The sequence below is a fragment of the Mus caroli genome, unplaced genomic scaffold (assembly GCF_978045245.1).
Source record: "Mus caroli unplaced genomic scaffold, Mus_caroli_1 scaffold_15, whole genome shotgun sequence".
NCBI lineage: Eukaryota > Metazoa > Chordata > Mammalia > Rodentia > Muridae > Mus > Mus caroli.
The window spans coordinates 14417610-14994325 of NW_028227270.1; the positions used below are offsets into that span (position 1 = coordinate 14417610).

General features: G+C 40.6%; 5 protein-coding genes, 1 non-coding gene and 1 pseudogene across 17 annotated transcripts; 6 read left to right on the top strand and 1 right to left on the bottom strand.

Annotated features, from left to right (window-relative positions):
• The first annotated feature begins 41745 nt into the window (after nucleotides 1–41745).
• Kif2a (kinesin family member 2A) lies at nucleotides 41746–103633 on the top strand. 8 transcript variants are annotated; one of them, XM_085830854.1, is made up of 22 exons: nucleotides 41760–41901; nucleotides 47906–48015; nucleotides 70458–70552; nucleotides 72238–72354; nucleotides 75356–75410; nucleotides 77374–77496; nucleotides 78057–78157; nucleotides 80270–80365; nucleotides 82156–82210; nucleotides 82762–82924; nucleotides 85703–85793; nucleotides 86235–86298; nucleotides 87180–87271; nucleotides 88162–88304; nucleotides 88430–88634; nucleotides 89454–89564; nucleotides 90376–90443; nucleotides 95063–95176; nucleotides 96093–96243; nucleotides 99172–99273; nucleotides 99815–99950; nucleotides 101985–103633. In XM_085830854.1, exons 2-22 carry the CDS (start codon nucleotides 47907–47909, stop codon nucleotides 102068–102070), a joined length of 2277 nt encoding a protein of 758 aa, XP_085686980.1. In that variant the 5' UTR covers nucleotides 41760–41901; nucleotide 47906; the 3' UTR covers nucleotides 102071–103633. The 8 variants fall into 8 exon arrangements, with proteins under 8 accessions (XP_021035930.1, XP_029324178.1, XP_021035931.1 ...); XM_085830855.1 differs by having other exon boundaries at nucleotides 41763–41901; nucleotides 77374–77439; XM_021180271.3 differs by lacking the exon at nucleotides 47906–48015 and having other exon boundaries at nucleotides 41746–41901.
• Nucleotides 103634–104890: 1257 nt separating this feature from the next.
• Dimt1 (DIM1 rRNA methyltransferase and ribosome maturation factor) lies at nucleotides 104891–117328 on the bottom strand. Its single transcript, XM_021180395.2, has 12 exons — nucleotides 117162–117328; nucleotides 116786–116859; nucleotides 115647–115733; nucleotides 114826–114887; nucleotides 114657–114750; nucleotides 114524–114573; nucleotides 112539–112662; nucleotides 112072–112164; nucleotides 110949–111013; nucleotides 109898–109961; nucleotides 107265–107371; nucleotides 104891–105726 (listed from the first exon to the last, which is right to left on the bottom strand). The coding sequence occupies exons 1-12, from the start codon at nucleotides 117238–117240 to the stop codon at nucleotides 105684–105686; spliced, it is 942 nt and encodes a 313-aa protein (XP_021036054.1). The 5' UTR covers nucleotides 117241–117328; the 3' UTR covers nucleotides 104891–105683.
• Nucleotides 117329–127051: 9723 nt separating this feature from the next.
• Nucleotides 127052–259712, top strand: Ipo11 (importin 11). 5 transcript variants are annotated; one of them, XM_029468283.2, is made up of 31 exons: nucleotides 127052–127227; nucleotides 139093–139236; nucleotides 143844–143944; nucleotides 149100–149172; nucleotides 149522–149725; nucleotides 157747–157879; nucleotides 159595–159653; nucleotides 161321–161369; nucleotides 162925–162995; nucleotides 166298–166490; nucleotides 167139–167291; nucleotides 169495–169538; nucleotides 172120–172210; nucleotides 175075–175122; nucleotides 175632–175737; nucleotides 178768–178894; nucleotides 181459–181492; nucleotides 182147–182187; nucleotides 182864–182980; nucleotides 187531–187644; nucleotides 192647–192762; nucleotides 197370–197446; nucleotides 200589–200615; nucleotides 200806–200885; nucleotides 201300–201380; nucleotides 209458–209553; nucleotides 210336–210449; nucleotides 213701–213822; nucleotides 229927–230022; nucleotides 241015–241099; nucleotides 258359–259712. In XM_029468283.2, the coding sequence occupies exons 2-31, from the start codon at nucleotides 139099–139101 to the stop codon at nucleotides 258521–258523; spliced, it is 2955 nt and encodes a 984-aa protein (XP_029324143.1). In that variant the 5' UTR covers nucleotides 127052–127227; nucleotides 139093–139098; the 3' UTR covers nucleotides 258524–259712. The 5 variants fall into 5 exon arrangements, with proteins under 5 accessions (XP_029324143.1, XP_085686985.1, XP_021036048.1 ...); XM_085830859.1 differs by having other exon boundaries at nucleotides 169498–169538; XM_029468284.2 differs by lacking the exon at nucleotides 127052–127227 and adding an exon at nucleotides 127695–127713.
• On the top strand, nucleotides 218892–225189 carry Lrrc70 (leucine rich repeat containing 70). The gene is made up of 2 exons (XM_029468285.2): nucleotides 218892–219616; nucleotides 221043–225189. Exon 2 carries the CDS (start codon nucleotides 221213–221215, stop codon nucleotides 221888–221890), a length of 678 nt encoding a protein of 225 aa, XP_029324145.1. The 5' UTR covers nucleotides 218892–219616; nucleotides 221043–221212; the 3' UTR covers nucleotides 221891–225189.
• An 11965-nt stretch (nucleotides 259713–271677) lies between the features above and the next one.
• Nucleotides 271678–271784, top strand: LOC115029192 (U6 spliceosomal RNA). Its single transcript, XR_003834746.1, has one exon. It is a non-coding gene; the product is annotated as a U6 spliceosomal RNA (small nuclear RNA).
• A 161062-nt stretch (nucleotides 271785–432846) lies between these two features.
• LOC147000862 (sentrin-specific protease 8-like) lies at nucleotides 432847–434646 on the top strand. Its single transcript, XM_085830860.1, is given in 2 exon segments — nucleotides 432847–433648; nucleotides 433651–434646. Coding segments are annotated over 2 exon segments (663 nt in total). The 5' UTR covers nucleotides 432847–433014; the 3' UTR covers nucleotides 433680–434646.
• Nucleotides 434647–490913: 56267 nt separating this feature from the next.
• LOC110308696 (diphthamide biosynthesis protein 3-like) lies at nucleotides 490914–491144 on the top strand (annotated as a pseudogene).
• Nucleotides 491145–576716: the final 85572 nt, after the last annotated feature.

Genomic DNA, 576716 nt, shown 5'->3' on the forward strand with positions numbered 1-576716 from the left:
AGGATTTATCGTATTGGCTTACATGATACAATTAGGTAGTTCAATAGTGGCTTTCTCCACACTGGAATAGCTGAGCACAAGTAGCTGCTTGGTCCATGAGACTGATTGCCAAGGCCTGAAGGATTTCTGGAGAGCCACTGGTCTCCAGTCCACATTGGAAGACCAAAGAAGTAAAGTTCTGACTTCAACAGCAGAGGCGGCTGCTGCAATGACAGAAACAGAATAGACGACCTTGGGAACATCTCACCAGGGAGATGCCAAGACAGGCAGGCAAAAAGCTTTTCCCTCCTCGCACATCTTTATATGTGGGACCATGTAGAAGATGCTGCCCAAATTCAGTGGGTCTTCCCACTTGAGTTAAGGTAATTGTAGGAATGCCCACAGGTTAATCTAATGGAGATAATTCCTCACAGTTGTCTCCAGAGTCTTGCCTCTTCAATGATTCTAGATCCTACCAAGTCAATGGTATTAATTATAATACTTTATAATTCAGGAAATTCTGATCCTTCCATTTTTTTTTTTTTTCTGGCTGGTCTTAGACTTCCCAAAGCTCTTTTGAGGTCTTTACCTTCTGTTCTCAGGCGCTTCTTTGGAAGATGGGATGTTTCAGTCTCAGAGGAAACTGCTCTACAACCCTTCAAGCAGGGAAGCCTGGTGGCTGGAGACAGACATCGTCCTGCAATCCACTCACCATTTCACACCTTCCACAGACTCCTGAGATGCCCTAAGAACTGCGTGGTTACTTGCTCCTGTTTATCTGGATTTCGTGTTCTGTCTTTTGTACTACTGACTCTGTGCTGTCCTCACTCCTGCGGCCGGCATAGAAAACTACATTCCAGGCCTCGATTGGAGCCGTGATGAGGATTTCAGGACCCTGCCTGGCTCATTCACCTCACATCCTGCTTGGATTCGTGTTGCTCAAACTCCGCACCAGTCATCCTTCTGATCGTCCTCTCTACAGAGCTTCCATCTGGATTTTCCTTTCCATGGTAGGTGATGTCACTAGACCACCCTAGCCACTTCTAAACCAGGAATTCCCCACCAGCCAGCCCTCATAACTCTGGCTCTACACCTAACTAGTAATTTTTAATAATCATCCTATTTTGAACCATATGTTAGAATTTGTAGGTTGCTGTTAAAAGTATGTATGAATATACACACAGAGATAGGCTATATAATCTTTAAACATGAGACGTGAGGTGACTTGAACTCTCCTTAGTTACGGTATAAAGCGTACATCCGTGACTATCTCCAAGTTCCCAAAACTTTCAGAAATGTTTTGCCTTGTGCTGCAGTAGTTCTCTGGCTCAGTTCCACTTCAATCTCGCTAAAACAGAAAGGATAAGGCAGGCACCGATCACATCTCCTGCCAGCCTAGGGCTCAGCTGCAGATAATGGTTCAGAGCCTTCTGGAAGCTCAGGTGCCAAGTGGTGAGCTGAGGTTCCATTTGCTTTTGCATCAGCGGACTCAGATCCCATGATCTTCCCTTCCCGCTCAGGAGCAGGGTTCAGTTACTCGTTAATTTTGAGTGGGTTTCCTAAGAGATGCAGGAAAAAATTTCCTGCAGATGTGAGCTGACAGCCTGGAAGCACTAACAAGGGACGTCATAAAATCCCTTCCTTGGGAATCTTTATGAAAAGCGAAGCCACACGAGTCTTGTTGAAACGTCATGGAAGTACATAGGAAATGTGGAAGGGGTGAGATGTCATATAATTCAATTATTTTATAGCAACAGATGGACTATTAATTTAAAATAAGAAACAACATCCAATTAACAGCAGAGTTGGTGATTCCCAAATTCCATAGGTCTTTGAACTGGGAATTGATGGAAACTACACCTCGCTTTCTTGCTCAGCCAAAGTTTTGGTCTCTGTGTTACACAAGCAACATGCTGCAATTGCTACTCAATATCAGAAGAGGCTGCCTGCCTTCTCCTGTGTGGTTCTGCTGCTTGGAATCACGTGGAGGCTTTCTGATGTGGGTAGGCTGTGGGATGTGGTTTTTTTATTGCTCAAGTTCGCCTCTGCTCACTCCCTGTATTTCTTATGCTGAAAGAAGATGAGCAATGAATACCTGTTGCCCAAGTCTCTCACTAGACAAAAACAGAGTTCTGCTTTGGCACCAACGCAATCAGGATCCACACTTGGCTGTAGTGATTTCATACTTCAACCACCTTGTCAACCAGCAGACATAGCAACAGTCCACATCCTAAGCTGTGAGTTCAAATCCCTTTTCATTTATCGGCTCATATAAATGCAGTTTCATTTATGGGTTGTTAATGGCAATCCCTCATTACATGAGCAAATGCCTGTGGAGAACACACGCCATGCTCTTCTTAGGAAGTTTATTTAAAGTCGCTAGGTTAATAGGGTATCTTACTTAGGGCTTCCATTGCTGTGAAGAGATACCATGACCAAGGCAACTCTTATAAAGGACAACATTTAATTGGGGCTAGCTTATAGGCTCAGGGGTTCAGTCCATTATCATCAAGGCAGGAACGTGGCACTGTCCAGGCAGGCACAGTGCTGGAGGAGCTGTGGGTTCTACATCTTGTTCTGAAGGCAGACAGGAGAAGACTGGCTTCTGGGCAGCTAGGATGAGGGTCTCAAAGCCCACCCCCACAATGACACACTTCCTCCAACAAGGCCTAACAGTACCACTTCCTATGGGCGAAGCATATTTAACCAGCAACAAAGGACATGGTTAATCAAACAGCTCAAGTTTTTCACTTGGCAACTGCTAAGACCAACCAAGCCTCCCGAGTCATATTCCATAGTCATCTTCCTTCACTGGTTCCTTAACCAGACCTCTTCCCAGTGATGCAGCAGATATATTGTTACTTACTACAGAAAGAAAAGAAAGAAAGAAAAACAGAGAGATTTAGTAACTTACTTAAAGCCACCAGGGAGTGAGTACCAGACCCAGGATTTGTTCAGAGGCGTTTATGTTAATACCCATGGAACCTTGCTGCTCTCTGCCTTAGCCAGAGAATCACCTTTCTGCAGTGGGAAGAAGTTAATGTGGTGGCTCACAACTTGTCAAAGTGCCTAGAATAAGTGACTGTTGAGACTCTGCACTAAATAGGGCATTTGTATCAGTCCCACTCTCTGCCCTGCCAAGGCTCAGGGAACATGTCAGAAGAGGGGATGGAAAGAATGTAAGAGCCAGAGGATGGGAGAAGTACTATGCAGGCGTGAACTTACTGCAGCTATGGCAACCTGCATGAGACTCACTCAAGATCAGGCTATCTGTCAGGATTCCAGCATTCATTGCTAACTGAACTCAGTAGATTACAGAAGTAACAAATAACTAGAGGATATGAAAGTGAGGGGAGGGGGTATCCTGGAAGTGATACAGGGGCACGGAGGATGGGTGTGATCAAAACACATTGCATACATGTATTACATTATCAAAGATATTATTAAAAAGATTTTAAATAAATTAAAGATATCCTAAAAGTGAAAAAAAAAGCTTTGTCTCAAGCAATTTTATAAATCTAATGAGTCAGATATTTATATTGGGATACCTAAATCTGTTTAACTATTCATAAAAGTGAGTTGATTATGTATTTGGTTATTGAATGTGTTCTAAGATATAACCTTATATTTTTCAGTTTTTGATTTATCAGTTTGTTGTTTTCATGTCTCTCTGAGCTCATAAATGTGTATATACTGAAGGGTCACAGTTACCCTTGAGAGTGGGACCCAGCTTCTCAAAGGAGCATGGGTTCATCTTTCGAGACTAAGGAAGTAGTCCCCATGTCTACACTTCCTAAACCTATGCCCTTCCCTATCAAATGACTACATAAGATTCTATTCCCCGTAATCCTGTGATTTTTTTTTTCAAAATACTTCTTTTTTTTTTTTTTTCCCACTGGGGACTTTCCAGGACACCAGGTTTTGATTCCCTTTTAAACTGCAAACTGTCTTATTTAGCCCTGGGTAATACTGGCATTTTAAATCTATCACTATACCCAGACTTCAATTTCCTCTGCACATTTTCTTGTCTTCATTATCAAATACCATTTTTATGGCTACATTTCCCCTTCTCCTGACATCATGAAAGTGACCAAAATGTCACTAGCTCCTGCCTGTGACTAAGTAGAGTCAAGCCATTTTACAAAGGCATACCCTTGAATGCCTCAAATAGTACCTCCAATGTGTACAAAAATGTGTCGTCTGTTTAGTTTCTTTCTCTTCCCACCGTGAGTCCTCTTGAGGTTGACACCAAACACCACCCTGTCCACTATCAGCACATTCAACATGATGTACAACAGTCCTCACAACACTATGCCAAGGCTGGGGGTACGATGCTGTATGACATTTAAGCTTTCCAAAGATCTCCCCTAACAAAAACTTAACATGTCAACACGAGGTATATTTTCTGTGTTTTTTTGTGGTAATAGTGGTTGGGGGCTCTACTGCTGGTAATCAACAGGAAAAGTTATCGAACAAGAACACACACACACACACACACACACATAAACTGTAGTTGTTTGAATGTGAAATATCCCCCAGGAGCTCATGTGTTTGAACACTTGGTCTCCAGCTGGGGCGCTGTTTTGAAGGTTATTGAACTTTTAGGAGCTGGAGCCTTGTTGGAGGAAGTGAGTCACTGTGGGGGAAAGGCTTTGATGTTTGTAGCCCAGCTCTATCTCTTTTTTCTGGCTCTTCCTGACTATAGATGCAACTTGACAATCAGGTACCTGCCCCTGCCGCATTCTACCCCCAACCCCCATCTCCTAACACTCCCCCACTCCACCCCCCAACCCGACGATGATGGACAGTATTGCTATAAACAGTAAAGCCAAAATAAACCTTTCATTCCTTAAATGGTTTTGTGAGCTGTTTTGTTACAGTATTGAGACAAATAAATACACGTACTATCTCCACGAGAACAAGGGAAAAAGAGAAAGAATGAATACCGGATTTTTCTTAAGTCAAATAGAAGAAAATAAAAATTTCCAAGGAATTCTTTTCTGCCGTGTGGTGCTGATAGTGTTTGTTAAATGTTGTTTGGACTCACAATGTCAGACTCTATTGTTTGAGAATTTCTGTTATCAGAGCCCGGACAAGTCAAACTTTAAACAAGGCTTTCCAGTAATTCTTCTGTACACAGAAGTCTGAGGGCTACCTCTCTGAGGGCAGCACCAATAATGACATTTGTGGTACCAAGGGCAAGATGTCTCCCTCCATTCCGGCTCCATCCTATATCTCAAGGGGTCCACTGGTGGTCACTCCATGCTGATGTCCATCCTAGGAGTGTTCTCAATAAACCAGTAAAGAGGCCTGTGTAGATCCTACAAGAAAGCGATTGGATATTTGGACAAAAATTAAAGTCCTTGATACCCAGAAAGTGGAGAAGTGGAAAAAAGACCTCATGTAGATTTGCTCTTGGGCCTGCAGATAGATTGGACACTGAGGACCTGGAAAAGGGCCAGACTAGAGACCTAAGAGCTTTCTCTAAGGGAAAGAGTGGGGGAGGGGGGAAGACCCAGGATTCCTGAGAAATTACCTCCCAGAGTTGCTCTATCCCAGGCATCTACTCCTGATCTAAGGGGTCTCCACCACCACCACCACAAAGGACAACGAGAACATTTTAATTTGCTTTGTGGTTGTACTTTACCCAAAACAAAGGAACTATGAGGTAAATTTACAGTGATAAAATAATAGTGCATCCATCAACGTTAAAAAAAAAAAAAAAAACCAAAAACAACAGCAACAAGACAGAAGCAAACACGATGAATCTGAGTTGTGAGCAACGATATCCGTTCCATGAACTGAAATCGTTTTCAGGCAAGTGGCCTTCAAAAGGAAGCACATGGTGGTTAGTGACGAGTTTTGGTGATGTGAAGCATTGGTATTGATGCTTCGAGCAGATGTCTGGCTCTACAGCAGAGGCTGACAGAAATCTTATCATGTGTAACTTCTTCTTACTCGTTAATACTCTCAAAATTCTTCCTTTATGTAGGATGAGTATTAGTAGGGTGACGGTCCTAGTTCTCTGTTCCCATGATAACCCTCTGCTTGGCCTCTGGGCATTGCCTCTTAGCAGATGTCACCACTAGGCACATACAGGGTTTTTATCTCCAAAGCCTGTTTTCTTCAGATCATCCTTTACCTTGGAGCGTTTCCTGGATACCAAGTTTGTGTTTAATAACCTTGCATCCTTGGCAACAGCTCTCCTGGAGACACCTGGCTCCGGCTGGGTCAGTTGAGTTGCTGCATGGGGAATCTGGAATTAGGTAGAAAACATCTCTCTGTGTAGTTGAACTTGAAATATGCAAAGTCTGGAGTTGGGATCAGCCATGATATCTGTGTGGGTTGGAAACCAAAGGAACCTATCTTCACACACATAAGTGAACAGATGTTCCAAGATGACAGGAAATGTTTCCTGTACTCCAACAGCTGCTGAATTTCTGGCTGTTAGTTCTGTGGTTCACCCCTGAGACTTAACAATAACAATAAATTCCTTCGGTAGGGCTTGAGTTGACTGGGAAGGTTTTTCTGTTTTGTTTTTGTTTGTTTGTTTGTTTGTCTACTAAACTGTTCTAGCTAGAATCTCAGCGACAGACTCACATGCCTTGACTCCTTTCTTTCCTTAGTCCTCTATTCAAACAGTAGAAAGTGTGTGTGTGTGTGTGTACTTGATGGTGGAGACCAGAGGACAACTGTGGATATCATTCCTCAGGATCCATCCATTGTTTTATTTTTTTAACTTTCTTTTATTGGTTATTTTATTTATTCCAAATGTTATCCCTCTTCCCGGTTTCCCCTCTGCAAACCCCCTATTCCATCCCCTCTCCCCCCTGCTTCTATGAGGGTGTTCCCTCACCCACCCACCCACTCCTACCTCACCTCCCTAGCATTCCCCTACACTGGAACATCGAGCCTTCGCAGGACCAAGGGTCTCCCCTCCCATTGATGTCAGACAAGGCCATCCTCTGCTACATATGCAGTTGGAGCCATGGATCCTTCCATGTGTACTCTTTGGTTGGTGCTTTAGTCCCTGGGAGTTCTGGAGGGTCTAGTTGGTTGATATTGTTGTTCTTCCTATGGGGTTGCATTACAAACTCTTGACATGGTACTTGCTAGTTTTATGAGACAAGGACTCCTTGTGTATCCCTGGCTGTCCTGAAACTGACTATGTAGATCAGGCTAGCCTGGAACTTACAGAGATCCTCCTGTCTTTGCCTCCCAAGTGCTGGAATTAAAGGCAAGTGCCACCACATAGGTATTTTTCTTGTTATTGTTTATGTCATAGTTTTAAACATCTTGTGTGTGCATGTGCAAGCATGTAGAGGTCAGAGAACAGCTGAGGGAGACAGTCTCTCTTTCTAGGTGGATCAAACCCTGGAAGAAGGACCCCTTTACCCACTGAGCCACTTTTCTGGCTTCTGTTAGTTTTTGATTAGCCTTGTTGTTTTGTTTTGTTTTGTTTTGTTTTGTTTTGTTTGTTTGTTTGTTTGTTGTTTGTTTGGTTTGGTTTGGTTTGGTTTAGTTTTTTAGTTTTTTTTCGAGACAGGGTTTCTCCATATAGCCCTGGCTGTCCTAGAACTCACTCTGTAGACCAGGCTGGCCTTGAACTCAGAAATCCGAGTGGGATTAAAGGCATGCACCACCACTGTCCAGCAGCTTTGGTGTTTTGTTTTGTTTGATTGTTTGTTTGTTTGTTTGTTTGTTTTTGAGACAGGGTCTGACTGTATAGCTCTAGGTGGCCTGGAACTCACAGAGATCCACCTGCCTGTTCAGAGAGTGCTAGGATTAAAGGTGTGTGCCATCATGCCTGACCTCTGTAAAGTGTTTAGACAGGATCTTATCTAGGCCAGGTTGGATTTGAACTCTGTAACTGAGGATAGCCTCAACCTCCTAATTCTCCCTTCTCTCTCACTCTCAAGTGCTTGGATTGCAGGTCTGTGCTACCATGCTCGGCTTCTTTCTGTTTCAGAGTTGGAGGAACAGGAATTCAAAAACATGAACTTGTCAAGGTGTGGGGGAAAGTGGAACAGATCTGGAGTATAATCCAAATATGTCCGACTCCAGGATCCATAGTCTTTCTAGTATATGACTGTTCTCTTTGATTCCTAGGTATATTCTTATATCAGAAGGAAAGAACAAGAACAACAATTGTGGTATAGTTTTTTAAACATATAACTTAACCTGCTGTGCTATCATCCATGTGTTATTTTCGTAGTGAAACTGAGCACGTTGACCCCCACCCTGAAACATTGCTGTCTTTTTCAAAACCCTTCATAACATATTACATATGTAAACACGAAATGTCAGTTGTGGGCTATTAGACGGCACTTAGGGCAGCTTAACTATAAGCACAAATCTGAATTGCTGGTATAAGAAAGGGGCATGTCGACATGATGAATACATGACTGATAAATGGTTAGATAGGTAGGTGGGTAGACAGAGACACTCACAAGACAAAGAGCCACACAGGACTTTTGTAACAGCTAATTAACTTAAATCTGAAATCTGTTATAGAATGTCCTTTGTAACCAAACTTAGAGTTCTGTAATCTTTTTCACACGTTGCTTTCTTCCAACTGGAAATATAAATATGATCACGGATGAAATCTATAGATTCAATGTGCACATTGCATTCAGATGATTAATTGTTAAAGCTTAAACAACCTAGGCATTATATTTAAATAAAAGAACCAGCTGGGCCGTTGTGGTGCACGCCTTTAATCCCAGCACTTGGGAGGCAAAGGAAGGCAGATTTCTGAGTTCGAGGCCAGCCTGGTCTACAGAGTGAGTTCTAGGACAGCCACTGCTATACAGAGAAACCCTGTCTCGGGAAAAAAAACAAAAAACAAAACAAACAAACAAGTATTTCTTTATTCTTTAGTGATTTTTATTAGCATGCACTAATTGTATAAAACAGTGGGTCTCTCTACGACCTTCTCACATATGCATATAATGTATTTCAGTCGTTTCACTACCCATAACCCTCTCTGATTCCCTCCCAGGTATTCCCCCTCTTGAATCCTCTCAAGAACTGATGCTGCAGATTTATCATAATGATTTACACTGAAATGAAACATTCTTACCTTTGAGTACAAAATCGGGCGACATAAACTATTGAAACCATAGACTGTGTCTTTAAAGATAATCAGTGTCCTTAGCAGTAAGTGGAAGAGGAGTATAGTTGTTTTCTTTCTTTAAAAACTTGGCTAGTAGGCAAGTTCCTTGGCATAGTAATGTTAAAAGTGCACGTCCTAACACACATGAGCCCTGAAGACGGCCTTTTGTGTCTTCAAAATCCAATGACAAAAGATGTTTAAAGTGCAATTTTATTCTAATATTAAAATAAAGTTTCAGGCTATTTTAAAGTGGTGAAATATCTTTAGTTAAGCATGTTGATTATTTTGTGACAGCTGGTATTTCCTAATCCCATTTTCCTTGTACATAAGCTTCTTCCAGTGTACATATTCTGCTAAATTTGAGAGTCAAGAATCCCACTCCTGCTTCCTGCTGATAGCTTGAACCCAAAATAGCAACAACCAATGAAGGCAAACATCTGTGAAGGCTTAGGCAGAGCACAGTTACTAGTAATACTTCCTAGTCTCGTTGTATTTACTTTCAGAAATATTTTCACTTGCTTCTTTGAAGGTCTGACCAACATCCTCTAATACCTAAACCAGTCCTCTAGGAAGACAAGATATACTGAAAAACAGCTTCCTTCAGTTTAAGTGGGAGCTAAGACTGCATGCAAAGGGCATGAGAATTCACCAATACAAACCTTTGTTTTTATGGTTTGTACATGCACATATCACCCCAAAGCTTCATGTGATGTAGGCTTGCTCACCATCCTACCCTTGGGATCACTGGATCATGTGATCTTGGATCCTATCATTGAATCTTATTGTTACCAACCATTGGATTGTGTGATCTCTGACCTATTAAGATAAATCCATTGATGGATTCATAATTCGATGCCATTACTGAGAGGTAAGGTTTTGGGTAGAGGCAGCAGGTCCCCGGAGCATGCCTTTGAAAGGTGTGTCTCCTCTCTGGTCCCTTTCTGTCTGGTTTTCTGCTTCCTGGTTGACATACGGTGGGTACTTTCCTTTAACATCATGACATCATCTGCCTTGCCATGGGTCTGAAAGCAACCAAGCCAGCAGACTACAGATTGAAACTCCTGAAGCCAGAAGATAAAATAAATGTCTCCTGCTTTAAGTTGCTTTTCTCAGTCACATGGCCATCATGAATAAAAAGGAGAACATTGCAGAGATGGCTCTGCGTCATTAAGGCTTGGCTGCTTGTGGTGGTCTGAATAAGAATGGCTCCCATAGGCTCATATATTTAAATGCTTGGTCAATAGAGACGGCCATTATTAGGAGGTGTGGCCTTGTTGGAGTTTCAAAAGCCCAAGTCAGGCCCAATCTCTGTCTCTGTCTCTCTTTCTCCCTCCCACCTTTCTCTCTGTGTGTCTCTGTCTCTTTCTCTCTGCCAGCAAATCCAGATGTAGAACTCTCAGCTACTTCTCCAGCACCAAATCTGCCTGAATTGATGTTAATGCCTCCCTGCCATGACAATAATGGACTAAACCTATGAAATTGTAAGCAAGACTCAATTACATGCTTTCTAGTGTCTGTATGTCTATATGATGCTGAGGGTCAAACACAAGACTTCACATGTGCTAAGTAAGCACCCTACCTATCAACTAGAAATTTTCAATATGTAAATGTCACTAGTCAGTGTGACATATTAATATTCAATACTAATTATTAATATACATTAATTATTCCCCTAAGAAGAAAGCTTATTTTCTCTGTCTCTCTCTGCCTGTCTCTTTGTCTCTGTCTGTTTATCTGTCTATCTGTCTGTGTCTGTGTGTGTGTGTGTGTGTGTGTGTGTGTGTGTGTGTGTGTGTATGACAGAGGTCTTCCCTAAATACTTCTCTAGCATCTTTGGAGACAGGATCTCTCAGTGAACCTGGAACTTAGGAACTAGGAACTCTCTTTTCCCTGTCTCCATGTTCCATGGCTCTACAGATGTACCCCTCCTCCTTTTCCTGTTCTGCTCTTTAATACCACATTAGGAATCCCAACCCAAGTGCTCATGCTTATGCAGCAACCACGTTAATGACTCAACTATCTCCTGCCTCCTTTATTTCTTAGCTTTAAGGATACTGATGCAAAGATTGACTCCAAAAGACAACAATTCTTCCTTGTAGATTTTTTTTCAGAAAAAATAAATTTAACTGTGAATTACATCACATTTTCCAACATTGATTCTGAATAGAAAGAAAAATTCCTTCCAAAAATACATTTGCAAAATTGGGTGTGGTAGTGCATGCCTCTTCCAAAAATACATTTGCAAAATTGGGCGTGCTAAGGCGTGGCTGTACTCCCAATACTCAGAAAGTGAAGGTAGGAGGATTAGCCATTCAAAGTCATTCTCTGACACAGAGCAAAGTCAAGGCTAGCCTGAGAACAAAGAGAGCCTGTCTCAAAAAAATAACAATAATAATCCAAAAATAGTGCTAGGGTAGCTAGGGTATGCACACACCTTTAATCCCATCACTCAGGAGGCAGAGGCAGGTGGATCTCTGTGAGTTCCAGTCCAGCATGTTCTACATAATGAGTTCCAGGATAGTCATAGCTATACAGGAAGACCATGTGTGTGTGTGTGTGTGTGAGAGAGAGAGAGAGAGACAGAGAGAGAGAGAGAGAGAGAGAGAGAGAGAGAGAGAGAGAGAGAGAGAGAAGAGATTGCAGGATCCTGGATGAAAGAAGACTCTAAAAAATAAAATAAAATACGATAATTTTTTTTTGGTTTTTCAAGATAGGGTAAAAATTTTTTAAAAATCTAAAAATAAAGTAAAAGTAAGAGCAGTTCTGTCTTCCCTTTAGTATTAAGTGCAAGCTGCACCACACAGGTTCCAACACTGTCATAACATCTGTGGAATCTGCTTATTCATTCAGCAAATATTTATTTGAGCAATTGAATTATTATTGTTTTTAAAAATGTTGCAGAAAGTCTTTCTCCCAACTTTGATAATTTGCAACTGGATCTGGTTTCATCTTGTACTTCTAGTCAACTTACTAATAGTATTACAAATATTTATCCTACTTGAGAATTTATTTTGCCTAAGACCTGAAATCATACATTTGGAGTTCGGTATCTCAGCCACACTTAGAGGCACCAGGAATTAAACAGTAAATACTCTTTGCTGTGTTTGTTTGGTCTCGATTTTGTTTTTGTTCATGGGTGATGGGTACAGGATCTCATATATACAAGGCTTGCCTCAAACTGACTATGTAGCCACAGTTGATCTTGAACTTCTGATTCTTCTACCTCCACCTGCTGAAGATGGCAATTATAGATGTGCATCAAGACACATGTTTTGTAAAGTGGCGGGAATCAAATCAGGACTTTGTGAATGCCAGGCAAGTACTCTACTGTCTGTGTGAAGGACACTCGGTCCTTGTGCACACAGGTGACTATTGAGAAGCCTGTCTTTCTTCTTTCTTTCTTTCTTTCTTTCTTTCTTTCTTTCTTTCTTTCTTTCTTTCTTTCTTTCTTTCTTGTAAGTACACTGTAGCTGTCTTCAGACCCTTCAGAAGAGTGGCATCAGATTTCGTTATGGATGGTTGTGAGCCACCATGTGGTTGCTGGGATTTGAACTCAGAACCTTTGACACAGCAGTCAGCGGTCTTAACCGCTGAGCCATCTCACCAGTGAGGAGGAACAGAGGAAGGGATGGATGGAGAGAAGGGGCAAAGAGGAAAGGATACTGATTAAAGAAATTAGTTCATATGATTGTGGCAGTTGTCAAGTCAGCTTCTGAAAATCAGGAAAACATTCATGGTATCCTCTTGAATCCAAATCAGGAGGCAGACAGTTTTCCTTCCTTCTTGGGTGACTTCAGTTTTTTGTTTTTTTGGTTTTTTGGTTTTTTTGTCTGAAGGTTTTCAACAATTGGTTGAGATCTACCTGCATGTGGAAAGTAATGTGCTTTGCTCAAAGTATACTGATGTGAGTCTTAATTTCCTCTTTAAAATATACCATCATGTGTGTGTGTGTGTGTGTGTGTGTGTGTGTGTGTGTGTATTTAAACACATAGCACAACCTTCTCCATCTGTATAGTGTTACTTGTACATATAACAATGAAAGAAAAAGAGGCCACAGATTTGAAGGAGAGCTTTTGCTCATGAGAGTCTTTGGAGGGATGAAAGGGGAAATGGTGTAATTACAGTATAGTCTCAAAATAAAAATTAGTTTTAAAAAACACCTTCATAAGAACAACTAAAGTTGCATTTGACCAAACAACTCCACACCCTAATCTGTCTGTCAAACTGTTACATAAAATTAACCACCTTACTGTCTGTCCAATCCAGGAATCCACGGAAAGTAATATGGGGAGTGTGGGTTCTAGTTCTCCAGAGGAAAAAAGAAAGATTTGAATGAAAAGACACAAAGAAACTGAGCTGCAAATTGTCAAAGAGAACAGAGAAAGCTGATGTGGTGTATAGAAAAATCTTAATCTGGCAACAGGGCTGCTCTGGCAAGGCATCACATCCAAAAACCTTCTAGGTCTGTGTATCCTGCTGGATTACAGACACAGCATTAGTACACACCTTTAATCCCAAGCAGTGAAGGTTATTTTGATTTGTAAAAGGAAGCAGCATGTTTGAAAATAATGTCTAATTGAGGGGAAGACAAAGTGGTGAATCAGAGAAAGATTTGACAGAATGTGTCAGAGAATGGATACACCAACTCTCCTGAGAACTACACAGGAAAAAGATGACGAAAAGAGTGAGAGAGAGAGAGAGAGAGAGAGAGAGAGAGAGAGAGAGAGAGAGAGAGAGAGAGAGAGAGAGAAAGCAGTTTTACTGGGACAGTTTTACAGAGACAGGTTACAGATGAAGACAGAACAAGCCAGGGAATAAGAAGGAGCCAGAAGATTAGAACAGATTGCCAAAATTAGTTTGAGACCAAGCAGAGCAATTCAGTCAAAAGCTGAGAGCAACCAGTTTGAGTCAGTCAACTTGGAAAGGAGTTTGGGTCAGAACAGCTGAGTTGAACCAGCCAGACAAAGTTCAGAAAGAGCTAGAGTTTATTCCACAGTAAGCCTCAAAGATGACAATTACATCTGGCAAATAAAAGTTACTTTTGCAGTGGTGGCTCACACCTACAGTTCCAGTTCTTGGAAGATGGAGGCAGGAGGATTTGAAGCCAATCTGGGATATGAAGTGTGTTAGACACCAACCTGGGGCTAGAGTAAGACTCTCCCTTCTTCCCCCACCCCGCCCCAAAAGATGGAGGTTACTGAGGAATGGACTCTGGACTGTATTTGCTACTTTAAATGTTGTGAGGCTTTCAGGAAGTGTTTGTTGCATGCTCTGTCCTAAAATGTAGTTTTAACCCACAGATCCCCTCTATTTTTGACATTAAGATGAAGGTGGTATCCTGGTGAGTTCAGATTCCAGCCTGCTAAATGATTTATACAATAGACAGCTGCCAGGATTCCACCAATGCAACTTCTGAGCTATGACATCAGGAAGCATAAGAAAGCAGGATCAACCCAGATTCCAAAACCAGGGCGACTAAAAACAAATCCCAAATAAAAACAATGGTACTCAGGAACTCAAAGCAAGGACAAAATTAGAACTCTGTCTTCAAGACTATAGTGGATAAATAAATACTGCTCAGCCAATCTAAGGTATCATCAGTAGAGGATAAAAACAGAGAAACTTTTAAGAATTGCTAGCAGGAATAAAAAGTGAAGGGTAAAAGCCTGGCCAGGTGGTGTTAGCACATCCCTTTAACTGCAGGCACAGACGACTAAGAAGGGCAGACGTCAACCTTGGGTGTTGTTCCTCGGGGTCAACTCATCTTTCTTTTAGAGACAGGGTCTCTTACTAGGATGTGGGGCTTGCTAATCAAGCTGGACTGAACAGTAAGTCCCAGGGATCTGTCTGTCTCCACCTCCTCAGTGCTGGAACGGCAAGCATGCACCAGCTCCATACTTGGCTTTTACATGGGTGCTGGAGATGGATCTCAGGTCTTCATGCTTGCCCAGAAGACATTACCAACAAGGCCATCTATCTCCCCAGCATTGAAGCTTCAACTTTTTGAGAGACCTTGGGCACAAATAGAGTTGCTCTACAGCCCAGGTAAGAAAGGATACATGTCCAGTGTCATAAACTAGATGCTACCAATATGAAGGTGGCATAGCACCCTTAACCTAGACATTGGCACCAAAAGACACAAGTATTTTCATAACACCACGGGTGTAATAGGTTCTTCAGAACAGTATATCACTGATTCAAAGTTTGATAATTTGGGAACATGAAAAATTATTTTATTTACTATTTTATCTAATTACTAAATTAGTTAATAAATAGATTTATTTATTTAAATAATAATGTTTGACTATATGGTTATTTTATTTCAATTGTATTATTAATATGAATAATTTAATAATTAATATAAATATGTAATATGTGATAAAGAAGTCTATGTATTACTTGTATTCATTTTCAATACCTTTAATTTCTTTTGCAATTCTGTATAGTTTATTGCATTCATTGAGCCATTGTTCTAAGAAGCCGTCAAAATGTTTATTACAATTTACTTTGCCCAAGCCAAAATGCCTAACTTTAAAAGTGCTTGGGAATAATTTAGGGGAAGAAGATGTAGAACATATTAAGGCATTAATTTGAATCACAAGAGATAGGCCACAAAAATACTGATGAAAAGCAAGCTGTAAGCTGGAGCAGAACTCTGTTTGAAAGCCTTCCTAGCACTATATAATTTCTTACTGTTACTGTTCTGACTGCTCTATAATCAGGCTGATAAATGACTAGTACAGGGCTCATCCAAACAACCGAATTCTGCTTTTCTTTGGAACTCTATCTCCTTTGTGCAAAGTCTTATAGAATTTTAATGGTCTTGCCTCCCTGTGGGCCATCTAACCTTCTGTATAACTGACAAAAGCTTGGTAATTTTTCTCATCTAAACTACAGAGACTGGGTGTAGTAAATGACCCAGAAGCCTAGAGAGCATTTATTACCTCCATCATTCACTTTTTAAAAAATCATCTTTCACAGCCATCACAAGCACACCAACTTAAAAATATACAGTGTTCTGACAATAAAATACATGGCGTGAAAGAGAAGATAGAAAAAATTTAAGTCTGCCAAAATGTGTAAAACTTACCCTTGTAGGTTGTTGATTGATTATTTAATGAAATATAATTGTAATTATAGTGGACAAGAAAGGTGCTGAAATGAGTCAGAGAGATCTCAATTTGTCATAGTTTGAACCTCAAAGTAAAAACTAAACAAATGAATACATAAGACTTCTGGTGAAGGCCAGTCCCTCGTAAAGAGTTAATGGCACAAATTTCACTCTCCCTATTATGAAAAGCATGGACCACAAGGGTTCTCAGCCTTCCTAGTGCTCCAGCCCTTTAATACAGATCCTCGTGTTGTGGTGACCCCCAAGCATGACATGACTCCACTGCTACTTCGCAGCAGTAACTTTGCTACTGTTATGAATAGTGCTGCAAATATCTGATAGGCAGGGTATCTGACATGCAACACACAGAGGCTGAGACCCACAGGTTGAGAACTGCTGGCCTAACGCCAGGGACCATAGAAGCCCTGTAAGTAAACAGAGGGAGCTGACCCAACAGGCAGCAGGGGAAGCTGGTGTGTTTCCTTTCTCTCCAGATCCACGTGGTGGTACACATGGGGTGAGAATACGGAGGTTGGTGAGGCCACACTTCCTCTTTTCTAACACAGCCTTCCCTAGACTGATCGGAAATGTGGTGGAGAATGTTGGGAACAATGGAACGCAAAGTTTGCATTTTGAGGGCTGTGAAGAAGGAAACTCTTTGTTCTCCCTGATCTCTCCCCATAGACACAGCACACGATCTCCACTGACCATGAGCCATTTCCCCATCAGCAACACTTTCGGAGATAATTCCGCTCTGATCATTATCTCTTCTTCCTGAAAATCAGGTCAAGAACATATCCATCCATACTTTAACACCCAGTAGTGTTTTGTTTAATATTTAACCATGCAGACATTTGAAATCATAACCTACATACCTTTACTCGAAATGAAACAAAAACAATCCTTCCCCCCAAAAAACAGTAGATAGCATTTAAAAAATGATGTGTAGCTCAGTCTGTAAAGTGGTGTCTCACAAGGACAAAGGGCTCAACCCACAGCGACACATAGACCAGCTATGTAATCTTGGTCCTGGGGAAGTAGAGAAGGATCAGATTAAGGTTCTCGCAGTGAGCTCCAGGACATCTTGGAGCTACATCAGATATTCCCTTAAATTAAGAGAGAGACAGAGACAGAGACAGAGACAGAGACAGAGACAGAGACAGAGACAGAGACAGAGAGAGAGGGTGACCAAACAGGTACTCGTCTATGTTTATTGCTACACTCTTTGAAACAGCCAGGAAACAGAAGCAGCCTACACGGCCATCTATTGATCAATAGATAAAGAAAATATCATGTGCTGCAGCCATAAAGAAAAGTAATATGACAACATTTCATGAAAATTTATGGATCTGGAAATCACTGTTACATAAAATAAGCCAGAAAATCAAACACTGTATTTTTCAGTTATATAAAGAAACTAAAGTTAGAATCACAAGTGTGTGTTTGTGTGTGTGTATCTATCTATCTATCTATCTATCTATCTATCTATCTATCTATCTACCTACCTACCTACCTACCTACCTACCTACTATCATATCTGTCTGTCTGTCTGTCAGGGGGATCATGAAACTAGAAAGGAGAAACCGGTCTTAAGGGAAGGAGGAAGGAGCCAGCAATGGACTACATACCATGAGAAGGCAGAAGGGAGAGTAACTGGGGGAAGAAAGAAAGCCAGCCCCCTTCTCAAGAAGAGAATTGGTGAAGAGGCCAGTGGGTATGGGAACAAATGATCAAAGTATAATGATACTTATTATGAAGCTATCATGACGAAACCCCTTACTTTGTATGCTATCCTAAAAATTAATTGTAAAGAATCATAAGCATCAACTCCCAGATGCTGAAGTCAGCTATTAGCAAATCTACTACAGCTTTCACCCAAGCCCTTAAGAGGTAGGTGTTATGAAAACCATCTGAATCCTCTTTAGAGCCAAATAGTGTAGTTGAAGCTGTAATCCCATTTATCTCTTTGAAACCTTCCATAACATGTCAGCAAAGGAAATTAAAATCTTAATTAAGCCCTTTTCATTAGATGTAGCAATGAACACAGCCCAGTCATACTAGCCAGAATAATGTAATAACACAACTACAGCCCAGGAAACTTCGCCCTGTCTCAGTCCAAGAATTACATCCAATCACTTCTTACGGTGAGACCTGGAATACCCCGTGATCTCATGCCAAAATCCAGAGATTATTGCTGGGCTTTGAACAACCGACGTGGTTTATTATGCATATGTCATGCCTTATCTGATCCTTCATCAAACCTATTGTCTTGTCTACCTAGCAGCTCTCTTCCAAGAGAGTTGCCTCACCTCATTGCCTAATTTGCCAGGTTGCAGAGGATTTGCAATATTCCTGTGTGAGACTGCCCCTAGCTGTGGTTAATCCGTCTGAGGGTGATAAGGCCAGTAATTCTGCAATAAATAATCAATGTATTTTTAAGCTCATTTGACTTACACCTCTGTTCCGCCTAAAAATAAAACTAGCAATTTATACTGGTTTATTCAATAAAATTTTAGTTATGTAATATTCAACATATAAATTACTTGCATTTTAACAGTTTGTAACTCAAATGGAAATTTTATAAGCTTTTAATCTGATTCTTCTAAAGAACACATCATGGCAGTGTCAAGAATCCCTTTAGAGCCTGGGTGTCAGTGGCATGTTCATACTAACCACATCTCTAAGATCTTTGCTTGTGGCCTCTATGGCAGTGGTTCTCAACCTTCCCAATGCTGTGACCCTTTCATACAGTTCCTCATGTTATTGTGTCCCCAACCATAACAATTCCCATTGCTACTTCATAACTGTAATGTTGCTACTGTTATAGATTGTAATGTAAATATCTGTTTTCTGATGGTGTCAGGAGACCCCGTGAAAGGGTCATTCGGCCCCCCTCAAAGGGGTCAAGACCCACAGGCTGAGAACCACTGCCCTAAGGTCTCAGCTCAAATCACGTGTTCTAAATGTTCACTTTGAGCCAGACCATAAACAGGTTGATGTGTACTCAAAAAAGAACAAAAAACAAAACAAAACAAAACAACAACAAAGAAATCAGGAACCTGACAACACAGTGGAAGAGAAACAAGTAAATACCAGTATTGTGCCAAGAGGTATAAATGAAGTTATTTACCCCCTTGGCTAGTAATGTAGATTTATCTTTCCTAGTTTTAAAAAAATGTTTCCTTCATCTTGTCCTCTGTATAGTTATGTGGTTTCCCCCACCCCCCTTCATCCAAGAGAGTTGAGTCTTCATGATCTTGGTGATTCCACACCCACTCTGGCCACCAGGACTAGGAAAAAAAAAGATAACAACAACAACAAAAATCTAAACTGCGGGATGATGGTACACACCTTTAATCCCAGCACTCAGAATGCAGAGGCAGGTAAATCTTTGAGTTCGAAGCCAAGGCCAGCCTGATCTACAGGGCAAGTTTCAGACAGCTTCAAAACAAACAAACAAACAAACAAACAAACACAATAACAAAACAAAAGGAAAAAAAAAAACTAAAGTAATCTGTATAAATTCCAGTGCCTTGGAATGCAGATCCTGAAACCACTCCCAGTGGTTCGTGGCCTATCTTTCATACCTGTGTGTAAAATACTTAAATCCGTTTACACTCACTGAGTGGGGCTGAGCTCAACCTCTAACGACTGAGCCATCTCTCCAGTCCTAGGGAGCTGATTTATGTAATAGTTAGGACACTAAGGAAAAGCAGAATATGACCATAATGGCTTGGTTATCACAGACATTACATTTTTACCTTGCCTTTTCCATTGGTCATGTGGGACAGTGGTTCTCAGCCTGTGGGTCATGACCCCTTATGAGGTGAATGGCTGTTTCACAGAGATCATCTAGGACCACTGGAATCCACAGACACTTATACCACACTTCATAACAGCAGCAAAATTATAGTTATGAAGTAGCAATAAAAATAATTTTATGGTTGGGGTTCACTACAACATGAGAAACTGTATTAAAGGGTGCGCATTAGGAAGGTTGGGAACCACTGGTCTAAGAGAAATCAGATACCATCTCATGAAAACATTCAAGACATCTTATGAATATCCTCATGGTGAGGAACTGAGGCTTCCTGCCGACACACATCACTAATGTGCAGAGCTGTTAGGGAGTGGTTTTAGAAACAGATCCTCTGACTTAGTTAAGTATTGATTACTGTCGTACATACTCACAAACTCACCAAGCTAACCCATTCCTAAATAGATTTTAATAGAGACTATATGGAATAGTAAATGCTTCCTGTCATTTGAAGCTATTGGGTTTTAAGGGGTAATCTGTTATACAGGAGCAGATACCATCCATATTCTATCCTGCTGCACTACTTAATGGCTCCAAGGATGAGCGACTAACCCAACTTAGGGCAATGAGTAATTTCTACACACACACACACACACACACACACACACACACACGCACACACACGCACACACACGGAAACCAATCCTCCTGCCGCCTTAGGCTGGCTTCAAACATGCTCAGTAGCTGAAGATTGACAATGACATTTGCTTTGTTTTGTTTTTGATGAACTGTTGCATGGAACATAATTATTGTTTCTATGGAAAGGCTATAAATATATAGAATTTAAATCCCACAGTGAGCATGTGTCTACTGAATGAAGAAAGCCATTTGGAAGCAAAAGGAGAAGTTAATACAGAAAGAAACAGAAAGGCAGAAGAAGGCACGGTCACCATGCCAGGGTTCTCAATTCTAACATCCCCAAAACTCAGCTCCATCTTGCCCTTTTCTTAAGAGCCTTTTCCAGAGACCTCCATCCTAAGATTGTTGCCTCAAGGCTTTTGTATATACTGGACATCTCTCATTTACTATCTTGGCTCAATCTCTTACCTCGGTTGCTGTGCAAAGTTCATCTCACCAGTGAGATTGCTCTCCCTCCCTAACACAAAGCATTTAGTGTCTGATAATTGTGCAATGGATCTTGGCTAGGTGGAATTTACTTTCTTATCTGCTTCCACTAGAGTGGACCACAAGAAGGCTTCTTGTGGGATTTGTAGGGTTGAAGGGCAGTAACAGAAAATATGTAACTCGTGTACATTGCTGCTGAGCTGATGACTTTCTTCATCACTGGGAAGCAGCAGCAGACCAGCAACTGCTCTATTGCCCCTTGGTTCTCCCTTCATCACTCCCAACCCTTCTCTAGTTTATGTGTTTTACCACAAAGGCCATTGGCATTTAGCATCAACATCGGTTTTCACCTATCCTTATGTGAACATACATGCGTATGCGCATGCGTGGGATTTTAAAGATATAATTGGGTATATAAAATATATATTATTTATGGGATTCCAATACGCTTTTGAAGGATAAATAGTTTTTTATCAGAATGAAGTTAGTTGGGGGAGAAAAGTGTTCCCAAGCTAAGGGACATTTAAATCCAAAGGAGTATGTTATGATACCTTAGAAAATGTGTTTTTCTTAAAGCACATACTGCAGAGATAATTGTAGGATGAAAGCTTAAAATGATATTGGATGCAAAGTACTTAAAGGTTTTATATATGCCCCTAAAGAAATTTAGACTTTAATCTCATAAGCATACACACATAAACACACACACACACACACACACACACACATTTGTTTTTCAAATTCCCTTCTAAAACTACAAGTTAAAAATGTGGACTCCATGCATGGTACTGGTATAGTGACAGACAAATAGACCAATGGAATAGAATTGAAGACCCAGAAATGAACCCACACACCTATGGTCACTTGATCTTCGACAAGGGAGCTAAAAACATCCAGTGGAAGAAAGACAGCATTTTCAACAAATGGTGCTGGCACAACTGGTTGTTAACATGTAGAAGAATGCGAATCGATCCATTCCTATCTCCTTGTACTAAGGTCAAGTCTAAGTGGATCAAGGAACTTCACATAAAACCAGAGACACTGAAACTTATAGAGGAGAAAGTGGGGAAAAGCCTTGAAGATATGGGCACAGGGGAAAAATTCCTGAATAGAACAGTAATGGCTTGTGCTGTAAGATCGAGAATTGACAAGTGGGACCTCATGAAACTACAAAGCTTCTGCAAGGTTAAAGACACCATCAATAAGACAAAAAAACCACCAACAGATTGGGAAAGGATCTTCACCTATCCTAAATCAGATAAGGGACTAATATCCAATATGTATAAAGAACTCAAGAAGGTGGACTCCAGAAAGTCAAATAACCCCATTAAAAAATGGGGCTCAGAACTGAACAAAGAATTCTCACCTGAGGAATACCGAATGGCAGAGAAACACCTGAAAAAATGTTCAACATCCTTAATCATCAGGGAAATGCAAATCAAAACAACCCTGAGATTCCACCTCACACCAGTCAGAAATGCTAAGATCAAAAATTCAGGTGACAGCAGATGCTGGCGAGGATGTGGAGAAAGAGGAACACTCCTCCATTGTTGGTGGGATTGCAAGCTTGTACAACCACTCTGGAAATCAGTCTGGCGGTTCCTCAGAAAATTGGACATAGTACTACCGGAGGATCCAGCAATACCTCTCCTGGGCATATATCCAGAAGATGTCCCAACCGGTAAAAAGGACACATGCTCCACTATGTTCATAGCAGCCCTATTTATAATAGCCAGAAGCTGGAAAGAACCCAGATGTCCCTCAACAGAGGAATGGATACAGAAATTATGGTACATTTACACAATGGAGTACTACTCAGCTATTAAAAAGAATGAATTTATGAAATTCCTAGCCAAATGGATGGACCTGGAGGGCATCATCTTGAGTGAAGTAACACAATCACAAAAGAACTCACACAATATGTATTCATTGATAAGTGGATATTAGCCCAAAACTTAGGATACCCAAGATATAAGATACAATTTGATAAACGCATGAAACTCAAGAAGAATGAAGACCAAAGTGTGGACACTGTGCACCTTCTTAGAATTGGGAACAAAACACCCAGGGAAGGAGTTACAGAGACAAAGTTCGTAGCTGTGATGAAAGGATGGACCATTTAGAGACTGCCGTATCCAGGGATCCATCCCATAAGCAGCTTCTAAACGCTGACACCATTGCATACACTAGCAAGATTTTGCTGAAAGGACCCAAATATAGCTGTCTCTTGTGAGACGATGCCGGGGCCTAGCAAACACAGGAGTGGATGTTCACAGTCAGCTATTGGATGTATCACAGGGCTCCCAATGGAGAAGCTAGAGAAAGTACCCAAGGAGCTAAAGGGATCTGCAACCCTATTGTTGGAACAACATGATGTACTAACCAGAACCCCGGAGCTCTTGTCTCTAGCTGCATATGTATCGAAAGATGGCCTAGTCGGCCATCAATGGAAAGAGAGGCCCATTGGACTTGCAAACTTTATATGCCCCAATATAGGGGAATGCCAGGGCCAAAAGAATGGGAATGGGTGGGTAGGGAAGTGGGGGGCGCTATGGGGGACTTTTGGGATAGCATTGGAAATGTAATTGAGGAAAATATGTAATAAAAATATTAAAAATCAAAAAAAAAAATAAAAGCAAATTGAGATCTAAACTAAAAAAAAAAAAAAAAAAAAAAATGTGGACTCCAAAGTCCTAGCCCCATTCAAAGTCATTAAGTCTACAACAGGATATGCGAATTTGCATTTTTAATATACCATTCAAATGATTTAGGTCAAAGGTGACTTAAGAAGTGCACTTTGCCGAACAGTGTTCTATGATGGAAGCTAGCAGAGGCATACAAGCTTGAGGGCCGTTGAGATGAGCTCTAAATCTCTTAAACGTCACTCTGCATGAAATGCATTAAAAAGGAAAGATTCAGAAGGAAGGGGAACCTGCACACAGACTTATTAGGATGTTATCATAATAATGTAAATGAGAGGTAGTGTCTGTTGATGAAGGCAGAACCAAGTTATACAGAGAGGTGATGCTTAGAAAATGCTGTGGAGCCATGAGGTTCTTGGATTCCTTATCATCCTGCCTCTGCCCCATGAGTCTTGAGATTCCAGGCCTGTGGCACTAGACCCAGATTCTATTTTTAAATCACATTTTATTTATTTTGTGGGCCATGACACATTTGGAGGTCAGAAGACAACCCTTGGAGGAATCAGTTCTCACTTCTCACCATATGAGGTTCCAAGGGTCTGAGATTGAGGGGCTTGGCAGACTGCTGTGCCACCAAACCAACCCTCTCCTAGTTGTGTTAATGAACTATCACTGGGAATTTCTCAGCACAGAGAGGCTTCTGATAGGTGGATATGGGGGAACAAACTGAAGTGTGTGTAGCTCATCCCATTCTTTCCTCTTCCTTTGAGTACTCTAGTCAAGAATGAAAATGTTGTAAATATATGCAAATTCCAAATACTGAAGGAGGCTGGAGGGCAGGGCAGAAACTGTGAAGCTGTCAGGGTAGCTGCCGTCTAAAAAAGGTGTTCTTCTAGAGAAGGTATTCGAGTGAAATGGAAACAGTCTTTACCGGGAGAGGGATAGGGCGACTCTGAGAAGGACTCAGAGAAAGCCTATATCATGGTCTATAAGGCAGAGACCATCACTTTAGCAAACAGTCTTTGGGGGAACATCATTAGACAGAGACAGAAGGGGACAAAATACAACAGGCAATCCCTGCCTTCTATTCTGGCTCAACCTAGTGAGCCAGAACAGGGAGAAGAGTGGAAGAGCTGGCTTTGAAGGCACCTGAACCCCTTGGATGATAGAGAAATGTTGAGTTGACTAAATGTGAGAACTGATTTGGAGTGTGGGACCCCCGCAGGCTTTACAGCTAGCAGGGAATTGTTTATATATATATATAAAACAATTTAACTCAGTTTCATAAGGATAGCAGAATTTAAGACATGTTTACATTAAAAATTCTTTACAAAATACATCTGGCTTCTTTTACAAAGATGGGTACTGTTGAGTCAGAGATAAATGTCCTAGATTTAGGGTCTAGGGAGAATGACTGAACAGTGGGCGTGGGTGTCAGGATTAGCCCTAAGATAACACAGAAGTCACTTAGGTCATTGTAAAGGACAAGTGACATCACTCATAAAGATGGATTTAATGGCCTAAAAACAATGCTCAAGATTTAGGTGGAAAGGATCTGGGATAAGTAAATTCTGGGGAATGCGGGTAGAGCCTGGTTCACAGGTAGCAAAGCATCACTAGGTTGTAAATTACATCCTTTCCCAGGAGTCCAGGTGGTAAGCAGGTAGCCATCTCTTTCTTCTGAAGGAAGCCTGTGTTGTGTGTTTCATTTTCCTGGCTTCTCCAGTGCTTATCTGTGTATACAGGGAGCTTTTACCCTCTACATGTGACCCAGGAAGAACATGTCTGTAGAGTCAAGCTAATAAAGCAAACAGAAGACAGGAGTAGTGAGAAAATGCCATCTTTAATAGTCATTCCTCCAACAGGTTCATTCGGCCAAATCAATGGGCAATGTTCAAATAGACTTTTTTTTTTTTTAAAGATTTATTTTATTACTGTATCTAAGTACACACTGTTGCTGTCTTCAGACACACCAGAAGAGGGCATCAGATCTCATTCCGGATGGTTGTGAGCCACCATGTGGTTGCTGGGATTTGAACTCATGACCTTCAGAAGAGCAGTCAGTGCTCTTAACCGCTGAGCCATCTTTCCAGCTCCTCCCCCCCCACCACCACCTTTTTTTTTTTTTTTTTAAACAAAGTTATATGGGCTAACAAAGGTAAATAATGCATTGTAAGATGACTAAGGACAAAATCCAAAAGGACGCCATCGTTAAAGAGCCAAGAATAGGGAGAAGGGCCAGCCAGTAAGGAAGAGTCACAAATACACCAAAGGGTGGGGTAGAGGCTCAAGAGGAAAGCAGCGATTTGTGCCACATAAAAGCATGAGTGACCTATCCCAATGCACCAGCAGCATCTGGATGGGCTGCATAACTACACAGATCTCTAATTTCTCACGCCCAGCCTGATCTATATGGGTCCTGTCATCTTCCCAGTCACCCCTACTATAGACCTCTCAAGGGAATATTCTTTGTTGTCTTTAAATGTCCAATTATCCCAAAGCCCCAACGCCTGAATGGACTAAGCACAGTGCAGTTTACTTACTCTCCTATGCTGGGAACTTACTCTCTTCCCTATTCAAACTTAGATTGTCACAATAGCAGCGACTGCTAGCTACCCGTCAGTGTGGGGTTTTTTGGTTAATGGTCACAGGCCACCAAGAAAAAAAGTCTATATAACCTGGATCGTTCTCTCTCTCTTTCTCTCCTTTCCTCCCTCCCTCCTTCCTTCCTTCTTTTGGAAAAGAGTTTCACTCTAGGCTGGCTTTGAACTATGTGGCTCAGGCTTGCCTCAACCTCTTGAATGCTGGAACTACAGGTCTGTGTCATACTCCTGCCACACAACTTCGCTTTGCTTCAAGTCACACAAGGCTTGCAAGTGACTCTGACACTTCAAGCAACTAGCAGGATAGACCCCCTTCTTTCTCTCCTCTCATTTAGCCAGCTGGAATATCAATGCTGAAGTGGCAGAGCTTATCTTAGGCTATAAGTGACCTGGCGATGGGGAGGCCACAAAAAATGGACACCGACATGTCCTTCCCAATTTGACTTCAGATGAAAGCTTTGGGAAGAGATGTCAGGAGGTCTCCTATAGCTGCCTTCCCTTTAGCTAGCTTGCCCACAGTCTATTGGAGGGTGGCCTGTATTTTATGACACAGCAGTGTAGGAACACAAAGGTCTGGCTATTTATACTAACTCAAGACAACTCCAAGTGGCTGTTTTAGCTCTAGTTTCCTGTGGGGTTTGATATGGCTATTATTAAGTCTGCAAATAGTCTTATTTCCCCCTCTACCTCGCCACTTGTTCCTACTTCTCTGTAGAGCAGCCAGATAAGGTTTTGTGTGGCCGTTCCTTTAGGCAGCAGTACTCTTTGCCCAGACAGACAGAGTTTCCTCTTGCCTTTGCAGTCTTTGTCTTAAACTCTCTTTCCCCGTGAGTCTTCCATCAGTAGATTAGCTATCCCATCAGCACTCTTGATCTTCATTCTTCTCTGTCCCCCCCCTCCCCAAGCCCTGTAATACAATCACTATTAATTGTTGCTTTACTTACTTTCTCCTCTTACAGGGCCTAAGGACCATGAGGGATGTTGCTTACACACACTTATGCATCAAAACACTTTTGATTGTGACTGGCATGCGAATTTGGTAAATATTTGCTGAACGAATGAAGTGAATAATTCTCTGTGGAATTTTGCAGAGATTCACTTGTCAGTACTCTTCATTTAAAAAAAAAAAAAAAGCAGCTGAAAAGGGCTCTGGCAGCAGATTCGCCAAGTGTTATAACTTTTATAGTATTCAAAATGAAAGATGACTCATGTATGTTTATAGGATATTTGAAATCTCTCTTTATAGTATTTATTCACACACACGTACACACCTATCTTATTTCACAATGAGGTTGTGATTTTATGTTCTGATGAGACATCCATTGAAAAAGAGTGATTTTTCCTTAGAGCTAGAAACTTAAAAAGGGCTAACCTGAAATTCTCAAGTGGGGTGACCCAGGTCAACTTGCTGGGTGACATATAGGGTACAGTTACTTCTAACCGGATCTGTCTGTTCCCAAGCACAATCCATTGCAACCGAGTTGCTGGAAAACGCTGTTTTGCTTCATGGTATCAGCTTCTGAAAGAGGTCAGGATGGGTGAGGTCCCGAGAGGCGTCCTTTGAAATTGACAGGCAATAAACATGAACTTGATCAACTGAGCACCCACGGAGCTGGCCTGGGGATTTTATTTTTGTAGTTTTGAAATCTCAAGGGGGGCCTTATCATCCAGGGGAAGTCCTTTCACTTCTGATTAGTAAAGGTTATGTAAATGTCACTCTCTCAATTAGAAAGTCAATTATGATATTATAACAAAGTATCATTCAAGACACTCATTTGGATTAAAACAAAATAATTTCAACATTATTTATAAACATATTGTAAACATTATTTAAAAATACTAACTTGACAATAATACATTTTTATCATTATTAACTAATTAGCAATTTGTCTCAAATTATTAATATTTTGTATTATTAACTAATCCTGGAAATTGATGTCAGCAGTTACTCCCTGACCAGCTAGTTCCCCAAATAATCACAAAGGGACACTTTACTATTTCAAAGCTTAGGCCTTATCTGGGCAGACTTTCAACTAGCTCATTAAAATTAACCTGACCACCTCACCCCATCCAGCCACGTGGAAACTATACCTTCCAGACTCAGAGTCATACCTGTTTCTTCCATGTTTTCTGGGGGAAAGGCCTTCTTCTTTCTTCTTCCCAGAGTACCTTTCTCCCAGGAAGTTCCACCTATTTCTCTCTACTGCCCAATCATAGGCTTTACCCTTTTATTGACCAATTAATGTGGGGAGCAAGGTTTGCACACTGCTGTTTGTGAGAATTCATCCTTGGGGCAAACAGATCTAGGGGTACAGGATTTAGCATTTGAATGCATAGCTGCACTAGACCACCCCCAATTGTAGTTTCTAGTAAAAGATGGTGAGAATAAAGATGGTAATGTTATTATTTATAATACTTTGGTTTGGTATGATTGCTTTGAGCTTTGAGGCAAAGCCCAGCCTCTAACACAAGTAACCCTCTTGCCTCAGCTTCCTGAGCTATACAAGTACAAGCATGCACTCCCATGCCCTGGCTTTTGACATTCTGTTGATAGGTTAGCAATTCAAGAATTAAAAAAAAAGGCAAATGTGATGGTTTGTATATCCTTGGACCAGGGAGTGGCACCATCTGAAGGTGTGGCCTTGTTGGAATAGGTGTGCCCTGGTTGGAATGGGTGTGTCACTGTGGGTGTGGGTATAAGATCCTCCCCCTAGTTGCCTGGAAGTCAGTCTTCCACTAGAAGCCTTTGGATGAAGACATACAACTCTCAGCTCTGCCTGCACCATGCCTGCCTGGATACTGCCATGCTCCCACCCATTCCCATTCTTTTGGCCCTGGCATTCCCCTTGTCCTATTACATTATCACTAGCTTTATGTTTTCTAAATCCTTCACTGCCTAAGCTTGGCTATCCTGGTTCTTGCTCTGTAGATTGACCTTGAATGCAGAGATCAGCATGCCTGTCTCCTGAGATTAAAGGTGTGTACCACCATGCCTGGATCTAATTTAGCTGCGTAGGATCTTGCCCCAAGGTCCCTCTCCCTTAATCTTTATCTCCTAGAACACAAGATTTTGCTCCATTTCACTTCCTGGTACTCCTTTAATACTCAAACCATATATTTTATATTTTTCCTTTCTAAGCTTGCTATGCTTGTTCAAACTTCTCTTCATAAGACTTAACCAGAGAACAAGTCTCTGCTGGGCTTTTTTGAAACTTCTTTTGTCAATGCAATTAATCCAAGTCTCTTCACCTTAGCCTCAGGCAAACTTTTCAGACAAGGGCAAAAAGTAGCCACATTCTTCACCAAAATGCCACAAAACGAGTCTTTATGCCACATTCTGAAATTCTTCTCCTTTGAAATCTCTTGGGCCAGGTCAACACAGTTCAAATTACTCCCAGCAACAAAATCTTCCATATTCCTACTAGGATGACCCATTAAGCCCCATTTAAAGCATTCCACTGCTTTCCAAATCCAAAATCCCAAAATCCACATTCTTTCAAATAAAAGCATGGTCAGGCCTATCACAGCAATACCCCACTCCCAGTACCAACTTCTGTATTAGTTAGGGTTTTACTGCTGTGAACAGACACCATGACCAAGGCAAGTCTTATAAAAAACAACATTTAATTGGGGCTGCCTTACAGGTTCAGAGGTTCAGTCCATTATCTTCAAAGGTGGGAGAATGGCAGTATCCAGGCAGGCATGGTGCAGGCAGAGCTGAGAGTTGTATGTCTTCATCCAAAGGCTTCTAGTGGAAGACTGACTTCCAGGCAACTAGGGGGAGGATCTTATACCCACACCCACAGTGACACACCCATTCCAACCAGGGCACACCTATTCCAACAAGGCCACACCTTCAGATGGTGCCACTCCCTGGTCCAAGGATATACAAACCATCACAGCAAATAACCCTCAAATGAAGTTTTGGTCTTCCCTACCGCTCCCCCTTGCCCTCCCCACCTCTCCTCCCACCCCTCCTTCCCCATTCAGGAGCAATGTTGTTCTTAAGTAATCTACTCTTTACTCCTTGGGCTCAGTGAAGCAGAGTTTAGAATTTAATTTTAAAACACTAACCTTAAATTTCAAATGAAATTTATCTTTGGTTAACTTTTTTTTTATTCTTTCAAGATATTTTTCTACTTGCATATAAAAATTCATTAATAATAAAATTGCCTTCCTCTTAAATGTATTAATATGATCAAGTTTTAAAATACTCAATGCATCCATTTTGGTCCTTTGACTTTTTATTGGCATCCTAGTGATTTGCTGTAGAACTTGATTATCATCACCAAATGGGTAACCATTTGATGGTAGACCCTTAGAGCTGTTTGCAGTTGCCATAACTGGCCTTTCCTTGCAGAAGTGTTCTTTGTTGTCTCCAACAGGATTCTCTTGCTTCATTAGTATCTTCTGTTGTCTTTATATTAACATTCTCCTCAAACTCATTGGCCTCAGTAGTCTCTTAGGACCATAAATAGATCTCTGCTCTATTTTAAAAAAGCATACTATGGGCCAACGAGATATCTCCATATGTGCCACAGTGTGTGTAGGTATCTTACCACTCACAAAACAGCTTCTGTAGTAGTCCTGAAATGGCTACACTGCACAGACCTACCTTTAAGACTGAAGCGTTGATTTTGCTAGCCATAGCAGTTTAGTTACCAAGGGCTCAGAGGTGGATTATCAGGAGGAATTAGTTCTCTTCTTTTCCCATGAGTACCCAGATCCAAAACCTGGCCCTTGGGCAGGAGAACAATGGCCTCACATCTCAGCTTGAGACATGTCTGAGAAAAACATCCTACCTCTAAAGTTCCCTTGGAGCTGTCAGAGGCGTTTTTCCCCACTGAGGCACTGTTGGACTGCAGTCTGATCCTGCTGCTCGCACTAATCCATAGATACTGATCCAAAAGCCACTTCCATATAACTTTCCTGCATTCTAATCTTCATTTCAGCATTTTCGCCTTAGGACTCTTGATCTGTGAGAAATATTTTTGTGAGTCAAATCGCTATCTCAATGATCTAAAAAAAAAAAAATCTCACCTTAAAAACGTAAAATGTTCATAGTAACCTGTGTATTACTCACAGTAGTTCAATCTCTGTAATAAACACTCTCAACATGGTCAGTAACTCAGTACAATACAGTCTGCTCCGTAGTCATCCCATGGTGCCCTGCAGCCTAATGGGAGAGGCTTCACCCCTGTCATTCAGGACTCTGCCCTTACCCAAGAACCTGCTCTTCTGACAGACCAGGAAAGAAAATGTGTGTGTGTCGGGGGAGGGAGATCTGGTGGGGAGGTAGGTGGAGGAGTCTCCTGGAGGCCAGATGGCTTGGAAGGGTGTATGTATGGATTCTGCTATTTTGCTGAGTTCGCATTGGGAAGAAGTCAGTCACATAGCCAGTCTAAATCAAGCAAGCCTGAAGAACACCCTGAGTCTCTGCCTCCCGAGTATAGGATTGTGAGATGTTTTTCAATATTCCATTCATTACCCATGCCCTATGACATTTTGTACTTCCTACCACCCTTCAATTTACCAGATTAAAAAATACCATCTTTATCAAAGATTCAAGAGTCATGATGTTGCTACATGTCTCTTAGTTTTCTCTTGTAGAGTCCCTCTGTATCTTTTACACTTTTTTTTTAAGAAAAAGAACATAATAACATTATAATGTTTAATAGAAATGATGCTTTTTAATGTATCAAGTAATATGCACATATATTGACAAACCCAAAGACCTGGGTTTCTTCATATGTTCCCCCTTCTCTTTGTAATTCTCTTAATTTCAGACATCTCCTGACATTTCTGTCATGCTGGTCCCAGCACAGGCCGTGCCTCTACTCCATCTTCTGAAACTGAAATGGCTCAGTTCATTTTCTGCTGTCCTAACAGAATATCTTTGTTTCTCACAGTTTGGAAACTGAGGCATTCCAGAGCTTGGGACTGATGTCCCAGCAAGGGCCTTCCAGCTGCTTCAGGTCTTGGCTGAGGAGATCACCTGGAAAGGAGGTGTGTGTGGCAAGGTCAGGTCCCCTCCCTTGTAGGCTCTGTGCTTGTGTGAATGTGAACTCTTGGAAAGATTTTGATGACAGTATACTTTTTAAAAATTTTATTTATTTATTTATTTGCTTTTGTGGGCTGTGGATGTAGCTTGGAAAGATTTTGATGATAGTATACTTTTTTTTTTAATTTTATTTATTTATTTATTTATTTATTTGCTTTTGTGGGCTGTGGATGTAGCTCCACAATAGAATGTCTGCCTAATATATACAAGGTCCTGGGTTTATCTCATCTTTACACATTGAGAAGTGGGCAAAACAGAAAGGGAAAAAAGAGGAGGGGAGAGAAGGGAAGGAGAGGAGAAGGGAAGGCAGGGGAGGGAAGGGGAGTAGAGGAGAGGAAGGGTAGGGAAAGAGAAGGGAAGGCAGAGGAGGGGAAGGGAGGAGAGGAGAGAGAAGGGGAAGGAAGGACTGGGAAGACGGTTCCTTAGATAAAAGCTCTAGCCATGTAAGCCTGATAAACTGAATTCAAACCCTGAAACCCATGTAAAAAATTAAATGAGATTGTGAACATCTGCAGTCCCAACTAGGCCATAGCAAAAACAAAAGGGCCTCTGCCTCCACGTGGCGAGAGTGAAATCCTGCTCACACAAGTACAGGTGTGCGCATGTGCCAACTCACAAATCTAAAAAGACAGAAAAGTGAAAAGCAAATGAAAAAAAGAAAGACAAAAACTTCGATCATAGATAAGGATTTCTTATAGATAACAAACGTGGTTATAAAATGTCATATTACCATCATTTGCTGTTAGTAATCATAATAACAATTTCAAAAAACCTCCACCTGCTATTGTATCATTAACTGCTACTTTAGAGTACTATCAAAACTGTAAACTACTTCTTACTTCCATTTAGCTGATTGCAGCTTTGGACCACACCTTTTATAGTGATGGTAACATAGATTCTTTCCTACTTTGCATAATTGTATCCCCAAAACTTTCAACAATCGCTGACGACACTCTTCAATTTTTAGTAATGAAATAGCTAAATGTATCACTCTTCTGTAATTTCATTTTTTCAAAACCTATTTTTAATGATGGTTTAACTGCCCTTGTGGCCCACCACCCACCAGAGGTAGTGGAAAACAAAGGATTGGGGGGATGGGGGTGGGGGCGCGTAGGGAGTGTAGCAGGGAAGTGGACCTGATTAATGGGAATGGGAGGGTAGGGAAGTGGGGGGCAGTATGGGGGACTTTTGGGATAGCATTGGAAATGTAATTGAGGAAAATATGTAATAAAAAAAAAAAAACCTGGAAAAAAAAAAAAAGAAAGGTTCTTTGGGTCAGGCAGTGGTGGCGCATGCCTTTTAATCCCGGCACTTGGGAGGCAGAGGCAGCCGGATTTTTTGAGTTCGAGGCCAGCCTGTTCTACAGAGTGAGTTCCAGGACAGCCAGGCCTACACAGAGAACCCTGTCTCGAAAAACCATTAAAAAAAAAAAAAAAAAGTTCTTTGGAGCAATTCCCATCTGGGTTGTCTGGAAATCAGCAACTCCATTCACTCACAAACACTTTACCGGTTTATCTGCAGTCCAGTTCGGTAGAGTTGGGATAGCAAACTGGAATCACTGCCTAGCAGAGACAGCCAGGCCTCAGCCTCGTCACAAGTCAGCAGGAGGGACCAGGGTCCACAGACACACCAGGAAAAGTTCTCAGCTGTGCCTCTCTCAGCAAAGGGGCGATCAGGAAAAATGTAAAACCAACAAGCATTTAGCCATGCCAGCAATCCATGCTCAGCCTCTGTCACTGTCCATGGAGTCCAATTTATACTCCCCCCAAACATCACATGTCCTCCATGGGTCTTGCCTCAAGGACTTGCGTCTGTCTCAACTGACATCTCTCTGCCAATCAGCCTCAGAAGCGGCAAGAAACTGGTAGCACCTCAACCAGAAGTTTTTTTGGTGCGTTTCTCTCTATGGAGTCCCAACAAACAGACCTCAAGAATGAATGTATGTAAGGCAGATCAATTCATGTATGTCTTACATGTATGTCTTTAGCAAAGAATCCTTCATCACATGGCCTTTCACGTGTTTGCTTCAGCAGAGCATTCTCTTTCCTATGTCTGCTTCAGCAAAGACGTTCCTTCATGAATCTGCCTTAACCTTTCACCTTTGTCCACTTCAGGAAGACATTCTTTTCCATGTTTGCCCCAGCAAAACACCATCCGACCGACTTTCCAACGAACCCTTAAGTTTCCACTCCACTCTTGGTTATCCTTCTCCTTCCTCTTTCACATGCAGTTTCCACCATCCGTCTCTCTCTCTCTCTCTCTCTCTCTCTCTCTCTCTCTCTCTCTCTCTCTCTCTCTCTCTCTCCCTCTCTCTCTCTCTCTCCCTCTCTCTCTCTCCCTCATGCTTTTGGTGCTTTTTATTCACGGTCACCATGTAATCCAAATGTCAATCATTTCCTGCCTGACTTCCCATGCATTTCCTCATCACTATGTAATCCAGATGTTAATCATTTCCTGCCTGACTTCCCATGCATTTCCTCATCACTATGTAATCCAGATGTTAATCATTTCCTGCCTGACTTCCCATGCATTTCCTCATCACTACCATCCTGACAAAAAAATCTCTCTTCCATTGACTCTATTTGGCAACACACTTCTCTACTAACATCAGCTGTGCCAACCGTTTTCCTTCAAGGACCTGCTCCAAGCCAAATGCTCTATAATTCTGCCACGGATCTAATTGTTTCCCTCTTTGAGGTGTTATATGTATGTGCACATGTGCATGTGTGTATGTGTGGAGGCCCAAGGACAATGTTAGATGTTGTTCCTAGGATACTATCCACCTTGTTTCCTCTCTTTCTTGGCCTGACGTTCACTAGAACTGGCTTTCCGTGAACCCCAAGTATCTGCCTGTCTCCCAGTTCTTCCCAGTCTGGGATTACAAGGACATGTTCCCATGCTTGGCTTTTTTATGTAGGATGTGGGGATGGAACTCAAGCTCTCATGTTTACAAGGCATGCTCTTTACCAACTGAAATATCACCCAGCACTGATAATTCCCATTTTACAGGTGAAAATAATGGAGAGTAAGAAAGAAAAGTCAGCGACTTGCCCAAAGCCACACCTAAGAAGCAGCAAAACTGGCACTGGAAGCCGGGTCAGTGCCACTTGGGAGCCTGTGCTCCTTTTGTCGCATCGTGGTGCCACGACTTCATGCTATGTCTGGCCTTCAAGGAGTTCCCTAGGGATGCTCTTATCAAGAGCAAGCATCTTTCTTTGGCTTCCACAGCCTGCTAGGATTACACCATCTCTAATGATTTCTTGAGCTACTTAATGGGCACAACTCTCATCATCAGGTGTGTCTCTCCAAGGTCCCTCCTAGAAACCAGATTGCTCTCTCCGAGGTCCCTCCTAGAAACCAGATTGCCTTCATTTTAACATACTTTTAAGAAGAATATAATTTTTCAAATAGTCTACACTAACCTAAAGATCAGTTAACATAAAGGTAATTAAAGTAGGAACGTAGCCCACGGTTGGACTAAGCTCTAGGGCTAAGCATCTGCTGATTACACAGTGTTAGTTAGAAGGAAAATATCTCTACACTGGGATTAAGTATCTTAGATTGGCATCAGAATGGCCACATCGGAGTGATCATGAAAAAATACCCTCTTTTAGATTTCTTACTTGGTTTGGTTTGGGTTTTGTTTGTTTGTTTGTTTGTTTCTTACCAACTGCCCATTTAGAGTCCAGTCATCCATGGGAGGCTGGCAGAAGCCACAGGAGCACTGGCTCCTTTTTTAAAAATTGGTCTTCCTCATTATTCATAAACAAACAAACAAACATAAAATGCATTTTAAGGCTTTAGCACCAAGAACTCTTGCCTGACTGTTCTGGTTCTCATTGGCTGTCTTCTAGCATATACTTAAAGCCGGAATCGCATAATCAGCATTTAATTACAGTGTTTGCATTGTCTGTTCCCAGTGTGAGAGTAGGTGACAAGGATGTGGGTGGAATTGGATTATGGGGCTCTGGGACAGAGTATGGACTTACTGAGTTGATGAGTACAGAGGGACAGGAAGGGAAACAGCTAACTCTAAGAGAGTATAGAAAATGGTACTAGGATCTTAGACCATAGATCTGAGTAGAAATCTTGAGACAGAATTTATACATGAGTTTGAAGTCAAAGCAAAGCTGTAGGTGAAGACCAAGAATTTGCATAAGAATTGTCTTAGTCTATTGTCAATGGCTATAAGAAAATGGCTGAGGCTGTGTGCTTCATTTAAAAAAAGTAGTGTGGTTTGGATGTGGAACCTCTTCCATTGTGCCTGTGTTTAAGCATTTGTTTGGGAAGATTGTAGACCCTTTAGGAGACAGAATCTAGCTGGAAGGAGTGGATTAGTGAGGCATGTCTTAAGGTTTATTTGTTTGGTTTTTTTTAAAGATTTATTTATTTATTATATGTAAGTACACTGTAGCTGTCTTCAAACATCCCAGAAGAGGGCATCAGATCTCATTATGGATGGTTGTGAGCCACCATGTGGTTGCTGGAATTTGAACTCAGGACCTCTGGAAGAGTAGTCAGTGCTCTTAACCGCTGAGCCATCTCTCCAGCCCCATGTCTTAAGATTTTATATTTATACCCTGGCACCACTTCCTGTTCTGTCCCTACTTCCTGACTGAAGATGAAATGTGACCAGCAGCTATACATTTCTGCTGTCATGGGTTCTCCATCATGGTGGCTTGCATTGCCTCAAACTGTGAACCAGGATAAACTCTTCCTCCTTCAGTCTGCTTTTTTATAGCTATCTTGTGACAGCAGTAAGAAAAGGAACTGATATACTTGGCATGTAATACTGGCGTAGAAAGTCCAAAGAGCATGGTTCGGGCATTTGGTGAGGAATTCTCTGATGCACCATAGCAAGGAGGAAGAGAAATACACGTAGAAAGAGCTATATAGGGTGGCTTTGCTTTATAACTGTCTGCTCTTTTTTTTTTTTTAAGATTTATTTATTTATTTATTTATTTATTTATTATATGTAAGTACACTGTAGCTGTCCTCAAATACTCCAGAAGAGGGCATCAGATTTCGTTACTGATGGTTGTGAGCCACCATGTGGTTGCTGGGATTTGAACTCGGGACCTTCGGAGGAGCAGTAGGCGCTCATGGCCAGCCCCAACTGTCTGCTCTTAAGAGAACTAATCCAGTCACATAAGATCTAACCATTCTCTTGAGACGTTTGTTAATCTTTTGGAAGGTGGTATTCTCATGATCCAGTCATCTCCCACCAGGTCCCAGCTCAGAATTCCAACCACCACAATGACTTTAGTTTGGGGACCAACCACCAATCACATGAATCTTTGTAGTGGGAAAACAAAACAAAACAACACAAAACAAAACAAAAAAGCCCACATTCAAACCATAGCAAAGATACAGAAGGTATGATAGATGGAAACCAAAATGAAACCAAACACTAAACCCCACTAAAACAAATAAACAACAAAACCCCAAACTAAAAACCAATACAGGACAAAAAGATGATTAACTCTGCTTAGTTCAAATACCATATGAAAGATTTGGTGGGGGACATCAAAATAAGTCAACCACAGTGGCACATGGATGCAACAAGAGCAGGTAGGAGATGGTGACGGGAATTAGGAATTCCAAGTTGTCCTCATCTCCATAGTGAGGATAGTTTGGGCTACCGAAGATCTCATCTCAAAAAGCCGTCAAATCTAGGGATGAACAAAATGTAAACAAGATAAAACCAAAAAGTGAAAACGGAAAAACAAAAATGTATCAATTTCTTTATGGTGGTGGTGGTGGGGTTGCTGGGTAAAAGCCCAATGTTGATACATTTCCACTTTGTTTTATAATAAAATATTTTAATGATATTAGATAAATATGATGAGTATCATACAAAACACCCAAGCAAGTTTACTTCCTTATTTACTAGAAACTAATACAAATGAAATCAAACAAAAAAAACATCAGAATTCTAACAGAGAACTAAATCCACAATGCTTTAAGTACATTTATACTACTTACTGTTAACAGCATGTTACTTTGTGAAAGGATATTTGAAACTGCTTCTAGTTAGGGTGTGGCTCAGCCCTTTGCACACATTTTTAATCCCTCTGGCTGGAATACAGACATGCCCTTAGTATTCACCTTTAATCTCAGACAATAAAGGGAAAGTTCATTGGGAGAAGGAAGCATCCAAGTTTGAAAGTGATGTCTCATTGAGAGGACAAAAAAGTGATGAGTCAGAGAAAGATCTGACAGAATAAGATCTGCCCAACTCTCATGAGAAGAGAGAGGAAAAGGAAGCCACTTGAGGGAGAGACCGAGAGCACAGGAGGAGGAGAGGGTGGTACAGGAACACAGTAGTTTGTGGAGAACAAGACAGAGTTGAGAGGGAGAGCAGAGCAGCACAAAAAGAGAATTGGAAAGAAGAGGGCAGTTTTCCTGGGACAGTTTTACAGAGACAGGTTGAAGAGAGAACAAGCTAGACACAGGTGAAGATAGAACGAGCCAGAGAATGAGAAGGAGTCAGAAGATTGCCAAAGATAGTTCGAGACCCAGCAGAGCAAAAAGCCAGAGGTGCAGAGAAGTCAGATTGAATCAGTGAGCTTGAGAGGAGTTTGAGACAAAGCAGCCGGCCAGAGATCAGAAAGAAAAAGGAAGGGTGAGCTTCGTGGGCAGAAAGTCTCAGGGGTTGAAAACACTCTAGGCCTAGATTAGATTGTAAGGAGGCTAGAAGCTCCTGGGACTAGGCATAGGTTAGCAGTCAAAGCAGTAAGCCTCCGAGATGACAATTATTACAAGAGAGTAAAAGTTACTTTTATATTACTTTATGCGACCTATGTTCCATTGGCATTACAGAACTTTAAACATGGAGGACAAGTGACCATAATGCTATGGTTTGAATATGACATGTGCCCCATGGGGCTTTGGCACACATGGTCTTCATCCAGCTGGATGGTACTGTTTTGGCAGATTATGGAAACCTTTGGAACATGGGGCTTAGCTGGTAGATATTGACCAATGGACAAAACTTGAGGCTATATCTCAGCCCAGGTGCCAGTCCCATTCTCTGCTCCCTGCTCCAACAGGTGAGGTACCTCTGTCACACACTCCCACTGACATGTCTTCTGTACCACAATGGACTGTATCCTTTGAATTCTGGGCAAAACTAAACTTCTCTCTCCTTAAGTTGGTTCTGTCCAGGATTATTCCATGCAATAAGAATTTGTGTGTGTGTGTCTGTGTCACAGAGAGAGAGAGAGAGAGAGAGAGAGAGAGAGAGAGAGAGAGAGAGAGAGAGAGAAGGGGGTGATGAGGAAGGGTTGGAGAGAGGCCCAGTGATTAAAAGCATAATCACTGGCTGCTCTTCTGAGGTCCCGAGTTCAATTCCAGCAACCATGTGGTGACTCACAATCTCCTGTAATGGGATCTAATATCATCTTCTGGTGTGTCTGAAGGCAGCTACAGTGTACTCATATAAATATTAATAAATAAATCTTTGAAAAAAAAGAAAAATTCATATGTATACATAGTTATAGATCAAACACGTCTATTTACAGAGTGATACTCATCACTTTGCAAGGATCCCTAGGCAGAAGAGTCATTCTAGGCTGGAGTGGGTGGAGCAGGTTTTACAAAGACAGTAGACTTTCAGGGCTAGCAGTTTAGCTCACTTGGTAGAACACTTGCTTGTTGGTGTTGTAGTTACCTCTCTTTCTGGGATAAAGCACCATGACCAAGACAACCTACAGAAACCTACAGAACAAAGTGTTTCGCTGTGCTTATGGTTTCCTAGGTTTGAAGTCCATGATGGTGGAACAAAGGCATGCTGGCCAGAACACCTGAGCACTCACCTCTTGATGCACAAGTAAGAGGTCTAGAAAGCTAACTCTAAATGGTGTCTTTTGAAACCTCAGCGCCTGATCCTAGTGAAACCCTTTCTCTAATAAGGGCACATTTCCTAATCCTTCCCAAACAGTTCCAACAATGGGGACAAAGTATTCAAGCACATGAACCATTCTCATCCACAATGCTCTCATCATGTACAAAGTCCTGGATTCTATCCCCAGTCCACATAAAGTAGAAGTGATGGCTCACACCAGTAAGGCATTCAAGATTATTCTCACTACATAGCATGGTTAAGGCCAGCTTGGGCCAAATGACACCCTATGTAGAAAAATAAGTAAATAAACAAGTGAAAAATATAGGGAGGTGAGAGAAAGATTTTAAATAATCAGGGGGAAGGAGAAGAGGTCATATCATCCTAGTTCATGGGGGAAGATGAAGAAACCAAGATGCAGGAATGGGCAGGCAGGGGGGAACTGAGAAGAGTAGTAAGTAAGTCATTCTACAAAGAATTTACGACAAAGCTGGTGGAGGTTACACTTCAGTTTACACTCTTGTCTACCTGGCCCCCTCTGCTTGGCACTCTCCATGTTGCTGATGTAGTCATCTCAGCCACATGGCTGCAGAAGAGGCTCATTATTCAACGTTCTTCAAGTCTCTGCTCTGATTTTGAGTCATAGCTGCTGGAGTAGGGCAAGTAAGCCTTGAGCTCTACTGGAGCAATAGGATAGCAGGACAGGCCCACTGGTAGCCCAGGGGCGCTTCGCTTTGAATTGCAATGAGCTGGGAAGTAAAGGGCATGGGGAGGTCTTCGTTCCTACTCAGGGTGGACAACACCCTTTCTTCCCTCCATAATTGATGGGAAGCCTGAACCAGGCATGCCCGGGCCTTAGGAAGGTTCCTTAAGGACCGGCTGCCCCGGAGTGGCATGCGATCTGACAGCCACAGAAATACACTGAGCCAGTTCTTTAATCGGTCGGTGCCCCTCAGTCCCGCGCCCCGAAAGCCTCGACCCCACTCGGCCCTCAACCCGTTCCTGCGGCAGCGTGCACGCGGAGCGGGAGCTCTAGAAGGGCGTCGCGAGTCGTTTCCTGCGCCTCGTAGGCCGCCGCGTGCGGAATCAAACCCGGCGCGGGTTCGTACCGGGCCGGGTCGGGCCGGGCCGCGCACGCTCCGGTTCCCGTTCCCGCTCCCGCGGACGGCTCAGCCCCGCCCGCCGCCAGGCCGCAGCCAAGCTGGGCGGGGCCGCCTGCAGCCCGAGCGCGCGGGCGCACAGCAGGAAGCCGCGGGCCGCCGGGTGTGCGCAGGCGCGCGGCGCCCCGCCTCCCCAGCGTCCGTAGGGGCGGGCGGCGCGAGCCCTCCCACTCTTCCCCCGCGCCGCCTCACGGCTGCGGCCCTCGCTTCACCCGGACGCCCGGCGTGCGCGTCCGCCCGCTCGCCCGCCCGCCCGCTCGCCCGTCCGCCCGCAGGCCCGGGGCTTCAGCCCGCTCGTCCGCCGCCGCTCTCGCCGCGGCCCCGCTCGCGTCCACGCTGCCTCCCGGACCGGCGCGGACGCGGGCCACCGCTGCCCCTCCCGCCGCCACCCCGCCCCCTCCCCGCCTGTTTCGCCCGCCTGCCGCCGCTCCGGATGAGGTGATGGCAACGGCCAACTTCGGCAAGATCCAGATCGGGATTTACGTGGAGATCAAGCGCAGCGATGGTGAGCCGCGCCTCTGGCCGCGTCGGGCCGGCTGCCCCTTTGATTGCTCTACGGGTTGTGGGGGCGGGAAGGCGGCGGCCCGGCGCTTTTGTGTGCGGCGTTGTGCGGGTGAGGCGGGCGTGGGGTCCGCCCGGGCGCCGCTGCAGTGCGGGGCCCCGGCCGCAGGGCGGGAGCCGCTCCCGGGTTCGCGGTCCTCTCCCCCCGGGGGACTCCGTTAGGGCTGCCCGTGCCTCGCGCTGCCTCGGCTCTCTGCCTTTTACCGGTCTCTGCCTCGGTGGCGTGGAGAGGGTGGTAGCATGAAGATCGGGGATTTCGGCACCGAGAGACCCGACTGGCAGCCAGAGGCCATTGGGGAGCCATCCGGTCGTTGTTAAGTGCTATCCGGTTGTCAGGCCTCTTTGCCTGTTCTCTCCCAAGCATGCTGCTTTCTTCTGCTGATCCAAGTGCAGAGAAGGCTGCACTCGGCCATGAAAAGGGGTGGGGGAGTAACGGGAAAGAAATACTCGGTACGCTTCACCAAGGTGATGCTACTGAAAGGGAAGGAGAGGATGGAGAGAGGATAGACTCAGTCCAAGGGAGACACTCCTGAGAGGGTGGGCGACCGGATGTTGATATTTTCACACCCTGGGGAGGTAAATGAGAAAAGTGTAAGGCGAGGGGAAGAGACATGTTTAATTCATTTTTTAAAAAAAGACCCATAGGCTGCTTATGGATGTTGCTGTAGGTTCCTCGTAGGGGGGAAATATTTTTATCACTTCTAAGTGTAAAGTGAAAATCATCCATATTGTAAATGAAATACTGAGTAGAAGGGGATGAATGAAATGCTAGTGTTAGGAATTGATTCTTGACTGCATCTCACTTGTACCCAATTCCTTTTACTTAATTGTGGCCTATTCACCATCCTTGACCGCAATTAATAAGGGCATGGCCCATAACACCCATTTCTTGGTTTCTACCAAATTTGATCAAGTCATATCAATATACATGAGTAGATTGGTTTTCCTGTTGTTTATGATGTGTTGGAAGACCTTATGGTTAATGATTTTTTTTTCTCTCCCTCTTTGCAGCTGAAGTAATTTGGTAACTGGCAGGATTATTTTGTGTATAATATAATATATTATAACTTGTAGAGCTTTAGAAGTTACCAAGCGGAAAAGGGGTACTTTCTTTACTTGCATTGGAGTTTGCTTTATCAATTCTCTGAAGATGACTTTCTTGTAATCATTATGCTGTCTAATGCCATTTTATTTTTTGGTGAATGTGGGTTGGCAGTATGTTAACAAATACAGGACTTACATGTTAATTTAAAACTTGAAGTATAATAAACTGTATGTTCTTTACAGTCTTAAAGATCTTAACTAAAATCGTTACAAAATAGCTCTATAGTCAAGTGATTTCATCTGAGATGCCATTTTTTTAATTATGTATTGAAGTAATTTTGGTGATTGTAGGATATAGGTTTATAATATTCTTTCAGTCTTTAATTTCAGCCTATAGCAGAAATTGTGATACACAAAAGCTTTATATTTCAAGTTGAGAGTAACCTAGACAACATTTTCAAAAGTATTTTCCTCAGGAAGTAAGTGTGTACAGTGTGTATTGTCCTAACTGATAGTGTAAATGCTTCTATAGCATGTAAATACTTACGTAAGGCCAGAGAGCCAAAGGAGGTAACTTTGTAAAAGCAACTTTTAGAATTTCTTAGTTTGGGAGACCTTACGATCTTGGGCTGGCCTTGAACTTGCTTTATAGCTGAGGACCCTGAACAGCTCCTGCCTCCTGCCAATTTGTGAGGTTTCCAGGATCAAGCATTCACTGATTGAACTACATCCTCAGCCCTGAAAATCGGGTGACTTAAAAGGAAATCACTGGGATTAAAAGTGTTCAGTTTCGTCTCTGTGAGACTCTTCCAGGAGCTCCTCCTTTTCACTTTCAAGAGGCTGCTTTTGCTTTCCTTCCTTCTATAACAGATCTGTGATAGATAAAATACTAGTGGTTATTGTAAAAAGTAAAATTAAATAAACAAACCTAGTGGTTGAATAAACACTGATATCCTGAAAACTCAAATCACAGGAGTAAATAAAGAAGGGCCACTTCAGCCTGCTGCTAACCAGGTAATAGATACTGCGCTGCATGTATGATCTTTGTCCCTGATTTTTCTATCAGTGATAGCCATATATTAAGAGATTCCAAAGGCCAAATCATGAACCAAAACGGGCCTATTTGTATCTTTGAGGATCTTGCAGAAATGCTAATCCCAATAAGTCCTCACTGATGATTAAAACCAGCTTACCAGTGGGTTTCTGAATTCCTAAGTCATGCTGTGTCATGGATGAGACAGCATATTTCCTTAAGCATTGATACTCAGAACTGGACTGCTTTATGTTTTCAAACTATATGACTAAAGTAGACATTCACTGGAGAGCAGTGGTTCTCAGCCTGTGGGGGTTACATATCAGATATTTACATTGTGACTCATAACAGTAGCAAGATTACAGTTACGAAGGAGCCATGAAGTAATTTTATAGTTGGGGGTCACCAAAACATGAAGACATATACTAAAGGGTTGTAGCCTTAGGAAGGGTGAGAACCACTGGGATAGAGAAGGCAGTGGAGGCATGTGAAGATATCCACTCTCACTCCAACCACAGCCAGGGTGTTACAGGATTAAAATGCTTAATGGCCTTAGGAATTGTTTCAATACATCTGCATAACCCCCCCCCCACACACACACACACACACACACATATACATATGTGGGTCACAGGTGAGTTCATTGCTCATTATTGGCTGTTTTGTTTTCAAACATTGTTTAGGGCTTGTGAAAAGCCTGATGATCTGAGTTCAGTCTCCAGGACATTGATGGTGGCAACAGAGGACCAACCCAACCCCTTCCAATTGTTCTTTGATCTCCACACGTGCCCATGGCATGTGGATGCACAAATGCACGCACGCACGCACTCACAGAGGGCGGGGGTGGGGGTGAGTTTGTGTGTGTGTGCATAAATGTAATTTAACAAGATTTAAAGACTTTTAGCCAGTCATCTGGAATTTTATCAGGAAGTGGAACCCCATCTATCTATGCTCATTTTGTACCATCACCTTCACCTGGGGATCTCCTTCCTCATGGCCTCTCAGGTCAGGATCCTCAGAAATGAGTTGTAATGGAGGGATCTAAGGTCAGGTTGGTTTATTGGTTGTTTGGGTTTTGTTTTGTTTCATTATGCCCTTTCCCCTCAGTATTCTGAAGTCAGATATGGCAGAAATTTGGCTCTGAGTCTAGAGATTGCTGTCAGTCGCAGGCAAACTTGTATGGAATTGGAAGGTTTCAAAAATAGACACCTCCATTTTCTTGCCTATGTCTTACTATTACTTCATTCGAGTCCATTTGGAGTTCATTGACTAAAACTTTCAGTTATACAGCTGCATAGCTAGATAGCCTTCATTGGGAAAAATACTTTTTAAAGCTGCACTATTAAAGTAAACATTGTCATATCAGTGACTGATTTCCCTAAAGGGGACTGGGCATAGCTGAGAAATGCTGAGTACCTGAAAAGCGTAGCTGAGGTGGTGTTGGTCTTTGGAGGTCTCTTAGTTGATGTGTTATCCAATGGGAATTTTAAATTTTTCAGCTAAAAAGGTCTTGGAAGATTATTTAATTCTCATTTTGTATAAATGGAAACTGAGTCACAGGTCAGCATCTCTGATGTATCTTGTCTGGGGGAAGTAAACCTGTTTTGCATAACAGAAACCTGACTGCCCAGAATCACATTGAAAAAGGAATTCTCTGTTCTTTAGATTTATACAGCTTTCTGCAGCCTGGTCAGTATGTAGAAGATTGTGTCTTGCTCATGGAAAAAGTACCACAGAGCATTGTGTAGAGCCACATCGTGTGATAAATAATAGTTATTAGAGTGTCACAAGACTTAAAACTGTGGGAGAAAAATATTCCTGTTTCTTAAATAAACGCTGAGAAAACAGTGTCTTCATTAAAGCATCTGAGAAGCAGAGGGGATGGGGATTTTAACTGCTGAGACATCTCTGCAGGCCCTGAGGTGGGGGTTTACAGGGCAGTTAGGAATGTGGAGCTTGGGGCAGATAGTCTTACCAAGATTTTAAATGACCCAATTCTTTACATGCTTTGTTTGCCATTTATTCTGCTTCATCCTTACATACCATTTAATGGGCTTCTAATGAACAGTCACACTTCAAATGATAAAAGTGGACAATATAAGTATACAGTTGTAATTATGTGACTTGTGGCAATAGGACAGAATGGGTGGTTTTGTAGATTGGTCATTTCCTCTTGCAGGTGACTAAGGCAGTAATGCTTTGGTGATGTTTTTATTAGGCATACTTGTCCGTGTGCTTCTAAATATCTAATTGGGTTCTTACATGCATAGGAAGTGAAGAGCAGGGAGGGAAGACCATGGATGCAACATTTCATGGGTGTAGACTCAGGATTTGCCAAGGTCACATGGTTCAAAGAGGACAGAGCCTGGTCAGAGGCTAACTTGTCATTACTCAGTGTAGCAAATGTCGTCATTGGCAATAGGAAGTTTATACTTTGTGAATAGTAATTTTCTCTTTTAAACACACAGACCCCTTTAACAGAATAACCTCTACTGCCACCAAAGACGCTTAGACAGTTACCAGTTTATAATACATAGTTTAAATTTGCCAAATGTGTGAAATCAGTTTCTAACATTTTGTCATTTATAAAGGCAAAGAGTTAATTATCAAAGGTTTTTTTTCTTTTTAATTTATTTATTTACGATCCAGCCATTGCTCCCCTCCCACAGTTTCTCATCCCCTCTCTCTCAGAGAAGATCCTCCCCCATCACTAGGCTTCCCCCTCTCTGGGGCCTCAAGTCTCTCAAGGGTTAGGCACATCTTCTCCCTTCTTCACAATATCCTGCTATACTCATAGATTGGTTCCTTGTCCACTTGTCATCAGGGAGGCTTCCTTCACAGGCAGAGTAAGGCATGTACAGAGGTCCACAGCCATACATTTTGGAATGCCTTCAAATAGCAGTCCCTTTTTCTTTTAGAAACTGCTTTATTGTTTTACTGGTCAGAAATGAAGAAGGAAGTATTGGCTCTGGATGATAATTACCGTTACCATATTGAATTGGAATGGTTCTATATGAATATCTTCAGTCGGTATTTAGAAAAATACTTAGTTTTAATTGGACATTTTATTTATTTACATTTCAAATGTTATCCCCTTTTCTGGTTTCCCCTCCGGAACCCCCCATCCCATCCCCCTTCCCCCTGCTTCTGTGAGGGTGCTCCCCCACTTGCCCACTCCTGCCTCCCTGCCCTGGCATTCCCCTATACTGGGGCATCGAGCCTTCACCGGACCAAGGGTCTCTCCAGCCATTGATGCCTGACAAGGCCATCCTCTGCTACACTGCAGCTGAAGCCATGGGTCCCTCCATGTGTACTCTTTGGTTGGTGGTTTAGTCCCTGGGAGCTCTGTGGGTCTGGTTGGTTGATATTGTTGTTCTTCCTATGGGGTTGCAAACTCCTTCAGCTCCTCAGTCATTTCTCAACTCCTCTGTTGGAGACCCCATGCTCAGTCCAGTAAGGGAACATCCGCCTCTATATTTGTAAGGCTCTGGCAGAGCCTCTCAGGAGACAGCTGTATCAGCTCCTGTCAGCTATCGAAGGTTTTTAAAAGTCACCTTTGCTCCCACCAGTATCATAAAAAGTATGTATCTATCGATTGATCGGTTAATCGATTGATTGTCTAACCACTCCATTCTGTGACAGATTGGGGGGAAGTTTGTATATTAACTTTCATTGTCAAGTGCATATATTTTTTAATTTTGGAGGAAACAGGAAGGAGCCAGTTAAACTGTCCTTGCTGGAACACAGAAAAGCAGACTAGTGTGGGAACCCAGAATAGATGAGACACTCAGGATGCATTCTTTGTAGTCACAGGTATCCTTGCCTTTAATACTAAACTGACCAGCTGGTTGTGGTGGCTTATAATCTCTAGAATGCATCACTCCAGAGGGAAGCTGAGGCAGGAAGATCTCTGCACGTTTGAGGCCAGTCTTGTCTGCATGGTGAAGCCCTATCAAAACACAAAACAGCAACAAAATTACGGTAATCTTTGGCCAAGCTCTGCAATTGAACTCAGCCACTTTTTGATTTCACATACTCTGCTCTGTAACCTAAAGTGACTGCTTAAGTTGTTTGCTTGTTTTGAGGTCAAAGCAAATTCTTTCCTTAAAGGATAGACATTTAAACTCTGGATAAGTACTAAGTTTTACTCCACTGATCAACTTGTGGGGAAAAATGCAGTTTTCTTTCTGTCACACTCCAGCTTTTTAAGAAAAAGCTAGGCCAGGCATGGTGGCCCACGCCTTTAATCCCAGCACTCGGGAGGCAGAGGCAGGTGGATTTCTGAGTTTGAGGCCAGCCTGGTCTACAAAGTAAGTTCCAGGACAGCCAGAGCTACACAGAGAAACCCTGTCTCGGAAAAAAAAAAAAAGAAAAGAAAAAGCTAAAGTACTGTTTCAGGTGGAACATCTCTGATATGAGAATCTGCAGTCTGAAACTCTTAATACTTGAAGTGATGTTGAAATTTGATATCTGGTCTTATATAAAGACTTACACTCAAAAGATGGGCACATTAAAGAACAGTTATGTGTGTAAGATATATATAAAACAAATGAACTTCAGGATAGGGTCTTCAGTATATCTGATGATGAGTGTGCAGATGAGCATTTCCAGTGAGACACACTAAGCCTGTTTGAGTCAAAACTGAAGAGTAGGAAAGCGGCCAGTACTCTTGTGTTCAACTTGTGACAGCTCATAACAGGCTGTGATTCAGTTCTGTGTTATGTGGTATCCTCTTCTAGCTTCCGTAGGAACCAGAGGAGTGTGGGTGCAGGGCACCTATACATGCAGGCAAAACACCCTTACCCATACCTTACACACAAAGACACATTTTAAAAAATTAAATTAAAATATCTTTATGAATAGACATTAGTGTTTTTTCATTCTAAACATTTAAGTGCTTAGGGATGCATAGATGCTGTAAATGCCATGCCACACAGATAATATATAGAACAAAATAAATGAAGTGTGTGGACAGTGAGATCTGGCCTAATGAGAACACAGAATGAAACGGTATATCTACTCACTGTTAGTTAATTTTGTTAGCTTTTTGTTGTATTAAATGTCTCTCTTAAAAGTCATACTTTTATCTGGGAATGTAGCTCATTGGTAGAGTGCAAAGCCCTGGGTTCAGTCATAGCACTGTTGACTTTTCAAAGTGAAAGTTGTATTTCCAAGGTTGAGAGCCGAGGTTCAGTTTCCCCACCGTGGAAAGTCGTGTTTCTAAATAGGACCTTTTGTAGACCTTTCTTATTTCTGATAATTTTTCCTCATTACCCATTATAATAAAACTTGCAAATTCAAACACTTACTAGAGTGAGAGGTATTTTGAAATATAGACCTTAAATGGTTGTGGCATATCAAAATAATGAAATATCTATTTCTGTTTTTTTATAACATTTCATTAAGTTATTCTATATCGTAACATTCAGATGTGTGTAGAAATTTAATGAATAGGATTTTAACAAAGAAATAAATCATTTACTGGTATGACTAGTCCTAATAGACACATGCTATTTTCTGTGTACATCTGTGCTGTTTTGAGTTAGGCTCTGCAGTTACACTTCCTGTATCCCTCATGCTATTGCTTTCCTCAAGGACCCATGTTCTGCTTCATACAGCCTGTCATTCTTGATAGCCCATGCCAGTTAGATGCATTGGCATTGTTTGCCACTAGTGATCTACTAGTCTTTATTTTCTACATTTTAACCTTTGTTCTGATTTCAAAAGGTGTAAACTGTACTCTAGTTTTAGGTTCCTGCCAGACTGTCATGGGCTCCTGACAGCTGTCTTTTCCTTTAGAGAACCTGGGTTGGAGTCCTTGTAGACACAGGCTGAGGAAGTAGGACGTGGAGGCTGGCAGAGTGTTCTGCCCACTGCTCCGTTGAGTGTGATTTGAGACTAGACTCCCTTCACAGATGTTGTGCACTGCTTCCCTTGAAGACTTTATTTACTTTAAAGCCTTTCCCTTAATTTGTAGATTTTGGCATTAGTCTTTAACATGTCATCTCTGCAAAATTATTTAGGACCAAGAAGGAATATGTCTCTGGTTACATTTAGTGAACAAAGTGTCTACCTATTTGTTAGCTTCTGTCTTTTATACTTGCTGTTTACTTCAATTTCTTTCTTGAAAAGTTGACCCAAGCAGGGGGCTCTGTTTAACATGGAGACCAGCCAGCTATAAAGTGAGACCCTGTGTCAAAGAGTTTTAAAAAGTCCCTCGTTGCTTTGCTATCTGAAGACATTTAGTATTGATGCTTTGTTAAATGTCTAATATACAGTCCTTGATTTTCACAGCTGGCTGTAAGGTAGGCTGCATCTTCTCTACTTTACAGAAAAGGACCCAAGCCTCACACAAGTTCTAGTGTGGGCTAGGATTGTGACCCATTTTCGAAAAAGTTGGATCTCCTAATGAAGGAGACCTGGCCAGACTTCATGGAGAGTAAAGTGTAAATAGTGGGGCATGATTGCCTTGAGGGCTGGAGGAGGCAGCAGTCTGGCTTATGGCACAACAGGAGAGAAGCCCCTGAGCTGGAAACACAGGGCTGTTGGTAAAGGGAATTTCAAATGTGGTGAAAGGGTGAGAGATGACAGGGAAGGGGGAGGGGTACCTAGAATACCTTGTTAAAGGTAAGGTAAGGATCTTGGAATTAGTTTCTAGGACACTTGGAAAGTCCTGTAGGACTTAATCTCCTGGAGTCAGTAATAGGAGTTAGCCAGTGATTAGTGCTAGATTAGAGACAGAACTACAGAAAAAGACAGGTGGGTTGGATAAGAAGGCCTGGGTCTAGAGGGATGAACAATGATTAAGAAGCAGATGAGATGAAAACATGGCAAGAAGAACCTTTGTTATATGGTGGTATCACTTGTGCTAATGAGTTTCACATTTGGAAACTCTGAGTGCAGCCTGTAAATATCTTTACTTCTGTTTAATCAAGCTAACCCTATTCATGAATACAAGGCAGAGTACTATAAAGCCTGGGTATGCTGTGACAACAAAGAGACTAACTCTGGCTGCTTTTTGTCATTGATATCTAAAATGAGCTTAAGATATGAGACACTTCCAATAATGTTTCCAGACAGTAAGCTTTAACAACTTGCTTTGCCTTAAGACTGAGAAGAAGACTCAGAATTCCTGGAATGGAATGGAAAGGAAGAATTCCAGCAAAAAACTTGATGTTATGTCTTTAAAAGATAAACTAATTTTTAATTTATTATATATATATATTAAGTCCTCATGTATATAATATATGAGTGTTTAGTTTGCCTGTACACTGGACGTAAGAGCCCATTGAACTACACTTACAGATTATTGTGAGCTATCATGGGTGGAATTGAACCCAGAACCTCAGCAAGAGCAGCCATCTTTCCAGCCACTAAAAGATAGAATATTTTGATCTTGCAGTGGGACTGGATGTGTGGCTCGCTCAGTTGTGTGTTTAGCACCTGTGCTTCCTGAGTGACATCCTCTGCTTCCATACGCTGGCTGCCTCTTTAACCCTTTCTCTGCTCTTATTCCGGCTTATGTTTTTTCTGTGCGGGTGTTTGCCTTCTCTCCTCTTCCTGGAGACTCTGAATACTCAGAGTTTAGAATTCTCAGTGTTTAGAATAACACTTTAATTGCTATTTAAATGATTTAGAAAGGGCTGGATGAGTAGGTAGAGCACAGAGGGTTTGGGGGCAGTGAAATATTTTGGGTAATAGCATAATAATGGACATTTCCTAAAATCTATAGAAGTTATGTCACTAGGAATAAGTCCTATAAGCTAGATAATGATGTGTGATTATAGATTAATTGTAACAGATGTACCTGATGCAGGATATTGATATCGGAGGGTATATGCGAGAGGGAGGCCTATTGGAAATCTTTGTGAACTTGCTATGGGAAAGGGACATGCAGACTTTGTCGAGGCTTCTTTTGAAATCATGGGCCAATTAATGCTAATTACAATAATTTAAAAGTGAAGATGAATTAAAGCGTGGAATTTAAGTTTGTTGCTTTTTTTTTTTTTTAATTATACAATCTCATGTGTGCTAGGCTGGCTCTGCTTGAACTCACTATGTAATGGGGATGACCTTGAGTTTGCGATCCTCCTGCCTCTCCCCTCAGTGCTGGGAACTGAACCCAAGGCTTTGTGTTGCTAGACCATTACTTGCTGAGTTTTGTACATGCTAGGCAGTTCTCTATCAACTGAGCTATACCACAGCAGATTTTGTTTTTTGTTTTTGTTTTTTTAAAATCGCACTTATTCTAACAAAGATAATTTCAAATGAGCTATGTGTTATTGTGGGAAGGATTCAGATACGTTTAACAATTGGAAGAAATAAATTCTTGACTTTAGTCTGTGGACATAGTGAATTTATAGTTCACATACTATGATGAATGCCCAGGCTTTGTGTCTTGAAGCATTTTCCTTGAGATCAGACAATACTGTATATAAACCAGTTGAACAATTAGCAGGTCTCTGCTATAAGATAGCAGAAATCTGTTAATAACATGAAATGTTTTCTGTTTAAGTTTGGTGTGCAAACAGCCTTAAAGTTGTGGACTTTTGGTTTTGAGGTTACTTTTACACATAAAGCCTGTAATATACTGTGGGGCACTAAATAGAAGTGAATATAAGGATTTACCTTTATTTAGGAAATGAGAAAACTTAGAGGCTCTTAGTGAGATAAATCTTGGAATTTAGTCACAAACAGCTTTTTGAAATACTGTTATCGGTTGTCTTAGGATTTCTGTTGCTGTGAAGAGACACCAACACCACAGCAACATATATAAAGGAAACCATTTAATTGGTCCTGTTTCAGAAAATTAGTCCATTAACATGGCCAGGAGTGTGACAGGATGCAGGCAGACATGGTGCTGGAGGAGGAGCTGAGAGTTCTACATCTTTCTCTACGAGTAGTAAGAGTGCCACACTGGCCATGACTTGAACTTCTGAGACCTCAAAACCTACCCTCTAGTGTCACACCTCTTCCAGCAAAGTCACAGCTACGCCAACAATGCCCACACCCTCTAGTACTGGTGCCACTCCTGTGGCCAAGCTTTCAGGCAGATGTCTATGGGGAACATTTCTATTCAAGCCATCACATTGGTCAAAACTTGTATTGTTTCCATAAAAAAAAGACTTGTCAAACGTCATCTATAGATTAACAGATAGATGCTTAGCAATTGGATTGTCTCTAAAGATTCTATAGTTAAATTCTTTTTCTATGCTATGTCTGTGCTAGGCATCAAAAGTCTAGTAATTAGTTATGTAATATTACCATTTTTCTTCTTAGGGTTTAGTTAGCCTTCTCCTTATAGATGTTGAAGGGGATGGAGGGGCAGGGGAGTTTCTGTTGTCCGTTTGTTTTGTTTTGTTTTTCAGTTACTCCGACTAATATTTGTTGAATGACTGTGTATCCTTTTAGTCAGTGCTTTGAATGAAGGAAAGGGCTTTGGTAAAGGTTATCCTGTCAGCAGTAACAAAATACTAAACTGATGTTGTGCTTATTTAAATGTTATCTAGCTCTGTAACTTCTTTCAGAAATGGGATGCTAATCTCTAGTCCTTTAGGCCTTCCTGCTCACAGGACTCCCAGGCGTAGACAGGCAGATAATCTGTCATATGAAAGACTCTTAATTGTCATAAATGTGCTCAATTACAGCTTGGAAAGAGTGCTGATGTTAATTGATCAGTTCAGGTCCCTGGTCCCCGTCTAATTTCCATGGTCTTCAGTTTTTTTTTTAAACCTATTGTTTTAGGATTATATGTGGATTTTTGATGCCCCCCCTTCCCAAACAGTGGGTATTTTCTATGTTCTTTAAGTTGCAATTTTATTTTGAGTGATACATTGCTCTTAACCTTACATATTCTTATGCCTTTATTAAGAGTCATTATTTAAACAAAGTAGAATTTCCCATTTTCCAGCTATTCCCCAAGTTTTTCCTTCCCAACCTTTAAGGGTGCTTTATCTATTCTTTGAGAGTTGATGTATCTCAGGTTTTGGTCCTAAATCTGAAGTATTTCTCACATTGGTCTCTCTATATGGGTAAGGTGAATTCTCTCTTCAGCCTAGGTAGGTTCTAGACACGGAATATTTGTATGTTATGTAATGGAGTACTGAACATTTCTACCTGAGTGTTTCATAAATATCTCAAATTTAGTGAGCCCAGAATGGAACCAATCCCCAAATGTAGATGTATGTCACTCATTAATTTTCTTTATTCTTTTGCCTATCTCTGAAACCTAGTTATCTTCAGTGGCTCTTTGCCCTGAACCTCATATCCTATCCTGAATTGTCGTAACTGCTCAAGTATCCCTTTACCTTCTATCTACCCTGCACTGTTACTTTGATCAGGTCTAATCTGTGTTGCAGCTACAGTTTCCTGAAGGTTTCTCCACCTTTACTTAGTTACTGTGTCTTGGTGAACCTGAGCAGTCTGATCCACCTGCTATCATTATTCTTGCCACTTTGAATCATGGGGTAACTCCTGTTTCTCTTTGTGGCATTGTTAAGTATCCCACCCTTCTTAATTCCTACTCTAGGAGGAATCCCAGCTTTATGTGCTGAGTTCCTTTTGTTGATTCTGTCAGAATGCTCATGAGAGCAGATTAAGGGTCTAATTTGGTCTGGTCTACTCTATCCCCACTGTCTTGCAAATGGCCTGTACACAAGATTGCCTATTTACTAAGTCAGTGATTAAATGAAATAACTGTACTACTCTTTCTGTCTAAATTTAGACATTCTAAAAATATGGCTTGTGTTGCTTATCTCCAGGCATAAAACATATGACATGACAAAGTAGTATGTACTATTGCTCTTAATGCATACTTCAAACTTTCTTTTTAAATGTAATTACCTATTTTGATTAGCAATATAGTCCGGTAGTTAACATTAAGAGAGCATGTGCATGTATTGAGAAGTCTCCACCCTTTGCCTACCCCCATTTGTCTTTTCAATAGACAGTGTTACCAACTTCTAGTTTAGTCCAGAGCTCTCTGTGTGTGTGTCTGTCTGTCTGTGCGTATCTATATGCAGGAGAGATATGTGTAATTATATATATCCCTACAGGATAACTGTATAAGATGATAACAATTTTGTTTTCTTTCTTTCTCCCTTTTTTTTTTTTTTTTGAGACAGGGTTTCTCTGTGTAGCCCTGGCTGTCCTGGAACTCACTCTGTAGACCAGGCTGGCCTCCAACTCAGAAATCCGCCTGCCCCTGCCTCCCAAGTGCTGGGATTAAAGACATGTGCCTAGTTTCGTTTTCTGAGATGTACTCATTACTCTGCTGTGTAGCTCAGGCTGGCCTAGAACTCGTGATAGACCTTCTTCCCTCAGCTTCACCTGGCCTCCCTGTCCCCAAGCAGTTGAATACATAGTGTCATTCTTTTTCATGATTACATTTTGTTAGTAACTGAATATACCAGTGTTTTATTTACTCATCTTTTATTGATATATACACTTAAAACCTTTTTTGCAATTACTGTATGAAGGGAGTATATGCATGTGCTGTGGCATGCATGTGAAGGTCAGAAGACAAATTGGGGAATCTGGTTCTGTCCTTCCACTGTGTATGTAGGTCCTGCAGTTACAACTCAGGTTGTCAGGCTTAGAGGCAAGTGCTTTGCTTTTATCTACTTTATCCATCTTGCTGGCCTTTTTTTTTTTTAAATTAAAAAAGATTAAATCAAAAAAAGAAAAAAAGATTAAATCAGTAAGGATTAAAATCCTTGAAGTAGAATCAGTGGACAAAGAATTGTTTATTGTCAGTTTGTTGAAACTTGCTCATTTGCCTTCCAATAAAGCTAAGAATTTACCTTGCTATCTGCAAAGTGCCTGCTTTGTGAGATCCCCTCATGTGGCTTTTCCTTCTAGGCATTGTTCTTAATGCTAACTTGGACTGGAAGCAGACTTTCACTCTCCATTCGAAATACCTGCAGTTGTGTCCTAAGATACCCCCACCCCTGGCAACTTACCTAGGACTTCTGTACTCACTCTTTCTGACATAGCTAGCCTTTAGATGCTATGGGTATCAGTGTTTTTACAAGTGTTTATTGTTGTTATTTCATCCAGAGAGCCTTTTGATCCTTTTTTTCCCCTAGTCACTCCCCTCCCTCCTAGTGAAAATTGAATACCATTGATATCTGTGCATCTGTTTATGTGAGTGGTCCTTAAGAATGCCACAGACAACTATGATATCTGATACAGATTCTTCTGAGAGCCACAATTTTCACTCCCTTTACAGCATTCTCTTAATGGTGAGAAATTATGGTGTATTGAAAAGCTTTCTCTTGAGTTGGGCTACTCCCAGAATACCAGCCAGCTTACTTGATAACACTATTAGATAGCCTCAAACTTTATACGTATAAAACAGAACTCAATAATTTGACTTTAGCCTTTCTGTCCACACTTGAGCTTCCATAAGTCCACTCTTCTTTTGTGTATCTAGATATGAAGAATTTTGTATTTTACTGGAACTATTTAAGAGCTTGAAAGAATGGTTTTTGTCTTAATTTGGCCAGACCCTGAATGCAGAAATTTGAAAAAAAAAAAAATTTCTTAGCTACCCCTACCACAGGTTTCCATTGGTGATACAGCAGGGATTGTGGTGAGAAATTGCTGGGGAAGTAGTAACTATAGTGAGTGTAAGAACACTACTTAATACTCTCCATCTCATGTTAGGATGTGTTTAAGCACAAGAGAAGACCCCTCTGTGTAGCTAGGGCTTGACTGGAGTTTCCTTTGAGTAAGAATTTGAGCCAGAAAGCGTAGGTAAAATGGCTGAGAGTATTCAGCAGGACATCTGTGAAGACTGCTCTACACATTTTGAGCCACCAGCAGAATGTTTTAGCAACATTGGTGTGCAAAAATCTTTTCCTTATCAGAGGTATATCTTGGATATTTTACACTGAAGGAGGTGTCCTTTAAATCTCTTCATTGTTTAAATTTACTTAATAATAAACCTTATTTAGTTTGGAAGCTACGTAAAGTGAGTCTTCAAGCTTTTATGTATTGTGTGTATGGTCGAATATGTGCTACCTAGAGCAAGTTTGTAGGGCTCAGAGGACAATTTGTGCAGTAAGTTGTCTCTGTTCACCTTTAGGGATGTCCTGGAAGGAGAACTAAGGAATCATGCTTTCTTGTCACCATGTTAAGTGGACGTTTGGGTATTTAATAAAAAGTGGGTCCTCTCCCCCACCCCCCGGTTCAGCTGTAATCATAATCATTTTAGATATTGAACTTTTATATTTATTCCCTGTAGAGTTAAATTTTTAAATTTTTACTTACCAAACTCCAAATATACAAAACATTAGTGAACCACAGTGATTTAATACCTTTTAAAAGGCTTTACAATGAACTCTTGCAAATGATTGTTCTACTGTAGAGTGGTTCAGTTATCCCAGAACAACAGGAAACCCAAGCAGCCTTCAGCTTCCAGGTCATCCCAGAGGAACTTTTAGTCCTCTTCAAAACAGTGGACTGAAGTTGAGAAAAGACTGGAAAAAAGCAATTTGTTGTGTGTACTATGGATAAAAGTGTATCTCATTTTATAGTTACCCTTTTTTCATGAAAATCTAAGCTGTAGCATGTTTCCTTTCCCCCCTGGTATCAAATGTTAGGTTTATGTTTAAAGTCTATGAAAGACTGTTAGGTCTTTTAAGTTTGGTAATAACGGTAGCATAAAGGTGAACCAAAATAGAAAGAACTCTTTGGCAAAACCCCATTCCCTAGGGATTTATTAAATAGCAACAGTACAGATAGTTACCAGTGTCAGCTGACACGTTATTTTGCCCTTCTATAATAGTGCTTTGTTCCAGCAGAGCTGTTGATGGGGTATTGCTTATAGTAGTCCTGATTAAGGGCTTTATCCATCACTGCTTAGATTAGTTAACAAAACCTGGATATCAGTTTGTGAGTCTGACTTATGCTGGACCTGCCTACTCACCAGTGCCTATATAATCTGAAAATTTAGCTGATTACTTTCGGGCCTTTTACTTACTAGGAATAAGTCTGTATTTTTGTTGTTAAGCATAAACAGCTGTTAGGCAGTTAATAGCAAAAGATGCAATCCATTGCTATTACTATGTACTTAACAGTGTCTTTAATTTTTCTAAATGATGGTTTTCATAGCATCCTTGATGTTTAGTCTTTCTGCTCTAAGATAATGTTAATATCTAGTAATCTTTTTTTCCCAACATTCTGACACTATATAGTTAATGAGAGTAGATCATTCTATTGAAATGTATTAGCAACAGGTTATCTTTAAGTTCCTGAAGGAGCATGCCTTTTAGGAGCCTTTGAATAAAGGAATATTATCTCTTAACAACCCCCCCCCCAAATCTTAATTAATATAAAATATTTTGCTATGACTGGAAAAATGCACGCAGGTATTTCAATTTATATTCCACACTGGCAGTTGGTTCTTGTAACTAAATATAAAATTGATTAGAATCAATATCACATGTAATATAAGAAGCCAGACAGGATAGTAAGTACTTTCACCTAAAACTCAGGAGGCTATGGCAGGAAGATTTCATGCTCAAGCAATCTTGATTATGCAGCAAACAACAAACAAACAAACAAACAGTAAGAGAAGGGAACAGGGAGAGGAAGGAAGAGACAGATGAAGACAGCGTTTAGCCAGTCACGAGATTCACGTGGCAAAGTGTTGATCAGGACGCTAACTGGCAGGGAAGGACTTTGAAGGCTGTCCTTTCAGATACCTATGTACCAACTGCTTTAGTAACATTCCCCCTGGGAACACCTGAGTATGTAACTGTAAAAATAAAGTTTCCTAATAAAAGCCACTTTGTTGTTCTGAGAATGAATATTTATGTATGCTTTTCTTTCCTGCCTGAGACACAGGCTATAAGATAACTAAGTTTTATTAGCTTAATTTTAAAAGTCCATGCAACAAAACAACAAAGTTGCAAGTAATATAGTCATATTGTTATTGAAAATTTGAGGAGATTGTGAAGGTTTTATTAATAAATAAACTAGAAAAGTTAATGTGTGTGTGTGTGTGTTGCATGTGTGGAGGTCAGGACAACTAGTCGTTGATTCCATTGTGTGGTTCCTGGGGTTAGAACTCTGGTCATCTCCATATCTAGCCTTGTCCAAGAATCTTAATTTAAATTTATTGGAACACAAGGTATATTTTTTATATTTTTTATTATATGGTTGTATATATGTGAATCACTGTGATTTGTGTTTTAAAAGTATGTATATGATTTTAAATCATTTAAAAATACAAATCATCAATTTTTGTCTTTTAAAATTTATCATACCTCAAGTACAACTGCTAGAGTTTTACCAACTCCAGAGGGTTTGGAAATCACCATTATAAACATTTTTTATAATTTATTTTATTTTACTAATCATTTGTTAACTTTTACGTTTTGAGTGTATATGTATAATTTTTATCTTATTTAGATACTAAGGTGTTAATAAATGAGACAAGAGAAAAGTTTATAGAAACATTTTAAGAATTCCTTATGAAATAGTGTTACTTTTGGGGAAGACTTGCCATCTATATTTTCAAGTATAATTTGAATAATCACACACGAAAACATTGTAATTCTAGGTACATAGTAAACAGCTTCTTAAGAGCTGCTGGAATCGCAAACAATATTTTTAATGTTTGTCCTTTTTAAAATAAAACACACATACCTGCTATACGTTAAATATTCTGCTTTTTGAGTGCTTGTCATGCAGTTTTGTCAGTACTCTTGATTGATTTATTTTGGCTCTTGCCTCCTGCATTTGCAACCAGATTATCCTTTCTATGCTAGACAAGGTTTGTGCTAGCCTAACTGGTTGCTGGCATTTCTTAGCTCACAGCTGCTGTGGATTCAGCTGTACACTAGGGAACAAATCATAGGGTCCTGTTCTCAGAGCCCAGAATGCAGTTGTCAACATCTGAAACCTAGTTTTGACAGTTCGGTAATTATGTGAACTTTACAGATTAAAGATCACAGTACCGTAGGCTTGAAGGAGTCATATTGATTTTTAAGTAATTAGAACATTACTGTAGAGATATTTAAGTAGAGTGACTATAAAATGACATTGAAATATAGGTTATAATTTCAAAATACCAGTCATATTTTTATAAATTATCTTGATATTTAAACTTGTGGGATTTACTTTTCCACTAGGTTCAGTCATGAAGTTGCCTTCCTTCCTTCCTTTCTTTTATCTGATAACTTAATTTTGGGTTAAGGAGATGGCTGAATTGGTGCAAGCACAGAGACCTGAGTTCTAGCCCTAGAACACATGTAAAACATAAAAGTTGGGCATTGTGGACTTGTAATCTTAGTACTGGGCAGGCTAGAGCCTACCTGGCCTGTAATCTACCCTACTTAGTGAGTTTCAGGCAACTGAGAGACCCTGTATCAAAAGAAGGGTATTTCCTGAGAGATGACACTAGTGGTTAGCCTCTGGCATTTATATATATATATGTGCGTAGGCACACACACACACATACACAGTTGCAGTAAATCTCCAACTCAATATGCTCTGGCAATGAAAACACAACTCAATTAATATGAATACATGCTGTGTGCCTAGATTGGGCAGACCTACAACTACACTACCATCTTCCCCATCTGTGAGACCCCTTAGAACTTGAGGTTTCTCCAGGCCATGTGCTTCTGCTCGGCTCCTCCTCCTCGTCCTCGTCCTCTCCCTTTTCCATTTTCTCTTTTTCTCTCTCCACCTTCTGTTCCACTTTCCCTTTATCTGTCCAATCATCAGTTCTCCTTTATTTTACAAATTAAGGTGGAAAGCAGGTTTACAGGAAATCACCTGTGTGCTGACTCATTCCTTGTTTGCAGCCACTCACAGGAGAAAGGAATTAACATCAAATATAATTAGCCCTAGGGCTATCAGCAACTACACACACTCCTTGAATTTTGACTCTGTTATATTTCATCTGAGAATGAGTAGTTTAATATATGTGAAAGTGTTATTGGTTCTTTCTCAGTAGAAACATATGAGTCTGTTTCTGGGCAGTGCATAAGCATGATCCATTGGAGGCCAGTGAGCTATTCCTCAAAAGTGATATATGTGAAAATGCTGATGGGGAAACTGTACAGTTATTTAAAAGGGAAGAAAATTTTGTGTATTAATCATCAACCCAAATTCCGACTAGCTTCAGCAGTGTAGGTGATGCAGTGAGTCAGTCTCTTGTGTATAAACAATACTGTCGTCATGCTTGGTCAGTGAATATCTTAGGGTTACTATTGCTGTGATGACACACACCATGACCAAAAGCAAGTTAGGGAGGAAAGGATTTATTTGGCTTCTACCACAACATTGTAGTCTGTCACTGAAGGAAGTCAGGACAGGAACTCAAACAGGGCAGGAGCCTGGAGGCAGGAGCTGGTGCAGAGGCCATGGAGGGTGTTGCTTATTGGCTTGCTCCCCATACCATGTTCAGCCTTTTTTTCTGGTAGAAGCAAGGACCACCAGCCCAGGGGATAGCACCACTCAAAATGGGCTGAGCCTATTCTAGTAACTATGCAACCCCAATAAGCCCGTGTAAAGAACATACAACGCAATTATTATATTTATAAGCTGTACACTTAAGTTAGGCAGATCTACCTCCACACTAATCTGTCACCAGCTATGAGGTCCCTTGTAACTTGCGGCTTTTCCGGGCCATGTGATTCTGTCCCATCTTCCTTCCACCTTTTCTTCCTTAGTCCTTTCCCGTCCCTTTTTCCACTCTGTAAGACCTCCAGCCCCACCTTTCCCTTCTACTGCCCAATCACAGGTTCTAGCCTGTATTTGATTAGTTAGGATGAGGTGAAGGTTCACCTGTGTAGGTGAGCCACTCCTCCTGGGGGCAGCCCCACTTGAGGAAGCAGAATTAAAATACAAACACCACCAGAGCAAACCACAAATTGAGCCTTCATCCATCAGCCACTAATTAAGAAAATGCCCTACAGCAGGATCTTAGGGAGGCATTTTCTCAATTGAGATTCCATCCTTTCAGTTAACTCTCACTTGTGTCAAGTTGACATAAAACCAGCCACACAATGAGCAGTAAATAAGCTCAAATTAGATTTCTATGCAGTGTTTTTATTATTGCTTTCTGCTCAATACCTGTATTTTCTCCCAACATTTTTTAAATGTTTTAGTGCTCATTCAACACTAAGCCAAACAAGGTGGTAAATAAGTGTGCTAGAGGCTTTGAAAAAATGCATTAAGGACCTGTATACCTTGCTAGAAAAAGTTTCACTTGAATATTCACTCTTACTATACAATAACCAAGACCACAGAATTGACTAAAAATCAGGTCTATTTTATTCACATTTCTGGAGGCGTGAAAGACCAAGATTGTGTAGACTCATCTGCCCAGGTTCTGTTGGGCTATACTACTTTATGCATGAAGGGAAAGTGGGGACAAGAAAGTTCGAAGCTGAACTTGCTTAATAATCAGTTCCAGTAGCAGGTTAAGTGAGAAGGGGAGTTCCTACAGATGGTATCAGTTATTTATTAGCACCCCATATCCCTTCTTGGGGCCCGGATGCCTTCCACTAGACCCCGACCTCTGAATGCTTTGCCTGAAGAAGTAAGCCTCAGTATGGGCTTGGGGGGTGAGAAGACAAACCACATTCAGATGGTAGCGTTCTACACCTGACTACTCACTGCCCCTTATACATACATACATACATACATACATACACACACACAAGGACAGTAATCCCATCCCATCTCAGTAGTTAGTCCTTCCAACTCTGAGCCAGAAAGTCAAACAAGTTCTCCACTCGCAAGATAGAACAGTGGGCAAGTCAAAGGGAAAATAGCCCCAAATCAACAAGGAAACCATTTTCAAAGCTCCCAAAGCACCGGGATAAGACCCATCTGCTCTCGGTGCTATTGTTGGTGTTACCCGCAGCTTTCTCAGGTGTTGGATGCTGCTGGTAGCCCTACTTTTTCAGAGGGTCTAGATAGTACTGATTCCTCTTCCATAGGTCTAGTAGGTGCTGTCCTCACACAACACAGGCTCTCCTTAGAGTCCTGTCCTGCCTGGGCTCTCAAGTGGCTTTTCATTTGAAATTTAGGTGATTGCAGTCATCATTGTGCTTATGTTGTCTACACACCTGCAGAGCTTGCACAGGAGACAGCACCAAGGATTTGGCCTATGCTCTTGAGAGTTGTGGCCTGAACTGCTCTTGGGTACTTTAGGCCCCTGCTGGAGTCCTGCTGCTGTGATTGCATAGCTCTCAGGACTCTCACGTGAAGTTTAGATGGAAAAAGAGTGGCAGCCAGCTTTGTGTCACTGTGACAAAATACTTGAGATAATGAAAGATGTTTTTTTGTTGTTGTTGTTAACTGTTTGAAAGTTTCAGTCCATGGTCACCAGGCCTTGTTGCTTCTGTAAGACAGAATATTATGACAGGGAGGGATGATGTGGGGCAAAGGGACTTAACTAAAGACAAGGTGTGAGGCAGGAGGGGAAGGTAAGGTAAGAGGTCCCTGGACAGGGTTGGGGACCATTTTATATTTAGACTACAGCACCCACTGTCCTAATGATTAGTATTCAGCTTCCTGCTTTTGTGGAGCTAATAAGTTTAGCTCAACTATACTTGTAGATGCTTCATGTACCTAAGCTGAAAAATTTCTGAACTTTGAATTCTCTATTTTCTTTTTGACATTTCTTGCCAGCGTTAACAGTATGATTAGAAAGCCCCTTTTGTATTTGGTTTAGAAATTAATTTGGCATTGTGGTGATGGACACAGTACATTCAGGTTCTTTGCAATGAATATAGTAAGGGTGGGATTAAATAAAAGAGTAGGGGCTGGCAAGATGGCTCATTTAGTAAAGTGATTACTGTGTTGGTATTTAAGTAAGTCCTCAGCAGCCACATAAAAAGCTCGTGCTTGCAATCCCAGCTTTGGGAAGGCAGAGCTAGGCAGATCCTTGGAGCTTGCTGGCCTAGCATAACAGCCCCAGGCCCCAGTGAGAGACAAAAACAAGGTGGATGCTTCCTGAGTAACCCCATTGTCATTTAGCCTTAAAAATGAACACACACACATACATGACATCATTGATATTTAGCTTTAAAAATGAATGCACATACACCCAACAATCTGTAGATTATATTGATGCAGCTTTTCTTGTATACTTTTATTTAAAATGTTAATTTCTTTGCCAAACTTGGTGGTACACCCTTTAATCCCGGCACTTGGGAAGCAGAGGCAGGCAAATCTCTTGAGTTTGAGGCTTACCTACACTACAGAACAGATAGGACTACACAGGGAAATCCTGTCTTGAAAAACAAAACAAAGTTAATTGCTTTGACATCTCTAAATGCAGGTCTTTTCTAAGTAAAAATTGACCTAAATCTAAATTCATTGAATAACTGATTTGATTGAAAGTTGCTCCAGATTTGTTTTTCCTGGCTAAGTTTGTAGAATTTTTTTCTCAAGGGAAGCAGTCCAAGAGATCGAATGCTGAAAAGTCAAGGTATTCGTCTCCTGTGCACTGGGAAATCCATACCAATTATTTGTTACTTTTATCTCTTTAGTCGTCGTCATACTTTTAGAACTCATAAACAGACTATCCAAAGAATTGCCGAGCATTGATAATTTAAGAAATGTTTCTATGTCAGGGTTTCTCTGTATAGCCCTGGCTGTCCTGGAACTCACTTTGTAGACCAGGCTGGCCTCGAACTCAGAAATCCTCCTGCATCTGTCTGGGATTAAAGGCATGTGCCACCACGCCTGGCGGCTTTTTATTTTTTAATTCTAGGTTTTGTTTGGAGATTGGGTGTTACATAGAGGCTTGACTTCTAACTTGGCTATAGTCAAGGATGACCTTGAACCTCTTGATTTCCTACCATCACCTACCAAGCCCATTTAAATCCAGAGGCTAGGAAAGAGATCAGCCATTATAAGTCATTCTGAGAGTTTCTGAGATGCCTCAGTGGGTAAAGGTGTCTGCTGCCACAACTTACAGCTGAGTTTGATCTCTGAGATCTACATGGTAGAAGCAGAAAACAGGCTCCTGCAAGTTGTCCTCTCACTCCACATGGGTGTTGTGGCATGTGTGGATTTACATGCATAAACACAAATAAAATGTAATAAAGCATTTTAAATGACTTTAGGAGGCCAGGGTAACTGATACCAAATTTTAATACAGTTGCTGTGAGAAAGGATTGTTGACCTATGTCCAAAATAATATTCAGTTCATTTACAACCAGATTCTGTAATAGTTTGATATTATTAATTTACTTTTTGGAATGGGAAAACTATACAAGCAAGCAAAAAGGCCAAGACAAACTCTTAAGAGGAGTTAGTTGGGAGAGACTATTTTAGAGTAAAGTAAAGCTCTCATGACAGTTGTCTTAGTTAGGGTTTTACTGCTGTGAAGAGACACTATAATCAAGGAAACTCTTGTAAGGACAACATTTAATTGGGGTTGATTTACAGGGTCAGAGGTTCAATCCATTATCATCAAGGCTGGAGCTTGGCAGCATCCAAGCAGGCATGGTACAAGCAGAGCTGAGAGTTCTACATCTTCATCTGAAGACTGCTAGCAGAATACTGGCTTCCAGGCAGCTAGGATGAGGGTCTTAAAGTCCACACCCACAGTGACACCTATTCCAACAAGGCCGCACCTACTAAGACAGGGCCATACCTTCTAACAGTGCTGCTCATATGGCCTGAGCATATAAACTGTGTACCTTGGATTCAAAGATAAGGAAGTCAAGTCATGCTTGTGTGCTTCAACTATGAGGAAGTAGTGTTGCAGATAGCCCGAGAAAGTGCTTTATAGGAAATAGTGCTGAACAAGTTGGTTTTCATAAGGACAGAAAAGGAAGTTGGTTACCATATACACCAAGTACCCAGAGATTTAGGACATGAATATGAACGGGTGTGTTATACTTCTGAAGAAAATATAAGAAACCGTCTTAAGTGATCTCAGTCTGGTGAAAAAATTTATACAAAAAAGATAATTATAAAAAAGTTTGTTCTTAGAGGTATGCGTTGGTAAAAATGATGAAAGCTTCAGATTGCATGGTTTCCAGTTAATCTGGTCATGTGGCAAAAAGCAAATATCACCTCATCTTGCTACATTTTACTTTCTCTAGAGTTTAGTGTTAGCTGGTAGATCTGGTTGGTTTTGTTTTAAACTAGATTTATGCATTTAAAATTTTTTAATGCGTACTTTGCCTGCATGTATGTCTGAGGGCAACTTGCATGCCTGGTGTGCACCCCTGGAACGGGAGTTCCAGATGGTTGTAAACCACCATATGGGTGCAGAGCCATCCATCTCTCTAGTCCCCACCTGGCTGTTTCGTATTTTAAGGCTTTCTGCATCTCTGCCTCGGCAATTGGGGTTTCAGATGTCCCAATGACTTGAAACCAGCTCATGCTGGGTGTTCTTGATTTTCTTTATTTTCTCTTTATTGCCAATCTGTGTAGGCTGTTTCTAGAGGTTCAAGACTTTGCCACTGTGATTTATTGTATGAATACTTCATATTTTGCTTTATATCTCATCACACCTAGTTATTAGTGTAGAAGCCCCTCTTAAAACTTGGAATGTGGAAATGGTGCAGTAGGAATGGTAAGCAGTAGGAATATTTTTATTGGCACGTGTATTCCATTTTCAGTTGTGTTCATCACGGCGTAATTTTACAGACCCAGTCATTCATACTCCTCTGCCCCTACCATAGCCTCTCCACTTCCTGCTGGTTGTTCTTTGTTATCTTGCTCTGAGACAAGTTCTTGCTACATACATACAGTTCAGACGAACCCGGAACTTGCTCTATGTCTCAGTTGTAGTCTTCCTGCCTCTGATCTCTGAGTGCCACTGTGCCCATCAGGGGGGGTGTTTTCATCAGGGTATCTAGTATCCAGACAGACTTTCCTGGGGCCCAGGTTGTCTCCTTTCTTGCTGTTGATGGAACACTGACAATGTCTCTTACCTTTCCCAAAACTTGTTACTGTGATTAATGGTTATTACTTTATGAGATTACCAGAGATGGTATGGGCCAGGGTAGCTGTTGGGTCAGCCTGTACTCAGGTTGGATAAAGCAGTGATAGATCCTCCCAGGCTGATGGCGACTAGGTTTCCCCCGGGATGACTTCTCATGTCACTCTTGAGACCATTCCCCATTGTCACTTCCGGTTCAACTCATTTTCTGTTTTCATGATCTTGTTAGATGTCGTAGGCACACTGCTTTGGCATCCCTAAGGAAGACCTTCTTCCATTGCAGGAGAACAGTTAACTGATGACCTGAGCTTATCAGAAGCTCCACAGTCCTTATCTTTTGGCTGAGTACTGAACATTTCTTGGGAAACATGGTGTAGTGGCTATTCCTGGTTGTCAACTTGACTATATTTGGAATGAACTACAATCCAGAATTTGAAGGCTCACCAGTGACCCTATTCTGGAGGCTGGGAGATAGAAGTTTCTGATCTGGATCTTGGTATGGAGATCTTGAGCCATAGTGGCCATGGATTTCAGAAGATTAAGACAGGGGATCTCCGAGTTCAAGGTCATCGCCCGCTTGCCTTGTGGGACTGAGTAGCTGCTAGATTCTTGGACTTCCATTCACAGCTACTACTGAACCATTGTTGGGAGTTGAACTGCAGACTAAGTCATCAATAAATTCCTTTACTATATACAGACTATCCATAAGTTCTGTGACTCTAGAGAACCCTGCCTAATACACATGGCATAGGTAGCTAGTGTGCCTGTTTAACCCAGGGCAGGACTCCTCTAGTGTGAAGCCCCTTACTGCATTGAGCACAGTCCTGTTTGCTCTGTGGGGAGGTCTGAGGCTTCCTCTGCTTGATGCTGCTGCATCATGTCAACAACCTTGGCTTCACAGGTGTCAGATTTCCAACATGGCTTTCCATGCCAGTCTTTCTCTTCCTCTTAATGTTACAGTAAATCTCGTCTAATCTTTTCTTACTGTCTCTCAGAGGACCCAGTTGATGCATCCTTCTCTAGTTATTTACCTCATTTCCTCTGATTGAAATGAAGATTAAAAAAAAATTGCATTTAGTATATTTGTGTTTGGGGGAGGCAACTTGTGGGAGTTGCGTCTTTCCTTCTATCATGTGGGTCCCAGGAATCAAGCTCACGAGCTCAGGGCATCAGACTTGGTGGCAAGTGCCTTAACATGCTGAGCTATCTCCTCCAACCATTCTTTCCCAACTTGTCTGTTTTGGTTCTCCCCATTATTTCATAGTGATTGTCTCTGTCCATCTGGGAGCCCTGCTTCCTCTCTAGTGACCACTGGGAGAAAATGGCAACGACTAGTCAGTTGTTTTCACACCGCTGACGTTTAAGTCCTTCACTTAGCATTTTTCAGAGGAGAGATAATAGAGACAGTATTGTCTGAGATGAGATCAGTCAGTAGTCACTCTAGTAAGGGATAAATGAAGTTAGAAGTTATAAGATCAGATAGTTTTTTAAGGGGGAGGTAGTTATTAAAAGAGTATTGGCTGGGCATGATGGTGCATGCCTTTAATACCAGCACTTGGGAGGCAGAGGCAAGAAGATAAACTGAGTTTGAGGCCCACCTGGTCTGCATAGCAAGTCCCAGGCCAGCCAGGGCAACAGTAAGATGCTGTTTTAGTAGTTAATTGATAGACTAACATTTTTGTCCTTTACTCAGAATGGGCACTGTTGAAAGATTTTTGAGCAAAAATGTGACTCTGTGCATATGTGCGTGTGTGAGAATTTGTGTATGTGTGTATGGCACCCAGTAGAATTGGTTATTTATTTGGTAGTGTAAAGAAAGTGGAGATGATTTCACCCTCCCTCCACTTTATTCCCCAGAGACAGGGTCTCTGGGCCTGGACCTGAGCTTAGATCCAGCAAGCCTGCTACCGCTCCATGGCCAGCAGTGTTAGGTTCACAGGTACATGACCATACTTTGCTTTTTATGAGTTCTAGGGATTTGAACTCAGGTTCTTCAGCTTGTACAGCAAGTGCTCCAGCCTTCCTGTTTATTTTTTGTTTTGTTTTGTTTTGTTTTGAAATAAGTTCCCATCTGGCCTGGAGCTCAGGCTGTTCTCAGACTTGCAGTAATCCTTGTGTGTCAGTTTCCCTAGTGCTGATACTACAAACATGCACTGCTATACTCAGCTATAATTAAGTTTAAACCAAAATCATGGTGGTTGATGTGTGGAGAACAGAATGGAGGGCAAAACGGTCAGAAACGGAGACGAGTTGAGAGAGTAGTGCAGTCATATCATACAGTGATGCAAATCTGTCTGTGGCTGGTTTTGTCTTTTGGTAGCTTCATACATTCATGCAGTGAATTTTGCTCATTCTCTTACACATCCCTTCTACTTTGCTGTCATCCTCCTCTACTGTTAAATTATTCTTCCCAACAAGTCACCTCCCCCTTGTTTCTATGTCTTTCTGTGTGTATGACTCACTGAGTGAACCAGAGTTGTAACAAGACATCGATATCTACAACCAAGTAGTAGAATTAAAATTAATGCTTAGTATTGACCATAGAGAAGAATAAAGTCTTGTGGTTGGAAACCTAAGTGGAAGGCAATTTGTTGTGTTTACTCTTTTTAGTGTGTGTGTGTCACTCACACACACATGAGTACTTACAAAGTTTGTTAGATTGTCTGGAGTTAGAGTTACAGTTTGGAGCCACCTGCTACGGGTGCTGCAAGTGCTCTTAACTGGTGTTCTTTCTCTATAACCCTTAATTACACTTAATAAAGGAGTATCTAAATCATGCTGTCTGTGGAACTGATAAAATTAATAGCCTAGCTTGTGTGTGTGTGTGTGTATGTGTGTGTGTGTGTGGTGTAAGCAGCAGTTTGTGTGTGTGTGTTTAAAAAATAACAAAAAACAAATGTGGTTTGCATATTTCTGTAATCCTAGCACTTAAGAAGCACAACAGGGAAACTGGAGATCAGATATTCAGAGTCATACTCAGCTGCATAGTAAATTCAAATCCCCTGTCTTGATCAGTGTATCAGTTGCTGTATTAGTTCTCTAGAGTCACCAACCATATGGAATCTCTATATTGAAGGAGTTTATTATGATGACTTACAGTCTGTAATCCAACTCCCCAACAATGGTCAACTGTGAATTGGAAGTCCAAGAACCTAGTCATTGCTCAGTCCCACAAGGCTAGTTGTTTCAGCTGATCTTCTGTAGAAGTAGATTCCAACAGATGTGCATAAAGGTTTAGTTAGCTGTCAATGTGACCATTTTTCAGGGAGACTTTGTTCTTAACAAATATTCTAAGTTTCTGGACTTGATGTTATGAACCTAATGGACAAAGTTTATTTTTGTAAAAATTCCTTGTAAGGATGGTAAGATCATACACACATGACTATGTTATGTGCATATATGTGTGTATGCACATTGCTAAGTTGTATGTAGTTAACCATATCTTAAGAATGCTATCATTTATTGCTTTTAAAATATGTTTTTTCCTACTTAGGCCGAATACACCAAGCAATGGTAACATCTTTAAATGAAGATAATGAAAGTGTAACTGTTGAGTGGATAGAAAATGGAGATACGAAAGGCAAAGAGGTACGGTTGCTAAGTAAACATCATTTCTAGTCAAGGTTCTGAATACAAATGAAACATAAAGCCATTAATTTTTTTAAAAATTTTTATTAGGTATTTTCCTCATTTACATTTCCAATGCTATCCCAAAAGTCCCCCATACCCTCCCCCCTACCCCCCTACCAACCCACTCCCACTTTTTGGCCCTGGCGTTCCCTGTACTGGGGCATATAAAGTTTGCAAGTCCAATAGGCCTCTCTTTCCAGAGATGGCCAACTAGGCCACCTTTTGATACATATGCAGCTAGAATCAAGAGCTCTGGGGTACTGGTTAGTTCATAATGTTGTTCTACCTATAGGGTTGCAGACCCCTTTAGTTCCTTGGGTACTTTCTCTAGCTCCTCCATTGGGGGCCCTGTGATCCATCTAATAGCTGACTGTAAGCATCCACTTATGTGTTTGCTAGGCCTTGGCGTAGTCTCACTAGAGACAGCTATATCAGGGTCCTATCAGCACAATCTTGCTAGTGTATGCAATGGTGTCAGCGTTTGGAGGCTGATTATGGGATGGATCCCTGGATATGGCAGTCTCTAGATGGTCCATCCTTTTGTCTCAGCTCCAAACTTTGTCTCTGTAACTCCTTCCATGGGTGTTTTGTTCCCAATTCTAAGAAGGGGCAAAGTGTCCACACTTTGGTCTTCATTCTTCTTGAGTTTCATGCGTTTAGCAAATTGTATCTTATATCTTGGGTATCCTAAGTTTTGGGCTAATATCCACTTATCAGTGAGTACATATCATGTGAGTTCTTTTGTGATTGGGTTACCTCACTCAGGATAATGCCCTCCAGGTCCAACCATTTGCCTAGGAATTTCATAAATTCATTCTTTTTAATAGCTGAGTAGTACTCCATTGTGTAATTGTACCACATTTTCTGTATCCATTCCTCTGTTGAGGGACATCTGGGTTCTTTCCAGCTTCTGGCTACTATAAATAAGGCTGCTATGAACATAGTGGAGCATGTTTCTTTCTTACTAGTTGGAACATCTTCTGGATATATGCCCAGGAGAGGTATTGCGGGATCCTCTGGTAGTACCATGTCCAATTTTCTGAGAAACCGCCAGACTGATTTCCAGAGTGGTTGTACAAGCTTGCAATTCCACCAACAATGGAGGAGTGTTCCTCTTTCTCCACATCCTCAAAACCATTAATTTTATATGATGTAGATATTCTCTCCTTTAAGAGCTTTCAAATAGAAATTGGAGAGATGATCAATGGGTGAGACTAATGGAGAACCCTGGTTTAATTTCCAGCCCCAGCATGGTGGTTCACAGCCATCTGTAAATAGTCCCGGGGGATTCAACACTTTTCTGGTGTTTTAGGGCACCAAATATGCATGTGGTATGCAGACATTCACGCAGGCAAAACACCTGTATATTAAAAACATTTTTTTTAAATGCATTGTAAAAATTAGCTCAAAGGAAATGTCTGCTCTCTATACATCATCTGTCCGTTAGCTCAGGGCACAGAACTTGAAAGTTGCTATATATAAGTAACAATTGTGTAGTTTTGAAGGTCATGGTTTACTAACAGTTCTTAGAATGAAGTATAGAATCTCTGTGGACTATTGTTCTGAACAGTCTCCTTTACCAAGTGTGTAGAACTGTAGGTGAGGTCATTTGCTCTATAACGTCCATGTGTTTGTTTACACAGATTGACTTGGAAAGCATCTTTTCACTTAACCCTGACCTTGTACCTGATGAAGACATTGAGCCCAGTCCAGAAATACCTCCACCCTCGTCATCCTCAAAAGTTAACAAAATTGTAAAGGTTAGTTAGGGGCAAGTGCACATGTGTGTGTGCTGATTGAGGCTGGTAGGTGATGAAGAATATGTATAGTATGTCTAAGTATTGATTGGTTCATTTTTTAAAAGTTTTTTCCACCATTTGTATCAGTGCAGGTCATATGTACCTTCATAAGTCACGTTGTCCAGTTCACAATTCAGAACATTCTTTAGATCAGATCATAAAATATCTTGATCATAAAATAATTAGAATTTTTTTGGCATTGATAGCTTCTCTGGAGAGATGAGTAAAAGCTATTTTCTTGTCAGTGTTGAATGAAAACGTACAAGATAGCTTTTTATTAAGAATAATAAATATTCTGGCTTCCCCGGGAGTGGTGGCGCACACCTTTAATCCCAGCACTTGGGAGGCAGAGGCAGGCGAATTTATGAGTTCGAGGCCAGCCTGATCTACAGAGTGAGTTTCAGGACAGCCAGGGCTACACAGAGAAACCCTGTCTCGAAAAAAAACAAAAATAAAACAAAAAACATTCTGGTTTCTAATTTTAAAATGATGAGAAATGGTAAGCGTAGTTTGCCTACCTGTGTGTTGTTGAGGAGAAACTTTAGAGTAATGCTGCGTCCTCCGTAGCAGCTGTAGCTCTGCAGAGTAAAGATCCATTAAAGGCAGCTCTGCTTCCTTCTCTTGAAACTCTGACCTGTTAGTAGACTGCATGAAAATAAAACCAGAGAGTCCTGCCAAGTTGTTGAACCTGGACTTCTTAACGTTTGATTAAATGGCATCTACTGATTCTGCCTTGTGCAGGTACTGTGTTGGAACACACAGATGAGTTTGACGTGGCTTGCAATGTATAGGAAATCCATATTTTACAAGGAAAACATGCATAAACATGCAAATGTATTATAGAGACTTAACCATCTATTCTGTTTTGAAATTACATATGTGAGTGTAAATCAACGTTTCTGTTTGTATAACAAACAAAGTGAGAGTTACTGCGAAAGGTCCTTAATATGCATGGAATGTTTCCATATACAGCTTCAGAGCCTTAATGTCTTGGCATAGTTTTATCTGCCACTTCCCAGTCCATGTTAAATTCAAGCCCAATAATTCTCCCTTGCCTTGGCCTCCTACCACTGCGCTCTCATATACCTCCAGGCCTTAGGGTGTGGTTAATCTTTGCTTTCCTTTCAAATTACTTGCTGAAGTTTAAAAATTTTGGTTTCTGGGCTCCACTTTGGGAGATAATAACACTCTCCAAATAATACCTAATCTAATTTGAATGTGTGATTGAATATAACTAAATTATTTGCTGTGTGTTTGTTTTTTAAGTAAATTCACTCTTAGTATCTATATAAATTGGAAATGAGTTGGTTGCCTTAATCTCTGCAGTAGTCAAGTCTTTGAAACCTGTAATGAATTCTTTTTAGGATAACTGGCCATGTTTGTTTCATAGTAATTTGACACTTGATCTGAATAAAGGAATCAATACTGATTACCTCCTTAGATCCAAAGATGTCGTTTACCACCAGTCCCTCAATCCGAGATCAAAGGTGCTCCAGAATCCATGGTTTTAATTTTTATTTATTATTTTGTGTGAAAACAGGTGTGTGCATGCCCTGACATTCAGGTGGCACTCAGAGGACCACTGTCAGTCGTTAGTTCTCACCTCCTACCTTGTATGCTCTGGACTCTCTGTCTTGCTGTAGGAGTGTTGGGATTGCAGGAACACACCACCACATTTGACTATTTTTTGTGGGGATAGGATTGACTTGTGCAGAAAGTGACTTTACCTGCTGAGCCATCTTGCCAGCCTCCAAATGCAATTTTTTTTTCTTTTTGAGAATAAACATTAGATCACAGAAAAGAAATCCCACATATGTGATGAATTTCAGTCAGAATGAAGCTGCGTCAGAAATATTACACAAAATGATCTTGAGGGAAGTTGGAGGTCCCCGAGTAAGAGCACTTACACTGCTGTCATTGGATTTCAGTTCATGTAACTAAGTAGAAAAAGCTGCTGTGTGCTGTGACCCTTGTAACTGCAGCTCCATGGGAGGCAGATGGAAGGATTGCTGGGGCTTGCTGGCTGTCAGCCTAGTTCCAGGTTCAAGTGAGAAACCCTGACTCCAGGAGTAAGGTAGAACATGACGTCAGATGCCAGATACCCTTCTCGGTTACACACACACACACACACACACACACAGAGTCTTCAGGCTCTGTGTATTCAAGGTATATATGGAACATAAATGAATGTGCATTTAAAGTTGAATCCTATCACCAAAGTACCTGACTTGACACACATGTGAGCACATACACAAACACTCTAAGATGCGAACAAGTGCAGAGCATTTCTGGTCCAGTGCTTTTCAGATAAGAGATCCCCCAACCTGTACATAGATTTGACAAGAGAGAATATGGCATAGTTACTTAGCCTCACTTCAGAGTCTCTTCTGAAATGGCAGTCGCAATAAAAATGGTTTCTGACATCTGCTCTGATTGTAGAGGATCAAACCTGAGCATCAGAGGACCTTCCAGTGTGCTTCAATGATTATCTCTATAGCCTGAGGAGCAAGACTACAAAGTTTCCTTCCTCCACCTCTTCTCTTTCTCCCTACCCTCTGTGGGGTATGGGTGTGGGTGTGTTCATTTCTGAGTAATGATGAAAAATTGTATCACGGAACTCTTTAAACGGGATTTCTACATTTGACCTGAGCTTGGGATTAAGAAAATAATGATTCTGTAGAGTTGTGTGAAACTGAGATGAATAAGGTCTTTAGAGCAAAATCTTTCTCATATTCCTTAATGTATGAGGAATTTGGATATATAAATCTCCTAAAAGACACTGGCTATTGATGAATTAGCATTTTTTATTATTTATAGTTTTTTTTTCCATTTGGTTTTATGCTACTATTGTCTATTTGCTTTCATTTAATTAAAAGTAGCTGAGGTGATGAGACTTGATTGATGATTCCGAGGTGAGGAATGGAGGGGGTAAAAGATGAGTAAATACTGTTTTTTTCTGTAGAACCGGCGGACTGTGGCAGCTATTAAGAATGACCCTCCCCCAAGAGATAATAGAGGTAAAGTAAAACTTTATCCCTTAAGCTGTCATCCTGACTTTTTAGCATGGCTTTGATAAGGTACATCGGAAGTCTTTATTACCCTTGGCATTTGTACATGGCTAATTTTAACATTGGTGTTCCTGATTTCCTAATAGCTCAGTAGTATTAATAATCTTTCTCTAGTTTAAGAAATATGAACTACTCACGGTGAGGCATGCCTATAATTTGAGTACTCAGGAGACCGAGGCAGGAAGATCCCTACAAGTTAGAAACTAATCTAGTCTATATAGGGGATTCTAGGTTAATAGGGCTACAAAGCAAGACTCAATAAAACAAATCAAAAACAATTTAAATATGTGGTGACTAGAGACTCAGCAAAATATGTACTGTTTATTCAATTTACTCAATTTTGAAAACTCGAGCAGGGCATTAAAGAATGAGGAGGGATTCAGGTGGTGATGGTGTCACAGGTGGATTTCATTATCACTGGCTTGAACATCGTTTCTGACTAAGACTTTGAGAAAGTTTAATGGTTAGCTTTGGAGTTGGCAAAAGAAAGTTTTTATTTTTATTTTATTTTATTTATTTATTTATTTATTTATTTATTTTTTTAGAGACACGGTTTCTCGACAGCCCTGGCTGTCCTGGAACTCACTTTGTAGACCAGGCTGGCCTCGAATTCAGAAATCTGCCTGCCTCTGCCTCCCAAGTGCTGGGATTAAAGGTGTGCGCTACCACGCCCGGCTAAAAGAAAGTTTAAATGAGCATAAATTATTGTTGACTTGGAGTTTCACAGCCAGGATACATAGACAAAACTAGCTTCTCTTACTGTTCATTAGTTCAGAACTACAGTACAGTTGTATCTCTCTGTATGCATGGATGGTAGTACAAGACGGGCCGGAAGCACCAGAGAAAGAAGTAGAGAGGAGAAAGCCCTTTCATCACTACCCTTCAGATCGTTTAAGAATTGATGTAACTTGGTAAATAAATATTCTGAGCCTGGGTGCGTTTGAGACGGGTTCTCTTTAGTCCAGGTTTGTCTTGAACTTGATGGACATCGGAGAATGATCCTGAGTTCCTGGTCTTTGTGACTCTGGAAAGTACTGCTATTCAATGTGCAGCACCTCACCGAGCTTTCTGTTTATATTTAAGTCCCTTTTGCATTGTTCTGGCATCTACAGTGGGGAGATACTCTACTGAGGATTTGTATATTGGGGAGAAAAGAATGGGCTGTAAGAAAGATCGGAAGGACTTTTACACTTGATTTCTGTGTATCTGAATTGTGTATTTATTTTAAAGATGAGAATGCTTTTATATTGCACGTATATTCTAGGGAATGTTTACATTCCGGAATTTTAAGATGGGTTTTAGGTATTTAGTTTTGTAGCTAAAATCATACCAGTTTTTGTTTGCATTTTAAGACTAGTATTTGTAACTTATGAAATCTATGCTGACCACAAACTCAGATCTGCCTGCCTCTTTTCTTGATGGAAATATTACTTTAAAAATATCTTTTAGTTGTGTCAATTTATTGAGTTGATTGACTACTTTTGGTAGCTTTAAGACCATTTGTAGAAAGGTTGGCAGTTTGCTAAATGTAATTTATTTAAATGATTGACTGATTGATTGATTTTATTGTGTTTTTTCATTTGAGATAGGGCTTTTCTGTTTCACTTTGTAGATCTGGCTGTCCTCGAACTCAACAAGATCCACCTGCCTCAGCCTCACGAGTGCTGGGTTTAAAGGTGTGTGCCACCACCTCCTAGCACTTATTGCATTTTTCAGGCAGGGTCTCATTATTACCTGTACTGGTCTCAACCATGTATTGATTGTCCTGCCTCAGCCTACCAAGTGCTGGGTATAGGTATGAGCCATTGTGGCTGGCATGAGGGTACAGTTTGTATATCAGATTTGATATGAGGATGTCTTTTTCTTTTACCATGATTAGCTTTTAACTTCCTGAATTAACTTTGTTTTCTAGTGGTTGGTTCAGCGCGCGCACGGCCTAGTCAACTTCCTGAGCAGTCATCTTCTGCACAACAGAATGGTAGCGTTTCAGATATATCTCCAGTTCAAGCTGCAAAAAAGGAGTTTGGCCCTCCTTGTATGTAAATACTGTATCAAGGACTCAGTCATTTTAGGCATACATGTAGTCTCTCTTGGTCAGCCTTACAAGTTCCTATGTAGTAAGCAATCCAATACAAACTTGGATAAAGATTGCATTTTGCCAACAAATTTTAATTTGTGTTTAGTACTTTAGTCAGTTAATTGGAGATATATAACATTTTATGTGAGGTTATAACAGTTGTTTTGAACTTAAAATTCTGGCTAGGTTTTTTTATTTTTATTTTTTTGTTTTTGTTTTGTTTTTTGATTTTAGAAGAAAATTATTCTTCTTGATCATTTCAATTTGAAGGTCTGTGATCCTAAACCAAGAGATGACATGTATCAGTGTGTTCCAGTCATTTCTCTTGACTCATCTGTATAATGTCCTGTTCTTGCTTTTGTTAAAGCAGCTTATAAGTAAAATTCACCTAGGTGTTTGCCATGCTTCATCATTGTGAACTCTGTGTGTGTGTGCTGAAATTGCTCATAAAATATCTATATGTTGAGTGTAATTATATAAATAGAAAACTGTGCTTCAGCTCATCTTTTTCCTTTTAGCACGTAGAAAATCCAATTGTGTGAAAGAAGTAGAAAAATTGCAAGAAAAACGAGAAAAAAGGAGATTGCAACAGCAAGAACTTAGAGAAAAAAGAGCCCAGGTTTGTAATGTGACTTCATAATTTTATTTATTTGTTTGTTTGTTTGTTTGTTTATTGGAGAAAAGATTAGGGTATATCAGTGAAAGTAGTTGATTTTAAAATAAGTTTAAGGAATTCCTTAAGTTGATATATAAGAATAATGTAAAGTTTTTAAATAAATTACTGCTACAGATTTTTCATTGCATTCACTTACTGTTATAGTTTAGTATTACGTGTTAGCCCTAAAATTGGTTATCTTCTTGAAAGTAAGCATTTGTGTGTAGAATCATAAATTATGTTATAATATTGAAAACTTGTAGGCTTTTATTTAGAAAGATCTGCATGAAAATAGAAAGCTTTGGAAAACTACCCACAATAGATATAAATTTAAAATTGGACGTGTCTTGGTTCAACTAGATATGGTGAAATTGGACAAACGATTTTGTATTTTGATTCATTGTAGATACAGCGAATGGGTCTCTATTGTGTTGTTCTTTCATTCTCTTCAGTTGTCAGCAAATATTTAGTAGCTAGAAAATCTTTACATATTAAAAATTATCATATCTGTATCATGTTTATTATTTGTTTTGTTTCTATTTAGTCATAGAATGTTTCCTGTATAATGTAAAGTATCAAGCTGTTTTTTAATAGTATTTTCAAGTACCCTTAATTGTGTTGAGCACAGTTCCTGTGTTTTATTGTAGAATTATAAACCTGACATAGTATTCAACTGAATAAGTCGGTTTACACCTTAAAGTTACCTAAGACTGTCTACTGAAGTAAATACTAGAGAGCTAGGCGTGATAGTGCAGCGAGTGCATTCCCAGCACTTGAATTGGTAAGGGAGGGGGATTTGAAGTTCAAGGCCTCTTCACAGCTCCATAGTGAGTGTGAAACCAGCTTAGGTTTACCTGAGACCTGATTCCAGAAGACTAATAAGTCTATTGATGCTTAGCGTCGAGGAAGTGCCACCTGCCGTTTCTTGGGGGAACTTCATAATACTTAAGCACCCCAGCGAGCTCTTAATTCCTTCTTCACATCCTGCCGCTTACCTGGCGGTTGCTGTCCTTTTATAGAGATGAGCTATTGACAGTTTAAAAATCTTCAGTGTACTCAGAGTGTGAGTAGAAAAACATGACTTGAGGATTAGTGATTTATTCATTGCAGGAAGGCATGACTGTGGCTTTTTGTAATTTAAATGAAACCAGTGTTGAATTTAAAATAAATTGCAGTTCAGAATTCAGAACTGAATTTCAGAATTGAAATTCAGAATTCAATTCCTTGATTTTTTTTTTCAATGTTTAAAATGTTATCTTGGTTTTGAGCCACTTAGCAAGCACCTGGGAGGGAGAGGCAGGAGGACAGAAGTTCCAGGTCAGCCTGGACTACATGAAACCCTGACTCAAAACAAAAAAGCAAACAAATTATGTTTGCTTGTACAATAAACAAATTATCAGTGACATTGTCCATATTAAAATAGCAAACGATCTTTATGTTCTGTGTCATATTGACTTTTGTTGTTTTGTTACATCTTGTCTATCTTAGAGTTAACAGAGAGGGGAAATGAATTTAAACAAATCCATATTGTAATTTATTTTTAAGACTATTTATAATTAAAAACAGGACATTGATATTCAATTAAACATGCTTTCATCTGCAGACCAAATTTGTACAGAATCCTTTAATGTGTTGAGGATAGCAGTGGCTTAGGCAGAGAAAAAAAAATAGTAGCAGTGCTTGGAGAGTTGAGTAGTGATGGGTGAAGTCGTTCTGAGAGATGGGGCGTAGAATGTGCTTCCTTCCGCAGCTCAGCCTTTCTAGGGGTCTCTGCCAGTGTCTTAGAGTGCTCTTCCATTGTTGCATTTTCTGACATAGTTAAAGGAGATATATTACAGATGATTCTCTTAAACAGTTAAAGGGTAGTTTTAGTGAGGAAACGTTGGAGTTCACCACATAATTGTGTTATTTATGTGAAAGTCATTTTGAACACATTAATATGAATTTGGAAATTATGTCATAGTTTTAGTTTTACTTGGAGTTTGGTAAACAAATGGCATGTCTCATTTGCAATTTTCAAAATTATATGCAACACATACTGTCTAATTATAAGTTTCAAATTCTGTTTTCCATTAGGATGTTGATGCTACAAATCCAAATTACGAAATTATGTGTATGATCAGAGACTTCAGAGGGAGCTTGGATTACAGACCCCTAACAACAGCGGATCCTGTAAGGTCCTTTTGTATTATTACTCTGAAGGTGTCATACTATAAATAAAAACATTCATATTTACTAATTGTATAGTTTATTTACCTGTATGGTTTTGTATTTCCTCATGAGGTTCAGTTCCTGTATTTTCCGAAATCATGACTCATCTATTTTTTGTTCATCTTCATTAGTTTTAATATTAGAAGTGCTGTCTGCATCGCTGCTCCTTGTAGGCAAAGTCTCCTTGTTTTCTGTTTTCTGATGCCTGCACATCAGCTAGGGAGTCCCTAAGGAGACCTTCACACAGGATTTAAACTCAGTTCTAGGCTTGCTTAACTTTAGTTAAATCATTCTAATTTACTATTAAACTCATTTGTTATTTTTAAATACACATTATTCTGGCTTTAGCTCTTAAAGGGCTGTGATAGACCAGAATTGCAGTGCTGAAACTATTCTGTAGTTTCATTACCTGCTGCAGAATGGAGCTACTTTTCCAGGAGAGGTGATATTTCACCTATCGTATATAGAATGTTTGCTTACAAAAAACATTGTGTTAGGCAGAATGTTATAGGTCCAGATAGATTTCTTATTCATAAGTGTATATTATTCTATATTTTAGACCTTGTTACACTGCCAGATATTTCAGCTGTTGCACCTCCTGAGCTCATGGTTTTAGTTCAGGCAATTTGTCAAACCCTTTTTTTTTTTTAAGAAGATTTATTTATTTATTATATGTAAGTTCACGGTAGCTGTTTTCAGATACTCCAGAAGAGGGCATTCGATCTCATTGCAGGTGGTTGTGAGCCACCATGTGGTTGCTGGGATTTGAACTCAGGACCTTCGGAAGAGCAGTTGTTGCTCTTAACTGCTGAGCCATCTCTTCAGCCCATCAAACTCTTAAAATAGGACTGATGATAGGAAATTATTCCAAGAAATCATGTATTGAAAGTAATTTATATCTTTAAAATTTTAAAATAAGCTATGTCATTAATGGGGCTGGAGAAGTGGCTCATCTCCCAGTCTTAGGAGCACGTCGGCTGTGTGAAGGATGCAGTTTGGGTCCTCAAGGTGTCCAGCAGCACTGTGTCAGGCCCTACCCACTGTACCTGGAGCTCCAGGGGAATCCAGCATTCTTTTGTACATAGCTATAATATGTGCATATAATTAAAAATAAAATAGGTTTGTTTTTTTGTCATTCATAAAATTGTAGTTAATTTACTCAGTAATATGAGAATACTGTAGTTTTGCTTGTTTGTTTGTTTTGCTTTGTTTTTTCCTGTTCTTTGCTAACAACGTGACCTACAATAAACGTTTTGAAAATATGCCACTTTGTAGAATAGAAATGTTTACTTTTATTGTATCATCATGTCTTGAGATGAATGGATGGTACTTTCTTAATAAGAACTAGTGCTAAGAATAATACTGGGCTGGAGAGATGGCTCAGCAGTTAAGAGCACTGGCTGCTCTTCTAAAGGTCCTGAGTTCAAATCCCAGCAACCACATGGCGGCTCACAACCATTTGTAATAAGATCTTCTGATGTGTCTGAAAACAGCTACAGTGTACTTACATATAATAAGTAAATAAATAAATCTTTAAAAAAACAATAATCTAAGAATTTTATTTACAAGTAATAGTTTATCAAAAAGTTTTCTTAGTGTTAAATTCTAGTAATTAAAAATTGTGCAATGCTAACTTGTTTTTTAAAGCTTAACCACCATAATTGTTAAGTAATTTCTAAAAACCATAGCTTATTTTTCATTGCTTTTTATAGCACTTATAAGTCAGTGAAATAATGTTTTTGAATTCCTAGATTGATGAACATAGGATATGTGTTTGTGTAAGAAAACGACCACTCAATAAAAAAGGTATGTGGCTTTGTAGAGAACTCAATTTAGAAGTCGGGCATGATAACACATTTTTGTGATCCCAACACTGGGGAACCTCAGGGAGATGGACTGTGAATTCCAGGATAGCCTGGACGATGTTGTAAGACTTGATCTAAAAACACATGGAAGCTGGGCGTGGTGGCGCACACCTTTAATCCCAGCGCTCGGGAGGCAGAGGCAGGTGGATTTCTGAGTTTGAGGGCAGCCTGGTCTACAGAGTGAGTTCCAGGACAGCCAGGGCTACACAGAGAAACCCTGTCTCGAAAAAAAAAAGCCCACATGGTTTAGTAGGATTGCTGACTGCCAGTCCTTAGGATCCCTGAGAGCCAGTGGTGGAGGATGGGAACTGACTTGTAACAGATTTTTCTCTTATTTCCACATGCATACCACACCCTAGTGTGTGTGCATACGTTCGCACACAAAATTAAAATAGTTTTTTAGAAACCTCAAATCATTCTTTTTTTAAATTTGGTTCATTAGATCAACTGCTGTGAAAAATACTGAACATTGATTTTTGTTTATTCTTTTAGAAACTCAAATGAAAGATCTCGATGTAATCACAATCCCTAGTAAAGATGTTGTGATGGTCCACGAACCCAAACAGAAAGTAGACTTAACAAGGTACTTGGAAAATCAGACATTTCGGTTTGATTACGCCTTTGATGACTCAGCTCCTAATGAAATGGTTTACAGGTAAGTGAATTTGTTTTAAATTAAAATTATTTTCTTACAATTTTATTACTTCCTTGACAACTTAATGTTGTTCTTAGCACAGCCCTCCAGGAGTGTAACATGGTTTCTTATTCTGACATTAATTTAAGAAAATGTAAGAAACTCTTGCGTTTTAACATGTGATCTCTGTAATACTTCAAAAGATTAGTTTTTGTTTTGTTTCTTTCTGGGAGTGGAGGCACTGAGGAGGCGCTGCAGAAGGCTCTCTCGAGTTTGAGGCTGGCCTGGTCTACATAGCAAGCTCAGGAACACGTAGACTCCTGAAAGTTAGTGTTTATGCTAATTAGTAGTTAATTTGCACAGCTCATAGACACACATGGATGTGATATTTCCAGTAGGGGTTGAAGATTCCGTTTTGCATTGAGAACACTAGCCGTTCTTCCAGAAGACTTAGGCTGACTTCCCAGTCCCAATGTAGCTGACAGCCGCCTGGAACCGCAGTCTCAGGTTCTCTAAGATGCACTTCTGCTATCCCTGAGTGCTGCACTCCTATGACACAGAGATACCCGTTGGCAAAACACTTGTCTACATAAAATAAAAGGAAAGAAAATATTCTAGGAAGTACTATCATAAGTAATGGTATGTAGTGCACAGAAAACATAAATTTTTCCATTTAATCCTTGTACTAATAAATTTGAAACACTTATGTACTAATTACTAATTAGTCCAAATCTTTACCTAGTGTGTATTTACAAATAAAAGTTTAAAATCTTGTGCAAAACCTACTTAAATTTGCTTATTTTTTTTTTAATCATCTTTAACTTTGATGGTTGTTTTAGTGAATGGCATTTTTAGTTTACATTCAACTTATTGGAGTCAAACTTGCACATATGAAGTAGACATCCTAAATTTTTATGTTATGTTGATTTTTGATATAAATATTCTTATTTTTAATAGTTATAACAGATTTTTACAAAATCGCTATTATATTCCATGTAGAAACATCTTTGCATTTATTTGGATGCTATGGTTTAGTTCCTAACTTCATTATATAAAAATTCTCAGAAAACAAATTAGAGCTAGTAAGAATTGTAAGACTTGAAAATGTTAGCAGTGAAGTGCTGTTAGATGAGTGCCAGGGATCCTACACCAGTAGCCTGGGATAAAGTTAAAGGGCATTGGAATACTAACTAGGCAAAGTGTAATACTACACTTTGAAATATCTATCTAAAATGGGAATTATAATCAAAGCTGGTAATTGTTTTTTAGCTTTCTTCAAATCTTTCTTCCTTCCCTATTTTAAAGTATAAGTCTAGGTTTTGTAATAGTTTTTGAGTGCTGATATAGGTATTTTTGTAGAATAGATTTAATAAACATTTTGGGCTTCACCCTGTATTTATTTATACCTAACTTTACTAATACAGAACCCTTGTCCTCTGGTTTAACTGTGTGGACTGAAGACATCACACAGTTTTTGACCTGCGCATTCTTCCGATTTATTCATAGTTCATTAAACTAGAACTTTTGCCTGCCCTTCTCCTTCTCTACCTTTTTCAGGTTTGCTTTGAATATATGAAGCGTTGTTTGTTTTCTAGCTGATTCATGCTTTGCTCAATAAAGAAGCATTTCTTACCCTTTCACACTTTTCCATTTTAATTACATCAGTGAATCTTATCAATTTATGTTTTTATTTTTCTTCGAGACAGGGTTTCTCTGAGTAGCCCTGGCTATCCTGGAACTCACTCTGTAGACCAGGCTGACCACAGAGACCAGACTCAGAAATCCGCCTGCCTCTGCCTCCCGAGTGCTGGGATTAAAGGCATGTGCCACCACTGCCTAGCTTAATATATTTCTTAAAAGCTGTAATTTTTGCCATTTTAAATTTTTGCCAACTAAAAGCTCAGTGTTTTATAATTGATTTATATTCATTTTCCCACTCATAAATTAGTCTTCCATGTTCAGCATTTGAAGCAAATTTGGAAAGGTGAAAGGCTAGATGTTATAAGCTTATGAGGTAAAAAAAGCAACCACAAGAAAATATTATTTTGAGCTTTTGACATCTGTTATTCTATGAAACTATGGACTGTTTTCCAAGCTTGTTATGATACTCAGTTCAAGTGGTTGGACCAAGAACAAGCTCTGTTGCACTCCCTGAATCCAAAGATGGACCCAAGAAAGCTCATGGTGGGCTCTGCTGCCAGTGACAGACTACTGCTTTCTGGATCCCGGAGAAACCACAGCTGAGAAGCTGCTCAGCAGACACATGAGTTACAACTAAAACTGAAGTGCCTGTAGCCGGAAGAGGTCAACAGGGAGGGCCCAGTTCTCTATTACACCTGACACACATTATACATGAACGCCAAGAAGTTGAAAAAAATTGGGCTATAAAGTTTTGCCTCGCCCACCATCTTCACCTGGCTTCATGCCCACCAACTACCACCTTCTTAAGCATCTGGACAAATTATTGGAAGGAGACCACTTTCACAGCCAACAGATTGCAGAAAATACTGGCAGGCGTTTGTATAATCCCAAAGCAAGGGTTTATTTTAACACTGTAAGAATAGACAGAAAATGGCCCCAAAATATGTTTTCATGTTTCCTATTTTTCTTGGTAAATGTGTTTGGATTTAAAATTCATGGTCCAAAGCAAGTTTGTGTTGTTTGTTTGTTTTTACCAATCTAATATGTAAACTTCTGCTATATTTTGTTGCTTTTCTAAATATGTATTTAGACAATATGTGTTTTGGGTTGCTTGTCTAAATATGTATTTGTGACACCGTTTTTCCTTTTCCTTTTAAGGTTTACTGCTAGGCCACTAGTGGAAACAATATTTGAAAGGGGCATGGCTACATGCTTTGCTTATGGGCAGACTGGAAGTGGGAAAACTCATGTAAGTAGTTTGATAGAAGTTATATCCTGCTGTGATGCTATAGTCTCCCTCTTACAATTTAATTACACAGCCTAAAGTTATTGGTCATGTGTTTGTGAATGTAGAGGCCAGTCTACAACCTTAGGTGTTACCCTTCTGATGCCATCCAATTCGTTTTTTGAGACAAGTTTCTCATGGGCCTGGAACTACCAAGTAAGCTAGACTGGCTGTCCTGGAAGCCCTGGGCATCTGTTTGTCTCCACTTTCACAACTCTGGGATTATAATCATGTAGTTACATTATGCTTGGATTATTTTACATGGCTTCTGGGAGATAGAACCCGGGTTCCCATATCTGTGTGGCCAGTACTTCATGGTCTGAGTTATCACCCCAGCCCCAAGACCTAAATTCTTAGAATCTATCCCTGAATAGGTCTATTTTTTCATTTTCTTTCCAAATGTAGACTATGGGTGGTGACTTTTCAGGAAAGAACCAGGATTGTTCTAAGGGAATTTATGCATTAGCAGGTAAGTGTCCTTTGTGTACATAGCTTATGATATTCTTGAATATTATTCAGATCTGTTTGAATAAGGGTTTTTATTTTCATTTTTGTATACACAAATATATAATTTGTGTATTTGTATATATAAATAATTATATACACAACATATTAGATCAACTGTTCAATTTCAGATTATTTGAAAAGAAATGTGAGGTCATGGTCAGGCATGGTAGCACATGGTAGTACTGTAATCCTAGTACTTAGAGGTGAAGGCAAGATCATCCGGGTTCACAGCCGTCCTTGGCTGCATAGCAGATTTGAGTCCAGCCATGGCTATCTGAGATCCTGTTTCAAAAAAGACAAAGTCATAAAAGAAATGTAAGATTAAGCTCTTGGTGACAAAAAAAAAAATCTTAAATAAATATAATCTATTAGAGATTATTACTGTAAATTATGCAGTGGCTAATTGTTACTGGATCATACACACACACATACACACTCACAGCTCTTGAGATAGGTGCTCATGTGTTTCAAGCTGACCTCAATCTTCCTATGTAGCTTGAGGATTACCTTGAATTTCTCTCTCTTCCTTAACATCCGAATGCTGGGATGATAGTGGGGTGTATCAGTACGCCTGGGCGCTGCAGACTGATCCCTGGGTTTTGTGCATGCTAGCCAGACACTACCAACTGAGCTTCATCATGACCTCTTTCAAGGATAAATAGGAGCATCCTTCCATGGAATGTGAAAAAGAATAACTTCTTTTACAACTTTATTTTTCAAACTAATATTTTAATATTTTTATTGACACTATTAACCTAATATTAACTGATTCTTCTAAAAATAGAAAAGAAATTTATAAAATTGCTGTATCTTAACAAACTTCGTATGTGAAATTTTCAACAGCTCGCGATGTCTTTTTAATGCTGAAGAAGCCAAACTATAAGAAACTAGAACTTCAAGTATATGCAACATTTTTTGAAATTTATAGTGGAAAGGTATGTTTTGTTTTCTTTTGTGTATGGGAGTGGGTATATGAGTGCATGTATGTGGGTATGCATGTGTGTAGGCTACACATGTGTAGATGTAGAGGCCAGCAGTCAGCCTCAGGTGTTATGTCACGGGAGCTGTACTTGTTGTATTTTTGAGCTGTGGCCTGCAGCTGAACAGTTAGGATAGGCTAGATGGCCACTGTGCCTCAGGGTCTCCATGTGCCCAGTACTGTGGCTGATGGACTGTTTTATTTTGGGGGATCAAACTCACGTCCTTGTACTCGCTTGGCAAGCACTTTACCAGCTGAGTTGTCTTCTAGTTCCCAGACCTCTGTAAAAAAAAACAGACAGACAAGCAAGCAAGCAAACAAAAAGTGGGGGCTGGAGAGATGGCTCAGTGGCTGAGCACCGACTGCTCTTCCGAAGGTCCTGAGTTCAAATGTCAGCAACCACATGGTGGCTCACAACCATCTGTAATGAGATCTGACTCCCTCTTCGGGTGTGTCTGAAGACAGCTACAGTGTACTTACATTAAATAAATAAATAAATAAATCTTTAAAAATGTGGTTTTTTATATGTGTGTGAGATACATATATATATATATACACACACACACACATATATATACACACATATATACATATGTATTTAACGTGTCTATTCATATATATTGGCCATTTTAAAGTATACAGTTTGGTGGTATTAAGTATACTGTTTTGCTTTGTGACCTCCACTACCACAAGATTTATATGATTGTAAATATAATAGTTGATGTCTTTTTAAGCTTTCAATGTTGGACATTGTTCTGAAAATAATAGTCTTATTACTTTTAGACTCCCTTTTGTAGAGGTGATTTCTTAAAGCTAGTTTTCTAATTCAAATATGGCTTTCTACAGGTGTTTGACTTATTAAATAGGAAAACAAAATTAAGAGTACTAGAAGACGGGAAGCAGCAGGTCCAAGTGGTGGGGCTGCAGGAGCGGGAGGTGAAGTGTGTGGAGGACGTGCTGAAGCTCATCGACATAGGCAACAGCTGCAGGTGAGCCTCACAGCGGCTCTGCCAGGTTAGCTGGTTTATCGTACCAGCAAAGCCAAAAGCCAAGACTACGGAGAACATGTAAATAAAAGTGTTGATGTGTCACTGTGTCCTTAATCACATTGTAGAACATCTGGCCAAACATCTGCAAATGCACATTCATCTCGGAGCCACGCAGTGTTCCAGATCATTCTAAGAAGGAAGGGGAAACTACATGGTAAATTTTCTCTCATTGACCTGGCTGGGAACGAAAGAGGAGCTGACACATCCAGTGCAGACCGGCAAACCAGGCTTGAAGGTGCTGAGATTAATAAAAGCCTCTTAGCACTCAAGGTAAATAAAATGTGATTGTGAAAGGCCTTTTACTTCTGACCTTAAGTTTGATTACTCCGTTGTAAAACACCTGTATTACCTTGTAAAAGAGAAGGTTTACAAATTTAAATTGTCATGCTGGAAGTTACAGATTTTATTGTATGTAGAATTTTTCCATGCACATATTTTTATTGTTCTTAAACAAGTTAAAGGAAAAAACCTGCCAGGCCATTTCTGCGGTTGCTCAGCTAGATTGTAAAAGGGCTATCGGTAGCCTGGCTTTTGTAGTGGGGCAAACAACTATGGAATTGAGCTAAGAAAAATTTCCCATCAAGACCCAAAAGGGAGGTCTCCAGTGTCCCGTCTGGGTCTTTGAGAGAGCTCCTTTACCCTGCTGTATTTGCCTCTTAAAGGGGGTCGGAGAAGGTGAAATGGTTTCAAACAAAAATAAAAACCAGAATACTGTTCCCAAAAGCAAACAAGCGAAACTTGGGTCAAAATACTTATTATATTTTTTTCCCTGACTAGAAAATCAGAAATAGGAAGGATTACAATAAGGTCACTGTAGCTTTGGGTATTCCATTTTAAAATCTCAACTTCTTACAACTTTCCTGTTTCCTGAAATTTGAACACTGGATATGTTTTCAGGCTTTAGAATAATTGAGTTTTGTTTTTGTTGTTACTCATTTTCTTGAATTAATATGTAAGAAGCCATTGTTAAGTACTGTAAACCTTAGAATTTTCAGAGCTCATTAGGCCTTAAAAAACCTCAGTAAAATGTTGCTTAAAATGATTCTTTAATAAGGTGTAATTGATAAGAAATGTTTCCTTATTTTTTAGGAGTGCATCCGAGCCTTAGGTAGAAACAAACCCCATACGCCTTTCCGAGCGAGCAAACTCACTCAGGTGCTGAGAGATTCCTTCATAGGTGAAAATTCTCGTACCTGCATGGTAAGGTGGCTTTGGATTTGTTGTTGTTTGTTTGTTTGTTTTGGATTTGCTTTTATTTTTATCCTGAAGGAGTAAAATAAAAAAAGATATGGAAGTTTTAGATTTTTGCTAATTATAATTAATTATTCTTCTATTTAGATAGGTTACATTTAAGATGTGTCCCTACTAATTTGGTGGAAAGTGTTACATTGCAGCTATAACACTTTTCAACTCTAACATCTGAATACTTCATTTAGGAGATGTTAACTTACTCGCAGGTTCTTACTGCCCTGGTGGGGATGGTAACAAATATCTCTTCATGTGCTTCACTGTATTGCTTAAAGTTTGTTGTATTCATGGCAAGCTAGATAATCAACCAGAGGTTTGTGCAGTTATGTGTACAGTTAGAGCTTCTCCCTCAGTCGTCTTCTCTCTTTCTTATAGGACAGTTTGCCTTCCTCAGCTACTAGCTCTCCACTTGCAAACAGCCATTCACCAAGGAACCCTGGACCTTAGTAGTCCTGGGTGACATTACTGGGGTGTTGACTCTGGAAGAATACTGTCCCGTTAGTAAAGTAAAAATACATGAAGGTCCAGTCTGTGCTGTTCCTTTTTCTAAATGTTTGCCTTCAGTTTCTGCTGGATTTTAAATGACCTTGAGAAAACTTGTAACTAGATTCTATAATGGTTATACGTAATAAATAGATAGATCTTAGAGTTAGATACCAATATAAACATTTAAAAATAGATTGTAAGATTAGTTCTTACTGAGCTATTCATCTGGATTATTGTCTGGATTATTTATGATTTTATCTTTGCTTCCCCTTTATAGATTGCCACAATCTCTCCAGGAATGGCATCCTGTGAAAATACTCTTAATACGTTAAGATATGCAAATAGGTATGAAAGCAATTCCTACATTTTAACATTTGAAATCTAATACATTAGAGCAGTATATAGTGTGTCTCTGTGCCTGCTAGGGAAACCAGGCAGGGTGGCACAAACCTACAGTTGTAGCCTTTGCTGATACTGAGGCAGAGTGATCACCAGTGCCATGGTATTTCTAACCTTTGACATGGTCTATATCACAGATACCAGAGAACTCCATAGGGCAAGTTTTATCACAGTTTCTTTACATTTTCTTTAACATTATTCAAAATTGTTTTGTAAAATTGAAAAAATAAGTCGGAAAAATGTTGTATAATTAGATAAGACTGACATCTTTTATTAAAATTGACCTTTTTGTCCCAAAATGTGATTATATTTTTCCATTTCAACATGCTATGATTCATAATATTTTACTACATATCAGTGATAGAAATTCTTATATTATTAATTATTATATATTTGTATTATATAATAAATATTTTTATATATTATTAGAAATTAGGGACTTAATCTCTTAAACCCTGCTTTATCCTAGAACTATCTCTGATTGTATCCAGTTAAGTACACACATGTATAGGCATGCGTGTATTATTGATGGATAACAGTTCTTTCTGGTGCTGCCTAGGGATGATATCTTCTGTATACCAGGGACATTTCCAGCTTTAGTAAACAACTGAGTTGTTACACATGAACCAACACTGAGGACTAAGAGTGGTTATGCCTTATAGTTTCAGATGCCCTTGGATTCTGAGTTATGATAGAATTGCTATTTTGTAGTCCCTGTCCCCCACATATACTTTTATTGTTTGGAGTGATTATTTGCATAACTTTATAAATACATTTATATTTGAGAATCTGATACATGTGTACAGTATTTTGATGACACTCCACACACACCCCTCCCCCAAGTCATCTGGATCTACTCTTTGCTCCTGAAGGTTTAAATGTCTATAATGACGTTACACTTAAAATTTTCGCCTACAGATAAATTTCTTTATGGCCTACTTCTAATATGGAAATTGTCTTAATTTTTCTTCAGAAGCATTTTTTTTCTTGTTCAGTCAAAATAGAATTTATTTTCCATCTTTTTAAAAATATAAATTCTTACACATAGTAAAGTACTTAAAAACTGGCCAGGCAGTGGAGATGCGCGCCTTTAATCCCAGCACTGGGGAGGCAGAGGCAGGCAGAGTTTATTATCATTTGAAAAATCGCTTCAGCTGAAGCCAGGTGTTGGTGGTACATGCCTTTAATCCCAGCACCCAGGAGTCAGATGCAGGGGGATCTCTCAGCTAGGGCTATATATACAAACTCTAGATGGACAGCCTCCCCTTCCCCCCAAAAAATCTCTTAAGTTGAAACAAAGGAAGAATCTGGGAAGCAGCTCTTAAGTAGCTTCCAGAAAAGCTCTGGAAATGGCTCAAACCTATTGCTCCTTACTTTGAGGTCACCTGAGTTCTTTAAAATAATTTTGTTTTAAACAGTTGTTTTCATACCTATAAATGTACCTTTGAGTAACATTAATAGTTATATTTCGATTATTCTTTTTTTTTTGTTAAAGATTTATTTATTATATGTAAGTACACTGTAGATGTCTTCAGACACTCCAGAAGAGGGCGCCAGATCTTGTTACAGATGGTTGTGAGCCACCATGTGGTTGCTGGGATTTGAACTCTGGACCTTCAGAAGAGCAGTCGGGTGCTCTTACCCACTGAGCCATCTCACCAGCCCCTCAATTATTCTTTTAGACTTATATTGTGCTTCTTTTGTTTCAGCTGAGGAGATGTGTTCATGATAGTAAGGATTGTTAAGAAGCACTAGCTGATTGGCCGAGGGATGTAAATAACTCGGTGTTCGTGACTGCTAGCATAAAGTAGGCCCTGGGTTCTGTTCTCATTCCATGGGGAAAAAAATATACAAAAGTACAAAGTATAATAGCCACTTAAAATACAAAATATAATAGCTGCTTAAAAACATAGTAAAGCTTTAAGTAGGTTTAATTTTTAATAACTTTCAAAGTTTGGACATGAGTTCCTAGCTACAGATATTATTGTCTTTTAATTAATATTTTTAGTATGTAGGAGTTTTTAAAAATATTTAGGTGCTTTTTTTCAGAGTTACTCATGGAGGAATAGGGAATACTTTTTGTGGTAGATTCTTATTACAGAATCAAAAAAAAATTTTTGTTTTAGATAGCTGATAGAATTAAACCCCTCCATGTCTTAGAACTTTAGCCAAAAATATTCCTATTAACATAAAGTTACTATGTACAGTGAGATCTTAAGTTTTTCAGAGTTTTGACTACTGAGACCACAAGCTTGAGGTATTTTGCTAACCCAAGCTATCCCCCCATCTCACTGTGTGTCTGAGGATGACCTTAAATTCCTGCGTTCTTGCCTCTGCCTTCCCATTGCGGAACAGAGATGTGCACCATTGTGCCTTGCTAAGTATGGAGGGATTCTTCTTATATACTCTGTTGTCCTAGAGATTGTTCTAGGGCCTTGACCATTCTGGATAAATAAATGCTCTATAAGAAGCTACACCTCCAGCATGGAGAGTAAAGTATCTGCCTCCCTACTTCCTCTTTTCCTTATCTTTAGCGTGGTGCGATCCGTGACCATGCCTGTATTAAAGCACTGTTGAGTACTGAGAGAGTAATCTTCCAAAATCTCGACCACAGCACTTGGAAAACACTTTTTAGTCTATTTTAGTTAAAAGTATATATTTTAGAAGTGCTGTATGGGAGTTTGGGGATAGTTTATAACAAAGCATATTGGAGTCAACAATCAAGATGGTAAATCCAATTGAGTCAACTTATAAAATTGAGATGCACTGTGAGGTATGTGGCACTTGCCTTGTAAGCCTGGCAGGTCACAGGGGATGCAGGAGGATCAGGAGTTTACAGTCACCATTAGCTACACAGAAGCCTCCAAAAGAAAAAAAGGAAGCAAGATGGAACAGAAAGAATAGTGAGGGAGTGGCTGTTAGAAGAAGAAAAGCTGTACTAGATGCTCGTGACTCAGTTTTCTGAAGCAGAGGATATGCTTAGAGTGATTGATACACAGAATAGTTATTGATTGAAAGCTTGCTTTCTCACTTTGTATTTATTTTTTAGTGTCATTTTAGAAAATTAATTAGTATACATAGTATAGTTTGGCTTGCACAGGAGGATTTGTAATAGAGGAAAATTCTGTGGGTGACTCTTAAGAGTGTTTCTCAGTGAGGAGATTCTGAAGCTTGTAAGAAATACATACATACATACAGACAGACATGCACACATACATACATACATCCATACATAGATGCCTCCAGTAACAGGGTAAAGAAACAATCTGATACTAAACCTTCCACAGTGAATGGATAAAAGTAGAAGTTTGTGTGTATGTATGTTCGCTTGATCTGTATGAAATTAATAAATACTTAACTAGGTTTTGGCTTATGAAGAAATATATTTAGTTCAACCTAAGAAAAATAGAATTCAGATAGTATCTTAAATGGCACAGAAAGAATTTGGACTTGAGTAAGTTGTACTTTAGTTCCACCATATTCTTTCTGAATAACATCAAATGACATACTTAATTTATCTAAGTCAGTTTCTCATCTGTGAATTGAAGATAACCTAAGATTCTTACCATTCTATATATTGCCTAGAAATTATAAAATCTAGTACTTCAAAAATAACAGCTACTATAAAATGTCATGTGATGCAAGATGTATATAATTCAGTTAAATGCAACTGTTATAGTCATTAGCAAAAACATGTTAAAATTCCATTCCTAAAACATTTATTTCCCACATTCATAATCAGAGTCAGCAACCACAAAAACGTATCGTAAGCATCTTACCCTTACAGTCATATGGAGGCTTCCTAGCTAATACAGTTCTAAATGGGTGAGTCAGAGTTAACACATTGCAAACTCGGGATACCCTAAGACATTATAAGGAATTTCATTCGCATATCTGGTTTGTGGAGCACTGTAAAACCTGAGGTCTCGGGGCTGGGAAGATGGTTCACATGGTAAAGTGCTAGCTGCTCAAGCATGAAGATCTGAGGTTGGATCCCCAGCATGTATGTCAGAAGCTGAGCACAGCGGCAAACACTAGAGCTGGGAGACAGGAAGAAAACAGGTCAGCTAAGCAAGCCTCGTTGCTGAGCTAAAGGCTTGGTTGAGTCTTGGTCTCAGCAAATACAATGGACAAAGTTGTCATTCCACATCAACTGTTAACATCCACGTATATGTGTGCATATGACAGTGAGATGCACACAGGCATGCATGTGCACACACAATGTTGATTCACTAAGGCTTAGATTGATTGAGTCATGTAGTTAAAGCAAGCGGCCTTGCGGCTTAGGTAGTAGCCTTACCAGGAGAAGTTTCTAGGAGGATGTATGAGAAAAGGGTAAACTAGAAGGGAAAGATTTCGGCTTTTCTGTTTTGGTTTGGTTTTTCCCCTTTTTCTTTCTATTTTCTTAGGTGGGGATTAATAAAACTTAAGTGTCAACCTATTTATGAACTCATTTCTAAAATAATATCTTACAACAGTGTAGATACTCTTTCTAAACAAAAGTTGAAGTGTGCATTGCGTGTCTACCAAGAGCTCTCTTAATTCTCCCTGTTTTGGTACTGCAGAGTAAAGGAGTTTGGAATTAGTCCTTCAGACATTCCCTTCTCCCAGGGTGGTGGCAGTCGCCCTGATCTCTCTCCTTCTTACGATTATGACGACTTTTCTCCTTCAATTACCAGGTCTTGCTTCATTCTGTATTTAAGATTTTTCTTTCACTAGCTTGTTTGGAATTGTGCTGCATATAAACATTTCATTTTTTTTACTTTTGTTCCAAGCCGTTTTCCATTTTCATTTTCATTTAGCAGGTGGTGGTTGTACTGCATGGTCTGCATTTTTATGTCCTTTATTAATTTTCTTTAAAAAGTTTATTTAGAATTTAAAGTCCCATACTTGCATTTTTCTTTTTAAAAGATGATGTCACTTTTGTATATTTGTCTTTATTGTGTGATAAGTAGTTTCTTGTCTACAAGGAGACACCGATCCTTGTGGTTCAGAAAGGATTTCCTTTCTAACGTGTGTTAAGTAGGAAGTGCAGCTTTAAGAAATGACATAATAGTCTCATGATCTTTAGGCACTGAGCTGGTCATGATGGCACAAACCTTTAATCCCAATCAATACTTGGGAGGTAGAGACAAGGCAGATCCTTTAAGTTTGAAGCCACCCTGTATGCTCTGCAAATGATATCCAGGCATACATAGTGAGACCCTGTCTTAAAAACTTAGCAGAATGAAATTATTTCTTACTTAGCTATTTTGGCTAAATTTCCTAGGTCTCATTAGTGGTTTCTTTATGGATCTTAACAATTTTTCTGTCATAAGATGTAATTATAATTATAGCTTATTTCTTTAAAGTATTTAATATGTATACTTTGCTAACTTTCCCTGATTATGAACAATAATTAAAGTTGAAATAAGCATAAAGTTGTTTAAGTAAACAAGCATTAAACAGATGCCCAGATTGCAGATAAATTTGACCTATAGAGTGACATCATCATTCTTACTGTGCTAATTGAATTGCTTTTGTATTGAAATGGTTCTTTTCTTGTTGGTGTGCATGACTCTTTGATAATTTTAGATATCTTTTGTGTATTTATAGGGTGAAAGAATTGACTGTAAATCCAGCTGCTGCTGGCGATGTCCATCCAATAATGCACCATCCACCAAGCCAGATTGATGACTTAGAGACACAGTGGGGTGTGGGGAGTTCCCCTCAGAGAGATGATCTAAAACTTCTCTGTGAACAAAATGTGAGTGACATAATCTCATTTTATGGATCTAACCTTAGTTTGCTTCATCCACAGCAGAGCATAATTGAACACTATCACCTAGCACAGGGAGCCACAAGTCCACCCTGTGCCCTAAGCAACCATCTGTTCAAATAAGTAGTCTCACTGGAATATGGCTGTGCTTTTCTGGCTGATTCTTTCCACAGTGGCAGTAACAGAATGCAAGCTAATGAATCCAAAATAATTCCCTGGCGTACTAGTGCTCTGATAACAGCCTATTTAGTTTTCATATTTTATGCCTATATTAAAATTTAGTGACTAAATAGTTTAAGATTATATATATAAGTACATCATATATAAATCTTTGTAAAAATCTGTCAACATAATTATATGCATTAAACAGATAAAGTAGCTATTAAAAGTTACAGTGACCCCAGCAACACCCCAAAACAATGAGAAACAAATATAACCCCAACAAAAATACTAACATCCATCAAATCTATATTTTTCTATATTTGAAATAATAGAACCAAGACTACCAGCCCAGAGATGGCACCACCCACAAGGGGCCTTCCCCACTTGATCACTAATTGAGAAAATGCCTTACAGCTGGATCTCATGGAGGCATTTCCCCAGCTGAAGCGCCTTTCTCTGTGATAACTCCAGCCTGTGTCAAGTTGACACAAAACTAGCCAGTACAGGGGCTAAGGCAAGAGATCGCTGCAAACTTGAAGCCATAGTAAGTTCCAGGCTAACAAGGGCTGCAGTGTAATCTTCTGTCAAGAATAAGCAAGGTAGACAGGCCTGGGAAATGACTCAGTGGGTAAAAAGCTTGAAGTAGGAAGACCATAAAAGACAAAGAACTAAAAATGAGATCCGAGCTTCTGTCCATCTTCCTAAATTTTGAAAGGCACCATGATTGTTCTTAATCTCTCAAATCGAACCCTGAACTATGCCTAGATAAGATCCCTTCCAAAGATAAACTAGAGAAGCTAGAGACAGGCACTCCCTCTACTGAATCTCACTAGCTCTACATAGGCCAGGTTTGTTGGTTAAGGTTTAGTTTTTGTGCATGATTGTTTGTCTCATGTATATCTGTGCAGTATGTACATTGCTGAAGGAGCCTAGGACAGCAGATTCTAGGACTGAAGTTAGAGATGGCTGTGAGCCGCCATCTGGGTGCTGAGAACCAAATTCAAGTCCTTAGAAGGGCAGTCTGTGCTTTTAACCTCTGAGCCATCTCTCTAGTCTCAATCCAGGGTTTTAAAATGCTACATCAGCTTTTATATATCCCGTGTTTCAGAGTGTGCAAATCTTTTACCTCTGCTACCAGCAGGAAACTTACCTTGTGATTATTCATCAGTGTCATTATATTAAATGTTAGTGCATGTGTTAGAATATGTGTTGCATATTCTTCCAATATTCTCAGCAAGAGAGACTGAAAGGGAATAGACTCTAAATATGCCCTTAATATAAAACCAATATTAAGTAGGTGGTTAATGAAGTACATTAGAATTCCAAAAATATACTTCTACAAACGTACTTGTTGTTTGGGAGTAAAGTGTATGTGGGGCAGGAATTTGTAGTTTCTGCTCCAAAGGAACCAGGATATCCTGGGCTGAAGATGAAGTAGCCATGTGGGGGTTGAGAAAGAGATTATGGAGGGGTTTAGCATGCCCTGATAAAAGCAGATTATTTATTTCCATAGAAAAGATAAAAAGTCCCTTACTAACTTGATTATATAAACCTTTAAGTGCAATAGCTTAATAATGAAAGTCAATTGTCTGCTTAAATTTTTTCATGCATTTAGAATATTGAATGATTTTTTTTTTGTAAATGCTATTTACAAAAAACAAGCTTGTATTTTTATGTGTTTCTTTGTTGAAGTACAATTATGATTTTGTCATTTGAAATATCTATAAAAAAAATTATCTGGCTACCTAGCCATGTGCTATATACCTGTAATTCCAAGGGAGGCTCTAAGCAGGAGGATTGCTAAGACTATATCTCTAGTACTGGCTTACCCAGGAATGCAGACGAGTCTAAAAATACATCAGGTAGTTTCAACTATATGGGAATCTAAGGCAGGGGGGATGAATAAGTCCAGCAATTTGAAACCATTCTAAGCAGTATTGAGAGATTTGTTTCTTTTTAAACAGAATTGCAATTTTTTACTATAAAAATTAGTAAATTATTTATATAGTATAAATGAAATTAAGGTTTTGTTTTTTAAAAAAACAAATTTTTAATTTTCAAGTTTAGTCCTTGAAAATACTGATTTTGATAGTCATTGAAATATATTGTACCAATCAAAGATTGTGTCCTTACAATTTTCCTTTCATGAGAAGAAACTTAATCTGCATAGTGGCACACACCTGAATTGCAGGGCACCTGAGCTACATAGTGTCAGGCTAGCCAGGCGACAGAGCAAGATCCTGCTCTTTTTCAGAAAGAAAAATTGAAGTATGGTTCTGTGTGCATGTTGATTTCATGCTATCATAAAGTCATGTGTGTGAAAGAAATTGTTAGAGAAATCAGCAAAACTAGTAAAACCTGAAACAAACTTAGAGAAAAGCTGGACTGTTCCAAGAGGTATTTTTTAGGGTATGTCTGCAAATAATAATAAATTCCTAAGTGAAAATTAATTTACTTGTGAGTAGGTAATTAATTAGACTTACATTATTTTGACCCAGAGAAAGACACTGTGGCTTTTCTTCTTCTATTATTTTAATAGGTTTTTTTTTCCATTTGTCCCCAAAGCCTTTCTAAAAAGACTGCAAACCTGCTTTTGAGTCTGGGCTTAGAGCTCAGTGGGTAGAATATGAGTTGTTTTTAAAGGCTCATGAGTTTCTGAGAAGGCTCCCAAGGAAGGAGAAAAGTAAAAATAAAACTTAATGACATTTAAAAATAATAAGCTCGAAGTCATATTTTTAAACTTTGTGTTTTAAGGAAGAAGAAGTTTCTCCACAGCTGTTCACTTTCCATGAAGCTGTCTCCCAGATGGTAGAGATGGAAGAGCAGGTTGTGGAAGATCATAGGGCAGTGTTCCAGGTATGTAAGAAAAGGCCTTCTGGCCAACAGGCCTTAAACTAGTCAGAACGTTCCAAATACTTTGAAAATTATTTAATTGTATAAGTTTGTATTTGTAGGGCATGTGGTAGTAAATACCTCTCTACAGTGTTTTGCCTTAGTATAATGAACAGACTGGGTGTTGGTGGCTCACATTTTTAATGCCAGCACTTGAGAGGTAGAGGCAGATGGATCTCTGTGAGTTCAAGGACAGCCAGGACTAAACGGGATAGAACAAACAAACAAATGCATACATAGAATAATAATAAATTTAATGAACAGGTCTGAGGATGTAGTTCAGTAGTAGGATGCTTGCACAAAGCATGCCAGGGTTCATTCCCTAGCTAAAATAAAGTTTATGAAAATATTTAATTTGACTGAATAAAGATGACATGTCTACTAACATTTTTGAGAATATCAGTTTAAGTATGTTTGAGAATTCACAATGTGTAGATCAGTCTGATAGGATAGATATTTGTGAAACAACACTTTACAAGTCTTTGTATTGGATTTCTGTTGTTAGGAATCCATTCGCTGGATAGAAGATGAAAAGGCTCTCCTAGAGATGACTGAAGAAGTAGACTATGATGTAGACTCATATGCTACACAACTTGAAGCTATTCTTGAGCAAAAAATAGACATTTTAACTGAATTACGAGGTAACTTATTTTCCATCTTTATGTTTATTTGAACTTTGCGTGGTATTAGGATGTGTAGTAATGAGGTTTTGTATGGTGACATACAAAGCAAAGATTGTTATAGACAATTTTGTTACCTTATTTCAAAGTGTATATAAAGATCATTGTTTCTCTTAAAACAATAATTAAAAAAAAACAGCTTGGGGGATGATTCCGTGGGTGGGAAGTACTTGATTTTTAGTTTTGATTTTTGTAATGCATGTAAAGAAAGGTTAGGTGCAGTCACACACGTCTGTTGTCTCAGTGTTCCTATGGTGAGTTGGGAGGGAGGCAGAGACATAAAAACCCTGGAAGTCCCAGAGTGGTCTCTGCCATGGTAAACAACAGAGACATTCTTTTAACGTGGGTACAAAGTAGACTTCATGGAAAGTAACTGTCTACAGAGGCTGATTGGTTAGAATTTCCATGATAGGAAAAGTTGGAATGTTGCAGATCCTCAGCCTCTTGACAGTTTTTCTAACCCCCAGTAAAGAGTCATTCCCAGTTCCCTTCTGTGTTGGATCTAACTTTGTGTAACTAGTAGATAAAAGCACACCTAACATCTTGATAGAAACTTTTGGAATGTAAAATGTCATGAGATAGTATCTAGATCAACAGTGGAGATTTCTCTCCCTGGCTGAACCCCACCTTTCAGATGTTTCCACCATTGACTTTCTTTGTTCCATTACTAGAAAACCTTCATAAAATTATTTGTACTTGAAACATGTAATTTGGGGTAACCTAAATCTGTGTTCCTAGGCCATTGCCACTCACATTTGACTCCAGAATACACATAGAGGCAAGGGACATGTACCTTTAAAAGTAGCTTGTGTATATTGATTTTGCTCTTGCTTCCCTCAGTGTTCATGTGTGTGTGCGTGCGTACATGAAATCAGAATGAAATTCCTACTTTCAGCCACAGATTTGCAGCTTAAAATTGTAAAGCAAGACCTTCATGAAGACATCATGTCAAATATGGCATTAGTGACTATTTCAGAAAAGTTAACTGTATTTCTTTTCTTTTTTTGGAGACAGGGTTTCTCTGTATAGCCCTGGCTGTCCTGGAACTCACTCTGTAGACCAGGCTGGCCTCGAACTCAGAAATCTGCCTGCCTCTGCCTCCCAAGTGCTGGGATTAAAGGCGTGCGCCACCACTGCCCAGCAAAATACTGTATTTCTAAAAGGGAAACTTAAGCTTATCATTTTTTCACATGTAGGTCTCACCACATAGTATTATATGTTGTGATGATTGAACCCAGGGCCCCCTGCACAGATACATTGCAGCAAAAGTAGAATTACATACCTGTTGTCATTGTTTAGAGCTCAAGATGTTCTAAACATTGTTTGTTGAGGGATGCGGTGCTGTCCCTTACAAAATAGTTTTGAGTATTCTTGCTTATAAGCATTTATCCACTAGAGCACAGGACCGTACCAGTTGTGGTAATTTAAACCCCTCTAGACGTGACCAAGTGTGCCTGGGAAAAGCTACTTCCATTTGAGCATCACTGATGTAGAAAAATATCCCCTTTCCATAATTCCTTGTAATTTCATAATTTATTAACCTATTGATAACCTGGTCAATAAAAGGTAGTAGATAGAATATGTGAGAGCAATTATGTGTTTGTTCTGTTAACTTCTCTCATAATCCCTGATGAGAAAACATTATTTTTTGAAATCAGGTTTTAAATTTTCATACTAAAAATGGTATAGTAGGGCTGAGTAGAAATGTCATAATACTGAAAGGAGTATCTGCTTTACATCTGAGTAAGACTCATAATATCCCTTTTAGATAAGATTACATACTTCAACACTTAAATACTTCCTGTATTCTCAAAAGAACTAGAAACAGACTAAAACTCAAGAGGGTATAAGATGTGCATGAGAGAAACTGGTTGAAAATCAGTTTGTATTAGGAAGAGTTACGCACAGCTGAGGTACTGGATAGACGCTGTGAACGTTGTACACTGTACTGCTTGTTTTACCATACTTACTCCCTTGTTCTTTTCTTATTCCAAGATAAAGTGAAATCTTTTCGTGCAGCGCTACAAGAAGAAGAGCAAGCAAGCAAGCAAATTAACCCCAAGAGGCCCCGAGCCCTCTAAGTTGGCATTTGCTCCTAAAGGATCCCGAGAATCCCCAATACTGTAACAAATGGTGGGCCAACTGTAAAGGCCACTTGAACGTTTTTGAAATCCTTTTTTTTTTTTTTTTTTTTTTTTTTACGTTTTTGAAATCTTAAGTGTGTGGAAAATATCTTGTCCTTCATCTGAATGACATTTCAATTTTGTGAAACACTCCTTTGTCGACAAACTGCTTCTAGACCAAGAGGCACAACTAATAATTCGGATTAGTGAAGTATTTTGTTTCATTTGCCCAAATAAATAGTGACTGCTTTTGGATATCCTTGCCAATTTTATTTAAAGATTGTGGAAGTAATCCAGAAGTGGAAGATAGGGGAAGCCACAGAATTTCCTTTAACTCAGATCAATTTTCATAGCAAGACTGAGCAATTTTGAACCCTTTGCGTGCATGCATACCTCATCAGTGACTGTACATACTTTGCCTACTCCTAGAGACAGTTGTGCTTACTCATCCTTCTGTGCCTTGACTAAGGCTATTGACCCTAGATTTCTAAAACAGCCAAGATAAATTACATTCCTTGTTTGTAACTGTAAATTACCTTTACTGTGTGTACATTTTTACTGTATTTGAGACTTTTTTTGTGTGTGACTAGTTAATTTTGCAGGATGTGCCATATCAATTGAACGGAACTAAAGTCTGTGACAGTGGACATAGCTGCTGGACCATTCCATCTTATGTGTAAAGAAATCTGGAATTATGTGATTATAATTTTCTTAGCATTTTCTTTGTAAAAAAAAAAAAAAACTAAAATATGAACTAGTTGGTGTATAGTAAAAAGTAAAGAAATTCTGAGAGGAGTTTTATTTTAGGATAATACATATATACATATGCAGTGTGTGTGCCAGTGGTGTTAACAAGACTAATAGTGGAATTTGATCCTTAACAATGCCATTATTTAAGTTGAAGTGTTTATTAGCTCACCAAAATTTAACGTACTGTTAAAGGAAACTGGCTTCTGATGCATGAACATTTGTATGTACACTGAAAGTAGTCCATAATACAAGTTAGATAAGCCAAGCATAGACAGTATGTACCCCTGAGAAGTGTTGATGACTTATGAGGCAGGTTATACCAAGCTCCAGCTAAACCTAGTATGTGATGGTTTTTGAGAATCTTATTTCGCCTAATGGTTAAATAGGCTACTCTATAAATGGCAGCACTCATTTTTAGCTGCTAATCTAAGAAAGAAAACTGGCCAATTTTCATGTAAATATTGTTTAAAGATATATATATGTATATCTCTAGGAGTTTTCCCTTGGTTCCCGCTATCTAGTCCAGTAGGTTAACCAAAGAATCTCCCATGGATCTCTTAACTCTAGGGAACCTACTGATGACTCAGTGAGCCGAGGGGAAATCAATGAATAGAGTCATGAGCCAGATTCTTTACTTCACTAGTCATAAATGATGAGAGTAGCTGTGAGGAATCCTAACACCATGGTGAAAACTCTGTAAACATGAAATCTAAATCAAATGTAGATTTTTTTCACAATATGCTTATTAATAAATGAAATTTATGAAACGAATTTAGAAATAATGTACTTCAATATAATTACCCTTGTTTTGGAAGGAACTCAGGTTTTTCTTGCAGTTTTATGCTATGTTCTATTTGTGTTTGTTTCAAAGACTCTCGAGCAGGAGAGTGAAGGACTATTTCTATTGGCCTTGCAACAGCTGTTGAAGGTAATTTTTGCTGGATATAGTGGTGCGTGCCCTTAGTCGCATCCAGCACATGGAAGCAGAGGCAGGTGGATGGATTTCTGAGTTCCGGACCAGCCTGGTATACATACTAAGTTCTAGGACAGCCAGAGCTATGTACAAAGACCTTGCCTCCAGTTCTGAGGATGGCTCATATATAATGGGCAATAAAGACACAAACTTGCTCATAACTTGCCTAACAGTTGAGCTTTAATGTTCCTGGCATTGGACAGGTATTATCTTGGAAGGTCTTTATAGATACATGTTTCCTTATTGGCTTTGTCCTGATCTATAGTTAGAGTACATCAATAAATATCTTGGTAGGTAAAATATGATTCAGCTTTACAGAGGGAAAGCTTTAGTTGGAAGAAAATAAGCTGAGAAAGCCTAGTCTAGCAGAATTGTTTCTCTAAGGTAGAGATGGTACAAGTGAACTGTGCAAAAAAGTTGTTCTGACAATAAAGAAACTTTAAGAACAGTTCTGATCAATATGACAAAAGCTGCTTCTGCAGCTAAGCAAATTATTTTGTTCTAGATTAAATATTCTTTAGAAATTTCTCAAACTTAAAGGCTGCTAACTATTCATAGCTAACATAATAACAGTGTTTACTATATGACTTAGAATCTGGATTTTGAAGGAAAAACTGTAGGCAAGCAATTTATATTAAGTTTACTTAGCATTCTTTTTTAAAGTAATTGGAGATATTCCTTTTAAGTTTTAAGTATAAATAAAGAGGCTAGTTTAGTTTCCTTATATAAATAAAACAGCTAATTTATTAAAATATATAAACAGCATTTATCTTTTATCTGACAATTTTTAAATACCTTAGAAAGAAACACCAGGTAGTAGAATTTTAATTATCTAGAAGTCAGGAATAACCAGGAACCTGTAGTTGTAGTCTGTTCTTTTAAAAAGTGAAAACTAAAGCCGGGCGTGGTGGCGCACGCCTTTAATCCCAGCACTTGGGAGGCAGAGGCAGGCGGATTTCTGAGTTCGAGGTCAGCCTGGTCTACAAGGTGAGTGCCAGGACAGCCAAGGCTACACAGAGAAACCCTGTCTCGAAAAACCAAAAAAAAAAAAAAGAAAAAAGTGAAAACTAAAACTGGAAAACTTACTTTGCACAACAAGTATAATCCCAGAATTTAATTTAGGAGGCTGAGGCAAGAGTCTGAGATTAAAGTCCACCTCAAAAAGACCCTCTCATTCAAGAAAGGAAATGAATCATAAATTAATGAAACAACCTATTTGATTGACAAAACCCTCCAGAATTTTTCTAAATCTGAAAATTGTAGATCTTGTCTCCCTTAAGGGAATATGTGATTTAACATGAGTTTTTATTTTCTAAGCTTCTGCATTTCACAGGTAGTCATATGCAGAACTTTCCTGTACTGTCACTGCAGCAGACTCTAGCTCCCAGAATTATGATGTTGTTTGTGTTGCAAGAGGCAAATATTAACACGTAGGGTGAAGGTGTGTGGAAGAAAAGTCGCACTGGGGGCTTCTTGACTAGTTGAGTGAGCTGTAGGCCTACCTGAACCTCACAGTCAAAACAGTGAATAAAAGTAACGTCTTCACACAATAAATTGTTAGAAAGCTTAAGTGTATGTTGTGCGTGTCTGCGGCTTTCAACCTTGAAGACCATTATTTTTATATTTATATATAAAACACTAGGTCTACTGCAAAGGGCAGGGTATTATTATATAATATATATAATATACCCCAACCAACCACCTTTCACATACAGGATAATAAATGGTAAAAAAGTATTATTAAATAATTTAAATGATGTCCTGTAGAACAAAATCGGTTGTATTCTCAAATAGTAGGATTGTATAATTTCATTTTTTCTTGGTCTTGAAAAAGTAGTTTTCAAATGGCTAGGAGAAGTGGATGCCTTCTGCATTGAATCCATGTAGCAACCTGAAGAGGAGACCAAGAAGGAATGGTGTTAAACTACAAACCCAACTTCTGACACATAATGTGCCTATTACCATTAATCCTAATACATAAACATGCCAACATACTGAAGACACATAGTGCAAGCACTAGTCACTACACCTTCGTAAAAACCATGGATGGCACGTTTGTCTTCTGTTGTAATCTACTGTTTAAGTTGGCACTGAGTGAAATGACCTTAACGACTTGCTGTCTCTGGCCTAAGCTCAACAGCACTTACAGTTTAGCATGGTCAGCAGAAAAAGAAATTGAGGCAAAGTGAGATGAGTAAGTAACTGGTCTCCGCCTGCTCTCAGGACTGTTCCCGAAGTTTAGTGAAATGTCCTGTGCTTCTTTGTGCTTCTCTGACTTCTGTTAAACTGCACGCCGAGGAAGTGGGAAGTTTTTGAAATAATGTATTAGTAGCTGAGGTTATTTTTTAGGGTGGCCTATATATAGGAAGAGGTCCGTGTGGGCTAAAATGTCTGGAAAAGCAAAGGTGTTCGTTCACCTAGGAGGATTAACATCCAGACTCAGTCCTCCTGCTAGGAGCCAGCAACACAGTGACTCTTGCCCTAGACTGTCCTACTGAAAAGGCAAAGGAATGACATTTTTAAGTTTAGTCTCTGGATAAAATTGGGGACACATCCTAGAAGTAGAGTGCCTGTCTAGCTATGCAAGGACCTGAGTGCAGCCCCCAGCAATGTAAGAAAACAGGTAGCAGAATGTCCAATAACTTCTGAAAGTTAATGTCAGTGAGTTAGTACAATAGAGTAATTAACTGAAACTTGCTTAATACAAAGTAAAAATTTTGTCCACATTGCAGAAATCACTGTGGTGCCCTTTAACTTAACAGGTGTCGAATTTGCCTCGGGCCACATAACTGCTACTGAACAAGTGATCAGATGATGTGGTTCTGACTGACACTTCCTGCTTCTCTGTTTAATAGTAGGGGTTCTAAGTAAGGAAATAATGGGTCATCAGCCCCAGCTGTGTGTTACCATGCTTTTTCTAGTGTGAGGAGGTGAGCAGATGCTATTAGAAGATGATTGAGTTTGGAGCAGGAGGAAGGAAACACAGCGCACACAAATGCAGGCTCCGGTCTGGCACAGACTGTAGCACCTGCTGCAGCAAACTAGCTGCCAGCCTTTACCCCAGTGGTTCTCAACCTGGGAGTCATGACCCCCTTTCGGGTCAAATGACCCTTTCATGGGGATTGCCAAAGACCATCAGAAAACATCAGGTTATTTATATTACAGTTCATAACATTAGCAAAGTTACAGTTATGAAGTGGCAATGAGAATACATGATTGGAGGGTCACCACATGATGAGGACCTGTATGAAGGGCTGCAGCGTTAGGAAGGTTGAAAACCACTGCTCTACACCAAATAACTTCTCCACTCCATGAAAGTGCTATGCAATAACCCACCAGGTAGCACCTTATGCTGCTTAGAAGCCTTTAAATCTCAGATGAAGATACCACAGTAAAGAAATGCAAGCATTTAGAACAAGTGTTAATTACCTGATAAAGTCATCTATGTCCATGGAACGGGCCCGTTTGTCACTAAAACCTGTGCTGGTGAGGATTTGCTGTATTTTATCTGCTATACTGAAATCTTCTGGTACTACCTATCAATAGAAGATCCAGAATAAATGAGCAACATATACTTAATGAAGATACCATGACTTTTTTCCAAGTTCAATAATTATAGTCACCTTTAATCTATAAATGATAGCTGAGAAAATCTGACAGTTTGGTTAAGACTTTGATTTCTAATAAGAGGCTGATTTTTTTTTAATTTATTTATTTATGTGTAAGTACACTGTAGCTGTCTTCAGACACTCCAGAAGAGGGCGTCAGATCTCGTTATGGATGGTTGTGAACCACCATGTGGTTGCGAACCACCATGTGGTTGCTGGGATTTGAACTCCAGACCTTTGGAAGAGCAGTCTTCCAAAGAGAGTTTGGGGTGCTCTTACCCACTGAGCCATCTCACCAGCCCAAGAGGCTGATTTTTTGGCATAATACTTAGATTATTGAGTTATCATGCTTGCATATATTGTCTCCTCTTCATCTTTAAAATGTAAAAAATTCAGGTTTCAGACTTTATGAAATTTTAAAGCAGTTAGTAGTCTTTTAAAAATTAATTCATACATTCTTGACACATACTCACCTAACCAGGTAATTTACTCTCCAGTTACTCTCAGGAGTAACTTCTCTTTTAAGTATATTACATGTTGCTGGGTATAATAGTTCATCCCTTAATCCTAGCACTTAGGAGGCAGGAGGACTAACTCAATTTTAGGGCAAGCTTTACAGAATAAGACTCAAAACAACAGTTTTTTACTTTACTTGATCCACACCATTTATGCAAAGACCTTTTAAAATCTAACTTAGTTTTAAAAACTAGCAACATCTATTGTAGCTTTTGTCGAGACTAGAGAATGGAGATAGTACCCTGGTATATTAAAGCAGAAGAGAATATGGGCCATAAAAAGTCCAGATAGTGATCCAGTATGCCCTTAAGCTTTTAATCCCAACACTTGGGAGTTCGAAGGCAGCCTGGTCAAGAGAGCTATTTCTGGGACAGCCAGGGCTACACAGAAAAACCCGTGTCCAAAAATAAAAACCAAAGCCAAAGGAAATAGTCTTAATCTGTCTGCTGTCAAACTTAGAATGCTTAAAAACCAACACATACCCACACGTGTCGTGTGTATGCATGAGGACTCCCACACTTGAAATCAAATCAAACTGTTAAGAGGCATGAGGCATATTACTGGAAATCAGCTATTCAACCTCCATTTCTTATTATTTATAGCTTATTAGTATGATATGGTGACATATGCCTTTAATCCCAACACTTGGGATAATTGCACATCCTCAACTATGTACAGTGGCAGCCTGGGCCACTATCTGAACAACAAACAGGATAATCACAATTTAGGGTACTGTGGTGGCTTCAATAGGTTTTAGGCCCCATAGATTCATGTGTCTGAATGCTTGTGTGGCCTTGTTGGAGGAAGTGTGTCACTGTGGGGGTGGGTTCTGAGGTCTCGTAGTGCTCAAGCTCCACCCAGTGTGGAATCAGAGCGCCCTGGATGCCTGCAAAGAAGACAGTTCTCTTCTGCTGCCCGATCATAATGCAGAGCTCCGGGATCCTCCAGTACCAAGTCTGCCTGGATGCTGCCACGCTTTCCACCATAATAATGGACTGAACCTCTGAAACTAAGGCAGCCCCAACTAAATGTTTGCCTTTATCAAACATTAAAGATTAAACATTACTAAAGGTTTGCCTTGGTTGTGGTTTCTCTTCACAGCAATAAAACCCTAAGACAGGCCGGGCGGCGGTGGCGCACTTGGGAGGCAGAGGCAGGCGGATGTCTGAGTTCGAGGCCAGCCTGGTCTACAGAGTGAGTTCCAGGACAGAAGAAACCCTGTCTCCAAAAACAAAACAAAACAAAACAAAAACAAAAAAACCTAAGACAGGTGGCAAATTACAGACACTTAAGCCAAGAAAACAATGTATATATTTGAGGAAATTACAAATCAAATGAACACAACTCTTATTAGGGCTAAATACAAACTTTAAAGGGGACAGGGTTCATAGAATTCACGGCCTGTTGAAACTCAAACTCGGCCTAAGCTATATAGCAAGACCATTTCAAAGCTATAGAAAGAGATCTATACTATTTACAAATTATGTATTGACTTTAAGTTACTACGGATTACTAAATTTAAATTTTTTTGTAAGCTTGAGGTAATTTTATCAAGGGTTTAAAATAGAAGCACTACAGAGCAGGCAAGCTGCATGCCTTAGCAGCTGCCCTGAAGAGAACAAAGGAGGGAAGGAAAGAGCTATGCTGCTTCAGCCAAGTGGCAGGGAAGACTTGCTTAGAACAGATGAAAGTAAAGAAGGTTATGCTGCTGTCAGTAATCCAGAGGCAGACTTAGCTTAGATGGTTGTGTTCTGTGCGAGACTGGTAAAGAGAAGTAAACAGCACGGAAAAATTCAAGCTCTTAGCACTAGGGAGGCAGACGCAGAAAGATCTCTAAGTTTGAGGCCAGCCTGGTCTACAGAATGAATTCCAGTACTATATAGAGACCCTATCTCAAAAAACAAATGAACAAAAATGAGTGAAATGATCTCTACTCACAGTATTCTGTACTGAACAGTGAATTCTGTAATTTTTTTCCAACAGTTGTTGTACTGCACTTGATCTGGAAATTATATGACAAGTATAAAATCAGATTATACATAATTATATTTAGAAAATACTAAATATATGTTCCAGGTCTATCAGGTGGTTCAGTGGTAGAGGCACCAGCTGCCATGACCAGCAATCTGAAACCAAGCTCTAGAACCCACACAGGAAGGAGAGGACCACTTTTACAAGTTGTTCTCTGACATCCCCATGTGTAAAAACTCCACAAAACATCCTCTAAAAAAAATTTGCTGGGTCTGGTGGCAGTGGCCTATAATACTAGTTGCTAGAAACGCTGAGGCAGGCGGGGGAATTGCAAGTTCAAGGCCAGCCTGGAACTCAAAAGGTAACAATAGGTCTGAAGGAATCACTGAGTAATAAGAGTACTGACTTAGCATGCTTAAGACCACACGCTTAATCCTTGGCATTGCCAGGAATAAAATGTTCAAGCTCTCTAAATTCAAAGCTTACCTCTTTTGCCTTTGGATACCCCCAAGTGATGTTAGATTTTTTTTTTCAAGTTAATAAAACAGCAAAAGTAAAATATCCAATAAAAAAAATAGTAATAAAAAACCAGCAAAGACTAGGAAGTGGCTGAGCTACTAAAGGTATTTGCTATGCAGGCCTAATAATCAGAGTTCCATTCCCTGAACACATGTAAAACTGGGAGAGAACCAAGTCCTCAAAGTGGCCCCCTGACCTCACATGTGCTCCAAGTCACGTGTCCCCACCTACAGTGAAATGGAGAGAAGAGAACCCAGAAGCAAAAACTTGAAAATCTGTGGCTAAATTATTTTTTCTGTTTTGCAAAGAAAAACTAATTTGACTCCTAACTCCAATTTTCTTAAATTTTGCCTCTCAGACTAGTATGAAATTTGAAAAGGTGAAGTCTGTCTGACATGAGTAATATTTGTACTTTGGGTACCTGTTTATGATGAAGCACCAAATGCTATGACAGTACTGAAACCTGGTTCCTCACCACTACACAACTGTAGCTACTTACTTGAATGCGGCAGACAGTGTCTTGTTTTTCCGAACAAAAGTAATCCTTACTAAGCCGTCCCATTCCTGAAATATAATAAAGATATTTTCTTCAGAATATCCAACTTCTTATCTACTCCTCCGTCATTTCTAACACACAAAGCCAGGGGAATGACAATGTCATACGTTTTGATCTAACTAGCACATATGCAAAACAATGCACATTCCTGCACTTGTGTGTATCTCTCGAAATATATTATCATTTTTTTAGTTGAGTGGGGAAATTCCATTCATAATTGCTATTCTTTTTTTTTTTTTTTTTTTGGTTTTTCGAGACAGGGTTTCTCAGTGTTGTCTTAGCTGTCCTGGAAATCACTCTGTAGACCAGGCTAGCCTCGAACTCAGAAATCCGCCTGCCTCTGCCTCCCAAGTGCTGGGATTAAAGGCGCGCGCCACCACACCCGGCTTCGTAATTGCCATTCATAATATGGCATTAGGATCACTTTCCAAATAGAGTCAACCTAGGCACAGTGGCACATGCCTATGATCACAGCACTTAACAATCAGGAGTCTAACTAAGGTCATCCCGTGCACAGAGAATTGGAGCCACTGGAGACCCTATCTTAAAAAACAAAAACAAAAAACAAAAAACGAACTGAAACAAAACATCAAGTTTAAAACACCACCAACATGATTTAGGATGTCACTTGTCCAACAAGTTTTTCTCTTATGTAATTAGTTAAATTTTATATCCAATGGGCTAGCTTTTTTTTTTTCTTCCCCTAAAGCAGTAGTAATTCTAATTCAAACATGTTTGCCCCAAAGGCTGAGGATGCAGTCCAACTGGGGCACACTTGCTTTGGGTTGTCATGGTAACCCAACAATGTGATCAGGACACTATTCAAACACAATTATTTTAACTTTACAGTGGTTTCTTGCAGCTATAATCTCAAGTTTTGAAATGCACCTATATTCTAGTCATTCTGTCTTTTACACACACTCTCCATGTTTCTGTGTGTACTTAGAACTATTCAACATCAAGTTAGTCCCCATTCCTACCTGCCTCGATTTGGATATTTAGGTCGACCGAGTATTGTCTTGTTGCTTTGGAATGACATTTTACAACCTAGGTATTTTGGCCTCACCTGGAAATTGATTGGTGGTGGCGGATTCTTAGGTTCTATCCTGACCACGCTGGACTCCACCTTGGGGGGCGGTCTGAAGTTATTCTTCCCCACCTGTTAATCAGGAAATGTTTAGTCCTCTCTGAGGCAACTTTATTTCCTTCTTGTTTTGACACAAGGGCTGACCATGTAGGTCTTGACTGGCATAGAACTCACAGAGATTTTCATCCCACTGCCTCCTGGTTGCTGGGATTGAAGGTGTATGCTACCATAACTGGCAAGGGTAACCTTAAGTTGTTAATCAAAGATGTTCTGTTGGCCAGATATAGTGTGGCGTAGGCCTGTAACTCCAGCATTTGAGAAGTTGATAGAACTGGGCTAGCCTGAGTTAAAGAACAAGACCCCCGTCTCAAAAAGACGGTTGGTGGAAGGTGGGGTTTCAGAAGCAAGGCAAAGTGCTCCAGGATGAATTGAAATAAGCCTCATACCTTCATTAGATGGTCCACGCGTGCTAAAAGCTGTGTGTTAATGGAGAGTCTACAGTATAATTTATCTCCAGGCTTGGCAACCAATCGAAGAGCAAACTCTCTCTGAAACATAAGTATAGCACATCTGAAAAGGAAGCAAAGAGGAACAGAAAGAATCGTTCATTTTCAATTACTGGCATAGTTTCAGTTAAAAACTTTTGTTGATTTTTGTTTTTGTGTGTCTGAGTGTTTTGCCTACTTGTATTTGCATTGTGTGCGAATTTGGTGCCTATGGAGGTCAGATGTGGGCAGTGGATCCTTAGAATAGGAATTAAAGCCAGTTGTTAGCTGCCATGTGGGTGCTCAGAGTAGAACCCCGGTCCTCTGCAAAAGTAACATATGCTCTTAACCACTGAGCAATCTGCAAAGTCCTTAGTTGTAATTGTAACTAGTTCATTGTCCTGGGAGGATGTATGGTTGTTGACAATATGGTCAGAAGGTAGAACACAAACAGATGGTTGTACTCCTAGCCTCAATGAAGATGACACTCCCTCAGGGCTTGGATAAACAACTATGTAGTATTTAGGTCTTATTATGTACTTAATAATCTAGATGCCTTCTGGGACCTCCTCTTCCCCCCCCCCCCAAAAAAAATAAACAGTAAAGTTGACTTCACAGAAGAACTATATTTGCGCTGTAGTTGGAATTACATCTGAGATATGGCCCGGTAGGTTACAATGTCCAGGGTTCCCTTGGTTTAACAATTTAAAGTGTGTGGACTTTTTCTTCTGCAAGCAATGGTAACAGTTTTAAATCTTAGTGAAGAAAAGAGCATTTTCAAAACTCTATTTGACTTTTTGTGTGTGGTATCCTGGGCACTGAAGCAAAGGCCTCCCCCTGCAGGTAAATGCTCTACCACTGAGCTTTCTCTCCGGTCCTTCTGCTTTTGATTTCGAGATCAGGTCTCCCAAAGTTGCCCCAGCAGGTCTTAAATTCACACTCGTCCTAGCTCAGCCTTCAGAGTCATCTGTAAATGTTTACATATCCCGAACAAAACTTTCACAAAACCGACATGCACTTATCTTCTAATGCGATCTATTCTACCCGTTTAAAAGGGAAACGGGAGGAGGGGGAAAGACAAGCTTCCAACCCTGAGTCTGATCCCTGACAGCCTTCAAGTTGTCCTCTGACCTCTGTAAGTACAGAGAAACACTCCACACAAACACACAACTTTTTAAAAAAGATGGTTATGCCTTTAGTCCCAGCACTCGGGAGGCAGAGGCAGGCGGATTTCTGAGTTCGAGGCCAGCCTGGTCTACAAAGTGAGTGCCAGGACAGCCAGGGCTACACAGAGAAACCCTGTCTCGAAAAACCAAAAAAAAAAAAAAAAAGATGGTTATGGCCCCCACAATTTATGAACTTATTTTATAAACAGTAAGTAGACTTAGCTTCAAAGCCCTTGTATAAAACATACTGTTTTAATAACCAGTTAAGAGGTTACTCCAAGTATCTCGACATAAGAAAAAATTTTAATATTTATTGAAGAGGATTAGAATTTAAAATGTAGAAGGGATGGCATGCACACACATTTATCAGCCCAAAGAATTTATCACCTAAAGGACCTCCCTGGAAATCAGTATTTTCATATGTGTGTGCACTCATGTGTGTTCTATTTCTGAGCAGGCTATTAGGTCACTTAGGCTGGCCCTGAACTAGCTGTGTAACCAAAGATGAGTCTGAAGTGATTTCCTGCTTCTCGTTCACAAGGGCTGGGATACACATGCTCACCACTATGCTGAGTTTTCTGTGGTGCTGGAGACTGACCTAGGGGCTTTCTGGATGCTAATAAGCACGCCACTTCAACCGCTGAGCTACCACGCTCCTGTTCCAGAAACTGGTACTTTCTACAAAGTTCTCCAGCAGTTTCTTGGTGTGTGTGTGTGTGTGTTTTCCTGTGTTTCTTGCCAGAATTGTCTAAAGTTTAGCAGTGACTGTTTTGCACAAACCTGAAAAATGGCCGGTGGAGCAGCAACTTGAAGACAAAGGGAGAGGAGATCTGAAAGAGAATTACAGTTAGCTCTGAGGAAGGACACACCAGAGAAATGCTCAGTATGACAATTCTGACAGCCTGAGAAATACCTGATAAGGCAAGTTTGCCACACAAGCATCAAAGAATGGCAAATCTGATTTCAATACATCTCCCACCAGGACCTGGAGTTTGCTGGCCAGAGGCCTGAAAATAAGGAGAGAAATTTTAAGAGCTTGTTTGAGAAAACTGAAATGCCCTTTAATTATTAAATATACTCACGTGCCCTGAACTCTTTTGTGAAGTTCAGCTACTAGCCTTGGATCAAGTTCACAGGCAACTACCTGGATTAACAATAACAAAAAAGCTTGATTGTGGAGTATAAATGTTTACCCTCCAAGTAATAACTCATAGGAGCTACATGACTTAAGCTTTTATCAGTCTTAACACCAACACCAGCTCTACTCTTTTCTACACTTAAAACAACATCCTGTTTGATCTGTCTCCATGCTGTGTTACTGAACAGATGATGACAACACTTTATGTAGTGAGTGGTTTTCAGACAGCATAGAAGGGACCTACAAGTACTCTCATCAACTGACATCCAGGGTAGGAACCATAGCACTCCAGGTGAATGGAAGTGGATAAAACTGAACTATTTTCCTGTCACATCCACAGAGGCTTCAAGTGTTGTGACCGTTTCTACAGCATAGCCATTTGAGTTTCTGATTCTGGTTGACTCCCTGACCCATTCTTCATCATCCTACCCTCTGTAAGTCTCCTGCTGAACTTAGTCCTAATGACTGTAACTTCACGGCTCTGTTCTTCCAGGCTTCATAATGGTTAGCTGCTGCCCTTTGGCTTACCTCAGAGTTCCTATTTTATTGTTACTCCTTTAAACACACGGCCCATTCCTATATTAGATCACCCACCAATACACCAAGTGTAGATTTTGTTTTCTTTGATAGAAAGAGCTCATTTTTAGAGATAAAATCTCTAAGGGCCCAATAACTACTATTGGAACAATGCCAATTTATTAAAACATTCACATTTGTAAACCAGTGGAGCTAATTTGAGAGTAACACACGAAACCCCACTTTTACCTTTTTGGCCTTTTCTAACAGCTTGACAGTCATATTGCCAGTCCCAGGTCCAACTTCCAGCACCACATCGGTAGGTCTTAAAGCAGCCTATAAATAAACACAACTCCTTTATGCTCTGGCCCGCTTGAACACAAAGTCTGTAAGTGACTGTTTCTGTTTATCAATGTACAGTTAAAGACATTTTACTCTGGCTTCATTTTTTTTCAGGGTTTACGTCGTTAACAGCAGCAGTACCTCAAAGGCATTAGGTATAAATGAAAACCTACATTTCCTAACTTAGGGGATATACTCAGCTTCTGGAGCCAGAACAAAAAGCAAGAGCAATCGGTTCCACTGGTGGGTTCCTGCTTTCTACATTGGCAACAATTCCAGCAAACTGTAACTAACTGTAACTTCCAAGGGGTTCAAATGGGAAAGATTTCTCAATTCTTAACCACTGTACAGTTTTAAGAATAGAGTAACCACACAAAACGCTATGAGCGTGTATATGCTTAGGAGTAGAATATTCTGTGAGACTGGAGAACTATACTCTATGGCTCCAGGAGGCTTCCCTTGTAAGCATAAACAATAATCTGTACCGTCTGTAGTTTACCTCGAGGCCCTCACTCATTCATAAGCACAACACAATAACACATACAGAAGGAATCCTCCAAACAGGTCATATGCAGTACCATATCTTTTTCTGAGGAACAAACTCAGTGTGATTTGGACGTAAATTTACGGTTGGAATAAAAAGAGTAACGGTGATGTACTTAGAAAGTGATCAGAATGATACACGCTTGCAAAGTGGAGTTCAAGGCTGGCTTTGTCTACATACCACGTTTGAGGCCAGCCTGAATTACATGAGACCCAGTTCCAAAAACAAGATGGAGCCTCCAAAAGTGGAAATAATCTGGAAATCACTGGGCAATTCTCAACCCATCCAACATATACATACAGAGAAACTATTCTATGTCAGGCACCCTATCTTGGTTTATCTTTATTTTCTTGTATATAGATAGGCTGCGGTCGAGCATATTACCCTGCCTCAGCTTCCCCAAATGCTGGGATAATTATGGGCACGCAACTTACGCATACAGGCATAAGTAGTCAGAAAAATACAATCCACAAACGCTCTGCCTTTCCTCGTTAACACCCACCTTATCGATGATGCTGTTAACAATTAGAGGATTTTTCAAAATGTGTTGTCCGATCCCTGTGTTGAACATGAGTCCTGAAATAAAACACGAAGCAGCCTTAATTTCCCAACTTTTCAAGAACCGATCTCAGGTCGCCCCAGAGAAGCAGGATGGACCCGGGACGGTTACTGCTCCAATGCATCCACAAGCGCCGCGCTCCCGGCCGGGGTTGGGATGTATCTTTGAGTCCATCCATCCCTCCTGCTGGCAAGGAAGACCAGGCGCGCGCGGGGAAGGGTCAGCGCTGAGCGCCCACCCTCCTCAGGGCGGCTAGAGGCGCAGGCCACCGTAGGGCTCCCCCGCCGCGGGTCAGTCCCAAGCTTCCTCCACGCCGCACCTCCAGCTCGCTTCAGCTCCCCGCGCTGCTCCTGACGATCCCGCCGGCGGCTACTCGCTGCGGACTTGGCCTTCGGCATCTTCTCGGAAGAGTCCCTGTGCCAAGCGAAAGCAGCTGGGAACCGCGTGGAAGTCGCCCTCAGTCGCCGTCACGACTAGGCGCCCGAGAGGTCCACTTCCCCGCCCACTGCGATCACCGACCCACCCAGTCAGCGGCAGGCCGGAGCCCAGTGGCTGCTGGGAATTGTAGTCTCTTATGGGCTCCTCCCGCGGCAAGGCCAGCTCGAGCCGAGTGGCTGCTGAGCTTGTAGTTCCTGGTGAGCTCCTCCGGAGGCAAGGCTGGCTCCAGCGGGTTAGCCACCGGCTTTTAGAGTTTTAGCTGAAGCAACAACTTCCCCAAGAGCCCGATTTCCCAGAGGAGACCGCACCGCTCAGGCAGGCAGTTAGGATTGGCTGGGTCCCGGCAAACTGGGTGCTTCATTTGGCACTGCCCTGGGACATTCTGATATCTGCGGAAAGGTCTCTCGTGTCTCTTTCCTGTTTCCCCGCAGGTTGTGGGCTGAGAAGCCTAGGCTCGATGGACACGGAGCTTGGTGGTTTAGGGTAACGTGTCTCTCCGCTGTGGAAAGCAATTAGATTAGAATCAGCTCTCGTTCCAACACGGCACTTACTGGTTACTTCTCTCTGCTTTTTGTTCATTTTCTCGTCGTTTTGCTGAGTTCCAGCACTGGAATGTCAATGTTAAAAATATGCTGCTCTCAGTGTTTATTTATTGAAAGATAAGGGCTATAACAATTTCAAAACCCTGTAAATGGGATTGATTACAGGTACGTGTTGGATATTGTAATGGGATTATACACCGGGCTGTAACATACAGAATAAAAGACTCATGGCTGTTTTTCTTGCCAGTGTAATGTTTCGGTTTTAATTTTTCTGTTTGTGCTCTGAAGAAAGTCTTTGCAACCAACCACCAAAGGCTACTGCTAAGAACCTGTTCCGTAGCCTAGGGTTTTTTTTTTTGGGGGGGGGGGTGTTGGTTTTGGTTTTGGTTTTTGGTTTGTTTTGTTTTTCAAGACAGGGTTTCTCTGTATAGCCCTGGCTGCCCTGTAACTCACTTTGTAGACTAGGCTGGCCTCGAACTCAGAAATCTGCCTGCCTCTGCCTCCTGGGATTAAAGGCGCGCGCCACCACGCCGGACTTTCCACCCCCACCCCACCCCACCCGTAGGCTAGGTTTTAGTCCTTCCTTTCTTTGCTGTAATTCGAGCGCAGGAAAAGTTCTAAAATAGCCTAATAGAATCTTTTATATATAGTCGACTATTATGGGGTTCCCACCAAGGAGCACTTGAACACTGCCTATGAGCCAATGGAAAGCCTTTCTTCCAGCCGCAGGTGACTACAGCTGGGTATTCCGGACCCAAGTTCATTCATCTCTGAGCCTGGAAAGCCCTCAAGGTTCCCATCCCGCGTTGCAAGCTAACTACAGTTATAAAAGCCAAAATATGCGATTAGCAAAAAAAATTATGGCGTTGTTTTTCTTTCTGGAACTTAAACTTCCCCTCGCAGTTACTGGTACTCAGCAATTCAAAGTTTCTTCATGGAATCTGAACATGACATCACCACTGCTTTTACAAATAGCTTATTTTTAAAAGGGGGAGGTGTGCAGTCTCACACACCTAGCAATGCCCCAGACTCCTGGTCTACCTCCCAGGGGCATGGCGCCAGCCTTCTCTTCCCTATGGCAGCAACACTGCGCATGCTGGACTTTACACTAGGCCCCAAAGCTGATGTTGAGACCATGCTGAAAGACCTTCAGTTCATTTTTCAGATGCAAGGTCACTGCACACCTATCAGGACCACAACAATTAAGCAACCTAGGTACACGAAAATGGCAGCTTTAGCAATTTGAGAATTTTTCTGCCTGGATCAGCGTTCCTGGACTATCAGCATTACGACACTGATGAACAGGACAAACAAGAATCTGACAACTTTTTGAACAAAACAGAAGAAAAAACTGAAAGAAATGAATCAGGACAGTGTAGGGGTTGGTTCTGATGCTTAGGCTCCCCAACTGGTTCTTGATCCATCAATAAAGATACCAGCGCCGGGCGTGGTGGCGCACGGCTTTAATCCCAGCACTCGGGAGGCAGAGGCAGGCGGATTTGTGAGTTCGAGGCCAGCCTGATCTACAAAGTGAGTGCCAGGACAGCCAGGGCTACACAGAGAAACCCTGTCTCGAAAAACAACAACAAAAAAAAAAAAATACCAGCGCCGGATGACTGAGAATGGTGAGAATGGGGAGTTGAGTGGGAGGATGAAGGCAGAATGGAGAAAGCTGGGGAAGAAGAAGGAGGAGCTGCAGGAGATAATGCCAACCAGCCATGTAAGTTTTCCATTTTGAGTGGCCAATGGACACTCTATCCGTTTATACCTGGAGTGGCAGAAGAGGTTTAGCAGTGCTCAGTCATTGAGTTAGCAAAGGCGTTTTAAGGTTAACTGGTGCGTCTGTGTGTGTGTTTTTGTGTTTTTTGTTTTGTTTTTTTTTTTTTGTTGGTGGTGGTGGTGTTTTTTTTTTTTTTTTTTTTTTTTGGTTTTTCGAGAAAGGGTTTCTCTGTATAGCCCTGGCTGTCCTGGAACTCACTTTGTAGACCAGGCTGACCTCGAACTCACAAATCCGCCTGCCTCTGCCTCCTGAGTGCTGGGATTAAAGGCGTGCGCCACCACCGCCCGGCACATGTGTGTGTGTGTGTGTTTAAATTTGTAGATTCAAGGGAAGCTGGGTGGGGGCTGCTATCGTAGCCAGTTCCAGAGCTTAGGCAGGGTAGCAAAAGCTACACACGACAGGACAGTACTTGGCAGGTGAAGCCTATGCAACCCATAGTTCAAGGTGAGCCCCTAGACAGGTATTGAAGTGGTGTACAATGAAGATTTGATGTATCAAAACATTAAATTCTGCACTCGAAGCATTATTTGCTATAGCTTAGGCCTTAGCTGGCCATCTTGCAGCTAGCTCTTGTAACTTAATTAACCCAGTAATTCTAGTCTACATTTGCTACATGACTCTCCCTTTACCCATTACACAGTCCTGGTATATAAGACCTCCTCCATGTGTTGATGGAGAATTGCTGCCTCTCGATTCTTCCCACAGTTCCTATCTCTGCCCAACATTCCTGTTCTCCTCAGCTATTGGCAGTCAGCTTTTTATTAAACGGATCAGAAGTGATGGACAAGAGCTTACAAAGTACAGAGATAGGTGATGATCCCTAAAAGTAACAATACCAAAGTCAGACAGTACTAAACTCTCTGCTGGTATGGAAACCAACACTTGAATAATACAAAGACAGCCTCTCAACTGTGAACAAAAGAATTATCCCAACAATGTTTTAATGTTTAAAAAGCCAATGGGATCTGTATGTTTTTATGAGCTACTATGGTGTTGTTTCTGAAAGTCAGCTGGAAGCAGAGGAAACAGTGAAATGTACTGCCCACGTAGAACATGATTTTTTTAAAAAAAAATTGCTGTTTATTTCGGTGGGACCTTTGGAGAGAGTTAGCTTTGGTTTCAGGAGACCTTTAATTTGGATGTTTGGAATAATAAACTATTCATTCTGAAGAGAGATTTTGTTTGTTTGTTTGTTTTTGTTTTGTTTTTTGAGACAGGGTTTCTCCGTATAGCCCTGGCTGTCCTGGACCTCACTTTGTAGACCAGGCTGGCCTCGAACTCAGAAATCCACCTGCCTCTGCCTCCCGAGTGCTGGGATTAAAGGCGTGCTTTGAAGATGTTATCCCTTTTCCCTCCCAATATTGACTTAAATGTTAAAATGTAGAGGTTATAAGAAAGCTAAAATTTAAAAAATGAATCTACACTGCTTCACTTAAAATTGTGAAAGAAGAAAAAAGTATACAAGGGATGGTTTAGCAGGTCAAAACACTAGCTGGAACCTAGTCTTGAAACTCCTCCTCTCATTTCCACACACACACAAAGGCACTTACCTCACATACATACACAAACACATACATTCACACACATACATACATACATACATACACACACATACATACATACATACATACACACACATACATACACACACACATTCACACACACATACATTCACACACACACACACATATATACATACGCACATACATTCACACACATACATTCACACACACACATACATACACACACATACATACACACACATACATTCACACACACACATACATTCACACACACACATACATTCACACATACATACATACATACACACACACACAGGCCAATTTTTTTTTAAAAATGTTTTATTTAGTTCAATGGCCAGGCTCTTCTAAGCCTTCCCTGGCTATTGCACCCTTCTTTTCACTCCCAGGTCAGCACACTAAATCTGTCTTTAATTTTAGTTGCTCAGTCACCTTTAGTCCCAGCTCAGCACCCCAAATATGCCCTCATCTTAGTTATGTTTCTAACCTCTCCTCTCGCCTTCTACCCCAGGCCCAGTCAGAGAAGCGGCAAATGTACTAGATCTCACAAGGCTGATGGCTTTTTTTTCCCTCTGGTAAAAGACGGTAAATCTTTTTCTGGACAGGGGCGGGACCGGAAGTCCCGCCTATTCCACCCAGGTCATTGGCTACTAATATCTTTATTGATTGATCAGGAACCAATTGTAGAGCAGGTCCTTTTAATGTTCACACGTAAATTCCAGATCAAGGCATCAGAACCACAGATATGTGTCTGTTGTATAGCTGAGAAAAGTCAAGGGCAAAAATATATAGTATCTTACTTGTGATAGTGCAATAAATGACAACTGTTGCTTGAAATGAGGACTGGTTTTTGTAAGCTTGGAGCCTTAAAAGTATAATGCTGGGCGGGGTGGTGGAGCACGCATTTAATCCCAGCACTCGGGAGGCAATGCAGAGGCAGGCGGATTTCTGAGTTCGAGGCCAGCCTGGTCTACAAAGTGAGTTCCAGGACAGCCAGGGCTACACAGAAAAACCCTGTCTCGAAAAACCAAAAAAAAAAAAAAAAAAAAAAAAAAAAAAAAAAAAGAAAGAAAGAAAAAAAAAAGTATAGTGCTGTGCTGGAGAGATGGCTCAGAGGTTAAGAGCACTGGCTGTTCTTTTAGAGGTCCCGAGTTCAATTCCCAGCAACCACATGGTGGCTCATAACCATCTTATAATGAGATCTGGTGCCCTCTTCTGGCCTATAAGCATACGTGCAGGCAGAATGCTGTATTCATAATAAATCTAATTTTAAAAAAGTTTTAATTACATTTTAAGTAATTAAAAGTAATAAAAGGGGTGGCCATGTGGTGCAGTGCTGTCTAGCATGTGTGAGGCCTTGACTTTGATCTCCAGCACCACATAGTGTTACTACTGCAAATGTTTCCCACCTGTTAAGTCATCTTGTATCAACTTAAGCTGAGACTGACCGTACTAAAGATAACAAGAGAATAGAAGAGAAATTGTCTTTCTTCCCAATACTGATGCCTGCATTAAGATGCTAAAACTGTTGAGAAAGGGGCTGGAGAGATGGCTCAGCGGTTAAGAGCACCGACTGCTCTTCCGAAGGTCCTGAGTTCAAATCTCAGCAACCACATGGTGGCTCACAACCATCTGTAAGGAGATCTCTGACTCCCTCTTCTGGAGTGTCTGAAGACAGCTACAGTGTACTTACATATAAATAAATAAATCAAAAAGAAAAAAAGTAAGAAAGTTTAAAAAAGAAACTGTTGAGAAATTTCTATAGAAATAAAAGTGAACAAAGGGAAAACCTGTTTTTGTTTTTTGTTTTTTGTTTTTTGTTTTTGAGACAAGTCTTACTACAAAGCTCTAGCTAGCCTCAAACTCACAGAAATCCACTTGCTTCTGTCTCTTGAGTGCTAGGATTAAAGGCATACACTTCCATGATGAACAGGATTGATCAATTTGTGTGTGTGTGTGCACACACATTTGTACACGCACGCACCTGCCATGTTTGTGTGATGCCAACAGAGGCCAGAAAATGGCAACTGATCACCCAGAGATGGAATCAACAGGTTGTTAACAAACCACAGATGCTGAAATCTGAAAGAGCAACAAAGACTGAACTGTTGAGCCATCTCTCCAGCTTGAAAAATTGTTCTTGTAACTGGGGTCATTTCAGTGTCTCTGGGGGTACATACTATATTTTTATACTTATTCTTATATTCTTTTCCAGCGTAGAAACAATTGTATATATTATATTTAAAAGCTATTCAAGGAATAAGCATCTCATAAACTATTTGGTTACTTGTGTTAGTAAGATGTTTATCACTGTGACACATACCTAAGAAAAACAAGGGAAAGTGATTTTATTTTGTTTCATGGTCTCAGAAAGTTTGATCCAGGGGCAGATGGCTCTATTGCTTTGAGTCTGGTAGGAAGGCATATTGAAGAAGGTCATGAGAGAGGATAGCTATTTACCACATGGCATCCAGGAAGCAAAAAAGACTCGTAGGGAGTGGCCAGGTGCTAGAGGCACTCTTCAAATGCACACCCCTAGGAATCTCCTTTCTCTAACTAGACCCCCATGTTCCATAGGTATAACATTCAAATTTTGAACCAGTCAATAGATCAAAGCCCTCATGATCAACACCCTCGCAGACACATCCAGAAGTATGCTGTCCTAATCCTGGAGATGCTCCTTAATAAACTCAGCTTAAGCATCATGATAATTCCAGTAAAACCAAGAACATGAAAACTACTCTGCAGAACTAATGGTTTTTGTAGTGCTAAGAATCAAATATAGTGCTTTGTGCATAATGGGCAAGGACTCTACCACTGAGCTTTGTTAGAAGATTATATATATATATGTATATATATATATATATATATACACATATATACATACATACAAACATACACACACATATGTACACACATCTTTTAAATTATTATTCTTTTTAAAGTTAGCTTTTGGGCTGGAGAGATTGCTCAGTGGTTAAGAGCACGGACTGCTTTTCCAAAGGTCCTGAGTTCAATTCCCAGCAACCACATGGTGGCTCACAACCATCTATAATGGGATCTGACGCCCTTTTCTGGTGTGTGTCTGAAGACAGTGACAGTGTACTCATATAATTGAAAATAAATAAGTTTAAAGAAAAAAGTTTGCTTGTTTGTTTACTTTTTGGGACAGGGTTTCATTTTGTAGTTCGGGGGACCTGGAATTCACCAAACCCATTCTCAAGTTTGTAGTGGTCCTCCTGCTTCAGCCTCCTGAGTTCTGGGATTTTTGAGCTGAGTTTTAAAGCTTATGTATTTTTATTTTTGTTTCTCTTAGCTTGGACTCATGTAGCTCAGTTTGTCCCCAGGCTATTATGTGGCTGAGTCTGTCCTTAAATTCTTGATCCTTGAGTGTCCAAAACCCGCGTGCTGGGAATACAGATGTTCTGGGATTACAGATGTACATTACTATGTCTGCTCTTTCCCTCCAAGATACAAAGATCTCAGTGTATAGACAAAGTTGTCCTGGACCTTATTATGTAAGTCAGGTAGTCTTAAAGCTCACAATCTTCTAATCTTCTTGCCTTTGCCTCCTGAGTTCTGAGATTACAGAGAAGGGCCACTGTATCTGACTGATGTTAAAAAAAAAAAAAAAAAAAGCCGGACGTGGTGGCACACGCCTTTAATCCCAGCACTCGGGAGGCAATGCAGAGGCAGGCGGATTTCTGAGTTCGAGGCCAGCCTGGTCTACAAAGTGAGTTCCAGGACAGCCAGGGCTACACGGAGAAACCCTGTCTCGAAAAACAAAAAAACAAAAAAACAAAACAAAACAAAAAAAGTGTGTGTGTGACAGAGAAAGGGGGGGGGGGTTAAGGGAAGCCAATGTTTCTTTAATTAAATAACTTAATAATTATTTTATGTATGTGAGTGTTTTCCTTGCATGTATGTCTGTGCACTAGGAGCTTGCTGGTACCCTCACAGATCAGAAGGTTACATTGTATCCCTTGGAACTGGGGTTATAGATGGTGTGAATTACCATATGGATGCTAGGAATGAACCCAGAACCTCTGCATTCTCTCTTAATCTCTGAGCTATCTCTACAGCCCTCAATGTTTCTTTCTCTTTCTTTCTTCTTTCTTTGTTTCTTTGTTTCTTTCTTTGTTTCTTTTTTTCTTTTTTTCTTTCTTTCTTTGTTTTTCGAGACAGAGTTTCTCTGTGTACCCCTGGCTGTCCTGGAACTCACTTTGTACACCAGGCTGGCCTCTAACTCAGAAATCCGCCTGCCTCTGCCTCCCGAGTGCTGGGATTAAAGGTGTGCGCCACCACACCCGGCTCTCAATGTTTCTTTTTTTTTTTTTTCAATGTTTCTTTAATTTAGCATTTCATCACCAATTTTCTGCTTTCTCTTTGTAGTTCTCAATTGTATGTAAAAAGCACTGTTTTCAAATACACACTGCAGAAATGGCTTAGTGGTTACAGTGCTTGCCTGGCATGAGCAAGGCCATGTGTTCTACTCTTAGCAACCCACCCTCCCCCACCCCCAAAAAGAAAAAGATTTCAAATATATCCTGAAGACACTCAATGATAAGTTAATTCTAATATTTCCCCTATTCTCTCAAAATTGAGCATGAAAATATAGCAATGAAGTACAGTGGATTGAGGGTTATGCATCTAGCTGTAAATATTTGTTTTGCCAACAATATGCACCCGCATCTTCCATTCAATACTAGTCAAAATTAGTACTTCTGAATACATCCTAATTTGGGATCCTAGTATTCTAGACATACTTTGTGTATGCTTTTTTTGTTTTGTTTTGTTTTGTTTTTTTGAGACAGGGTTTCTCTGTATAGTCCTGGCTGTCCTGGAATTCAGTCTATAGACCAGGCTGGCCTTGAACTCAGAAATTCGCCTGCCTCTGCCTCCCAAGTGCTGGGATTAAAGGCATGTACCACCATGCCCGGCCTGTGTATGCTCATTTTTTGAAATTAATCATTTCCTAAGATTTACAAAAGACCTATGACCCCAATAAAAGAGTTCTATTTTTTAAAATTTCGTTCTTTTTAATAACTACTTAATCCTTTCTTCCCACACTAACTATCGCTTGTAGCACTGCCATTGGACACATCATCTGTGGGTTGGCAACATTAGCATTAACTGGAATGTGGATAAATTTTAGCCCAACCATGTAGCTGTGAGTTTGTGCTACACCACTTTGTGCTCCCAGAGGGTCACGCACTTCCACCCACTCTCCAGGAACTCTTTGGATTTTTTCTTTTCTTTTCTTTCTTTCTTTCTTTCTTTCTTTCTTTCTTTCTTTCTTTTTTTTTTTGAAATGCCTTTGGTTAACTCAATGAGTGGGCACTCCTAAACCTTCCCAACCGAGACTATATGCATGTAACCCTAACACTTGAGAAGTGGGGGCGTCGGAATTTGAAGGTCATCCTCAGTGATGTCAGCCTGGGGTCCTGAGACCCTGATATAACAGCAGAACTCTAACCACCCCCCCCCCAAAAAAAAAAAAAAAAAAAAAAACAAACAAAAACCAAAACCAAAACCAACAAAGCTCATCCAAAAACCTATGGTGGCAGGGTTCATCAATGGGATTCTTTTAATGACCCTCTTCTGCCGTGACAGACTCCTAAACCAAGTAGCTGACAGAATAGTGAAGATGCAATGAATGGTTTTGGCTCAGGCTTCGATCAGCGCAGGAGACTATCGATTTTCTCCCGACCTACGGTTTCCATAGTTACAGGGGCCCCTAAGCCGGCGCCTTGCTCCGGGTACCACGCAAGCGCACACAACCCTATTGGCTGCCGCGCGCCTTCGGGTTCGAACTCGAGTTCCTCCCTCCCCTTCCCTCCGCCGTCCTATGGCCTCCCTCCTCGGCCTCTCCCGTGCGCTCTGGGAACCTGTGACGTAATTTTAGCGCGCCCTCGTCGTTTGGAGTGGCGACGCGGAACATGGCGCGTTCCTAGAAGCCGTTTTCGGCATCAGTAGGCGGCAGCGTGTGGACTAGGAGCGTGGGGGGGCGAGGAAGCAAGCAACGCCGCTTCGTGTGGACAAGTGGAAAGGGGCGGGCCGGGCGGTTCCGGACCGAAGCACGCGGTGAGGCCGGGCCGCGAGCCGCGCGGATGGAAGGAAGGGAGGAGTGGGCTGGGCAGCGAGAGACCCCGCGCCGAGGGCGGAACGCGGGGTCCCGCGGAGCTGTGCGGCGTGGCCGTGGGCCCTCGCGGCTCTGGTGTAGCCCGGGCGAGCACGGGCTCCCGGGCTGTGGGAAGCCTGTGGGGTGCTGGGTCCACGGTGCGGCGTGGCAGGATCTGAGTGACAGGCTGAGCAAAGGCGAGGGTACCTATTGTGTCCCCTGTCGCCGGCCAGGGGGCTGTATTTGTCCTTGGAGGCTTTGGGCTGCACAGCACGAGGGAAACGTGTTCCCCTTCCTAAGACCGGTGTGTGGAGTTAGCTGCACACGCGACCTTGCCGTGGAAGCAGCGCTTTGGAAAGCTTTAAGCATTCGATCGTTCCTTCACCTTTAAGGAAAAAGTGAAGGGACTTCAACATCAATTCTTCTCCGAGAGGAGATTTCATGCTGAGGTATGGCCGCCAGTGCACAGGCTCAGCGACTCCTGCAGCTTTACATTTGGGAATATTTGTGATTCAGCAAGATTATTTCGAGGCCCATAGCATTTGCTCTTTTCCCCTTAATTCTCTGATTGCGTGGTCAACGTGAGAATCTTACAGCAGAGTGATTTTTGCGTACATAGCAAAGACTGGTAATCTGGCTTCTGGTGCCAAGGTTGTAGCTGGCACACCTCTTCGCCACACGTTACAGGAGCTCTGTTACATGCGATAATGCCTTTAAGATATGCTTGTTGTTTAGAAGGAAGCAAGGAAGAGCAGTTGGCAACCATATATTTTAACCCCTCGTGGACTGAGATTTTTCTCTTCCATTTCCACATTATTTCAAAATTTTGTTCTTTGGTTAAGGGCAGAATGACTTCATTATATGAGCTTGATAGCTTTCTTTACATCATTCCCTACATGGCTTGATAGCTTTCCCCACATCTTTGTTCCACACAGAGGAAAATTTTGGTAGAATTAGAAAATTTTTTTTCCTGCTGGTTGTGGTAGGATTGCAGACTTTTTTCTTCTTCTTCGGATGTTCTGATGGTGTCTAGCATAAACAGTTTAATTTATTTTGTGGACGTGTGTAATAGCTATAAGGGCAGGAGGGTATTTTTTGCCTTGATTACACTTCTTAAAGCCAAAAGAGAATTCTCAAAGGAATTTGGTTGTAGTAATATGGATGGAGGTTCTAAAGCAGTGTGCAGCAGTTATTTGGTAATTAAACAAGTCTTTAGATTTTGTGATATTACATTTACATTCAGCACCAAGCTAGAAGGCAGAATAGTGCTTGTAGTATTTGGATTTAAGATATACTCAAGATGTTTCTCCAGAATACAGATATCCATTTTTAGGCAAAGGGAATGTTTTAATTAGTTTTGTTTTTGATTTTTGGTTTTTTTTTTTTTTTTTTTGATTTATCTTTTAAAAGCTAAAACCCCCAGAGGGTTTCTCTGTATTGCCCTGGCTGTCCTGGAACTCACTCTATAGACTAGGCTGGCCTTGAACTCAGAAATCCGCCTGCCTCTGCCTCCCAAGTGCTGGGATCAAAGGCGTGAGCCACCACGCCCGGCTTAAAAGATCTTCATGTGTTGTGCTCTTGTCTGTGTGTGCTGGTGCTGAAACAGGCAGAAGAGGGGCTTGGATCTTCTGGTAATGGAATTACAGGTTGGTGCCCCACCTGACATGCCTGCTGGGAATCAAACTTGGGTCCTTAGGATGTGCAGCCTGTGCCAGGCCATCTCTCCAGTCCTGATTAGATTGTGTTTGTGGGTGCGTTGCATGGGCATATGTGTATATTTAATCTTTGTTCTGATTTATTATCATCATTACCATTTTTGAGATAGACTTTGACTGTGTAGCTTTAGTTTGTATGGACCAGGCTGGCCTTAACTCAGAGAGATGTGCATACCTCTTTAAAGATTTATTTATTTATTATATGTAAGCACACTGTAGCTGTCTTCAGACACTCCAGATCTCATTACGGATGGTTGTGAGCCACCATGTGGTTGCTGGGATTTGAACTCTGGACCTTCGGAAGAGCAGTCGGGTGCTCTTACCCTCTGAGCCATCTCACCAGCTCCTGTGCATACCTCTTTTTCCTTAGTGCTGGGTGTGTGTTGCCACATTGGGCTTAATTTAGAATTACTGTTGGTAAGTTAAATTTTTTTAAAAGAGTTATTTATTTTTATTTATATGAGTACACTGTAGCTGTCTTCAGACACACCAGAAGACTGCATCGGATCCCATTAAAGATGGTTGTGAGCCACCATGTGGTTGCTGGGAATTGAACTGAGGACCCCTGGAAGAGCTGTCAGTGCTCTTAACTGCTGAGTCACCTCTCCAGCCCCAGTTTAAAAATTTTTATCTTTATTTTATTTATGCAGTGTTGGGATTGAACCCAGAGCCTTGCACATGTTTTATCATTAAGATATTTACAATTTGTGCATCTTGAGTTTTGCCTTTTGTTTTGGTTTCGTGGTGTTGGAGGGAGAACCCTGGGGTTTGCACTTTGCAGCTGCATTAGAGCCCCCCAGCCCCCTCCTTTCTTTGTGTGCATGTGATGGGTCTAGTCAGCTAGTTTGGGGCGCTTTACACAGTGGCTGATCACATCTCTTGCAGGTGTGCTTCTGGAGTGCCTCTTGTTTCATTTTCTAAAGATGAGCCTGACTACCAAGTAAGCCTACATTACAAGCTTCGTAGAGCCTAGGCTCATTAATGTTCTACATCCCTTTTTCTCAAAATGTGGCTTATCACCGGGGAATTTGGTAAAAATATACACTTCAAGCACAACTGAAAAGTTACTGAAGCGGCATCTACATATCTAGGTATTTTAAAAGCATGCTTTATTTGCATATATTATATACATGGTAATAGATTTCATTATGGCATTGTCATGTATATAGTAATATGTTGTAATCGTATTCATCCCATTGCCGTCTTGTGCCCCTTCCACTAATCCCCTTCCTGTTTCAACTAGCCTCTTTCTATTTCATGTGTCCCTGTCTCTGTCTCTGTCCCTGTCTCTGTCTCTGTCCTATGAGATTCATTACGGTTGTTTACAGGAACATTGGTGAAGATTTGTTTACAGTTACATGGGTCCCTCACCAATGACTACCATTCCTTGGCCTCACTTATCAGTCATTAATTGTTATAAATCCTCAGGGAGGGAGCTCATGAGCCCCTTTCCTTTCCTTTCCATGGCTGGGTGTTGATAGCCTCATTCTTGTGGTCTCTCTGTGTGTGTGTGTGTGTGTGTGTGTGTGTGTGTGTGTGTGTAGATCATTTGCTTGCATGAGGAAGCTAGAGTTCAATGCATAGTGTTTCCTTGAATGGGGTGTCTGACTTCCGTTTAAGCTAGGCTGGCTGAATGGCCAACCAAGCTCTCTTATGGTCTACCTGGTTTTACCTCCTACCCCATGTTGTGGTCCTAGAAATATGCTCCCATGCTCAGCTTTTTATATAGGTGGGGATTTAAATGCATGTCCTCATGCTTGTAGAACAGATTTTTTTTTTTTTTTTTGTTTTGTTTTTCGAGACAGGGTTTCTCTGTGTAGCCTTGGCTGTCCTGGAACTAACTCTGTAGACCAGGCTGGCCTCGAACTCAGAAATCCACCTGCCTCTGCCTCCCGAGTGCTGGGATTAAAGGCGTGCGCCACCACGCCCGGCAGAACAGATTTACCTACGAAGTCATCACTGTCTCTTAGATTTAGCAGTTTTGTGCAGGTAGGCACAGGTGCTGTAATTAAAGAGTGCAATAGTTGACATTCGACCCACCCTCAGCCCAGCTTCTTCTGACTCATACATTCTTTTTGCCTCTTCCATGATGTTCTCTGAGCCTTGGAATCAGTGTCATAGATGTCACACTTATGGCTGGGCATTCAACAATAATTTAGTTTCAGTACTTTGATCAATTAGAAGTCTCTGTTGTCACTACTGACCACTGCAAAAAGCTTCTCTGATCAAAGCAGACAGAGGGCCAATCTGTAAACAGTAATGTTGAAGGCAGTTTTGGAAAACAACTGCAGTAGCTTCCCTTCTGAGGCTTGTAACCTCTTCAGCCATGGCATTTGGCTGGCTTTACAGTACCAGATGTGAATTCCCTGCTGTGGAGTGAGCGTCAGTTCAATCAGATAGAGTTGGTTTCTCTGTAACAGACTTACCACTGTTGAACTAGTGGGCTCCTCTTGCCTCTGCTGTTAGACTAGCACAGGACTAAGTTGAATAAGACTGTGAATGGCACTTCTTCCCCAGCACTCAGAGGAACAATTTGTAGCCCCACGACGGGCTAGCCAGCAGGGAGGGAGCTTCCAGTCCAGTTCTAGCTTGATTTCTCTCTATCTTGTAAGTGAGGGTTATGGCATGTTTGTTTGTTTTTGTTTAGCAATATGGTCTTAGTTTGCCTGTACTGTTTTGGGAGACTAGGGATGCACTGTATTCCTAGTGATGGTGTTTTTGTTTAATAGCTTATGCAGAATCTACAGTTTAATAAGATATCCAGGTTATAGGAATGCTCAGTAAAGTTTGTGATGTGCTACTTTGGTTTATGAAATTTGGAAAATGAGTGTGTCTGTGTGCATGCACCCATCATTTATTTCAGTTTGACATGTTTGTGTTTTGCTTATTATTAATTCTGATTCATCTTGTCAAAGAAACTGGCTCAGATATGATTACTTTATAAGATCATACATATCTATTCATAACTTGCCTCTGATTCAGCCTGTTGATTTTTTGGCACTGTTAGCTGGTCAGTGTCAGGGTTTATTGTATTGAAGCTGGGAATGACAGCTAGGAATTCAACAGTGACTTTTTTTTTTTTTTAAAGGTTTATTATGTATACAGTGTTCTGCTTACATTTATGCCTGCAGGCCAGAAGAGGGCACCAGATCTTATTATAGATGGTTATGAGCTATTATGTAGTTGCTGGGAATTGAACTCAGGACCATCTCTTCAGCCCGACTTTTTTTGTTGTTGTTTTGTTTTTTGTTTTTCGAGACAGGGTTTCTCTGTGTAGCCCTGGCTCTCCTGGAACTCACTCCGTAGACCAGGCTGGCCTTCAACTCAGAAATCTGCCTGACTCTGCCTCCCAAGTGCCGGGATTAAAGGTGTGTGCTACCACTGCCCGGTGACTCTTTTTTTTTAAGAAGAAAATTATTTATTTATTTTTATTTGTATGGATGTCTTACCTACATATATGTTTGTGTACCATATGTATACCTGATACCAAGGCCCAAAGAGAGTGCTGGATCTCATGGAAGTGGAGTTACGGATAGTTATGAGCTACCATGTGGGTGCTGGGAATCAGATACAGGTCCTCTGCAAGAGCAGCCAGTGGTTTAACCACTGAGCCATCTTTGCAACCCAACAATGAACATTTCTTTCTTTTATTTTTTTTTTATTGAATCTTCCCATGCAGTATTTTTTAATAAAGTTTTCTCCTCCTACAGTTCTTTCTGTATTCTCTCCACCTCCCTACCCACCCAATCTCATGTGTTCTCTCTCTCTTAAAAACAAAAAAAAACAACCAAAAAATACCAAAAACCTAAATCCAAAACACCCCCAAACAAAAAAATAACTGCAAAATCAAAACATAGGCAAAACCCAGTAAGTCAAAAAAAAAAAAAAAAAAAAAAAAAAAGAGCCAAAGCAAAGCAAAGCAAAATGCTTGGTGTTGGAGCAGTGCTGGAGTATGGTTGATGTACTCAGTGGCATGCTATTGGAGATTTGTGATTTTTTTTCCCCCTTTGCCCACAGGTGTCAGTTGCAGATAGCTTCTTGGTTAGGGATGGGACCTACTCTGGCTTGAAGCTGTTCATTTCTTCTGTATGCTGTCACAGTCTCTGTGAGTTCATATATGCATAAGTTCTGTTGTCTGGAAGACACCTTCATCTCTTCTGGTTTTTACAATCTTCCTGCCTCTTCTTCCCCATAGATCCTGGAGGTTTGAGGGAAGGGGTTTGGTGAAGGCAGCCTATTTAAGACTGAGTGCTCCAAAGTCTTACTTTGTTTGCACATTGTCCAGATGTAGATTTCTGTGTTCATTCATTCCAGTGTACGGTTAGAAAAAGCTTCTCTTAAGGGGGTTGAGCATGGCAGTGATCCAGGGGTATAGTGGTATGTTAGTAGGAGTCATTATATTGCTATGTTTCTTTAACAGAGTAATAGTAATTAGTTTTGCTCTAGGCCATGACCTAACTAGTCTCAGGTTCCTGGCCCCTTCAGCAGTGTCAGGTATAGGCTCCATCTCATGGAGTGGCCGTCACTCCCATAGTCCTTGGGACTGGTCACTAGTAGGTCACTTCTAGGGATGCTTATCTCTTAAATGCTAGATATGGAACCTAGTAGCCCTGTGTGTTCCTAGTATTGCTTTCCTTTTCTCGCAGAGGCTGTTAACTTGTGTCTTTCCCCTCTCACTCTTTAAAGGCATTCTTGCTGTAGGTAGTATAACTTACCTACAGATTAGGTAAGTTATAATAGAAATATAGTTTCACATAGTTTTGCAGGCTGGCAGTGCACACATCAAGGTGCAGATAGATTTAATTTTTTATAAATCCCTGTCGTTTACTAGTGTTCTGCCATGCTGAGCTATAATTCTTCAAAAGTAATTGGATTTAAATACATTCAGATCTTGTTATGCCAGGAATATGCCTACCCTCCCTACAGCATGCACTCAGCTTGGGGGACGCTTACTCGTCTTTCAAGACCATGCTTTTCCCTTCCCCTGTGAGGAAGCCTCTGCTAAGCTTACTAGAGTAGAAATAGGTAGGTTTTCCTTCGTAACGGCTTACCACAGTCTTTACAGTATATTTTAGCTTGTTTTTTCCCCTTGTAGAATTGAACGCAAAGGTTCCTATGGTATATTTAGAAATATACCAGCAGAGGCTGTTTTATTGTTAAAGTCTGGGAGTGTAGGTGGAGTTATCTGAGTGGTACAGGAGTATCCTGAGAAGGTTAGACTGAGGAGGCGTAAAAAGGGAGAGGCTTGGCTGCTTTTTGTGGCTTTACTCAACTGTAGTAGAGACAAGGAATTATTTAAAAATTGATTACTCTTTGTTGTTGTTTGTATTTTGAGATGGTGCTTTAGTATGTAGTCTTGGGAAGTTTGAAACTTGCCTGCCCGTAGACTGTGTTGGCTTGAACTGGAAGAGATCATCTGTGCCTTCTGGGTGCTGGGGTTTCAAGTGTGACTGTATTTGGCCAAATTCATTTAACAGCTTTTTTATTTCTTTTTTGGTTGTTGTTGCTATTAATCTAGTTTATTTAAACCAAACATGGTAATACAGGAAAGAGACTGAGGTGGCAGCTGCCCAGAATCTTTGTGGGCCACAGATGCAGAACAGCTATGAGTCCTTGAACCCATTCTCCACTAACACACAAGTCAGCTTAACGCTATTTTTTATTACTCTATGCCAGGTATTATTCTAGTGTCCAGGATACATTTTGAGCAAATTTAAGTCCCTCTTCCCTGGCCATTAAATTTAAATTGAGAGGCTGTACTGTAATGATGTATACATAGTAACATGTCAGGGTTATAATAGTGTTCCCAGAAGGATTACGGCTGTCAGACATTAGAACGTCTGGTGGAGGGATTGTTATGCTTCATTTTCGTTGTCAACTTGACACAAACTAGGCTCACCCAGGAAGAATTGTCTCCCTCATATGGCCTTATTGCCATGTCTGTGGGGAATTTTCTTGCTTAGTCGACATTGATGTAGCAGCCCAACCCAGTGTAGGCAGTGCTCTCCCTGTGCAGGTGAGCGTACCTGTATGCTTTCTTCTCTGATGAGATGTGATGGCATATATGAGTGAAGAATACACATTCTTAAAAAGTTATATATTTATTTATTTTATGTATGTGAGTACACTGTAGCTGTCTTCAGACACACCTGAAGAGGGCATCAGATCCCATTACAGATGGTTGTGAGCCACCATGTGGTTGCTGGGAATTCAACTCTGGATCTCCGGGAAAGCAGTGCTCTTAATTGCTGAGCCATCTCTCCATCCTGAATACACATTTTTTTTTTTTTTTTGGTTTTTCGAGACAGAGTTTCTCTGTATAGCCCTGGCTGTCCTGGAACTCACTTTGTAGACCAGGCTGGCCTCGAACTCAGAAATCCGCCTGCCTCTGCCTCCCGAGTGCTGGGATTAAAGGTGTGCGCCACCACGCCCGGCTCTTGAATACACATTTTTAAACTTTACGTAGTTCATGATTTGTTAGGTAAGCTATAGTTAAGCAAGGAAATAGGTGTAATCGTAGAAATGTTTAGAAGATAGGTCAGCGTGAAGTAGTGCTTTCCTGTCTTGTGCAGTTGGAGATGTCCACAGAAGGTCATGTTTGTCGTGAGCAATGACCTCAGTAATGCTGCTCAGTAGCAGCGCGTCATAGCTAGAGAATATTGTGGTGACTCATCTGGGGGATCTAGCAGTTTTGCTAGAATCAGGGTTAATTTTTTTCCTCTACAAGTGGTCATCCCCCTTTCTCCTTCTTCCATCCTCCCTGTTTCTATCCCTTTCTTTCTTCCAAGATCTCGCTGTGTAGCCTAGCCTGGCCCTGAATTCATAATTCCCCTCCCTTAGTCTACAGAATGTTGCTGGGATTACGAGTCTGTACCAACATGCCCAGCACCAATATTAAGGTGTTTGTTTGCTTGTTTTTCCTCACCTTAATCCCAGCACCATAGAGGGAGAAGCAAGTTGATGGATGTTTGTGAGTTCAAGGCCAGCCTGGTCTACATAGTAAATTCCAGGACAGTCAGAGCTGCATAGTAAGATCCTGTCTCAAAAATGAGTTTAAGTTAATAAACTGTCCCTTTCTTTAAGCTTTCTAACAGGTAACGTTTTTATATTAAATTTGTTATATGTCTTATGTTTCTGGTTTTTTTTTTTTGTGTGTGTGTGTGTGTGTGTGTGTGTGTATGGTCTGTCTACGGAGGCCAGAAGAGGGAATGAAATCCTCAACTGGTGGTTATAAACTGCCTGATGTCTGTGCTAGAATCCAGATTTGAGCCTTCTGAGAGGATAACAGGTGCTCTTAGCTGCTGAGCTTTGTTCTAGCCCCATGGTTGGTTCACTTGCTTGCTTTCTGAAAATTATTATTATTATTTTTGGTTTTTTTTTTTTTTTTTTTTTTTGGTTTTTCGAGACAGGGTTTCTCTGTATAGCCTTGGCTGTCCTGGAACTCACTTTGTAGACCAGGATGGCCTCAAACTCAGAACTCCGCCTGCCTCTGTCTCCCGAGTGCTGGGATTAAAGGCGTGCGCCACCACTCCCGGCAAGATTATTTTTTTATTTTTTGGGATTTTAATTACATTATTTTCCTCTTCCCTTTCCACCCTCCCATATCCTCTTCTTTGCTCTCTTCCAAATTCATGGACTTTTTTTTTCACTAATTGTTTTACATACATATGTGTATAGAACCCAGGTTCCTGTGCATGACAGGCAAGTGCTGTACTAAGTTACATCCCATCCCTTTTTAAAAAAAATGAGATGGAGTCTTGCTAAGTTGTCCAGGCTGGCCTAGAACTCTTGATTTTCAGAAATCTACATGGGGGACATTTAACACTGGCTCTTTTGAATTGTAGTGGTACACACCTTTAATCCTAGCACACTAGTGGAAGAGTCAGCCTGAGTCTACATAACAGATTCTAGGCAGCTGGGGCTACATAGAGACTTTGTTTTCTAGCACTTGTAATCATCTGCCCTTTAAGTTGACAGTGTCTTTCCAATGAAAGCACCTGCTTTAAACTATCCCAACTCATAAAGGAAAGTGTTGACAGGAAGCGACGCCTTTGTGGGTGTTGAGGACTTTTGTTGAGAGGTTGCTGTCATTCTTTGGTAAACTGTTTATTATCGTTATTTCCAAGACACTAACTCTTCAACCTTTAACACTTAAAATCCACATTTATTTATTTGTTTGGTGTGGTGTGTGTTACCACAGCATACATGGGGACAACTTTGTGGGAGATAAGTCTCTGAACTATGTTGGTTCTGGAATTTGAATGCAGGTGATCACATCAGGCTTGGTGGTAGATCCTCTGAGACATCTTGCTGGTCTTGCTTTTTTACTCTGAGATGTGGTCTCATTACATGGACCAGGCTGGCTTTGAACTCAGGGTGCCAGCATAGTTAGATACTGGGAAGGGCCATTGCTGATTGCAGACTTTTTATTGTATCCTTATATGACAGAAAGAATAAGGTGGCTCTGTGGTGTCCTCTTCAGGCACATTTAGACCATGCTTGGGGAATCCATCCTGATGGTCTAATACCTACCTAACTTCTCAGCTCCAAATACCTAAATTAGTCCTTAGATTTCAGCATATGAACTGGGGAAGGAATATAGTCATTTATCACATAACAGGATTGCTGCAGACTGGACTCAGTCGCCCCTGTGGGCAAGGAGTCGGAGGGGTGACAGACACGAACACAAGGGAGTGTTGATCTGAATGTAATTTCTCAAAGCAAGCATCAGACTTATATTACAGAAGAAAACAAGGAAGTTAGGTGATACATTAAGGTCATCCAAGGTACACTGAGGTTACCCGATTCAAAAGGACTCTACCCAAAACAGAGAAATGCATACACAAAAACTGACAGGAACCAGGCAGTGTTTACAACTGGGATAAAAAAAAAAAATCAGTGTTTACAACGAGGATCAAAAGCAGTGTGCCCTTGCCATTGTTAATTCACCTTCTCCCTAGGCCATTGTAAATTCTTGTGTATGGGAGTGACTCAGCTGTTATTCTAAGTATTTACTCTAGTTCCTTCTTAGACCACAACTTTCCCTCTTCCTAGGCCATTGTAAATTCCTTCACATGGGAGTGACTTAGTTGTCATTTTATGTATCTGTAGGAAACCTCCATTTATCAGAGGAACCCACCAACTTTCTTCTAATATGTAATGTAGTCTGCTATACATGACCGTAATGAGAATTCTAAGTTTACTTTGTTGAACTAGCCCTGAGAATACTAGCTCTTATCCAGTAAATTGTAATGCCTGATTTCTTGAATGAGTAGCATTACCTATAATATAACACCAACTATCACAAGAACACATCTGGAGCATTCGTGCTGTGGGATGCCAAGGCTCTAGGAGACTTAAGTTTCCGTGAAATTTTTTGCCTCAGGACTGCGTCCAAGCCTTTGGGCCTGCTACGCAGACTTCACTGGAATGGGTGTGGCACAGGATTTTCTTATCCCTCCTTTATTTTTGAGACATTCCTGCTATATGCAAGGATTGCACTTAACTCAGTTTATTTTTTAAGTATCATTGAGTATGAGTCTCTCTCGCTGTCCACTTTCAGTGATTTTGATAACACTAGGGAGGGGAGGCTGAGGTAGGAGGATTCCAGAGTAGGAAATCAGAATTTGGAAACTTGAGGTTTTGTGTATGTAGGCTCTCCAGTTTCATTTTACATTTACTTTTTGAAACAATAGAAAACAATTTTCTTTAGAAATACATTGGTTTATGTGACATAATTACAATCATGGAGTTCTTTTTTTTTTTTAAAGATTTATTTATTATATATAAGTACACTGTAGCTGTCTTCAGACACTCCAGAAGAGGGCGCCAGATCTCGTTGTGGATGGTTGTGAGCCACCATGTGGTTGCTGGGATTTGAACTCTGGACCTTCGGAAGAGCAGTCGGGTGCTCTTACCCACTGAACCATCTTACCAGCCCCAATTATGGAGTTCTAAGTAATGTTGTAGCTCGTGGATAGGAACGGTCAGAATGTGGGTGACCAGGCAGGACAAAGTGCTTTTCAAACCCTGCAGGCTTCCCTCCACTTATGTTACTGGGCATTTTTGTAGTAGATACAATGTGCATTCAAGTGTGCTAACTTACCATTGCAGGCTTCCATGGATCTCAATAGTGCCAGCTCCGTGGTTCTTCAGGTCCTAACACAGGCCACCAGTCAGGACACTGCTGTGTTGAAGCCAGCCGAGGAGCAGCTGAAACAGTGGGAGACACAGCCAGGTTTCTATTCAGTGTTGCTGGTAAGTACTTGGTTTTATTGTCTAAGTATTCATTGTGTATAAGAAACTGGACAGGCTATATCGTCAGTGTCTGTTGAGAACTATCAGACTGCTATGGCTTTTCAGTTTGCCACAGCAGTGCTGACATGAAGACGGTAGGTAGTGTCTTCTCTTCATCCCTGTCACAGTGCATTTGCTTGGACTTGCTCTGCATCTGCATCAACATCAGGAACACTGTGTTCAGCATTTTTCAGGTTTTTTTCTTTTGTTGTTGTTGTTTTTTTTTTTTTTTTCAATAATAGAAGCAAATCTAGGGTCTAGTGCATGCGAGGCAAGGATTCACCATTGACCTGGTCAATAATAGAAACAAATGTAGGCTCTAGTGCATGCTAGGCAAAGACTCACCATTGACCTGGTCTCCCATTGTATCTTCTATTTCACTTTAAAACATTGTTTTTGGTTTTGCTGAGACAGGGTCTCATTGTGTAGCCCTGGTTTGCCGGGAAATTGGTATGTAGACCAGACTGGCCATCAACACAGTGGGATCACCATGTCTCTGCCTCCTGGTTGCTAGAATTAAAGGCATGTGCCCCCATGACTGGCAGAATATTGTTGATTTTTTTTTTCCCCCATCTAAAAATTTAAATACTTTCTTTTTTTTTTTTTTAATTATTTATCTTATGTATATGTGTGCACTATAGCTCTATTCAGATACACCAAAAATGGGCATCAGATCCCATTACAGATGGTTGTGAGCCACCATGTAGTTGCTGGGAATTGAACTCAGGACCTCTGGAAGAACAGTTAGTGCTCTTATCTGTTGAGCCATCTCTCCAGCCCTTAAATATTTTCATACAGAGGATCTTTTATATTTTCTGGCATTGAACTCTGTTCTCTGCCTCCACCTCCTGAATGAATATATGAATTACTAATAACTGCTTAAGCTTATTTTTTCTCCTTTTTTGCTTTTGCATTTTGTTTTGAGTTACCATTAGTTGTTATATTGGTGCATTTTCATAAAGTATTTTTATTTATTAGTGTATATGTGTGTGGGTATTTAGAGTCTTTTGGGGAGGGGATTGTTGTATGGCAGGTGCTGACTTCAAATTCAGTGATCCTCCTGTCCAGCTCCTCAGTGCTGGGATTGCAGGCATCTGCCACCACACCTAGCCTGCATATATAGACACTTGTATAAAATGCTGTGTGCATGGCTTCTGCTGCTCTGGTGGATTACATTGGAGCAGTGGTTCTCAACCTTCCTAACGCTGTGACTGCTTACCACACTTGCTCATGTCGTGGTGACCCCCAACCATAACATTATTTCAGTGCTACTTCATAACTGTAATTTGGCTACTGTTATGCACATAATGTAAATATCTGATATGTAGGATGTCCCACAGCTTGAGAACCACTGCTTTGGAGAGTCATGCACATATGCATACAAAATACATACATACATACATACATACATATGGACCTGGTTATTTCAAGGCTGGCTTCAACATGCAGTGTAAACAAGGATGATTTTGAATTTCTGATTCTCCAGCCTCCACTTGCCAAGTATTGGGTTACAAGCATGCTCCTCCATGCTCAGATTACAAGGTGGTGGAGATTGAACCTGGGACTCTATGCATGGTCAGCGAGCATTGTCCCAGCTGAGTTATAACTTTCAAACTTTAAAAAAGATGGAGTTGTACTCTCTAGCCTTGGCTGGTGTGCAGTTTGCTTCCTTGAACAGGCTAGTTTTGAATGCTTCTTGCTGTAGCCTTTTAAATGTTGAGGATAAAATAGTTATTTCATAGGGCATGGTAGCCCCATAATCCCAGCACTCAGGAGGCTGATGCACTGAGGCGAAGATCTTAAGTTTGAGGCTAGGTTGGTGTACGTAGCCAGTTAATATACCGAGTCTTTCTCATACCCACCAGCAGTATAAATAATGACATGGAGGCTTCTACAGTTTAAGGTTTAGGCCTTTTGTTAGGGTAGTCTTCCAATTGGCTTATCTAATTTGACCTGACTGTCAGACCTATAGCCAACCCTGTGGCTAGCTGTATACCTTTCTTGGCTCTACTACCATCTGATTTCTTTCCCTCCGCCATCATTCTCTCTCTGCCTGGAAGTTCCACCCCCTATTTCCTGCTCCAGATATTGGCCGTCAGCTCTTATTATAACCACTCAATATGGAGACAACCTCTGGTCTGTTTCTAGATTGCCTTTAGTCAGGTGAGGAAAGATGAATATTTACAAAGTAGAAAACCTGGTGATGAGTCAAAGAAATGACAATACCAAAATCCTGCCAGCACTTAGTTCTCTGATGGTACAGAATTAACAAATGAAAATACAGAGATACACCTTTACACAAAGTGAGTGAAGAAAGATTACCCCAACAAGTTAAAGTCTAGCCTGGACATGTAGACTCATACCAGCACTCATACTGAGGGAGATGCAGATAGAGACGGGGGTTTGCACGGGGTAACAGAGGGAGCAGAGGGGCACTGGCTTACTATTTTAAAATTATATTTTGGAGGTTCATCTTGCTGTGTAGTAAGTACTTGCTGGCTTAGAACTTGTTATGTGGACCAGACTGGCCTGGAACTCACAGAGATGCACCTACCTTTGCTTCCTAAGTGCTACGATTAAATACAAGCACCAGCATGCCTGGTGTGCACTAGGATTATTTTAAAATTTGTTTTCTGTGAATGAGTGTTTTGCATGCATGTATGTATGTATGTATGTGTACCATGTGTGTGCTTGGTGCCCACAAAGACCAGAAGAAGCCATTGGATACTCCTGGAATTATTGACAGTTGCGAGCCATCTTATATGGGTGTTAGGAACTCAGTCCAGGCCCTCTGTAAGACTAACAGGCTTTCTCCATTGAGCCATCTTTCCAATTTCCCAGGCTAAGCTTTTTAAAGCTTATTAGACAATTTCCCCATTGATTACCGTGATCATGTTGCATGGTTTAACTGCATTCTTATTTTTATAGTTTGCCACAATTGTGCAAAGCAGTAACTATGGATTAGTGATTTGACTAACATAGCTTGTTATATCACATCTCACCTTATATCACTTAAAAGTGCTATTGTGCCGATCATGGAGGTACACACTTGGGATGGAAGCAGGTGGATCTCTGTGAGTTTGCAGGCATCCTGGTCTATGTAGTAATTTCCTGTCTTGGCTACACAGTGAGACCTTGTTGGATGATCAAAGTCTGATAAGACTCATTTGTAAGCATGGTTGGTTTTTGTTTTTTAAATCTTATGAGTGTGTGCTTGTGTATGTGTGTATGTGTGTATGTACCATGTGCATGCAGTGCCTATGGAGGCCAGAAGAGGTCATGAGATCCCACTGGAAATGCAGTTACAGACTGTTGTGACCCTCTGTTTGTATTCTGGGAACTGATGCCAGGTGCTCTGGAATTCTTAACTGTTGACCATTTCTCTAGCCCCATGAGCGTGATTGCATTGGTAAGTAGTCTTGTTATTGTTTTCTTATTTAGTTACTTTTCCTATTGCAATAAAACACTCCAGCAAAACCAATTTATGGAAGGACACGTTTATTGGGCTTCATTCACAGTTCAAGAATTCATTTCGTCTTAGTTGGGAAAGAATGGCAGCAGGAGTTTGAAGCCACTGGTCACAGTGCATCCGTGCGCAGGAAGCAGGATGCAGTGAATGGTTATGCTGAGCTAAGTTTTCTCCTGTTTCTGTGGTGTAGGATATTTGCCTAGCAACTTTTAGAGTAGGTCTTCTCAATTTAGTTAACCCAATCAATCTACTTGTTACTTCCAATTTTTTTATCAAGAAAATTTTCTAACATACTTGAAAGAATAGTATAACGAATCTTTACATATTTATCTGTTGGTTAAACTTAGTGGAATGCTTCTGAATAGGCATGCTATCTTCTGTTTATCCCAGAGGTGCACCTGCCTGAGCACTCAAATGCTGGGGTTACAGTAACACTTGGCTAAGGAGACTTTTCTTAGTGTACACAGTGGAAGTAGATATTTTAAGAAAATATCAATACGATATATGTTGTGATGAAGTTTAAGCAAAATAAATTAAAAAAAAAAAATCTGGGCCAAGGTTGTAGGCCAATTGCTAGAGTACTGACCTGCTATGCATGCAGCCCTGGGTTCAATCCTCGTTACTCGTGAGCTGAGTATGGCGGTGCGAACCTGTGGTACCAGCATCTGGAGGTGGAGGCATGAAGTTCACTGGCTAATATAGATATTGGCCAGCCTGAGATACTTGAGATATTTTCTCAAGAATCAAACATGTAGGGATGCTTGGTGGAGTGTTTGCCTCACAGACATGAGGACTCCAGTTTGATCCTCAGAACTCAATGTAAAAGTGACCGGGGTAGTGGAGCCAGAGACAGGGCGGTCCTGGGAACTCACTGGCATGCCAGTCTGACCTAATAGGAGGTGTGTGGCATTTCTGAGATGACACCTGAGGTTGTCCTCTGGCTTCCATATGAAGCCATTCACACAGTGAACATGCACCTACATGCAGTAGTACAGACCCTCAAAAAATATGCAGGCAAATCCATGCCTTATTTTGGTATGTTAATTATATTTTTAAATGATTGCATATTTATTCTAATGCAATTGTTTTTTATTCACAGAATATTTTTACGAATCACACCCTTGATATAAATGTACGGTGGCTTGCTGTGCTGTATTTTAAACATGGGATTGATCGTTACTGGAGGCGTGTAGCACCGCAGTAAGTTCTCTCGGCCCCAAGTGTAGCCCATTCCTAATGAAAGAAGAATGAGCTGGTACCTGTGTATGCACAAGGCTTCGTCAGGTGTTTATTTGCACAAGTGCTAAAATTGGGACAGCAGAGAAGTGAGCATGATTTTTGTGTAAGGACGACATGTAGACGTGCAAAGCACCTGATGTATAAAAAAAAACAAATGTGCTAACTACTGGAGAAATGTATTTGCATAGTTCAACAGCCACACCATTGGTTTTCTACCTGGGTTTGTGTCCTCCTATGCGTGCGTGCTTGCGTGGGTTTTTGCCTGCCTGTCTTAGTGTTCAGTTTCTGAGGATCTAGCTGAGTAGCAGATCCTCTTAAAGATGTAAAAGGCTTTGATTTTTGCTTTTTTGCTTTTTTGGTTTTTTTTTATAAAAGAAGGTTGAAGTTTTTCTTTTTTTATTAGATTTTTTTTATGTTTTGATTTTTGAAAAGGAAATCCTATATTATATCTGCATTCAATGAATCTTTTTCTGTGCCTTTCATTTTCTCTGGGAAGAATGGATGGATATCATGCTTTTACAGTTTCATTAGACTAAGCTTTAACTAAGAGTAAAGTGAGAAGGTTCACTTTAAGAATTAATTAACACATAATGTAGTTTATGGACAGGCAGTGCAGGCGAGCCTGTAATTTTGTTAGAAAATGGATTTGCTGAATAAATAACATTAGCTTTGCTCTCCAGTAGGTGGCACTAAAGCTCTATAGGTTATCATTTGGATAAGTAATCTAAATTGTTTTATTCTGAGTATTTCAGAGTGCCTGTGAAGCCTACCCTTGAACAGTATCAGAAAGTACACTATAGTGTATTTTTAGGCCAAACTTTAGTATGAAGCTAACCCCCCTTTTTTTTTTTTTTTCAGGAGTAATTGATGGTTTGGATGAAAAATGAAGCAATTGATGATGAGAGATTGTGTGCTTGTTTGTTTGCATTTTGGGACAGGGTTTTGCTATATAGCTGTGGCTAGCCTAGAACTTGCTGCATAGACCGGGCTGGCCTGGAACTTAGAGCTAAGCCCTTGCTTGTACCTCTTGAATTCTTGGAGTACAGGTCCGTGCCTCTGTGTCTGGCTAACCTAGTCTAAATATAAACAGTTAAGGAAGGAATCAGTGTTGGATACTCACGCTGTCTTCTAGTGTATTGAGATCAACGTGGGCCTGACGAGGAACGCACTTACAGAGGTCACAGAGTTGGCGGGTTAGGAATTGATTTTAGCTGCGTATTTGAAGCACTGAAAAGTTTGTGGTTTTGCTGTTAGTTATAGTTCTTATTCTGACCATTATTTTCAGAAGGTGAGAATCAACCAACATCATTCAGTTTAACTGGGCCATAACTAGGTGCTCTCCATTCTGTTTGAGGTCAAGCCTGAGTTTAAGTGCAGATTCATTTTGAAGATTTGCCATATGGATTGATTGTGTGCACAGTGCATCTGTGAAGTAGGCATAGAGCCACCAGGTCTTCCCTCCGTTGCAGGACGTGGTGCCTTCTTATACAGCCAACACTTTTGTTTCCATTTTCTGTGTTGAAGGTTTTTCAAAGTTAAATTCACATGTTGTTACTATTTTGTAAAGACTTATCAGACTGTGGGTTACTGTCAAACTCCTGCCAGTGCTGGGAGTGCAGACATGTGCCACTGTGGCTGTACCGTGCACTCTGTATAGAGGAGCCATGAGATGCCCCTGGTTGGCCACACCAGTCTTTCCTTTGGTTGCTGTTTTTTTTTTCTTTAAATAAGATTTCACATACTTTTTATTTTTTGGAATTAACTTAATATTCTTTTACTAGCTTGAGGAGATGGAAGTTTGGATAAGTTTATTTTCAGTTTTTTTTGGTTTGTTTGTTTTTTTTTTTTTTAAAGATTTATTTATTGTATTTAAGTACACTGTAGCTGTCTTCAGACACCAGAAGAGGGAATCAGGTCTCATGATAGCTGGTTGTGAGCCACTATGTGGTTGCTGGGATTTGAACTCAGGACCTCTGGTAGAGCAGTCAGTGCTCTTTAACCACTGACCCATCTTTCCAGCCCTATTTTCAGTTTTTTTTTTTGTTGTTGTTGTTTTTTTAAATAGTTCTTAATCTAAATATCTAAAGCCCAAGATGCTCCACAATCTGAAGCTTTGAGTTGCTGCTCTGATACCACAGGAAGGGAATTCTACAAACCGACCTCATGTTACAAATCTCAGCTACTGTGTAAGTGCACTATAGTATTCTCCCAGGTTACCTTTAGGCCGTGTGTATTAGGTGTGCATAAAACATGAATGTAGGGCTGGAGAGATGGCTCAGTGGTTAAAGAGCACTGACTGCTCTACCAGAGGTCCTGAGGATATGACCTTAACCTTGATGTAGCTAAGGGTGTTTTTGTTGTTTTGTTGTTTTGCCTCAAGTTAGAGCCTTCCAGGGATTTTAACTGTAAGCCTTGAGTGTTTGTCCTCTGTGATACTGCTTTCTGTCGACCTTGAGTTCTTTGCTTCTCTAGTGCTGTGAGTCCTGCAGAAATCTCTCAAACTGTAGTCTCTTGGCTGCTGCTTTCAGCTTGTTTATAAAAATTTTTTCCTGGCTGAGTACCGAAGGGATGCTTATATTGGCTCATCACACAGTACAGTCTTTTGCTGAGACTGAGTTCTTCTGCCCCGACTGCCTCTTTTGTTTTGGGGTTGTTAGTTTCTTTAGGGTGTCATGCCACAACTGAATGTTTACAGATAACCTAGGTTTATCCTCTTACAGATTAGGTAGCTGGAAATCTACAAGCACAAAGCTTGCTCACTTTGAGGGCCCATAGGATTAGTCTTTGATAGTTCCTGGTTGTGGCCAGCAATAGTAGGTGTTTCTTGGCACGTGATTGAATGATTCTAATCTTTGCCCCTGTTGTCACATGATCTATGCCAAGTGATCTGTGTCTTTGTTTCCATTTTCTTCTTACAAGGGCACCAGGTTAGGCATAGAGGTGCAGGCTTGTAATCCTAGCACTTGGGAGATTGACACAGGATTTATGTTCAAGGCCTTCTGGGCTTCATAGCATGTTTCAGGTCAGCCTAGCCTCTATATCAAGACCCTGTGTCAGAACAAAACAAAGCAACAAAAAGGAAAAAATTCCAGTGTTAGAATAGAGTCCATTAACTCAGAATGATTTTTGACTTAATGTGATTTAATCTACAAAGACTCCATTATTTCCAAATGAAGTAGTATTCAAAGATACTTGGGTTATAGGACTTCAACATTTAATTTTGAGTTATGATTTAGCTCATAATATATGCTTTGCTTTTTTTTGTTGTTTTTTGTTTTTTCGAGACAGGGTTTCTCTGTATAGCCTTGGCTGTCCTGGAACTCACTTTATAGACCAGGCTGGCCTCAAACTCAGAAATCTGCCTGCCTCTGCCTCCCAAGTGCTGGGATTAAAGGCGTGTGCCACCACCGCCCGGCTATACTTTGCTTTAAAAAACTACTTTACTTAAAATTCATTTATTAGTGTGTGTGTGTGTGTGTGTATCTATATCTATATCTATATCTATATCTATATCTATATCTATATCTATATCTATATCTATATCTATCTATCTGATGTGTGAGTGTGTATATCCCAAGGCCTGCATGAGGAGGTCAGAGGATAGTACTGTGCAGTTATTTATTTTTCTCCTCCCACCTTTATGTAGGTTCTGAAGAACCAAACTCCTTGTAAGACTTTAGGTAAAACTGTTTTACTCACAGAGGCATCTTGTTGGCCCTAAAAGGTATGCACGCGCGCGTGCGTGTGTGTGTGTGTGTGTGTGTGTGTGTGTTTTTAAGATTTCTGGAATAATTTGTCTCATACTAGATACACTATCATAGGGAGAATGAAAAACATTAAAATGATTAAATTTTAATTTAAAAATAGATAATACAAAAGCTAGACATAGTGGTAGTACACATCTGTTATAACACTTGGGAAACTCAGGCAGAAGGATTTGGAGTTTGAGGACTGTTGAGGCGCAACTTAAAAACAGAAGAGGAAAAATATAAAAATGTCAAACTACTGAACCAGTTTAACATTCAACATATATAAAATCCATAGTAACTTCTCTATTTAGCTCAATATTTTCTTTCTTTGTATATAGTAAATTTTTTTAGTATTGCATATATCCTTTCCAAAGATGAAAAATGAAGGACAAAGTTAATTAATCAGTTTTTTGAGGCACGCTTTGGTTAGTCTGGAACTCATTGCATAGATCAATCTAGACTCTAATTCAGAAATGTGTTTGTAGATGCTTCCAGAGTGGTAGGACTCAGGGTGTTCACTCTGGTACTCATCCGGCTTTATCAGGTTTGTTGTGGTCGCTGCTTACATTTGTTTGTTTGTTTACTCTGTGTGTGTGTGTATGTGTGCGCACACTTATGACTGCTGGTACATGAATCTGTAATATTTCCATCCTTTTCCCTGTGAGTCTGTGTTGTCAAACTTTACTACAAATGCCTTTTCCTGATGCCTTATTTCACCATCTAGTTAAATTCAGTTTTAAAATATTTTCTAACAGCCATTCTTTGATTTGGAATCTCTACTTGTAAATTTAAAATTTTATTTACTGTATATGTATGGGTGTTTTGCCTGCCTATATGTATATCTCTGTACCATGTATGCTCTTGGTGCCTGCAGAGGTTAGAAGAAGGTTTCAGATCTCATGCATCTGGATTACAGATGCCTAGAAGTTATATGGGTTGGGAATTGAACCTGGTCCTGTGGAAAAGCAGCCAGTGCTTTAACCACTGAATCATCTCTCTAGTTCCTACATGTAAAATCCATAGGAAGACTTACAGAAGCCAGAAGTCTGTGTCTGTTGAGTTTTTTTGTAGACAAGTGTTTTTACATTCATAAGGTGAGCATCGACATACTTCATTATCACTCTGAATTTATCTTATTTTCTGTAGATTACTGTATTATGCTTTCTGTTTATTCATTTGGGAAGGAGCTTTAGGCTTCTCACTTGATGTGTGCCAGAATTTAAGTAATGGCAATAATTCTACTTAAACCTAAGCAGATAATCATGTATTTAAAGGAGTTTTATTGTTAGAATTCATAGCATTTTTGATTCTCTTGCTACTGGGTGGCATTCTCTTGTATAATAATTTCACTTTTTTTTTTTTTACAGTGCTCTCTCAGAAGAGGAAAAGTCAACATTGCGTGCAGGGCTCATCACCAACTTTAATGAACCAATAAACCAGGTCAGTGACCAAAAAAAAAAAAAAAAAACCAAAAAAAAAAGAAAGCTGAGTGGAGAGTTTGAGCCCATCCTGAGACACGCGTCAGGTCCCCTGCCCTGCCCCTACCAAAAAAGAAAGACTTAAAAAAAAAAAAACCCTGAAGAGTCAAACTTGTAATTTGTGATTAGAAAGAAATTTTGATAACTCTTAGAGTCTATGGACCACTGCATTAAATAGTTTAGTATAGTTTTAATACTATTTGCTCAACATAGTTAATTCCTGAGAGGTAGTTTCAAAACACGAGTGTATTATTTACCCCTTGCCCTTGATTTCGTAGTTATCCCTCATGGTTTCTCTCTTTTCTCTCTAGATCGCAACGCAGATCGCAGTGCTGATTGCCAAGGTTGCTCGGTTAGACTGTCCGAGACAGTGGCCTGAGCTCATTCCCACTCTTGTAGAGTCTGTCAAAGTCCAGGATGACCTTCGCCAGCACAGAGCTCTGCTGACCTTCTACCATGTCACCAAGACGCTGGCGTCCAAACGCCTGGCCGCTGACAGAAAGCTATTCTATGATGTAAGTATGTAACATGATTCCATGTGATTATGAAAATAGTGATACTTGTATAAAAATGACTATCATTTTTCTTGTATTAATATTTTTGGAAAGATTTTGAAATCTTTCTAATCTAAACTGCAGCAATATGTATGGAAAGCTCACTTAGGTGTCAGTGAGGAGGCTTGTGTTAGGAAACACTTTGAAAGCAAAGATATTGGTTTGAGATTGTCAGTGTAGCTGAGACGTGTAACAGATCTCTTCAGGAAAGCCCTTCCAAAGGGGATGATTAGCAGGTCAGTGTTGAAATTAGGAGGTAAGATTGGCATGTATAGATAGTGGATGGGTGTAAAATAGAACTACCTTTGCTCTAGTGATGATGCTCAACAGAAACAACTCATGGGAAGAGTTTATTTTGGCTCTTGGTTTCAGTCCAACATGACTGGGAAGACAGAGCTGATGTTGGCAGGCATTATGTGGTAGAGGCTTCAAATCTTGGTGGACCAGGAAGGTGAGAGCTCAAACTAGTCTTCACCCTACTGAGTTTGCTAGTGTGGCCACAGTCCCTAATGTTTCAAAGCTTTACAAAATAGTACCACCAGATATGGATCAAGTTTTTAATCTTTATTTATTTTTAAAATTTAAATGTTTTTATGTGCATTGGTGTTTTGCCTGTATATGTGTTTGTGTGAAGATTTTACACCTGGAACTGGAGTTACAGGGAATTGTGAGCTGCTATGTGGATGCTAGGAATTGATCCTGGGTCCTCTGGAAAGTCAGTCAGTGCTCATAACTGCTGAGTCATCTCCCTAACCCCAAGTTTCTAATTTTTGTTTTAAGACAGGGCTTCTTATGGTTCAGTTTGGCCTCAAATTTGCTATGTAGCTAAGGAAGACTGAATTGCTGATCTTTATGCTTCCATCTCCCAAGTGTTGGGGTTACCTACCACACACAGCTAGTTTCTAATATTGACAAACCTGAGCCCACCCAGCACATTCCATCCAAACTGTTTCAGGGATGGCAGTCTTTTACCAGCTGTTACTTTCTCTACTTTTCTTAGTATGGTTTTAGAGCTGGCTATTTTTGACTTTTCAGAATAGCAATTTCATATTGCTTATGGTGACATTTTGGACTGTACCATGTAATACTACTGAATTTGAAGGTGTTTGTTTTGGTGTTCTTACTCACGTTTGGTAGTTATGAAAAACATGCATAATTAGAAAGTTTATGATAGGACTCAGAAAACTAAGGTATTTCTAGGACATTGTTTTGCGTGTTTTTTTTTCCTTCCTTTTTTCCTTCAGTGTTCTGACACTCAGGCTTTCCCAGTGATCAGCCTTTGCCCTGCAGGTCTGGAGGGTTTCTTCTGCTTCTTCACTTAACATGTGGTCTGAAGCAGCCTTTTCCAGGCTTGCTTCCTTCCGACAGCTACTCTTCCTCATGATTAAGCTCCCGTGTAGAGGTGTATGCACATGCATCTATGCTTCTTTCCTCCTCCTTTTGTTTTTAAAATAAAGGATATTCTGGCACAGCTACAGCCAGAACACCTGACAGATTCTAAGCGCTGTGAGATGCTTTATTTATTTCTAAAGGAGACTCCTAGCTGTACATGGGGAGGAGTAATTGAAGAGCTGGCAGCTCTCGGAAGATAGACAGTTTAATGGGGCAGCCAGAGAAAAGAGTTCCAGATGAGAGTCTTTGTAATCCTCTGTTCTTTGACAAAAAGCTAGCTAACTTGTCCCTGGTACACAGTGTAGTGCCTCATGTTTGAGGATAGTTTAGGGAAATAGGGAGAAGTATGTATTTTTGGGCTATCTCTCATGTTGAATACGTTAGTTTTGACAGATGCCGTGGTGTGTGTGTGTGTGTGTGTATGGTGTCAGCTACATTTTGATGAAGGGCGAAGAGTCTCTTGACCAGGAGCTGTAGACAACTCCAGACAACACAGCCACAAGGAAAGGGAAGAAGGAACAGCAACAGTGCATGTTAGTTTCCGTCTCTGGGGAGCAGGTGACGAGGTTCAGAGCCTCTCTTGAGATCCTCACTCCTGAGGGTGTAGCTTACAAATCTTGGGTCATGGCATTTTTCTTCTCTTCTTTCCTTCCTCCTTCCTGTCCGCGTCTATTTCTTCCTCCTCTTCCCTTTCCTTTCTGAAACAGCCCAGACTGGCTTCAGATGGCCAAGGGTGGCCTTGCATTCCTGTTCTTGTCCCTGCCTTCCAATTCTGTGCTGTATGCATATGTGCGAGGATTACATGCATGCCACACCATGCTTGTCTTTCTAGATAGTAATTCTTACATACTCTCATGTTCTTCACATTAACTTTGTTGGTTTAAATACCCTGTCTTACTCCCAGCAATGGGCAAAGAGACCCCTTGTCGGTGGTCGTGTTCTGTGTTAGTCAGGGGCAGAGCAGATGGCAGTCCTTTGTTCATCCTAGTTTGACACCTGGCTTGGTAGCCAAAGCTGTTTTATGCCCAGGACTCATAAAAATCAAATCAAGTCAAATCAGATCAAAGGCGGCTCAGAAAGAGGAACACTGACAGAGACCTTCAGATCACCATGCTACCCACAGACCTGCCTTCTAGTGAATAGCACAGGCAGGCCATAGACATCTGCTTGCTGACATGCCACATAGCAGTATGGATGGAGGATGTCACTCAGGGACCTGCTAGCTGTGTGGCCAGCCTGTACCTGGATCCTCCACAGTGTGCAAGTATGTGGTGGACAGATGGGAGAGACAGAGAAATGGAGCAGCCGGAGCATTATGAAGAGAGATGGAACTGGAGACTCAGGAGTGGAGAGGAGTGGCCTGTTGTGAATGGCCAGCCCTGCCACCTGGGTCATGGTGAAGTCAAGCTTCTGCCCTAGCTGTCACTAGGCATGTCTGAGTCTGTGACCACGAAGTGGCAGTGGTCAGTGTCGATGACCACGGCTCATATTACCACTAGAGAACTTGAGGATGACCCTGGTTGGGGCAGCTACTGGAACCACCTGAATGTCCAGGGACTGTGCAGAACTGGCCCTGTCCCTTACTGGATGCTCCTCTCTGGAGGGCTGGCACCATCTCTCACTGCTGACAGCCTGTGCAAAGCAGGCTCCGTGCCTTGCTCAGGCAGCACAGAAGAGCTGGCTCTGAAGGCGGTGTGTGTGTGTGTGTGTGTGTGTGTGTGTGTGTGTGTGTGTGTGTGTGTGGTGTTGGCCCTGAGGATGTGAGTGTAGGAGAGCTGACTCTACCACTTGTCTGCTGTTGGGTGGCTTGGGCACAGAGGTGATCCCTCCCTCTCCCCACCTTTGGCAGTCAGGAAAGCTGCTCACAGAGTCAATGAGCTCTGGAGAGCTAGCTCTGCCCCTCACCAACTGCAGCACTCCAGAGAGCGGGCCCTGAATCTTGCCTGGACAGCACAGCAGAGCTGGTCGTAGTGGTTGGGGAGCAGGTTAGCCAGCCCCAAGGATGAGAGTGCAGGAGAGCTGGCCCTGCCATTAGTCTGTTCTGAGGTGGCATGGGTGTGGGGGTGATGTGCCCACCTCTCCTCACTTTGTTGGGAGAGCTGGCCCTGAGGGCATGAGAGCAGGAGAGCTAACCCTGCCTCCGCACTGACTTTACACTTGGGAAAGCAGGCCCTGCACCTTGCCTGGGCAACACAGTGGAGCTGGCCTAATGGTGAACACAGGGGTGAGCCAGCACTGAGCATGCCCAGCCCAACACAGTCCTGCTGTTCCAGAGCTACAGGATCTCTATGGTACAGGGCAACAGCAGGATAACTGAGAGGAGTCCTGACAAGACTGATGGTGTCACAGAAGCCAGAGATCTTGAATCAGACTTTGCAAGTGAAGATGTGTGGACAGAGATAGACCATGGTATCATGTTAGCTTCATTTCTGTTGATTTATTTTACAACTGTGTTTAAATGTTTATTTTCAATGTCTGTGTATAAATGTTTTGCCTCCATGTATGTATATGCACCATATGTGTTCCTGATGCCATTGGAAGTCAGAATTGAGCATCAAATCCCCTGGAACTATAGTTAACAGATGGTTGTGAACCACCATGTGTGTTCTGGAAGTTGAACCTTGGTCCTCTTCTAGAACGTGTTTGTTTAATTGCTGAGCCATCTGCCACACACAGATTTCTTTTCTTTTTTGATATAGCCCTGGTTGGTCTGGACCTTCCTATGTAGATAGGGATGGCCTCATTCCCAGAGAACCACCTGTCTCTGCCTCCCAAGTGCGAGGTTAAAGGCTGCACCACCTCTCCCATTTGTTTTGCTCTATTTCTAGGAGTCAGGATTAAAGAAATGATCTACTTTGTCTTTCTTTTTTTTTTTAATTAATTAATTAATTTATTTTATGTATGTGAGAACACTGTAGCTGTACAGATGGGTGTGAGCCTCGTGTGGTTGTTGGAAATTGTATTTAGGACCTCTACTGGCTCTGGTCAACCCTGCTCACAGTTCCTGCTGGCTCCGGCCCAAAGATTTATTTTTTATTATAAATAAGTACACTGTAGCTGTCTTCAGATGCACCAGAAGGGGATATCTGATCTCATTACAGTGGTTGTGAACTACCATGTGGTTGCTGGAATTTGAACTCAGGACCTTCAGAAGAGCAGTCAGTGCTCTTAGCCACTGAGCCATCTCGCCTGCCGCGCCCCCCCCCCCCCCCACTTTGCCTTTCAGTGTCAAATATGTAGAAAATTCTGGTTACAGCTAACCTTTATTAATGGTTACTCAGCAATAAAAGTTTGAATTGCTTGGGCTGTTAAAGGGTACAGTCTTCTTATTTGTTGATTGGTTCTCAGGTATTTGTTTTAACCTAGCAGTTGCTTCAGTATTATGGTTGGCTTTGTTGTAGTGTCCTTTCAGTTCTTTACCCTGTCTTCTGTGATAAAAGTCTGCCTAGCATCTGATGCTAAGCTTGGTGGACGACCATTTACCACATTGTGCTGAATGGTCACTTAACTTTCTCAGATCACTGAGGTAGTGCTTTTATTGCTGCAGTTCTGCTACCTAGCCTAGAAAACCGCACATGTGGTTGGTGCTCAATAACTGTTAAATAGATAATTAGGCTGAGTACAGGGATTGAGTGTTTATTTGCCTAGGAAGAGCACAGGGTCTGGATTCAGTTCCCAGCACTGAAAAACAAAGCAGCCCAAAATACAATGGAAGAAGAGCTCTGTTCTTAGAAATGAAGGTATTTAAACTGGGTGAGGTGGCACCTGTGAGAGGCGGAGGCAGGTGGAGCTCTGTGAGTTTGAGGCCAAACTGACATCCTTTCTGGTTAGTTCCGAGCCTGCTAAGCCATGTAATAAAACTTTAGCTTCAAAAAACAAACAAGAAAGTATAAAGCAAAATTTCATGGGAACAAGCTCTTTTTAGATTATATAGAGCTAAAACTATCTAGGAGAAAGCTGATTAGCTGAGCCTAGAAACACAGATATGTATGTCTGTAGGTCATAGGTGCTCGGACAGGACCTGGTCGTGTAGGATGGAGGTGCAGATAGCTGTTCAGCTGCTGCTAGCTGTGTGGGAAGACTGCTATGAAGAGTTTTGCTGCTTAAGCTGTCCTTACTATTTTGGCATGAGAGCAGGAGAGCTAGCCCTGCCTCTTCACTGACTTTACACTTGGGAGAATGGGCCCTGCACCTTGCCTGGGCAACACAGTGGAGCTGGCCTAATGGTGAACACAGGGTGTGAGCGCAGGAGAGCCTGCCCAGCCCAACACAGGCTGCAACAGTCAGTCAGTCTGTTTGTCTTTCCTTCCTTCCTATCTATCTATCTATCTAATCTATCTATCTAAATGTGTTCTTTAATGTGCCACATCTGAGGAAAGTGAAAAACAAATGACTTCATATTCCTGTCTTATCTGATTATTCTCCAGTTCTTCTCAGAGATATTTTTACATACCATTTCTTTGAGCCAGGAGGTTTGAGCCAGGAGGTGAACTCTATCTCTTAAGATCTCTTGATTAATTTAGAAGAGTGCCATTCCCTTCTGTTCTGTTCTTGTTGGTTGTCTGCCATGCTGTGTGCCCGGCTTCTGTGCTTGTTGACTGCTTCTTGCTGATTAGTCTCAGGTGAAGTGTCCTGGTTTCTACAGTTTGTTGCATGGTGATACGTTCCATGGCTTTAATATTTTATTGCTAACTTTTCCTAGTGGGAATTGTGAGGACAGTGACCTTAGTATCTTGAGAAGGTAAGACAAGATAAGCCTACGTTAATGGCTCGCTTTGTGTGTTGGAAGGAGTTAAGTTTGTGCTTCTCAGATGAAGTCACCAAGCTGTCAGTTGGTGGCACTCTATCTTCTGGTTAGAAATAGAATATCAGCTGGGCGGTGGTGGCGTACGCCTTTAATCCCAGCACTTGGGAGGCAGAGTCAGGCGGATTTCTGGGTTCGAGGCCAGCCTGGTCTACAAAGTGAGTTCCAGGACAGCCAGAACTATACAGAGAAACCCTGTCTCGAAAAAACCAAAAAAAAAAAAATAGAATATCTACCACTTAAAGTTTTTGAGAACCAGTTCTCAGGAGTGCTTATCATATAGCTTATTTGTGTAGTGTCTTCATGAACATACTTCCCTGCCATGTTTTTTAGAAGAAAATGTAGAAAAACCATTTGTGTCCCTCTTAACCTGGTTGACTTCACTGCTTTGTCTTTTCTGTCTGAGCCTTTTAGAAGCAGACATTAGTTGATGGCTTCCAGAGTATGGGTTCTTTCTTTAAATCTGTCTTCCCTTGTTTTACAGTAGGACTAAACAATTATAAAGTAGCTGGAATACTTGTTAAAGATAGTCATCATAAAATAGACTCTTCAGAGAGAGCTATCAGGAGGATTTGCAGCTGAGAAGATGGGTTGGTTATGGTACTGAATTTAAGAAAAGTGGGCATTCCAGTCAAGGAGTTGGGAATGGTGTGAGAGGTTACTGTGAGGAAACAGCCAGGGACCTCGCGGGCACTGTATAAGTCAGCCAGTTTCTAGCCCATTGGTAAGTTTTTTAACATTGCTCTAGGTTAGAACTATACTCTGAAAGCCATGTGGTTTGTGTATTTCTAGCTTTAACTATGTGAACACCATGGACAGAGCTGGAGGAGGAACACAGAAGTCTAACTAACTTCATAGTTTAGCACATGAGTGTGTGTGACATACTAAGTGATGGTCCATAAATGATGGGTTTAAAAATGAGCTTTCAACCCATTAATGAATGCAAAATATAGATACTGATGGGATAGATATTGGTTCTTTTTCTTTTTTTCTTTTTTTTTTTTTTTTGGTTTTTCGAGACAGGGTTTCTCTGTATAGCCCTGGCTGTCCTGGAACTCACTTTGTAGACCAGGCTGCCCTCGAACTCACAAATACGCCTGCCTCTGCATCCCAAGTGCTGGGATTAAAGGCGTGTGCCACCACTGCCCAGCGATAGATATTGTTATAAGAGAATAATTCTTTTTTCTTTTGAAGATTTATTTATTTTATATATGAGTGCACTATCGCAGACACACCAAAAGAGGGCACTAGATTCCATTACAACCATTACAACCACGTGGTTGTGAGCAATCCTGTGGTTGCTGGGAATTGAACTCAGGACCTGTAGGTGAGCAGTCAAGTCAGTGCTCTGAACTGCTGAATCCCAAGTGACTAAGTCTTTAAGAATATACCCCTGTGTGCATGTGTGTGTTTAAAGCCACCAGTGTACACCATAAATAGTCCTGTTAAAAGATTACACTTAAAAATCTTTCAGGCAGCCGGGCGTGGTGGCGCACGCCTTTAATCCCAGCACTCGGGAGGCAGAGGCAGGCGGATTTCTGAGTTCGAGGCCAGCCTGGTCTACAGAGTGAGTTCCAGGACAGCCAAGGCTACACAGAGAAACCCTGCCTCGAAAAACCAAAAAAAAAAAAAAAAAAAAAAATCTTTCAGGCATCATCATACTTTTTAATTCTTTAAAATCTTTACTGAAGATAAGGTTTTTATTATAAGGCCACGATGTATTGCTTTGTAGGTGTAATTTATTATTAAAGTGTGTAACATACAGATTTGGTGCATTTTCTTGCAGTTAGCTTCTGGAATTTATAATTTTGCCTGTTCTCTGTGGAACCATCATACAGACACATTTCTGCAGCATGTTTCTTCTGGCAATGAAGCTGCAGTTCTGAGTTCACTAGAGCGAACACTACTATCGTTAAAAGGTACTGTTAAACTTGATCTGCTCATCTTTGAAATATCATGCCTAGCACAGTTCCCAAGTAGTTTCCCTGGACAGATATCCTTCTCAGTTGTACTTGAGAAAATGGTTGGATTCTCTGTATGACAAGAACTAGAGATCTTTTTGTTTTGTAAGAAATGTCACAATATAAAGTCCTTTTCAGTGGAAGAGTTATGTCACTCGTGGTTTCAGGCCTGCCACCATGCTTCTTTCGTGTGCCTCTACTTTGCTGTACATTTCTCCTTCTGGGCCCCACCGTCACCATTGTCCTGTTAATGCTCCAGTCCTATGTGCTTAGTTGAATGGGGTCTTTCACGTTTATGCCTCAGGCAGGGCAAGCCCTGTTTTAGGAGGTGGCTATAGGGATGCTACTTTGGCCCATGCTTTCCTATCGTGTGCTTGTAAGCATTCTTGTAGCATCATTTCCATCTCACCTTCTGCGAACCAAGTTACTGGCCTTACTGAGTAAAGCCTGCTGTTCCTTCTGACCCACTCATTTGTCTGATTATCATCACCCCCACGCAGTCCTCTTCCTAATCCTGATCTACTCAGCACTACTATACCTTAGAATCTTACCTTGCTCTCTTAAAACAATCCTAGTGCATCACTTACATGAACTGACTAGACTGTGCATGCACAACTCCTAAACTGTGAGCCAAACTTGGGGAGATCTGTGAACAAAAGTGTGAGTGGCTTTAAAGAACTGCCCACATTTGAGTTGTAGACAATTACATTTTGAGCTTTTTTTAAAAAAACACAAGTAGACCCAGAACTCAGTAGATAGAAAGACCAGGCTGTTCTTGAACTCACAGAGATCTGATGTCCTCTGCTTCCTGAGTTCTGGCATAAAGATGTGCAGTACCACATTCAGCCTAAATTTAATTTTAATATATGGTCTTTGGACTCATGAACATTATCTAATAGATAATTCTGTAGTAATATAGATAGCAATGCTTACTTAATAAAGTGACTTTAGATTTTAGAGTCAGCTGGGATGAGGCCCAACCTTCGTATGTTGCCTGGTGTTCAAGAGACCCTAGGTTCTACCCTCTTCTCCCAGATTGCTTTATACTCTCATCCTTGCTGTGGAGTTGTGCTGTTTTAGATGTATTATACTATTGAATCCTTTAGTAACTAGGAAGTCAGATAGTAACCTCATTTTCCACTAGGAAAGTGGATATAGAAAAACTGCCCTAAGCAATACAGTTATAAGTACTGGAGAAAGGATTTAAATCTAGCCCTGACTCAAAAAACTATTACCTTAATTGTCATTGTGCACCAGGTTTTAGCTACCGTAAGATGTGTTTACAATCGAGCATTCTCGTCTACTTCAGATATGTACAGAATTTAGTTTCCCATTGGTTTTAGGAGAGACACTGTGTTTATATAGCCTAAAGTTGAAGCTTTTAGTTGTATCTTAAAGTTTCTAAGAAGGAATTACCCTCAATTTCAAAATAAGTCATCCTAACAGTTATACATCTAGTGTAGCTAAATGAACAAACATCGCTCATTTTGTTCAGAAGAACTCGGCTTTGTATTTACCCAAATTGACTGGGTGACCTGTCTTTATCTACTAACTGAGGAGACAAGTATCTTTTAATCTTGTCTGAGTTTTGTTACTCGCATTCATTTTAATTATGATTGTAATAGAATAAAATATGAAAAAGTATGCTTCAAATGAACCTTTTTGCTTTTCAGTGCTGCGGAAGTTAACTGTGAATGGATTTGTGGAACCTCATAAGAATATGGAGGTGATGGTAAGAAATAGAAAGGACTTCTGACAAGTGACCTTGGGAAGGGTTAGGGGTTTTTCTGATTGGTTTACTTTTATTTGCCATTGATTTGGAGCAGTGTTAGTTGAGTGGCCATGTAGGGTTTTTTTTTGTATTTTTTGTATGTTATAGTGAATTTTATAGTTGTTAGCTTCAACCAGGTCACACTTCTGAGAAAGGAGATGAAGATCTGAGAAAAAGTTAGGGCCTAGGATATTTTTCAATTATAGGTACACTGACTGTTAATTTCAATTTAAGTTGAACTCCTACGAATTCTAATGCTTTAACAATATTAATTGGTACGCTTTAACAATATTAATTGGTACATTCTAAATATCATTTAAGTCTTTGATATTTTAAAAGTGAGATATTTCTCTTCATATCAGTAATATATGATGTTTATACAAGGTTTGATGCATAAGTACATGAACTGTAGATGTAGTTAATATAAGGTGCTTGTATCTACAGGGGCCCTATGTTAGATTCCTACCACTACAAAATGAGGCAGAGGAGGTCACTGGGAATGGCAGATGTCTTTTGAAATGTCAGATCTGGGTTCCAGTGACACACCTTTTCCAACAAGAGTACACCTCCTCGCCTTTCACAGATAGTTCCAGTAACTGGGAACCAAGTATTTAAACATAGAAGCCTTGGGACCATTCTCATTCAAACCATCAGAGTCCACAAACTGTGTGTGTAAACAACCTTATGCAAGACCATACAGGTTTTTTTGTCTTAGTTACTGTTCTATTGCTGTGAAGAGACCATAATCAAGGCAGCTTATAAAGAGAACATTTAATTGGAGCCTTGTTTACGGGATCAGAGGGGCAGTCCATGATCATTGCAGCAAGAAGCATGCATGCATGCATGTAGGCAAGCATGGCGCCAGAGTAGCAGTAGCGGAGAGCTTACATCTTGACTGGTTGGCAGCAGTTGAGGGAGGGGTGCCTGGGCCTGGCATGGCCTTTTAAAACCTCTAGCCCACGCCCAGTGGCACACTCCTCGTACCTCCTGATTCAAACAGTTCTACCACCTTGGAACCCAACACTGAAGCCATTTTCATTCGGACTACCAAAGTTGTAGTATACATTACTGTTGATAACAGCCATCTATTTTTTTTTCTGTGCAGAAGTATATAGCTATGCAATTTCTACGTAAATACAAACTGGTTTTCATGATGAGTTTGCACGTTCTGTGGGGATTTTGTTTTGGTGGCTGCACAGAATCAAGGGAAGTCGTGTGTTGAATTGGGTCTTAGGGTCTCCTAACGCACACTGAAGAGGTTAGCTTTTATATTCTTGTCGTAGATTTGCTTATGATAAGGAGTTGTTGCTCAGCATGGTACACACCTGTAACATCAATTTCTTGTTATGGTCTTTGAGGCCCGGTTGGATAACTTAGCAAGACCATATCTCAAAATAGAAAGGGATGGAAGTGTAGCTTAGAGCTATGGCACTTGTCAGCATGTGTATTCATTATCCTTCTCCTTCAGTTTCTACCATGGTGGGCTTCTAGGCATGTATGACCACATCCAGCTCTCTCAGATACTTCTATAAAACCTGTCTGCTAGATGCTTTAGTACCCTTGATGAAAAGCACAAGGTTATGTTTATGACAGCATATAGAGACATTTTAAAATATGTTCTTTTCTAGGGTTTTTTACATGGAATATTTGAACGTCTAAAACAGTTTCTGGAGTGCAGTAAGTATTTCCATTGCAGTTTTGACTGTAGAGCTACATTCATTACTATTTATACATTATTCATTAATAGCTCTGATTAATGAGGGCTAATAGATTAGTGAATTACTTCCAACTTATCAATAGTTTCTACTCTATAGGTGTAAATCTTGTACAGTGATTTGTCTCAGTATCACTTTTGAACAGTCTGAGTGAGAGCTTGGTAGGTGGCAGATCCTCTATGTGGCTAGAATTAGTATCGTCAGATTTGCTAAGTAGCTACTGAGCCTGTATCAGAAGCTTAGTTTTGCCTGCAGAGCCCTGTCTTATCCTGAGTCCAAAGAAACCTTTCCTAAATGCTACATTGTGTGCACATTCTTCTGTCTACTTAATATTGTTGCCGTAGGCACCATCATTTCAAGACAGAATAAATAAATACTATGTGCTAAGTGCTACTTAAATTTGTATAGATTATCTCTCTTAGTATGGGTTATATATCACTAGGATATTAATTTCCTAAAATTATACTTTAAGTAATTGTTTGTATCCTATGTCCCACAAAGGAAATATGTTGGGGTTGTACTTTTATTGGTGACTTGTTATCCTGTCCCTTCCATATATATGATTGTGATGTGCGCGCGCCCGCGTGCGCACACACACACACACACACACACACACACACACATCATTGACTTAAATGGGATTGAATAGCTGAGTCCTCTGAGTTCCCAGAGCACACACATGCACACACACAATGAGTGTATTAAAATACTTGCTGTCTGAATCTAAATCTCATTTGTAGAGGTTGTTGATAACTTTATACATTTTTTTTTAAGATTTATTTATTTATTTATTATATGTAAGTACACTGTAGCTGTCTTCAGACACTCCAGAAGAGGGCGCCAGATCTTGTTACAGATGGTTGTGAGCCACCATGTGGTTGCTGGGATTTGAACTCTGGACCTTCGGAAGAGCAGTCGGGTGCTCTTACCCACTGAGCCATCTCACCAGCCCTTTATACATGTTTTTAATTCAGCAAATACTTAATGGAACGTGTTGTTAGGCATTTTCTTGTATTGTAGTTAATTTTTAAAAACAGGTTGCTTTGCTCTGGTCATCACCAAGAGGGTAGTAGAAGTTAGAGGAATGAGATAAATGTCAAGGCAGAATGAGGGGAAAGGAATTGATGGACAGCTGTGTGTTATTCTGAATGTACAAAATTAGGTTAGATGAGTTTTTTAGAGATTTACAAGTTTGTTGTAAAGTGACAAAACCATGAAGACCACATTGTCCTTTGCCTGCTTTCTACTGAAAATGCTTCAGATACAGCTGATTTTGTTTTTAAAAATGTGCTTTATACTTTGTTGCTAAAATTGTTACCATTTTATTTAAAGTGTTAAATTTAAATTTTGGAATTAGTTTTGTTCATTGTAACTTTGATGACAATTCTGTTTTATTAGGAACAAATCTTGCTATTTCAACCATGAATTTCTTATGTGAAATATCTTATTTTTGATAAAATTTTGATGTGTTTTGTGAATTTACAGACTACTAAAAACGTAAATTTTATTCTTAATAGGCAGAAGTATAGGTACAGATAATGTGTGTCGAGATAGACTGGAAAAGAGCATCATTCTTTTTACTAAAGTGGTAAGCTTTCTCTTTTAGTTATGTTTGTTTACCCAGGTATAATACACCCTCACAATTAGAAAGGAGATATATTTGTAATATTTTTTGCTTTAATGAAAGGAAAATTAGGTTTGTGGAAAACTGAAAGTAGCTTTTGTATCTTTAAACTTTAAGACTATGTATAGTAATAGCCAGTGTCATAGTTGTCATCCTAACATGCACAAGCCTTTGGTTGTGTTATCAACACTGGGCAAAGGAAATCACCCAGAATAAGTATTAGAAAAATTGAGTTTTCTAAAGTTCATTATTCTTAGATTTATCAGAGAAAAGCAGGGAAAAGGAAAATAGCAGTTGAGCTAGAAGCGGATGAGATGCACCTGGCAACTATACTATTACAGAGTATATCCACTGTGACTTCAGATTATCATCACAACTACCACACCTTTTGAATAGAATTTATGGTTTTACTGTACTAGGCAATGCATATAAATTTTATATGATATTTTGTGAAAGTTTTATATGATATTTTGTGAAAGTTGATGTTTGGAGAATAGTAAGAAATAAAAAGAACTGTGTGGTGCCACTTAGGAAGGCCTGATTAGAGACTGCATGCACAAAGTGGGTACTTAAAGATGGTCAGAGTATTTTGTTCCTTTTATTGATGCCTTAGTAGTAGGGTTAGACTTTAAGGTCAGTTGTCTTCATTTCTAACATTCTAGGTGGCATCAGCCATCAAAAACAAATCACTTTCACCTTTAAAAATCCTATACAAAGCTGACTTTATTTATTTATCTGTTTATATTTATTTTGAGACAGGGTCTCTGTGTAGCTCTGGTAATCCTAGAACTTACTATGTAGAAGACCCAGTTGGCCTCACCTCACAGAGAGATCTGCTTGCCTCTGCCTCCCAAGTGCAGGGATTCAATGTGTGTGTCTCCATGCCCAGCCTGATTTAGATTCTTCACATAGAGAAACTAAGAGGATGGTGACGTTAAGTCAGGAGGGCAGTGGATGGCACTGACACTTGTGTGCCTTTCTGCTAATGTAGTTCCTGCTGGCTGTCAGAGAGTTGCTGAGGGGCATTTCCTTTTTTTATAAAGGATTCTAGCAGGTAAAGTAAGAGGAGTAATGTAATGTCATCATTGTGTAACCCTGAAGGACGCATCAGGCCCAGGCAGTGGTCATTGCAAGGAAGACTGCTGAAGAGATTTGGGTACGCACTGATCAGATGGTCTCGCACATAGAGAGCCAGCATTATGCACACAGTCTGTTTTAAATAGTTTTTATATAGGAGTACTCTGCTGCATGTACAACTGCAGGCCAGCAGAGGGCATCAGATCCCCTTAGATGGCTGTGAGCCACCATGTGGGTGCTGGGAGTTGAAGTCAGGACCTCTGGAAGAAATAGCCAGTGCTCTTAACTGCTGAGCCATCCCACACAGTCTGTTTTAGAAACCATATTTATTAGTAGCCTATTGAGTTTCTTATTTCTTTTAGCTCTGTAAGTTACAGCAGTAACTTTACTTAGGAAATTTATATTCATAATTTCCAAATTTTTTCTAAAGCTTCAAAAATTGGGACATTTAAAACATTGACTTAAATGGGATTGAATAGCTGAGTTCCCAGAAAGTTACCACTCACCTGTCAGTACATAGTCGGCCCTCCCCCTTTTCTTTTGAGGCAGGGTCTTACTCGTGGCTGACCTGGTACTTACGGTACTCACCTTGTTGTCCAGGCTCACCTTGAACTCTTGCTTGTGCCTCAACTGAGATTTAAGACTTGCTTTTCTGTCTCTTCTCTTTTATGTTCATGCTTCTTCTCCTGACCTCTGCATCCATCCACCCAGAACACAGAGTTTCACGTAGCCTGTTATGGCCTCAGACTTGATGTTTATCTAGGAGGATCTTGAACCCCTGATCCTCTTGCTTCTGCTTCCCAAGAGCTAGGGTCACAGTGTGTACCACAGCCCTGAGGACTTTTCCCCCTTGCTGCTTGTTTGCTGAGATAACAGTTACTTTCATGAAGCATCTTGTTTGTTTGTTTGGGACTGAACATGCCACGGGGCACGTGTGGAGATCGGTAGACAATTAACAGAGGTTGGTTCTCTCCTGTGTAGATCTAGTGTAGATTTGGCAGCCAGCACCTTTCCTTGCTGAGCCATCGTGCCAGCACCTCCTGAAGCAGTTGTATTATTTAACATGTTCTTTATCCACATTCTTCTTCCCTGTGTTTCTTACACATTTGTAGTGAGATAGAGACTTGATCACATTCAGTCATTTGCCCCAGGACAGGAGGGTCTATGGTAAGACGACTTCCTGTGTGTCAGATACTACCTCATCTCAGGAACACGGCATCTGGCTGTGTATGTGCATGGTTGGATTGATGGATAAGGTCTTACAGCTTATCTCAGGCAGCCTTCCTGCCTCCCTGGGAAGAGCTGCTGTGACCACTGTCTAGATACACTGTTCCCCAGAGCTCACATGGTAGTAGCATTCTAATTCTTTCGCTTCTTTTGCATTCCTTAGCTACAGTGCTCTGTAAATAGGACATTTCTCTTAGCAGCTATTTGATATATCAAAATATGGTTCATAGGAAAGGCAGTCTTGGTTTTTATTTTATTTTTTTTTTTGGTTTTTCGAGACAGGGTTTCTCTGTGTAGCCCTGGCTGTCCTGGCGCTCACTTTGTAGACCAGGCTGGCCTCGAACTCAGAAATCCGCCTGCCTCTGCCTCCCAAGTGCTGGGATTAAAGGCGTGCGCCACCACGCCCGGCTCAGTCTTGGTTTTTAATGACATCCTCTTATTATTGTTCTTTTTGAAAAGCTAGCATTTATTTAATATTTATATGTTAATATATTTACATATTTTATATCATATTTACTTGTTACCAAGTTAACTATGATGGGATCTTTTTAGTCCCTGCATTAGAAATACTAGAAAGTTCTGAGGCTGGCTTAGCAGTTAAGGGCTTCTCTAAAGGATCCATGTTCAATTCCCAGCACCTACATGGCAACTCACAGCTGTCTATAATCACAGTTTCAGGGCACCTATCCCACTGGGCATCTGTGTGTGCAGGCAAAATACCCATAAAATAAGATAGATAAGTCTTTAAAAAATGAATTCTAGAAGTTTTTTTATGGGGTATAGCTTGGGAAAATCTATGATTTATGGCATTTTCCAAGAAGATTACAGTGTATGAGGGACTGGTGATGCCTAGAGGTCCCAGGAAGTTTACATCTGGTTAAATGTTTATTAATAAACCTACAATTGCAATAATGAGTTTATAGATTTTGTACAAAATACCATTCAAGTTTTTTTCTTTATAGCTCTTGGACTTCTTGGATCAACACCCCATTTCATTTACTCCTCTAATTCAGAGGTCACTGGAATTTTCTGTAAGCTATGTTTTTACTGAAGTTGGTGAAGGCGTTACATTTGAGCGATTCATTGTCCAGTGCATGAATCTTATTAAGATGATTGTCAAAAATTATGCATATAAGCCATCCAAAAATTTTGAAGGTAATACTCCACTGAATTTTAAAATTTTAATCCAAGTGTGATGTAATTACTGTTTTGATATAATTTTCTTGAAGTTCATTTTATTCTGAAAAAGCAAACTTACTGGTATGTGGAATGAGAAATAGTTTACAATTTAATTTGTGAATACTGGCTTTTAAAGAGCTAAATCATTTATATTTACTGAGCTGTCTTGTAGCATAGTCAATGATTTGAAAGTTACACAATTTAAGAATTATAGTCCACAGTAGCTTCTATAGCTCCTGTTGTACTTACTATTATTTAAAGAATAAAAGTTTTCTCTGATTTCTTATAAAGGCGAGTTGTAGATAAGGCTGAATTTTATGCTGCGTTATTTGGAATGCTTTCTTATTTAGGTGTCAAGACCAGTGAGAAAGTCTCATGGTGAGAAGGGAAGGAAGAGACAGTTGGGAAGGACAGCAGTGTGTATAAGCTCTAGTGGTTAGGGTGGAGCTGAACTGATGGATAACAAACAAGGGAAGGGTGCCTCTAAATTGTGTTCATAATAAATATGGAGAGAGTCTTTTGCAAGTATGTCTTTTCTTCTGAAAGTATATTCTTCATTTCAGTTATAGGATGCATCTCAGAGAGAATGTCTGTACTGTTAACTGGGGAATTTTATTTTTCTAGATAGCAGCCCTGAAACACTTGAAGCCCATAAAATTAAGATGGCATTCTTCACATATCCCACGTTGACAGAGATATGTCGACGATTAGTCTCTCATTATTTTTTATTAACGGAAGAAGAACTGACCATGTGGGAGGAAGATCCAGAAGGCTTTAGTAAGAAAGAGTGTTTTCAGTTTTCATGTGACTTGTCTCTCTCTTTCATAAACAAGGATGTGTTTGAATGATAGGGACACAGCATTGCATTTTTGATGTAGCCTTTCTGACCCCCTCCTCTATCCTCCCCCCACTCTGTCTCTGAGGCAGGTGTCACTGTGTAGCTCTGGCTGTCCTGACACTCACCATGTAGACCAGGCTAGCCTTGAATCATAGAGATCCTCCTGCCTCTGGTCCCCAGGTGCCTGTGCTACTGCACGCAGCTCTGCCCTTGGCTTTTACGTCTCAGTTTGGAGCTTCAGGGCTGCAGTTGGTTGGTTGGTTGCTGTGCACTTAACCCCCTCTTACCCTTTTGAACAGTGGGAAGTAGGACTAGGTTACGAATTCAGATGTGTTACATAGTTCTTTTCTAGAAAGATCCTTTTAAGCTGTATAGCTGTCTTTACCCGGGTGTGGTTGCTCTCACCTTTAGTTCTAAGATTTTGGAGGCAAAGGCAGTTTGGATCTCTGATTTTGAAGCTAGACTGGTCTACAGTTGTGAGTTCTAGGATAGCTAAGGCTACACTAAGAAACTCTGTTTCAAAAAACAAAAGCAAAGCAAAACAAAACAAAAGGGAAAAAAAAAGGAAAAGAAAAAACTAGCTGTCCTTATGTAGTTTAGAATGAAAACAAAATTATTAACTACTTATCTCTTACCAGGTCCTTTTCTACTTTGTGGCTATATATTTGTATATTATTTTTTATGTGAAAGCATAGGTATTTTGGATTGAACCCAGGGTCTCACAAATACTAAGCATGATGTCTTCTACCCCAAGACCATGTTTTTAAATTAAATTTTATTTATTAGTTTGCATGTGTACACATGCCTGCACACTTAGAGGTTCTTTGCCTCTACACTGTTGGATTCAGGGCTAGATCTCTGTTCTCAGGCTTGCTGATAAGCACCGTTAGCCTCAGAACCATCTTGTATGGCCCTGAGACACTTTTTAAATTGTTACAGTGCTCCCTATTTTCCTTTGTCTCCATATTCCTTAACAGTTCTGAATTTTGTAATTGATAGATGACTATTATGAGTCTGCCAAAAACCTTGTTACAGAAAAGAAAATTGTGTCTAGTAAAACATGTGTGCAGGGCTGAAGAGAGGGCTCACTGAGTAAAGTGTTCACCATTGGGAGTATGGGGACCAGAACCTGGATCCCTAGGAGTCGACTAAAAGCCACATGGGCATAGTGGCCCACCTGTCGTCCTAAGATCCAGGATGCAAAGACAGAGAACTAGGTTCTAGTGTGAACTTGTTAAGTAGACTGGCCTAAATGAGTTCTGGGCCACACGTGGGAGACAGACGACGTTAAGGAAATACCTGGTATCAAGCAACCTTGGCTCCACACATTGCACTCATGCGCCCTTCCTCGGTGAGCTCACAGAACACTCACAGCTGCATGCATATCCACTTGGCTGCATCAAGACAGAGGCAATTTTAGCCTTTCTACCACTTTGTCTTAGACAGCCATATAAGGTTACACATGTTGCTTCAGTATTTTAAGATGGCTTTAATCCTCTTTGTTTTTATTTGGGAGGGATTTAAGCTGTTTAGAAAATGGAACACTACATTATACAGTGCGTCTTTTCTTCCTAAGTAGAGTCTTACTCTTAAAAAATGTAGTGGATAGAATTGCATAGTGTATGATGAACTCTGAACATTGAATCCTCAGGGCTTTGTCTGTCTGTCTGTTTGGGTTTTTTTTTGGGGGGGGGGTGGAGTTTATCCTAAAAGATTTTACTTGGACTTTGAATATACAGAGAAAATTTATGGGAAGTATGACAAGTTTTAACTTGAGAATCATCACTACATGCATTAAAATGATCCCCAAGTGGTAATTTTCTGTATGTAATCTGGAAATACAGCAAGTTTGCGCTTTCATCCACTAAGAACTTCCCCTGTCCCCCGTCCCCCCCCCCCACACACACACAAATTTTTTTTTCAGGAAGGCAAGAGTGCTGATAAGGAAGTTAATGGGCAGTTCATAGAGATTATAAAGTATACATGCGATTTGTAGCTGGAGGGAAGGGATCTATGTAACCCGTTCTGTTCTCAGGGTGTACATCCAGTGTTAGTTCTCACACAGTCCACACACATGCTATGCTTTTGGAAGCATCACTGTGTTGTCTCTGCAGAGCATCATTTGTCATTTTTTGATTGCAGCAGTGGAAGAAACAGGAGGAGACTCTTGGAAATACAGTTTAAGGGTGAGTATCAGTGGGAAGAGATGCCGACAGGGAGGCACTCCAGTGAGAGCGAAGAGCCTCACTTAGAGTTAACTGCTTATAATTACAAAAGTATTCTAAAGTCCAAAATTAACTTATGGACTTTAGTCTGAGTTTTTCTTTTTATTAAGATGGGGAGAGTAGACTTATTGTTTTGGTTCATCAACTTGTTTGCGAAATAATTATTACTGTACAAATAGAAAATATTTAAATGAAATATGTCACTTTTGCACTTGAATGATTTTCTTGATGAAGCTTTTTGATACTTTACTGTTTTGCTTGCTTGTTTTGACTTCGAGACAGGGATTCTCTGCATAGCTTTGGCTGTCCTGGAACTCACTCTATAGACCAGGCTGTCCTTGAATTTACAGAGATCTGCCTGCCTCTGTCTCCCAAGGGCTGGGATCAAAGGTGTATGCCACTAGTGCCCAGCTTGATACCTTACTTTTTAAATAAAGTATTTATTGTTTCACAGTTTTATATACTAATATAGTAGTAGGCTTTATTACTTTTATCGCTTAGTATGAGTCTCAAACATTAGCCTATTGCTTTCAGTTATAGGATACTTATAAAACATTTATTGATAAGGTAAAAATACTGACTTTCAGAATATTTGCAAAATGAGCTTATTGAGCTGTGTTTGTTAATACTTTTGTACATAATTTGCTAAAAACTGTGTGTGTTGTGTTTTTGGGGAGGTTGCAGTAGAATGACTGGGCTTCACAATGTAGAACAGGCTAGCCTTGAACTTGAAGAGTTATGCCTGTTCCTCCCTCCCGAGTGCTGGGACTGAAGACATGTGCCACCACATACATGGCTGATTTTGTTTGTTTGTTCTTGTTCTTATTTTAAATATCTTGTTTGTTCAGAGACAAGGTCTCATTATATAGTCCTTGCTGGTCTGGAACTCAGCATGTAGACCAGGCTGCCTTTGATCAGAGCTTTCCAACTCTGCCTCCCAGGTGCTGGCATGCTTGGCCTGATTGATTGACTAATGGTTTATTGAGACAGATTTTCTGTGTGCAGCTGTGGCTGTCCTGGAATTTACTCTGTTGACCATGCAGACCCTGAACTTATAGGGATTCCACTTGCCTCTGCCTCCCAAATGCTGGGACTAAAAGTCTACACAATTACTGCCTGGCTATGATTTATTTTTATTTTAAATTGTGTGTGTGTCTGTTCAAAAGAGGGTGTTGGATCCCATGTGTTGTTATGTCCAGAAGATGGTGTTGGATCCTCTGGGGGCTAGAAACATTGGCAGTTATGACTTTTAAAATAAATTTAAGAAAATGTGTATGTACGTTTTGCCTGCATGTGTTTGGTACATTTCATGTGTGCCTGGTATCAAGGAGGCCAGAAGGTGTTGCTGGATCTCCTGGACCTGGCATCACAGAGGGTTGTTATCTGCCTTCGAGTCCTTTAGAAAAGCAGGTGGTGCTCTTAACCTCTGAGCCATCTCTCAGGCCCAGGCCACCATGCTCTTTGTTGTTGTTTCTGCTGTTTACTTATTTACTGCTTTCAAGCTTTATTTTACTAGCAGTTCATTTACTCTTCTTATTTATTTTTTAAGGATTTATTGATTTTATGTATGAGTGTTTTGCCTGAATTGTATGTGTACTGTATGCGTGTAGTGTCCAGTAGTTTTATGGGTATTGGATTCTCAGGAACTGGAATGACAGTTGGTTCTGAGCTACCATGAACTTGGGTCTTCCACAAGAGCAACAAGTACCCTTAATCACTGAGCTATCTTTGCAGCTCATGCCTCAATGCTTTTAAGAATGTAGATAAGGCTGGACAGGTGGCTCAGCAACTAGGAGCACTTGTTCCTCTTTAAGAGGACCTGGTTCAGTTCCCAGTATCTCCACAAGGACTCAAAACCATCCTTAACTCCAGTTCTAGCCAGTGCCTTTTTGCTCCATGAATACCAGACATAAGGTTCATTTACATACATGCAGGCAAACATATACACATAAAATAAAGATAAATAATTTTTAAAACCAAATAGCATATTCTTTATGAAGCTAAATGTCTTGTTGCTATTTGTGTTTCTTAAAAGAAATACTATTTTTCATGGTGAATTGAATTTATGAACTGCAGTGGATAGTCATGTCTATGAAATCACATTATTGAATATATCACCTCTGTCCTTAGATACTCAGTCATTTTACTTACATTTAAATGAGTATGGCTACTTTTAAAGTACAGCAAATTAAAGATACTTTGAGTATCTAATACTAAATGATCACAGAAATGAAAAGCAGGTTTTGCTGTGAATTAACATCTTACATTCCTTTGTAATTTAAAAAAAAAATGGTGCTAGGGCTAGAAGCCAGGCTTCACATGTGTCCTGCCCTGAGCCCCAGCCCCAGCCCCAGCCCCAGCCCCTGCCCCAGCCCCAGCCCCAGCCCCAGCCCCAGCCCCAGCCGCAGCCGCTCTGTAGGAAACTAACAGTTGGTAATATTTGATTTAGAATTTGAAGACTGAATGTTTCTTTGCTTCATTGTAATAGCCAATGTGACATTATTCTTTTTACTAGGAGTTTGTTCTTTTTCTCCCCTTCTAGCCGTGCACTGAAGTATTATTTATAGATATATTCCACGAATATAACCAAACTCTTACTCCTGTACTTCTAGAAATGATGCAAACTCTTGAAGGTAAGTTGTAGCTTGTGATAGTTTTGTCATTTACTATTCAGTCAAAATAGCCTAAGTGCCCTAATCCTGGTCATACACTGAATGTGCATCTGAGAAAGATGGAATGTGTTCTTTCCCGCAAGGATGGCATTGGAAGTCAGCTTTGAATATAATACTTCTTACTGTTGTAAACATAATAGCTCCAGAGCCACGTGACAGGTGTTGTAGCACTTGGGGAAATTTCTCTAGAGAGTGCTGTACGAAGTGGTTAGAGAAGCTCAGATGATTTGTTAGCCGTACAGAGCAGTAAGATAGAAAGGACATAGATGTAAAAGAACATGACAAAGCAAATTTAGATATTTGATCATTGTACTTTATACACAATTGTCAGTTGCTAAATAACTTTGATTCGACTGTCAGTTCCAGGATGCATTGGACAGACTGACTTAATTCATTCTTCACCTCAGTGCCTGGTGTGCTTCATTATTGTTTGTTGATTGCCTTGAGCAACTAATTGAACACTGGGAACAGAGAAGAATTCAAGAGTATCCTAAACTTTACGTCTTAATGACAGGAAAATCATTGCTTCATATACAGTGGCTGTGGAGTACTTGTAAATTAAAAAAAAAAGGCTTCAGAGAGAAACAAGCTTCAAGGACAGGAGGAGGGGAGAGGCCCCTCAGACAAGCCAGCTGAGACTACTCCCTGGGATGGAGGAGTGTGGGAGTACATCCTGGAGAAGAACGTAGTCATAGAAGCAGCTGAAATGCTTAGAAGGCAGAAAGCAGTGCAGAGAATAGATTACCCACCAGTTGGGTCAAGACTTGGGTAGTTGGAGCTGTAAGGAAAACTGAACCTCAGCATCTCTTGGGGACTGTTAGCCTTTCTTGTTCTCTCTGCCAAGGGAACAGTAAGCTGTCCATTTAGTGTGGTATCTTTAAAGGTCTCTCCGGCTTCAGGTCTGCCTCGCTGCTGGGGTGCCTAAGAGGAGGCAAAACATTTCATAATAGAGGTCCCAGTTCATGATTCCCTGGTGAAAAACAGAGGAGTCTGAGCTGTGGTTCCAGGCCTCCTGTGTCCCCAGATTCCGCTGTGGACCGCAGGGAGTTGGGAACAGTTTGAGGATCCACACTTCTCCTCAGGGTGTCTTTGTGCCAGGCAGGAAAGGGATGGCTAAGCCTGGGACGAGTGGAATGCACTCGGTTCTGAGTGCCGAGAGTGAAAATGCCTTCTCTAGGAGATCTGGGTGCAGCTCTTCCCAAGGAAGGCCTTCCTCCCCTGTGAGCCTTGATGAAGGACACACTTCTTGCTTGTCCAAACTGCTTTATTTGATGTCGGGTGTGAATGCATACACCTTACTTGGGGTGACCTAGAGATTAAATCGCTTTTTCAGAAGGGAATGCCCAGGAAGGGAAGCTCACTGACTAAACACTCAGGGCCTGTCTACATTCCTCAGTAGCATGGAGAACTCCAGGTTTTTATGCTACTAGGACCGATTGTCATTGTCATGGTTATATGTTCCAGATCAGGGAGTTGGGAAAGGATCTGGCCCCACACACGCCTGGTCTTCTCAGTTCTGAGACTCCCCAGGTTTTGGGCCTGTTCAACCTACCAGTTCTGTCTGGTGGCACCATCCCCTTGCGTCTCAAGGTTATTTGAGCTTTGTTTGTTTTCAGGAGATTTACTCACAGTAGACAGTTACGTTTCTTTCTGGCAGTTACAGATTGCTAAACTACATAATGCTTATACTACTTAGGCTTTGTTTTTGTACAATTCTCAATCTAGCCTCGGCTTAATTTTTTAATTCCTATAGAAACAAGACAAGATGTGTCGGTTGGTTTTATGTCTACTTGACACAGCTAGAGTGATTTAGAAAGAGGGAACCTCAACTGGGAGAATATGCCCAGCAGACTGACCTGTGGGCAAGCCAGTGGTAAATTTTCTGGATTGTTGATTGCTGTGGGTGGGCTCAGGTCCCTGAGCACCACCACACTTGTGCTTGTGGTGAGTAAGCAGACTCCAGTGGGCAGCACTCCTCTGTGTTCCTGCCCCCAGGCTCCTGCTTTCATTTCCCACACTGACTTCCTTTTGGTCATGGTGTGTTAGTATAGCAATAGAAGCCCCTGCTAAGACAACAGGCTATTTAGGTTACATTCCCATTGATTGCCAGCTGCTGTTAAGTTTTTCAGTGACTTCCTAATTGAGTTCTTTCTGGTTCTGGATCCGTTTGCTTATTTGAGGTTGTATCTAGCTTATTCCTGCATTAAGCTTCACAGTTCCTCTTTATGAGGAACAGAGTGCTCTGAGGAAAGTGCTAGGCTTTCCTCTTTGGGAGATACATAGGTAAATTGTGTTTTCCAACTGTGGGGCCCTCTTTACTTTGAGATAGCTCATAAACCATTAAGCATTTGAGGTGGTGGGTATATTAACTAGCTTGATTTACTTACTCTACATTGCTTGCATGTATAATCTCTTTTTATAACTCATAAACTTATATAAATTATACATTTAAAATACAGGGTAACAACACTGTTTTTAAAAGTTTTTTCCCAAAAGACAAGCACTACATGATCTTATTTATATGAAATAAGAAAACATTAATTTCAGAAGTTGAGAGGAGAGTGGTAGCTTCAGAGGCTAGGGGGAGGGGAGAATGTGGTAAGTGGGGAAGTTCTTGTGTGCCATTGTACAATAAGGTAACTATTGAACAATAGCATTTATATTTCAGAAACTTAGGGTTTGAATGTTATGTTTAACTTACTTTAAATATTACACAGTATATGAATGTATCAAGCTTACATGTTCATGTATAAGTTTTACCAGTTAAAATTAACTTCGGTTTGTTTGTTTGTTTGTTTCTTTCTTTCTTTTCCTTTCTTTTCTAGGTCCAACCAATGTAGAAGATATGAATGCACTGTTAATCAAAGATGCTGGTATGTTGGACTTAAGTGATTTAGAAATGTGTATTTACCCAATAGATAGAGGGTCTGTTTTGTGGTAGATTTTGTGCTGTGAGAATTGGGATGTAGTTATGGATAGGGCAAGTTTCCTTCTTAAAGAACTGTGACATCAGAATGCAAGGATGAGCAGGTGCAGGCACAGCACCGAGCAGCTAAAGGATTGCTGTGCAAGATGAACTAGAGAAAAATAGACTGGGGCCAGATGATAAAGCATGGCTGCCATTCACATCTGATACTATTTATAATATTTGAAATTTGACTCATATTAGATTGGATTTAGTATACTGTTTAAAAATACTGAAGAGTACTTGGGGCAAACTGGGAATAAAACAAGTTAATCGGTGTCTCTAAAATGTATTTAGTAACTTTTGTGTTAATATTGCCTATTTTCCTGAATTTATTTCATGTTTTAAAGTACCTTCAGATTTTTATATAAAGTCAGTTTTCTAAAGTTTAATTTCATTATTTTTTTTTCTTCTCAGTGTATAATGCTGTGGGATTAGCTGCTTTTGAGCTGTTTGACAGTGTTGATTTTGATCAGTGGTTTAAAACCCAACTTCTTCCCGAATTACAAGTTTCTCATAATAGGCAAGTAAAACTTTGTGTATATTATATATTATATACCCACTTTACTTTCTTAATTTTGAAATAAAAAACCCAACAACTTTAATATGATTTTGGTTATGTTTAGCATGGCAAAGATCAAAACTTACAAATATTATAACTGAAATATAAGCAAAATAATTCTTTTTTTTAATGCTACTTTACCTTAAGTGTAAATCCTGAAAGAGGTATTTGATGTGATATGAAACAGCTTGTAGGAGGCAAGAAGCAGCACTTTATGTAGAGGTAACGGAGTTCTCTGTGACCCTGGAAGAAGCTGTGCCCCACATAAGACTGCTGCTAGCAACTAGCTCCAGTGCCACAGGCAGCCCAGCCAGAGTGACCGCTGTGAGAGGGGCTTTCCGGGACAGCCACACAGTGGGTCTTTGAGAGAACACAGAGGAGGAGATAGAGCTACCTGGCCATTCAGTGGGTAAACATTTCCGCAGAGGCACCTAATTCATGATTACCAGAGCTATGTGGCACCTAGAAGCACTTTGGCTCAATTCTTGTGCTTGGGACTGTGTTTTTTAATCTATCGTGGATCGAAGGCCTTTCATGGTTTTTATAAGTAATTTCTCATTTCAAGATTAGAGACTGGGGAGTTGGGAGCGGGCTGTGGTTAAGCGCACTTGCTGCTCTTGCAGATGACTCCTGGCACCCGTATCTAAATGGCTCATAGGGCCTGTAACTTCAGCTGCAAGGGAAGTTACTGTCTCTGGCCTTCCGGAACACTGAGCTTACATACACGCTCCACTCCACACCACGTGTCCTCTGTGTGTGTGTGTGTGTGTGTGTGTGTGTGTGTGTGTGTGAAGGATAAAATTGAGCAACTTCTGTGTATCTAATGTCCTGTAGTCAGCATAGCCTGTAGCTGTAGATTAGTAAATATTTGTTGACTACATTATTGAATAAGTAGAAGACTGTCTGTGTATATAGATTATTTTACACATATTTGGAGTCAGTGAATTAGAGATCTGTGTCCTAGCACTCAAGAAGCCCAGGCAGGAAGACCTTGAGTTTGGGGTGCCCCAGAGCAGCACAGTGAAACCAGGTCTCAGTCCTCTTCCCCCGAGCACAGACCAGCAAAGGTGAAAACCTGGCTCCTTTAAAAGTTGGGCCAGTTGAGTACTAACTTGTGGCTTCTCTAGTCAATCATTGATTCAATTACCAAATGTTTTTAACACTTAGAATTTTCCATGCCCTCTCTAGGCCCATACACATACATATTTTCATGTGAATGAAATAGCCTCTGACAGTACTCACAGGAAGCTAGGAGAGCCTTTGAAGGGGTAAAAACATACTTACCGGAGAGACAAATGTGAGATCTCATCAGCCTTGACTTGTGCCTCACTGCTTTGTGTCACATTACTTATATGCCATACTTAGTGCTGTTGAGGAACTGAGTTCCAAATCATTTCCATTTAAAGCCTGAGATATGGAAAATGTGCTCTGAGTCCATGTTGGAGTGATAATATTTGCGTATGTTTGGATAAATCAAAATATTAAAATATAAGTACCTTTTATAAATGAAGATATTAAATTTTTTAAGTGAAATATTTGGCTTGCTTCATGTTTTCTATTAGATTACTGTTCTAGAAACTTTGTTTCTCAAAGTTTAATGTGAGTTGTTAGACTCACATGATAGGTTGTCCTGTTAAATGCAAGTCCTGGTCTAGCAAGGGTGACACATAGACAGTGCCTTCACAGGCTGTGTGTGCTGCTACCAGTTTGGGGCTGTCCCTCAAGGCCTGGTTACTGTAAGTCTGAGTTGGCTGGGTGTGACTGACTGCCATCTTGGGAATTCCTGAGTTTTGGTTTCTTTATTTATAGTGGAACCAAACATGGGAATCTCTGTGGGTTTTGGTCTAAGAGCTGATAGTTTACCTTCCGCCATGCATGTGATGTTATTTTTGCTTCTATGATTGTTCAGATAGCTCCTATCCCTTGAAATGGCATTTTTCCACTTTACATTTAAGTGCTAGTCTCCAAAAGGCCGTCATAAGTCTGCATACCGTTTATTGTATTTTAATTGTTTTGCTGACTGTGGACTTACATATATATTTTTAAATCTTAGCATTTTTTTTTTCTGTTTGCTCCATTGTCTTTTAAGATAGTGACTTTCTAAACTAACTGTATACTCTTCAGGTTGTTCCATTTATACACAGAAATAAGTATCATTTCGTCTCTAAAAGTTTATGTCAAGAAGGTATTTTTAAATGGAATTCTAGGACAAAAGTGTTTTAAATTTGAGTTTGTGATTTTTCTTTTTGCCTAAGGAATGTCTTGGTCAACTTTGTTTTAGAAAAACCATATCAGAAGAAATAAATTATGCATTTGTTACTGCTAATGCTTTGCAATTTTAGTGATGTGAGTCACATTTGTGAGTCACATTTGGTAATTCATACCTCTTTCGAATCCATTTAGCTAGAACCAGCACGCTTATGCAGATATCACTTAGGTAAACATAAAGACCTTTTTACAGAAAATAATATTTAAATATTAACAGATGGATATAGAAACATTGACTATATAGGAGGTTATTATTTTGATACAGAGACCTGCCGGCTTCAGGATTTATGATGTTAGCACTGTTGGTGGTTACCTATCTTTCTGTGCTGCACCTCACTCCTGTGTGGGATGCTGAGGATCTTCCTCATGTTGAGACAAGGGCTTTACCACAGATCTTAACCCTAGCCCTTACATTTGACACAGGCTGTCTGCAGCCTCATTGTTCAGGCAGCCCTTACCCTCACCATGTTAGTGTTCTGGGTGCCGGCCGGGGTCACTGCCTGCCACAGTTAGCCATGCATAAGGATCAGAGCACCATGTATGGAGCACCATGTATATACCTGAGGACTTTGATTTACTTAGATCAGGACGCTATTGTTTCTTCTGTGTTGATGTTTAGAAGTTGATTTTTAATTTAGATTTAAATGGAAATTATCCTAAGTGAAGTAGACCTCTTAAAGTACTGAACATTTTAATTTACTCCTGTCTCCCTCTTCCACTCAGGTATAAGCCATTGCGACGCAGGGTGATTTGGCTCATTGGTCAGTGGATTTCTGTGAAATTCAAGTCTGACTTGAGACCCATGCTGTATGAAGCAATCTGTAACTTGCTTCAAGATCAGGATTTAGTGGTATGTCAACCTGCTGAATTAGCATCTGTGGACCTCAGAACCGCCTCTAAAATGCTCACAATTCTTTCTTTTATGAAAATGGCTCTAGAGAATATGCTAGCTACAATTACAGGTGTGGAAAGTATAACACTTAGCCAGGGAATGTGTTCTTAGCCAGGAAATAAAGGCTTTAGATGCTGTTCTCAAGACTTGAAGGCAGCATTTAGTCATCTTACTTGCTTTGGGGACTAAAAGTATGCTAGCTGGTGCCCGCTGGGCTGATAACGTCATAAGGAGATGATGGTCTTATGTGTACCTAGGTGACATGCTGTGTACAATAAAATATGAGTCCCAGACTCTGAAGTTTGTGTGAAGCTCAGATCATTTGGGAGTTTGGAAACTTTGCCCTACCTGAGGTTAGAGTAGAGGTGTGGAGCTTGGACAGCGCCTCCTCCTGCCTCTGCCTTCACCCTTTGTCAGGAGCCATCCTAGGAGAAGCTAAGAACTAGCCAGTGACCTCCCTGAGACAAGCCCAGCTCCAGTAGGCAAGGCTCAGGAGAGATCCATTTTAGGAAAGATTCCTGCTATTGATATGCTTTTCCTATTATTATTAAACATATATAACAATCACCAGGTATTAGCTCACCCTTTTCAGCAGATCTCTGCAGACCTGTGAAGATATACTGTGTTCTAGTGATGCTATATAGACAAATAGATAATAATTCTATAGAATTCCTGATTTGATTCACATAATTTTAGGAAGAAAGTTTCAGAGATGGTCTTAGATGCTAGAAAGATGTTATAGAGTTAGTCAAGAACAGCACGTACCCACTGCTCAGAATAGTAAGTAAGGCTGCATAAGAAGAATTAGAAGGAGCTTTCATAGCTACACCATTTTAATGAAGAGAAATGGACTTGGGACAAATTTGTGTTAAAGGAAAAACATTGAGGTCCAAGGATAAAGTCACAGATGTGCACTGTGATAAGTCAAGGCCATGATAAAACTGTTACTTTGAACTTTTAATGAGTATATTATAATGCAACGCTGCTTTAAATTTGCTATCAATATCCTTCTGTAACTCCCATTTTATGTAACAGTTTATGTCTGAGTTAATTTTCTAAATAACTTTTTGTCTAAAAAGGTATAAAAAGACCAGAAAAAAAGAAATAAAGTTGTTGGTTGAATGGTTTGGCTTGGGGAGCTTTACCCCATCCATCCATCCATCCATCCATCCATCCATCCATCCATCCATCCATCCATCCATTCATCCAAATGTGTATGTCTGTTTGTCTATATGTTTATGTGTAGGGTATGTGTGTAAGTATGCTTGAACACTTGTGGAATTGATTGTGATAGATGGTTGGGCTGGCCAGAGTGTGGGTGTATGAATGATTGAATATTTATGTGTCTGTGCGTATTTGCCTGTACAAAGCATCTTAATATTTTTCTTTCCCTTTAGTCTGGTTCACAAAGAGTTAACCAGATAAACTAGAGAGGCTTCTGACTGATTCACCAGAGAAAGGAACCCTAGCAGTAAATCCTTTAACTTCATTCCCTGCTGCTAAACAGCATGTGTTATTTGCCAGGTATTAGCGCTTATTAAAGCACAAGTAACAGAGTTAATAAAGAGTTAAGTTTTCTGTGCTTAATGAAGCACAGAACAGTAAGAAAGAGTTAAGTTTAAAAAAAGGGGGGGGGGAGGGCTGATGAGATGGCTCAGTGAGTAAGAGCACTGACTGCTCTTCCAAAGGTCCTGAGTTCAAATCCCAGCAACCACATGGTGGCTCACAACCACCTGTAATGAGATCTGACATCCTCTTCTGGTGCATCTGAAGACAGCTACAGTATACTTATTTATAATAATAAATATAATCTTTAGAAAAAAAAGAAAGAGTTAAGTTTCCCTAGTGCTATTTAAGCATAAAGAGTTAAATAGAGCACAGAGAGTTATAATGTTTAATAAAGCACAGAGTTAAAGAGAAAAGAAGCCAACATTTTTAAGCCATAGAATAAGCAGGGAACTTTTAGAATCTTTGAGATGTTACCAACAAGCATTCAGTTAGAGAGCTAGAAGGCCAGAGACCATCAGTCTTTAAAACTACTGTAGAGACTGTCAGTCTTTAAAGCCATGTTCAACGCTGTGTCCCACTTCAAGCCCATTCCAGGCTGTGCAGGCGCCTGGCCACCCTTCATTTGCAGCTCACCAACTTCTTTGTTTTCCTGTGTCTTTATTTTCTTGTTTCCCTGGTGTCTCCTGCATGCTACTTTCTTTTGGTCCCAGGCTTTCCACTCACCTAGTGGCAATTAGTTTTCTTCCTGGAAATATTTATTGCTGCAAAGGGTTTTTTAGCAAATATGGAAAACTTAGACAGATCAGGGGCAAGGATACTTGTTCTTTTTGTACGTTGTTACAAACTAAGGGTAACATCCTTTCACATGACGTATGCCTTATGACTTAATAGTAACAAAAACAGGAAAGAAAATGGTTTGGAATAATTTTGCTGTCATTAAATATTAATGATGTTCAGTAGTTCTAAGAATGATTAAAAACTTATACTGTACTTTGATTTTTTTTTTTTTTTAGGTCCGAATTGAAACAGCAACAACTCTGAAGTTAAATATCCTTCAATTTTTTTTTTCTATTTGCAAGGTTTTTTTCATTTTTTTAAAATTTTAATTTGTTGTTTTATTTATTTTATGTTATTGGTGTTTTGCCTACAAGTGTGTGCCACATATGCGCCTGATTATTTGAGTGGGTAAGAAAAGAGAGAGTGTCAGCTCCCTGGAAATGGAGTCGGTTATGTATGGTCACTGTGAGCCGCCCATAGGGGTCGGGAAGCCAAACCTGGAAGAAGAGCAGTGCTCCTCTAACCCATCCCTTAGCCCTACGGTAGCTGTTAAACCTAATGACAGAACTAAAAACACTTCTTAAAGGACTTAGTCACAAAGCAGTTAAACTTCTTTCATATTATTTTGAATCAGTGTGTCACATAGCCCTGCCTGGCCTGGAACTCTACACACTTGAGACTGGCCTTCAACTTCTGGTCCTCCTGCCTCTGCCTCTGCCCCCTAGTGTTTGGATCAGAGGTCTGCACTGCTTCACTGGGCCTTAAGTTCAATATTCTAAAACTGGTTATTTTGTGAAATTAATTTTTAGGATAGTTAAAATATATTTTTAGAAAACATATGTATTTATTTCAATAATTTAATGTAGATGTATTTTTATCTTTATAAATTTCATGTGTTTTCAATATTCCTTAACTGCTTTTTACCTGTTGATGATTTTGAATTTCGGACAGATCAGTTTTTACCGGTAAGACGACTGGTGTCCAGGTTTTGTAACATTATGTCTTTAGAGTGCATATAGTGGTTTATAACTGTAATTTATATCTGTTTTTAACTTTAGAACTATACATTATTTACTTTGTGTATATGTGTGTGTGTGTGTGTGTGTGTGTGTGTGTGAGAGAGAGAGAGAGAGAGAGAGAGAGAGAGAGAGAGAGAGAGAGAGAGCGCTTCTGTGATGTTTGTGGAGGTCAGAGGAGAACTTGAGGTTTTGGGTTTCTTATATTAGAATAACAGGTATCTATCACAGAATTTTGTACTTACATGCAGCATCTGATAAAGACTGCATCGGCTCAGTGGCCTGTTGAGAACAACAGTTAATGTTCTTATTGCTTTAATTCATAGCCTTTTCGTATTATCTGCAACAGGTTTTTATGAAAGTGTGGTTACAGGGCACAGTTGGTAGCCAAGTTGACAAAAGCACAATTTGGACTAGTCTTTTAAACATTTCAGCTTGTGGGTAATTAAGATCTAATGTCTATACATTTAGCAGTAATAAAGAAAAAATGGTGGCATTGTATGTTGGCAGCTTGTTTTAAGTCTAGCTTAGGTTTTATATTTTTGTCTCATTGCTTTGACCTGATTTATGTTTTTATCCATAGAAGTCTACATCTTGTAACCTCTGTTCTTTCTTCTTCTTGTAGTACCTGGAAACCATGTTCACACTGCTCTTTCAGTTGCTGCAGCAGGTCACAGAGTGTGATACAAAGATGCACGTCCTGCACGTCCTCTCCTGTGTGATTGAAAGAGTCAATGTGCAGGTGAGGTTGTGAGACAGAAAACATGGTGTCGATGAGACTATGTACATTTAATGTCTTTGCTGTATATTGTGGAAAAGATAAAGTAGTCTTAAAATGTTTTTAACATATATGTTAGCATTTCAGTTATGTGTTTTTCAGAATTGACATTTATATTTGAATTTATTAAAAGTGACTAAGAGAAGCCAGTTGTGTTGGTGCATGCTTGTAACCTAGCAACTGGGAAGCTGAGGCAGGAGGATGATTGAAAGTTCAAGTGATAGTAAGACCTCGTCTCCAAATACCAAAGGAAACGACTTAAGAATATTTAAATATTAAAATTATATCTACGGTGTGGAGGTATTTAGAAAGTAAAAATTTCCAAGTTTTAAAGATCAGTCTTAAAGTTCAGAGTGTTTAGTGTCTAAGGAAGATCCATCTTTGCAAATTTAAGTTTTTTAGGAATTTGTTTTACTCTGTATTTTTTTTACATATGTCCATAGACTTCTTTAAAGATTGATTTTGTACGTATTGCATATGAGTGCAGGTAGGTGAGAAGACAGCTGGGGTGTCGGTTTTCTTCTTGCCTCTTTCATAGAGAGAGGCAGGGTTTCTGTGTATGCCTCTGAGCTTCCCTTTTGAGCTTCCGGTTGATTCTCACATTAGCCCTCAGTTTGCTAAAGGGGTGCTGTGGTTGCAGGTGCTCACCATGGCACCCAGCTTCTCATTTGGATTCTTGGGATCAGTTTCAGTTCAGGCTTGCTCGACAAGTGCTTTTATCAACTCAGTCATAGTTTTGCACACCCCCCCCCCCCCCTTTTTAGTTTGCTTGTTTGTTTGTTTTTTCGAGACAGGGTTTCTCTGTGTAGCCCTGGCTGTCCTGGAACTCACTCTGTAGACCAGGCCGGCCTCGAACTCAGAAACCCGCCTGCCTCTGTCTCCCAAGTTCTGGGATTAAAGGCGTGCCTGGCCTATTTTTTTTTAAAGATTTATTTATTTTATTTATGTGAGCACACTGTCACTGTTGTGAGTCACCATGTGGTTGCTGGGAAATGAACTTAGGACCTCTGGAAGAGCAGGCAGGGCTCTCTAATCACTGAGCCATCTCTCCACCCACCCTGTCCTTATTTTTACTTAAATCAAACCAAACATTACATACAAATATCACACACACACAGACACACACACATACATACACACAGACACGCAAACTCACACACTCACACACACGCACACGTGAGTGCACACACAGTATTTTTGCTGGCATCATATACATGATTAAGTATAAAAGTGATTTGTAAAGTTCGTAAAAGTTCAATTATTTAGCTTTCCCTGTCCCCCCCCCCCCATTCTGATCTCCATAAAAATGAGCCACCCACGAAACAATAGTATAATTATTCTCTGGCTTTTTATGTTCAGGCTCACCACTTTATATATTTTTTAAAAGCAGAGAAGTATTTCTCAGAACGACAGTGTTTTAGAGTTCACGCACTGATTTACTCTTAGATCTACTTTTTCATGAGTTCAGACACCTTGGAGTTGCTTCTTAATTCCAGGGCTATTGATGAGAATAGCATCTCATATTGAGCAGTGGTCATGTACCTCTCTTGTGCCAAGTGGGCTGCATGTATTTCTCATTTCATGCTTACAGATATCTTTGGTGAGACTTGAAGTAAGCAACTGGTCAAAGGTTAATACTTCGTTGTATTATTTGAGGCAGAGACTAATGTAGCCCAGGTTGGCCTCAAACTTGCAGTGTTACTGCATACCTTTGAATACCTGATCTTCCTGTTTCTTCCTCCTGATTGTTGGGGTAACAGGTGTATGCCACTGTACCTAGATAAACATTCATAATCTTGGTTGATAATGCGAGTGTTCAAATTAAACCTTGTGTAATTGCTATGGCAGGTTTAAGATTTAGGCACTGCTTTCTTAATGTAATATTTCTTAGCACTTTGGGTTTTTGTTACAAGAATTATATTATTTCATTTGATGGTGGTTTTTGAATATTTAGTTTTTCTTATGTAAGTGATTAACTGGAGGTGCTCTTTAAAACTAGGAAGTCTCTCACCTTGCTATTCATGTTGAGTAAGGTCTTTAAACTGGTGTCTGTATAAAGTGGGAATTATAATTTTGAACTCAGCAAGTTTACAGGATTTCATGATATGAAATTACTACAAATCTCTAATATAGAGTATTATACATTTTTAGTAATTAATTTATTAAAAAGGTGGTTATAAATGCAGCATTTGTCCATTTGTATAAATCTAGCTAGTGAAAATTTCTTAAAGATTTTTTTTCTTATACAAATTTATTTTACATGTGTCTCCTCAAAATGCCATTTCTTTTTTACTCCACACAGAGCTCCAGGTATCTGCTATACATTAAAAAAAATAATAATACCAAGATAAGAAATGGTTAAAAATACCAGTTCTTTCATTCTTTTGTAACTTTATAACCTTTACATAAGTATATTACTATGTCCTTATCTATCTATTTACCCTTCAAACTATCTTCCACTTGCAAAATTTGATTTTGTCTGATTATAATATTTTAGTGAAGTCATTACATTTGTACCATAGGGTACAGTTACTTGAATATTAATCCTTATTTTTGTAAAACTTAATTTTTTTCACATTTTATGTATTTGTTTTTATTGGTATGGATGTTTTTCATGTCTGTCTGTTCACCATGTACTGATGCCTGAGGAGAACAGAAGAGCAGGTTGGATCCCCTGAGACGTATATGTGTGTGTGAGGGCGTGGGCGTGGGCTTGTGCACACGCCCCCGTGTAACTGTGTAACACCTTGGGTCCCCTGCGAGAGCAACCAGTGTCCTAAACTGCTGAGCCATCCCTAGACTCATAACAAACATTTTAGAAAAGTGCAATTCAGTGATTTCATTCTTGAGGCTCTACAAGTCTCTAGTTGGAATAAACATGCTATCAAGTTTTATGACAAGCAGTCTTTGAGCTTTCGCATTTCTTAAGAAAAAGAAGAAAATTGAAGGTCTTCTATGGAATGTGTGCAAAATTTTATCTCAAAGATGAAATATCATTTAGGATTCATAATAGTTTTTAACCCTCCTAAAGAAAGGACCCTTGTTAAAAAGCACGTGTTACACTTTTGCATATGGATGTATATATTTGGAGGGTATTTAAGGTTGTGTTATTTATTCACCTAAAAATCAACATATGCACTCCACTGTAGCAGCAACATACGCCTGTGACTTAGTCAGTGAATTCCTCTGTAATTTAAGAACTATCTCTACAGAAGGGAAACGATGACACAGAACTTGAATTCGATTTTTTTATTGGGTATTTTATTTACTTGCATTTCAAGTATTATCCCCTTTGCTGGTTTCCCCTGAGACCCCCTATCCCATCTTCCCTCCCCCTGCTTCTATGAGGATGCTCCCCACCCACTCCCTCACTCCCACCTCCCCGCCCTGGCATTCCCCTACACTGGGGCTTGGAGCCTTCACAGGACCAAGTGCCTCTCCTTCAGTCCTTCTTAGAAGGGGGAACAAAATACTCAAGGGAGAAAATACAGAGGCAAAGTGTGGAGCAGAGACTGAAGGAAAGGCCATCCAGAGACTGCCCCACCTGGGGATCCATCTCATATACAGTCACCAAACCCAGACACTATTGTGGATGCCAACAAGTGCTTGCTGACAGGAACCTGATATAGCTGTCTCCTGAGAGGCTCTGCCAGTGCCTGACAGAGGCAGATGCTTACAGCCAACCATTGTACTGAGCACAGGGTCCCCAGTGTAGGAGTTAGGGGAAGGATTGAAGGAGCTGAAGGGGTTTGCAACCCATAGGAAGAACAACAGTATCAGCCAACCAGACTCCCCAGAGCTCACAGGAACTAAACAACTGTGGCATATTTTATGCCCATGGTTTAACATGAGGTGGATCCTTAAGTGGGTACTAAAGTGCATACTATTGACTATTCATGCCTTGTTGTATACCAAGATGAATAATCACAGACCACACCAGTTGGTTACTTCATAAATGCCCGTTTTCCTGGGCCTCTGGCAGTCACCATTCTACTCTGTCACTAATGTGACTATTTTAAACATTTTTTGGAAGTAGAATCATTCATTGTCTTTCTATGTCTGATTTCATTTAGCAAACCTTTAAGGTTCATCTAGATTGCCGAATATTACAGATTTCTTCTTTTACTTTTAAATGCTGAGTAATATGCTCAATCATTCTTGTGTATCCTGCAGGAAACTGAAGTGTGTGGATGCCAGTCAGTTGTATAGCATGGCTTCACATTCTCCCCTGTACTACTTTAAGTGCTATGAGATGATGTAATCAGTTGCCACCCTGCACTGTTAGGGATTTAATAGCTAGAGTGCATCCCCACACACTCTGCATAGTTTCTGCCCAAGGTTGGTTGGACCCAAGGATTCATATACTATATATACATATAAAATGTATCTTTAATTTAGTAAATTAATATTAAGTAATTTATTGCTTAATATTTCACAGTGCTTGCCAGGTTTCTCATACTTATTGCCTTTCTTACTAACCGATCCTGTTGTCCCCCTTTTTGTCTGTCTTGTAGATCCGACCATATGTGGGGTGTTTGGTACAGTATTTGCCTCTTCTCTGGAAGCAGAGTGAAGAACACAACATGTTGCGATGCGCTATTCTGACAACACTTATCCACCTTGTTCAGGTGAGTGAGTTCTCCAGTTTCTTAGGTTGGTTGGTTGTTTTTGTTTTCTACCTCATTGTTTTCATGTGATTGAATATTCATGAAAGTCTTCATGCTACTTTCAGGCTTTTCAAATGTATAATCTGTACACTTTCAAAAACACCCGTCATCGATTTAGCACATTTCCAGGGTATTTGAAAATATTCTCTACTTTAAAAGGCATTTAGTGTTTTCCAGTGGTGTTAGCCCCATGACCCGTGTGCCCATATGGATTCTGTCTGGTATCTAGAGTGTTTCAGCATGAACTTGCTTTGCAGTGTACAGTTTTCCTGGCTTTAAAAACTTCCTTTTTATAACCCAAGAAGTCATGAGATCAGGTAAACTGCTTTGAGGAAGGGGATGATTTTGACTTGAGATGTTTGTAATTTTTATAGTGTGTTGATGTAGGTAGGTAGAGAGGAACCTGAAACTTCATGGAGTGAGATGTAGACTATGGCTCTTATTTGAATTTTTTCTTTTTTAAAGATTTATTTATTATACAGCAACCTGCCTGCATATATCCCACAGGCCAGAAGAGGGCATCAGATCCCATTACAGATGGTTATGAGCTACCTTATGGTTGCTGGGAACTGAACTCAGGACCTCTGGAAGAGCAGGCAGTTCTCTGACCCATCTCTCAAGCCTTATTTGAAACATTAAATGTAAATTCTAGACATTTCCACTGAGATGATATTCTTCTGCCTTAAGAATTACAGCAATTCGCAATCTAAAAGTCCCTAATAATAGTTTTAAAATACCTCAAGATACCTAAATGTTTGGACTGAACTTATTCTTTCCATAAATGCTTATAGGTGAGTTTTATCATTATAAATTCTCATGAGAGTTTTAAATAGAAGATTAATGATACAAACTCTAATGCAGTTTTGCACCTTTAAATGTTTTGGTAAGATTCACATGACAGAAAGTTTACCATCTAAACCAATTTAGGTATGCACTCATAATAATAAATGCACTCATAATATACAGCCACCGTAATCCACCTCCATACATTTTTTTTTTTTGGATAAAATTAGACTACACCATTAAACAAAAAATATTCTTCCCAAAACTACTTAAACACTTAAAAAGATCTATTTTTACAATTATTGTGTGTCTGTGAGAATGTGTATTTGTGTGTCTCTGTGTGTGTGAGTGTGTCTCTGTGTATGTGTGTGCGTGTGCGCGTGTGTGTGTTTTACTCACAGAAGCCATCAGAGGATATTGGATCTCCTGCAGCTACAGTGACGGGCAGTGGAGGACCATCTTGTGTGAGTGCTGAGAACCTAACTGAGCTCCTAGAAGGAAGTACTCTTAACTGCTGAGCAAGCTCTTTGGTCCTTGCTAAAGCACTTTTGTACAATACGTATCTTCCTGATTATCCTTTAATACGTAGGATTTCCTGTAAAGGTTTTTTAGTAGACAGCAGCAGTGACCTCAGGGAAGTGTAGTGACGAGTCTGTTACAGGAGAGGAACCTCACATCCTCCCTTTGTACTGCAGGTCTCTAAACGGGCATTTAGCTCAGTTGGGGACTCTTGTGAGGGAAATAGGAATAAAATTCCCTAGCTTTTGTGTTTCTTTTTTTTTTTTTTTAAAGATTTATTTATTTATTATATGTAAGTACACTGTAGCTGTCTTCAGACACTCCAGAAGAGGGCGCCAGATCTCGTTACGGAGGGTTGTGAGCCACCATGTGGTTGCTGGGATTTGAACTCTGGACCTTCAGAAGAGCAATCGGGTGCTCTTACCCACTGAGCCATCTCACCACCGCTTTTGTGTTTCTTATAGCATGCCAATCACAGCAATTTTCACAATCCAGAATAATCAGTAGAATGTTCATTTGTTTTTCTTCTTTATGACATCTATCTTATCGGTATTGGCCAATAATGCAACGTTCCAACCAAATAATTGCCCTTTTTTGCAAATAAGTATATAACATTGAGTACAGAAATTGAGATGAGATGGTAGCTTAAAATATACTTTGGAGTCATTTGAGAATATTAAGGTTTATTGTTAAATTACCTCTCAGATAATATTACCAGCTATTAACAGGTAAGATGGACATTAGGGTAAGCTGTATATTTTTGCATTTATATTTTATAAACCTGGAAATCTAGTATCTAATAGTCTTTGCTCACCTGTGGAGGTTGATACCTATAAAAATAAGCATTCTAGTCTCCAGTAGTTGGCTTCAGTAGAAGTAAACATTTATTCCCAAGGTGGCTGTTTAGTTGTTGATACTGGGAGGAGGTAAATGGGACAAGCGTTTTGTGCAGAGGACAGTCTGGGGAAGTACATAAGAGTTGTAGTAAGATTATCATAGCATGGGGCATGTGGCAGGTTATCTGAAAGTCATGTTGGACACCAGTGAAGATCTCTGTCCTGACAGAATTGATATTTAATTTGTGTTGTTAAACTCCATTGGATAACAGTTCTTAGTGACATGGTATCTTGGATGAGTGGTGACGATATTGGAGACAAGTGTACCTGTGTGTATAAAGCTCCAGTTTGCGTTAAATGTGCCATTGTGGCAAAGTACCTGACATGGACATCTTCCAGCTTGATGGTGGGAGGATTTGGTTTGGTTACACTTGCAGAGATCCAGTGCATGTTCCTGCATCTCCTGATTTGGCTCTGGGGAGACAGAACATATGGGAGTAGGGGTGTGACAACTTACACACAGTGGACAAGAAGCAGAGAGCCTGAGAGGGGCCAAGGACAAGACACAGTTCCTAAGGACATGCCTGAGTTTGACCTGGACTCAGAAGCTTTTCACAGTCCTCCAAAGTAGTGGCAGCAGCTAGAAAGCAAGCCTTCAATGGCTTGTCTTGATTGGCACGTTATTTAAGCAATAACAAGTCTAAGGGCCACAGTGTGGTGATTTTTGTCTTTAAACATTAATTTTAGATACAGGCGGGGAAAGGCAGTTAACATTTATTTTTAATGAAGACTGGTAATACTCTCTTCTGCTCTCTTTTCTATTTGGTAGAAGAGTCTACTTTCAGCTTTTCAAGCAGTAACTTCTAGATTTCTTCTTCGTCCTCCTAGCTCTAAGTAACATGCAAATATTGTTTATTTTTGCATGCATCTGTGTGTGTGTGTGTGTGTGTGTGTGTGTGTGTGTATGTGTGTGTGTGTGTGTGTGTAGGTGCGAACATGTGTGCGAGCGTGCATAACATGCATGTAGAAACAAGAGGGTAATTTATGAGACTCAGTTCTCTTGTACCATGTGGATCTCAGGGATTACTTAATCTTCATGCTTGATGGCAAACAGCTGTATTCAGTGAACTATCTTGTTGATCCCATTTTCTACTTAATTTGAGCTTTGGTTTCTAGTGTTGCTAAGTCAGTTACTACTTAATTTCTCACTTTCCAAATTTGATTCCTTTTATCTCTTATAGTATTCTTTTTGTGTTTATGATCATGGGTCTTAAAAAAATTCTATACTGTTTCATTGGTTAAAGGAGACAAATAGTAAACATATTTGTCCAATCTGATTTGGTCAACTTTAAAAAGATGTTATCATAGTGTTTCTAATATTGCATAGATAAGTGTAGTTGGACAATGAACTTCAGAACTCATGTAAGTGAGATGGATCAAGAAGGCTAAAGAGCGTAATATTCAAAGGATATGAATAATAAAAAACCCCAACCACCCAGAGCAGGACTGGGAACACTGGTTTGGAATGAGAGTGATATCAGGTCGTGGTTAGGAGCATCTATCAACAATGAAAATGGTGATCAATGCAGGAAGTAAATAAATAACAGGAAGAGAAACAATTGGGAAAACATTTTAGTGTGGCTTGTGCAGGTGCAGCGTGAGGGCTGGGATGTATATTGTTCCCAGTTAGACAGTTGCTCAGGTCACTTGAGAAAGGAAATGTAGGAGAAGGTTGGTTGACACCAGTGGTTAGGGTGCCTTTTAGACCATGATGCCCTGAGTTATTTGACAGGAAATTGTCCATGAAAGAAAATGTAGAAAACATACAAAGTAGATCTCTTTTGCTTTTCCCCTCGGTTTTCTTTTTCTCATGTTTAACTGGTTCTGACAGTTCTGTGAGTTTCTCTTGGAGATATTTATGTGTATACACTGAATATACAGAATCATAGGTATCTTTAAAAATTCTTTGCTATGGAATTGTTATATACATTTCTGTTCCTTTAAATCCAATATGTAATTATTTTTGAAATTTTTTTTTTTGCATTTCTTACTACATGGTTATTCATGACTGCTTAGTATTGTTAAATATGGATGTACTATGATAGCAATGAACAATTTAGGCTGGGCTGATTTCATACATGTTATTTAGCTGAATGTGTTTATACAGTTTAAAATATCAGCGTTACTACTTTTTATGTAGTCGTAGCATGAGGGGAGACAAATGTTTCCTACGTTTGTTGAGCATTCCTGATCTAAAATTCAAAATGCTGCAGAGCAGTAAGCTTTTTGGCACTGAGTTGTTACCACAAGTAGAGACTTCCAATTGGCTTGCTAAGCAATATAGATGCACTAATGTATTGAATATAGATGCACTAATGTATTGAATATAGATGCACTAATGTATTGAGTTACCTTTGGGATATATGTATCAGGTATATATGAATTATAAGTTAATTTTATATTGACATCTGGGTTCCATTCCCAAGATGTTTAATTTATTTGTAACCATTCTAGAAAATGAAATTTAAAATTCTAATTTCTCCTTTTCTAACCATTTCAAATAAGGAAGACTCAACCTGAATGTGCAGTTTCTTAAAAGGCACAGATACATCCAGCCTTGGTATTGCCATCTAGACAGGATGATAGTAGTTGGAGTTTTACACTTTAGTAATAAATACATGTTTCTTTGCTAGTATAATGAGGGTTATCTTAAAAGACTTATTTATTTTATATAAAATAAATTGTTTTCTGAGGCAGGTAATTGATTGGTGGTAAGGAGGGATCTTAGAGTGTCTTGTCATAAATCGTATTTATACTTCCTGTAGGGATTAGGAGCAGACAGCAAGAACCTGTACCCTTTCCTGCTCCCAGTTATCCAGCTGAGTACAGATGTGTCTCAGCCTCCACATGTCTATCTTCTGGAAGATGGTCTGGAGTTATGGTAAGAGGGAGAACTTGATACTGTGGATTCCCCTGCTGCTGCTTTCTCTACTTTTTTTCAGTAGAGCAGAGGTCACTTGTGGCTTTGAATACTCAGATAAGCATTGTTATCATCTGGTTGTTTCCTGTTCCAGCTGCTGTTTCCTGTAGGCTCCTGATAGACAGCTTGTGAGAAATGGGTTAAGAGCACTGTCTCCTCTTCCAGAGGAGGTCCAGGTTCTCCACACCACCATGATAGTTCATCACATCTGTCACTCTAGTCCCAGGGGATCTGACACTCTTTTCTGTCCTCCACAGGCACTGCATGAACATGGTACACAGACATAAATACAAACAAAATACTTAAAACACGTAAACCTTTTAAAAACAGAAAAATAGAGAGAAATTATAGCAGGGGCCATGCTGCATTTCATATTTGAAATTTGGCGAGTAACCTAGGCATCTAGGTAATTTACTCAAACAAAAATTTGATCTTAATTTTCTGAATATTTGAAATAAGATATTTTTGAGGAGTGGGGTATTGAGTTATATTTCAACTTCCTACTGCTTTTCTAGTGGGTAGCGAGATGTCAGAGCTTAGCTTCACGCATAGTTGCCATTCACAATCTTTGTACAGTATTTTTTGAACAGGCAGTACCTACTACTAAAAGCTTAAAAATGACCTCAAAAAAAAAAAAAAAATCGTGCTCCACACTAACTTAATGTGACACCAAATTTTTGCTTGCTCATTGTTCTTAAGGAGCTGTGCTGTCAAGTTCTTTCACTTTTCATCCCATCTCACTGTTGGAAGCCATTTTTTGTTTAATCACAGAATCAACCATTGACAAATGAACATTTGTTCCTGGCCCTTCTGCCCTACTTCTCTCTCTTTTCTTTCCTAATTTTTGCTTAGAAATTAAGAGTTTTAATTTGAGCTAGAGTATAGCTCAATGATAGCATGCTTCTCTCAAATTTGTACAGCCCGCAGACCAATCCTCCACATTATATAAATCAATGACAATATAAAGAAACAAAAACAAAAATCTAGAATTTTGAATCTCAGAAATTGGTTTTGTTTTGTTTTGTTTTTGTGGAAACTACCAAGTTGTAAGTAAATGCTCTGTATCAGAATATTAGATACATGGCTTTAAATGTCACTGGGTAGCTTTTCACTGCTTGGAATGCACTCTTTATAGCCTTCCCTATTGTTATTTGAGTAGCATCTAGATTTGGGGTTCTCAGTGCTCCTAATGCTGCAATTTCAATACAGGTCCTCATGTTGTAGTGACCCCCAGCCATAAAATCACTTTGTTGCTACTTCCTAACTGTAATTTTGCTACTGTTATGAATCGTAATATAAATATCTGATGTGCAGATGGTCTTAGGCAACCCCTGTTCAACATCCTCAGCAACATCCTCAGCAAGGAGTCACGTTGCACAGGTTGAGAATCGCTGGTCTAGACAGTAGTTCTGAATCAGAAGGTTGTTGACATCAATAATTCATAGGGTGGATTTGTATAAGGGTAGATTGCTCTAGATCAGAAGTGGCAAACTTTTGACACAGGGAAGACAGTGATATGTCATGTGTTCCAGATGTGTTTGTTGTAGCTGCTCCACTCTGATGTTTTAGTGTCAGAAGAGTCCGCCAGTATGTAATTAAATAGACAAATGTCATGATAGAAAATTGGTTATAATGTTGGCTTCACCCCTACGAGCTCTAGGCTTGTGAATACACTATAAATTGGAATATTAATCTCTGTTACACAGGTACTTTCTTATAGACATGTGATTCTCTGACACTCATGTTTGTGGTGCTGATGATTGAGTTGATTTTTAGGCTTTCTACCACTGAGCTACAACTCCAGTGCTCTTGGGCTTTTATTTTAGGTTTTGAGATAAGGCTCACTGTAGGCAAGTCTACCTAGCTCAATGTGGCCTTGAACTTGCCTACCTCTTGCCTTGTCTCTCGTGAGTCCCTGAGGTTATACGTAGGCCTTAACTGTCAGGCTTGGCTCAAAACTTAATGTGTTTGTTAAGTGCGTGTGAGTTTTTGATGTGCCAGTTTTCAAGGGATTTAATAAACAATAATAAAATTGTGTGGTCCTTTTAATGGTAATTTTTTTCTTTGTCTCAGGTTATATATAAATGAAAAAAAATTGAGATAGTTGTTTTCTGGGAATAAGTCTCTGTAACCAGGCTGGCTCAGATCTCAAGTGGAGGGGTTGAATTTTTGGCAACAGCATGGGCATTTCATTTTGACTGGCAACAGAAATGTGGATTTCTAACTTTTATAGTGTATTCCATTTGATGTCTTGTATTTTCTCAGTAAAATATGCAGCATGGTCATCAGCTGGCAGTGACAGCCTGAAATTAGATATAAGCAGCTTGGGAAGGAGAGACCTTACAAATAACCAGTAAGAACAGGCTAATTCTGGACACCCACTGCCAGGTGACCCATTCTTCTCTACACTGAGGACTGAATCTGGGGCCTCCTGCTTGTTAGCTAGCATGCTACCTCTGAGCTGGCCCCAGATGACGACAACGACGACGACTACTTCTTCTTCTTCTTCTTCTTCTTCTTCTTCTTCTTCTTCTTCTTCTTCTTCTTCTTCTTCTTCTTCTTCTTCCTCTTCCTCCTCCTTCTCCTCCTCCTCCTCCCCCTCCTTCTTCTTCTTCTTTTTTTTTTTTTTTGATTTATTTATTTATTATATGTAAGTACACTGTAGCTGTCTTCAGACACTCCAGAAGAGGGCATCAGATCTCATCAAGGATGGTTGTGAACCACCATGTGGTTGCTGGGACTTGAACTCAGGACCTTCGGAAGAGCAGACGGTGCCATCTCTCCAGCCTGGCCCCAGACTTCTTAGGAACTATAAATTACTTTTAAGCAAAAATTGAATCAAAGGCAATAATATATGAAAAGTCTTTTGTTTGGTTTTGCTTTTCAGGAACTATAGAGTGGAACAATGAACTGTGGTGACTGTTGTAAGCTGTTGAGCATTGAGCTCAATACTATCTTCATTTAAATGTAGAACAAACCAAAAGCAACTCTGTAGCTTTTTCCCATCTACTTGAGATTATTTTCCTATAAAAATTTTTCAGAAAAAATTTGACCTCCCGAAATACTATTTTCTGGGGTGGAATTTTCACTTTTAGTATACTATAAAATTCTTCCAGTAGTTTGTCTTCATTCTATTCCTGTTTATCAATGAGTTGGAGCTATGATTTATACTCAGTGATACTGCTTGGATTTACATACGTATGCTATCCATTTACTAGTTAAAAATCATTTTCTTTAGAAAGATTTCTTTTCTTTGTAAGATGGTATAGATTCTGGGGCATATCCCCAGTGATCTATAGAATAGTGCTTAGTTTGGGTCCAAACACATGGACAGGCCTTTGTCAAACTGTGTCAATACCAAGTACTAGATTTTATTTACTCCCCTTTTTTCTCTCTTTTGGTTTGTTTTGATTTTTTTCTTTTTTTTTTTTTTTAAAGATTTATTTATTTATTATATGTAAGTACACTAGCTGCCTTCAGACACTCCAGAAGAGGGAGTCAGATCTCATTACAGATGGTTATGAGCCACCATGTGGTTGCTGGAAATTGAACTCAGAACTTTCAAAAGAGCAGTCAGTGCTTTTAACCGCTGAGCCATCTTTCCAGCCCCTTGATTTTTTTCTTTTGCTGTTGTTGGGACACTCATGGTTTTCCTTCTTCAAGTTCTTTTCATATATATTTGGTATTTTAAAACTATGTTTTAAACTATTAAAGCATGATAATGGCTTATAATTTAATTGGCTTCTAAATCCATCTTTAGAAAGCATGCAGCATAAGTTGTATTACTAGTTCATTAGCCCAGTTTGTCAATGGAGGAACACAGAAGTGATCAGAAAATTTAGAACAGAATAACTTTATCCCTCTTTCATCAGCATAACAATAATGATTTTATATAAAATTATAATTTTTATTTTATTTTAGCATACAGTGTTATTTTTACTGTATATATAAAAATATTATTAGACAAACTGAAGAATAATTTAATCTGTAAGTAACTTGACTTGAAAGCATAAAGATGCGAATTTAATTCCCAGAACACACACAAAAGAAAGAAGGAAGGAAGGGAAGAGAGAAATCACACTTGGGCTTGGTGACACATTTGCTGTACCCCACCACTAGGATTGCAGAGATAGGTGGATCCAGGGTGGGCTTGCTGGGCTGTACCCCACCACTAGGATTGCAAAGATAGATAGGTGGATCCAGGGTGGGCTTGCTGGGCTGTACCCCACCACTAGGATTGCAGAGATAGGTGGATCCAGGGTGGGCTTGCTGGCTAGCAAAGTTAGGTAAATGCTGAGTTCTCGGTCAGTGAGAGAACATGCCTGAAAAAATAAGAAGAGGTGGCAAGTCCCTGAAGAAAGATGCCCAGGTTATCTCAAGGCTCCAGTGTGGGCATGCATGCACACAAACTGGGTAGTTTCAATGGCAGCTTGTGATGCCATTGATCTTCTTGGCAGGCCTTTACACACTTTCCCCTTTGCTTTCTAAACGAAATGTTTTTGTACTCGAGTTGTGATAAAGGCACGAGTAGATGTCAGAAGTGGATTAATTGTGTTTTCCCCCCCTAGGTTAGTGACATTGGAGAACAGCCCGTGTGTCACAGCAGAACTGCTTCGGATATTTCAAAACATGTCACCTCTTCTTGGTATGTCTTCAGATCTTACTGAGATGCTTGTTAATGTAACTGTAGCCTAAAAGTCTTTTCTCCTGCCTTTAAAATTACCCCTTCCAGTTTGTAAGTCCCATATATTGACAAGTCATAGTGTTTTTATAGAAATTATTATATATATTTTTGAAATATCTTCCATTGATTTAAAAGTAAACATTAAATAACATTGCTTTATGGAAAAAATTTCAATTAGACTAAGATATACACTCATTACGAGTTGAGCTTGAACTTTCTTTGAGGAATTTTGTTTGCTAGCTCTTCTAAATGCTACCATGGTTTCACTCAGCTCAGTTTACACAGGGAGTTTTTGCTATAAGTTGTTTAAGCATCGTACATACTTTTGCTTTGGCTAAGGAACCACTGAAGTTTTAGTGTCCTATAGTTTGCTGAAGTATTGCTTACAAATTAGCTAAACACACATAATGTATGTGTTGTGTCTGTCTTCCTCACATGGTCTCACCCATGCTAGACTGTCTCTTTCCACTGAGCTGTAACTCAGTGCCACACAGTTCCAAAACATCACATGTGACCGGATCCTGAGGGCTCTGTGCACTCACCATTCCAGTCTCTCAGAGATGTAGCTACATTCTCTCCCTAGTGTCAATATGATTTTCATAGTAATTAATAATAATGCCTTAGTTAGGGTTTTACTGCTATGAACAAACACCTTCACCAGGCAAGTCTTATAAGGGCAACATTTAATTGGGGCTGGCTTACAGGCTCCAAGGTTCAGTCCATTATCATCAAGGTGGAAACATGGCAGCATCCAGGCAGGCACAGTGCAGGAGGAGCTGGGAGCTCTACATCTTCATCTGAAGGCTGCTAGTGGAAGACTCACTTCCAGGAAGTGAGTTTATACCAGGGTATTAAAGTCCATGCCCACAGTGACACACCTACTCCAACAAGGCCACACCTCCAAATAGTGCCACTCCTGGGCCAAGCATACACAAACCATCACAAAGAGTGAATCAGTACTTTTTCTTACATGTGAGGAGCCATTCTAAAGCATATGATAGCTCTATTGTTTTCTCTCTCTCTCTCTCTCTCTCTCTCACATCTATCTATCTATCTCTCATCTATCTATCTCTCATCTATCTATCTAGGTGGTGGGGATGGTTTAACTCACTAGTTAGTGTGACCTCCCACCGACTTACAGCCCTAGCTTAAAATCTCTTAAGAATAATGCTTTGGTTGTAAAGTCATCCTAGTAAGTGAGTTTGCCAAGTCAGTTGCACACTTAAATTTATGGCATATTTAATTATATACATATTAATTATACACAGTGCAGTTTACTGGCCCTTTGATTATTTTTTAAAAATTTGATTTTTAATTCTTTTGGTGTATGTGTGGTGTATGCTTGTGTCTACTAGTGTGTGCACCTGTCCATGTACCTGTGGAGGCTGGGACAAGTCTCTTCTCTGTTTCTCTTGACCTTATTTGTCTGTGTATAAATGAGAACGTGTTGGTGTGAATATTTGTACACGTGTGTGGGGGGAATCCTTGTCCCCATACATGCATGCATGGCTAATGAGAGTGTCATATCCCTTGGAGCTGGAGTTACAGGCATTTGCCAGATGCTCTGCTTTATTGCATGGGTGATGGACTTTACTCTGGGTCTCCCGAGTGAATAGCAAGTGCCCTTAGCTGCTGGGTCATCTTGTTAGAACCTTCATGTTTTGTGCGAGACAGGGTCTGTCAGTCAACCTGGAGCTCACTGGTCAGCTAGCCTTGCTGGGCAGTGAGTCTCTGGGCCCCTTCGTGCTCCACCTCCCCAGCACTGTCATTCCTTGCCATGAGTGCTTTCTATGGGGCTGTGTGGGTCCCCGTGTAGCTCCTCCCTTGTGTTCTCACTGAGCTCTCTTCCCAGCTCTCAGCTCCCACAAGGCTCAGCCATGAAGCAGCTTTAATTCTGTTACTAAAACTTTGTTGACTATTGTTCTGGGCGAGTATTTAGGTAGAAAATCCCCAAATTTGGACCCTTTGTCATTACTTATTTTGAGAAGTTTTATCAGAAGTAAAAATTCTAGTTCTAGTTTAGGAAAGTAGAGATTCTTTGCAAACAGGAGCAGATGTGAGTGGACACAGGTATGATTGGTAACAGTCGAAACTTTCAGTGGGTAGATGACCGTGCTGACTAGATAATGCCATTAATCACTTCAGTCTCCAGAGATCCTTTCCTCTCTCTGTTCCCTCCCCCTTACTCCCCACCCGAGACCCTTTCCTCTCTCTGTTCCCTCCCCCCTTACTCCCCTCTTTCTTTTCTTTAGGGCCTTAAAAAATGTCATGCCTTATTTTTCCTCAGATTAGAAGAATTCTCAAGTAATAACTCAAAGTCTGTTTTTCAGTAACCAGCCCTTTGCCATTTCCTTGACATGCAATCATTCCCAAAGGCAGTGCCGGCTGCTTCCTGCTGATTCCCTAGAAAACTTTGTCTTTTAGTTGTCTTAGGGAAAGAAAGGAGGTGTGCTTGGCACAAAGGCCTTGTGTAGCTACTTTTCCTACCTTGGAGATTTATGTAGTGCCAGTCTGGCCACGTCAGAACGTCAGCCAGACCGATCATCTGAACCTTCTCGGGAGCAGGGTTCCATGCTTTCATGGTTAGCTTCATACAGCGACCCCACTCTGCCGTCTTCCCCCACTAAAAACTGAACATGCTTGCTCTCTACATACTTTTCTTTATAAACCAGGAAACCACAGGACCCAACTCAGGTTTTGGTTGGAAACGAAAAGTCCCAGCCATGCTTTCCTAGCTTTGTTCTGACGACAGAAGGGAAGAATGCCTTTCTCAGTCGAGTTTTACTGCTAAAGGGTGAATGAGAGCACTGTTAACAGGGGTGGCCAGTTTTACATCTGACCAGCTTATGAATACTGGCTTAGATTATAGTCACGAAAATTTATAAAGAAAGCATGTAAGTTGCTCTTATTTTATTTTCCTTTTATCCAGGCTGGCATTGAACTCACAATCCTCCTGCCTCAACCTCTTGAGTGCTGGAACTATAATTGTGTGTCACCACCCTTGCTGTAACTTAGTTTTTCTTTTTCACTTGTTTGTAGAGATTTTTCTTTTTCTTTTTCTGATGATAAAACATTGTCAATCCTGTCTGATCTTCTATCCTAGAGCTTCCATCCAGCTGCCTTGCAAACGGTAAGCTGCATGCTTGCTGCTTCAGGAACCATAAACAGTCAAAATCCATTAGTAATCATGGTTAAAAACAAACTTGAGTGCTTCAAGTTGCTATAGCAACTTAGTTTTAACTAAAATGAATCATTACTTCACTTAAATTTTGAACAGCTAGTTAATTTGCTCTTTTAAACAATAATTACTGTTTTGGCAGAATTAAGCTCAGAGAATCTCAGAACCTGCTTTAAGATCATCAATGGCTATATCTTTTTATCATCAACAGAATTTTTACAGGTATGTCAGAACACCTTTTGCATTGTTAATAATTATATATTATTTTGGGGTTTGTGTGATATCAGGAAGTGCCCTTTCAAAGTTCAGATTCGGTCTGATACTTTAGTGGGTAGAGATTTTATTTCCTTGTAAGTATTTCTCACTGTAGGAAGGGCGAGATCAGCATCCAGTTCCACTGATGCTGACTACAGAGAATGAACTATATATGTAATTATATACTCAGCAGTCAGTGTATCAGTGTGCTTATAGTCTATCTTCTTCTTCATTCTTCCTAAGAGGAGTCTTACTTGAAATTGTTTGTTTAGACCTTTAGTACCAGTTCTTGAAAAATGTGAGACCTTCCAAATTGAGTTTCTTGCCTTTTCAGTATTGTAGCTGTGTTCTTACACATATTGACCTTTGATTGGATTTCAGACATATGCAGCAGGTTTGTGCCAGTCCTTTTATGAGCTGCTACCAGAGATTACTACAGAAGGTCAAGTTCAAGTGCTGAAGGTATTGTCATTTTAAATTGATTGTCATGCTGTTATTGGTGAGGCCAGAGCCTCCTTAGAATGGATGGCTGAGAAAGAGAGAAACTGATTGAATTCTAGAGTGTTCAGTTTGGCTTAATTCCTTCTTCTGTACCAAAGGCATCAAATTTGAATGTGTGTACAGGTCACCTAGAGGTCTTGTTAAAAGGCAGTTTTGGATTTCTCATTTTTTTTGTTTTGTTTTGTCTTGTTTTTTATAATTTTTAAAAATAATTTTATAAATATAAAAATTATAAACATAATTTTTATTTTATGTACATTATTGATTTGACTGCAGGTATGTCTGAGTGAGAGTGTCGGATCTCCTGGAACAGGAATTACAGACAGTTGTGAGCTGTCATGTGGGAGTTAGAATTGTACCCAGATCCTCTAGAAGAGCAGCCTGTGCTCTTAATCACTGAGCCATCTCTCCAGCCCCCTTCTAATACGATTGTAGCTAATTGGAATAATGTCTATCCTAAAACCTCATTGGATAGAGATGAGTTAAAAGCTTTTTACCAACTTGTCCTAAACCTAGCAACATTCGGTGTATCTTAAGTTTTCAGTTGTTTTGATAGTGTTCTAGGTATTAAACCTTATCTTCACACTTGGGAAGCAAGCCTCACCATGAGCTACACCCTCACCACGGCAGCCTGCCTCCCAGACAGGGACTCAGACGTTAGTCTTCGTATGCTAAGCAGCAGTGGTCACTGCTCTTTTTGGTTTGTTAGTCCACATTTGGGACAACAATTTCAGTGACAGTTTTAACTTTAGTATTGAAGTTAGAGTGCTAGATTTGTTGGGATCTTGTCCAGTTAAGAGCCATTATCCTATAAACTGTATGCATTATCTTTATATGACCTTCTATGAAAGAAATGCTATAACATGAATATAGTAGCTAATGTATAACTGTATTAAACTATATCATAATATATGTATATACACATATGTATCGATATTTTACATTTGAAAGCTGTAGCTGTTAAATATCTAATTTCTTAGCTGTGTTTTATGTCAAATAAGAGAAGTAAATTCTGGCTAGACAAAGTCTTACTCTTTTAAAACTTTCTTAATTTTTTGGTTTTTTTTCTAGACTGGGTCTCACTCTGTAGCTTTGGCTATCTTAGAACTCACTGTGTTGACCAGACTGTCCTCAAACACACAAAGATCCACCTACCTCTCTTCCCCAAGTGCTGGGATTAAAGGCATGCACCACTGTACCTGGCAAAGTCTTTCAATCTTGACAATTACTTTTTTGTTATTAAAAACTATGGCATTATCTTAGCTCTTCAAGGTGAATTTTCTACTAGTGGAACTCACTATAAAACGTTTATTTCCTATTAACCAATACATAGATGCTACAGATTTAACAGGAATAATAACCAGTTACCACTCTGAGTGTATTGTCTGTTTTTGGTGGACACACACATATCTATTCTAGATATTTATGTAAGTATATGCATGATTGGTTTGACTTATAAATTGGGTATATTTGGGGTTATTTGTTAATATATTCAGTCATTCACCTTGTGGGTCAGGAATTAGAAATTTTTTTCTGCAAGTAGTTGAGTAAATGCTTTATTCTGTGGCCCAGAATCCACTCCAACCTAGATTTTCTCTCACTGACCCTCTTTTCCCTCAGGTACTTACTGCAGTCTCATAGAACATGCATTTATTATTTTATTTATCTTATACCTCCTCCAATTATAATGCAAGATCAATAACAGCAGCAGTTTTAGCAGACCTGGTGGCTGCTATATTTCTAGTACATATCAAGACCACTAATAAATGTTTGCTCAATAATTGCAAGGAAAAAAATGAATTGAACTACTACTTAGTAATATTTAGTTTGTTATCTCAAGTACTCATTATTAATATTGTCTATGAATTATCACTCCTAGAGAAAATTGTCATATTATCGTAGTATTATCTATGTATTTTAAAATCTTTCTTGTACTGGACTCCTTTGTTCATCTGTAAGTTTCTCCACTATCCAAAATTCAAATAGTATGTGCTATATTGTTTCAGATTTTAATGGCACTGTATTAATGGTTTTTATGTTAAAGATTTAGAGGTTCAGTATCAAACAGTAGAAGTTCACTTGGCCTATTTGTTAGATTCGCTATCCTGCTACTTAAAATATTCTTGGCCATGCTTTGTTTGGGCTTGGTTCTTCCGTTGCTTTTTTGTACAGATGTACATAAGTGCATATGTGTATATTTTATATGTGTGTTGGAGACAGATCTGTCATAGGACAACTTGTTTGAGTTTGTTTGTTCCTTCTACCATTTGGATTCAGGAAGTTGAACTGTGCCTCCCCCCCCCCCCCCCCCGCCCCCGCCCCCAAGCTGTGCAGTAACTTGTTATATAGCACCTGACGTCAAAACAGTGTTTAGTTCCGCTCAGCATATGCTAAGTGATTAGGAAAAGCTTCTTTCTTACAGTGAAACACTTTCCACACCAAACTTGATTTGAAAGTTGTTTGTTTGTTTGTTTGCTTGCTTGCCTTTAATAAAGCCTTTTTCCGATATTAGTAGTGAAGTAACTGTTGGAAGTTGACTTAGGAATTCTTTGGTGTGGGCATTGTAAAACTTCAGTAAGCAATATTTTAGGGAGTTCTAAGAAATAGTGCTTTTTATTACTTGCTTTCGATTGAACTCTTATGAACTAGAGGAAAGGTGGCATGGTCAGTGTAGCACAGCTGGTGGCTAGGTCAGAATAGTCAGTGCGATGTGATGTGAGCAAGTTACTGACTGCCTCCTCATGTTCTGTCTGTAAAACAAGAAGAGCTTTGCCAAGTTTCTAGGGCAAGGACTGGACTGTGTGTGTGTGTGTGTGTGTGTGTGTGTGTGTGTGTGTGTGTGTATAAAACAGTCAAGACACTGCCTAGTGTCTAATAAGCTAGTATAAAAGTTAGTTATTTTAATCTAATGACCAGGTTTTCTCATTTTATAGTTAGCCTTTGGCAAAAAAAAACCAACAAACAAACAAACAAACAAAAAACCACCAAAACCAAAACCAAAAAGCTGGTCAAATACACTTATAGACTAATTTTTTTGGTTGCTGGATTTTTGGCTTTAGAAAAACAATCCAAACCAAATGTTCTTCCTACATGATTTATTTAAAATAATTATTTATTGAAAATAAGCACTTCAGGTTCTGGTTGAAATGGCTTAGCAGGTGATGACTTGAATTGGACTCCAGAGCCCACATGATGGGCAGGGAGAACCAACCTCCAAAGGCTGGCCTCTCTCACCTCCACATCTGTGCGTGTGCACTCTGTGTGCAAGTGGCCTCTCTCACCTCCACATCTGTGCACACACACAGTAAAAAAGTAAACAAATAAATGAAAAATTACACAAAAATCTTTTAAGTGAATGTGCTTTTTAAGACAAGGCTAGTAATACAGCAGTAGCATGTTATTAACGAGCATGTGTCTAAGCCGGCTGTTTAAAATTAGCATATTTGTTCATTGCTCTTCAGAATAATACAGTCTTTTAAAACATTTGTTATGGAGAATTTCAAACATAAGTACTACATACTAGCTCCATAATTTTAGTAACAAACCAATTTCTTTTTCATTGTGCTTTAAAATGGCAACGATGAGGCCATCTGTCTGCCTCCCTTGAAATTTATGCTTTTTTCATTGAATGAATCCATGCACATTGTTATCATCCAAATATGGTAACATTTCATAACATTTTATACAAAGTGTAGATTAAGACAGTGTAGTGCCCAAAGGAGATCATGAATAGATTGTAAATATTTGAGTTTAATATTGAGGACTTGATATTTGGTTTGAGTCTGAGGAATGCAGCACCCAGCACTAGTAAGTCTTCTGGGCTTCTGATGTAAAAGGGTGTTTTAAGAAAATGGTGTGTTTATTTTATACTTTGATTTATAGTCTGAGAGAACTCAGACTATGGTTCAGTTCTTATTATAGCTCCCAATATTACCTTAATACAACAGGTTATACACCAGTCAGTATGTTTTTGGCTAAACATAACTATTACAGTAATTTCTGATAGTGCTTGCAAGTAGCTTCTAAGTTCTTTGAAGCCGAAAATTGCTATTTTAAGAAAATTGAACACAGAGACCAGTATGGCTCTTTGGGAGTCAGTGTTTTTAGGGCAGAACTAGAGTTAACTGACTCAATACAGGTTATTTACATGGGCATAGGAATGTTCTAAAAATAATTAAATTTAAGTCGTTAGCATTAATTTGAGTTGCATTTGTACACATGTACCATTTTGAGTTTGGAAATTCTCATTTCTCATATCCATATGCATTATTAAACCAACCTCCTTTCCTTCATTACGATAAGCCTTGCGATAAATTAACTATTTTGACTGTCTAGTTGTATAATAACAGGTGACACCATTATTTACTATGTCCTATGTATTTCTAAGCACATAGCATGTAGAGTACATTATCTACATGTAAACAAGATGATAGTATGGGTTTTTTTCATATTGTTTCAAATTAAAAAATTAAATAACAGAGGTAAATAAATGTTCAAGGTCAGAGAGCTAGTAAGTATTGAGTCATGATAGAAGCCTAGACATTCTGCTAGTAAGATCCACAGTCAGTAATTTTTTATTCAGTGTGAGGACAAATCAAGAATGTTGTCTTAGGAAGAAGTTAAAAACTTACATTTTTGGTTTAAAAGAAGTCTATTGTGGGTATATCTTGAAAATAAGTAGATTAAAAGCTACAGGGTAGCAAGTTCTATTTGTATTGCTGACTTAAAAATAGTGAGGATAGGGCTGGTGATATGGCTCAGTGTTTAAGAGCACTGCTCTTCCAGAGGTTCTGAGTTCAATTCCCAGCAAGCACATGGTGGCTCACAACTATCTGAAATGTGATGCCCCTTTCTGAAGACAACTACCATGTACTCATATACATAAAATAAATAAATAAATCTTAAAAAAAATAGCTAGGATAAATCATGAAGGCATATCCAACCCTGAGTGAAGTACTTTGCCAGTCTCAAATGAAGAAAGCCTCCATAGTTTTACAGTGATTTTGAGAGTATAAGGCAATAGCACTATCCACAATATTCATTTGTTTAAAGAGTAAAAGAAAAATGGAAATGAAACAGTCAACCAAATTAATAAAAGTAGTTATCAAGCAGGAAGTGGAAAAAAATTTGGAAGCTAGAGTTCAGACTGGTATAGATGTTTGATATGACTTAAAGTAGTAAAAGGGCTACTCCTAGTAGTATGAGAACATAATAAGAACAGTAAATCAAAAATTAAAAACTAAGAAATGTAAGAACAACTTTTCTTAAGAGAAAATATGTGTATTTATTGTGATATTGTGGCAGTCACCTACGAATACCTCGTTACATAGTATATAGTAAGTACATGGACCATAACATAAGAACCAAAAGAGAGAAAGCAATCACATTGAATTTTATAATGTTGCTGCTTTTAATACTGTGTGCATTATCATTTTAAAACTCAAAAGTTTGTGACTGTATCTGTATATGTAGATATGTGCAGTCTAAATAAGATTATTAAGGTCTGTAATTTTCATTATGAGAAATACAGAATTATTCCATGTGATTTCCCACATGTATATCTCAAATTCAGCATGTCATAGCATGTGTCATAGTTACTCTTGGTTCCACAGTTCTACGCAAACACGGGACTAGGAAAAATGGAAGAATTGCCTAGCTTGGTTCTTCCAGTCAATTCTGTTACCATTCTCCTTTTAAAATTGTTATGACTGTATTCCATACTCTCCTTTAAAGTCAAATAATGACATTTTCCTACATAATATTTGTTGTTTTGTTTTTGCAACAGGGTCTCACTAAGTAGCCCTAGCTGGACTGGAAGTGGTTATGTAGAGGAGGCTGGCCTTGAACTCCTAGAGAGCTGCCTGCCTCTGCATTCTGAGTGCTGGGATTAAGGGTGTGCACTAGCATGCCTGGCCCTCTATAAAACACTTTAAGACAGTCAGTTCTCTACCTGTGGTCTCTGACCTTAATTTCAAAGATTCCGCCTTGAAGTATTTATTGATTCTTTGTACAACATTGGCTATAGTTTCCCTGTGAAGGCAATGTACAGATGATAATGCTGCTTATATTTAATATATGTGAATGACTTATACAGTAGAGTTGAATCTTCTTAAACACGCACAGGAATGTTTGTTTCTTCTCATATAGAAGACTATGAGACTTCTCATTCAGTTAATTCTCCAAAACAAGATAGAGTGGTTCCTGTGGGTTCCTGTGGGTCCCTTTAATATGAATATTTAAGGATATCATTTAGTCACTTAGATAGAAAAGGCTTCTTTAAAAAGCCTTAATCGGCCACACCTTTGCCAGACCTTTCTTATTTAGGGATAGCCACTGGTGTCGCTTGTAGCTAACTGTTTTGTGTATTTTATATCTGTAAATAATGCCTTTGAAGTATTCTCTCATAAGTTGCTAATGCTAGAAAAGAATCCAGGATGACTCCTTTTCACCTCTGTTCAGCTAAAGTGCTCTCAGTTTTCTTTCTAGATTGGTATTTAGTGTGTATGATTTTTGTTTTCCTGCTCAAAATGAGATGGGCAGCTAGCTGTGGTTATTGTTTTCCGTATAACCTAACCTTTTGAATTCTCGGAGATTAGTAAGGATCCTTTTCTTTTGTACTTTAGACAATAAACTGTGACAGATCCTTCAGCTTACGTTCAGACACAGCAGCTATTCTATTGATGCCCTTGAATAATCTGTCTTCCAGAGTACCTTTGGCCTTTTTTTTTTCTTTTTTCTTTCTTTTCTTTTTTCTAAGATTTATTTATTTTATGTATGTGAGTACACAGTTGTTGTCTTCAGACACACCAGAAGAGGGCATCAGATCTCATTACAGATGGCTGTGAGCCATCATGTGGTTGTTGGGGATTGAACTCAGAACCCCTGGAAGAGCAGTCAGTGCTCTTAACCACTGAGCCATCTCTCCAGCCCTCCGCATTGACTTTTCCTTCCAAGCCCTTCCTTCTTCAGCGTTGTGGCCCTTCTTTATGCTTTCTGAAATTTGAGAGTGGCTTGCCTGAGAATGGCTTTTTAAAATTATGTGTGTCACTGAGGAATCCCTTTTGTTCTAGACCCATTTCTATTCTCTACAGAACATTTACTGCTCTTCTTTTGGGGCAAAGGCCAGTGGTCCAGATATGAAGACCCGAGTGTATCTGGCACTGGTCTTCAGTGGACTCTAGCCCAGCATTCTTGTCTTTATCCTTTTCAGTCTTCATTTGTCTTTCACGTTGCCTTTAGCTTCTTTTTTCTCCTTCCTGAAGGTATATGGTTCTGCTCTTTCCTCTCCTTTTAAATGGAGAATGGTATATGCGGTGACTTTGAGTGTTTCTCAGCCCCTCAGGGTTCAGCATTGTCTGGTCTGATCAGTCACTAAGGTGAAATATATATGAAACATTGCCTCTCCTAATAATTTATTGATAAACCTAACTGTGGATTTATTCTTAACAGTGTTGGCTTTGTGGCCAGGTTTTCCAGTCCTAAAAGCAGTGCTTTTGTTGGGTGTGGTAAAATACACCTGTAACTCTAACACTCAGGAAACAGGCAGGATCAGTAATATGAGGGCAGCTTGGACTACATAGCAAGACCCCGTCTTAAACTGGAGAAAATGAAAACAAACCAATCAAAGCAAAACATAATAAAACTCAAAATCACCACAGAAGAATGTTAGAGATGCCCTTTGCTGCTTCTGTTCATGGGGCATTTTAAGGATGCTTGTTTATATTGCAAGGGGCAGAACTTCATAAACTGCATGTATCTGAATTATCATAGTATGATTAAATGTGACTACAAAGCATATATCTATATGCTATCTATATGTGCCTAAATATTATATACTTTACAACAGATTATAGGTTATTAAAAGTACATTATTTTGTGAAAGTGTGTCTAGTGCCAGAATATTGCACACCTCATGAAGTCACATGCTTTCGCATTTGGTCTGTGTTAGTTCATTTATTGCCTTGTTTACTAGTCTGTGTTTTGTGTAAACCAATGAGTTGCACTGTTGAATATTACTGTGTGTCTTTCTGGGATTTAGGTTGTGGAAAATGCCCTTAAAGTGAATCCAGTATTAGGCCCACAGATGTTTCAGCGGATTCTACCCTGTGTTTTCAGAGGTGTAATTGAAGGCGAGGTAAGACCCTCTGCAGTTTCTAGGATCGCATTGGACTTCAGGTCCTACCTTTGATTACTCTTGCATTAGAAAAACTACATCTTTTTCTCATTGATATTTGTGAAATGAAAGCTTTGTCATTTGGAAATACTTAGTTGAGTAAATTTTGAGGATAATAACATGAGTTGCTATATGTTTCCTCATATAAAAACTGTAGTTTTCTTTGTGTCTGTTTGTGCGTAGGGTGGGTGTTGGTACATAAGTGTTTCTGTGTGCACATGGAGGCCAGAGGCTGTTTTGTGCCTTTTCCTAATTACTCTCCACTTTATTTTTGGAGGTAGGATCAGTGTCTTTCTCTCTCCTTCTCCCTATCCCTCTCTCTTCCCCTAGCTCCTCCCTCTCCTCTCTCCCCTTCTTCCTCTCCCACTCCCCCCCTTCAACTTGAAGTTTGCCATTTGGCTAGACTGGCCTTTGAAGAAGCCACTGTCTTTATGCTTATACAGCAGATACTTTACCCAGTGAGCCATCTCTATTATCCCTAGTTTCAGTTCCTATTTGTGTAAAAGTAAGTAGTAGTAATATAGACACATAATACCCGTACAGTTGTTTAGAAGCTTTTTAAGAATTCAAGCAATACTGACAGATTATACTATACAGAGCAACACAAAATTGTTGTTTTATGTCCCTGAAAGAAATGTTATATTTTTAAATGTTGATACTATAATCATTGATTTTTTTTTTTTTAAATCATTTATAGTTGTACTTTAACACAATTTTACATGTCCTGTATTTTAATTGTGCAGAGGTATCCAGTAGTGATGTCCATTTATCTTGCTGTTATGGGTCGAGTCTTACTACAGAATACCAGCTTCTTTTCTTCACTTCTTAATGAGATGGGACACGAGTTTAATCAGGAGGTAAGAGTCTGTATGCTTAAATTTAAGGAAGTCTGTGACCATATATATATGTGTGTGTATATATATATATGAGATAGTTGATGAAATAGCGAATCTTTACATAAGTTCTTTTGAAGCATTGAAATCTTTACATTATAAATTTTTTAACAATATGGATTTTACCTGTTGCCTGGGGTAGAAGTAAGAACAATGGGGCTGGAGAGATGACTCAGCAGTTAAGAGAACTGACCGCTTTTCCAGAGGTCCTGAGTTCAATTCTTAGCAACTCACAACCATCTGTAATGGGATCCAATGCCCTCTTTTGGTGTGTCTGAAGATAGCAACAGTGTATTCATATACATAGAATAAATAATTAAAAAAAAAAAAAAGTAAGAATAATGGTCCTGTAAATAGCAGGTAAGTTTTTTAGTTTGTTCTCATCCAAAATTAGTAATTTAATTTTTACTTAGCTTTAGAGTAGAATTTTGATTTATTTCAGTTTATATTTTTTCTTTATTAATTCATAATCTCAAACAGAACACCCTACATATACTCATGAACTGTTGTATTTCATTCCTGTAATGAATTTAATATGAAACCAAGGATTGAGGAAATTTCTGTTCTCATTATAATGGAATGTAACTTTTGAAAAAGCCTAAATGTATTTAAAATTCAGTTGTGTGACTAAATAGCATATGTAATATTCTGTAAGAATTTGATGTTTTCAATCCATGTATTAAGACTGAAGAAAGACAATGATGCAGTTTGTCGCCTATGATGGAAATAAATCTGTTTTAGGAGACCCAGGGTAAATGAGTGGAAAGTTTGCCATGGAGAATTAAACCACAAATTTGAGATCCTAGCCTTTGTTTCAGTGAATTGCTAGAAGAAATATTTTCACTAGTCTGTTGTTTTTAACCGAGATAAGAACTATTTAAATGTTTGTTTAGTTTAATTCAACAAAATTTTTGAGTGATTCTGGTAATATACTTCACAGCATAAATTTTATGTGTTTTAGCAAATAGTATTTTAAATCTACATGAACTCAATCCTATCCTATCTCATATATGAGAAATATTAGAGAGCTGGTGAGAGTCCATCCTTTGAGTATATGGGCGAGTTGGGATGCAGAACCCACTGCTGTCTCAGTCTGATGTTCTCTGCTCTCACTCATCCATAGACAGCCCTCACTAGGCACTGGGCAGAGTTGACTAGAAAGCTCAGAGTCTCTTTTAAGGGGAAAAGGACTTAAATACTTTCATAATATGAACATTGTGCTAGAAATACAACCAATATACTATAGAACAGAAAAGCTATCAACTACATTAACAAAACAGCAGAAACATAAAATGACCTGTAGTTCTGTGTCAACATTGGATCTGGTTAAATTCAAATATATTTTAGTAAGATTTTAAGTGACAGAATTGTAATTAAGCCATAGATAGTTCTGAGCTTTTAAAAAGGCCTCAGAATATTAAACATTAAAATTATAGTTCTTACTGAACAGTTAAAATAACAAAGCTTTAGTTCCCGTATAATCAAATCAAGAGCTATCCCATTCACCCTTTGTAACTTTGTAAGCAAATACTTTTTAAACTTGAGAGATTTTAAGTATTATGGAAACAATCTACTATCCTTTATCTTTAGCTTCCTATTGTCTTAACTTTACATTTTGTTTCTCAATTTTGCACTTTTCTTTTTTAAATTTTGAATGTTTAAAATGTTTATTGTTTTTAATTTTGTTTGAATGTGTGTCTGTGTATGGATGTGTCCACATAAGTGTGGTGACCGCAGAGGCTGGAGGCGTCAGATCTCCCTAGAGTTGGAGTGCCAGGTAGTTGCCAGCTGCCTGATTGTGTGTGCTGGGAATCGAACTCATGGCCTCTGAAAGAGCAGTATGGCCTGTGTGCTTGCCCACAGAAGCACTCTCCAGCCCTGTATTTTATTGTTTGAGTTTTAACTCTTTGTGTGTTTCTTTTGTAGTTTATTTTGGAGGGACAGACAGCCACAAGTTAGGTTCAATCTGATGTCTGCCCCCTTTAAAATCTCTTAGTGTATAAGCACCTTGTCTGCTTGGATGTTACATCCCCTCACTGCATTTTATCAACAATACCAATGCTGGAACTGTCCTTGGCCCTGCTTTACATAGGAACAGGAAATATGGTCATGACCTTATCTGTCCCGTTGACAGGTCATTTGTTTTTACCAGAAGTTGTAGTAGAAATGTAAAAGGAATAAGTTTGGATTCCCATCTTCAGAACTGGAAACGGTGTTGAGCTTAGTAGTTCTTGAAGCACCGTGTAGATGTTGCTGTTTTGATCATTTTAAATATTCTTTGAGTTCATAGACTATCTCAAGTGTAGGGAACTCACATATAAAGGGATTTCACCTAGCAGCTGCTTGCCTGTTCATTAGAAATGACCTAACTGCTAACTAGGACAAAATGTAGCAGTCTTAAAGTAGGAGACAATAAGAATGTGCAGTGGATTTTATATGTCCAGATTTTTATGGTGACTATTTGTCATTAAATACTTATTTTCTTAAAGTGGAAGTAGAAACCTATGTATAAATAAGCCTCATAAAGAGATCAGTGTTCTTGATCTTTACCAGAGAGAGAAGGAGAGAAGGTTGTCTACCAGAAGGCAGCTCACTGCGGATGCTACTCGGACCTACAAGCCTTTCTTTCTTTCCTATCAGTGTTTACCCTTGTGTGGGCCGCATGAGTGAGTGCCTTTGCCCGCTGAGTCAGCACAGAGTCAGCTCTCTCCCCCATCGGGGATGGACACTTGGGTCGCCTTCAGTCTCATTGGTGCTCACAGCTGGCATAGGAAGTGATTGACTTCTTCTTCCCTCTGAGGCTGAGGGCTGGGGTTGCAGCCAGTCTGCTCCTCTGAGAGGAGGCCTAGCAAATTAGATCGGCAGCTTATAGAACACAGGACAGTAATCATCAATTTGAAAGAAACTATCATCTAAATACAAATATGTGTAATTTTTCAGTATGTCAGGAAGATGGTCTTGATTTATTCAGTGATATTACTCAAAATCCCATTGGCTTCATACAGGCTTTGCATACTTGTCTTTGTCTCTCATGATCAATTGGAGTCAGATTTGGTTTTTCTTAAATTTCTCTCCAAACCAGAGTGTGTCCCAAGTTCTATGACTTTGAGTTTGTGTACTTGAACTTTAACCATGTCTTAGGCTTTAGTTGTCAACACCACTTACTCATGCTCAAATGGACTTTCAGATAGTGTGAGATACCTCCTTTCTTCCAGATGGACCAGCTTTTAGGAAATGTGATTGAAATGTGGGTTGATCGAATGGACAACATCACACAGCCCGAAAGAAAGAAACTCTCAGCTTTGGCTTTGCTTTCTCTTCTGCCTTCTGATAATAGGTAAGAGGATGAAATCTTGATTTCTTTCTTTTTTCCTTTTCTATATTTTTATGTGGATGTTTTTCCTGCATATGTGTGTAATCACCGTGTGTGTGCAATGTCCCGGGAAGCCCAAGACAAAGAGGGCATTGGCACCCCTGGAACTGGGTTACAGACGGCTGGAAGCCGCCATGTGTGTGCTGGGAGCCCAGGCCTCTGGAAGAGCAGCCAGGACTCTTGAGCCCTGAGCCAGCTTTCTAGCCCAAAGCTGGTTTCTTTTAAGGTGTAACATAGCTTGGCATTGTGTCGTACAGCTATAATCCCAACACTCTGGAGGCTAAGGCAGCCTGGGCCAGAGCAAGAATACCCTAAAGGAATTAAAAAAAAAGAGCAAATAATAAAATGATTAATTGGATGTCTGTGGGTGGCCTGCTCTGTAGCATGCTTCCCAAGCCCCTAGTCTCAGTGGTGAGTACCATGGGGTGCCTAGGACCCAGCCCACCTGTAGCGAACACCTTGTTCCATCGCTCTTGCTGCAGCCACTCTGCAAGGATCCCCACCCCCACACAACTTTAGTTTGAATTTTAAAGACATAAAAGCAACTATATAGACTTGATACTGTGTGAGAAAGATGACTTCAGTATATTAGATCTTTATATTTTAGGGAATTTTCAGAGAACCATTACCTAATGCTAAATTAATGGCATGGGTCCACTAATTTTTTTTGCGGTTGTTGAGTGTAACTCCCAGTATCCTTTCTGCTTTCACAGTTTCATAGCTAAAACACTGCACACATTCTGAACCTTCAGTTTGAATTCCTCTGGTTTTTTAAAGGCATACATTATTTATGCATAGAGGGTAATATTTCATTGAGCTGATCTTTTTAATGAAAATAATGTGTAGGCTTATGTACATAAGCCTTCTTTTAGTGTTTTCAAAGGAATTTTTCTTAAAACCCATAGGTTAAACCAAAACTATAACAAGTGATAGTAATCCTTTGGTGTCTACTCTAAATTGGCAATCCATTTTCCAACTTATTTTAGTTATGTATGCTTTTAAAAGTTTCACATAGACATATGGCATATGAGTTTTGAATTTTGTTTTAGCTTCAAGTATGTCCCACTGGGGAGAGGCTAATGTCAGCTCATTAATTTAAACAGGGATTGGTAAAGCAGCAAAGTGTGCACCTTGCTTTCCTGGGGACAAGGCTTTGTGGTGAAATTTCTGGGTATCAGCTATACTGTGTCTGCTCTGATTGGTCATACTTTCATCTATAATTCTCATCGGAAAATAGTGTATGTAGTGTTAGTATTTGGGAATTTATGCATATACGTTTATAAACTCTTGAAGGTTTGTTTGTTTTTTGTTCAGAAAACAGTGTCTGGCTTGATTGAACGTGACTGTGGGCCAGGCTGGCACTGAGCAGAGGCGATCCCACACTTCTGCTTTTCCACTGCCGGAAGCCAAGTGTGCACCACCACATGTGCACTTTTTTGGTGATTTAAAAAAAAATATATATTAGACTTGCAGTATTGCAAGGTAGAAACTATGGGGTAGGTTCCAACGAGTTACATTTTTCTTTATAGTTATGAAAAAGGCACCAAGGATAGGTGCTTTATAAAGAGAAACAGGGTCCAACTCACAGTGTAAGAGGCTAAAAGTTCAAAATCTTGTAGACCCTCCTTTGTTTCCTGCCTCATGAGTTTTGATTAGATTAACCTGATTGTTCCTAAATGGATATTCATCATAGTAGACTTAACTGTTCATCTTTTAAAAATTTGTGTTTATTTGCTTTTTAAATTATACAAAAGCTATAAGGCCATTTTCATGTAAGTACATAATGTACTTGAAGATATTCCCCCATTTTCATCTTTTGAAATAAAATAAATCTTTTGTAGTATTTTATCCATACATCCTAAGTCTAAGAGGCAGTGTTCACCTGTCATTTCTTTGTTTTTGGTTTTTGTTTTATTTTTTTCTTCCTGTCCCTTTTGGGGCTGGAACCCTGTGCCTTGCACATGCTAGGTAAGTGTTCTAACCCTGAGCCACACTCCTAGCTCCTGATTTTATAGCATCTCACTCATGGGAACTAAGCGGCGTCCCGAAAGAACTACCTTAATCCCGTCCGAGGGCAGCATCTCTTATGACCTCATCACCTGCCTCTTGGTGCCACTTCTGAGATGCCGCCTGCCTCTCAACATTCTCTGGGCAGACTAGTTCCACGTTTGGTGATGGAAGCATGTTTATTTATATACTTTTATATATATGAGTACTTTGCATATACATCTGCACACCAGATCCCATCACAGATGCTGTGAGCCACCATGTGGCTGCTGGGAATTGAACTCAGGACCTCTGGAAAAGCAGCCAGTTTTCTTAGCCACTCAGCCATCTCTCCAGACAGGTAGAAGCATGTTTTAAGTGATTCTGCTGCGCTGTCCCTCCCCTGGAGAAGCTTACTTGATATGAAAGTTTTTGGCTTATATTTGATTGGTTGTTGTTTATTGATCGAATATTTTGAATGCCATGAAAATCATACATAAGGATATATACTTTGGTGTTTACAAATCCTGATGTTAATGTTCAGATCTTGTATCACTTCTTCTCCAGAAATGAGTTATTTAACGTCTTCATACTGTCTCTTCAACTATGAAATTAGGCCAGTAGTGCATCTTTTAAAGCATTGATGCTGATGTTGAAACCATTCATCTAAGAATTTGGTGCATCCTTCCCATATGTTAATTGTGTTAAGCAATTCATACTGAGCTAGTGAGAATTTCTTGTTTTTGTTAATGCTACAGTACCTACTATATTTATGTATTTATTACAGTTTATATTGCTGTCTTTATTGTTCAGAATGGAAAATACATATGTTTAATGTTCATTTGTGAATATGGTTATTCTATTGTACCAAAAGAAACTTGTTCTTAAATTAGGGAGTGCCTGGTATTATTTCCGCATCTCTAAACTCTTGCTGATACATGCAGTGTCATTTTCACAGGAACATTTAATTACTCTTTGTGCCTGCATAGACAGATAGTAATGTTGGCCTTAGCATTTATGAAAGCATTGTATACTCTGTTAGATTTTAATAAATTAAATTTATTTACTTTGTGTGTCAGTATTTGTACCATGGGAGGTGTGCAGATAAGAGAAGACAGCTTGGGAACCAGTCCTCTTCTTCTACAAAACATGTCCTGTCAGGTGAACGTCAGCCTTGGTAGTAGATGCCTTTACCTGCTATGCCATCATCTTCCTGCCCCTAATCTGTTGGCGTCTCTGTTCTAGCTGAGTTCAAATCCGTCTGTACAGACACAGAGAGTTGTTTTCTTTCTGTGGGCGTTTTCTCTAAAGGCTTCACTTAGTGGTTATATTTTTATTCTTAGAAGGGGTATGTTGCTATTTGGAAAAATTAAACATTAAGAACAAATTTCTTTTGGTAGAATGCAATAGTTTTATGTAATTTCATAAAGGTTATTTATAGTTACTGAAAGAGAATTTTGTAGACTTCCCAAGTGACACCCTTCCCCCTGAAATTAGTAGTTAAGGCAATATATAGAAACAGGTAAAGTAGACAGGCTACGGAAGACAAGGACGTCCTCATGTTGTTCTGATTTTATCTCGTGTGTCTTCCCTTGATTTTGAATTTAATAGACTTGTCCTTTAACTCTTTCCTATTTGACTTGTATGGTTTAATTGAAAATTGTGTGCGTAGTATTCTCTCCCACTTTGTTACTGATAATACTAAAAATAAATTGATAAAAGTCAGAAATCAATGGCTAAACTATGTATAAGTATTCAGCTATAAGACTTTATTTACTTGTATGTGGGGGCATGTGTGAGATAAATATATATGTATGTATGTGTGTGTGTGTATGTATGTATGTATGTGTGTGTGTGGCACATATATTGAAGACACAGGACAACTTGAGAGTTGGTTGTCTCCTTTCACCTTGTGGAGACAGGGTCTCTCTTTTTTTCTGCCACGCTGTATACTCCAAGCTGCCTGGCTTGAAAGCTTGTAGACAGCTCTCTTGCTCTCATCTCTGACTCAGTATAGAATGATGAGATGCATGAGGTGCGAGCCACTGGATCTGGCTTCCTTATATGGTGCTGGGATCCAACTCAGGTCACCAGGCTTGTATGCCAAGAGCTTTACCTTCTGAGTGGGCTGCCTGGCTCCTAAATCTTTATTTAAATAAAAAATTACATTATATTCAGATTACTTTTCATGCCAAAGTATTCAAACTAATTCAGACATTCATATAGAGTAAAAAGTAATTCAGGAACATCTTTTACTCTTCCGCAACTCATTCCCTCCCTCCCTCCCCCCCTCCCCGCCTCTTTGTATGTTCCTGTTTCATATGTAAACACATTTGTGTGTGTGTGTGTGTGTGTGTGTGTACATTTGCACATGTGTTTGAAAACCAGAGTTCATCTTTTTTTTTTTTTTTTTCAAGATGAGTCTCTCGCTGATTTAGGTAGGATGCTGTCCAGCAGACCTCGGGATCCCCTCCTGTCTCTGCCTTCCCAATGCTGGGGTTGTGAGTATATGGAACCACATCAGCTTTTTTGACGTGGGTGCTGGTGGTCTGAGCTCAAGTGTTCATGCTTGCATAGTAAGCATCTTACCTACCCAGTCATCTCCCCAGTCTCTTCTCCCTAACTTTTATACAAGGATAAACTCGTGTTTATAATTTGGTAAGGAACTTTATGTTACTTTCCAACCCAGGGCATGGGCCTTAATTTCCTCAACTAATTGATAGTAATCAGTATTTTCTAAACAAAAAATATTTTTAAAAATTCAAAATATCAGGATATTGTGTTAATATTTTGTTCATCCTAAATTATTTACTAACTTTATGTACTTTTTAAAATCAATAAGTCTTCTGTAAGTATTTGAAAATAAATAGGACAATGCGCTTAAAAATTCTTGGTGTGGTAGTACATGCCTTTAATTACAGACTCAGGAGGCAGACTCAGGCAGGTCTCTTAGGAGTTCAAGGCAAACCTGGCTTTTATATATAGAGGGTTCCAGGCTGGCCATGATTACATAATGAGACTCTGTCACAAATAGTTTTATAAAGATCACTTTATTTTATATACTCCTATTTCAGTGTGCTTTTGATTTAGTGATTGTGCTATTGAGCAGGGGAATGTCTGGCAGTAATGTACTTGACTTCTGATCCTCAACACCTACCTTCCTTCAAAATCCAGCTGTGGTCCTGTCTCCGGGGAGTAGCAGCTGTCTGAGGAACTGTCCGTGAGCTCGGATTGAGTGTGAGAACCTAGCTTAACAAGCAAGTTAGAGGGTAACAGAGGGGACACTGGTGTCAATTCTGACCTTCATACACGCATGCAGGCATGCATGCACACACAAACACAGAGACAACATGTGTTGTTGATAACTAGAGACTTCTTACTTAGATTTTTGAATACCTCAAGTTTTCAGACATTTGACTTTAAAATCCTCTTTCAAGTTATAGGAACTACTTAGGTGTATATATTAGGAAAACAGTGCATTCTGAAAAAAATACTTTCCTGAACTTCCTTTCAACAATACTTTTGAAGCACAGATAAACTTGCTTCCTGTCTCTCAGTTTCCTGTATCCATGGCAACCCCTGTTTTACACATTGGCTGTAGAGGAACCAGTGTGAAGAGTGGCATTTCCTGCATAGCCATGGCTTTAAAATTCAAAAAACGGTGGAGTGCTGGCGGTCAGCAGTGCCCAGAGGAGCTGAGTTAAGGAACGGAGTTCTGCAGAGTTAAAACAAAGCCTTAAAGCCACGTGATGATACGAGTCCCTTATCGTTGGTAAGATTATTTAAGTACAGTCGTTTAGCCGAAAGAACCTGGTGGAAAAGTACAGCTTGCTTTTTCTGTAGTGTTCGTATTTTCCTAAGTTGTTATTTGATGTTAGGCTTCAATGTAGGTTATGGGGCATGTATCCAAAAATCGTTATCCTCACGTCATTTGTTATGTGTGTCAGAGTCGGTTCTAAAAGTTTATCTTAGCAAACATATTTTAGTTTGTTGAGTTTGAATTATCTTTGCTAAAGAATTGATTTCATAGCTGTGTTAGCAGTTCTGTTCCAAATGTTGACTGTAGCATATTGTCACCCATAATATGTGTTAACACACGGTTTGGCTTATCCTCCTTTAAATGGACTACTGAAGTTTCAGTATTTTGATACTTTTGTTCTAAGACCTTTCTGACAATGTAAAATTTTGTCTTTGGAGTCAGTTCTGCTGGGGGGAAAGGAGTTAGGTTGGGTTACACGTGGATTTTTATTCTCTCTTCCTTGCCTGTATTTATTTCTGGTTGCTACCTGCTCTTTGTTTGTTTGTTTGTTTTTAATATCATTATTGTTTAAAGGAATACTGGGATATTTGTATTCTTACCAACTCTAAATGAAGGACAGACTAACCCAGTCCTTTCACATTCCTTAGAATTTTCCTAAAGGTCCAGTTTTTCTGAATTTGGGAATAATGTTTCATGTTAGTGAAACTGGATTATTTAATTCTTTTCCAGAATTCTATTTGGGTAACTATCACGTATGAATATCTTAAAGGCTTTGTTCAGTTAAGCCATTTGTATTTTCTATCTTTAAACAGTTGTATAAATTGCTTAGTGCCTAAGGGGTGATGAGATGTTCGTAGTTTATATTTGTGGTCTAACTGGGTGTCTTTTGTTCTGAGGAGATTGATTGGTGGTCTGTAAAAGTCTACCCTTACCGAGAACTCACCACTGTCCTAGACATAGTTGGTATACTTGTTCCCAGATTCTTTTTAGTTGAACAATAAAAATTTAAGGACATAGATCTCAGACTTTCAATGTCTTATCCCTCTTCATTTTTTTGTATCTAGAAAGTAATATCTTAACAAAAGTACCATTAAATGTTGCTACAAATCTTGAGACTGTCTTTAAGTTACCTTTTTGAATCATGACAGCCTTTTGCATTTATCAGTGAGCTATTGATGTTGAGTTATTAATGTAAAGTATTACCCCCTAAAGCATGTAAAGATCATAAATGTCACTAGGGTTGGGTTCGGTAAAATTAACAATCTGAAACATTTGACTTTAACTGATAGTTATTTTAGAAAATGTAAACCTGATACATTTAGCTTGATAAGCAATTTATTGTAAATTAGAAACAAGAATCTTAACATAGATAATAATACATTTGAACCTCTGGGAGCATCTTTGAAGATCCTTAATCTGTCATTTAATAATCTTACAGAATTACATCCAAGGGTCCCTAAGCCATTGTCTTCACTGACTCCTCTTCAGGCAAATTCCAATTTTGTGAATACAAACTTTTGGGTCTTCAAGAGTGGCTAGCCTCGTCAGCCCTTGCTGTAAACGTCTGTTATCAGAATCCCATATCTATGTGTGGCAGAGCATTATGTTATGTTAAATGGACTAACATTACAAATTGCCTTTACCTTGGACCAATATATCCAGAACTTGGGCTGTAAAATCTCTTGTATTCATCACACGACCACTGCACTAATGATGGCCTGGCATAAAGCAAGCACAAGTGGGAACCCTTTGGAAAGCACTGTGGCGGAGAGCAGTCGCGTCTGGGAACCGGCCCCAGCTTCCCCGGCCAGTAGATCTTTTCAAGAGAGTACACTTGGTAATGCACTGGAGACGACTGCAGTTGTGTCTGTGCAGAAACAGCTCACTTCTGTTACCTTGACCTCGGAAAAAAACACTGCTCTACCAATTGATGCCTCTTCTGTGTCAGGAAAAGCATCTCTCATTTGTACACAAGAAGTTGAGAAGTTGAATGAGGCCTTTGACTTTTTGCTAGCTTTTTTCATCTTAGCTTGTGTTTTAATCATTTTTTTGATCTACAAAGTTATTCAGTTTAAACAAAAACTAAAGGCTCTAGAAGACTCAGTGGAAAATAGACTCGAGTATTACAGCTTTTATCAGTCAGCAAGGTACAATGTAACTGCCTCGGTTTGTAACACCTCCCCGGATTCTCTGGAAAGTTCTGGCTTGCAACAGATTGGACTTGATAAACAAATTGTTCCTGAAAATGGGGCACAAGTCATTCTCTTTGAACATTCTGCTTTATGACTCAACTAAATATTGACTATAAAAAACTCCGTAGTGCCATGTGGCCATAAAATTTAATCCTTCTCATAGAATTATGTTAGGATTGTTAAAGTGTTTATAAGTAATTTGAATAAAGTGTATTCGTTCTGCATATATTTTCTTTGAAATTGTACCAAGATAAGTAGCCAACTTTCTGGGTACTGAACATCATATTAAATATGTCACAAATCATGTTTATTTCTAAAGTCTTATAAGGTTGTAATATCTATATTAAATTACACATAAGGAAAAATGGGAGAGAGTTTAACTAATTTTTCAGAATCCTCATGACTTATGGTGTGTTTTAACTCTGACTTGAGCTGAAGCTTTTAATTTTATGCTTTGATGCTGCCTAGGCACTAAGATTACAGTATTGAAAAACTAGATGTGGTTCCTAGTCTTGCTAGAACCCGAACCTAGAAGAGGACCCATGATTAGTATGCAGTATGCTAAGTGCTGTTCTCGGAAGCACTTTTGAATATGTGGTGATGAAGGGCAACTTTATGAAAACAATAAGAAGCATTAAAACTATCATTCTGTGCATAGACCTCTTGGTGCTCAAGAGGCAGAGGCAAGCAGATTGTGTGAGCTCCAGGCCTGCCAGGGTTATATAGTAAGGCCATGAACCAAAACCAAGACAGAGCAGCAGCAACAACAAATTCACTTTATCAGCAAACAGATTAACCCAGTAAAGAGAGCTGTCAGAAAGGTTACCATGTTAGAAAGATTAATGAACAAGAAAGAATACTACTTTTTGGGACTTAAAGTCCTGACAAGATTTGCAGCTGTATAGATAGATCAATGGTTAAAGGCTATTATAATTTCATGCTTTATTCTGAGGGCCACGGGGAGCCCTTGAGAAATTTATCCACTGGAGAGATACTATGGAATTCACCCTCTTTTAGAAAAAATTCACTCTTTATGGAAGGAACAACATTAACTAAGAAGCAGAACTATTAACTCTGGTGAGAGATGCCAGTGTAGTAGTGGGCAGGATGGATAGAAAGTTACTCTGCCAGTCTGATGACCTGTTTTGGTAATTGATTGAGGGGAGCTAAAAGATGTCCCGCTTTTGCTGTAGGCAATTCTGTACTCCATTCTGGAAGCCAAGGAATGATGTTGAAGCCGGTGAGCCAAGAGGCTCAGTTTTGAATGAGTAGGATTTCAGGTTCATGTATAGTTGACATCCCTGTATACATACCTGGCAAGCAGGAGTTCAGGATCAGGGTTTATCTGGTAAAGCTAATGCACACTTATCATCTAACACATTGAAAGTAAAAACAAAACAAAACCACTTGCTGCCAAAACAACTAAGCAAGAAAGATTAGGACTCGAGTGTTTAGACTCTTTAATATAGATATTTATTAGAGGAAATCAAGTAATGCAATGATTTTCTATATTAGTACACGTTTGAAGTTAGATGCAAATAATATTAAGCAATAGTTTAATAAACAAATAATAAATGTTTGTGAGTTTATCGTGACCTGAACCACAAGTAGATGATCAGTTATGTTTGTTCTTCCTCTTGATCCAATTTTTATACTTTATTAAAAAGTTAATACTATCCATATATTCCAAAACATTCTAAGGTATTTAATCAAATAATAATTTTAGCTTCTTTTCTAAAATAGGAATACTTGTAAGGTAATAGTATTATATAATGCCTTAAGACGATAGGAAAATTCTATACTGTATAATGCCTCAACCTCAGATTCACCCAGAAGTTTTCTTATCCCTGCTTCATTTCTACTACCCAAGTGTGTGATTGAGTGGGTGTGGAACACGACTGTTATTTTCAGGTTTGTTTTGTTTTAAAACATAGTCTTTTTATGTAGACCAGGTTGGCAAAGTGTTGAGATTAAAGGTGTATGCCAACATAGCTCTCTGGTTTTCCATTTTCACAAGTTTGCCCATACTGCTGGTTGGGAGACCATGTGTTGAGAATCACTGCATAAAGATATCTGAGGTGGAAATGAGAAAATGAGAAGGATCTGAGGTGTTAGTTTAAGATGTACTGGAAGTGGTAATAGGGCTAAGAGATGCTCACTGGGCAAAAGTACTTGCTCTGCAGGCTTAAGGACCCGGGTTTGAATCCTTGGAACTTGGAAAAGTGAAAGTGCCTGCAGTCTCAGAGTCAAGAAACCCTGTAAGCATCTAGGCTTACAATGGAAACTAACCAAAGAGATCCTGTCTCAGGCTGGGTGGATGGTGATGATGGATGATGGAGGTAGTCCTGTCCTCCACATGCAAGACCTGCATTCACTTACAAAAGAAGGCTCTAATAGTAACTTCTACACCCACACTAGGGTTTTCAGTGTTCTAGGCTTAGTTTCTGATTTCAGAGCTGGGGGCGGACGGTGATTATATTAAAAAACAAAACAAGCCAGGCAGTGGTGGCACATGCCTTTAATCCCAGCACTTGCGAGGCAGAGGCAGGAGGATTTCTGAGTTTGAGACCAGCCTGGTCTACAGAGTGAGAGTTCCAGGATAGCCAGGACTACACAGAGAAACCCTGTCTTGAAAAACCAAACCAAACCAAACCAAACCAAACCAAACCAAACCAAACCAAACCAAACCAAACCAAACCAAACCATTCTTTTTACATTACTTATGACTGAAATGAATATTTTTCCCCTTGAGGCATTCTTAATCAATGTGTCTTTTTGTCAACTCCTCAGAATTCGGTCTGTTCCAGTTGTTTGCATATAGTAGCCAAAGGTACATTTAATGGAAGAAAATGCAAGCAGTGCAGAAGTGTGTATAGTAAAAGGTAAAAGACCCTTCCTACTCCCCAACTGAAATTCTGTCTTAAAGACACCCAGGAGAAACATAACTGTTTGGAGTTTAGAAAAATCCTTATGACAGGGTCTCTACTTTGATCTTAAATGTCCCAAGCTTAAAGATTCCACTGCTATGATCCAGAAGCTTAAGCAACAGTTTAAAAAAACAAACAACTATTTTATATGTATTTTTGTACATAACATAATTGACTGAGATTCAACCAGAAAACTATAGTTCTATTACTAGCGATCTATAAATGGAGCTATAATTAATCACATTTGTTTTCATGAAGTATTATCCAGTTTGTGCCTTGTCAGCAAGTGCTCACGTTAAAAGTATTGGTAAAATCACTGTTTTTTTTGAGACGTGGCTTCACAGTGTAGCTCTGGCTGTCTTGGACCATGGTCTTGGACTCTGTAGACCGCGTTGGCCCGGAGCTCACAGAGATCTGACTGCCTCTGCCTCACAAGCACTGGGATTAGAGGTGTGCAGCTACTGCCAGCCAGGAAACTATACTTTTAATGGGAAGTCATTTTCAACAATGGGAGACCTTAAGTAAATGTTCTTGGTGGGGATGGGGTGGAGTGGGGTGGAGTGGGGTGGGGTGGGGTGGGGTGGGATCTCCTGTTGAGTTTCCAGTACATGGACAGACATAAACCTCAGTCTGCTCTTGGTTGTGTCTTTGGAATGCTTGCTTTGGCCAGATAATTTTCTATGGCAATCATTTTTTTCTAACCTTAATTTTATATGGGTATATTTCTTTGTATAAGTAATAACATAAATAAATGAATATTCTTTGATACACTTATGCTTTGCCTTTTAAAACTCCTCTTTCCTCAATGATTTCTTGCTTATGAAAGCCTCTTGACCTCTCTTGTAGCATGGCTCCACTTAGAGGTTTATTATTAGTTAAACAGAATGAACTTTGCAGGGGCGGGCAGGCAGACAGTAGAGTCCCTAACAGATAGAAAGCCCTGGAGGTGCAAGTCCATGACGGAGACCAGTGAGGGTAGACAAGGGAAGGAGAAGAGGACTGGCAAAAATACTGCTAGGAGCTTGGGTTTTTAACTGTAGATGAGAGCTATTATTGAAAGATACAAATGTTTGCTTTAAAGCAGGGGAAAGATACATTCAGATTTTTCAAAAGAACACTCTAAAATCAAGTGTGATGAAGCATATCTTTGATTCTGGGGTGGGGGTGGAGGGCACAAATGGATCAAAGGTTAAAGGTCGTCCCCTTGAAGGCCGACTTGGGTTATGACAAAATCCCTCTAGTGTGTGCTTAGAGGATGAATTGCAGAAGCAGGGAGGGGAAGTTTCCCTGTTTGTGAGGTCACTTGGGACAGGCTTGGCCCGTGACACAGCGTCTGTATGGGAATATCTGGAGATAAATGTGGCAGAATTTGATGGTGAGTCGGTTTGGGGAAGAGTAAATGAGAAGTGTTAGAAGTGAAAACCCAGGTTTCTGGCTTGATTCTGGTGTGCTAGAGCTTGTGTGTGTTTGTGGAAGGAAACTTAGAGAGCCTGGATTTACCTCTCCCTTTTGTTTCGGTGTTTACTTTTGCTTGGGGCAGGGCATTCATAGTTTGACATGCTTGAGTGCGATGCGCTTGTGAGGTTACCAGGAGCAGGTGGGGGAGAGGCTGTGGTTCAGATAAGATTCCCATGCCCTGAGAAAGCTCCTGAGAAAGTGTGCAGGGATTGGGATTTTGTCACGGAGCCCACCTAGATGGCTTTTTCGGCTAGATTATACATGTAGCAAAGTAGACTTCTCTCGATATCAAAATTCCTTTGTATTTAAAAAAAATTCATAAATAGATTTATGAATCACTCATCCTCCATGTTCTGGTGCATACCCAGTATAAAGTAGTCAGTTGCCTATTTCTTATCTATATATCATCTATTCATGATAGCGATTATATTTATTTGTTTAAGTGTTTCTGTAAACATTTGTGTGTGCGTGCACACATGTGCCACAGTACCTATGTGACCATTGGAGGACAGCTTTCTCCCCTTCTGCCATGATAGTCTCCGGGGTTGACCTGGTTGTCAGGCTTGGCATTGTTAACCTGCCGAGCCACCTTGCCAGCCCCATGACTATAATTTTAAGAGGAAATAAATAATAAGAAAACTCCAGAAAGAAAATAAAGGAAAGTCTGCAGCATTTGGGATCATGAATTAGCTTGATTACTTATTGAGTGTTCACACATATAACATTATCCGATGGGGTATAAAAATAACCATAACACATGATTCTTATTTAAGTTGTATATCATCTTAAGCAGAGCAGTTCTCAAAAATCAAAGGACAAAAGAAGAACATAGCATGAAAGATGCCACACGGGTTCGTGTCCAGTGAGTGAAGAGCTTTTATTGAATCAGGCGAGCACTCTGTTATCTCTATGAGAAGTCCCAGAAGTCTTCATGGTGGAAGTGTGAAGCAAGGGAGCAATTCGAGAAATGGAGAACATGGAATATTGGTTTCTCTTGGGCTTCCAGGCATGGCTAGATAGATCTTAGGGATTGTTTTCAGGGACTATAGTCCTAGGCCTTCATAGTTGAGATGAATTCTCACTCCCAGTAAGTGAGGTTGAGGGGTGAAGAACTAGTTCTGGCATTAGTTTGGAGTGGGTGATCCAGGAGGACTGCCAGGGATGACACCCTGAGAAGGAAAAACCCTTCTCCTGGTTATAGTGGGGTGGTTTTCATCCAAAGGCACACAAGGGCAAATGCAGTTGCCTTTAAGCGAAGTCCTACCCTCTCTTCTCCCTCCCAGCCTTCTCATTTCATTCTGCGTTATAGATTTCTTTTGATCGTGTCTGTTTTAAATGTCTAGTCACATTTAACAACATACATCTAGAAACCGGCAGCATGGATCCGAAGGTTAGGATACTCACCAGTAAGCTGGCGATCTCAGTTTCATCTCTGAAATGCCACATGGTAGATGCAGAAAACTTGACTCCTGCCTGTGAGTTGTCAACTCTGACTTCTATCTGTACGCCCCGCAAATAAATAAACGGAAAAGTATTTTAAAAAGTTCAAAGCCCTAATTCTAGAAAATAGTATAAAAAGTTGATTCTTTATGCCCATATGTGCACAGGAGCAAAAAAAGGGGGGTGTGCTTCTGATCCTCTGGATGTACCGGTGGTGATAAGCTGTCTGAGGTGGGTGCTGGACACTAAAGTCCACTGTTCTGCAAGAGCAATCAATACATGCCTAACTGCTGAGCTGTCTCTTCAGCCCCATTAAAAACCTTTTTAAAAAGCTCCATTATAAAATGGTACAAGTTGGGCCACTAGGAGGAACATATTATACAGCAGTAGCCTTAGAAGAGTTTGTAATGTCTTCATGCTTATTTATTTAAAGATATATTCTGAAGCCTAGAGTGGGGGTACACACAGGTAATCCCAGCACTTGGGATCTGTGAGTTCAAGGCCAACCTGGTCTAGCCCCGTGTAGAAATGAAAGTATGATCCTGGAGGCACTAAAACTTCAGCTACTTTGAAAAATCTCTTAGTATAGTTTGATGGTACTATGTCATAGTAGATGGCTGCTTTTACCTTTTTGAAATAACAGTTAATATAAGCTGTGGTGTATGTATAGCAAAAGTATACAGTTTTGACAAATTTACACCTTTGTATGACCATTGCCATGCTCGTGATAGAAAGTAGTATGTTGAGATAGCCTTGCCTTTTGAACATTTTGTAGACACGGTCCTAGAATCATAGTCCTTTGAATCTGGCTTGTTGCTCTGACCATGATGCCTTGGGGAGCCAATCATGTCGCCTGGGAAGTTCTGTATTCTGTTGAAGAAATTCCATGGGCCTGAGTGTGTGTTCAGATTTATTCCTTGACGAGTTGATGGTCATTTATGGGTTGTTGCAGGTTGGGACTGTTAAAGCTGTCACAAATATTTGTACAGATCTTAGAACACTCATTTGGATTTTAGGTAAATGCCTGTAAGTAGGATTGCTTAACTTTATTAAAATGTGCCATATTCATATTTCCCAATGTGAATATAGCATTTTAAGTTCTTGCTAACAATATGCAAGACTTTACCATCGTGCAGTATTGGCGGTCATCTTTTCCATGTTGGTGGGGTGTGGAGGGGAGGTGCATCTGCATACACATGTATACACATGTAATCTACAGACAACCCTGGGTCTTGTTCTTAGGAGCCATCGCCTTGTAATTTCTTGTGGGGTGTGTAGGCAGCTTGTCCCTGCCTTCTAACAGGCATGTGCTGCCATGTTGTGTTTTCATGGCTCCTGAGGATCACGTGGCTTTTTAATTCTTGCCTAGCAAGCACTTTATCAGCTTAGCCTTCTCCAGACCTGTACTATTGCCAATCTTCCTAATTTTACTTTTAAATAAAATTTGGGATTTCAGCTTGCATTTCTGTAATGCCTAATTATATGCAACATCTTTTCAAGTACTCCCATGAAATCTGAATATTTTTCTTGGTGAACTGCCTCTTCATGTTTATCCCCTCCAAACCTTCTCCATTTCACAATGAAGTTGTTTGCCTGCTGGTTCTGACAGATTGTTCTGAATTCTTTATATGCCGGCTCCTAGTTTTTGCCAAATGTTTTAACAATATTATTTTCACACTACAACAAGTTTTTTCTTTCCCTTGACAATGTCTTCAGAAAGGCAGAGATTTTTGTCAGCACTTTGTGTCCCTATTGTTGTAAAATTAACACAAGACTATTAGAAAAAAATGGTAAAAATCCGCATGTGTCTGGTGTGTGTGTGTGTGTGTGTGTGTGTGTGTGTGTGTGTGAGGGAGGGGGGAGATGTGAAAGTATAGAATGTATCTCTCTCTCCATCGCTCTCTGCACTATTCCTGTGTGACAAGAGACCCTCCTGTCCCCACCTTCAAAGCCAGGGTAACAAACCCATAGACAACTGCACTGCCATTTTATGTAGGTGCTGGGGATTCATGGTCAGGCCCTCACGCTCCCTAGCCCCTCGCGCACTCCTAACCACTGACTCCTCTCTCTCTCCTCAGCCTCAGTTATCCTCCCTGGTGCACAGCCTGTATTTAAAGACCGACACTATGGCAAAAGAAGAGTTGGTGACATTACGTGCAGTTGTAACGATATTTTCCTTAACTATATCTTGATGGCTTTGATTCTGTTTCAGTGCCACATTTACGTGTTCAAGATAGTGTGTGGATTTCTTAGAGATGGTGTTAAAATACTCCTGATAATCTGTATTGTTTTTCTTTTATTCTAGTGTTATCCAAGATAAATTTTGTGGAATTATAAATATCTCAGTGGAGGCTCTTCATGATGTCATGACAGAAGACCCTGAGACAAGAACTTACAAAGAGTAGGTGGATCATTTAATTAATCATACTTAGAATTATGGAATTAAATAATACAGCATGATTATTTTTAGTTCAAAATATGAAGAGTGTAATTTTGTCTTTTATACAGTTTAATTTGTTTTGTTTTGTTTTTGTTTTTGTTTTTGTTTTATTTTAGACAAGGTCTCAAGTATCCAAAACCAATCACGAACATACATAGTCAAAAATGACCTTGAACTTCTGGTCTTTCCATCCTTCACCTCCCAAGTGCTCTAAGAAAGTTATTTTTTTGTAGTAGTATAGCCACTGGGAAGTTGCCTATGATCCATTGCCTGTGGTATACATAATAAATTAAAATAAAAAATATCTAAAAGACGGGGGAAAGAGGAGCGGAAGAAGGATCTAGAGGGACTGGGAAGGGGTTGGAGAGGGGAATAGGCATAAGTATGATCAAAATGTGTTAGATACATGTGTAAAATTGCTAGAGAATAAACTTAAAATATTATAAATAAGTAAATAATTTCCAAAAACAGTCTAGCATAAATTTCTTTTTAAGGATATTTTAAATAGCTTTCCCCTTTCAAGCTAATTATGAGAAAAATGGGAGGAGTTATTTTGTATTTGCGATTAAAAAGGTGCTTTTTGGATACCATAGTACCTTTCTTGTTTTTATTTTTTCCATTTTTTTATTAGGTATTTAGCTCATTTACATTTCCAATGCTATACCAAAAGTCCCCCATACCCCCCCCCCCACCTCCCCTACCCACCCACTCCCCCTTTTTGGCCCTGGCGTTCCCCTGTACTGGGGCATATAAAGTTTGCAAGTCCAATGGGCCTCTCTTTCAAGTGATGGCCTATTAGGCCATCTTTTGATACATATGCAGCTAGCATAGTACCTTTCAAGTGACTGACTAGTTTCAAAAAGTAATAGTTAAAATTACATTCTTTTTGGTGAGTTAGGCAAAGTTATGTTGTTACGAATCAGGCTTAGTGATGCATGCTTTTAATTCCAGCAAGTAGATCTTTTTTAGTTCAAGACAGCCTGGTTTACATGTAATACCCAGGCCAACCAGGTCTACATATAAGACCTTGTCTCAAAACAAACAACAACCAAAGAATATGATGGGGCTGGAGAGATGACATCACCAGCTAAAGATCACTTCCTGCTCTTACAGAGGAGCCAGGTTCAGGTTCTAGCATCCCCTTAACTGCTCATGGCTGTCTATAACTCCAGTTCCAGGGGATCTAACACCCTCTTTTGGCCTCTTTAGGCATCATGCTTGCATGTGGTACATAAATGCACCTGCAGGCAAAGTCTAATTACATATAAAATGAAAATCAATTAGTGTTAAGAGTGCTGACACTCTCAGTCATACAAATATCAGCTTGAAAATTTTAAATTAATTGTATCTTTTTGTGCATAGCGTTTATTGTACTTATTCTCTTACTATTAATAAAGATATTTACCTACAATGTTAATCAAAGTTTCATGAGATTGTAGGCTGCTTAACGTATTACTGCAACAAACTTGTTCTCTTTGCTCTTTATAAAGCCATTTATAGCAAATGGGAAAGATTGCCACTTGGGTCATGTATTGTTGAGAACACTGTAAGCTGTTACAAATGATCTTTACATAAACATTTTTATATTTACATGTTATTTAGCTTTTGAAGAATTATTGTGAAATAGAAATATCCAGCTTTTTGTGACTACAAAATGGAAATAAGTAGTCACTCATACATGTAAGGAATTTGCCTTTAAAGTTAACAGGAATTGTTAACAATAAGACTTTAATATAACAGAACTGTAAATGGTATTTTTATGTAGTATGGCATGGTTTGCAAGTAATGGTACAATGTTCAGACAGTCCTTGTGTAGTTTATTTATACATAGTATAGATAAGAAAACAGTACGTAATATATATGAAGACAAGAAAGTACTTATTCCTTATGCCAAGTCCAGCATAGGGGCGGGGGGGGGGGGTGGTGGTGGTGGTGGTGGTGGGGGACAAATCTTTGGTTTAGAAGGAAACAACCCAGTTAGGAGACTGTCATAGAAATCTGATCTGATAGCTGGTGAAATGGCTCAGTGGCAGAAAGCGCTTGTTCAGTCCTGACAGTTTAAACCAAATCCCTGGAACCCACAGTACAATTGAAATAGTAAAATAAATTAAAAACTGAATCCAAACTCAAAGTAAACCTAGACATGAGGACTGGTGTTCCTGGGGAGTGAGAACCTGTCACTCACTGCTGTTTTCCTTCCCCAGAACCCCTGGGCGGGGGCTTTTACCAGGGGTGGCCTTTGCCATGCAGTCACTTGTGTGACTTTAACTTCTTAGTGTGCTTGAAGAGGTCTGTGATAAATCTGTGCCTTGTATAATTCTAGAGTCTATAGTCCACAGGGCTATAGGTCACAATTAGACTGCCAGAAAGGTTCCAATAAAAAGTATAACATTCTCACTTTAGTAGCTAACTTACTTTCCTGCTCTCCCTTTATGTTTATTTGAACAGTTCATTGAAAGGAAGCTAATCTCTCTGGTTCTGTTGACATTTTTATTATACGGTTTGAGAATGAATTCAGGCAAAGGAAGAAAACTTTTCTTCACCTGTGTAAGTCATACACACATTAGTGTTCTCTCCAGAAACAGAATCAGTAAACAACTGTAAAAATATTTATTTTAAGAAACTGGCTCATTTGGTTACAAAGGCTGAGGCATTTCTGGTTTATAGTGGCAGGTTGGAGACGTAAGGGAGCTGGTAGTTTGAGTTCTAGTCCATCCAGGTTTAAAGGCAGAAAAAGAAAATCTTTGAAGTCCTAACTTGAAAGCAGATAGAGCATGAATTCCCTGACACAGCATTTTTCTGGGTGTTTGTTGTGTTGGCAAAGGCCCAACACACATAGAGGGGATATTCTTCTTTGTCCAGCTCATGATTCAGAAGCTGATACCATCTAAAATCAACTCCATTGCACACCTAACATAATATTTAACTAATACCTGAGCTCTTGGCAGCTGGGTTAGATTGACATATAACTGTCCCATGAAAATAGTTTTGTTGATAGAGCTCCGTATCCCACTTGTTTAGGCCAGGCGTTGTGTTGTGTAAGAAAGCAACAGTCTATCTTAAGGGGAGACTGAAACCAGTGGAACAGGACTCCAATCAGGAAGAGACCAAGGGGTGTGTGTGTGTGTGTGTGCACTGGGGATCAAACCCATGGCTTTACACAAAATAGGCAAATTCTTTAGTACAAAGATACATCTCTAACAAGAATAACTTCTGAGGGTATATAGTGGATTGGAGCCAAGTAATTAAGTAAGCAATGTGAAATGTAGTTTTGGAATGATTTTTTTTTTAAATCAGTGGAGGTCATTGGTAATTTTTAAGTATGAAAGATGTCTCAGTCAGGGTTTCTATTCCTGAACAAACATCACGACGAAGAAGCAAGTTGGGGAGGAAAGGGTTTATTCAGCTTACACTTTCCATATTGCTGTTTATCACCAAGGAAGTCAGGGATGAAACTCAAGCAGGTCAGGAAGCAGGAGCTGATGCAGAGGCCATGGAAGGATGTTCTTTACTGGCTTGCTTCCCCTGGCTTGCTCAGCCTGCTCTCTTATAGAACCCAAGACTACCAGCCCAGGAATGGCATCACCTGCAATGGGCCCTCCCCCTTGATCACTAATTGAGAACATGCATTACAGCTGGATCTCATGGAGACATTTTCTCAAGAGAGGCTCCTTTCTCTGTACTAACTCCAGCCTGTGTCAAGTTGACACAAAGCCAGCCAGTACAGAAGTGACATGTGGTAGTTTGAATGAGAATCCCTCCCCAACTCCCAAGGCTAATATGGTTGCATACTTGTCCCTAGTTGGTAGAACTGTTTGGGAAGGATTGGGAGGTGTGGTCTTGTTGGAAGAGGTGTGTCACTGGAGGGTAGGCTTTGAAGTTTCAGAAGCCCAGGCCAGGCTCAGTCTGACTCTGCCTCATGCTTTCGGATCAAGATGTACATTCTTGGCTGGGCAGTGGTAGCGCACACCTTTAATCCCGGCACTTGGGAGGCAGAGGCAGGCGGATTTCTGAGTTGGAGGTCAGCCTGGTCTACAGAGTGCAGAGTGAGTTCCAGGACAGCCAGGGCTACACAGAGAAACCCTGTCTCGAAAAACCAAAAAAAAAAAAAAAAAAGAAAGAAAGAAAAAGAAAAAAAAAAAAAGAAAAAGAAAAATATTGTGGCCATCCCTGCCACAATAGTCATGGACACTAATCCTTTATAACCATGAGCCTTAAATATTTTCTTTTATAAGTCGTCTTGATGTTTTGTCACAGCAATAAAACTAAGACAGAGTTGGGGGTGGGGGGGTAGGGTAGGTGACTGCTGTGACAGGCCTGGCCATGCTGGTTTTTTCAAGGAACATGGAAGACTTTGGAAATATGAACCAGGAAAGCAGTTGAGTACTGTAAGTGGCGCGTAGCAGGCTCACACTGGTAGTATCTAGGAAGACGATAGTGCTGAGAGTGTTGTGGACTGTGGAGGCCCATCTCAAAAGGTTTCTTTCAGAAGGGAAGCAATATTAGAAACTAAGCTGGAGACCATTCTGGTATTTGGCAAATAATGTGATTGCTTTTTGCCCATGTAAAAATCTGCATGAGGCTAAATTGAAAAACTTTGGACTAATGCATTTGGCAGAGACTTATGTTGACCATCACATGGTTATTATTATCCAGTCTTATACAGGTATACAGTGAGGACAAGCAAGCAGGGCAGTAAACAGTTTGAGGAGAAGAAGAGCACCAGGAAAGTCAGTGTTTGAGCCAAGGCTGGTGTTGACAGACGTAAGAAGAAGCCTTTGTTCAAATAGAATAAAAGAAGTTGTGTCCTCAGGACAAGACCCCAGTCAGCTAAGGTTTCAACTTAGAAAAAGCAACAGCAAATCAAAGCCTGTGCAAATGTCTTTCTAGGAGAGGGACAGGTTGCATCCCAAGCTAGCGGCTGACGGTAGCAGTGTAGGCCCTTGGTTCTGTCTTTAGAATCTGGAAGGGTAGAAAAGATGTGATATGATCAGGTTTACAATGAGATTCATATGATCTGTGGAAACTGTGAGCCAGAGGCAGAGAAACCATTTAGGTATCTGTTATAAGTAATATTATCTTCATAAGAAACACTGAGTTGAATTTGAAATAGACTTTGGAGGGAGGTGGCCGAGGCTGCTAAGGAGGGCCAACAGATATTTATAATTGGATGGTATGCAGGTTAGTTTTAAATTGTGTTATTTCTAGCTTCTTTTTATCTTTGTATCTTAATATGCCCTCATGACATATTTGTTTAGGCCTTTTAAATTTTAAATGAATTTTGTTTGAGAAAATGGCAGTGAGTTCCTATGCATTCATTTGATGATCCCATATTTTTATTTTATCTACAAAAAAGTTCATATACAAGGTAAATGAATACCTAATGGTTAGCTATAATTAATCTAACAGTGTTGCTTGAGAATGTCACAGGAAGTAAATCCCTCTAGAAGGGTTTCATCCTGAGAGCTGATGCATCTACATCTGCTTGTTAGTTTTCATTTAGTTTCTTCAGCAAACCAGGGCAACTTAGTAATGAGGCTAGAGCACAGTCTGTTTAGCACACTTTTACTTTCTTACATAATCCTGGGAAGAGAAACTGATAATCTCTTGCCAAAGTGTGGGAAGTAAGAAGAAAGAAAGAATTTAGCCAGCATTTTAGGAAGCGGTAAACTTGATTAGAAAGGACTCATGAATTTTTTTATAACTGTAGAGGACAAAACACAGCTATAAACAAAGTAGTGTTGTTTGAAACAAGTAAAATACAGGCCTTTGTAATGATTCTTTCTACACTTGATTCATTGGACTCAGCAGATGGCCCTGCAGAAAGAGAGAAACCCGGAAGCCATAAAACAGCAGCAGGGAAAGAATGAAAAACAAAACCATTCTAAAGTCACCACTCTGCCCTCCTAGCTTCTGTCTTGAGTGACCTCCTCGGAGGTCTCTCTTCAGCCCCGTTACACAGCCATGCCCTTATGCTTTAGAAAGTTAAAAGCCCAGGTTTGAACAGAGTCAAGTTGTTGGATGATGTTCTACGCTGATTTTCTAGCACAGCTTCTTCTCCCTCTTCACGGATTGCCCATCAAGCCCTAGATGGGCCGTTGGCGATGTGCCCTCGGCTATCAGACTTGTGGGTTGGCTCAGAATCTCTTCTTGCTTTGTCATGTCCTTGCCTTCGTCCTGTTTGAGCAAACCTACCTCTAGAATTCCTTTTGCGTCTTTCCTGTGTTCCTTCTTGGCTCGTTCTCTGCATTGCTAATATACTACATTCACTTAGAAACTTGTATTCAGACCATAAGAGGATCTGAGATAGTGCATAAGAAAGAGGGATTTACATAGGGAAGCTTCCCAGGGGGATCAAGGGGGCACAAGGATGAAAGTCTTAGTGGTGAGCTAACTGCCAGTGCAGAAAGAAGCCATAGGGACTGCATGCTGTTGTTTTCCAGCATAAGGTAATACTTTTTCTAGGAGAAGGAAATGGAATTTTTTGAGCTTTTATAAGGTATTCATATAAGGGTCTGTAACAGAACTTCCAGCTTTAACAATAGGCCTTGGCTACCCCTGGCAGCAGTGTGTTCCTAGGAGAGTGGCTTCAGCATCAACTAATGTGGCCTGGCAAACAGCACCACTGACCCAGGTTCTCTCTACTTTATCCCTCAGCACACCGGCCTAATCTGCAGGCTGCTTTCTGCATGGGTACAAAGTAGCTCCAGGGTTACATGACAGTGCTACTGTCAGACACTCTCCTCCGTGTCTTTCCTAAAGATTGAAGTCAACTTCTTCTAGAAACCATTTCAAAGCACTTTTCCCTTTTATCTGCTTGAGCAGAGTTCCATAAACATGCCCCCTTAATGAGCCATCATTGCCTAGGAGAATAGGACTGCTATGATTTGCATTGTTGAGTGCTGCCTGGACCTGGGACTAGCCATTTCAGAAGGGTATGCTGGCGGGGAAGCAGTGAAGCCCAGTGGCTTCCGTTCTGATAAGGATGGAGGGTGAGGCGCTGCTCAGTGGTTAGCTCTTCCTAGCATGCCTGCAGCTCTGAGTTCCATCTCCAGTACTGCAGCAAAACTAAATGAAAAAGAGGAGGATGATTATGTGTAGTGGCCATTTGTATTATTTCCAGTTCAGTTTTACGTAATTTGTGCTGATTAGTTTTTTTGTGACCTTGACACAAGCGAGGGTCATTTAGGAAGGGAGATCCACAATTGAGAAAATGCCCTAATCCGACTGCCCTGTAGGCAAGTCTCTGTAATATTTTCTTACTTAATGATTGTTGTTGTAGGACGGCCTAAACTACAGGGTGCAGTGCCACCCCAGGCAGGTGGGCCTGGGCTGTTTAAGAAAGCAAGCTGAGAGATCCTGGGGAGAAAGGCAGTGAGCAGCACCCCTCCATGGTCTCTACGTCCCTTCCGCCACTCTCCATGTTTCCTGCCTTGAACTCAAGGCCCTTTTCTTCATACTGTTCCCCTGGGTCAAATTTGAAGCATCTAAATTTGATACACTGCAATATGGAAAAGTTCATTTAGGCTAGGAAAAGTTTAAAGGACACTCAATATATGTTTGTAAAGTCATTCCTTTCTCACTGGAAAAATAACAGGTGACTTAGGGCAGAGAACACTTAAGAATTGATATTTCTTACCAACATTTGTCTGTTGGGTTTGACATTTTTGAGATTTTTGTTGAGAAGGATTGTAATTTAGCACCCTAGTGCCTGGAGATACTCAGTAATTTCTGCTCAGGTGTGTAATGGAGGAGTGGCTATATGTATTCACAAGACAGTTGTTATTTTAAATGATTATTGATAGTATTTTATGACTATAACTATTATTAGATTAAAAGCCTCCATATGTTTTTGCTTATTAGAAATCTCATCTTGTGCGTTCCAATTAAAGTGTGACAGCTTGCCTTTAATCTTTGTTAACAAAATGAGATTTTACTTTCAGTTGGAGCTTCAGAAGATAGTTTCAACTTTATGCTTTTCAGTCACAATTTTTTGATGTTTTGTTTTTTGTAATATATAGCTCAGTGGTACATTGAACATCCATAGTCCATCCTGAGTCAGAAAAACAAGGTATAGTTTTACAGCTTTCACAGACCTGAATGAGTATAATTTGCACAAATTAAAGTAAGCAGAGTCTGTTCTTTAGGTAGTTTTTGGTCATGAAAGGAAGGGAGGGAGGGAGAGAATGAGGGAAGGAAGAAAGGGAGGAAAGAAAGAAAGAGGAAGAAAGGAGAGAAAGGAAAAAAAGAAAAGAGAAGAAAAGAGAAAGGAGAGAAGAGAAGAGAAGAGAAGAGAAGATCTTAGTCGGGATTTATTGCTTCAAAGAAACACCATGACCACCAAGAAAGTTGGGGAGGAAAGGGTTTATTCAGCTTACGCTTCCAGACCATAAGACTTTGTTGGAGGAAGTCAGGACCGGAGCTCAAGTAGAGATGGAACCTGGAGGCAGGAGCTGATGCAGGGGCCATGGAGGGTGCTGCTTACTGGCTTACTTTCCATGGCTTGTTCAGCCTGCTTTTTTATATTACCCAAGACCACCAGACTAGGGATGGCACCACCCACAGTGGGCTGGGTCCTTCCCCATTGATCACTACTTGAGAAAATGCCCTACAGCTGGATCTCATGGAGGCATTTCCTCAACTGAGGCTCCTTTCTCTTTCTCCTTTCTCCTTTCTCACTAGCTTGTGTCAAGTTGAAACACAAAACCAGCCATAGATAACCGCCCCCCCCCCGCCCCCACACCAGATTCTTCATTGTGCTAAACCCTTTAGCATCAATGAAGGCATTTTTACTATGTAAGTAGCAGACCTGAAATGATGGCACTGTGGTTAAGAGCACTTGCTGTTGTTCTTCCAGAGGGCTTGAGTTCTTGAGTTCAGTTCTAAGCACCCAGGTTAGGCAGCTCACAACTGCATATAACTCCAGCTGCAGGGGTATTGGGCGCCACAGGCACTGTATTCATGTGGCATAGACTCACAAATAAAAAATTAGTCTCTTTCTCTCTTTTTTGCTTTGTTTTGTTTCTTGAGACAGGGTTTCTCTATGTAGCCTTGGCTGTCCTGGAATTCACTGTAAACCAGGCTGGCTTCAAACTCAGAGATCTGCCTACTTCTGTCTCCTGAGTGCTGGGATTAAAGGCGTGCACAATCACTACTAGACAAAAGTAAATCTTAGACGAAGAAGAAGAAGAGGAAGAGGAAGAAGAAAGAAGATGATGATGATGAAGGAAAGGAGATGCAGCAGCAAGCTAACATGTTTTGTATGTTTTGTGGTGCAGAAGAATTTGAGACCAAAGGAAAGAGGGAGAGGGGCTTGCATAAAGACCAGTGTGTGTTGCAGTTGAATTAAAATCTAGTTGGCATAAAGTAGCTAATAGATGGAGCCATCTTACTCAGTTCTGAATTTCAACCTGGGATCTAGACTCCCTCTGACCTCTCAGTTCCTGCCCGGGTGCTTGAGCATTGCTTGTGCTGTATCATCTCAGCGGACCCAAGCATTGCAGCTCAGAAAGACAGGCAGTGAGTGAGTTGGAGGCCCAGCTTTCTTGTTTTCAGGAGTGACTGGGAAAGGCACAGTGTTCCCAGAAGCTGATGTTGCTAATGGTGGGGAAGGACACCCAGGTCTGCTGTGACAGGGAGCCTGGTACATTTCTGATACTAGCAGTTGGCCTCAATTTTTGAATAGTTGACTTTGGTACTGTCCTTCCCCTCAATTTGGTGTAACACATTAAGAAAAACCAAATCCTCTCTGCCATAGTCTGTTGGTTAGAACCGTAAAGCTCTGTTAAGTTTCTGAGTTCTCCTTTTCAAAATTAGGAAGTTGTGGGGTTTGTTCCACTGATGGTGATTCACCAGACAGCATTCATTTCTTGTCTCTCTATAATGAGTGTTGGAGGAACAGGAAGCTATCTTTCTATTTCCTCTGCTAATGTTTGAGAGCAGTGGTGCAGATAATCAAAATGAAATGATTTCTAACTGTCCTGGAGCCATGGGTGCCACTGGGGACAAGTTCCTCATAGTGGAGTATTTCATTTGGAGCATGAAGTGGATCGTTGGGTAACCAGTGGTTTGGTGATGCCTCTGTCAACGTCACTGCATGTACAGTCTGCAGATGGATACACAGGAGCTTAGGGGAGGTAGCTTAAGTGTAAATCTTGATGGTGTGTTGTTTTGTTTGTTTTGTTTTTTAAAGAAAGATATAAATTGTCTTTTGACTGATAGTTGATTCAAAAGCTTCCTAGAAAGAACCTTTCAAAACTTTATCATGTGTTTATATTTTCCCTCCCTTACGTAGCTCAAGTTAATCTTGAGATACTGATCTTCTTGCCTTGTTCTCATAAGTTATAATTTACTGTATCAAATGCCCACGTTACGTGTTCCGCATTCCCTTTGCTGTGGCCTGTTTTAAAATGGGGAGTTTGTAAAAATACACTACTAAGAAAGCCTTTTTGGTGTATATGTGTTTCTGGTGTATGTGGTGTGGAAGGAAGAGACCAATGGTGAGTGTCTTCCTTAAGGTTCCCACCTCAGGTTTTGATATAGTGTCTCTCTCTGAGCCTAGAGCTCAGCAGTCCTGCTACCCCACTGGCTAGCAAGCCCAGTGATTCTTCAGTCCCTGCCTCGTCCCTGCCTCACTAGTGCTGGGTTTAGGAGTGTGCAGCTGCTGCTGCTGCTGCTGCTGCTGCTGCTGCTGCTCCCAGCTTTTTTTTTACATAGATTCAGGGATCGAACTCAAGTCCTTGTGCTAAGTAGCAGATATCCTTAACCGAGTCAGCTCCCCAACCTAAAAACAAAACACAACCAAAACCTTTAAAAAGTATAAATCTTACTCATTTAACTAATCGACTCCCCTTTGTTAGAGAGAAGCATGCATGTTCGCAGTAATTTTGAGGAGTTGCATTAGTATGCTGCAGGTATTTTTACTTAAACTATGGTGCTTATTTTCAATTGTAGTTGTATGTTGATGTCTCAACATGAGGAACCAAAAGTAACAGAAGATGAAGAGCCACCCACAGAACAAGACAAGAGGAAAAAGATGGTAAGTTACAAGCATGACCAGTGAGCACCATGCGGTATATGGAATGTTGGTCTGTTCCCCTGTATATCTGCCATTCATCCCTTGTTGAAGAAGTTAAGTATCTGAGCTTTACTCCTTGGTTAGGAAATCATTCTGAATAGCTTATCCAGTCTGAGAAAAGCAGAAGTTTTGCTCAAAAAAACAAAAAACAAAAAACAAACAAACAGGGCTGGAGAGATGGTTAAGAGCACTGGCTGCTCATCAAAGTTCAATCCCCAGCAACCACATGGTGGCTCATAACCACCTATAATGATATGTAATAACATCTATAATATCCTGGCCTGCAGGCATACATGCAGCCAGAATGCTGTATATATAATAAGTAAATAAATCATTATAAAAAAACCAAAAATACAGGACTCAACAAGTTTATTTAAGTTTAAAAAAGGAAAGAAAAAAAAATAAAACTATTTTGAGGAGACATAGTGGATTGTTTTCTTATTCTTTCTTTATTTCTTATTGTTTCCTTGTATATTATTAGCCATTAGGTCTTGCATAAGAATCTGATAAGAATAAAGAGCTGGAAGCTAAGAACTTGTGAAGTATATTGCCTTGAAATTTGCTTACAGTGTTTAATACATACTCTGCCCAGGACAGTGAATAGACACAATGAGCTTTGGGAGCCTCTTGTGCTCTCCTGGCTTCACTGCACTGTCTTCCTCTCTTGCGAAATGACAGCAGCAATGTCACCCACCCCAGGAGCACACAAGTGCTCATGTAGCACCCTCAGGACCAAGACAGGCCGACTGTTGTTTTATGTGCACTCATCATGATTTCATCTTGTTTTTCTATTCAGTCCTTCAGTGATCTTATGTTAATCTCAAGGATGTAATCCTAAATTCATGGTCAGTGCTGCACTGCTCTAATCGACTTGGTCTAAACCAGTCTACTCCATTACACTTTGTCTTTACTCATAGTAGCAGCCACCACCCAGCGGCTGGTTAAAGGATGGTTATGACTCCTCCCCCTCCTCCTCCTCCTCCTCCTCCTCCTCCCCCTCCTCCTCCTCCTCCTCCTCCTCCTCCTCCTCCTCCTTCCCCCTGTCTTCTTCTTCTTCTTCTTCTTCTTCTTCTTCTTCTTCTTCTTCTTCTTCTTCTTCTTCTTCTTCTTCTTCTTCTTCTTCTTCTTCCTCCTCTTTCCCTTCCTTCTCCTCCTTCTGTTGTTGTTGTTGTTACCGTTGTTGTGCTCCTATCTCTAGCCGAGGAAATGATTCTTCACTCCAGAATTTACATCCTTTTTGTGTAGTGACTTGTGACCTTGAACAGATTACCTTGACTTTTTAGACTTGTTTTGCCTCATTGGTGACATCAGAAGACAACTGGGTTAGTAGATTGCCAGGGCCTGTCCACTAACATCCTTTTTGATTCATTTTAAAAAGCCCTTAATGCCGTTCTCTCCTTTATGAATATATTCCCAGAAACACCCCTCCTTTAAACTGAGACTTGGTGGTATCCTAAAATGGAACATGTCTTCTCTTGATTTAAAACAGTGAGAGCCTCTGACTCTGTAACTTATTTGGCCTTTCCAATTCTTGCCCTCCTATTCTCAACTTTAAAAGCATTGGACATACCATTATTGCCACAGAAAAGTGTGATAGCATTTTCCTCACAACATTCTGAATTATAAATGAATAATAGGTGTTCTGTTATTAGCTTCCATGTATGCTATATTAATTTTTCTTAATCTGGTAGGTTTATCCTTAGCAAGTTAAACTACCCAAATCTGTGTTTCATTTTGTATTCAATTTTTAGTCATATTACGTAATAGCTTAGGCCTAGTGTGGGCTTTAGAAACCCTACAGCCCTGGTGACACACCTACCTCATCAAGAACACACCTCCCAATCCTTCCTTAACAGTTAGTTCTACTAACTAGGAACCAAGCATATGACCCTTGAGGGCCATTCACTTTCCAACTGCTACAGCATATATGCTGCCTGTTCATCTCAGCTCCTGAAATGGACTCTAGATGAGTTAAGCAGAAAGACCTTAAAAACAGTAGGATAGAGGAAGGTACTTTAGACAGTAGTCTGTTATCCTTAAGGGACATGTTTTAAGACCTGAAGTGTGTACCTAAGAAACATGGACAGTACAGAACCCTGCACATACTATGATTTAAAGCTGACTTCTGAATTAGGCATAGTAGAATCTAACAACAGTAATGACTTAAAAACAGACACAGTTACAGCATCTGGTGTGATAGAAGACGCGAGTGTGTGGTCTCTGCCTTTTGTAAACATGGGAAGTGCGTGGTGCTTTTCCCTGGGGAGGTGAAGGATGGGAGTTCTTGTGGCAGCATTGGAGTGCTGCGTAAAGGTTCCTGGGACACTGCAGAGCCAAAACCATATGGACGAGTATGGGCATCCATATGGCTTAGTAGCTCTTTTGGTGACTGGATACAAGGCTGTTTATTGTTGAGTATAAAAAGTATTTAATCATTTAAAACATATCAAATTTCACTTCAATTCTGGTGAAAGACAACATCTTGATGATTTCTTTAAAGGAAGGTTTTTCTTTTTTCTATATGTTTTGCAAACTCTACATTTTTTTCTCTTAAAATGTGCCAGCTGTTACACGGACACTATTATTCCTTACCTTCATCTCTAAATGGTACTGAAATGTTCAAGTGCCCTTTGAGATCACATAACTTCATCTGAGATTAACTTTATAAAAAGTGGTAGCTACTTCACAGTTGTGGACTTAGCATGGCTTTCCTTATAAACGTGACCCCTCTGGTGGTGCATATTGGCAGCTGAAAGTCAGGCCAGTCTGTACTACACAGTGAGATGCCAGTGTTCCACTATAGGGCACTTGTCCAGCACGAGCAGAGCTCTGGGTTTAATCCCTTGCAGTGCACACACTCTAAAACCAACACTGAGCTTAACGCAAATCCTAGGGACGTTCTTGGAAAAAGCAATCCTGCCTCTAAAAACAGTGGAGTTGTCAGTGACATTAAAACAGAGGCTAGAAGGTAATGAATTGACATAATTCAACAGAGATGTAATAAAGACACAAATTGATAACCAGACACCCTCCTGAGACAGCAATTTTTCCTTTGATGGAACTAAAATGTTAATCAAAAAAATAGTTTGAGATCATACAGGTCGAGATCCTCCACAGCAGGCTGCGTGAGGACACTCACAGACACTAGAGAGAGAAGGCTATTGAGACCGGCTCTGGGATTTCATACAGCAGTGGCTTCTAAAGTGGTTTTATTTTATTTTACTTGTGAATTCATTTTAGCTGAAACTTAACTAATTACCTTCTGGTATCAGTAATGTTCTTGAGTTTTGCAGGCAGTCTTACTGTTGCCTCCTTATTTAGTTGGATTCTTACTATAAACCTTAATCAATGAGTTGGGATAACTGCTGCTCACTTAGAAACTGGCAGTGAGGTACTGTCTGGATGTAATAAAAACACACAGGGCTGTGGGTGAAGAATTGGACCCTACTTGGGGAAAGCCTCTTTTCACAGATGACACAGATGACACATCTGAAACACCAGACTACCTACTACTACCTAGTACAGCCTTTTCTGTCTTTCTGTCTGCCTTTCCCATCTGCCACCCTTCTCCTATCGTTTTCTAGAAGAAAAAGTTAATTTAACATCCTGTTCACAGCAATGCTCTCAGTATTGAAGTTGTTATTGTAAAGAGATTTGTGAAATAAAAGTGACTTACATTAATTTGAAAATCATAAATGAATGATTACAGATGTAAAATACCGTTTCCCCGAGGAAATCTTGACCACTGTGGTATGTACCCCCCAAGTGTTTTATTTGCTCACATACTTACATAATCTTGTGTGCTTATAAGTCAGAAATAATAATGATGATTTTATATATGTGTGTTCTGTTAAATTTTACTTAGATATAAATATACAAATATGTTTTCATGAATATAAATTTGAATTTCCAACACTTCTTTTAATGGTTGCATATAATGAGATTCTATTGATTGAGTTTTCATCCTGTCCCACTCCCCATCCCCACATCCTGGGTATTGAACCCAGAGCCTTATATCTATCAGGCAGGTACTCTGCCACTGAGCTATGTTCTTGTCTCTTCATGCATCTTGTGGACCTGCGTTCTATTCAAAGTACTCATGGAAAAAGCCAGACATGGTAAACCTAGTGCCACGGAAATTTCCTAGAGCTTGCTAGCCAACCAGTGAGCTCCGGCACCAGCTACATTTAGCCTCACTCTTTTTTTGTTTTGCTTTTTTCCACGCAGCACCATTTGAACACAAAAGAGTAGCTGACATAAGTAAGTATGGTAATTCTGACTTGGTTTATAGCATACATTATTCTTGAAAGGACAGCCTGTCACCTTAAGGAAAACACTGAATAGTAAATGTTACTTACTGCTAAATTTGAACCATCAAGCAAAATTAAACTTTTGGAAAACGCATATATTGTATCCCCTCAGTTTGATAGCTTTCCACTTATTTCTCACACGTGTCTAGCAGTGAGACTAAGTTTAGAATAATTCAATAGTGCAGTTTTTCAACGTGTACTCAGTGGACCTTTATTTTTTAAATGACTAGTATTAAATTCATGTTTAAAAAATCATTCCAAGGGTATAAGATTTATTCAAAGAACAAAATAGATTATAATGTAATGGAGAATGGACAGTTCACAGTGGTTTCTGATTTCTTGTTTTTGACTGACCTTTAAGAAAATAATATTTATAATAATTTTTAAAATGCATCTGTAATTGTAGTCTTAGGGTTTCCATTGCTGTGAAGAGAGAACATGACCAAGGCACATCTTATAAAGGACAACATTTAATTGGGGCTGGCTTACAGTTTTAGAGGTTTAATCCATTATCATCATGGTGGGAAGCATGGCAGCATGCAGGCATTGTGGAGGAGTAGAGAGTTCTATGCCTTGATTCTCAGGCAGCTGAAGGGGAAACTGTTCTGCACTGGGTGTAGCTTAAGCTTAGGAGGCCTCCAAGCCCATTCCCACAGGGACACTTTCTCCAGTACACACCTACTCCAACAAGGCCACACCTCCTAATAGTCCACTCCCCATGGGCCAAGCATTCAAACACCCCAGTCTGTGAGGGCCAACCCTATTTAAACCATCACATCCATTCTTTCGGTTACATACCTAAGATCATCTGGCAGCTTGGTTTGTTGTTGTTGTTAGTTTTATTTTCTTTGCTTTTTTCTTAATTTAACCCAAACACAGGACAAGAGAGTGAATGCAGAAATAGATATGAGGATTTGGAGTTTTTTTCTGTTAGACTAAACGTTACAGTGATTTGTGAAAAGCTAAAGTAGTTCTTCTTAAGGAGTTTTCCTTCAATAGTTTCAGATGAATGTCATAAATGATTTTGACTTTGATAAATAAAATTCCATTCTGTTCAGAAAATTAGAGTGCAGGCTGTCAGAATTTCTTGAAGTAACAGGGATTCTCGCCAGGCCTGTGGTTCAGGTCTATAAGCCAGCAGCAGGCTAAGGCCGGAGTTTTGTGAGTCAAGCCCAACCTGGCTGCAGATAAGTAAACCCTGTCTCAGAAGCAAAAACAACTTAGCTTCTTTGTGCTTTAAATTAATTCCAAAACTAAGCTGCTGAAGAACAGTGACTTGTGGGGCTAGGAGAACGAGCCAGCCAGTACATCACTTACCTGGAAAGCAGTGGACCTAACTCTGATCTCCAGTACCCAGATAAAAATGCTGGGCTTTGTGCTACAGTGAAATCCAGTCCTGGGATGACAAAGACAGGAGCGGCTCTGGAGCTCCACGGCCAGCTGGTCTAGCGCAATTGGTGAGAGTCAGCCCAGGGAAGGGCCCTGTCTCAAAAGAGGAGAAGGTGTTTGTAAGGCGATGCTTGAGGCTGTCCTCTACCCTCCACGTGCACATGACACATGTGTGCCTGTACCTGCAGGTTCTCTCTAGATCTCAAACTCAGGCCTTCATGCTTACCAACTGCACTGGTACCCCAGTTCCAAAAAGGTGGTTTGTTTGTATTTTCCTTCTTCTTTCTGCTTCCTTTCTTCCTCCTTCTAATGGAGTCTATTGTAGTCTAGGCTGACCTTGAACTTGCAGTGTAGCTGAGGATAACTTTGAAATAATGATCCCCCTGTCTATGTCTCTATGTTCTTGGTGCTAGGATTACAAGGATGCATACCACCATGCCTCATCTTATGTGATGCTTCAAGTGTACTGAGCAAGCGATCTGCTGACCTGCCTTTGTGATATTTGAGAATGGCCTACAGGGAGCCTTCTGCATCCATTTCTCAAGTCCTAAGAATATGTGTAACCTGCCACACCCAGCTGCATTTTTTTCCTTTTTCTTCCTTTCATTATTTAGAGAATATTTTTCATTTCTGTGGTCAGAGCAGAAAAATACTGGCAAGAAAATATTCAAGATTATATGTAGTCAACACTGCATGTTGTAGAGGAGAGGCTTGCATGACATTTTCCAACTCCAGGATCTCACCCCATCACCATTCAGTTAAGGACAGATGTGCTCCTTCCAAGTAGGGCATAGCAATATCATTGCTTCCGATCACTATCCAGCCTGGTCACCTCAGACCCAGGCCACAGAAATGACCTTCTCTTGTCTGTTCTGCCTGCCCATTCCACCTTCCTCTAACTCTGTCACACCACCACTGTTGTTTGCACCACGCCCACACAGTCCAGGTTCCTTACTTCCAGCTAGTTTGTGCAGCTGTAAAGACTTAATGTAAAGTTGTTTTGAGCCAGGGTCTCACTGTATCTTAGGCTGGCCTCAAACTCATAAAGACAACCTTTTTTACGATCACAAACTTTCACGTTACCTTCAGAGCTGGAGATCAGTGGTCTTGGTTTAAGAAACTAGCCTTTGTTAGTCAGGCGGGCGGGCCAGTTTTCAAATACTGCTTGCTAATTGATTCTGAAACCCTGTCCCATTGCACACGAGCTTGGTCTTTAAACACAAAGCAAGACTTATTCTGAGGAATTGGCACAGACTTTATAGTTTTAAATCTCAAATGTATTGTAGATATCCAGTTGTTCCATTTTTAATGCAGATTAAATCTCGGTATGCTGATTTATGACTTATGATTCTTTGTGATTTATGGAAGGTGTCCAGATGAAGGATAAATAGTGAGGCGTGTATTTTGAGATGCTTAAGTATTGTTTTCTACGTTGCTTAAAATTTTCACGCTGTTGCATTGAGTCTGCCATTTGGCTTTTCTTCTTTAATTGATTAATTTATTACTTATTCACAAGCTAAATGATAATAGCATCTTTCAGTATTTGATAGTATAGGCATTGCTGTGGACTTGTGTTGTGTGCTACCTGCCTAATAAAATAAGTACGCAACTTGTGTTTAAAATATGTGTGGAAACATTTTGAGCTCCCCAGGAAACAACAAGCTAAACAGTCATGAAACTAGAATTCCCTCCTCTAAGGTAGTTAGTTAATTCAGGTTCTAAAATACTCCACTTTCTACAATAGTCTTGTCATGTCCGCAGATGGTCAAGATGGAAAATGTTCACTCCTCCAATTCCCCTACCGTATCCTGCATTTCTAGAAACCAATTTACTTGGTGAAAGCATCTGCCTTGCAAGCACACAGGGCAGAGTTCATCGCTGAGAGCCCTAGTGTAAGGCACTGACTGGTAAATGCTCTTGCCTTTATAGATCACTCAGTGGTTCCTATCTATAGCATCTGGTAGGTACCTCTCAGTTCTCTTGTTTTTTGCCTTGTATTTATCAAGAGACCTGAGAGTCTTACATGAGTTGCTAAATGGTCTCATTTTCTTGAAACCATTAAGGCCATTGGAGTAATAAGGAGCTGTAAGGGAGCAGTGTTGCCTGTAAATGATTCAAGTTTCTTAGTCCCTTAGTAAGCTTGTAGGCAGGAACCAGTGACATTTGCTGGGCGTAGAGGTGCATACCTGTACTTTGAACACTTGGGAGCTTGAAGCAAGAAGCTCTTAGGTTAGAGGCCAGCTTGGTCTACAGAGTGAGACTGGCTCAAACACGGGCAGGACAGTCAGGACTCAGTGTATCCAAAGGTAACATTTAGGTTACAGATAGAAATCTAATTTTCCTTCACTCTTTCTCTTCAGTTGTTTGCACTACCTGGTATCTCTGCACTGTAGGGTCAGTGTGTGTGGCACATCTTTGGTTTTATGGTATATTCTCTTACAGAGTTGACAAACAAGATACTAGTTATATTTCTGAGGAATGACAGAATCAAAAATATTACTAAATCGTCATACTTAATTATCAAGCAGACTAGAATTGTTTTCTAATTTAATAACATTAATCCATATAACACATCTGAATGTCCCACTCCACTTTATTGTGGTCATTCTACTTAAATGGTAAAAGGAGTGGCAAGAGAGAATATTTTCCATTATTAAATTACTGAATTAATTATCTAAAACACTATGAAAGAATGGTAAGTGGATGGTAATTAGCTAAATTAATAATTTATTTACTGCTGTTCATTTAACATTGTACTGGCTATTTTTGTGTCAACTTGACACAGCTGGAGTTATCACAGAGAAAGGAGCTTCAGTTGAGGAAATGCCTCCATGAGATCCAACTGTAAGGCATTTTCTCAATTAGTGATCAAGGGGGAAAGGCCCCTTGTGGGTGGGACCATCCCTGGGCTGGTAGTCTTGGGTTCTATAAGAGAGTAGGCTGATCAAGCCAGGTGAGGCAAGCCAGTAAAGAACATCCCTCCATGGCCTCTGCATCAGCTCCTGCTTTCTGACCTGCTTGAGTTCCAGTCCTGACTTCCTTGGGTGATGAACAGCAGTATGGAAGTGTAAGCTGAATAAACCCTTTCCTCCCCAACTTGCTTCTTGGTCCTGATGTTTGTGCAGAAATAGAAACCCTGACTAAGACAAAGATGATGAAATTGGTCCTTATTCTAATGTGTTCTATCTAATCCATTCTGGAAGTTGTCTGGAATTCACTGCTAAAATGGCTTATAGGAAAGGTGCTTTTAGGCTGAAGCAGGAGGAGCACAGCCTGTCTCTGCTACAGAATAAAACTATCATAAAAACAGAATGCCTCTGTTAAATATAAGGAGCCTCCGTAAAAGGAAGCACATTTTATATGATCCTAAAATCATTTTGAGGTGAAATTACCCATTTTCCTACCTTCCTTGTTATGACATCACTTCATTCCCACAGCTTTCTCAGTGAGCTGATGCTAAGGTTCATGTCTGTAGCTGATCCAACAAAAATCACACTTGGTGCATGGTAACAGAGCTGAAGAATACAATCAGTGAACTTAATTTAATGGCTATATATAAACAAATCGTACCTCCATTCTAGAAAATGCATATGTTCCTGTAATATTACCAAAACAGAGCATGAAGAAAACCTCTAGTTTTCCAAAGTAGAAGTAGTATAGTTTATTTATATATCTGACAACAATGACATAAAGCTAGAAATAAAGGCTGCTGGATAGTGTTCATCATATTACATAAAGTTTTTAAACCTTACTTTAAAGGGCAGCTTGCAGTTTTGAGGCAGGTGACATGAAACAGTGAGACATGAAAGCATGTGGGTTTGGCTCAGTTACTCATAGCCTATAGTCATTTATTGTCAAACGAAAAAGAATGTAAATGAATGAGTTCAAAACTTACTTCAAAATGTGAACCAAAAGTTACCCTTAGGGAAATGAAACCACACAAAGACATCAATAGGGTTTTTTGGTTTTTTTTTTTTTTTTTTTTTTGCACATTTTTTATTAGATATTTTCTTTGTATACATTTTAAATTTCAAATGCTATCCCAAAAGCTCCCTATACTCTCCCCCCGCCCTGCTCCCCTACCCACCCACTCCCACTTCTTGGCCCTGGTGTTCCCCTGTACTGGGGCATATAAAGTTTGCAATACCAAGGGGCCTCTCTTCCCAGTGATGGCCGACTAGGCCATCTTCTGCTACATATGCAGCTAGAGACAAAATGAGTTTGGAGGCAGGAAAATGCTGAGACAGATGAATAAATAGAATTATTTTTCTTTTAAAGACTACCAACAAAGTAGACACAGCAGTCATCGTAGTCAGGGAATGAGTGGGAGAGATATAAATGTAAGATCTTAGGAATGGCTGGTGAGGTGATTCAGCGAGGAAGCTTCACCCAGCCTTGAGTGTCAACTCTTGACGGCAGTTACCCCAGGAGGATGGAAGGGGAAGACCAACACATTACCTACAGGTTGTCCTTTGATGCCCACGGTGTGCTGTGGGTTTGTGGGTTTGGTTTCATTTGTTTGTTGTTTTTGTTTTTTTAAGAAACAATCTAAATTAGCATCCCAGTACTCTAAAAATCTTTGAGATAAAAAGGCATGCCATGTGGCATTAGGTATCAAAATCTCCAGCAGAGATTTTCCAGATAGCAGAAACACTGCTTCACCATGACTTTTGTTTGGCTGGAAGACTTGGAGAAGGGCCACAAACTTGTAGATGGTGGAAGAAAGAGTGATTTTAGAAAGAAAAGAGTCCTGCATTCCCTAATGAGTGTATAGTTAGACAAGACTACTGCAGATACTCCTTACTGAAATACAGGCAGAGAGAATCTGGGAAACTTTCTATCAAGTAAGGTGAGAACTAAGTAGAATTAAATGTACAGAGCTATAATGGTTAGGCTAGCAGTGGATACTCCCACCTCTCAGAAGCCATGAGGACTGAATTTAAAGTAGTCAGCATAAGGCCAGACTGCGGTGTCTGGAAAATAAGGGGGGTAGGGTAGCTGGGGCTTTGTTCATTGTTAGAATGTTTGCCTTACATGTACAGGATGTGGGTTTGCTCCTTAAAATACTGCTGGGAAATATTTGAAAATATTTGAAAAAATGACTGCATTGGGAGCTTTTAAAAAAGTCTATTATCTACTTTAAAAATTCTAATGAATATGCAGTCCTCTGGATGTTTTATGAATTGACTTGGGATTTTAGTTCTCAGGAGTGTTTTGTTCCAAATGTTTTGGTAGCAATCTTACCCTTGGATGGACATTGGAACATAGAGGAATGTTCCTTCACACAGTCATTCATTGAGACAGGGGTTCACTCTGCAGCAAGCTTGTCACTTAGAGACCACAGTTTACCCTCTGCAAAGCAAGCTAAGGCTTCACACACGATGGACTTGAATTGCTATGACTCACTGACAAGGTTCTTGGCATCTGTCAGCCTGACTCAGTTCTTCACTACGCACAGAAAGAGGAGAGCTTGAAGTATTCAATGGGCAAGTTTAAGTATTTCAGACAGATTTTAGAAATTGATAGTTAGCCACAGTGAAATAATTAAATCTCAAAATAGAATATTTAAAGCAGAGGCAATTTAATCAAACTCAGGAAGTTTTGAAGACAGTGTAGTTAAATATATGACATATTTTCCTTGATTTTTTTTTATCTTTTTCATGTTTTATCTGTTAATTAATTTTATCTGTTTATTATTTTATCTGTTAAGTATCATGGAAAGCACATTATTCTTCTTCTAAAAATAATAGAGAAAGAAAACCTTTTTCTCTTGAAATAATCTTGCAGTAAATAATTTCTGAAAAACTAAAGGGTATGTGAAGGGCTAAAAAGTAACTAGTCACATGACTTCAAGAATGTGGAAGATTCAGTGTCCCTGAATTCTTGTTGGGTAAAATTGGTTTACACAGGAAACACAATGAAACTTTATTTCAAGCAACAAATGTCTTAATAGGAAACACATCCTGGTAAGTAGCTCCACGGGAGCTAAAGTTGTAGAGCCCCTCTGAGGGCTAAACTTTGAAAAGCTCAAAGCTTATATCAAGGGCAATGCTTACCAAAGGAAGGAACCTTACTTGGTTCATCCAAAACCATCGTGTCCGGTGTCCGTAAACAACAGTTTTAAAACCAAGAGAGTACAAAGCTACTTGCACATTAAAATGCAACAAATGAAGTTTTGAATTGCGTTAGGCTGTTAAAATGCCATTTATCTGCCATTCGCCTAGAGTCAAGAATAGTGGTCAATTACTTTCCATTAATGAGTGAAGCCAGCTAACACAGGCTCCTCAGTTCTCCCTGTCCATTCTAATGCAAACATTGAGGTGATCACGTCCTTCCTTAGAGAGGATGAGTAGGGCTCAGGCATACTAGGAAAAAAATGGAAAAAGGACAAAGGCAGGGATTTAGAAATAAGTATTCTACTTCTGCTGGTGTCTTCTGCCTAAGAGGAGTAAGCCTCAGATGTCACATGGAGCTCAGAGACATCGGTTTTTCTCACCTCAAAAGTGAACTTGCCAGGTTAGCTACTTAGGAATCTTCTGATTGCCACTTCCGTATGCAGACGAGGATGTTGCTTGTTTCTGTACCACAGAGGGGTAAGCTGGTGATTTTTGAGTCTGTTGTGTAAAATACTGTTTGTATGTTTGAAATGATTTTAGATTTACAGAGAAGTAGTAAAAAAAGAAATCATACAGAATTCTCATGTGCCCCTACGAGTTTCCTCTGCTGTTTACATTGTTTTCTTTTTAACTCTTTGTTGATTCTCTGTGAATTTCACACCATTCACTCCAATCCCATCATTAATCTCCCTGTCCCTTCGTATCCACCCTTGCAACCTGCCCCCACCCAAAATAAAATAGGATAAAACAACAACAAGAAATCTTGCCTGGGAGCTGTAGTATGCCCAGTGTGTCCCACAGTGTACCCTTTTGTCCACATGTCTTTACTTGCAAATGTTCAGCGCAGTGAATCCTTGGACTGTCTCGAGGCCCCTGGCTTCGGCTACACTCTCCGTATTGGATCCTCACCACGACTCTTCTGGGATCTATTGTTTTTGCCCTTTGCCATGGAGATTCTGCCGCATCAGATCTGCAGAGCCAGCCCTTTCACACATGGTGTAGGTACTGGGTGGGTTAGGTCAAAACCCGGGGTTTGGGCCTGGGAGGTCAGAGGCACCACCAGGGTGAGCTCTCCAGCTAGCTCCAGCCAGCTCACCTGGTGCAAGGGGCAGGGTGAGCTCTGCAATCATGTCCTCAGCACTCGCTCTGCTGTGCTGCCCGGGTGAGGCGTGGAGCCAGTTCACCCGCCTGCTGCTGGGGGTAGGGGTTATCTTGATGAGAAGTGGAGACAGCTCTCCAGCGCTCATGCTGTGTTAACATTTTTATGTTTATTTTTCCTCAAATATACACTATACATTTCTAAAAGCTCAGAAATGAATGTAAGCCCACACTTCAATTTCTTTTTATCCACTAATGCTCTTGCAGAATTCAATCTAGAATGCCACCAATGGCATTCCTTTTGAGTCTTTTTAAATTTTTTTGTTTGTTTCTTCACATTAATGTCAGATTATCAGACATTAATGCTGCCCTCCTGATAACGATTGCTGTCCTCTCCATGCCTGAAGGAAGCGAGTTAGACTGGTGTTGTTTGTTTGAGACAGTTCTGTATGTTGTTCAGGCTGGCCTTGCATTTGTAGTCCCTATGCCTTGCAAGTGCTGGTATTAAAGATGCGCCATGGTGGCCTGCTTAATTTCCTGTTTCTGTCATGTACGTATAGTGCTGACAGTTGTACTTAACATTGCGTGCGAGAGTCTGCTCAGCCACTGCAATAAAGTAGCAGAGACCAGCACTTGAACAACAACGTCTATTTCTTAAGGTGTACAGCCTGGATGACCACGATGACCAAGCTGTTCGATGTTTCCAGGTTGCTGATTTCTTGAGCTCTGATTGTGGGCCATCTGAGACATGGATGAAGTCACAGAATCCACATCCTGTTCTAGTTAGAACTTTCTTGTGTGCTCTCTTCCTTCCACCTCTTTGAGCTCCCTTCCCTTTGTTTTCTATATAATACCCAGGGTTCTTGATTGTAATTAGCAAGAAGAATTGGTGGGAGAGGATTATTCTAGAAGGAAAAGTGCCCATCACATATACCTTTGCAGTATAGTTTTCCATCAGCAGATGTAGATTTGCTAATAACCTTAGAAAGCTGTATTTCCCAACATGCATATTGTGAGTCCGTCCACACCACTCTGGGGATGCGAAAGAGCAGTCTGAGATATGGGAGAGCAGGAGCTGATTTGGGGGTTCCCTGGCCAGCGACGAGGCTGGGGCCATCGGGTTCTTTGACTCTTGGACATACAGGCACCGCTGGGAGTCAGAAGAGCCAAGAGAGCCTAGAACAGAGTTGAGGGTCCAAGAGTTGAGGAGAGCATCTAGCCTGGGGCAAGGGGAGAGGGGAACTCTGGCTTGTCCCAGGGGTGATTGTCCTTAGCTTGGTGGAGGCAGGCTTGGTGGCTGCTGTGGCTGGGAGCACAGAGAGGCCTTCTATGGGAGAATTAATCTGTGGCTCTGTAGCCGAATGCCTTCTCCATGGCTCCCCACGGCAGATCTTGATAAAAGAGACAGTCCGTGGTCCTAATCCTTTTATTGGTTGTTCATGGCAGAAAATGGATGCATAACATAGTATATCCAGTTTTCAGGGTAGACCTGAGATTTAATACCTTTTGCAGGGAGGAATGTTTGGGAAGGGAAGTTTATTGGCTAAGCCCTCTGGGCCTCTAGGTACCTCATTAGCATGAAGAACTCTGTTTTGGGGCTACGTGACCATAGGACACGTTTCTTTTATGTGAGGGGCATGGCATGTCAGGCCAGGAGTCTGGCAGGGAGCTGGGAGTCGCCTAAGCCTCAGGTCTGTGCCCCCTGAGTCTCCAAGTCTCAACCTGCTCTATCTCACCAAACTTCCTGGTGAGGTTTTACTGTCCAACAACATACCACCAAATTGAACCTGCTAGGATTCTAACTTTGTCACACCCAAAGGACTCCCTGTCCTACCACAGAAGTACTTATGCATCCATGTTTATTGCTGGCCTATTTACAATAGCAATGGAGTAGAAACAGCCTAGATGTCTGTCTGCTGGTGAATGTAATAAAACTGTGGTGTATATACACAATGGAACTTTCCCAGCCATAAAATGAAATTTGCAAGAAAATGAATGGAACTAGGAATTATTCTATTAAGGTAAATAAGAGCCAGAAAGGCAAACAATGTGGTTTTTCTCCTATGTGGATCCCAGCGTTTTAAGTGTTTGTATTCACTATTGGGTGTGTGGGATGTGTACAGTGTACACTTTTGAAAGCTGGTTCTCTCATCTACATTTACATGGACTGCAGCAATCAAACTCAGGTTGCCAGCATTTGCAAGGGTTTCTGTCCACTGAGCGATCTCATTAGCCCTGGTCCTAGTTTTTGATGTGTGAGTGTAAATCATGAAACTAGAAAGGAAACCAGCAGAGAGGGAAAAGAGGCATTGAAAAGGAAATGACAGATCCAGAAAGGGGTGGCTAGTGGTCAGATGGTGGTCAGATGGTCAAGGGCAGCAGGCAGGAGAACAGAGGCTCTAGAGGTAGAAGGTCAACCAAAACCATAGTAAAGATGCTGTAATGAAACCAGCCATTTTGTGTGTTTATCTAAAACATTAAATACCTCTATTTTAATAAAAATAATAGGTTCTTTAAAATGCTGTCAGTGACTTTAAGGACTCATTTCTGATGACTGCAGGCTCTATTATAACCACTGTTCACTACTTGAGCATCAGTTTAAACTCAGTTGCTATTGTCTAGAGTTACCAGTTTCATTATGAATAATTACACGTCTATAAAGTTAATATGCTCTATCCTAATAGGTACATTTTTGTAATTAAAATAATGTTGATCATTACTATATGTTACTTAAGAAAGAAAATATTTAAAGAATGTTTTTAGATTTATTTTATGTATATGAGTGTTTTTACTGTATGTATGCATATACACCATGTACCTGGTAGAACTGGAATTTCATAAGATTGTTAGCCACCATATTGGAATCAAACATGGGTCTTCTACAAGAGCAGCAAAGTGCTCTTAACTCCTGAGCCACCTCTCTAGCGCCCAAATAGCAAGTGTTTTCAGTGTTCACTTTCAGCTTCTGTGCATCTGTAGAGGGCATCTTCAGCTCATGGGTAAGGTGTGGTGCCCTCACTGCACTCCCTCTCTCCTCTTTCAAGGGGAAATGAGGACTGACGTTTTTCTTTCTCTTGGATTTGTTATATCTCTGCTTTGGTAATACATGGGGCATAATTTAAATTTTACACTGCCCATATCCCTTTTTTCTCGGTTGTGTTTTAACATGTATATAACTCAAACAGAAGTTATGGGTGGAAGTCAGCTACATTGGGCAAAGACATTCATATACTTTATTGAATGTTATGCAGATGCTCAACGTCACTGATGGTAAAATAAATGCTCAGCTTATACTAATTCTGTGTTGTTTGTTGTTATAATTATTAGTCGTTTAGATAATAACAGTGGCAACACAGTGTTAGCAACTAAATACTGTCATCTTGTATATTGGTACAAACCATAGGGAAAAGAAGCTGGTGTATCAGGAGTCACAAATGTTCTATGCCCTAGTGGTTCTTTCCATATCCTAGGAAACCAAGATGGCGTTCTGAGCATAGTGGCACTCGCCTATAGTGGCACATGCCCACAACCCAGTGCTTGGAGGTGAAAGCAGCAGCCCAAGGCACAGGAGCTACAGTTTCTAGTATGGGGCTAGCCTTGACTGCCAGAGACCTGTTTCAAACAAAAGGAAAGAAGCTGAAGTATAAAGAAAGGCTGCTCACAGTAGCCCAAAACTGTGGCATACCCAGCAAAGTTATAGATAAAATTGTTTAAACTGTGGTCTCTTTTACTTATGTTTAACAGCTTAAAAAATATAGTATAAATTAGAACACTCAACATGTATTTAAAAATAATTTTGTGATATTATGAAAGTGAAGAATAACGTGTAGCTTATAGTGTGTACATATGTAGCATAAAAATACTGAAAATTTAATTTTACTTTGATTTTTCTAAATACTGTTATGGGACTGGGGGAAGAACAAAATTTGACACTCCCCCCAACCTAAAAACATAGGCACGGACTAAATGGTGTTGGAGTGTAAGCTAGAGTAAATAGTGTGCGCTTGCTTGGAGTGGGAGGGCGGGTGCTCCTGCTGCTGTGGAATCTGACTGTCCTTAGGAGAGCAGTCGTCGCACTGGTACGCTCGTTCTTCTCCTCTTAGGGTGCTTTCTACTAGATTCTAGCATTTTAAAAGGATGTGTTCCTTTGAGAAACTGGGCACATCAGAGCAACACACTCAGGACCCCCAAAACACTGTCTGCAGGAGGCTCTTAGAAGCGTTGCTGTGGAGAGATTACAGAGCCCAGTGAGGCATGTGCAGGAGGATGGTCTGTCTCTCTGACCCTGTCTGTCCTCTGTCCCACAGCTGGCCCTGAAGGACCCGGTGCACACAGTGTCTCTGCAGCAGTTCATCTATGAGAAGCTCAAGGCGCAGCAGGAGATCCTGGGGGAGCAAGGCTTCCAGTCCCTCATGGAAACGGTGGACACAGAGATTGTCACCCAGCTGCAGGAGTTTTTGCAAGGATTCTAAGAGCATGTGTCATGTGGCCGCCATCCCTTCTGAAAGAAGCTGAGTAACCCAACCTGCCATGCACTTATGAGCCTGCTGAGATAAGACCATTTGTGTATGAATATAGAGAAGCCAAGACCATACATTTTTTACTATAAAATATAAAGAATAAGTATAAATCCCAAATATTAAAGTCAGAAAAGTATTCCTCAAAAGAATTTAATTTTATATTTATGAGGGGCCCTGTGCTGACGAGAGGTGCATTTATTGAGAGTAGCTGCGTTGTCTCTTGTTAAGAAACTCGCTGATTAGCTTTGAATCATGAGCTCTTAACACTTGAGAAGATGAAGGTTGATGTTCCAGATGTTTTTCTGCAACCCAAAATTAATTAAATGTGGTTGCCTTATCCTAATTTTTTTAAAGCTAATGAAACAAGTTTGAGAAATGAGAATGCTGTGCAAATGATAGATTTCCATTTGTGCATAGCAACATCCCAACAGCTGCCCTCTACCTGGGTATCTCACGAGGGAGCTGTTTGCATTCGACAGAGAATCAAATGCTTTTATTTTCATTCTAGTAGTCTGAAATAGGAATCAGTAAAGGCACTTTTAACTTTACTCTGAGTGCATACATTGCAAGGCACCCTGAAGTGAACCTGCAGTACTGTAGTGCCAAGCGGGAGAGCCCTGGTGAGCCTCCAGCCCTGGCTCCTTTGCTACATGTGAAGGCCAGTAGCCCCGGGAGCCCCGGGAAGAACCAGATAACTCCAAGTCCCCTTCCACTGTGACAGTCATGCTTGGCTGTGACAGGCTACCCAGGATTTACCCATCTCAGGTTCCTCAGTACCAGGGTGTGTCAGCACCTCAGTGCCACGGGTGCACCTCAGAGGACCCAGCAGCAGTCCCTGGGTACTAGCACTGACATAACTAGTCTTCCTTCCTGTCCCTCCATTGCACTAAGCGTGCGAGGGAGAGAACTGACGCCTTACTCTGCATTACTTGCCATTGTGAGGAACCTTTAGAGCATCTCCTAGGAAATACTCAAAAGCAAGATTGGAAATGTCTTATCTTTCTATAGAAATTTGGGTACAGTGTATAACTGTAGGAAAACCACTACCCCTTTGTAAGCTATGGAACCCATAGTGTCTACGGATATATGATGTTTTCAGCAAAGAAAATATGGTCCAATTAAATTTTCCAAAGATGCCTCACCTTTGACTTGTCTGTTTTCCTTGCCGCCCACCCTCTGCAACAGAGACATAAAACAGTTCATTAGAAACTGCCCAGTGGAGTACAAAGATGGTGCTTTTTACACCATGGTTCCAGTTCTCCACCCATAGATGGTACTAGTACTTCAGGTTTCAAATCTTCATTTAAAGACAGAGCATACCTTGGCAGTGATGTTTCTTTGCCATTGTGCTGGTTTGGATAGGAGGTGGTCCCCATAGATTCATGGTCTGAACTCTTGGCCATAGGGAATGGTATTATTAAGAGGTGTGGCCTTGTTGGAGTAGGTGTGGCCTTGTTGGAGGAAGTGTGTCACTATGGAGCAAGCTTTGAGGTCTCATATGCTCAAGCTCCAACCAGTGTGGCACACAGTCTCCTGATGCCTGCAGATCAAGGTGTTGATCTCTCGGCTCCTTCTCCAGGACCATATCTGCCTGCATGCTGCCAGGTTTCCCTCCACAACAATGACAATAATGTACTAAATTCCAGAAACTGTAGGCTAGCGCTAATGAAATGTTTATAGGCAACTAATTTATAGGAATTGCTGTGGTCATGGTGTCTCTTCATAGCAATGAAACCCAAACTAAGACACCACCATTACTCAATAACAAGATGGACGTAAGAATATCTTCTTTTGGCTTAGTTATTTTCATTTCAAGCATTCTCCCAGCCACACCACCAGAAACTCCTAACACCCAGTTCTTGGTCACAGAGAATCGTCACCTTATTTTTGACAGTGTGTTATAGTGTACAAAAAAGGCACTGAGCAACTGCTTTGCAAGACGGCTTTTAAAGCTTCCCTCAGAAGAATGTGGTTGACTTTTTAAAATCATGGATTAAAATAGGTTTTATAAAAAGCTCTGAAAATATTCATATATACCATATTTTTCTATACATGATTAAGATGGAATGTAATTCATAATTATTGGTTTATAAGATTCTATTCATAAACACATAGTAGCAACATGAGTTTTGATGAAACAATTTAGCCAGCCTTCCTACTGTACTGTAGCTTTTGGAATACGGAGTGATGGTTTCTGTCCCACATCCCGGAGACCTTTCCCAACTCTCACCAAGGCCCATGTGACCAACAGTAACAGTTTTCAAGTTTCCTTATAAATCAGTCATTCTTCCCTTGCTTCTGAGTCATATTTGGTAAGGCACATTATTAAATGCTAATGCACTTCTATAATCTCCTCTCAAGACTTGTTCTATCGTAGGTCTTTATTTCACCCGTTCCATTATTGCCACATTCCTGCTTCGGCCACAGTACTTGCAGACTTATGAGGCAGAGCACAGTACCTGCCTTGAGTAGGAATGAGATTTTGCAAAACTGACCAGAATAATGTTAAGAAGCTGCAGGGTAGGGGATGAGGGTCCTGGGCTGGCTGAGAACTGCTAAAGCCAGCTCTTATACTGCATAGAATGTGAGGGTGTTTGGAAGTGGCTGGCATTGTGGTAAGACTGGGCAGCACTTGACTGCATGCCCAGCTGTTTGTGTGCACGCACACACACATACACACACACACACACCCAACACCTCACACTTCTCAGTTGTGTTGGGTGGCTTTCAGTTATTGTTCTCTCTCTCTCTCTTCCCCCCCTCCCTCCCTCCTTACCTCCCTCCCTCTCTCTCCCCCTTTCCCTCTCTCTCCTTGTCTCTCACTGAACCTGGAGCTCACTAATTCAGCTCTAGGGATCTGCCTATCTCCACACTGCAGTACTGAGGTTACAATGTGAGGAAAACTCATAGCTCTGAGTGCCTCCAAAAAGAAGCTGGGGTGAGCATAAACTAGCAGCTTTACAGCACACCTAAAAGCTCTAAAACAAAAGGAAGCAAATTCACCAAAGATGAGTAGAAGGCAGGAAATAATCAAACTCAGGGCTGAAATCTACCAAGTGGAAACAAAAAGAACTATACAAAGAATCAATCAAACCAGGAGCTGGATCTTTGAGAAAATTAACAAGATAGATAAATCCCTACCCAGACTAACTAGAGGGCACAGGGACAGTATCCTAATTAACAAAATCAGAAATGAAAAAGGAGATATATCAACAGAATCTGAGGAAATACAAAAAATCATCAGATCCTATTACAAAAGCCTATACTCAACAAAACTGGAAAACCTGGATGAAATGGACAATTTTCTAGATAGATACCAGGTACCAAAGTTAAATCAGGATCAGATTAATGATCTAAACAGTCTCATATCCCCTAAAGAAATAGAAACAGTCATTAATAGTTAACCAAAAAAAGCCCAGGACCAGATGGGTTTAGGGCAGAGTTCTATCAGACCTTCAAAGAAGACCTAATTCCAATGCTCCTCAAACTATTCCACAAAATAGAAGCATAAGGTACTCTACCCAATTCATTCTATGAAGCCACAATTACTCTGATACCTAAACCACAGGAAGACCCAACAAAGATAGAGAACTTCAGACCAATTTCCCCTATGAATATCAATGCAAAAAATGCTCAATAAAATTCTCCAAGAACACATCAAAACGATCATCCATTATGGTCAATTAGGCTTCATCCCAGGGATGCAAGGTTGGTTTGAAAGACCCACAACGTGAGGACTCCCCCACATTCATACTCAGGAGAGGCGACACCCCAAATCACACAAGAAACGGTCTTGCTGCAAACTGCAAGAGGATTTTTATTCAAGAACGCTCTCGGGCCCATGGTCATACACCACGCAGGGGTAGAGGACCGTGGAGCCCCGAGTAGCTGAGTAAGGGGGTATTTAAAGGAAGAAACCACAACTCAAGGAGGTGGGGAGGGCGTTGTTGGAAAATACCAAAAATACCAGTTAAGAGTCACAAGGAAGTATAAAGTCACAAATGTCACAAGGAATACCTGGTAATTGTGAGGGTTATTTCTCAAGACAGTTTCTAAGAGCCCCTAACAATCTAAGAGCCCCTAACAATAGCACATTTGCATTGCAGGTTCCAGCAATGGTCAGGGTGGGTCAGGGTGACTTTCTTTGAATGAACACTCTTTGAACCCAGGAAGCGGGTGGGTGGAGGAAGGAATGTCGCTATCTGTTTTATGACCAGCACCTGGAGCACTAAGCCACAAAGACCACACTCCCAAGCCTGGGCCCAAAAGCCTCGAATTTTGCTTCTTCTTCAGGTTCAATATACGGAAATCCATCAATGTAATCCACTATATGAACAAACTCAAAGACAAAAACCACATGACCATCTCGTTAGATTCTGAGAAAGCATTCGACAAAGTCCAGCACCCCTTCATGATAAAAGTTTTGGAAACATCAGGAATTCAAGGCCCATACCTAAATATAATACAAGCAATATACAGCAAACCAGTAGCTAATGTCAAAGTAAATGGAGAGAAGCTGGAAGCAATCCCACTAAAATCAGGGACTAGACAAGGCTGCCTACTCTCTCCCTACCTATTCAATATAGTACTTGAAGTCCTAGCCAGAGCAATTAGACAACAAAAGGAGATCAAAGGAATACAAATTGGAAAGGAAGAAGTCAAAATATCACTATTTGCAGATGATAATGATAGTATATATAAGTAACCCCAAAAATTCCACCAGAGATCTCCTAAACCTGATAAACAACTTCAGCAAAGTAGCTGGATATAAAATTAACCGAATCACATCAGTGGTTTTTCTCTACACAGAGGATAAAGAGGCTGAGAAAGAAATCAGGGAAACAACACCCTTCACAATAGTCACAAATAATATAAAATACCTTGGTGTGACTCTGACTAAGGAAGTGAAAGATCTGTATAAGAACTTCAAGTCTCTGAAGAAAGAAATTAAAGAAGATCGCAGAAGATGGAAAGATCTCCCATGCTCATGGGGTGGCAGAATTAATATAGTAAAAATGGCTATCTTGCCGAAAGCAATCGACAAATTCAATGCAATCCCTATCAAAATTCCATCTCAATTCTTCACAGAGTTAGAAAGGGCAATTTGGGGCTGGTGAGATGGCTAAGCCGGTAAGAGGACTGACTGCACTTTCAAAGGTCCTGAGTTCAAATCCTAGCAACCACATGGTGGCTCCCAAACCACCCGGCTCACTGGAGGGAGCAGAGGTCCTAACTTCAACTCCCAACAACCAGATGAAGGATCATAACCATCTGTACAGCTACACTGTGTACTCATATGCATAAATAAATAAATAAATAAATCTTTTTTTTTTTTTTGGTTTTTCGAGACAAGGTTTCTCTGTGTAGCCCTGGCTGTCCTGGAGCTCACTCTGTAGACCAGGCTGGCCTCGAACTCAGAAATCCGCCTGTCTCTGCCTCCCGAGTGCTGGGATTAAAGGCGTGCGCCACCACACCCGGCTTTAAATCTTTTTTTTTTTTTTTTTTTTTTAAAAAAGAAAGGGCAATTTGCAAATTCATCTGGAATAATAAAAATCCTAGGACAGCAAAAACTATTCTCAACAATAAAAGAACCTCTGGTGCAATCACCATGCCAGACCTCAATCTGTACTACAGAGCAATTGTGATTAAAAACTGCAAGGTACTGGTACAGCGACAGACAGGTAGATCAATGGAATAGAACTGAAGACCTAGAAATGAACCCACACACCTATGGTCACTTGATCTTTGACAAAGGAACTAAAACCATCCAGTGGAAAGAAGACAGCATCTTCAACAAATGGTGCTGGGTCAACTGGCGGTTATCATGTAGAAATTGCAAATTGATGCATTCTTACCTCCTTGTACAAAGCTCAAGTCTAACTGGATCAAAGAACTCCACATAAAATCAGAGACACTGAAACTTATAGAGGAGAAAGTGGGGCTGGGGGTGTTAGCTTAGTGGTAGGACGCTTGCATCACATGTGAAGGTTCAAGCCCCAGGACCACAAAATAAGAAATGGTTACCTTTTACCCAGTAAGAAGAAACTGCTCTCTGCTGTAAAGGTCTCCCAAGCCCAGGGCTCTGGGTGCCCTTAGGGTGGCTTAGAGTTGCTACCCTAGCCATAGAGATTAGGTTCTGGCACTTTTTTTTTTTAACTCACCTGAAGCCAAGTTTCTGTTTTCACTTTTGTAGGCCTAAGGGGCAACTTGGTCTGCAGCTCTTGGACAAAATTCAAAACTGAGAACAACTGCTCACATTTTCTCTTGAAATTGTTCCTACCCTAGGAAGGGAGAGTTGCTCATTAGCCAACGATCTGACATAAACAAGAAACTTTTGCTCTTTGCTCCAGCGGATGCCTGCATCCAATCCATCTAGGCTTGTCTGCTGAAAAAAAATTTTTTTTTCCCCCAGATATGCTCTGAAGCAGTGTTTAATCCAGAAAAGGGATATATTGATATCTGGTCATCCAGCCCCTTGTCCTTTAAAGTAAAGCATTGATTTTTAGGCGCTTTAATTTCCCAGTGGGGCAAAGATGGAATTGAAAGAAATAAGCACTGGAGCGGCTCAGGGTGCAGGCAGGCTTAAAGCATTTCCATCTCTCTGCCACCAGGTAGGTGGTTTTAAAGTAGAAAATAAACCTCTAGGCTAGAACTGCCTTGGGGAATTTTTATTGCAAGGGTTAGAGCAGGAGGAGGCAAGAGAGGCAGGAGAGGAGGCTGGGCGAGCTGCAAGGGAGCCCTTAGGGGGTTTTCTCCATAGCTTTCACCTGAAGTCAGCTTAGCTTCCCATTTCAAAGGGGGCAGGTCATTTCCACAGGGTGCTCTCAGCCTCACTGCGGTTCAGTTTTCTTTCTTTTTCTTTTCTTTTTAATGAATGCTACAATTTAAGCAATAATCTGGAAGAACAAAACTTTTGATTGACAGGGAAATTGTAGCTCAGGGGAGTGTCCACTGAGCCCGGAAAGAATAGTATTGAGTCACAGAAGGAATGCCTATTGACAGATCTGGAGGCAATCACAGACTAATCATGAGTTCTGTTTAGTCAAGGAAGCCGGTGTGCCTTATTTCTTCTCCAGATTGAAAAGCACGTGTCTTGCGATGCCTCTGGCAGCAGAATCAATACCGTGAAATGGCCTTTCTCTCAGCCTTTGTGTTCTTTGCTTACTGCAGGCTGCAGTGGGCAGGATGCCTTGGGTGGTGCTGAGCCAGGGAACACGCTGAATAGTCTAGGGGAAGATGCTACAAGCAATGCACACTTTGGGTAGATAGAAAAGCCCAGATTTACTGTGATAGATTAGGGATTGATTATTCTATTATTATTATTTTTTTTTGAGACCCAGGCTGCCCTCAAATTTGTAGGTAGTCAAGCCCTCAGCACCTCCCAAGATCTGGGATTATAGGTGTTTATCACCACGTCTGGTTTATGTGTGCTGGGGATAGATCCAGGGGTTTGTGTAGCTAGGCAACCGCCAGCTCAGCTCCATCCCAGGCCTTTACTTTTGATTTTTAGTAATAACTAAACAAGAAGGAGAGCAGAGAGAGGTCAGTTATTCTACATAGCCCACTTCACAGCTGAAGGAACCGAGAAAATGGTGAACCTGTGCCCTGGGTCTCTGGCATCTGCTTTCATATGGGGCCAGTTTTCTGTTTACTATTAAAAATTGTTACCTCTTGCCTACATTTACAGTACACATCTTAGCAGATGGTTGTGGTGCACACCTTTAATCCCAGCACTCAGGAAGACAGAGGCAGGCGGATCTCTTGAGTTTGAGGCCAACCTCATTGAATCAGCAATTTCCAGGACAGCCGGGACTATGCAAAGAAACCCTGCCTCAAACAAACAAACAAACAAATAAACAAACAAACAAACATCCTATTTCAAGAACAAACAAAACAACCAATAATTTATATATATATATATATATATATATATATATATATATACTTTTAAATTATTTGATCCCTTTATTTGTTCTTTCTCCAATGTTCATCATTTATGTAAACCCAAATATTTTCTTCCCAAGTTAAAATGCTTATAGTTTATTTGAGGTGCCAAGAACATGGTTCTGATAGATCACTTTGAGATTCTAGTGTTTTGATTGAGAATTTCAAACATGAATATTGTATGTTTGGCCAAGTCTGCCTGCTCTCATTCATTCCCTCCAGTTCCTTCCCAATCCCCACCTTCACTACTTCCTCCCAACTTCCTGTTTTCTCTCCTCTTCCTTCTCCTTCTCCTTCACTCCTCAAACCCGTGGAATCTGCGTAGTTCTACCATACGTGCGTGAGTGTGTTGCCATATATGGTCATATACTAGCCCCTCAGGGGCCACTTCTCTACAGAAAACTGTCTCTCTCCCAGAGGCCTTTTTCCAGCAGCTCTCTAATTGGCAAAAGCTCTCCCACTAGGTGGAGAACTTCCGACTTCTACACTGTGATGTTTCTCTGGCTTGATCTCGTGCAGGTCTTTTGCCTGCTGTCACAGTAACTGAGAGGTCATGTGTGCAACTTCCCTATTGTATCCAGAAAATAATGTGTCACTGTAACTTACTGACTACAGCTCTGTGATGGTTTGTGTATGCTTGGCCCACGGAGTGGCACTATTAGAGGTGTGGCCTTGATGTAGTAGGTGTGTCACTGTGAGCATGGGCTTAAGACCCTCATCCTAGCTGCCTAGAAGTGAGTCTTCCACTAACAGCCTTCAGATGAAGATGTAGAACTCTCAGCTCTGCCTGCATCATGCCTGCCTGGATGCTGCCTTGCTCCTACCTTGATGATAATGGACTGAACCTCTGGACCTGTAAGCCAGCCTCAATTAAATGTTGTCCTTTATAAGACTTGCCTTGGTCATGGTGTCTGTTCACAGCAGTAAAATCCTAGCTGATACAAGCTCTTACACTCTTTCTGGCCCCTCTTCCTCAGTGATCCCTGAGCCTTGGGAGGACAGAATGTGATATAATTGTCCCATTTAGGACTTGAGCACTCCTTAACTCCCTGTTCTCTGCATGTTGGTCAGTTGTAGGTCTCTGTGTGAATTGCTGTCTACTGCAAGAGGAAGCTTCTCTGATGAGGACTGAAGGATGTAGTTATCTCTAGGTAGAAATAAATATAAGTGCTTAGGAGTAAGTTAACTCCTATGTCCCTTTAACAGAATAGGAGAAATGTGTTCTCCTGTGGCATCTCTGAATTACCTGGCCTCAGTTCCCTGGCCTTGTTAATGAAGCCAGACACAAGTTCTGTCTTGTGCAGAAGTCCATGACTCCAGTCTGAAAATAGCTTTTTACTCCTATAACATTTGTGCCACTGTTGTTCCAGGGGGCAACAGCAAGCGTGTGTGTGTGTGTGTGTGTGTGTGTGTGTGTGTATGTGTGTACGCGTGCATCCGTGTGATGTGTTTGTTGGCTGGCTGTGTTTTATGGAGTCTTCCATCTCTTCTGCCTCTCTTTACATGGGTTCTGAGTATCTCAGGGTCACCTGGCTCTGGGCCCTGAGCCATCTCAGCAGGCCCCATTCAAACCCTTACTTACTTCATTTCCATTTTAAAGTTTCTGGGAGCCAGGCTCACTGACAATGAATCTCTTCAGTGTTTGTTTGCCAGAGAAAGTTGTGTGTTTTACATTTTAAAAAAGGATCTAGAGTTATTTTTGTTGAGTATAGTATTATTCTAGATCTTTCTTCTTTTGTGACTTTAAGTGTTTTATTTTACTTCTGTTGAGTCTTGTTTAATGCATCTGATGAAAAGACCCCTATCACTCTCACCTCTCTGAAGTCAGATTTCAATCTTCTTTAAGGCCTTTCTCTTTGTAGGTTATCATAGATAATAGCTCAGAGATGATACGCCTGGTATATTCTCTTCTTTTGATTTTATGTTTGCTACATAGCTTTCGTTTTATGGCATTGCCATTGAATTACCCATCTTGATGGTCTGCCAACATTGCAGCTACATCTTGAGTGTGTTCTATTTTTTGGCAACTGAACTCTTAACATTCTAAGGTTTACTTCAGATTTTCAGTTAGTAATCTGACTTTGTATGATAGCTGTCTGGTTCATTCCTTGCTTAATCTATGAGTGTTCTTTTGTTCTTAGAGTATTCTTAAATTATACCCAGTAATTTTTATTTTGTTTTACTTATTTGTTTTGTTTTTATTTGTTTGTTGGATTAGGTTTGTTTGTTTGTTGCTATTTTAATGTTTTCCCCTTTGTAAATGAAACTTGTCCTTTGGCAGTTTCACACATGTACGTAATGCATAGTGACCATTGTTACCCCCACATCTCTTCCATCTATTACTTCTGTCTATCTCTTTCCATCTATTATTTCTGTCTACCTCCTTCCATCTACTATTTCTGTCTGCCTCCTCTCCTCCCTACAATCTTTGTCACATGTATATCTATTTATTTTATTTGTGACTCGCTGAGTTTAACCAAGGGCATAGGCTTGGAGGAAGTCTCTTCCTTTCTTTCTTTCTTTCTTTCTTTCTTTCTTTCTTTCTTTCTTTCTTTCTTTCTTTGTTTATAGAATCGTTGCTGTGTATCTCAAGCTGGCTTGGCCTCTGTTCATGTCCTTTTCCCCCAGCCTCTTGACTTCTCTCCTTAAACAAAGGAAGCTTGGGGATTTTATTTAGGGAGTTTAAACATATTTATATGTGAAAATACATGTAAGAGTGGGCATATCTTTGAGCATGTTCAGTTTAAGGTCATAGGTCACACGTTCAAAATGGAAAAGGGAGCTAAAGAGGTGGCTCAGCAGTTAAAAATACTGGCAGCTTTCTAAAAATAAAATTTATTTATGTATTTATTTATTTTTAATTTAATTTTATTTGTAATTCATTTTTTACACTCCATAGTCCATTCCCTGCCCATCCCCATCCACCCTCCGACTGCTCCACATCCCACAACTCCTCCCCATCCTACCCCCGCCTCCACGTGGATGCCCCCACCCCTCACCCCACCTGACCTCTAAACTCCCAGGGCCCTCCAGTCTCTTGAGGGTTAGGTGCATCATCTCTGAATGAACGAAGACCTGGAAGTCCTCTACTGTATGTGTGGTAGGGGCCTCATATAAGCAGGTGTATGCTATCTGTTTGGTGGTCCAGTGTTTGAGAGATCTCGGGGGTCCAGATTAATTGAGACTGCTAGTCCTCCTACAGGATCACCCTTCTCCTCAGCTTCTTTCTGCCTTCCCTAATTTAAAAACAGGGGTCAGCTGCTTCTGTCCATTGGTTGGGTGTAAATATCTGCATCTGACTCTTTCAGCTGTTGTTGGGTCTTTTGGAGGACAGTCATGATAGGTCCCTTTTTGTGAGTGCTCCATAGCCTCAGTAATAGTGTCAAGCCTTGGGGCCTCCCCTTGAGCTGGATCCTGCTTTGGGCCTATAGCTGGACCTTGTTTTCCCCAGGCTCCTCTCCATTTCCATCCCTGTAACTCTTTCAGACAGGAACAATTATGGGTCAGAGATGTGACTGTGGGATGTCAACCACATTTCTTGGTTGATACCCTGTCTTCCTGCTGGAGGTGGGCTCTATAAGTTCCCTCTCCCTACTGTTGGGAATTTCATGTAAGGTCCCTCCCTTTGAGTCCTGAGAGTCTTTCACCTCCCAGGTCTCTGGTGCATTCTGGAGGGTCCCCCCAACCTCCTATTTCCTGAAGTTGCCTGTTCTTTCTGCTGGCCCTCAGGGCTTCAGTCCTTTTTCCTCACCCAATATCAGATCAGGTTGCCCTCTGCCCCCATTCCCCCACCCCCGTCCACTTTCCCTCCCAGGTCCCTCCCTCCCCACTTGTGATTGCTTTCTTCTCTTTTCCAAGTGGGACTGAGGCATCCTCACTTGGGCACTTCAGCTTGTTGACCTTTTTGACTTCTGTGGACTGTATTGTGGGTATTCTGTACTTTTTTTTTTTTTTGACTAATATCCACTTATTAGTGAGTACATACCATGCATGTCTGTTTGGGTCTAAGTTACCTCACTCAGGATGATATTTTCTAGTTCCATTCATTTGCCTGCAAAACTCAGGATGTCCTCGTTCTTAATTGCCAAGTACTATTCCATTGTGTAAATGAACCACTTTTTCTGTATCCATTCTTCTGTCATGGGGCATCTAGGTTATTTCCAGCTTCTGGCTATCACAAATAGGGCTGCTAGGAACATAGTGGAACACGTGCCCATGTGGCATGGTGGGGCATCTTTTGGGTGTATTCCCAAGAGTGGTATAGCTGGGTCTTCAGATAGATCTATTTCCAATTTTCTGAGGCACCTCCAGATTGATTTCCAGAGTGGTTGTACCAGTTTGCAATTCCACCAGCAGTGGAGGAATGTTCCTCTTTCTCTATATTTTCTCCAACATGTGTTGTCACCTGAGGTTTTGATCTTAGCCATTCTGATTGGTGTAAGGTGAAATCTCAGGGTCATTTTGATTTGCATTTCTCTGATCCACTTTAAAATTTTTTTTAATTAGGTATTTTCCTCATTAACATTTCCAATGCTATCCCAAAAGTCCCCCATACCCTCCCCCCCACTCCCCTACCCAGCCACTCCCACTTCTTGGCCCTGGCGTTCTCCTGTACTGAAGCATCTAAAGTTTTCAAGACCAATGGGCCTCTCTTTCCAATGATGGCTGACTAGGCCATCTTCTGATACATATGCAGCTAGAGACACGAGCTCTGGGGAGTACTGGTTAGTTTATATTGTTGTTCCACCTATAGGGTTGCAGACCCCTTTAGCTCCTTGGGTACTTTCTCTAGCTCCTCCATTGGGGGCCCTGTGATCCATCCAATGGCTGACTGTGAGCATCCACTTCTGTGTTTGCTAGGCCCAGGCATAGCCTCACAAGAGACAGCTATATCTGATCCACTTTTAAGAGGATCTAGGTTCTGTTCCCAGTACCCACAGGTTGGCAAACCACCACCTGTAACTCCAGTAGCAGGGGATCTGATACCCTCTTCTGGCCTCTATAAGTACTGCATGCCCATGCTGCACAGACATGCATGCAGGCAGAACACAAATATTTAGTAAAACAAAGAAAAAGGGGAGGGAGGATGAGAGAAGTTGGGGAGGAGACAGACAGAGACAGACTCAGAGAGAGAACCATGTGGGTACTAGGAATAGAAATGAATGCTTGTCTTGACAGCATATATACTAAAATTGGAACAATGTAGAGAAATTAACATGACCCCCTGTGGAAGGATGACACGCAAATCTGTGAAGCATTCTATATATTTTAAAAAGGAAAAATAATGCAAATCTGAACATGCTTAGCTCAAGGTCAAAAGGGGAAGCTGTTGGGCAGGAAGCCTCCGTATATGCTAGGTTCAGCATTACAGTGATTCAGGTTTACTTTGGTTGCCTACAGTGTTATGTAGCACAATGGTCCACCCATGTTAGGGAGCTAGTTAACTATCAGCAGGATGAGAAGACATTCGTCTGGAGCCTTCCCTTAAATCAGCAGCTCATCAGACCATGAACAGAGGCAGCAGGACCCTAATTATTGCTCAGAGGAACATGAGTCCCAGCTCTGGCTCTTGGAAAAGACAAGATATGAATTGATAACTACCAAACCTGGTGCCAGGACTGCAAGTCCTTGTGGAATTAATGTAGAGGAGGGGGTTTTCTAATATAGAATGAAAATAGACCTTTTCCCTTCTGCAAGAGTCAATCCACATGGGCCCATCAATGACCAGAACAGGAATAAGTCTCTCAGGAAAGCTATCTGTCCTGGAAGCTAAAGAAATAGTATAATGTCTGCCTAAAATGTAAATCAGGCTAAAGGCTATTGCCCACTCTCTCTGAGAGAGTTTCAGGTAACTCTATAATAAATTCTATCCACTTTCCCCCCTGTTCTCTGTGTTTCATTAGAACGTATTCTATAATGACTGCGGGAACCTAGGGACTAAGAAGAGGCAGAAAGACCTCATTGCTAAGGGTTATTTGGTGATCTTGACTCTCCCTTCAGAAATTCTCCAAAGAATTTTAGCTGCAAGGTTAAGAACAACTCTAAAGGTACAATCAACTGTCTCTTTAAGGGGTGGCAACATTTTCCCACTTGAGTGGAGGAGCTGTCTTCTATTGTCTCACATATTAGGTAATGGTTATACTGGATATGGGAACTGAGATATGTTTGTGGGAACAAGACTGAGGATGGGGTGGTGTGTGTGTGTGTGTGTGTGTGTGTGTGAAGAGAGAGAGAGAGAGAGAGAGAGAGAGAGAGAGAGAGAGAGAGAGAGAGAGAGAGAGAGAGCAGCATGTGAGGAATCCCAGGAATCATACTGCAGAGACCAGCATCATGGTGCAGATCTGAGTTTATTGCACAGCATATAAGCTTATATACAATATACCGTGTTTGAGCCGATCCCAAGCCCCTAAATTCTCAGCCAATCATATCTCACCACACTGTTACTGTGCCGCAATGAAAGCCCCGTCTAATGCAGTGCCTCAGAAGCGGGAGTGGGTTGTATCATCCCATTAAGACTTCCATGAAGACGGGAAAAGCAACCGCTGCTCTGGCCTCAGTGCCGTTTTGCTGTTTCACCGGTGTGCTGGAAGTCATCTTCGATCTAATGCCATGTTCGAGGAGTCGCAGGAGCCTGTGGCGCCTCACTCTCCGTCCCACTCTTTCCTTCACTGGGTTGACCTCCACATCCCCCATACATGTTAGCACATAGTATGAGGACTTGTGTTAATCTGGCTTGATGAATTAATTGAGCTGTATTTATTATTTGTCACAGCTAGGGCCAGAGGGTTTGGATTCCTTCCATGTTCTAGTTTGGTTTCCCCTCTTGACTGTGGACTTCCTTAAGTCACCTCCGCGGGGAGATCCTGTTTCCTGCAGTCCTTTCCGCTATGGAACCCTATTGGTGTGGTGGCAAAGCCTAAGGAATGAATGCAGGTCTCACTAATTTCATGATTAAATCTCAAGATTCTTAGAAGACTGAGTCTATGGCCTGTGTTCTTCATCTGTGTTCTTCTTGGCCAACTTTTCTGCCCCCCGCAACATGAGAGAAGAGGGAAGAAGGGGCTGGCATGAGGTGGGCTTAATGCTACCCCAAAGCCTAGGAAAGCCACTTGAGAAAGTTATGGGCACATTTCAAGCAGAGCACTCTATGTTCTCACTGACATAGCTGGAAAGACTTCCTCCTAATGCTTACCATAAAAAATTACTAGGGTTCCCAAGGTGAGGCTGCCAAAGCAAGAGGCTTGCTTAAGACCAAGATTGTGGTCCTCACAGTGACCTAGAGGACTAGGGTTCCAGCATTCTGCTCCTTGTAAGTAGATTTTGGTTGTGACCCTGAACCTGCCTTTCTCTTCATTGCAAGGAGACAGTCTACTTAGCAAACTCTGTTATGGGGCTCAGTCCCTGCATCTCATTTGCCTTTTACCCTTTTCTGGGTGGGGTAAGAAGTATGACTTTGGAGCTCCTAGCCTATTTTGGAACTGAAGCAAGTATCTCTGTGTGGCCTTCCATCATATTAATAACCTAACATGAATATTAATATAGGAAAATAATTCAAAACTGTCAGCTTCTCACATACTTTGGAAATAGTGTAATAGAGGAAAACATCCAAGACTGTTTGCTTTGTAGCAGGATTTTCTCTTGTAATAAAAGATACTGGGCTAGTGGTAAGTGGTTTGTGAATATAACGAGTGCTGTGGAAGAAAATACAAGTTGCCTCAAGGTTCTGTACGTGGAGACAGCCAGCGAGTGTTGTACTGTATTTCTTTCATTTTTCTTCACCATGTGTTAAGCATGAGCTTGACTCATATTAGTGCCTGTTATTAATGCACGGTTCTTTCATTAATTGAATGTTACAATTAACTGTTCCCTGAGCCTCTTAAGTATGCTTCAGAAATGTTTATCATCCACATAAAAAATTAATCACAAGGATGTGTCATATTTATTAATTATCTATTTGGATATTTCACCATAATAACTAACCTATTCATGTGTTTTTGTATTCATATGTACTGGGTGGTTTTGTGTGTCAAGTTGACACAACCTGGAGTTATCACAGACAAAGGAGGCTCCCATGAGGAAATACCCCCATGAGATCCAGCTGTAATGCATTTTCTCAATTAGTGATCAAACGGGGAAGGCTCATTGTGGGTGGTGCCATCCCTGGATTGTTAGTCCTGGGTTCTATAAGAAAGCAAGATGAGCAAGCCAGGGGAAGCAAGCCAGTAAGTAGCACCTCTCCATGGCCTCTGCATCAGCTCCTGCTTCCTGACCTGTTTGAGTTACAGTCCTGAATGCCTTTGGTGATGAGCAGCAATGTGCAAAGTGTAAGCTGAATAAACCGTTTCCTCCCCAACTTGCTTCTTGGTCATGATGTTTTATGCAGGAATAGACACCCAGACTAAGATATCATATATTTTGTATATACAAAGTTCAGTCATTCGAGTTATCAGAAACAGAATTATTAGGTAAAAGGTTGTTAATGCTAAGAATATATTAGTATTCTTATGATTTTGATACAGATCAACTACTTAGTTTGAGTAATATAACTTTTTTATAGATACCCAAGTTTGTTTCAAGATAGCAAACCTCCTGCCTTAAGCCCCCCAATTTCTGGAATTATAGCAAGAATGAGCATGCCCTGTGTTGTTGACAGGGAGGAAATTAAAGAGCTTAGACTCAGGGATTTCTACTTTTTCTTTCCTCTTCTCTATTCTTCCTCTTAAGTAAAGGAAAGGGGGTGGAAGAGAAAAGGAGAATATAATAATATCATAGAAACTAGAGGAATAGACAAATAGGGATAGGTTAACAAATTACTCTTAAACAAAACATTGTCTAGCCATATCTTACATTGGTAAAAATCTTTATAATTAATACAAATTGAAGTTATAATTTTACATTGGTACAGAATTTATAGATTGATGCAGATTTAAGGTTTTCATTGGTGTGAATTTCTTATATTTATACAAAATTTGAAATTAATATTGTTTCTCTTTGATAGGCATTGTGCCTATGCAACTCATCTGAGAACACAAGCTTAAGACCCAGCCCTTCTGTAACTGCCTTTACAAACTGTTCAGGATGATTAAGTAACACAAGTTAAGGGCTAGATAGTAAAATCATGGGTATATTAGATTCTGATTTAATTATAATAAAGTGTTTTTAATTTACTCAAATAGACATTACTAGAAATAGTTAAGGTTTGACAGTTCAGATTTACTTTACATAGCTAGCTAGTCTTCACAAGCATCAGAAGTCCACAGAAGACAACATTTTAGGCCCTTTTCTCATTAAAGATCATTTGACTAGAGACATGTCTGCTCATGACAGTACCCCATTCTTGTTTCAATGAAGAAATTGAACATCAATGGAGTTGCTCCAGTTGTGACAAGAGAGCCACTGGGCAAGAATTGCCTTAATTCATCTACAGACAAAAATGCTGTCCTGGAAAAGGACAGACTATACAAAATACCTGACTGATAGCTCTGCCAATACAGGGTAAATAGTCCTTCAAAAGTCTGCTTTACAAAACTCTGTCAGATGATCTTGGGCCAGAAGGCTAATGATGATCCAGCTTTTTGAGGAATGAGGAATTGTCTGGGTCAGCCATCTCTACAAATTGTTTTAGGAGCTATGTTTTGTGCTTCCTATATTTTCAGGTAATATTTAAGTTGTTCTTGGATTCTGATGGGGTTGAAGACTAGTTAGAGTCTCATAGTCAACTCAAGCTGTTTAGCACTGGGAGAGATGATAAAGATTTGAGAGGATGGTTTTTAGATGGTAATACAAGCTGAAACCAGAACATAAATCAGGTATGGGATTGTAAGCTCTTTAAGTTAGGATAGATGGTAGAGTGCTTTATCTACATTGACAAATATGATCGACTGGGTGTTAAGTGTATCTTATACTTTATAATTTACATAATTGTAATGGTTGTGCTCAATTTATATCTAAGAGAAAAGAGCCTTTTAATTGGACAAAAAGGGGAAAATGTTGTGGGTTTCCCTGGTGCTGTTAGTATTCTGATGTTAGTTCTGCTTCCCCAAGAAGGGCTGCCCTGAGGAGGTGTGGATCACTTACTCAGGTGATTTCATGTGTACCTTCTCCCCATTCTAACAGGTCAAATAAAGACTCGAGCCTGTGATTGGGCAGTGGAAGGGAAAGGTGGGGCTGGGCGTTTGGACAGTAGGGGACAACAGAGGAGAACAGAGAAAGAAGAGGTGGAAGGAAGATGGAGCAGAAACACATGGCCTGAAAAAGCCACAAGTAGCAAGGGATCTCATGACAGGGGAATAGATTAGTATAGTGGTGGATCTGCCCAAGTTTATACATATAATAACTGTACAGCTTATAAATATAATAACTGAGTTGTGTGTTTTTGCAATGGGCTTTTTGGGGTTGGAAGTTTCCTACAACAACCCTGGTAGGTTTTTCTTGATGGAGGTAGCTTAGTTACTATGGAAACCAGGTGTGGCCCAGGATTCTTCTCCTCTCAGCCTCAATTTCCACGGTGGTTGGACCCCCACCCTTGCCTTTCATCTGGCACAGATTATTTTGTGGCATTTGTGTATTAGTATGCTGAAATTCTTATCTCCATGGAGAGGGTAAGAGGAGTTGGAGCTGGTGAGAGATGATTTGATCACAGGAGCAGGGTTTTTACACATGAAATCGGTGCCTCACTGAGAGACCCTGAGAACTACCATGCTCCTTCTACCCATGTGGTTATCAATAGATGCGACCTGTGAGGAAGGAACAGCAGACCACTGAATCTGCGGAGGCCTACTGTTAGGCTTCCCGGCCTCCTGAAGTCTAAGAAGAGTCTGTTAGAAGCCACCTAGATTCTAGGGGTCTCCTAGATGATGGTATTTTTACTTTGGGAGCTGAAAGGACTAGGATGTGGCATGAGTCTACTTACCCTCAGCTCACTGAATTTAACATTCTCCCCCTGTATCGGCATCTCGTTGACAAAATGGGGATCATAAGCTTCTTTTGCAAGTGATTCTAAGCATTAAAACCTCATTCATTCAACCTTCACTAAGCCATGTTTTGTGTTTCTGAGCGCCTGTGCATGACAGGCCCTATGGCTGAGTGCTAGGATACAAGGAGAGACAAAGGCAGGGAAATCTGCTTTGCTTTGAACTTGGTGTGTTGGCAAGGACACTCATCAAGCCTGCCAAGACATGTAGAGTGGAATGGTGACCTGACCTCTGAGAGATGCTGCAGGCACATCGACCTCACGGAGGCAGAGCTGACAGGTTGATGTGTGGGCGTGATTAGTGGGGGAAAGCCGTGAAAGGGTCACAGAAGGCTAAAGGTTTAGACAGAATGAGCACGTTAGATCCAGCCAGATCAGCACCGGGGTAGCTAGAGCGCAGGGTCGGCTGACACCCGCCAGCTACCCACAACCCCCGCCACAGGATTTTGAGACTGCTGGTGAGTGGAACACAGCTTCTGCTCCAGTCCAATCACGCGGGACCTGAGACTGCTTTGGTTGGGGAGGGAGAAATCCGGCCTACATAGGGCCACAAGCCTCTTCCGGTTAGAAAAGCACCAGGGTAGCGAGGGCGCAGGGTCGGCTGACACTCGCCAGCTACCCACAACACCCGCCACAGGATCTTAAGACTTCTGGAGAGTGGAACACAGCTTCTGCTCCAATCCAATTGCGCACGGGACCTGAGACTGCATTAGTTAGGGAAGCAGAAAACCGGCCTGAGTAGGACCACAGGCCTCTTCCGGCTGGACCAGCACCGGGGTACTGCCAGCTACCCACGACCCCCGCCACAGGATTTTGAGACTGCTGGTGAGTGGAACACAGCTTCTGCTCCAATCTTTAAACAGTGACAACGACAACAACTAACCCCAGAGATTACCAGATGGCGAAAGGTAAACGTAATAATCTTACTAACAGAAACCAAGATCACTCACCATCATCAGAACCCAGCACTCCCACTTCGCCCAGTCCAGGGCACCCCAACACACCGGAAAAGCTAGACACGGATCTAAAAGCATATCTCCTGATGATGGTAGAGGACTTCAAGAAGGACTTTAATAACACACTTAAAGAAATACAAAGGAACACTGGTAAACAGGTAGAAGACATTAAAGAGGAAGCACAAAAATCCCTTAAAGAATTGCAGGAGAACACTGCTAAAGAGTTACAAATCCTTAAAGAAAAACAGGATAACCTAATCAAACAGGTAGAAGTCCTTAATGAAAAAACAGGAAAACACATCCAAACAGATGATGGAAATGAACAAAACCATACTAGACCTAAAAAGGGAAGTAGACACAATAAAGAAAACCCAAAATGAGGCAACACTGGAGATAGAAACCCTAGGAAAGAAATCTGGAACCATAGATACCAGCATCAGCAACAGAATACAAGAGATGGAAGAGAGAATCTCAGGTGCAGAAGATTCCATAATAATCAGAACAACAAATGCTCTAAATAAAGATAGAATACTAAAAGCAGTAAGAGAAAAAGGCCAAGTAACATATAAAGGCAAGCCTATCAGAATTACACCAGATTTTTCACCAGAGACTATGAAAGCCAGAAGATCCTGGACGGATGTTATACAGACACTGAAAGAACACAAATTCCAGCCCAGGCTACTATACCCAGCCAAACTCTCAATTAACATAGATGGAGAAACCAAAGTATTCCACGACAAAACCAAATTCACACATTATCTCTCCACGAATCCAGCCCTTCAAAGGATAATAACAGAAAAAAACCAATACAAGGACAGGAACCACACCCTAGAAACAACAAGAAGGTAATCCCTCAACAAACCTAAAAGAAGACAGCCACAAGAACAGAATGCCAACTTTAACAACAAAAATAACAGGAAACAACAATTACTTTTCCTTAATATCTCTTAATATCAATGGACTCAACTCCCCGATAAAAAGACATAGACTAACAAACTGGCTACACAAACAAGACCCAACATTTTTGCTGCTTACAGGAAACTCATCTCAGAGAAAAAGATAGACACTACCTCAGAATGAAAGGCTGGAAAACAATTTTCCAAGCAAATGATATGAAGAAACAAGCTGGAGTAGCCATTCTAATATCTGATAAGATTGACTTCCAACCCAAAGTCATTAAAAAAGACAGGGAGGGACACTTCATACTCATCAAAGGTAAAATCCTCCAAGAGGAACTATCAATCCTGAATATCTATGCTCCAAATACAAAGGCAGCCACATTCATTAAAGAAACTTTAGTAAATCTCAAAGCACACATTGCACCTCATACAATAATAGTGGGAGACTTCAACACACCACTTTCACCAATGGACAGATCATGGAAACAGAAACTAAACAGGGACACAGAGAAACTAAGAGAAATTATGAATCAAATGGATCTGGCAGATATCTACAGAACATTCTATCCTAAAACAAAAGGATATACCTTCTTCTCAGCACCTCATGGTACCTTCTCCAAAATTGACCACATAATTGGTCACAAAACAGGCCTCAACAGATACAAAAATATTGAAATTGTCCCATGCATCCTATCAGATCACCATGGACTAAGGCTGATCTTCAATAACAAAATAAATAATAGAAAGCCAACCTTCACGTGGAAACTGAACAACACTCTTCTCAATGATACCTTGGTCAAGGAAGGAATAAAGAAAGAAATTAAGGACTTTTTAGAGTTCAATGAAAATGAAGCCACAACATACCCAAACTTATGGGACGCAATGAAAGCATTTCTAAGAGGAAAACTCATAGCTCTGAGTGCCTCCAAAAGGAAACTAGAGAGAGCACACATTAGCAGCTTGACAACATACCTAAAAGCACTAGAACAAAAGGAAGCAAATTCACCCAAGAGGAGTAGACGGCAGGAAATAATCAAACTCAGGGGCGAAATCAACCAAGTGGAAAACTATTCAAAGAATCAACCAATCAAGGAGCTGGTTCTTTGAGAAAATCAACAAGATAGATAAACCCTTAGCCAGACTCACTAGAGGGCACAGGGAAAGCATCCTAATTAACAAAATCAGAAATGAAAAAGGAGACATAACAACAGATCCTGAAGACATCCAAAACACCATCAGATCCTTCTACCAAAGGCTATACTCAACAAAACTGGAGAACCTGGATGAAATGGAGAAGTTCCTAGACAGATACCAGGTACCAAAGTTGAATCAAGATCAGGTTAATGATCTAAACAGCCCTATATCCCCCAAAGAAATAGAAGCAGTCATTAATAGTCTCCCAACTAAAAAAAGCCCAGGACCAGATGGGTTTAGTGCAGAGTTCTATCAGACCTTCAAAGAAGATCTAATCCCAGTTCTTCACAAACTATTCCACAAAATAGAAACAGAAGGTACTCTACCCAACTCATTCTATGAAGCCACAATTACTCTGATATCTAAACCACAAAAAGACCCAACAAAGATAGAAAACTTCAGACCAATATCCCTTATGAATATTGATGCAAAAATCCTCAATAAAGTTCTTGCTAACCGAATCCAAGAACACATCAAAACAATCATCCATCCTGACCAAGTAGGTTTCATCCCAGGGATGCAGGGATGGTTCAATATACGAAAATCCATCAACGTAATCCAGTATATAAACAAACTCAAAGACAAAAACCACATGGTCATCTCGTTAGATGCGGAAAAAGCATTTGACAAGATCCAACACCCATTCATGATAAAAGTCTTGGAAAGATCAGGAATTCAAGGCCCATACCTAAACATGATAAAAGCAATCTACAGCAAACCAGTAGCCAACATCAAAGTAAATGGTGAGAAGCTTGAAGCAATCCCTCTAAAATCAGGGACTAGACAAGGCTGTCCACTTTCTCCATACCTATTCAACATTGTACTTGAAGTCCTAGCCAGAGCAATTTGACAACAAAAGGAGATCAAAGGGATACAAATTGGAAAAGATGAAGTCAAAATATCACTCTTTGCAGATGATATGATAGTATATATAAGTGACCCTAAAAATTCCACCAGAGAACTCCTAAGCCTGATAAACAGCTTCGGTGAAGTAGCTGGATATAAAATTAACTCAAACAAATCAATGGCCTTTCTCTACACAAAGAATAAACAGGCTGAGAAAGAAATTAGGGAAACAACACCCTTCTCAATAGTCACAAATAATATAAAATATCTTGGCGTGACTCTAACTAAGGAAGTGAAAGATCTGTATAATAAAAACTTCAAGTCTGTGAAGAAAGAAATTATAGAAGATCTCAGAAGATGGAAAGATCTCCCATGCTCATGGATTGGCAGGATCAACATTGTAAAAATGGCTATCTTGCCAAAAGCAATCTACAGATTCAATGCAATCCCCATCAAAATTCCAAATCAATTCTTCAACGAATTAGAAAATGCAATCTGCAAATTCATCTGGAATAACAAAAAACCTAAGATAGCAAAAAGTCTTCTCAAGGATAAAAGAACCTTTGGTGGAATCACCATGCCGGACCTAAAGCTCTACTACAGAGCAATTGTGATAAAAACTGCATGGTACTGGTATAGTGACAGACAAATAGACCAATGGAATAGAATTGAAGACCCAGAAATGAACCCACACACCTACGGTCACTTGATCTTCGACAAGGGAGCTAAAAACATCCAGTGGAAGAAAGACAGCATCTTCAACAAATGGTGCTGGCACAACTGGTTGTTAACATGTAGAAGAATGCGAATTGATCCATTCCTATCTCCTTGTACTAAGGTCAAGTCTAAGTGGGTCAAGGAACTTCACATAAAACCAGAGACACTGAAACTTATAGAGGAGAAAGTGGGGAAAAGCCTTGAAGATATGGGCACAGGGGAAAAATTCCTGAATAGAACAGTAATGGCTTGTGCTGTAAGATCGAGAATTGACAAGTGGGACCTCATGAAACTACAAAGCTTCTGCAAGGCTAAAGACACCATCAATAAGACAAAAAAACCACCAACAGATTGTGAAAGGATCTTCACCTATCCTAAATCAGATAAGGGACTAATATCCAATATATATAAAGAACTCAAGAAGGTGGACTCCAGAAAGTCAAATAACCCCATTAAAAAATGGGGCTCAGAACTGAACAAAGAATTCTCACCTGAGGAATACCGAATGGCAGAGAAACACCTGAAAAAATGTTCAACATCCTTAATCATCAGGGAAGTGCAAATCAAAACAACCCTGAGATTCCACCTCACACCAGTCAGAATGGCTAAGATCAAAAATTCAGGTGACAGCAGATGCTGGCGAGGATGTGGAGAAAGAGGAACACTCCTCCATTGTTGGTGGGATTGCAAGCTTGTACAACCACTCTGGAAATCAGTCTGGCGGATCCTCAGAAAATTGGACATAGTACTACCGGAGGATCCAGCAATACCTCTCCTGGGCATATATCCAGAAGATGTCCCAACCGGTAAAAAGGACACATGCTCCACTATGTTCATAGCAGCCCTATTTATAATAGCCAGAAGCTGGAAAGAACCCAGATGTCCCTCAACAGAGGAATGGATACAGAAATTATGGTACATTTACACAATGGAGTACTACTCAGCTATTAAAAAGAATGAATTTATGAAATTCCTAGCCAAATGGATGGACCTGGAGGGCATCATCTTGAGTGAAGTAACACAATCACAAAAGAACTCACACAATATGTATTCACTGATAAGTGGATATTAGCCCAAAACTTAGGATACCCAAGATATAAGATACAATTTGCTAAACGCATGAAACTCAAGAAGAATGAAGACCAAAGTGTGGACACTGTGCCCCTTCTTAGAATTGGGAACAAAACACCCAGGGAAGGAGTTACAAAGACAAAGTTCGTAGCTGTGATGAAAGGATGGACCATTTAGAGACTGCCGTATCCAGGGATCCATCCCATAATCAGCTTCTAAACGCTGACACCATTGCATACACTAGCAAGATTTTGCTGAAAGGACCCAAATATAGCTGTCTCTTGTGAGACGATGCCGGGGCCTAGCAAACACAGGAGTGGATGTTCACAGTCAGCTATTGGATGTATCACAGGGCTCCCAATGGAGAAGCTAGAGAAAGTACCCAAGGAGCTAAAGGGATCTGCAACCCTATTGTTGGAACAACATGATGTACTAACCAGAACCCCGGAGCTCTTGTCTCTAGCTGCATATGTATCGAAAGATGACCTAGTCGGCCATCAATGGAAAGAGAGGCCCATTGGACTTGCAAACTTTATATGCCCCAATATAGGGGAATGCCAGGGCCAAAAGAATGGGAATGGGTGGGTAGGGAAGTGGGGGGTGCTATGGGGGACTTTTGGGATAGCATTGGAAATGTAATTGAGGAAAATATGTAATAAAATATTAAAAATTAAAAAAAAAAGAATGAGCACGTTAGTGCGGGCAATAAGTAGAAAAGCTCAGGGCAGGATGAGGGTGGTGAGCATGGTGGGACCGAGAGGGTTCGTAGGGCTGGGAAGAACGATGGGAAGTATCCGGACTTGCCACCACGGAGACTTGATGGCCAAGATAAGCCTATGTTGGCACTCTAAGAGACTCAGAAGGCGGAGGGAGAATGCAAGAATAACAAAGACAGGTCTACTGCATAAAGTCTGAGTCCTGACTGCGCGTGTGGTAGCTGAGGGGTGGGAGTAAGAAGAGCCGTGAGTGCCGGACCAGTTTAGAAGCTACTGTAAGCCCCAGGTTGTAACAGCCCATTGGGGAGAAATGAATAATTTGGGATATTTAAGAGGTGCAGTCAATAGAAGTTGGCAAATAGGAGTGCAGAATAGGGTCTGTCTCCCTTGTGCCTGAACTTGTCCGGAAGCATTGTACTGCACAGCTGCAGCCACGGAGGCTGGGCTTGGGTAGATGCTGCTGTTGAAAGCAACAGAAAACTGGGACTTGGGGCCATGTAAGGGAGAAAGGATTCTCAGCTGCAAAGGACGGGGGATATGTTGTAACACATGGAGGGCTCCAAGGTTCTAGCAAAGGTAGATCAGTGAGGCAAGGGCCATTGATGAGCAGCTGCTAGGTGGGAGAGAGGGAGAGCCCATGTCTGCTATACTAAGTAGAGATTGGCAGGTCTCAGTGAGAGCAAAGAGCAGGGTGTGACTGCAGAGGCAGAGTTCCTGGTAGGACTATTCTCTTTCTCCCCTTCACTGCAGGTCACTACTTCCCTCTCCCATCACCTTACTGCAGCAGGTCAAGCTCCTTGGCCAAGCCTCTGGTACCAACAAAAGGAAAATGGCTTTGCTGTTATGTTTTACAAAAGAGAAGGAATATCCTGGAGAATAGACAAGTAACGTGGCTTACAGGGTGGGAGGCCTACAAGAGATATCCCATATCTAATCCTCAAGGGAACACCCAATGCTGGTGCTAGCACTGGACTCTCTCCTGGCCCCTTGCCAGACATTTCCCATAGGTCGGGCTGAAATGTAAAAAAGAAGGTGTTAGTAAAGGATCTTCAAGGTGTTTATCCCTTTGTAATGAGAAACATTTGTTCTCAGCGACTGTGTGTCCAACAGGTTAGCCACCTTCTGGTCCTTGTTGAATCTGTATTTATCTACTTTTTAGGGAATAATACATCTACCTTGCAAAGTTAGAAAGGTAATCACTATAGGTGGAACAGCAATATGAACTAACCAGTACCCCCAGAGCTTGTGTCTCTAGCTGCATATGTATCAGAAGATGGCCTAGTCAGCCATCATTGGGAAGAGAGGCCCCTTGGTATTGCAAACTTTATATGCCTCAGTACAGGGGAATGCCAGGGCCAAGAAGTGGAAGTGGGTGGGTAGGGGAGCAGGGTGGGTGGGGGGAGGGTATAGGGAACTTTTGGGATAGCATTTGAAATGTAAATAAAGATAATATCTAATAAAAAAGAAAGGTAATCACACCCAGAAATACAGTGTATCAGTTTGCTAAGGCTATGTAACAAAGCACTACAAACTAAATGGTTTAAAGTCACAGAATTTCTCAGATGGTAGTTTAGCCTGCAATTCCTGCAATTAGAGGAGGGCTGAGCCAGGAAGACCACTGTAAATTGGAGGCCAGTCTGGGCTAGTGAGAGTTCAAGGTCAGCTTTGACCACAGAGACTGTCTCAAAAACCAACCAAGCAAGGACATTAGCTACCCCTCCCCCCAAGAAAAATTCTACCCAAGCCATAGAACTTTGTTCTCTCATAGCTCCGTCAGCTGGGTGCAGGTCTGCTTGTCTGAAAACCACAGTGTCTCTGCCTCTCTGACCCTCTAGCAGATGTGACATCACACAAATGTCAGCCTCCCTTGTCACAAGCATGGGCTTCTCTCTCTCACGTTCTCTCCTTTTTATTAGGGCAGTAGTCACATTGGATTAAGAGCATGCCTTTCATCCAGTATGACCTATCTTAATTACATCTAAAAAGACCTCCGTTCCAGATAAGGCCATAGTCCTAAGTCCTAGAGTTTCAACAATATTTATTTGATTGTTTGTATTTCTGAATGTGTGAAATGGGGCCAGCGTAGTCAGCTCGAGATTCACTGATGAAGATGTATATCTGAACACTAGGAACCCCAATGCTGTGGGTTGTAAATGCTGGATACACAACAAAGTCCAGTTCTGCATGCACTCAGGAAGTCTGGGCTGAGTGCTGTTCCTATGGATAGGCTAAAACCATAGGTAGGCACTCACAAGTATGGTATCAGGGATCTGAGCGATCAGTGGACACGGCACCCAGTAGTCGTCAGTCTTCCTTCAAGCAAGGAAGCACTGTGTTTTAAGGCTCACTTATGGGGCTGGTGAGATGGCTCAGCAAGCAAGAGCACTGACTGCTCTTCTGAAGGTCCTGAGTTCAAATCCCAGCAACCACATGGTGGCTCACAACCATCCACAATGAGATCTGACACCTTCTTCTGGTCTGTCTGAAGACAGCTACAGTGTACTTACATATAATAATCAATCAATCAATCAATCAAAAAAAAAGAGTAGTTTTTAAAAAAAGGCTCACTTATTTCACTTGTATAGAGATCCTGGAAAATGTAATTGTTCTTCAGTTCATAGTGATGTCCCTGATGTCTGTTCTGTGTCATGTGGCATAGTGACTAGGAATTCCATGGCTGGGTATCATCAGAAGCTGCTGCAGTTACCTAGAAGGAGTAGATTTTGCTGAGTCAGAGGAGAAGGCAGACTGACTTGCATTGGGTCAAATGCACTTCAGCACCATGAGTTCAATTGATAATAATGGGATTCTGACTGCTTCAGCCACATTCAACTTTCATTCCCTTCTGGGTTTGCCCTCCAGAACAACATTGATTTCAACAAATTTTGGAGTTGTGTACCAGAAGGAGCATGGACTGTGGAACAGACATGTATGAATTTGATTCCAGGTCCCAAATCCTTAGTTTCCTTTTTTTTTTTTTTTTTGGTTTTCGAGACAGGGTTTCTCTGTGTAGCCTTGGCTGTCCTGGAACTCACTTTGTAGACCAGGCTGGCCTTGAACTCAGAAATCCGCCTGCCTCTGCTCCCCGAGTGCTGGGATTAAAGGCGTGCGCCACCACGCCTGGCCTTAGTTTCCTTTCTATGGTGACCTAGCATAGGGGGCCCCCAAAGATGTCGCTGCGTTCATTCTCAGAAACTGAGTACGTCCAGCTGTGTGGCAAAAGAGACTACACATTTGGTGACAGTTCATACTCTTGAGATGGAGAGTGCCCTGTGTAAGCCAGAGGCTTAGCTTTTCATGCAGGCCCTTAAAAACACAGAAATGTCCCCAGTGTGGTAAGACAAGAGGAGGGACCAAGTGTCAGAGCAATGTGTTGCTGTCTTTGAATCCAGAGAGGAAGAAGTCACCTGCCAAGGGAGTGCTGGGGCCCTAGAAGTCAGAAAGGCAGGAAAATGGTTTTTTATCTCAGAACCCCAGAAGGAACTCAGCCTCGCCCACACTTGTTCTTAGAACGTCTCAGCTGCAGGAACATAGACTCATTTTGAAATAAATTTCTGAGGTTCTTCGTTATCACAGTAAGGAAAGTATCAGTCTCATAAAACAAATTGGTGGGTCGGGAGAGATGGCTCCGTGGTAAGATGGTGGGTCGGGAGAGATGGCTCTGTGGTAAGATGGTGGGTCGGGAGAGATGGCTCCGTGGTAAGATGGTGGGTCGGGAGAGATGGCTCTGTGGTAAGATGGTGGGTCAGGAGAGATGGCTCCGTGGTAAGATGGTGGGTCGGGAGAGATGGCTCAGTGGTAAGATGGTGGGTCAGGTAAGATGGTGGGTCAGGAGAGATGGCTCCGTGGTAAGATGGTGGGTCGGGAGAGATGGCTCTGTGGTAAGATGGTGGGTCGGGAGAGATGGCTCCGTGGTAAGATGGTGGGTCGGGAGAGATGGCTCTGTGGTAAGATGGTGGGTCAGGAGAGATGGCTCCGTGGTAAGATGGTGGTGGGTCGGGAGAGATGGCTCTGTGGTAAGATGGTGGGTCGGGAGAGATGGCTCCGTGGTAAGATGGTGGGTCGGGAGAGATGGCTCTGTGGTAAGATGGTGGGTCGGGAGAGATGGCTCTGTGGTAAGATGGTGGGTCGGGAGAGATGGCTCCGTGGTAAGATGGTGGGTCGGGAGAGATGGCTCAGTGGTAAGATGGTGGGTCGGGAGAGATGGCTCCGTGGTAAGATGGTGGGTCGGGAGAGATGGCTCCGTGGTAAGATGGTGGTAAGATGGTGGGTCGGGAGAGATGGCTCCGTGGTAAGATGGTGGTGGGTCGGGAGAGATGGCTCTGTGGTAAGATGGTGGGTCGGGAGAGATGGCTCCGTGGTAAGATGGTGGGTCAGGAGAGATGGCTCTGTGGTAAGATGGTGGGTCGGGAGAGATGGCTCCGTGGTAAGATGGTGGGTCAGGAGAGATGGCTCAGTGGTAAGATGGTGGGTCGGGAGAGATGGCTCCGTGGTAAGATGGTGGGTCGGGAGAGATGGCTCCGTGGTAAGATGGTGGTGGGTCGGGAGAGATGACTCTGTGGTAAGATGGTGGGTCGGGAGAGATGGCTCTGTGGTAAGATGGTGGGTCGGGAGAGATGGCTCCGTGGTAAGATGGTGGGTCGGGAGAGATGGCTCCGTGGTAAGATGGTGGGTCAGGAGAGATGGCTCAGTGGTAAGATGGTGGGTCGGGAGAGATGGCTCCGTGGTAAGATGGTGGGTCGGGAGACATGGCTCCGTGGTAAGATGGTGGGTCGGGAGAGATGGCTCTGTGGTAAGATGGTGGGTCGGGAGAGATGGCTCCGTGGTAAGATGGTGGGTCGGGAGAGATGGCTCCGTGGTAAGATGGTGGGTCGGGAGAGATGGCTCAGTGGTAAGATGGTGGGTCGGGAGAGATGGCTCCGTGGTAAGATGGTGGGTCGGGAGAGATGGCTCCGTGGTAAGATGGTGGGTCGGGAGACATGGCTCTGTGGTAAGATGGTGGGTCGGGAGAGATGGCTCAGTGGTAAGATGGTGGGTCGGGAGAGATGGCTCCGTGGTAAGATGGTGGGTCGGGAGAGATGGCTCCATGACTAAGAGCACTTGCTGCTTGTGCAGAGTCTCTGGGTTCAGTGTCCAACACCTGTGCTCTCTTCTGACCTCCATGACCACCAGGTACACACAAGGCATACATATGCATGTTCAGATAAAGCATTAATACGAAAGATGAATTTAAAAATATTTAAAAATAGAAACTTGTGATTATTTGTCAGATTAACAACAGAAAATAAATGTGCCCATTTTCTAGGTAGCCCGTGATATTGACTTGTAGAATGTTTGTGTGAATTAGTAGAGACACGAAGCCCCATGTTAGACACTTCACAAGCTATCATGAACTATCCTGACCCTCAGTTCCTAGTCTCCATTTTTGACTCGGGTGAGTTTCTGAGCTGAACCACATGACATGTGTCATTTATACATGTAGCCTCACTTGGCCGGGGAGAAGGGGGGAGGGCTTGTTAAAATTGCTGAACCTCAGGTCTTATGTAGCTTGTTATCTTAAACCAACTGATTTAGAATTCATTTTTTAACAAGATCCCTAGGAGGTCTGTATGTACTTTAAAGCCTGTGAGTTACTGGGTAAGGTATTCTCCAGCAACATCAGAGAACTGACAGAGCAGATGTCTGGGCCTTTCACATCTGCATTGTTGTTTCCAGTTATCTCTAGTGTTCACAGGATTGGTGCCACTGGGATAAATATTTAGAAATGCTCTATTAATATATAAGAGTCAGACCAGGATTGTAAAATGTTCAGTTAATGCATTCTCCTCTAAAGAGAACTGTCCGCCTATTATAAACAGCAACAAATACTGTGTTTTTAAAGACACAAAATTAATAGACAGCAAAGAACATAATAGAAAGGCTCTCGCCGGCTCTTCAGTGTGTACTGCCCATTCTGGCTTCCTTGAGTACTCTTGCTTAGCTTCTTCATCAAGTGATCCACCTTCTTGCTTCACTTAGAAGCCATTCCTAGACAATTCTATAACAGCTTCCTTCTGTTTTCTCTTTAACAGGAATGCTTCAACTATTCTTTGCAATATCTGAAGACAGACAAGAGTTTTTGGAAAGCTCTGAACTTCTGGAGTAGAACACCCTTTCCCTACATAGAACTCTGAGCAGTACTACTCAGGGCAGTCCAGCCATCCTATCAGGTGGCCACGATCCTGAGCACAGTTACAGTCCAAGCATCAAAACTTAGCAACTGCTCTTTGGGTGCACAGAGCAGGAGACACAGGTGTGCAAACTCCAGGAAGTCTATAGATGATGCCTAGAGTGAACTCCAGCCTAGAAATTGAGTACAACCATATGGATAAGAGTTAGGGATATGGGCTGATATGATGAGGGCCCACAGGGCCAAAGATAGATATGGCATCCTGAATGGTTACCATAGAAACAATTGAGATGTTGATGGCTCTTCTTAATGAGGCAGCAAAGGATGTGGTGCTGATGCGGGTGCCTTGGCTACTCACTCTGTGCTCAGCCTGACTTCCACCCAGAAAAGCATATTAGCAGAGACTAAGGAAGCCTATAGAAAACCCACTACCATAGTCATTCAAAGGTGGCAGCCCTGCACACCCACTTCAAGGGCTGGGGATGGGTTTCCCGGTGGCCTTAGCTCACTGGATTCTTTCCTCCTATTTGTAGTTCTTAGTGAAGAAGAGACATCCTGAGCTAGGGAGAGCATCTACAATATCCTGGCTGTGTCCTTACAACACAGATAAACATGCTCTGCTCTGTGTGTGCCCTCTAGGCCAAGTAGTAACAATAGCGTAGTACTTTGGGTTTGTTTAGTTTCAACTGGGGTATTTGCTGACAGAACGGCTCACAGTGGAGTCCAGGCATCTCTGACCTCACTGTTTACTTAACTTGTCTGACTTTTTTTATGTGGAAGTGTTCTGTCACCAGACTCACAGAAATAGTGATGCTATTGTTGCAAGCCACAGTCCATTTTTTTTTTAAACGAGATCACCAGGTGAGCCGAGCCATAGGTACCTTAAATTCCTAGAGTCATTTCCTTGCTCCCTCCTACATTCAGTTGAGCAGTGCCCTGTTATTCCACAGTGTCCCTTTGCCTGCTCTTATGTAAAGCTCCCCCCTTTAGACACATATGATGGTGGGCATTCTAAACATAAGTAAGGCCTGCCCCAGATGATTAACGGTGCTTTTCACTCTACCCATTGAGAAGCATTTGTGTAGCACACATGCCTACAACACACTGTAGTATGTTTTCATGGTAGCTACAGTGAGGCTACAATTCACCACTGCTCTGTGAGCTATATTCTCTCTGCTCACTGTGATTCGAGGCTCTCAGCTCAGTCTAGGGAATGTCCAAAGAGGCCTCAGTTCGAAACTGCTTTGTTGGGGATCTAGTTCAGGGGTGGAGTGGTTGTCTAATTTGTGTAAAGTCCATGGCTTGGCCCCTCGTACTGTTGAGGGATAGAAGGAAACTGAATTAAGCCTTCTTCAAACAGATTAAAAAAAAAAAAACATTTTGGGCAACCATGTAGCCTCTTAGGGTGGCCAGGTCTGGTGTTCTGTACAAATTAATACAGACCAGTAGGTGTTGGAAACAGATGTTCTCTCTCTCTCTTACACACACACACACACACACACACACACACACACACACACACACACACGCCAAACCCTGGTGAGCAGAAGCCATTTTTGTCGAGGCACACTGCAGGGAATCATGGAATTGGCCTGGTCTAGCTGCTTTGAGAGGCTTGTGTCAGGGTTTCTGAAGTTTAGCATGTATCAGCCTCTTGAGATTTAGGCATGTATCAGCTTCATGGGTTTCTGGGGTTTGAGTTCACAGCTCCTGATGTCCTATGCACCTATCAGTTCCTGAGAAACTGAGACATTCCCTTAGGCAGTGAAACACTCAGGTCACCCAAGTGGGCTCCTAGGGATTTATAAGTAGACCAGAGAAGGTGGGGGTTTCCAGAGTTTGACTGGATGGAGCTCTTCATCTAGACAGCGATGCTCAAAGTGCCTGAGTTTGAACAGTTGCCCAACAGAGACTGTGCTTTCAAATAGAAGACATTTGCAGTTTGAATTCACTGGATTGGGACAGTTCATTTTCCTAGTGCTAAATGAAGACCAGGGGACTCCTTTATGGAAGGAAGTAACACAGAGCTATAAAAATCAAACATGCTTCCTGTATGTCCACAGGAGCCTTAGGGGATGTGGTGATGCATTCATCTTTGCAAACTGTATTGCAGAAGGGAGGCAAAAAACGAGGAAAAGCTGGGTATCTACCTGCTCAAGATTTACAGTGGAGGCTTTCTGCTGGGAACTACACACATTACACAAGGAGAAACAATTAACTGAACACACACACACACACACACACACACACACACGTTCTAACTAAAAAAGCTAAGCTGTATGGAGGAACTAAGGTGGGGAGAAGCCAGTTTATTGAATTAGGAAGGCCTCAGTAGGATTACGGACAGCAATGAGCCTAAGACATTGAAACTGGGGGACAGAGGACAAGTGGGTTGATCCTGGTGATGCAAGATGGAAGGGTCCCTGTCACTGGCCTGTTTCTCCAGGTGGTTTGAGTACCTCTGATCCAAAGGTAGGCTGATTTTACCTCCAGCAAGTGTAAGAGCCATGGAGGTCTTGGGAGTTGGCCCAAGCTTGCCTTCCATCTTCCTCCTGGGAGACACAACATTTGGTTAAGGTGTGCAGGCAAAAGTTATCAAAGCAGTGTGCCGCGAGCTTCCTGCCTCTGTGGTAAAGGGAGTTTATTTTAACCTCAGCTTCCATTCTTGTATGGGTCCTAACAGTTTCAATTGTGAGGCTAGATCAAGCCATACGTGAATTCAGAAGAACAGGAACTCACTGGCTCTCTTGGGATAGAGTGGCTTCATTTATCTGACACAAGGTTTCAGGGGGGACAGAGTACTATTTTTCTCACCCCCCCCCATCATCCCTTGTAAGTTTGATTTCCTTGGCAGCTCAGAGCCACATAATTTTTATTTTATTTTAATTAATTAATGTTGGTGGTGGTGGTAGTGGTGGTGGTGTATGTAAAGTGATCTCACTATGTATGTAGCCCAGGTCTAAAACTCACAATCCTCCTGCTTAAAACTCTGGAATATGTGAGCTATCCCACACAGCCATGTCATCTTGACAATGGAAATTCTACCAAGAAAAGCATATGCCCTTTTTTTCCCTACTGCCCCAACAAAGAATTATTGCAACTTGTTGGTTCAATAGGTCACACACCTAATTTTGAACCAACCACTGTCCAAAAGTCTGTACATTCCAGTGGAGGAGGCCAAGTAAATTCTATCCTTGTTTTCTAGAGCCAGCAATGGAGTTGTGTGTTTGTGTGTAGGGAGTGTATGTATGAATGTGGTGTATATGTGGTATACGTGTGTATGTGCATGTTCCATGTGTGTGGTATTTGGTATGTGTGTGGTGTTTGGTATGTGTGTGTGGGAGAGGTGTGTATATGTGGTGTGTATATGTAGTGTATGTGCATGGTATTTGGTGTGTGTGCATATGTGTATGATTTATGTATGGTGTGTGAAGTGTGTGTATATGTGTGTGGTGTGTATATGATATGGTATGTATGCATCTGTGTGTGTGGTAGGCTTTGTGTGTTGTGTATGTGTAATATATATATATGTATATATATATATATATATATATATGGTGTGGTATGTGTAGTGCTTGTATGTGTAGTGTGTGTATATTTATGTGTGTGCATGGCGGGTTGTTTGTGGTATGGGGCATGTATGTGTGTGTGCATAGTGGGGTGGTGCATGGTGGTGTGTGTGTGTGTGTGTGTGTGTGTGTATGTGTGTATGTGGTGCAGAGAGTGCTCTGACCGCAGGGCAGGAGGTGACTAGCAGGAGTGTGGATGGTTGCTGCATGTCAGAGACAATAAAGGAAACCAGTGGCTACACAGTGAGACCACAGAGTAGTTGGAAAAATGGAGCCTTGGAATAAAGAACACAGGCCTAAGTGACTTAGTTATGCAGGGAGCTACTGTTTCTTAACAGCCTCCTCAGGCTCAGCCAAGTTGGTTTCTTCTTAAGTCTGACTACCTGTGGCTAACTGTCCTTCACATCAGATCTAGCTTCACTCTCCACTGGGAAGTTGTGTGGTGCTGGCTCACCTTTCTTGTGTCCCTGATGCTGGACTCAGTGGGACTTCCCTTCTCTGTTGGCACTGTCTCTTCAGAAAGCTGCTGTCCAGAGACCCAGCCCTGTCACCTCATGGAGACTTGACATCTGTCTCGGGAGGCACCTGATGGATGTTTCCTGTCTTCTCACTTCGGGACCTGAAGAACTTGGTGTGATGGTAAACCTCCGTGATCCGTGACTAAGCTGGCTAAGGAAATCATACCCTTTAATTCTCAAATCCTCTCACACTGGCTTTCGGGCAGTTATGAGCAGGATTAAAGCTGTCAAGATGTAGATTTACTGAATCTCTTCCGTGATTAAGGTTGTTGACATATGGATACGGCCTTATCAGTGAAGGGCTTTTGGTGCCAAGCCGGGCTGTGTGGACTGTCCTGGGAACAGTGGGAGCCACTGAATACTTCAAAGCATGTGAAATGTACCATACTCCCATGGCTGCACTCTGGAGCACATGCAGGGTATGTATGCCTCAAAAGGGCCATAAGGGAAAAGTCAGGGTAACCCTGAGGATCGGGGGAGGGGTTGGGGGAGGGAATCCCCATTTTAAGTTTTGGCCCCTCACTTTTAATCATGTCATTCTTTCTGGAATCCCTCCCAACACAGACAGCTCACCACCCCACTCCTAACAGTGTATGCAGGACAGAAGCAGCTGATGTGTTCCGTTCTGCTCTGTAGAGTTAAGCCCCGTGGCAGATCATCTCCTCACTGTTTGGCACAGGCGTGGAGGAAGACTGAGGTTAAAGGAGCAGGGAACAGGAGATGATTCAGTTCCCTCTCAACCCAGCCATTTCCTCTCCTCTGCTTCCCTGGAGTGGACACCTCTCCACCCCTGGCATCTCCCTCTTCCTCTTGGCTGATGGTCCTGCCACGCTGTCAGTGACTTTTCACATGCTTCCTGTCCTTCACATCGACATTCCACATGCTTACCCAGTTCTTCTCTTGGCCTTTTCTTGCTCTGTGCACCTCCCTGAACTTATTTGCCTGTGCCCTTTTCATGCCCTCTGCCCCACTTCATCTGTGTGTGTGCCAGCCTGTCTCAGGCCTCTTCTTGCCTTCTCCCTTGTTTAGCTTCTTACCCTCTTGTCTGTTTTGACAGATGGCCCTCCAGTGGAATCTCACTTCCCTTCTGCTTATCTAGCTTGTCCGACTTTCATTTCCACCAAGGACAGCTGTCCCTGTGTCTGAGAAGCAGATGTGCCTTTTGGACTCTTATTTCTCCTTGGCAACTTCCTGTGTTCGCACCTCGCTACGCCTTGCCCTATTTCTGTCGGTCTGTAAGTTCCTTGACCTCTCCTACTCCTGTGCCTGCCTCTGTAAGGTGAGTGGTGTTGACACTTCTGTAGAATCCCTATGGAGACTCGGTGGGCTGTTTAGTGCATAAGCAGAGTGTAGGACATTTCCTGGCACAAAGACATCATCCAATCAACATTAGCTCTTACTATTATATTGATGGCACTATTAATGTTATTTACATCCACAGGAGTGCCTCAAAAACAGAAAACACAGAGGCAGCTTCAGGTGGAGGGACAAGGTGAGGCTGGCTACAGGAGGACAGAGCACATGCCCCATGCCAGCTTAGACCCACTAATTCATCCCTTCTCCAGGCTAAGGGGATGTTCATGGCCAGCAGTATTCTTCCTTACCAGATAAATGATAAAGTGAAGAACAAAGTAGGTCGTGTAAACATGGACTTGGTAGAAATTTTCTTTGAAACAGAGTGAAACAAAACAAAGCAATTGACAGTAGGTTGGTACTCCATCTGCTTGTTCCCTTCCAAAGCTCCATCAGGATTGCTAAACGCAGTTTGGATGTTGAGAGCAGCTGGAATCCGCCAAGCGTGTATTTTAAGCTCTGCCATTATAATCTGTATTTCTTGCTACTTAGTTGTTTCTGTTGGCTGACCTCCCCCCAATGATGAGTCTGACTAGCTCTATCAATTCAGACAGTTTCAGACCTCAGAGTGTATGGAGAGAGAGAGAGAGAGAGAGAGAGAGAGAGAGAGAGAGAGAGAGAGAGAGAGAGAGAGAGAGATCTTTCTTTTTGATAATAGAAGGAATAATGTTCAATTATTGAAATATTAGAAAATAAAGAAATCAGTAAGCAGTCATAATCTAACTACTCATAAGTAGCTACTTGATATTGTGATGTCTAAAGGGTCAAATGCACATAAATATGTGTAGTTTGATATATATGTATATATACATATATGTGTGTGTGCATGTGTATATATATATATATATGTGTGTGTGTGTATGTGTGTGTATATGCACATATACACATGCCTATCTTACACTGTGTTTTAAAAAGATTTTTATTAGCACCATGATAAATATACATTTAAAGCACTGGTTATTTTGGATAATATATATCTTGACTATTTTTATCTATGCATATTTGTTTTTAAAATTTGTTTATTTATTTTGCATATTCCTATAACATTTGCAAACTGCCTTAATTGTGATAGGTGGATATTGTCTCAGTTCACCTCCCACAAGAAGCACATGCCAAGAGGCTTTTGCAATATATTTTATGTATATGAATGCTTTGTCTTATCTATGTCTATGTAATACATTCATGCCTGATACCCAAAAAGGCCATAAGAGGATGTTGGATCACCTGGTACTAGAGTTACAGGCAGTTGTGAGTTCCATGTGAGTGATGGGAGGAACAAGAGCTGTTAACTACTGAGCCATCTCTCCAGCCCTATCCCAAACTTTAATTAGTCTGTCTATCTGTCTGTCTGTCTCCCACCCCCTTCTGCTGTATGTGTGTGTGTGTGTGTGCGCCCAAAGAGGCCAGAAGACAACACTGGATTCCTTGAAGCTGGAGTTACGGATGTAGCTTTAGCTAGCCTGGAACTTTCTATGTGGACCAGGTTGGCTTTGAACTCAGAGATCTGTCTGCCTTTGCCTCCCAAGTGCTTGTATTAAAGGCATGTGTCTCCATGCCTAGGTATCCAAGAGAGCTTTAACTGTGCACAAAACATTGGGAGATCTCTCTACAAGACATGAGAGCAATCAGGGCTATGGAAATGAGGTGAAGCAGGGCTCAGCCCTGATAGAGGAGACCTACAAGATAAGCAGGTGGAATGGTTCTGAGAGGGTCTTGCTCAGGCTGATGGGTCTCAAAGCCCGGGCACAGGTGGCTCACTAGTCGTCTGTTCCTGATCCTGGCTCCTTCACTCTTTGTGGCCATTGATCAGAGAGAACATGGCCTTGGTGTAAACATTCCTCTGATTCTGAAAGGAGCCACTTGGATGCTTGCACTTGACTACACGCCCCACAGAAGCATCTTCTGAAGGCTCTATAGTGGTACAGCAACCTAACCATTTCAGGTATGTAACACTGGGAGGGGGAGGCAGGAGGATCAGAGGTTCAAGGTCACCCTCAACTGTATGGCAAGTTAGAAGGAGCCTGGATTACCTGAGACTGAACAACAGCTCTAACAACAATGGTGTTTCTTACTATGACTCTTTGTATTCTTCTTGCAAGAATTTTTAAAAAATAAACTAATTTTCAGGCTTCTGCCTGACCTCAATATGTTGCTTTCCCGAATTGCCTCTCAAAATCCAATACAAAGTGAAAATCTATTCATAGAGTAAAAAATTAACCTAATCCAAGAGGAGGTGGCAGGACATGAAATGTTTCATAAGAATTTTAGAAGGTACATGCATACCATGATTAATGTGTTAACGACTAATCAAAGCAAAGAGACAGAAGCCCCAGGTGCCATGCAGAGGGTTGCAAACGAGCTGAAGAAGCTCAGAAGCTTTAGGAACTCAACATGCTATGTATCTGGGAGGAGTTTAGGTACTGAGAACAGGATTGGTAAAGAGTCTGTACAAGAAGATTGACCTTACTGTAATCCTGACCATCCCTGGTTACCATGACACCATAGGAAATGGGAGGCTTTCCTCTCAAAGGATCTCAAGTTCAAGGCCAACAGTGAGAATCCCCCACACCAATAAAAGTTATGGCTGTGGAGGTGGCCCAATAGGTACTTTTATTCTCTTTCTGTGCTAGTGTAGAGACCTGAGTTTGGATTCTCAGTATCATGTGGCGGGGTCAGTTCTGAGGGAACAGAGACAGATTCTGGGTGCTTGTTGGACAGCCAGTCTAGCCAAAATGGTGATCTCTAGGTTCAATGACAGGCCCTCTCTCCAAACCAACCGACCAACCAACCAACCAACCAACCAATCAATCAATCAATCAATGGAGGTGTATGTGAGGAGACAGGGACAATGATGGAGGAAGAACCCAGTATTAGCTTCTGACTGTCACACATGCACGCACAAACGCACCTACAGCTCTGTAATCACACATGCAGATACCACAAACTGAAGAGGCTACCAAATTTAGAATTTTAGACCACATATGAAAGCAGAGATCATGTGACAGTCTACCTGCTATGATGAGCTTCCTGGTCAGTTCTTTCATCTTAGGTGCTGGTATTCGTTCATGTATTTATTATTACCTATGGAATTAAGGATAAGATATTCATAACTGGATCATACTGAGATCTGGGTGGGAGCAAATATCTACTCTAAGAATTCATGAAAATTGATCTATTGTTATGTAAAGATTTAACCCCAACCAATAATACTCTTATTTGAAATTAAAGTTCACTTAATGCTGTCTCAAAATTTAATGTTTATGTAACACAAAATGAAGAGTCCACCATGAGTAAGAGTCATCAGAGACCACACATACAAAAGTGAACACTTGTAGAATGTCTGCAATTAGAACATGGTCCACATTTGGTGCACTGACTCTAGGTTTGAGGTAGGAAACACGTAGGACTAGATACAGCTGGGGAATCTTTAGGGCCTTGGTGGGCCAGGACTAGCCTGTGGATGCTGAGAGGGGTCTCAGAACTTGAATGTGTGGCTGCAATGTTTCCCTGGAGGATTCCTGATCTTGCTTATGTATACTTCTTATGACTTTAGAGATTTATTTGTTTTTATTTTATATGTATGAGTGTTTTTTCTGCATGCATGTATATGTGCTGTACATGCCTGATACCCTCAGAAGCCAGAGGAGGGCACTGGATCCACTGGAACAGGAGCTACAGAAGGTTGTGGGCCACCATGTGAGTGCTGGGAAGTGAACCCAGGTCCTCTGCAAAGGCAACAATGGCTGATGTACCTCTCTAGCCCTCCTCCGTGCACTTTTTAAAAGTCTGATTCCAAATCCCTTTTGTTTTGTTCTCAATGTGAAGTTGATAGCAGGCTCTGGTAATGTTGACCCAGAAGGACCTATGAAATCTCATGCAACTCCAAGGGCCGAGGAGAACAGTTGGAGTACCCTAAGCATACTCAAGGCAAGATGCCCTGGGTAGCTTTATGTTTGAGCCTTCCTTCTGTCCTATGGAATGGCAGTCTTATCATTGGAAAGCTGAGAAAGGGAGTTAGATGGGCAGAAGGGTGCATCGCAGTGGGTACATGAGTCATATCATGGTCATGAGCAGTGGCGCTGCTGAGAATTAAGTCTTAGCTCTGCTGGTTGAGTGACCACAGGCTAATTAAGCTCTCAGCACTACAGTGTCTTTGTCTGTGAACTGAGAATGTAATATCCCCTTCGTCCCAGGGTGACTATAAGGATTAAATGAGTTTATACTTGTCCGTGGGGCCCACTTGGGAGCAAGTACCATGCAAGTGTCATCTGCTAAATAAATAAGTGGTGACTTCTAATCCAATAAGGCCAGGGCGCCCCCAAAGACACGTTCTGTTGGGGGGCCTTTTCTCAGGAATCTTGGACCACTGCTGATGTGAACTCAGAGCCCCCCCTTTGTGCTGCACTGACTTCCTAGAGTCAGGATGGGGCTTACTGGGTTCATAAGGATTAGGGACTTTTTATTCTCAATATGAAGCAATTGAGACCCAGGAAGCCTTGGTCACAAGTTTGGCTTTACACAGCTTGTGTATGGCAGGACCACAGCCAGAGCACTGACTCCAAATACATTTCTATTAAGCTGAAATTACTTTCCCCCATCCATAAATATCTGATAAAGTCAGGCATGAAGGCCCTTTGGTAGGAGGAAAGACTTAATGATTAAGCCTCTTTCTGAATAAGTCAATTGCACTCATTAGCATGCTTTCCTATTACAAATTATCTAATCATTATCCTTATTGAGAACACTCAGTGCCAAACATAAATGGCAGCTCTGAGAATGGGGTTAGATTAGTGGTGATTTTAGTCAGTGGCTTGTTAGGTATTTCCATTTTGGGGCCTTTGATTTACCTTCTCGTTTTTCTTCTCTTATTCCCTGGAATTTTGTCAAGTACAAATAGCACCCCTATTTTATCAGTGTTGTCAAAACCTGCACATATCTGGACTCCCTTCTTCTGCTTGAGTGCTGTCCTTCTATTCTTGTCAAATGCACGTAGATCCTTCACAGTACATACAAAGCTTCAAGTCTGCTTTCCTCATCTATGTTATTTATAAACATACACTATAGCTAAACTATCCCACAAATGTACATTATAAATGTACACACACACACACACACACACACACACACACACACACTTCCTACTGATGACATTTGGCTTGCTTCCATTTTAGGCCCTGAAGGTGGTATCATGACACATTCTAGTGCAGTGCTGGGGCAGGACCAGGCTTTTGCATATGCTAGGCAATCACTAAGTCACTAGACTACATCCTTAGACCCTCCTTCTTCTTTTCTTTTAATTTAAGGCCAAAGGACATATACTGAAGATTGAAACTATGTGACCATATTCTTTTATAGCCAGATATTTTCCCTTCCGGCTTTTATGAGAATACCAGTTTGAGCCTACTCTGCTCTACCCTGAGTATCTGGCAGTTTTTACTTACAAGGAAGTGTGCTTAGCTAGGCAGTGGTGACAAACCATCTCCTGGATGTTATCACAATAATAGTACCCTGGTTGGAGATTTTCTCTGTTTCATTTTTATACTTAGCTGGCAAAACCTATGAACATAATAGTTTTTATTTATGTAATAGCACTTTGTAAGATAATTATGCAATGCTAACTTGCTGGTAATATCTTACCCTATATTATAATATTACAATGTCCTGCAATAGAAGGGTGGTGTGGTAATTTACAATAGAAAGAGAGAGTAGAAAGGAGGAAGAAAAAGGAGCTGGGGGAGATATGTGTGAGAGGAGCATCAGATTTCCACAAAGGGGGAAACAAGCTTTGCCCAGGAACAGGCTACACTCACAGTTAGTGTCCTGACCAGGTCTCTTCCTAACACTTGAACTTGAACCTTCTGACCTTTCCCACCCCAGTGTCCTGGCATGGCTTCCCGAATGTTTTCTTTTCCTCAGGTTGTACAGGTTCTGCTGGCTGTCCCCTCATGCTTGGTCAGATGCACACACGCACACATACATGCCCCCACCCAAACACATAAAAACGAACATTAAGTCATTATTGTTGGACATGACAGATCTTTGGGGCTAACATCAGAATAACAGACTTGCCTGAACTGAGGTATAAGTTAAAATTCAAAATTTCAATGGTTCAATATATCAAGTTTTGCTACTGAGATGGTTTGTATATGCTTGGCTCAGGGAGTGGCACTATTAGGAGGGGTGGCCTTGATGAAGTAGGTGTGGCCTTGTTGGAGTAGGTGTGTCACGGTGGGCATGGACTTTAATAGCCTCATCCTAGCTACCTGGAAGCCAGTCTTTGGAACAAGAGGTGGAACTCTCAGCTCCTCCTGCACCATACCTGCCTGGATACTGCCATACTCCCATCTTGATGATAATGGATTGAATCTTTGAACCTGTAAGCCAGCCTCAATTAAATGTTGTCTTTTATAAGAGCTGCCTTGGTCATGATATCTGTTGACAGCAGTAAAACCCTAACCAAGATAGCTACTCATTTGTGTAAAGTTTTATGTTGGCTGGGTGACTTTTCTTAGTTCTACAGCTACATCATTTGGCACATGGAGAGTGCACGGTGACTTACAAGGAATAGGTAGGATGGAAGGGGAGGTGGCGTACTGACTTTAGCTGCTTCAGATCTTAAGTACCACTGTCTATGAGCTAACTGCATAGCTGACTTACATCTGTCCCTAGTAGAACTTCAAGGGGGAGAGGAGATGTAGAAACAATTAGTGAAGACCATCTAAAGGCTGCACCAATTTCATACCCGTGCACTTAATGATTTATAAGGTAAAAGCAGTCCATTTGTTCTACAAGCATCACTATGTAAATAATGGGAGCTCTAATGATTTCTGTTTAGTGGATTTCCTAAGATAATAGGATTGCTGATCTCTCTGGAAACAATGCTGATTTGTCTTCTTGGCACTTTCTGGAGGCTCAAAGGTTACTCTCAAGCTCTTTCTCTCTCTTTCTCATTCCTTGAGTTGTTTGTTGACCAAAGACTGGGAGGCTGTAGAGATGAGGAAGTGGAGGAAACCCTGAGTGAGTGATATCCTTAATGTGTATTGCTGACATGGGCACACCTGTGTTGAGGACTACAAGGCTTTGGACCCATAGGAAATTGGCAAATCCATTCCCATATGGAGGCCAGATGCAAGAAGGGTGGTAAAGCTCTTCTGGAGAGTTTGAATGTTGGTTCATGTTTGATCAGTGGGCCAGTGTCTCCTCCTCTCAGGTGGTTACAGCCTAAGACTGTTCATCTACAGAGATCTCCTACCAGGTTAACCACCGCCCCAGTGCCGTACTTAACACTCAGAGGTTATGGGTTGGAATACCACTTGAATTTCTGTACATGTGTCTGTGTGTCTCTCTCTTCGTTTGCTCCATGCCACTAGTCAGAGTTCCAGAGCCTAAGCCATGCAGGATGCTGATGACAGATGGCTCAGTGGTCAAGAGCACTTGCTAGGACTCTTCATTCCTAGAACCAGCATGGTAATTCACAACCCTGTAACTCTAGTCACAGAGAATCTAACACCCTTTTCTGGCCTTCATAGGCACCAGGCACACATATGGTACATATACAAACACATAGGCAAAATACTCATACACATTAAATGAAAAACAAATCCTTATTTAAAATAAAATTATAATTAATTCTACCCTTAGATCATGGCTGCCATTCTGGCTTGCTTTAAACAATATGACAGAAGTGACATTGTGACAGATCTAAACATGGGCTCAGGGTGCCTGCCTTGCATATCCAGGCTCCTGGAATAGTCTTGAAACTTACTGGATGCTGTTCTATCACCCTTCACCTCAGTCAACATCCAGCTATCTTTCTGAAACTGAGCTGTCCCACTGATCCCAGTAGAAACTTAGCAGAGTCCATATAAAATCCCCGACTGTGGAAATGTGAGTTTGCAAAGTGATTGGTGTGTTAGGGCACCAAGTTCCGAGGCAGACTTGTAATGATGCAGCAGCTGACATCCACCCAGGGTTAATCTGTTCCCAATATGCCTGTGTCACCTGTGCCATTTTGTAATTACATAATTTAATTAAATACTACTTTAAAAGAATGACATATGGATATGAAAATGAAGAAAATTATTCCTACAAAGAATGAAACCAGATGCATTGTAGAGACTTGATAAAAATGTTACCTTCCAAATGTCAGAAAAGATGGATGTGGTCTCTGTTTAAAATAAAACAAAGGGAAAGATATACTTGTCTTAGGGTTCCCTAGAGTCATAGGACTTACGGGATGTCTTTCTATATTGAGGGAATTTATTTTGATGACTTACAGTCTGTAGTCCAACTAACCCAACAATGGTCAGCTGTGAGTGGGAAGCCCAAGAATCTAGTAGTTGCTCAGTCCCACAAGGCTAGTTGTTTCATCTGGTCTTCTGTAGAAGTAGATTCCAACAGATGTGCTGGCAAGTAAATGCAAGCAAGCAAAGAAGAGAGAATATTCCTTCTTCCAATGTCCTTATGTAGGTCTCCAGCAGAAGATGTGGTCCAGACTAAAGGTGTGTACCTCCACCCCTGGATCTGGTACTTGCTTTGTTCCAGACTGACCACAGAGTTCTCCTTGCCTCAGTCTCCTGGGATTCAATATGTGTACTACCACTGGAGAGATAGCTCAGTGGTTAAGAGCACTGACTGCTCTTCCGAAGGTCTTGAGTTCAAATCCTTACAACCACATGGCGTCTCACAACCATCCATAATTGAAATATGTGTGCTACCTTGCCTTGGCCTAAGCTTTCCAGAACCACTATGCCTCAAGATCTCCATGTGAAGATCCAGGTCAGAAACTTGTGTCTTCCAGCCTCAAGATCTGGATCACAGGTGAGCCCTCCAATTCTGGATTGTAGGTCATTCCAGTTATAGTCAGGTTGACAACCAGGACGAGCATTCCAATACTATAGGAGGACTCTTCCCAGGCTACTTCAGATGATTTAAAGTTTTTATCTGTATGAACAAATTGAAACTGGATGTCGTAGTTGGATCACATTCTGAGAGCAAGACAGGAGCTGTGGAACAAGGAAATGCAAAGACAGTTCCATGGCCTAAAGAAGGTAGAATGCAGTCTGCTTCCTGTTCTGCCCCACGGAAGTCTGTTTTATTTTTTATTGCTGATCCTTTTGTTATGGTGAGATGACCTTGGTGTGTGGATGTGTAGGGGTTGTGTTGTCTTCATGGTCAGAGTTATGTGATCCTAGGTTCTGGAACCAGGAAAGAAATTCTGGAGGGACCATAAGCCTAATTCCAGGTGTCAGCCCAGAGGTGGCCCTCAGTGACTACTCTTGCACTCATGTGACCAAATAGTCACATGACCCGAGGCCCCAGAAGACTGGGAAATGTAGGCTGGCTGTAGGGTATCATGGGGGGATATCCTAAGCCAGTGTCCTTTTGTTACAGAGAAAGGATTTAGGTGAAGAGCTAGCTCTCTCAACCAGAACAATGCATTATGGATTAAATTTTCATAAGGACAGTGGCAAGTCTTAACTACACAATGGAAAACCTTGGGTAAATACATGTGTATATTTGTTTTAAGTTAATATATCATATTAACAATTGGCTGTGTCTGGGTTTTTGCTAGTTTTTTTTTTTTTTTTTTTTGTGACCTGTACTCTTGATTTCTTAAAACTAACCAGTTACAATGGTACTGACTATCATACGAGAGAGAGAGAGAGAGAGAGAGAGAGAGAGAGAGAGAGAGAGAAAACTTTTTAGTCTTTCTTTCTTCTGATTCTTCAGAAGTTCTCTATAATTTTAGTGGCTTTTATTTTTTATATTTTGGGATTCAAGACTTTTGAGGACACTTGAGTATCCCCTGTTATCTCCACAGGCCATAATTTGTAAACTAGCCCATGTCTGCAAGAAAACACAGTATTTGCGTAGTATTTGAGATATGGTCAAGGAAGTTAGGAGGAAATACCTAATCAAAATATTTTTAATAATTCCTTGAGAATTTCACATATTACATTTTGATCATATTCACTCCATATATTCTTCCCATACATACCTAATTCAATTTGTGGAAAGGTTACCATCAAAGATGAAAACAGGGCACTCCCCAAGCCAAATTTTGCATCTGGGCACCAGAAACACCTGCACTATTTCAAGGGGATTGACAAGCATTGTTTCTGGTGACACAGTGGGATCCCTTCAGAGCTTTTCTTTCTCAGTAGTGGTCTGAGTTTATGCTTCTGGATAAAGAAGAGCCACTCAGAAGATTTGAATACATGGATGCAAGCCCTTGACTCAATTGTCTATTTAAACTCCATGGTTTGAGGACAGCCTTCTTCTTGTGTTCCTGAATCCTGAAGGCTTCATTCCTTTCAGTGTCATTGTGACAAAGGCCTGTACCATCTCTGTCTTTGAGGCTCCTTCATGAATCATTGACTTGTGTGTATAGTGCAGTTGGTAGGCTGCTGATTTAGCATGAAGCCCCATGCTCTACCCACAGGACCACAGAAAACGGGGTGAAGTACTGCACACTTGTGATCTTAGTACTTGGGAGGGAGGCAGAGGCAATAGAGGGTTAAGAGCAAGGTTATCTTTGGTTATGCAGTAAATTTGAGGCTATCCTGAGCTGCATGAGACCCTGTCTCCAAAGCAGACAAAGAAACAGATTCATTAACGTCATCAGCCTACCTTCTTTTACCCCCAACCCTGCAGATTTCCCTCAGTTTCCCTGGTGTCACTGAGGTCATCGGTTTTGAAATAAAAGAATGTTGTTGAATTTGGAACAGGGCTGTACTTTCTTCCATTTGTCTACCTGAAGAGTCTGAAAATCCCAAAGTGGTAATACCAGTGAGTCAAAGTAGACATACAACAACAGGTATTACAGGCATTCTGCAATTGGGCAACGTGTGAAAGATCTGGGTCTTGATGTATCAGTTTCCTGAGGCTGTTCTATAGCTACTTGTTCCTGATTTGGGAGATACTGTTTATTAGACACAGAGATTTCATTTATGACCTTTTATAAAAGAGATAGGTTGTGTTATAGTAAGTTAAAAGTGCATAGTTGCGTGTTCAGGCAGATTGCCTCAGCTTGGGATCCAGCTTGCCTAGCCTAAAAATGGCAAGCTCCGGGTTCAGTGAGAGACTGCATCTCAAGAGAATAAGGTGGAGATGGAGGAGCAGGGTTCTCAGTAGCTCCCACGGGCCTCTGTGCATGGGTCCACCTTCAGGCACATGTGTGTATCACGCACATGCATTTAAAGTTACTCCATTCTATGGATAAGTTTGCTGCAGAGTCATGGCAGCACTTCTCTTTGAACACTTGCTATATGCCCACAGAGGGACCTTTTATGAACCCCTTCACCCATAATCCTGTGGTCGTTGTTCTTATTTATAGACCAAGTCTCTGGAGAGAGTCAATGACTTTCCTACGGCCACTCAGCTATCAAGGTATGACTGAGATGCAAATCTAGATTATTTCCCGTTCCTCATAGCACAGGAAGAAGAATGCAGTGTTCATGCAGAAAATTAAAAAATGTGCATGCCAGCATCTCAGAAAAGATGTCTGTATGTACAGATCACTTTGTGGTAGGTGCTTCCTTATAATACGTGAAAAGAATAGCAGGAGGGAGGGAGGGAGAGAGAGAGAGAGAGAGAGAGAGAGAGAGAGAGAGAGAGAGTTAGTTTGGAATGTACTTAGTGACCACATGGCTGATACAGCTGTCTTCCAAGTGTTGGTAGCACATCTCCTCTTTGATGGCATCAAGGTACTAACAAGGTCTTGTCTTCTGCTATGGTTCTCCATGTGTTCAGGGCAGCTGTGCTCCCATCAAACATGTTTCCATAGACGGTTCTTCTGTGCCTCTTCTTGCACACGGATTGTTCAAGTGGCCTATTGCATCAGCCAGTTCTCCAGCCTAAGCTCCGTTTCTCACATGTAATTTCCGGATTTCCCAGTAACCTTAGGGTTTAAGAATGTTAGTTGTTTTTTCCTGTTCTTTCTGGAGATCGCTGATTTAGATCAGAGAGGAAAGTGCTATTCAGGCATTCATAAGGATCGTTGAGAGTACTGGTCGTCTTGGTAAACGATTGTGAATGATTTAGTTGGTACCCAAAGTCACAAATGGGGGCAAGCCCTGACCCAGGCAGGGGGAGACTGGTACTCTGCTCTTGTAGCATTCCATACTTCTTCTGTGGCTTTAAAACTGTAAATCTGTAGTTTCCCCCTCTGTACTGTGACCTCCTACGGGAAGAAGCTGACTCGAGGGGTCCACAAGTGTTTACTTGAATGAATGAGCCAAAGAATCAGAGCTTTAATTTCCAATTGATTATATACAACTACATATATAAGTCCCCATTAATCTCCTGTCTCTCAAGTGGAATAAATTCTAGGAGAAACCTTTGGATTTGGTATTTACACATCCAGGGATGTGCCTTAATAAAGTTCCAGTCCTGGCTGCACACTGCATTCAGTTAAGATTTTTGTTTTATTTATTTATTTATTTATTTATTTATTTATTTATTTATTTGTTGTTGTTGTTGTTTTTAAAGTTGTAGAGTCTGTACTATGCCCCCTGCGCTCTAAATTAGAGAGTCTAATTTAATTAGTCACAGCATCTTTGCAAATCATCAATTTAAAAACTCTTTGCTAGGCAACTTACTAAGCCAAGGCTTTGTGTTTTCTTAGGGCAACGAGTACCTGCTGGCTGACAAGAAGTTAGACCTGTGGGATCTGAGCATCCTGGATAAAAAGACGTGGGCCCCTGGATATACACCCAGAGGCAGAAGACAAGGACATTGCCTGGAAGCCCTATGAAGGAGCAGCTGACATCCTTATGTGAACTCTACTAATCTTAGGACACCAGAGTGCTTTGAGCTGCTGTGCTGAGGGAGACCTGCCATCCTTCCTGCTTCTGTAACCTCTCTCCACTGCCTGATAGCACTGGGTCATCCCACAAAACCCCTGGGGGAGTTTAACTTGCAGTTACAACTTAGAAATGGCTGAATTGAAGACACTGGGACTTAGAAACAAATGTGTACATCTCTCTTGCCCTGGGAATAGAGGTCTGAGTTGTGTGAGATACTGGGAAGCCTGAGAAGTCCCATGTATGTGACAGTCAGTGGGATGAGGACCATGATAGCACTGCCTGAGAGATTAAAATAAAGGCTGAGAATGTTCTCTGGCTTCAGTGATTTTTCAGAGTACACGCTTCCAGGATAGAGTCTGTGCATCCCACCTGCCAAATGTAGAGGGAAGGCAGGAAGAAGGAGACAACGACTCTTTCCTTTGCTGGTAAACCTCTGTGTTCTGGGCATATCTGCACCTAGCTTGCCATTTCCCTTTTCTTTCATTATTTAAGAGATGGATTTGGCCTCATGCCTCCATCCTGTGCCCTTTTAAAGGAGGAAGAAGGATGTGTATGGATGCCCCGGTCCTTCTGGTTCTGGGAACAGGCACAAAATGTGCTTTTTCCAGGGTAATTTGCAGAGAAATGGAGTGTTACAGATGCTATGAAATTTCCCTGCCTGGGTTTGGCTGGTGGTTTTATAAACAGGAATCTTGATTAATTGGTGTCAGGAGCCGCGGAAGGTGTCAGGTTTTACCTTCTTGTAAAGAAGGTAACAAATTAGCTTGCCACACTTTCATGGGGGCCGGCATAAGACTGGAGAAATCTGGGTTAAGAGAAAATGGCTTCATTATTAACAGCATTGCCAGTGGCTTGACTATGGGCAATATTTCTGTGCCAGGGAAGACAATGGCCCAGGTAACATCTGCGCAGTCAGTGGCATGTGTTATAAGAACATGGAGCTTTTTGGAATCTCCATCTTTTAGTCTGGACAAAGCACTCCTACCTTGTGCTTGGCCAGACAGAACTATCTGTCTTCCAAGGCTGAACAAACATCCTTGAAAAGGTTATTCAGAGCAAGGACAGCCTGTACTGCCTGCAAAATACACAGAAACACCAGCCAGCCATACAGGACTATCCCTCCATAGTAAGTCAGAAATAGCATGAGGTACTGAAGTTGAAAACAGAGTGAAATGTGGACTTTGTAGAAGTCTCCAAAACCCATCTCAGAAGTCCCAAGTGAGTACACAGTTCCCTCACAGTTCAAGGTTATCTGTTACCCAACAGATCACTCAATGAGTTCACGACAACCAGCAGCTCAAGGTCCTGTGGCTTGACAGGCTGTCCTTTGGTCCCAGTGGGCTGTGTGGATTATCAGTTGGCTCACACATACATCAATTGGTGGGGCTGATGGTTGTTAGATCATTAAGCTGGACGCAGGGGGTCTGTTGTGTCCCAGAAGACTAGCCCAGGCTCCTCTATATACTGACGGTCATAGGATCCTGGGAACAGCATGACAGTGAGCCCCCCAGTGGGAACACTTGTTAAGTCTGCACCATAATACTAAGGTTCTATGGTCAGAGCCAGGCCATGTGACACATCCGACCTCAAGAAAGCAAGTCTCTCCCAGGAAGAAGATAGACCCATAATGCTATTGTCTTATTTTCTAGTTACAGCTTCTTAGAAAGGCCTGTGCCATTCCCTCTCATTCAAGAACTAACCTGGCCGGACTCTGCTTAGCTTCCTTGAACAGGTGAGATCAGGTGTGATGTGGAGATACGAACACAGCTCTGTGCTCACCAGCCTCTCTGCTCCCATCCTATGGCTGGTTTCACCATTTTCTTCATAGTCCTTACCAGGCCCTGACAGAATTTGTTGTTTGCCTTTGTTGAAGTGGTTTTATTTGTTCCCTCGTTTGTGTCACCAACCACGGAGAAAGCTCTCGAGGACAATGTCTTATCTAGTCACTCGAGGAAGTGACTAGAGATGGTGGACATGCACAAAAGCCTTGTAGCTGGATGATTGGCAGGACAATAGATTTAGTCATCTTTATGAGAACTTGTGAACAATCACTCCTCGTTCTTCAAGTGAACTTTGCCTGACAGGTCACTGCAGGGGGATTTGGAGATGGAGGTAAGATGGGAAAACTGTACAGGAAGTGAATGTGACACAGCTACTAGTTCTTGTTTTCTGAGCTTATTGTCTCTCAATTTAGTCAAAGAGCAATTCACCTTATTAGGATTTAGTTTACCATTATAGGGTTCATCACCATTTTTAAATGAAAATAGAATTTCCTCTCTTAGGCTACTCTGTGTTTTTTAAGACGTGGATGTTTAGAAAAAAAAATAGCTATCTCTCTCTCTTTTTTAAAGATTTGGCTTTTTAAAAAGAGATTATTTTTTATTAGATATTTTCTTTATTTAAATTTCAAATGTTATCCCCTTTCCTAGTTTCCCCACTGAAAATCCCCTATCCCCTCCCCCACCCCTGCTCCCCAACCCACCCACTCCCATTCCTGGTCCTGGCATTCTCCTATACTGGGGCCTAGAGCCTTCACAGGACCGAGGCCCTCTCCTCCCATTGATGACTGACTAGACCATCCTCTGCTACAAATATAGCTAGAGCCACAAGTTCCACCATGTGTTTTCTTTGATTGGTGGTATAGTTCCAAGGAGCTCTGAGGGTACTGGTTAGTTCATATCGATGTTCCTTTTATGGGGTTTCAGTCCTCTTCAGCTCCCTGGGTATTTCTCTGGCTCCTTCATTGGGGACCTTGTGCTCCGTCCAATGGATGACTGTGAGCATCCACTTCTGTATTTGCCAGGCACTGGCAGAGCCTTGCAGGAGACAGCTATATCAGACTCCTGTCAGCAAGCTCTTGTTTGCATCTGCAATAGTGTCTGGGTTTGGTGGTTGTTTATGGGGTAGATCTCCAAGTGGGGCAGTCTCTGGATGGTCATTCCTTCAGGCTCTGCTCTGAACTTTGTCTCTGTAACTCCTTTCATGGGTATTTTATTCCCTATTCTAACAAGGAACGAAGTATCCACACTTAGGTCTTCCTTCTTCTTGAGTTTCATGTGTTTTGCAAATTGTATCTTGGGTATTCGAAATTTCTGGGCTAATACCCACTTATCAGTGAGTGTATATCATGCGTGTTCTTTTGTGATTGGGTTACCTCTCTTAGAATGATATCCTCCAGATATATCCATTTGTCTAAGAATTTTATAAATTCATTGTTTACTCCATTGTGTAAATGTATCACATTTTCTGTATCCATTCTTCTGTTGAGGGACATCTGGGTTCTTTCCAGCTTCTGGCTATTATAAATAAGGCTGAATAGCTATCTCTTTACAGCATGGTTTAGACTTTGTAAACATCAGCCCTGACATTGCTTCAGGAGTCTGGTGTGAGCATGTGATTACAAGGCCCTGGTGTGAGTTCATGATTATGAGGCCCTATTGTCTCTTATTCTCATATGAGGAACAGTTTCAAGTTTCACACTTGTGGAATCTCATGGGATGTGTATATTAATTAACCAGTGTTTCTTTGTGTCCACGTGCACTCAAACCTCAATCCTGCTACTGAAATCTGTATTAGTTACAGTTCAACCAGAGAAGCAGAACCAGTAGATGTAATTTAAACTGTGTTTTATATCTATCTATATGTATGTAAGCATACACGTTTATCTATAACCATATCCATCTCTCTCTACACATCCAACTTGGTGCTGCCCAAATACTTGTGTGTGTGTGTGTGTGTGTACTGGCTAGTTTTGTGTCAACTTGACACAGCTGGAGTTATCACAGAAAAAGGAGCTGCAATTGAGGAAATGTCTCCATGAGATCCAACTGTAAGGCATTTTCTCAATTAGTGATCAAGGGGGAAAGGCCCCTTGTGGGTGGAACCATCCCTGGGCTGGTAGTCTTGGGTTCTATAAGAGAGCAGGCTGAGCAAGCCAGGGAAAGCAAGCCAGTAAAGAACATCCCTCTATGGCCTCTGCATCAGCTCCTGCTTCCTGACCTGCTTGAGTTCCAGTCCTGACTTCCTTGGTGATGAACAGCAGTATGGAAATGTAAGCCGAATAAACCCTTTCCTCCCCAACTTGCTTCTTGGTCATGATGTTTGTGCAGGAATAGAAACCCTGACTAAGACAGTGTGTGTGTGTGTGTGTGTGTGTGTGTGTGTGTGTGTATGTGTGTATGTGTGTATGTGTATATATCCATTGCTCTCTCCACAAATCCAATTTGGTATTATCCAAACAGTTCTAAAATTCAAAGGCAAGTCCTAAAGACTAGATTAGATCATGGTGGCTCACAACCATCTGTAACTCTTTTTCTAGAGGTCCAAGATCATCTTCCAATCACATAGGCCACCATACATGCATGTGATGCACATGAATACATGCAGGAAAAAGCACTAGTCCACATTTAAAAACTTAAAAAACAAAGATTAGAGCATGGGCTGGAGCTCATGTCCAAGGGCACATGATAAAAAAAATAAATAAAAAAAAAGCTAACATACTGGGTCTGGACCAAAGAAGCTGTGGAAACACTAAAAAAAACAAACAAAAAAAAACCCAAAAAACAAAAAACTGAATATGTATTTTGATACCTCCTTAAGGGTGGCTGAGGAATAAGCTATCTCAGTGAGTTAGTATTTTTTCTTATAATAGCAATAATCAGTAAAATTGGTAGTAATTGACCTCAACTGTGACCCATGTGAAAAAGATGAGGATATTTTAATTAGCTTCATTATTTTAAAAAATTGCAAATAAGTCAAAATACCACAAAGCAAAATAAACTAGACCCAAAATCTATACAACTTAGTGAGCTTTTGTCCAATTAGAATTGGCATTCAGAATGGAGTCTGTGAAACTTCACATTAAATTTTACATCTTTAGTGTCATTATCCACCATCACCCCTAATAACAACAACAACAAAAAATCCATGAATGTAACTGGAATTAGAAAGAAACATTATTAGCTTTTTATCCTCTTTCATTCTATTTATTTTCTCCCTTTTTAAGTTACATTTTTCTTGAGTAGTACACACACACACACACCTCTCTCTCAAAGTTTTATTATCTCTTCAACTGTTGATGAATAATTAGATTTATTCTAATTCTTTGCTAAACTGAATGAAACACCAATAAACATGGGGGTACAAATATACCTATGGAAGGATATGGAGTTTTCTGGCTATATCTCTAGGAGTAAAATTGCTGGCTCACATGATAGTTCTACTTTTATTTATTTTTTTTGAGAAGTCTCCAAAATGATTTCTAATAAGATTGTATTAATTTGCACTCCTACCAACAGTGAATAATGGTTCCTTTCCCTCCACATCCTCTCCAACATTTGCTGTCAGATTTGTAGATGATAGCTATTATGATTGGGAGAGGAGCTATCTCAAAGTAGTTTTAATTTGTATTTTCCTGATGGCTAGGGAAAATGAACACTTAAAAAAATAGTTACTGGCTATTGGTTTGAATAAGAAGGGCCCCCATAGACTCATAATTTAAAGGCTTAATCACCAGAGAGTGGCACTATTGGCAAGGATTAATGGGTGTGCCCTTGTTGGAAGAATTTTGTCACTGGGGATGGGCTTTGAGGTTTTAAAAGCCCACACTAGGCTAGTCTTTCTGCCTATAGATCAGGATGTCATCTCAGCTACTGCTCCAGTGTCTGCCTGCAAGCTGGGAAGTTTCCTGCCATGATGATAATGGGCTAAGCCTGTAAGCAACTGTAAACCTGTAAGAACTGTAAGCAAGGTCCCAATTAAATGCTTCCTTTCGTAAGAGTCTCCTTGGTTATAGTGTCTCTTCATAGGAATAGAACAGTGACTATGCTAGTCATGGAGACATTTTTGAGATTCTGAAAAATACTGAGCTTAAAAAATGGCAGGAAATGGAAGTGAGTGGGGGCATAGACAGGGCTTGGGAGTGTCTTGAGGAAATATTGCTTTCTAACCAGGATCTTCTGAGTTGGTGAGCAAACTGAGGTGCTGGGAGAATTTTCAGAATTGTTGAGGGGCTTTGGGATACTGCCTGTACTTGTACGTGAGCTTCTCTTTCATTTGGCTGATGTATATCATACATTAATAAATATAACGTACACAAAATCAAATGCAAAACTTTGTGTATCAGTTAGTTTGATGTCCCAGTGGCCCACTGTGGGCTCACAGTTTGAAGGGGAAGCCATGGCAGCAAGCAGAACCCTCTGTGATGGAGGGAGCATGGGATAGCTGCTTATTCACATCTCAGTAGACCAGGAGTCAGAGAGATCACTCCCAAAGCAAAGCCAATCTATAACTTTCTAACTCCTGTATAGTTCTATATCTGACAGCCAGGCCCTATATCCAAAGGTCCCACACCACCCAAAACAGATCTGCTATTTGCCAACTCTAGTCATCACTTCTCTTGATGGTGTGATGGACTACTTGACAGAAGCAATTTAAGGAAAGACATGTTTCTTCTGGCTTATGGTTTGAGGGAATCATCCGGTCATGGTAGGAAGTCATGGTTGCAAAATCTTGAGAGGTTGGTCCTGTTTCCTCCACAGTCAGGAAGCAGAAAGTGATGACACACTCCTGTTTAGCTTGAGAAGGCTAGGCTGACTCCATGACAAGCTTTAAATTGGCAGTTCAAGAGATGGAGGCCTAAATCTCTGTTTCCAAGAAATGGGCAAGTCCAGGCATGTCCTGCCTTCAGGAGCTGCCCTGCCACTGGGCCCGAGACAAGGACAATGGGTTAGCAGTAGTTTTTAGACTTCCTCAGCTACTTCCTCAGCAACAATTTCCAGACCTGCCCAGCAACAGTTTCCAGTCCCAATACCCCAGTAATGGAATATTCCTAGAGATGGAGTAAGAAAAAGGCCCCCTACCCTTGAATCCCCTAATGTGCTTTAAATCAGGCCTGCTTTAAATCACGTTGTTGTTCCTCTATCTTGGTAATGGAAGATGCCAGCATGCTAGACTTCTGCAGAATAAAATGCTCTCTGCATTTGCATACTATTTGAGTCCAGAGTATCATTCTTTGGTGACTCATGAACTTTTCTTACAAGATGGCTTTCTTCTTTGTGTGCACTTCAGGATCCAAGCCCAGGAACTGATGGCACCCACATTCATAAAAGGGTCTTCTTGCCCCAGTTAACTTAATTAGGATATTTCTGATAGGTGTGTCTGAAGGACTGCCTTCTAGGAATTTCCAGATCCAACCACACTGATCAACTATATAAACACATGCTGTGGGAGACACTTTACATTCAAATGAGAATGCTACATAAGACATGGTTGAAAAGATGGAAATGTCGAAGTAATTAGAAAAGTTGCTTGCAAGCAAGAGTGAGCTTTTCCGAGTCAGAAAGAATGGTGATAGAGGAGCCATGCTTATAGCTCACTAAGGTTGAGGTAGGTCAGCTGACTCAGTACTTTCATCGGAAGGCATTTAAACTACAATCCTTTCTTTCACTTGGGGGAGGCTAGTCTTCTTGAAGTGCTAAGCCAAGGCTTAAGTCATGTTTCAGTGTATTTAAATGGTTGCTTATTCGGAGCCTAGTCTGCACGACGGACTAGTAGTTGCCCTAGTAATCCAACTTCTGGACGGCTGAAGCTGCCAAAAGACCACTTGGTATGCGTGTTTGTTATATAAGCATGTTACTTTTGCATATGTTTTAGGGTTAATGCAGCCCTGTGTTTCCTGTCTGGGGTGCCACTCTACCATTTTCTGTGTTTGTGCCTTTGAGGCTAATGCTCACGCATAGTGTCTATTGTTTGGTGCCAACAATGTAGTAATCATGTGACCTGTGACTCAATGAGGAACGGAGAAGAGCCATTTCCTGTCAGCAGGTGAGAAAAAGCACACCTCAGACTTTTGTTCTGTTGAGGCCCGCCCCCTCCCCCAGTATAGCTGTAGCCATTTTGTTCCATGCCTGTCATCTATTTCATATTGTTGCTGTAATATGCCTGCCAGTCATGGACACAGAAAAAATAACTTGACTCAGAGCAAGGTCATGCTGATCACATATGCTACTATATTCTGTATGAAGTGTGTTAATTGCAAAGAACACATAGCCTCAGAAGGCATTTTTCCCGATACTGTAAAAGCTGCCAGCGGCTTCAGCCCTGAGGCAGCCACAGCTGCACTCCCAGAAGCTGCACTTCCTGCTGCCACAGATAGTCATGAAAACCAAGTCTTGAAGAGTGAGTGCGAGTGATAAAGAATGACTCATGCCCGCCGCCCGAGCTTCCAGTGGGGCAACCCATGGACTGAGCCCGAGGTCCTAGATAACTATGAAAATAAGGCCATATATATATATATATATATATATAGTGTGTGTGTGTGTGTGTGTGTGTGTGTGTGTGTGTGCCAGTGACAAAGAAGCCCATGAAATAATCTGTGGAGCACCCTAGTTGTAACTGACTGAATTTAGCATAAAAACTCTGGTCTGTCATGGCAAAATTGCTCACCTCCCGAGGGCCAAGCGGAGACAATGTTGTGTTGAGAATTAATCTGCATGGACACGCGCGGATGGACGCTCACACTGACATCCACTGCTTAGACAATGAAGCCTGCACTGCTACACGAGGCTTAGGTCCAGAGGATCCGAAAGCAAGGAACATTGAGTCGCATTTACCTGCGTGCTGCCGGGAGCTAGGCTACGCCTGCCACACTGGAAAGGTTAGTGAGGAGTATGTGTGAACGAGTGCGGGAGGCAGAGGCAGGTGGATTTCTGAGTTCGAGGCCAGCCTGGTGTACAAAGTGAGTTCCAGGACAGCCGGGGCTACACACAGAAACCCTGTCTCGAAAAACCAAACCAAACCAAACCAAACCAAACCAAACCAAACCAAACCAAACCAAACCAAACCAGCTGTTTATAAATAAATAAAAAGTGTTAGAACCTTTTCCACCAGGTTTCAAGGAATTTGCTTCCAGCAGTTCAAGTCATTAATCTTAAGAAATTCCACAAAGCTTTACATAAGACCCATCAAATTGAAGGTCAATATGAACTGTTACGTCTAAAATGGTCTGAGTCAGAGCCGACCACTGGGCAGCAGTTCTTGTACCAGCCTATGAGCTCACTGTGGTTTTTATGGTTTTGGTCTTTACAAGCTGACATAGAAAGATGTTTGGGGCCATTGCCTCAGCCTCCAAATGCTGTCAGACGCCGCCCGACCCTCGGTCAGTGGTACTTACTTCAAGCTGCCCCCGAGAGTGAGACACCGAGATGCAAACGCTACAGGTTTGTTTTCCTGCGAGTCAGGGTCAACCTTCAATTAGTCCCTCAAGGCGAGTGACTAGGAGGTGACCCTGAATGGCTATTACAAGAAGTTTTTATACTTTCTAGGAGCACAGGTTATATCAGCAAGGTTACAGTTTAAACTTATTGGCTAAGCATATTGATCTTTAAATCTATTGGCTAGCAAGCATGGGCAGATCATGAAATGCATTTGAACTCTACCTGGGACTTTCCAGAGGGTCAGATGACTATCAGTCAGTACATTCTGACAATTTTTTACTCAAGACTGTTCCTGTGGGTGGAGAATGGAACTTGGCCGAGCCTTGACCCCAGGTGGGAGGGGGAAGCAGTCAGGAGGGTATGGGACTGGAAAAAGCCCTTAGGGTCCCTCAACCCTTATATATCAGTTGTAGGGTGTGTGTGCGTGTGTTCAGTACAACATTCCTGACTGACTGAAATGGGTGTTTCTGTGATTTGTAGGCCATTCTTGGACCCCAACAGTTCTTTCTCAACACGACAGAGTTTGACTCAGTGTCGTTAACATGCTAAACTCTTCCATTACAGAGTAGGCCTGTACAGGAATCTTACCGATGGATCTACTGCAGAGAGGACTGAAATCCAATCAAAGAAATCCAATGACCTGAGAGAAACATTTCCCCAGTGAGGTAGTCCAGACACTAGCTGTACCAAAGCCTGGGCTTTAGGTGGTGCTTTTCCTGTGTATGATTCAAATGACCGAGCCATCTTCAAGCCCCAGAGACCGACCTCGGTACAGTGTTTCCCTGAAGGAGCAGGCAAAACAAGGAGCTGTCCAAAATAACAGAGGCCAATCACAGACCTGGGGCTGGCTTTGAGATAGCTATTTGAATAAGTCTGAAAATACCAGCGTGGCCCTGGGCACTGTCAGGCCCTTGTTCATTGGCCCAAGTGTTTTTCCTACAATTCCAGCTTGTAGTTTCAGAATCCTTCCCAGTTGTAAACCCCCCCCCGCCCCCTCCACTCAGCCACTTCAGTAAGTGTCGGTGAGAGGACCGGATCCTTCTTGCTGTTTATGGTGGGTATTTAGAATCAAACTTCTAAAGTGTCCTCTGCTAATGTCCTTGTGATGGAAATTGTGGTATCTGCTATTTAGCTCTCCACGGAAGACAGATGGGTCAGCAAGGAGCATAAAGGGCACATCTCGCTCTGGGAGGCTGAGGATCCCTGTTGGAAAGGACGGAGGTAAGGGACCATGCTGTGTTGTGAGTGGCTGCTCCTTGAGGTTAGCTCAGGTCTTTTGTGCTGTTATTGATAGCACAATCTGCTTTGTGTGCAGCATGCTGGTCTTGTGTCTGCCTTCAGTGTGCGGTTCAAGATGTGTATAAAGTAGTAAAGATAAACGGTGCTCTCTCTCTCTCTCTCTCTCTCTCTCTCTCTCTCTCTCTCTCTCTCTCTCGGACAGAGAATCCATTTGGAGACCCTAGAGATCAGAGCTGGGTGGAAAACACAGGACAAGGCTGTCTGCTCCTGTACCTCAGGAAGAAAGACGGAGGACTCTTGATAAAAGGAAAGCAACCAAGATTTACCCAACTAAAGGATATAATTAGCTGACAAGGTTTTAAAAACATTTCTTTTTGAGAGGGAGGCAAGTTCTCTTCAACAGATTTTATATCTCTGCACTTGGAAGATGGAAGAAAATCAAGATCATTTGAAAAGGGCTAATTATAGCATTCACCTTTGAATTGACACTTAAGTGGGAGGCAGAGGTGGAAACACCCTACAACTTCAGTATTTTCTGGTCTATAAGATGGAGACATATTTTTAGCATGGAGCATGTTGACAGCCACTTGGTTTTAAAATAAGTACAGCTGCAGAGCCTGCCGATTCCATCCTCAGATGTCTGAGATCAGAGCAGTTTATGTCAGCCTTTGGCTTCCCCTCTGGCTGCCCTATGTGAAACTGTCTTCTTATTCTGGCTTTGATGTGTGAATCACTGCAACATCTTGTGAATTTCATTCTAGCCAGACCATCTACGTCCTCACCTGTCTTCTTGGCTTCTAAAGAGAAAGCCAGTGAAGTCAGGCCTCCCTTCCAAGCCCAATTCTGGCTTTACTAATTCCCTCTTCCAGTTTTCTTTTTTTTTTTAAAGATTTATTTATTTATTATATGTAAGTACACTATAGCTGTCTTCAGACATTCCAGAAGAGGGCGCCAGATCTCGTTGCGGATGGTTGTGAGCCACCATGTGGTTGCTGGGATTTGAACTCTGGATCTTCGGAAGAGCAGTCGGGTGCTCTTACCCACTGAGCCATCTCACCAGCCCCCTCTTCCAGTTTTCTACACGATAGATTGTTGTCAGGTTTACCAATGCCCATGATCATTCTTGTGGGTTCTCTACTAGCTAGCATTGATGGATCACTGGGTAACCACAGCCCAGCAACTTGGTGACAGGTTGTTAACCCAGGGCTGCTATAGACACAGATTGCAAACTGTCTTCCCTGCAGAAGCCTGGGTGGGAGTTGCACTCTGAGCTGACCTGCCCTTGGCTCACTGTTCCTTTGCTCTCCATCACAAGAACTCAGGTAAGACACAAAGAACATGGCACAAGAGATGCTGGGTATTTATCAGAGAGTAAAGTGAAGCATTCTCATAGGGTGTGAAGAAGCAATGGTGACAAAGATCACAGTGAGGGACAACACTCTCAAGGGGGATAGTGGGCAGTGGCCAAGGGCATCATTGCAGAGGACAATAACCTAGGGACTGGGAGTGGGCAATGGCCAAAGAAACTATGTTTACCTATAGCTTAAGTAGGCTTGATATTTCTAAAGTATCTAGAATGTGGGGCTTCCCCTGAAGGACATTTTCTTACCTATGTGATTAACAAACCCACAGAATTAATTCTTAAGGTGGGGACAACCATCTGTCTTTGTTCTTTACCAGCAAACCTCTGGTTAGATGCTGAGTTTTTGTATTGTTTTATGACAAAGTTTAATTGGTCTCAAATTCCCTATGTGGCTGAGGCTGGCTTTGAATTCTCAATCCTCCTGCCTCTATTTCCCAAATGCTGAAATGACAACCCTGTGCCAACATGCCCAGCTCTAGATAGTAATCTTATACTCTTTAGGGCTGTTCAGCATGCCATGCTTCAGGGCCTTCTCGGATTCCATCTTTTAACAGCGACCAGAATTCCATTGTTCCAGTTCCTAGTTTTACAAGCTACTGATTATGTGGGGCACTTCCATCTCCAGTAACCTTTAAGCCTGCTAATGTCTAGCTAGCTATCGTACAAGAAATATGTTTGGGCATTTCTCCAAAAGTTAACTGGGGTTGCATTCCATGCTTCTTTGAGTCCAGACTACAACTCACATTTCCCTTCCAGGTACTCGGACTCAAAATAAGCACTGCCCATGTCTGCTGGGGTATGCAGGAAGGAACCACCATCTGCTGCCCTTTCTGCTCTATAATTCAGAGCAGAATGACTAGGCATGGCCTGTTCCCAAACGGTGCATGTGTGTGTGAAGCACTGTCTGCCATCTGCCCCACGATCACTGGTCACTGCTATTTTCTTGCATCCCCAGCTCTTTCCATTCCAGAAAAAAATAAAATAAAATAAAATAAAATAGAATAAAAGAAAATCCCACACCTTGTTTTCTGGCTGGAATGTCTGTTAACAGGAATGTAGTTGAATAGATAAGAACTCCAGTGAGCAGACTTTCTTGGAAATCTCTGTCTTTTATGTTTTCTTGAAGTCTCCAAAAGGAGGTATGTGTGTGTGTAAACCTGCACACATTATCTATCCATCATTCTCTCCCTCTTTGCTGTGGCTGCAGTGTGTTTCCCTGCCCCAAGCTCCTTCTGCCTTGACACACTCACACACACTCACCTCTGTGAAGACGGACAATACCTGGAATTGTGAGTTAAACAAACTGTTTCTCCCTTAAGTTGCTTTGGTCAACCAAAAAGAAACTAAGATGTAAGATGCACCCCTTTTTTGTTTGGGGCTTGGGGTGAGGGGTGTCGATCCATTTGAAGTCAACTTATCCGTAGATCTCTTAGACGCATTTCTTCCAACTCTAACTACCGTTCTCAGGTGTGGAAGGACGGATGACATATGTAGCAGATGGGCAGCTTGGTCTTCACGTGGATCTTCTAACAACTGGAGAGGGGGCTATCTCTGTGTCTGTTGACTGCCATTGGATCCCCTTCCCTTACCTGGACTGCCTGGTTGGGCCTCAGTGGGAGAGAATGGGCTTAGTACTGCTGGGATTAAATAGATGTCCCCAGGGTATGTGTCATGTCTTGCAATCTGTATGAGCTGACTTAGGTGAGCAGTGTTATTATAGTTGAATAAATGCACTGGGTTGTCAGTTTCGAGGAACTGTTACTCTAAGTAAATAATATGGTTTAAAATAGAATGCATTGATTCTCAAAGCACTTACTGAGCATCTACTATGCATAATACGGTATAATTGACAGGTGGGGTCAGACTTTCAACTCTAATGGCACATGAGAATCTGATTCGGCTGAATTTGGGTAGACACTGAGCATCAGTATTCTTAAATATCTCCCAAGTGGCTCTCACCTGCATCCAAGACTTAGAGCCACAGATTGTATTATTGATTAAACTTGTGGAAACCAATCAACTCAAGAGCTCTGTGGTTAGACTGTGGCACTGAACTGAGTTTTAAGTATCTATTATATCAATAATTCGGGACCCTGATCGTAGAAAGGGGCATCATGTTCTGTGTAAAGTCATGGGAATCCTCTATAGGATTATTGGAGTGTTGGGAAGGGGGTGGGATAGTGGATAATTTAGGGATAATTGGGAGAAATTCTGTCAAGCTTTAAAGAACCAAGGGCAGTTTTTTCTCAAACAGTAATGCATGTGTGAATTGCTTGATCTTATTCAAATGTGGCTTCTGATCCAGCAGGGCAGGACTTAATAATTTTTAAAAGTTTCTCATTGCTGTTGCTGTTGCCGCCGCTGCTGCTGATACTGCTGTCCATGGGTCATAGCCATTGTCCTATCAAGAATTTTCCACAGACTTTCAGGGATCCTTTTTTTCCCTATGGAAGACATTTTCTTGATTTTATAACATATATAAATACATGTTTGAATTGTATTGTTGCCATGTGGTTTTTTTTTTAACTTTTTTATTAGATATTTTCTTTATTTACATTTCAAATGCTATCTCGAAAGTTCCCTATACCCTTCCCCCACCCTGCTCCCCTACCCACCCACGCCCACTTCTTGGCCCTGACATTCCCCTGTACTGGGTTGCCATGTGTTTTGTGTTTTAAAATGTCATTTTATTGCACGTACCAGTCCACATGCATTTGGACTAAGGAGAATCACCCCAGAGATGAAGGCCATGCTTAGGTCTGTTTTCCATATAGGTACTGAGGTGGGTAGAAAGAGCCAGTGGTGGGAATCACGGGACTGGTTTCCAGTGTCTGCTCGTTTCTTCCTGGAAAGGAACTGAGCACACTAAAACTTTTGAGCTTCTGTTTCTACTGCAAAGTGGCACCGTGGCTTTTCCTCATGTGAAGTGGAATTGTTGAGTACATTTGGTAACATCATACCTGTGTGAATTCAGTGACACAGTGCCCAGGTTGACTATATTTGATATTAGTCATTGTCTTAGTTTGGGTTTTCCTGCTGTGAACAGATACCATGACCAAGGCAACTCTTATAAGGACAACATTTAACTGTGGCTGGCTTACAGGTTCAGAGGTTCAGTCTATTATCATCAAGGTAGGAACATGGCAGTATCCAGGCAGGCATGGTGAAGGAGGAGCTGAGAGTTCTACATCTTGATCTGAAGGCTGCTAGCAGTATACTGGCTTCCAGGCAGCTAGGATGAGGGTATTAAAGCCCATGCCTACGGTAATAACTTCCCTCCAACTGACAATACAATACTGACTTCCCCCAACAAGGCCACACCTCCTAATAGTGCTACTCCATGGGCCAAGCATATACAAACCATCACAGTCTTTACAGTGGTATGTCAACCACTGTGACAGGCAGTGTCAAGGAAGCTAAGAGTCCACTTGAGATGTGGAAGTGAAGACAAGTAAGAAAGGTGTAGATGACTTTAGGGCTGATTGCTCTACAGGGAAGTTGGTCTTCACTCTTAATGACTAGGGGCTTCTCTGGCTTCTCACTCTGTCCTCATTGCTTAGTGGAGTTTTCTTCTTTTTCAGACAAAAAGCTCACTTGGTGGTCCTTTTGGTTTAACTCTGACTCACTCTTGTTCCTCTATAGGATTTGAGCTGGAAAACCAGAATTGTCAATTTTGGCTTTCTGGAGGACACCATTTAAAATCGGAAGTGGTTCCCAGTGTCTTGGGAGCAATTGATCTCTACTTAGGGGGGAGCAAGAAAATACAGATCAAATCAGCCACAGTATTAGGGACTCTTTCTCATCATGGTGACACAGTATCTGACAAGAGCAATTAAGACAGGGAGGGTTTACTCTGGGTCACAGTGGATCGCAGGAGGATGGTGTGGACCAGGGACCAGGAGGCTGATGGTTACGTTGTGCTCACAGTCAGGCAACAGAGAGATATGATAGATGTCTGGTACTTAGTTTACTTTTACTTTATCTTTTTATCATTTTTATTCAATCTAGGATCCTAGCCCATTGGATTATGCTGCTCACAATCAGGCTGGTCTTTCTACTGCAGTTGAACCTCTGTGGAAATGCCCTCATGGTTATGGCTAGAGGTAGACAATTCTTAGATAACTCTAGATCCAGTCAAGTTGATAATGAAGGATAATCATCAATATCACTCTACCAGGAAGTAAGAAAGAAAGGAAAGAGAGAAGGAAGGAAACAAAGGATAGAGGGAGGAGAACAGGGAGACTGTTTCATAGCTCCAGAAGGGATTGGGGGAGCTTACTTCTAGAGCTTCTGAAATTTATTTCAAGAGAAAACACTTCAGGTCTCTGTATCTCTTTACATGCCTGTGTGCACTTGATACTTGGAGCTCCAGAGACTGAACCCTGATTCTGTTTCCATGGTTATAGGACCAAAGACAAATGCTTTAGCTATCTTTGCTGCTGTTGGAAGGAGTTAACACATTCACACCTTGTTGGATAATTTGAGGAGAGCTGCTACAGAAATTGTCACTTTAAAACACTCAAGGGTGATATTAGAACACCAGCATATTGAGAAACTGGAGGATTCAACCTGAAGGACTTAGCTACGGAATTGCTGTATCTTCCTGGAATGTTTGATGCACATGAAACGCCTGTGGGCAAAACGAAGCAATGGTCCCTGCAGCATCAGTCATCCTATATAAAGTTTCATGTGGTGGATGGCAAAGCGTAACCCTGGGGATGACCTGTGTTCTTTCTGGAGGAAGAAGAGGGAGAAAGCTGTGTCTGCCTTCCTCCTCACCCACTTCTTCCCTTCTGAATCCACCCATTTCTGCCAGATGTATTTCTGGTTAGCATATCTTGATTTACACCTTTTCTTAAAGCTCCCACAGGCTCCCTGCTGTCTAAGGATGCATTCCAAATTCCAGAAGGCCTTCACCACACTCCCTCCTCCAGCTGCTTCCAGTGGCTCCCTTCCTGGAAAAGTCCCATGCATCTCTGGAGAGAGCTGTCTCCTCTGCCTGCATCTACCAATATCTCCTTGCCTGGTGGGTGCTGATGTGGTCCAACATATAATACAGGTGTCACATCTTCTAGGGGTCCTGCCCTCACCCCTGCCTCTCAAAGCCTGTGCACACAGGTATTTCACTACACTTTTCATAAGTGTTTTACATGACACCTTTTCATGTCTCCCACTCCCAGACCTGGATGGTGTACCTGCCACCTCATAGGCCTCAGGGTGTGGTTGCATATTTCAAACACTCATAGTGAGAGATGGCATTGGTCCACTGTTCCTGATTCACATCATAAAGGTTTAGTATAGAACTCACTTGGTCTTACATTGTTCTTTTCAAGGAGATGCTTTGATGGCGTTTGCACAAGTAGATGGTGGGCTATTACTTAATAGCCTATGATTTTATGATTTTTGTGGGTAAATTATCTATTAAGAAACTGGTGTTCTTTTATTTTAAAGCTTTGGGGGGAAGTCAAAGAAGTCATCAAAATATATTCTCTATTTGTGCTTTATTTTAAAATAATTTTTGGAGTGTTATGCTTTTATTTTTTCCTTTTTGAGTCTTGTTATGCATTCCAGTCTGGCCCTGGACTCATGATCCTCCTGCCCCAGCCTCCTGAGTGCTAGGATTACAGACCATCAGACCTTTCTTGCCTTGCACGTTGGAAGTCAGAATGAATTAATCAAACTCAGGTGAGCTGTGTCTGAAAGCTAACACAGGTTAAGTGTTGATTGGGGTGTTTTAGAACATAAGTCCTCAAAAATTAACACTTTGGCTTTACTGAGCGATTTAAGCTGAGGGAACTGGAGAAGCAGCAAGTGATGAAGGACTTCCTGGTTTTCCAGGAAGGAGGTCACAAGATTCTTCTTTCCCCCACCCCACAAAAGGTGCCCTTGATATGCTTGGAGGAAAGATGGGCAAACCTTATCGCCAAAGATGGGCAGGTATGGAGGAATCTGAACGAGCAGAGCTTGCTCAGTTTCCCCTGTCTTCTACTTTTAGCATTTACCATTTTGTTCTTTCCTATTTTTTACTCTTTGTAAAACCTAGCACAAGAATGCTTGGACTGAACTGGCTCTTCAGATCTTTGCTTCCCACGAAGGCTCTTGTGTTATCTGAAACACAAGATTATTTTGCATGCTTTCCCCTTGTAAGTCTGTCTTTTGTGAAGGGGCCCAGACAGTATCTTGTGGTAGGTAAAGATGTCTCCTTTTCTGCATAGGTAAAGAGAAACAATTGTTTACAGTAGGCACTCAATAAAGACTGCTCATGGATAATATGCAAGATGGGGAAAAGATAATAAGAGGGTATTTACTTACTTCAGAAATAACTTCACCCCTGTCCACAATTAGACCCTTCAGATTACTACAAAGAGAACACGAGGTTTGGATTTCAAAGTGTGCACAAAACTTTAAAAACTTCGAAGTCAACGCTGGTGGCCCCCAGAGTCAGCTTCCTGGTGAGATGCTTCAGTTCTTTGAAGGATGCAAATGTAAATTTTTCATAGAACTGCTCCTTGAAGAGCTCAGCGCGCAGCATAGTCAGCTGTCTGCATCAAGGGCATCGCTTCTTCAGACACTGTGTTGGTATTTCTTGTGGAAACAGATGTAGGGCTGGATTTGGTATGTTTACTACTTAGGAGCAAGTTTCCCGAAAGGGTTTTGCCAAGGTTCAAGGGCTTATCAGCTCACATTGAAAGTTTACAAAGTCAGGCCTGGGATCAAATGCAAACAAGATTGTATTAAAAGACTGGGAGATGATCAGACTTTCAGATATCCAAGGTGGTTGTTCCTGACTAAGGTTTAGTGCTTTTTGGAACTTTGGCTGTTGTTGAGGAAGACACACACACACACACACACACATACACACACATTCTCAAAGATATATTTGTGTTAAACTTTTATGAAGCTTTTTAAATGTTCATTAGGCCATAGGGATAGAAAGCAAATAAAAGACCAAAGTGAAACAGGAACACTGGGACCCTCTTTGAAGCCCAGACAGATTCTGTCTCCTCCTGGTGGTGACAAGAGTCTTTAGACTTGGAAAATCCAGTGTGGGAAGTTATTGCCTCAGCAACTGAAAAGCATAGAAGGTCCTAGGGACAAAGTGTTCACCACTTTCAAAGAGGAATGCTATCCCACAGGGGCTCAAGTCTTTCTTTCTTTCTTTCTTTCTTTCTTTCTTTCTTTCTTTCTTTCTTTCTTTTTTTTTTTTTTTGGGTATTCCGAACTTCTGGGCTAATATCCACTTATCAGTGAGTGCATTCAATGTGTGTTCTTTTGTGATTGGGTTACCTCTCTCAGGATGATATCCTCCAACTCCATCTATTTGCCTAAGAATTTCATTAATTGTTTTGTTTTTGTTTTTGTTTTTGGTTTGTGAGAATTTTATTGAGTATTTTTGTATTGATATTTATTTTTTAATTAAAAAATTTTTTAATTAGGTATTTTCTTCATTTACATTTCCAATGCTATCCCAAAAGTCCCCCCATACCCTCCCCCCCTACTCCCCGCTCCTACTCCCACTTCTTGGCCCTGGCGTTCCCCTGTACTGGGGCATATAAAGTTTGCCCAACCAATGGGCCTCTCTTTCCACTGATGGCCGACTAGGCCATCTTCTGATACATATGCAGCTATTTTATTCTCTGGAAATTCCATACATTTATATAATGAATACTGACTATATCCATCTGACACTACCTTCTTCCAGCCCCCCTTAGCATCCCATCCTGTGCATTATTTTTACTTTCCGTTATTAATAACCTCCTGAGTCCAGTTAGCACTGCCCACATGCAGCGCTGTAGGGCCATCCACTGGGGCATAAGTAGTGGCAGTGTCCAGATTCCCCAAGGAGAGTGACTCTTCTCTCCTCAATAGCCACTGACTGTCAATACTACAAATAGACGGCCCCATCGCGGTGAGGGCTCGCGGCCCCTCCTCCACCAATACTGGAATCTTGACTTGGTCTTGTGCAGGTAACCACAGCTGCTGTGAGTTGAAGCATACAGCAGCCAGGTCATATTCAGAGGTCAGTACTTCATCTATGGCTCTTCCATAATATTTCTTCATGTATTCTTCATTTGCTTAAGCCTTCTGCTGATATCCCCTCCCCATTTTCCCACTCCTTCCATGGTTGAGTCTTTCTGTCCCTAACACTCCCAAGCTCTGCTTTTATTTTACCTGGTTTACTATCACTTCTCCTTAAGTCCACCACTCGGGGTGCCTTGTTTCTAGTTTCCTGGCTTCTACTCACAGTTGTTGCCATTCTGGCTGGAGTGACATGGAATGTTAAAGTATTTCTACTCTGCATTTACCTTTTTGCTAAGGATGTTGAATGCTTCCACAGTGCTTATTTTGATAACTTTATGTTCAGCTCCATAGGTGTGAGTCTGCTTTGGTATTCCCTGAACACATGGCCCAGCCCCAGTTACCCAGAGGCTGTAGACCTACCAGGCAAAAGCACAGAGACCATCTGAGTCTTCAAGGATACAGAATTCCAAGCCACAGCTTAGTCAACAGACTTAACATTTATTGGCGTCTCATGCAGCCCAAACTCTCCACACAGTACTTGAACTGGTTAATCTTATTTGCCAGTCTGACTACATCTGGATGCAACCAAACAGCTGGGTCTCTCTGTGCGGCATTTTCTTAACTGGATCACTTGAGGTGGGAAGACCCACTCTAAATCTGAATCATTTGAGGAGGGAAGAACATTCCAAATCCAGGCCACAGCTTTTGGTGGCAGCCCCCTCCCCCCACAGCCAACACAAAGGAAGAAGGAATCTTTTGCATTTTTTTCCTGCTTGTCCTCTTTCTGGCAAGTTTGTCTTCCTGCTATTGAGACATTCCTTTGATTATATTAGAATCTACTTCTTTAGGGTTCCAATAGACCAGAGACCAGCTGAGACATCATCCAGTGTGAATCACTATCAGGTTTTCGACCTTCCCATTGTGAGACAGTCATTGCTGGACTAGCCCAACCATAGCCTGTAAGCCATTCTAATAAAAGTTGCTTTACCATATGTGTGTGCATATGGATATGTGTGTGTGTCCATATGATGCTGCTGAGCTGTGCCCTTTCCTTGTCCAGATTTAACAAGCTGGTACACAAACATGAGCAGGAGGATGGAAACACGGTGTCCTTGCTTCACCAAAGTCTAAACAATGTAGAGAGCAGTTGCCACCAATGCTCTAGCAAAACAATCAGCAGAACTCACTTGGGAATAAGTAGAGCACAGTTGACTCTTGAGTCAGCTTACAAGAGTCTCAAACCCAGGTTTCATGGCTGTTGCACTCAGGGCCTCACACTCAAGTGTGCATCTTTTTTTTTTTTTTTTTTTTTCTCACCGGATGTATTGACCACTCACAGCACAGCTCACTGTTTCCATGAAAAGACTTACATCGGCCCCTAGTTCCCTACTCCCATTTCCATAGAGCTGCCCACTTTCCTACAGCCACTCTGGGTCTTGTTCATCTTTCTCTAGCTACCCTCACCACTAATGCCCTCTCCAGGCAGTAGGGTGGGGATTTTAAGTGAATACTTCCTTTGTGCTTGCCTCTGGTTCAATCTGAATGCTGGCTGCATATTCAAAATATCTGATGTGTGTGTGGTGTGTGGTGTGTGTGTGTGTGCCTGAATGGTCGCTCGCTCTCAAGTGTGCATATGTTCAGAATGCACACGTGTATGCATGCAGAGGCAAGGGGACAACAACCTCTGATGCCATTTCCCAGGAAGGCAAACCATTAAGACAGTCTTTCACATTGGCCTTGGGCTAAGTAGACAGACAACACTTCTTACAGAATCTGCTAGTATCTTCATCTCCAGTTCTGGGATTACAAGCATGGTACCCTGCCCTGTAGATGTAATTCTTTGGGGTTCTCTTATGCCCTCTTTGCTCCAAGGTAATTGCAACATCTATGCCTGCTCTAGCTTGTTTTATCTCCTGAATAAATGACATAGCTCCCGACCCAGAGACGTGGTATTTTTATTATCAAGTTGCAAGCAGTAAGCTGTGAAGGTTCTGAGCTATTCTAACAGAACTAGGATACCCACTCTCCAGCCACATGTTCTATTACTTGCCATATGGTCTTGCCCTGGTGTGCTCTGGATCTTCCTGGTCCCATCTACACACCATCTCTCTACCTTTCCCCTTCTCCCCCCCTCTTTCTCTCTTCTTCCCTCACTTCCTTCCTCCCCTCCTCTCTCTTTTCTCTTTGGGATGCCCAGACTGGGATCAACAAGTCCACCCTATTCTCTTCTGCCCAGCTAACTGGCAGATCAGCTCTGTATTAACCAATCAGAGGTGCTGGAAAATCATTTTTACCATTGAGACTGGAGATGCTTTACCTTGCCACCATCCGGACTGCAGCCAGATGTTGGGCATAGAAACCAGCATCTGAATACGGCACAGAAACTATTTCCCAACAAGCCCAGCCTTTATATGCGGGTTTAGGGGATCAAACTCACACTCTTATGCTTTCAAGGCAAGGACTTTATTGACGAGCTATCTCCCCAGCCCCAGGAACACTGGATATCTTTTACAAAGTATTGATGGTCGGGTTCCATCCTAGACATCATGTGCCGCTCAGGAACTCATGCTCAGTGGACGTGGGCTCAGGGAGGGTTGAGAATGATCCAGCTCTGCCCTCTCTCATACTTTATTTGGTTAGAGGTTTCCTGGGGTGATTGTGCCTGTATGATAATGTCTTTTATTTACTTTTGTTCCACTTTTGAACTTGTAGGTCCTTGTGGCTCACCTTGACTTCTTTCAAACCTCCCTAAGACTGGATGGCTCCAACAGGGCTCTCATTACCACATGTGAGCCAGCTGGGCAGAGGTAGGTGCATTTCACGACTCTTCTAGGTGACTGGGTGTTGCCTGGTTGATCATGAGTCATGGTCATGGTGTCTAGGAGCTATGAGAGGTGGTCAGAGGTGATCGGAGTACAGGGGTAAGAGATTTGAGGTGGGGCTTGAAAAAGGAAGTCTCTACTGTGTTTGAGAAAATACACTGCAAAGCTTCCACTTGGTAGGGAGAAAATCTGTTAAAGTGCAGTTGGATTATCCACATTGTCATCTGCTCCAAGAACTCATAAGACCCTAGAAACTGGTCAAGTGTGCCGTGCCAGCCTTACACACCAATCTCTGTGCAGACACTCGGGTTTAGAATGACATGTATACCCTAGAGAAATAAGATCAAAGCTGGGAGCGATGGGAAGCTTCTATTACCCTAGCATGTGGGCAGTGGAAGCAAGAGACTCATGACCAGCCTGGGCTACATGGAAGCCTGTCTCAAGAAAAAAATAAGCAAAACTAATCCAAATCAAACAAGAAAGGAATCATTTTAGACATGTCTATGGCATGGGAAAAAAATCATGAAACTGGGAAGTTACAGATCTCAGCTTGACCTTGGTGGATGCAGACTTGCATCTCAGTATTATTATCTGTAAAATGGGTGGGGTGACACAGGCTGTAGGTGTGTGATGAAATACCTGCCCTCACCAGAAGGTGGCAGCACACACAAAGAGTTGCAGCCACTTGTTCTTTTCCTTTGGGTGGTCTCCCTACAGGGAGCCTACACATTCTTCCTGCTGTAGTGTTCTCGATTCTTGCTCAGATATGAGTGCTCCTCAAAGCTCTGATAGACAAACTATACAGTGTGCAGTCTGAAAGTCTTCCCTAAGGAAAAGGGCTCCGCTTAGCCCTTGTTCACCCCACCCAACTTCCGTACCTCTGTACCTAAGTTTGGGAAATAAAAAGGGAGTAATTCACCATTTCACAAGCAATTTCGTTTTCTCCCAAGGAGAAAGGAATGTGAAGAACGCTCCATGCTTTGCCTGGATGTGTAAGGCTTTGACTGATTGTTGTGGACAGTTGGGAGTCAGTGATGGTAATGACCACTAAAACACAGTATAGACCGGGGGGGGGGGGGCGGCGGCGACGGCGGCGACGGCGACCACAAATGACTAAACGCCCGCCAGGCCCAAATTCAGTCCGCGGAATTTTTAACAGTGCGGAGGCTGTGTGCTCTCCCTCTCCCTTCTCATTACCCTGTCCCTCCCCCTTCTCTCTCTCCTCACTCTCACTCATTATATATTTCTGTTTGGATTGGTCTAGAACTAGCTACGTAGACCAGGATGGCCTCGATCTCATAGAGATTCACCTGCCTCTGCATTTTGAGGGCTGGGATTTAATTAATTAATTAATTAATACAATTAGATGAATTGGCAGCGGGGGGGGGGGGGGGCTAGACTGGATTTTTAACATGACAATTTATTTTGTGTGTGTGCCCTTGCACAGGCCATGGGATGCATGTGGAGACTAGAGGACAGCTTTGTGGAGTTGGGTCTCCCATTCCACCAAGTGGACCTTGAAATCGAACTCAGTGCATCAGGTTTGGGGACAGGTACCTTTCCACACTGAGCAATCTTGCCTGCCCCTGGACTGAGTTTAAAGTGCAAACTGTGGATTTGTGAATAGAGCACATTTTTTTTTTCCTTTTTTTCTGCTGACTGCTGACTAGAGTTGATGACCACCTCAAGGAAGCCAACATATAAGTGTTAGAAGTCAGGGTCTGGCAGGAGGCAAGACGTAGTCAAAGTCTTTCCTGGGGTGACCCACTTGCTTTTCATCTGGAAGCCAGTGGCTCTCAGCCTTAGCACATTTGGATCGCGTATGGAAACTCTAAACTGCCATCTAAATACATCACACCATGGACCCTTGAAGCCAACTGGCCTCACCACAGACGAATAACACTGTAGTCCTTTTCACAACCTCCCCCATGGTCCCAAGAAGTGGCCAGGGTAAAAACCATTGGTTTGGAGAATGGGCACCCAAATTCTCAGGGTTGCCAGAATTCTTGTCTTTCCCATGAAAAGGGTACCGTGGGGGCTATGTGCTTGGTTACTAAGAGCCCAGCTGTGTGGCTTCCACTGTGTAAGAGAGCTGATGTGGCTGAACCACAGGCAACAAGGGAGAGGCCAAATGGGGATGGTTGGTGCTTCTTAGTGCTGACCGAGTCACTTTGTCTCCTTTGATAATAACAAGGGAGGTGACCTCACTTCTGGGACTCCCAAGTTTCACAAGTGGCTATCTTTGTCTTTTATCTTCAGATGAGCAAAGTAAAGCTTCGAGCAGGTGAGCAGCTGCTGAGGGAAGATTTGTGATAGGATGCATTCGGTTCAAAAAGCTTAGCATTGAAATCCTGCAAAAACCTCACTGGGAACATTCAGGAAGTTGACAGGCTGCTGCTTCCAGAAGCCGTGCTGGGAACGTGATTCACCCAGCTTCCCAGTCAGGAGTCAGTGGCCTGGCAGTCCCTATAGTCTGTACATGGTGGCTCCCTTGGAGGTCCTTGTCCGGTAGAACTGAGCCGCTAGCAGAGAGGAAACAGCCAGAGGAAAGAGCAGTAGACAGGCTCCCCCTGTTGTCCACTGCAAAGGCTGCCCACCTTGGGATGTAAGGCAACAGCCACACTCAGATCCTGCTTTCCAGTGCTTGCTGAAGCCAGAGAGCGACCTGTCTTAGAGGACCTCACAGGAGGGGCGGAAACCTTCATTCTTGGTTTAATTGGCTGGAGCCCTGTGATGGAGAGTGATGAAAGTCAGATTAGTAGGAGAAAAACAAGACTTTCAATACATCTTGTACATAAGCATGGGAGCACGTGAAAGGTGGTACAAGCCTTGAGGCTGGCCTATGTTCTATTAGGAGGGAGAGATAACGTTTCAGAGATGCTAGTAAGCAAGCAGGCATCATCCTTGATACTCCTTCAAGGTGTCCTTTCATTTGTCTTCATCTAAGGCTTTTTGGAGAAAGCTGCCTGGAGGATTTTTTGCCATCTTTGTAACGCAAGACGTGCATGCGCAGACGAGATCCTGTGCTCTGTTTCAATCTGTTAAACACGTGTTCCGTGCCATCAAAATGTTCCCGTTAGCTTTTCTTTCTTGAACTATTATCTGAAACTGAGAATGCTCAGGGACCCTGGACCTTCGTCGTGACTGTATAGGATACCCTAGGAAACTCTCAAGTGTTTCCTTTGTTTGAGGAGAACGTTGCTTTGAAAGAAGCTCTGGCATTGTCCTGGTCTGCAGCATCCGGTACCACTCTCTTTGCTTTGCTAGCCCTTGGCATTGTCCTGGTCTGCAGCATCCGGTACCACTCTCTTTGCTTTGCTAGCCCTTGGCTATATCCGCTTTGGCTTTGACTTTACCCAGATGCGAATCCATTGGGATTGATTAAAGCAAGATGAAGGAAAAAGACTTTGAGCTTCACGTGTAGCAACTTGCAGGAAGGTAAACACCTAGCAAACCATGGCAGATAAGGGTTAAATTGGCACGGTTTGCAGACCCTTGTGGGACTGCATCTGCATTGAAGACAGTCTAGAATTGTTTCTGGTGATTGTCTGTCTGCTTTTAGTAAGAGGGTGAAAGATAGCTTTTCTTTTTTTAAAAGATTTTTTTTTTAAAATGTAAAGTGCGCGCGCGTGTGTGTGTGTGTGTGTGTGTATTTATACCTGAGAAGATCAGAAGGTGTCGGGCTATCTGGACCAGAAGTTACAGGAGATTGTTAACTGCCTGACGTGGGTGAGAGCCAAACTCAGGTCCTCTCCAAGAGCAGTAGCTGCTCTTAATTCCTGAAGGCAGTTTTTCTTATATTTGCTTTGTTTCAGACCCCTTCAGTTCACAACGATCTCTAAGTTAAAGTATGGTCAGCCTTAAGCTGGAGCAAATCTCTGCTGCCGTGGTTGTCTCTGGGTGGTTGGAGTTCTTCATAGGAGCTGACTCACCCGGGAGGGCTCTCTACGTACTGCGTACTGCGGAACTCTCAGGTGATGTCAGTGGTGGCTAGGAGATGGGTGGAAAACTAATTGATTACAACTGAATTATAAGAACAATGACCTGGCAGAGGTTAGTACAAATATGACCTTGTCTGAAATGTCATATGATATCCTGAAAATATAAATCTGGAACATTCCTGGTGACTTAAGAAGATATTCTGTGCAGTTACAGCCTGTGGGCAAAACCTAGAGCCTGTGTCCATATTCATGGACCCTCAAGTAACTTCCTGTCCACAAACTAAACTTCTAGGGTTCTACATTTAAAGTTATTGTTCTAGACACCTGACTCAGTGAATGATTTGAAGTGTGAAACCCTGAAATGTTGCTGGATTTTGATTTTTTAAAAAAAGTTCTGCATCTTTTCCAGCAGCAAAGACATTTTGGAAAGTGCTTTCCGTATTTGATCTGTATCTAACCATCTGGAAAATATGGGAGTGTGTACTGCCAAAGTAAATAGATCTCTGCTACAACTTGAGTGCTTTGACTTGTATTACCAAGCAAGAGAGAAGAGAGACAGCAGGTAATTACGCTCTGTACCTCAGAGTGAAGTTTGTTTGTTCCTCGAGTTCTGGCTTATGGAGGGAGCAATATGGAATTATAAGGGGCATAAGGGGTGTGTTCCTATGATAAAAATATTCCAGGTGTGGTATAATTCTTTGAAAATCAGATACTCTTATTTCTGAATTGAAAAAAAAAAAAAAAAGAACAAACTCCATTAGAACCAAGAATAAAGGAGTGGAAATGGCTGCTGCCTCTCTCCATATTCTATTTAAAACCAAAATGACAGCAGAAGCTAGAGTTCCCTCAGAATAGTGATGTGAGTATCAGTCTGTAGGGGAGGACTGCTGAGTTCCAGCACGGCAGTGTCTCCAGCTGTTGTGTGGGTGATTTTATCTCTCCTGGCTTCAGTTTGGCTCTTGGTTAATAGAAAAATAGCAAGGGTTGCTCTGCCTCACAGCACCGCTGCAAGATCTGTGCGAGCTGGGGAAGGCTTTCAAATAACCATGTGCTGTACGACCCCAAGGTTACTAAACTCAACTGCTTTCTTCTGCCTTCTATCCACACATTGATTAGGTCTATTATGCTTTGGGCTAGTGATGTAGCTTTGTGTGTGTGTGTGTTTCCAGGTCTTCTTGCAATAAACAACTGAGAAAGTTAAAAGACCCAATGTCCCAGTTTCATTCGTAGTGTAACAACAGAATGTCAGCTGCAGCCTTCCTTCTCCACTGGTCACATCTCCTGCGGAACCCACAGACCATCTCCTTCTAAGTTCCTTCCCCCAACTCCAGCAGGCACCCCCTGATAAACTACAGGCCACACTTGCCAGAAAAACAGGTAGGCTGCTGGAAAACTTTGTCCTCTGTTTTTGTTCTCCTAGACCCAACCCCCAGTCTCATTCCCAGATCTGTCTGAGAATACCTGTGGGAGCTTTCCCCTACCCTTCTGCTCCCATCTCCTGTGGGACCCACAGATCTTCCTGAGCTAACCTTCCTCTTTTCACTCAAAGCCCAACTCTAGCAGGCACCCTCTGCTAACGCAAGGGCAAGAAGTAGGCCAAAGGTAGAGCCACACCTTTCCTTCTGCCCCTGAGACCCAATTGCCCTAGTCTCATTTCCAGTTCTAGAGTAGGAAACCTGCTGTAGTCTCCCCCTCCTCTCTGACCCATCCCCAACCGATCACAAAGACTTTCTCCTCCAACTTTTCTTGCCCTATCTCATCCCAGTATCCCAGCTTCCAACACCAGCAGGCAATCCCTGAGAACACAGAATCTGAACAGACCAGGAAAACAGGCAACATGCAGACAATACACTCTCTGAAAACCAAAAATGAAAAAGAAACCAAGGAACAAAACACCCACCTAACAACTCCATATTTGATAGAGAACTAGTATCCGAAATACATAAAGAATGGAAGAAACTAGATATAGAAACTAGATATAAAAAATCCAACAAGGGGCTGGTGAGATGGCTCAGTGGGTAAGAGCACCCGACTGCTCTTCCGAAGGTCCAGAGTTCAAATCCCAGCAACCACATGGTGGCTCACAACCATCCATAACGAGATCTGGCGCCCTCTTCTGGAGTGTCTGAAGACAGCTACAGTGTACTTACATATAATAAATAAATAAATCTTTAAAAAAAATCCAACAAATAATACAATTTAAAAGTGGGAAACAACATACTGGGTGGTGGTAGCACACATCTTTATCTCTGAACTGGGGATACAGAGGCAGAGACAGGCAGATCTCTGTGGTTTGAGATCAGCCTGGTCTACAGAGGGAATTCTAGCACAGCCAGGGCTACATGAGAAAACTTGTCTTGAAAAAACTAAAACAACAACAGCAACAACAAAATTAACCAAAACATAGGTGGAGAAACACTTAAAATGTTTAACATTCTTAGCCATCAGGAAAATGCAAATCAAAACTGCTTTGAGATTCCATCTTACACCAGTCAGATCAATAACACAAGTGACAGTTCATGCTGACAAGGATGTGGAGCAAGGGTAACACTCCTCCATTGCTAGTGGGAGTGCAAACTTGTATAACCACTATGGAAATCAACTTTCTCAGAATATTGGGAATTTATATATCTCAAGACCAAGATACACCACTCTTGTGTATGTACTCAAAGAATGCTCCATCCTACCACAAGTAGGACACCACATGTTCACTGTGGCTTTACTGGTAATAACCAGAAACTGGAAACAACTTAGCTGTCCTTTAACAGAAGAATGGATAAAGGAAATGTGGTACATTTACAAAATGGAGTAATACTCAACTATTAAAATCAATGCCATCATGAACTTTGCATGCAAGGAGATGGAACTAGAAAAAATCCTGAGTGAGGTAACCCAGACCCAGAAAGACAAATATGGTATGTATTCATAAATGGACATTAACCATCAAGTAACTGATAACCATGCTACAATTCTTAGACTCAGAGAGATTTGGTAAAGAGAAGGGGTTTATGGTAGACACAAAACTCTCCCTGAAAGGAGAAAATAGAGTAGATTTTATGGGTAGAATGGGAGTCAGTGGGAATAGGAAATTAGCATTAGGTGTGTGAGGGAGATGGAGTGCACAGAGTTTCAGGGAGGAAGTAGCTGGAATTGGGGGGTATCCTGAGGCATGGTGTGGAAACCTAGTGCAGAGGAAACTTCCTGCAATCTATAAAGGTGATCCTGATGAGGACTGTAATGGGAGATACAGACTTAATTGGCAATCTCTTGTAGCTAGGTAAGGCTTCAAGTGGTGGGACTGGGTTGCATGAAATTGAGTTGTTGGACAAGGGAGAACCATGGAGATCTCCAAACAACATAGGTTGTTGCTAAGACAAAGGGTTTCTCTCTATAAACTGACTGTGGGGCCCCACTGCAGAGGATAACATCTATACACTCATTGAGAAGTTGATTCCATGCCTACATGAAGTCTTCACCACTACACGCTAGTCTTTTTGGTGTGGGAAGGTTCTCTGCAGGGTACCAAAAGAGAAACTTGGACACCAATCCAGCCACAAAACCTTTGACCTACAATCTGTCCTGCCTACAAAATATGCAAGGGTAATGGTGTCACAGAACTTGTTGGAGTAGCCAACCAATGTCTGATTTGACTTAAGGCCCACTCCATGTGAAGGGACCCATACCTGATACTGCTTGGTTAACCAGGAACCAGAGACTAGATAATTTGGACACCTAGAGTAAAACCAAGCACTACTAGTCTATAAAAAAAAGTGTTAATAAAATGACTCTTGATATTCTGCTGTACTTATGATCGGTGCCTTATCCAGTCATCATTAGAGAGGCTTCCTCTGGCAGTGGATGGGAAAAGATGCAGAGGCCCACAGCCAGACATTATCGGAAATGATATGAGTGGAAGATGTCCATCAAATCCCTCATCTCTGACCACAGGGAGTACTATGGAACAAGGAGCTGAAAGATTGTAACTGCCTGAGGGAATTAAGAACACCAGGAGAACAAGGCCCTCTGAATGAACTAAGCAAGGCTCAGATGAACTCACAGAGACTGAAGCAGCAAGTCCAGGGCCTGCATAGGTCTGCACCAAGGCCTCTGCACACATATATTTAGCTTGGCATTTTTATGGGACTTCTGACTATGAGGATGAATGGATCTCTGATGCCTGTACCTACTCTTAGGATTCTTTTCCTCCTGCTAGGTTGCTGTGTCCAAATCTGATTTCATAGTTTTTGTTTTTATTTTATTATATCTTGAATCCAAATGGGGAATGGAGGTGGGGAAGAACTGAGAGGAGTAGAGGGAGGGAAAACTTATTATATGAGAAAAGATTCTACTTTCAGTTAAAAGAAAAAGAAAAGAAAAAGGAGAGAAAGTCCAGTTTAGTTGGTTTGTTGGATGAGATGAGATATCTCCTTTCCTCATGGTGTCTTCTTTACTTGAAAATGACGACCCTACAGGAAGCAGCATTATGTTGTCATGGAACTATTACTGCACCAAGAACTTGACAAGGTCATCAGCAGGGTACCATGGTCTCTGAGAAGATACATACTCTTGATGAAAATCAATCTCTAATCTGTTTACCATGGGTAAGGCCTTACCAGGGGAGAAAAGAGCAGAAGCTATTATCCTTATCCACAAGGGTACTCACACTTCACTACATAAATGGAAATGATATTGGTATGTAAAGACACTGCATTGGGGTTGCTTGTGATGGAATGGGAATTATTCTTACTCCCCACTTAAAGACAATTCCTGAAGACAGGCAGATTCTTGTACACTTCAAGGTTATAAGGTTCCTAACCTGTACATATATAATCTTACGTATTAAGAAAGAGCCATTTGTTGGTAACTTAGTTTTTCATTACTATAACACAATGCTGAAGATAATAAACTTATATATGGAGACAAAAATGTTTATTTTAGATCATAGGTTTGGATTAGCCCTGTAGCTTTTAAAGTGTGATAAAGCAACCCATCATGGTGACAGTATGTTGTCCAGCCAATCTGTTTGCTTCATGGCTGGAGACAAATCAAAGCAAAAAACAAGGAAGGAACTGGGATCCCACAATAGCTTTCAAGGGTGTGCACCGCCAATAATTGTCAGCCCCCGCCCCCATGTCTTAACAGATATCACTATTCACCAATAGCAACTAACCATGAACCATACCTTCAACACTCAGGCCTTGAGGGTGGGGACGCTCAAAATTTAAGCTATAGCTCAGAAATAGCAAACTTCACCGCTCTACTTGGAGGGTCAGGCTCAGGTGTTTCAGGCTCAGATCCTTTATTCTATTTTTTTTTATTATATTGACCATTCAAAAAATTGCTTGACAATTTTATACATACATTTATATATTTATTCCCTCTCTCTCTCTTACACACACACACACACACACACACACACACACACACACACACACACACACGTGTATTTGGTTACCTTTCCCTTTCCTCCTCCTCTTTCCACTCTTTCTTCACAGCTAGTCTTCCCATATTTTCATGTCAGATCTACTAGTATTTTTAAGTGTTGTTGATTGTTGGAATACACTCTAAGAATGGAGTTATGTGACTTTTAAGTGCTTTTGAGAAAACTCCAAGAAAACAGAAAATAGTCGATTTCTTAGAGATAACTTTGAAGAATATAAGGACATATCAATCTCTACTTCTCTTGCTTTGCACATTAAAGTCTACTGTCATATTGTGTCCTAGATGCATCTTTCATTGGTCACATGTTTTGCTTCATTATGCATTGTTCACTTGGAAAATTAGATTGCTCAATTATTCAGATTTTCCAAAAGTTGACACATTTGTTCTAGGATGTAAAAATGTCACAATTGCTAGTAGCACTACCCATCTTATCAGAAAGTTCTTTAAGGATTTGCAAACTGTTAAGAGCTGATGATGGATGCAAGATTTTGAAAATTCAATACTTTGCTGGATACTTAATAAAAAAAAAATCACAGATGACAGACACCGCTAGTTTCCCTTGAGGTGACAGCCTCACTTGATGAAATGTCGGAAAATGCTCACGGCTCAATTTTTCAGCCATGTGCCCAACTCAAGATAGTGCCCATGGAATAGGTAGTGTTCTACTTTGCTTTTCTGTCGCTGTTATAAATACCATGACCACAAAGCAACACGGGGAGGAGTAGATTTATTTTAGCTCATAGGTTTACAGCCCATCACTGAGGTAAGCCAAAGCAGGAACTCAAGGTACAAGCTTAAAGTGGAGTCCACAAAAGGACACTGTTCACTGACTCACTCAGCTCCCAGCTTATATGCCCGCCAGCCTAGCGACGGCACTGCTCACAGTAGGTTGGTCATCCTACATCAATTAGCAGTTGAGAAAATGCCCCATAGATATGCCACAGACCAATCTGATAGAGGTGTTTCTTTAGGTGAGGTTCATTCATTCCCAGCGATGCTAGCTTTATGTAAAGTTGACAGCTGAAGCTATCCATGGTCATGGTAAGTGGCTAGTCCATCCTATAGCCCAAGTGGTTACATGGGCTTTTCTTTCTTTTTTTTTATTATTTGGTATTTTCTTCATTTACATTTCAAGTCCTCCATACCCTTCCCCCAACCCCCTACCCATCCACTCCCACTTCTTGGCCCTGGCGTTCCCCTGTACTGAGGCATCTAAAGTTTGCAAGACCAATGGGCCTCTCTTTCCAATGATGGCTGACTAGGCCATCTTATGATACATATGCAACTAGAGACATGAGCTCTGGGGGGTACTGGTTAGTTCATATTGCTGTTCCACCTATAGGGTTGCAGATCCCTTTAGCTCCTTGGGTACTTTCTCTAGCTCCTCCATTGGGGGCCCTGTGATCCATCCAATAGCTGACTGTGAGCATCCACTTCTGTGTTTGCTAGGCCCCAGCATAGTCTCACAAGAGACAGCTGTATCTGGGTCCTTTCAGCAAAATCTTGCTAGTGTATGCAATGGTGTCAGCGTTTGGAGGCTGATTATGGGATGGATCCCCAGATATGGCAGTCTCTAGATGGTCTATCCTTTCGTTTCACCTCCAAACTTTGTCTCTGTAACTCCTTCCATGGGTGTTTTGTTCCCAATTCTAAGAAGGGACAAAGTGTCCACACTTTGGTCTTCATTCTTCTTGAGTTTCATGTGTTTCACAAATTGTATCTTATATCTTGGGTATCCTAAGTATCTGGGCTAATATCCACTTATCAGTGAGTACATATCATGTGAGTTCTTTTGTGATTGGGTTACCTCACTCAGGATGATGCCCTCCAGGTACATCCATTTGCCTAGGAATTTCATAAATTCATTCTTTTTAATAGCTGAGTAGTACTCCATTGTGTAAATGTACCACATTCTCTGTATCCATTCCTCTGTTGAGGGGCATCTGGGTTCTTTCCAGCTTCTGGCTATTATAAATAAGGCTGCTATGAACATAGTGGAGCATGTGTCCTTCTTACCGGTTGGCAGAAGAGATTTGTGTTCATTTCCTATTTTAACACCAAACTTACCGGAAAGAAGGGGAAGAGTTGAGATCTAATAAAATTTCTATTTTTAAAAATGACTTCTTGCGGTGGTTTGAATGTGCTTGGCCCATAGCAAAAGGCACTATTAGGAGGTGTGGCCTCATTGGAGTAGGTGTGACCTTGTTGGAGGAAGTGAGTCACTGTCGGGGTAGACTTTGAGGTCTTATGCTTAAGTTCTGCCTAGGGAGGAAGAGATCTTCTTCAGGCTGCCTGAGAAGACAGTCTCCTTCTGACTGTCTCCAAATCGAGATGTAGAACCCTCAGCTCCTCCAGTGCTATGACGGCCCGGACACTGCCATGCTTCCTGCCATGATGATAATGGGCTGAACCTCTGACACTCTAAGCCAGCCTCAATGAGATGTTGTCTCCTGTCATAGTCAACTTGGCCGTGGTGTCTGTTCACAGCAATAAAGCCCTAACTAAGACACTTATCAAGGAGACTCTTATGCAAAACTGACATTCTGTCTTTGACTGGAGATGAAGAGAGTGACACTCACTAGTGCTACTGTCTGGATTTGTGTTAATATCTCAGCAGTTAGTCATCATTCCCCCTGCAAATGTCAGAACCAGAGAAAAACACAAAAACCTCTCAGAATTATTACAAAAACAATTTAATCCTCGTGGCTTTGGGGACACCCAAGGCTCTGTGGGCCATCTTTGGGAACCCCTGGATTTGAGGACTTGACTTGCCAAGGACACACACATACATATATCCTCTCACAACCATCCTCTGAAAGGCCTTGGATGGCGAGCACAGGTGACACTCAAGTATTAAGCCAATGGAATGGCAGTCTTTCAGTGCTTGGGGACATTTAATACTCAACAGTCCCTAAAATAGGACAGAAAGGCTTTCCCAGGATTCATGTCTTTAGGCTAAGAACACAGGTTTCTAGGAGCTCTGCCCTCTCCTCTGGCAGTGTTCCATTTCTTCCTTCTCAAGTGATGGACAGTTACACCTGTGTTCTACAGATAGCAATGGGACCACCTTACTTTACCATTTTCATGTCCTTCATAGAAACTTGGTTCAGAATCACCAGTTTGAGTCAAAAGTCAAGTTTCCCACCCACAGCCATGACTGACTACCGGCTTTTGTCTTTAAGTTCCCTGCAATTCTCAAAGGACTAAGCTGTTTTGTGGAGAGTCTGATGATTACCGCAATAATCAAGTGAATCCATCAGTATATACGGCTTCTTAAAGACTGAGCTCAGATTCCAGAGGACAGAGTATCAATGGAGAATGGGGTGATGGCTGGAGAATATGTTTTGGCACTAAATTCAAAGGCAGGTTGTGTGCTGAGATTGGCTGACTGGCCAATGTTTGTGGGCAAAATGGCTTTCACTTGTCCTAATCTTGACTCTTCAGATGGTGTTTAGTTGGTCATGAGTTAGACAGCCATCTTCTAGGTCATGTGCTCGAGGCAACTGTGCCTACAGTATTTGAAGGGAAAGGCTTCTTCCCTTTAAATGGATTTTCATCTTAATAGGGCTTGTCACCAGCTCCCGTTCTAGCTCTGTGGCTTTTTATACCAAAGCTTTATTGCTTATAAGGTGGTAATAATGCTTACATAGCAGGATATGGTAGATTAAATGGATTAGTACTTGGAATGGGAATGTTTAGGGGGAGTGTTGGCACAGAGTTAAGTGGTCAATTAAATAAGTATTACTATTGTCATTGTTAGATTACTTCATTGAATTATCCCAAAACCTTAGGAAACTGATGGTTTATTTCTAATGAGGCATAGTGTTCAGAAAGATAAATCGATTCTCACACAAACATAAAATGAATGCACATCAAATATCGTATTTATTTAATTAATAAAAGCTATCAAAATGTTCACACTGGTTCAGAGAATGTTTGAGGAAGTAGGTAGTTTGTAGGTAATTGGAACGTTAAATATAAAACTGAGTAATGTGAACAGGGCATAAATTATAGTTTTTAAGGTGATAGATACTATAAGATGGAGATTATTGCTAACTCAACTGAACAAAAATTTACAATGTCAACTTGAACTCTACATAGTGGAAAAATAGATAGAGCAGAAAGGACCATGAAAGCACAGGGCCATGCTGAAGGAACCCTGGTAGTCCCCTTTCCTACTTCAAAATTATGAAGAAAGTTTATGGTTGTTAGGTCCCAGGTAACACATATGCCCAAAAATGACAGCTTTGGCTTAGCTTAAGCTTGATTGTAGAAGGATTTCTGGCAGTAGATAAAACCCAGCATTCCCCAGGAACTTGTAAAATAGGCTCCCTATCTTCCAAAAGGAGTAATTTCTTTTGCTTTAGGCAGGAGGGACATATGACTCTCCATTGAATATACCTGTGGTTACACATCAAAGCCCATGTTAGCCTCCAGGCTTCCTCATCCCTCATAGCTCCCTCCCCCTTCTACCTGAACTTCTAGGCTGTTGCAGTTAACAGACTTCCCTGATCCTGATTCACATTCATTCTGTATATATGGCAAACTTCCTCCCCATCTCCTGCTGTTCTTTCAAGTTTCTTGCAGATAGCCCTGGACATGCCCACTCTGGTTCGTTTTCTTTCTTCTCTAGACTCTTTCAGATGCCTCTGGATATCCTTACTCTCTTATTCACAATAAAAACCTTCCTCCTAGTCATGGAGTGGCCATTTTTGGAGTTTCTTTACTGTGCCCTCATATATAAAAGGGGAAAACTAATTTACAAGAAGCCAAATATTTCCTATAAGATTCTATGACTAGAAACAGGAGAGGTGGAAGCCAAATACCCACCAGTCCATGTTTTCTCAAGTGAGATACTTTCACTCAATAAAATCCACTCCTTCAGGAGATAACAGTAGAGACAAGAAGTCCTGGTCTCTGTCAGAGGGGATGAGAGAAAGAAACACTTAAGAAAACACAAAAAAGCTCATCCGGCCAGATCAGCACCAGGGGAGATAGAGCGCAGGGTCCGCTGACACCCGCCAGCTACCCACGACCCCCGCCACAGGATTTTGAGACTGCTGGTGAGTGGAACACAGCTTCTGCTCCAGTCCAATCACGCGGGACCCGAGACTGCTCTGGTTGGGGAGGCAGAAATCCGGCCTACATAGGGCCACAAGCCTCTTCCGGTCAGAAAAGCACCTGGGAAGCTAGGGCGCAGGGTCCGCAGACACTTGCCAGCTACCCACAACACCCGCCATAGGATCTTAAGACTTCTGGTGAGTGGAACACAGCTTCTGCTCCAATCCAATTGCGCGCGGGACCTGAGACTGCATTAGTTAGGGAAGCAGAAACCGGCCTGAGTAGGGCCACAGGCCTCATCAGGCCGGATCAGCACCAGGGGAGCTAGAGCGCAGGGTCGGCTGACACCCACCAGCTACCCACGACCCCCGCCACAGGATTTTTTTTTTTTAATATTTTTATTACATATTTTCCTCAATTACATTTCCGATACTACCCCCAAAGTCCCCGATAGCGCCCCCCACTTCCCTACCCACCCATTCCCATTCTTTTGGCCCTGGCATTCCCCTATATTGGGGCATATAAAGTTTGCAAGTCCAATGGGCCTCTCTTTCCATTGATGGCCGACTAGGCCATCTTTCGATACATATGCAGCTAGAGACAAGAGCTCCAGGGTTCTGGTTAGTACATCATGTTGTTCCAACAATAGGGTTGCAGATCCCTTTAGCTCCTTGGGTACTTTCTCTAGCTTCTCCATTGGGAGCCCTGTGATACATCCAATAGCTGACTGTGAACATCCACTCCTGTGTTTGCTAGGCCCCAGCATCGTCTCACAAGAGACAGCTATATTTGGGTCCTTTCAGCAAAATCTTGCTAGTGTATGCAATGGTGTCAGCGTTTAGAAGCTGATTATGGGACGGATCCCTGGATACAGCAGTCTCTAAATGGTCCATCCTTTCATCACAGCTACGAACTTTGTCTCTGTAACTCCTTCCCTGGGTGTTTTGTTCCCAATTCTAAGAAGGTGCACAGTGTCCACACTTTGGTCTTCATTCTTCTTGAGTTTCATGCGTTTCTCAAATTGTATCTTATATCTTGGGTATCCTAAGTTTTGGGCTAATATCCACTTATCAATGAATACATATTGTGTGAGTTCTTTTCTGATTGTGTTACTTCACTCAAGATGATGCCCTCCAGGTCCATCCATTTGGCTAGGAATTTCATAAATTCATTCTTTTTAATAGCTGAGTAGTACTCCATTGTGTAAATGTACCATAATTTCTGTATCCATTCCTCTGTTGAGGGACATCTGGGTTCTTTCCAGCTTCTGGCTATTATAAATAGGGCTGCTATGAACATAGTGGAGCATGTGTCCATTTTACCGGTTGGGACATCTTCTGGATATATGCCCAGGAGAGGTATTGCTGGATCCTCCGGTAGTACTATGTCCAATTTTCTGAGGAACTGCCAGACTGATTTCCAGAGTGGTTGTACAAGCTTGCAATCCCACCAACAATGGAGGAGTGTTCCTCTTTCTCCACATCCTCGCCAGCATCTGCTGTCACCTGAATTTTTGATCTTAGCCATTCTGACTGGTGTGAGGTGGAATCTCAGGGTTGTTTTGATTTGCATTTCCCTGATGATTAAGGATGTTGAACATTTTTTCAGGTGCATCTCTGCCATTCGGTATTCCTCAGGTGAGAATTCTTTGTTCAGTTCTGAGCCCCATTTTTTAATGGGGTTATTTGACTTTCTGGAGTCCACCTTCTTGAGTTCTTTATATATATTGGATATTAGTCCCTTATCTGATTTAGGATAGGTGAAGATCCTTTCCCAATCTGTTGGTGGTTTTTTTGTCTTATTGATGGTGTCTTTAGCCTTGCAGAAGCTTTGTAGTTTCATGAGGTCCCACTTGTCAATTCTCGATCTTACAGCACAAGCCATTACTGTTCTATTCAGGAATTTTCCCCCTGTGCCCATATCTTCAAGGCTTTTCCCCACTTTCTCCTCTATAAGTTTCAGTGTCTCTGGTTTTATGTGAAGTTCCTTGATCCACTTAGACTTGACCTTAGTACAAGGAGATAGGAATGGATCGATTCGCATTCTTCTACATGTTAACAACCAGTTGTGCCAGCACCATTTGTTGAAAATGCTGTCTTTCTTCCACTGGATGTTTTTAGCTCCCTTGTCGAAGATCAAGTGACCGTAGGTGTGTGGGTTCATTTCTGGGTCTTCAATTCTATTCCATTGGTCTATTTGTCTGTCACTATACCAGTACCATGCAGTTTTTATCACAATTGCTCTGTAGTAGAGCTTTATGTCCGGCATGGTGATTCCACCAGAGGTTCTTTTATCCTTGAGAAGAGTTTTTGCTATCCTAGGTTTTTTGTTATTCCAGATGAATTTGCAGATTGCACTTTCTAATTCGTTGAAGAATTGATTTGGAATTTTGATGGGGATTGCATTGAATCTGTAGATTGCTTTTGGCAAGATAGCCATTTTTACAATGTTGATCCTGCCAATCCATGAGCATGGGAGATCTTTCCATCTTCTGAGATCTTCTATAATTTCTTTCTTCAGAGACTTGAAGTTTTTATTATACAGATCTTTCACTTCCTTAGTTAGAGTCACGCCAAGATATTTTATATTATTTGTGACTATTGAGAAGGGTGTTGTTTCCCTAATTTCTTTCTCAGCCTGTTTATTCTTTGTGTAGAGAAAGGCCATTGATTTGTTTGAGTTAATTTTATATCCAGCTACTTCACCGAAGCTGTTTATCAGGCTTAGGAGTTCTCTGGTGGAATTTTTAGGGTCACTTATATATACTATCATATCATCTGCAAAAAGTGATATTTTGACTTCATCTTTTCCAATTTGTATCCCTTTGATCTCCTTTTGTTGTCGAATTGCTCTGGCTAGGACTTCAAGTACAATGTTGAATAGGTATGGAGAAAGTGGACAGCCTTGTCTAGTCCCTGATTTTAGAGGGATTGCTTCAAGCTTCTCACCATTTACTTTGATGTTGGCTACTGGTTTGCTGTAGATTGCTTTTATCATGTTTAGGTATGGGCCTTGAATTCCTGATCTTTCCAAGACTTTTATCATGAATGGGTGTTGGATCTTGTCAAATGCTTTTTCCGCATCTAAGGAGATGACCATGTGGTTTTTGTCTTTGAGTTTGTTTATATACTGGATTACGTTGATGGATTTCCGTATATTGAACCATCCCTGCATCACTGGGATGTAACCTACTTGGTCAGGATGGATGATTGTTTTGATGTGTTCTTGGATTCGGTTAGCAAGAACTTTATTGAGGATTTTTGCATCAATATTCATAAGGGATATTGGACTGAAGTTTTCTATCTTTGTTGGGTCTTTTTGTGGTTTACGTATCAGAGTAATTGTGGCTTCATAGAATGAGTTGGGTAGAGTACCTTCTGTTTCTACTTGTGGAATAGTTTGTGAAGAACTGGGATTAGATCTTCTTTGAAGGTCTGATAGAACTCTGCACTAAACCCATCTGGTCCTGGGCTTTTTTTAGTTGGGAGACTATTAATGACTGCTTCTATTTCTTTGGGGGATATAGGGCTGTTTAGATCATTAACCTGATCTTGATTCAACTTTGGTACCTGGTATCTGTCTAGGAACTTCTCCATTTCATCCAGGTTCTCCAGTTTTGTTGAGTATAGCCTTTGGTAGAAGGATCTGATGGTGTTTTGGATGTCTTCAGGATCTGTTGTTATGTCTCCTTTTTCATTTCTGATTTTGTTAATTAGGATGCTTTCCCTGTGCCCTCTAGTGAGTCTGGCTAAGGGTTTATCTATCTTGTTGATTTTCTCAAAGAACCAGCTCCTTGATTGGTTGATTCTTTGAATAGTTTTTCTTGTTTCCACTTGGTTGATTTCACCCCTGAGTTTGATTATTTCCTGCCGTCTACTCCTCTTGGGTGAATTTGCTTCCTTTTGTTCTAGTGCTTTTAGGTGTGTTGTCAAGCTGCTAATGTGTGCTCTCTCTAGTATCCTTTTGGAGGCACTCAGAGCTATGAGTTTTCCTCTTAGAAATGCTTTCATTGCGTCCCATAAGTTTGGGTATGTTGTGGCTTCATTTTCATTGAACTCTAAAAAGTCCTTAATTTCTTTCTTTATTCCTTCCTTGACCAAGGTATCATTGAGAAGAGTGTTGTTCAGTTTCCACGTGAAGGTTGGCTTTCTATTATTTATTTTGTTATTGAAGATCAGCCTTAGTCCATGGTGATCTGATAGGATGCATGGGACAATTTCAATATTTTTGTATCTGTTGAGGCCTGCTTTGTGACCAATTATGTGGTCAATTTTGGAGAAGGTACCATGAGGTGCTGAGAAGAAGGTATATCCTTTTGTTTTAGGATAGAATGTTCTGTAGATATCTGCCAGATCCATTTGCTTCATAATTTCTCTTAGTTTCACTGTGTCCCTGTTTAGTTTCTGTTTCCATGATCTGTCCATTGGTGAAAGTGGTGTGTTGAAGTCTCCCACTATTATTGTATGAGGTGCAATGTGTGCTTTGAGCTTTACTAAAGTTTCTTTAATGAATGTGGCTGCCTTTGTATTTGGAGCATAGATATTCAGGATTGATAGTTCCTCTTGGAGGATTTTACCTTTGATGAGTATGAAGTGTCCCTCCCTGTCTTTTTTGATGACTTTGGGTTGGAAGTCAATCTTATCAGATATTAGAATGGCTACTCCAGCTTGTTTCTTCATGCCATTTGCTTGGAAAATTGTTTTCCAGCCTTTCATTCTGAGGTAGTGTCTATCCTTTTCTCTGAGATGAGTTTCCTGTAAGCAGCAAAATGTTGGGTCTTGTTTGTGTAGCCAGTTTGTTAGTCTATGTCTTTTTATCGGGGAGTTGAGTCCGTTGATATTAAGAGATATTAAGGAAAAGTAAATGTTGTTTCCTGTTATTTTTGTTGTTAAAGTTGGCATTTTGTTCTTGTGGCTGTCTTCTTTTAGGTTTGTTGAGGGATTACCTTCTTGTTGTTTCTAGGGCATGGTTCCTGTCCTTGTATTGGTTTTTTTCTGTTATTATCCTTTGAAGGGCTGGATTCGTGGAGAGATAATGTGTGAATTTGGTTTTGTCGTGGAATACTTTGGTTTCTCCATCTATGTTAATTGAGAGTTTGGCTGGGTATAGTAGCCTGGGCTGGAATTTGTGTTCTTTTAGTGTCTGTATAACATCCGTCCAGGATCTTCTGGCTTTCATAGTCTCTGGTGAAAAATCTGGTGTAATTCTGATAGGCTTGCCTTTATATGTTACTTGGCCTTTTTCTCTTACTGCTTTTAGTATTCTATCTTTATTTAGAGCATTTGTTGCTCTGATTATTATGTGTCGGGAGGTATTTCTTTTCTGGTCCAGTCTATTTGGAGTTCTGTAGGCTTCTTGTATGTTCATGGGCATCTCTTTCTTTAGATTTGGGAAGTTTTCTTCTATAATTTTGTTGAAGATGTTTGCTGGTCCTTTGAGTTGAAAATCTTCATTCTCATCCACTCCTATTATCCGTAGGTTTGGTCTTCTCATTGTGTCCTGTATTTCTTGGATGTTTTGAGTTAGGATCTTTTTGCATTTTACATTTTCCTTGATTGTTGTGCCGATGTTCTCTATGGAATCTTCTGCACCTGAGATTCTCTCTTCCATCTCTTGTATTCTGTTGCTGATGCTGGTATCTATGGTTCCAGATTTCTTTCCTAGGGTTTCTATCTCCAGTGTTGCCTCATTTTGGGTTTTCTTTATTGTGTCTACTTCCCTTTTTAGGTCTAGTATGGTTTTGTTCATTTCCATCATCTGTTTGGATGTGTTTTCCTGTTTTTATGTAAGGACTTCTACCTGTTTGATTATGTTATCGTGTTTTTCTTTAAGGATTTGTAACTCTTTAGCAGTGTTCTCCTGCAATTCTTTAAGGGATTTTTGTGCTTCCTCTTTATTGTCTTCTGCCTGTTTAGCAGTGTTCTCCTGCATTTCTTTAAGTGTGTTATTAAAGTCCTTCTTGAAGTCCTCTATCATCATCAGGAGATATGCTTTTAAATCCGTGTCTAGCTTTTCCGGTGTGTTGGGGTGCCCCGGACTGGGCGAAGTGGGGGTGCTGGGTTCTGATGATGGTGAGTGGTCTTGGTTTCTGTTAGTAAGATTATTACGTTTACCTTTCGCCATCTGGTAATCTCTGGGGTTAGTTGTTATCGTTGTCACTGTTTAAAGATTGGAGCAGAAGCTGTGTTCCACTCACCAGCAGTCTCTAAATCCTGTGGCGGGGGTCGTGGGTAGCTGAGGGTACCCTGGTGCTGGTCCAGCTGGAAGAGGCCTGTGGTTCTACTCAGGCCGTTTTTCTGCTTCCCTAACTAATGCAGTCTCTGGTCCCGCGTGCAATTGGATTGGAGCAGAAGCTGTGTTCCACTCTCCAGAAGTCTTAAGATCCTGTGGTGGGTGTTGTGGGTAGCTGGTGAGTGTCAGCCGACCCTGCGCCCCAGCTGCCCCGGTGCTTTTCTGACCGGAAGAGGGTTGTGGCCCTATGTAGGCCGGATTTCTCTCTCCCCAACCAGAGCAGTATCAGGTCCCGCGTGATTGGACTGGAGCAGAAGCTGTGTTCCACTTACCAGCAGTCCCAAAATCCTGCGGCGGGGGTCGTGGGTAGCTGGCGGGTGTCAGGCAACCCTGAGCTCCCACTACCCCGGTGCTGATCCGGCCGGATGAGGCCTGTGGCCCTACTCAGGCCGGTTTCTGCTTCCCTAACTAATGCAGTCTTAGGTCCCGCGCAATTGGATTGGAGCAGAAGCTGTGCTCCACTCACCAGAAGTCTTAAGATCCTGCCACAGGGTTTTGAGACTGCTGGTGAGTGGAACACAGCTTCTGCTCCAGTCCAATCGCGCGGGACCTGAGACTGCTCTGGTTGGGGAGAGAGAAATCCGGCCTACATAGGGCCACAAGCCTCTTCCGGTCAGAAAAGCACCTGGGTAGCTAGGGCGCAGGGTCGGCTGACACTCGCCAGCTACCCACAACACCCTCCACAGGATCTTAAGACTTCTGGAGAGTGGAACACAGCTTCTGCTCCAATCCAATTGCGCGCGGGACCTGAGACTGCATTAGTTAGGGAAGCAGAAAACCGGCCTGAGTAGGACCACAGGCCTCTTCCTGCTGGACCAGCACCGGGGTACCGCCAGCTACCCACGACCCCAGCCACAGGATTTTGAGACTGCTGGTGAGTGGAACACAGCTTCTGCTCCAATGTTTAAACAGTGACAACGACAACAACTAACCCCAGAGATTACCAGATGGCGAAAGGTAAACGTAATAATCTTACTAACAGAAACCAAGACCACTCACCATCATCAGAACCCAGCACTCCCACTTCGCCCAGTCCAGGGCACCCCAACACACCGGAAAAGCTAGACACGGATCTAAAAGCATATCTCCTGATGATGATAGAGGACTTCAAGAAGGACTTTAATAACACACTTAAAGAAATACAAAGGAACGCTGGTAAACAGGTAGAAGACAATAAAGAGGAAGCACAAAAATCCCTTAAAGAATTGCAGTAGAACACTGCTAAAGAGTTACAAATCCTTAAAGAAAAACACGATAACATAATCAAACAGGTAGAAGTCCTTACATAAAAACAGGAAAACACATCCAAACAGATGATGGAAATGAACAAAACCATACTAGACCTAAAAAGGGAAGTAGACACAATAAAGAAAACCCAAAATGAGGCAACACTGGAGATAGAAACCCTAGGAAAGAAATCTGGAACCATAGATACCAGCATCAGCAACAGAATACAAGAGATGGAAGAGAGAATCTCAGGTGCAGAAGATTCCATAGAGAACATCGGCACAACAATCAAGGAAAATGTAAAATGCAAAAAGATCCTAACTCAAAACATCCAAGAAATACAGGACACAATGAGAAGACCAAACCTACGGATAATAGGAGTGGATGAGAATGAAGATTTTCAACTCAAAGGACCAGCAAACATCTTCAACAAAATTATAGAAGAAAACTTCCCAAATCTAAAGAAAGAGATGCCCATGAACATACAAGAAGCCTACAGAACTCCAAATAGACTGGACCAGAAAAGAAATACCTCCCGACACATAATAATCAGAGCAACAAATGCTCTAAATAAAGATAGAATACTAAAAGCAGTAAGAGAAAAAGGCCAAGTAACATATAAAGGCAAGCCTATCAGAATTACACCAGATTTTTCACCAGAGACTATGAGAGCCAGAAGATTCTGGACGGATGTTATACAGACACTAAGAGAACACAAATTCCAGCCCAGGCTACTATACCCAGCCAAACTCTCAATTAACATAGATGGAGAAACCAAAGTATTCCACGACAAAACCAAATTCACACATTATCTCTCCACGAATCCAGCCCTTCAAAGGATAATAACAGAAAAAAACCAATACAAGGACAGGAACCACGCCCTAGAAACAACAAGAAGGTAATCCCTCAACAAACCTAAAAGAAGACAGCCACAAGAACAGAATGCCAACTTTAACAACAAAAATAACAGGAAACAACATTTACTTTTCCTTAATATCTCTTAATATCAATGGACTCAACTCCCCGATAAAAAGACATAGACTAACAAACTGGCTACACAAACAAGACCCAACATTTTGCTGCTTACAGGAAACTCATCTCAGAGAAAAGGATAGACACTACCTCAGAATGAAAGGCTGGAAAACAATTTTCCAAGCAAATGGCAAGAAGAAACAAGCTGGAGTAGCCATTCTAATATCTGATAAGATTGACTTCCAACCCAAAGTCATCAAAAAAGACAGGGAGGGACACTTCATACTCATCAAAGGTAAAATCCTCCAAGAGGAACTATCAATCCTGAATATCTATGCTCCAAATACAAAGGCAGCCACATTCATTAAAGAAACTTTAGTAAATCTCAAAGCACACATTGCACCGCATACAATAATAGTGGGAGACTTCAACACACCACTTTCACCAATGGACAGATCATGGAAACAGAAACTAAACAGGGACACAGTGAAACTAACAGAAATTATGAATCAAATGGATCTGGCAGATATCTACAGAACATTCTATCCTAAAACAAAAGGATATACCTTCTTCTCAGCACCTCATGGTACCTTCTCCAAAATTGACCACATAATTGGTCACAAAACAGGCCTCAACAGATACAAAAATATTGAAATTGTCCCATGCATCCTATCAGATCACCATGGACTAAGGCTGATCTTCAATAACAAAATAAATAATAGAAAGCCAACCTTCACGTGGAAACTGAACAACACTCTTCTCAATGATACCTTGGTCAAGGAAGGAATAAAGAAAGAAATTAAGGACTTTTTAGAGTTCAATGAAAATGAAGCCACAACATACCCAAACTTATGGGACACAATGAAAGCATTTCTAAGAGGAAAACTCATAGCTCTGAGTGCCTCCAAAAGGAAACTAGAGAGAGCACACATTAGCAGCTTGACAACATACCTAAAAGCACTTGAACAAAAGGAAGCAAATTCGCCCAAGAGGAGTAGACGGCAGGAAATAATCAAACTCAGGGGCGAAATCAACCAAGTGGAAACAAGAAAAACTATTCAAAGAATCAACCAATCAAGGAGCTGGTTCTTTGAGAAAATCAACAAGATAGATAAACCCTTAGCCAGACTCACTAGAGGGCACAGGGAAAGCATCCTAATTAACAAAATCAGAAATGAAAAAGGAGACATAACAACAGATCCTGAAGACATCCAAAACACCATCAGATCCTTCTACCAAAGGCTATACTCAACAAAACTGGAGAACCTGGATGAAATGGAGAAGTTCCTAGACAGATACCAGGTACCAAAGTTGAATCAAGATCAGGTTAATGATCTAAACAGCCCTATATCCCCCAAAGAAATAGAAGCAGTCATTAATAGTCTCCCAACTAAAAAAAGCCCAGGACCAGATGGGTTTAGTGCAGAGTTCTATCAGACCTTCAAAGAAGATCTAATCCCAGTTCTTCACAAACTATTCCACAAAATAGAAACAGAAGGTACTCTACCCAACTCGTTCTATGAAGCCACAATTACTCTGGTACCGAAACCACAAAAAGACCCAACAAAGATAGAAAACTTCAGACCAATATCCCTTATGAATATTGATGCAAAATTCCTCAATAAAGTTCTTGCTAACCGAATCCAAGAACACATCAAAACAATCATCCATCCTGACCAAGTAGGTTTCATCCCAGGGATGCAGGGATGGTTCAATATATGGAAATCCATCAACGTAATCCAGTATATAAACAAACTCAAAGACAAAAACCACATGGTCATCTCGTTAGATGCGGAAAAAGCATTTGACAAGATCTAACACCCATTCATGATAAAAGTCTTGGAAAGATCAGGAATTCAAGGCCCATACCTAAACATGATAAAAGCAATCTACAGCAAACCAGTAGCCAACATCAAAGTAAATGGTCAGAAGCTTGAAGCAATCCCTCTAAAATCAGGGACTAGACAAGGCTGTCCACTTTCTCCATACCTATTCAACATTGTACTTGAAGTCCTAGCCAGAGCAATTCGACAACAAAAGGAGATCAAAGGGATACAAATTGGAAAAGATGAAGTCAAAATATCACTCTTTGCAGATGATATGATAGTATATATAAGTGACCCTAAAAATTCCACCAGAGAACTCCTAAGCCTGATAAACAGCTTCGGTGAAGTAGCTGGATATAAAATTAACTCAAACAAATCAATGGCCTTTCTCTACACAAAGAATAAACAGGCTGAGAAAGAAATTAGGGAAAAAACACCCTTCTCAATAGTCACAAATAATATAAAATATCTTGGCGTGACTCTAACTAAGGAAGTGAAAGATCTGTATAATAAAAACTTCAAGTCTCTGAAGAAAGACATTATAGAAGATCTCAGGAAATGGAAAGATCTCCCATGCTCATGGATTGGCAGGATCAACATTGTAAAAATGGCTATCTTGCCAAAAGCAATCTACAGATTCAATGCAATCCCCATCAAAATTCCAACTCAATTCTTCAACGAATTAGAAAGTGCAATCTGCAAATTCATCTGGAATAACAAAAAACCTAGGATAGCAAAAACTCTTCTCAAGGATAAAAGAACCTCTGGTGGAATCACCATGCTGGACCTAAAGCTCTACTACAGAGCAATTGTGATAAAAACTGCATGGTACTGGTATAGTGACAGACAAATAGACCAATGGAATAGAATTGAAGACCCAGAAATGAACCCACACACCTACGGTCACTTGATCTTCGACAAGGGAGCTAAAAACATCCAGTGGAAGAAAGACAGCATTTTCAACAAATGGTGCTGGCACAACTGGTTGTTAACATGTAGAAGAATGCGAATCGATCCATTCCTATCTCCTTGTACTAAGGTCAAGTCTAAGTGGATCAAGGAACTTCACATAAAACCAGAGACACTGAAACTTATAGAGGAGAAAGTGGGGAAAAGCCTTGAAGATATGGGCACAGGGGGAAAATTCCTGAATAGAACAGTAATGGCTTGTGCTGTAAGATCGAGAATTGACAAGTGGGACCTCATGAAACTACAAAGCTTCTGCAAGGCTAAAGACACCATCAATAAGACAAAAAAACCACCAACAGATTGGGAAAGGATCTTCACCTACCCTAAATCAGATAAGGGACTAATATCCAATATATATAAAGAACTCAAGAAGGTGGACTCCAGAAAGTCAAATAACCCCATTAAAAAATGGGGCTCAGAACTGAACAAAGAATTCTCACCTGAGGAATACCGAATGGCAGAGATGCACCTGAAAAAATGTTCAACATCCTTAATCATCAGGGAAATGCAAATCAAAACAACCCTGAGATTCCACCTCACACCAGTCAGAATGGCTAAGATCAAAAATTCAGGTGACAGCAGATGCTGGCGAGGATGTGGAGAAAGAGGAACACTCCTCCATTGTTGGTGGGATTGCAAGCTTGTACAACCACTCTGGAAATCAGTCTGGCGGTTCCTCAGAAAATTGGACATAGTACCTCCGGAGGATCCAGCAATACCTCTCCTGGGCATATATCCAGAAGATGTCCCAACCGGTAAAAAGGACACATGCTCCACTATGTTCATAGCAGCCCTATTTATAATAGCCAGAAGCTGGAAAGAACCCAGATGTCCCTCAACAGAGGAATGGATACAGAAATTATGGTACATTTACACAATGGAGTACTACTCAGCTATTAAAAAGAATGAATTTATGAAATTCCTAGCCAAATGGATGGACCTGGAGGGCATCATCTTGAGTGAAGTAACACAATCACAAAAGAACTCACACAATATGTATTCACTGATAAGTGGATATTAGCCCAAAACTTAGGATACCCAAGATATAAGATACAATTTGCTAAACGCATGAAACTCAAGAAGAATGAAGACCAAAGTGTGGACACTGTGCACCTTCTTAGAATTGGGAACAAAACACCCAGGGAAGGAGTTACAGAGACAAAGTTCGTAGCTGTGATGAAAGGATGGACCATTTAGAGACTGCTGTATCCAGGGATCCATCCCATAATCAGCTTCTAAACGCTGACACCATTGCATACACTAGCAAGATTTTGCTGAAAGGACCCAAATATAGCTGTCTCTTGTGAGACGATGCCGGGGCCTAGCAAACACAGGAGTGGATGTTCACAGTCAGCTATTGGATGTATCACAGGGCTCCCAATGGAGAAGCTAGAGAAAGTAACCAAGGAGCTAAAGGGATCTGCAACCCTATTGTTGGAACAACATGATGTACTAACCAGAACCCCGGAGCTCTTGTCTCTAGCGGCATATGTATGGAAAGATGGCCTAGTCGGCCATCAATGGAAAGAGAGGCCCATTGGACTTGCAAACTTTATATGCCCCAATATAGGGGAATGCCAGGGCCAAAAGAATGGGAATGGGTGGGTAGGGAAGTGGGGGGCGCTATGGGGGACTTTTGGGATAGCATTGGAAATGTAATTGAGGAAAATATGTAATAAAAATATTAAAAATTAAAAAAAAAAAGAAAACACAAAAAAGTTCTCAGTTACTCAGTTGCAAGTGGGTTTCCAACCTTTCCACCATTTGTCGAAACATGTCTTCTTTTGAGAAATATATTGTGAGATGAACTTAATTTGAGAGTGCAGTGGAGGGTCCAACTTTATGTGAAACCACGTAGAGGTTCCTATGTTTTTTCCGGATTAAAAAAGTAAGGGTAACAATTGCATGTTTATGCTATTGTTGGATTTCAGACCTGGGATAAAGGGTGGAGGCATGTATTGTACACACCTAAGCAAACCTGGCTTCCAGGTTCTCCCAGCATCCCTTAGTCCCTACCTTGCATATCCTGCCCCCAACCCTGAACTCCCCTCCCATCAGAGGCTCTTCCCTAAAGAATCCAGACATTTTGGTCCACCCCCAGCTTCTCTCTATGCACATTCACTTTCTCTCTTTCTCTTTCCCCTTCCTTCTTTCCCTCCCAAGGACAAGTTCCCTGGCCTTGGTCCTTGAGACCAGCAAACTCACAGGAGAGCAGTTTCCTGATAAACCTGTATTTATATTCACTAATCTGGCTTGAATTGGCTCATTTCACCACCAGGGAAATAACTTATCAACTTCCCCTTATTCTAAGTTAATAAATTACTTTCTAGCGGAAATGACTTATTTATTCTATTCAGAAAACAAAATTCCCAGTTTTTATGAACACCTTTTCCGGAATCACTCTTAGCAAGATTAAAAGCCGTCTTAAGATAAACTTGAAGCAGAGGCAGGTGCCTGCCTCATATATATATATTTTTAGTTTTGTCAGAATTTGTCAAAATGTGATATAAAACAAAAATTCACAGAGTGGAGTAGATTTATTTATAAAAAGAAATTTGAGCCAAACGAAGCAGTAAACTACAAAATTGAGCAAATCACATTAATTGGTTCTAAAAAATAAAACAAAACAAGCAGAATATTTTATCCCCCAAACCAACATACTAGTTGAAGCCATATCTGAATAATATTGAAATGGAAAACTTATTATCTTAGCCACTGAAACAAAATAAGTATCTTGGGGAGTATCTTAGTATTTTATTGCTGTGAAGGGATACCATGACCAAGGCAACTCTTATAAAGGCAAACATTTAATTAGGGCTGGCTGGTTTCCAGTCTCAGGGGTTTAGTCCATTGTCATCGTAGCAGGAACCATGGCAGTGGTGCAAGCAGACATGATGCTGAAGATGCTGAGAGGTCTACATCTTGGTCCTGGGCCACACATGCAGTCTCTGTTGCTAGGAAAAAAAACATACAACCTGTTCTTGCCGAGTCATGTTCCGATTTCATTGCCAAGTTAAACAACTCTGCAAAACTTTTTTTATTTTCTTTCTAATTGGACCTGACCAATGAATGAGCTGCAATCTTTTAAACAGACATATGTAAGTGGGAACCAATCACGCATGTGTATTAGCATGCCATATCTGCTTACGTAGACCAGGATGAGAACGTGGAGGTCCTTTGTCCTAAGCCAGCTTCTCTGTTCCCTTGGAGCACATTTCACTTTGAGCTGAGATCAGCTGCTTTCTTCCCAGACTGCAAACTCATTCTTTCTTGTCTCCCAGTTGTCATGCCAGGAAACCTTCTGTTTCCTCCTCTCTTAGTTAGCTAATGACTTGGGTGAGTGGAACTCTTGTGTTTGAGGGTGTTGGCAAAGTTTCTAAGAGGAATTCAAGGGAAAAGTGATTAATATCTACAAGTCACGCCAAGAGAATAGCGTGAGATGAGGCCCATTAGAGGCGCCAAGGAACTGACATTTAAATTTTGGCAGTAACTCCTAGAAGAGTGTATATAATGGGAGAGAGAGAGACCCTGAAATAATCTTTTTAATAAAGTGTCTTTTTGTGTGTTGAATTATAAAGTGAACAAAACGAATCTGGAACATGAAGATAGCCTCTGGATTAAATCCCTAGCACTCTGATGCCCATCACCTGCTCACCGTCAGCACTGGGTGAAGGATGCTGTGTTAAAGCAGCCTCAAACCCAGGTCTGAGTTGACTGAAATTAAGTGTTGTTCCTTTTATTCAATTTAGTACCAGTGCCTGGGGGTCTATTCTGACTCACTGCTCCTCTTCCTGGGATTAAAGGCAAGCACCACCACGCCCACTGCTCCTCTTCCTATAACTCAGTCAGTCATGATGGAGCAGCTGTGTACCTAAGGGCTGATCTAGTTGCAGGAGCAAATGCCTTGCCTCCTGCTCAGCAGCCTGGAAGCCTAGAGGTGACCAGGGACTGATAGGCAGTCAGGAGTCTTCCTGATCTCTGTTTGTTATCACCAGGAAAAACACTGGGAGAAAGCCATGCCAGAGCTCAAGGAAGACCCGCTAATTCTCCAGGAAACCTCTGAATCTCACTTGGATATACTCTTTATTTCAAAAACAAAACAAAACAAAACAAAACAAAACAAAACAAAACAAAACAAAACAAAACTCCCCACCTTAACAAAACCAAACCAACAAATAAAAACCATAGTTGGATTTAGGTTTTCATGATGCTGATACTATTTTTTCAAAGTATTTTTCCTTAAATTTTTTTTTATTATTTAAATGCATTTTATACATCAAACATATTGATAATATTGAGTATTTTGAGAATCAAGTAATAAATAAAAATTTGTCCAACTTTTATATTCACATCTTTTCATATCCTAAAAATATCATTAATATTTAATGCTATCCATAACTGAGAATCCTATATCTAATGTTGAATACTACAATGTTTCAAAACATACAAAATCTTCTTTGTGAGCTAAGCATAGTAAAAGAGCATAAAATATTAAAAATGAATCATTAAGAAATATATTCAAAAGCCCTTATATGATACCACCTGACATAGTGAAAGAGTACTTCAAACGCATTGAGTATCTGTGTACATTGTCTAACAATCAGTTTACTTAAAAATGATTATCAGTGTCTATAGGAGAGAAATTATTTTATCAGTAAGTATATTTTAAAAATTTTAAAATAGCAAAACTTTTTTAAGTTAAACATTAAGAAAATGCTAATTTCAAGCACAATGAGAAAAATTATCAATGATATTTCCATGATTTTTGTAGAACATGATTTTAATATTTTCAACTGTTATATTCAGCAAACAGAATAATTATTTTAAGATATATTTCATTGTTATGTCTCCCTTTGCATTTCTGATTTTATTAATTTTGATACTGTCTCTGTGCCCTCTGGTTAGTCTGGATAAGGGTTTATCTATTTTGTTGATTTTCTCAAAGAACCAGCTCCTGGTTTGGTTGATTCTTTGTATAGTTCTTTTTGTTTCTGTTTGGTTGATTTCAGCCCTGAGTTTTATTATTTCTTGCAGTCTACTGCTCTTGGGTGAATTTGCTTCTTTTTGTTCTAAAGCTGTCAGGTGTGCTGTCAAGCTGTTAGTGTAAGCTCTCTTCAGTTTCTTTTTGGAGGCACTTAGAGCTATGAGTTTTCCTCTTACTACTGATTTCATTGTGTCCCATAAGTTTTGGTATGATGAGTCTTCATTTTCATTAAATTCTAAAAGGACTTTAATTTCTTCCTTGACCAAGTTATCATTGAGTAGAGTGTTGTTCAGCTTCCACATGCATGTGTGCTTTCCATCGTTTTTGTTGGTATTTAAGACCAGCCTTACTCTGTGGTGATCTGATAGGGTGTATGCGATTATGTATCTGTTTTGTGACCAATTATATGGTCAGTTTTGGAGAAGGTATTGTGAGGTGCTGAGAAAGGTATATTTTTTTGCTTTAGGATGAAATGTTCTATAAATATCTGTTAGATCCATTTGGTTCATAACTTCTGTTAGTTTCACTGTGTCTCTGTTTAGTTACTGTTTCCAGGATCTGTCCATTGCTGAGAGTGGGTGCTAAAGTCTTCCACTATTATTGTGTGGGGTGTGATGTGTGCTTTGACTTTAGTAAAGTTTCTTTTATGAATGTGGGTGCCCTTGCATTTGGAGCATAGATGTTTAGAATTGAGAGTTCATCTTGGTAGATTTTTCCTTTGACCAGTATGAAGTGTCCTTCCTTATCCTCTTTGATAACTTTAGGTTGAAAGTCGATTTTATTTGATATTAGAATGTCTACTCCAACTTGTTTCTTGGGACCATTTGCCTGGATAACTGTTTTCCAACCTATTACTCTGAGGTAGTGTCTGCCTTTGTCATTGAGGTGCGTTTTCTGTATGCAGCAAAATGCTGGGTCGTGTTTATGTATCCAGTTTGTTAGTCTATGTTTTTTTTTTTTTTTTTTTTTTTGGAGAAATTGAGTCCATTGATGTTAAGAGATATTAATGAAAAGTGATTGTTACTTCTTACTATTTTTGTTGTTAGAGGTGGAATTATGTTTGTGTGGCTAGCTTCTTTTGGGTTTGTTGAAAGATTACTTTCTTGCTTTTTCTAGGGTGTAGTTTCCCTCCTTGTGTTGGTGTTTTCCATCTATTATTCTTTGTAGAGCTTGATTTATGGAACGATATTGTGTGAATTTGGTTTTGTCACAGAATATCTTGGTTTCTCTGTCTATGGCAATTGAGAGTTTTGCTGGGTATAGTAGTCTGGGCTGGCATTTGTGTTCTCTTAGGGTCTGTATGATATCTGCTCAGGATCTTCTAGCTTTCATATTCTCTGGTGAGAAGTCTGATGAAATTATGATAGGTCTACCTTTAGATGTTACTTGACCTTTCCCCCTTACTGCTTTTAATATTCTTTCTTTGTTTAGTGCATTTGGCATTTTGATTATTATGTGATCTCTTTTCTGGTCCAAAGTATTTAGAGTTCTGTAGGCTTCTTGTATGCTCATGGGCATCTCTTTCTTTAGGTTGGTGAAATTTTCTTCTATAATTTTGTTGACTATATTTACTGGCCCTTTAAGTTTGGCATCTTCACTCTCTTCTATACCTATTATCCTGAGGTCTTATAATTGTGTCCTGGATTTCCTGGATGTTTTGCATTAGGAGCCTTTTGATTTTTGCAGTTTTTGACTGTTGTGTCAATGTTTTCCATGGTATCTTCTGCACCTGAGATTCTCTTGTATCTCTTGTATTCTGTTGGTGATGCTTGCATCTGTGACTTCTAATCTCTTTCCTAGGTTTTCTAACTCCACAGTTGTCTCCCTTTGTGATTTATTTATTGTTTCTATTTCCATTTTTAGGTCTTGTAGAGTTCTGTTAATTTCCTTCACCTGTTTGATTGTGTTTTCCTGTAATTCTTTAAAGAATTTTTGTGTTTGTTCTTTAAGGGCTTCAAGCTATTTACCTGTGTTCTCCTGTATTTCTTTAAGGAAAGTACTCTATCACCATTATGAGAAGTGATTTTAGATCCAAATCTTGCTTTTCCAGTGTGATGGTGTATCCAGTACTTGCTATGGTAGGAGAATTGGTTTCTGATGATGTCTAGTAACCTTGGTCTCTGTTGCTTATATTCTTATGATTACCTCCTGCCATCTGATTATCTCTAGTGCTACATGCCCCAGTTATATCTGACTGGAGTCTGTCCTTCCTGTGATCCTGGTTGTGTCAGAACTCTTCAGAGTTCAGCTGTCTCTGTGATCCTGTGAGTCTGGGATCCTGTGATTCTAAGCTCCTGGGTGTGTCAGAGCTTCTGGGAGTCAAGCTGCCTCTGGGATCCTGAGATCCTGGTGTGACCAAGCTCCTGAGATCCTTGGATCCTGAGATCCTGTGGTCCTAGGCATTTTAGAGTACCTGGGAGTGGATCTTCCTCTGGGTGTTGTGGGACTGGCTGCAGAGTTGGCGCCCAAGGTCTGCTCAGGGCACTGGCCCAGACCAGAAGCTGTTGATATTATTAACATATGATTTTGGAGGTGGAGCCCACATATTAACAACGCACATAATCATCATCTTAATTATTTAGTTGAGATTAATCATTAATCAAGGAGGAATATGAATGAAGAAAAAGGGTTGTCAAGGGTTCCCTCTAATGCAATAGACACCTGAAGTGTTATTGGTGTGTGTTGGTGTTTATAGTAGGGGTCTTGGATAAGTTTGCAGTCCCCGCTAAGCCCAAGCACAGAATATGTAGCTTTTGAGAGCATCAACGCTTCTGGAGAAGAGGAAATAACATTACAGAATGAGAAACAGCACAGCCTTGGCTGTACCTTTTCATACTCAAGTTTCTTTTGAATAGCATCCTCTTTAGATTCCTCCTTACTCATGGTCCTTTCTCTGTAACTGGGAAGGTAGGTCCACTCACCCATCCACAGCCATGAAGATCTGCAAGATGGCTCTCTCTTCTTTCTTATTGAACCAAGAAGAAGCCAAGTATCCCTGCTTACTGACGTATAATTTGGGAAATAGTGGGATACACCTTTCTGTATGACTCTATCTCATGAGCCTCATGGGAAATATCTGGAGGCCCATTTACCTACTTTTGGGTCCAGAAAGCAACCATACAGACATTTAGAACACCTATTATTCCATGTTATGCAAGAGCAGGGTATCTGTCCAGCCCTAGGACATGTATGTTTATCCTGACTAAGCAACTGAAATTGCTCTATCCTTGCATAAGCCTTGTAATCTGGTAGACAGCTTATTTCTAAGGCAGATACTTCTCACCTGCCCGAGTCCACTAGGGTGGTCCTATGCTCCACAAATCATTAAAATGATAAGGACTAGCCAGGCAGTGGTGGTGCACGCCTTTATTCCCAGCACTTGGGAGGCAGAGGTAGGCAGATTTCTGAGTTCAAGGCCAGCCTGGTCTACAGTGAGTTCCAGGACAGCCAGGGCCCTGTCTCAAAAAAACCAAACCAAACCAAACCAAACCAAACCAAACCAAACCAAACCAAACCAAACCAAACCAAACCAAACCAATAAGGACTTAGTACTTAAAGCCAAGATTGTGGTACCCAGAACCTCTGGCAAACTTACCCTATAAGAGAGCTGCATCCCAGTTGGTAGAAATGTATAACCATCTTTCTGACTCCTAGGTCACTAAGATATTCCAAAAATTCCTGAGCTGATTGCACCTGAAAAATATCATGGAAACCATATTACCGCACCCATCTGCAATGAAATCCAATAGACAACTCAAGATCCATCTTGAGGAGGTGGTGAATAAGTCACCCTATGAAGTCAATGGAAGCAGTCAGTCCACCAGGTAGGCAATGTTAGTGCAGGAACACTAGAATCGTTGAGAGAAAACACAAGCCAATGCTTGCCACAGATCCAAAGAAAGAAGATGAAAAAAATAAAACAAACCCAAAAAACCCAAACCACCCCCCAAACCAAAAGAATGGTTTTAAAGGAAACCTAATGAAATATGTGAGAATATAGGCAAAAAAAATCCACAAAAGTCTGTCAGACAATTCATAGAAAGAGAAATTCAGCAGACAGAGAACATAGCAAAGAACCAAGCACAGTCTTGAGCTGGGTAACTACCATCTGGCTGAGTGCCTAGGTAGCAGACTAGACCTAGCTGAGGGAGTAATATCTGAACTTAAAGACTGGTCACAGGAAACAGCGCTGTGAGAAAAAAAAAGCCCATGAAGATGGTATTAAGTGAGCAGATATTTGCATATAGGGTTCCAGAAGAAGGGAGAAGGTTAAAATGAAACAGTAGTTTTTTTTTTTTTCAAATCTTAAAAAATAGACCAAAAGGTGACAGATAAATTTAGCCCAAAAGATCTCTAGGAAGCTGATTAGAGTCAAACTCTCAAAAGTCCAAGATAAAGAAGAAATTATTAAAACAGCAAGAGAAAAAAAAGCTCCGTGGCATGTATAAGGGAATATTCCCTAAGATATTCTGATAACATCAGAAATGATACAGAAGGGAATATTCCCTAAGATATTCTGATGATATCAGAAATGATACAGACCAGGGAAGAATAGGATGATTACAGTTGCAGTAGAATAAGAAAAATATGCCCCAGTACAGGGGAACGCCAGGGTCCAAAAATGGGAATGGGTGGGTAGGGAAGTGGGGGGGAGGGTATGGGGGACTTTTGGGATAGCATTGCATTGGAAATGTAATTGAGGAAATACGTAATAAAAAAAAAAAGAAAAAAAAAGAAGAAGAAGAAAAAAAGAAAAATAGCTGCTAATAATGAATATTATATCCAGGAAAGCAATGTTTAGAAATTAGTGGGAAACTGGAGTTGATCAGCACTAGACTCAGCTTACTTGGAATGTTTGAGAGGGCCCAAGACTGTAAGGAAGGCAACTGTAAGGGAAATGTACGCAAACATAACATCCATGATAGAAAAGATAACAAAAGACCAAGTCAACATAGTCAATACAAAACCCCAGGATGATCAGTGAGAGATGAAGAAAGGATCAGAGAATGGTCAAACAATGAAGAAAATTGTTTAAAAAGATAGAAGTATCAGACAAAACGAGACCAACAAAAACCTAAACAAATGAACAAAAAATAACCAAGAGACTCACTTCCCGAGTAAAGACACACAGACTGTAAGTGTAGGGATGGGAAAGGACAGGCAGTAGCACACACCTAAAGTGAGCAGAAATAACTATACGCATAGTGTTGTGCCAAGGAAATGTTAGTGATCCCCCAAAACACACACAGGAGCTGATCTGATGCAACTCACAGCAGGGTCTTTATTCTATTCGCGCTAGCTTGGGGCCCCCAAATGCATCTCTGTCAAGAAGGATGGTTTTGGTGGTGGGGAGCCCAGAATGTCTATCAGGGCAGGGCTTTATAGTAAGCAGTAAGCAGGGAGTATGTGTGCAAGCATCTAATTGGAAAGCTACTGTGACCTTTAACACAATTATCTCATGCTGAGAGTCATATCATAAACTTAACTTCTGCTTTCCTCTGCATTGGTGATCGTTAGGCAGGAGGTGAGCTTGTGACCTGGGGTGCAAGTTTGTTTGGGAGAATAACCTGGAGACACTGGTCTTGTTGAGGGTGTAACCTGGAAACATTTGTTGGGGGATTAGCCTAGAGACTGGAGCTAACCTTGGGTTTTGTTGGGGGCAACTTGGAAACTAATGCTAGGTACCAGCCTGTTAGTTTACTTGAGTTCAAACTTAGGTCAGGTTCTCTAGAATGGAGTCTGAACTTGAGAGATTTGGCATCTCAGTAGAATGGATGTTAAGTAAACAGCTGCAACAGGGTACAAACTTTTTTTTGTCTCCGATGGCTAAAAGAGACAGTAAATGCATATGTATTCAATGTGAAAGCACCCACCTACACATAGCAAATGCTATCAAGTCTAAAGGAAGAAATAGGCTCCAATAAAATGACAGTTGAAGCCTCTAAAATCCTACTTTTGTCAATATGTCAGACATCCAGGTTGAAAGATAAACAAACTCAACAGCTAAACAATTTTTTCTCGAGCTGGGAATCCAACTCAGGGCCTGTGTGTGAGAGGCACGTGCTCCACCCCTGAGCTACAGCTCACGCTCCTGTTAGTGCAAGTATCTTCTCCGTTCTCCTGGTTGGTGAGGTACAGTTTATTCTCTGTCACTGTCCTCAGTCATTCTTTGTGTTCTGGTAATAAAACGTGTCCTATATTTCTGCCTTTTTAAAAAAAAATATTTGGGTCTTACTTCTTTGCTTTGTTAATTTGCCTGTAGTTTTGTCCATTCTATCTTTTCAAAATACCACTTGATGAAATTTGGCTTTGTGTGTGTGTGTGTAAGATGAAAACCTAAAAAAAAATTCAGTACAGAAGGAGTGTGTCAACACGGTGATGACTCTAAGGGGCACACACATAGCCAGCATCATGATACCATACCAAATAAGGAAAGTATGCATAGTAAGTTCAGCATAGTATGGAAGGGCTGCTCTCCAGGAGCCCCAGTTTCCTCCTGAGAAATCCCTCTCTTTAGCTCCCCATCTTCATGTTTTCTTGATTTCTTGTGGTCTCCCACTGCTCCACAAAATTTTAGTTCCCGAGTCTGTGGGTGAGCTTCATGTTTTAGCTGAGCAGGCGTCGTTTACATGCTTCAGTAATATGACCGTTACTACGGTTCAAAGTCAAGCAAAACTCATTCTTTTTATAAGGAAGGCCCAGTTTTTTCCCCCTTATTTGTTAGTGCTTGACAAGCCTTCCTTGCTTTTATTTCTTCTTGAGGAAAAGCCTGTAAGATGGGGAGGTAGGGAAAGAGGGTCGACTGAAGGCAAGCTTTACTTACGTGGTGATACAGATGCTGGGTGCGAGCACAGGACCGTAACTTCATCTGTACATGCTGGGATGGGCTATGATTGTGTTTTAGCACAATTTAGAGAGGTGGGGCCGAGATCTGGGGTGGCTGCGGATCCTTTTATCCTTAGCACACGCATGCCTGGCGCACCTGGCAGCAGCAGATGGTGCCCCAAGCAGCTGCTAGGTCCTGAGAGCTGGCCAGTGGAATCGCCTATACTAACACGGCAGGCAGCACTTTTGTTGTTTTTGTTGTTATTTGCTTATTTTCTTTTATGTGAGTTCTCTTAGTAGGTAGGCTTCTATCTGTGGTCCCCATTTTATGGCTGGATTTTCTTCTACTAGAGTTCAGACTGTGTTACCACAAGATGGCTTTCCCCTGCTTCATGCTGTGTTAGCGTATAGGCGATTCCACTGGCCAGCTCTTAGGACCCAGCAGCTACTTGTAGCATCATCTGCTGCTGCCAGGTGTGCCAGGCGTGCCAGGCCAGGCACACTAGGTGTGTGCTACGAATAAAAGAATTACCAGCCAACCCAGCTCTTGGCCCTACCTCTCTGTGTTTCCTGTTTCTTGGGGCTCTCTGTCTCTCACTGCCTCTCTGTCTCTTTCTCTCTTTGCTTGAATGCCTCGTCTCTGCCCGTAGGTTTTCTCTCTCTCTGCCCTCTGTCTGCCTGTCTACATGTCCACCTGTCTGCCTCCATCCTTTCCTCAGGTTCCCACTCCCCTCCCTTCCCCCAACAAACCTCTTTTACACTAGATCTATCATATGGTACAGTTTCTCAGGGGTACACCTTGGCATTGGCTTGCCAAAGGTACCTCTCAATTTTTTTTATCATAACATTTGTAGTCTACAGTCTTTATGCAAGCATATTTGAATCCATCAGTCTGTATTGAGTCTCATGCTATATCCATGGAGGGTCTTGGAGAACTCACCTACGTAGTCTGTCTAAAGATATCGTTTTAGATTTAGAATTTTCCCTTAAAAATAGGCAGAGAAATTCTTAGCGTATACTAAGTGCAATAAACCTTCTCAGGGCGAGGGTCTGGGAATAGCACAGTCCTCAGTATTCACAAAGCTTCCCCCTGGATAGACAGCAGTCTTGATAGCAGCTCCTCATAACACAATTAACACAGCGAAGACTTGTCAGTCTCTTCTGTCCCTGTGCAGCCAGATGCTGTGGAGGAGACAGCAGGGAGATGGTGGTTGTCATGGAGGCGTAAAGATGCTTGACTTCTGCTCATCATTCTCCAGAGGTACCTTCAGGAATGGCCTGAAGTGAACTGTGCTCACTTGGGGATTTTTTTTTTTATCCTTAACTTCCTTGTTCTTCTCCCCTCTCTGGGCTTCATCCTTCTCTGGGGAGGTGCTTTGAGTGTTCAGCTAATTTGATTAACGTGGCCCAGCTGACTATTCACATGCACTAATTGCATCAAATATAGTAGACCCTAGCAATTCCTATTTGCACAGAGGAGCCCTGCAGGACATACTTCATAAAGTACTCAAAACAGGGGCCTTTCTAGTAATATATTCAGTGGGGTCAGAGGAAGACATTCTTGGCTGGACACATCTCTCACCCATGTGTACAGAATCAGAAAAGATGAGAACTCCCTCTGAGGCTGCTCCTGTATATCCAGATACCCCCTGGGATAGGTTGGAATAGGATTAAAGTGGAGAGAGAGGGGGAAATCTGTGAGCTATTAGCCCCAAATCTCTCCCAATCACCAGCAATGTAGCTGAATTGGCTCTCTGCCTTCTCCCTCTTGGGACTTCACGTTAATGAATCATAAGACACAGAGCTTCAGGCGAGAATTTCTTTCTCTGCTTTGAGAGAAGTCCAAGGGACAATGACTTAGCTGCTATGTTGTTAGTCTTTCTACTTAGGACCTTTTTAGGCCAAAGTAAATTTCCCTTTAGAGTCAGACAAAACGGAGAAGCAGGAACTCTTTATGAAGCTCTATTGATTGGCACGTATTGCTTCTATATTTTTCAGTCCTTTAGTGTATATTAAAGTGATTCATCAAACCAATGCAAGCACAGCTTGAGAGGAGGCCTAGAGGAGCATTACGAGGTTCTCTGTGTCCTGAGAACTGGTCTGCAGTGCCCAACGAAAAGGAAGAGGACTGAACACCGTGCTAGCTGACTGGAAAGTCGAGACCCAGGCGTCCCTGGAGGTGGCTAGCCTGTAGTGCACATTCCTCTCCCACCTTTAACCCAGAGCGGCACACATGGATGACGTTTGAGAACAGTGTGCTATCTTTTGCCTCTTTTTCGGGCATCTAAAGAGATCTGGTAGGTGGTTGCAAAGGTTGTCCTGTTCTTAAAGTGCCCCCCCAAAAGGAGAATTCTGGCACTGTTGAGTAACCCATCTTCAGCCTGCCAGGCAACTCCTTTGCTGTGCACTGTGTGTGTGTGTGTGTGTGTGTGTTTCCTCTTCTTTGGCTTCAGTGCTGTTAGTTTCCTGGACTTAGCTCTTGGTAAAGGAAAGGAAGTTTTAAACGACTTATGTTCTTTTTAAAAGAGCTGAGTGAGAGATTTTTCTATAATGTGAGATGAAGCCTCATTTCCCCTAATCATTTGCATATTCTGTTCCCTTTAGGTTTATATGGAGGTAAAGCTTGTTTAAAAGTTCCAAATTCAAAATACATAGCGCTGCTGAATACATGAATATCTCCTGCCTCCCCCTCACACCAGTCCTCTCTATTCTCACTTGCTTGTTCCGTCTTTAGAACCTTTCCTTAAGCATTACACAAAGACATATAGGAGTGAGCTGACCACGTTAGAAACTCCACACTGTTGGGTTAAAGCCATCCTTACTGTAGGTATAGAAAATATTGTTTTTAATTTGCATTTATTTATTTGTATATGTGTGTGTACGCATGTACCACAGCTCCTGTGAGGATGTCAGAAGTAAGAGGTCAGAGGTCAGACACAGGGAGCTGATTATCTTCTTCCTCCACTTGGTATACTGGAATGGAATTCAGTTTGTCAGGCTTGGTGGCATGCACCATTTTGCTAGTCCAATACAGAAAATTTTAATTCGAATGATATTTTACCCAAAATCCTAATTATTCCTTATACATAAATGAGTAACTTTCTGTTTTAATAAACAATATTTCTGGGAAAGACAAATACGCTTTTTCCTCCTTAAAATCTGAAATTCTGCCAGAACTGATTATAATTTTAAGAATTTCAATTTTTTTTTTATTTTGCTGAAAAGTGTTCTCTTATCTGGCTCAAATGATATATTTAAATATTGAACCCTCCCGTGCATATCTACCTTCACGGTCTTATAAAGTCCTATATTTGGTAAGAAACAATACCCTATACTAGGGGGTTGAAGTTGAAAATATAAAAAGGAAAGGGTTAGATGTCTGGGTAAGTTGGCATACTGGAAGACTCACCACTAAAATGCAGTGAAAAACAAACAAACCAGCTATGATAACACACAGGAAGGGTTCATCCTGTGGGGCATATAAACAGACATTAAACCAGGGGAGAGTCTGTAGGGAAGCTGAGAATTGGAGCCCAGCTGGAAGCTGCCTAGGAAAGATGCATAGGAGAGAGCAGCAGAAAATTCCAGGGTAGTGCTGCTCTTCCCGCACTCTGGACCTTCAACCAGAGGAGCCAAGGGAAGTATATGAGTTCAGAGAAACTACTGAAAAGGAATCTAGAACCTCTCCCACCATCCCACCCTAGAACCTCCCCCGCATCCTAGAACCCCATGAAAGTAGGCGGCACACTTCAAGGCCTCCCACTCATTTTTTTAAGTAACTGAAAACATTTTTGTATAATATGTTTTGATTATATTCTTTGCTCTCCCCAACTCCTTTGATCTTCTCCACCTTCTTACCCACCCAGCCTCATGTTCTTTCTCTCCCTATATCAAAACAGAAAACAAAACATAAAAATCAAAGCAAATAAAACCCAGTCAGAAAATATCCCCAAACAAACCAAAGCAAAACCAAAGCCTTCACCCACACCCCCCAGTTCTGTAGAATATGTTTTGTGTTAGCCAACTACCCCTGGCCACGAGCCTGCCTGGGAATGTGGTTGATGTATCCAGTGCAACGCCATTGAAGAAAACTGTTTTTCCCTCTCTCAACAGATATCAGCTTCAGATAACTTCTCGATTACGGTGAGGCTTTGTGTCTACCACCCCGTGACAGTGTTGGGACTTTGTCTGGTTTGAATCTGTGCAGATCCTGTGCGTGCTGTCAGTCTGTGTGAGCTCAGTGTGCATCAGTCCTGGTGTCTGGGAAACACTGTCTTCTTGGAGTTATCCACCACCTCTGGCTCTTACAATCTTTTTGTCTCCTCTTCCATATAGATCCTGAGTCTTGAGGGAAGTGGTCTGATAAAGACATTTCATGCAGGACTGAGTATTCCTAAGTCTTGTCTTCTCTCTCTCTCTCTCTCTCTCTCTCTCTCTCTCTCTCTCTCTCTCTCTCTCTCTCTTTCTCTCTCTCTCTCCACATTGTCTAGCTGTGGGTCTCTGGGTTAATTACCATCTACCAAAAGCAGGAGATTCTCTGATGAAGGTTGGACAATGCACTGGTCTAAGTCCTAGCCTAGTGTGACTGCCCTAGGTCCCTGATATAGAGTATTTCTGTGAGTTGGTGGGGGTCACAAAGGAATGGAGATGGTCTAGAAGGAAAGGCTGAAAGGGGCAGCTGGAAAGAATGAGGAGGACTCTGGGACCTCACCAAGAGGAGTCCCGAGGCGATGGTTTTCTATTTTTACCCAGCCCCTAAGATCATGTGGAACCTGCTGTAGCCAGATGGGTCTGAGAACCTTTCAACTCAGTGTTGCTGCTCTCAACCTTGGTTCTAGAAACTTCTTTTTGCAATGAGTAGTGATTAATGCAGAGACATACAAATGATCAAAGTGCTTAAAATAAGTGACTTCATGTTTATCCCTAAATGAGATTTATCTATATCATCCCTTTTCTCTAAGGCTCAGGGAAGATCCTGGAAAGGAGGTAGGAGAATAAGAGGGTAGGGAGGTATGCCGTGAAATGCTGTCTTCAGCATATGACTTGGCTACTAAGGCTACATAATTCTTGTGGCTGATTGTATGCATGACCTGCACAGGATCAAGCCATTAAAAATCCCAACATACAGGCAGGAGGGGCTCTTGAGGATCTACCCTAATGGGAACTATTAGCAATTGATAGTTTTTGTGGGAGAAAGAGTCCTTTTCTTTGGGTTTCTGTCCCTGGTTGGTTTCGTATGTAACAGTGGATGATCCCATACCCAAGTCCATATTGGACTTAGTGGATTAGTAAAAAAAAATAATAAAAGAAAAAAAAAAGAAGAGAACAGATAATTGGGAGGGGAACTGGGGGACTAGGAGAAGAGGAAAGGGCAGAGTATATTATAAAGATACATTGTATACATGTGTGAAAAATTTATATAGTGAAGAAAACAAAGTAAAAGATATAAAGTTTAATGTGTATAGCTTTAAAAATGGTTAGAAATTATCCCCAGAACCTGGTATTTTTCCCTTTTAGTTTTGATCTCCAAATAGTTATTCCACTGCATTGTCCTTTAATGAGGTAAGTTGTCCATTCTCTGGACAATTTGTTTCATCAAAACACATCCATCTTCTGTCTCATCCCATTAGGACCCTATTTTCTGCCACAAATTGATAAATTTAGAGGGACAAAGGCATTCTTTATTGATAATGCTTTACTACAATCTCCTCATCTGGAACGTACTCACATTTTAGTAGCTGCCTTCAGGGCTATAATCCAAGGATGCTAATAGTGATGAGATCATGGGGGGGGGGGGAGGGAGGATGCCTGTGCAAGAGTCTTGTCATCAGGAAAACTTGATCCATCATTCTCATGAAAAACTCCTCCGTCAAAGCTTAATATCAACTCAATCATGAGATGCAAATTGGCATGCCATAATGCACATGAATCAGGGCTTTGCTTGACCTAGAGAGGCCAGGAGAAAAGAGGGAAGGCCAAGGCACAATGGGAAGTGTCTAGAGCCACACTGTCCAATTCGGAAGCCATCGTCCACATTTCTGAAACTCTGTAACATTTTATTGAATGGTGCCCATTTAGCAAGAGGCTATGGCTTTGCTAGAAAAAAAAAAAAACGTGATTCTCCCTAAGAGAATGGTTCTCCTGTGTGTGCTAGTGTCTACCTTGTTGTTGTAGACTTAAGGATTACAGCCTGTGCTGTGAGTGACAGAAAGGAACAGATACCATAAGATGGCTCTTTCTTCTAAGAAATTAGTTTTTATGAAGAAAGACTGCAACTCATGTTGATGTGTGATAATGGTCACCTTTATCACAAGTTTAAAGACCTAGATACATTTTAATCCATTTATCCTTAGAGTAAGTACATTCATTTCTATATTTTATGGATTGGTAAACTGGTATTTGTGGAACCAAAGGTGTTTTGTTTCCTTAAAAATAATGCAAAGGCTGCATAGTTGAGTCCCTAAGAACATGTGCCAAACAGGAGCCACACTGTCATGTATGTGGCTATAGCACAGGCTCTGGACAAGACATCCGGCGAGCTAATGTGGTTCTTCAAGCACCATTTCCTAATTGTGGCTCAGGGATAATGCTTTATGAAAAAAGATTTTCGCTCTTCCTGTAAGCGGCCAGAGGTCACCTGCCAAGATGGTTCGCTACTTTCTTGACCCAGAAAACCCCACAAAATCATGCAAATCAAGAGGGTCAAACCTTCGTGTTCACTTTAAGAACACCTGGGAAACTGCCCAGGCCATCAAGGGTATGCATATCCGCAAAGCCACCAAGTATCTGAAGGATGTCACTTTAAAGAAGCAATGTATGCCATTCCGGCGGTATAATGGTGGAGTCGGTAGGTGTGCCCAGGCCAAACAGTGGGGCTGGACACAGGGTCGGTGGCATTATTTTTAAGGAAACAAAACACCTTTGGTTCCACAAGAGTGCTGAATTTTTGCTGCACATGCTTAAAAATGCAGAGAGTAACGCTGAACTTAAGGGTTTAGATGTAGATTCTCTAGTCATTGAACACATCCAGTTGAACAAGGCACCTAAGATGCGCAGACGAACCTACAGAGCTCATGGCTGGATTAACCCATACATGAGCTCCCCCTGCCACATTGAGATGATCCTCACTGAGAAGGAACAGATCGTTCCAAAGCCAGAAGAGGAGGTTGCACAGAAGAAAAAGATATCCCAGAAGAAACTGAACAAACAAAAACTGATGGCCCGGGAATAAATTCAGCATAAAATAAATGCAGATAAAGTTAAAGGTCAAAAAAAAAAAAAAAAAAAAAAAAAAAAAGAAAAAAAAGAAAGAAAAAAGATTCTGAAGACCAAACAGTTTTAGCAAATATTAGTTTAAAGAAAATATTAAAGACCAGTGAGATTGCTAAGTGGGTAAAGATCTTTGCCACCAAACCAGACACTTTGTATTCTACCCCACAGGAACGACAAGATGGCAAAGAGGGAACCAACCTCCACAAGATTTCCTCTGTCCTCTACAGGGGCGTACATGTACATGCACACACGCACACGCACACGCACACACACGCACACGCACACACACGCACACACGCACACACACACGCACGCACACACACACACACACACACACACACACACGCACGCACACACAAAATGTGTGAGGGTATCAGATACCTGGAATTGGAGTTACAGGTAGTCGTGAGCTGCCATGTGGGTATTGGGAATTGAACCCAGGTCCTCTGGGAGAACAACTAGTGCTCTTAATTGCTGGGCCATTTCTCCAATTCCAAATGTTTTTAAAAATGAAAATAAAACAGCAGTCAGAAGACTCAGACAGAAAAATTGTGAATTGAAGGCCAGCCTTGGGTACCTATATGAGATGGAGGTAATAAATTTGCTTATTCAAGAATTTCTCAAAGTCTTTAATATATTATTACATCCTGTGAGGTGCCAGGAAGAGGTATGATAGGCAGAGTTTCACAGTTTACTTGACCACATGATATTTCTTGTCAGATAAATATTCTCCAGGAAACTGTGGGGAGTAGGGTGTTGTGACATGGTTACTTGGAGCAGAGAGTTTCAAGAAAGTACTGTTTGTTGTTGATGATAATCTCATAGTTGCTTGGTAACAGTAAGTGCTCAATTAGTATTTTAGAATGAGTCTTTACAAAAATAATCTAGAATTATGTAGCTTCAGTGCTTGTCCCAAGAATGAGAGCAACCTCAGCTGGTACAACAAGGCCTCATTTGTGGTGTAGGAGGTGGCGCATGTATGTGTGTGTGTGTGTGTATATGTATATATGTATGTGTATACAGGTGTACCCATTCTTTCCAGAATAATTAATGTTGTCACTTATTTTATGAACAGTGAGTGCTTTGATGAGTCCATGGTCAGGCCCTGTAATGAACTTGGTCTTTGAAAGGGGAGAGGAGCCAGCAAGTCCTCCCACATTCTTTCAGAAAAGCCCTGTCAAAGACCCGCTATAAAACAGGGATCAGCAGGCTTCCCCTTTGTTAAAATTTGAGGCAAGATAGAGCAAATGGCCCAGGAAGAGTATTTGATGGGAGAGAGGATCTTTACTGTTATCTCTCCTGCAGGTTTTCTGAGTCGTAACCTGTACTGACAGACATTACAGACACCTCTGTTCTGATGTGTCTTCAGATAGCCCACTGGTGGACAAAGCTAGGAGGGTAGCTGCCCTGCTACTTAGCAGGCAGCTCTGAAAGACAGACAACTGCTTGGGGTAGCTTCCCCTGTTCTTCATGGGTTCATTGATATAGAACATTAGGCAGAAGAGCCACACAATCCAAATAGAACAAAACAGGGCTTTGTCTTCATGAAGCTGCTGATCTCTCAGGCCGATTCCTAAATTCTTTGTTCACTTGGAGAGAATACAGGTGGATCACAGTCTTTCATGTGTAAAAGTCTCCCCCAGAGAACTCTGATCCTTCAAACCAGGCCTCTTCACACAGCTCACTCCTATTCATAAGAGATGCTGTTCTCTTTCACAAAATTCCATTGTAGCAGAATGAGCCCATGGAGAAGGCTGTGCCGTTGCCTCTCCAGCTGAGTAGAGTCATGATCAAGTTCTCCGTGGGCAGTAACGTTTCCTCACTCTACTCGGGAGCCAATCAATAAGAACGGAAGATACTGCCGGGCATCGCGCAATAGCTGGGAGCTAAAGAGATAAACAGTCCCCTGGCAGGGAACCCCATCAATTCATCTTTATCAACAGCCAGCTGCAATTGGTTAGCATACAGCCAACAGACATTTGTTCCCATGTGCACCAAAAACATGTGTAAGTGCATTCTTAATAGCAGTTCCTGAGTTGTCACAACTTTCTGAGGAATGCATTGTGGCCATTTCAAACAGTGGAATACTACACAGCAGATACAGAGCAAACTAAAACTTTAAAGAGCAACATGCATTCTTCAAAGACACAGGAGAAGCCAGATACAGAAGCCCCCACTCCACCACGCCATTTATATAAATCTCAAGAACAGATGACTGATCTCTGGTGTTTAAAGCCATCTTTGGAATGGTGACTGAGAGAGGACTTAGGGATTATTTTTAGGTGTTGGTTGGTAATATTTAATTATTTGGCTCTGTGGTGGTCTCACAGCACATTTTGGTTGAACTATGGAATCGAGTTCTCTCTCTCTGTGTGTTATAGTCCAAAGCATATTTAAGTAACAGAAAATAACAGACTTAGGGTTCATAATGCTCTGCCTCTGACTTTAGAGGCCATGTTACTGGAGGGCAGGCAGGCAGGCAGGCAGGCAGGCAGGCAGGCAGGCAGGCAGGCAGGCAGGCAGGCAGGCAGGCAGGCAGGCAGGCAGGCAGAAGGAGAAGGATGGGAGAGCATGACAAGAGCAGTTCTCTCTTTTAAACACTCTTGGTAGGAGGGGTGGCTGAGGCTACAGGGACATTCTATGGACTCCTCCTCTTTAAGATGAACTGCATGTTGACCAACATGCTGTTCTGACTCCAAAGCCCTTACTTAATAAAGAGCAATAGTTCAAATGTAGCATTTAAAATTAGTGGAGGGCTGGGGACGTTGCTTAGTTGGCAGCTAGATTGTTTGCTTAGTATACACCAAGTTAGATCCTCAATAGATCTGGCAAGGTGGTGGCACACGGCTACATTCCCAGAGCGCTGGAGGTGGAAGCAGTAGGCTTAGAAGTTCAAGGTTATTCTCAGCTACACAAGGATTCTCAGTCCAGCCTGAAAAACAAGCAAGCAAGCAAACAAACAAACCACAGTGACTACGTACTATATATTTTTGCTTTTAGGAGAATTTTAAGTCACCCGGTAGGTCCTAACACTCAGACACACAACTGGTCTATCTGTTGCCTCTAGTTGGGAACTCACAGTTGTCACCAAGAGTCATGAGTATGTTGTTAATGGCTTATGGCTATACATCCACCAAGAGATGAATTGTGTGTTTATTTTATGAGACACTGGAAAACTGAAGTAAAATTTGATTAATGAGCGCTTAAGCTGGGACATTGAAATCTGTTATGCCTATACTGGGGAAGGAATACTTTTATTAACAATCTTTGTTTTCAGATGGACAGGTTTATAAGGCCATGGGGGATTTCTACATTTCAAATGAGGAACATAACTGTTTTCAGTAGAATTACTTGTGAGTGAGAAGAACTAACTGAGATTCTTTCATTACATTGCCACCAAGAAGACAGGCTTAACTCGAAATAACCAGAATGCATGTTTAAAACTACCAATTCAGCATCCAGCACTGCTAGCATATTCCAGTACACAGCCTTGACAGTCTAAGGAGACTCAGCATCAACTTTTATTGGGAGTGGATTTCTAGGACATGTCTAATTTGTGAGAAATCTTTCAGTTCATAGAACTTGCTTAGTTGAAGTTTTTATTATGTGTGAAGTTGTTCAAGTCTGGCTCAGATATTAAAACTGAAATTTACCAGCTGTGGATGGCAGAAAAAAATTCTTGGCAGTTTCAAATGAGAAGATCAGAGCAGGTCACCTTTCAAGGCTAAACCAGTTTTTTTTTTTTTTTTTTTTTTTTTTTTAATTGGGATTGTTTGGTATCTTAGTTTGTGGTTTACTGCTGTGAACAGACACTATGACCAAGGCAACTCTTACAAAAGACAACATTTAATTGGGCCTGGCTTACAGATTCAGAAGTTCAGTCCATTTTCATCAAGGTGAGATGATAGCAGCATGCAGGCAGACATTACACTGGAGGAGCTGAGAGTTCTACATCTTCATCCAAAGGAAGCCAGGAACAGACTGTCCTCAGGCAGCTAGGAGGAGGGTCTCAAAGCCCAGTCCCAGAGTGACACACTTCCTCTAACAATGCCACACCTCCTCCAACAGGGCCACACCTCCTAATGGTGCCACTCCCTGGGCCAAGCATATTCAAACCATCTCATTAGGTAAAGAGATTGTTGAAATTATCCATTGTGAAGGAATAACATGTTTTTGGATTTCAATAATTACAAATACGTTTGTTCTGGAAAAAATTACAAAGTAAATTTAGTTCTATATTTCTTTTCCCTATGGTGCCCCCTCTTTTTCTCTTGCCTTTGTTTTCCCCTCCAACATAGCATTACTTTAGCTTTGTCATTTTTGAACATGCACATTCTATGTTCATTTGTCTGGTTTTTAGTACACACACACACACACACACACACACACACACGCACGCACGCACACACACACACACACACACACACACACACACACACACACAGAGAGAGAGAGAGAGAGAGAGAGAGAGAGAGAGAGAGAGAGAGAGAGAGAGAGAGAGAGAGTTTATACTCAATTGGTGAAATAGAATCAGTTTTAAGGAAATGCAGGGTTATTTAGTGATCCCAGGTATAATATCAATGCTTTGAGATGGAGGTTATCTATTATAAGAGAAACTCCAAAGTAGTTGGCTGAAAAGAATACAAATGGCAGGCTGGTGGATGTATATCAGTCAGCATCAAGTGACTTCTAGACGTAATTATAAAAATAAAATTTTATTTTCCCATTTTTGTTGTTGTCTAATATTTTATGCACAGAAATTCAAATTTCTGTGTAGAGAGTATCTCTCATGTACTGTGTGGAAGCATCGCCTGTCTATAAAAATCCAATGGCCAATGAGCTGAGGTGGGATTAGAAAGTGGGATATTCAGCAGAAAGAGATGGGAATTCTGGGAAAGAGTCAGGAGTAGGAGATCTGCCCCAAATTCTGAAGAAGTTGGACACATGAAACTGAGGAAAGATAACCAACCATGTGGCAGACATGGACTAGAATAAATGAGTTATATAAGTTATGAGCTAGTCAGGGAATGAGCTAAATCTTTGGGCTTAGGCATTTATTCATAAATAACTAAGTCTTAGAGTCATTATTCTGGGAATAAAGAGGCTGGGTAGAAATCTTGTGGCTACATTTCTGGGCTGTGGAGATGATTCTGTGTATAAAGCACTTGGTGAGTAAACCTGAAACAAAAAGTCCAGATCCTAAGAACCCACGTAAATGTTAAATAGGCCTGCCTGTAATTTCAACATCAGGAAGCAGAAGGGATACAATGTGCCCCCCAGAACAAGCTGGCTATTGAGAGGAGTGTTATCATCAAGTTCTGGGTTTGATGAGAGACCCTGCCTGTCTCAATGAATAAAGAAGAAAAGCTGTCTAGGACGATATCTGATAATAACCTCAGGCCTCCACTTGTACTTATACACAAATGTGTTCCTACACATGCAAAGATTAATATATACATGTACATATCACAAAACACATCCAGACATATACAGAAGCAGAGAGAGAGGAGAGAGAGAGAGAGAGAGAGGAATTGAATAAACGATACACGCATGTTTCTGCTGCCAGTTAGATATTTACCAAATAACCATTCCACAGGACATAGCCAGTAGTTTTCCCTAAGTAGCCACACGATGCCATAGTCTTTGTAGTTGGGTGTAGCTCTTTGCCTCTATCTTTCACCAATAAGGGAAGCATGACCAGAAGATGGGTAAGAAAGAACATGGTTTTTGGTGATGGAAAAGCAAGGTTGGTATCTTAGTTTGATTTCTATTTTTGTGGTAAAGACTATGACCAGAGGCAACTTGGAGATGAAAGGGTTTATTTATTTTACACTACCAGGCAACAGAAAGTGGTAGCCAGGAACTTAAGCAGAGACCATGGAGGGATGCTGCTTTCAAATTTGCTCCCTATGGCTTGCTCCCTTTGCTTTCATATACCACACAGGACTTTCTGCCCAGGCTGGAAGGCTGAGATTTTCTATGTTAGTCATTAATTAGGAGAATACCCCACAGACTTGCCCACTGACAATTTGATGGAGGCAATTTCTCAATTAAGGTTCCCCCTTCCCAGATGACTTTATCTCGTGCCTGGCTGACAACCAAACCAAACCAAACCAAACCAAACCAAACCAAACCAAACCAAACCAAACCTAAACCAGCACAGTTGCATAACAGGAGGCCCATAGCAATCCATCACCATAGGCTGAAGGGCTAGATTCCCTCTGAAAAGCATCGTTCCCAGCCACTCTGTCAATTTCAGAAGGTAAGGGCAAATGATTGCCAGATACTGATTTGCATCAGCATATTTCAAATAGTAGATAGTACACACAGTCATTTCATGGATCCACTAGAGCTGTCTGGATGACATTCTGTTGGTTGCAAGTGGAAAAACTCATCCTTTTGGTTGTATCTACAAAGTGAGAAGGACTCTATTCCCTTTTGAACTTTCCCTTTTTATTTTAAAATATTTACTTGTCAAAGATTAACTATAAGAAATACAATATGATATATGTATATAGATACAATGATGCTTACCATATATTTAATATAATAATATTTACCACAATTAAATTAATTAACATGCCAATAACTACCCATTCTGAATATTGTCTTTATAAATTCTTCAGTTTGCCCCTGAACTGTTTTTATTTATTTTTTTAATCTTTTGTATCTTTGTGTTTTACCTATGACAGAATCATTGAAAGAGGGACCATGGGAGGTTGTAGAATCAATTCTTGTTTTGTGTCCTCCAGTTGTGATGTGATTCTTTTTTTTTTAATTAGGTATTTTCTTCATTTACATTTCAAATGCTATCCCAAAAGTCCCCCAGACCCCCCCCCCCACTCCCCTACCCACCCACTCCCACTTCTTGGTCCTGGCATTCCCCTGTACTGAGGCATATAAAGTTTGCAAGACCAAGGGGCCTCTCTTCCCAATGATGGCCGATTAGGCCATCCTCTGCTACATATGCAGCTAGAGACATGAGCTCTGGGGGGTACTGGTTAGTTCATATTGTTGTTCCTCCTATAGGGTTGCAGACCCTTTCAGCTCCTTGGGTACTTTCTCTAGCTTCTCCATTGGGGGCCCTGTGTTCCATCCAATAGCTGACTGTGAGCATCCACTTCTGTGTTTGCCAGGCCCCGGCATAACCTCACAAGAGAGAGCTATATCAGGGTCCTTTCAGCAAAATCTTGCTGGTGTATGCAATGGTGTCAGCATTTGGAGGCTGATTATGGTATGGATACCTGGGCATGGTAGTCTCTAGATGGTCCATCCAAGATACAAGATACAATTTGCAAAACACATGAAACTCAAGAAGAATGAAGACCAAAGTGTGGACACTCCTCCCCTTCTTAGAATTGGGAACAAAATACCCATGGAAGGAGTTACAGAGACAACATTTGGAGCTGAGACAAAAGGATGGACCATCTAGAGACTGCCAGTGATGTGATTCTTGCTTGCAGGATGTATAATCACCACTGTAATTGATTTGTTTGACATCCTGACTTTAGTGGGATTCTTCTACGAAGTCATTTTTTCTCCTATCATTTTCTTTAAATATGATGTTTTGAATTGTTTTTTTATTTTTACATCCTTTAACAATATCTTGGGAATGTCTGTAGTCTTTTTCAGGTACTAAAAACTCCAGTCTTACTTGCTTTATGTTGAAACTTTAAGCTCACATCCAATTTACTACTGATCTCCTTCCTGTACCCACAGATAGCTAAGCCTCAGCTGGTGGGATTTGTATAAGGACACAGTCTGTTTATTCTCTCTTACCTTTCCTTTTCTGAGTTTTAGCTCTTCCCTAAGTGTGACAGAGAAGTATCATAGAAAAGAACCACGGCCTTTTTTCTTTTTCTTTTTGGTTTTTTGAGACAGGGTTTCTCTGTGTAGCCCTGGTTGTCCTGTAACTCACTCTAGACCAGGCTGGCCTCGAACTCAGAAATCCACCTGCCCCTGCCTCCCAAGTGCTGGGATTAAAGGTGTGTACCACCACTGACCAGCTTGCCTTTTGATTTTCTTATTCCATGGCTACTGTTGTGTTCCTTCCCTGCCTGTCCATGACTACTGTGGGACTAGCAACTATGTGTAGGTCCTCCTTAGTGAGTAGAACCTTTGGGAGGCATAGAAGAATCATCTTCAATGCAGGGCTCCTTAACCTGGGTGCAGGGAGGATGAGCAAACCTGGAACTTAACAGCTTTGTCCTGCTCCAGAGTCTGTTGGCCTTTTGTTCTTGTGGGCTAGTGGTTCTGCATGCTGGCTGAGTATTTCAATCACATAAGACTCCTTTACAAAAATACCTATGTTTGGGAAAAATCAAAGAAATCCTGACTGTTTTGGTTGGGTTCAGGTCTGGGTGCTTTTAGAAAACTCAGCACCTCATTCCAATCTACTGGCAAGCCTGAGAAGTAAGTTTGTTGGGAATAGAAGGGCGAAGACAACCAAAACCTTGAGTGGGGGTCACATTTAGAATTTGGGAGTCTCTGTCATAGTAAGTTTAAATATTTAATGCCATATTCATCAGATCTCTGACAGGTTTGAGGGCCAGTACCTAGCATATCTGAGTTAAACAATCCATCTGGGTTAAACAATCCATATCTATTTCTAGTTATCTGCTTTAAATTGTACCTAGTAAACATAAACCAGGAGGTTAAATGAAGCTTAATAATTAACTGCATCAGTTCTTGACATGACTTTAAATATAATTCTGAACACATTAAAGGATATGATCATTTATAAGTTTACTGGTTCTCAACTTGCATTTCTTAATTATAGTAGGTTTTATGAGTCTAGAACTATTATGGTAGCTTTTGAGACTAGAACTTGTTAGATTTGAGCCTTAAAAATCATGAGTTTGAATTGAAACATGTCTAGCATCAGAACAAAATCCTTCAATCTATAAACATAGTCCATAAAGAGACTGGGGACTTTTTAAACCTTTATATGTTGTATCATTATAAAAATCTATAGCTTATAAAAATCTAATGCTATATCTTAATAACACCAGCAAAAACAAGGCCAAACATATTTTATGGCAGTGATTTCTAACCTTTTTAATGTAAACTTCTGAAACTTGGAAAGTTTATAGTCTCAATGGTGTTTTTAGTAATATTAAAATAAGGCACCTTCTTAAGAGTAAAGACATAGAGCCATGGTGTAACGATTTACCAAGACAGGACAGAAATCACACAACAATCTTACCTCAGTTTGAAAGTGTCTTTGGAGACCTGCTTTTCTGGTTGGCTCACATCATGTGTTGCTGCCCTTAGGCAAGACAGGTGTGAAACTATGACTCCCCATAACAGAGATGGATGCTGGCCTTGTGACTGCCCTTAATCAAGATGGTTGTGAAGCCATGATTCCTCTCTTTAGATGGAGACCAGCATGTGCTGTCTACCCACTGTGTATACTTTCATGCTGCTGGCATGGTGGGTGATTTAAAATGAGGTTAGTCTTTCAGTAATACCATTGTTGTAATCAACACCACAGTCAGCACTGCAATTGGTGCTGCCATCATTGCTGTTGAGATACAGAGGTAGCTGGGGGAGTGCGGGGCTAGGCAGCACCTGGGGCCCCGTGTTCAGTGCAGCCAAGTGGGAGTGGGAGAGGGCCAAGATCTCAGTTTCCAAAAAATTAGACATAGGAAATTCAAACCAATTTGAATAAATTTTGTTTCATAGCCAGTGGTATCTATTTTCCTGGGCATTGCCAGAGATCCTGAGACTATAGACATGGCATCTCATTTGATAGTTTGGGATGGAGCCATTTATACAGGGGTGGTAACCTCAGATCGAACATCTTTGTATCAAAGGTTCCCCCAAAACAAAGACCAGGTCTTTGTTCAGATGGGGATAGCTCTGGCAGCTGGAACTTAGCAGAGAAAGCCTGGAGGGTCCTTGACTCTAATAGGCAGTTGTTGGGAATGGGTACTCATGGAGTCCAAAGAATTGTTTCCCCTGGAGAAGGATAGAGGGAGATAAGTGGTCTCCACGTGACCAAGAAAGACCCAGGCCATTGGGCTGGAGACTCAACTACTCCTGGGTTTGGTACCATTTGATAAGTTATTTCTCTGCCAGTGTAATGAGCCAGATTAAGTTATATTAAATGCAGGTTTATTGGGAAGCTGGTCTTGGGCAAGATCACTGGTCCCAGGGACCTAGGCCAGGGAAGTCACGACAGGGAGAGTGACGGGGATGGAGAAAGAGACACACAGAGAGAAGGAGAGAGACAGAGAGACAGAGAGAGATGGAGACACACACACATACACACAGAGAGAGAGAGAGAGAGAGAGAGAGAGAGAGGGAGAGAGAGAGAGAGAGAGAGAGAGAGAGAGAGAGAGAGAGAGAGAGAGAGAGAGAGAGAGAGAGAGAGAGAGAGACAGAGAGAGACAGAGAGAGAGAGAGAGAGAAGAGCAGAAGAGACCAAAATGTCTGAAATATATAGGAAAGAGCTTATTTGGGAAGGGTAGCAGAGCCCTGGCCTGGAAGGTTCAGGGTTGGCGATTGAAGGATGCTGGGAGAACCTGGAATCCAGGTCTGCTTTGGTATGTGAAATGTACACCCCAGTCTCTTGTCTCTGGGTCTGACACTAAACAGCTGTCATGTTTGCTAGTGAGTGTTTCTTGGTGGCTAGTGTGTTTTATGATGTAGGATATATCAAGTGTTGTTGGCTTTCTATTCTACAGGGGTTGAAATTCAAGGCCAACAGGAAAATCTCACCTGACATTGTTTGTTGCCCTTTTTGAAAGTCTTTGTGGTCCTTATGCTACCTTGGCATCTATCTCTGCACAGAGGAGGTTCATAGTAGAGCTATAGTTGCCTACAGAGGTCAAGAGGGTCAGACAGTACAAGCAACCTCTATGAAACTGTACTTAACTCTAGAAGTTTCTGAAGCAGGCTGAGGAGTTCATGAGCTCATAACAGCATGTACTTCTCCAACTAAGATTAATAAGTGTTTCCTTGAGAAACCACAGACACATTCAAGTGACATTTTCCTTCCTCTCATTCCATCTTCCCCTTCTTCAACACATTTTACTAGCACCTTCAGTATTAAAATAGTATCTTTGTTACTGAGATTTTTGTCAGTTCTTGCTACTTACACTATCCATGAATTCATTATCTTTTGGTCTCTTGACATAATATAATTGTCTCTATAGCAACAGATTTTAATATCAGAAACTGAGAAGATTTCAGGTGAAGAATAAATAACAAAGAGCCAACAAACTTAGAGGGACCAAGTGCCCTGTTCCAAATGCAATGAGAGCCATGCTGAAGAGACATGATTCAATACTGAAACAGAATTATCCCTAAATAGAAATTCCAATTTTTCCCATGAATCCTCAGCAATTCTTACAGTTTTTGATATGAAAACTACCAAAAGGAAACAAATTGCCTGACAAAATTGTATGTGGTTCAAGATGGGAGTGTTCTTAACATTTGAGGGTATTTGCTTGTAAATATGTAAAGCTGAGACCTTGCTGATATCTAGCGACATTGGGTATATGACATTATATCCCTCGGATAATCAGAGATCAGTGTGTGCTTAGAGGTGTTATTAGGTAATAATGTGAATATTCGGTTCTCTCCATCTTTCTTCTAGTGGGGATCAGGATATGATCCTTTTGGCATTAGGATTATTTTGAGCTAAGAAATTCAGAAATAATATATGCAAGAAAATCTCTGTGCCTTCCCTTCCATTTTTGCCTGAAGAAGAACATAAATATTTAAAGGGCAGTTTGACAGTATGACTATTTAGTAAAACAGTAGTAGTACCCTACAGTCCAACTCCTCAGGACCTGTGATTTCCCCCACCATGGTCACTGACTATGTTTACAGAGCCACCCATGAACTCCCTCTGTAACACAGGCTGCATATATCTAAACAGAACATAGTTGGTTACACCCATGGACAGTTTCCCTCTCCCCACACCTTCACCAGCACTTGCTGTCATCTGTTTTCTGATGATAGCCATCCTGACTTTGGTGAGACTGGATCTCAAAGTTGTTTTAATCTGCATTTTCCTCAGTGGCTAATGTTGTTGAATACTTATAAATGTTTACTCCCCTCTCAAGTTTCTATTTCTTCTTTTGAGAACTCTATTCAGCTCTATTACCCATTTTTGATTGGATTGTTGGTTTTCTGGATATATCAATTTTTGTAGATTCTAGATATAGATCTTCCGTTGGATATGTAGCTGACAAGTATTTTTCCCCCCATTCTGTGGACTGTCTCTTCACTCAGCTGACAGTTTCCTTTGCTGTGATGAGCTTATTACATCCAGGAGATCTCATTTCTTGATTATGGGTTTTATTTCCCAAGTGATCAGAGTCCTACTTAGTCCTTGCCTCTGCCTGTATCTCAAAGTGTGTTCCCGGCTTCTTCCTCTGTCAGTTTTGCTGTTTCAGGACTTATGGTGATGTTCTTGATCCATTTAGAGTTGATTTTTCATTCGGGGTGAGGAGAAAGATCTAGTTTCATTTTTTTTTCTCCTTATAAATACTTAGTTTTCCTGGCACATTTGTTGAAGATGCTGAATATTCTCCACGGTATGTTTGTGTCATCTTTGTCACAACTCAGCTTGGTGTAAGTTGTGTGGCCTTGACTTGGGCTCCTCTGTGCTATTCCATTGCTCTATAGGTCTGTTTTTGTGTTAATATAAATCTATCTTGTTGTTGTTGTTCTATGGCGCCACAGTGTAACCTGAAGCCAGGGTGATGATATCTGATTGTGTTCTTTTGCTCAGGATTTCTGTCTATCTTGTGTCTTTTTGTGCTTCCTTATAAAGTTTAAGTTTTTTTCCTATTCCTGTGAAAACTGTCACTATAATTTTTATTAGGATTACAATGAATTTGTAAACTGCTTTTCATAGGATATCCATTTTCATAATACTGGTTCTTCTGATCCATGAGTAGGGGAGGTCTAATGTAGCCCTCAATTTCGTTCTTTCGCATTTTAAAGTTTTCATTGTAGAGATCTCTTGGCTGTGTTTATTCCAAGGAATCAATCCATTAATTAGCTAATCAATTTTGAGGCTATTGCGACTGGAATTATTTCCTTGATTTTGTTTTCAGTATGCTTTTTTATTGGCATATATGAAGGCTGCTGGTGTTATTAAAGCTGTATCCTGCCAATTTGCTAAAAGCATTTGCCAGCTCTTAACAGTTTTCTGGTTGATAGGGTCTTAGGTGTGTAGTTGTATCATCTGCAAATAGGGACCCACTGACTTCTTTTCCTATTTGTATCTCTTTTATTTGCTTCTTTTGTCTGACGGCTCTAGATGAAACTTCCAGTGCTCTATGGAATGAGAGGAGAAATTGGGCCCACTTGCTCAGAGTAGAAATACTTTGAACTTTATTTCATTTAATATAAAGTTGACTAGAGGTTTGTTATATATATTCTGTATTATGTTGAGATATATTGCTTCTACTTTGGATTTCTTCAGGACTTTTAACACAAAGATATACAGAGTTTTGTCAAAAGCTTTTTTTGTTCCTATCAAATGACCATATCACTTCTGTACTTGACTCCATTATTTTGTGTGTGTTTAAATTTTATTATTTTACTTATTCACTTTACACCCCATTCACTGCCCCTTTCCAAAGTCACCCCTCCCACAATTCTTCCCTCATCCTCCTTCCCCTTCTCTTCTGAGCAGGTGGGGACCCTGTAGGTATCCCCTCACCCTGGCACATCAAGTCTCCTATTGAGTCCAGACAATTCAGCCCAGCTAGAAGAACATATTTATAACATTTGCTGTTTGTATATGTTGAATTATCTCTACTTTTCTGACATAAAGCTAACTTGATTACGATAATTTGTTTTCATTTGTGTTCATAAAAGAAGTGAAATTGTAATTTTCTTTTTTTCCTTTTCTTATTTCATTTTTGTTTTTTTTTCTTCTGTTTTTGTTTGTATCTCCAGTATTGGGATAATAGTTGCTTTATAAAAAGAGCTTTGTAATGTGCCTTCCTTTTTTTTTTTTTTTTTTTTTTTTCCAATTTATTTTTTTTAATTAGGTATTTTCTTCATTTACATTTCAAATGCTATCCCCAAAGTCCCCCAGACCCCCCTCCCACTCCCCTACCCACCCACTCCCACTTCTTGGTCCTGTGCCTTCCTTTTTTCTTTTAGGGCCTAGTCTGAGAAGCATTGGTGTTAATTCTAATTTGGAGAGTTGATAAAATTCAGTAGTAAATCCTTGTGGGCCTGGGCTTTATTTTATTTGGGAGATTATAAATTACTAATATGACCTCATTTTCTTCTGTTAATGTGGTGCCTTTTACTTAAGCTTAGAGGCCTCAGTCAATAAAAAGACGGGGTGGAAACCCCCTGAATTGCACAGTGGACAAATTAAAGTCTTAAAATTAAAACTTAAAAGAATTGGGTCCATTAAAAAAAAAAAAAAAAACCAAAACAAGATCTGGTGAAAGTGGAGTTGATAGAAAAAGCACAGGGAGAAGGCTCCAGGGGTCTCAGGTCTTCTCTTTTCTCTGCTATTAACCAGGTTAGTGGGATAACAACTTCCTGGAACTCTGCTTTCTTTGTTGCAAATTGAACTGGGCTGGCATTTGTGTTCTCTTAGGGTTTTTATAACATCTATCCAGGATCTTCTGTCTTTCATAGTCTCTGGTGAGACATCTGGTGTAATTCTAATAGGTCTGCCTTTATATGTTACTTGACTTTTTTCTCTTATTGCTTTTAATATTCTATCTTTGTTTAGTGAATTTGGTGTTTTGATTATTATGTGTCGGGCAGAATTTCTTTTCTGGTCCAGTCTATTTGGAGTTCTATAGGCTTCTTGTATGTTCATGGGAATCTCTTTCTTTAGGTTAGGGAAGTTTTCTTCTATAATTTTGTTGAAGATATTTATTGGCCCTTTAAGTTGAAAATCTTCATTCTCATCTATACCTATTATATTTAGGTTCGGTCTTCTCATTGTGTCCTGGATTTCCTAGATGTTTTGAGTTAGTATATTTTTTCATTTTGCATTTTCTTTGATTGTTGTGTCCATGTTTTCTATGGAATCTTCTGTGCCTGAGATTCTCTCTTCCATCTCTTGTATTCTGTTGGTGATGCTTGCATCTATGGTTCCTGATTTCTTTCCTAGGATTTCTATCTCCAGAGTTATCTCCCTTTGTGATTTCTTTATTGTTTATACTTCCATTTTTAGATCCTGGATGGTTTTGTTCAATTCCTTTACCTCTTTGGTTGTGTTTTCCTGTAGTTCTTTAAGGGATTTTAATGTTTCTTCTTTAAGGGCTTCTACCTGTTTACCTGTGTTCTCCTGTAATTCTTTAAGGGATTTTTGTGTTTCCTCTTTAAGGACTTCTACCTGTTTATCTATGTTCTCCTGTATTTGTTTAAGGGAGTTATTTATGTCCTTAAAATCCTCTACCATCATCATGAGATATGATTTTAAATCCAAATCTTGCTTTTCTGGTGTGTTGGGGTATCCAGGACTTGCTGTTTTGGGTGTACTGGTTTCTTATGATGCCAAATAGTTTTGGTTTCTGTTGGTAAGATTCTTAAGTTTGCCTTTTGCCATCTGGTAATCTCTGGTGTTAGATGTTCTTGTTGTCTCTGGCTGGAGCTTATCGTCCTGTAAGTCTGTAAGCCTGTGCCAGCACTCCTAGGAGACCAGCTCTCTCCTGGGATGACCAGTGCACAGAGGGCTGCAGAATAGCCCCACCTCCTGGGTGCAGATGTAGGCATGTAGGACTCTGACCTAGAATCTCTGTTGCCTGTGCTCTCCTGAGTGGTCCCACCTTAGAGAGACACGGGAGGGAAAATAGCTATCTTTCCTGAGTCCCAGGGTCAGAGCACTCACTGGAGGCAAGCTCTCCTCTGGCAGGGAAGGTGCACAGAGGACTAAGGATCAGTTCCACCTCCTGGCCAAGGATGAAGGCCCTAGTAGAACCGTGTCGAGGAAGCTCTGCTACTTCTTTGGCCCGTGCTCTCCTGTGCAGACCCACCTTAGAGACACCGGAGAGAAAATGGCAATACCACCCAAGTCCCAGGGTCAGAGCACTCCCTCTAGATTAGTTTTAATATCAATTATCTATGATTTTCTACAGGATGATGTCGTCATTAGGGTTTCTGTTGTTATAAAGAGACAGCATGACCACAACTTTTATAAAGGAAACAACTCAGTTGGGACTGACTTACCGTTCAGAGGTTTAGTCCATCATCATCATGGCAGGAAACGTGGCCCCATGCAATTAGATATGGCGCTGGAGAATGAGCTGAGAGTCCTACATCCAAATCAGCAGGCAGCAGGAAGAGAACTGTCTTGAGCTTCTGAGACCTCAAAGACTGAGCCCACAGTGACACACTTCCTCCAGCAAGGCTACACCTATCCCAACAAGGCCACAACTTTTAATGCTGCTAATACCTATGTGCCAAGGCATTCAAACACATGAGTCTGTGGGAGCCATTCCTATTCAAAACACCACAGGTGGCTATTAATAAAGTTCGATATTTTCCACAGCATAGAGTTTAGTCAGCACTTTGGATGTAAGTGAAGCCTACTCCTAGAATCTATTGCAAGAATATAAAGGGTATAGTGAGGTGACATTCTTGCATCCAAACCAAAGATGCTCTGTGGAGTCTTTCCCTTGATTTTGCTGGATGTCAATACCTAGGACACTCTGGAGAGCATAAGATAAATGGCTGAGTGTCTGTCACCTTGGGTTTCAGAGTGACTGTGTGGAGCAGGGAATTATGTTTTCCTAGAGGTTCTGATGTTTTACCTATTATATTGCAAATATTATGACTAATTCTCATATTGCTACCTGATCAATGTGGTTTGGGAGTTTTTTTTTTCTCTATGATTATTTTTATCAGCTCTTCACAAATATGAAAGAAAGAAACCTTCTTTAAATAGTTTCAAACATGAAATTCCACTAAGATGATTTAGCTAGAATATCCAAAAAGGCATATTCCTTGGAAATTTTATGTCTGAGGTTTACCAGCCAGTGGTTCACTTTCCAGAGGTCTGATGTTAGATTTCCTCATGTTGGCACCAGTATGGAGTAAGTGGGAATTAGGAAGTTGGAATATCTAACTCTCTTGCTCTGCACCAGGCAGAAACTGGATTTGGATGGCATCATGGAGAACCATGGATATTAGAAACTAATAGCCTTTGAATGAGTTCCACGAATCCAGGCCTGTCACACTTTCCTGAGCCAGATAAACCTCATATTTTGCTTTTGTTTTTTGATCCTCTCTTACAACGCATGGCTGGCATCTGATTGAGCTTGTTCTCCCTGTCAACCATGGCCAGTTGGAACCTGAGTAGGATTTAATTTTACTTTGAAAAATAAATGCAACAGTTCTTGCCCTGTGGGTACACAGAACAGTTGGTACTGGTTACAAATGGGCTAATTGATAATTTCAGTGGATACTATGCAGGCATATGAATAACGTATAGTGTTAGAAGTCTGTGTTTCTCTGTATTTTATTAGGCAGCTTAACTGTCTTATGGGCTCAGCAAATAATGTCACCTTTGCTTTGTGGATTAGCTCAGGCTGTGTTAAACTCAAGATTTATGTGTAATGTCTCTGTAGTTTTGCCTCCCAACCCCCAGGCCCCTTAATATGTGCTCCAGACTCCAGACTTACTTAATGTGGTCTCAAGAAAAGCAGGGTCAGGAAAAGAAATGGGCCAATACTATTTCAAAACCAAGATTTTACAGTGTCTGATAAATCAGGTAAAACTACTTTTCAATATTATTTGTATTCTTATGACCACTTTAGCTTGCCTAATTAAGCACTGCTTATTCCTAAAAAATATCATGTGTAAAGAATATTAGGAAAAGATGTGTATCCTAGGTGTTAGATATGAGAATAAAGACTCTTAGGATTCAAAAATTTTTCTTTTAAGCAGCCGAAATTGTTGGAAAAGAAAAGCTGTTGTGCTAGAGGAAGGAGGCAAGAGCTCAGGACTAATGAGAAGAAATAGAAAGTATGAACTCAGTGGATTTAGATTCCATGATCTCATTTGGAGAACAAAATTTAAAAAAAAAGGGGGGGGGGGAGAGCGTGTTCATAGTTTGTGTTCTTTTATTCAGAAGGGCAAATGGATAAAGGTCCACCCTGTTCACATACAAGACAGCCCATTGGACTGTACCATTGGCAAGCAAATGTTCCTCTCTCTTCCTGCAATAGATTTATGATAATGCTATATAAAAGGCAGTCCAATATCTAGGAGAAATGCTGAATGAAGTTTATCTAGACCCGTCTTGGTGGAATATTGGATGAAGCCAAGAACAAAAGGGTTTCAAGTTGTATAATGGTGTGGGGTAGTGTTTTTTTTTTGTGTGTGGTAGTAATCCTTTTTATTATCTATCTATCTATCTATCTATCTATCTATCTATCTATCTATCTATCTATCTATCTATTCATTTATTTGACTTGAAAACTTTTAACTGACATATCAATACATAAGAATTGTAATTCCCTGTGGCACTTTAATATATGTGTTTGTTAGTACATACATTTAAACATTCATTATTTACTTGTGCTAAAACCAGTCAAGGCACTTTCTTCTACCTTTTTGAAATGTGCTGAATGTACAGTCATCTACAGTGACTGTGACCTTGCTGTAAAGCAGCACATTAGATCCTCCTTGTTTTCACTCGCCATAGCTCCCCTACCTCTCCCCATGACCCTCTTCTTGTCAGCTTGTGGGAACCATTAGTCTACTCTGGATCTTTTCATGTTTTATGTAGGAGTGAGGTAATGAGACACTTGTCCTGCTGGAAAAAGGATTAACCTTTGCTTGATATACCTAGGGCAGCTGCTGAATACTGTGAGTTGGTTCTTCCTCTGGTTCTTGTCATGTCAGCCCAGGAAATAAATCACATGATAGTGAACTCCCCTGCTTCACATCAGAAACTTATACTGGGGGTGAAGCTCTAGTTGGGTGTCTGGAGTCCACTTGATACTCATAGGCAGCTAGACTTTTTCCTACTTCTGTTCTTTTCCTCACCCCTCCCCTTTCGCCCTGTAGACAGTGTGTATTATAGCAGGAAATGAGCATCTTGTGTCTGCCTTAAACATGTCGAGGGACCACCTTCACAGGTAACACAGCATCTACCCTTTGTATCCCAACGACATCTTGTATAGTACCAGGTGTATACTGTGCATGCAATAACTTCCAAGTAACAAACATATGACTGAATGAATAAATCCTGCTTCTTTGAGAAAAATAAGGAAGGCCTGAATTTTATGTGCCTCTAGGGGTAAAAATTTCTCTCTGTATGGTATACAAAAACTGTAAAATGTATTCTTTAGGTAAAGTCATAAAGCTACCATCATTATCTTATAATAACCTTTGTTTAAATATAACATGAAATTGATTTTCTTTTCTTTGCCCCTTGGAAGAAATTCTTAGAAAGGTCCATAGCCAGTCTATTTACTGTTAGTTATTAGTTTTGTCCTCTTGAGCGCCTAGAACAAAGCTGTGATTAGTGTGAGTTGATGTCAATCAAATTTCTTGTCAGTTCAGAAGCTGGGGCCGATGGGAGTGTTTAATTGCATCTCCACCTGAGGTTGGTGGTCTCCTTTCTCTGTCTACTAGGACATGCCATTGGGCATCGAAGTTGGATACAGAGGTAAGTGAGAGGCATGAGAGGTCTCCATTGACTGCAGGGCTAGAAATATTACTAACACACTGAGCTCATTGCAGGGCCAGAGCTGAATCTTGGGTTGTTTGGAGATACCCTCTGTCAGTTCTCGGTATTCATGCAGCTTCACCGAATCTGCTATGGCTAGTTGCTTAGGGTTTGCTCAAAGTTCCTGTCCTGGGTCTCCTGACAATTCACCTTCAGCCTGTATTCTGAAAGCTTGTGAGAGACCACATCTTTTGGGTTCAGTCTCCATTTTAGAGAACCTGACCTAAGGTTGGACTCAAGTTGACTAACAGGTGTCTACCTAGCGCCAGTTTCCAGGCTACCCCCCAACTAGACCTGTGTCTAACACCAGTTTCTAGGCTACCCCCTGCCCCCAACAAATCTGCACCTCCCAGGTCACAAGTCTGCCCCTGATACTTCACTTCCTAACAGCCACAAATTAGGAGGAAAGCAGAAGTTAAGTTTATGGTTTGGCTCCTAGCACCAGCCAATTATGTTAAAGGCCATAATGGCCCTCCAATCAGATGTGTACCAGGCTAGATACCCATTTATGCCTCTATAAATGCTTGCCTAAAATTAGGCCCTGGGATCTACCTTCCCGCTGTGTCAGGGTTGGTGGGGAGTCCAAGCTTGAGCTTGTAATAAAGAGACCCGAATGTGATTGCATCACAATTGGATCCTTGGTCTTTTGGGGTTCACGAATGCTTCCTGACAGAACACTTGCTGTCTTGTAGGCCATCTTTTGTAAGACTTGTGCTGGTATTCTCCTTCCCCCTTTACCCCTGTCCATGTCTGATCCACATAAAATATGGACTTTTAAGTCACCACTGGTGGTAATTTAATTACTGTCTCAACATTGTTATTTTGTCTTCAACTGTCATGCAGATTAAGCCACTTCAGTCACACCCAAGTCGCTGCTCCTTAAGCCCCATGTCACCCTCACTGAGGGATTTCTATAACACTCTGTCCATAATCTTGTGTCTCTATCAGTCCCATTTCAGAGTAGAGGGAAATGAAAATCCTATAGCTGATGGACAGAGATGTCCTCTGACTTGCCTCTTCTAACTCTCTCAGTGTTAGCTTGAGGAGCCCAGGCACCTCTTTGCCAACGCTGTGTGTAGATTTACAGAATTCATTCTGAGATGTGAAAAGGGTTGGCTTACATCATCCTGGGCCACAGTTGAAAGTGAGGTGAGTAATCATTCCATATACTCACACTCATGCTATAGTCATGAAAGATCATTCACAGGCTTTTATTTTGTATTAGATATTTTCTTTATTTACATTTCAAATGTTATCCCCTTTCCTAGTTTCCTCTCCAAAAAATCCCCTATCCCCTCCTTCCTCTGCCTGCTCCCCAACCCACCCACTCCTGCTTCCTGGCCCTGGCATTCCCCTATAATGGTACATAGAACCTTCACAAGACCAAGGGCCTCTCCTCCCATTGATGGCTGACTAGGCCAGATCCTCTGCTACATATGCAGCTAGAGACATGAGTCCCACCATGTGCTTTCTTTGATTGGTGGTTTAGTCCCAGGGAGCTCTGAGGGTACTGGTTAGTTTATATTGTTGTTCCTCCTATGGGGCTGCAAACCCCTTCAACTCCTTGGGTACTTTCTCTAGCTCCTTCACTGGTGACCCTGTGCTCCATCCAATGGATGGCTGTCAGCCTCCACTTCTGTATTTGTCAGACACTGGCAGAGCCTCTTAGAAGACATCTGTATTAGGCTCCAGTCAGCAAAATCTTGTTGGCATCTGCAATAGTGTCTGGGTTTGGTGGTTGTTTATGGGATGGATCCCCAGGTGGGGCAGTCTCTGGATGGTCATTCTTTCAGTCTCTGCTCCGAATTTTGTCTCTGTAACTCCTTCCATGGGTATTTTGTTCCTTCTTCTAAGAAGAATTGAAAGTATCCACACTTAGGTCTTCCTTCTTGAGTTCCATGTGTTTTGTAAATTGTGTCTTGGGTATTCTGAGTTTCTGGGCTAATATCCACTTATGAGTGAGTGCATATCATGTGTGTTCTTTTGTGATTGGGTTATCTCACTCAGGATCCAAGACGAGTCATTAAAATATGAAATGTACAAGCAAACGTTGAATATTTTGATCTCTAGAGTAGAAGACAGATAATGATTTTTAAAAGTGGTGCTTCACAAAGAGGCAGAGAGAAAACCCGGGTGTAACCAGAAGTCCGTTCTCTAGTCTCTTGCTAGGGTGGAAATGTTCTTTTTATACATGTGTGTCAAGTTTGCTTTCTCTTTCTATTTCCTTTTCCTGCCCCCCCACCCCCAATGTATTTTGGTGATATGTAGATGTATTAGTTAGGGTTCTCTAGAGTCACAGAACTTATGGATAGTCTCTATATAGTAAAGGAATTTATTAATGATTTACAGTCTGCAGTCCAATTCCTAACAATGGTTCAGTAGTAGCTGTGAATGGAAGTCCAAGGATCTAGCAGTTACTCAGTCCCACACAGCAAGCAGGCGAGGGAGCAAGAGCGAGACTCCCTTCTTCCAATGTCCTTATATGGTCTCCAGCAGAAGGTGTAGCCCAGATTAAAGGTGTGTTCCACCACACCTTTAATCCAAGATGACCTTGAACTTGGACATTTAATCTTCTGGAATCCATAGCCACTATGCCTCAAGATCTCCATACCAAGATCCAGATCAGAAACTTCTATCTCCCAGCCTCCAGATAAGGATCATTAGTGAGCCTTCCAATTCTGGATTGTAGTTCATTCCAAATATAGTCAAGTTGACAACCAGGAATAGCAGTAGATTATTATTTTTGATATGTAATTTTTTTGTTTTTGTTTTTTTTTCATGACAGGGTTTCTCTGTGTAGCCCTGGCTATTCTGGAACTCACTCTGTAGACCAGGCTGGCCTCGAACTCAGAAATCCACCTGCCTCTGCCTCCCAAGTGCTGGGATTAAAGGCGTGCGCCACCACTGCCTGGCTCAATATGTAATTTCTAATGTCTAACAAATTAGGAGATCAAATCTAATTCTTCCATTTATACTTTAAACAAGTAATCATTTTCAAAACAGATTTCAGGGGGCATTTGTTTTAAGTTTCTGAGAATGGCTGCTATGAGCTGGTAGCTTAGTATCCAGTGCTCAAAACCTACAATTAAGTGCTTATGGGGAATTCTGAGTTTCAATAGTGAGCTGTTCTATTTAGACACACCCATGTCAGGTACCAGGAAAAATTTTAATATTAGAGTAAGACGCTAAACATATCTCACCTGAACAAACAAATATGTGATCTGTAGATTATAAAACATATCAAAGAAATGGAATTTTTGTGGATGTTTAAATGGATTAATTAATTTTAAAAAGTATGTGCTGAAGGATGGCAAGATAATGTACTAAGTCAAGGTGCTTGCCCCACAAGCACAGTGAAATTTGGTCCCTGGGATCTATGTAAAATTAGAAGACAGAATTGACTCCATAGAGTTGTCTTTTGACCTCACTTGTGCTGTGCCCCACCCCCATGTACATCATAGGCATGTTGTGCACACACACCTACATTTTAAAACTACTTCCTGAATATCCGTTCTGAGCTGGGCAGTCGAATGGGGTCTCTGGGCACAGCAGTGATCAGGAAGAACCCCTTCTGTATTCAGATGTTTGTGCCCTGAAATATCTTTAACTCTAGTCAAAAGGCTTTTCATTTCTTGCTAGCAATTCTTCAGGGGCATATGTTTGAAAGGAATGTAGAAATAATATACACATCTCCCTGGTGAGGAAGTTGAAACAGGAGGATAGAAACGGAGATTTGGCTTTATCTGTAGACAGAAGTAGCTCTCAGGGTCACCTTGCGTCTGCTTCATTTTCTCAAAGCCCATTTCCCTTGGCAACACAGTACCACGGAGATCGTAATTGTCTGCACAGTGTTTGAAAATCTTCAGAAGCAGGCTGCTGTAACTGTAAAATCATATTTAAAAAACAAAAAAACTTTGAGACTCAGTGTTAGCTTTTCCCATCCTAAGGCAAATACCTATTGTTTTTCTCAGGGAACCCGAGGAGACAATGAAAATTGTCAAATATTTCTGATCCAATTTTTTTTTTTTTGCTTTGTTGTCTGGATCCTGTGGGAGGAATTTTGATTAATCATAATTGCTCACTTTCAGCAGGTGACCTGATTATTTTTTCCTATTTTAACAATTGCTTGACAAATATTATTTTTTAAAAAATAGAGTCATTGAAATGTCAATCTCATGATCTTGATGTTCGAGCATGGTATTTTTCACCTGCCCTAAGCTCTTAAGCCATTTTCTTTTCTTTTTTTTTTTTTTAATACGTTATCTGATCTGTTTTTATTTTTATTTTTTTAAAATTTTTAATATTTTTATTACATATTTTCCTCAATTACATTTCCAATGCTATCCCAAAAGTCCCCCATAGCGCCCCCCACTTCCCTACCCACCCATTCCCATTCTTTTGGCCCTGGCATTCCCCTATATTGGGGCATATAAAGTTTGCAAGTCCAATGGGCCTCTCTTTCCAGTGATTGCCGACTAGGTCATCTTTCGATACATATGCAGCTAGAGACAAGAGCTCCGGGGTTCTGGTTAGTACATCATGTTGTTCCAACAATAGGGTTGCAGATCCCTTTAGCTCCTTGGGTACTTTCTCTAGCTTCTCCATTGGGAGCCCTGTGATACATCCAATAGCTGACTGTGAGCATCCACTCCTGTGTTTGCTGGGCCCCGTTAAGCCATTTTCAACATCTATAAACTTTTATGCATGCATCAAGACTCTAGGGGCCTGAAGTATGTCAGAAGCGCAATATAGCTTGTATTGGCCAAGCTGCATGCATGGCTGTATCTTCCTTGGGAGATGTTCTCACCTCCTCTCCTTAACTAAACTGCACGGCTGCTTCTTTCTTCACTATCATCAGCCAGCTGCTCACCCTTGGAGGATCACATTAAACACACTGGAGTTGTTCTTAGCAAAGCCCTTTGGGTTGTTATCCAGCACCTCCTGTCTCTACAAAGGACAGAGTACTTGATTTTATAATGAATGAAACTCACATCTCTTGAAAAACAAGGCTCTGTTCCCATCTGTGTGGCGTACCTGCGCGATGTCCTCCCTGGTGCTGTTGGGTGATGTGTCCCAGCAGGGCCAGTGTGTGTACTTTATTTGTAATTTTGATGTCAGAACTACAAAGTAAAAGGTTCTTAAGACTTTCTGTTGCCTGATTTCTCACTCCCTATCCCTGTGATATAATCACAGAATGTTTGTAGTATTGTCAGGAGTGTGGTCTCTTAAGATTAGGTGAGCATGCTCTGGGACCAGCAATGACAAAATCCCATAACATACACAGGCAGACAAGGTATGTGTGTGTGTGTGTGTGTGTGTGTGTGTAAGTGAGTGTGTGTGTATGTAAGTGAGTGTGTGTGAGTGTATATGTGAGTGAATGAGTGTGTATATGTGTGTCTGTGTGAGTGTGTATGTGAGTGTGCATGTGGCTGTGTGTATATATGTGTGTATGTGTATGGGTGTATATATGTGTGTATATGTGGGCTGTGATTGTGTATATGATTGTGTATATGAGTATGTGTGAGTATATATTTGTGTGTGTACGTGAGTTCTTGTGTGTGTGTATGTGTATGTATGTGAGTGTGTGTGCTAGTGTGTGAGTGTATGTGTATTGTACATTTTTAGCAATTATTGAACTCTGTCTTTTATGGGTTGATTACACTACTCCATGTGTAATACTCTTAATTATGCCCATGTAACACTGATCTTGGTGGCCAAACACCCACTTCTTGCTGAGAATCGGATACTTAGCTAGTGATTTGCATTATTGTGGATAAACTAAGCTGCCAAACATCATAGCACTCTGATGAACTTAGAGCTCATTCCACAGTATCCAAGATTTTGTAGTTGGGAGGTAGCATTAAGCTACAGGCCACAGGATGTAGACAAAAGAGGTCTGGAATGGAAGGCCCTGAGTGAATTCAAGTAAAATTCTGAAAATGGCATAAAACATAGGTCTGGTCAGATAGGGATTTTTTTCCCATTTTGGTAGAGTTGCAGGTTCAGAGAAGCATTTTTAACAGTACAGTGACATTACACATCAACGGTGACCTAGCGATTCCAGTTGTGCTAACAAAAATATGTGAACACTGTTATGTGTTTTTTCCTGGACAGGTGTGGGTTAGGCCACAGACTCCTCTGGCCTGAGCTTGGGGGGTGGGTGGGGTTGCTACTGCATTGGGCCATTTCTGGCATGTTTAAAGGAGCATTTCTCTCAGGGCTCTTTTCTCTTTTCTGTCTTTCAGGCTGACATGGTGGTGGGCAGGGGCTCCTCTACTCTCCTTCATTAGGCTTGTGCGACCAGTGTCAGTGGTAGTTCTCAGTAGCTTCCTTTGTATCACCCTGCTCCAGGAGATCATAGCAATAAATGACTCTTCTGTGTCGGCAGTATTTGAACTGTATCCTTTTAAGGAAGGATGCAGAATACACAGGAAGAACAGACTGTACACAGACCCAGAAGGGCAGCAAGGAGCCTGGCTCTTATAACAGAGGTATGTGTGGTAAGCATTGTGGGACTAGAATGGGAAGTGACTGGGAAGTAGCAAGGGCTAGAACTGTAGCTCAAAGTAGGAATCAAACACAATACCAACTCCTCTTGCCCACTGTGGAGGACTAGGAAGTACTGACTGCACATATTGCTCACTCCCTCCTCCCCTCCCTCCCTTCCTTTCTTCTGTCCTTCCTATCTACAATTGACATTTTACATTTCTATTGCATTTTTGTCTCCGTGTGTATTCACATCTTTGTGTGAATGTGCACATATGTGTATGTGTGTGTGTGTGTGTGCACATGAAGGCCAGAGGTCAGTTCTGGAGTCTTTCTCAATTGCATTTCATCTTTCTGGTCTCTCTCTGAATTTGAAGCCCTCACAGCCGACTAATGAGACTGGTTAACCAGCAATCCTCTGGGACCCTCCTGGCTTCCATCCTTCTGCTTCCATTTCTCCAGCTCTAGGGTCATGGGTACACACCCACTGCTGTGGCTAACTTTCTATGTAGCTTCTGGAGGCTTAAACGTGTCCTTCTGCGTACTCACCAGACAGCTGGTCAACCGGGCCATCTCCCCGTGTTTAAAAGCCACCCACCCATTGCCACTTAACGTGTAAAAGCTGTCTTAAATATTCTCACCCACTTCTTAATAAAGCCAATGCACTATGACTGTACCTGATTTTTTTTTTTTTTTTTTTTTTTTGCTGATTATTGGAGATAGATTTTCTTTTTTACACAGTGCATACTGGTTACTGTCTCCTTTCCCTCTACACCTGCATACAGCGAGGATTCTCCAAGCTACAAAACACTCCCCTGTCACACTTGTTGGGATCTTTATATTGTCTGACTCTCTCTAGGCAGTTATAAAAACACAGGCTGTGTGCTTGCCTACCTACCAGCTGTAGATAAACAGCCAAAGCAATCTTAGATTATTCCAGAATGTTCAGGGCAAAGGTACATTCCTCAGGTTATCTCTTCCCCCCAATAGGGTCAGAGCCTCAGGCCTGCCTGTGATCCACTTCTGCAAGTCACTTGGACTTTTCTCTCTTGTTCGGTGCCTTAAAAGATGATTTAAAAAGTGAAATATTTCAGCCTAGAAGCAAGAGGAAACATGGCAAGTCGGCAAGAGTGAGCCCCCAGGAAAGCTCAAGGCATTCTTTTCCGGAATGTTTCTTCTGTCGAAGCCCTTTGTGCAGAATATATTTATTGTTTTTCAACTGGACCTGTCTGTGGTTTCCACTGATTTTTCCAAAGATACTCCCTAGAGATGTCTGGCAAGGAAGCACAGGACTGCCTATCATTAGCAACAACGAGACAGAATGACAGTGCTTTTCTTTTTCCACACAAGAGGTGGGACGATGAGAGGTGATAGAGGGGAAGTGTCCAGTGTGGTGCCTGTCACACGTCACATGTCACACAGGAGGTCCTAGAGGCACAGTTTACTCTCACTACTGTTCTTGTGTTTCACTTCCTCTTGTCATTTTCAAGAACCAGGATAAAATATACACACAAAGGCCCAAGGCAGTTATAGTTTCTGGCCCTAATGAAGACTGGTTGAATATGCACTTTGTATATTCATGCTATGCTCAAAGTGGGTAGCTTCCAGCAACAAAACTCTTTTTTTTTTTTTTTTTTTTTTTTTTTGGTTTTTTTCGAGACAGGGTTTCTCTTTATAGCTCTGGCTGTCCTGGAGCTCACTTTGTAGACCAGGCTGGCCTCGAACTCAGAAATCCGCCTGCCTCTGCCTCCCGAGTGCTGGGATTAAAGGCGTGCGCCACCACGCCCAGCTAACAAAACTCTTATATTAACTTTCTAGAATGAAAGCATAGCCTTGGGTCACATAGGTCATAACCAACCAGGAGTGCTGGCAGTGAAGGCTAGGATTATGTTCTGGAGGGTGGGTCTGATCTGTTACTCTGCGATCAATGTGGTATAGTGTGCCTGGATTTTTAAAACACGTTTTGCTTTAGATTTTTCCCCCTGCTTTGTTGATTATTTTATTAAGTGTTTGAGTGTTTTGCCTGTATGTATGTATGTGCACTACATGCATGCATGGTGCCTACAGAGATCGGGAGAGGGTATTAGAGCTTCTGGAACTGAGGGGACAGACAGTTGTGAGCCACCACGAGCTGGAACTGAACAGGGAAGTAGTGAGGTGTCTTCCCTGCAGAGCTATCATCTCTCCAGCCTTGTGACTAGATCTTTCCTTACTTCAGTTGCCTCCAGTCATTTTACTTTTCTTAACAATAGCATGTTAAAGCCAATTATTTCATCCCGACTGGGAGTGTCCTGGTGGGACTATCATCAACTACACTGACCTTTGTTAGCTAAAAGATGTGATTTGACCCAAATGAGGCCAGTTGAATGCTCCCTGCATGGAATATAAATTGTAATTAGAGGGAAAAGGGTCTGCATATTCTCAGAATCCACAAGTCCATTGACAGGTAGGTCTGCATTAAAGAGAATTCTAAATTCCTATTTATTTATTTATTTTTATTAGATATTTTCTTCATTCACATTTCAAATGTTATCCAGAAAGTCCCCTATACCCTCCTCCCACCCTGCTCCCCTACCTGCACACTCCTGCTTCCTGGCCTTGGCATTTCCCTTTACTGGGGCATATGATCTTCCCAAGACCAAGGGCCTCTCCTCCCTTTGATGGCAGACTAGACCATCCTGTGCTACATATGCAACTAGAGACACAGTTCTGGGGGGTACTGGTTAGTTCATATTGTTGATCCTCCTATAGGGTTGCAGACCCCTTTAGCTCCTTGGGTACTTTTTCTAGCTCCTCCATTAGGGGCCCTGTGTTCCATCCAATAGATAACTGTGAGCATCCACTTCTGTATTTGTCAGGCACTAGCATAGCCTCACAAGAGATAGCTATATCAGGGTCCTGTCAGCAAAATCTTGCTGGCATCTGCAATAGTGTCTGGGTTTGGTGGTTGTATATGGGATGGATCCCCAGATGGGGTAGTCTCTGGATGGTCCTTTCTTCCATCTCATCTCCAAACTTAGTCTCTGTAACTCCTTCCATGGGTATTTTCTTCCCCATTCTAAGAAGGAACGAAGTATCCACACTTTGGTCTTCCTTCTTGAGTTTCAGGTGTTTTGCAAATTATATTTGGGTAGTCTAAGTTTCTGGGTTAATATCTGCTTATCAGTGAGTGTATATCATGTGTGTTCTTTTGTAATTGGGTTATCTCACTCAGGATGATATCCTCCAGATCCATCCATTTGTCTAAGAATTTCATAAATTCTTTGTTTTTAATAGGTGAGTAGTACTCCATTGTGTAAATGTGCCACATTTTCTGTATCCATTCCTCTGTTGAGGGACATCTGGGTTCTTTCCAGCTTCTGGCTATTATAAATAAGGCTGCTATGAACATAGTGGAACATATGTCCTTATTACCAGTTGGAAGATCTAGGTATATGCCCAGGAGAGGTATTGCTGGATCTTCCGGTAGTACTATGTCCAATTTTCTGAGGAACCACCAGACTGACTTCCAGAGTGGTTGTACCAGCTTGCAATCCCACCAACAATGGAGGAATGTTCCTTTTTCTCCACATCCTCGCCAGCATCTGCTGCCACCTGAGTTTCTGATTTTAGCCATTCTGACTGGTGTGAGATGGAATCTCAGGGTTGTTTTGATTTGCATTTCCCTGATGATTAAGGATGTTGAACATTTTTTCAGGTGCTTCTCAGCCATTTGGTATTCTTCAGTTGAAAATTCTTTGTTTAGCTCTGTACCCCATTTTTTAATAGGGTTATTTGATTTTCTGGAGTCCATCTTCTTGAGTTCTTTACATATATTGGATATTAGCCCCCTGTCTGATTTAGAATTGGTTAAGATCCTTTCCCAATTTTTTGGTGACCTTTTGTCTTATTGACAGTGTCTTTTACCTTACAGAAGCTTTGCAATTTTATGAAGTCCCATTTGTCGATTCTTGATCTTACAGCACAAGCCATTGCTGTTCTGTTTAGGAATTTTTTTCCTGTGCCCATATCTTCGAGGCTTTTCCATACTTTCTCCTCTATTAATTTCAGTGTCTCTGGTCTTATGTGGAGGTCTTTGATCCACTTAGACTTGAGGTTTGTACAAGGAGATAAGAATAGATCAATTTGAATTCTTCTACATGATAACCACCAGTTGTGCCAGCACCATTTGTTGAAATGCTGTCCTTTTTTCACTGGATGGTTTTAGTTCCCTTGTCAAAGATCAAGTGACCATAGGTGTGTGGGTTCATTTCTGGGTCTTCAATTCTATTCCATTTACCTATCTGTCTGTCGCTGTACCAGTACCATGCAGTTTTTATCACAATTGCTTGTAGTACAGCTTGAGGTCAGGCATGGTGATTCCAGCAGAGGTTCTTTTATCCTTGAGAATAGGTTTTGCTATCCTAGGTTTTTTTGTTATTATGGATGAATTTGTAAATTTCCCTTTCTAACTCTGTGAAGAATTAAGTTGGAATTTTGATGGGGATTGCATTGAATCTGTAGATTGCTTTTGGCAAGCTAGTCATTGGTACCGTATTAATCCTGCCAATTCATGAGCATGGGAGATCTCTCCATTTATGAGGTCTACTTCGATTTCTTTCTTCAGAGACTTGAAATTCTTGTCATACAGGTCTTTTACTTCCTTAGTTAGAGTCACACCAAGGTATTTTGTATTATTTGTGACTATTGTGAAGGGTGTTATTTCCCTAATTTCTTTCTCAGCCTGTTTATCCTTTGTGTAGAGAAAGGTCACTGATTTGTTTGAGTTAATTTTATATCCAGCTACTTCACTGACACTGTTTATCAGGTTTAGGAGTTCTCTGATGAAATCTTTAGGGTCACTTATATATACTATCATATAATCTGCAGATAGTGATATTAATTATCCTCAGGAGCAGGTCAGTTCTGCTGGTGGTCTTGTTGACTCTGCTACCTCTCTTTTTAATAAACACAAAATTCTTGGAAGCCAGTTTCTGTTGCCTGAAACCAAAGAACTCTAACAGCTACAAACACTGTACAAGTGCCGTGGTTCTAACACACAGGCTACAGTCTCGAGTTCTTCTGTATGGGCCAAGCAAGACAAGAAGGGCTGTGACACAAATGTACGTTTTTCTCAAAGACACTGACTCTGGAAAAGAGATGAATAGAGTGGTCTTTCTCATCTCTTAATGGAGGATAATCTCATTTGTAGTTTTATATAATACCTTTTTTAGTTCTAAAATTTTATTTATTTATTTTTTAAAGTTGAGATTATAATTTCACAGTTTCCCCCTTCCCTTTCTTCTCTTCCAGTTTTCCCATGTGCTCCATCCCCTCATTCTCTTTGAAATTCATGGCCTCTTTTTTTTAACTGCTTTAATTGTTGTTATGTGCAAATGTGTCTTCTTCTAAATATATAAAGACAACCTGCACAGTCTGTATAATGTTACTTGTTTGTATGTTTTCAGGGCTGACCATTTGGTACTGGATAACCATTGGGTGTGCTCACCCCTGGGGAAGACTCTTTCTCCCACTCTCAGCATTTCTTTGTTGCTTGTAGTTCTTTGTCTACTGTCCATGGCTCACGAGCTTACTCCTGTCTGTGTTAGCAGACCCTTTGGTGTGACTATTGTTCTGGTAAGGTTTAGTCAGTCATGTTGGTGGGATTTCACGAATGCAGCTTTTGATACTTTTAGGAGACACAATACCACAGAAAACTCCCAGACCTTTTGTTTCTTACATTCTTTCCACCCCTACTTCCTCAGTGATTCCCTAGTCTTAGGTATGGTAGTTATGTTGTAGAAGTTGGAAATAGCCTCCACAACTCCAAATTTTATTGGTTGGTATTTTCTGTAATGCTAGATTACAAAGAGAAGTTCCTTCAACGAGGGTTTGGTCTATCTATGTATCTATCTATTGTGAAACTTAGGGATTGTGCTGGTTTAGCAAAGTGGTTGTAGGCTCTACTCAAAGATCCATGACTTTCCTAGGCTTGGATAGTTGGCTAGGTTTCCAGTACCTGGTATGATTTTCTTCTGGTAAGAAGATCTTAAGTCCAAGTAGAGAGCGATTGGTTACTGCCAAGGTATGTATGCCACTACTGCACCCTTAGGTTTATTGTTCCATGCTGTTCATACTTTAAAGTCTTCTAACTAGTCATTGATCTCTTCCACAGTAGTATAGCAACACATTTACACAATACTCAGTCCATGTTAATTGAACTGAACTGATGATGAGCCAGAACCTTAAGTGCTAATCCTGACTCTATAACTACTAATAGTGGAAACAAATTAATCCTGGTGTCACTTTACTCCTAAAGAAAATTAGAATCATTCATTGGGAATAGTGGTACATGCCTGTAACTTTGGTACTCAGGATGCAGAGGCAACTTTACAATGAGTTTGAGGATGATCTTGGCTTGTCTCAAGAAAATTAGAATCATTCTTTGTGCCTTGTGTACTTACTAGAGTTAAAAGAGCCAAGTGATGTGGGGTGTAAAGAAGGACTCAGGACAGTACAAATACATAAGAAAGTAATTGGAAAGGTCACTATGGATCAAGACATCACTTCTTGGCTCCTAGCATCCTAATGAATAGCTATACAGGCATTTGGGCTTACACTTTGCAAGCTTGTAGCCACTTCTAACTGTAATTCTGTAAGAGAAAAAATCATACCCCTTTTGTATGGAGGAGTTGAAGTCACTCAGCTTTGCTTGAGTACTTCTGTTCTCCTCCTTATCTAAAGTGTCCATCATCTCTGATGACAGTCTGTCCTCTGGGTCACATTTGCAGGTCTCTTCAATGCATTGAAGATAGAACAACACTGTGAGGATATGGGAAAAAGTGTTGATGGGGTCTTGCACTTGTCTCATATGTACTTGGAGCTCATTATATAGCCAAGGCTAGCCTCAAACCTAGTTAATCCTGCCTCAACTTCCTGAGTGCTGAAATTACAGGCATATGCTACCACAGCCAGCTCACAGTTACATTAAAAATATATATGTCTCATCCACATTCTCACTAGTTCTGAGTGCTGCCACGCTGGCTTTCGGTCCCGGAGGTTCCCTGATCCTATCAGAGAACTGTCTGCATAATTTCCCCATTGGTTATGGTTTAACGATTAACTGTTCACACAAAAGATTCATGTATTTAATGCTTGGCAGGTAGCTGGTGGTGCTATTTTGGGATATTCTGGGAGTTCTAGGAGGTGGGGTCTAGCTGGAGGAAGCTGGAGCTGAAGTGTGTCTTATTCCACGCCCCTCCCTAGCATGCTGTCTGCTTCTTGTTGGCCTTGGGGGAATAGTTCCTACCACATTCTTCTGTTGCTGTGATGTTCTGTCTCACCAAGGACCCAGAATCAGCAGAGTCCAGGAGTGTAGGCTGAACCTTCTGAAACCATGAGCCCAAATAAATCTTTCTAGCACTAAATTGTTACTCACTTTACTGTAGTGATGCATAATGTGATGAATATTACCTTTATCTTTGCCTGGTTAACTTCTCCTCATTCATTAGGGTTTATAACTTAAGTCTCTCTTGATTTTGTAGGTTTGGTCAGACTCTCTCTTCATCTTCCTCTTAAAAAGTGTGTGTGTCTGTGTCTATGTGTGTGTTTGTGTGTATGTGTCTGTGTGTATGTGTTTGTATTTGTGAGTGTGTCTGTGTGTGTGTTTGTCTTTGTGTGTGTGTCTGTCTGTGTGTATATGTCTATGTGTGTATTTGTCTTTGTGTGTGTGTGTGTCTGTGTATATTTGTGTGTTCATACATATGTGGGTATCACAGGACAACTTCCTATCACAGATCTGGGGACTGAACTCAGGTCCTCAGGCTTGCACAGCAAGAACTCATACCTGTTCTTTTCTTGTCTTCTCAGCACCTGGCAAACTTAAAGTATTTGATTTTATATCATCTGCTCAAGCAAGTCCTCATGTAATGGACTAAATGTTTACTCCTTCTAGGTTCATCTATGGAATCCTACATCCTACAGGGCATGGTATTAAGATAAAGGGTCTTTAGAGAAGGTTAAACAATGAGGATGGTACTCTAATGAATGTGATTACTGCCCTTGCAAAGGCATCCTAAAGAACTTTCTCATTCCATTTCCATCATGTGAAGAAGATTATGGAAAGAGCAGCCTCCAGCCTGGGCACTCATGTAAGTTTATTTTAATTTTTACATCTATCTATCTATCTATCTATCTATCTATCTATCTATCTATCTACTATATATCTATATTATCTATCTATCTATCTATCTATCTATCTATCTATCTATCTATCTATCTACTGTATATCTATATTATCTATCTATCTATCTATCTATCTATCTATCTATCTATCTATCTATCTACCTTACTTCTCTTACCAGTCTTCCAAATGATGCTTTCCAAAATGTTTCTCTATTTCTCACACACTGACAAGTTTATCAATACAAAGACATTCATAATATCCTTTTTCTTCTTGCCATCTGATAATGCCACTTTTAGTCTTTTTAATATTTATTTTTTTCTTCTTCATGTTAATGTTTCTCTTCTTTCCTTCTTTACTTCCTTTCTTCATTTACGTTATATCCTGATCGAGCCCCTCTGGATTATCTTCTCCTCCCAGTCACACCCTTACAAGTCCCTCCTCCCACAACTCCCTCTCCTTCACCTCAGAGAAGGGGAAGCACCCCCTTGGGTACCACCCTACCTTGGGACATCTAATCACAGTAGGCCTAACTGTATCCTCTCCCACTGATGCCCAACTGGTCATCCAGTTAGGAGAAGGGGATCCAGTGGCAGGTAACTAAATCACAGATAGTCCTTGCTCTAATTATTAGAGGACCCACATGAAGACTAAGTTGCACATCTGCTATTATATCTTTTTATTGGTAATATACATTTGGAGGCTAATTGCCACATGTGAAAACTTTTAAATTTTGTATATGAACTGCTTCATGCATAATTGCTATTTAATGTATTTTTATAAATCCTATAAATATGGGAACATTATAAATTCTTGTCACACATTTTCCAAGTTAATGATGCAAAAGCCAAGTACTATATTTTATGTAACTGCATGATTAAGTACATTCTTGATGCGAGTACAACCTTTAACCAGATGTCAATGAGAGCCCTATTTATGACCTTATACGTCTCACAATTTGATGCATTTCCCTCTAGCTGGTTTTCAGTTTTATATGGGGGTAAATATTTGACCCTTTATCTTTGGGCTCTGATGCTGCAAGAGCAGCCTAGCAGCAGTCTGAATATTCTTTCTAGAGGGTTTTTGTATGCTGGATCAGCAGCAATAATTTAGCTACATATAGAATTGACTATGAACCACATAGCTCAATTCAATTAAGTTAAACTAAATGTATTTTTAATTTAACTTTCTCTTTTAGCCAGATCCCAAAATAACTACAGCTACTTCAGTATCACACTATTGCAGTCAATTGATTAAGACTGCTGTTTATTTACATTTCAACATTCTAACATTAACATGGTGAACATGCCGGCATAGAAGCAATAAGGGGTCCTAATTAATCAGTTGCAGGTAAGTGTGCATATTTTACAAAGCACATGATCATTTGATATTGCTGAGGCACCAACAACCTTAGAAAGGGCAATGCAAGAAGGGGGTCTGAATAGTTTCATTCTTAATCTCCATGAATCTGTTGCTTAAAGCTCCCCTGAGTCTCTGTAGGGTTAGTATTTGCAGGTTTATATAGAGAGCTAACGTCTGTCAGGGGGTTATAAGAACATTGACTTGGGAGATACTTTTCTCATTAGAATCTGATCCTCTGGAGCATCTACGGGAGACATCTTGGATCCCAGACTCCACCAAGACTACTCCCCACAGACATCCGGGCACCTTCCCAGCCAGAGGCTAGGTGTCCACCCAGCGCCGGAGGGCTTTGCCTGAGGATCTGCGGGAGACAGCTTGGATCCCGGACTCCACTGAGACTACTCTGCACAGGTGAGAGTGTGGATTACAGAAGCTAACAGCTTCTGGGACAGGCAGGAGCCACTGAGCTTCTGAGGCAGCCCCCTTTTCGGTCTCCAGACATCAGGGCACCTTTCCGGCCAGAGGGTAGGTGTCTGCCTGGCCCGGGAGGGCTTTGCCTGAGCATCTCCGGGAGACATCTTGGATCCCGAACTCCACCAAGACTATTCTACACAGGTGAGAGTGTGGACTACAGAAGCTAGCAGCTTCTGGGACAGGTCCTGTTTCGGGCCTTCATCTTCTGCCAGGATGCAAGTCTGAATGCCAGATATCTGTGCACCTTCCCTGAAAGAGGAGAGCCTGTCTGCAGAGAGTACTCTGACCACTGAAATTCAGGAGAGAGCTAGTCTCCCAGGTCTGCTGGTAGAGAATAACAGAATCATCAGAGGAACAAGCTCTAACTAGAGACAATTATAACAACTGACTCCAGAGTTTACCAGATGGCAGAAGGCAGACGTAAGAATCTTTCTAACAAAAACCAAGACCACTCACCATCATCAGAACCCAGTACTCCCACCTCAGCCAGTCCAGGGCACCCAACACACCCGAAAACCTAGACCTAGATTTAAAGACATATCTCATGATGATGGTAGAAGACATCAAGAAGGTCTTTAATAACTCACTTAAAGAAATACAGGAAAACACTGTTAAAGAGTTGCAAGTCCTTATAGAAAAACAGGAAAACACATCCAAACAGGTGATGGAAATGAACAAAACCATACTAGACCTAAAAAGGGAAGTAGACACAATAAAGAAAACCCAAAGTGAGGCAACGCTGGAGATAGAAACCCTAGGAAAGAAATCTGGAACCATAGATGCAAGCATCAGCAACAGAATACAAGAGATGGAAGAGAGAATTTCAGGTGCAGAAGATTCCATAGAGAACATCAGCACAACAATCAAAGAAAATACAAAATGCAAAAAGATCCTTACTCAAAATATCCAGGAAATCTAGGACGCAATGAGAAGATAAAAAGCATAATAGGAATAGATGAGAATGAAGATTTTCAACTCAAAGGGCCAGCAAATATCTTCAACAGATTTATAGAAGAAAACTTCCCAAACCTAAAGAAAGAGATGCCCATGAACATACAAGAAGCCTACAGAACTCCAAATAGACTGGACCAGAAAAGAAATTCCTCCTGACACATAATAATCAGAACAACAAATGCACTAAATAAAGATAGAATATTAAAAGCAGCAAGGGAAAAAGGTCAAGTAACATATAAAGGAAAGCCTATCAGAATTACACCAGATTTTTCACCACAGACTAGGAAAGCCAGAAGATCCTGGACAGATGTTATACAGACACTAAGAGAACACAAATGTCAGCCCAGGCTACTATACCCAGCCAAACATTCAACTACTGTAGATGGAGAAACCAAACTATTCCACAACTGAGCCAAATTTACACATTATCTTTCCACGAATCCAGTCCTTCCAAGGATAATAACAGAAAAAAACCAATACAAGGAAGGAAACCACGTCCTAGAAAAAACAAGAAGGTAATCCTTCAACTAACCTAAAAGAAGACAGCCACAAGAACAGAATGCCAAAGTTAACAACAAAAATAATACGAAGCAACACTTACTTTTCCTTAATGTCTCTTAATATCAATGGAGACTCAACTCCCCAATAAAAAGACATAGACTAACAGACTGGCTACACAAACAGGACCCAGCATTTTGTTGCTTACAGGAAACCCATCTCAGGGAAAAAGACAGACACTACCTCAGAATGAAAGGCTGGAAAACAATTTTCGAAGAAAATAGTCTGAAGAAACAAGCTGGAGTAGTCATTCTAATATATAATAAAATCAACTTCCAACCCAAAATCATCAACAAAGACAAGGAGGGGCACTTCATACTCATCAAAATTAAATCTTCCAAGAGGAACTCTCAATTCTGAATATCTATGCTCCAAATACAAGGGCAGCCAAATTCATTAAAGACACTTTAGTAAAGCTCAAAGCACACATCACACCTCACATAATAATAGTGGGAGACTTCAACATACCATTTTCACTAATGGACAGGTCATGGAAACAGAAACTAAACAGGGACACAGTGAAATTAACAGAAGTTATGAAACAAATGGACCTAACAGATATCTACAGAACATTTTACCCCAAAACAAAAGGATATACTTTCTTCTCAACACCTCGTGGTACCTTCTCCAAAATTGATCACATAATTGGTCACAAAACAATTCTCAACAGATACAAAAATATTGAAATTGTCCCATGCATCCTATCAGACCATCATGGACGAAAGCTTATCTTCAATAACAACATAAATAATGGAATGCCAACATTCACATGGAAACTGAACAACACTCTTCTCAATGATACCTTGGTCAAGGAAGGAATAAAGAAAGAAATTAAGGACTTTTTAGAGTTTAATGAAAATGAAGCCACAACATACCCAAACTTATGGGACAAAATGAAAGCATTTCTAAGAGGAAATCTCATAGTTCTGAGTGCCTCCAAAAAGAAACTAGAGAGAGCACACACTAGCAGCTTGACAACACATCTAAAAGCTCTAGAAAGAAAGGAAGCAAATTCACGCAAGAGGAGTAGACTTCAGGAAATAATTAAACTCAGGGGCGAAATTAACCAAGTGGAAACAAGAAGAACTATTCAAATAATCAACCAATCGAGGAGCTGGTTCTTTGAGAAAATCAACAAGATAGATAAACACTTAGCCAGACTCATTAGAGAGCACAGGGAAAGCATCCTAATTAACAAAATCAGAAATGAAAAGGGAGACATAACAACAGATCCTGAAGAAATCCAAAACACCATCAAAATCTACTACAAAAGGCTATACTCAACAAAACTGGAGAACCTGGATGAAATGAACAAGTTTCTAGACAGATATCAGGTACCAAAGTTAAATCAAGATCAGGTTAATGATCTAAACAGTCCTATATCCCCTAAAGAAATAGAAGCAGTCTTTAATAGTCTCCCAACTAAAAAAAGCCCAGGACCAGATGGGTTTAGTGCAGAGTTCATTCAGGCCTTCAAAGAAGATCTAATCCCAGTTCTTCATAAACTATTCCACAAAATAGAAGGAGAAGGTACTCTACCCAACTCATTCTATGAAGCCACAATTACTCTGATACCTAAACCACAAAAGGACACAACAAAGATAGAGAACTTCAGACCAATTTCCCTTATGAATATCAATGCAAAAATCCTCAATAAATTTCTATCTAACTGAATCCAAGAACACATCAAAGCAATCATCCATCCTGACCAAGTAGGTTTCATCCCAGGGATGCAGGGATGGTTCAATATACGGAAATCCATCAACATAATCCAGTATATAAACAAACTCAAAGGCAAAAACCACATGATCATCTCGTTAGATGTGGAGAAAGCATTTGACAAAATCCAACACCCTTTCATGATAAAAGTCTTGGAAAGATCAGGAATCGAAGGCCCATACCTAAACATGATAAAATCAATCTACAGCAAACCAGTAGCCAACATCAAAGTAAATGGTGAGAAGCTTGAAGCAATCCCTCTAAAATCAGGGACTAGACAAGGCTGCCCAGTTTCTCCCTACATATTCACCATTGTACTTGAAGTCCTAGCCAGAGCAATTCGACAACAAAAGGAGATCAAGGGGATACAAATTGGAAAGGAAGAAGTCAAAATATCACTTTTTGCAGATGATATGATAGTATATATAAGTGACCCTAAAAATTTTACCAGAGAACTCCTAAGCCTGATAAACAGCTCCAATGAAGTAGCTGGATATAAAATTAACTCAAACAAGTCAGTGGTCTTTCTGTACACAAAGGATAAACAGGCTGAGAAAGAAATTAGGGAAACAACACCCTTCTCAATAGTCACAAATAATATAAAATATCTTGGTGTGACTCTAACTAAGGAAGTGAAAGATCTGTATGATAAGAACTTCAAGTCTCTGAAGAAAGAAATTAAAGAAGATATCTGAAGGTGGAAAGATCTCCCATGCTCATGGATTGGCAGGATCAATATAGTAAAAATGGCTATCTTGCCAAAAGCAATCTACAGATTCAATGCAATCCCCATCAAAATTCCAACTCAATTCTTTAACAAATTAGAAAGAGCAATCTGAAAATTCATCTGGAATAACAAAAAATCTAGGATAGCAAAAACTCTTCTCAATGATAAAAGAACCTCTGGTGGAATCACCATGCCTGACCTAAAGCTGTACTACAGAGCAATTGTGATAAAAACTGCACGGTACTGGTATAGCAACAGACAAGTAGACCAATGGAATAGAATTGAAGACCTAGAAATGAACCCACACAAATATGGTCACTTGATCTTTGACAAGGGATCAAAAACCATCCAGTGCAAAAATGACAGCATGTTCAACAAATAGTGCTGGCACAACTGGTTGTTATCATGTAGAAGAATGCAAATTGATTCATTCCTATCCCCTTTGACTAAGGTCAAATATATGTGGATTAAGGAACTCCACATAAAACCAGAGACACTGAAACTTATAGAAGAGAAAATAGGGGAAAACCTCGAATATATGGGTACAGGGGAAAAATGTCTGAATAGAACAGCAATGGTTTGTGCTGTAAGATCGAGAATTGACAAATGGGACCTCATAAAATTGCAAAGCTTCTGCAAGGCAAAAGACGCCGTCAATAAGACAAAAAGGCCACCAATAGATTGGGAAACGATCTTTTTTTTTTAAATTTTTAAATATTTTTTTATTACGTATTTTCCGCAATTACATTTCCAATGCTTTCCCAAAAGTCCCCCATACCCCCCCTTCCCTACCCACCCATTCCCATTCTTTTGGCCCTGGCATTCCCCTGTATTGGGGCATATAAAGTTTGCAAGTCCAATGGGCCTCTCTTTCCAGTGATGGCCGACTAGGCCATCTTTCGATACATATGCAGCTAGAGACAAGAGCTCCGGGGTACTGGTTAGTTCATATTGTTGTTCCACCTATAGGGTTGCAGTTCCCTTTAGCTCCTTGGGTAATTTCTCTAGCTTCTCCATTGGGGGCCATGTGATCCATCCAATAGCTGACTGTGATCATCCACTTCTGTGTTTGCTAGGCCCTGGCATAGTCTCACAAGAGACAGCTATATCTGGGTCCTTTCAGCAAAATCTTGCTAGTGTATGCAATGGTGTCAGCGTTTGGAAGCTGATTATGGGATGGATCTCTGCATATGGCAATCACTAGATGGTCCATCCGTTCATCACAGCTCCAAACTTTGTCTCTGTAACTCCTTCCATGGGTGTTTTGTTCCCAATTCTAAGAAGGGGCATAGTGTCCACACTTTGGTCTTCATTCTTCTTGAGTTTCATGCATTTAGCAAATTGTATTTTATATCTTGGGTATCCTAAGTTTTGGGCTAATATCCACTTATCAGTGAATACATATTGTGTGAGTTCCTTTGTGATTGTGTTACCTCACTCAAGATGATGCCCTCCAGGTCCATCCATTTGGCTAGGAATTTCATAAATTCATTCTTTTTAATAGCTGAGTAGTACTCCATTGTGTAAATGTACCATAATTTCTGTATCCATTCCTCTGTTGAGGGGCATCTGGGTTCTTTCCAGCTTCTGGCTATTATAAATAAGGCTGCTATGAACATAGTGGAGCATGTGTCCTTCTTACCGGTTGGAACATCTTCTGGATATATGCCCAGGAGAGGTATTGCTGGATCCTCCGGTAGTACTATGTCCAATTTTCTGAGGAACCGCCAGACTGATTTCCAGAGTGGTTGTACAAGCTTGCAATCCCACCAACAATGGAGGAGTGTTCCTCTTTCTCCACATCCTCGCCAGCATCTGCTGTCACCTGAATTTTTGATCTTAGCCATTCTGACTGGTGTGAGGTGGAATCTCAGGGTTGTTTTGATTTGCATTTCCCTGATGATTAAGGATATTGAACATTTTTTTAACAGGAAGCAACAATTACTTTTCCTTAATATCTCTTAATATCAATGGACTCAACTCCCCAATAAAAAGACGTAGACTAACAAACTGGCTACACAAACAAGACCCAACATTTTGCTGCTTACAGGAAACTCATCTCACAGAAAAGGATAGACACTACCTCAGAATGAAAGACTGGAAAACAATTTTCCAAGCAAATGGTATGAAGAAACAAGCTGGAGTAGCCATTATAATATCTGATAAGATTGACTTCCAACCCAAAGTCATCAAAAAAGACAGGGAGGGGCACTTCATACTTATCAAAGTTAAAATCCTCTAAGAGGAACTATCAATTCTGATTATCTATGCTCCAAATACAAAGGCAGCCACATTCATTAAAGACACTTTAGTAAAGCTCAAAGCACACATTGCACCTCACACAATAAAAGTAGGAGACTTCAACACACCACTTTCACCAATGGACAGATCATGGAAACAGAAACTAAACAGGGACACAGTGAAACTAAGAGAAATTATGAATCAAATGGATCTGGCAGATATCTACAGAACATTCTATCCTAAAACAAAAGGATATACCTTCTTCTCAGCACCTCATGGTACCTTCTCCAAAACTGACCACATAATTGGTTCCAAAACAGGCCTCAACAGATACAAAAATATTGAAATTGTCCCATGCATCCTATCAGATCACCATGTATTAAGGCTGATCTTCAATAACAAAATAAATAATAGAAAGCCAACATTCACGTGGAAACTGAACAACACTCTTCTCAAATAACCCCATTAAAAAATGGGGCTCAGAACTGAACAAAGAATTCTTACCTGAGGAATACCGAATGGCAGAGAAGCACCTGAAAAAATGTTCAACATCCTTAATCATCAGGGAAATGCAAATCAAAACAACCCTGAGATTTCACCTCACACCAGTCAGAATGGCTAAGATCAAAAATTCAGGTGACAGCAGCTGGCGAGGATGTGGAGAAAGAGGAACACTCCTCCATTGTTGGTGGGATTGCAAGCTTGTACAACCACTCTGGAAATCAGTCTGGCGGTTCCTCAGAAAATTGGACATAGTACTACCGGAGGATCCAGCAATACCTCTCCTGGGCATATATCCAGAAGATGTCCCAACCGGTAAGAAGGACACATGCTCCACTATGTTCATAGCAGCCTTATTTATAATAGCCATAAGCTGGAAAGAACCCAGATATCCCTCAACAGAGGAATGGATACAGAAAATGTGGTACATTTACACAACGAAGTACTACTCAGCTATTAAAAAGAATGAATTTGACTCGAGCACTGGGGTGCCTTGCCAGTGGAGTCTCTGGACACCTGCAAGGACCCGCACAGGACCCCCCACGGGATCCTAAGTCCTCTGGTGAGTGGAACACAGTGTCTGCTCCAATCCAATCTCGTGGGACCTGAGACTGCATTAACTAGGGAAGCAGGCAACCCGGCCTGAGCTGGGGCACAAGTCCCTTCCGGTTCACTTGAGCACCGGGGTGCCTTGCTAGTGGAGTCTCCGGACACCCGCAAGGACCCACACAGGATTCCCCATGGGATCCTAAGCCTTCTGTTGAGTGGAACTGGGGTGCCTTGCCAGTGGAGTCTGAGTTGAGAGCACTTGAGCAGTTGAGAGCACTTCAGCAGTTGAGAGCACTGCTAAAGAGTTACAGGTCCTTAAACTTCTGCCAAAAGGCAGGTTTGAACACCAGATTTCTGGGCACCTTCCCTGCAAGAATAGAGCTTTCCTGCAGAGAATACTCTGACCACTGAAACTAAGGAGAGATCCAGACTCCCAGGTCTGCTGATAGAGGCTAACAGAGTCACCTGAGGAACAAGCTCTAACCAGAGACAACTATAACAGCTAGCTTCAGAGATTACCAGATGGCGAAAGGCAAACGTAAGAATCCTACTAACAGAAATCAAGACCACTCACCATGATCAGAATGCAGCACTCCCACCCCACCTAGTCCTGGGCACCCAAACACAACCGAAAATGTAGACCCAGATTTAAAAGTATATCTCATGATGATGGTAGAGGACATCAACAAGGACTTTAATAACTCACTTAAAGAAATACAGGAGAGCACTGCTAAAGAGTTACAGGTCCTTAAAGAAAAACAGGAAAACACAACTAAACAGGTAGAAGTCCTTAATGAAAAACAGGAAAACACATCCAAACAGGTGATGGAAATGAACAAAACCATACTAGACCTAAAAAGGGAAGTAGACACAATAAAGAAAACCCAAGTGAGGCAACGCTGGAGATAGAAACCCTAGGAAAGAAATCAGGAACCATAGATGGTAGCATCAGCAACAGAACACAAGAGATGGAAGAGAGAATCTCAGGTTCAGAAGATTCCATAGAGAACATCAGCACAACAATCAAAGAAAATACAAAATGCAAAAGGATCCTAACTCAAAACATCCAGGAAATACAGGACACAATGAGAAGACCAAACCTACGGATAATAGGAGTTGATGAGAATGAAGATTTTCAACTTAAAGGGCCAGCAAATATCTTCAACAAAATAATAGAAGAAAACTTCCCAATCCTAAAGAAAGAGATGCCCATGATCATACACGAAGCCTCCGGAACTCCAAATAGCCTGGGCTTGAAAAGAAATTCCTCCCGACACATAATAATCAGAACAGCAAATGCACTAAATAACGATAGAATATTAAAATCAGTAAGGGAGAAAGGTCAAGTAACATATAAAGGCAGGCCTATCAGAATTACACCAGATTTTTCACCAGAGACTATGAAAGCCAGAAGAGCCTGGACAGATGTTATACAGACACTAAGAGAACACAAATGCCAGCCCAGGTTACTATACCCGGCCAAACTCTCAATCACTATAGATGGAGAAACCAAAGTATTCCACCACATAACCAAATTCACACATTATCTTTCCATGAATCCAGCCCTTCAAAGGATAATAACAGAAAAAAAAAAAAACAATACAAGGACAGAAATCACACCCTAGAAAAAGCAAGAAAGTAATCCCTCAACGAACCGAAAAGAAGACTGCCACAAGAACAGAATGCCAACTCTAACAACAAAAATAAAAGGAAGCAACAATTACTTTTCCTTAAATCTCTTAATATTAATGGACTCAATTCCCCAATAAAAAGACATAGACTAACAGACTAGCTACACAAACAGGACCCAACATTCTGCTGCTTACAGGAAACCCATCTCAGGGAAAAAGACAGACACTACCTCAGAATGAAAGGTTGGAAAACAATTTTGCAAGCAAATGGTCTGAAGAAACAAGCTGGAGTAGCCATTCTGATATCGAATAAAATCAACTTCCAACCCAAAGTTATCAAAAAAGACAAGGAGGGACACTTCATACTCATCAAAGGTAAAATCCTCCAAGAGGAATTCTCAATTCTGAATATCTTTGCTCCAAATGCAATGGTGGCCAAATTCATTAAAGACACTTTAGTAAAGCTCAAAGCACACATTGCACCTCACACAATAATAGTTGGAGACTTCAACACACCACTTTCATCAATGGACAGATCATGGAAACAGAAACTAAACAGGGACACAGTGAAACTAACAGAAGTTATGAAACAAATGGACTTAAAAGATATCTACAGAACATTTTTTCCTAAAACAAAAGGATATACGTTCTTCTCAGAACCTCACGGACCTTCTTGAAAATTGACCATATAATTGGCCAGAAAACAGGCCTCAACAGATACAAAAATAATGAAATTGTCCCATACATACTATCAGACCACCATGGACTAAGGCTGATCTTCAATAACAACATAAATAATGGAAAGCCAACATTCATGTGGAAACTGAATAACACTCTTCTCAATGATACCTTGGTCAAGGATGGAATAAAGAAAGAAATTAAAGACTTTTTACAGTTTAATGAAAATGAAGCCACAATTACCCAAACCTATGGGACACAATGAAAGCATTTCTAAGAGGGAAACTCAAAGCTCTGAGTGCCTCCAAAAAGAAACTGGAGAGAGCACACACTAGCAGCTTGACAACACATCTAAAAGCTCTAGAATAAAGGAAGAAAATTCACCCAAGTGTAGTAGACAGCAGGAAATAATCAAACTCAGATGTGAAATTAACCAAATGGAAACAAGAAGAACTATTCAAAGAATTAACTAAACGAGGAGTTGGTTTTTGAAAAAATCAACAAGATAGATAAATCCTTAGCTAGACTCACTAGAGGACACAGGGACAACATCCTAATTAACAAAATCAGAAATGAAAAGGGAGACATAAAAACAGATCCTTTTTTTAAATTTATTTTTTATTAGGTATTTTCCTTGTTTACATTTTCAATGTTATCCCAAAAGTCCCCCATACCCACCCCCCCAATCCCCTATCCACCCACTCCCCCTTTTTGGCCCTGGGGTTCCTCTGTACTGGGGCATATAAAGTTTGCAAGTCCAATGGCCTCTCTTTGAAGTGATGGCCGATTAGGCCATCTTTATAACAATAGATCCTGAAGAAATCCAAAACACCATCAGATCCTTTTACAAAAGGCTATACTCAACAAAACTTGAAAACCTGGACGAAATGAACAAATTTCTGGACAGATACCAGGTACCAAAGTTAAATCAGGATCAAGTTAACAAGCTAAACAGTCCCATATCCCCTAAAGAAATAGAAGTAGTCATTAATAGTCTCCCAGCCACAAAAAGGCCAGGACCAGATGGGTTTAGTGCAGAGTTCTACCAGACCTTCAAAGAAGATCTAATCCCAGTTCTGCACAAACTATTCCACAAAATAGAGTAGAAGGAACTCTACCCAACTCATTTTATGAAGCCACAATTACTCTGATACCTAAACCACAGAAAGATCCAATAAAGATAGAGAACTTCAGACCAATTAGCCTTATGAATATTGATGCAAAAATACTCAATAAAATTCTCGCTAACCGAATCTAAGAACACATTAAAGAAATCATCCATCCTGACCAAGTAGGTTTTATTCTAGGGATGCAGGGATGGTTTAATATACGGAAATCCATCGACGTAATCCATTATATAAACAAAGTCAAAGACAAAAACCACATGATCATCTCATTACATGCAGAAAAAGCATTGGACAAGATCAAACACCCTTTCATGATAAAAGTCTTGGAAAGATCACGAATTGAAGGCCCATACCTAAATATGATAAAAGCAATCTACAGCAAACAAGTAGCCAACATCAAAATAAATGGTGAGAAGCTTGAAGGAATCCCACTAAAATCAGGGACTAGACAAGGCTGTCCACTGTCCCCATACCTATTCAACATTGTACTTGAAGTCCTAGTCAGAGCAATTAGAAAACAAAAGGAGATCAAGGGGATACAAATTGGAAAAGATGAAGTCAAAATATCACTTTTTGCAGATGATATGATAGTATATATAAGTGACCCTAAAAATTCCACCAGAGAACTCCTAAACCTGATAAACAGCTTCGGTGAAGTAGCTGGATATAAAATTAACTCAAACAAGTCAATGGCCTTTCTCTACCCAAATAATAAACAGGCTGAAAAAGAAATTAGGGAAACAACACCCTTCTCAAAAGTCACAAATAATATAAAATATCTTGGCATGACTCTAAGGAAGTGAAAGATCTGTATAATAAAAACTTCAAGTCTCTGAAGAAAGAAATTAAAGAAGATATCCGAAGGTGGAAAGATCTTCCATGCTCATGGATTGGCAGGATCAACATTGTAAAAATGGCTATCTTGCCAAAAGCAATCTACAGATTCAATGCAATCCCCATCAAAATTCCAACTCAATTCTTCAACGAATTAGAAAGTGCAATCTGCAAATTCATCTGGAATAACAAAAAACCTAGGATAGCAAAAACTCTTCTCAATGATAAAAGAACCTCTGGTGGAATCACCATACATGACCTAAAGATTTACTACAGAGCAATTGTGATAAAAACTGCGTGGTACTGGTATAGCAACAGACAAGTAGACCAATGGAATAGAATTGAAGACCCAGAAATGAATCCACACACCTATGGTCACTTGATCTTTGACAAGGGTGCTAAAACCATCCAGTGGAAGAAAGACAGCATTTTCAACAAATGGTGCTGGCACAACTGGTTGTTATCATGTAGAAGAATGCGAATCGATCCATTCCTATCTCTTTGTACTAAGGTCAAATCTAAGTGGATCAAGGAACTTCACATAAAACTAGAGACACTGAAACTTATAGGGGAGAAAGTGGGGAAAATCCTTGAAGATACGGGCACAGGGGAAAGATTCCAGAATAGAACTGCAATGGATTGTGCTCTAAGATTGAGAATTGACAAATGGGACCTCATGAAACTGCAAAGCTTCTGCAAGGCAAGAGACACCGTCAATAAGACAAAAAGACCACCAACAGATTGGGAAAGGATCTTTACCTATCCTAAATCAGATAAGGGACTAATATCCAATATATATAAAGAACTCAAGAAGGTGGACTCCAGAAAATCAAATAACCCCATTAAAAATGGGGGTCAGAATGGAACAAAGAATTCTCACCTGAGGAATACGGAATGGCAGAGAAGTACCTGAAAAAATGTTGAACATCTTTAATCATCAGGGAAATGCAAATCAAAACAACGCTGAGATTCCACTTCACACCAGTCAGAATGGCTAATATCAAAAATTCAGGTGACAGTAGATGCTGGCTAGGATGTGGAGAAAGAGGAACACTCCTGCATTGTTGGTGGGATTGCAAGCTTGTACAAGCACTCTCGAAATCAGTCTGGCAGTTCCTTAGAAAATTGGACATTGTACTACCGGAGGATCCAGCAATACCTCTCCTGGGCATATATCCAGAAGATGTTCCAACCGGTAAGAAGGACACATGCTCCACTATGTTCATAGCAGCCTTATTTATAATAGCCAGAAGCTGGAAAGAACCCAGATGCCCCTCAACAGAGGAATGGATACAGAAAATGTGGCACATTTACACAATGGAGTACTACTGATGATGGACCTGGAGGCCATCATCCTGAGTGAGGTAACCCAATCACAAAGGAACTCACACAGTATGTACTCACTGATAAGTGGATATTAGCCCAAAACTTATTATACCCAAGATATAAGATACAGTTTGCTAAACACATGAAACTCAAGAAGAATGAAGACTGAAGTGTGAACACTATGCCCCTCCTTAGAATTGGGAACAGAACACCCATGGAAGGAGTTACAGAGACAAAGTTTGGAGCTGTGACGAAAGGATGGACCATCTAGAGACTGCCGTATCTAGGGATCCACCCCATAATCAGCTTCCAAACGCTGACACCATTGCATACACTAGCAAGATTTTGCTGATAGGACCCAGATATAGCTGTCTCTTGTGAGACTTTGCCGTGGCCTGGCAAACACAGAAGTGGATGCTCACAGTCAGCTATTGGATGGATCACAGGGCCCCCAATGTAGGAGCTGGAGAAAGTACCCAAGGAGCTGAAGGGATCTGCAACCCTATGGGTGGAACAACATTATGAACTAACCAGTACCCCGGAGCTCTTGACTCTAGCTTCATATGTATCAAAAGATGGCCTAGTCAGCCATCACTGGAAAGAGAGGCCCATTGGACATGCAAACTTTATATGACCCAGTACAGGGGAATGCCAGGGCCAAAAAAAAGGGAATTGGTGGGTAGGGAAGTGGGGGGGGGGGCGAGGATATGGGGACTTTTGGGATAGCATTGGAAATGTAATTGAGGAAAAGATGTATAAAAATATTAAAAAAAGAATGAATTTATGAAATTCCTAGGCAAATGGTTGGACCTGGAGGGCATCATCCTGAGTTTGGTATCTCAATCACCAAAGAACTCAAATGATATGTACTCACTGATAATTGGATATTAGCCCAGATACTTAGAATACCCAAGATATAAGATACAATTTGAGAAACACATGAAACTGAAGAAGAAGGAAGACCAAAGTGTGGACACTTTGCCCCTTCTTAGAATTGGGAACAAAATACCTATGGGAGGAGTTACAGAGACAAAGTTTTGAGCTGAGATGAAAGGATGGACCATCTAGACACTGCCATATTCGGGGATCCATCCCATAATCAGCCTCCAAATGCTGACACCATTGCATACACTAACCAGATTTTACTGAAAGGACCCAGATATAGTTGTCTCTTGTGAGACTATGCCCGGGCCTAGCAAACACAGACTGGATGCTCACAGTCAGCTATTGGATGGATCACAGGGCCCCCAGTGGAGGAGCTAGAGAAAGTAACCAAGGAGCTAAAGGGATCTGCAACCCTATAGGTGGACCAACAATATTAACTACCCAGTACCCTCCAGAGCTCGTGCCTCTAGCTGCATATGTAGCAGAAGGTGGCCTAGTGGGCTATCAGTTGAAAGAGTGGCCCTTTGTTCGTGCAAACTTTATCTGCCTCAGTCCAGGGGAACGCCAGGGCCAAGAAGTGAGAGTGGGTGGGTGGGGTAGTGAGTGGGGGACTTATGTTTTCTTTAAAAACATATTTTCATTTTATAGCATTGGAAATGTAAATGAAATAAATACCTAATAAAAAAAAGAATATGATCCTCTAATTGGCAAAAAGACAAGTTCATACTTTGTACCATGACTTCCAAATCAGACAGATTTGATCACAAAGAAATCCAAAGAGCCAGTGACAAAGTGGGTTTAATGAGGAACTCTCCCAAATCTGTCCCAAGCATTCTATGGCCTCCATTGTATCATGTGACATGTTACTCAGTGTCTTGGCCTCCTTTTCATACCTAAATAGTTCTGTTCTTGTCTCAAATGACAGGGAGTGCTGTGTAGTTGACTTAATACAAGTACCAGCAATGAGAGACGACTTTGTTGTACATTACCAAGCAGTGAATATCCAAAAGGTTTGAACCTCATCTCCTCAGAAAGCATCACCGTATGGAACCAAATGACCTTTCTGGTACTTCATAGGCCTTTGAGCCATTGGTGCTGTATAGACCACAGTTCCAACTTTGCAAGTTCGGTTGATAAGAGAGTTGGGATACCTTACTTTATTTCTTTAAAAACATATTTTCATTTTATGCATACCAGTGTTTTGCTTGCATTTATGCCTTTGTTCCTTGTGAATCCTTAGTGCTCCAGGAGGCCAGAAAAAATCATTGTATGCCCTAGAACTAGAGCTACAGACAGCTGTGAGCTACCATATGGGTGATGAGGATTAAACCTGGGTCATCTTGAAGAACAACAGTGTTCTTTCTCACTGATGTATCCCTCTAACCCCCACCTCCTCATTTTTCCATTTTTATTAAAAATAGATCTTTTTCTCACATAATATATTCTGATTAGGGTTGCCCTTATCTGCTTTTCTCAACTCCTCCCTTTTTTTCCTTCCAAACAGATCCACCCCACTTTTTTTCTGTCTCACTAGAAAACAAACAGGCTTCTAAGAGATAATAATAAAATGAATTGAAATAGGATAAAACCAAAAGAAGGAAAATATCTCAAAACGAAAGCACAAGAACAAGATATTGATGCAGAGACCTACCTGTTCACACACTCAGGAATCCCATAAAAACACCAAACTGGAAGCACAATATGTATGCAAAAGACATGTAGGGTAAAAAAGGAGAGAGAAAGAGCAGTAAGTCCTGACACACATTATGAGACAAGAACCCTCCAAAGATACCAGTGACTTTGTTTTCTGTTGGCCATCTACTGTTGGGCATGTGCCTTTAAGAATAGCTTCTTTCCCCAGTGAGACTCCCTTGGAGAAAACTCAATGTTCATTTGCAAGTGGTTATCAATTGGAGATAGCTTCTGGATTAGGGGCGGGATATATGTACACTTTCCTTCTCAGCTCTAGGACTCCATCTGGTGCAGCCCTGTGCAGGCCCTGTGCATGCTGCCTCAATCTCTGTGAGTTCATATGAACTTCGTTCCTGTTGATTCAGGGGCCTTGTTTTCTTGGTGTTCTCCATTCCCTCTGGCTCTTACACTCTGTCTCCTCTTCTGCAGGATTCCCTGAGCCCTGGGTGGAGGGATTTGATGGAGACTCCAATTTAGGGCTGAGTGTTCCAAGGTCTCTCACTCTCTGGATATTGTCTAGCTGTGAGTCTTTGTATTTGATCCTAATACTGGAGTTGTCTAGGCCACAGTTCCAACCTTGAGTTTTGTGCAGGAGGAAGCTTCTCTGATTCTGTCTGAAGAAGCACTGATCTATGAGAAGAATTTCACTGGGAGTCATTTTATTGATACATTATTTTAGTAGAAGAGCGGCATTTTGTTTTATTCCAGGTTCCTATCTTATGTAGTCTCAGACTTTTGGTCACCCAAACAGCACTGGGTATGAGTTCCTTCTGTGGAGTGGGTCTTAAGCCTAATTAGATATTGGCTTGCTTCTCTCACAAGCTTTGTGCTATCATTGCACTAGGATATCTTATATATAGAGCACCATTATAGATCAAAGGGTTTGTTTGTGGGTTGCTGTCTTAGGGTCTCTATTCCTGCACAAACATCATGACCAAGAAGCACGTTGGAGAGGAAAGGATTTATTCAGCGTACACTTCCATACTGCTGTTTACCACCAAAGGAAGTCAGGACTGGAACTCAAGCAGGTCAGAAAGCTGGAGCTGATTCAGAGGCTGTGGTTGAATGTTACTTACTGGCTTGCTTCCCCTGGCTTGCTCAGCTTGCTTTCTTATAGAACTCAGGACCACCAGCCTAGGGATGGCACCACCCACAAGGAGCCCTTCTATCATTGATCACTAATAGAGAAAATGCCCTACAACTGGATCTTATGGAAGCATTTCTTCAAGGGAGGCTCCTTTCTCTGTGATAACTCCAGCTTGTGTCAAGTTGACACACAAAACTGTCCAGTACAGTTGATGACTATGTTTATCCTTTGGTAGTGTGCAGAGTGCCTTCCTGTACCAAAGATGCTAGCATGCACTCACCTCATTTTCTTACTTAAACTCTTAGCAGAGGATCTTAACTGTGCCTGTCATGGCCTATACTGAATATTTTATTCCCATTTTCCCCATTAAAATTCTTTTGAGACAGAGTTCACTCTATGTAGCATATTCTGGCCTTGAACATGAGATCTTCCTGAGTGTTAGGATTATAGACACATGCTAACACATTTGGTCTCATTTCTAAAGAACTCTAACATATGCTCAAGATGATGGTTGGACAGAATGGCTAAGAAAGAGTCATAAAAAAAGCCAATATTGGAAGTTTCTTGAAATGAAAGTTTACTGATTATTCACTAAGGATGTGATGTTGAGATGTCTAGAGACACAATTCCTCTGGTGTCTGACAGAGGTTAATATGAGGAAACAACAAATACTTAAAGTCGGTAGACAGGAAATATGCCAGTCTGCGCTCCGATTCCTCCTCCTTCTCTTCCTCTTCCTCCTCCTCCCCCTCGTCTTCCTCTTCCTCCTCCCCCTCCATTTCCTCCTCTTTCTCCTCCTCTTTTTCTTCTTCAATGTTTTCAATTATTGGCATGAGAAAAGGAAATTGGTTTAAAGTCTCTCTGTCTCTCTGTCTCTGTCTGTCTCTGTCTCTGTCTCTATCTCTGTCTCTCTGTCTCTCTCTCTCTGTGTAAAAGCTCAAGTACATAGAAAACTAATGAAACTTCTGGTCACCCATGTCCCTTTTCTATGACCTGGAAAATATTGATAATATGTAATTTCAAAGAGGCTCTTAGTCTCTAGTACCACCAGGGCAGGGAGTTTCTTCTGCCACAGTCCCAGGTCCCTGAACATTTGCTTGCTGCAATTTCAAGGTGTTCTTAGCACTTCACAAGGTCAAGATGTCTAGAGGTTGCTGGTTTGCAGCATTCAGAGATTTGAACACAGCATTAGTTTTCTCAAAACAATACAAGCCCTAGATGAGCCCAATCTCTTATGTTCTTTATATTTTTGACCTTGAAATTATTTAAAAGGATTTCATTTAAATATATACTACCTACAAGACTCTTCCGGTCAGAACAGCACCAGGGTAGCTAGGGCGCAGGATCTTAAGACTTCTGGTGAGTGGAACACAGCTTCTGCTCCAATCCAATTGCGCGCGGGACCTGAGACTGCATTAGTTAGAGACTTGACAAGTGGAACCTCATGAAACTGCAAAGCTTCTGCAAGGCAAAAGACACCATCAATAAGACAAAAAAAAAAAAACCACCAACAGATTGGGAAAGGATCTTTACCTATCCTAAATCAGATAAGGGACTAATATCCAATATATATAAAGAACTCAAGAAGGTGGACTCCAGAAAATCAAATAACCCCATTAAAAATGGGGGTCAGAATGGAACAAAGAATTCTCACCTGAGGAATACGGAATGGCAGAGAAGCACCTGAAAAAATGTTCAACATCTTTAATCATCAGGGAAATGCAAATCAAAACAACGCTGAGATTCCACCTCACACCAGTCAGAATGGCTAAGATCAAAAATTCAGGTGACAGTAGATGCTGGCTAGGATGTGGAGAAAGAGGAACACTCCTGCATTGTTGGTGGGATTGCAAGCTTGTACAAGCACTCTGGAAATCAGTCTGGCAGTTCCTCAGAAAATTGGACATAGTACTACCAGAGGATCCAGCAATACCTCTCCTGGGCATATATCCAGAAGATGTCCCAACCGGTAAAAAGGACACATGCTCCACTATGTTCATAGCAGCCCTATTTATAATAGCCAGAAGCTGGAAAGAACCCAGATGTCCCTCAACAGAGGAATGGATACAGAAATTATGGTACATTTACACAATGGAGTACTACTCAGCTATTAAAAAGAATGAATTTATGAAATTCCTAGCCAAATGGATGGACCTGGAGGGCATCATCTTGAGTGAGGTAACACAATCACAAAGGAACTCACACAATATGTATTCACTGATAAGTGGATATTAGCCCAAAACTTAGGATACCCAAGATATAAGATACAATTTGCTAAACACATGTAACTCAAGAAGAATGAAGACCAAAATGTGGACACTGTGCCCCTTCTTAGAATTGGGAACAAAACACCCATGGAAGGAGTTACAGAGACAAAGTTTGGAGCTGTGATGAAAGGATGGACCATCTAGAGACTTCCGTATCCAGGGATCCATCCCATAATCGGCTTCTAAACGCGGACACCATTGCATACACTAGCAAGATTTTGCTGAAAGGACCCAAATATAGCTGTCTCTCGTGAGACGATGCCGGGGCCTAGCAAACACAGGAGTGGATGCTCACAGTCAGCTATTGGATGTATCACAGGGCTCCCAATGCAGAAGCTAGAGAAAGTATCCAAGGAGCTGAAGGGATCTGCAACCCTATAGTTGGAACAACATGATGAACTAACCAGTACCCCGGAGCTCTTGTCTCTAGCTGCATATGTATCGAAAGATGGCCTAGTCGGCCATCAATGGAAAGAGAGGCCCATTGGATTTGCAAACTTTATATACCCCAATATAGGGGAATGCCAGGGCCAAAAGAATGGGAATGGGTGGGTAGGGAAGTGGGGGGCGCTATGGGGGACTTTTGGGATAGCATTGGAAATGTAATTGAGGAAAATATGTAATAAAAATATTAAAAATTAAAAAATATATATATATACTACCTAAAACATGCCAGCTGTCTGAAAGGGGTAAAAAAGTTTCCTTGAGAAGTTGGAGATTTGACATTCACCACTGGATTCAAAGCTAACGCACAGCCTTTTATTCTACAGAAGCCCTTGTCAATCTTTACTCTCATGAATCATTTGAATACAACCGTCTGAAAGCTTTTTAAAAATGCCTTAAGGGTATTAGCACTTTGCTCTAGAGTGGGAAGAATTTATTTTAATGTTTTGATCACATGTTTTCAAATTTAGAGTTTGATTTTATTTCCCCAATTATATTCCTCTAATTTCTGGCTTTGATGTGAAATAGAGGATTTGTATTTTGATGGAGAAAGATGTTCAGAGGTAATGAGTCTCTTGTTAGAAAGACCACTAAGAAGATTAACACATTATATAACTTTGTTTTATAACGGCTACAACAATCCCCACATATTTATACATGCAAATTTAACAGTTTTTATATTTAGTTGGCCTGGGAGATTAGGATGTTGGTGGATAATAACTTTCATTGTAGCTTTGAGAGAAACATTTTATTGTAATGGGCTAGAATCACACTCTTGCATTAGAGCTTTTGGGTTCTGTTTCTCAATGGTTCAGACTGCTTTTCATAATTAGTTTCAAACTTAATCACATAAAATTTGAGAGGAAAAAGTAATGACATATGTGAATTTTGCATCTGAATACATTTTAAGCTGTTTGGCATAGACCTTTGATAACATGTTAAGGCAGAGATGCTCAAATGAAGAAATAAAGGGATTTACAACTTTGAAGTAGCAGAAGACTTATATTACTCCTATATCTTCCCTAATTGGAGACCTAGAAGGTTGTCTTTAAGTGTAGAGTAAAGGTGGATGGGCAGACATTGAATTAGATATTTTGCTACATAGAAATTCCTAATGTATGGAAGATACTTGTGGAGAGACAGCTTGGTGCAGACAAAAATCTAACTGAATTTATCTATGCATAAAGAATACCAATCAGTAAGGCAGTGAGCTGGTTGGCTTTACTTTTCAACTTGACACAACCTGGAAAGAGACTCGTAATGAGGGATTATCTATATTGGGTTGTCCTGAGTGTGTGTATAGGACTGTCTTAAGGTAATTAATGTATGAAGACCCAGTCTACTGTGGGTGGCACCATTCTCTGGGTAGGGGGCCCAGAACTGTGTAGGAGTGGATAACGCAAGTGAGCATAAGCAAGCAAGCAAGCAAGCAAACAAACAAATGGGGATATATATATATATATATATATATATATATATATATATATATCAGTTTACTCCTGATTATAGACTTGATGTGACAAGCTGCCTTGACTTTCCTGTATGGACTGTAGCCTGGAAGCCAAAGAAACCCTTTTCCAAAAGTTACATTTTGTCAGGGTATTTTAGTACAACAACAGAAACAAAACTAGAATAGGTAGATCTCAATGTTCCCTTAAAAATACTAAATTCACTTTCCGGCCAGTACAGAGCTCCCTGAAGGCTGGTTGGGTTGGTGAGGCCTGAGGAATAGCCCTGGCTTTCCTGGAACTGGTTCTCTAGACCATGCTAGCGTCAAACTCACAGAGACCCACCTGCCTTACCAATCAAGTGCTGTGAACTAGAGCTTCTGGAATTTCTGAGAATCCCTGCTCAATACAAGATGGACCCTGTGGTCTTGAGTTATATGGACAGTCTATTGCGGCAATCAGATGTCTCACTATTGGACCCTCCAAGCTGGCTCAACGACCACATTATTGGGTTTGCCTTTGAATACTTTGCCAATAGTCAGTTTCATGACTGCTCAGACCATGTCTGCTTCATCAGCCCTGAAGTCACCCAGTTCATTAAGTGCACCAGCAGCCCTGCAGAAATTGCCATGTTCCTTGAACCCCTGGATCTTCCCCACAAAAGAGTGGTATTTTTAGCCATCAATGATAATTCTAACCAGGCAGCTGGAGGTACCCACTGGAGTTTGTTGGTTTATCTCCAAGATAAAAATAGCTTCTTTCATTATGATTCCCATAGCAGGAGCAACTCAATCCATGCAAAGCAGGTAGCAGAGAAACTGAAGGCTTTCTTAGGGAGCAAAGGAGACAAACTGGTCTTTGTGGAAGAGAAAGCCCCAGCTCAACAGAACAGCTATGACTGTGGGATGTACGTGATATGTAACACCGAGGCCTTGTGTAAGAATCTCTTTAGACGACAGCCAGAATCCCCACTGCAGCTACTCACCCCAACATACATCACAAAGAAGAGAGGAGAATGGAAAGATCTAATTGCCAGACTTGCTAAAAAAACGAAGTAGCTACTGAAGAATGCTTGTGATGTTTGAAGTCTGGTCTTTCTGCCTTTCTCTATGGTGACAGCCTCAGTGCCTGAGGGAAAACCACTAGTAGATGAAAGTTTACAATTCCTGCTTCTTTATTGTTCTGAAAGAATGTCATCCTCTGTGTTCTCTGAATGGGAAGTTTCACTGTAACCCTGAGGAAAGCGGTACATTCTGTGGAAATGTCTTGAACTTACGTACCAAAACCTTAGTAACAAACCACTCACTACCCAGTTTCAAGTAAGAGCTTTCTTTTCTTGTTGGTATAAAACTATTATCCCTTTTGGTCTCCCTTCCTTGTTGGCTTATTCCAAAGAAGTGATGTTCCAAAGCAAACCAATAACATGAAGTCTAAAGACATGCACGAAGAAAACAGCAGAAGAACCAACATCTTTGTTTCACAGCCATAGTGAGAGAGGCATCCGACTGGAGGTGGATCATTACCTAACTCCACTTATAGCCTTTGGTTTATAAAAATAAGGCATTCTCTGGTGCAAAGGCTTTCCCGTCTGCAAATACTTAATAAAGATGACTTTAGCTCATCTTTATCTATTTCCTGGAATGCTTTAAGAACATGGAACTTCATTAAAATAAATGGCTGTGGATTGGGAACATAACTTTGAGGAAGAGCACCTGCTGTGGTATGCAGGAAGCCTTGAACTCAATTCCAAATTGCAGTAAATAAAAACAAAACAAAACCACCTGCTGGTGTGTGGTGCATCTCTGGTTTCCCTGAGTGAGTGGGTGACTCAGCTCTAAGTGATGATGACTTTGTCTTTACATGGATGTAGTCCCTCCCTTTAACTAACATGCTTTAGTTCTCAAGCTCACAGGATCACCAACCAAGACTAGCTGTTATTTCAGACATGTTCTACTTTTGGTAGATAGAGCTTTTACACTAATCTAGCAGAGTTGTTTTCAGGTATGTTGTGGTAATCTCCATACTATTAATGATCTAAAACATAGGAGCAGTTTAGTTTTTAAATATAAAGGGAAAAATGTCACCTTCCTCAAACTTAATCCAAAAAGTAAATGGTATAACTTTAAAATATGGAAACAAGAGTAAAATGAAATATTACTCCCCACAAAGCTATTGATAAATTTTTCTAGTTGTTTCAAGTAATTAACACAAGAAGTTGGGCACACATAATAATTAGACCCCGATAACAATTTGCAATGTATATGGGATGTAAAACACGAAAGATGTGATTCACTCACTGAAACTGACTTCAGCTACTTCTCCACTCTAACCCTGACCCCAGCCTTCATAACCCAAAATAACCTCTCCAGTCAGCAACTACAGAGGTAGTTACTCAGTTCCCTGGAGCCAGGAAGGGGAAGATGGTAAAAGTGTAAAAGCACAGGCTGCATAGCAGGCTTCAGTGTATGGGATCTGAAACAAGTTTAAAAAAGGAGAAAAAAAATGGGAGAGAGGGGGTTCCATTTCAAGTTAGCCCATTTCAAACCAAAAGACTTAATGAAAGATAGGCAGGAAAATGTTAGAAATTGGCAGTGAGCCATAAATGAAAGAGACAAGACAGGGAGAGCAAGCTTAGGGACACAGGTTCTGATAGGCCACCAGTGGAGATAAAGGCAGCAAGCAGTGTCATTTCAGTGACTGTTTACTTAGGCAGCTGATCTAGACCATCGGAGAGTCTGCCCTCTGAGGGGAAGGTTATCTTTCGGGTAATACACAGTATGCTTGTTTGCTTAAACATCAGCCTGTCTCCCCTTTAAAAGCTAATACATGCGAGAGCAGTCTTGTCTAATTCCCTAAGGTTTGTCCCAGAATTATTTTTTAACTAAACTATTGTCTTTATTTAAAACCATAAAAATAGACAATCTTTTACCAAATACATAACATGTTTGAAATCAAACTTCAAGTTAGTCTTTTGTTGTGAAACAGCTCAGAGGATTAACACACTTCCCACCAAGCCTAATTTGACCCCCCCAGGTCCTACTTAGTAAGATGAGAGAATTGGATTGGCTCCTTGTAAGTTGTCCTGTCTCCCAATGTACACCTTGGCATACTTGTAACTACTCACAATATATATAAATAAGTGTAAGAGAATCTTGAGTAGATCATTTGAAAATATTGATTTTGTATATAACAGATTTTGAGCTCACACGTAGTATTTCACTAGATACTAGGATAGTCCATAAGGTATATACCTGCTTAACCATACACCATTAATGTAATACTCATAATACTATACTAATAATATAAATACATTGATAATACTATTAATATATTTTTATTTCAAATATCCTATTGTGCTGCCCCATAAGTATATTTGAATATGTCTAACCTGGGTCTCAATATGGAATTGAGAAGTTACATATATAAACCCAACATTAGCTGGGAGTAATATATATGTATTCTCTACCTGAGGCTACACCTTCAGCCCTATATTTTATTTTTTGACTTCATGGGTTTGGTTTGGGTTATTTTGTTGGTGGTGGTGGTGGTTTTTTGTTTTGTTTTTTTTGTTGTTTTGTTGAAAAAGGGTTTCTCTGTGTAGCCCTGGAACTCAGGTCGTGGACCATTCTTTGTTGTGCAGTTAAATACTTTAGATACCCTTAAAAATATATGTCCATGTGTTGCTATAATTTAAAGTACTAGATAACATTATAAAGATTTTATACATTTATAGCCATTTTTTTATTGTTGGTTTTTTTTCAAGGGTAGAGGAATTGAGACAGTCTCTCATGGCCCAGGCTGGCCTACAACTTGATATGTAGTCACTTCTGATCCTCAGACCTCCAGCTTGGAGGAATGAGATTCCAGGTATATGCTACCACTCCTGGCTAATTTCATTTATTCTCATATTTTTTCCAAGTGGTCCTATTCCTATTTTATAATAAATAAATGCAATGTCAATTGTGAAAAAAAAATAAAAAATACTAAATTCAAGGATATTAATGTTTAAATATAAAAGGAGAGACATAGTGCTCAATAAATACATAAAACACCCAATAGTCAACCAATGGAGTTGGAAATAAAGCCAAATGCCACCAAACACATTGAAGACATGAGGCATTGGTGAAATTGATAAGCCACACATTCATACAGTGGAGATGAAATGATTCCATTACACATAGATACACAGCATGTCTCTGTTGGTAATCAGTGTTTATTCCTTTTAAGAGTTAGGGTGAGAGTTTACAAAATGCTTGGGCAAATCTGTCCGTCCTAAAAATGTTTATATAATGCAATTGGAAATTTTCTGTCAAAGAAGGTGACTATTACTGATAATTTATAAAGATTTATTAATCTTTTATGTGTATGGGTATTCAGCCTGTATGCATGTTTGTGCATCAAATGTGTGCATGGTTCCCACAGAGGCTGAAAAAGGGTCTTGGATCTTCTGAAACTGAAGTTACAGATGGTTGTGAGCCACTGTGTAGGTTCCGGGAAATGAACCCAGTTCCTCTGGAAGAGCAGCCAGTGCTCTTAACTGCTGACCTATCTCTCCCATTCAATAATTTTTTCTGCCTGTGCAAGCAATTTGGTAAAGCACTTTAGGCTTTGCATTATAAGTGATATATTCTAAAGGACCATAGAAGTACAAAGACAGAAACATCATAGTTATAGAGAGAATTTTTACTTTTGAGACAAAATGGAAAATGTTTAAAGATTTTAGATTTTAAAAATTAAAAAAATTCATGACTGACCATAAATAGACTTATTACCTGGTACACAAATCCATTCTATGCATGCGACAGCCCTATTTAAACAGAGTTGTAAAGTGATCATTAAAAAAGATTGCACCCCAAAGTCACAACAGTTAATGAAAAAACAGGCTATGGATTTGAAAGAGAGAAAGTAGGGGTATATGGAGGGTTTGGGAAGGATAAAAGGGAAGGGAGGATTGATAAAATTATATTATATATAATCTCAAAGATAAAATAAAATTAAATTAAAAAATCTGCTTAAAGAAAAATTTAAGTGATCCTTGCTAAGCTCTAGTTCATAACCTGTAATTTGAGCTCTTGGGAGGTAGAGGCAGGAGCTAAGCTCATCTGCAGCTACACTGTAGTTTGAGGCCAGCCTGGGTTACATGAGATACTGTCTTATGTTTGAAAATACCAAGAAAATCCCCAGACAGACAGGCAGGCAGGCAGGCAGGCAGGCAGGCAGGCAGGCAGGCAGGGAGACAGACAGACAAATAGACAAACACATGAATCACGACTCTGTTAAGAACCTGGTAAAGTTGAACGGAAACAAGCACTGGACTCTGATCTTTTAAGTTACCTTGCTAAAAGCAGGTAAGTAGACGACACAAGCTAATTGCTTTGCATATACAGAGCAGGCAAACCTTAAAGATAATCTTTTGGTTGTAGCCAAGTGGATTATAGATACACTTTCATTAAGGTTTATTTTTATAAGACTATTGGTAACTCATTTAGATTTAAAAATGTAATCCTTAGATTTGTATGATATAATGTTATCCCAGAAATTATAGATTATATACATGTAAACATACATATAACATATATTAGCAATAGTCTTTAATCATTGGTTCTTTTTTTTTTCTTAAAAAATTGGCTTTGGATAAGTAAAAGAAAGATTAAATATAATTAGATATTTTGAGTTTAATTTTTCTGACATTTAGTTTCAAATAATAGTCATAAAACTTCAGAATTTTAACTTATGTCTATACTTAGTGTGTAGCTGTTTTGATAGGTTTCTCAATATAAGATGCTTAATAATGTTGATTTATATTTGCATTTGTGAATCAGTGCCATTTATAGATATAAGCATACATACATCATACAATACACTTAAATTACATACTTACTGAAAGCATAGCATGTTTAGGGTATGAAAATTTTCAGGGTGTTTTGTGTCCAGATCTTTTAACCTCATGCCATTTGACAACATGAAGATATTAATCACATAAAGAGTTAAGTGTATTTGTAGAGATTCTAAATCTAATATTGCTTCTTTAAGAACAAGTCTGGCAAAAAAAAAAAAAAAAGAAAGAAAAAGAAAAAAAAAGAACAACAACAACAAAAAGAACAAGTCTGGCTCAGAGGCTAGTCTGTGCAGGTGAGAGTGCTGACTACAGAAGCAACACAGCTTCTGGGACAGACCACGTTCCGGGCTCCAGACATCCGGGCACCTTCCCTGCCAGAGGAGAGGTGTCCGCCCCGCCTGGGAGGGCTCTGCCTTGGAATATCTGGGGGAGCCATCTTGAGTCCCGGATCTCTCAGTGACTAGTCTGTGCAAGTAAGAGTACGCACTACAGAAGCTACACAACTTCTGGGACAGACAGAAGCAACACAGCTTCTGGGACAGGCAGAAGCAACACAGCTTCTGGGACAGGCCCTGTTTCGGGCCTTCATCTTCAGCCAGGAAGCAGGTCCTAACTCCAGATATCTGTGCACCTTCCCTGCAAGAGGAGAGCTTCCCTGCAGAAAGTACTCTGACCACTGAAGCTCAGGTGAGAGCTAGACTCCCAGGTCTGCTGACAGAGGCCGACAGAATCACAGGAGTAACAAGCTCCAACCAGAGACAACTATAACAACTAACTCCAGAGATTACCTGATGGTAAAAGGTAAACTTAAGAACCTTACTAACAGAAACCAAGACCACTCACCATCATCAGAACCCAGCAGTCCCAACTTAGCCAGTCCTGGATACCCTAACACACCTGAAAAGCAAGACTCTGATTTAAAATCATATAATCATGATGCTGGTAGAGGACATCAAGAAGGACTTTAATAACTCACTAAAAGAAATACAGGAGAACACTGCTAAAGAGGTAGAAGTCCTTAAAGAAATACAGGAAAACACAACCAAACAGGTGATGGAATTGAACAAAACCATACAAGACCTGAAAAGGGAAATAGAAACAATAAAGAAAACCCAAAGAGACAACACTGGAGATATAAACCCTGGGAAAGAAATCTGGAACTATAGATGCGAGCATCATCAACAGAATACAAGAGATGGAAGAAAGAATCTCAGGTGTAGAAGATTCGATAGAGAACATCAGCACAACAAAGAAAATGCAAAATACAAAAAGATCCTAACTCAAAATATTCAGGGAATCCAGGACACATTGAGAAGACCAAACCTACAGATAATAGGAGTAGAATAGGAGAATGAAGATTTTCAACTTAAAGGGCCAGCCAATATCTTTAACAAAATTATAGAAGAAAACTTCCCAAACCTAAAGAAAGAGATGCCCATGAACATACAAGAAGCCTACAGAACTCCAAATAGACTGGACCAGAAAAGAAATTCCTCCCAACACATAGTAATCAGAACAACAAATGCACTAAATAAAGATAGAATATTAAAAGCAATAAGGGAAAACTGTCAAGTAACATATAAAGGCAGACCTTTAGAATTACACCAGACTTCTTGCCAGAGGCTATGAAAGCCAGAAGATCTTGGGCAGATGTTATGCAGACCCTAAGAGAACACAAATGCCAGCCCAGGCTACTATACCCATCAAAACTCTCAATTACCATAGATGGAGAACAAAGTATTCCATGATAAAACCAAATTCACACACTATCTTTCCACGAATCCAGCCCTTCAAGGGATAATAAAGGGAAAACACAAACACAAGGACAGAAACTATGCCCTAGAAAAAGCAAGAAAGTAATCCTTCAACAAACCTAAAAGAAGACAGCCGCAAGAACAGAATCCCAAATTTAACAACAAAAATAACAGGAAGCAACAATTACTTTTCTTTAATTTCTCTTAACATCAATGGACTCAATTCCCCAATAAAAGGACATAGACTAAGAGACTGGCTACACAAACAGGACCCAGCATTTTGTTGCTTACAGAAAACCCACCTCAGGGAAAAGGACAGACACTACCTCAGAGTGAAAGGCTGGAAAACAATTTTCCAAGCAAATGATCTGAAGAAACAAGCTGGAGTAGCTATTCTAATATCGAATAAAATTGACTTCCAACCCAAAGTTATAAAAAAAGACAAGGAGGGGCACTTCTTACTCATCAAAGGTAAAATCTACCAAGATGAACTCTCAATTCTGAATATCTATGCTCCAAATACAAGGGCAGCCACATTCATTAAAGAAACTTGAGTAAAGCTCAATGCACACATTACACCTCACACAATAATAGTGGGAGACTTCAACACCCCACTCTCACCAATGGATAGATCCTGGAAACAGAAACTAAACAGAGACACATGGACACTAACAGAAGTTATGAAACAAATGGACTTAATTGATATCTACAGAACTTTTTATCCCCAAACAAAAGGATATACCTTTTTCTCAGCACCACATGGTACCTCCTTCAAAATTGACCTTATAAGTGGTCACAAAACAGGCATCAACAGATACAAAAATATTGAAATTATCCCATGTATCCTATCTGATCACCATGGACTAAGGTTGATCTTCAATAACAACATAAATAATAGAAAGTCAACATTCACGTGGAAATTGAACAGCACTCTACTCAATGACTCCTTGGTCAAGGATGAAATAAAGAAATTAAAGAAGTTTTAGAGTATAGTGAAAATGAAGCCAGAACATACCCAAACTTATGGAACACAATGAAGACAGACCTAAGAGAAAAACTCATAGCTCTGAGTGCCTCCAAAAAGAAACTAGAGAGAGCATACACTAGTAGCCTGACAGCACACCTGAAAGGTCTAGAACAAAAAGAAGCAAATTCACCCAAGAGGAGTAGATGTCAGGAAATAATCAAACTCAGGGCTGAAATCAACCAAGTGGAAACAAAAAGAACTATACAAAGAATCAACCAAACCAGGAACTGGTTCTTTGAGAAAATCAATAAGATAGATAAACCCTTAGCCAGACTAACTAGAGGGCACAGGGACAGTATCCTACTTAACAAAGTCAAAAATGAAGAAGGAGGCATAAGAACAGAACCTGAGGAAATCCAAAAAATCATTAGGTCCTTCTACAAAAGGCTATATTAAAAAAAAAGGAAAACCTGGGTGAAATGGACAAATTTCTAGATAGATACCAGGTACCAAAGTTAAATCAGGATCAGATTAATGATCTAAACAGTCCCATTTCCCCTAAAGAAATAGAACAGTCATCAATGTCTCCCAACCAAAAAAACAAAACAAAACAAAACAAAACAAAACAAAACAAAACAAAACAAAACAAAACAAAACAAAACAAAACAAAACAAAACCAAAACAAAACAAAACAAAAAAAAGCCCAGGACCAGATGGGTTTAGTGCAGAGTTCTATCAGATCTTCAAAGAAGACGTAATTCCAACTCTTCTCAAACTATTCTACAAAATAGAAGCAGAAGGTACTCTACCCAATTCATTCTATGAATCCACAAGTACTCTGATACCTAAACCACACAAAGGTCCAACAAAGAAAGAGTACTTCAGACCAATTATCAATGCAAAAATACTCAATAAAATCCTCGCAAACCAAATCCAAGAACACATCAAAAGGATCATCCATCATGACCCAGTAGGCTTCATCCCAGGGATGCAGGGATGGTTTCATATACGGAAATCCACCAATGTAATCCACTACATAAACACACTCAAAGACAAAAACCACATGATCATCTTGTTAGATGCTGAGAAAGCATTTGACAAAATCCAACACCCCTTTATGATAAAAGTCTTGGAATGATCAGGAATTCAAGGCCCATACCTAAACATAATAAAAGCAATCTACAGCAAACCAGTAGCCAACATCACACTAAATGGAGAGAAACTTGAAGCAATCCCACTAAAATCAGGGACTAGACAAGGCGGCCCACTTTCTCCCTACCTATTCAATATAGTACTTGAAGTTCTAGCCAGAGCAATTTGACAACAAAAGGAGATCAAGGGGATACAAATTGGAAAGGAAGAAGTCAAAATATAACTTTTTGCAGATGATATGATAGTATATATAAGTGACCCCAAAAATTCCACCAGAGAACTCCTAAACCTGATAAACAGCTTCAGTGCAGTTCTGGATATAAAATTAACTCAAATAAATCAATGGCCTTTCTCTACACAAAGGATAAACAGACTGAGAAAGAAATTAGGGAAACAACACCCTTCACAATAGTCACAAATAATACAAAATACCTTGGTGTGACTCTAACTAAGGAAGGGAAAGATCTGTATGATAAGAACTTCAAATCTCTGAAGAAAGAAATTAAAGAAGATCTCAGAAGATGGAAAGATCTCCCATGATCATGGATTGGAAGGATTGATATAGTAAAAATGGCTATCTTGCTGAAAGCAATCTACAGATTCAATGCAATCCCCATCAAAATTCCAACTCAATTCTTCACGGAGGTAGGAAGAGCAATTTGCAAATTCATCTGGAAAAATAAATATCCTAGGATAGCAAAAACTCTTCTCAAGGATAAAAGAACCTCTGGTGGAATCACCATGCCTGACCTAAAGACCTACAGAACAATTGTGATAAAAACTGCATGGTACTAGTACAGTGACAGACATGTAGATCAATGGAATAGAATTGAAGACCCAGAAATGAATCCACACACCTATGGTCACTTGATCTTTGACAAGGGAGCTAAAATCATCCAGTGGAAAAAAGACAGCATTTTCAACAAATGGTGCTGGCACAACTAGCAGGTATCATGTAGAAGAATGTGAATTGATCCATTCTTATCTCCTTGTACAAAGCTCAAGTCCAAGTGTATCAAAGACCTTCACATAAGACCAGAGACAGTGAAACTTATAGAGGAGAAAGTAGGAAAAAGCCTCGAAGATATGGGCACAGGGGAAAAATTCCTGAACAGAACAGCAATGGCTTGTGGTGTAAGATCAAGAATTGACAAATGGGACATCATAAAATTGCAAAGCTTCTGTAAGGAAAAGACACTGTCAATAAGACAAAAAGGCCACCAACAGATTGGGAAAGGATTTTTACCAATCCTAAATCTGATAGGGGACTAATATTCAATATATACAAAGAGCTCAAGAAGCTGGACTCCAGAAATTCAAATAACCCCATTTAAAAAATGGGGTTTAGAGCTAAACAAAGAATTCTCAACTGGGGAATATCAAATGGCTAAGAACAAACTGAAAAAATGTTCAACATCCTTAATCATCAGGGAAATGCAAATCAAAACATCCTTGAGATTCCACCTCACAACAGTCAGAATGGCTAAGATCAAAAATTCAGGTGACAACAGATGCTGGCGAGGATGTGGAGAAAGAGGGACACTCCTCCACTGCTGGTGGGATTGCAAGCTGGTACAACCACTCTGGAAATCAGTTTGGCGGTTCCTCAGAAAATTGGACATAATACTACCAGAGGATCCAGCAATACCTCTCCTGGGCATATACCCTGAAGAAGTTCCAACTGCTAATAAGAACACTTGCTCCACTATGTTCATAGCAGCCTTATTTATAATATCCAGAAGCTGGAAAGAACCCAGATGTTCCTCAACAGAGGAATGGATACAGAAAATGTGGTACATTTACACAATGGAGTACTACTCGGCTATTAAAAACAATGGATTTATGAAATTCTTGGACAAATGGATATACCTGGAGGATATCCTTATTGAGGTAACCCAATCACAAAAGAAGTCATTAGATATGCACTCACTGATAAGAATATTAGCCCAGAAACATAGAACAACCAAGATACAATTTGCAAAACAAGAAAATCAAGAAGAGGGAAGACCAATTGGTGGATACATCATTCCTCTTTAGAATAGGGAACAGAATACCCATGTAAGGAGTTACAGAGATAAAGTTTGGAGCTAAGACGAAAGGTTGGACTATCCAGAGACTACCCAACCTGGGGATCCCTCCCATAATCAGCCACCAAACCCAGACACTATTGCATATGCCAGCAAGATTTTGCTGAAAGGACCCTGATGTTGCTGTCTCGTATGAGGCTATGCCAGTGCCTGGAAAATACAGAAGTGGATGCTAACAGTCTTCTGTTGGATGGAACACAGGGCCCCCAATGGAAAAGCTAGAGAAAGTACCCAAGGAGCTGAAGGGGTCTGCAACCCTATAGGTGGAACAATAATATGAAGTAACCAGTGCCCCCAGAGCTCATATCTCTAGCTGCATTTGTAGCACAAGATGCCCTAGTCATCTATCACAGAGAAGAGAGTCCCCTTGGTATTGCAAACTCTATATGCCCCAGAATAGGGATAGCTAGGGCCAAGAAGTGGGAGTGGGTGGGTAGGGGAGCAGGGCAGAGGGAGTGTATAGGGAACTTTCGGGATAGCATTTGAAATGTATATAAAAATATCTAATATAAATAAATATTCTTAGATATTTACTGATCTAATCTCTTAGCATTGTTTATAATAAATTTGTATTACCTGTTAGCAATGAGTTAATGATGTATATCAGGTTTTAAATATCACTACCAAAAATGATCTATGTCAATGCTGGCAAGACTCAAGTATGATGCACATGAGATCAGGCAGTACACAAAGTGTCTAAGACTCATGTATGTTACACATGGAGCAGAGATCAGGCACCACACCAAAAAAAAAAAAAATCTCTCCACATTCAGGGTCAGTCCTTTAATTTTAAAATTCATTTTATCTTCTAAATCTACAAAGTTTTCAGACAAAATCTCTTGGGAAAATTTCAGAGGATTTGATAAAATCATATTTTAACAATTTATTCTTTAAATGCAAGTTACTGGTTATTTTGTTTCTTGGTAAGACACAAATCGTATGTTTTCTGCCTATCGCACAATAATAGACAAACTTTCTAAGATCCTGCTATTTATTGTAAGTCTTGCCACAGTCTATGTGTCACCAGTAAAAACATATTTAACATGGAGATCTTTGATAAAATATGCATCAAGGACATTTTATGTATTATAGTTTTAATACAATTTTATAATTAATAACTGCACATAAATAGATATTCCTGGAGAAGAAACCTAGAGCAATAATCTAGTAAAAGATTTTTTTCATGTATATCCTTTATTGGTATTTTATTTTTATTTTTTAAAAAGATTTATTTATTTATTATATGTAAGTACACTGTCTTCAGACACTCCAGAAGAGGGCGCCAGATCTTGTTATGGATGGTTGTGAGCCACCATGTGGTTGCTGGGATTCGAACTCTGGACCTTCGGAAGAGCAGTCGGGTGCTCTTACCCACTGAGCCATCTCACCAGCCAGGTATTTTATTTTTATCTCTATTAATATGTATTAAGATATTTTATCTTAGTAAGTCTTGTTTTGTAACTTCTTTTTTTTTTTAGCAAATAATACTTTTTTGGGTTCTTTTTTTTTTTATTAGATATTTTCTTCATTTACATTTCAGATGCTATCCCGAAAGTCTCCTATACCCTACCTCTGCTCTGCTCCCCAACCCTCCCAGTCCTGCTTCCTGGCCCTGGCATTCCCCTGTACTGGGGCATATAATCTTCATAAGACCAATGGCCTCTCCTCCCAATGATGGCTGACTAGGCCAACTTCTGTTACATATGCAGTTAAAGACACGCACTCTTGGGGGTACAGGTTAGTTCATATTGTTGTTCCTCTATAGGGTTGCAGACCCCTTCAGCTCCTTGGGTACTTTCTCTAGCTCTTCCATTAGGGGCCCTGTGTTCCATCCAATAGATGACTGTGAGCATCCACTTCTGTATTTGCCAGGCACTGGCATAGCCTCACAAGAGACAGCTATATCAAGAAAATGTCATTAAGTAATTATATTTAGAGTTTCGAGCATTATCTTTCTAGTATATTTTAAATCATACATTTTATTAACATAAATAATTTTTATATTTTTTGTTTTCTATTACTCTTGACTACTAATGAGTGAAGAGAAATGAATGTAAATTTAAATTTTTTTGGGAGGTGAGGGAAGTCTGTTTCAGAAAAAAAAAAGTTCTTATCAATATAAATTTTGCAGCTTAAAACTTTTATCTACCAACTAATGAATGTTGTTTTATTCTGTCACAAATTGTGCTTTCAGCAAAGTCTTTGTTTTAGGTGGCTACTAATCTTCAAAGATACTTGCTCTAGGAGATCAAATAATTGTTGACTCAAAGCATTTAATAATCTATGGGATATATTTCTTACATACAAATAAAGTAGTTTTGATAGATTTTTTTAAAAGTGAAGAGTATTCACATTTATAAGGCACAGCACAATAGATTTACAAGGTCCATGAACAGATAGTTAAATTCCAATTACATTACAGAATAAAACATATCAGTCTTGTTGTATTTTACATTTTTATGGTATTTCATAGTGCTGTCTGCTTTCTGAGCTGTTATACCCACAGTGAAAGCTTCAATTTAAAATGAATCATTCTATGTCCCGAATTAGCATTTGAGTGCTCACATTTCAGTTAGATCTAATATTAAAATGAAGGGAATGTTTTGGGTCGATTGTTGTGTTGCTCAATGGAGAATCCTCTACAGTGCTACTGAGAGGCTACACACACCTTATTACATGTCTTATAAGGTCTCAACTCCAAAGGGTATGGAGATCGACAAGGTCTGGGACAACCAACTCTTTTGTGTACTACCCAGGGAGCTCTTGGAGTTTCCCCCTAGCTCATAAATTTGGTTTTGTTTGATGTGATTCCCTATGAAACTACTGTATATCATAGAGTCAGATGCCCCTAGGGAGGTAGAACAATCCTTTCACAGGTATTGTGTACCAGATATTCTGCATATCAGATATGTACATTACAATTCATAACAGTAGCAAAATTACAGGTATGAAGTAGCAACAAAATAATTTTTATTAGATATTTTCTTTATATACATTTCAAATGCTATCCCGAAAGTTCGCTATACCTTCCCTCCGCCCTGATCCCCTACCCACCCACTCCCGCTTCTTGGCCCTGGTATTCCCCTGTACTGGGGCATATAAAGTTTGCAATACCAAGGGGCCTCTCTTCCCAGCGATGGTCGACTAGGCCATCTTTTGATTTATATGCAGCTAGAGATATGAGCTCTGGGGGTACTGGTTATTTCATATTCTTGTTCCACCTATAGGGTTGCAGACTCCTTCAGCTCCTTGGGTACTTTCTCTAACTTCTCCATTGGGGGCCCTGTGTTCCATCTTTAGATGACTGTTAGCATCTTCTTCTGTATTTGCCAGGCACTGGCATAGCCTCATACAAGACAGCTATAACAGGGTCCCATCAGCAAAATCTTTCTGGCATTGTGCAATAGTGTCTGGGTTTGGTGGCTGATTATAGGATGGATCCCCAGGTGGCTTAGTCTCTGGATAGTCCATCCTTTCATCTTAGCTCCAAACTTTGTCTCTGTAACTCGTTACATGGGTATTTTGTTCCCTATTCTAAGGAGGAATGATGTATCCACCCATTGGTCTTCCCTCTTCTTGATTTTCTTGTTTTGCAAATTGTATCTTGGGTGTTCTAACAACAAAATAATTTTTTTTTGAGGGTCATCAGAACATGAGGAACTGTATAAAGGGTCCCAGCATTAGGAAGGTTGAGAACCACTGCTTGAGAACCACCCAGAGTGAACCAGAAGGAGAATTCATGACTTCTCTTCAGAGTACAGGGAACTCTTTTTTTTTTTTCTTCTTCGAGACAAGGTTTCTCTGTGTAGCCCTGGCTGTCCCCAAATTCACTCTGTAGACCAGGCTGGCCTTGAACTCAGAAATCTGCCTGCCTCTGCCTCCCAAGTGCTGGGATTAAAGGCGTGTACCACCACGCCCGGCTCTTGAGTTAGGTACATTTCTAATGGGATTGACTTTTGCTGCAGTCACTCCATTAACCCAGCCGTTCAGGACTAATAGAACTAGTACAAAATGACATCAAAACAGTAAATTTGGAGTACCTGATTAGATCCTAGAAAGACTAGTCATCCTTAACTCTTTCTTTTCTTCCTTTTTAAAATTTTTTTTTTACTTGCTCAGTTTACATCCCAACCACTGCACCCCTCCAGGCTGGCCACCTCTTCCCGAAATCCCTCCCCACCCCCCTCTGTGCCAGCACCTCCTCCTAGATATCCACCAACTCTGGTGCATCAAGTCTCTGAAAGTCTAGGCACTTCCTCTCCCACTGGGGACAGACAAGGCAGCCCAACTAGAAGAACATATCCCACATACAGGCAACAGCTTTTGGAATAGCCCAGCTCCAGTTATTCAGAATCCACATCAAGATCAAGCTACACATCTGCTACATATGTGTGGAGAAGCCTAGTTCCAGCCTGTGTATGTTCTTTGGTGGTTCAGTCTCTGAGAGCTCTAAGGGGCAAGGTTAGTTAACTCTGTTGGTCCTTCTGTGGAATTCCTGTCCCCTTCAGGATCCACAATCCCTCCTCATACTCTTCCATAAGTGTTCCCAAGCTCCATCCACTGTTTGGCTGTGGGTGTTTGCATCTGTGTGAGTCAGTTGGTGGGTCGAACCTCTCAGGATAGCCATACTAGACTCCTGTCTGCAAGCATAACAGACATTATATCATTAATAATACCAGGGATTGGTGCTTGCCCAAGAGTCTCAAGTTGGGCCAGTTATTGGATGGCCATTCCCTCAGTCTCTGTTCTATCCCCTATCCCTGCATTTCTTGTACACAGAACAAATTTTGGGTTGAAAGTTTTGTGGGTGTGTTGGTGTTGTTTAAATATGGTTGGTCCAGGGAGTGGCACTATTTGGAAGTGTGGCCTTGTTGGAGTAGGTGTGGTCTTTTTGAAGGAAGTCTGTTGGTGTGAGCTTTAAGACCCTTGTCCTAGCTGCCTGGAAGCCAATCTCCTAGAGGCCTTCAGATGAAGATGTAAAACTCTCAACTCCTCCTGAATCGTGCATGCCTGGACATTGCCATGCTCCCACCTTGATAATAATGGACTGAACTTCTGAACCTGTAAACCAGCCCCAATTAAATGTTGTCCTTTGAAGAGTTTCCCTAGGCATATGTCTGCTCACAGCAGTAAAACCCTAACTAAGACAGTTGGTGTCCCTATCACTCCACTGGGGTTCTTGCCTGGCTACAGAAGATGTCCTCTTCAGGTTGCATATCCCCAAATGCTGTGAGTTACAGCTAAGGTCACCCCTGTTGATTCTTGGGTGTCTCCTTATCCCAAGTCTGTCTCATTCTGCAGACACTCCCCCACCCCTGAATTGACATTACTTGCAGATTTCCATTCATTCTCATGGCCATCTCTCTTGTCCCTCACCACACCTGATCCTGAACACCTCAATTTCCCTCCCCATACTTCTCATACAGTTAAGAATGATCTGTGTTAAAATATCTAGGTAAAATATTGATTGGGAGCTAAAATGACTATATGGTACTAAAGTGTTGTCTTTATAGATTATTTACAGTTGTTAAAATGGGAACTTGACCTTATAGTTCATCATCTGGTTATAAACCACCATAACCTATCAATCTAACTTATGTTACAAATAGTAGAAGACCAGGGGTGAAAATCCTTTTATGCAAAAATTAACAAGTACCTGGATTGAACCAAGGAAGATCATTTGAAGGACAGGATGAAGATATTGAAGAGTTAGACACCTGGAATACAATTATAATAAAGCAAGTAGTGGGTAGCCATTAACCAAACAGAACTGAGTTATACATCCCATTCTTTTTACAAGTATACACACTAATGAAGTAAAAGTGAATTACAGCATTAGCATATAGGGTGACAGCCATCTCATCTTAAGAGGTTTTTTTTTTTTTTTTTTTTTTTTTTTTTTTCCAGTTTTAGCCCTTCAAAGCACCACATCCTGGAAACTAAAAGGATGATTCTCTACCAGCTTGTTAAAATGGCCTTTGCATCTTTTCTTCTGGTCCTTGTCTCTCAGCCTCAATCCTGGAATTTGTGAAGGAAGCCTTGACAAACAAGGAGAAGTGATAAAAGGATCACCACTTTCTTCCCCAGTGCTGGCTGGCTCTGGAAACAAGAAGGAAAAGGCTCTAAATTAGACATGAGGTTTATTTTTTCCCTTTGAGCATTTTATTTTATTTTGTTTTAGGGGATGATAGAAAATGGTTCCCAGATTGATTGTGATGATGGTTATTGTGTAACTCTGAATAGGCTGCAAAGCAATGTCCTCACAAAGTGGATAAATTGTATATTTCAATAAAGTTGATTTTTTAAAAAAAGGACTAGTCAGCTAGAATTGTCCTGGGGCCCCCAGGTAGCATAGGGTTAGTATTTCTCCCATGGTCCCACCAATTATGATGAAAATTCCCCCTAAACTGATTTAACTTGAAATCCAAATAAAAGTTTCTTGAGAATTCTTAATTTTCATTCCACAATGGCTGTATATCAATGCTAAACAAAATGGCTATGTTAGCTTTGAACACGGGGTAACTTAGGTCCTATCAGCTCATCCTGAAAAGTGATCAAAGGTGAGTTTGCACAACTGTCACTTCTCAAGCACAGAGAAAAACCTTAACCCCAAATCTAAAGACAAATGTCCAATTAGTCTATGGAAAACATCAGGTTGAGCGTCTGGCAAACTCATGATTCTTGTCACGGGACTGAGCTACTCTAGAAATGGCTCAACTGCTTCCTTTCCAGATTTCTTTATAAATTGGTACCAACAATTCAAAACAAACAGGACTAGGATCACAGAAGTTTACCAGGACCCCTCCAAGCCACAAAATAAACAATTGAACATTACAAATAGGATAACGTCAAAACCCCCTTTCCATCACCAGTCCACCAACGTGCATCCACAGACAACTGTGCTCAGACAGTGGGAAAAGAGGAATAAGCTCCCAGCAGCTGTAAGTGCTGGGGTTCCTTCCCTCCCCCGCACTGAAGTCCTTAGCCATGAGTGTTCCTCTTTGATCATTAGGCCCCCAGCTATGAACATGCACTTGGGTTCATAAACTTTTCATCATATTTCAAAAGGAAATTGGAAACAAATTGGTAAAAGAAAGTGGACTTACTTTTTGGCTAGGACTAAGGAAAGGAGACTCTTTAGTCTCTCTCTACCTTTCCCATAGTGATCCTATAATTATTGATATTATGAAATAAAATGCAGGACATGTGTGTATGTTGATTTAGAGGTGAAACAAACTGTCAGAATTGCTTCCTGAGGGGAAAGTTTTTCTTCTCTGTTCACATGACTGTAATCTATTTTCTTCATCAGCATGGGGTCTCTGGACAAACAACTCTATGGTGCTCTGCTTTTAGAGCACCTTGTTACACGGTTTCATGATTGCATTCATCTTTATGACTGAATAGAGCCCTGAACAAGTATAATCCATATTTTCTTTATCCTTTGGTTGAAGGCATCTGGGCTGATTCCATGCCTTGGCTTTGTGAGTAATATTGCATAAATACCTTGGAGTGATACAATGATCACATGGTAACTATAATTACTTAGGTTTATTTATTTATTTATTTATTTATTTATTTATTTATTTATTTATTTTTGAGAAACTTCTCTACTGCTTTCCATGTTGACTTTACTAATTTACATCTATATCAATAGGGTACAGTGGGCCATGCCGTGAAATGTGATAGAGTTGAGTCAGTTCAGAGTCCCAGCACACAAGCACACACCTGAGATGATAGGTGGCTCCCTGCAGCCCACCGGATTCCTGGCCTGGAACACATGCCTCCTCCTCCTCCTCTCTTCCTCCTCCTCCTGCTGCTGCTCCTTCTCATCCTTCTTGCATTCCTGCCTTGTTTTCCTTGAGTGTTAGACTGTGATATATACAGTTGGTTTTGTGTAGTATTTTATCACAGCAACAGAAAGCAAACTAGAACAGGGGCTAAGCAAATAACAGACCTTTCTTTACTCTTTTATCCACTCTCCACATATCTATCCTTCCTCACTGTATTTATTAATCAATTGTATTTTTTGAGTGACCTCTCTGGGCCTCTAATGCTTTAAGTGTGACAGCAGATCAATATTGGGAGCAAAAATAATTGGCTTTATAGTGATTTTTTTTTTACTAGCAACTTCCCCATTTGTGGTTAGTGGAGGGCTTCATCTTCTGTTTTATTGTGGGATTCTTTTGCTTATTTTATTGCTCATTAGCCCATTTTCCAGTGGTGTGCAGATATGTGAGCATAAGCAGATGTAAGGGAAACAGCTATCAACTGATTAAATGAGTGTCACAGAGAATTACCGTGTAGCCTGACTCTTTGGCTGCTCAATTTGGGAAGAATGCTCATGTGTGCATTGGATGAGTTATTCACCAGCAGGTAGCAACTGAACTGAGTCTCCCCCTGGCTAGCAATCTACATGGAAATGATTGAGTCTGCTCACAGCCCTGAACTGTCTCATTTTCTACTTAGCAATTGTGGGATTACATGAATGCAGATGGCCGGTGTCATCAAAAGGAATTTATTAGTGTTCTTTGATGTTTACCAATCTCTTCATTAGTAAAGGTTTCCCTTCACTTTTTCAGGGATGCTCTCTGTGTTTGCTCATATTCCCGAGTCTTGTCTGGGAGATGTTAATGCTTCCTACTGACTGCTGTTACAACATTTTTTGACACAGTTCTCTGGAAATTATATATTCTTTTATCCCAGAGAATTTCCCAGTAGGGCAGGACACATGTTAGTTTCTTTCAGGGGAGACTTTCAGTTCATGCTGGGGAAGTTATTTAATTTATAAGTTTATAGTGAGACTTTAAATGTTAACACTAAGGTCAACAGAACAGTTGATGACATTTGGTTATGTTTTGCTTCTAAAAGCCTTGGCTGATTTAAAAATAAATCATTAGAGACAGACCATTAAATTTTATGAACTATGAATAAGCTTAATAGCCCTGTTTAATAAGATAGCCTTAAGTTTTTCCATGGGCCATTGCTTTTACCTGAGATTATATTCAGATTTCAAATATTCTTGACCATCTTAAAGGTGATTATTTGTCTCAGACGAAAACATAGCCACTGCCTTTGCAGAGCATTTGTCTGTTTGATCTCATTGTGAGGTGAGGTTATAAATTGTGGTAGTTTTTCCAGGAGTATTAAAACTAACAAACATTTTTGTTTATGGCAAGTGTGTTATTAAAATCTAACTCCAGAGAGAGTACTCTGACCCCAGGACTCTGGTGAGACTGCCATTTTCTCTCTGGTGACTTTCTAAAGTGGGACCAGTCAGGAGTGCACAGGACACAGGAGCAACAGGGCAGCTGGGACAAAGTCCTACCTGCCTCCATCTGCACCCAAGAGGTGGGGCTGATCCTCAGCCCTCTGTGCACTGGTCTTGCCAGGAGAGAGCTGGTCTCCCACGAGTGCTGACACAGGCTTACAGACTCATAGGAGGAACAAGCTTCAGCCAGAGACAGCAAGAACATCAAACACCAAAGATTACCAGATGGCGAAAGGCAAACACAAGAATTTTACCACAGAAACCAAGACTACTTGGCATCATCAGAACCCAGTACTCCTACCACAGCAAACCTTGGATGCCCCAAACACACAGGAAAAGCAAGATTCAGGTTTAAAATCATATCTATCTCATTGTGCTGGTAGAGGATTTTAAGGCCATAAATAACTTCCTTAAAAAATACAGGAGAACACAGCAAAACAGGTAGAAGCCCTTAAAGAGGAAACACAAAAATCTCTTAAAGAATTACAGGAAAACACAATGAAAGAGGTAAAGGAATTGAACAAAACCATCCAGGATCTAAAAATGCAAGTAGAAACAATAAAGAAATCACAAAGGGAGACAACTATGGAGATAGAAAATCTAGGAAAGAAGTCAGAAGCCACAGATACAAGCATAACAAACAGAATACAAGAGATAGAAGTGAGAATCTCAGGTGTAGAAGATTCCATAGAAAACATGTATACAACAATCAAAGAAAATGCAAAATTAAAAAAAGATCCTACCTCAAAACATCCAGGAAATCCAGGACACAATGACTAGACCATACCTAAAGATAATAGGTATAGATGAGAAGGAAGATTTCCAACTTAAAGGGCCAGTAAATATCTTCAACAAAATTATAGAAGAAAACTTCCCTAACCTAAAGAAAGAGATGCCCATGAACATACAAGAGGCCTACAGAACTCCAAATTGTTTGGACCAGAAAAGAGATTCCTCCCATCACATAATAACCAGAACACCTAATGCACTAAACAAAGAAACTATATTAAAAGCAGTAAGAGGAAAAGATCAGGTAACATATAAAGGCAGACTTATTAGAATTACACCAGACTTCCCACCAGAGACTATGAAAGCCAGTAGATCCTGGACAGACATCATCCAGACCCTAAGAGAACACAAATGCTAGCCCAGGCTACTATACCCAGCAAAACTCTCAATTACTATAGATAGAGAAACCAAAGTATTCCGTAATAAACAAAATTTACACAATATCTTCCCTTGAATCCTGCCCTTCAAAGGGCAAAAAAGGGAAAATTCCAACACAAGGGAATCACAAACCACATTGGGGGAAACTATGTCCTAGAAAAAGCAAGAAAGTAATTGTTCATCACTTCTGAAAGAAGATAGCTACATGTACAAAATCCCAACTCTAACAACAAAATAACAGGAAGCAACAACTACTTTTTCTTTATATCAATGGACTCAATTCCCCAATAAAAAGACACAGATTAACAGACTGGCTACATAAACAGTGCATACAGGAAATCCACCTCAGGGACAAAGACAGACACTATCTCAGAGTAAAAGGCTAGAAAACAATTTTCAAAGCAAATAGTCCCAAGAAATAAACTGGAGTAGCCATTCTAATATTGAATGAAATCAATTTCAAACCCAAAGTTATTAAAAAAGACAAAGAGGGACACTCATCAAAGGTAAAGTCTACCAAGATGAACTCTTAATTCTGAATATCTATGATCCAAATGCAAAAGCAGCCACATTCATAAAAGAAACTTTATGAAAGTTCAAAGCACACATTGCACTACACACAATAATAGTGGGAGACTTCAACTCCCCACTCTCAGGAATGGACAGATCATGGAAACAGAAACTAAATAGACATAGTGAAGCTAACAGAAGTTATGAAACAAACGGATTTAACAGATACCTATAAAACATTTTTTTCCTAAAACAAAAGGATACACCTTCTTCTCAGCACCTCATGGTACCTTCTCCAAAATTGACCATATAATTGGTCACAAAACAGGCCTCAACAGATACAAAAATATTGAAATTATCCCATGCATCCTATCAGATCACAAGAGACTAAGACAGATCTTCAATAACAACAAAAATAATAGAAAGCCCACACATACATGGAAGCTGAACAATACTCTACTCAATGGTACCTTGGTCAAGGAAGAAATAAAGGAAGAAATGAAAGACTTCTTAGAGTTTAATGAAAATGAAGCCACAACATACCCAAACTTATGGGACACAATGAAAACAGTCCTAAGAGGAAAATTCATAGCTCTGATTGCCTCCAAAAAGAAACTGGAGAGAGCATACACTAGTAGCTTGACAGCACACCTGAAAGGTCTAGAACAAAAAGAAGCAAATTCACCCAAGAGGAGTAGAAGGCAGGAAATAATCAAACTCAGGGCTGAAATCAACCAAGTGGAAACAAAAAGAACTATACAAAGAATCAACCAAACCAGGAGCTGGTTCTTTGAGAAAATCAACAAGATAGATAAACCCTTTGCCAGACTAGTTAGAGGCACAGGGACAGCATCCTACTTAACAAAATCAGAAATGAAAAGGGAGATAACAACAGAATCTGAGGAAATCCAAAAAATCATCAGATCCTACTACAAAAGGCTATACTCAACAAAACTGGAAAACCTGGATGAAATGGACAAATTTCTAGACAGATACCAGGTACCAAAGTTAAATCAGGATCAGATTAATGACCTAAACTGTCCCATAGCCCCTAAAGAAATAGAATCAGTCATTAATAGTCTCCCAAACAAAAACAAACAAACAAAAATAACCCAGGTCCAGATGGGTTTAGTGCAGAGTTCTATCAGACCTTCAAAGAATACCTAATTCCAATACTCCTCAAACTATTTCACAAAATAAAAACAGAAGGTACTCTATCCAGTTGATTCTATGAAGCCACAATTACTCTGATACCTAAACCACACAAAGACCCAACAAAGATAGAGAACTTCAGACCAATTTCCCTTATCTTTGACAAGGGAGCTAAAACTATCCAGTGGAAAAATGACATCATTCTCAATAAATGGTGCGGTTTAACTGTCAGTTAGCATGCAAAAGACTCCAAAACGATCAATTCTTATCTCCGTATACAAAGCTCAAAGCCCAAGTGGATCAAGGATCTTCATATACAACCAGAGACACTGAAACTTACAGAGGAGAAAATGGGGAAGAGCCTTGAACACATCGGCACAGGGGAAAAATTCCTGAACAGAAACATCAATGGCTTGTGCTGTAAGGTCAAGAATCGACAAATGGGACCTCATAAAATTTCAAAGCTTCTGTAAGGCAAAGGACACTGTCAATAAGACAAAAAGACAATTAATAGATTTGGAAAAGAGCTTTACAAATCCTAAATCTGATAGAAGGCTAATTTCTAATATATACAAAGAACTCAAGAAGTTAGACTCCGGAGAACCAAATAACCCTATTAAAAATGGGGTACAGAGCTAAACAAAGAATTCTCAACTAAGGAATACCAAATGGCTGAGATGCACCTAAAAAATGTTCAACATCCTTAGTCATAGGGAAATGCAAATCAAAACAACCCTGAGATTCTACCTCACACAAGTCAGGATGGCTAAGTTTGAAAATTCAGGTGACAGCAGATGCTGGCGAGGATGTGGAGAAAGAGAAATATTCCTTTATTGCTGGTGGGATTTCAAGCTTGTACAGCCACTCTGGAAGTCAGTCTGGCAGTTCCTCAGAAAATTGTACATAGTACTACCGGAGGAACCCGCAATACCTCTCCTGGGCATATACCCAGAAGATGTTCCAACTTGTAATAAGGACACATGTTCCACTATGTTCACAGCAGCCTTATTTATTATAGCCAGAAGTTGGAAAGAACCCAAATGTCCCTCGACAGAGAAATGGATACAGAAAATGTGTTTCATTTATACAATGGAGTACTACTCAGCTACTAAAAACAATGAATTTATGAAATTCTTAGGCAAATGGATGCATTTTGAAATTCAAATTAGGTATGAAGAGATTTGAAGCCTAGACTGACACTGTGGTTGAGGTGGGGCCTTTGGACAGAGGGACCAGGCTTAGATAAGATCACTAGTGTGGAGCCAACAGGATTAAATCCTGGCGGATTCATGAGGGAAATGTTCGAAACAGACATATATATCTATGCACACTCCGCAGTGTCCCACAACCCTCTAGGTCCTTGTCAGCAAAAAAGGTGGTCATGACTATTGCAGCAGAAAACTAGAAAAGGCAATTTCAAACACGGTTGTCTACGGTAGAGATCCTTGAAAACTCCATGTTACCATTTCATTTAAAAGCATGGTGTAGTTAATGTTAAATGTTGTCCCCTTGGTAGGAGGAGTGTGGCTCAGTGGCAGAGCCTAGATTGCCTGAAGTCTCAGATTTCACTCACAAACTGCATGGGGAAAAAGTGCATCAGCAAACCCTTTGAAAATTTATACAAGTAGTACTGTTGCTCTGCATATTAAATGTTAGAAAAGTTAATTTCCCTAGAGCTATTGCAGTATCTATCAATAGCTAGCCTACTTAGGGCCGCAAACTAATCAGAACCTGCATCCTTTTTTGGTAAGAAAAAGATCTCGGTATAGATGACCTCATTTGTAATTATGGTGGTTTTTTTTTTTTTTTTTTTCCTAAACACAGTTTTGGATCGTCAGTAAGGTCTCCGTGTACAAAAACCTTCACTCTCCTTCCCAAACCAAGTCTTTGAAGCATGATATTCCCTCTCCTGCATTTGATAGTCAGGCTCAGAAACACTTGAACATTAAGGGATTTTCTCATACAGTGTTCATGACTGTTTCATTAAGGAACTCCACATATATATTGCACATATACATTGTTTTATGATTAGTGTGCTAATTATGGAAAAGGAAGGTTGAACTCAGAGAGCCATCCCCGGCTCAGTCAATGCTCACACCCTAACTTGGAGAAAATTCTTTAGCTTCCCAGGGCCTCAGAGTTTCATACATTAAAATGAGATTTGGCAATACCCCAAGTCAGATATACACTCACTATCACTTATTCTAATGGAACGACAGATCCACAAGAGCAGCAAATCAAGGGCCATTAGTGCCCGGGTCTGTGGGAAAGGTGCCTGACAGAATAGCCCATCTCTTTGGAGATCCACATTTCTCAGATATTTAAGAAAAAGCAATATTATTATTATACTACAACAAATTTAAATTTGCTAGGAAACAGCCTGAAAAGACATAAAGTTGCAACCCCAAACTCAAGAGTGAATTTTGAATCTTCCAACAGTTTCCTGGAGAATACATCTCTTCACTGTTAGGATGGTTCTAATGCAAGAGCTTGAAGAGCGCTGGTCTGGAGCCCCTGCTCAAAAGTATCACCAGTGAGACCTGTTAGTGACCCTGGGGCAGAGTCACAGCAACCCCCTCCCCTGTCCCCAAGGTATCTGCTCTGCCTTATTTGCCCTACATGCGAAGAGCATCATTACACAGCACTTGCCAGGCTCTTCACATATGCTCCTTCAACACAAGAGTTCCTTCAAGGTAAGAGCTACTGTCTGCTTTTTAGATGAGCAAAACAAACACATGGGTGATTTAAATTATATACTCTGTGAATGCCAGAGGCAGACATTAAATGTTGGCTGTTTGAGCTCTGACCCTGTGGGAACTCTGGCTTGGTTGCCCTCTAGAGTCATTTCGAGCCAAGTGCAGCAGTAACAGGGTTGCCTATGCTGACCCCTCCCACTCATAACCTTCAGTTTAGGGCCTAAGGTGTACAGCATCATGCCTGTGTTATCAGTCTGTCTTTACAGAATCTAGGACATTCCGAGGTGCACAGCTGGACTGAAGTCTTACACTTCAAACAGATTTATCATTTTGCTGTTTTTCTTTTTAATTAAAAATTTTTAAAAGATATTTTCTTTATTTACATTTCAAATGTTATCCCTTTTTCTAATTTCCCCTCCAAAATCCCCTCTCCCCTCCCCCCTCTCCCTGCTCCCCAACCCACCCACTCCCATTCCTGGTCCTGGTTTTTCCCTATACTGGGGCATAGAGCCTTCACAGGATCAAGGGCCTCTCTTCCCATTGATGGCCGAGTAGGCCATCACATCAATATGAACTAACCAGTACCCCCAGAGCTCCTTGGAACTATACCACCAATCAAAGAAAACACATTTTGTTCTGTTGTTATGGCATATTGCTTTAATGCCTCCAAGGCCAAAGTAGAAGATGTTTCAGATAGAGTATTCGGAGGGTTTCAGATCTTTTCAGCAGCTGAGACAGAAAACAGAGAATAAGGACAGTGTCACTGAGCTTAAGAAGTACCTATTGGGTACTGTGTATCTGTGGGCACTAGCCCGTGAACTTAGAGAAGACAGAGGAAAGTGTTCATGGTAGGATTTCACCATTGACAGAGGTGAAACAAGCTCACCCTATATAATGCTCTATGACAGAAAACAGTGGTGTTACTTTTTATTTGAGGATTCTGAAGTTTAGAAAAGATAACACAGAAGCAACCACTTAACAAACAGCCTGAGGCTCTTCCATACAATTTTCTTCTCTGCTTTTGTGGTTTGTTTAATAGACACGATGACTGCTGCTGACACTTGGCTGCCAATCTCATTTAGTATCTTAGTGACCTTCCATTAGGCTCTGAGCTCTCACATGTCTTCCAGTGCCCAGTATTATTTCTTAGTTCATATTCTCAAAGACAGAAGGTCCTTTTGAAATTTTGGGTGCGAACCCTGTCAGACCAATCATATTTGTGAGGGATAGTATCCTACAATATCATGACTTCTTGTTGGGTGGTCCTTCAGTAGCGGCTATCAGTGGACCAGCCACCAAGGCCACAGCATTTAATGCATTATTTAGCAACGCTGTTCCCTTTGTTGGGCACTGTAGCTGTGGCCTGTAGAAGGGAAATGGAGGGAAATTTTGCTTATTTCAAAAACTTTTGGTTTCTATTCAGGCCTTCTTGCTGTTGCCTCTGCCTTGTTACTTGTATTTCGAGGTTGTAAGTTACTTTACCAAGGGGTTCTGATAGGAGTTGGTGCTATTTCATCTCCTATGTCCCGCCCATAATTTCAAGAGGACACGGCTTAATGGGCTCTGGTCTCTCTAGGGAGCTTTCTTTGAAATTCATTTGGATACAGAGGTTTTCTGGGTACAATCAGATCAGTAATCACTTAAACTTTACGGCAAAGATGAAGAGTGAATGGTCCTTGCGTCATCCTAGACCTCAGCTGAGCCTTCCTGCTGCTCCATTAGCCTTTTGGAAAATCAGAAGCCATGACCAAGTCTCCAATTAATCCCAAGAATAATGTTTTTATTTCTTTAATTTTTCTTTCTTTTGCTAGCAAAGCATTTCCAGCTGGCTACAGTATACAAATGTGTGCATTTTGAATTTGTAGTGTGCAGCGGATACTGTGAAGTCATCAGCAGGTCAATGAATGACAGGACTTTCTTGAGAGCATTATCTGAAGCATAGTATAACTATTCTATGTCAACTACAGGTTCGGTGTCATAACCCTCATACTTCTTTATAGAAAACTCAACATGAGGTGTTTTCTGTAGCATAAGGCACTTGTATGATTTATTTGAAGTTCTTGAAATTCAGAAAAAGCAGATAAGATGAGTAACCCAGAGATGATTCTAGGAAGAAAAGCTATTTATTTTAATAACTAGCCTGGGGAAAGAGGAAACAGTGAGGGAGACTTGGTGTCTTCTGGACAGGACTTAGCTATTGCACAAGACCAATACAAGACCAAGCTGGTCAACATCCCAATAAGAACGGAGGAGGTTTTCACAAGGCCCACCCTTAGCCAGGGATAGTTGACAGTTGATGGCTTCTGGGGATAAAAGAGCCAGCTTTCTGTAGGATGTTGCTACTGGTGATAGGTTGTTTGTGCTTTAGTAGATGGCATGATACCTCTGCATACACAGCACTAATTGGGCTTGATGTGTTATTGATATTATTTTTTTAAAGGGCATGATGTTAGGAGGAAGATATTGGAACAGGTTCAGGAGGATTTGGAGAGGGGTTGCATATATGAGCAGAATACTTTGCATACATGTATGATATTCTCAAAGAATAAACACCAAGTCTTCTATTGAAGGTCTAACAAAACATGTGGCCTGGGATTTCTTCTATCCTATAGTCTGGTTCTCTGCTATTTTGGTTTGTTTTTTATAGACATCCTGGATGTTGGTGACCCTTGTTGTTAACCTGGCTTCATGTTCTTAGTGGCCTTTCAGTAAGTGTTGACACTCACATGGCCTTCAGCTAATCTGAGTAAGAGGAATGGGCTAGGAGCTAGAATAGGGGGTATGTGAGTGGCTGTGTGTAGTACCTGGAGCACATACACACCTCTTAAGAGTAAGTGTCCTCTTTATTTCTGAATGGTGGATTATCTTGGTTATGCCAAATATCTTAAAATTTAAAGATGAATCAGAGATCTGGATTTTATGTGAAATCTCTATTTTAAGTAGTAGAAGATAAAAAGGTATCTACCAGAATGTAATTTTCTGGAGGATGATAGTTGAGGCTTTAGTTTAGTTTAGTCTAGACTGGGGATACACACAGAGCAGGGGTGAATGCCTGCACTGTTTCTCAGGGCAGAACAGGCTTCTTTTCCTGATGCTGGTCTTTGAGTAAAGCTGGCTCACAGAGCAAAGTACAGTGGCTTCCAGTCTGTGTACTCGGGCTGTTCCAGGGCGCTCTTGTAGAGTCTTCTACGTGAGAGGGCTTCCTCACAATTGGGTGTGGTCCAGTGAGCTCCTCTGCATTGTTCACTCTGACCTAGGCACAGCACACTCTTCCTTTAATCCTCCTTTCTTCTTAGGGGGCTTTAGCAGAAGATAGAATGACAGAATGAACATTTACAAGCTTCTCAGACAGCGCTTCAGAAGAGGGCCATGTTATTTTCAACCACATTTCTCTTTGTTCCTGTGACCTGTGAATTTTATTTATTCGGTTTCTGATCCCTGTAAGCACACAAAATTGAGAAAGGATTAAATTTTCCCAGATGCACTTGCGTACTTATTTGATGTTATTGTAATTGAAGAGTTTATACTTTTAAGCAATTCTGGAGTGGGAACACCATCTTGAGAGCTTTCTTTGTTATTGAACCAGGCCTTTACACATAACAAAACCACACCCAAGTTGTCATGGGCTTTGATCAAAAATTTTTCCACTTTATCAGGATAATGACTTGTGTTCTCTTCATTCTTGGAGGTATGCTGGGAAGAGAATTTTATCAAGAACTTTTAGAAATTCTAGAATTAAAAATTACTGCTTAGTATTTGTTGGGCCTGCAGTATTTTTTCCTTTTTATTTTTTAGTCATCAAACATTATCATATTTGATACTTTAAATCATTTGAAAGTGTCTTATTTAGGGGTTCTACTGCTGTGGTAAAATACCAGGACCAAAAGCAAACTGGAGAGGGAAGGGTTTATTTCACCTTACAACTCTCAAGTCACACTCCATCCCTGAGAGAAGTCAGGGGAGGACCCTGGAGGCTGGAACTGACACAGAAGCCATGGAGAACTGCTGCTCACTGCCTTGCTCCTATGACTTATTATGCTTGTTTTCTTACATAATGCAAAACACCAACCCAAAGGTGGCCCCACCCACAATGGGCTAGGCCCTCCCACATCAATCATTTATTAAGAAAACACTTTATAAGTTTGCCAACATCCTGATCTTATAGAGTAATTTTTTATTATTGTTAAAATCTTTATTTATTTATTTATTCACTTTACATCCTGCTCACTGCTCCCTGGTTACTCCCTCCCACAACTGTTCACCCCTTCCCCTTCCTCTGTCTTCTGAGCAGGTGGGGGCCTCCTGGGTAAACCCTCCCTTCCCCCAATAGGCACTTCAAGTCGCTGTGAGGCTAGGCACTTCCTCTCTCACTGGGGAAAGATAAGGCAGCCCAGCTAAAAGAACATACCCTACATACAGGCAACAGCTTTTGGAATAGCCCCTGCTCCAGTTGTTCAGGATCCACACGAAGATCAAGCTGCACATCTGCTACATATGTGTGGGTAGGCCTAGGTCCAGCCTGTGTATGTTCTTTGGTTGGTGGTTCAGTCTCTGAGAGTCCCAAGGGTTCAGATTAGTTGACTCTCTTGGTCTTGCTGTGGAGTTCCTATCCCCTTCAGGGACCACAATCCCTTCTCCGATTCTTCCAAAAGAGTCCCCAAGCCCATCCACTGTTTGGCTGTGGGTGTCTGCACCTGTGTGAGTCAGCAGGTGGGTGGAGCCTCTCAGAGGTCAGCCATACTGACACCAGTATTATTAATAGTGTCAGAGATGGATCTCAAGTTGAGTGGGTTATTGGTTGACCATTCCCTCAGTCTCTGCTCTATCCCCAATTTAAACAGGGTAAGTTTTGGGCCAAAAATTTTATGGGTGGGTTGGTGTCCTTATCATTCCACCGGGGTTCCTGCCTGGTTACAGGAGGCAGCCTCCATATTCCCAATGCTGTGAGTCACAGCTAGGGTCACCTATTGATTCTTGGCCACCTCCTCTATCGCGGGTCTCTGTCTCTTCCTGGAGATCCCTCCTAGTTCCCCATCCCCTGCACCCCCATCCCTGTTGGTTGCAGATTTCCATTCATTTTCATGGCCATCTGGCCATCTTACCTGCCCCTCCCCACATTCAACCCCAACCCCCCTCACACTCTCTTCCCGATCCCCTCTCCTACCCAGTTCCCTCTTTCCATCTGCCTTCTTCAACTGTTCCATTCTCCCTTCCCAGTGAAATTCCTTGTTTGTGCCTTCCTTCTTGTCCAGGGAGGCATTTTCTTAACTCAGGCTCCCTCCTCGCAGATGACTTTAGCTTATGTCAAGTCGACATAAAAGTCTCCCTCCAGGCCAGAAATTTCCATAGCAGTTCTCCTTTAAAGAGAGAGCAGCACTTTCAAAATGACTCCATTGCTCAGAGTCGCCCTGTCTCTCAGTTGTGGAATTTGCATTAAAGCTCACATTCATTTAATCCTCAAAGCACCTCATTTTTAATCACTGTGCCACACAGCACATCCACTCAGGAAAGGATTGTCTCCTTCCTTCCGCATCAGTAGCTGTGCAGTAAGCTAAGCAAGTCGAGCTAGTGGGAGTGAGGCAGGAACATTCTTAGTCTTTAATTAAGACAACAGAAGCCGCTCAGGAGATGAACTGGATGCCCTGCATTTCCTAGTGCGAGTGGGGGATTTTTGCTCTCGGAATGGTAGCAAGGGCAGGGGACTCATGTTGCTTGAGGAATGATGGCAGGGGCATCATGAGAGAACATATCTTCAGGAGAACTGATGCTCTGTTGCTTCTGTTGATTTGACATAGACCCTTTCAAGGTTATGATGTTATAAAAGTGATACAGTAGGAATTGTACTTAGAATTCTGGATTTTGATCTTCTCCTGGGCCAGCAGTGTGTGTTTTAATGCTTGAGAGGTTCCATGAGCGCTATTCAGTCAGTCACAATCACAAGGGCAGAAGGGCATTGGGTTCTGTGTTGCCAGTTTGAGACATCCAGTAGGCCATATGTATTAAGTGCATTCCGACTGTTGATATTTTTAGCGTATGTTGAGTTTACTGGGCTATGATGGCATCTTAGGTTAGGGAGTATCTGAGTACGGCATTGATGTTGAGTGAGCAAGAGAAGAAATAACCTCAGACTTTGTAATAATGTGGAATATTGATTTCTGCCATATTTTATATGAATTCAGTGGCTGCTTTGGGTTTCAGACTATGAGTCCTCCTTAATTCAGTCAACTGGTACTTAGTAATGGTTTGTGAGAACTCAGACTTTCGCTGTTGAAACAAAGCTGTTGCTCTGACTAATCACTTTGAGTCCGGCTTCACCATCTTTAGAGCCTGGAGTTTAGTATCAGCAGTTACGGCACGATGCATTTGTGAACAATTTAAACCCACATACTTTGCTTTTGACAATTAAGGCCTTCCATAAGATTCTCTGCTAGGAAATGGTTGATTAAAAAAGTACTAGCCAAAAACCCACAGCTAAATTTGTCCTGCATACTGTTTTGTTTCTATATGAATTGATTCCTGGAATGATGCTAAACTTGTTTGTTTCCAAGTATGAAGATCGTCTGCTGGAATTAGCATAACCAAGGAGGATATTTTGTTGCTTCTTTTTCTAACAGTAATGGCATTCATCGACAGTAAGATAAAGGGAAAAATCCTGTTTAAAATTAATAACCTTGGAAGAAATTCTGACCAGGTGAATAGGAGATTGCCAGCAATGACTTGTATTGCAGCTATTGGATCATCCCCTCTGCCTTTGCTTCCTTGTGAGATATTAGCATAACTAATGTGGCATCACTTCAGTCTGTGGGACAGTCAAATGGGTAGAAGGGCTTAGTCGGAAACAAACAAATTTTTTTCCCCATTTGAACAGCTACAAGGCAACTATTGATATTTTTGTTTCATATCTTCAGAAATTATCTATGATTCTAAATACATAGTTATATAGGTATCTATGCATTGCATATATGTGTAACTACAGACCTATTTAACTTTTAAATGTCTGCCCTTGTTTTGGAATACATGGGATCACAGGGGTCTTAATTGTCCTATAACCTGATTTTCTTTACATAGTAGAAATTTCCTACTATATATTTTTATGGTATATTATGTAATGGATAATAAGGATACTCAGAGTACTGTGTCCTTGAAAATGTCTGGAAGGGCAAAGATGTGTTGGGATACCACCCAACTATGCTCAGGTACTTTGCTGGCCTGGTAGTCTGTGGGCTCAGTTATAAATAGGCAAAGTCTACGTCTCTTATATTACGTCAGTTTGACCTTCCTCTGCTTCACTTCATAGTGGTCAGAACACAGGGCTAGTGATAGCAGTCCTTTTCTTGGTCTGTGAGAATTAAGTAATGTTGTAAAGTAGTTGTCACAATTTCTGACATATAATGATTGCTCAATAAATGAAAGGTATGAACATTATGGATTCCAAGGGTGAGTTTTACCTTTGTATTCAATTTCTGATCATTTAAATATGAAGGCCTCTTGGATGCATATAAATATGGGTATTTAAAAGCACCTGCCTTTATGGGCTGCCTTCTGAAAAATGATCTTTAAAAATAAGATGAAGTTCATTCTAACATGCCAATCAAATTTGGAAAAACTCATTTTCATGCAAATAAGTTATTATTCTGCTTATAAGTGGTATGTAAGTTGTGAGTAACATTTTACATATTCAGAAAGACAAGATGAAACAATCTTTAGAAGGCTAGTACCCAGAGCTGGGATACAGCTCAATGGTGGAGCACTTACTTAGCATGCACTGTGGCTTGGGTTCCTGGTATTGTACAGGCTGTGATGGCTACTGAAAAAGCAAGAGCAAAAAACATTATGAGGAAAATTATAGATGCTTAGAGTCATGAACTGGGCTAGTGATGTTTAAGTGATGAATGTGGCTGTTTTTGCCATTATGGGGTTTATAGTATGACCTAAGAAGTATACTTGAGAAAATAAGAGAGGGAGAATAAGAAATCAACTGTGCAATGACTACAGTATAGATGCAAACAGCAAGCAAGAAAGAGTTAGGGGACCCCGGACTCTCTGGAGCCACATTCTGGTGTCTTTTTACTACATAGTGCTAGCCCTGCCCACCCAGTGCTCAGGTGGTCGCTTGCCCTCTGGCTTCTAGTTGAGCCAACTTCAGATGTTTCTGTGAGACTGGAGGGTATGAAGGGAATGAGGCCCAAACACCCATTCTCCAGAGACTCTGTGTGTCTACAATACTTAGTTTGTGCAATGTAGTTCTCTATGGTAGATCTTGGTTTTCTTTAGGCCACTTGTATAGTTGTTTTGTTTATTCATTGCTCATTGTCTAGGTCGTTAAAAGCAAGACCTAAGAAGATAGGGAACAAGAGCACATTGACACCAATTTCCCCATGACATTATATGACTTGGGTCACAGCAGGTGATCCAGGAGTAATTGCTGCATAGATTCATGAAAATAGGGAGGTTCGTTGTTAATGTGATTGGTGGGCTTGGTCAGTACTCTTTGTCCTTAGTCTCATAGACACTCTCAACTTTCTGGACTGCAAGCTTTCAGAGGTAAGATTTATCTTCCTTCCTTCTTTCTTTTCTTCCTTCTTTCCCTCCCTTCATTCCTCCTTTTCTTTTTTCCTTTTGAAACAGGACAGCAGTGTGCATGTACCTGAGGGTAGCCTGTACTCACTGTGTAGACTCTGTAGTAAGCTGTCACTATCTCTACTTTAGATTTCTTTCTCTTTTCTATGCTGACAAGCCTTTAAGAGAGAAGAGATGTGCAGAGCACAGGAGCCACTCACTCTTTTCAACTTGTATGTAAATAAATAGAACATTTTATCTGATTCTGAGGAAGTTAATGACATTTTTCAGTTAACCTTGCAGTCCTCAGACTTAAGGGGTCCAGTAAACAGTGAGTTTTCAAGAAGAAAACTTGAATACTCAAATTTCAATAATTCCATATAACTGGATATGGCAATATGAAGAGCTTTGTTTGCTATATGGCATGGTAATTTAACAAAAATAATTTCTGTGTTGATTTGATTGAAAATTCAAGAGGTTGATGCCAGTCTCTTGGGATAACATTGAAAAACCAAGCATGAGATTTGTGGTTAATCTAAAAGTAGAGGCAGTGGACACTCTCATTTCCAAGGTTGAGTTGCTGCTTTAATATATGAATTCTTAACCACAATGAAGACCTATCTCTGTGAGTTTTACTTCAAGAGACAGGATTGACATGGAAATTATTTACCATGGAGTGATGTAATCCCTCATTGGGAAAAAAAATCCATGTGCTTTACAATCATTTCTTGAGGGTCTATTCTGTTGCAGGCTCAGGGGAATATATTAATGAGCAAAACGATGTTGCTGCCTTGTATAATTAGCATTCCAGTGGAGGAAGCAGGAAAATATTTGTATCCTGATGGCAGACAGTCAATTATTTGAGCTATAAAATAAAATATGCAAATAAGGGGAAAGCATATATTATGTAGGAGTTAGGGAAGATCTCTGTGAAGAGACGTCATTTAGGTAGAGACGTGCATAAAGAAGAGCTATGAGCACATCCCAGGCAAGGTGAATAGTGAAGGGCAGAGGCAGAGGCAGAGGCGGAGTTAGGAGTTTCATGGCTGTCAGTTTTATGAAAACTCTGGGTCCATCTGCCAGTGTGGGTAGCATAATGGCTCTGCTATAGCTCACTGCTTCTGCCATAGAAGCAACTGGATTAATGCTGCTTTGTTAGAGGACAGGTAGCTGCAGACGGGCTGCAATGGGCATCCTTCCTCTAATGGGATAGTCCTGGACTCAAACATTGGGATCCTCAGTGACCTCTGTTCATTCAGCATCTGTTTCTAATGCTGCTTCTCCAAGGTGTTTCTAATATGCACGCATCGGTGGTTCCAGGTTTATAATTAGCACATTCCTCATGCTATTACACTTCAACAATTCGTATCTAAATCACTTCATAGGAATTGTAAGGAAGGTCACTCTTCTGGTTTCCTGGTCAGTCTTCTGCAGCTATGAGAAACAAGCCCTTGGTTTCTTTTCTTTCTTTTTTTTTTTAACAGAACTTTTAAATATTATTATTATTTTTTAATTTTATGTATATGAATACACTGTAGCTGTCTTCAGATGAACCAGAAGAGTGCATGAGACCCTATTACAGATGGTTGTGAGTCACCATGTGGTTGCTGGGAATTGAACTCAGGATCTCTGGAAGAGTAATCAGTGCTCTTAACTGCTGAGCCATCTCTCCAGCCCTTTCTTTTCCTTTTTTGACAATTAGGGTAGTGTTCAAGTATTTAAAAGTAGCTCTCGTGTCATCTCTTTTAACATGCTCACCCCCCCCCCGCCCCCGGAAGAATCTCCCAGGTGAAAAAATAAATAGTTCATTTATGAGTCTATGAGACAGTTTCAGGAATGCTTACTTCTTTGTTGTACATTCTCTTTTTGAGTTTGTCAAAATCCTTCAAAGTCTGACACATAAAACTAGGTGTGTATTCTAGATATGTTCTATTGAACTCCAAGGATGAATTGACTATCAACTTCCATGGTATAAACATTATACTTCTTGATCTGAAAACCCTACTTTTGATCAATGAAACCTCAAATTATATAACTTAGTTCTCATCACTTGTGGCTTGGATATGAAGTATTTCTCCCATCCCCAAAGACTTGATTGTTGAAGGCTTGACATCTGGTTGGTGCCATAGAGGTGATTAGATCATGAGGATGCTAGCTCTGTCAATGGATTACTCTTTATCAATATATTAATTTGTGTAGGGTATTAGGAGGGAAAACCTTGTTGAAAGAAGCAGGCTGCTGTGCCCTTGAGGAGGGTATCTCATCTTTGCTCACAGCCTACCCCACTATTTCCTTCATGCTTAGTACTGTAAAGGTGGTTTAAAAGTCCATAGTTCATAGTTTGCGTGTGGCTGGGCTATGAAATCATATTTCTTCAGGGACGTGATCACTTATAAGTTACTCATGCTTATGCAGGCAGCACTAACTTGACTCAGTGAGTTGTTAAGAAAAAAAGAGGACACAAAGATGGGAGAGGGCACGTGTTACGGGTGTTCGGGGGAGTGAGAGGGGAGCTGTAGGTGGAAATGACCAAAATACATTGTATGACCTTGTCAAAGAGTAAATAAAATAACTTACAAATGTAAGGCTTTTAGGAGCCATTTAGTTATGCTATTACCTTTCTACCTACACTATAATCCATTTTTTTAATGGTCCAATCCCACTAATAGTGGATTACTGAATGAAAAGGAAGTTAAAAATCCACCTGTACCAGTTATGCATGCATTGCCCTATGTGCCACAGAGATGCCAGGAGTCTTTCAATAAATTCACACTTGATAAAGGGTTTTGTGTGATTTATTTTTAGAGATATGTAGGGAGAGTGAATGGTCTATAGGCCGGCTGGTGAGCCCAAACAGCAGTGACAAATTTGTAGAGTTGACTTCAATTCTCAGTGTCACAATTATGTAGTGCTAGCAGGATGATACAGTGGATGTGATTGTTAAATTATAAATGAAAATTAAAGTTATGTTATTTTTCTACCAGTGAAATGAGGCAATTCAAGCCAGATTAAAATATATATAAGCAGGTTTATTGCCAGGGGGCGGGAGAAAAAGGAGGAGGAAGAGAAAGAACACATGCATACAGAGAGAGAGAGAGAGAGAGAGAGAGAGAGAGAGAGAGAGAGAGAGAGAGAGAGAGAGAGAGACCAAAATGTCTAGATTATATAGATAAGAGCCTCTGGGCTGGAAAGTTTAGGGTTGGGGGTTGGGGGCCCAGTATGCCAGGTTGGGACTGAGCGGTGCTGGGAGAACCTAGAAGCCAGATCTGCTTTGTTGTGTAAAATATGCACATCAGATTCTCCTCGCTGGTCAGAAACCCAGCAACAAGCACTGCTATTTGCATGCTTGTAATTCTCCCTGGCTACTAGAGAGTCATACAGTGTCTTGGAATAGATAGTTTATTAAACAACACTAAAGAAAGTTGAAAGAATTAGTTTTCCTTTCCAAAGAGCAGCCAAGTCTCTCCCTCTCCCTCCCCCTTCCCCTCCCTCTCTTTTCTTCTTCTCTCTCTCCCTCCATCCCCTGTCTCTCTCTGCCTTTATATTTAGGATAAATATTTTGTTCAGAACTTTGGATCCCTTAAACAGATAATATAATGAACTCTAATTTTCTTATTTCGAATAGTAAGACCCAGAGAAGAGATTTAATATTTAGAGTGGATACTCATGCCTGTGGAGAAGTTTCTACACAGAGGGAAGCTTGCCAAGCTGGAGTTGGAAACCCCTGGCTTCACACTGATCTTTGCCAGACACATTACAGCTAAACCTGCCGCTTTATTTTTTTCTTTTTAAATCACAGAGTGCTACAAATTTGGCTGTGAATGTAAATTTTCATCTTGATTCCTTGGAAGACTTACAGCTTGGTGGGATGCGGTTGATAACATGAGGTACAAAGTTCTTTCCCTCACAGTGATGAACCCAAGTGCTTGCTTATCTTCTCCTGCTTTTTTGTGTCATATTGTGACTATGCTGGATCATCCAGGGCCATTTGGTTTGTTAAGAACTTACATAAGAATAATATGTGGATATTTACATTCTTCTCAGACCAGGATACACTGTGTCACTACAAAGGAATATTAACCCCTAACATATAAAACCTAAGACAAACATTTTCATGATTTGCTGAGGATTGATGCTTCTTTCCTTTGCAAATCAAGGATGAGAGATTAAGTGGGCTGAAAGCTGTAGTTAATACAGCTGCAAATATGGCCGTGCTGGATAAGGATAGGACAGGGGCTCGTGAGGCTCCGCCCTTCGCTGAGGCTATTGGCACTTGATCATTGTGGAAAAGGGAGTCATGCTTCTTTTCAGTGTAGTAACTGACAAGTTGTCCATATTCCTAAGGACAGCCCCACACCGACGCATGCGTGGGTGGTGCTAACTGGACTTGGTGGGTAATGAAGATGACAGGAAGTGGGAAGAGGACTGTTAGGGGGATGGGATTGGGAATTAGGGTAGATATGATCAAGATGCACTGTACATATGAACTGTCAAAGGACAAATAAAAATGTTATTGAAAAACAAAACAAAACAAAACAAAACAACTCAGTATAGAGAGACTCACTGGCTTAAAGACACTTGGGTAACCTGAGGGGGGAAACTGTACAGCATAAAGCCCAAATAGTTATGGAATGGAAGGCTTGGGACACTCAGGGAACATGCATGAATGGCATTTCCCTGAGACGCACGGAGATGGGTGATGCAAATTACAGCTACTCTGCCGTGTATCCAAAGCTGTGCATGTCAAAATCCTGGTATAAGACACACCCATTTAGTCACATCAGCATTTTGTCCTGCCTTGAAGGCCTCCTGTATGAGAGCTGAGAAGTTTCATCATCAGAAAGTTTTTTCCACTTGTTATTATTATTATTATTATTATTATTATTATTATTATTATAACTAGTCTTTGGTCTAATCTGGCCTCCGGTAAGACATGGGCTCAATAAGTAGTTTCTTCAATCCCAGAGATCTCTAGGTAACATTGTGGTGATCACATATCTTTTTTAAAAATATATTTTTTTAATTCACTGAACAAGTCAATATCAGCTCTTCCCCTCCTCCCAGTACCTTCTCATGCAAGTCCTCCCCCCACTCCACCTTCCCCTTTTCTTTTGAGAAGGGAAAGCCCCATCTGGGTGTCATCACCTTACAGCTCCCCCACCCCAACATCAAGTAACTGCGGGACTAGGCCAGACAAGGCAGTCCATTTAGGGATGTAGGATCCACAGGCAGGCAGGAAGCAGGCTCAGAGTCAATCCTGCTTCAGTTGTTGGGGGATCCGCATGAAGACCAAGCTGGTCAACTGCTACATATGTGTTAGGGGGGCTAGATCCAGCCTGTGCTAGTTCTTTGGTTACTGATTCAGTCTCTGGAGTCCCCAAGGGTCCAGGTTGACTCTTAGTTGTCTTGTTGAGTCTGTGTCCTCTTCAGATCCCTTAATCCATCTCCTAATTCTTCCGTAAGACTTCCTGAGCTCCATCTAATATTTGGGTGTGAGTCTCTGTGTGTCTTTCCATTGGCTGCTGGGTAGAGCCTGGTTATGTTAGGTTCTTGTCTTCAAGCATAACACAGTAGCCTTAATAATGTCAGGGATTGGTTCTTGCCCATGGAATGGGTCTCAATTTGCGGCAGTCATTGGTTGCCATTCCCTCAGTCTCTGCTCTATCTTTGTCCCTGCATGTTTTGTAGGCAGGATACATTTTGGGTTGAAGGTTTTGTGGGTGGGCTGCTATTCTTATCCTTCTACTGGGAGTCCTGCTTGTGACTACAAGTGATCACATATCTTAATCATTAAACTGTGCATACATGTGATGTAAGGACTGAAGGTAATGTTATTTATTATGTTTTCTAAAACTATCTCAAACATGTTGGCCAGAAATCATTGGTTTAGGAAAGACAAGAGTGCTTAAGAAAGCTTATAAGTGAGTGCTCTTCTCATTTTAGGGAGGATGTGTCATGAATTACACAACATCCCAGTAAGCCTGGCCAATCTCTTCTCCCCAAGCACATTGTTGCCTTTCTGTTCACTTATGTGTCAGCTCCTGGACCAGACTGCTGGGTAAGGAAGCAACAAGGGAGAGCCAACCAGCTTGCCTCGGTTGCTTATATCTCTCTGATGTTTTAAAAATCCTTTCTTGGAATCTCCATTTTGGCTTCCTCTTGGTGAATAACTATTTAAAATTTAACCAAAAATAACACGCAAGCTTCAAATTTCTCTCGGTTAGTTTAGATACAGTAGTTTCTAGAAGAAGAAAAATCAAGAAAAATGAAGAGCAGGACTATTAAAGGGAGAGCAGGGAAGACAGCGCCAAATCGCAGGAGCAGGGCTGTCCCAGTCTTTGGAGCAAGCCTCATCTGGAAGTCAGACACTGTCTCTTTCAAACATGGTGGCAGCTCTTGACTCATTCTAAATTACAGGCATCCCTGATTTTTATGCCAAGAGAGACTTTCTCCAATGTGCTGTGGGAGGCCAGATGGCCTTGTCATTTCTAATCAGTGGCTCACAGAGTTCTCAAGAGCATGCTGAGGACTCTGGCTCTAGCTAATTAACACAAGCATGGAGTCAGAGGCAAGAATTAAGCAATCAGCTCTTTTTTCTAATTCTTCTACATTTTGGAAGTGTTCCGGTGATTAACTTGGTCTGAAAGGCCCCAAAATAGGGGGAAAGAAGTATCACTTGGGCTAAGCAAGGGATTATAGAAATTATAGGAAAACTCCCATATGAACTTGGAAAAGAATTTTAAATGAGATGCTTAATTAGGGCAACACAAAAGCACCAGACTCAAATTCTTAGTACTGTTCAGTCAGAGGAATATTTACTTCTCTTGATGGAATTTTTATGAAGTTTCAAGAGTTAGATGGAATCTCGTGGCCTCTGATGAAGCTGCATTTTAATATTTCATGCAACATTTGAGAAAAATGAAACCTCTGTCAGCCAAGCAGATCCGTTAAATTATGTAAAGAACACATTTCTGTGGTTACCAAATAACGTATAGTATACACGTTGTATACGCGTTTCACCTTTTCCTTTAGTTTTTTTTCCTGCTTATTATTTCTCTGTTCATAGAATCTAATATGTGACAAATGATCAGTGAACATGTCAGAATACTTGCTGGGGAAAATAGATAAATGACCATGTTGGGGCAAGGCTCTCTGTGGTGCCCAAGCTGTTGTATGTATTACTACACAGGAAGCTGTAGAACTGTTGACCAAATTGTTTGCCAAATGAATAATATCAATCTTCAACTGTGGACCTAGGTTCCAGACACTGAGCAGTAAATTAAAAGGGCAGAAATATTTCTTTTCTGAGAGCTAATATTCTCCTATTTTAAGTCATTATGACCCTTCTATAATGACAGCAATATGGTAGGTTAAATAAAACAAATGCCAAACCAAGAGCTTTTTGTGCCCGAATTGAGCAAATGCACTGCTTTTGGATTATTTATTCTGTTCCCGTTATTCTACTGTATAGACTGTGTCAGTCCTAGAGCAGTATGCAAAGGCACCCCATTCTCCATGCCTACCAGCTTGTAGACCACTGGTTCATAAGTCTGTCGCCACATGATTTCCAACCTCTACCAACCTGGGAGTGGTTGGTAAGAAAACTTAGATTTACAATTTCTGAAGTTCTCTAATATGTGCATACTTAATCATTGCTTTATGAAAATTCTTTTTTCCTCTTTTTTTTAAGCCTATAGCTTTTGTCTACTGTGTAGCTTTCTGATAAAATCCTCTACATGGCTTTTTCTCAAGAGATGCAATCATTGGTTAGTGTTGTACGATATGGTAGATGCTAACATCTTATTAGACATTTGAAATATGTCCTGTCTAGCAGGTCTGAGAACATAAACTTTTAAGGCAGGGCCTGAGTCTCAGGGGAAGAGTGTCTGTAATAACATATGTGAATTTCTGAGTTTCATATCCAGCAGCAGCCAACCAACAACCCAACCAGACAACAAGCTCATGAATGAACCAAACCATGAAATCTGTGCTCACTAGTAGCAATCCAAGCAGTGGCTACGGCTGTGGTTGCCAAGTAGATGGTGAAGAAAGTTCATACCCAGCAAGTGTTTGTGAGCCCGCCATGATGGTAACTGCCTAGGCTGTGTGACATGGCAATATTGATCTCTCTGATTTAATGAGTGTAGTCATCCACTCATTCAGACATGGTGTCAAATCTGATATCGTTTTACTTGGAAGTCCCGGATCTGTTTCTATTCATTATTCGTTTATGAGAACTAGATAGGATCGAGTATTTCCAATAAAATTTGGTGTCCAAATTGAAGTGCCTGTCCCTGTAAGATACATATGAGAATTTCAAACACAAAAGTAGTAAAATCTCTCATAAGTAAATAATATAAATAATAAATATCAGTTGCACGTTGAATAGAAAATGTTTTAAGATACATTAGGTTAAGTAAGATATACTATTAATACCGTTTTAGCTTAAAAATTTGTAACTTATTTGTAGTTGTGCATATGTACATGTGTGCATCCATGCATGTGCCATGATGCATTTTTGGAACTCAGAGGATAGCTTGTAGGACTCCATTCTCTCCTAAAACATAGATTCCAGAGTTGAACTTAGGTCCTCAGGCTTGGAAGTAGGTGTCTTTCCCCATTTAGCCATCTCTCTGGTCCTTGGCTTTTAAAATAACTGTTTAAGTACATTTAAAACTCTGTGTGCAGCTTCCATGATTCCTCCTCCTCCTCCTCCTCCTTCATTTTTTTGAGACAGGGTTTCTCTGTATAACTCTGTCTGTCCTGGAACTCACTCTGTAGACCAGGCTAGCCTTGAACTCAGAAATCTGCCTGCCTCTGCCTTCCAAGTGCTGAGATTAAAGGCATGTGCCACCACCGCCCAGCTTGCATGATACTTCTGCTGGATGATATTCTAAACTAAGGGTCACTCCTCCTTTAATTACTGTTTAGATGTACTTTCTTACTATAAAGTAATTACAATAAGACATTATTAAGATTCCTCACCCTAAAGTAGCCCAGAGTGTCCAGTATATTTTAAGCTTCTGCTGAGACTTTAATTTCACAATGTCAAACTGCTATTGAGTCCATTTTTTATCTTGCTAGTCACAAGAATTCTCCCTACTCCCTTTTTCTTCTATTTCCCTTCCTCCCATATCTGCTGACTTACATAATTTCTCCTGATTTAGATATTAAATATTACATTCTCATGTTGTTTCTACTGCCTAACCCGGACAGCTTTTCCTTCTGTTTATTATAGATTTCCCCTTTGAAATATCCCCCTGCTGATTGATAAAGCTCTTGTTGTTCACTTTATATTAATGCAATATTGAATAATGATTAATGTTTCCAGGAATGAGTAGAATAATTAAAATCCCAAACCCAAGCACATTAATTTGTTCCTTACACATTTATTCTATATTATTGTATTCTCAACTGAAATTTTCTTCCATGTTCAGAAGTATGGCTGTAGTAAGCAAACTGAATGTGGGGAATGGATATATATCAAAAGTAGCATTGCCATCAGATGGATATTATTATAGTATAATTAATAGGAATAAGCCAGTGAAGGGGGATTTTCTCCTGGGAACAGAAATGGAACAATGTGAAATGAGTTGACTGCTGTCTGGGAGGGGGTCAAGTATCTTAGCACATAGCTACAAGTGGAAGCCTAGAACTCCATTGCCTATTATGGTGCATTCAGTCATTGTGGTTAAATTAAAATTCAGCATGTGTTCAATAGTCATAACGTAGCAACTAACCAGTGGTAATATATTGGATAACATAAGTAAAACGGGTCTGTGATTATAAGAATGGTATTAGTTTTAGATCTGGGGCTGGTTGTGGTCAGAAGAATTAGGATAGGGAGTCATTGGCATAGAGATGGCAACTGCACTTGGGAATTAGCTGAAGGTACTAAGGAGTGATGTCCTGGGAGGAGAGAAACAGGGCTTCCCCTACAATGACTTCTTGATAGAGAGAATAGCAGAGGAGGAGTCAATGAAAAAGACAAAGGCAATCTTTCTTTTTTTAATAATTGTATTACACAAAACCTAAAGAAGAAGTTAGGGCTTGCCATGTAGCTCATTTGGTTGAATGCTTAGTGGGTTTGATCCCCAGCACAGCATGCACTGACATTATAATGCACCCAGAATTCCAGCTCTTGGACTTGAGTTCAAGATCATCTACACTACATAGTGAGTTGGAGACCAGCCTGTGGTATATGAAGCCCAGTTTCAAAAGAACAAAAGAACTTATGTTTAATAAAGGTCTTTATAAAATGGTTGCTGCAAGCCAGGAATGATAAATACATTCAAACCACACTTTTGTGAATTTTCTGCACCAAAGCAAAACAAACTGTAACATTGGATCACTTCTGAAAAAAAAATGTATGGGATGGCTAGGGAATATTTTTCTGATAACTTTATGGGAATTTGGGCTTAGAGCTTTGGTAATTAATGTGTTCAGTAGAATTCCTTTCAAATATAATTTGCCTTAAGCGTTTGGCAAGTGTGTGCTGACAGTCAATTTATCACTAAGTTCAGAAACAAGCCCAACACTGCAAGGCTCTGTTCTTGTGGTGAAAGTGGGCACTGTTTTCTTCAGGAGCCAGAAGTGAGGAAGGCAGAGCCCCAACTTCTGTGGGAGTTTCAGAGCCTGACTTAAGTTCCTGTCTCAGAGCTCTTGTGTTTCTGTACAGATAGGATGTGGGAGACTGAATGATGTTGGGAATGCCAGGGTTTTTTAGATATGCTCTCCTTAAACTCATGAATTGACTCACTGAGTTGTGAGAAAAGTTGATGGAAGGTGGAACTACCCTTTATTTAATGTGAAGTTGTTGATGATGATGATGGTGAAAATGTAAAGACAAAGTAGCAAGCACCAAGAATAGTATCTCAAAAGTCACTTGGCTTTTCAGTCTTAGGAGAGGTCAAGTTTAAGAGGCTGGTGTCATGGAGAACCTACCATGTAAATGGATATTAAGAACCACCCAGGAAATCTACTCAGTATGAGCATTTAGCATTTTAGATTTAACTGTTAGTAAATATCTAACTCATTTTCATTTAATGTAGCCATTGCTGTGCTCCTCTGCCTGAGAGGTCAATTAAGATTTTTATGTTCTATATGGACTACTCCTGCTCCAAAATGATAAAAATGCATGAAAAAAAGATCACTTTCCCTTTGTGTGTGATTTATTGTTACCCTCTCACCCCTTCCTTCACAGCCCAACAGAGGCACATGGTCCTCCCCCTGCAGAGTCCATTAGCATCTCCATGGCCCTCAGAACATGGATCTGAAATCCTTGCTAGTCTTGGTGCTCCTGGATGCATGGTGGGTTCTCATTCATTTCTGAGCTCTGGTTATCTGCAAGAGACCTTGACTCATAGTGATTTTCAGTGATTTATTCATTGATTCCTTGCTTCATTCTACAATATGTGTGAGGGCAGATAATAAATATATGTCGATGTGGGATTTTATCTGGCCATAGAGGAAAAGAAAATGATGAAATTTGCAGAGAAATAGATGCATCTGAAAATTATCAAATGAAGTAACCCAGACTCAGAAAGAAAAATACCATACTTTCTCTTGTATGCTAGTGGGTTTTGTTATTATTTTTTTTGTACATGTGGGTGTGACTATGAGTATAGGTCATGAATGGGCATGAAAGTAGTATGAAAGTAGACCAGGTGGTTTCAAAGAAGAGGGCAGATGATATTATACATGTGGCATGTAAGTGGAAAGTTAACTGCAGGGAGTACAGGGGCACATGTTTAGGGAATAGGGGAGAAGATCAACCAAAGCAAAGGATCTAAAAAAAAAATAAAGTGCAACCAATCACTTTGGATGCTAATTAAAAACAAAAATAAAAATTAGCAAGGTAATTGGAATAAAAACGTGTCTTGAAAATTTCTGGTTGATTGGTTATGAATTATATACTCAGTCGTATTAGCTTTCCAGCTGGCTGTTTTAAACAACAGAAATGTATTTTCTCACAGTCTGTAAACAAAGAGTTGAAGCTCAAGGTGGCAGTAGGCTTGGTGTCTTCTGAGGTTCCTTTCCTTGGCGGGCAGATGGGTGAGTCCTTGCTGGGTCTTCATAGATTGCTCATTCATGTGTTCATACTTTATCTTCTATAAGGTCAACAAGCAGGTTGAATAAGTGTTCTTCGATGGCTTTTTTAAAAATATTATTTGATTAAAGGTTCTATCTAAAAATCTAATCATCTTCTGGAGCATTATGGGATGTACCATGTGAATTTTGAAAGGACAGAGATAAGGCTGCAACACAATTTTATCCAAGGATTTTGCCAAGATGTATTTTAAAAATAATGAAAGGAAACAATCTAGGGTATGACCTTGAACTGTATCTATTAGAATTCAGTATTTTATTTGACAAAAAGTTATTTTTGAAGCTGGGTGTGGTGGCTCATGCCTTTAATCAGGAGGCAGACTCAGGCAGATCTCTGAGTTCAAGTTTAACCTCATCTCTATTGTTGAGAGCTAGTGGTCAGAGAACACTGAGTGAAACACCATCTTCTAGACAAGACAGGACTGCAGCACCTAAGAACTCACAGCAACAGTGGCAGCCTGCATGAGACTTGCACAAGATCAAGTCCTAGCATGTAGTAGGAAGAGGTTCACAAACCTGTACTCCAAGCTGAGAAAATATTGACAGCTGATGATTTGTGGGAGAGTCAGTCTTGTTTTTGGTTGTAACCATTGGAAAGCTGACCATATAGCAGTGGATGGATGGCTCTATGCCCAGGGGTATGTGAAGCAGGTGGGATGATTATACCTTGCAGGTGTGGAGATGTAGGGGTAGTTAAAGAAAAACATAGAGTTGGAGGGCATTTTGGGAGAGATGGAAATAGATCTAGGAGGAGTTGAGGGCAAGGAGTGACAGTTTAGTAGGATCAAAATTCATTTTATAGAATTCTCAAAAAGATTAATAAAAAACAATGAGAAAAGAAGTCCCAACTTTCACCATTATTGGAACAGGGATTAGGTTTATAGCAAATAAATTTTTGGAGACAAATGTAAACCAGAGTAACATGTCTTGAAACATGAAGGAGGATAAACACAAGAGAAAACAGGCTTGGTAACTTTAAGAGAGTGAAGGGTACTTGACTTTCCTCTCAATTTAATCCTAATATGTCTCTCATAGTGGCAGCCATACTTTAAGGTGATGCCTAAAGATTTTTGCTACTTGGTCTGTATGTTATATTCTTCCACATAGAATGTTTGCTACTTGGTATGTGTGTATCAAGTAGTATACCGCTGCCACATTTATCAGCTGGTTATGGGAGAGGTGACAGAGTGATTCCTGAGACTGGGTCATAATGTGCCTTGTGGTATCTATCATTATTTTAGACTACTCATCATGGAAGAATCCAGACACCATCTTTTAAAAATGCATAGGTCTTCATGAGGATGCTCCCACATAGAAAAGAAAACCTCTCCCCAGTACCAATTTTGAGCCATGAGAGTTGTCCCTTTGGAGGCAAAAATCTCCATTTCCAGGAAAGCTTTCTGATGGTTGACAGTCCAGTCAGACAAAGGAGTGGAACAACATGAAGAACCCTGAATCTGACTGTGTCTGATCAAGCTGATGTGGAATTCCTGAGCAGTAGAAACTCCAAGGCACCACACATAGATCATGTTCCTTCAAGCAACTAAACCGGGGCCACTTGTCAGATTTATGTTCATACCAACAATCTTGATTTGAAAGTCTTTGTGGGTGGAGCCAAAAAGATGGTTCAGTGGGTGTTTGCTGCCTCCAAGCCTGGCTTCCTGAGTTTGATCTGCAGAACCCACATGGCGGAAGAAGAAAACCTGACTCTTAAAACTTGTCCTCTCAACAACAGTATGTACACACACACACCACAAAATATAATTAAAAATGTTACATATATGAAGTCAAAATAAAGGCATTAATAAAAGTCTGTGGGTAAGAAAAATCATTTCCTGTTTCCTTCCTCCTTTCAGTCCCAGCCCACGGCCTGGAGCATGCTCAGTCAAGTGTAAATGTAGCTTTGAAAACTATAACAATGGATCTGCAAGAGATAAGTAGGGGAGTAAGGAGATAGGCAAGATTAGCGATCAGGTAAGAAGTTGTGGCTGTGTAGCTATTTATACATTATGGGGAAATGGGCTAGGACAAAAGGCCTTTTCATATCTTTAGATTCAGGGGTGGTGTCGAAGGAGTAATTAAAAAGACCTGTAGATATGATATAACTGGGAAAAATGGCTATAAAATAAATGAATTAGAAAGTAAAACAGAATCTATATTTGTTCTAGTTAAGATCCTTTATTTGATTTTGGAAAGCTTTTAGTATAAACAAATAGCCACAGGGACAACGCAAAGGAAAATATACCCACTTTGAATGTTAATAATTTAAACTGCATAAACTCAAAGCATGTGTGGTGTGTTGAACATGCTTGGCCCTGGGAGTAGCACTAGTAGGAGGTGTGGCCTTGGTGGAGTAGGTGTGACCTTGTTGGGGGAAGTGTGACAATGTGGGGGTGGGCTTGGCGAAACTCCCCCTAGCTGCCTGAATGAAAATGTAGAACTCACAGCTTTAGCGCCATGCTTGCCTGGATGCCACTGGGCTTCCTGCCTTGATAATAATGGACTGAATCTCTGAACCTGTAAGCCAGCCCCAATTAAATGTCCTTTATAAGAGTTGCTTTAGTCATGGTGGCCCTTCACAGCAATGGAAACTCTAACTAAGACAGCATGATAAAGCAAATTAAGAGACAAGCTAGGGAAAGCCAGTGGCATGGTGTGGTAGCTTTTACCTGTAATGTTAGCACTTGGATGATGGAGGAAGATGGATCAAGAATTTACCAGTTCAAGATCATCCCTGGCTACATTGTGTGTTCTAGACCAGCTTGGTCAACAAGAGACCTTGTTACAGAACAAAGGAATTAATGAACAAATAAAACTAAAAGAAGTATTGATAAAATAGATGATGACTGTTCTTATATTGAGTCTTTGGAAAGCACATAGTCATACGATGGTTTTCATTAGATCTCCTTCCATATTAGCATGTCTATTGGGGTTGTACTTACTCAGGACTTGTTTAGGCTGCCATATTTTTGAAGTATCATAGTGAACTTTCCCTGTCATTTCTTCAAGACACAATCTCACAGCAGATTTCTTGGTCAGCTAGGTCTTATAATGTCTCTGCTCTCCTACATTTTCATTAAGCCTTAGGTAAAGGTGTAAAAAGACTTAAATTAATATTTTGTATATATTAATTAATGCTGGAAATTATTATGGTGGCAGTTGTTCCTTAGTCTGACATAAAGACACAGAGCCTTTTAGATTTATAACAAGCTTTGTAGCACTATAGCTGGGTAGATATCAACACTCTAAGCTGTCTTGTCTGCTTCCCTGCCCAAAATCCCCATTAATACTTGCATCTGTTCCATTTAGACTGTTTCTGTTCCATCAGGCCAGTCCTTAGAGCAAGCTGCTCTTTGCCATGTGTTTATGATACAAACTACCTAACGGTGATTTCCTTCATCCTTCCCTCCTTGTTCTCGCCTCATGGTCAGTCCCTACTTGAGACCCCAAGCCCAGGAACTGAAGCCCCACCTACTTCTCTTTGCATAGCTACTGGCTGTCAGCAACTTTATTAACCAATCAGGAATAAGTTGAGGGGCAAGGTTTACACAACAAAAGCTGACATATGTGGGAATGTAGGAATTCACTCACCTTAGGGCAACCAGATCTTGAGGTACAGAATTTAGCATTTGAATACATAGCAGCAGCAGACCAACCTCAACATGAAGCAGTTATATTGTAGATGTATCCAACTGTGGCAAAGTACCCCATGAGCAATTGTTTTCTGCATTTTGACCAATTGTGGTTTTCTATAATGTTCTCTGTTTGTTACAAGCGAAGCTTCTTGGTAAGCAATGGAAGCTACCCTTCTCTGTAAGCATGAGAATAAGTATTTAGAATGCATGTAGAAGTCATGCTGCTTTACTCATGTGGTGGTAGAAGGTTCTCCTTTAGGTTCCATGACTTTACTAACCCTGGGTAGTTGGATAGGTTTCCAATACCAGATGAATTTTCTTTCAGTTAACCAGACCATAAGTCCAATTAGACAGGTGTTGGTTACTGCTAGGATATAAATGTCACTATTGTACTGTTAGGGATATCGTGACATGGTGGCCATTGTTATGGTTCATAGGCACTATAGCTGGGTAGGACTATTGTTTTTCTCCTTTCTTTGGAAGAGTTTACCGTGCGTGCCTACTGGTACCATGAGAGTCCTCAGGGAGGAGGCTTTCAGGTCAGATCTAGCTCAGATCCTCTGAGTGGTGTCTGAAGTCCATGTTTTCAGCAATAGGGACTTACTATCATCCTCTGGGAAATACCGAAGGCAACAGCAAAAGCCTATATTGTTTTGGGAGTCTCTTGGACTCCCTTGATCAACAATTTGAAGTGGATGTTCCATTTTTTGGCACTAGTGATTTTATTAGATAGCCTATGGCTATAGATGAGAACATTGTCAGGCCACATGGCCTATCTTCATTTAAACTATATATGTATGTCTATGTACATTCACTGATAGGTGTTCATTTAAAGGAAATAAAAGCAGTGTGATTCCTTATGGTTCTTTTAGACAATTCTCCTTTTCAGACACTGTTCTAACATAGCTGTAAATACTCAAGATACTTCAATTGCCAGTTGTCATCATAATGAAATAGCAGGTTCCCATGAGGGCTCTGTTGGGAGTTCTGAGGAGATATCAGACAAATTTGTTCTTAGTTTAAATCTCTTCCTCCAGAAGTTACCCACAAAAAGAAATCTGCCTGTCTGTTGTGAACAACAAGAAGTTGAGGGGGCATAATTGGTAATTAGGGTGTTTCCATGGCTCATCAAAGAGATTGGTGTGCCATGTGGAAGTCTGAAATGATTCCTGGATGAATAACTCACAAGTTCCACTCTGAGACTGAGTCACCAATGAGTAACGATCCCGTAACCAAAACCCTGAGTAAGTGTTATGGTAATGTACTGTTACACCTCTCTGGTTCTAATTTCTTCTCGTGTATGGATATGCTCCACATTTGAATAGTATTTGAAAATATACTTTCAAGACGTGTGGTCCTCTGAAACAAAAGTAAGTTTTCTTTACTGCAGCCATTTCCTTATTATAAGAACAGCTCAATCTTGGAAAGGCATCCGTTGAAGATAGGAAATGGCACAGTGGAGAGAAAATTCAGCTCTTGTGAGAAGTGCCCCAGGAGCCTGGATGCTACTGCCTTTATCTACAGGAGGCTTGCTGGGCTTGGACTTCCGTACCTCTGAGGATGTGCTCTGTCACATTCCCTCAGGGCTGATGTGTGTCATCTGGAGCATTTGTAGAAAAATAGCCAGCTGAGACATTATGACATTATAACAGTTAGACATTATGAAATATCTAATTGTTAATGTTGATAGTCAATAAGAAAAACAGCTCAGAGAATGCAGAACAGGAAGTGTTAATGCCTGTATTTTTCCCCAAGACTTCAGAATGCTGTAAGCATCCTCTAAGACATCATGTCCTGGCTGGTGATGCTGATGAAGGAAAAGGAAGAATACAAAAGTGGTGGGGGAAGAGGAATCCATCTGATTCTGAGGGCCATGTGTGTAACAATTTATTACCATTGTGTCTGAAGCTCAGGATGAAGATATAAATAGACATTGGACACCCTGGCCATATTTGCATGGAGTTGCTTAGCACTTTACCTTCCCTATGGACACTATCATTATGTGGAGAAATCACCAATGGGAAAGGGATAGAGAAAAAGTGTCTATTATATAGACTAATGTGATCTATGGAGAGGGCAGACTTCTGAGTGATGTTCTTTATTATTATTATTATATTTATAAATGGTATTTTAATTATTAATTTACATTATTTAACAATAATATCAATTTAATATATAATTATTTTAATTATCAATTTACATTATTATTTAACAATAACGCCAATTTAATATATAATCATATATTATATAACATATAATATTAGTAAATTATTATAAATTATTAAATATATGATATGTTTAAAGAGTTTGATTGACTGTTTAGTTTTATACCTACCTATCTCTATTTATTTCTTCTTCTTCTATCCTTCGATATTAACCCTGCATTGTACCTTACCTAACTTTCATAATACTGCCATGTGCTGTGTAGACTGCTGGAGGTGAGAAGTCCTGAGCAGTGCCACCCATCTATGAGTCCTGGGAAGTATAATAATGACCCCAAAGAAATGGTATTTCCACCTAGAAACTAATGCATGGTGCGATTGAAAAGGTTTCAGTTAGAGCGGAAACTTGTGTCTCTGAAAGAGATTTCACACAGACTGAAACCTAGATAAGATGGGTCAGTGGTGCATGTGACTGTACCTTGACCTTGACTGTTTGGACACTTGTATCCTTGACTCTCTGTTTACTTTGCTCTCATCTCAGGACCCCAGAGATAGGTTCGAGGAGTTTGCTGGATCTCTTGGTCCCTCTTCCTAATGTGTCCACATTGAATAAATCTCCCTTTTCTGTTTTCTACTTTTAATTTAACTCTTTTAATTAAACGATTGAGCATGAGTAATCAGACCTGACTTGAGGCACAGGTTGTGACCCTCAAGTTTAATAACAATAGGACTCTTATTCCAGTCTTTCTTTATCTTTTATCTGCCCCAGCCATTAGGTGACAAGTCCCTCCTCTTATGTTCCAGGCTGGTGTACTGCTTTACTGCAGGCTTAAGAGAATGGGGCCAAGCCACAGTGGGATCAGATCTCTAAACTTGTGAACCACAATAACTCTTCCCTTTACTTCCTCCTTTTTTCCTTCTCCTCCCCTGCCTTTTGTCCTTCTCCCTTTTCTTTCTCCTCTCCCCTGTCACGAGTGTTTTGTGCCTTTACCACTGAAGTACCTCCTCTGCACTCATCATTTCTTTCTATAGTTTATTTCCAGTATTCATTCAAGATGTTACTAGAGTTACCTTCTGGTAGGCTACCTCTGGTTGAGGTGTCTTTCTTTTATGGCACTCAGGTAGAATCCAGGAGAGAAAATCATGATACCGTTACTCAAGTTCCACCCCAACAAACCAAACCAAGACTTGGATATTTGTTTTCTTCCCAACTCATTTAACCACACAAATTGTGTTTCTAATGTGTGAACCTGAGGTGAACAAAATACCATAGGGCCTTAAGAATTAAAGGAAAATTTAGCATGTGTCAAATAGTTTGTGACCCGTCCAGCAGGTCTAGTTATTCGAGGGTCTCGAGGGAACCTTCTCCTAAGAACCAAATAGGGGGATAGAGAGAGACGAGGACCAAGTGCAAGAACTACACGGAAACATTCTGAGTGGCATCAAGGTCTCACTGTATTAGCCAGGCCCAAGGTTTAAATGTACAAGCAAAAGGGGAAGTATTTCTCAGCAGGGGAATGGGGCAGCGGAAATGCACCTCAGCAGGAGGGATGGGGCAGTGGAAAAATTTCTTTTGGCGACTACATGGGAAAGAAGGAACTTGGCGGTTTCAGGGTACATCTTGAGGTCAGGACATCCATCGCGGACTTAGGGCTGGAACAATCTGTGGTTGTTCTCAGAGCAGTGCATCAGTGGCCCGCTTTTGACCCCCCTTTTCTTCTTGGGGGGGGGGGGCGGAGAGGCCCAATTCAGAGATCAGGACAATAGTGTTGTCTTAATAGCTCCCAACAAGTTTGTTAGTACAATGCAATCCTATTCTGATTCATTGGCTATTAGTCATGATTGAATATGGAGATGAGTATACAAATGGAAACTTTCTGAAACTCTTTTGTTAAGTGGACCTTATGTAAATTGAGCACGAATAGCATCCAAAGTGTGGAGTTTCTTACTCCAAATGGCTGTGCCTTTTTGTGGCTGATTTTAGGAAGAAAGCAGAGAGGTAAAAGATGGAGGAAGGCTGTCCTCATCACTGTTCTCCTATACTGAGCCGTTTGCGTATGAAACATCCATTCTGTACTAAGTAAGTGCTAGTGGTACCAGGCATATAACCTTCTGTTGAAAGACGTGAATGATCTGGTGTGAGCAGCAGATGTGGGGGCAAATATATACCTTCAAGTTACATTCAGACTACAAACTTAGTGAGAATGAAATGGAATGAGGAAACATGAAGAGAACCAAGGGTTTAGTTAGCCTTGTTTCAGCCAAAGGGATTGGGATACTGTTGACAGTCAATGGGTAAGACCTGGAATCCTTAAAGCAGTATTGTGTGCCTGAATTGTTATGAATCCATAACTTTTTCCTCATCTGAAATGATTGGCATTGTCAACAGCCATTTTGTACATGACTCTGACTTGTTCAAGGGTGGACATTTTAACTTAAGTTACTCCAATCTTAAAAAACAAAACAAAACAAAACAAAACAAAACAAAACAAAACAAAACCTCAAGAGCTATAAAAGACACCCAAGCCTTCAGAACCATTAGCACCAATTGATCAGTTGAGAGAGGAATCACACGGGGAAAACAGAAAGGACTAATGAAGCAAAGATGCCTTCTTATTCATGGCTGTTGTGAGATTCCATCATCACTTATGATCAGCTATCTTATGATTAATTTTTGTTGCTGCCCATGAATACTACAGTTGCTATATTCTTCAGTTTTCCCTTTGCTACATACTTGCCCAGTCCCATATACTGGCCTTGGTTGTTCAGAAGCCCTGATTGGCCCTCATTAGTTTTTGCCAGGTAAGCACTCAGATGCCTATAGCTTTTGCTCCTGTTTCATCCAGGCTTTCTTACTTTGCCCTCCTTCTTCCTGAAGCTCTTCTCTGACAGCTGCCTTGCTTCTGTTGCTACCATTTCTTGAGAAGTCATGGTTCAATTATAGCTTGTTTATATCCACTCATGTTTACAAAAGCCCTCACCTCATTTTGTGTGCAATCCAGGTAACACCTGGGGTCTCTCAGTCTCTAGAAATTTTGCTAGAATCAGTACAAAGCCTTCTTTAAGATCCCTAGTTTCCAGGGCGTTTATGCCTTTGTACTCCTCTTTAAGTTTTGTTTTTCCACTGAATTCTTGCTCCTACCTTGGTTCTTCTATTTTTTCCTTAGTGACAGCTTGACTTGGCTATCCAGTGTATTTTTCTTTAACTTTTAATTTTACCTCAGAAGCATCTAAAAGATGTGTGTGTGTGTGTGTGTGTATACACAATTTTTATTTGGGGGGGGGCTGATATTGTACACTGAAATTCAAATTGCTTATTAGATTTCACTGTTTCTAAAAGTCAATTGGATACTTACAAGCTCCTGCTTCATTCAGCGCTGCATCTAACTCCTTGAGCCTAGGAGAGACTCCAGTTATTCTTCCGGTCTCATATTTCCTTCAGGACTGGTTGAGCAAGAGGATGGCACTTAGCTTAGAAAATTTCTCTGATTAGAAATGATAGTCCTCTGCTGTTTTGCTGTCATGAAGATGGTGAGGTTCCTAACTACATTATGAGTTGACCAAGTTCTACAGATGAAGGAGGTAGCCACCACAGGATTCAATACGTGATTATGAGGCTTTAAAGGCAATACACTGAGTTGCTACACGCCATGGTTCCTTATCTCGCAGGGAAACATATACTGAAGAATTAACAGCTATCAAGGGGAACTATGTTTCAGCAGGAACCGATTTAGTAACAATAAAAGTTGACAGCAAATGCCTACTTTCAGATATTCAAAAGTAGAGGAAGACATAAAAAAATAAAAAGCAAAGAAACTCTTCCTCTTTTTTGTCTCCTCATCTAACTCTAAAGTCTTTTCACCACAACTTTTCCTTGTTTACTTCCTGAGAGTTATAAAACTTTGTGTATTTAATGTCTTTATTTTCCTTTATGGTTTCTGGGAGACTTTATTTTTAACCTCAAAGTATTCCCTAAGGAGTCATTTCAAGCTGTTATAATTATGCCACAGAGTGTGTGTCAACATATTTGGAGCCATATGTAGAATGATTAAGAGCTGCTATCTGTAAGTAATCCACTCAGTAGAGGACAGAGTGAACTGAACAGATATTTTCAAAATTGCCAATAGATAAAATAAATAAATGGTGCTCAACATCTTTAGTCGCCTGTAAATGCAAACAAGAACTACACTGTGTTGGGAGCCGGCCAGAGGCTCACATGGACCGGGGTTACTCCTGGGAGGCAAACTGGGGCTGAAAAGACAGAAACTAGGCGGTCGAGAGAAAAATGGATGCCAAGTCAAGGTCTCTGATCAAGGCTCGCCAGTTTACTAAGAGAGTGTGCTTATAAGGGGGAAGGCCCATCCCCCGCCAGTCCATTCTTGGTGTCTGGAGCCAGCCTCTAGATGACTTTCAGGATAGGATGTTACTCTGGAGTAACTCAGGGGCCTCTCAGCAGGTACCAGTGTCTTGGAGAGAGCAGTGGCTGGTGGCAGAACAATAGAGCCATCTAGGCAGGAAGGCTCCACCCTAGGTAATCTCCTTAGTGGCAGCAAGGTCAAAGTCTGGGTCAGCCTGATTTCAGGCTGGGGGAGGTTACAACACTGAAATTGCATCTTACCACAGTCAGAACAGTTACTTACCATCAAGAAACCAAACCAAACCAAACCAAACCAAACCAAACCAAACCAAACCAAACCAAAACCAAACCAGCACCACCATTAGATGCTGATGGGGATATAGAGGAATAAATGGTTCTTATACAGTGCTAATGGAAATATAAATCAGTCCAGCTTCAATGGAAATAAATATGGAAGTTCTTTAAGACACTAGAAATAGAACTACTATATAATTAAACTGCACCATTGCTGACGTATATCTCAAAAAAAAGCCAAGTTTTATGTAATATATATCCCTCCCACAATCTTACTTGCTACACTATTCACGACAGCCATTATGGAACTAGTGACTTCCTACCAATAGATAAATAAGATGTTTCTCTCTCTCTCTCTCTCTCTCTCTCTCTCTCTCTCTCTCTCTCTCTCACACACACACACACACACACACACAGACATATATTTCATATATATCACATATATTATCACATTTATTTATCCACACTTACATGATATGTATATACACACATATATAAAATGGTTATTATTCAGCTCTAAAGAAGAAAGAGGGTGGGCCACAAAGCCTGGGCCTATCCTGCCTGAGTGCAGCTAGGCAAACAGATTCATTGCCGACCCGCTGACCATGTCAGTATTTCATGATGAGGTGAAGATCAAGGACTTTCAATATGACAAGGACTTGGAGACCTATTTCTGCCCCTGCCCCTGTGGGAATAGCTTCTCCATCATCAAGGAAGATTTGGAAAATGGAGACGATGTGGCAATGCGTCCAGGTGTGATTTATGACAAAGATCAGTTCATGTGTGGAGAAACAGTCCCAGCACTTTCAAGCAACTAAGAGTTAGCTAAATGCTAAAGAAGCTCTCAGGAACTCAAGTCCTGAACCTCGGGGGCTGAGCCCAGGTGGATGCATCCAGTGCAGAGTTACCAACCTCCTCACTGGGCAGGTGTCCTGTGGATGGCCTCATGGGTGTGATTTTCATCAGCCACTGAACTCAGCATGAAAAAGTGAGCCTGTGATATATCAGACCTGGATTCCATCCTTACATGGAAGTGGAAGGATTCCTAATTGTCCATCTGAATTTAAGGAGAGCCTTATAAACTGGTTTTTCTTCCATCAGTTGCATTATTTGAATATCTGAAAAATCATTTTCTGAAAATAACATCATCCACTGAGAGAGAGAGAGAGAGAGAGAGAGAGAGAGAGAGAGAGAGAGAGAGAGAGAGAGAGAGAGAGAGAAACTGGGATGATAGCTTAGTAGTCCTGGGACACTTTCTAAAATGTGCAAAGCCTTAGGTTTAATCTCTATAAACAACAATAACCACAACAAAACTCCAAACAAACAACAAAAATGAATAAAATTGTATTACAAGTAGTGAAATAATGGAACTGTAAATCATCACTGTGGCAGGACAGCAAGAATGTGGGGACAAGGCATCAAGAGTAGTATGTGAAAGAAGCCAGGTGACATGGAAAGACTGGGACTGTTTCTCCACATGGTTCCATGTGACAACCAGAAGATGCCTAAGGAAAGCCCTCACTGTATAAACGCAAGGGAAGGGGAGTGTGATACAAATAGCCTAGAAAAGACCAGAGCTCATTCAGTGTGGGGATTTTGAGCCTCTATCTGTTCTTTACCCTGGCTCACTACTAGCCCATTCCTTGGTGGAAATGCCTTTTTCTTTCTTAATCAATTGATCTTATTTCTATTACTATTTAAGGGTTCCTAGTCCAATTCATTGCTCCAGGACACAAGAATCTAGAAGTCGTAGTAGGTTTCTGTTAAGTGGGAGGCATTCTATAAATCCAGAAACATTAATCTTGGCTCAATTGTAACTGCAATAGAGAAGAATTTCTGTCAGTTAGATAAAACCCAGCATTCTTCAGGATCTTGTAAAACAGGGTTTCTGTCTGCAAAAGGAGTCCTTGCCCTTGCCTCTGGCAGAAGGGATGGATGAAACTCCCTTGATGCATACCTGCAGCACCTATCTGTACATCAGAGTACATGCCAGGCTCCAAGTTCCTACAGTTCCCATTGACAAGTATCCATTATACATTTCCAATGCCTTCTGGCCCCTCTCACCCTCCCCTTGTACCCCAAAAATCCTAGGGCTGCTCCAGCTCATGGGCTTCCCTCTCAGCAGCTACTCATCCTTTGTATAACCAGGCTACTCTTGCTATTTGCTCTCTTGATATCCCCACCATTCTCTCCTTGAGAATAGTCTTGCTTCCTGGCCATGCCTGCCATGTTTCTTTCTTCACTCTGCTCTGGACACTTCAGAGGCCTCTGGATATTTTTCTCTTATTCACAAACTTCCTTCTTACTAAATGAGCAGCCATTTTGGTGGTTCTTCTGTATCCCCTCACATACAATGTCTTCCAGATTCTATTGACTTTCTCTTTACCCCAATCCATTTCGACCCACTCCCAGAGCCCACTGGCCAAGGCCCTGGGTGGAACTTTACATAATGTCTGTGGATAAACATGTGTGCCTTTAAACTATCCATGAAGGATGTTAGTCACCTTGTGGGTGGTTTAGAGCCATTTTAAGACCTGTATCCCAGCAAGCCTTTTCCTCTCTAGCTCTGCATCCTCTTTAAACAAAGGTGATGGTAATGTCCTCCTCAGCAAGACTCGTGAGGATTAGGAGGCTCTGGCTGGGATGTGGCTTCTGAGCCCCACAAAGCTGATCTTTTAATAGACATTTCATTTCCGGAGATCCCAGGGCACAATTTAATCAGCTCTTCAACCACTGCCTGTCATGCAGGCTGCACTTTCCACACCACACATCTTCATTTCCCCACCCTAAGCTTTTCAAGCCAGATAATATTTCCCTGCCTCTATGCCTGAAGCTGCGTGTATAGCCACTCACTTCTGGTACCAGATGTCTTGTCCTTGGTTGCAAACATTGACACTGGTCAGTGAATGAAAAAGTATTTTAAACAAAAAGGGATTCTTTATCCATGAATTCAGTTAACCATTTAGTTGTAAATTGACGTTATAGAACCCTTGTTTTAACATGATTTTGATTCAATCATTGGGTTATTTGTGGCATAAATTCCATAAGTTCATTGCCATGGAGGTATCCAATAAATATTTATTCTGTGGTAGCCAGATTTGTAGCAAAAGAAGTCCACAGAAAAGAGTTACAAAATCTTAATGGCAGACAACCAATAGTTACATGTTGGTAACTATTTGTCTCTCTCTGTGAGTCAGTGGTTTTCTGTGCTTCCACCTGTGGGTCAAATTTGTTTCAGCTTCCAATGCTTGTTCTGAGACTGGGATATATTTTTCATTAGGAGGTCATGAACCTCAGAGAGGTGAAAAGATACATACACTGTCTTTGAAAACCCCTGTCCCCATTTTATTGACAAAAACCAAGTCATATGATCCCATCCAAACCTGTTATGACATCTGAGGAGAGTTTTTCTCCATGTTGGTGAGAGGAGAAGGAGGGCTAGCAATTGTTAAATAATTGAATCTACTATACTTTATTTTCATTTACTTTCAAAAATATGTTTCTAGCATCTTCTGAACTTAGTTTTAAACCAGCCAAATATATATATTCATAAAACAATACTCCCTATTCATTACTTTTAAAATGATAATAACTGATCAGAAAATTTTTTTCTGTTGTGGTGATTTCTTATCCCAATAAGCCCATATTAAAAAAAACCACACAACTCAGTTATTATGTATTTATAAGCTATATGTCTAGATTGGGTAGATCTATCACTGTACTAATTTATTCCCAAACTATGAGCCCTTTTGCTACTTGTACCTTCTCCAGGTCATGTGGTTCTTCTCCATATTGGCTTCTACTTCCTCCTCTTCTGTCCTCTCTCTTCCTCCTCTTTTCTCTTTCTCCTTCCTCCCCCCGCCCCCCACCCGGAGACCTCCAGTCCCATCTTTCCCTTCCATTGCTCAACCATAGGCCCCACCCTTTATTTGACCAGTTAGAATGGGGAGAAGGTTCAGTGAGATCACCTGAGTATGTGATCTACTTCTTCTCAGGACAGCCCCTCTTGAGGAAATAGGATTAACATCAAAATACAAACAGCACCAGGGCAATCCACATTATCACTTCACTTTTATTTTTCCATTTTCTTTACTTTGTAAGATAATGGCAATATTTTGCTCAATTAATGTTGGCAATGTGTGGTTATTGGCTAAGGTTTATATATGCTATCTCATAGGGTAGGTATTAGTGCATACAATTAATTAAATTTAGATGAATTCACACTAGCCACATTTCAATTACTCAATAGCTAGATGTGGGTAGTTGCAACTATGTATTGGAGCACACATACAAGAATATTTTTCCCTTTCATGGAGTTCAACTGGAAAGCATTGGGTTAGACCCTACACTAAGCATAATGACCTTCATTTTTTAGTACTTACCATGTGCCCTGCACATGGCTCTGTATGTTCTACGCTTCATTTAAGTTCATCCTTGGAACCATCCTACCGCCAACACCATTCTTATTTTTGTAATGAGGACACTGATTGTTGGTGAAGCTAGGAATATGTGCAAGCCTGCTAGTGTGTGGTTGGCAGTGACATGTGTGTTTCACCCCCAAACCATTGGCATCCAAATTGTATTCATCTCAAGAACACATCATAATGTCTAGTAACAAAGAAATGTCAGGGGACACAGCACTTAGAGCCTAGTAGTTATGGGATGACTAGACAACAGAACAGGTACTGGCTCATTAGGTAGCACACTAAAGTCCTCCCGACCTCATCTTTGGTTCAGGAATCAGGGGAGTGCCAAGAGTTTACTGAGAGATCTAACAAAGTAACACTTGTTTTTTTTTCTCTGAACTATCAACTTCTATGCCTTTCAGTGAATGGTCACTCCAAGAACACATGCCATGAGGGCCAATAGGGAAGAAATGGCAAGAGGACAGGGTGTTTACTCCTCTTCTCTGACAATACCTGTGGAGTTTCGTCATATGTACTCATTACTCATGAAGGGTGTGTGTGTGTCATTTTGGAGAGAGCTATAGCTTGAAGGTGGTATATGAAACCCAAACCAGGTTGAAAACCTAAATTAAAAGGAGATAATTTGGAAATGATTAAACCATGAGATCTCTCTGCCACAATAAAAAAAAATTAATAAAGAGACTTCAGAGAGTGTTCTCCTCTTTCAGTCATTTCTTCTGCCATGTGCAGATGTTACCATGAGAAGATGCCATGGGACCTTCAGATGGCATCTTGGGTCCTAATGGCTTGGGTTACAGTGAGATCTCTGAGACTATAAGGTAATGAATGTCTGGGCATTTTTTTCTTTGGAATCTGAGTTCAAAGTCTGCCTGGGACATAGGCTTGTGGGTAGTTTAATATTTTTGTGCCAGTTTTCAGGGGTGAAATAAGGTTAAAACAGGCATCTTTTCAACTTTACTGAGATGCAAATGGATTCTGCAAAGCACAGGCTTTTATAGGTAGGGGATGCACAGCTAGACACATCTTACATGTTCCTACAACTCCATTCATTAATATTGTGTGATCTCCAAGTCAAGGAAGAAAGCTACAAACCTCCACATATTGGATTATTTCATACATGCAACACACCCACAGTAATCTAATTGATGGAGACTGAGAGCCAGTTAGCAGATGGCAGAGATGGAAAAAGGGAAGAGTGTCACGTGACTGCCAAGTGGGTATGATGCATTCTTTTGACATGGTGCATTGGAACTAGATGGTGGGGATGGCTGCATATTTCACCAGTGCAAGCGGGACGGAGGAATATTTCCTTTTTTGTTGTTCCCTTTTATGCCTCACTTAAAATAGTCTTAAATATTTACATATGTCAGAACAATAACACTGTTATGTTTTGTTTCTACAACCAAGCACAGTTTAGAGAACTGGAGAAGAAATGTGTTTATTGATCTTATTTTCTGTTGATTCTCCCTGATATTAGCTGGACCCTCTGAAAATTATGACTTTCTTTCTCCCCTGTTATGGTTTTAGTAGGAAGCATGCCCTGCAGGCTTGTATATCAGTGCCCACAGCTGGTGGTGCTATTTCATGAGGTTCTGGAAACTTTAGGTCAGGCCTTAGGGTTTCTATTGCTGCTAGGAAGCACCATGACCAAAGCAACTTGGGGAGGAAAGGGTTCATTTAACTTACACTTCCATAACAATTTTCACCATCAAAGGAAGTCAGGGCAGGAGTTCAAACAGGCAGGATCCTAGAGACAGGATATGGTGCAGAGGCCATGGAGGGGTATTGCTTACTGGTTTGCCTCTTCATGGTTTTCTCAGCTTGCTTTCTTATACAACCCAGGGATAGCACCAGACATAATGGCCTCAGTCCTCCCACACTGATCACTTATTAAGAAAATGCCTTATAGCTGGATCTTATGGAAGCATTTTCTCAATGGAGGCTCCCTCCCCTCTGATGACTCTTGCTGTGTCAGGTTGAGATAAAACTAGCCAGTACTGGCAGTGTGGCCCAGAGAGAGGAACCCGGTCACCTCAAGTTTGCTCTTGGTGGTGGTGCTTTTACCACCCCCCCCCAGGACTAAGACCTTTTTATAAAGGCATCTTGTTCATTATGAGGTAAAAAATGTCTTATCACACACTGCTGCCATGTTGTTTTACCACGATGCCTGGGTATGTGGAGCCAAGGAACCACAGACTGAACTATCCATAACTGTAAATCACTCAAGTCCTTCCTCTCCATAACTGCTTGTTCTCTCAGGAATTTTAATCACAGCCATAACAATATTGTCTACCATACATTTAGGGAATATACTGAAGACCATCTTTAAGTAAAATTAAAATTTTTTAAATAAATTATTTATTTATTATTATTGTTATTATTATTAATTTTTTGTGTGTTTTAGCATACATATGGAAGTCAGAGGACAATGTTTGTGTGGGAATCAATTCTCTACTTCTATCCCGTGGGTCCTGGAAACTGAACTTAGGTCTTCTGGCTTGCCAGCAAGTGCTTTTATCTGCTGAGCCATCTTGTTGTCCCCTGAAAACATTCTTGAAAATCAAACTTATTCATGAAAAATTCTGCTTATTTTGCTTCACAACTTTTTCAGCAAAGACTACTTTCATTTCTTATCATTTTTACAAGGTGCTCTATGGAATATAAGAGTATTTACAATCATTTTCTTCCCCCAGAAAGATTAGACTTACTGTTTTGGAAAAGAAATACTTAAAAGAAGAATCAGAATAGTTAAACAATGAAATGTTGAGGTTTAGTCTGTTGTTATGTATTGTAATGCTGAATATTGGCCCCTAACATCTGGTCCAGAGAAGAGGAAATCCTCACATATGCCAAATGATGTTATGTAATCATGCCTCCCAAGTTATGCCTGATTGGTCAATAAAGATGCCCATAGCCAGTAGCTAGACAGAAGAGAAGTAGGCAGGGCTTTGTTTCCCAGGCTTCTGGTCTGAGGCAGAGACTACAAGGAGATGAGATAGGAGAAGATGCCTGATTAATATTAACCACAACAATGAAGACATTAAGAAAATGAAGGTAGTATACACTCTATAACCCAACTGGCAGATTTTACCCTCTTTCAAAAACTGTGTTATTCGAACCATATGCTCTATCCTGTGGTAGAGTCAGTCCCGAGACCCTTACTGTTGGGAGCTATTAAGACAACACAATTGTCCTGATCTCTGAATTGGGCCTCTCCCCCCGAGAAGAAAAGGGGGTCAAAAGCGGGCCACCGATGCACCGCTCCGAGAACAACCACAGAATGTTCCAGCCCTAAGTCAGTGCCAGATGTCCTGACCACAAGATGTACCCTGATACCACCAAGTTCCTGCTTCCCTGTGTAGCTGCCAAAAGAAAAATTTCCACTGCCCCACCCCTTCTGCTGAGAAGTACTTCCCCTTTTGCTTGTGCATTTAAGCCTTGAGCCTTGCTAATACAGTGACACCTTGATGCTAATCAGACTGGTCTCCGTGTCGTTCCTCGCACTTGGTGTCCATCTCTCCCTCTCCCCCCATTTAGTTCTTAGGAGAAGGTCCCCTTGAGACCCTCGAATAACTGGACCTGCTGGACGGGTCACCTTACTAGGTTGGCTTCCAAAAATGCAAACTGCAATTTCTCTATTAGAGTTTGCTAACAGTGTCTCGTCCTTTGACATGACTAGGAGACCAGGCAGGATGTCTTACAGTCTAAGAGATGGACATCATAGACAGAGTTAACAATACTTCAGACTTAAGACTGCTGTCCTACTGTGTACTTAGCCTGTTTGTTTGCCCTGCCTTTAAGAGAACAATGTAGCAATCAATTGTACTTGCTCTGGATTTCCTTTGTAATCAACTTTTGCAACCTAAACGAATGCATAGCTCTAATCTTAAATTATCTATTCCTTTATGGCCCTGACCCAAAAGTACTGAATGTGTTTGCATGTGTGTTGTGATAATCATTTTCTACAAATATAAAATAGACCAAAAGCAGCCATATAAGTTGACTCTCCACTATAAATGCTGGAAGCAGCATTCAATATTGCTTGAAAACGTTCATTAGTTATCTGGGTAAGCTGGAACCAGTAACTTAATACCTTGTAAAAACTCTGTTAAAAATCTCTATGGAGTATCCCACATTACTTCCCCCATGTGTTGCTTTCTGTGCTGTTCAGTTAAAAAAAAAGAGACATCAAAGCCCTTTTTTAGGAACAGACTGATAGACAGAAACCCACAGGTAGATACAGACAGACAGAAACACACACAGATGAACACACAGGTGTACAGAGAGACAGTCACAGACATTCAGACAGAGACAGATTCACAAGACAGTGTTGAGACAGGTGCAGGTTCAGACTCATGCAATAGAAAAAAATGAAGGAACACACAGGGAAAGCAGGAAGAGAGTTTAACTCAGGTCTCACTTTTGGTTAAAGGACACCAAGGGAAGTGCTTTGATTTCCTTCCTTAATGTGACAACGGCACATTGTTGGTGACTCAGAGTTTATTACTGAGTTCAAACTCACTGCATTCTAGCCAAGGTGTGGTGATAGGTTGTCTTCTAAGATCTGTACTCTCACTAGCTCCAAGTCATTGGCTAGGTTTCTAAAACCAGGCATGGCTTCTCTCCTGTTGATGTGATTTTGGTAGTTGTATTAGTTTTGATGTCAACTTGATACAAGCTAGAGTCATTTTGGAAGAGGGAACTTCAGTGGAGAAAATATTCTCACCAGATCAGCCTGTGGTACATTTTTATTATTTTATTTTATTTTATTTTATTTTATTTTATTTTATTTTATTTTATTTTATTTTATTTTATTTATGACTGATGTGGGAGGGTTCCTATCACTGTTGGGGGAAGTACTATCTGTGGGGTGGTGGCCCTGGGTAGTATTAGAAAGCAGGCTTAGCAAGCCACAAGGAGCAAAACAGTAAGCAATGCCCCTCTATGACCTCTGCATCAGCTCCTGCCTCCAGGTTCCTTCCCTCTTTGAGTTTCTGCCCTAATGTCCCTTAGCAATGGAGTGTGATCTGAGAATCATAACGTTGCCCTTCTCAAGTTGTTTATGGTCATGAAGTTTTATCATAGCAATAGAATGAGACAGAAGTCAATTGTACTAGCTGATGAACTGTGCTAAAGGGGGTTTCTCGTGATCAATATTGAGCTTTCTGTTAGTGTGTGGTTCTTGTGGGGTACATTGTCAGTCTGAGAGGCATACTACCATTACTCTGTGTGTGTGTGTTCACATGCACAAGTGTGCACATATACTTACGTGCAATGTATTCTAGGTAAATAATTCCTTAAGGCTTTATCCAACAACATGGGCATTATTTGTTCCTCCTTCCCTCTTCCATATTGACTCCTCTTTCTTTACAGGTTGGAGCCTCCCTCTCTGTTCTCTGTTCCCACTCTGTGTCACCTGTACCCTGATATTCCCCCTTAACCACCCCTACTTCCCATACTCTCTTTACTTTTTCCTGGGTCTCTGGTTACCCCATGTTAAATACTTACATCTGAAGATTTGAAACTAGGAAACACAAACATGGAAGAACATTTGGTATTTGCCTTTCTGAGTCTGGGCTACCTACTCAGTATGATATTTTCTAGGTCCATCCGTTTACCTGATCATTTCATGATTTCATTTTTCTTTACATCTGAATAGAATTCCATTGTGTATTATGTATCACGTGGTCATGGTCCATTCCATGTGTTGAAGGATATTTAGGATATTTCCATTGCTTAGGCATTGTGCATTGGGGAGAGTGACTGAGCAAGTACTTGTGGGGTAGGATTTTAACTGGGCACATTCCAAGGAGTGATATAGCTGGCTCATACGGTAGATTTAGTTTTAGTCTTTTTAAGGATTCTTCATACAGCTTTCCAGAGTGACTGTGTAAGTGACCAACAGTGGATGTGGACTTCCTTTCTCTGTAATCTCACCTTCATCTGTGTTTAGTTTTGCTGATCTTTGGTATTCTGACTAGAAAAATCTCAATGCTATTTTAAATATTTCTTAGCCATTTTTACTTCTTATATTGACAACTCTTTGTTCAGACCAGTGGTTCTCAACCTTTCTAATGCTGAGACCCTTTAATGCATTTCCTCATGTTGAGGAGACCCCCTTCCCAACCATAACATTATTTTGTTGCTACTTCGTAACTGTCATTTTTCTATTGTTATGAATTGTAACTAGTGGTTTAGAACCAGATTCAATTATTAAAAATTAATTAATTAACATTCCAAACACTGCCCCCAGTCCCTCTGTCATCAAGTTCCTCCTCCCATCCCCCTTCTCCTGTTTCTCTGAGAGGGTGCGACTCCCCCTACCCTGGCATATCAAGCCTCTGCCAGATTAGTGCATCCTCTTCCACTGAGGCCAGACAGGGTAGCCATGAAGACTGATTTGCATATCTGTTACATATGTACCAGGGCCCTCGTTCTACCCCCTATGTATGTTCTTTGGTTGGTGGTTCAGACTCTGAGAGTTCCCAGACTCTGAGAGCTTAAGTATCTGGCAAAGATTGTTCCCATCCTGTGGGTTTTTTTTTTCATTACTCTGTAGTTTGTTTCCTTTGTTGATCAGAACAACAAACTTTTAGCTTTATTAAGTCCAGGTTTGTTGACTCTGTTGGTCTTCATGTGGATTTTCCATCTATTTCAAGTTCTTTAATCCTTCCCCTAACTCTTCCATAAGTGTCCCCAACCTAATGTTTTGCGGTGGGTATCTGCTTCTGTTTCAGTCCACTGCTAGGTAGAGCCTTTTAGGGGACAATTTGTGTGCAATTATAACAGAGAATCATTAATAATGTCAGGGATTGATGCTTGCCCGTGGGATGGGTTTCAAGTTGGGCCAGTTATTGGTTAGCCTTTCCTTTGGTACCAGTGTTCATTTTTAAAATTAGGTAATTTATTTCCTTCACTTAAAAATTTTTTGCATATACTGGAGATTAATCTGCTGTCAGATGTGTATCTGGCAACGATTGTTCCTATCCTGTGGGTTTTTTCGTTACTCTGTAGATTGTTTCCTTTGTTGACCAGAACAGCAAACCTTTAGTTTTATTAATTCCCATTTGTAAATTGTTGGCCTTGAATCCTGGACAAATTCCTACTTAGAAAGTCCTTTCCTTCATATGACCAAGAGCCTCCCCTCCCAGTGATGCCTGATAAGACAATCCTTTGCTACATATCCAGCTGGAGCCATGGTTCCCTCCATGTGTACTCTTGGGTTGGTGATTTAGTCCCTGGGATCTCTGGGGTGGGGGGTCTGGTTGCTTTATATTGTTGTTTTCATATGGGGTTACAAACCCCTTCAGCTCCTTCAGTCCTTCCCCTAACTCCTCACTGGGGACCCTGTGTATCCATATCTGTATTGGTAAGGTTCTGGCAGAGCCTCTCAGGAGACAGCTGTATCAGGCTCCTGTCAGCAAGCTCTTGTTGGCATCATTCTTGGCATCAGCAATAGTGTCTGGGTTTTGTAGCTGCAATGGGATGGATCCCTTGGTGGGGCAGCCTCTGGAAGGCTTGATGCCCCAGTATAGGGGAATGCTAGGCCAGTGAGGAGGGAGAGGGTAGGTGAGTGAGGGAGCACACTCATAGAAGCAGGGAGGAGGGGCAATGGAATAGAGGGTGTGTGGAGGGGAAACCAGAAAAGGGGATAACATTTGAAATGTAATAAATAAAATAACCAATAAAAAATTAAAAAAGAAAGCCCTTTCCTAGACCCCTGTTTTCTAAGAGTGCTACCATGTTTATTCTTAGCAGTTCTACCATTTTGTTTCAGGTATTGAGTGACTTAGAGCTTGCTTTTCTGCCGGGTACCATTTTTCTGCATGCACACATTTAGTTTCCCCAGCATCATTTGTTGACAATGTGGTCTTTTCTTCAGCATATGGTTTGTCATGTATCAGAGGCTGTAGTTAGAAATACTCATGTTTGGGTTTTTAATACTGTTCCATTAGTCAGTATGTTTGTTTGTGTGCTAGTATCATGTTGTCTTTGTTACTAGAGTTCCACAATATCTTGAAGTCTATAATAGAAATTGTTTGACCATCATCTTCATTTCTTCTTCTTCTTCTTCTTCTTCTTCTTCTTCTTCTTCTTCTTCTTCTTCTTCTTCTTCTTCTTCTTCTTCTTCTTCTTCTTCTTCTTCTTCTTCTTCATTGTTTTAGCTCAGAATTCCTTTGGTTATCAGGATATTTACTGGTTCTATCTGCCTTTCAGAATTTTTCTAGTTTTGGAAATAATTTTGTGAAAAATTTGATTGAGATTTCATTGAATCTGTGAATTACTTTTAGTAGAATGGTCATTTTCACAATATAAATTCTGATTCATGAATATGGGATATCTTTCCATCTTTTAGTGTCTCTTTTAATCTCTTTTTTTTACATATTAATATTTTCATTGCAGAGGTCTTTTAGCTGGTTGGTTAGTTTTATTCCATGATACTTTATTGCTGTTGATTCTATTGTAATGTTAGTGTGCCCATGATCTCTTTCTCAGTGTCTTTGTTCTTGGTGTATAAAAAGTTACTTTTTGTTAGTTTATTTTGTACCCTGCCACTTTCATAAAATTGTTCATCATTTCTAGAAGTACTCTGGAGTATTTTTTTGATTCTTATGTATATCATATCAACTACGAAGAGGGGCAACTTTACCTCCTTCCTTACTTGTATCAACCCAATCTCCTTTGTCTTCACTGCTAATGCTTTGAGAACTATATTGACAAGGAGTAGGGAGAGAGGACAGCTTATATTGTTCCTCGTTTTGATAGAATTACTTCAACTTTTCTCCATTTAGAATGATGTTGGCTGTGAACCTGCATAGGTAGCCTTTATTATGTTGATAAATGTGTCCCCTAAAACTATTCTCTGAAACTTTTTTATCAGGAAAACATGTTAGATATAGTCAAGAGCTTTTCTCTATTTATTGAGATGATCATGTGATTTTTGTCTGCATTTATGTTTTATTATATTAATGATTTACATATACATTTCCAAGATTAATCCAATTTGATCATGGTAGAGCTTCTTCTCCTTTTTCTCCTCTTCCTCCTCCTCCCCCTCCTTCTATTTTGGGGTTTATTTATTTATTTTATGTATATGAGTACACTGTAGCACTGTAGCTGTCTTCAGATGCACCAGAAGAGGGCATCAGATCCCCATTACAGATGGTCGTGAGCCACCATGTGGTTGCTAGGAATTGAACTCAGGACCTCTGGAAGAGCAGTCAGTGTTCTTAACTGCTGAGCTATATTTTCAGCCCCAGATGATCTTCTTAATATGTACTTGTATTAAGTTTGTTAGTATTTTAATGAGGATTTTGTATGTATGTTCATCAGGGATATTTGTCCATAGTTTCCCTAATATATAGTTACCCCCACCCCTGAACTGTGATGATAAAAGGTAACTTCAGGAATATAAGTATAATTTCTTACTAGAGAACATACTTAAAATTATAAAAAAGTCAAAGATAAATGAGTCCAGCCTAAAAGACAATATATATACACAAATTTAAAAATATTCAAATGCGTGTTTTTTTATTTAAATTATGTCAGATAATAGAAAGCTTTAGAATTATGTAAGTTTCCAAAAAATTAAAGAAATCATTCAAATAGAAGAGAATACATTTTATCTTTATTTGAGAAGATTTTACATTAGTAAGAAGAAATGAAAGTAAATAGAGAAAAAATGTTGTGTTTTAAAATGATGTAACAGCTTTCTTGGAAAATTTAGAAGCAGCACAGTATTCAATTACATTTGTTATAAAATACCAGCAGCCTTTCAGTATAGAAGCAAATGCTAGTAGAAAGAAATGGCAATTCATTTATCCTCATCAATAGTTTAAGTGGTAAATAGAATCCAGTCTGCAAGTCTGTTGTGGAAAATATTTAACATCAATCAGGAGTTTCTACCCCTCCTTTAGTTATTCCCAGATAAAAGACATACAACTTTTTATATTTATAATAAGCATTTAATGCACTAGAGCTGGGCAGATATCTACCGTCTAAGTTATGAAAATCTACTTTCCCATCAATAACCCCAAGTTATAACTTGCCATGTTCTATTTGGGCAGCTCTTAACTTCAATAGGCCAGTGTTACCTAGCCCATGGTGTCTTTTCCTTTTTTCACCTTCTTCTTCTTCCTCCTCTTTTTCTTCTTCTTCTTCCTCCTCTTTTCTTCTTCCTCTTTTTCCTCTTTTCTTTTTCTTTTTCTTTCTCTTTCCTCCTCCTCCTCTTCCTCTTCCTCCTCCTCTCTCCCTTTCATTCTTCTCCTTCTTTTCTCCTCTTTCTTCTCCTCTTCCTCCTCCTTCTTTTCTTTTTCTCCTCATGGTCTCTGCTCACACTCCAAGCCCGGGAACCAAAACTCTGCCTATCTCTCTTTTGCCGAGATAATAGGCTGTAGGCGTCTTTGTTCATTAATCAGGGATAACTTGGGGAGCAAGGTTATTTTTCTTTTTTCCTTTTTCTTTGGAGTTTTCAAGACAGGGTTTCTCTGTGTTGTCTTAGCTGTCCTGGAACTCACTCTGTAGACCAGGCTGGATTTGAACTCAGAAATTTACCTGTCTCTGCCTCCCAAGTGCTGGGATTAAAGGCATGTGCCACCACTGCCTGGTTGGTGAGCAAGGTTATACAGCATCAATTAGGTCTACATGAGAATCTTCTTGTGCCTAAGATCAACCAGGGCCAGTATTTGGCATTACAATACATGACAACAGACTAAATTGCAACACAAGTCTACTGGGAAACACATATTAGGCTGTTATAATGAAGGTTGTATCAACAGTCACAGAAATATTAACCCTCTTTATCACTGAGCTGTTGGACAGCCTTTATAAAATCTTTTGTCTTTTTAAAATCTTTATGTTATAGTATTTCTTAATTTCTTTAAAAGGTACCATTATTGATTTTCTTTGTGCCTCAGGCTTATTGTTTTTAAATATGAATCAACTTTACCCATCAAATAGTCTTTATTTTAGTGGTCTCATCAGAAAATGTGAAGAAAGATAGAAAAATGAAGTAGTCAGAGGTCAAATCTCTGTCTGTATTTTTTAAAATAAGCTTTCTATAAGACTTCTACAATAGTTATAAATGTGACTAAGTATGTGTTATAACCAGATTGACAAATACCCTAAGAATATCACCTGTAAACAGATTACTGTAGCATTAAGTCACAGTTCAATCTGTACTGTTGAGGAAATATCAAAATTTGCATAGCAGTTTACCTAACATATGTCAGTTCCTTCTGTAGCACTTTGGAAAATATCCATGGGAGCTAAGCACGGGTACCAGCTCAGGCTGAGACTCAGCAATTGTTGGATGGGTTTCCTAAGTTTCACACATTGAAAATGGGTTGCTCCTTTGTTGAAGCATGCAGCTAGTTTTATGAGCAATTTTTAGAGAAGAAATCTTTGGACTATTTCAACGCCCACATGAAAACAAAATGTTCTAAATTCAATTTAGCTAATTCTTTTAAATAAACAAAATAAAGTTCCCAAGCCTTGACACTGTACTTGCTGATAAAAGGCCAACATTCCGCAGAGGAGGCGAACTCTGATTTGCTGTCTGCAGCTCTGTGATTGCCCTTTAATAATGTTTCTGAGGCAGATAAAGGATTTGCCAGACAGTGTCAGTGGTGCTTGGGAAATCTAATTATTTGGATTCTGAATTGTCAGCTATGAGACTAGGACTACTTAATTGGCATTTCACTTCTTGCCTAAGCCAGCAAGTAGGACAGAGGTTCTGGGAAGGCCATGTGCTATGGGAGACAGAGATGGTATGTCGTTTTCTGGCCCCTGACCCATTTCTGATTCATTAAGACTGCAGGGGGATGCAGGGATGTTGACTTTTCAGCTAACCTGTGCAGATCTTGTCTGCTGGACCTGGGCTCTGAGAACCTGAAAGAATGGGGACAGACTATGGCCTGGCCTAATGCTGTAGACAATCTTACTTTAGTATTAGTGTCCTTTTACCCAGGAATGTAACAAAGAAAGTGATGACCCAGGAAAGGTTGTTCTGAGTTCAGAAAAGCATGACCAGAAACACATGGTCAGAAAAATAGGTAAACAAAACTCAGTAAGCACATAGTCCAAGATAACAGAGCAGCCCTTCCCCAGAAATTGCTTGACATGTACTATAGATAATATCTAGGAAGGCACAAAAGCAAGGCAGAAGGCCATAGCCAGATTCAGGGTACACCGGCCAGATCAGGTTCTATAGCTATGACCTGACATCCAAAAGAATAAACACATCTTATAAATTGAATGTAAATGTTTGCCACAGAAGGTATGAAATCACATCCATGAAGAATCCAGGGAACAAAATGCACCTGAGGTAAAAATCCCCTCTGCCTTTCCCCCTGGGATCTCTCTCACAGTTTCACCAAGGCACTGTTCACCACGTGTCAGCCTTTTGACCATGGTCCAACACAGCGAACTGCATTTCAAAGATGACTTTGATGTATTCCTATGGAAAAACCATAGGTGTCCATGAGCAGAGAAGGAGAAGGTTGAGTTAGGTAAGCAATGAAATAGAAAAGGAAGTGGTGGACAGTGTGTAAATACCTTGTTCTGTGCTGTATCTGGCTGTTGAAGTGTAGGGAGGCATGAGTGAGAGCAGGAGAGTCCATGACTCTACCAGAATCAGACTCCCCTCCCTTCCTATCTCTACCTCACAAACTGAGAGACCATAAGAAGAGTCAGTTCATATTTCTGAGCACATGTCCTGGGACACAGTACATTATATTATTACAAGGTCTTAGTATGATTATAGGTTGAGTCAGAGTCATAAAGATATTTCCCAGAAAAAATGAATTTCAGCAGAGCTAATTTTGGCTTGGTTGGGAATTTCCAAATGAAATGTAAAATTCTTTTTTTTTTTTAAATTATGTATTTTCCTCAATTACATTTCCAATGCTATCCAAAAAGTCCCCAATACACTCCCCACACAGTCCCCCACCTACCCATCCCCAACCCCTTGGCCCTGGCATTCCCCTGTACTGGGGCATATAAAGTTGGCAAGTCCAATGGGCCTCTCTTTCCAGTGATGGCCGACTAGGCCATCTTTTGATACAAATGCAGCTAGAGTCAAGAGCTCTGGGGTACTGGTTAGTTCATAATAATGTTCCACCTATGGGGTTGCAGTTCCCTTTAGCTCCTTGGGTACTTTCTCTAGCTCCTCCATTGGGGGCCCTGTGATCCATCCAATAGCTGACTGTGAGCATCCACTTCTGTGTTTGGTAGGCCCCGGCATTGTCTCACAAGAGACAGCTATATCTGGGTCCTTTCAGCAAAATCTTGCTAGTGTATGCAATGGTGTCAGCGTTTGGAAGCTGATTATGGGATGGATCCCTGGCTATGGCAGTCTTTAGATGGTCCATCCTTTCTTCACAGCTCCAAACTTTATCTCTGTAACTCTTTCCATGGGTGTTTTGTTCCCAATTCCAAGAAGGGGCACAGTGTCCACACTTTGGTCTTCGTTCTTCTTGAGTTTCATGCGTTTAACAAATTGTATCTTATATCTTGGGTATCCTAAGTTTTTGGGCTAATATCCACTTATCAGTGAGTACATATTGTGTGAGTTCCTTTGTGAATATGTTACCTCACTCAGGATGATGCCCTCCAGATCCATCCATTTGCCTAGGAATTTCATAAATTCATTCCTTTTAATAGCTGAGTAGTACTTCATTGTGTAAATGTACCACATTTTCTGTATCCATTCCTCTGTTGAGGGGCATCTGGGTTCTTTCCAGCTTCTGGCTATTATAAATAAGGCTGCTATGAACATGGCATGTGTCCTTCTTACCGGTTGGAACATCTTCTGGATATATGCCCAGGAGAGGTATTGCTGGATCCTCTGGTAGTATTATGTCCAATTTTCTGAGGAACGGCCAAACTGATTTCCAGAGTGGTTGTACCAGTTTGCAATCCCACCAACAATGAAGGAGTGTTCCTCTTTCTCCACATCCTCGCCAGCATCTGCTCTCACCTGAATTTTTGATCTTAGCCATTCTGACTGGTGTGAAGTGGAATCTCAGCGTTGTTTTGATTTGCATTTCCCTGATTATTAAGGATGTTGAACATTTTTTCAGGTGCTTCTCTGCCATTCGGTATTCCTCAGGTGAGAATTCTTTGTTCAGTTCTGAGCCCCATTATTTAATGGGGTTATTTGATTTTCTGGAGTCCACCTTCTTGAGTTCTTTATATATATTGGATATTAGTCCCCTATCTGATTTAGGATAGGTAAAGATCCTTTCCCAATCTGTTGGTGGTCTTTTTGTCTTATTGACGGTGTCTTTTGCCTTGCAGAAGCTTTGCAACTTTATGAGGTCCCATTTATCGATTCTCGATCTTACAGCACAAGCCTTTGCTGTTTTATTCAGGAATTTTTCCCCATATCTTCGAAGCTTTCCCTTCTTTCTCCTCTATAAGTTTCAGTGTCTCTGGTTTTATGTGGAGTTCCTTAATCCACTTAGATTTGACCTTGATACAAGGATATAGGAATGGATCAATTCGCATTCTTCTACATGATAACCGCTAGTTGTGCCAGCACCATTTGTTGAAAATGCTGTCTTTTTTCCACTGGATGGTTTTTGCTCCCTTGTCAAAGATCAAGTGACCATAGGTATGTGGGTTGATCTCAGGGTCTTCAATTCTGTTCCATTGGTCTACTTGTCTGTCACTATACCAGTACCATGCAGTTTTTATCACAATTGCTCTGTAGTAAAGCTTTAGGTCAGGCATGGTGATTCCACCAGAGGTTCTTTTATCCTTGAGAAGAGTTTTTGCTATCCTAGGTTTTTTGTTGTTCCAGATGAATTTGCAGATTGCCCTTTCTAATTCGTTGAAGAATTGAGTTGGAATTTTGATGGGGATTGCATTGAATCTGTAGATTGCTTTTGGTAAGATAGCCATTTTTACAATGTTGATCCTGCCAATCCATGAGCATGGGAGGTCTTTCCATCTTCTGAGATATTCTTGAATTTCTTTCTTCAGGGACTTGAAGTTCTTGTCATACAGATCTTTCACTTCCTTAGTTAGAGTCACGCCAAGGTATTTTATATTGTTTGTGACTATTGAGAAGGGTGTTGTTTCCCTAATTTCCTTCTCTGCATGTTTATCCTTTGTGTACAGAAAGGCCATTGACTTGCTTGAGTTAATTTTATATCCAGTTACTTCACCGAAGCTTTTTATCAGGCTTAGGAGTTCTCTGGTGGAATTTTTAGGGTCACTTATGTATACTATCATATCATCTGCAAAAAGCGATATTCTGACTTCTTCTTTTCCGATTTGTATCCCCTTGATCTCCTTTTGTTGTCTAATTGCTCTGGCTAGGACTTCAAGTACAATGTTGAATAGATAGGGAGAGAGTGGGCAGCCTTGTCTAGACCCTGATTTTAGTGGGATTTCTTCCAGCTTCTCACCATTTACTTTGATGTTGGCTACTGGTTTGCTGTATATTGCTTTTATCATGTTTAGGTATGGGCCTTGAATTCCTGATCTTTCCAAGACTTTTATCATGAATGGGTGTTGGATTTTGTCAAATGCTTTTTCAGCATCTAACGAGATGATCATGTGGTTTTTGTCTTTGAGTTTGTTTATATAATGGATTACATTGATGGATTTTCGTATATTGAACCATCCTTGCATCCCTGGGATGAAACCTACTTGGTCAGGATGGATGATTGTTTTGATGTGTTCTTGAATTCGGTTAGCGAGAACTTTATTGAGGATTTTTGCATCAATATTCATAAGGGAAATTGGTTTGAAGTTCTCTATTTTTGTTGGGTCTTTATGTGGTTTAGGTATCAGAGTAATTGTGGCTTCATAGAATGAGTTGGGTAGAGTACCTTCTGATTCTATTTTGTGGAATAGTTTGTGAAGAACTGGGATTAGATCTTCTTTGAAGGTTTGATAGAACTCTGCACTAAACCCATCTGGTCCTGGGCTTTTCTTGGTTGGGAGACTATTAATGACTGCTTCTATTTCTTTATTGGATATGGGACTGTTTAGATCATTTACCTGATCTTGATTTAACTTTGGTACATGGTATCTATCTAGAAACTTGTCCATTTCATCCAGGTTCTCCTGTTTTGTTGAGTATAGCCTTTTGTAGAAGGATCTGATGGTGTTTTGGATTTCTTCAGGGTCTGTTGTTATGTCTCCCTTTTCCTTTCTGATTTTGTTAATTAGATACTTTCCCTATGCCCTCTAGTGAGTCTGGCTAAGGGTTTATCTATCTTGTTGATTTTCTCAAAGAACCAGCTCCTCGATTGGTTGATTCTTTGAATTGTTCTCCTTGTTTCCACTTGGTTGATTTCACCCCTGAGTTTGATTATTTCTTGCCGTCTACTCCTCTTGGGTGAATTTGCTTCCTTTTGTTCTAGAGCTTTTAGGTGTGTTGTCAAGCTGCTAATGTGTGCTCTCTCTAGTTTCTTTTTGGAGACACTCACAGCTATGAGTTTTCCTCTTAGAAATGCTTTCAATGTGTCCCATAAGTTTGGGTATGTTGTGGCTTCATTTTCATTAAACTCCAGAAAGTCCTTAATTTCTTTCTTTATTCCTTCCTTGACCAAGGTATCATTGAGAAGAGTGTTGTTTAGTTTCCACGTATGTGTTGGCTTTCTATATGCATTTTGTTATTGAAGATCAGTCTTAGTCCATGGTGATCTGATAGGATGCATGGGACAATTTCAATATTTTTGTATATGTTGAGGCTTGTTTTGTGACCAATTATGTGGTCAATTTTGGAGAAGGTACCGTAAGGTGCTGAGAAGAAGGTATATCCTTTTGTTTTAGGATAAAAAGTTCTGTAGATATCTGTCAGATCCATTTGTTTCATAACCTCTGTTAGTTTCACTGTGTCCCTGTTTAATTTCTGCTTCCATGATCTGTCCATTGGTGAAAGTGGTATGTTGAAGTCTCCCACTATTATTGTGTGAGGTGCAATGTGTGCTTTGAGCTTTACTAAAGTATCTTTAATGAATGAGGCTGCCCTTGTATTTGGAGCATAGATATTCAGAATTGATAGTTCCTCTTGGAGGATTTTACCTTTGATGAGAATGAAGTGCCCTTCCTTGTTTTTTTTGATGACTTTGGGTTGGAAGTCAATCTTATCAGATATTATAATGGCTACTCCAGCTTGTTTCTTCCTACCATTTGCTTGGAAAATTGTTTTCCAGCCTTTCATTCTGAGGCAGTGTCTATCTTTTTCTCTGAGATGAGTTTCCTGTAAGCAGAAAAATGTTGGGTCCTGTTTCTGTAGCCAGCCTGTTAGTCTATGTCTTTTTATTGGGGAGTTGAGTCCATTGATATTAAGAGATATTTTTTGGAGAAGTAATTGTTGCTTCCTTTTATTTTTGTTGTTAGAGTTGGTGTTCTGTTCTTGTGGCTGTCTTCTTTTAGGTTTGTTGAGGGATTACCTTCTTGCTTTTTCTAGGATGTGGTTTCCGTCCTTGTATTGGTTTTTTTCTGTTATTATCCTTTGAAGGGCTGGATTTGTGGAAAGATAATGTGTGAATTTGGTTTTGTCGTGGAATACTTTGGTTTCTCCATCTATGGTAATTGAGAGTTTGGCTGGGTATAGTACCCTGGGCTGGAAATTGTGTTCTCTTAGTTTCTGTATAACATCTGTCCAGGCCCTTCTGGCTTTCATAGTCTGTGGTGAAAAATCCGGTGTAATTCTGATAGGCTTGCCTTTATATGTTACTTGACCTTTTTCCCTTACTGCTTTTAGTATTCTATCTTTATTTAGTGCATTTGTTGTTCTGATTATTATGTGTGGGAAGGAATTTCTTTTCTGGTCCAGTCTATTTGGAGTTCTGTAAGCTTCTTGTATGTTCATGGGCATCTCTTTCTTTAGATTTGGGAAGTTTTCTTCTATAATTTTGTTGAAGATATTTGCTGGTCCTTTGAGTTGAAAATCTTCATTCTCATCTACTGCTATTATCCGTAGGTTTGGTCTTCTCATTTTGTCCTGGATTTCCTGGATGTTTTGAGTTAGGATCTTTTTGGATTTTGTATTTTCTTTGATTGTCGTGCCGATGTTCTCTATGGAGTCTTCTGCACCTAAGATTCTCTCTTCTATCTCTTGTATTCTGTTGCTGATGCTCGCATCTATGGTTCCAGATTTCTTTCCTAGGGTTTCTATCTCCAGCGTTGCCTCAATTTGGGTTTTCTTCATTGTCTCTACTTCCCGTTTTAGGTCTTGGATGGTTTTATTCAATTCCATCACCCCTTTTGGTCTGGTTTTCCTGCAATTCTTTAAGGGATTTTTTTGTGCTTCCTCTTTAATGTCTTCTACCTGTTTAGCAGTGTTCTCCTGCAATTCTTTAAGGGATTTTTGTGCTTCTTCTTTAATGTCTTCTACCTGTTTAGCAGTGTTCTCCTGCAATTCTTTAAGGGATTTTTGTGCTTCTTCTTTAATGTCTTCTACCTGCTTAGCAGTGTTCTCCTGTATTTCTTTAAGTGTGTTATTAAAGTCCTTCTTGATGTCCTCTACCATCATTATGAGATATGCTTTTAGATCCAGGTCTAGCTTCTCCGGTGTGTTGGGATGCCCTGGACTGGGCGAAGTGGGAGTGCTGGGTTCTGATGATGGTGAGTGGTCTTGGTTTCTGTTAGTAAGATTATTACGTTTACCTTTCGCCATCTGGTAATCTCTGGGGTTAGTTGTTATCTTGTCACTGTTTAAAGATTGGAGCAGACGCTGTGTTCCACTCACCAGAAGTCTCAAGATCCTGTGGCGGGTGTCGTGGGTAGCTGGGGGGTGTCAGCTGACTCTGCGCCCTAGCTACTCCTGTGCTGGTCAGACCGGAAGAGGCTTGTGGCCTTACTCAGGCTAGTTTTCTGCCTCCCCAACCAAAGCAGTCTCAGGTCCCACGCGATTGGACTGGAGCAGAAGCTGTGTTCCACTCACCAGAAGTCTTAAGATCCTGTGGCGTGTGTGGGTAGGTGGAGAATGTCAGCCGACCCTGCGCCCTAGCTACCCCTGTGCTGGTCAGACCGGAAGAGGCTTGTGGCCCTACTCAGGCTGGTTTTCTGCCTCCCTAACCAAAGCAGTCTCAGGTCCCGCGCGATTGGACTGGAGCAGAAGCTGTGTTCCACTCACCAGAATTCTCAAGATCTTGTGGCGGGTGTGGTGGGTAGCTGGCGGTTGTCAGCCGACCCCGCGCCCAGCCACCCCTGTGCTGTTCAGACAGGAAGAGGTCTGTCGAAATGTGAAATTCTAATTGCAAGAGGGTCTCCATAAAAACGGTGCTTATGTATATGTATATTTGGCAAAGACTGAAAAAAACACAGAAAATCTTTAGCTCTAATCAGCCCATTTACAAGTTGTGCCTTTTAAAGCTCTAGTATAATAAACCATTTGATCATTATTTTAAGAGAAATGAAAGACTTAGCAAATTGTAAAGAATACTTTGTGTAGGAAGGTCCTTAGTGTGCAATTAGTCACTCTTAAATCTACTTCTTTTAAACCACTTATTTCAGAATTATTTGTTCTCAAGTTTTCTTGCCAAGATTATGTGCTAAGGTGCCTGATGTACCACTTATTATAATGTCTGTGATTGATAGATTGGCATGATCAATAATTTTGTTTTCAGGTTAGGGTGCTGACTCAAAGATGTTTTTTTAAAGCACTGTACCTGTAAGCAAGACTTTTAAAATTCTGGAAGTGTGTGTGTTTGAGAAGTATGGTTAAAAGGATTCTAGAAGATGCTACCTTAATAGAGAAAACCAAGGAAGACCATCAGAGGAAGAAACTGCCTCTTACATCATCATGAGAACTCTATGTTGGCCCCAGAAGGCCTCATGCTCAAGCTGTATGGGATGAGTATGTAGACAAGCTGTTAGAATAATAACCAAAGGAGAAATACACATGCTACATTAGCACATGGGATCACTGACTTTAGGCCTGGGATGGGAGAAAATTTGGTGCTGGATTCTGAAGCCAATGGACTAGGCCAGATAATGTTTGGGAACTAGTGCGACCACAATTAAAGTTTTATGGTTTAATTGTGTTAAGCTCTATTTCATCCTGCTCCATGCAGTCATAGTTCAAGGACATAAGTTTTGTCAAGTGCCAGATCTTAGAGGAAACAGCATGAAATACAAGTTTCAAGAATTGTCGGGCTGGTGAGATGGCTCAGTGGGTAAGAGCACCCGACTGCTCTTCCGAAGGTCCAGAGTTCAAATCCCAGCCACCACATGGTGGCTCACAACCATCTGTAATGAGATCTGACTCCCTCTTCTGGTGTGTCTGAAGACAGCTACAGTGTACTTACATATAATAAAAAAAAAAAAAAAAAAAAGAATTGTCCCCAATTTTTTTTCTTGAGCCAGAACATCTGGAAGAAAGTAGACCTATTATTTAAACATGAAAGAACAATGCTGTACTGGGTTTCGAAGCATTGCAAACTGTCTGAGAACTAAATTCTGAACTATCAACATGTGCTTTGTACTATGGACGTAGGAAGTAATTACCATAATTGTAACACGTATCATTGAAAAGGCCAACTTCTGATTTTTTTTTTTAAAGCTTGAGACACTTTGTGAAATTTTTAGCACAGAGCAAGATTCATATGTTTATCAAATCTGTAAACACATCAGATTTTCCTCAGCCATAACAACACATCACTAACTGGGGCCTTTGGAGTGAGATAAAATTAGTCAGTGCCTAGCACTTTGCACATAGATTTGATAGCACAGCATCTGGTTTTGATGACTTGTTAGGTAATTATTTGAGTTACGGGATCACAGACTTTATGAAGCAGTGCAGATTTGTTTTATATGAAGATAGTCTAATGATAGAATGAGAGGCAAACTTGCTTCTGTAAAATGCAGTTATGGGACAATTAGAAACCACCAGAGTCCTTCTCAGAAGCCTGCCCCATTTGTCTACTTTCTTCTGCGAGAGTGCTTCACATGTACATTTCTAAGTGTCAATGCACAAGAAACCCAAGTGTGTTGAACATTCACTTAATAATTAGTTAGACTTGGTGCTCAGTTGATTAGAGTAGATTTTTCAATGTCCCAGGTATTTTAGGAAGTCATTGCTTTTAGTTATTTCTGTTTCTACATTTTGCCCCCCTGCAAATCTCTTGTCAAAAGACCAAACCTAGGGGGCAAGAGTTGCTCATGTAACTAAAAAAACAAATACACTGTCAAAACAGTGTCTTCAGAATGTTTACTGGAAGAATCATTTCCCCCAAGGAACATTCACAGCTTTCCATCTTCTTGTTGAGGTCGGTGTGCATGCATGTGTGCATGTGAGCATGAGTACATAAGTGTGTGTGTGTGTTAATGTATAATTTTTGAGTTATATCTTTATTGATGGACACATCTTGGATGGTGTTAATTTTTTTTCCTTAGCCATAGAAATACTTTGACTTAATTCTTTTGGGAAGCATTTGGGAATCTTTATGTGACTTGAACCACTGAAACCTAAACACAAAGGTTCTGTTCATTCCCTGGCCTTATTTCCCATTACCAGTCCTTACCCAAACCCCATGGGGGGTGTTTTCCTCTATTGCTCTGTTGGTAGCTTGGCTAGGATTAAAAAAGTAACTGTATTATTTTTTAATCTAATAACAAAAAAGAAATTAAAAAATCTACCAGTCAACTTGAAATGTAGATATTATGTCTTGCTTTGGAGTTAGAAAAATCACATAGCACTTGCCTGTCACGTGCCCTACTAGATCAGTGCTTCTCAACTATCCTAACACTGTGATCCTTTAAGGAAGTTCCTTCTGTTGTGGTGATCTCCAACCACAAAATTATTTTTTCCTACTTCATAACTGTAATTTTGCTGTTATGTAGCATATGAAAATAAATTTGCTATTATGAATCATAATGTAATATCTGATACTTTAGATAATTTTAGATAACCCCTGTGAATGTTGTTCCAACCCAAAGAGGTTGCAACCTACAAGTTAGGAATCACTGAACCACTGTACTAGATCACCTTAAGTTCCTCTGTAAAAATATACCTGTTTTTATTCTTTTTCAAGATACTCTGTGGAAGGGTAGGTTCTGGACAGCGAGTCCTGAGAAGTGGTACACATATTTCTGATCTGGCACAATCGGCCATTGGTGTGAGGTCATTAAAATCTTCTGCCCAGAGAACATGAATCTCACACACAAGGATGCACAGTACAGCAAGGGTCAGAACTTCCCTGCTTATTCATGGCTCAATATAATGTGCGACTGAAAAATGGATATGTTTTGAAAATTCATTTTTTAAAAAGTTTGTTCATGATGCAGTGCTTACATTACTTCTAACACCCCCCATTCCCTCCAACTTTTCCATGTTCTCCCAACTTCTTCTCAAGTTCGTGACTTTTAAAAAATATTGCTACATATGTATGTATATATATATATATATATATATATATATATGTACAGCATATTGAATGTATTTGGTGTTGTTCATATGTATGTGTGTTCAAGGATGACATCTTGGGATTATACAACCTATCAGGGGTCCTGTCCCTTGTAAAGACAAATTCTACCTCTTTCAGCAGCCATTAATTACCTATAGTTCTTCATTTAAGGGTGGGTCCTTGTAAGATTGCCCCTATCCAAAACATGTCAACTGAAGTTATCATTGTGTAGGTTTTGTTTGAGTGACTATATTTTTTTGATTTTATGTGAGGCTTCTGTCATATATCAAAGACACAATCTGGCACCAGGCATCCTGGTCCTCTGACTCTTACAGTCTTTCTTCCTCATCTCCTGTGAAGTTTCCTGAGCCTTCAATACAGGTGTTGTATTGTAGATCTATCAGTTGGGGTTGGACACTCATGGTAGGTTGTTCTCTTCATTTTGAACAGTTGTGGCTTTCTGTCATTGTCTCTGATGCTAAAAAGGAGTTTCTTTGATGAGGGGTATAGATGTTTGGGAATAAGTATGCATTTAGAATGTACTTAGAAATTACATTGGTTTAGGAAAATGGCAGTAGAAGGTTCTCCTCTAGGGTCCATGAGTTCACCAATGATGGGCAGTTACCTATGTTAATCATGTCAGGCATGCATTCCTTCCTCTATTTTCCTACTGAGTGGGCCTTAACTACAGTTGGAAAGTTCTAGGTTATCCTCAACGTAGAGGTGCTTCTTTTCCATGGTAGATCACATGGAAACTTTGGATATCATGGTAGCTAGTCCTCAGGGAGGAGGCTCTCAGGTCAGTTCTAGCTTGATTCTCCCAAGTCCCTTGTCCTAAGTGTATGGTGTCTTCAGATATAGGGCCTTTCAAATTCTGGGAGGCAACCAAGGAAAATGGAAAAGCCTGTATTGTTTTGAAAGTCTCTTAGACTTTTCTAACCAACATACTGAAGGGGGTGTTTCTGATGTCTTGTCCTGGGGGTTTGTGAGACAGTCTATGGCTCTTGTAGGGAGCATGATCACCCCAAATGGCATATCATATATACATATACAGACATATGTATATATATGTATATATATGTATAGGTGTATATATGTATATATATGCATATATGTATATGTATATTTGTATGTATGTATATATGTATAGTGTGTGTATAAAATATATTTATTTATATTTTAAGTAATCATAAATATGTTTTCCTATGATTCATTCAGACATTCTTTCTTTTAATTAGATATTTTCTACATTTACATTTCTAATGTTATCCTGAAAGCCCCCTATAACTTCCCCTGCCCTGCTCCCCAACCTACCCACTCCTGCTTCCTGGTTCTGGCATTCCCCTGTACTGGGGTATATGATCTTTGCAAGACCAAGGGCCTCTCCTCCCATTGATGGCTGACTAGGTCATTCTCTGCTACATACACAACTAGAAACACAGTACTGGTTAGTTCATATTGTTGTTCCTCCTACAGCATTGCAGACCCCTTTAGTTCCCTGGGTACTTTCTCTAGCTCCTTCATTAGGGGACCTGTGTTCCATCAAATAGATGACTATGAGCATCCACTTCTGTATTTGCCAGGCACTGGCATAGTCTCACAAGAGAGAGCTATATCAGGGTCCTGCCAGCAAACTCTTTCTGGCATATGCAATAGTGTCTGGGTTTGGTGGTTGTATATGGGGAGGATCCTGGGATGGGGCAGTCTCTGGATGGTCCTTCCTTCTGTCTCAGCTCTGAACTTTGTCTCTGTAACTCCTTCTATGGGTATTTTGTTCCCCATTGTAAGAAGGAGTGAAGTGTCCACATTTTGGTCTTCCTTCTTTTTGAGTTTCATGTGTTTTTGCAAATTGTATCTTGGGTATTCTAAGTTTCTGGGCTAATATCCACTTATCAGTGAGTGCATATCTTGTGTGTTCTTTTGTGATTAGGTTACCTCACTCAGGATGATATCCTCTAGATGCAGTAAAATATTCTTAGTGTTACACATCTTCCCATATTGTCCTCCCTCCTCTCTGCTCAGTTAAATAATCTGCTTTTCCCATATCCAACTTCCTAGCACTGAGATATCTCCTCTTCTAGAGCTCTTCCCTTCCCCCAACTCCCTGTCTTGTATCTATGATCCTTTATTACTTCCCTGTTTCCATGGTTGTTCCAGGCTAAACACTCACATATAAAGACTCAGAGATGGGGTCATAAATAAGAGATCATATGTACTGTTTGTTGTTCTGGATTTGGGTCACCTCAGTATATTTTCTAGTTCTATCTATGTATATAAGTTTCATGACATCATTTTTCTTTGAATAGAATTCCATTGTGCATACACACTACATTTTCATTATTCGTTGGACAGTTGAAGAGCATTTAGGGTCTTTCCATTCCCTAGCTCTTGTGAATAGAACAGCAGTGAACACAGCTGAACAAGAAAGAATCTGTGGATAGGGAGTCCTTTGGAGATATGCCCAGGAGCAGGATAGCTAGGTTATGGGTGGATTTACTTTCAGCCCTTTGAGAATTTTGATTCTATTTTCCACAGTAGGCTGCACCAGTTTATAATCCCACCAACACTGCATAAAGGTTCCTCCTTTCCCACATGATAGCTTAAAACCATCTAGGAATACATTTAACCAAGGAGCTGAAAACTCTCTACAATGGAAAGTTTGGATTTCTCAGGAAAGAGAATGATGAGAGGATGAAGAGACCTCTCATGAGTATGAATGTGACCATTATCCCCCAAACAATATATACACCCAATGTAATCTCAACAAAAATCCTCATGTCATTCCTCAGAGGTAGAAAAAAACTATCCTAAAATTTATATGGAACTAGAGAAGAGCTTGCCCCAGGCACGAGTGTGTGTAGCTGCAATCAACTGAAGTTAGACTTATTTTTAATCTCCAAAGACTTCCTTCTACAAAAAAAAAAAATGGTATTTGTAGTAGATACTATTTTTTTTCTGAAAATATTTTAAAATCTAGCTTTTATTTTTAAAAACTTTTTTTTTGAGTTTATGATATAACTACGTCATTTCCCCTTCCCTCCTTTCCCCACCAATCTCCCAGATAACCCTTAACTCTCAAATTCATAGCCTTTTTAATTTAATACCTATCACACACACACAAGCCACACACACACACACACACACACACACACACACACACACACACACACCTCGTGTACTGTTTTTAAGGTACCTTTACTTTTTTTTTTCTTTTAAATATTTTTTTTATTACGTATTTTCCTCAATTACATTTCCAATGCTATCCCAAAAGTCCCCCATACCCTCCCCCCCACTTCCCTACCCACTCATTCCCATTTTTTTGGCCCTGGTGTTCTCCTGTACTGGGGCATACAAAGTTTGCATGTCCAATGGGCCTCTCTTTCCAGTGATGGCCTACTAGGCCATCTTTTGATACATATGCAGCTAAAGTCAAGAGCTCTGGGGTACTGGTTAGTTCATAATGTTGTACCACCTATAGGGTTGCAGATCCCTTTAGCTCCTTGCGTATTTTCTCTAGCTCCTCCATTGGGAGCCCTGTGATCCATTCAATAGCTGACTGTGAGCATCCACTTCTGTGTTTGCTAGGCCCCAGCATAGTCTCACAAGAGACAGCTATATCAGGGTCCTTTCAGCAAAATCTTGCTAGTGTATGGAATGGTGTCAGCATTTGGAAGCTGATTATGGGATGGATCCCTGGATATGGCAGTCTCTAGATGGTCCATCCTTTTGTCACAGCTCCAAACTTTGTCTCTGTAACTCCTTCAATGAATGTTTTGTTCCCAATTCTAAGAAGGGGCACAGTGTCCACACTTTGGTCTTCATTCTTCTTGAATTTCATGCGTTTAGCAAATTGTATCTTATATCTTGGGTATCCTAAGTTTTGGGCTAATATCCACTTATCAGTGAGTACATATTGTGAGTTCCTTTGTGATTGGGTTACCTCACTCAGGATGATGCCCTCCAGGTCCATCCATTTGGCTAGGAATTTCATAAATTCATTCTTTTTAATAGCTGAGTAGTACTCCATTGTGTAAATGTACCACATTTTCTGTATCCATTCCTCTGTTGAGGGGCATCTGGGTTCTTTCCAGCTTCTGGCTATTATGAATAAGGCTGCTATGAACATAGTGGAGCATGTGTCCTTCTTACCGGTTGGGACATCTTCTGGATATATGCCCAGATTCTGGATATTGCTGGATTCTCCGGTAGTACTATGTCCAATTTTCTAAGGAACCGCCAGACTGATTTCCAGAGTGGTGGTACAAGCTTGCAATCCTACCAACAATGGAGGAGTGTTCCTCTTTCTCCACATCCTCGCCAGCATCTGCTGTCACCTGAATTTTTGATCTTAGCCATTCTGACTGGTGTGAGGTGGAATCTCAGGGTTGTTTTGATTTGCATTTCCCTGATTAAGGATGTTGAACATTTTTTCAGGTGCTTCTCTGCCATTCCGTATTCTTCGGGTGAGAATTCTTTGTTCAGTTCTGAGCCCCATTTTTAATGGGGTTATTTGATTTTCTGCAATCTACAAATTGCCTTACAGAAGCTTTGCAGTTTCATGAGGTCCAATTTGTTAATTCTCGATCTTACAGCACAAGGCATTGCTGTCCTATTCAGGAAATTTTCCCCCTGTGCCCATATCTTCAAGGCTTTTCCCCACTTTTCCTCTATAAGTTTTAGAGTCTCCGGTTTTATGTGAAGTTCCTTGATCCACTTAGATTTGACCTTAGTACAAGGAGATAGGAATGGATTGATTCGCATTCTTCTACATGATAACAAACCAGTTGTGCCCCCACAATTTGTTGAAAATGCTCTCTTTCTTCCACTGGATGGTTTTAGCTCCCTTGTCGAAGATTAAGTGACCATAGGTGTGTGGGTTCATTTCTGGGTCTTCAATTCTATTCCATTGGTCTACTTGTCTGTCACTATACCAGTACCATGCAGTTTTTATCACAATTGCTCTGTAGTAAAGCTTTAGGTCCAGCATGGTGATTCCACCAGAGGTTCTTTTATCCTTGAGAAGAGTTTTTGCTATCCTAGGTTTTTGTTATTCCAGATGAATTTGCAGATTGCTCTTTCTAATTCGTTGAAGAATTGAGTTGGAATTTTGATGGGGATTGCATTGAATCTGTAGATTGCTTTTGGCAAGATAGCCATTTTTACAATGTTGATCCTGCCAATCCATGAGCATGGGAGATCTTTCCATCTTCTGAGATCTTCTTTAATTTCTTTCTTCAGAGATTTGAAGTTTTTATCATACAGATCTCTCATTCCTTAGAGTCACGCCAAGATATTTTATACTATTTGTGACTATTGAGAAGGGTGTTGTTTCCCTAATTTTTTTCTCAGCCTGTTTATTCTTTGTGTAGAGAAAGGCCATTGACTTGTTTGAGTTAATTTTATATCCAGATACTTCACCGAAGCTGTTTATCAGGCTTAGGAGTTCTCTGGTGGAATTCTTAGGGTCACTTACATATACTATCATATCATCTGCAAAAAGTGATATTTTGACTTCATCTTTTCCAATTTGTATCCCCTTGATTTCCTTTTGTTGTTGAATTGCTCTGGCTAGGACTTCAAGTACAATGTTGAATAGGTATGGAGAGAGTGGACAGCCTTGTCTAGTTCCTGATATTAGTGGGATTGCATCAAGCTTCTCACCATTTACTTTGATGTTGGCTACTGGTTTGCTGTAGGTTGCTTTTATCATGTTTAGGTATGGGCCTTGAATTCCTGATCTTTCCAAGACCTTTATCATGAATGGGTGTTGGATCTTGTCGAATGCTTTTTCCTGATCTAATGAGATGATCATGTGGTTTTTGTCTTTGAGTTTGTTTATATAATGGATTACATTGATGGATTTCCATATATTAAACCATCCCTGTATCCCTGGAATAAAACCTACTTGGTCAGGATGGATGATTGTTTTAATGTGTTCTTGGATTCAGTTAGCGAGAATTTTATTGAGGATTTTTGCATCTATATTCATAAGGAAAATTGGTCTGAAGTTCTCTATCTTTGTTGGATCTTTCTGTGGTTTAGGTATCAGAGTAATTGTGGCTTCATAGAATGAGTTGGGTAGAGTTCCCTCTACTTCTATTTTGTGGAATAGTTTGTGCAGAACTGGAATTAAATCTTCTTTAAAGGTCTGGTAGAACTCTGCACTAAACTCATCTGGTCCTGGGCTTTTTTGGCTTGGAGACTATTAATGACTGCTTCTATTTTTTTAGGGGATATGGGACTGTTTAGATCATTAACTTGATCCTGATTTAACTTTGGTACCTGGTATCTGTCTAGAAATTTGTCCATTTTGTCCAGGTTTTTCAGTTTTGGTGAGTATAGCCTTTTGTAGAAGGATCTAATGGTGTTTTGGATTTCTTCAGGATCTATTGTTATCTCTCCCTTTTCATTTCTGATTTTGTCAATTAGGATGTTGTCCCTGTGCTCTCTAGTGAGTCTAGCTAAGGGTTTATCTATCTTGTTGATTTTCTCAAAGAACCAGCTCCTTGATTGGTTGATTCTTTGAATAGTTCTTCTTGTTTCCACTTGGTTGATTTCGCCTGTGAGTTTGATTATTTTCTGCTGTCTAATCCTCTTGGGTGAATTTTCTTCCTTTTTTTCTAGAGCTTTTAGATGTGTTGTCAAGATGCTAGTGTGTGCTCTCTCCAGTTTCTTTTTGGAGGCACTCAGAGCTATGAGTTTCCCTCTTAGAAATGCTTTCATTGTGTCCCATAGGTTTGGGTATGTTGTGGCTTCATTTTCATTAAACTCTAAAAAGTCTTTAATTTCTCTCTTTATTCCTTCCTTGACCAAAGTATCATTGAGTAGAGTGTTGTTCAGTTTCCATGTGAATGTTGGCTTTCCATTATTTATGTTGTTATTGAAGATCAGCCTTAGTCCATTATAGAAAGTTCTGATAGGATGCATGGGACAATTTCAATATTTTGGTATCTATTGAGGCCTGTTTTGTGACCAATTATAAGGTCAATTTTGGAGAAGGTCCCGTGAGGTGCTGAGAAGAAGGTATATCCTTTTGTTTTAGGATAAAATGTTCTGTAGATATCTGTTAACTCCATTAGTTTCATAACTTCTGTTAGTTTCACTGTGTCCCTATTTAATTTCTGTTTCCACGATCTGTCCATTGATGAAAGTGGTGTGTTGAAGTCTCCCACTATTATTGTGTGAGGTGCAATGTGTGCTTTGAGCTGTACTAAAGTGTCTTTAATGAATGTGGCTGTCCTTGCATTTGGAGCATAGATATTCAGAATTGAGATTTCCTCTTGGAGGATTTACCTTTGATGAGTATGAAGTGTCCGTCCTTGTCTTTTTTGATAACTTTGGGCGGGAAGTTGATTTTATTCGATATTAGCTACTCCAGCTTGTTTCTTCAGACCATTTGCTTGGAAAATTGTTTTCCAGCCTTTCACTCTGAGGTAGTGTCTGTCTTTTTCCCTGAGATGGGTTTCTTGTAAGCAGCAGAATGTTGGGTCCTGTTTGTGTAGCCAGTCTGTTAGTCCATGTCTTTTTATTGGGGAATTGAGTTCATTGATATTAAGAGATATTAAGGAAAAGTAATTGTTGCTTCCTATTTTTTTTTGTTGTTAGAGTTGGCATTCTCTTCTTGTGGCTGTCTTCTTTTTGGTTTGTTGAGGGATTACTTTCTTGCTTTTTCTAGGCGTGATTTCTGTCCTTGTATTGGTTTTTTTCTGTTATTATCCTTTGAAGGGCTGGATTTCTGGAAAGATAATGTGTGAATTTGGTTTTGTCATGGAATACTTTGGTTTCTCCATCTGTGGTAATTGAGAGTTTGGCTGGGTATAGTAGCCTGGGCTGGCATTTGTGTTCTCTTAGTGTCTGTATAACATCTGTCCAGGCTCTTCTGGCTTTCATAGTCTGTGGTGAAAAGTCTGGTGTAATTCTGATAGGCCTGCTTTTATATGTTACTTGACCTTTCTCCCTTACTGCTTTTAATATTCTATCTTTAGTGCATTTGTTGTTCTGATTATTATGTGTTGGGAGGAATTTCTTTTCTGGTCCAGTCTATTTGAAGTTCTGTAGGCTTCTTGTATGTTCATGGGCATGTCATTCTTTAGGTTTGGGGAAGTTTTCTTCTATAATTTTTTTGAAGATATTTGCTGGCCCTTTAAGTTGAAAATCTTCATTCTCATCAACTCCTATTATCCGTAGGTTTGGTCTTCTCATTGTGTCCTGTATTTCCTGGATGTTTTGAGTTAGGATCCTTTTGCATTGTGTATTTTCTTTGATTGTTGTGCGGTTGTTCTCTATGCAATCTTCTGCACGTGAAATTCTCTCTTCTATCTCTTGTATTCTGTTGCTGATGCTCGCATCTATGGTTCCAGATTTCTTTCCTAGGGTTTCTATCTCCAGCGTTGCCTCATTTTGCGTTTCCTTTATTGTGTCTACTTCCCTTTTTAGGTCTAGTATGGTTTTGTTCATTTCCATCACCTGTTTGGATGTGTTTTCCTGTTTTTCTTTAAGGACTTGTAACTCTTTAGCAGTGTTCTCCTGTATTTCTTTAAGTGAGTTATTAAAGTCCTTCTTGATGTCCTCCACCATCATCATGAGATATGCTTTTAAATCCCGGTCTAGCTTTTCAGTTGTGTTGGGGTGCCCAGGATTAGGTGGGGTGGGAGTGGTGCGTTTTGATGATGGTGAGTGGTCTTTATTTCTGTTAGTAGGATTTTTCGTTTGCCTTTCGCCATCTGCTAATCTCTGGAGATAGTTGTTATAGTTGTCTCTAGTTAGAGCTTATTCCTCAGGTGATTATGTTAGCCTCTATCAGGAGACCTGGGGAACTCACTTTCTCCTTAATTTCAGTGGTCAGAGTACTCTCTGCAGGCAAGCTCTCCTTTTGCAGGAAAGGTGCCCAGATATCTGGTGTTCGAACCTGCCTCCTGGTAGAAGTTGTGTTCCACTCACCAGAGGTCTTAGGATCCCGTGGGGGATTCTGTGTGGGTTCTTTCGGGTGTCCAGAGACTCCCCGGACCAGGAACCCAGGTTCTGCAGTGGACCGGAAGGGACTTGTGCCCCTGACGAGGCCGGGTTATCTGCTTCCCTGGTTAATACAGTCTCAGGTCCTGCGCGATTGGATTGGAGCAGATGCTGTGTTCCACTCACCAGAGGTCTTAGGATCCCATTGGGGATTCTGTGTGGGTCCTTTCGGGTGTCCAGTGACTTCCCGGACCAGGAACCCCATACCCTTACTTCTATTGCATCCTCCTCCCACCTTCTGTATTCATATTCCTTCCAGTCCTAACCCTTCCATTTTCTCATTTCACCCTTCAGATAACTTTAGTCTGTTATTCCTCTCTCTTTTGTAAACCTATGACACCCACAATGGTCCATTTTTCCTTTCTTGGTTTCTGTAGTTACTCCTAAAATCTCTATATTTTAATCAATAAAAATGGTAAAGAAATTTGGTAAACACAATTAAAAACATAAAGGTATAGTCTGGTAAAGAAGAAAACAGATTGACTCTAGAGTTAGACTCTACCAAGTCAGCTTTACCAACTCAAAGTCAAGACTGATAACTAAGCTCAACTTCCACAGGAAAAGAGGAAAACCCTATGTCCACTTTGCTGAGAGGTTTGCAAGTGAGAATTAGTGAAATGCCTGGCACAAGAGCAATAGTAACCGTCACCAACTGCTTAATGGATAGGAAAGCATTAGTGGCTCCAGACGACAAAGACTGAGAAAGGCAGACCACACCCTTTACATGATAATGACACTGAGTAAAAGTGATCTTTCGCAGGGCAGGAAAATAATTCCATAAGAAATCCAATCTTGCTGGAACCTCATTCTTGGCATTGTAGCTTCTTGTTGTTTAAACAAATTCTGTTAAACAAACTAGTTCAAGAGACTAATGTATGGTATTTCTTTATGGCAGTTTAAGCAGACTAATAATACATATATCAATTTATTTAAGCATCACAAGGATCCTCTGAAATCATTTCTAGTATATTCCTCCCTATAGACAAAAATCTGAAGTGTGTATTGTACAAGGTCATACAGGGATTCCAACTTGGACCTATGCTCTTATGCAATGTGTAATAGAAGGGAAAACACACATTGGTTCTCAAGTAGAATTTGAATGCATATAAACTTGCACTCTGGGAGGTACAGGGAGTTGCCCTCATGGTTTACACTAATGCCCCTCAAGGGCGCAGATGTAAAGGAATGAGTATAGTCATCCAATTTGCTCACTTATAAGAAAACCAACAAAGACTGTTGTTTACATGCCCAGAGAACAGGTCTCTGCTTTAAGCTGTAGGGTAGGATGGCAGATATTAAAAACACCCAATCTGACTCCTTGGACTAGAGCTCTCGTTACTCCAGTGTGGGTATCTGTAAACACCTGTAGGCAGTGATGTGTATGACCTTGTAAAAGCTCCCAGGGACGAAAATTCCCATAGTCACCAGGTGCTGAGCTTATTTAATTATGATTCAGCCATGCATGCATTTGCTCTCTAAATGCAAAGTTGGTCTTTGTGTAGACATGAAGCTAATGTCATTTCCCTTTCCTGCATTCAGATGTAGCATTCAGGGAACCCAGTTACACAGCTGGGTTTATGAAGACTTAAGGACAGCATTTCAGTTAGAAATTATATTAATTACCAAGCTATAGTTTGGACTATGTGTAAGTTAGTGTACAATACCTTTCACAAACACTAAATTAAATGCAAACATGTTTTATATTGTCATTATTTTGGAGAGGTTTATCTCTCAAAGCAAAGAATTATGTCTAACTCATAAATTTAGCCTATGCCTCAATGACAAGTGTTTGTTTTTCTGAATCTAATCCTCAGAAGTCATCTGTGAGGTTCTCAAATATTTCAATCTTGTTAATGATGCTTCTTTAAATTCAAATCCCATTTCTCAGTATCTCTTTGAAATAGTCAGGAAGCTCTGTCATTTTTCAATTATTCTGTGTATGTTAAGAGGATTTTGAAGTTATCTATTAATGAGTCTAGTTCCTCTCTCATCCCTTGTCACAGCAACTTTCCTTCAAGAACAGACACGACCTTGGACTCAGTCAGGGTGGATAGCCAGTGTATGCCTGAGATTATATCAGAAATTGAACTAATGTAATTTTTTTGGCCAAGAGCATAATATCTGCATTTTAGTTCTCTTCGTATAGACATTTCATGATTGATTTTAGAATGAATAGAAAAATAGGTAAGAATGGTCCCCTTTACTCAGCACACGTACTCTATAAGCCACTGGATAAAGCACACCTAGCCTACTATAGTATTAAAGCCTCACAGATATCCCATTAATAGGCATTGTGACTAATCATCATGTAAAGATAAGCAAACAGAGGCTTAGCTAACATGCATGGTTAAGAGAGACGTAAGGCTTCATAGCTCATTAGTGAATGATGAGGATTTGAGCTTGCTGCTAGTCTCATGCAGTACTCAATCTTAATAGAGGATTAAGAAGGCAGCATTTACTGATGTCTACATAGAAAGACAACAAAAGCCTATTTATTTTTATTTTTTATTTTTTATTTTTTATTTATTTTTTATTTTTTATTTTTATTTTTTTTTTCAAGACAGGGATTTTCTGTGTAGTCCTGGCTGTCCTAGAACTCAGTCTGTAGATCAGGCTGGCCTCAAACTCAGAAATCCACCTGCCTCTGCCTTCCAAGTGCTGGGATTAAAGGCTTGCACCACCACTGCCAAGCAAGAGCCTGTTTCTTATGAAGTATTTAATTTGTTATGATCTGTGGGTGCTCTAATAGGGTACAGTTTAGAGGACTGTATATTAGAGGGTCTGTGCCATATACATTCTGTTAAATCTTCCTATTTTTTGGCTTTATCTGATTTTATTTTTTGTGAAAAATTTATGTCTACATTATACAGGCATAGATATAATCAGGGCTGTACTTTAAAGGTTAATAATTTTTTTATTATAACTATTAATGCATGTTAATTATTCATAATCGTGGGGTTAACAGTGACCTCCATTAATATGTGCACTTAAATTTAATTATAATTTCACACTCTTCCTCCTTTTGATGAGTCAGAATCTAACCTGACAGCTCAGGAGGGAGTAAATTGCTAAGAGAGTAGCTCAGAGTTCTCTGAAGCTTTTCAAAGATATCATAGATTCCCTTGGGGACATGTCAAATTCACTCATGCCACTAGTGTTTCCTAAGTGCCAACTCTCTGTCAAATCAGGTGACTGTTCTGAGAATACAGAGATGAATGGGAGACCCTCCCTGCATGTGAGAAGCTCTGAGTCTAATGGGGCAGGTATTAGCTTTACGTGCAAATTCAGAGCTTCTGTCACATACAGAGATGGATAACTATGAGAGTGCATCTATTACAAACAGTATTTGAAAAGCATGACTTTTTTTTATAGGCTATTATAGGAGAAAAATAAAAATAACAGAGAAAAAGGATAAAAAGGTAGGATAGTGAAAGGGATCTAAGGTTCTGCTCAAGTTCTAGCAAGCTCTTAGCACGGGAACGAGTTTCCTAGTGCTCAAGGTGAAAAGAAAGGCATTTTCATCCACAAGGCTCACAATACACACAGAAACATACAAGTTACTCAGAAGAGTCATATTGATATTGAAATAAGAGAAAATAGTATCCGGTTGTTTTCCTAAAGGAGAGCCATGTGAACCAGAGATCCATGTCCTAAGCTGCATAGCACATGCTGATACTAAACACAGAGACATTCCCAAGTGGCAGTCTAATGACTTATTGTTTAGTAATGGCAATGTGAAATTCTAAATATTAATGTTTACAAAGGCTATGTTCTTAGGCCAAAGTGGCTGTTACTCTGGTTTTAGCCTGGGTTGGAAATGTTTTGGTAAAGTGAAGAAATGTTCTGAGGTGGACAAATCCTAAAGTCTGAGCTTCAATGGGAAGAGGAATCAGCTGGTTTGACTCATTGTTACATACCAGACTCATAGACCATAATTTGTTAACTTTATCTATTATTATGTACAAATTGTCATTCATGTTTATATATATATATATATATATATATATATATATACCTATAAGCTATCTGACATCTATTATCTACTAATGTATCTACCTATCATTTATTATCTATATCTCACCCATTATTATGTATGTATCTACCCTATATGTATCTATGTTTCTATTTTCTACTATCTCCTATCTATCAACCTATCATCTACCTACTTATTTTTCATCTTCTGTTTATCTATAATCTATTTTTCTTCATTATCATCATCACAACTACCATCATTTATTATTATGCTGGATAGTTTTATGTCAACTCAACACAAGCTAGGGTTATTTGGGAAGAGGAAACTTCAATGAGAAAATGGCTCTATCAGATTGACCAGTGGGCAAGCCTATGGTGCATTCTCTTAATTGATCTATGCAGAAGGACACAGCCAATGGTAGGAGGTGCCACTTTTGTGCTGGTGGTCCTGGTGCTGTAAGAAATTAGGCTTACCAAGTCATGTGGAACAAGCTAGTGAGTATAATACTTCTATTGCTTCTGCTTGCTTCCAAGTCCCTATCTTGAGTTTCTGCCCTGTGTGAAGAGCCCATCACATCTCAGTGATGGATGGTGATCTGAGTATAAGTGGAAACAAACTCCTGCTTCTCCAAGTTGCTTTTTGTCACATACTTTTATCACATCAATAGTACTCCAAGCTTAGACAGTCGTGTTGCAGTGGTTGGGATTTATTGCTGTTCTATTTACTTATGCTGTATCCCTTTGGGCAGTTTGCTCATCTCTGTCTTCAAGCTTTATCCTTTTCCCTTTGTGGGTTGGGAAGGTATTGCCTGCTTTATTAGGAAAGCAAGTGAGATAGTGTATATCAGCTCCAAACTCTGTTTAAAGTTACACACTCATTTAAGAGTATCTGTGAGCACAATGAAACTAGGGCAATGTTGATCATGATGTCACTCAGCTCTAAATAGAAGAGAGAGGCCCCTTGTCATCTTTGCACTCTAATAATACACAATTATTACATGTCAGTTAAATATAAGATGATCTCTATTAAATGCTCCTTTATTATATGAGTATATTCTGCTAGGAATTGCTTCTACTAGGGAGTCGATACATCATTAGAAGTTGCACCAGGCCTTTCCAAGATCTGCTAGAGAAACTCATATGAAAACATATACAATAAGTAACACTGCCCAGACTGAGCAGGTTGTACTTATGTATTTAGTAACACACACACACACACACACACACACACACACACACACACACACACACACACACACCAATAATAATGAAAGAAGAAGAGGCAATGAAATTGAAAGCGAGCAATAGGAGGTACAGGGGAGGATTTGGAGGGAGAAAAGGGAAAGAGGAAATGATATAATTATTTTATCTTAAAAATAAAAAATAATAAATAAACAAAAGAGAAATGTATAAGTTGTGTCTAGTTTTAATTATAATTAAGGTTATTGGAAGTGGTGCTTTAGTTAGTGTCTTCTTGGTTAATGGATAACTATCAGTTTGTATGTGTGGATAATGCCTATTAAGCAGGTGATGAAAGCTTGCTATAGCAAAGTGCGGGCTGAGTTTGACTGTGTGGTCAACTCTGGAGCAAGTCCACATGCAGTCTGTGGTGCTCATGGTATGTCACAGGCATGTGTTCTCTATTGGCTTCTTTTTATCGTTTTGCTTTGTTTCTTTCCCTTTTTGGTTGTTTCTTTTTTTCTTTGTTTCGTTTTTCTTTCTTCCCCTCCCCACCCTTCCCTTTTTCTTTTCTTTCTTAAAAAAAATTTTTTTTTTGAGACAGGGTCTCAAGTAGTCCAGGCTAACTTTAAACTTCATATATTGATGAGGATGGCCTTGAAAATCTGAGCCTCTGAACCGACTCTGTCAGTTCCGGAAGGACAGATTGTTCTGTGGATGCTTGTGAGGCATGGGGCCTATTACCAGTTTCTGCTGAGTTTCTCTGGAAAGAGCGATTTGTATCTCAGCACCACCAGCAATCACATAGCTGTGAACTAGAGCATGTAGCTGTGATTGGAGGGCCTCTTGGGTGGCATATGGTACTGCACGGGGTCATGCCGTGCTAGCCTTATTCTATAGCTTTATTTGGATGGTGGACTAGAGAACATCTCATTAGCTGTGCAAATTGGATCATGTTTAGTGGCTTGAATACTCAGACGAGAAAGATTAAATTTCAAAATAACCCTAGAGACTGGGTCACACAGAAGTACAGGAAGACTAGACATGATTTTATTATACGTGTAGGTTGGAGCAATCATGGCAAGATGAGGAGTGAGAGTGAAGGAGAAAGGGAAAAAAGGGAGAGAAGAAAGAGGGGGTGAGAACAAAGAGCAAAAGAAAGTGAGGGCATGATAACCACAGAGTCCAGTGACGCTTGCCACAGACCCCATCACTATGTGATGTTGGCTTAATTAGGTTAATCTGTTAAAGACTCTGAACTGATCAGGCCTGTTCTCTCTTCCAGTAGCTTGTTCACCAAGGCACCCAAACTTAAGACACAATAAAAACTAATTTCCAGCTACCCTCAGTTCTTGGTGTTCCAGTAGCTTAAAAATCTTCCACCTCCAAATGCAACTTCTCAATCTCCCTCAGACAAATAGCCCCAAAGTACAATTAAGAAGGCCAAGCTGACAAGCTGATACTCTTCTCAGCCCTTTTATTTCCTCTCACCATTGCTGAAGATGCTGTTGGAGACAGCAAGACAGCTTTTAATTTAGATTTGGAGACTGATTGTACTGGGCTTGACTCTCAGTTATTGTTGGGAAAATTTCTCTGCCCTCTCAGTTCTCTTAGTCATTCCAAACCACGTTGTTTCTCCTCACCCTATGGATAGATAGTCATGTGTAAATTATCGACATGTAGGATGCTTTGAGTGGAGAGGGAGTGAGGGATTATGATTAAATGTCAGAAGGTTGGGTTTGTGTGGGACGGCACCTTGGTCACAGCAACCCTTGACAGAGGACCAGAGAGAGCATAGATGTTTAAGGAGTGAACCGCTTTGGACCTCTCTAGAAAATGTCAGTTCATATCCAGATCAAGTTCTAGGCCTTATGAGGTGCAGATATGTGGATTCTAAATGTTTTCTGTGAACAGCTGAGTCAGCTAGTAATCAATGTCAGCAAGTCCTTTAAAAATGTCCATATATGTGTGTTTATGTGAGAGTGTGTGCCTTATGACCTCCTGACACTGTCTCCGGCAGTTATTTCTTTCCTTATTCCACCTCAGTCCCATCTGTGTTTTCCTTTAGCAAATCACACTTCAAATTTTTTTTTTGGTTTGATTTCAGTAAAATTCAAGCAAGCTAGAGGACTTAGTGAAATTAGTGCTTCATTTCAACTTTGTGAAGAATTTTCTTAGTGTCTTTATTCATGGTTTTATTATGTTCAGCAGCTAACTAAGTTCAGAGGAAGAAGAGAGCAGGGACTATGGATAGAATGGTACAAACTATTGTTTTGGTTTGTCTTCTTCACTTACCTTCACTATTTGTTTAATTATAAAGTTGATTTGAGATCTGAAGTCTTCAAAGACAAACTTTTAGGGAGGGAACACAAACTCAGGATTAAATACTAAACATAGAAGAGCATTAACCCTTTCTGCATGTATGTATGCTCTTGAGCTGCTCATATTACTATAAAAGTAAGATAACAACTGCTATCTAGGACTGAAATGCCAGATAAATTTTCAGATGTGTGTACCACTCTCAAGATGTTGCATGTGACAATTATGGTAGGTCATCAGTGTTATCTAGCAATGGATTAGCCTCGCTAGCAAGATTTGGAATTGCAATCTTGGTGATAATGGTCACATTAAAATATTACTGACTATAAGATGTATCCATGGGTCTGGAGAGAAATAGTCCAATAGTTAAGAACATACATTTTTCTTGAAGAGGTTGAGTTTTTAGCAACTAGGTTTTTAGCTAACAACTGCATGTGACCTCAGCTCCTACAGACATCTGACAGTGTCTTCTGGATTGCAGATACTTGAGCTCACACACGCACAGACTCTCACATAGACACAGGCTTATGCACATTTTTAAAAGGACTTGTTGACATTGATTCCTAACTGACTTAGTTGTGCACAATCCATCACAAAACTTTTAGAATCCACATTCCTGCACCTCACCATAACTTGCAGTCTTACCCAGGGAATAGAAGTCAACTTGGCTCTCAGGAACTTAGGCTGGAGCAATGGCTATTTAGATCTTCAAGATGGCCTTCCCAGGCTGTGCCTCATGAACCCTGGCATTTCATGAATCGTTAAGCTGACCAGTCATCAAGAGGAGATCTCTGGAAAACACATTTTATAGAAAGTTCATTGCAGTAGTTGCATTTTTTTTTTTTTTGTCTTTTGATAGTAAACTTTTTTTGCTTGCTTACTTAGTCTTTTTGAAAGGGGTTTGGTCCTAGGATTAAAGACCAGGGCTTCAGGTGTGCAAAATACATGCTCTAACACTGACTTTTTTCCTCTGGGTTTTACCCTTTCTTTCTTTTGCTTCACAGCATCCATTCAACCAGCAAGCCTTTCCTTCCTACTTATCCTCTATGACGTATCCTCTGGCACTTCCACCTCTCTATCTTTTCAGTCTCCCTTTCCATACAGCATATCCTAGGCTGCTGCTCTAGCCTGTTTTCTCTGATGCCCTGAGCCTGGAGCTATGACATACCAGTATCTTGTTCCCTGCTTAAAGTGACCCAGACTTTCCATTACACTTAGATGTTTTCTGAAGGCTTAGACTTTTAAAAACCTACTTTAAATAAGGGCTCTCAAATGCTTCAACCACCCTCCTTGCCCACCATCCAAAGGTAGGGGAGAAAAGATGGTAAATAGGACAAAAAGATGTAGACCTGTTTAGAAATAGTTCTTTTTTTTTGAAACCTGTAAAGAGAAATGCAAGTTAATTTATGTAAATGAATACTCTCACCCTTTACTTGTATGCCATTTGATAAGTATTGTAAGTTTGGGGGCACAAAAGTCTTCTATTACTGGGCAGTACCAGGAAATGATTTGAAAGAAGTAAAAGATTGGTGTGGGGAATGGTTCTGCCACTGACTAGCTATGTGACCCTTGCTAAAATTATATAGCAACTTTTCTCCTTTAAAAACAAGTTTAATTACTGTGGGAGCACAAGTTAGTCAACTTCTGCTGGCTAAACTACTGCAATCAGCCCTTAAAATTCACAATTATCTTGATGTGTAGCTCTAGTCCTGGGTTGCTTATCCTTCCAGTGATGTTCTTTTTTTTTTTTAATATATTTTTCTATTACATATTTTCCTCAATTACATTTCCAATGCTATCCCAAAAGTCCCCTATACCCTCCCCCCACCAGTACCCCGGAGCTCTTGACTCTAGCTGCATATGTATCAAAAGATGGCCTAGTTGGCCATCACTGGAAAGAGAGGCCCATTGGACATGCAAACTTTATATGTTCCAGTACAGGGGAACGCCAGGGCCAAAAAGTGGGAATGGGTGGGTAGAAATAGTTCTTTAGCACAATTCCAATCTCCGTTTGTCAATATACCAGCAGTCTAGTTCAGGATAGTCAGGATACCAAACATGAATCAGTAGTGGTGTCACAAGTCATTGAGAGCAACCAGAACCAGCCAGGATGCCAGGAGTTCTCTATTGTACCTCTCTCAATGAAATGAAGATCAGCCAAGACGAGAGATCAACAAAGCATTGCAAAGTTAGCTATGCAAGTATACTATCACTGTCAATTGGGTCCTATTTATATTCTCTCCAAATAGCAATATGTCCTCTCATGGGTCTTGGATCAGCAAAATGCCACATGAGTCTGCATCACATGACATGACACGAAACTTCTGCGTTAGTTTCCTTGCCCTGCCTTCTATGGCCTTATCTCATGTCTATCCATTCAGTCCATTCAGGTACCACAGGTCTTATTGTTGTCCTTTGATATGACAATTTCACTGTTAGCGCAGTGTCCTTCTGGGCATCTGTGCTGGTTATGGGTCATCTGAGAAGAAGGAACTTCAGTAGAGGAAATGCCTCCATCAGATTGCCTGTAGATGAGTCTGTGTAACATTCTCTTGACTAATGAGTGGTGTGGGAGGGTCCACTGTATACAGTGTCATCCCTGGGCAAGTGATCCTGTGTAGAGTAGGCTGAGAAACTCAGGGAGATCCAGCTTGAAAGCTGTGTTCCTCAGTGGCCTCTGCTTCACTAGGCTCCAGTTTGAGTTCCTGTCCTGACTTCCCTTCATGATAGACTGTGATTGGAATGAACCAAACAAACCATTTCCTTCTCAAGTTTCTTTTGGTCATGGTGTTTTAGGGTAGCAATAAAAAGCAAACCGGGACAGGATTCTCCATACCCAGAGAATCTTTCAGAGTTCCTTTATATAGCACCTTCTTAGACTATTTACCTGGAATATGATGTAACACATCTCCCTTTTGTTTTTCTTAAAATATTTTCCTTTTGGAAAGCATACCACCTAAAAGGTTATCTAACAGGTCTAAGCACTGCAGACCTGAGTTGTCTAACTCCCTTCCCTCTCTCTTCCTGTTAGATCACATTCCTAAAGCTGGACCCCATGGTCTATTCCATTATTTGGCCACTGACTCATTCCTGAGTCTAAAGACTCAGTCCAGCCATTCAAAATTAATTATTTGGCTACAGTGGCTAGCCTATCCAATCAGGACTTACCAATTAACCCTATCACAGACTGTCCCCCTTTCTCATTAAAAACCCACTCCTGCAGAACATACCTCCTCACACCCTGCCTTCCCCAAATCCAGAGGCAGCCTCCCATCCCCACTGCTTGCCCATCTTGGGCAATACATCTTTGTGCTGAGAATTTGGTGACTAGGTGAATCTTGTACTGATTCTAAACTCCTCCTTAAATGTCTCTACTAAAACTATCTTGCTTATTTGTTTTATAGCCAAAGAATGCTCTCTCTCTCTCTCTCTCTCTCTCTCTCTCTCTCTCTCTCTCTCTCTCTCTCTCTCTCTCTCTCTCTGTGCATGTAGAATATCTTCTTAAAGCAATTCTAAAGGATGAAAGTCAGCTGGACATGGTGGCTCATGCCTTTAATCCTAGCACTTGGGAGACAGAGGCAGGTGGATCTCTGTGAATTCAAGGCTAGCCTGGTCTACAAAGCAAGTCTAGAACAGCCAGAGCTGGTTATACTGAGAAACCTTGTCTTCTAAAACATCAAACAGAAAAGAAAAAAAAAGAGTGAAAGTCAGATGAATGTTTCTTACTTTTCAGAAATCTTATATTGGACAAAAAATGTTAAATGTGTACTTAAAGTTAACAACACCTTTGTTGGTCAGAAGCCAGCATAGTAATATTTCAGTCTTATCTCATTTCTACGTGCCGCTTTCTTATATAGATTCTGATTTTTAAGTTTTTGAAAGTACCACAAACATTTTCAAATAGAATTTTCCAGATCTTCATTATGTAAAACAGAAATATCTTGCGTTCAATACTCATCAGACATGTGAGCCTTAGGGAATTTGTTTAGTCTTGTTTTTATCTCTATTAGTCTGTTTTCTCTAAAGTCAGTATAAAAGTTTTTATTTTACAGAGTGTTTCTAGAATTAAGTCAAATAATCTAGGTAAAAGCTTCTAACTTCCCGCTGGACACATAACAGATCCTCTCAAAGACCTGTTTACTCCCCTTCTCCTGCCTCTTTCTTCTCTAGTCATATCCCTGGACCCCACTTGTACTAGTGAGATACAGGGGGTGACATCAGAGGACAGTTTGCTCCCTGACCTGTGGTTGGAAGACCATTTGTATCTCAGGCACGTACTGTGAAACAGAGCTTGATGATGCAATGTTTGAACACTGGAGAAAACTGCATCTATCATTGTAAGTCAATACACACAACAGCGAGGGTTCCAAATAGTTCATGCTAAAAATGGGCTACATAAATGTTTTTTCATGGGATACTGGTAAATGTTTAGAACTTAGAATGTCAAAAGCAAGTTTGAAAGTGTCATATGGACCAAATGAAACACATCGACCTCTGCATGACCTCTCAGAAGTGCTTCCTTGAGAGCAGCATGTTATGGGTTCTGAAGAAAATCTCTCATAGCTCTGTACTTGAGTCAAGTTCAATATATATTTGCTGTATCAAGGAAATGGTCCATAACTTTCTACACTGTTATAAGATGAGAAAATTTTCTTGGTGAGCCTCATTGGCTGTGCTTTTCTTTGTTAAATTCCTGTTGGACTCAAATGTGTGTGATTTTAGTAGATAGGAATGGGGGTGAGGAGGCAGCCATGGGAAGGAGGGGGAACTTAAGTTCTGTGTTATAAATAACACAGAACAGTAAAATAAGTAGGTAGTAATTAATTTTCCTTTGGAGGAATATGATTACAAGAAATTAATACAATTAAAATAAGAAAACCTAGCTATTCAGTGATAAAAAATTGATCAATCTCATTGAGAGTTTTGGTCATAATTCTAGATTTCATGTTTTCTCTTCTAACGTTGTAATTTTTAATGCATAGATAAATTACATAAATCCAAATCTTTACCAAATAACACAGAGCATAGAATGATAAATCTTTGTGTGTGTGTTGACATCATTGCTAGTTTAGAGAAAATGAGAAACCCAGTAAAATTGTGAAGTGATCTATGTGTTCATGATAATGTTGTTTGCTGTTCCTCCAATCATACCACCTATCTCCTATGTTCTTTCCTCTCTCTCTCTCTCTCTCTCTCTCTCTCTCTCTCTCTCTCTCTCTCTCTCTCTCTGTTGTTGGTTTTTTTTTTTTTTTTTTGAGACAGGGTTTCTCTGTATAGCCCTTGCTGTCCTGGAACTCACTCTGTAGACCAGGCTGGCCTCGAACTCAGAAATCTGCCTGCCTCTGCCTCCCAAGTGCTGGAATTAAAGGTGTGCACCACTACCACCGCCCAGCTCCTTCTACTCTCTTGTCCCAAGTCTTTGTGCCAGGAGTTTTGATGCCCTGAGTCTCTCATGCTGTCCTCCACCATGGTCACCTGGGGTTTTACTCTTCTCATTACTTCTGTTTGCTTCCTTGAACCATCACATGGCTTTCTAAGTGTTTAGGGAAAGCATCAATTCCGATCAATCCTTCTGCTTCTGCTGGAGGTAGTAGCTCATTAGTTTGTTAAGTCCATTGGGAATCTTAGAAAAGACCCAGGAAGCTCTGCTTTAGTTACCCCAAATCATACCAATTTGCTAAAGGCATTCTGAAGGCCAAATTCTTTCTGTGTTTCCTTAAGTGTTTCTACCTCTGACAACTTCTTATAATTTTCTTACTTTGACCTCAAAATTTTTAAGACTTTGTTCAAGGAACACAGGTAACCAAGGATGTGTTTTTCCTACCAATAGTGTTTCTGTTTAACATGAAGAGAGAGTCAACATGCTAAACCAACATGAAAACAATCGTGAGGATAAGGAGTTTGCATTTTGATTCTGTGTATCTGTTTTAGCCAAATATATGATGTATAAAGGGAATTTTGTTGTTAAGAGCTCTGGGAGTCCAGAAGGATCAGACTCCCAGGTTAGGAAAACTGTGTACATGAAGGAAAGACACTTTTGGATGTGGAATTCTGTCTATATATGGGGAGATTTAGAAGGGCAACAGGGATTTGATCTGCCCCCTAATTTAGCCTCGATTAGCAAACACCAGCTGCTGTTAACACATCTTTTCTCTTTCTCATTCATACTTCTATACTATGCTTGAGATTTCCTTTAGTAGAGGTTAAATTAATGGGGAGAAATTCCTGAAATACTACTTTGCATGGGTAATTAATAACATGAACATAATGTTTGTTCTCCAAAGTTAGCAAATAATTGCGGATGCTCTCAATCTAATCCTAGAGAGGCTCCAAAAATATGTTAAATGTCAAGGATTGAACTATTAAGAAAAGACAAATGCCAGGTTTTTTTTCCCTACTATTCTCACTAAAAGATGGTTTTATCAGCTGCTTTTCCCAGTAGGGGAAATCCTTCATTACACAAGCTGTGTTTATTACGGAGAACTGACCTTTCTATGCTTGAAGATTTGAAGACCGAAAGGAACTCAACTCCTCCTGGTGTTTATAGAGAGCCAGGAGAGAAATTCTGCATGGTTGGAAGAGGGAACACACTGCACAATCAATCAGAAGCTGAAGTTGAGAAATACACAGCTATGAGAAGAGAGAAGAGGAGACACTGCAGCCGTGCGGGCTGCTTTGCAGATGGCATCATGCAACACTAGAGCACGCCGTGTAGCTTTCATCTTCACAGCAAGGGTAGGGAGAAAAGTTAATGTGTGTGTGTGTGTGTGTGTGTGTGTGTGTGTGTGATCAAGTATTTGTCATGTTGCACAGTGGTAGACCAGGGAGTAAGAGAGAGAGCAAATCACCAGAAAAAGCAGCAGAGTATATTTCAGGTATTTGGTTAACTAGGATGGCAGATGTGAAGCAAGTCATTGCCAAAGAGAAAAACTTTTTCTATACATTTCAATTTTAGAAAATACTTTAAGCTAGAAGCTTTTCTTTTAAATAAGATCTTAATCTTAGAATAGTCTTATATGTGCAAAAATTACAAAGGTAGAGCTTACGTATCTGAATTTTGTTATTAATATCTCATATTAATAGATGGCACCTGCCACAGTGAACTGGTATTGATCAGTTCAATATTATTATGAACTGATGTTGATATTTCACTAAGTCTAAGATATTCTTTTTTCTATCCCAGAACTCCACCCAGAGGTCACAGGATGTTAGTTGCTGTTAATTCTTTCATCTTCTTGGTTTGTGAGAGTTTCCCAGACATTGTATTTTTTACTATTTTAACTATGCTTCTTCCTCCTCCTCTTCTTTACCCTTCCCTTTCTACCCTCCTTCCATCCCTTCCCCTACTCCTGTGTGTGCGCGTGTGTGCATGTGCGTGTGCATGTGTGTGTTCACAGGCATGCCAAGGCACATGTATGGAGGTCTGAGGAGCCACTTCTCTCCTTCCACTATGTTGGTCTCATGGATTGAACCTAAAGTGACTTTACCCGCTGAGACATCACTCTCACCTTGGATGGTTTTGAGGTGTACTTAGTCGGATGCAGTGTTTTGTAGAATGCTTTTCTCATGTTTAATTTAATCTCTTGGGATCCTTTTGTTTTTGTTCCTTCTGGGCTTTAATGGTGGGCATGAACAATCGGCCTAGATTTTTATGTGAGCACTTAGCATTTTACCTTAGATCATCAAGCTTTAAGACCAAGTGCCCTTACCCCTGGACTATTAATCATTAGCTGATGATTATTTTAGAGGTGAATAGGTTCTCAGCAACATTTCAACATAGGCACATGCCGTACTTTGTATGATGCCATCCACTCCTTGATTGCCTTTTTCTCTTCCAACCAGGGTCTTTTTCTCTCTTCCTATTTGTCTCTCTTCTATTTTTAAGTGTTGTTGCTTTTAGTTCCACATTTGAGAGAAAATTGTAATATTTGTCTAAATCTGGTACACTTTGATGAATATGAAGACCCTCAGTTCCAATCTTTTCCTGAAAATAATGTTATTTCATTTATCTTTATTGTTTTATTCTCTTGATTCTCCTTTGGGTATACATGCCATAGTTTTCTATACTCATCTCCTGGTATTCACTCAGGTTTACTCTTTATATGGGTGATTAATAGCAGTCCTGTAACTAACATGGGTGTGCAGGGATGTCTACTCTTTGATGCCTTTGATTCATTCAGGTATATATCCAGCAGTGGTACAGCTTGGTCAATGTGATGGCTTGTACATGATTGGCCCAAGAACTGGCAGGATTAGAAGATGTGGCCTTGTTGAAGCAGGTGTGTCATTGTGGGAGGGTCATAAGTCTCTCATTCTATCTGCCTGGAAGTAAGTATTCTGCTAGTAGCCTTCAGATGAAGATGTAGAACTCTCGGCTCCTCCTGTACCATGACTGCCTGGATGCTGCCATGTTTCTGGCTTGATGATAATAGACTGAACCTCTGAACCTGTAAGCCAGTCCCAGTTAAATGCTGTTCTTTTAAGAGTTGACTTGGTCATGGTATCTGTTCACGGCAGTAAACCCTGACTGAGACAGTTAGAGGTGGTGGTAATTTTAGTCCCTCTGAAGGCTCTCTATACTACTTTTCACTGGGGCTGAATTAGTAAGTTACATTTTAGTCAACAATGTACAAGGTTACCTTTCTACTACATATGCGGCAGCCTCTGTTATTTTTTTTTAAATTAATCATTCAGACTGAGTTGAGGTAGAATTTAGCTTTTATCTATGTCTCTCTTTCACTCTGCTAAGAATAATGAACATTTCCCCATAAATGTATTGATCATTTATCATTCTTCTTTGGAGAAATTGGACAGAAACTTAAAATAATTCCCAAATAATGAAAGAAAAACAAACATCAAACAAACACCATAATAGATCCAGATGTGGTGGCACACATGTGTACTCTTGGTATTCAGGAGGCAGAGGTGGGAGGATTGCTTCAAGTTCCAGACCAGAGCAGGCTATATAATGAGAACCTCATTTTTTAAAACAAACAAAACAAAATAAGAAAACAAAACATGAACAGGGTTGCCAATTTTTTTTAAATAAAGAATTAGATAATAAATATTTCAGACTTAGAGGCATCTTTGTCCCTGTGCTGAAGCTCAAGCACAAAATTAGTCACATAAATAAAAGTGAATAGGAATGGCTGTCTCTAATAAAACTTTATTTATAAGTAAACAGTATTTATGGGCCATAGTTATCAACCCTTCAGTTGTCCTACTGAAAACTAAAGAGTAAATGCTATGTATGTAACATATACTTGATGAATGATTCTACTTACTGTGGGTATAGAACATCAGCAAAGGATCCCTTCTGGTTGGTGCCACACTGGGTCACCTTGGGCGTGGAGTCAGCAGACACCCCCAAGGTCCCTAGAGGACTCTCCACGCGATCTTAGGACCACCTGTGAGTGGAACACAACTTCTGTTCCAATCTAATTGCACAGGACCTGAGACAGCAGTAGGGAAGCAGAAAAGCTGGCCTGACCAGGGTCACAAATCCTTTCCAGTCAGTGCCAGCACTGGGTTACCTTGGGGGCTGAGTCGTCGAACACCCCCAAGGTCCCTAGAGGACAGCTTCTGAAGCAGACCCAGTTTTGGGCTCCAGATATCCGGGCACCTTTCCTGCCAGAGGAGAGGTGTCTGCCCCGCCTGGGAGAGCTTTGCTGGAGCAACTGGAGGAGCCATCATTGTTCCTGGATCCCTCTGAGAATAGTCTGCACAGGTGAGAGTGTGGACAACAGAAGCTAACAGCTTCTGGGACAGGCCCTGTTTTGGGCCTTCATCTTCTGCCAGGAGGCAGGTCCAAATGCCAGATATCTGTGCAACTTCCCTGCAAGAAGAGAGCTTGCCTGTAGAGAGTGTTCTGACCACTGAAACTCCGGAGAGAGCTAGTCTCCCAGGTCTGCTGATAGAGGCTAACAGAATCACAAGAGGAACAAGCTCTAACTGGAGACAACTATAACAACTAACTCCAGAGATTACCAGATGGCAAAAGACAAACGTAAGAATCTTGCTAACAGAAATCAAGCCATTCACCATCATCAGAGTGCAGCACTCCCACCTCACCCAGTCCTGGGCACCCCAACACACCCAAAAACCTAGACTCAGATTTAAAAACATATCTAATGATGATGGTAGAGGACATCAAGAAGGACTTTAATAACTCACTTAAAGAAATACAGGAGAACACCCCTAAAGAGTTACAAATCCGAAAGAAAAACAGGAAAACACAAGCAAAGAGATAGAAGTCCTTAAAGAAAAACAGGAAAACACATCCAAACAGGTGATGGAAATAACCAAAACCATACTAGACCTAAAAAAGGAAATAGACACAATAAAGAAAACCCAAAGTGAGGCACACTGGAGATAGAAACCCTAGGAAAGAAATCTGGAACCATAGATGCAAGCATCAGCAACAGAATGCAAGAGATGGAAGAGAGAATCTCAGGTACAGAAGATTCCATAGAGAACATGGGCACAACAAACCAAAGAAAATGCAAAATGCAAAAAGATCCTAACTCAAAACATCCAGGCAATCCAGGACACAATGAGAAGACCTAACCTACTGATAATAGGAGTAGATGACAATGAAGATCTTCAACTTAAAGGGTCAGCAAATATCTTCAACAAAATTATAGAACAAAACTTCCCAAACCTAAAGAAAGAGATGCCCATGAACATACAAGAAGCCTACAGAACTCCAAATAGACTGGACCAGAAAAGAAATTCCTCCCGACACATAATAATCAGAACAACAAATGCACTAAATAAAGATAGAATATTAAAAACAGTAAGGGAGAAAGGTCAAGTAACATATAAAGGCAGGCCTATCAGAATTACACCAGACTTTTCACCAGAGACTATGAAAGCCAGAAGAGCCTGGACAGATGTTATACAGACACTAAGAGAACACAAATTCCAGCCCAGGCTATTATACCTGGCCAAACTCTCAATTACCATAGATGGAGAAACCAAAGTATTCCACGACAAAACCAAATTCACACATTATCTTTCCATGAATCCAGCCCTTCAAAGGATAAAAACAGAAAAAAACCAATTAAGGATGGAAATCACACCCTAGAAAAAGCAAGAAAGTAATCCCTCAACAAACCAAAAAGAAGACAGCCACAAGAACAGAATGCCAACTCTAACAACAAAAATAATAGGAAGCAACAATTATTTTTCCTTAATATCTCTTAATATCAATGGACTCAATTCCCCAATAAAGACATAGACTAACAGACTGGCTACACACACAGGACCCAACATTTTGCTGCTTACAGGAAACACATCTCAGGGAAAAAGACAGACACTACCTCAGAATGAAAGGCTGGAGAACAATTTTCCAAGCAAATAGTCTGAAGAAACAAGCTGGAGTAGCCATTCTAATATCTAATAAAATCGATTTCCAACTGAAAGTTATCAAAAAAGACAATGAGGGACATTTCATACTCATCAAAGGTAAAATCTTGCAAGAGGAACTCTCAATTCTGAATATCTATGCTCCAAATGCAAGGACAGCCACATTCATTAAAGACACTTTAGTAAAGCTCAAAGCACACATTGCACCTCATACAATAATAATAGTGCGAGACTTCAACACACCACTTTCATCAATGGACAGATCATGGAAACAGAAACTAAACAGGGACACAGTGAAACTAACAGATGTTATGAAACAAATGGATTTAACAGATATCTACAGAACATTTTATCCTAAAACAAAAGGATATACCTTCTTCTCAGCACCCCATGGTACCTTCTCCAAAACTGACCATATAATTGGTCACAAAACAGACCTCAACAGATACAAAAATGTTGAAATTATCCCATGCATCCTATCAGACCACCATGGACTAAGGCTGATCTTCAACAACAATATAAATAATGGAAAGCCAACATTCACGTGGAAAATGAACAACACTCTTCTCAATGATACCTTGGTCAAGGAAGGAATAAAGAAAGAAATTAAAGACTTTTTAGAGTTTAGTGAAAATGAAACCACAACATACCCAAACTTATGGGACACTATGAAAGCATTTCTAAGAGGGAAACTCATAGCTCTGAGTGCCTCCAAAAAGAAACTAGAGAGAGCATACACTAGCAGCTTGACAACACACCTAAAAGCTCTAGAACAGAAGGAAGCAAATTCCCCCAAGAAGACTAGATGGCAGGAAATAATCAAACTGAAGGGCGAAATCAACCAAGTGTAAACAAGAGGAACTATTCAAAGAATCAACCAAACGAAGAGATGGTTCTTTGAGAAAATAAAAAACATAGGTAAACCCTTTGCTGGATTAATTAGAGGGCATAGGGACAGTATCCTACTTAACAAAATCAGAAATGAAACGGGAGATATAACAACAGAGTCTGAGGAAATCCAAAAATTCATCAGATCCTTTTACAAAAGGTTATACTCAACAAAACTGGAAACCTGGATGAAATGGACAAATTTCTAGACAGATATCAGGATCAGGTTAATGATTTAAACAGTCCTATATCCCCTAAAGAAATAGAAGCAGTCATTAATAGTATCCCAACCAAAAAAAAAAAAAAAAAAAAAACCAGGACCAGATGGGTTTAGTGCAGACTTCTATCAGACCTTCAAAGAAGATCTAATTCCATTTCTTCACAAACTATTCCACAAAATAGAAGCAGAAGGTACTCTACCAAATTCATTCTATGAAGCCACAATTTCTCTGTTACCTAAACCACAGAAAAACCCAACACAGATAGAAAACTTCAGACCAATTTCCTTTATGAATATCGGTGCAAAAATAATCAATAAAATTCCTGCTAACTGAATTAAAGAGCACATTAAAGCAATCATCCATCCTGACCAAGTAGGTTTCATTCCAGGGATGCAGGGATGGTTTAATATATGGAAATCCATCAACGTAATCCATTATATAAACAAACTCAAAGACAAAAACCACTCATCATCTAGGTAGATGCTGAGAAAGCATTTGACAAAATCCAACACTCATTCATGATAAAAGTCTTATGAAGATCAGGAATTCAAGGCCCGTACCTAAAGATGATAAAAGCAATCTTCAGCAAACTAGTAGCCAACATCAAAGTAAATGGTGAGAAGCTGGAACTAATCCCACTAAAGTCAAGGACTAGATAAGGCTGTCTACTTTCTCCATACCTTTTCAACATAGTATTTGAAGTCCTAGCCAGAGCAATTAGACAACAAAAGGAGACCAAGGGGATACAAATTGGAAAGGAAGAAGCCGGGGCCTAGCAAACACATAAGTGGATGCTAACAGTCAGCTATTTGATGGATCACAGGGCCCCCAGTGGAGGAGCTAGAGAAAATACCCAAGGAGTTAAAGGTATCTGCAACCCTATAGGTGGAACAACATTATGAACTAACCAGTACCCCAGAGCTCTTGACTCTAGCTGCATATGTATCAAAAGATGGCCTAGTCGGCCATCAATGGAAAGAGAGGCCCATTGGACTTGCAAACTTTATATGCCCCAGTACAAGGGAGCGTTAGGGCCAAAACATGGGAGTGGGTGGTAGGGGAGTGGGGGGGAGGGTATCGGGGACTTTTGGGATAGCATTGGAAATGTAAATGAGGAAAATACCTAATAAAAAAATATCACTTTTTGCAGATGGTATGATAGTATATTTAAGTAACCTTAAAAATTCCACCAGAGAACTCCTAAACCTGATAAACAGATTCAGTGAAGTAGCTGGATATAAAATTAACTCAAACAAGTCAATGGCCTTTCTCTACACAAAGTATAATCAGGCTGAGAGAGAAATTAGGGAAACAACACACTTCACAATAGTCACAAATAATATAAAATACTATGGCATGACTCTAACTAAGGAAGTGAAAGATCTTATGATAAGAACTTCAAGTCTCTGAAGAAAGAAATTAAAAAAGATCTCAGAAAATGGAAAGATCTCCCATGCTCATGGATAGGCAGGATCAATATAGTAAAAATGACGATCTTGGCAAAAGCAATCTACAGATTTAATGCAATCCCCATCAAAATCTCAACTCAATTCTTCAACGAATTAGAAATGGTAATCTGCAAATTCATCTGGAATAACAAAAAAACCTAGGATAGCAAATTCTCTTCTCAATGATAAAAGAACCTCTGTTGGAATTACCATGCCTGACCTAAAGTTGTACTACAGAGCATTGTGATAAAAACTGCATGGTACTGGTATAGCGATACTGAAGTAGACCAATGGAATAGAATTGAAGACCCATAAATGAACCCACACACCTATGGTCACTTGATCTCTGACAAGGGAGCTAAAACCATCCAGTGGAAAAAAGACAGCATTTTCAACAAATGTGCTGGCACAACTGGCCGGTATCATGCAGAAGTATTCGAATTGATCCATTCCTATCTCCTTGTACTAAGGTCAAATCTAAGTGGATTAAGGAACTCCACATAAAACCAGAGACAGTGATACTTATAGAGGAGAAAGTGGGGAAAAGCCTCGAAGATATGGGCACAGGGGAAAAATTCCTGAATAGAACACCAATGGCTTGTCCTGTAAGATTGAGAATCAACAAAAAGGACCTCATAAAATTACAAAGCTTCTGTAAGTCAAAAGACACTGTCAATAAGACAAAAAGGCCACCAACAGATTGGGAGAGGACATTTACCTATCCTAAATCAGATAGGGGACTAATATCCAATATATATAAAGAACTCAAGAAGGTAGACTCCAGAAAATCAAATAACTCCATTAATAAATGGGGCTCAGAGCTAAACAAAGAAATCTCACCTGAGGAATACTTAATGGTTGAGAAGCACCTGAAAAAATGTTCAACATCCTTAATCATCAGGGAAATGCAAATCAAAACAACCCTGAGATTCCACTTCACTCCAGTCAGAATGGCTAAGATAAAAAATTCAGGTGACAGCAGATGCTGGCTAGGATGTGGAGAAAGAGGAACACTCCTCCATTGTTGGTGGGATTGCAAGCTTGTACAACCACTCTGGAAACCAATCTGGCAGTTCCTCAGAAAATTGGACATAGTACTACCGGAAGATCCCACAATACCTCTCCTGGGCATATATCCAGAAGATGTTCCAACCAGTAAGAAGGACACATGCTCCACTATGTTCATAGCAGCCTTATTTATAATAGCCAGAAGCTGGAAAGAAACCAGATGTCCCTCAACAGAGCAATGGATACAGAAAATGTGGTACATTTACACAATGGAGTATTACTCAGCTATTAAAAAGAATGAATTTATGAAATTCCTAGGCAAATGGATGGACCTGGAGGGCTTCATCCTGAGTGAGGTAACCCAGTCACAAAAGAACTCACATGATATGTACTCACTGATAAGTGGATATTAGCCTAGAATCTTAGAATACCCAAGATACAAGATGCAATTTTCAAAACACATTAAACACAAGTACAATGAAGACCAACATGTGGACACTTTGCCCCTTCTTAGAATTAGCAACAAAATACCCATGGAAGAAGTTACAAAGACAAAGTTTGGAGCTGTGATGAAAGGATGGACCATCTAGAGACTACCATACTTGGGGATCCATCCCATAATCAGCCTCCAAACACTGACACTATTGCAAACACTAGCAAGATTTTGCTAAAAGGACCCAGATATAGCTGTGTCTTGTGAGGCTATGCCCGGCCTGGTAAATATAGAAGTGGATGCTCACAGTCAGCTATTGGATGGATTACAGGGCCCCCAATGGGGGAGCTAGAGAAAGTACCCAAGGAGCTAAATGGGTCTGCAACCCTATAGGTGGAACAACAATATGAACTAACCAGTACCCCTAGAGCTTGTGTCTCTAGCTGGGTATGTATCAGAAGTTGGCCTAATTGGCCATCATTGGAAAGAGAGGCCCATTGGTCTTGCAAACTTTATATGCCTCAGTAAGGGGAATGCTAGGGCCAAGAAGCGGGAGTGGTTGGGTAGGGGAGTCGGGGGAAGGGTATGGGGGACTTTTGGGATAGCATTGGAAATGTAAATGAAGAAAATACCTAATTAAAAAATGTCAAAAAAAATCCCAACATAAAACATCTGTTGTTAGTCTGTTGGTGTAAGGAATGTGAGCATGAATTTTGAGTACAACTTTGTCCATTTACTGATTTAACAACCTGAAATATATTGTGTAGTGTTTTTTATGTCATGTTTACTTAAGAAAATAAACACTACACTCATATGTCCAAAAAAAAAAAAAAAAAAAAAAAAGAAAATCAGCAAAGGTTGTAGAAAAGTGAACTGAAACATGAGAAAATTTAAACACTAGGTGATGTGCTTTAAAAACATTATAATCTGTCTGTCTACTTGGCTGTCTGGCTGTCTGTGTGGGCATGCACAAGTACATGGGAGCCCAATGACACAATGTGGTAGTTGGAGGACAATTTGTGGGAGTGATTTTCTTTTTCTACCAAGTGGGACCTGGGACTAGAAATGAGGTTGTTAGACTTGGCAGCAAACATTTTTACTCACAGACCCATGTCATCAGGTGAATTTAAAAGCTGGTGGCTTCTTTCTTCCTCTCTAGTAGGAGGACTGTGTGAATGTGTCTGAACTTATTAGCCATAGATCCTATGGTTACGATTTTCCCTTCCACTTGTCAATAAGTAGAAGTAGTATGTGCATGAATATGAGATTTATTAATTTCCTAGGTAGAGGTTATTGATAGCTACATTTTAAGTTATTCCACACAAAGTTATTTGATTTGGTTGAGAATGCACTGGTCAAATATTATTTTTGCTACTGAGGCAAGAATTTTCAACATGGGTTTAATGCTTTAGGCTTTAAACAGGAATGGGAGTGTCCTATATATGTAGAATTAAATGTAAAATTTGTGTGTGTATATGCATATTTTCCAAGGTTGTTATTGGCATCCCAAAGAACTCTGTTCCATTTACTAGTTAGTAGGATTAGATGAATATATTAGAAAATCATAAAGTAAATAACAGTGTAATAGACAAGATGGGGATTTATTTCCCTTTCATGTAGAAAAGTCAGGCAACTCAGAGTTGATGTTGCTGTGCAGTGCTTTCATTAATTCATGCCAATGCCATGCTAACTATAATGTCATATAGCTTTCATGCTCAAGGCTCACTCAGGATCAGCATGGTACTCCTAGTCTCCCCACTCACAGGGTAAAATGTTTTCTTTAACCTTCTATTACATTAGCTGACTGCTTTCAAAGACACAAATTCAACACTTGAGTGTTTGAACACTTGAGATTTGCCAGTGACTGGCAAATCCTGGCTGCAAAGGAGGCAGGGATTTTCAATTGTGTATAAGTTGTATAAATGTAGAGCTGAATCCTCTGGCCAGTGTACGTGTTGGAAGTTTTGGCACTTAGGAGTTGGAAATTAATTTCACTAGACTAAAGTGAAGGTGTCAGCAAAGCTGATTCCTTTGCAGCTTTGAGGAAAGAATCCATTCCCTTGCTTGTTTTGGTTCAAGTACCCAGCTGTATTTTTTGACTCATGAACCCTTCCTTCATTTATCTTCAAAGTATAAAGCCCTATACTTGATGTTAGATCCCACATTGCCTTTTTCTTTGCCTCCGACTTCACAGATATGCCTTCTTAAGGACAGGCATCACATTGATGACACAGGGGTCTGTCAGCGTTTCAAACTCTCTAACCTACTAACATTTGCAAACTCTATTTGTGTCTACTTCTTTGTTTCTGTCGTATTATACTACTTCAGATAGGCTTGTGTCCTGTTCCATAGACTTCCAGGTTTGAGGAATAGGACATGATCAAATTGGACATATATTCCTTTGTAGAAAGCACTCTGTCAGAATCTCACACATTTTATAAATCCATTGCTCATGTTAATCTCTATTATATAGGAGACTAGAGAAATTGCTGTTTAATCAATGCACGCTTGTGTTTGAATTGAATGTTAGGAGTGAACATGAAGGCAGGAGATCCCTTTTCAGCTTCTGCTCAGGGAAAACTAAGCTTAACCATTTCTATATTCAGCAAATATTTATTCAGCAGCTATTGTGCACCAGGCACTGTTATATTCCTTGTCTGGCTCATAAAGAAAGTCATATTTAATTCAAAGTTCTGTGCCTTAAGCCAGAGGCTCAATTTAGAACTTTCTCATCAAGCCAATTTAGTTTGCTATGGTTAATATCCAGTGTAGAGTTTTAGACTTTGAAGATAAATGAAGGGTCCATGAGCCAAAGAATACAGCTGAGTACTGGAAGCTAAAAGAAGCAAGGAAATAGATTCTTTTAACTAATTTCAGTTGCTAAATCTTGTTGATCTAGCCTTCAAATAGTACTTATATTTACCTCATTCTCTTAAACCAAGACCCAAAATCGAAACACTATTTATTTATTTGTTTATTTATTTATAGAATCTCACTGCTGACCTTGAAACTCCCCATCCTTTGCCTCAGCCTCTGAGTGCTAGAATCATAGACATGTACCTTGAGAATTTTCATTTCCCAAGGGTTTCTGTGTCACATTTCTGTTTGCTGGGTCACACCTGGAGAGGCACAGCATAGACTCTGAGCCACCAGTTCATTGACAGACAATTCCATCCATTTTCTGGGAGGACTTAAAAACCAGCTTCGTGGTTCTTCATGGGGTGAGTTTGAATGCATCCAGGAGGTGACCCCTCAGATGCTGTGGTGCCTTCTTTGGTCAGTCATTTTTTTTTCTGAGCTGTGCTTAGCTCCCCTCCAATCCGTTCTTACCATGCAGTTATCTTTTAAAGAATGAGAATATAATTACTTTAGAACATTTCTTTAGGTTTCTTTCGCTCTTAAGGCAAAATTAAAAGTTTCACTAAGGCCTTGCTAAAAGGGGTTATGCTTACTTTTCTAGTCTTGTCTAAGCTTCCTCTTTAGTCTCTTGAAAGCAAATGCAAGATCTCACTTGCTTTAGCATCTCCATATGCTGTGTCCTCTGTCCAGAAGGGTCTTCTCCTGCTAAACCTCTTGCTTGGTGTCAGGGAAGTTTCTCCAGATATCCCAGATCAAGTGAATGTGGGGGAACCAGGAATTTGATGATTTAATTGTAGCTTCTTCCCCCTTGTTACTGTACATTTAGCATCCAACTATCTTTTCAACTGTCACACCCCCAGGGCCTTGTATTATGCTTCAGACATCCTTGGGATGTATAAAGCAATTGGTGGATTGATAGTGGAAAATTTTGTTGGTATCTGCAAAAACATATGAAACAATCTAAAGCAAGACTTAGATGTCTTCTTATGAAGTAGCACCAGCTGATGGAGAATAATGAACTACTGTCACTTCTGTAGTTAGTGTCATGCTAGGTCAGCAGTTTCCAAACTTTAATGTGTCTCAGAGTCACCTGGATGGCTTGTTGCATGGTCTCATTTTCAGTTTGTTGTTTATGCCTTGGGGTGTCTGAGAAGTTTCATTTCTCAAGAGTTTCTGCATTACATTTCTGTTAGTTGGGTCACACTTGGAGAAGCACAAACACAGACTCTGTGCCACCAGTTCACTGACAGACAATGCCATCCCTTTTCTGGAGGAGGTATTTTGCTCAATTTCCTGGTTCTTCATGGGGTGAGTTTAAATGTATTCGGAAGTGACCCATATTTAGGTGCATTTTTCTGGTCCACAACTTTCTTTTTCTAGAGCAGGTCAGATGAATATAGTAGTGGATCAGGAACAGTGAAAACCAATGTGGAAATCTGCTGAGTTAAGACCTTGTTACCTAGAAATTCACTCTATTTGGCTTCAAATTAATTTCTAGTCATGAAGAGGTGAGTGTGTATATGTTGACCAGTGTATATGTGGATGATCATCAGACTTTAGCCTTTTGTGAAGCTCTGTATACAAAGTCTTGAATGTGCAGAGGTATATGGATTGCTGCTTGAATTTCAATGCACACAATTTAGCTCTGTAGAGCCACATTTCACTTTGTAACCGAGCACCTGAGTAAATGTGTTTTTGCATTAAACTAAACAAGCAAACAAAACCAACTCTGAGCTAAATGGAATTGAAGGCCTGCTATCCTTCAGTGCTGTGAACCCAATAAAGCTCCCACTTGCCATTGCGTATATCCAAACAGCAAGGTGCCAATCAACCATCACACATTTCTCTGCCTGGGGAGCCCTGCGCTTTCCTGCGTGAGCAGAAGTGAGTTGCAAGCAAAACTGAGACAGCTGCTATTCCAAAGCTACAAATCTCCTAGGAAAGCAAGAGAAGAATCTGGCTGTTAAAAAAGAACGAACAAAAAGGAAACAGGTGCACAAATAACCATTGATTATTAGTATGGAAGAGAGAGTTGGGGCCCATGGATCTAAGCCACAGAGAGGCAAAGTCATCTGCCAAAGCCACTGAAGTAGATAGGGGAAGATTCAGAACTGGAATCAGGTCTTCTATCTCCTGGGCAGCTGCTATTATCACACTGCCTTATACTTAGTGATTAAACTATTTTTTTTCCATTTTTTAATTAGGTATTTAGCTCATTTACATTTTCAATGCTATACCAAAAGTCCCCCATACCCACCCCCACTCCCCTACCCACCCACTCCCCCTTTTTGGCCCTGGCATTCCCCTGTACTGGGGCATATAAAGTTTGCAAGTCCAATGGGCCTCTCTTTCAAGTGATGGCCTATTAGGCCATCTTTTGATACATATGCAACTAGAGACAAGAGATCCGGGGTACTGTTAGTTCATATTGTTGTTCCACCAATAGGGTTGCAGTTCCCTTTAGTTCCTTGGGTGCTTTCTCTAGCTCCTCCATTGGGGGCCCTGGATCCATTCAATAGCTGATTGTGAGCATCCACTTCTGTGTTTGCTAGGCCCCGGCATAGTCTAACACAAGACAGCTATCTCTGGGTCCTTTCAGCAAAATCTTACTAGTGTATGCAATGGTGTCAGTGTTTGGAAGCTGATCATGGGATGGATCTCTGGATATGGCAATCACTAGATGGTCCATCCTTTCGTCACACGTCCAAATTTTGTCTCTGTAACTTCTTCCGTGGGTGTTTTGTTCCCAATTCTAAGAAGGGGCAAAGTGTCCACACTTTGGTCTTCGTTCTCTTGAGTTTAATGCATTTAGCAAATTGTATCTTATATGTTGGGTATCCTAAGTTTCTGGGCTAATATCCACTTATCAGTGAGTACATATTGTGAGAGTTCCTTTGTGATTGTGTTACCTCACTCAGGATGATGCCCTCCAGGTCCATCCATTTGTCTAGGAATTTCATAAATTCATTCTTTTTAATAGCTGAGTAGTACTCCATTGTGTAAATGTACCACATTTTTTGTATCTATTCCTCTGTTGAGGGGCATCTGGGTTCTTTCCAGCTTCTGGCTATTATGAATAAGGCTGCTATGAACATAGTGGAGCATGTGTCCTTCTTACCGGTTGGGACATCTTCTGGATATATGCCCAGGAGAAGTATTGCTGGATCCTCCAATAGTACTATGTCCAATTTTCTGAGGAACCGCCAGACTGATTTCCAGAGTGGTTGTACAAGCTTGCAATCCCACCAACAATGGAGGAGCATTCCTCTTTCTCCACATCCTCAACAGCATCTGCTGTCACCTGAATATTTCATCTTTGCCATTCTGACTGGCGTGAGGTGGAATCTCAGGGTTGTTTTGATTTGCATTTCCCTGATGATTAAGGATGTTGAACATTTTTTCAGGTGCTTCTCTGCCATTCGGTATTCTTTGGGTGAGAATTCTTTGTTCAGTTCTGAGAGCCATTTTTTAATGGGGTTATTTGATTTTCTGGAGCCCACCTTTTTGAGTTCTTTATATATATTGGATATTAGTCCCCTATCCGATTTGGGATAGGTAAAGATCCTTTCCCAATCTGTTGGTGGTCTTTTTGTCTTATTGACAGTGTCTTTTGCCTTGCAGAAGCTTTGCAATTTTATGAGGTCCCATTTATCGATTCTCGATTTTACAGCACAAGCCATTGCTGTTCTATTCAGGAATCTTTCCCCTGTACCCATATCTTCGAGGCTTTTCCCTACTTTCTCCTCTATAATTTTCAGTGTCTCTGGTTTTATGTGAAGTTCCTTAATCCACTTAGATTTGACCTTAGTACAAGGAGATTGAAATGGATCAATTTGCAATCTTCTATATGATAACATCCAGAATTGTGTCCCATAAGTTTGGGTATGTTGTGGCTTCATTTTCATTAAACTCTGAAAAGTCTTTAATTTTTTTCTTTATTCCTTCCTTGACCAAGGTATCATTGAGAAGAATGTTGTTCAGTTTCCACATGAATGTTGGTTTTCTACTATGTTGTTACTGAAGATCAGCCTTAGTCCATGGTTATCTGATAGTATGCATGGGAAAATTTCAACATTTTTGTATCTGTTGAGGCCTGTTTTGTGACCAATTATATGGTCAGTTTTGGAGAAGGTACCATGAGGTGCTGAGAAGAAGGTATATCCTTTTGTTTTAGGATAAAATGTTCTGTAGATATCTGTCAGATCCATTTGTTTCATAATTTCTGTTAGTTTCACTGTGTCCCTGTTTAGTTTCTGTCTCCATGATCTGTCCATTGGTGAAAGTGGTGTGTTGAAGTCTCCCACTATTATTGTGTGCGGTGCAATGTGTGCTTTGAGCTTTATTAAAGTGTCTTTAATGAATGTGGCTGCCCTTGTATTTGGAGCATAGATATTCAGAATTGAGAGTTCCTCTTGGAAGATTTTACCTTTGATGAGAATGAAGTGCCCCTCCTTGTCTTTTTTGATGACTTTGGGTTGGAAGTCAATCTTATCAGATATTAGAATGGCTACTCTGGCTTGTTTCTTCATACCATTTGCTTGGAAAATTGTTTTCCAGCCTTTATTCTGAGGTAGTGTCTATCTTTTTCTCTGAGATGAGTTTCCTGTAAGCAGAAAAATGTTGGGTCTTGTTTGTGTAGCCAGTTTGTTAGTCTATGTCTTTTTATTGGGGAGTCGAGTCCATTGATATTAAGAGATATTAAGGAAAAGTAATTGTTGGTTCCTGTTATTTTTGTTGTTAAAGTTGGAATTCTGTTCTTGTGGCTGTCTTCTTTTAGGTTTGTTGAGGTATTACCTTCTTGTTTTTTTCTAGGGCGTGGTTCTGGTCCTTGCATTTTTTTTTTCTGTTATTATCCTTTGAAGGGCTGGATTCGTGGAAAGATAATGTGTGAATTTGGTTTTGTCGTGGAATACTTTGGTTTCTCCATCTATGGTAATTGAGAGTTTGGCTGGGTATAGTAGCCTGGGCTGGAATTTGTGTTCTCTTTGTGTCTGTATAACATCTGTCCAGGCTCTTCTGGCTTTCATAGTCTGTGGTGAAAAATCTTGTGTATTTCTGATAGGCTTGCCTTTATATGTTTCTTGACCTTTTTCCCTTACTGCTTTTAGTATTCTATCTTTATTTAGTGCATTTGTTGTTCTGATTATTATGTGTCGGGAGGAATTTCTTTTCTGGTCTAGTCTATTTGGAGTTCTGTAGGCTTCTTGTATGTTCATGTGCATCTCTTTCTTTAGATTTGGGAAGTTTTCTTCTATAATTTTGTTGAAGATATTTGCTGGTCCTTTGAGTTGAAAATCTTCATTCTCATCCACTCTTATTATCAGTAGGTTTGGTCTTCTCATTGTGTCTGGATTTCCTGGATATTTTGAATTAGGATCTTTTTGTATTTTCCATTTTCTTTGATTGTTGTGCGGATGTTCTCTATGCAATCTTCTGCACCTGAGATTCTCTCTTCCATCTCTTGTATTCTGTTGCTGATGCTCACACCCATTGTTCCAGATTTCTTTCCTAGGGTTTCTATCTCCAGCGTTACCTCACTGAGTTTTCTTTATTGTGTCTACTTCCCTTTTAGGTCTAGTATGGTTTTATTCATTTCCATCACCTGTTTGGATGTGTTTTCTTGTTTTTTTTTTTTTTAAGGACATCTACCTGTTTGGTTGTGTTTTCCTGTTTTTCCTTAAGGACTTGTAACTCTTTAGCAATGTTCTCCTGTTTTTCTTTAAGTGAGTTATTAAAGTCCTTCTTGATGTCCTCTAACATCATCATGAGATATGCTTTTAAATCCAGGTCTAGGTTTTCGGGTGTGTTGTGGTGCCCTGGACTGGGCGAAGTGTGAGTGCTGGGTTCTGATGATGGTGAGTGGTCTTGGTTCCTGTTAGTAAGATTCTTATGTTTACCTTTCGCCATCTGGTAATCTCTGGAGTTAGTTGTTATAGTTGACTTTGTTTAGAGATTGTTCTTCTGGTGATTCTGTTACCGTCTATCAGCAGACCTGGGAGACTAGCTCTCTCCTCTGACTTTCAGTGGTCAGAGCACTCTCTGCTGGCAAGCTCTCCTCTTACAGGGAAGGTACACAGATATCTTCTGTTTGGACCTCCTCCTGGCCGAAGAAGAAGGCCCAAAACAGGGCCTTTCCCAGAAGCTGTGTTGCTTTGGCAGGCCACAGAAGCTGTCTGCTTCTGTGGTGCACACTCTCACCTGTGCAGACTAAGTTCCTAAGTTTGGTGGAGTCCCGGAACCAAGATGGCTCCTGCTGCTCCTGAGGCAAAGGCCTCCTGAGCCTGGCAGACACCTGTCCTCTGGCCTGGAGGGTGGTCGGATGTCTGTGGTCCGAAAAGGGCACTGCCTCAGCAGCTCTGTGGCTCCTGCCTGTCCTAGAAGTTGTCAGCTTCTGTGGTGCACACTCTCACCTGTGCAGACTAAGTTCCTAAGTTTGGCTGAGTCCGTGATTAAACTCTTATGCCCAAGTTATGTTGAAGAACAGTGGGAAGTCAGATGTCGAGTATCCCTGTCTAAGTTTTATCTCTTCTCTTAGGACAAAGGATATGTAGGTTGTTCTGGCTGTAGAAAGCAGGGGATCCATGATGCCTTCAGTTTTACTTCCTCAGATATAATTTGGAAGTCATATTTTAAGTTTGTTGTAAGGAAAACCGGGGCCAGCATAGACAGTGAATGTGGGGACTGAAATTGCTTTTCCCATTCTGATTCTTATCCCTGTGCTCATAGATCTTTGATTATTGTTCAGATTTAGCATATAGAATAATTTCAAGCATTTAATCAAAGTCCTTTAGTTGTAAGGATGAGAAATTCAAAACTGACACATATGAAAGGAGATTATTAAAAGAATATAACAATGTCATGGATATTAATACAGCAGCTAATGTCATAGACAAAGAATGATGTGCCATCAAACCTGTGGGAGATGGGAATGATAGAATTCTCAGAAGGCCTTACAGTTAGTTAGTCAGATAATGAATATTTATTAAATATCAGTTGTAGACAAAGTATTTGGGGCCATACCATCAAAAATGTCAATGTCATTGTCTTAAAGAAAACTAATAGTCTAACAGGAAAACCAGATATCAAATATTCAAAGGGAAATACAATGCTTTTAAACACTAGAAAGTGCTAGGAAGCCAGAGAAATGTAGGAAGTAGTGGTAGGGTAGGGGGTTTCCTTGGCTCAGGAAGGCTTCTCTGAGGTCATGTTCAATTAAGAGAAGAAAGAAGGCACATGAGAAACTAGAGAAGATACTTCAAGTCGATGAAACAGTTAAGCGAATTGCTGTGCAGCTGAGCTGGTGTCAAACACACCAAGGGTGGAACTAGCCCTGGCACAGTTCCTATGCAGAACTATGTTGTGCAGAGGGACATAATCCACAATATAAGAGGAGGAGAGATGACACAGGGTATCCTGGATCTTTTGAGTTTTTACTTTCATTTGATGTGGTTATCTGCCCAACAGGATACACTGAGATGTTAACTGGTAGTTATTGTTTATGGTTTTAACTCTTGTAATCCTTTTGTGGGAATGACTATTGGATGAGGGTAAAGGCCTGCTTGGGTTCAGAATATATCTGAGGGCAAGTAAGCTCATGTGACTTGCTGTTGGAGTAGATATGGAATATGAAGGAAGGAAAGGGAGAGACAAATTCACTGAAGAGGTGAAAGGACAGACTATCAGTCACTGGAGGAGGACGTGGGCTGCAGGAGGGATCACCAGGCCAGGTTTGCACACCAGTCTGTGTAGTTCAGCAGAAGGGAGGAGAGGCAAACACAGGAGAGAAAGAGATTCACTGCAGCAATTCGTGTTTGAAGAAACTGGTTGGCTTCTATAACTCAGAGGGAAATGGGAGAATTCTTATCTTATTTCACATTTTCTCTGTGGGTATGAGCTGAACCACTCAGCCCTTCTTTTGTCTTCCCACTCTGCAGGTTAGAGAGACAGTACTTCACTCCATTGGGACTTTAGTCTGCATGAAGTATAAGACCATCTCCAGTCTATAGTGTAAACGATTCTATAGCTTCAGGGGCCAACATGTGTTTGGTGGTGGTCTCTGTGAGTCTTAGATATGAATTCTAAGAGGGAGATGGGGGGACCCTCTAGAATGCTCCAGAGACCTGGTAGGTGAGAGACTCTCAGAACTCAAAGGGAGGGACCTTAGATGAAATGCTCAACAGTGGGGAGAGAGAACTTGTAGAGTCCATCTCCAGTAGAAAGACAGGGAATCAAATGGAGGGATGGGGTTGCCATCCCACAGTCAAAAACTCTGACCCAGAATTGTTCCTGTCTAAGAGAATTGCAGGGACAAAAATGGAGACGATACTGAGGGAAAGGAGGTCCAGTGACCAGCCCAACTTGGAATCTATCTCAAGGGGAGGCTCCTAGGCCTGACACTATTACTGACGTTATGGTGTGCTTACAGACAGGAGCCTAGTATGGCTGCCCTCTGAGAGTCCCAACAAGCAGCTGACTGAAACAGATGCAGATATTTACACACAACCAAAGGACAGAAGCCAGGGACCCCTGTGGTTGAAGGGTGGAAGAAATTGTGGAGGAGGGTGACCCTGAAGGAAGACCAGCAGTCTCAACTAACCTGGACCCTTGAGATCTCTCAGACACTGAGCCACCAAACAAGTAGTGTACGCTAGCTGGTACAAGGCCCTGGACACAGGCAGAGGGCTACCTGGTCTGGCCTCAGTGAGAGAAGAGGGGCCTAACCCTCAAGAAACCTGATGCCTCAGGGAATGGGGAGGGGTGGCCATAGGGTGGGGTTGGGGAGGGAACATTTTCTTGGAGATAGAGGTGGGGTTGGAGGAGAGGGGAGGGGGAATGGGATGGGGGAACTGTCAGAGGGCAGACCGGGAGAGGGATAATGACTGGGCTGTAAAAAAGATAAAAGATAATTTAAAACGTAGATAAATAAGTTTAAAAAATTATTTTATGCATATAAGTACACTGTAGCTATCTTCAAACATACCAGAGGAGGGCATCAGATACCATTGCAGATGGTTGTGAGCCCCCATTTAGTTGCTGGGAATTGTTTGGCTGCTGTAAAGAATTATCTCAAACATGGTGGCTTAAACCCGTGGGAACCTGGTGGCTCAGTAGTTAAAAGTGCTTGATGCTTCTCTACAGGACCTGAGTTCAGTTTCCAGTACCTGCATCAGGTTACTCACAAGCATGGGTAAGTCCAGTTACAGGGGATCTGAGGCCTTCTTCTGTCCTTACACACTCACACTTGCATAGATGCCTCTATGCACAAATCAAAACAGAAAAACAAAAACAAAAAAAGGAAATGGTTTCTGCCACAGTTCTGGAGGTTGGGCATCAAGGGTGTTGACACAGGCATGTGATCATCTGATGCTCGCAGAGATGACTAGCTTCTTACCCTTTCTAACTTCGAGGGGCTGCCAGCTTATCTTGCCCAGCATCCGTTTGCTTGTGCTTGCAGTGTTTCTTTCCTGTATACCAGCACCTCTCAATCCTGTCTTTACCTCTACCATACAAAGGTGTACGTAATTGCACCTAGGGTTAGTTATTGAATCCAGAGAGGTCCTCAAAACCTTTAACAGCATCTTCTGATACACAAAGTAATATTATTTTCCATATAAGACAACTACCACAGGTTCTAGAGATCGGCATGCAGGACTCTACTTCTCCCCTGGGACTACCATTTAGCCCCTCATAGCCAGATACTTGAAAATCTGAACATATTTTTTTCTAAAGCTTTTTTATTATATATTTTGTAAAGAAAAAATGGACCAAAAGATGCAACTATTGATTCGAGATTTTAGTTAAATCAATCTCTGAATAGCTATCTTATCAAAATGACTTATGGTAATTTAGGTGTATCAATTGCTAGCCCTCCCGAGAAATAGACCAGATTGTGCCACTTTGGTTATGTGGTTGAAGAATGCATTTGAATCAACTCTGTTTCTTTCTGCCGAGCAACTATGCACACCAAAAGGAATCAACAGATAAATGGAAGAGAAATTGGCTGCATCGGTATTTTTCCATCTAATCTAGGATTTGCGAAGTGTAGTCAAACAACTTATGAAAGAAAAAGTCTGCTTTTATCTCGTTGCCCTTTCTTGTCACTCAACAACACAAAAAATGTATAAAAATAGAATGTAGCTTCTAGGCTTAGGAGAGGATAAGAAAAAAATATATGTGGCATTATTAAGGCTGTAGGTTATTTCCTCTGTCACATTGTGTGTTCCTTGTGAAAATTCCCCATCTTGCTTCACACTGCTGTCCTTGTGTGCACCTTCCAGAAGGCTATCCTTCTTTTGGATAGTGAAGTTGATCAGGGCTTTCCCCTCCAATCATCCAGCCCTCATCTTGACTATTCATTAGAAAGATGGAGTTATTCAAAGTATTTTTTGGTAACGTCTTATTGTGTGGATGGTTAAAAATATGTCACTATTTCCTGTGAGAAGCACTGTCGTCACAGTTGTGTCTCTTCACGAGTTGACTTTAGGTTAAAGGCAGCTTTGTTTATCCTGTACTCTAGGAGGTGTTTTTGGTACCCATGATAGTGAAGCCTGCCTCTCGTGGCCCAGTTATCACCTTGAGGGTGTGGATGGCTGTAGCGATTACATGAAGGAGGAATGCATGAAGAGACTGGGGAAGCTCCTGTGGGTTTTTCAGCTGGCTGAGGAGCTCTTTGCTTACTTCCACCTCCATAGTAGTTGTTAGATCTGCTGACTGGGGGCTGTGGTCCACATCCAAAACCACCTTCCTTTCTGTTTACAGCCAGATGTAAAGCAGCTTTCTGTGGAGCCATTTGGGATGGATTAGGCAGAAGCTAATCTACTTCTCACAGTGACAGGTGGAAAAGATTGTATTTGAACAAACAGAGAGACTTCAAGCTTCCAAAGTTGATCCCCTGAGAGGGCAGATGCTCTCAGCATTTAGACAAACAACTCTATGCCATCTTCAGACTTGAATGGACCCTTTTCATAAACTTAGGTGATGATGATGTTACGTATAACCCAGTGCTTTTATTTTTGCTTCCTTTCTCCGGCAGAGTTGTATAACATGGCTATGTGCCTACACTTTGAATAGACCTTTCTTATCGGAAGATGATAATGCAATTATCATCACTATGCAGCCTTTTTTCTTTCCCAGACACATTTCTTGTTTTTCTCTTTGAAATTATTTTCTGTATCTTTATTTGTTTGCATTCCCCCCCCCAAAGCTTTTTCTTGCTTGTAAATGCTTACAAAGTTATAGCAACTCAAACGCCTGTGACATCCCAACCTGATAACTCCTTGGTTGGTATAGAAACTTCATATTGGACCTTGCTACTTTCATTCTTTGCTTAAATCAAATATTGAAGAGAATAGCTGGCTCCTTATGATAAATAGTTTTGTCCCAAGCTTACTGGGCTATGAGGAGCCCCACTAGTTTTTTTTTTTTTTAACAACTATTTCGAGTGTGCTCCTGAGAGTGTTTCTCAGTAAGATTGGTGTGTATGTTGGTGAGCTGAGTAAAGCAGGTTGCTTCCCTCAGTATAGGTGGCCTCACCTAGTCTGCTGAGGGACCAGATAGAAAAAAAAACACCAACAAACAATTCTCACTGTACTGGCTAATTTTGTGTCAACTTGACACAGCTGGAGTTATCACAGAGAAAGGAGATTCAGTTGAGGAAATGCCTCCATGAGATCCAACTGTAAGGCATTTTCTCAATTAGTGATCAAGGGGGAAAGGTTCTTGTGGATGGGACCATCTCTGGACTGGTAGTCTTGGTTCTATAAGAGAGCAGGCTGAGCAAGTTAGGGGAGGCAAGCCAGTAAAGAACATCCCTCCATGGCTCTGCATCAGCTTCTGCTTCCTGACCTGCTTGAGTTCCAGTCCCGACTTCCTTGGTGATGAACAGCAGTATGGAAATGTAAGTTCCTCCCCAACTTGCTTCTTGGTCCTGATGTTTGTGCAGGAATAGAAACCCTGACTAAGACACCCACTCTTTACCTGACCATCTTTAGGCTGAAATGTCTATCTTCCTTTCCTTTTGGATGCAGAGCTGGACTGGATAAGAACTTTACTACTGACTCATCTGAGTCTCTCTCTCATGAACCACAGAACAGGAATGACACAGTTTCTAGGACGACACAAGACAATTCATTAGAGTATGTTTCCCCCCGCCATTATTCACATACACACAGAAACACACGTGTCATTTTAGGGAAAGAAATAGGTCCGAGACATATATTGTGTTTGAAAGCTACCAAAGACTTCTAGAGTCATTCGATAGTACACAGAAATTAACTTTATGGAACTTCTTTGGCTAGAGATAATATTTAAACAGAAAAAAAAAAAGAGTGCCATAGGTTGGAACAATAAAACCCCGCAAGGTTATAATTTAAAACAGTTGAAGGTATTCTTGGCATTTTTTTCTGAGTTACCAAGCACAACTCATTGGCCGTAGTTAAAGGGAAAGTCAACTCTCCTATAGACCATATTTCACACAACTGTATTTTCCTCTCCCACACTCCTGTGTGCTAAGCACACAAATAATATGTTTGTAAGTTGGTAAGTTGAGGGCAACACTTGTTGCTGCAGAGGAAAACGTGCCCTGTACATAGATGTGGGGGTAGCTCCTCAATAGATGTAAAGAAGGACCTTAAAATCTGAGCTGTCATCATATGATATCTGTAGGATTCAAGGGAGAGCAGCTTTGCTCTGGAGTAATGCTGTTGGGAAGAGGGGACACTTCTTCTTTTGTATAATTAATAAAACTCATAGGGTAGACTGTGTATGGTTAAAATGACAACAATTGTAGAAGTAGCTGATGTTCACTTATCTAGAAAAGAATGATGCTTGATACTGAAGTCTGCAGTGTGACCTTAATTTTGCCTTCAGACTGGACAATTTTACGAAATGGAATTGTTTTCATTTTATTTCCTCAAAATCTCAAGGTGAATTGATGTTCTGTGGATTGTTTGTGTCTAACGAGAGAATTCTGCAGCCTGGGTGTGAATGCTAATCTGACTCCTGAAGGCTGGAAGATGGTATATTTCAGAGATTATAGAGAAAAGATTTTTTCTTTCATGTCCATTTTGTTTTGTTTTTAAAATAGAAGAATAGCAGAAGATAAAAGCAGAAGAAATGAAAGATTCGGGTATTTTCATTTTAAATCTTACTAAAATAGTGACTATGGTAACTGTAAATGCTGAAGTCATGGATCATGTGTTGATACTTTCTTAGGAACCGCTGAGACTGGCCTCACCATTTATCCAACCAGACTGAAGGAGGGACAGACACTAATTATATCCACCTCTGTGTGGATCATAGCAACACATTGGCACTATTCTTTTTCTTTAAATTTATTTTTTTCATTTTAAATATGTATCTTATTGAAAACAAATACCTTTCATACAATGTATTTTGATCACATTTTTCTCTCCCTCATCTCTTCTCAGATTTACCCATTTCCCTTCATCCAATTCCATGCCCTTTCCTTCTCTCTCTTTAGAAAACAAATAGGCAAACAGACAGACATAAATACCAAACAAAACAAAAGCAAACAAAGACACACACACACACACACACACACACACACACACATCATAAAAACACAAAGTCAGAAACCATCACATACTTGCAAAAGACCAGTAAGACAACGAATTCTCAAACAAAGCAGTATGTTACAAAATTTCTGCAGAAATACCATTGAGGTCATTTTGTGTTGGCCATCTACTGCTGGGCATGGGGCCTACTTTTTTTTTTTTAATTAGGTATTTTCCTCGTTTACATTTTCAATGCTATCCCAAAAGTCCCCCATACCCACCCCCCCAATCCCCTACCCACCCACTCCCCCTTTTTGGCCCTGGGGTTCCCCTGTAGCCGACTAGGACATCTTTTGATACATATGCAGCTAGAGACAAGAGCTCCGGGGTACTGGTTAGTTCATCATGTTGTTCCACCTATAGGGTTGCAGATCCCTTTAGCTCCTTGGGTAATTTCTCTAGCTCCTCCATTGGGGGCCATGTGATCCATCCAATAGCTGACTGTGAACATCCACTTCTGTGTTTGCTAGGCCCCGGCATAGTCTCCCAAGAGACAGCTATATCTGGGTCCTTTCAGCAAAATCTTGCTAGTGTATGCAATGGTGTCAGCATTTGGAAGCTGATTATGGGATGGATCCCTGCATATGGCAATCACTAGATGATCCAACCTTTCGTCATAGCTCCAAATTTTGTCTCTGTAACTCCTTCCATGGGTGTTTTGTTCCCATTTCTAAGAAGGGGCAAAGTGTCCACACTTTGGTCTTCGTTCTTCTTGAATTTCATGCGTTTAGCAAGTTGTATCTTATATCTTGGGTATCCTAAGTTTCTGGGCTAATATCAACTTATCAGTGAGTACATATTGTGCGAGTTCCTTTGTGATTGGGTTACCTCACTCAGGATGATGCCCTCCAGGTCCACCCATTTGCCTAGGAATTTCAAAAATTCATTTTTTTTTTAATAGCTGAGTAGTACTCCATTGTGTAAATGTACCACATTTTCTGTATCCATTCCTCTGTTGAGGGGCATCTGGGTTCTTTCCAGCTTCTGGCTATTATAAATAAGGCTGCTATGAACATAGTGGAGCATGTGTCCTTCTTACCGGTTGGGACATCTTCTGGATATATGCCCAGGAGAGGTATTGCTGGATCCTCTGGTAGTACTATGTCCAATTTTCTGAGGAACCGCCAGACTGATTTCCAGAGTGGTTGTACAAGCTTGCAATCCCACCAACAATGGAGGAGTGTTCCTCTTTCTCCACATCCTAGCCAGCATCTGCTGTCACCTGAATTTTTGATCTTAGCCATTCTGACTGGAGTGAAGTGGAATCTCAGGGTTGTTTTCATTTGCATTTCTCTGATGATTAAGGATGTTGAACATTTTTTCAGGTGCTTTTCAGCCATTCGGTATTCCTCAGGTGAGAATTCTTTGTTCAGCTCTGAGCCCCATTTTTTAATGGGGTTATTTGATTTTCTGGAGTCTACCTTCTTGAGTTCTTTATATATATTGGATATTAGTCCCCTATCCGATTTGGGATAGGTAAAGATCCTTTCCCAATTTGTTGGTGGCCTTTTTGTCTTATTGACGGTGTCTTTTGCCTTGCAGAAGCTTTGCAATTTTATGAGGTCCCATTTATCAATTCTTGATCTTACAGCACAAGCCATTGCAGTTCTATTCAGGAATTTTTCCCCTGTACCCATATCTTCGAGGCTTTTCCCTACTTTCTCCTCTATAAGTTTCAGTGTGGGGCCTACTTTTAAGTGTAGCTTTTACATGCAGTGAGACTCCCCTGGGTGAAAGCTAAATTCTCCTTTTGCAAGTAGGTGTAAATTGGAGATAGCTTCTTGGCTTGGGATGGGACCCTATGCCCACTTCCCCTTCTCAGTATTGGGACTCTGTCTGACTTGAACCTGTATAGGAACTGTGCGTGATGCTACCATTCTCTGTGAATTCATATGTGTGAAATCAATATTCTTGCTAAAATATTTGAATTTTAATAATGAATACTCAACCAGTCTATGGCAAACATTAAAGCATAACAATCATAAATAACATCATGACTATATAATCAGCCATATTTAGAATCTTTGCAGTTAAATGCTATAATTAAGAAGTTGTAGTCAGTGAGCATGAAATGTCCCTAGGGACTCTGAATATGACCTTAAAGACTTTAAACAACAGCGTGACATGGGTAAATTAATCATCATTGTAAATTTCACATTTCACCAATAGTACTTGTACTAATTTGTGTTTTATGTATATAATCTCTCTCTCTCTCTCTCTCAATCTATCAATCATTTAACTGTATATTTGTTTGCCACTAAAGGGTTTAAGGTCCATATTCAGAAATGCATTGGTTGACAATTTCATTATCCTCCAAATCCCAAAGGGTTCTACTTACAGAACAATAGCACATGTACTGCAACACTGGTCAGTAACATGTGTGGGACTACGAATGGATATACATGTATACAACAGTTGTTGACCATGCTATTGTTATAGAGTATATTACTGTATTATTTGATGTTAAACAAATTATCTCATTCTAAGATGAAGTTGTGACACTTAGCAGCTAAAATTACTTACAATAAATCTTGATATGTGTTTTATGGACAAAAGAGATGAATTATTAAGTATTTAGGAATAGGATTATGTGATGTTTGGTAATAGCTCCAGGGGAAAGACTAAAGATTGGTAGTAAAAGTGCAGAATGTCACTAATGCTGAAGGCTGGGTAACAGACCCACGCTGGCTCTCCTTTCTGCTTAAGGTGTGCTTGAGAGGCTCCTTTGCCACTTCATGTGGTTGATTATCCTCTTGTCTCCTCAGCAGGTAGAGCATCATTGACTATTATTTGATATTAAAATGGGGAACAGTATCATTGGCTCTCCTTCCTAAAGTCTCAAACAGAGTGAGGTCTCTTTTCTGAAAATCCATTCTACAATTCCAGATATTGTTTCCATTTAATCTTGACTTCCTACAAACTTTCGCAAAATAAGAGGTTCTTGAAATGATAAAAATTCCCAACTGTTAAAAAACAAGATGCTCTATCTCCTTCTGTACTAATTTCTACAAAGTTATATGTTCATCAAAATTAAGAGCTATTTATTGAAATAACTGATAACACTGTATCATGGACTACAGTTTATTCTTATATGCTAGCTGCTATTCTTAGTATTTCAAGAATAAGATGATAGGTGATCATTAATATTACTTTAGAAATTTCTACAGAATTAAACATTTTGTTCCATTTCCCACTGAGAAGCAAATGTATTACAAAAGTTCAAATTTTAAAACCGCCTGTGGAGCTGGGATAATAGTCTTTGCCTAAAAATGGATGAAGACTGAAAGCTAAAACCTAAGCAAGCATTCTCTCTCTCTTTCCTCTCTCTCTCTCTCTCTCTCTCTCTCTCTCTCTCTCCTCTCTTCTCTCTTTCTATATATCTCTCTCTCCCCTCTCTCTCTTCTCTTTTCTCTCTCCTCTCTCTCTCTCTCTCTCTCTCTCTCTCTCTCTCTCTCTCTCTCTCTCTCTCTCTCTCTCTCTCCCTCTCTCTCTCAGGCTATTTTCAGCCTTTGACTTGTTCCCAGGGATAGAGGTGAGAAGCTTTGTTGTCAATTTCTTCAGACTTAATGCATATCTGTCTTCTCTTTTCTCATGCCACAAATTTGCACTTTAAAGTCTTACTGATTCACTGAACCTTCCTGTGTGAAATACTGTGTGTATGTGCTCTTATCAAAGGAGGCTCCTGGAGAATTCTGGTATAGAATGCATATTGACCACACAGTGATGCACTGAGCTGAGTTGCTGTTTTGTGGGCTGTCTCTTTGAGTTTCTCTGAAAACCTTTATAAAGTAGATTGAAAATTTATGTGATGCCCAGGCTTGCTTCTAAGATGAGATTTTTATTTACTTGTCGATAAAAATTTTAATACATTTGAAATTATGATTTGAAGAGGATCCATGATAGACTTGATACCCTTTAGATTCTTTTATTTAAAAGTGATGTTGAAGACAGCAAATGGGAGATTACGTGTCCTTGGTAAGGACAGTTAAGTACCACTGCCACTGACAGTCAGAGTCTTTAAATATTTCCACTAATTTATAGGGCTATCCCTCTGCCTTCCATTTCTTCCATATATAGACCTGCCCTATATTTTTGGAGGTTCTGGAAAAGAAAAAAAATCAAACAAGGCTACTTTCTCCCAGTTAGGCAAGGGTCCAGAAACGAAAAGGGGAAATGATCAATTCTCCCCACCTCTGAATCAAGGAATGAACAGATTTTACCAAGAGGGGAACAGCAAGGTGGTGTTTAATATGCGTCTTAAAATAGAGGAAAGGATAGCATAGACCAGACAGTGAAAGAAATGAAAAAAATTCAGATATGCGAAACTACTATGTACATGTGATGACCTTCAACTAGGTCCTTCTTGCTAGGATGTGTATTTATAGGTGTGAGCACACATGCATGCACATGTGTCATGGAGGGCAAAATGGAGATGATAATATTAAAGAACATATAATAAATAATTATGATGATATATAAACATGGGAATTTTTCTATTAGATATTTTCATTTGTCTATTAGAAAAAATAGAACCTTATTCTGGAGATGATAGAGAAATTTGAGGGTGTTGGCTTCTTTCTTTTTAATGGTCTTAGAGCTTTATTGAGAAAGGCAGAGAGAAAGAGAGAAGGTAGAAAGAGGGAGAGAGGCCAGCCATGGTCATTTGGAGTTGGGGGGGGGTGGGAGAGAGAGGGGGTGTTGGCTTTTTAATCTTGCATTGTCCATGTCATGAGCTTTCACCAACAGCCCAAGCACTTATATAGAAAAAAAGCCCAGATTATCTTTGGAGATTACAGTTTTCAAAGTCATAAGGAATATTTGTATGTTTACAATCACATTTCTCTGTGTATGGGGATGAGTGTGTGTTTCATCTCTTCCTCCTCTCACTGTGCCCTGGATTTTAAAATAACAATATTTAAAACTTTTTTGAGATTATAATATAGTTCCATCATTCCTCCATTCCCTTCCCCTTTCAACCTTCTTCCACTTACCTCCTTGTTCTCTTTCAAATTAATGGCCTCTTCATTGTTGTTTTGTATGTATGTATGTATGTATGTCTTTGTTTATGTGTGTATGTATATAACTGGTTCAGTTTGTATAATGTTACATACATACACACTCAAATACATACATGCATACATACATACAAAACAACAATGATGAGGCAATTAATTTGAAAGAGAACATATATATGTATGTATATATGCATTTTTTAGGGTAACTATCTGGTATTGAATAACCAATTGGTGTGTTCTTTCCTGGATAAAACTATTTCTCTCACTTTGAGTATTCCATAGTTAATTATAATTCTTTGTCTAGGGTTGAGGCCTCATGACCTTTGTCCCTTCCATGTTGGGATGTCTACTGCTGTCATCCTTGTTCAGGTCATGTTTAGGCAGACATGCTGGTAAGACTTCATGGGTGTAGCTTCTGACATTTCTAGGTAACACCATCTCTGGCTCTTAGAATGTTTCCCTGCACTCTCTTCTGCAAATCCCTAAGCCCTAGGTTCAGGAAATGCGATCTAGATATATCAGTTGAGAATGGGCTCTGTATTTTGATTTGATATAGTTTTTATAATGGTCTCTGTCCATTGCAATAAAAAAAAAGTTTCCTTGATGAGGAGTGAGAACTATATTTACATGTGGGTTTAAAAATAATTTTAGATTGTAGTTAGGGATTTTTCTAGTTTAGTAAAGTAGGGTTGTTAGGTTATCCTCCAAGATCTATGATGTCAGTAGCCTTAGGTATTTGGTGGGTTTCCAGTACCATGCATTTTGATTTACTGGAACATTGCATCTAGCTCTTCTTTACTAGGCTCTGACATACAGATGCTTTGAGATACAGTGTGCTTCAAGCTGGGAAATCCTGAGCCTGTGCCTTCCTGGTTAAACCAGATTATGCAGCATCATTACCAAATGTCTGGGAATTTATGGCTGCTGCACACTACTCACAGCAGTGGCTAAAACTACTTTTGTTGAGCATTCATATTCTGGGATTCAGCCAGGGTCTGTGGTCTCAATTGCAATGGTCCCAGTGTCTAAAGACAGGAACAGCAGGACTAACAGGGTATCCTACCCTTTGGCAGTCTCAGGATTTCTCCATGTGCTCACGTGATTTCACTAGGGTTTTGTATAGCATGGATTGTTATGTGTGTGTGTTTATAACACATTCTGGCAGGTCGTACAGTGTTATTCTGTAATATTCACTTGGTATTTCAGGGCCAGATTCTCTTTCATTTTGTCTCAGTCACAAAAGAACACACACTTCATGGGTGTAGCTTCTGACATTTCTAGGTAACACCATCTCTGGCTCTTAGAATGTTTCCCTGCACTCTCTTCTGCAAATCCCTAAGTGTTATGTACTCACTGATAAGTGGATATTAGGATAAAAGCTCAGAATACCCACAATATAACTCACAGACTATATGAAGCTCAAGAAGAAGGAAGACCAAAGTATGGTTGCTTCCTTCAGTCCTTCTTAGAAGTGGGGAACAAAATAATCATGGGACGTAGAGGGAAGGGGAAGGAAAAAGAGGGACAGGATCAGGTGTGGGAAGAGATGGGAAAAGTACAGAGTGTCAGGAAATTGAACAGAGGTGTGTAGTAGTGGGGGATGTGGAGCTGGGGGTAGCCACTAGAAAGTCCCAGATGCCAGGAAAGCAAGAGGTACCCAGGACCCAACTGGGATGACATTAACTGAAATACTCAACAAAGGGGCGAGAGAACCTGTAGAGACCATATCCAGAGGATAGGCATGGCTCCCAGTTGAGTGATGGGGCCACCCACTCATCTCAAAAATATTAACCCAGAATTGTTCTTGTCTAAAGGAAATACAGGGAAAAACAGTGGAACAGAGACTGAAGAAAAGGCCATCCAGAGACTGCCCCACCTAGGGATTCATCATCACATTTGCAGACACCAAACCCAGATACCATTGCTGATGCCAAGAAGTGCTTGCTGACTGATATAGCTGTCTCCTGAGAGGATCTGCCAGAGCCTGACCATTACAGATTCAGATACACTCAGTCAAACATGGGACTGAGCATGGGGACCCCAATGGAGGAGTTAGGGGAAGGACTGAAAGAGCTGAAGGGGTTTGAAACCCAATAGGAAGAGCAACAGAATAAACCAACCAGACCTACCCAGAGCTCTCAGGGACTAAACTACCAACCAAAGAATACACATGAAGGGAGCTGCATATGTAGCAGAGGCTGGCCTTGTCTGGCATCAACAGAAGGGGAGGCCCTTGGTCCGGTGGAGACTTGATGGTCCAACATAAGGGAATGCTAGGGCAGTGAGACAGGAGTGGGTGGGTGAGTGGATGGGGGAGCACCCTCATAGAAGCAGGGAGGAGGAGGGATGTGATATGGTGTTTGTGCAGAAGAAACTGGGAAGGGCAATAATGTTTGAAATGTAAGTAAATAAAATAACCAATAAAAAGGATTGAAAGTTTAAATGGAGAGTTAGAGGAAGCCTCTTCGTAGAAGACTCTGGAGCAGAGTTGGACTAGGCAAGGCTTTAAGTCATCTAGATATAAGTGAGGGAAAGATGACAGGTGATGGGAGAGTAAGCACATGGAAGGGGCATGCCATTTCCATAAGGAATTCTATAAAAGCCATACTCAACTGTTGGCATACTGCCTTCTCTGACTTTCTTGAATATTAGGGTCTCATTTCTCATGTAGTCATCACACACATGCCTTTTTCTTTTGCTTCACAAGAATACCCTCCTTATGCCAATTCTCTGAGACAGTTAATACCCAGTCTTTCAAGATTCATCCTAGTGATTAGGTTCTCAAAATGTCAAAATTAGAAATCTCCCTAAATCCCATTGATTATGTTAACATTTCTGTAACATTCATAAGTTATTCAATGTTGAAGTTTACTTTTGTTGAGCATATATTATATGGGTAGAAAGACCCTTTTTCCATTGCTTACCCCAATGTATCTATGCAAAGCTTACTTGGTGCCTAGAATGTGGTAGTACTCAATTCTTGTATTCATTCTGTATTGTCATCCAAAGATTATAATATAATTAATTTTTCCTCTTCTCATACACAGACATACAGATTCACACACAGAGAGACAATTCTTTCTCTTTCTTTCTCTCATACACTGACACAGAAACACACACACACACACACACACACACACACACACACACAGAGAGAGAGAGAGAGAGAGAGAGAGAGAGAGAGAGAGAGAGAGAGAGAGAGAGAGAGAGAGAGAGAGAGAGAAACTTGTGCTGTACTCCAGGATGAAATTCTTTTTCTCTCACCACAGATTGACTTATATTTCTTTCTTAATACAGATTTTTGCAAGAGGGCTAAGAATAAGTTGATGCATCTGGAAATCCTCTTAAACACCTGCAGATTTTTCTTCCTGTTGGCAAGGCTACCTCATGTTTATATTACATTCAGCCTTGACTAATATTTTTCTCCATTTGGAAACACATGGAATCGTTCAGTGGCAAGTCAATTGGTCTAGATAGGGTGTCACATGTTTCCTGCCCTTGGGGGCAGTGTTTATTAATGCCTCCCATCCTCCCCTCTGTAAATGCCAGCACTTATGTCATAGCCCTGCAGAGTGTAAACCTTCAGCGAGGGGGTTTGCTGACTCACTGGTAGGGAAATGTCATTTCAATTCCCTGCTACATTTTATGAAGACTATCTGTAGAAGTGACTTTTGAGCACAGAGGTGAGAAGGCAAGCAGAGTGCTTGAGTGGTGGAATGCAACTTATTAGTAGCAAATATTTCATAGCTTACCCGCCAGCTGAGAAACGCACACAGCAAAGTGTACATAGCAACTATGGGAAGGAAAGGAAGACATAATGAGGCCAATAGCATCGGGTGGGAAAGAAAACATCATATTTTCAGTTACCTATATTTTAGCTTTAATTATTGTCAGTGCATCAGATGTATCTTATTAAATAGTACTGTACATTTTTTTCTTGGGACTAGCAAGTGAAATATTTGAGGACATGACTTTTGTCCTGAAAAAAAAAAAATCTCTCTAGAAGTCTGTGTGGACATTTTTCATTAACACTTTGGCACCTGCTAGAAATAAATCCTTTTGTGGAGATAAGCTAGAAGCAAGAGTTCCTCTTTTGCTATTCCAGAGAGTTGGACTGTGGCAGCAGTGCCCAACTTCAGAAAAATCCTGAAATGGGCAGAGACTGTCATTCTATTGCTGTGAAGAGAGGACATGACTACAGCAGCTCTTATAAAGGTAACATTTAGTCAGGACTTGCTTACAGTTTCAGAGGTTATCATCATGTCAAATAGCATGATAGCTCTCAGGTAGACATGGTGCTGGAGAAGTGTTCTATGTAGATATACAAGCAGGAGAGAGAGAGAGAGAGGAGAGAGAGAGAGAGAGAGAGAGAGAGAGAGAGAGAGAGAGAGAGAGAGAGAGAGAGAGAGAGAGAGAGAGAGAAAGAGCGCGCTACATACACTGGGCCTGGCTTCAGAAACCCCAAAGCCTTCTCCCTGTAACACAGTTCCTCCAACAAGGGCACATATACTCCAATAAGACCACACTTATTTTTTTTAAATATTTATTTATTGTATATGAGTACACTGTCGCTGTTTCAGACACACCAGAAGAAGGCATTGGATCCAATTACAGATGGTTTTGAGCCACCATGTGGTTGCTGGGAATTGAACTCAGGACCTCTGGAAGAGCAGTCAGTGTTCTTAACCGCTGAGCCATCTCTCCAGCCCCAAGACCACACTTCTTAATCCCTCTCAAGTAGTTCCATTCCCTGACTTCCAAGCATTCAAATATACGAGTCTATGGGGCCATTTCTACTCAAACCATCACACTTGGTAATGTGACACTTCCTGATGACTTTGTGTTTCCTAAACTTTTCCCATGGTTGAAGATATTAAATCATGTTTTTGATTTTGTGATGCAAGCCTTCACCATTATGCAGTACTTAGAAACATCATGGATTATTAATACAGAGTATTTTTTTAGAATCATGGTCCCTCTTAACACTTAAGAAATCCTACTATGCAGGTATGATTTGGCATAAATTAAGGTCCAAGGGTTATTCAGCTCTCACTTTTCCAAGTTTCTCTTGCACCATTTACTTAACTGCTTATTTCTCCAAATATTGCCTAAGCTCTTCCTGCTAATGCTCACACCAGCCTTTATTTTCCAGTAGGAACCAGTATTAGGAAAACTTGTGGGGATGGTGAAGGTGTGTGTGTGTGTGTGTTCTTCAGTATTATTTTGGTTGTTGGTAAGTAAAGCTGATAACTTAAAATACTTTTCAAAAGGACTTTATTAAATCACTTAGCTAAAATGCCCAAAGGATGCTATAGCAGAAGGCACAGATGAAGGCTTCAGGGTTTTGAAAGGTGAGATCAAATGTTTTTATGTTGTATGCACAGTTGGGCTCTGCAGACCAACATCCTCTCACACAGCTTCCTTTTCCAGGATAGGGGAGGTTCCTCTTCTCCACACAGCATGTGAGTCCGAATGGAATTTGTATGTTCTGATTAGCCAGGTTCACATGTCTACTGATTCAGTAGAGCTGAGAGGGTCTGATTGCCTTAAACATGGGGCGGCATGGAAAGTCTGAGGCAAATCATGGTGGTGATGTGCACCCAGCTGCCCTTATTACACACTGTGGATGTTGCACTCAGTGGGAGTATTTTTCACTGATTTGGCTCCATTTCTGCATTTCTGCTCCTCGCTACAAGACTCTTATTTTCCCCAGCAGACTAACTCTGATGCCTCCAAGGATAGAGCAAGAACAAGCAGGTGTTTCTGGAGAGTAATTTCCAGCCAACTATAAGAGAGAACTTTTAGCAGTCCTTCCTAAAGGAGAAAGACGTGAGCTATCTTGGAAACAGTGTCTTCCAAGTCACTGGCTTTTAAGCAAGTGTTTGATGTCCGTGTACAGAATGTGTTTTCGAGAACATTTGTTTAGTAGGTAGGAATTGATACAAATGGCCAGCACCTCGCTCTCTTTTAGCACATTTGCTAAAGAGGTCTGAAGCTTATGTGAGAAAGACATTCAGGTCGTGATGTATAAATTATTGCTGATTTTTGTTGCTTCTTAATTCTCAAAATGGCCCTTCCTACAACTATTTGAAAGTACATAATGAATTTCAGTCATTTTAGCCTCCCTGTTTATACTCCTCTTACCTCTCCTGAAATCTTTCTTCTCAGTAAGCCTTTCTCCTACTTTCAATAGCTTGGACTGTTTTGGAGACTTCTGGGGCTTCCCTCCTTAACAATTTAAAGGGAGGCATTACCTGACATTTGGATCTTCATTTAATAATGATTTTTCCACCCATGCATTGTATTTTTAATAAGC

Bases quoted from the DNA above. Each gene is read 5' to 3' on its own strand.
- Lrrc70 (XM_029468285.2), top strand. From the start codon at position 221,213: ATGTTAAATGGACTAACATTACAAATTGCCTTTACCTTGGACCAATAT.
- Ipo11 (XM_029468283.2), top strand. From the start codon at position 139,099: ATGGATCTCAATAGTGCCAGCTCCGTGGTTCTTCAGGTCCTAACACAG. The intron at 139,237-143,843 runs GTAAGTACTTGG...TTTTATTCACAG, and splicing joins GTTTCTATTCAGTGTTGCTG to AATATTTTTACGAATCACAC. The intron at 175,738-178,767 runs GCAAGTAAAACT...TCTTCCACTCAG, and splicing joins TTACAAGTTTCTCATAATAG to GTATAAGCCATTGCGACGCA.
- Kif2a (XM_085830854.1), top strand. From the start codon at position 47,907: ATGCATCACTCCAGAGGGAAGCTGAGGCAGGAAGATCTCTGCACGTTT. The intron at 85,794-86,234 runs GTAAGTAGTTTG...TTCCAAATGTAG, and splicing joins CTGGAAGTGGGAAAACTCAT to ACTATGGGTGGTGACTTTTC. The intron at 99,274-99,814 runs GTATGTAAGAAA...TTCTGTTGTTAG, and splicing joins ATCATAGGGCAGTGTTCCAG to GAATCCATTCGCTGGATAGA.
- Dimt1 (XM_021180395.2), bottom strand. From the start codon at position 117,240: ATGCCGAAGGCCAAGTCCGCAGCGAGTAGCCGCCGGCGGGATCGTCAG. The intron at 115,734-116,785 runs GTGGGTGTTAAC...GTTTATTTATAG, and splicing joins TTAACAGCATCATCGATAAG to GCTGCTTTAAGACCTACCGA. The intron at 105,727-107,264 runs GTAATTAACACT...TCTCCTCTTCAG, and splicing joins GACATAGATGACTTTATCAG to GTTGCTACATGGATTCAATG.